This window comes from Schistocerca gregaria, chromosome 2 (assembly GCF_023897955.1).
Source record: "Schistocerca gregaria isolate iqSchGreg1 chromosome 2, iqSchGreg1.2, whole genome shotgun sequence".
Classification (NCBI taxonomy): Eukaryota; Metazoa; Arthropoda; class Insecta; order Orthoptera; family Acrididae; genus Schistocerca; species Schistocerca gregaria.
This window is the reverse complement of record NC_064921.1, coordinates 672,107,068-672,683,783: the sequence shown is the minus strand read 5'-3', so window position 1 is coordinate 672,683,783 and position 576,716 is coordinate 672,107,068. Positions and strand designations below refer to the sequence as shown.

At 39.4% G+C, this 576,716-nt stretch overlaps 6 protein-coding genes and 2 long non-coding RNA genes across 23 annotated transcripts; 4 read left to right on the top strand and 4 right to left on the bottom strand.

The window, feature by feature from the left end:
* The first annotated feature begins 14,953 nt into the window (after positions 1-14,953).
* On the top strand, positions 14,954-17,826 carry LOC126336303 (uncharacterized). Its single transcript, XR_007564943.1, has 3 exons — positions 14,954-15,057; positions 15,164-15,309; positions 16,583-17,826. It is a non-coding gene; the product is annotated as an uncharacterized LOC126336303 (long non-coding RNA).
* Positions 17,827-49,979: 32,153 nt separating this feature from the next.
* LOC126334726 (origin recognition complex subunit 4) lies at positions 49,980-125,760 on the bottom strand. Of its 2 annotated transcripts, XM_049997262.1 has the most exons (8): positions 125,665-125,749; positions 125,306-125,516; positions 119,815-119,989; positions 110,043-110,191; positions 109,190-109,507; positions 90,872-91,006; positions 60,507-60,659; positions 49,980-50,909 (listed from the first exon to the last, which is right to left on the bottom strand). In XM_049997262.1, exons 2-8 carry the CDS (start codon positions 125,513-125,515, stop codon positions 50,715-50,717), a joined length of 1,335 nt encoding a protein of 444 aa, XP_049853219.1. In that variant the 5' UTR covers position 125,516; positions 125,665-125,749; the 3' UTR covers positions 49,980-50,714. The 2 variants fall into 2 exon arrangements, with proteins under 2 accessions (XP_049853219.1, XP_049853220.1); XM_049997263.1 differs by lacking the exon at positions 109,190-109,507 and having other exon boundaries at positions 125,665-125,760.
* A 173-nt stretch (positions 125,761-125,933) lies between these two features.
* LOC126334725 (NADPH:adrenodoxin oxidoreductase, mitochondrial) lies at positions 125,934-194,488 on the top strand. The gene is made up of 8 exons (XM_049997261.1): positions 125,934-126,022; positions 126,473-126,614; positions 126,702-126,920; positions 135,777-135,992; positions 149,074-149,266; positions 162,418-162,762; positions 166,232-166,396; positions 194,184-194,488. Exons 1-8 carry the CDS (start codon positions 126,012-126,014, stop codon positions 194,321-194,323), a joined length of 1,431 nt encoding a protein of 476 aa, XP_049853218.1. The 5' UTR covers positions 125,934-126,011; the 3' UTR covers positions 194,324-194,488.
* Positions 194,489-210,786: 16,298 nt separating this feature from the next.
* On the bottom strand, positions 210,787-211,759 carry LOC126335929 (histone-lysine N-methyltransferase SETMAR-like). Its single transcript, XM_049999405.1, has 4 exons — positions 211,712-211,759; positions 211,397-211,537; positions 211,225-211,343; positions 210,787-211,138 (listed from the first exon to the last, which is right to left on the bottom strand). The coding sequence occupies exons 1-4, from the start codon at positions 211,757-211,759 to the stop codon at positions 210,787-210,789; spliced, it is 660 nt and encodes a 219-aa protein (XP_049855362.1).
* A 23,454-nt stretch (positions 211,760-235,213) lies between these two features.
* Positions 235,214-335,697, bottom strand: LOC126334723 (heparan sulfate glucosamine 3-O-sulfotransferase 6). The gene is made up of 8 exons (XM_049997259.1): positions 335,261-335,697; positions 335,031-335,177; positions 308,255-308,457; positions 301,331-301,504; positions 297,916-298,135; positions 243,650-243,907; positions 243,406-243,511; positions 235,214-236,702 (listed from the first exon to the last, which is right to left on the bottom strand). Exons 1-6 carry the CDS (start codon positions 335,369-335,371, stop codon positions 243,671-243,673), a joined length of 1,092 nt encoding a protein of 363 aa, XP_049853216.1. The 5' UTR covers positions 335,372-335,697; the 3' UTR covers positions 235,214-236,702; positions 243,406-243,511; positions 243,650-243,670.
* LOC126334724 (uncharacterized) lies at positions 243,473-289,470 on the top strand. Its single transcript, XM_049997260.1, has 3 exons — positions 243,473-243,561; positions 246,414-246,523; positions 288,945-289,470. Exons 1-3 carry the CDS (start codon positions 243,559-243,561, stop codon positions 289,150-289,152), a joined length of 321 nt encoding a protein of 106 aa, XP_049853217.1. The 5' UTR covers positions 243,473-243,558; the 3' UTR covers positions 289,153-289,470.
* Positions 335,698-335,727: 30 nt separating the features above from the next.
* LOC126334721 (diacylglycerol kinase epsilon-like) lies at positions 335,728-524,778 on the top strand. 14 transcript variants are annotated; one of them, XM_049997255.1, is made up of 13 exons: positions 335,728-335,907; positions 343,353-343,463; positions 353,731-353,787; positions 362,203-362,399; positions 362,479-362,650; positions 385,719-385,849; positions 399,767-399,914; positions 419,034-419,257; positions 422,582-422,727; positions 437,640-437,808; positions 466,797-466,974; positions 511,668-511,801; positions 524,199-524,778. In XM_049997255.1, the coding sequence occupies exons 4-13, from the start codon at positions 362,217-362,219 to the stop codon at positions 524,322-524,324; spliced, it is 1,611 nt and encodes a 536-aa protein (XP_049853212.1). In that variant the 5' UTR covers positions 335,728-335,907; positions 343,353-343,463; positions 353,731-353,787; positions 362,203-362,216; the 3' UTR covers positions 524,325-524,778. The 14 variants fall into 14 exon arrangements, with proteins under 14 accessions (XP_049853212.1, XP_049853203.1, XP_049853207.1 ...); XM_049997246.1 differs by having other exon boundaries at positions 511,665-511,801; XM_049997250.1 differs by lacking the exon at positions 335,728-335,907 and adding an exon at positions 335,910-336,150 and having other exon boundaries at positions 511,665-511,801.
* A 15,591-nt stretch (positions 524,779-540,369) lies between these two features.
* LOC126334720 (uncharacterized) lies at positions 540,370-569,874 on the bottom strand. Of its 2 annotated transcripts, none has more exons than XR_007564773.1 (3): positions 569,670-569,874; positions 553,080-553,275; positions 540,370-541,438 (listed from the first exon to the last, which is right to left on the bottom strand). It is a non-coding gene; the product is annotated as an uncharacterized LOC126334720 (long non-coding RNA). The 2 variants fall into 2 exon arrangements; XR_007564774.1 differs by lacking the exon at positions 569,670-569,874 and adding an exon at positions 569,126-569,278.
* Positions 569,875-576,716: the final 6,842 nt, after the last annotated feature.

Here is a 576,716-nt window from a genome sequence, read left to right as displayed (position 1 = left end):
AGAAGAGATGAACCCAGAGACAGTCCCAACCAAAGTAAGTGAATCTACACGTTTATCAGAGGATCAGAAGGAGGAATTACAAGAATTAAAATTTCGCTATGCTTAAGTATTTAGAAGGCGCCCCAGGGTAATAAAGAATTATGAGTACAAAAGGACTTGTGCCTGCACAATACATTCTGCTTTCCTTCAAACCCAATTCCTTGACAAAAAGAGAAGCTGTGAGAAAAGAAATTGAAAGGATGATAAATTGGAAGATCATACACCACTTCTAGTCTCCATATTGTAGCCCTATTTTAACAGTCACAAAGCCCAGCAGTAGTGTCAGGATTGTGCTTGACCCCTGAAGTATAAACAAAATATTTGATCCTGTCAGGACACGCCCTAACAACCTTAAAGAACAGTTGCTGAATTTTTCACAGTGTTGAATACCATACTGTAATTGATTTAAATGTATTGTATTGACAAACAGCATCACACTAAGATATCATGAAGTACACAGCCTTGGTGTGTGGGGACAGATACATGAATTTAGTGTTTTTGCTGTTTGGTTTGAATGTGAGTGCAGATGTTTTCATTTCCAAATTGGACAAGGTCTTAGGGCCTGAACTCCTCAGTGGAGTTACTCTCTATGTTAATGACCTGTTAATAGCGGCTCCCACATGGAAAGAACACGTGAGGCTTTTGACACAGGTATTACACGGATTTGCAGAATATGGGATCGCAGCTAATTTAATTAAGTGAGAGTTTGGAACAGAAAAGGTCAAATTCCTGGGCCATATTATCTCACCACAGGCTATACTACCAAATCCAGGAAAACTTGATGCGAACAAACATTTCCCACCACCACAGCATAAAAAACAAATCAAGAAATCTGGAATTGGTTTCATTTATTAGGAAATCATTCTAGATTAGTTATTGAATAGCGACACACTGCAGAATCTTTTGAGGAAAAACAATCCATGGATATGGACTGATCAGTATCAAGCTGACTTCAACAAAATTAAAGAAGCATTACAACAAGCAAACATAATACATCACCCTGTCATGTGATAGAATTTTTGCTTGATTACAGATGCATCTTCACAGGGACTAGGAGCATGCTAATTTCAAATCACTGAAATTGATGGTGAAACGATATCTAAGATAATCAGTTTTGCTGGTTGAACACTTTCTGAATCTGAGCAGTCATATACCATAAAAGAGGTCGAGAGTATCAGGATTATGTGGGCATTAAAGAAATCTGAGTACTACTGATGGGGCAAGCGCACCAAAGTCTACTGTAACCATCAAAAACTTTCTTTTCTGTTGACAAGCAAATTATTACATTGATGGCCAGCAGGATTTCAGCTTTGAAATCATATACATCAAGGCTAAAGAAAATATAATCATGGACGCCTAACCAAGGTTACCTCAAGGGTTCAATGAATTCTTGGAATTCACAGAACAGAATTCTGACATTAGTGTTCTATTTATGCAAGGCAGGAGACAACAACTATATTATGTGTGAGCGTTTAGAGTAACTTGCTCGATGGAGGACTGCAATGGAGAAAGGTAAGATCGAAACTCTCTGAAAATAACGACTAGAATGTGAAGCAATTCTATACTATTTACAAGGGACCCCTGTTTCTTTGGCACACACTGAACTATGAACCAGAACGTCACTTAGATGATTTCGATTTTGTACATTCAGAATGTATGGGGTCACCATGGGGTTTCCAATTCTACCAACAAGATAAATAAATACTGCTATTTTCCCAAACTGCAGAGAAGAGATATCCAAGTAATTCGAAAGTGTATTACTTGCAAAAGGACAAAGCACTCAGACAAGTCCAAGTTGATTGTACTGTGTCCTATAGTGCCCATAAAACCTTTATAATTAGTGTCCTTGGATGCTGCTGGACGACATCCACAAGGAAAGGGAGGTGTCAAAAATGTTATTGCCATACATTATGTTTTCATAAAATATGTTTAGTTGTACTCGGAGCAGTCTGTGACTACAGGTTCTGGTAATAGTAGGATTATGGAAGATTATCTTCAGAGAGTGGGGGAAGCTGCAGATATTGTTACTGGACAATGCATCATATTTTATAGGCAACAGATGGAAGGCACTTGCCAACACAAACAGGATAATCATATATTAGTATTCAGATTTCACCCAGACACAAACCCACTAGAAAGGATATTCAAAGAATGTAACAGGTTTATAACCACATATAAAAACCAGAACCACAAAAAATAGGCTGAGCTTGTCTCACTGTTCCAACAAATCATTAACAACTTACCACATCCCTCAACCAGTTTTACACCCACTGAATTGATGTGTAAAAAGAGACAAGTCAACGAGCTGGAAAAACCATTGCCTAAGACACCTGGGGGAGAGATGTCAGTTGAAGATAAAGTACTCGAGGCTTTGATTAATCTGGTATAAAGAGCCGAACAGAGGAAAAAGCCATATGGTAAAGTATTAGGGTCCACTGTATGGTTTCAAGCAGGACAAAGGTTAAATCTATGACATATGGGAAGCTTAATTGTAAATGGCATCTTTTGTACACTGGGCCATTTGTGGTTAACTAAAATCCCACATGCGGGTGCATATATTAGCCTACCCCAATAGTGGAAAGGACAAGGGACTTTATCCACAGAAGATATAATAGACTTTGTTCACTAAAAGAACTGGGAAAAATTAAAACCCCACTTGAAGTACTGTACACAAACAATTTAAATATTTCAATATAACGTATATATAACAACTCTTCACTCAGTTTTAAGAGAAAATTTTCATTTTGTTTATTTACACGTTTTTAAATGGAAGCAAGGTAAGTCATTGTAATTTAAGAGTGTATTGAACTTCAAAAGGCTATATGAAGCCTGAAAATAAAGCACAATCACAGTGGTGCTGTTTCATTCTACAATATGTACATTTACCAAATGCAATGTGATAATGCACTTTATATGTAAACTAGTGAAGTTGCATTAGAAGAGAGAGAGGATGAGAAGGCATGGTAGGAGCTAACACACAAGTAAGCAACCTCAGTGCCTGCACAGAAATAGTTCAGTCCAACACACCTCGTAGCACACCAGATGCAACGTAAACATGACGTCTAGCCACCAAATAAGTTATATTCTTGATGTTTTATTATAGGTTAATTACTATTAAAAGGTAGGAATCTACACTATAGGAAAAACTAACGCAGTAAAGAGGTTTACATTAAAAGAAAATTTACAGAGGAAGAAAGAATAACTAGAGAAACCTACCTACACACTATACTACTATTTACTGTATATACAAATTTCTACAGAAGTTATAAACACAATGAATAAAACACTATAAGGAAAGTATCTACACACAAAAAAAAACAATAATTGCAGGAGTTTTGTCATATTATGAACGAATTACGAAAGATAATGAAATTGTGCCCATCTACAACTACACTTATTAATTGCACATCTAATCGTAGTATGGATATCGAAGGACTGAACAAGGTAGTGCAGCACAGTAGACATGTTCTGAATATTTGCACATCCACCAAATATATGTGTTTGAGGACGAAAGTGATATGTTACTTAGTCATTATTAAGTTTATTTTCCAGTAACGATGCAATAACATGCCACGATAAAGGCGGGAAGGAGAATTTAGTTAGCTAGTATGAAGGAAAATGGGCCACCGCACAATATGAGATATAAGAATGTGACATTGTGAATGAGAGTGTGTATATGAAGAGAATATTGTTAAATGAATTTGTTTAGGTCTAGTACTGCCAAGGCAAAAAGGGGTCATACAGCTTATTAAAAAGTGCCAGGTACTGAAATGAGGACCAAATATGAGTATTCATGATGCATTTCCACGGGATCACAACTTATCTCAACGTTCTTCTACAATATTTTCTTGGCACAACCTTCATAGTGACATATTTAAGGGTATACGGAATGAGTTTTTTGATGAAAAACTCGATTTTTAGGTAAATGCATTTCGAAAAATTTAGACTCTCCCGTTTAATACCATGTATAAAATATTTAGATGACGTGAATATAACTATTTTAAATAATTTTTTAAAATAATTTCGACATACGATGTTCCGCACATTGTACATGAGATGCGAAATATACCTGATATAGACAGCCTTGCCAGAGATATAATTGAGCACAAGAGAGTTAGCTTTTCTGTTGGCTACACTGCTAGACAGTTGACAATAGATTCTGCACCATTTGTATTGTTTCCTTTGTGAGTATATCCATGTCATTGTTGTGAAAGTCGTATGTGGAGAAGTCATTGAGTTTTATTTCCTTCAACATGCCAAGACCTAGTCTGAAGGTATTTAGAAATCATGTACATTGGCGCAAGAAAGTAAAGTGTACTAAAAATTCGTCTGATACATCTTCATCAGTATCTGATGTCCCAGTAGCGACTAACCTCAACACTGATAGTGATACACTGAGTGATGCTGCTGCCACTACACCAGAAAGTGCTTCAAGAAGAAAACTAGCTGGAATTGAAGAAGAATGCAAGAAACTAAATGCTGGGACTACAAAATATGAGGTAATTAACGTCTCTTTATTATCAGACGTTTTGGAGAACAATGTGTGCTGCAAACAATGTGGAAAATGTGGTGTTTCATTCAAAACAAACTTACATGTAGGACTTGCTTGTGAATTAGAGTTGATGTGCAGTTATTGCAAACACAGTGTTACTTTCTTCCATTCCTCACATGTTACTGCAGATACAGGTGAACTATACGATATCAACATTAGACTGGTTTATGGATTACAGTGTATAGGAAAGGGCAGGGCTGCAGGTGTGGTGTGGTGTGGTGTGATGAACCTCCCTCCTCCGCCTTCAAAATTTAACAAACACATAATTGCAATAGGCTCTGCTGTAGAAGATGTGGCACAGGAAAACATGAAAGATGCTGTTGAGGAAGCAGTTGTTGAAAATAATAATAGCAGAGACTTGTCCATAGCTTTTGATGGAAGCTGGCAGAAGAGAGGCCACACATCTCTGAATGGTGTAGTAACAGCTACAAGTGTGGACACTGGTAAGGTAGTTGATGTGGCAATACTTTCCAAGCATTGTAGATGCAAGGAGAAAATGAAAAATAAACGTGAAGAGGAGTGCATGGCAAATTACTATGGGTCAAGTGGTGGTGTAAGAAGTCTTTATCAACACTCAGTAAAATGGTACAACGTTAGATACATAAATTATCTTGGAGATGGTGACTCAAAGGCTTTCAAAGAAATTGAGGAACTGAGACCCTATGGTAACGATGTGAAAATTTATTTCCACACTGGAGTGTGTTGGCCATGTTCAGAAAAGGATGGGATCAAGACTTTGATGGCTCAAGGCTAGCATGAAAGGCAAGAAATTGAGCGATGGAATAACTTTAGATGGGAAAAATAGACTGACAGATTTTACAATAGATCATATTCAGAAGTGCTATGGTCTAGCAATAAGACAGAATACAGCAGATGCAGAATTAATTAGAAGAGCAGTCTGGGCTCTGTTTTTTCATACAGCTTCAAACAATGAGAATCCACAACATGGGCTATGTCCAAAAGGAGACGATAGTTGGTGCAAGTACAACAGAGGCAAGGTAACTAAGAAACAATACAATCACCCTCATCACCGGCCACCTGCCGTAATGGATGAAATAAAACCAATATTCCGAGACCTCACAGATATTAGTTTACTAATGAAATGTCTTCATGGCCGGACTCAAAATCCAAATGAGTGTGTGAACCATGTGATATGGAATAGAGTACCTAAAACTGTGTTTGTGGGTATAAACACACTTCACTTTGGCGTTTATTATGCTGTTTCATCATTCAATCAGGGAAATATAACAAAGTGCAAAGTTCTGCAGAAGTTGGGGCTCTGTGTAGGACTACGAACTGCTGCAGCTATGCTTTGTTTTGACAAGGAACGGCTCAGGTCTTCAGATAATGGCATAAAAGTATGTTCCAAGATGGCTAGACAGCATAGCAGAGCCATCAAGAGGAAGCTGTTGGACGATTCTGATGATACAGGCTATGGAGCAGGCTTGTAGTGAAGTAAAAACTTTGTAGCTAATTTCCCAGAACTGTAGTTTTTTTGTATAAGGTACATTTTCTCAGAGCCTATTTATAGTAGAAAGATGAAATTTTCTGTAGTTGTTCCTTAAGATCTTCTAATATATCTGAATTAAAAGATATGTGGAATTATTTTGTATTAATGGATGTAAATTTTAAAATACTTGTTAAAATGTATAACTTTTTTAAGATTTACAAAAAATAAAATATCTGAAAAACTATACATTATTTTTTCAAAATTAATAATTCAGCATAAAAGCAGAGCATATCTCTGCGTTCTGTGAAAAAATTAAGAGTATCGTCCAAAATGAGAAAATGTTCCTAGCTTTTAGCTCAATTTAACATTGTAAGCATAGGGCGTTCTGTATACCCCTAAGGGTATATTATATACACATTAGTGGTATCTTGAAGATATGGATGGAAGTTAGTTCCAAAAGAAATCCGTTGGAATTCGATTACTCGATAAATAGTACAATTCTCAAGGCTGTCAATTCAACTAAGTACCTGGGTGTTAAAATTACGAACAACTTCAGTTGGAAGGACCACATAGATAATATTGTCGGGAAGGCGAGCCAAAGGTTGCGTTTCATTGGCAGGAAACTTCGAAGATGCAACAAGTCCACTAAAGAGACAGCTTACACTACACTCGTTCGTCCTCTGTTAGAATATTGCTGCGCAGTGTGGGATCCTTACCAGGTGGGATTGACGGAGGACATCGAGAGGGTGCAAAGAAGGGCAGCTCGTTTTGTATTATCGCGTTATAGGGGAGAGAGTGTGGCAGATATGATACACGAGTTGGGATGGAAGTCATTACAGCATAGACGTTTTTCGTCGCGGCGAGACCTTTTTACGAAATTTCAGTCACCAACTTTCTCTTCCGAATGCGAAAATATGTTGTTGAGCCCAACCTACATAGGTAGGAATGATCATCAAAATAAAATAAGAGAAATCAGAGCTCGAACAGAAAGGTTTAGGTGTTCGTTTTTCCCGCTCGCTGTTCGGGAGTGGAATAGTAGAGAGATAGTATGATTGTGGTTCGATGAACCCTCTGCCAAGCACTTAAATGTGAATTGCAGAGTAGTCATGTAGATGTAGGTACAGTGAATTACATTCACTATAGGTACATTCAAATGGTTAATATTGCTGACTTATTTGACACTGCACTGTCAGAATTCTGCAAGCAGTTCATCAAAAAACGAAATAAGTAGTTTCATATGAGGGAGAGTTGAATATATATCTCCTCCATCACAGTCCAAACCGTGACCACACAACCCTGATGTCGTGGTTCCTGCAATTCGCTCCATGTTGCACATCTTGAGCTTGGATCGTTCACTGTTCCTATATTGCTTGTTTTTTCACTCTCAACACATCTTCTTTGTGTTTTCATACTTAACCTTTGTTCAGTTTCTGATGGGCAGTCCACTAGGCCACTTTAGCACTAAATCTGAGGGAGGTGTGACGGGAGTCTCCTTTGTTAGCCAAATTTGTCATTAAAATATATATTTCAAAACATATAATATTCAATACTACTAATAGTAGTCTTTAAAAGTCACTTACCTTAGTTCACAACGGTGTCCATTATTCAGGAACACCCATTTTCAATAGCTTGCCAGCTGCCACAAAAAATTTAACTATTCACAGAGTTGTGGTTAAGAGACGCCTAAGGGATTTACTGGTGGCTAACTCGTACTAGTCCATTGATGAATTTCTTAGCAGACTCAACTGATGTGTATATAATACAAATAATTAAGGATTACGTACCCTCTGACTTCTGTGCAGATTAAGTGCAATAATGCAATCACTGTAAATACGTGTTGTAAAATGGTTTTTCTATTTGGTGATGTGTGGCTACAACAGCATGAGAATAATTATATGCTCCTTAGTGTATTGGACACGTTTTGTGACAAGTTTGCAATTACCTTGTAAATGAAAGTATGCTTACAAAATTTTTTTGAGCTATTCCACATCCATGAGGACCATTTCATTTAAGATCTGTGGAAAGTACATTAGAATCTTCGCTCTTCCCTGCAAATATTTCTTCTTTATTCACTTTTTGATTAAAAGAGGTAACCACTCATTGAAAAGCAGAGGTTCTGAGTTGTCTATTGCCACACACAAGAAAAAAGAAGACTTGCTATCATTCAAAGTAATGCTTTTATGAGGCACAATAAATTGTTCTGTACTTTTTCCTGAGTCAGTAGGCCTATGCTGTAAGGATCCAACAAGATGATATTACCATATATATGCGAATAATCTGCACACCCTAATTTTGTGGCAGGAAAAAAAGGAGGAAATACTGCATTTAATTTGTGTATTACTTGCAAAAAATTTATTCCAACATAATGATCCTACACATCATCATCATCATCATCATCATCATCGCTAGTGAAAGCATCTTTGTTGGTATCGCCATCTTCGCTTAGAGCATAATCCTTTATTCTGTCCAGTGAATTTTAAACATCACATTTTTTGAAGGATTTTTCCACCAGTGGTAGCGGAAAGGAGCCATATGCGTATATCAACTACTCAAAAATCTGGGACAAAACCAGCTGTTTGATTTTTCCACTTCACATAAACTTGTGGTATTTATCAGCTATCCATTATGTACACAGCTGTGTAAATGCACTTTAAATGGTTGATTTATATACACATCTAGTGGTTGCAAGATGGATGTTAGGTCTCCAAGGATAGTAACTAAGTGCCTATGCCTGTCAAGTACCAGCTAGCCATGTATTGGCACAGCCATATGTGTGACTGTGTGTTAATCCAAAAGTATTTACATTCTATTAGAACTTTCCTACAACATTTATACTGTATTCTTGTTTCCTCACATGTTCTACATTCTGGAGGATGTCATTATAGATTTATTGGAATGAAATCAACACAGTATTTTATCCTTAAGAAGTGTATATTTTTGTAGCTGATTGTTCTTACGTTTGGCGCTTTCTTTAACATATAACAGTTTTAGAGAGGACATAAAATGTAGACTGGCATTGGCAAGGAAAGTGTTTCTGAAGAAGAGAAATTTGTTAACATCGAGTATTGATTTAAGTGTGAGGAAGTCGTTTCTGAAAGTATGTGTATGGAGTGTAACCTTGTATGGGAGTGAAACATGGACGATAAATAGTTCAGACAAAAAGAGAATAGAAGCTTTCGAAATGTGGTGCTACAGAAGAATGCTGAATATTAGATGGGTAGATCACATAACTAGTGAATAGTATTGAGGAGAAGAGAAGTTTGTGGCACATCTTGACTAGAAGAAGGGATCGGTTGGTAGGACATGTTCTGAGACATCGAGGGATCACCAATTTAGTATTGGAGGGCAGTGTGGAGGGTAAAAACCTTTGAGGGAGACCAAGAGATGAATACACTAAGCAGATTCAGAAGGATGTAGGCTGCAGTAGGTACTGGGAGATGAAGTAGCCTGCACAGGATAGAGTAGCATGGAGAGTTGCATCAAACCAGTCTCAGGACTGAAGACCACAACAACAACAACATAACAGTTTTGCACTAATTCTAAGGATTCGCTCATTCTTGCACATCACCCAACCTCCCAATTCACAAAAGTTTGTTTAATGTAACTTCTTCTTCTTCATCATCAAAAAGAGGGCTATGGTGAAAACTTCTGACTTTCTGGATCTACCGTAGCAACAGTAGTAGAAACGGTTTCTTTTGAGTTGGAGAACATTTTATTCTTTATATCACTTTTATCAAGCTTATGTGTAGTTTTCTATTCAGCTATAGTTATGGTGGCCTATCTGGTACCGGAGATGTTAAATAATGTAGGTACTGAATTCTGTACCAGTTCCCTTCTTCTGTCATAAAACAGTTTGTTTCGAAGCATAATGCATGAAACTTAACGTTACTGCCTTTCTGGAATTCGTCAAGACTTCTGCTGTTGACTCTCTATTTCTTGTTATAAAAAGAAACATTTTTCTTCAATATATATCTGCAGGTTCCAAAAATATTTCATAATTCTTGTTTTCCTTTGTTTCCACTACAATTTCGTGTGCTGCATGCACTTTCTTTTGTACAAACCATGCAAAAAACCAATATAAATGATAATATGAAAATTCATAGGACACTGTATCCAACAGAGCAGCTTATTGTCCATTTGGCGCGCTGCTGCTACAGTGTTAGATTGTGATGTCACCACTGTACAGTATTTCAAAATTCATGCTTTTGTTTACGAATAAAAATGCAAACTACTGGAAAAAGGCTAACAATGCCGAAAAAGTTGCTCTTCGGAGACATAATTGTACAGAACATGCCAACTTGTTTCTTCTCCTTCTCGAACTGATAGCTACAATAGGCAGAAGACTTGCTTTGTCAGTGCTGCATACGCTTCAGTGTTCTCCTTCGCACGCCACTGTAGAAGTGTGCACAGAATCAGCTAAGTGAAAAATCCGTGCAATAGTCATGTTTATTTATACCAATATATAACAGCCCACTTAGGAGTTATACCTTGTGTGGGACCGCTTGTGTCGATTTATTTATTTCCACATTACCATATTTTATTGTTTGCTTCGTTTCTTCTGCGTAATTTTTCATTGATTGTATCAATACCCATTTGTAAAGTGATATTCAGTGAAATTTTAAACATTCGCGAGTGTCGAGATAAACTAGTATTGTTATTGCAGACTTAAACTAAATTGTGCGCTTTTAAAATTTTAAGGACAGTAGGCATATCCTCATTCAAAAAAATCTTTCTTTACTTTCATTGCCCAATTACATGAGAACTGGGTTACTTTCAGAATTTTTGTACGCTTATTGAATTATATTTTCATAAGTTACTGGTACAGTTGTTTTATATACGTAATTTAATTTGAAACAAATCAGCGTTTGTGGATCACACTTTAGCCAAAGTGTACACCACCCCTGAATTTCATTGTGCGTTTTTGAGAAATTTCGGAAGGTACAATTTTTCTTTGCATAATCTACTAGCAATCAGGCTTTGTGATTTAGTTACTTAGCAGATTTTCTAACCTTTCGTGTTACATCCAGTTTTCCCTGAAAGAGTAGCCCTATACATTATTTGAATTTATCGTAAATTAATTCGGTTTTTGAGTTTGCTAACAACTATAACGTCAAAGCGTTTTGGGAAACTCGTAATTTCTACAACAGGTTTTTGTGTTGCCTTAATAGAAATCTCGTTTTGTATATCTGCCTTACACATTGCTCCAACCAAAATGCAGTCACACAGTGAATGCTGTTCTCAAACATGGTATGAGATGGTTGAGGTTCAAATGCAGCTGGAAATCGCCAAAAAGATTGACAGCTGCTGCGAATCGGTGTGTTGGAAGAGCTCCCGAGAGTTGTGAGCCTGCGATACCTGCACCAGAGGTACTTCAAGTACTGTCCTCTCCTTTATTTATTGTTTTTTATTTACACGCCAAGTTCCGTAGGACCAAATTGAGTAGCAAAACTCTAAGGTCATGGAACGTGTCAATACATGAAATTAAAACATAAAAGTAATAACAGATAAAAATAAAATGTTTATGAAGCCGAAAAAATCAGTTCTAAGTAAACGCAGTAAACAATACAACAAGAATCAGCTTAATTTTTCAAGGAACTCCTTGACAGAATATGAGGAGTGACCCATGAGAAAACTATTCAGTTTCGATTTGAAAGCGCATGGATTACTGCTAAGATTTTTTAATTCCATTGGCAGCTTTTTGAAACTGGATGTGGCAGTATACTGTACACCTTTCTGCACCAGAGTTAAGAAAGTCCGATCCAAATGCAGGTTTGATATCTGCCGAGTATTGACTGAGTGAAAGCTGCATAGTCTTGGGAATAAGCTAATATTGTTAACAAGAAATTACAGTAAGGAATATATATAATGAGAAGGCAATGTCAAAATACCCAGACTCATGAACAGGGGTCGACAAGAGGTTTGGGAACTTATACACCTACTACGCGAACCGCCCGTTTCTGACCCAAAAATTACCTTTTAGAATTGGAAGAGTTACCCCAAAATATAATATCATACGACATAAGTGAATGGAAATAAGCAAAGTAGACTAATTTTCGTGTCGAACGATCACACACTTCAGATACTGTTCGAATAGTAAAAATTGCACATCAAGTCCTTAACAAGATCCGGAATGTGGGCTTTTCACGACAGTTTACTATCTATCTGAACACCTAGAAATTCGAACTGTTCAGTTTCGCTAATCATATGCCCACTTTGTGAAATTAATATGTTGCATTTTGTTGAATTATGTGTTAGAAATTGCAAAAACTGAGTCTTAGTGTAATTTAGTGTTAGTTTATTTTCTACAAGCCATGAAATTATATCATGAACTGCTCTGATTGAAACTGAGTCAATGCTGCACACAACATCCTTTACTACCAAGTTAGTGTCATCAGCAAACAGAAATATTTTAGAGTTACCTGTAATACTAGAGAGCATATCAGTTATATAAAGAAGGAGTGGCCCCAACACTGATCCCTGGGGCACCCCCCATTTGACCATACCCCACTGAGACCCCACATTACAAACATTCTCAACACTGTGAATAATTACCTTTTGCTGTCTGTTGTTAAAGTAGGAGGTGAATCAGTTGTGAGCTACTCCCCATATTTTGTAATGCTCCAACTCATGGAGCAACATTTTGTGATCAACACAATCAAGCACCTTAGTTAAATCAAAAAATATGCATAGCATTCGAAACCTTTTGTTTAAGCCATCCAGTACCTTACAGACAAAAAAAAAAGAGAATATAGCATTTTCAGTTGTTAAATGGCTTCTAAAGCTGAACTGTATGTTTGATAGCATATCGTGTGACATAAAATAATCAATTACCATAACATTCACAGCCTTTTCAATGACTTTAGCAAACACTGATATCATAGAAATAGGTCTAAAATTATCTACATTATCCCTTTCTACGGAGCAGCTTTACTACTGAGTACTTTAATCACCCAGGAAACTGACCATTCCTAAAGGAAAAATTACAAATATGGCTAAATACAGGGCCAACATTTGGAACACAGTACTATAATATTCTGCTAGGCACTCCATCATAACTACGGGAGTAATTAGTCTTATAAAGGTACATGATGACGGACCTTCAGGATAATGTAAATTTGAAATTTATTAAAAAAAGAAACTGAAACATTGATCAAGGGTAACCATTGGCAAAGATGTTAATGCACGGTAAGGTGCACACAAATGAAAAAAAACCATCATACATTTTTTTGTATATGTTTTTTGTTTGTCATTATCTTGTATGTAGAAGTTCTGTTATGAAGTGCCATTTGGAGGATGACAGGCTATGAGTGTTTTGTGTCCTACATGTATTGAAATAAGAAACAATTTGATACCAGCATTAAGTATTTTATATTCAAGTGAAGTGAGATCAAGTAAGAAGGATTTTCTTCATTATGAGGCACGCTGGTGTACTTGAAGTCTGCTGCCTGTATCCACAATTGAAAGAAAAGAGAAGAAGTCTGATAGCCTAAAAATTCGTACATATCTAACAGTGGAGTTCTATTATCCTTTTATATGTTTTTCATATATATATTATTTTAGTTATTTATTTTTCTTTATTTTACAACACAGTCTTCAGTGATTTAATTATTGACTCAGTCTCCCCCTTGTCTGCATAACAGAGGAGCATTTCAGACATCAATCTCGGAAAGAAATTTGCCAAGAAACTATATGATTCTCTGTAGAAACTAAATTTTGCCACCAATGCTCAGAAAATGATTGTTAAATACTGTACATATATCTGATTTATCAGTAACAGAAATATTTTTACTACAAACTGACTTTTGAAAAGACACTTCCTCCACAACTGACCATAAGGTTTCAATTTTATCCTGTGAATTAGCTATTCTATTTTCTTACCACATACTCTTCGAATTCCTAATAACATTTTGAAGCGCCGTACAATACTGTTTGTAATGGTCTACTGTCGCTTGATTGTGACTACTTCTAACATTTTGATATAATTCCCACTTTGTTCTACATGATATCCTTATCCCACTAGTCAGCCACCCGGGCTGCCTATTACTGCTTGGACCCCGTTTAGAACATTCTAGTGGAAAGCAGCTCTCAAAGAGGATGAGAAATATGTTAAGGAAAGCGTTATATTTATCATTTATGTTATCGGCACTATAAACATCCTGCCACTCTTGTTCCTTGGCAAGGTTTAAAAAACTCTCTATTGCTGTTGCATTTGCTTTCCTATATAGTCTGTAATTATATGTGGCATTTATTTGAGTACAAAAGCCTTTTAGTGTTAAAATTTGTGCATCATGTTCTGAAAGGCGATTCACCCATTTACTAACAGAATGCCCATCTATTAATGAAGAATGAATAAAACCATTGTCTATGGCTGTTCTTCTGTTCCCCTACACCCTAGTTGGAAAAATCACAGTCAGCATCGGATCATATGAATTTAGGAGATCTACCAACATCCTTTTCCTTGCACCACCGTATAAAAAATTTATATTGAAGTCACCACATCTAACTAATTTATGGTACTTCCTGCAAAGTATCAGAAATGCTCTGAAGTCAGAGTCAGGGGACCAATAAACTACAACAATTAGAATTTTAGTTTCACTAAATTCAACTGCACCTGCTGTAACGTAATTAACTGTCAGAGATAAAGTTTATCTCAAGCGGAAAGTACAATGCCGACAGTAAAGAGTTAAGGTAACTTCATTATGTTCCAGAAAAGTGTTTAATTTATTTAGTTATGAATATTTTCTTTTATGATAAATAATGGATTTGTTTGAGATGTTAAATGTTGTATATTTATTTATATGTATCTTTGGATTATATTGAGGTCCGTAGACCAAAGAATCTAGAATGCAGGAATGTCTGCAGCTTCCGGGGACACGTTGGCTTGCCCACCTGCCCCACCGGCCCCCACTTATTTGTCTGTATTGGAGGGAGATGGATGTGTTTATGTGACAAGTGCAGCATAATGCATTTAGAGTATCAATGTTCATAGTGAAAATGATGTATTTACTAACAAAAAGTATGAATAAATATAATTTTTAGCTGAAAGTATTTCAGATCCGGTAGTGTTTATTTCAAACAAAAAGAAAACCCAGGCCATGCTTGTTGGAATGATTATTTTGCAGACAAAACTTCGAGAACCCCTAGACAAACGAGATCTGCAGTGTGTAATCTTTCAGCAGCTACTAATAAATAAGTCTTGATGAAATTACTCGTATTATTCTCATTCTAAAACACGTGGTGAGAGTGTGGTCCTACCGCAATATACCACGTAAGATTCCACTATTTTTCAGTTCTCTAATAATAGAGATAGGTAACAATCAGTACACTGCACAACATTCAAATATCTGTTCAGTTCAGTGCCATGATACGCGTATGGACTCAAATGGAATACTGTTTTTTACTTTCATAGCCAGTCCCCCACCCCGCAAGGAACTCCTTGAAAAACAACCAGCTAATCTGTACCCTCGTAAAGGAAGCCTCTGAGTTGTCAACATCTATAAGCAGTTCACTAATTTTATTTCTAATACCTCTTATATTTTGATGAAATATGCCAATTCATTCTCTACTTGGAAACATGACATCCTCTGAAGGTGAGCCCTTAGAGGGACTTCCTTTAAGCAGGTATACTTGTCAGCTAACTTCAATCTAAAAAAGGTGCAGCTCTAACACCAACTACTACAGGAATTTTTCCATGAATGATCCCACCACCACCCACTGCACTGTCACCTACAAGATTTGCCAGCCTCTCCTTCCCATGCATAGTGAAATCTGATCTACTGATAGACCCATCTGGCACCACTGAAAGGTGACACATGCCCTCTGCCATCAGCACCCTCCCCAGCCCCATGTTAATGCGCCTAACAGCCACATTAAGATGCGGCTGATCATGACGCTGAAACAGATGCACGAAATGTACTTTAGTGCCACCAGTTTGAGTAGCTATCTTTACCAAGTCACCACTTACATAATATTCCCCATCCCTATCAAGACTGCTTCCTGCTACACCCACTATCACTACCTGATCCTCCTCTATAAAATTTCTACGTAACTCTGTGCTGTCAGTCACCTGAGCCAATCCTGCACTAGGCTTCAAAATGCTGGTGACCTGGTACTGACTCCCCAACACTTCCTGCAAATGCTGGCTGACACCTCTACTGTGCAAACTGCCTGGCAGCTGAACCTTCTTCTTTCTGTTAGACTTTGCAACTCACAGGCCTCCTAACTACTGCATGTTCCCTACATCTACAGTTACAAGAGGCTCCTCTCCACTCAACTCTGACAGTTGGTCACACCTATTGCATATAAGCAAAGTATAACTATCTGAATTCCACCTCCTCCTAGCTGCCTTCTTGCCAACTGCCAGTTCCCATTCCCCACCACCCTTCACCCTCCTCAACCTATCCACAAAGGGTGTTCAAAACGTTTTGTACAGTCGTCTCTAATTTGTTAATTTTTTGCAGGAAGAGAATGAAATTTTGTGTGAACATACTTTGGAACATTTAGCTATAAGTTGGTATAAAAGTATTTTCTTTAATTTACAGGTGAGCCATAATGGACTGTGAAGTAGATGTCAGGTTGCGTCAATGGTTGGTGAAGGAGTTCCTCTTCAAGACCAACGATGACTTTGGCACATCGATTCACAGGAAGTTGCTCCCTGTTTACGGGAAAGACACAGTGGATTGCAGCAGTAGCCAGCGGTGGTTGCAGAGGTTTAAAGAGGGCGATTTCTCTCTACTGGACAATCCACGATGCGGTAGACTGTTGACAGCAGTGAGTGATGTGAATAAGACCATTGATCAAATTATCTGAAATGACAGATATGTGATGACACGATAGTGTGGTGCAATGACTTGTTTGTCATTGGATAGTGTGGTAGCACTGGTACAGTGACTAGGTACAGAAAAATCTGTGCACATTGGGTGCCTAGATTATTGACAAGAGAAATGAAAACGATGAGGAAGAGAGAGAGAGAGAGAGTGTGTGTGTGTGTGTGTGTGTGTGTGTGTGTGTGTGTGTGAGAGAGAGAGAGAGAGAGAGAGAGAGAGAGAGTGAGTGAGTGAGTGAGTGAGTGAGTGAAGGTCTCATGATGATCTTTACTGAAGAGTGGAAACAATGTTTTGACGGTGTCATTATCCAGGTTGAAACATTGTTGTTTTTGCCCGAACCTGAGAGCAAAACCCAATCCATGGAGTGCTATCATCCAGGTTCCCCTTAGAAGAAGAAACAAACACTTTCACGAACAGCAGGCCGAAAGGTGATGGCCTCCTTGTTTTGGGAGCAATGTGGTGTCATTTTCATTGACTTTTTGGAACCTGGCTCCACAATTAACCCGGACCATTACTGTTTGTCATTGGACAAGTTGTGACATGCCATCAAGAGGACAGCTTCAGGGACAGTTCATTAGACTACACCATGACAATACCAAACCCCATACAGCCCTTATGATGCAGAAGAAAATCAGGAAAATGGGTTGGAAAATTGTTCCTTATCCTCTCTACAGTCCGGACTTGGCTCTGTCTCATCTTTACCTCTTTGGTCATCTGAAGTCCCACCTGCATGGTAAAACATTTGATAGTGAGAAATACCTTATTTTGTCAAGCGATGGTGTAAAAGTCAATCCCCAGAATTTTACCAAAGTGCATTTACATTATGGAAGGAATGTTGGGCCAGATGCATCACAGCTGATGGAGTCTAGATTGAGTAGGCTCAATGTATAACTAAATGTTCGTAACTGTTCACAAAAAATTTCATTCTCCTCCTGCAAAAAATAAAAAATTAGGGAAGACTGTGCAAAACCTGTTGAATGCGCTTTGTAGTTCCTCCTCTGTGTGCGGTAATTGCACCTGAAGGGCACAGATCTTATGCTCCTGCTCCTCTATAAACTTATTTCTACTACAGATTCTGCATTCCCAGGAGCGGATCTCACTAGAATGCGCACTGGCTTCCTCACTGTATTCCCTCCAATGAAAATACTTTGAACAAATCCCACACTGTAACCCACTACTCACAAATCTACGTCAGAACTCACACTTCTCACTCATGGTAAAATTTTACAGTAACTGAAAAAACTGAATGTCTACATTACCTAGGTTCAGTTACACCAGTAGAACTATTTATAGAACTAACAAGTTACACCAGTAGAACTATTTATAGAACTAACAATAGCAGTCTCGAAATTCTCTGTTTACTAAGAAAGCACCTACTTGTCTTATACTACTACAACACAGCTAATACCAATACCAACAAAACTTCACAAAATTACTAGCTAAAACCAAAAATTCAAGCAGCCACTGTAACACTCAACAAAGTTAAAGCACTGAATCAAAATTTTACTGAAATATTTCACTAGAAACAATAAGAAACGTGAGGTGAAAACTAAAGCACGAAGTTTACTAAATGACTTCAACACAGAAAACTCTAAAAAACGCACTGAGCGAACTTTACTGTTAGACTGTCCTAGGCCTCCTAACTGCTGCATGTTCGCTACATCTATAGCTATGAGAAGCTCCTCTCCACTCAGCTGTTGACAGAGTAGTGTGTCAATGGCACCAAGCAAGGTGGTGCAGCAATTAGTACACTGGACTAGCATTCGGGAGGATGACGGTTCAAACCCGCATCTGGCCATCCTGATTTAGGTTTTCTGTGATTTTCCTAAATCATTTCAGGCAAATGTCGGGATGGTTCCTTTGAAAGGGAACGGCTAGTTTCCTTCCCCATCCTTCAGTAATCCGAGCTTGCACTCTGTCTCTAATGACCTCGTTGTCAATAGGATGATAAACACTAATCTCCTCCTCCTCCTCCTGTGTCAATGGCAGACCTATGTGTCCTGTACAGAGTGGATGGGGACAAGGGAGGACTCAGGGTGTTGTACCGATCTGCCTAACCAACAAGTTTGTGGTGCTGCCTGTCACTGGGAGCCAGTGGGACTCACTTTACCTGTTCTGCGGAAACATGTTATGTCTGGTGTCAGAAGGAGGCAAATGCAAAAGGGTCTATTAATCGTCAGCAGTTCAGATGTTAGGGAAATGGTAGGGGATAGCAAAGGACACCCGATGCAATTGTGTGTATGCCTGGGCACCTCATTCAACATGTTGAAGAGGTTATTCCAGCAGCCATAAAGTGAACAGGGTGAAACCAACTGCAGATTGTGGCAAACATTGGAAGAAATGGTGCCCGTTGTCTGGGCTCCAAAGTCATTCTTGGGTCATTCCAGCAATGGCAGAGAAGGTTGAGAAAACCAGCCTTGTACATGGTCTTTTCAAGGAGGCTCACAATTTGCAGCTGTCCCCAGGACTGATTGTGGCCCTTCGGTTCTTAGCTGAGTGGAAGGCTTGAACCAGATACTTTGAAAGTTCGGTGACAAGCTAGGCTGCAACTTCCTGGGCTTGTGCCATAGGACTGAGAACTTAAGAGTAAATCTCAGTTCACTTGTATGTAAGTTCCCCAATCACACCGGAATCATCGGTGGACACTAATCATCCAACAGTTAATTGGTAGAATTATAATTCTTAAAGTGGTGGGCATGATAAGACACCCTGTGGAACTTTACTAAATGCCTTCTTCGAAAACTACCTAGAACAGATAGTTAGGAACACCACTCATGATGGAAATATATTGGATCTAATGGCAACATATAGACCTGACTTCTTTTAGGATGTCCACATCGAAACTTGTACCAATAGCCAAGGCGTGGTTGTGGCAGCAATGATTACCGAAGTACAAAGGACAACTAAAACAAGCAGAAAGATATATATGTTCAGTAAACTAGATAAAAAATCAGTAATATCTTATCTCAATGAGGAACTTGAACTTTCAGCACAGGTCAGGAGCATGTAGGGGAACTCTGGCTCAAGTTTGAAAAAATAGTTGACCACACACTGGACAGTATTGTACAATACACTCGATAGTACTGTACCCAGTACAGCAGTTCGTAATGGGAGGGAACCTCCATGGACACAGTCACAGTAAAGAAACTTCTTATGAAACAGAGATTACCGCATAATAAGTGTAATACAAAAGGTAGGGTTATAGAGAGATGTTGAGTGAAACATGTTTGGTTGTCAGGTTGTTGTTGTTGTCTTCAGTCCTGAGACTGGTTTGATGCAGCTCTCCATGCTACTCTATCCTGTGCAAGCTGCTTCATCTCCCAGTACCTACTACAACTTACATCCTTCTGAATCTGCTTAGTGTACTCATCTCTCGGTCTCCCTCTACGATTTTTACCCTCCACACTGCCCTCCAATGCTAAATTTGTGATCCCTTGATGCCTCAAAACATGTCCTACCAACCGATCCCTTCTTCTAGTCAAGTTGTGCCACAAACTTCTCTTCTCCCCAATCCTATTCAATACCTCCTCATTAGTTACGTGGTCTATCCACCTTATCTTCAGTATTCTTCTGTAGCACCACATTTCGAAAGCTTCTATTCTCTTCTTGTCCAAACTAGTTATCGTCCATGTTTCACTTCCATACATGGCTACACTCCAAACAAATATTTTCAGAAATGACTTCCTGACACTTAAATCTATATTCGATGTTAACAAATTTCTCTTCTTCAGAAACGCTTTCCTTGCCATTGCCAGTCTACATTTTATATCCTCTCTACTTCGACCATCATCAGTTATTTTACTTCCTAAATAGCAAAACTCCTTTACTACTTTAAGTGTCTCATTTCCTAATCTAATTCCCTCAGCATCACCCGATTTAATTTGACTACATTCCATTATCCTCGTTTTGCTTTTGTTGATGTTCATCTTATATCCTCCTTTCAAGACACTGTCCATTCCGTTCAACTGCTCTTCCAAGTCCTTTGCCGTCTCTGACAGAATTACAATGTCATCGGCGAACCTCAAAGTTTTTACTTCGTCTCCATGAATTTTAATACCTACTCCAAATTTTTCTTTTGTTTCCTTTACTGCTTGCTCAATATACAGATTGAATAACATCGGGGAGAGGCTACAACCCTGTCTCACTCCTTTCCCAACCACTGCTTCCCTTTCATGTCCCTCGACTCTTATAACTGCCATCTGGTTTCTGTACAAATTGTAAATAGCCTTTCGCTCCCTGTATTTTACCCCTGCCACCTTTAGAATTTGAAAAAGAGTATTCCAGTCAACATTGTCAAAAGCTTTCTCTAAGTCTACAAATGCTAGAAACGTAGGTTTGCCTTTTCTTAATCTTTCTTCTAAGATAAGTCGTAAGGTCAGTATTGCCTCACGTGTTCCAACATTTCTACGGAATCCAAACTGATCCTCCCCGAGGTCCGCATCTACCAGTTTTTCCATTCGTCTGTAAAGAATTCGCGTTAGTATTTTGCAGCTGTGACTTATTAGACTGATAGTTCGGTAATTTTCACATCTGTCAGCACCTGCTTTCTGTGGGATTGGAATTATTATATTCTTGTTGAAGTCTGAGGGTATTTCGCCTGTCTCATACATCTTGCTCATCAGCTGGTAGAGTTTTGTCATGACTGGCTCTCCCAAGGCCGTCAGTAGTTCTAATGGAATGTTGTCTACTCCGGGGCCCTTGTTTCGACTCAGGTCTTTCAGTGCTCTGCCAAACTCTTCACGCAGTATCGTATCTCCCATTTCGTCTTCATCTACATCCTCTTCCATTTCCATAATATTGTCCTCAAGTACATCACCCTTGTATAAACCTTCTATATACTCCTTCCACTTTTCTGCCTTCCCTTCTTTGCTTAGAACTGGGTTGCCATCTGAGCTCTTGATATTCATACACGTGGTTCTCTTCTCTCCAAAGGTCTCTTTAATTCTCCTGTAGGCAGTATCTATCTTACCCCTAGTGAGATAAGCTTCTACATCCTTACATTTGTCCTCTAGCCATCCCTGTTTAGCCATTTTGCACTTCCTGTCGATCTCATTTTTGAGACGTTTGTATTCCTTTTTGCCTGCTTCATTTACTGCATTTTTATATTTTCTCCTTTCATCAATTAAATTCAATATTTCTTCTGTTACCCAAGGATTTCTAGCAGCCCTCGTCTTTTTACCTACTTTATCCTCTGCTGCCCTCACTACTTCATCCCTCAGAGCTACCCATTCTTCTTCTACTGTTTTTCTTTCCCCTATTCCTGTCAATTGTTCCCTTATGCTCTCCCTGAAACTCTGTACAACCTCTGGTTCTTTCAGTTTATCCAGGTCCCATCTCCTTAAATTCCCACATTTTTGCAGTTTCTTCAGTTTTAATCTACAGGTCATAACCAATAGATTGTGGTCAGAGTCCACATCTGCCCCTGGAAATGTCTTACAATTTAAAACCTGGTTCCTAAATCTCTGTCTTACCATTGTATAATCTATCTGATACCTTTTAGTATCTCCAGGGTTCTTCCACGTATACAACCTTCTTTCATGATTCTTGAACCAAGTGTTACCTATGATTAAGTTGTGCTCTGTACAAAATTCTACTAGGCGGCTTCCTCTTTCATTTCTTAGCCCCAGTCCATATTCCCCTACTATGTTTCCTTCTCTCCCTTTTCCTACACTCGAATTCCAGTCACCCATTACTATTAAATTTTCGTCTCCCTTCACTATCTGAATAATTTCTTTTATTTCATCGTACATTTCTTCAATTTCTTCGTCATCTGCAGAGCTAGTTGGCATATAAACTTGTACTACTGTAGTAGGTGTGGGCTTCGTATCTATCTTGGCCACAATAATGCGTTCACTATGCTGTTTGTAGTAGCTTACCCGCATTCCTATTTTCCTATTCATTATTAAACATACTCCTGCATTACCCCTATTTGATTTTGTGTTTATAACCCTGTAGTCACCTGACCAGAAGTCTTGTTCCTCCTGCCACCGAACTTCACTAATTCCCACTATATCTAACTTTAACCTATCCATTTCCCTTTTTAAATTTTCTAACCTACCTGCCCGATTAAGGGATCTGACATTCCACGCTCCGATCCGTAGAACGCCAGTTTTCTTTCTCCTGATAACGACATCCTCCTGAGTAGTCCCCGCCCGGAGATCCGAATGGGGGACTATTTTACCTCCGGAATATTTTACCCAAGAGGATGCCATCATCATTTAATCATACAGTAAAGCTGCATGTCCTCGGGAAAAATTACGGCTGTAGTTTCCCCTTGCTTTCAGCCGTTCGCAGTACCAGCACAGCAAGGCCGTTTTGGTTAATGTTGCAAGGCCAGATCAGTCAATCATCCAGACTGTTGCCCCTGCAACTACTGAAAAGGCTGCTGCCCCTCTTCAGGAACCACACGTTTGTCTGGCCTCTCAACAGATACCCCTCCGTTGTGGTTGCACCTACGGTACGGCCATCTGTATCGCTGAGGCACGCAAGCCTCCCCACCAACGGCAAGGTCCATGGTTCATGGGGGGGGGGGGGGGGGGGGGGGGGTTGTCAGGTAGCAGAATATTATAAAATCACATTTCACAAAATCCAAAGAAATTCTGGTCGTGTGTAAAGGCTATTAGTAACACCAAAGTTAATGTCCAGTCCCTAGCGAATGAACAGGAACTGAAACTGAGGGTAGCAAAGCCAAAGCTGAAATGCGTAACTCCATTTTCAAATGTTCCTTTAGAATTGCCCCAATTAAATCTTAGCACCACTGAAAACATGAATGAAATATACATTAGAGCCTGAGGTGCTGAGAAATGGATGAAATTGTTAAAATTTGGCCCTGATAGAATCCCTGTCAGATTCTATACTGAATTTGCAGCCGTGTTAGCCCTCCTCTCACTATAATCTATTGTAGATCCCTCAAACAAAAAGTCATGCTCAGTTCTTGGAAAAAGTCACAGGTTACACCTGTCTACAAGAAGGGTAGTAGAAGTGACCTGCTAAACTACCGTCCAATGTCCTTGGCATCGATCTGTTGTAGAATCTTAGAACATATTCTGAGCTCCAATATAATAAGGTATCTTGACCAGAATGACCTCCTAAGTGCCAACCAGCATTGATCTAGCGAAATCCAGTTTGCACCTTTCTCACATGACATACTGAAAACTTTGGATTAACACAATCTGGTAGATGCAGTGTTTCTTGATTTCCAGAAAACATTTGACTCAGTACTGCACCTAAGCTTATTGTCAAAAGTACGACCATATAGGATATCAAGTGAAATTTGTTACTGGATTGAGGACTTTTTGGTAAGGAAGATGCAGCATGTTATCTTGGATGGAGAGTCATTGTCAGATGTAGAAGTAACTTTGGGTGTGCCCCAGGGAAGTGTGAGGGACCCTTGGTGTTTATTTTGTTTATTAATGACCTTGCAGACAATGCTGATTGTAAAATCAGGCTTTTTGCAGATGATGCAGTTCTCTATATTGAAGTGCTATATGACAGAAGCTGTATAAATATTCAGTCAGATCTTGATAAGATTTCAACATGGTGCAGAGATTGGCAATTTGCTCTAAATGTTCAGAAGTGCAAAACAGTGCACTTGACAAAATAATAAGATGTAGTATCCTATGACTGTAACATTAAAGAGTCTCTGATGGAATCGGCCAACTCATACAAATACCTGGATGTAAAACTTTGTAGAGATATGAAATGGAATGATCACACAGGTTCAGTCATGACTAAAGCATGTGGTAGGCTTTGGTTTATTGGTGGGATACTGAGGAAGAGATTGCTTATGAATCACTTACGTGAGCCGTCCTCAAGTTTGTGTGTGTGTGTTTGTGTGTGTGTGTGTGTGTGTGTGTGTGTGTGTGTGTGTGTGTGACCCAAACCAGATAGGACTAGAAGCGGATATTGATGAATACAGAGAAGGGCAGCATAAATGGTTTGTTTAGTTCAGGTGAGAGTGTCACAGAGATTCCGAAAGAACTGAATTGGCAGACTACTGAAGATACAGAAAGTCTGTTAACAAAGTTTCAAAAACTGGATTTAAACGATCTCTCCAGGGATATGCTGCAAACCCCACCTCCCCCTAGGTATCACTCACACAGGGAACATGAGGATAAGATTAGAATAATTACTGCACGCATAGAGGCAAACAATCATTCTTCCCACACTCCACATGTGAATAGAGCAGGAAGAAGCACTAATAACTGGTACAGTGGATGTACCCTGTACCATGCATCTCTCAGTGCTTGGCACAGTGTAGATGTAGATGTTAATGGCACTTTCTGATGTTCTCGCAGCAGCAGTATTTTTATAGCAGAAGATACTACTCCATCCCATTTATAAGTCATATTTTCAGCAAACGGCTCAAAAGTGTTAGAACAGCTTTGTGGTATTGCCTAAAAATATTAAACAACACGCCCAGTAATGTTGAAAAGAAACAAAATTGTTCCTTGCCTATCATTATTTACGTGATTTTTACTGTTAGGGATAAGATTTTTTAAGAAAAAACCAGCTGAAGCACAAATTCTTTCTATCAAAAATTCCTTTCCATCGCTATTTGTTAACACACATTGCCCCTTATAAATATGAAGACCTAGGTTGGTGAAATTGTGGTTTAATTTACAGTACATACAATGCTATGTATTTTATGTCATGTACTGTAGTCATTCTTTGGTGCAGTTTAATTAATTACACATACTTAATTCTGAAGTAACATAGTCACTTGAGGAGTAAAACCATATCCATGAGAAAATGTTTACTGCTTGTTCCCTTAAGCAAAAGGCACTACATACAGCTTGCAGTTGTAACTGCATAATTCCTTAATTATTTCAAAATCTACTGTGCCTTTTAATAGCTTACAAGAAACAGGTCCCAGAAGGTTTAGGATATTGAGAGAGTGCCAGGTGAGAAACCCATAAAAACTCTTGATGTATATTTCATTTGATTTAAACACGTAGACAATGGTCTTAGCCGCCTGTTGCCCGCATTGAAACTAAGTTTATTGTGCGGTATCTCTTCCCTGTCGTTCTAGTAAAGCCAGCCAATAGCCTTATACAATACAGTAAACACTTGGGTGCTACTTTCTCTATTCCCATGAATAGAGTTTCTTGACGGTCCAATGTTCTGATTTGCAATATACACGATGATTATAATTAAAGTTAAACTTTCAAACCGCTATAGAAATAACACAACTGGTCAGAATGACACCAAATTGCAATGGAATATTATTGGAGATGGGGAAAATATGTAGCAACAGATGGCGCTGTAATTAATAGTGCTCGTACAAATGACAAATGAATCATACAACAATGCCTAAGGTGTACATTTGATATTAAACAAACTGTACTACTCAGTGTGCATGGGTGTACAGGTGTGATACTGTTAGTTATGTAAGCCCAACCACAATGGCAAGGTCTTATCACATTGGATGGGAAAACTCAGAGGCCAAAAACTGCGTAAAAAGCATCAATCACATCGGTTTCTAATTATCCTTAGGCCAGAAACTGCATAAAAAGCACCAATTAAAATCAAATCAGATTATTAATTTCTGTGTGATTGGTGCAGAACATGTTCAATATGCTGTTCACTGCTTTTTGCAACAAGTTGAAATCGAGAAACAGCATGTTCCACAACTGACTGAAGTGTTTCCCGGGTCATGTTCAGAATGTGATGGGCAATGCGTGCATTCAGTGCAGCTATGTTTGCAATCGGCACACTGAACACATCTTTCAGATAGCCCCACAGCCAGAAGTCACACGGATTAAGATCAGGTGATTGGGACGGCCAGGCTCTAGGGAAATTGAAGATGATAATTCTAGCATTTCTGAAATGGTGCTTCACCAGCTGCTTAACTGGATTTGCAATTTGCAGAGGTGCACCATCTTGCATAAACTTGATCCCATCCACACTGTTAGAGAGCTAGAATGGCATGGTTGTGCAAAAGACACTCATAGTGCTTACCAGTGATGGTATGGATAACAGGACATTGACATTAATGTTAATAGTATTAATGGGCAGGTGTTTTAGCACAGCCCTTCTGTCTCTTCGAAAAAATATGACCCTATGATAAATGATGCCGTAAACCTGCACCACATAGTGACCTTTTTGGGATGAAGTTGTACTAATTGATTTGCATGTGGGTTTTCCATTGCCCATATTCGACAATTCAGTGTATAGACATATTCTGTCAGATGGAAGTGGGCTTCGTCTGTCCACAAAATGTTCCACAGCCAATCATTGTCCGCTTCCATGTGAGCAAGAAATTCTAAGGCAAATGTCTCTCTTGCTGACAGGTCAATAGGAAGCAACTCGTGTGCACGGGTAATTTTGAATGGATAGCAAAGAAGGGTGTTTCAAAAGATTTTAAGTATGGTGCTCATGGGTACGTCCATTGTTTGGGCAATTCTCCAAGTACTTCATGTTTGCACACCATCACTCATCTCCTCCTGCATTGCTTTGGCCACTGCTTCCACTGACATCGAATCAATTTGTTTCCTCCCTTTATCAGGTTGCACCCGTCTTTCCGAATCATTTTCTCCAGACCTATGACAGTCATCAGACCAATGCCTTTTTTCAAAACCTTCAGTGTTCAGAACTTCTGCAGAGTGATGTGTGCACAGTCACTATTCTTGTAATGCATCTTTACAAGCAGAGCGCGATCCATCATTGAGACAGTCATGACGAATGTCACAGACGTGACAGTATGAAAAGCTGCCACCAATTGTCAATTTTCACAATATTTTTTTTCTTCTGCCATTCATTCCCCCCCCCCCCCCCTTTCTCCGAAATTTAGTTGCAATTTGACATCATTCTGACCAGTGGTGTTATTTCTAAAGCATTTTGAAAGTTTAACTTTAATTATACTCACACTGTACATCTGTACTTCTGTAACAAACTTCAAATATTATATCTGAATACACAATGACTTCTCCTATTTGAAGCCTTACATTATAGAGAACATTACTTGAATGAACATTCCAAGTTCAAATTTAAGACCACGGTTGCAACAGGTTCTGGAATTCAGGGAAATATCAGGAAATTTGAAAAATTTTATTTTTGTCTCAGTAGATAAAATGTTTTGTTTACGTCACTGCTGGCTGGGTGCAGCAGAGTACTTTCGCTGCTTCCCTACTCCCTCATTACTGCTGCTTCTCCCCTTCCTACCACTCTCCTCAGTGTGCAGTCAGTGCTGCCACCACCTCTTCCCACTAGCCTAGCAGCTGCCGATGAAGGCAGATAGGGATGAGGAGTCATTTGTTTGGATTTGATTTTCAAAGACTGTAGATGCAGTGGCGTTGGTCATGTGTGCGTGAGTTGTGTGTGAATGATTGTGTGCTCTCGTTTTCTGACAAAACCTATGACTGAAAATTTAGTTGTGAGAGTGTGATTATCTTTTCTATGTGGCTGTCTGTAGCTCATCAATCACCTTTATGGTGAGTTGCCACCTATCCTCATTATTACTGATTTTCAGAGTATTCAAACAAGTTATCTGTTGCATGGATTGAGCTCCGTTATCTTATTTCATCAACATGCTGTCTGTGGCTCGTGAATATCTGGCCGCACGAGTGGATTCCCATGATGGTCCAAAATCTCACGCTGTTTCTGCAGGTATCTGTAATTCATTGGGCCTGTCAATCTGAAGCCTTTCATTTTCCAGCAATGCCATTCGGATCTAGTCTCACTGATCTACCTGCAGGACGGGTCTGTTTCTGTTTGTGTGTGGCGTAATGCAGCAGATCTCCATGGTTTATCCATGGACCCAGGACTGCAGTGATCCTCGGCAGGCCAGAGGTCATGGGCGATGGATTTCAAGAATTGCGACTGTCTCACCACAAGTACATCGTACAGTGTCGTGTTTTACAGACATTTTATTTGTTTTAGTACATTTGCCACCCCCATGAGCCATGGACCTTGCCGTTGGTGGGGAAGCTTGCGTGCCTCAGTGATACAGATGGCTGTACCGTAGGTACAACCACAACAGAGGGGTATCTGTTGAGAGGCCAGACAAACATGTGGTTCCTGAAGAGGGGCAGCAGCCTTTTCAGTAGCTGCAGGGGCAACAGTCTGGATGATTGACTGATCTGGCCTTGTAACACTAACCGAAACGGCCCTGCTGTGCTGGTACTGTGAACGGCTGAAAGCAAGGGGAAACTACAGCCGTAATTTTTCCCGAGGGCCTGCAGCTTTACTGTATGGTTAAATGATGATGGTGTCCTATTGGGTAAAATATTCCAGAAGTAAAATAGTACCCCATTTGGATCTCCAGGCGGGGACTGCTCAAGAGGACATCGTTATTAGGAGAAAGAAAACTGGCGTTCTACGGATCGGAGTGTGGAATGTCAGATCCCTTAATTGGGCAGGTAGGTTAGAAAATTTAAAAAGGGAAACGGATAGGTTAAAGTTAGATATGGTGGGAATTAATGAAGTTTGGTGGCAGGAGGAACAAGACTTTTGGTCAGGTGAATACAGGGTTATAAATACAAAATAAAATAGGGGTAATGCAGGAATAGGTTTAATAATGAATAAAGAAATAGGAGTGTGGATAAGCTACTATGAACAGCATAGTGAACACATTATTATGGCCAAGATAGACACGAAGCCAACACCTACTACAGTAGTACAGGTTTATATGCCAACTAGCTCTGCAGATGATGATGATATGTATGATGAGATAAAAGAAATTATTCAGGTCGTGAAGGGAGACAAAAATTTAAGTCATGGGTGACTGGAATTCGAGAGTAGGAAAAGGGAGAGAAGGATACATAGTAGGTGAATATGGATTGGGGGTAAGAAATGAAGGAGGAAGCCGTCTGGTAAAATTTTGCACAGTGCATAACTTAATCATAGCTAAAACTTGGTTCAAGAATCATAAAAGAAGGTTGTATACATGGAAGAATCCTGGAGATACTAGAAAGTATCCGATAGACTATATATAATGGTAAGAAAGAGATTTAGGAACCAGGTTTTAAATTGTAAGACATTTCCAGGGGCAGATGTGGACTCTGACCACAACTGTAGATTAAAACTGAAGAAACTGCAAAAAGGAGGGAATTTAAAGAGATGGGACCTGGATAAACTGACTAAACCAGCGGTTGTATAGAGTTTCAGGGATTGCATGAGGGAACAATTGTTACGAATTGGGGAAAGAAATACAGTAGAAGAAGAATGGGTAGCTCTGAGGGATGAAGTAGTGAAGGCAGCAGAGGATCAAGTAGGTAAAAAGACGAGGGCTAGTAAAAATCCTAGGGTAACAGAAGAAATATTGAATTTAATTGATGAAAGGAGAAAATATAAAAATGCAGTAAATGAAGCAGGCAAAAAGGAATACAAATGTCTCAAAAATGAGATAGACAGGAAGTGCAAAATGGCTAAGCAAGGACGGCTAGAGGACAAGTGTAAGGCTGTAGAAGCTTATCTTACTAGGGTTAAGATAGATACTGCCTACAGGAAAATTAAAGAGACCTTTGGAGAAAAGAGAACCACTTGTATGAATAGCAAGAGCTCAGATGGAAGGAGTATATAGAGGGTCTACACAAGGGTGGTGTACTTGCGGACAATATTACGGAAATGGAAGAGGATGTAGATGAATGTGCAATGGGAGATATGATTCTGCATGAGGAGTTTGACAGAGCACTGAAAGACCTGAGTCGAAACAAGGCCCCGGGAGTAGAAAACATTCCGTTAGAACTACTGATGGCCTTGGGAGAGCCAGTCCTGACAAAACTGTACCATCTGGTGAGTAAGATGTAGGAGACAGGTGAAATACCCTCAGACTTCAAGAAGAATATTATAATTCCAATCCCAAAGAAAGCTGGTGTTGATAGATGTGAAAATTACCAAACTATCAGTTTAGTAAGCCATGGCTGCAAAATACTAACATGAATTCTTTACAAACAAATGGAAAAACTGGTAGAAGCCAACCTCGTGGAAGATCAGTTTGGATTCCGTAGAAGTACTGGAACACATGAGGCAATACTGACTCTACGACTTATCTTAGAAGAAAGATTAAAGAAAGACAAACCTACATTTCTAGCATTTGTACACTTAGAGAAAGGTTTTGACAATGTTGACTGGAATACTCTCTTTCAAATTCTAATGGTGGCAGGGGCAAAATACAGGGAGCGAAAGGCTATTTACAATTTGTACAGAAACCAGATAGGCATGAAAGGGAAGCAGTGGTTGGGAAGGGAGTGAGACAGGGTTGTAGCCTCTCCCCGATGTTATTCAATCTGTATACTGAGCAAGCAGTAAATGAAACAAAAGAAAAATTTTAGTAGGTATTAAAATCCACAGAGAAGAAATAAAAACTTGGAGGTTCGCCGATGACATTGTAATTCTATCAGAGACAGCAAAGGACTTGGTAGAGCAGTTGAACGGAATAGGCAGTGTCTTGAAAGAAGGATATAAGATGAATACCAACAAAAGCAAAACGAGGATAATGGAATGTAGTCGAATTAAGTCAGTGATGCTGAGGGAATTAGATTAGGAAATGAGAAACTTAAAGTAGTAAAGGAGTTTTGCTATTTGGGGAGCAAAATAACTGATGATGGCCGAAGTAGAAAGGATATAAAATGTAGACTGGCAATGGCAAGGAAAACGTTTCTGAAGAAGAGAAATTTGTTAATATCGAGTATAGATTTAAATGTTAGGAAGTCATTTCTGAAAGTATTTGTATGGACTGTAGTCATGTATTGAAATGGGGCAATAAACAGTTTGGACAAGAAGAGAATAGAAGCTTTCGAAAGGTGGTGTTACAGAAGAATGCTGAATATTAGATGGGTAGATCACATAACCAATGAGTAGGTATTGAAAAGAATTGGGGAGAAGAGGAGTCTGTGGCACTACTTGAGAAGAAGAAGAGATGGGTTAGTAGGACATGTCCTGAGGCATCAAGGGATCATAAATTTAGCATTGGAGGGCAGCGTGGATGGTAAAAATCACAGAGGGAGACCAAGAGATGAATACACTAAGCAGATTCAGAAGGACGTAGATTGCAGTAAGTACTGGGAGATGAAGAAGCTTGCACAGGATAGAGTAGCATGGAGAGCTGCATCAAATCAGTCTCGGTACTGAAGACCACAACAACAACAGTACATTTTGGCAATTATATGTTGGAAAGTATGGACGATAAGAAGAGGAAAATTGTGTCAGACACTGGTGGTTTGTATGCTATGTGCTCACATATTTCTTGAAAGAAAAGTCACATAATATCTGTAAAATAATTGATATGACACAGTGGGTAATATCTGACAATAATGAACATAGTAGAACCAATATTTTATTGGTTGTAACCTACAGTGTTGATTTACACAATTCTTCCTTGCCTTATACGCTTCTTTCAAAAGGTCTACTTTTTTCTGCGGTTCTTTCTGAAATCAGTGAAGGTATTTGAAATCAATCTCGTGACTCCAAGTCAATGCCTATTTTTGTCACCAAACGTATTTTGTTTTATTGAAATAAAATAACATCAGTGGTCTTAATGAAACACGTATACCATTTGGCTTGCTTTCTCCATTTAAAACAGTGCATTGCAAAAGATGATGTTGGTACTTAAGATTTTTGCTCACATCCTGAATCACCATCTGCTTGCAAGTGTTTCTTAGATATTTCCTTGTTTGCACTATTGTTTCTTGTACCGTAGCTGCAATGACAGATTGTCAACTTACATCTTAATTCTTGTACTGTAGCTGTAAAGACAGATTATCAACTTACGCCTTAACTTACCCTTGACATCTCAAAATTTGTCAGGGAAAAATGCTATAACGTGTCTGGAATTCAGGGAATTTCACTTGGGGAAACTAGTGGCAATCCTGAAGATCGACACAGACATTTTAAATTTCTTCCAACTTGCTCTCATGTCACACAACAACGTCACTGTACTTATTTTTATTTGGTGGTGCATCATGTTACTTCAGTCTAAGACGAAAACCAAGAAGAATACACAAGGGCGCACACAGGTCCCACAACTTGGGATCATATTGCAATTGCCGCTCCACATTTAAGATATGTGGCATCTGTGAGTACACTCGCCACATGAAAAACAGACAAATTTTTTTTTAATCATCTTCATATTTCTTAACAAAGGAACTATTATGTGATTTAATGATTACAACCATCATTCATTGTCTAGGTAGACGTAGTGCTACACATTGTTCTGACAGACTGCTGTGCAACACCACACTGTTCCAAGCCCAGTATTACAGAACTTCTCTTTAAACATAGTTTCGGCATTATTAGTTTACCACATTTTTGTTTATGTGTCGTAGTCCCAGTTTCTACATGCTGTAATGGTCTCATTGCCTGTTCTAGCTAGCATATCAGCTTGTATATTTCCAGTAATGCCTGAGTGACGAGGAATCTCCAGCTTATTTACCCTGTTGTTATTCCCCTTACGTCACAAAGGATTCATAACATTATGTGATGATCTTTGATCTTGTTACTGGGGCTGATAAGGATTTCGGAGTTGCTTTGCTGTCTGTAGATTCTCCTCCACAAACAATCTGATACGAGTATCTCCGCCTGGAATACTGTAGCCAGCTTTCCTAGAGAGATTGTGTTCTTTAGTTCTGTCTATACCACGGCCCCAGCACCTTCATCTGTTTTCGACCCGTCTGTAAACTGACTGTGTTACCTGAATGGTATCTGGTTCATTCTTCCACTGCTCCCCACTTCTGTTACACTGAAAGGTTTGTTGAATGAGCTGGAAGAAACTGCACATTCAGATGGCATTTCCCTGACCATTACTGTATTTGGAATACATTATATTATTATGGGATTATGGATAGCCTAAAGATTTCCATATGATATTGGTTTCCTTTTTATATAGAATGTCCTAGGAGGAATGGACAATATTCAGGGATATGACAGGAAAAATCATTCTAAGCCAAAAAGTGCAGTAAACATGGGCTCTAAACTGCGTAGCTTAAGAGCTACGATCACTTTTTTTATCTTCATATTTTGGGAAGGGGAGGCTATGTGGACCAAAACGACTCACCCAGACAGCCACTTATTTTAATGCACCACTTCCAGGACATAGGCAGGAGCCGGCCCTGCATCGAATGCACCTGGCAGATTAACAATGAGCGCTGGTGTGCCAGCTAGTCTGGATGTGATTTTCTGGTGATTTCCCACATGCAAGTACGTGAGTACCAGATTTGTGCCCAACTTCTACCTCTGTTACACGATTTGCAAACATATAGAAAAGACATTTGCACACATTCAAATTAATAACACCATATACAGGCAGTTTCGTTATACACATTCCCTTGTTGGTACATATGTCCCTGGTGTATGTTTGCATTTTCAGCTGTTTTGAACATTTAGTTTCTTGTTGACAGTTGAAAACATTATACATGCTTTTGAGTGCTTAGTGAATTTTTACTTTTGAAAAAGATGGATCAAAAAATTTGCATTAATTTTTTCATGAAAAACAGAATAAACTGCTGCACTGCTTTTGAAATAACGACTGTAGGTTTTGGTGAACCTATTGTGATTAAGGCAAGGGTGGTATACATGTTTCAAAGAGGGCCGAGAAAATATTGAAGATGATGACTGCCTTGCACATCAATTACTGATGACAATATGCAAGAAAGAAAGAAAATGTTTCTGGAAAATCACTGGTTCACAATCTGAGTGGTTGCTGATGATGTTGGCACATACTTTGGCTCATGCCAAGCAATTGTTTTTTTTTTTTCTTTTTTTTTGGAGTGGGGGGAGGACTGCGTGAAATGTCTAGCAGCAAAGTTATTTGTGAAACTTATGAATTTCAATAGAAAATGGTGTTGCATAGAAATTGCTCAGATATAGAATGAAGTCGACAGCGATCCAGGACTTCTAAAGGAGGTTATAACAGATGTTGAAATATGGGTATACATGTATGACGTCAAAACCAATTCCCAATCGTCCCAACGAAAACTGTCTGAAGATCAAACACCAAAAAAATTCGAGAAGTTCAGACACATGTGAAGCTTCTTCTCACTGTTTTCTTTGATTAAAATGAGATAATGCATCATTGTTTGCCACCACTGATGAGATTAAAAACAGAACTGCTCAAGGAACTGAGTGCTATAACAAAAAAGGAGTTCCAGAAGTGCTTCCAGGACTGAAAAAAGCACTGGCACAAGTGTATTATATCTGAAGGTGATTACTTTGATGGGGACAAAGTTGGTGTTGGTGAATAAATAATGATTAATTAATAGAAACAAAAAGTCCTGTTACTTTTCCATCACACCTTGTAGGTAGTGGGAGGAAGGTGCATAGGCCAAGTGTTACGGTGGGGAATGGTCACGGGGATAGGAGCCATAGTGCTGGACAATGGGGTGCAGGGAGGATATTGTGGAGATTGAGAGGATGACAAAAAAGCTGTTCTAGCAGTGGCAGGCAAATATGTCACATAGAATGGACCTCATTTCAGTGAATGATTTTTAGGAAGTCATAGCATGGCTGAAGTAACTGATTAATATACTCAAGACCAAGATAATACTATATGACAAGAGGTGTATTCCCAAGTCTTTTTTGAGGTATCAGCAGCACCAGGATTTAATGTGATGACCAGTGAAATCTGCTCTTGAACTAGGTTGGTGGGGTAATTATGTCCAGTGAAGGCTGAGGTGAGAATGGTGGCGTATTGCCGTACAGAGTCTCTATCTAAACAAATATATTTGCTTTGCATGCAAAGGCTGTAGGGGAACCAATATTTGATGTGGAAACGATGGCAACTGTCAAAAAGTAAGCGCAATTGTTTGTTAGTAGGTATGTGAACAGAAGTGTGTAGCTGAACTTTAATGAGGGTGAGGTAAACATGAAGGAAAGTGCCATAGAATTTGGAATAGGACTATTTGAAATTGAATTGGGAAAATGTATTTAGATTCCAAGAATTTTAACAGGTGATCCTCACAAACTAAACCATGCAGGGGCTGAAGTCTTACGGATCCCAGTAAAGTCCCCTATCTTTCATGGATTGTTTGGACACAAGTTTCTCAGAATTCTTCAGGTGGGGTCTTGCCACCCACCTGGTCTTTATTTATGTTAATTTTTTTTGTCTCAGCATTTATTCTCAGTAACTATTCTTTTCTTCGCTCTCTTTTAGTTTTCTGTATTTTTATTTTCTGATCTGTCTTTTTTCCCCCCCAGCCCCCCACCTATACCACACAACTGCACTTAGCTTTTAACTCTTGTTAACTTGTGCACAATGTTTCTCTCAGTAATCTCTGGCTTGCTGATTACCCTATCTTACACAGGGTGAATACGTGGACAATGAAAAAAAAATCCCGGATTTTTCCTGGCTAAAAATACACTTTCTCCTGGGTGAAAATACACTTTTTCCGTATTAAGTGACAGTATACTCTTCCTCGGCACTGTAAAACTCATCAGTTCTTTGCATGGTTATAGTTTTATATACCGACGTATAATTTCCTGGAACTTTAGAAAACGAAACTCGAGGGGTGGGGGGTCGGGGGTTGGGGGTGAGGACACACGTTTTGAAAGACCTTTGATGTGCAGCAACATGTACGCTGCATATTTTCGTATTACAAAGGTATTAATTCGATTTCACTAAACACCGCATTGCTTTCCGAAGCATTGAAATCGAGTTTGCGATGCGATTTTGTAAGCCAGTAATAGCTCATGTCACGTGATCTCACCAGCTGATGACAGCATAGGACACGTGATGTAGTCAGTCTATAGCAAGATCACTCTTAAGTAGTGCGAACACACAATTAAGAAAAGTTAATAGTTTAAATTAATATACATAGCTTTCACATATAATATTGGCCTCAAAAATTAATAAACCGGAAAAGAAGCTAAGCTTCCACATATAAAGTTTTAACTTTTTTGCGCGTGTTACACTTTTAGAAATAAGTTCGTTTCAGCAGTTGCCAGAGAGCACCAGATAACAGGCTTAAGCAGCTACGATGACGCAGTAACCCACATGTAAAACATTAAAAGATCTTACATTATGTCATAAAAGAAACAAGACATCAGAGGATACTTCAAGAGCATTGGAATTTTGTGAACCAAACTAAAATGCATATTTCAGCTTAAAGTGCACATCCGTATGTCCAGACTCGGATATACACTCCTGGAAATTGAAATAAGAACACCGTGAATTCATTGTCCCAGGAAGGGGAAACTTTATTGACACATTCCTGGGGTCAGATACATCACATGATCACACTGACAGAACCACAGGCACATAGACACAGGCAACAGAGCATGCACAATGTCGGCACTAGTATAGTGTATATCCACCTTTTGCAGCAATGCAGGCTGCTATTCTCCCATGGAGACGATCGTAGAGATGCTGGATGTAGTCCTGTGGAACGGCTTGCCATGCCATTTCCACCTGGCACCTCAGTTGGACCAGCGTTAGTGCTGGACGTGCAGACCGCGTGAGACGACGCTTCATCCAGTCCCAAACATGCTCAATGGGGGACAGATCTGGAGATCTTGCTGGCCAGGGTAGTTGACTTACACCTTCTAGAGCACGTTGGGTGGCACGGGATACATGTGGACGTGTACTGCCCTGTTGGAACAGCAAGTTCCCTTGCCGGTCTAGGAATGGTAGAACGATGGGTTCGATGACGGTTTGGATGTACCGTGCACTATTCAGTGTCCCCTCGACGATCACCAGAGGTGTACGGCCAGTATAGGAGATCGCTCCCCACACCATGATGCCGGGTGTTGGCCCTGTGTGCCTCGGTCGTATGCAGTCCTGATTGTGGCGTTCACCTGCACGGTGCCAAACACGCATACGACCATCATTGGCACCAAGGCAGAAGCGACTCTCATCGCTGAAGACGACACGTCTCCATTCGTCCCTCCATTCACGCCTGTCGCGACACCACTGGAGGCGGGCTGCACGATGTTGGGGCGTGAGTGGAAGACGGCCTAACGGTGCCCAGCTTCATGGAGACGGTTGCGAATGGTCCTTGCCGATACCCCAGGTGTAACAGTGTCCCTAATTTGCTGGGAAGTGGCTAGTCCCCTACGGCACTGCGTAGGATCCTACGGTCTTGGCGTGCATCCGTGCGTCGCTGTGGTCCGGTCCCAGGTCGACGGGCACGTGCACCTTCTGCCGACCAATGGCGACAACATTGATGTACTGTGGAGACCTCACGCCCCACGTGTTGAGCAATTCGGCGGTACGTCCACCCGGTCTCCCGCATGCCCACTATACGCCCTCGCTCAAAGTCCGTCAACTGCACATACGGTTCACGTCCACGCTGTCGCGGCATGCTACCAGTGTTAAAGACTGCGATGGAGCTCCGTATGCCACGGCAAACTGGCTGACACTGACAGCGGCGGTGCACAAATGCTGTGCAGCTAGCGCCATTGGACAGCCAACACCGCGGTTCCTGGTGTGTCTGCTGTGCCGTGCGTGTGATCATTGCTTGTACAGCCCTCTCACAGTGTCCGGAGCAAGTATGGTGGGTCTGACACACCGGTGTCAATGTGTTCTTTTTTCCATTTCCAGGAGTCTAAATTTTCTTGGAGTACCAGTACTGTATTACCTCACATTTGGTTCTTTATTATGGCATAATGCCATACGTGCACTTGAAATGCAGCAATTAGTTGAAGCTAGCCAATACTGTGAAATTAAACACTTCATTTCAAATAAATCGTCTGCCTCAGCGGAAAAGATTAATAAAAGACAAATCACTTTAGCAGCCGGCCGGAGTGGCCGAGTGGTTCTAGGCTCTTCAGTCTGGAACTGAGCGACCGCTACGGTCGCAGGTTCGAATCCTGCCTTGGGCATGGTTGTGTGTGATGTCCTTAGGTTAGTTAGGTTTAAGTAGTTCTAAGTTCTAGGGGACTGATGACCTCAGATGTTAAGTCCCATAGTGCTCAGAGCCATTTGAACCATTTTTTCCTCTTTAGCAAACCGACAAAAATAACTTCATTGTTCTGCAAAGCGATTAATGCTTGACTGTCAGGAAGATGGAAATAAAATCTGATACTTATAACATATTTCAGCCTTCCATAATTATGTGAACATATTTTAATTCATTTGATAGCTCCCGACCACAAAAATCAGTTGTTTTCATTTAACGTGAGAGCAATAAACGAAGAGGAAACAACGAAATAACTGAACCTAAGCACAGATCACGTGGAGACGACCCACCTCAGCTCAGACTGCTCTTCGCATCAGCCCCGGATCTACAATATTCTTGAACCGGGGCAATAAAAGTGGCACCCAGCCACACTTCTATACTCGGAAGTGGGAGAAAGTACTATTCATACGCGACTGAACTGCACATGCCCAAGAGCCCGCCCGCAACTGCTCACACAAATGTAATTGAAACAGTTGTCACGTCAGGCTCATCGGAGGCAATTTGTTGTTATCAAGCATTTCATAGTCTTCCTAAAGCCTTTGACACACTTTGCTGATGGCAGACACTTGTATGAGCACCATGTTTTCTTGTTGTACATGGCCCATTTCCTTTGCAACTTAAGTTTTATTTTCGTTTTCTTTTTTCTCTCATTCATGTTTTGTCGCTGCAGTATTATTCTGCAGTAGTGGGATATAGTAATATCCTTTGTTAAAGTATTTGTTCTTACCAGCCAAAATCACAAAAATTTAACTAAAAGCTAAAACAATTAAAAATTCCTGGGGTTCTAAACAGTTCACGGTTTTTTCCTGGATGAAAAAATTCCCAGGTTTTTCCCGGATCGTATACACCGTTACTCCTTGTAGCTCTCAGGTTTTCAAATATTGTCCTCCAGTGTAGTCAACAATCAATCTTTCCTCTCCCCCCCTCCTGCCCCACTGGTAAGTCTCTCCTGACCAAGGGTTCTGTGGGACATCTCCAAACTCTCCCCATTTCATAAACTTCACCAGTCCTCTCTCTTCCTTCTTCTGCAATCCTTCTGCCAGTAGGATCTGCTGGCTCTGAAAGTTTCCAAATTTCAATATCTTTCTATGTTTTTTTTCCTGTCACTGCTTGGTGAGTAGATTTTTTTTTTATCTATACAATTACAGTATCATCTCCAAAACTAACAGACAAATTTTCATGGGGTTTTCACAGGTAATTTGAGCATAATTTGCAGCACCATATAGGTTTTATTTCACCAAAATCAGATATTGGAAAAAAAGATATCATGATTCAAAATTTTATCTATAACTGTCGTATCTGTCTGTTTCTCTGTTTGAACAAGCTACTTGATGGATTTTCATGTGGCTTTCTCAGGTAATTTGAGCACAGGTTAGAGCATCTTACTAGCTTTTTTTCAGCAGAATCAGACCATAGAAAAAAAATATTGTAACTGATAGTTGTATACATACTAATACTGAAAATATGTATTCATGACTAACCCGCTGAACCAAAGGAGATACCTTGAGCCCTGCAACATACCAGCTGCTAAGAAATACCAGTAGATGTTCTAATCAGAGCCACTGTCAAGAAAATATTTGCAACACACCAAAATAAAGGGATTGATAGTTGGTTGATATTTGGGCTATGCAAAACTCTGCTAAGAAAATGTGGCCCAGTGTTCTCATAGGGTCAAGCTGTGCACACCTGCTTTCATGTCCATTACCTACGACAGATGAAGTACTTACGTATTATGATTCTCCGATCAAGTAGCTAAGGCACTGGCAAGTTAGGCAAAATTTTAAATAAACACAAATTGTAGTCAAATGAATAATAATAAACGATAATAAAAGGCTATTATTCTCTGATAATAAACTGATGTAGGCAACACCATAAATCTATGTTGCACCTAAAGTGATAATTTACCCAACACTACATATATAGAAATGTAGGTCTTATAATAATTCAGTTTAAAAGATACAAGTTGATAATGTGTGATTGCAGTTAAGACTGCATAAATGTGTGTGATCAGAATGGTAGCAGACTCTTCAGAAATTAATAGCCACCACTAGTTCGTAAAAATAATAAAATCCCATGCTTTGAACTATGCACAAAAAATCCCAGAACAGCAAATACATCACATCAAAGTTCCTTGAGGCACATTATATCATGATCACTCAAAATTAATTTCATACTAGCTCACTGAATCAAAGTCCCACTTGCTTCGGAATTGTACTAAGTATTTGTGACCACTAGCTGCTCATATACTATCATATCCCAAAACTATGTCTTATCCCTATCCTACCTCGACAAGAAGTTTGCTGTATCACATCTCCACATGAAGTGTTCTCTCTATCCTGTCTCAACATGAAGTGTCTATTATATTTTGAAACGAAGTTCCCCTATTACCTCTCAGTACTAAGTCTATCAACTCTCTCTCTCTCCTAGAAATCTCTCTCACTCCCAAGTCACACCAAGAATCTGACAGAGTCTCACTGCTTGTCCCATACGAAAGAATATGATTTACTAAAATCTATAAAGCGGACCAACTCTTGCTTAGCAATAATGTTAAAGATTAGACATATGGCTTAAATTAAAGAACATTTTTCTCATTTCTGTAGAGACTAAACACAATATTATAAACATAAAAGCATAAACATAAAAGCATAAACATAATTAATAACATGATCTAGTGCATAAATGCTTATAACAAATAATAAAGAATACACATTAAAGCATATGAAATATAAGTTAGGCCTTATCATGCTCAATCTATTTATGGTATTAAAGTGTAATAACCATGTACTGTTTTTAAGGTACAAAGATTCTAATACTGGCCAACATAGCTTTTGGTTATCATTCTGAAACAATTAATAGTTGAGATGAATGTAACATGGTCACATATGGCTAGACCTGAGAATTGCCATCCTGCTTTCATTTGTTGTGTATCTGTGGAGGATACTATGATCTGACACATGTACATAACAAAAAGATGTAATATGCAATAACTCAATAAATAAAATACGAGGGCTGTTCAATAAAGATTGATCATAATTTTTTTTACAACATGCCTTTACTCATCCTCATAATTTTGATAGTCCTTCTCAAAGTAGTCTCCCATGAATGCAATGAACTTGTCTCCGCATTTCTGCGTCTTCTAATACATGCTGGATACTGGCGATACTGAACATGTCTGACCTTGCCTACCTCTAACCGGTGGGAACCAGGAGTCCCAACAAAGAAACTACTATGGCATGTTTGTTGCACATTAAGCTAACAGATCATCATAAGATTAAATTTTAGTGCGAGAAATTATGACCATAAAAAATTATGATCATTCTTTATTGAACAGCCCTTGTATGTATCAATGTGTGGCTATCAGGGATGGGTAGCTAGGGTAATGAGCTGTCATCCAGTACTTCGTTTATAAAAACTGCACAAAGTGTTCAGCAGTTATTAATTGGCAATGACTACTGCAAGTGTATTTGTTAACTATGTTTAACTAATGCCTACAGTGTTACGATATTTATAATATGTAAGTCTTAGTAAGTGTGCAGGTGCTGCAAGCATGTTGATATGTCTGTATTTATCATACTGTGAATTACTACCAATGGTTATAAAATTATGAAGTATTTCAATATGGCCATTTTTCATACTGTAGTAAAAGGCGTGATTGTACGAGACAAGCAATGCAGCACAAGGCTGAAGGTCTGTTGCTTTCTACCTAGTAATGCGGAAAAACCCTTACTATTATCTGCTGCTGGACAGCTTTTTATAGATGCACGTGGGCCATCCGGAAAGTCCCTGCAGTCAGACCCCATTCTCATTTCTGTATAAATCAAATTTAATGAGTTTTTGCCCATTGTGATATAGAAAATAATTACAAAATGTTTATTTTATGTTTCATGTGGAATGAGCTGGTGTCAGAGCATCACAGCTTTCGACACTTTGTTGGCAGCAGAGCACTGCCAACTGGGCAGGTTAATATCATTAGCTGATGACCAGTGACCTTAAGAAGATACAGCTTTTTCGTTCCCATTCTGAAATCATTATTCTCATTCTACAACTGTAAAATATTTTAACATGAAAAATTGGCCAAATTTAATATTTGTAACTTATTGAAAATCAACTTAAAATTAATCACAATGGCAGAACATATGTTAACTTGCAAATTGTGAAAATATTGTACTGATAAAGTGCGCAAATAAGCTACACCACTTGAATTTGTTTTGACAGAATTCGTTTACAAGGTTTAGAGACATTAGACAGTTTATTTAAAAGAAAGCATGACAGGATATGCATGTGCTGAGTATATGGGAGATTATAAAAAGTAATTTAATGAAAGTCTCAAATTTAGCAGTATCTCAAGTGTCAAGGAATTAAGTTCATCTCTGAATAATTTCTTATCTAGCATTTGGAACATGATGGTGTAGTGCACATAACTTTAGTAATTACTTGGAATCAAATAATAGAACCATCAGCACTTTTATTTTCGATCCCCAAGACTGGTTCTTGCCACCAAGACCATTTTCAAGCAGTTATCTGAAAAATATATTTTTAAAAAAAAACAAGATGTAAAAGTTGTAACAAGTTGCCAGTACACTTTACAGGGAAACTTGCAATGGCTGTTTCGGTCTGTTAACGTGTAATTTGATTCGTTTCATATCCCTGAAAGCACTCTTTCCAAGTCCCTGCTGAAGAATCTTCCTTGTTAATATCTGCAGGGTCCACATGAAACTTCCATGTACTTTTTTGGCTCTTTCTTTACGTACACTTGACTTTTGAACACTTCTTTTCCTTGATAACACGTGCAGCATTTGGTGTGAATTTTTTCACACTACCCTTAGACTGATACCGCAGCACTCAAAGTGACCTGAAAACCAAAACCACACTTTCTTTTCAAACATTTTCACTTCAGTTATGACTGGTCAGTAATGTTGTCAAGTTCTCCAATATTTTCTAGTAAATAGCATATGCATTTCAAATCTCACTCAGATGATGGTCAGCTTGTGCATTTACATTCAAGTTGGAGAAAATATAATCTTACAAAACAAACTTATTTTCTTTTTATCACTTTATAATACCTCTTCCACGAACCGCTACCATACATTGAAACTCTGCTCACAGATTTGTTGCTTTTATAAACTATTTATTTGCATGAACTTCCTTTTCAGCACTACTGACAGTAAGCTATCCCGAGCCATATGGGTCCTCCCCTGCACCAGTACCTTTTCTGAAATGTACAGACGAAAGTTACCCTCACAATACATTATCTGTTCTTGAAATCAACGTAGCCTCAACCTACAATCCCCAGGCCCTCCACCCAAGAATTTTTACCTCCTTTGCCCTACCACATCCTCCCTACTCTCACCTCCCACCCTCTTCGAGTGCTGCTCTCTGCCAATGAATCTGCCCATTTTTCCTCTTCCCTGATCCTCCTATCCCCCCCCCCCCCCCCCCCCCCCCTTCCTGGCCCCATAGCTTTCCGACTGTGTGCCTTTTGGCAGTCTAGTCATCTCAGGCTCTGTCAGACAGCATTCCCCCAAACCACCACCACCACACCCATACACTGTTATCCCTTCCACTTCTCCACCCACTCCATATTGTTGCTTCCATTCTAGGTGACAGCTGCATTCTGGTCCAAGCTGCCGGAGATGGCAGTCGCGCGCGCTTGTGTTCAATGAACATCTTTGGCCATGCAGTTTCTTTTGTAATTTTTTAACTTCAGTAAATATGTAGACAAAACTTTTGTTGGCAGCACCACAACCTTATTTATGTTAATCTCTCTGTGTAAAAACAGCATACCAAATTTTAGACACAGTTAATGGACAAGGTGAGTGTCCTCTACTTCAGTGATAATCTTTCTGGATTTTCCCCAATTTGTGTAGGAATCTATGATTACTTAACAAATAAAACAACTTGCTTCTCTTCTTGCAGCAGTTTATCATAGATCACAGAAGCATTCAGCAGTATTTTCATTTTCAAGTAGTCTTCCGACAGGTGCACATAACTTTTTACTTTAGTCTGTCATGGAATACATTTTATGCCTGCATATTATACCTTTTTGTAAACAGGAAATTTTCCCTTTGGGAAAGAACATGAATTTGACATACAGATATCTTCAGAAATTGAGCTAGCTCTGTTCACCACGAGATCTGAGAGGTAGCGGACAATGACAGCACCCAGGTTGATCCCATGTCTCTTAGTTAGCTAGTTACACGTTCCATGGATCATTTTGCACTACAGATTGTAATGGTGGAATAAGTCATTTGACAATCACATCATAAATTAATTTGTACATATGGTTACATTCTGAACATTTCTAAGTTTATTTGTTTTTATTTTTTGTTACAAAAAGAAAAAATACATACAAATGTGAGTTAGTAATTACTACCCACCACCTTTTACACATTACAGTAAAAAAAAATTCTTCTATGAAATAGAATTAGTTGTCAGGTAGAAACTTTCTAAGTTTGTTTTCAAATTTTACTTAGGTGTCTGTCAGACATTTTATGTCACTGTGTACATGGTCAAAAAATTATGTTCAGTACGCCTGAAGGTTTTTCATTAGAGTTACATATTGTTGGTTTCTCAATAAAATACAAGTTATGAAATACTCAACCAGCTTTTGTGTCACCTGAGGGTTCCTATCAGAATTGTATGTTGTTCTTAATGAGAAGGAAATGTCTAATGTGAATGTAGCTTTGGGCATAATCCAAGGGAGTGCTATAGGATCAATACTGTCAGCAATCTAGTGGATAACTATTGAATTTTGATGAAGCTTCTTGCATAGGATACTGTTGTATATAGGGAAGTTAAACATAAAAAAACTGTAAAAAATTTACAAAACCTGCAGGGTGTCAATGTTTCATTAAAGAGTGGCAGTTGAGCCTCGGAAGAAATAAGTGTAACACATTGACCTAGTAGATAGTGTCGGAAGTTCCATGCCGCTTCTCGCACATGATGCTGTAGTATACAGAGAAGTTGTAGCATTAGAAAATTGTAGCGAAATGCAGGAAGATCTGCAGCGGATAGGCACTTGGTGCAGGGAGTGGCAACTGACCCTTAACATAGACAAATATAATAATGTATTGCGAATACATAGAAAGAAGGATCCTTTATTGTATGATTATATGATAGCGGAACAAACACTGGTAGCAGTTACTTCTGTAAAATATCTGGGAGTATGCGTGCGGAACGATTTGAAGTGGAATGATCATATAAAATTAATTGTTGGTAAGGCGGGTACGAGGTTGAGATTCATTGGGAGAGTTCTTAGAAAATGTAGTCCATCAACAAAGGAGGTGACTTACAAAACACTCGTTCGACCTATATTTGAGTATTGCTCATCAGTGAGGGATCCGTACCAGATCGGGTTGACGGAGGAGATAGAGAAGATCGAAAGAAGAGCGGCGCCTTCGTCGCAGGGTTATTTGGTAACCTTGATAGCATTACGGAGATGTTTAGCAAACTCAAGTGGCACACTCTGCAAGAGAGACGCTCTGCATCGCAGTGTAGCTAGCTCGCCAGGTCCCGAGAGGGTGCGTTTCTGGATGAGGTATCGAATATATTGCTTCCCCCTACTAATACCTCCCGAGGAGATCACGAATGTAAAATTAGTGAGATTCGAGCGCACACGGAGGCTTTCAGACAGTCGTTCTTCCCGCGAACCATACGCGACTGGAACAGAAAAGGGAGGTAATGACAGTGGCACGTAAAGTGCCTTCCGTCACACACCGTTGGGTGGCTTGCGGAGTATAAATGTAGATGTAGATTGCAAAGAAAAGAGTGGAAAGGGCCATTATTACTTGATGAAAAAATTTGGAATTGATCATTGTAAACAGTAACATCTGTAAAATATGTAGAACTATGAGTCGAGATCAACATAAAGTGGAAGAACCGCATAAAATTAGTTGTAGGAAGAACAGATGCAAGACAGATCCTTTAGAAAAATCCAAAGGATACATAATTTCCCTATGAAAGAAGCCACTTACACAATATTAATTCGACCAGTTCTTAAGATATTGCTCATCAATCTGGAATAAATTCACGGTCAGATTAACAGAGAATATAGAAAAGATGGACCTTGCCGTTGGTGGAGAGGCTTGCGTGCCTCAACGATACAGATAGCCGTACCGTAGGTGCAACCACAACGGAGGGGTATCTGTTGAGAGGCCAGACAAACGTGTGGTTCCTGAAGAGGGCAGCAGCCTTATAAGTAGTTGCAGGGGCAACAGTCTGCATGATTGACTGATCTGGCCTTGTAACAATAACCAAAATGGTCTTGCTGTTGTGGTACTGCGAACGGCTGAAAGCAAGGGGAAACTACAGCCGTAATTTTTCCCGAGGGCATGCAGCTTTATTGTATGGTTAAATAATGATGGCATCCTCTTGGGTAAAATATTCTGGATGTAAAATAGTCCCCCATCCGGATCTCCGGGCAGGGACTACTGAAGAGGACGTCATTATCAGGAGAAAGAAAACTGGCGTTCTACGGATCGGAGCGTGGAATGTCAGATCCCTTAATCAAGCAGGTAGGTTAGAAAATTTAAAAAGGGAAATGGATAGGTTAAAGTTAGATATAGTGGGAATTAGTGAATTTCAGTGGCAGGAGGAACAAGACTTTTGGTCAGGTGAATACAGGGTTATAAATACAAAATCAAATAGGAGTAATGCAGGAGTAGGTTTAATAATAAATAAAAAAATAGGAGTGCGGGTAAGCTACTACAAATAGCATAGTGAACGTATTATAGTGGCCAAGATAGAAGCCCATGCTTACTACAGTAGTACAAGTTTAGATGCCAACTAGCTCTGCAGATGATGATGAAATTGAAGAAATGTATGATGAGATAAAAGAAATTACTCAGGTCGTGAAGGGAGACAAAAATTTAATAGTCATGGGTGACTGGAATTCGAGAGTAGGAAAAGGGAGAGAATGGAACGTAGTAGGTGAATATGGATTGGGGGTAAGAAATGAAAGAGGAAGCCGCCTGGTAAAATTTTGCACAGAGCATAACTTAATCATAGCTAACGCTTGGTTTAAGAATCATAAAAGAAGGTTGTATACATGGAAGAATCCTGGAGATACTAGAAGGTATCTGATAGACTATATATAATGGTAAGAAAGAGATTTAGAAACCAGGTTTTAAATTGTAAGACATTCCCAGGGGCAGATGTGGACTCTGACCACAATCTATTGATTGTGAACTGTGGATTAAAACTGAAGAAACTACAAAAAGGTGGGAATTTAAGGAGATGGGACCTGGACAAACTGACTAAACCAGCGGTTGTACAGAGTTTCAGGGATAGCATGAGGGAACAATTGTTATGAATTGGGGAAATAAATACAGTAGAAGAAGAATGGGTAGCTCTGAGGGATGAAATAGTGAAGGCGGCAGAGGATCAAGTAGGTAAAAAGACGAGGGCTAGTAGAAATCCTTGGGTAACAGAAGAAATATTGAATTTAATTGATGAAAGGAGAAAATATAAAAATGCAGTAAATGAAGCAGGCAAAAAGGAATACAAACGTCTCAAAAATGAGATAGACAGGAATTGCAAAATGGCTAAGCAAGGATGGCTAGAGGACAAATGTAAGGATGTAGAGGCTTATCTCACTAGGGGCAAGATAGATACTGCCTACAGGGAAATTAAAGAGACCTTTGGAGAAAGGAGAACCACTTGCATGAATATCAAGAGCTTTGATGGAAACCCAGTTGTAAGTAAAGAAGGGGAAGCAGAAAGGTGGAAGGAGTATATAGAGGGCCTATACAAGGGTGATGTAATTGAGGACAATATTACGGAAATGGAAGAGGATGTAGATGAAGGTGAAATGGGAGATATGATACTGCGTGAAGAGTTTGACAGAGCACTGAAAGACTTGAGTTGAAACAAGGCCCCAGGAGTAGACAACATTCCATTGGAATTACTGATGGCCTTGGGAGAGCCAGTCCTGACAAAACTGTACCATCTGGTGAGCAAGATGTATGAGACAGGTGAAATACCCTTAGACTTCAAGAAGAATATAGTAATTCCAATCCCAAAGAAAGCAGGTTTTGACAGATGTGAAAATTACCGAACAATCAGTTTAACAAGTCACAGCTGCAAAATACTATTGCAAATTATTTACAGACAAATGGAAAAACTGGTAGAAGCTGACCTCAGGGAAGATCAGTTTGGATTCTGTAGAAATGTTGGAACACGTGAGGCAATACTGACCCTACGACTTATCATACAAGAAAATTAAGGAAAGGCAAACCTACGTTTCTAGCATTTGTAGACTTAGAGAAAGCTTTTGACAATGTTGACTGGAATACTCTCTTTCAAATTCTAAAGGTGGAAGGGTAACGTACAGGGAGCGAAAGGCTATTTACAATTTGTACAGAAACCAGATGGCAGTTATAAGAGTCGACGGGCATGAAATAGAAGCAGTGGTTGGGAAGGGAGTGAGACGGGGTTGTAGCCTATCCCCGATGTTATTCAATCTGTATATTGAGCAAGCAATAAAGGAAACAAAAGAAAAGTTCAGAGTAGGTATTAAAATCCATGGAGAAGAAATAAAAACTTTTAGGTTCGCCGATGACATCGTAATTCGGTCAGAGACAGCAAAGGGCTTGGAAGAGCAGTTGAACGGAATGGACAGTGTCGTAAAAGGAGGATATAAGATGAACATCAACAAAAGCAAAACAAGGATAATGGAACGTAGTCGAATTAAGGAATTAGATTAGGAAATGAAACAGTTAAAGTAGTAAAGGAGTTTTGCTATTTGGGGAGCAAAATAACTGATGATGGTCGAAGTAGAGAGGATATAAAATGTAGACTGGTAATGGCAAGGAGAGCGTTTCTGAAGAAGAAGAGAAATTTGTTAACATCGAGTATAGATTTAAGTGTCAGGAATTTGTTTCTGAAAGTATTGTATGGAGTGTAGCCAAGTATGGAAGTGAAACATGGACGATAAATAGTTTGGACAAGAGGAGAATAGAAGCTTTTGAAATGTGGTGCTACAGAAGAATGCTGAAGATTAGATGGGTAGATCACACAACTAATGAAGAAGTATGAATAGGATTGGGGAGAAGAGAAGTTTGTGGCACAACTTGACTAGAAGAAGGGATGGGTTGGTAGGACATGTTCTGAGGCACCAAGGGATCACAAATTTAGCATTGGAGGGCAGCATGGAGGGTAAAAATTGTTGAGGGAGGCCAAGAGATGAATACACTAAGCAGATTCAGAAGGACGTAGGTTGCAGTAGGTACTGGGAGATGAAGGAGCTTGCACAGGATAGATTAGCATGGAGAGCTGCATCAAACCAGTCTCAGGACAGAAGACCACAACAACAACAACAACAACAACAACAACAACAACATCAACATCAACATAGAAAAGATCCCATGAAGAGTTCTACATTTCATTATGGGTTTATGTACTTAGTGCAAATGGAACAGGAAAGGAATGGAGGAATGACTGATATTCCCAGTATACTCTTCTAAGAACTACAAATCGGCTTATGGAGTGTAGATGTAGTAGTGCTAAATGCAATAGCTTCTGAAAATCACACTGTTCTTTGGTGAAAGGTGAACTACAGTGCTGTTAGATGCTTTCTCATTTTATGTCATATTTGAGAAACATTTTTGTGCTATTTCATTTTCTATCTGCCTAATTTTCCCAACTGTGTATGTGAATATCCTTTTTCCAAGCTTTTGAAACAGACAAGCTACTTACAGTCTATAGTGAGAGCAAGACGGATAATGCATTTTTCTAGTGCATACCGCTGTGGCAGCCAGGTAGGTGGTGAAGATTTTTTTTTATCTTAATAATACAAATCATACAAATGAAAACTTACAGAAATCATTATTATTATTGTCTTATAAATATTTGTTTGATACAAACAGAGATTAAAATTTTACACCATTCCTCTGAATTAAAGAAGAATATCAGTAACATTGTATAGACATCCTCATGTTACTAAGAACATTATTTGATTTTTTAAAAAAGGTACCAACGATTATTTATTTGCTATTTGCTGTCTCACATTTTCTTCTTCATTACTGTAAACTACTATAGGCCCACTGAGACACTTCAGTTGGTAGGTTAGGGTAGGCCCTGACTGCAGCATCAATTTGATCATCTGTTATCATTAACCTGTACATTTTAAATTCGTCTTGCTTTTGCCTCCCAATGGAAAGTTCATTGTACTCTTCTTCATCTTCACCTTCCAAAAGCTTGATAAATTCCATGACCTGAAAAAATAGGGGGTTAGTAATCTGTTTTACAATGAACAATAACCATTAAATATATTTTTAATTCCCTTTCATCAGTGTGCTCTCAAACTGCTTCACCAGAGCTGACTATCTTACTGTGTCTAGTCTGTACTTTATATGTATAAAACAAACCGCCTCTGGCATGATCAACATAAGAACAGAGACTAGAAATAAGGCTTTGAAATTAATGATTTCATTGCCAGACTAGGACAAAAAATTAGATATGACACGCACAACAGGAAACTACAGCAAAAACTGACACTGTGTAAAAAGAAAGATGATAAATAATCAAACAATGACAACACAATAAGAGTTGCATGGTATTACTTGCCAGTATCATACTGAGAAAAGAGAAAATTTTGTCAAATTTTTTAACTTCCAATGCAGGAAATGACGTAGAAATATCTGCACTATTTTCTTCTTTATTAAACAGCCAAGCCTGCTATCACAATAGAACCCTAAGGAGAGACAATTACAGCCAAATACAGGAAATCCAAATCTGAATGAACTGAATGATCTTGTTTAGCCTAAAGCATATATATAAAATTAAATATGGTGAAGCTTAATACTTTGCTCACAGATTACATGTAGAAACATTTCCTGGGTGAAATGCTGGATATTACTGTGAAATACACACGATATTTCATCAGCACAACTGTTCACTATCTTCAGGTGCAATGAACACAATGCTGAGCTATGACTGGAGCCTCCTATTTGTACCCGTCTAAATGGGAAACATGCAGGCACAAAGGCACCAAATTTGGTGGGCAATAGCGGAATGTTCCTGATCAACTATGGGGAGGACTGCTATGTCACCTGTCATAACTCCTGTGCATTGCTGCCTGGCTACTCCAGCAGACTGTTGGAAACCATGAACTAGAATACGTGTTCTGCACGTGTGTGGTGGCCACTTCATTCAGTTGTTGTTTGATTACTTAGGTAAGTGAGTGACCAGTAGTCTCTCTTTCGGTTGCTGTGACTTAAATATGCCAGCACTGAAACCCATGCTGTGCTAATTTTGAAACTAGTTAATCCCTGTTCATGAGATTTGTTGAACTGTGAATTGCAACCTTTCTTTTTATTTTATTTTTCTTTTCTTTTAATTACGTACACTGTCCCAGTAAGAAACGTCAATGAGAGAATTTTAGAATCTTTTGTAGACTATGTTGTGCCCCATACTGAGTTAATGGTCAACCATAGCAGACACTCCTAGTTGGTCCAGACAAAATGTCAATGTTTGATGCATTTGTCTTCCACGGTGCAAGTCTGTCCAAAATATGACCACAGTTATAGGGACACTTATAAGTGCCCATATTTCTCAAATCAAGATTTTTGTTTAACAGTGAGCGGTAGAGCACCGAATTTTGATGCTGGATGGAAGATGCATTTAACTACACATTTTTGTCAGTTATCTTCCCATTTTTGAAGATGCACCAACATATGGGAAGACGGCCATTCTCCAATTTCTCACACTGTCTGAAGCATCCACTTTTCAGGTATATGGTATAGTGCAGCTCATCAGAAAAGATGTCTGAATCCAAAATGACTTGTGCTCTATGGCCCCACGTCCTAAGCATGCTACTTTGTTGGTGGACTGCAGGTATAAATCTATGTGTTTTGGTATATGACACACAGCATGACCCAAGGCATCATTGTCTTTTCTCCACATCTACACAAGCGGGAAGAGTTGTTTGTCTTTTTTCTCCACATCCCTTGTAAACGTAATGGTAGGATGAAGAGAACTGAAATGATGAAGTACAGCCAGGAATGCAGTGCCACGAAGCAAGATTACGAAGTTGACATCCCGTGTGGTGTCACAAGGTTTAGACCTGTCCCACCCTCATTAAATCGACCAAAACTTATACGAATAACAATTAGAACAGTTATTATTATTATGATGTTCTTTAAGTTTGCTTTTGGGTTTTCAGAAATACTGTGGAAGAAAGTTTATTTAAGTTGCAGATAACGTGGAAGACGTTGCCCAACGATCACCCCGAAATTTCGATGTAGCGGCAAGTGGGCAAGGAATAAAACGAATGCTGCGAACTGCTGCAAGCCATGGACGAGCCTGGGCTGTGAGGGCATCGAGCTTCCTATGTCGTTGTTGGACAACGTCAAAGGAAGAGATATTCTGCTTTCTCTTTGTAAACAGATCGATCGAGTCTTGAAAGGTTCATGTAAAATGTATAGGTGGGTGACACATTAGGTGGGACCCGATGCCTGTATATACTTCCACAGTTATTAAAAAGTTGTTAGATGGCAAAATCAAAAGTTAATCATTTATATAGATAAACAGTAATAAAGATATAGGAAAGGAAGAGTTGCGGCGTCAGAACGAAAAGTGATACATCGCTCCCGGATTGGAATGACTCCTTACCCTCTCCCTTAAAACCCACATCCTTTCATCTTCCCTTTTCCTGACGAAGTAGCTGCCGGTTGCGGAAGCTCGATATTTTGTGTGTGTATGTTTGTTTGTGTGTTATTTTATTGTGCCTGTCTACCGGCGCTTTCCCGCTTGGTAAGTCTTGGAATCTTTGTTTTTAATGTATCTTCATAGTCAGTGAAAGATTTGCCTGTTGTGCAACAGTAAAAAGTGTTAGCTGAATTTAAAGTTTCCAGACTACCTGATATCTATAGTTCTGTTCCCTCAAAAAGTGCATGGGAACATTTGTAATAATACTGTCTATGTGAACCAGCATTACTATGAGTATTAATGAGTTTTTAATTGCATTTTAAATAGAGGAACAATACATTTTTGTGAAAAAATAAATTCTGGTCATTTATTGGTTTAATATGAATTTTGAAACCTCTGAACCATCATGTTGAAGTTGTTGTGACTATACTTTCTTCAGCTACACTGCTATGAGGTGCTCAGTGTCTATCATTACTAGGCTGCATACAGAAAATAGCTGCAAGACAAATTTGATGTTCCATCAGAATCCAAGATTGATCAAAAGTAAAGGTGGCACTGCCGAAATCAAATTACATCTTTATCATTTACTATACAAAATGTATAAATGCTGCTGGTTTTTAATGGAGTGGATATGATTGACGAAAAAGTGAGTAAGTGAGATAAGTTATTTACTATTTTATTGTGTCTTCAGGTTGTTGCGGGATAATGAATGACCTATTAAATTTTGGATGTGCCACCACTGACACTAGTTAATTACATGATATTTTTGTGGTGTAACAATAGGTCATCTTCCAAGTGATTTGACAGACTGCAGTTACAGTGCTCACTTTGGCCTTTTAAACCCATGCAATGCGCCCCTGTGCACGCAGTGCTACAGTTGTTGTTCAGTTGCAAATAGCTAAGCATCAACTGAGCCTGCAATTAGCTGGTCAATCACTGCTGAGATATTTATATGCCATTAGTTGCTTGTAAGTTTTGGCTCAGAGCAAAGATGATGGCATTTTTGGACACATGGTTTATCAGAAACAGATTCATATGCATCTATATTTACATGCAAACAGGCGCCACCATCTTTCCTGAATGATGGGTGTACTTTAATTCACGGAACACATAGCATTGCCGATGAGAGCAGTCTGCAGACGAGCTTCGACACTTTAAAAAATGTTTGAAGCAAATGAGTACGCTCTACAGATAAAACTGAAGGTGGACTTCATGTGTGAGGGAGATGACACCAAGACATTCAAATCCACAGTTTTTGCGCCATAAGTGGGAAGTCCATCATCAAAAATAGGTGATATCTTCACAAAGTACAAAATGAAAGTGGTTTTCCGGCCTCCACTAAAGACAGGAACAGTTTTTGTTACATCAAAGATGACTTAATACTCCACAAGGCTGAGGTTTACAAGATCCCCTGCATGTGTGCCCTGTCATACATCAGGGAGATGCACGGAGCACCAGAGGTACACCAGGCTCTTACAGCCCAATAAATCAGCTGTGTCAGGGCACTAAATAGACAATGGTCACTATGCAGTATGACAACGTCGAAATTCTAATGTCAGTTTCATCTTTTTGGGAGTCAGTGCTGAAGCAAGCAGAGAATTTAATTAACAGAGATTTGGTTTCAGCTTGGGAAAAGCACAGAATACGGTGCTCACTTTAATAAACTCTCAAAGATATTACTACAAAGTTAGTCATAAATCAATATTTCAGGACTTGGCAACCAGCTAACTACATGTCCAGTTTATGCACAGCTCTTTGCCAGTAACTGCGGTCATTGAAACTTGTGTATCTGTGGCCACATGTGTAACAGCATGTCCTATGGATTTAAAAGGCCTGAGCAAGCACTGTAGTTTCAGTCCGTCAGCTCACCCAGAAGATCATTGAAAGTTAATATCAGGAGATGAAATAGTGTTTTAGCAGCTGTATGCAAGAAATTTCGGGTACGAGGTCTTTCAAAAAATTCCAGAAGTTTGTCCATAAATGTAACTTATTGTGCATGGTCTCCTTCGAAAGACTCTCCTCCACAATTGATACACTGCTCCAACACTGTTTTCACTTCCGGAAGCAGTCTTGGTATGTCTCCTGCTGGATCGCATGACGCACCGTCTGCAAATTTTCTTTTATCTCATCTATCCTTGCAAATCTTCATCTTTCACTGGGGTTTTGAACTTCGCAGGGGCCATGTCTGGAGAGTATGCAGGATGAGGCAGCACAGTGGTTTCATTTTTTTAGCGACAGGCACACACCAATAGGATGAAAGTGTGGGTGCCCTATCGTGATGCAAGAGACATGAATTGTCATCACATTTCAGGCCATTTGTTTCTCACAGATGTTCCAACATGTCCCAGTAGTACAATTGATTAACGGTGTGTCCCTATAGGAATTTATGATGAACTAATCCTTCAAAGTCAAAGAAAACGATCAGCATGGGTTTGACATTTGACTTGGCCTTAGAAGCTTTTTTTTTTTTTTTTTTTTTTTTTGCAGAACTTTTCCCAATCCACTGTGAAGATTGAACCTAGGTCTCAACATCATTACATCTCCTCATCAGTTATGATTCTCCTAAGGAAAATCTGGTTCTGATTTGGATGATCCAAAAAATGTTCACACAATTCAAGGCGAAGATCTTCTGTTCTTCACTCATGAACCGTGGAATGAACTGGGCGGCAACACGATGCATTCCAAGATGCTGTGTCAGGATTTCATGACACAATCCAACTGAAATGTTACATTTTTCTGCAATCTCTCTGACAATCAGTCTTCGATTGGCACACACAATTTTGTTGTCATTCCTGACATGAATGTCATTGGTAGACGTCGAAGGGTGTCTTGCATAAGGGTCATCTTTAATTTCCGTCTGGCTATTTTTAAACTGTCAGCCATTCGTAACACCGAGTGGGGCTGAAGCCCTCTTCACCATAGCCTTCCTGCATCATTTTCTGAAGTTTCAAGCAAAATTTAATGTAGACGCATTGCTCTTCTAACTCTGCCATCACAACATTCGCAAACTACACTACAAAATGTTCTACTCAATACAGCACTGGACAATAACTAACACACAGACAACAATGAAACTTCTGGCAGTTACACATTAAAACCTGTGGGCAGGGATATCAACCACATTTTACTCCAACACACCATTGGTGCAAAATTACGAATGTTCCGGAATTTTTTGAACAGACCTCATCTCTTATATATGTCCAGCTGACAAGATACATTATTATCATACGAATATACAGATAAATGAGCTTTGCTTCAACATTTGCTTGTGTTACTCACCATCAGTATTAACAGGATAAGAAGTGATCAGTATTTTTGGGAGAAACTTGCAACTGTTCATAGTTATTTGTGACTGTAAGGACTAGTGCTGGTAGACAATACATTCTGGACATTGTTTTATGTGAGCACAGACATTGGTCATGTGTGTGTGTGTGTTGTGCTTGTGTGAATATGTGGGTGTGTTTTCTACACTAGAAGTAGGCCTTTTGGCCGAAAGCTCACATATATAGCAGTCTTTTTGTTGTGTCTGTCTGCAACTCAACATTTCTTCTATGTCATGCATAGCAATCTATCCTTTCCATAATATTGTCACTATTCTTTATTAGTTTAAATATGGGTTCCTTTGGTTCATCTGGACACAAATTTTCCATATATGAGGAAGCTAATCTACAATAATTTAGTTTGGAGATAACATAGTTTTTCACTTTCAGAACTGTTATGTACCAAAAATGAACATTTACATTCACAACTGCATTACAGATTTAAAAATTCCTTATATGTTCCAAAATAATTTTTCCCCAGGTCTTCATTTAGAATGTACAATTATCTGCCATAGACACACATTTCCAATGGATAATTTAGAAGAAGGCAGAATACAGTCCATAAAGTTGATTAATGAACTGAAAGTTAACTGCCCATGCAAGAGAGGATTGTATGAGAACACAATGTGAGGAAACAGAAGAAGGAAAAGTGGAAGAAATTTACAGAATAGTGAAATCCTTAACAAGAATAGATGCAAGGAAAATAAACAAACAAGGAATGTTAAATAAACATGGAAAAAGTACTGTATGTATACAAGAAGAGAAGAAAGTTTGGATAGATTATGTGTAACAGTTATATGGTGCACAGGTAGATAACACCAGACTGGTTTTGGTAGATGAAGGGCAACAGAATGAAGACGACTGAGGTCTTAAGATACTGAAGTGGTAATTGGAGAAAGCAATTCAAAGCTCCAGAAAAAGAAAGCATTGGGCTGTGATATGTTACATCTGAGGCAGTGAAAGTATTAGGTCCAAATTTAACAGCCAGACTGACTGGGGTAGTAAACACAATTTAGGACACAGGAATTTGGACTCAAGATCTACTTCAGACCATTCTAGTATCTTTACCTAGAAAGTGCAACACAAAAGGATGCAAAGTCTATACAATCATTAGTTTTATGTCATGTTACAAAGGCTGTAATAAAACAAGGAAACTCCAGGTACGGAATCAACAATGCAGGAAAAGATACATTGCTATCTACCATAAAGATAACATACTAAGTTGCAGACAGGCACAATTAAAAGACACTTACTCAGCCTTTGTTGGAAACACACACACACACACACACACACACACACACACACACACACACACACACACACACACACCATACCATATTCATGCGCACAAGCAAGCACACCTCATGCACGAATGACCACCAACTCTGGCAACTCATGCCAGAATGGCTATAATGAGAAACATAGTCAGGAGAATTTTCAAGATAACAGAGGAAAATACTGGTGAAGACCGGTATGAGTTCAGAAAAGAAAGAAATGAGAAACATTACAGACTGTCTGAGGATGATTGGGGAAAGAACGACGGAAATGAACAATCAACTGGAGAAGGCATTCAACAGAGAAAACTGGAATATACTGCTGATAATTTTCAAAGAAGGTGGTATAGACTGGAAAGACAGAATATTAATAAAGAAGAGACATTCAAAGCAAACTCTGACAGATTTGGAAATGGAAAGATGAGCATTGGAAAGGGTGTAAGGAAAAGATGTTCACTGTCAATGAAGCTATTTAACATACATGGAGAAGAACTGTCAGGTAGGGCCATACAGGACCTAAGACACACTGTAATGGCAGGAGAAAGAATAAATGCTATAAAATATGCAAATGATCAAGCAGTGCTGGTGGAACCAGAAGAGGGGTTACAGAGCATGTTGCACAAAGAGATGAGGAGTATGAAATTACGATAAATATATGAAAGACTAGAGTGATGAGAATAAGGAAGAAGGAAGATCAGGTAAACATATTCAGAAGAAAAAAGATAGAGCAAGCAAAATCCTTTATGTACTAATGGTTCAAATGGCTCTGAGCACTATGGGACTTAACATCTGAGGTCATCAGTCCCCTAGAACTTAGAACTACTTAAACTTAACTAACCTAAGGACATCACACACATCCATGCTCGAGGCAGGATTCGAACCTGTGACCATAGCGGTCAGACTGAAGTGCCTAGAACCACTCAGCCACACTGGCCAGCCTTTTCTGTACTTGGGAAGTTTAATGACATGGAATGGAACCTGTACAGAAGATATAAAGGGTAGGGTACCTATGGGAATAAGAGTACTTGAAAAGGTGAAGTAGTTACTAGGTTTAGAAGTATTTCAATAGATCTGAGGAAAAGATTTGCTTAATGTTATCTCTGGAATGTAGTGCTATAAAGCAGTGAATTTTGAACAGTTAAAAAGAAAGAATGATACTTAGAAAGTTTTGAAATTGGCTATGGAGAAGAATACTTGAGGTGAAATGGACTGAGATTTAAGAATGCTGAAGTGATGAAGAAAGTAGGAGATGAAAGAAAATTACTGGAAGTGATTAGAAAGAAGAAAGAAATCTTGGCTGGGACATATACTGCATCGGAATTGTCTGCAACAAAGAATTATAGTGTACATTCCTAGAACACTCAGCCAATATACTGCTTCCTCCTGTGTGTATCTCATGAAAAGGCTATGAAGATAAAACCAGAGAGATTCAAGCCCAAACACAGGCTTATCAGCAATCTTCCTTTGTGGGAACCATTTACAAAAAAAAAAAAAAAAGGGGGGGGGGGAGTGACAACGGTCCACAAGGTACCCTCTGCCACACACTGCAAGAAGGCTTATGAAGTATAGGTGTAGGTGAGGGAAAAAGTGAAAGGAATGAGAAGATGTAGTCAGAGAATTAGAATGAAGAATGACATCAGAAGAGGATGAACATACAAAGATATGAAAGAAGAACAGGACACAAAGGAGAGCCTGAAAGATATATTGGCACATATTGGATTATCCATCAACAGCAAAAATTAAAAGTCTACAAACAGCATTGTAAGAAGTTTACCTTTTATTAGACTAGGCACCAAAAATAGAAAGTATCTAGTTACCTACCATAATAATACAGTTATAGTTAATTTTGCAAAATATATAGTTTATTGACTTCAGCTGCGATAGTCCAGACATTTTTATAGGACAACGAAGAGAAAACATACATAAAATAACCTAGCATGTTTGTTCGAACATCACTACTAAATGTGTAGCTTACATCTACAGATTGTAATTGTATATACACTATATCTGTTTTAGTAAGTATTCGGATGCTCCCACATAATTTTCAAAGTGATAGTGAAGATCTGTGTGTCAGTCACAATCAGTAACACTCCCATCCCAGCCTTTCTTCCCTACACAGTTTCCAAAGCTCTACAATGTTGTACACACTAAAAAATGACATGATCTTCACAAGAGTAGCATTCTTAGCATATCCTCAATATCATAACTCACTTTGCTGTCCAATCTATTGACTGAATACTCAGAAATGGCTTTGTCATTCTCTTTAACAGATCTCTTTCCAGAAAGTAACAACACTGGATACCCCAAGGCATTTTGTACCAGCTACATCATATCTCTCATGACTACTACTGCCCAATACTGTGTGTAGTAATTACGTTGCCAAAGTCTACATAATACAAAAGAAACTTTGCAGTTATGAACAAGTAACAGAGAGCCAACAGGACTGTCTACATATATTCTTAGACACACTATATGAGTCTGATTAGAAACAAGTAGACTTGAAAGAGAAAGTTTTTGAGCTTTGGTAAAGATAAATGATCTGAAAGTTGTTTTCAGTAAATATGTTTACCTTCAAATGCTGGAATGCTTTAAGAATAACTGATCTCTGTGTGACTAAAATGGATGAATTCTGACGGACAAATCTTAAATAGGATCGTAGAATAAGTTCAAAATTGAAAGGTTCTCCATTATATATTTCTGTGAAATGTTTCATGGCAATCACCTGTAAAAAAGTAAAATGCAATTCTATAAAGTTCAATACAGAGTGACATGTTATGTTTCTACATAAACTGCCGAATGCATTACTTTGCTGATACAAAAACAAAACAACTCTCCAGATAAAACTGACAGCACCAAAATTTGCAATCACCAAAAGACACATTAATAACAGAGAAAAATCACATAACCTACTGGAACAATAATTACTTCACACTATTCATGGGATAATTGGCCTCATTTGGATGTAAACTGTGCAACATCTCACAAAAAGCTTGAAATTTTATAATTAGAATGGGATGTAACTCATTGTACTATCTTCCCTCCCCCACACGACTACTCAAGTTGTTACATAGCTGTGGAAGGATATAATGACTTTTCTGTTTCTATTTATGTGAGAAATAATTACTGATCAGGAAACTTGTGTAATCTAATCTTTCTGCTGTGTATATGCCCATTAGTAACAATTTCATTGTCAGTTTCATGCCAATACTTTCACTCTTTAAAATACTCTTATACAATTTAAGGGAATGTCATTTTATTTAAAAACTCAAGTATCAGCCATTTTGTTATACCAGCCAGCAAGCAAGCAATAAACCTTTTTAAATATTAATTAATTCATTCATTATTACATTTTATACAAACAATGAAATCTTTAAAGCAATATAATAATAAAGACAATTCCTGGATGGAATAATATATACACAGTCATGGCCACAGGCTTGTGCATGGTTGCATATGTATGTATTTCAACTAGAGAAACAGCAGGAGCTCGAAAGCTAGTATAAATACTTTTTTCTGTCATGCGTATCATTGCACCATAAGTCAGTCAGCTGAAGGTGAGTAGTTGCCTTTCCTTTATACTATTATTAAAGTAATAAAACTTTGAAGTTATCGCGTATTTGGTAAAATCAAACATTTCTATAATTAGAAAACTTAGTACTTTAAATAAGTGTAGATCAAATGCTAGCAAATTTTCTTAGTGCGCACAATATCAAATTTTAAATAGACAGTTTATAAATCAAAATTCCGCAGCAAAACCAATAACGTTATAGCAATAAAAAAAATATTTTCTGGGTAATATTAACTTGGAAAAATATGTAACATAAGGGAAAAGCTACCACTTACCTATAGTGGACTGATGTGTGGAGTGGAGAAATGTGTAACAGAAAATAGTATCCACTCTATCTTTCAATCTCTTATCTTTTTTCTCGTAGAATTACTCACATTCAAACACACAACCACACGGACAACCAAATGTACACACCCGAGGCCATGGAGAACATAAATTGTAATGTAATTTTGATTTTTACTTGGTAATTGTTGTCTTAAATTGCAAAGGGTGGGAAAAAAGCATTTATTTACTTCAGTGGTGATACCTACTTATACTTCTATGATACTTGAAAGAAATGAGACATTACCATCAAGAAGCTGGAATGTCGCCCCCCCTCCCTCCCCCTTTCTTTTCCCTGATCCTTATCCTGTATCTTGATGTGTTATCCCATGTGAAAGTGTGCAAACGTTTTCTAAATATTTGTGAGTTATGTAACTCAGATGGAACACGGGTGCCAGCACAGTATTCATCTTGTTCGATGTGGGAAACCACATAAAAACAACATCTAGGGTGACCAGTACACCAGCCCTCGTTAATCCTACAAACGAATTCAAGCTGGAGCCAGTACACCTCTCCAAATTCCAGAAGTGTCACGCCAGCATTCACAGCTATCCGGGCAGGAATATGACTGCCTAAATGCTTCACTATAACTTTATTTATTCACAATTACTTTCAATAATATAATAATATTCTGGTTGACCTATTACAGCAACATCTTGATTTAAAAAGCATGCAAATACTATATAACTAAATGTCTACTGAAATAGAGAGAAACTTAACACTTTCATCATACTATATGAAGCATTGTACACTGGGACATTAAAATGTATTCTTGTTAAGGAACGATGTTCATTCATATATTGTTAATTTCACCAGTTTCATTGCATCACCAAAGTATGCCAATACGCTATTATCCTGTGTTAAAAACATGTTTTGCGTTGTTGATATTCTGATTGATAACAACATTTAAATAGCACTTATGATCATTATTCTCACAAAATATCTATTACTTTTAGGTAATGAAAGCTTAAAAATCATTAAATAATCAAATTCTGGCCACGTGATCCAAGAATGCTCTATTACTGGCTGATGCTTTAGTGATGTCACAGACTAGGAGTAAGATGAAGCTATATTTGTGTTATACGAGCATTAGCAGAAGTTACAAGGTGTTTATGTACTTTTTCTGCAAACAAATTAGCTATTTAATGATGGAAAACCAACTACATCTTTTAAGTAACAATAAAAACAAATTTTGTGAATGCTGATAGTGGAAGCCTTGTGAAAGTTAATGCATTTATGCTTCACCCATTTACAGCAGCAACATGTGAATGACGGACAGTCTTTTCTCTTCTCCCTGCATCATCTTTAAACTTGCTCAAAAGTAATGAATTGCAGAACTTTTGGAAAAGGGTACATATACTGTAACTAGATTGTCAATTATCAGTCATGGGCTGCAACCCAAAGCACAATAAAATCATCCTTTGGAAAACTTTATGCTGAGGTCCTCTACAGAAGATACTCAGCCGAGATACTGCATCCAGCTGGCCTCTGGCGGCGTAATGGACGGCGCATCCGACTACTGAAAAAGAGGTATCCTGGAAGGGTCACGTATATTTCAAAGTTTTACATGAAATACGAAAATAGCATTAACAAGAACTGATTGTAGCAGTTGTTTTCGATTGTAGGATGTATTATATATAGCTTCACATTAGTCTTGGCCTGAGAAATGAACAACAGAGGATAAATACTTTTATTTCACAAACAAACAATTCATGTTTTTGAAAAGAACTGCTAGTAGTGAAGATATCATCATACACCTACAGTACAGTGAGGCGTACGATGATGAGATTATACAGAGAGGTACAACTTGCAGGTGACACAAACATAAGGTCTGTGATGTTTGTTATTGTAAAATAATGATGTCTGATGCAGACTTACTTGACCTTTATTTAAGATGACGAAGCTGCAGAAGTTTAAATAACAAGGATCCTAGCTGGACAATACGAAGATATAAAAATTGTTTCTAATAAAGCAGAAAGTGTGTTGTAACAATCAGTAGAAAACATCTTTTTGAATGTGACGTGTGAACAGCGATTGCAAATGAAAGCACATGTAAACAGCAAGGAAAATACAATAATATTCTGTTTCTGATCACTGTGGTAGAGGTTTGTAATTGTGATTTGGTTTCCACATGAGAGGACTGAAGAGTCATTTTACAAATAAGTTAAAGTGCTCTTTAGTGTTAGGTTCAAACCAGTAATCTATGAATATAATTTTATACAATTCAATGGTCTACGGCTTTTAACAACTGGGTATACCGAATAACTTAGGTGTAGTTGGGTAAAACAGCAATTTTCAGTAGGAGTTTAATTTTGCTGGATGGTGCCATCCTTCGTTGTAAGTAAACATGTGTGTCAACATTGTAATTTACTAGTACAGTGCAATCATATTTTATGCATCTTCTCATTCTTTAGAACACTCAAGAACAACTTTTCAGGAGATTTTATAGATGTATTTATACACTATGACATTACACACCATATGTAACCTATTTTCTGAAAGGTAAATTCCAAAGCAAGACATCACAGGTATCACATGACTCATATGAAGTGTTAGTGGCCTATCAAATTATTTGAATTTTATTTCCGTTTTTATAAAAGAATACGGAAATTCAAGAAGGAAAAAAGTATGTTAGGAACATAAAATGATGTGATTAATCATTCAGGACAATTTCCAGAAAGCAGTAAAATAACGTATTACAAAGGTAAGAGAGGTACATGTGATATGATTTATAGGTATTTTTGACATGTTTAATACAGGCAGGTCTTTCAGCAACCAAATTATTAAGTTCTTTCTGTACGAAGATACATGTATGAAAGCCTCTTACAGTGCTTCATATTTCACAGTATATGGTGATGGCTTATTCTAACAAACAAGCACCATTTAGTTACTTAAGTTTTGCTATTAATTTTCTGTATGTATCTTACAAAGAATTTGCACAGTTTTCAAATCAGGATGATGTGTTACTAGTTTGACCAGAAGACTATTACTGAAACTAGTTATGAAAAAGTGGTCATACTGCAGCTTCTTAGTGGTAAGGTCTTCTTTTTCAAATACGTCCTGTCAGAAACATTGAACTCTACTTTATACTGTTTTCACCATTTCAATATATTTGTTTAGCACCTGTGGTGCCAGTTACCTATCCATAGGAGTGATATATATTCCTATGTTTCTTACCAATGAATGTTTCTTGTAAATGAAAGCTTGTATACATAAGGTATCAAAGGTGAGAACACAGGCATTGTGTGGGTTTGCTATTTTATTTGCATGTGACATGTCAGACTGATGGCCATCACTTGTTTTAAAGATGTGGTGGCAATTGCAAAAACTTCACAAGAGGAAATACCTACCTGGATGCAAATATACAAGTTTTGGAAATCACCAACCTACGTACTTTGACAAGGTGCACGAGTCCTAACAAGATATATATAAATAATTTTGACAATGCTTCTCATGAGATGTAAATATACAAATGAACTGTTCTGTTCATTTCTCTTCTAAGTTGAGATTTCATATTGGGCGGTTGTGATTGACATAAACTATTGATGTAATCCATTTAGTCATGTACATGTTTATTAGCAATAAATGATTTATTAAAATGAATGGACTTTTCTTTTAAAGAAATTGGAGCCGTACTTTTGAGTTTACTGAGAGCAATAAACTGCAGTTATAGAAGAAGTTTGGCACAGATTTTCAAGAAGTCATGGTTGAGAAACATAAAAAATTCATGAAGAAAGTGCATTAAATAATACAACTTACAATGGAACATCTCAAACCATATTACATTACACACTTTACATCATCAGATTATAAACTTTCCTTGGACCTACACAGAAAGACCTTTGGGACACAATTTATTGATAACTAAGTGTTAATGCCACAGCATGTCTTCTACTATGCCAGTTTATTATTATGCAGTAGCACATTTTGAAATAATAACACACATTATGTCTCTACCTTTGTAGTGCCTGGAGACAAAGGAGGCTATGTGTGTCAGATGAATGACTTTGTCAGATACCTAAAATCTAACAGTTCAGTATTAAATGAGCCTGTCTGCCATTCAATACCTCCTCTATAGGTGAGAAGCAACCTGTCTTAATAGGTCTGTACTTCATCAAATCTGACTACATGATCTCGTACACTGTCAGATGCTTCTCACGATACTCCCGTCAAACTAAATCAATCTCTTCCACTGAATGGACATAATAGTTTTTGTTATTTATTTCAAATATATTGAGCAGTTATGCATTCACCAACATGAAGCAGCAGCTTTGTTTTTTTAGGACAAACATGTTTCTTTGCCTTGGAGTTAGTCTATATCCACACAGCGAGTTGGTCATTATTATTCAGTGTATTTTCTTCTGGTTTCATTAAATTATCAATGACAACATCAAACACTCCTTCACACTCTAAAAGAGCTTTTGTAACATCTATCAGTTTGTCCCATTTTCATCACCTGGCATCTTTTCAAGGTGTTGCTTTTCACCTATTATCATTAACTATTATGTAGCTATAAAATGTTGAACTATTGTTGGAAGTGTTTATGATTGTTGCTCTTTATTGCCACAAAACTTCAATATTCTAGTCTCATAGCAAGCTTTGCTACAATTTTGGTAGTGAATGAATGTAGTACTTATATAATGACACTGGTATCTGGTGTAATGGGGCTGGGTGAGAATGAGGAAGTATGTGGTCTGTAGTGTCATTCTACAATTTCTGTAAGTCGTATGAGTTATGGTGTGCACAGTGAACATTTAATTCACATTATTCTGTTAGTGCACATATGGTGAGTGCTGTCTTGTTAACCTTGGATTGATATGGGTAATAGAATGGAAACACACTACGTGGAACTGACAGTATTCCATATATCCAAATTATTCAAGAGAGATTCAGCAACAGATGTTCTCACAGCTGTCTGGAGAAAGCAACTGAAGAACATGATTTTTAACTACACAGAGTTATATAGCTATGTCTCAAAGTACGTCTCTATTTTTGCACAGGACACATCACATACCCAGATTCATCCATGCACACCCGCTCACCCACCCACCCAACACACAAACATATTTTCTCATATACAGTTCCCTTCAATATTCGTACAATTTTCATTTTCTCTATCCTGTGCCAGTTTTATCATTGGTAGCCCGAAGTTATATTTGCAAACATCTGTCTAGTGTTATGCAAGCTATTGTGAGTTCTCTGACAGTTATTAACCTAGAAAGTCAATATAACTGGTAACATATTATGCAAAATAACCACAGACAGCATATGGTACAGTTTTTTCGTGAAGAGAAGAGCGAGGGCTTCCTAGTTCTGAATCGGCAGAAGTCTGTTGACTTAGGCCCGCTCATATTTTGCATCTGGCCACTCCCAAGCTCAGCAGTCTAATACAGAACTGTAAGTATTTAGCCCCTGTGAAGTGACTGCTGTGCTGTGTTGCATTCTGTAGTAGTAAAGTGGTGAGTGATGAAGCAGGTCCTGGTCCATCATGGGCAAAGCCAAATACTCCTTCCACTCATCAGAGGAGGGCCTGAGATAGTATATTATACAGTGGAGCAAGTAAAATAATAATGTTGCTGAATGTTGAGAGAGAGAGAGAGAGAGAGAGAGAGAGAGAGAGAGAGAGAGAGAGAGAGAGAGAGAGAGTGGCTCCACCCCCTCTCCCAGCCGACAAGACTAACAGTGACATACACAGGGGAAAGCTTCAGCCCCATGAAAAGAATTAGCAGATTTTGTAAAGATAACCCTGGGAAAACCATAAGAAACTCCAGGCAAAAAGGATAAATTTCAGTTCAAATTGTCATTATAACACTGCTACAGACAGTGTTTTGAAATTGCCTTCCTCTTTGAATTACCATAAACTAGTCATTTTGTTTGTGTGTGTAAAAGAATTTCTTGTCATCCAGTAGATGGCTGAAGTTGAAATAATAGAGAGAATTATTCAGAAACCCTCCATGTAGTGTAATGGCTAAGATACCTGGCTGATATGTTGAAGGCAGCCAGCACGAGTCCTGTGACATGTTGATTTCTTTTTACGCCATAACAGAAATGACTGCAAAATCATTTTTATTCCATTTCTCGTGGCTACACCTGTCAAAATACCACGATCTACACTACTGTGTAAGTTGGCCAAAAGTCAGTCCTTCCCCTGGAGATCTTTCATGTTATTTGTAACTATAGATTCAGCATAAATTGGAAGTCTAATTTCTGACTTTTTAAAAAATTCTCTTTCTCATAACCGGAGTGCTTTTTCTTTGTCATAGCACCAAGGGGAAAAATAGTAATTACAATTTTTTTTCTGTGTTAGCTTTCTCTTCTTGAACTGAGCCTGCTATGTGAAAGAAAGTCACAAAAAAGAGTACCATTACACTCTTAGAATCTGATCATGTGCTGTTTGTATCAGACAACAAATAAGAAATTCAAGAGCTCTTGTAACAGTAGAAAAAGACATTAGAGAGTATTCGCATGGGTTCTAGTACGACGAAAGCAGAATTCTTGGTCTCCGACTTTTGACACCACCAGATCCTGCCTCCCCACAATAATGTCCACCTTAACAGAACAAAATTACCTATGATTAACATGTTCAGTTATCTAAGGATCAGTAATAATAGGGGATTGAGCAATAATACAGGTGATTCCCATCAAATAAGCACATCTTGAAGCAAACCATACCATCTGAGTCTTGTACAAGAGAAAATACCTATTTCTACCACAGGCGAAGTGTACACTATAAACATTAGACCAGCAATTATTTATGGCAGTGAAGTACCAGCTGTGAAGAACACATAGGGGCAAAAACTGCATTCTGCACAGAAGTGCATGTTCTGATGGTCACGTGAAGTTACCATAATGAATATTTCACAGGTAAAACAATTGTCAACATGGTGGAAGTTCAGTGATCACACTTGATATGAGAGTAAAACAATAATAAATTGTGAACTGGTCCATAACTTTTTATTTTCATGTAACACGAAGTCTTACTATAACACCTAATACAGTTAAGTTTACAGAATCAGAATCAAGTCTAGAATGGTCTTTTCATAACTGTAAGTAGGAGATGAAACGAGACAAGCCTCTTGCCATTCGCCAAAAGGGCACGAAGATGTTAACGGCTGAACGAGACGCATACTGAGAAAGCAAACAGAACCTCTGTATTACTTGGATGAGGAATTCTGCCTTATGCAAGTCACCTTTGAAATTTAGTTTTACCCAGACATGTTTCAACAGCTTTTGTACTATCTTCAGTGTGTTACTTTATTTTCTTTCTGTAAAATTGTTGTTATTAACATTTAGAGAAAATATTTGGTACAAAATATTTACATTTGTGAATGAAGTGATTGTTGTCAAATATTATACTGGGTTTGTTTACAGTTCACAGCTGAGATATGTATTACTGGGCTGATGAATCGTGTGTTGTTTATTACAATATATCTAAAGTTCTGGTTTTGTAGCTCTTTTGGAAAAGGGTGGATGTATGCATTATTTTACATGCCTTACATGAAGCTATAGAATGTTTATGTTGGTGCGACACAGTCTACAACTTGTCACCTGTAAACAGCAGAACACAATTTTTATTTTATTTGTTACGTATTTCTGAATGAAAACGAGTACATAGCACGTTATTCTGCAAGTTACTTATGGCTTTGATGATGTGTGTCTCCTTCGTTTGTGATGTGGTAACACGCTGATTTCTACCACGTTTGTTGTTTCACGGGTGATTTTTCAAACTTGCAAAGTGTTGTTGTGGCTGTGTAGTACTCATTTGATTCATTGCACTTTTGTCTGGGTGAGGCGTGCAGTGTTGTTGGTGTTTAAGGTGTGTGTGTGTGTGTGTGTGTGTGTGTGTGTGTGTGTGTGTGTGTGTGTGCGCGAGAGAGAGAGAGAGAGAGAGAGAGAGAGAGAGAGAGAGAGAGAGAGAGAGAGAGAGGGGGGGGGGGGGGGGGGGGGGGGAGGTTTCTGTAAAAAGGCATCTGGAGTAAATTTTGCACAGTATGAGGGAGAAATGTGAAGTTTTGTTGTGGATGTTGTTTGTATACTTCTTAATTCAGGTAAAGATAGTACTTTCTTTCCGTGGCTATGATGAGATAGTTTTCTTCTATTGTTAATTTTTGATATAGGCTGTCACTAGTTTCAGTGTTTGTTGTGTGGTGATTCTGGTCTATCAGGTGATCTGCGAATGCTGAGTGTGAGCTATTTTTCCAGTGCTCTGATATGTTCTGCGAACCTGGTTCTGAAATTCCTGAATGTTTGACCCACATACACAGATTGACAGCAGTTGCAAGTTTTTGGTATATAAAAGACTGGCTGTATTTGTCAGTGTTGGTAGCATTTCTTCTAAGTCTAAAGAAAAAGAAGTCTAAAGAAAAAGAAGTCTAAAGAACCCACAACATTGAAGCCATAAGTAACATGCAGAATAACGCAATACATACTCATTCATACTCTTCCCCTACAATTACTTGGTGTGCGCTTTGATGATTTTTGCAATATGTGCATTAGATAGAACTGCCACCAGGAACATATATTTTGAGACTTAACAGAAGAAGACAAAAAACTGGTTGGATTCTCCAGCACTTTAGAATTTGACCACATTGGTAACCACACTGGAAACCATCAGCCATGTTTGGTAAACAAGAGACTGTGTTAATCAAAGTGTAACAAGCATTTGTATGCCACTAGAGAACAAATAGTGAACAATTCAGAAGCAAAAATGAACACAAAGAGACCCAAAATTTATCTGGGTAAGCAAACTTGAGAAACTGTTACATTACAGAAAACACTCAGCTAACCAAACAAGGATGACACTATATTATGAGGCACCGTCAGTTATAAAGAAAGGATTCATCAGAAGAATCTGAAAACTGGAAGAAAGCTATGGAGGAAGGAATGAATCTCTGAAGAAGAATGAAGAATAGAAATTAGTTAATGAAACTAAAACAAATAAGATGTTTGAAGATAATGGGCTCTGATATAAAATTAAATACAAATACTGAAATGATTAAATAGAAGGCAAAATTTGTAGGAAAAAGACTATACACAATGATTTAGACAACATAATGTTGACACATTTAGTCCTACATCAAGATTTGATAATGACAAGAGCTTTTTCTAGCGTTGCATTGTAAGGTGATTGACACATAAAGCAGCTTGATGTAAAGTATGCATTTCCAAAAAGTATTTTGAAGTAGGAAATTTACATTTGTCACAACAGAGGCCAATAATAACAGTACAGAACTTTTACATAAATCACTGGAAAGTTTTTATGATTCAAACAAAACCTCAGTGAATGTAATTTATGGAAGAGCTGTGCCCCTTTATTCCATTCAACAACTAGATTTAGTGCAGTGCTCAGGGGCCACAGCACCAAGTTAACAACACCTGAAAATAGGTTATAAGAGACCAAAACCAGTTGTGTGATAATAAAAGAACTTTACAACTGAAGTGATATTTTCAACTTCTGGTCTAATCCTGAGTTGCAGATGTTTCTCCAATAGGATTGTTTGTAAATTTATGGAACAATTGGCTAATTCATTTCACATAATTGTGGGCACTGACGATTAGTATCTGATGTTACATATTAAGAATTTTGATAGCTACATAAGGAGAATTTCAGAGGTATAAGCATGATAGATATAGAACAATTATATTTACCAACTGATCCAGGATGGATAGTATGTAATCAGCCACTGTTTACAATACTGAATTCAGTTGAGAAACAGCTGGAGGTCTCACCATTTGCGAATTCCTACTCCATTCGTAGACTTGCTTCTGTGACAAACGTACATCACCATACTGAACCTTCATTCGTCGATTAATTTAAATAGGTTTCACACTTCCACTACGCAAAAACCGAATAACAGAACGCTGTTCTTCCCTGGCGCAAGTAGCAATTGGAGCGCCATCTTTATACCGATACTGCGACGGTATGTGTGCATCTGCACTACGCTGCCACCTAAAGGCCATTTTGCACGCTGTTTGTAGCACGCTTACCAACTTACAGGATAACGACGTGAAATTTCGGTTTGTTATTACAAATTTAAGCTTTTCATTTGACTCACCCTCTTAAGTGTGTGTCTACTTTACGGTAAGTAGCAATCGATATTTTCCTATATTGTTCCTACCTCAAATTTCCACGGTTTCTTTTATGTATGTATTAATATTCTTATTGTTAAAGTGATGGCATATCATAATAGTGTTGTTTACTGTCGAGCTTTTGATGAATAAAATGAATTCCTTACATTAACCAGTCTATAACAGACTAACAGTAATACAGAGGTGCTATATGCCTTGTTGGTTTGTGTCTTGTTTAGACAGTCACACCTTCACTCCCTCTTGATAGATGGCAAGAGAATTACTTCTTCCGTCCCTTGCCTACATTTATGGAAAGACTTTCTAGACTGCGTAAGGTGTGACTATATTGAGTCTGTAATCTTATCTGTAACGGGTGTCATTTTAAGATCCCTATGTTATACGAAAATAAAAAGTTACAAACCAAATCACAATTTATTATCCTTTTACTCTCATATCTCATGCAGTCACAGAACTTCCAACATGATGACAGTTGTTTAACGTGTTATAAATTGATTATGGATTTTATCCTTAAGAATATCTTCACACCACTGTCATAATATGCAGAAAGCAATTTTTGATCGTGTGTTCTTCACAGCCGATATCTCACTATCGTATATAATTGCTGGTCTCAATAATGGAATATATTAACCTCAAGTAATTTTGATCTGTTACAGGTGAACATTATTGTACGTAGGTTGTATCTGGTGGTGTCAAAGTTGGAGACCATGAACATGCTTTTTCTGAATAGAAACCATGCCAGCAACTTGTTTGCCTCCTCATGGAAACAGCACATTATCAGATTCTGAGAGTATAATAGTTCAATTTCTTGTGATTTTTTTGTCTTCACATATCATGTTAAGCTTGAGAAAAGGCAGTTAACATGGAGAAAAATGTAATTACAATTTTTTTCTTGTCACTATGCTGAAAAAAGCTGTACAGTTATCTTCGCTGATATATATTTTTGCATTTATATTACATATTGATGAGCTGAGCTAATCTACAAGACTTCTTACTTTTTGACAAGCTTTCCAATCAATCTTGAAAAATAATTAACAGAAACCAACTATTTAAAAAAGAACACTACTTATGAGGGCTCATGGAGATTAAGGCGTCATGGAGCTCAGACTCTCAAATTTTTAGCCTGCGCAGCAGACACAACAGTAGCCGGTTTATATTATGCTGCAGACTTCTTACTGTTTTGATAAGCTTTACAATCAGGTTAAGAAAAAAGTGAATTACTATTTAAAAAGGAACAGTATCTATCAAGTTTAATGGAGCTTGTCCTCTTAGCAGACACTGGAAGTTTCGACAGAGGGCAAGAGAGGCGGTGGGGATGGGGGGGGGGGGGGGGGGGTAAATAGTGGAAAGGAGAGAAATAAAAAGATTGGGTGTGGTGGTGAAATGACGGATGTGTAAAGCTGGAATCGGAACAGGGAGGGGGGCTGGATGGGTGAGGACAGTGACTAGTAAAGGTTGAGGCCAGGAGGGTTACGGAAACATAGGATGTATTGCAGGGAAAGTTCCCAACTGCGCAACTCAGAAAAGCTGGTGTTGGTGAGAAAGATGCAGTGTGTTCAGCAACATGGTGGTCCACTTGTTTTTTGGCCATAGTTTTTCGGTGGCCATTTATGCGGACCTCCGCTTGTTGGTTGTCATGCCTGCATAGAATGCAGCACAGTGGTTGCGGCTTAGCTTGTAAGTCAAATTGCTAGTTTCACGGATAGCCCTGCCTTTGATGGGATAGGTGATGTTAGTGATCGGACTGGAGTAGGTCGTGGTAGAAGGATGTATGGGACAAATCTTGCATCCAGGTCTATTACAGGGGTATGACCCATGATGTAAGGAATTGGGAGCAGTGGTTGTGTAAGGATGGACGAGTATATTGTGTAGGTTCAGTGGATGGTGGAAGACCACTGTAGGCGGGGTGAGAAAGATAGTGGGCACAATATTTCTCATTTCCGGGCATGACCAGAAGTAAACCAAACCCTGACGGGGAATGTAATTCAGTAGCTCCAGTCCCAGATGGTACTGAGTTACGATGGAGAATGCTCCTCTGTGGCTGGACTGTGGGACTTTGGAAGGTGGTGGGAGACTGGAAAGATAAGGCACAGGAGATTTGTTTTTGTACACGGTTGGGAGGGTAATTACAATCAGTGAAGGCTTCAGAGAGACCCTCGGTATATTTTGAGAGGGACTGCTCATCACTGCAGGTGCGATGACCATGAGTGTCTAGGCTGTACGGAAGGGACTTCTTGGTATGGGATGAGTGGCAACTGTCGAAGTGGAGGTATTGCTGGTGGTTAGTAGGTTTGATATGGACGGAGGTACTGATGTAACCATCTCTGAGGTGGTTTGTTGGGTTGCGTAGGACCAGGTGAAGCAAATGGGGGAGAAGTTGCTGAGGTTCTGGAGAAGTGTCGAAAGGGTGTCCTCACCTTCAATCCAGATAGCAAAGATGTCATCAATGAATCTGAACCAGGTGAGGGGTTTAGGATTGTGGGTTTTTAGTAAGGACTCCTCTAGATGGCTCATGAATAGGTTGGCACAGAATGGTGCCATGCGGGTGCCCATAGCTGTACGCCGGATTTGTTTGTAGGTAATGCCTTCAAAGGAGAATTAATTGTGGGTGAGGATATAGTTGGTCACGGCGACTAGGAAGGATAGTTGTTGCTTTGGAATCCACAGGGTGTCTGGAAAGGTAATGTTCAATAGCAGACAGGCCATGGGCATTAGGAATGTTAGTATACAGGGAGGTGGCATCAACAGTAACGAGCAGGGCACCGTGTGGTAAAGGGACAGGAACTGTGGAGAGTCGGTAGAGGAAATGGTTGGTGTCTTTTATATAGGAAGATAGGTTCCGGTTAATAGGTTGAAGGGGTTGGTCTACGAGAGGAGAGATTCTCTCAGTGGGAGATTTAGTATACAATCATAGTATAGAGATTTAGTATGCAAGCATTTGATATAGTTCTACTCAATATCAAACTTCTATAAAATCTGACTAGGTCCATTAAGGACTTTGACTGTTTTCTGCTTTGAAGCAATGGGTATCTCATGACTGATTCATCCTTCTTTCGGCCAGGTTGTGCATCTCATCAGTAATGTGTCCAAGAATATTTATTTCTCTTCTTGAAGGATGACTTCCAACAGTTTTGCTGTCACACCTTTTGCCTGGTGCCTTTCTAGCACTCTCTGACATAAGCACTTTTCATTAATTACTAGTAAGTCATTCATATAAAGAATTGTCTCATGCGACATGTCTTTACCATATGCCATATCAAGAGCTCTCATAAATACAGAGACTGATATATTTAAGCCAAAAGCAGTAATGAAATGATAAGATCTTTTTTCAAAGCTAAAAGTGGTGTACCATCTCAGTTCTGGGTGTAATGGCAGTTGCTAGTATCCGAATGTTCAATCCATACTACTGATGTACTTAGCTTTCCTTAACATACGTAAAATTTCTTCTGCAGTTACTGGACGATCTCTTTCCTTTCTATCACTTGGGTGAGTGCCAGAGCATCTGACACAACCTGTACTCCACCGTGTAGTTTACATGTGACTAACACGACATTATTATGGGCGTTTTGTAATCTTTTGATAGCATCTTGATCAAACACCTTTGTCATCTTTGCCGAGCCAGAGTTACTGGAATGGGATAGGCTCTTATTAAAAGATTTTCCATTTTTTATTTTCAGTTTACATTCGTATCCTTTAATTGTTCCCGGTTTGTCATAAAACACTCCTTAATAGTGTAGCAACAATTCACAAAGCTACTGTTTCTATTCAGTTCAAAATCTCATCCTGGTTTACTTTAGAGATGAAAATTTCCTTACATGGAGGCAAGTTCATGTCCTCCTGCTAATCTTCGTTCTGTTCCATTTTGGGTACTAACTGTGTACTTGCAAACAGTCACATCTCTTCATTTTCTAAACTTAATGAGGTTCCTTCTTCTACAAAGGGAATTATCACATCTTTCTTGCCATGATGTGGTATCAAGGGAAGCAGGCAAAAGTTCAAAACTGCTTTACATTAGTTCAACTACTCTGTTCCCAAGAGTATTTTTGACATTCAAGTTGGCTACAACCAAAAATAAATGTTCTAAACACACCCCTCATTTGAAAAATTAAGGAGCACTTCTACCCTAATAGGTTCACCTGTTTGTCCAGTAACCCCTATAGCTTTGACTCCAGATGCTGGAAGTATGCTACATGACCATTTCCGGCACTTCTGGTCAATTATACTCTTTGTCACTACACACACTTCACTATCCAAATCAACCACCACACTTACTACTTCACTACCTTTAATAACTGTTACACTGTGCTGCCCTCTCTGGTATTGCTTCTTCTAATAATTTATCTGTAAGTTCTCGTTCCTCCTCGTATCTTGCATGTCCTAATGTTTTGAGCTTAACTCTGACACATCCCAGTGCCATCAAAAAGTCCCTTCCTTGCGACCTGGAATGTTTTTTTTTTTTTTTATCTTTTGTTTCAACAACTCTGCTTGTACATCCTTCCCCCTCATTAGATCTTTTTCCACTATTTTTATTGCTTTGTCGTTTTACCAAACTAACTAGTATTGCTTACATTCTGTCACTGGTGGTGTTTAGTCTCTTCTTTTGAATTTTGACCATTCTTTTACTAGTCATGAGGTTTGTTAAGGGAATCTAACTGTTCCAAGTGACTTAAAATTGAACTAAATCTTGATCACTCCTTCCCAATCTTTTTCTCCTGTGGATAGGTGAGGATCCAGCGGATTTATGCCCTCATTTTGTGGTTATTACTTATTGGTTCATCTTTTCAGCCATGTACAGTTGTTTAGTCTCGGGTACAGTAATTCTAGGATTAGTATCTGCTGTTCCCCTAAGACCAATATTCCTCTTTAAACTGCCTCTCAAGGTATTTCCAGTCCCACTATTCCTTTGCATTAAGAACTCCTCATTCTCCAGCATTGACCATCAGACACTAAGTTACAAATTTGATTTTCTTTTTATTCTTCCACATTGGTGGGAAAGCAGCTTCAAATGTTTGTAAGAAGGCTATAGGAGGTACTTCAGCTTCAGGCTTGAAACATGGAAACTTATTGGATTGATGAATTGCTGCCATCTGTTCACACTACCTATCATTCTGGATGAGGGCACAGTGCTCCCTCTTAATCCTACCTTGCTTTCAGATTCCTCAAATTTCTCCTTCAAACCAATAGTGTGGGTCCTACAATCTCTATCTCCACTATCAGTTCCCTCAGTACATTTAACATATGACTGGCCAGCAATCTCTTCTATCTATCTAGTAATCACATGTTACCTACTCTCAGTACAAGTTCGTAGGGTTCCTCGACAGGTGCCCATTTTGAATAAAATAATTTTGGATATTGGGCTATGTCACTGTAAAATACTAGAACAACTAAAGTGCCGATGTTCTGGACAACTTGCTGCAGTCCTCTTCAGGGCACAGCAACTTGGAACCGTGATCAATAGGATACTAAAACTACCACTCACCTAAAACAACGAAGTGGAAGAATTAAGTATGATTAAAGCAATAGTGAGGGCAAACAGATACAGGGACTGTGCTGTAATGAACCTTTATAACACACTAAAGTCAAAAATACCTGGCAAGAACTGCGCAGGTCTTCAGAAAAATGCAAGTAAAGACTGGGTTTAAAATGCAAGGTAAGTTGGTTCTAGGCTGCGTCACAAAGTTGGCAGAAACAGCAACAGATAATTAGAATCTGGTGTCTACAAAATCAACTGCCAAGCCTGCGACAAGATTTATATTGGTCAGATGGGAGGAAATTGCAAGACTCTTTTTTAGAGAGCACACATATAGCTAGAATTAGAGTGCATTTGGCACACATGTGGATACAGAAAAACATGTGGCAGGAAATAGAGGATAGTATGGAAATGTTGCACAAGGCACCAAAATGACAATTACTAAACCTTATGGAAGAAACGGAAATTTATATACATAGAAAACAGTAACTGAAATTACTGCTGACTGAACAGAATGAGTTTAACCTGAATGTTTATTTCGAAGAACGCAGAAATCTACTAGTTTGAGCAGTGCTGAGCACTGCAGCAGGCTGGCATGCTGTTGTATGTGGTGGCCAACAGCGGTGAGGAGGCTGGGCCTTCTTCTGCAAGTTCCACCAAAAGAAAACAAGAACGTCATACAGAAAAGCTACACATAGTGCCACTGAGATTCCACTTTGAATCTTTCATCAACTATCAAGATTTTAACTAACTGTTGCCATCTTGTTAATTATCTTACACTTACGGTTATATTTTAATTGTTTTGTGACACTGAAAGATATTGGTTTATAGATGTGAAGTTAGTTTTAAACTTTTTATTTGGCTTTTACACACTCATGTTATTTAATTCGCCAGAGTAGTAACTTTATATTATTTCATTACACATGTGTCATGTGGATTTGAAGTTTGGATATTATTTCCACATATTTTAGGTCAGCCAATCTTCTATTCTTAGAAGTTCATTTTGTGATACGAAGTAATTTTAATTAATGAATCCACATTCCGAATTTTAACTATTGTATTTATGATACTAGTTACTTTAAAGGTTAGTTTTTACTGTGGCTGTTGTTGACATTAAATGAAGCAACAAGTTTAGTGTTACCAGTTACAGGTTTCATAGGTTTAAACCTCCATCATCAGGTGGATTTACATTTGTTAGTATGATGTGTGTGTGCACGACGATTTATTTATTTATTTATTTATTTATTTTAGGAACTTGCGGCACTGTCTAGTGGAAAAACATAATACTATTTCAGAACATGCATTTGGGTTTCTTTTCACAAAAAATAAACTTATATCTCATGGTAAAAATAAAATAAGTAAAGTACTGTACCTCCAGTGGTCACAGGTTCCTTTCACTTTCGTAATACATCACATGTATACTGTCATATTTTGTAAACAAATGTGGTGTCTGGATGCAGGGATCATATAGCAGAATAGAAACATTATCTCAAAATACCAAGAGTATACATCATAACAACATTCTTACAGACTAAATTTTAAGGGACTTTGGAGATCTTTGTTTTAGGTGTTGAATACATGCGTTGGAACAAATATTTCAGGTGGTGTATAAATCCGATTTGGTCAAGTTTTTATAATTAGGTGACATGTTGCAAACTTTAAGTACAATAATTATGTTGTATACAGTGGTAAAATTATACACAAATAACAGTTTTGGTTGGGATTCACAGACAGAAATGAAAGGCTGGAGGCAGAGGGGGAGGAAGAGAAAAAGAAAGTGAGAGGGAGAGAGAGGGGGCAGGAGTAATTGGATGAGAGCAAAGCTTTCTAAAGCAGGGGGGTTCTTAATATTATATCTGTTACATGTAATAACTGCCTAAGGGTTGGGGTAATACATTGTTTAAATGCTTTAAAATATGCAGAGGGATGTACAACAGTGTTAAGTGACAATATACTTTCCCTCAGAGCTGTAAAACATACCCTTTGAATGGATATGGTTTTATACAGCAGTGTAGAATTTCCCAGCACTTTAGAAAACGAAACTCAAGACGAAAAAACACATTTTGGAAAGATCTTTGATGTGCACCAACATGTATGCTGCATATTTTCGTATTACGAAAGCAAAAGTTTGAATTCCACAAACAGGAAAATTTAATGGTTTAAATTAATATACATAGTGTTGCTACAAGAAAAGAAAAAGTTTTTTCATATAATATTTGTCTCCAAGATTAATAAGCTACAAGAGAAGCTAAGCTTCCACATGCAATGATTTGTTTAGCGCATGTTACACTTCAAGATACATCACACAAATATGCCAGCAAAATTTTTAATACTGACATAAATCTCTGATCTTCTGGGCTAGAAATTCTTCTAAATGGCTCGTCATCAAAGAGTTAATTTTTAAAAAGAGAGCAAACGCTCTGTAATTTAGGAAATTCATCGCACATTCTCGCACATAGTTCATCTTATGTAAAGGAAATTTACTTTGAAAATAATGCTTTTTGAACAATTCACAATATTTTGCCATGACTTGTTACAAACAGATTCATTTCAGCAATTGCCAGACAGCGTCAGATAAGAGGCATCACTGCGCTTGCACAACTATAGTGACATTTGAAGCCTGTATGTTCGTATGTGTAAAACATTAAAAGATCTAATATCTTGTCATAAAAGAAACAAAACATCAGAGGATACTCCAAGAGCGTTGGAATTTCGTGAACCATACTAAAATGCATAGTTCATCTTACAGTGCACATTCGTATGTCTAGATGCCCAATGACATAGGCCTCGACCTAATATGCTTTTCAGTGTGGTTTTTGGGACGTAAATTTTCTTCAAGTACCAGTACTGTATTATCTCAAGTTAGGTTCTTTGTTATGGTGTAATGCCATACGTGCTAGAAAATGAAAACGCGCACTTGAAATGCAGCAAACAGTTGAAACTAGCCAATAGTGTGGAAATAAACACTTTGTTTCAAATAAATTCACTGCCTCAGCAGGAAACCCTGATAAAAGCCAAATTTCTTTAGCAAACCTACAAAAATAACTTTATTGTTCTGCAAGGTGATTAATGCTTGACTGTCAGACAGGTGGACATAAAATAAAATCTGAAACTAGTGACATATTTTAGCCCTCTGTAATTATGTGAATATATTTTAATTCACCTGATAGCTCCCAGCAACAGAAATCAGCCTTGTTTTCATTTGACGTGAGAGCAGTAAACGAAGAGGAAAAAGAAAAATCACAAAATGTAAACAGGGGTCATGTGGAGACTACTAACCCCCCTCCCCACTATAACTCGGACTGCTCTACACGTAAAAGATATATAAGGACATGTAAGACACATTACTTGGTCGTAAGTGTGCAGTGCAGTGCCTCATCAAACAACATTCTTATAACGCACATCACTGTATTTCGCTCTGTCAAACTCAAACGTGTATATTTTGTAATGGATGCCATCAAACTATTTCAGGACAGTGGAAATTAAAATGTCCTGTAGTGCCTATCCTGCTCCCAGTCGGCCAGTTTGACATTCTGCCCAACCCCTGGCAATTAATACTGGATAGGATTATTTGTAACCAGGAGAACAAGAACTCTTCAGAAAATCTGGACATTCTATTGCCTATTAGCTAATAACTTGCTCTTCTGTGTAACATAAAATTAAATATAGGATACCTAAAACCAGTAAAGACAAGAGACAGGCAAGTCGATACACATTCAATCCTCAGGTCCTAGCGATTTTTCTCTCTAATCTTGCTACAGCTTTACATGGTGTTCATCCCTTTCTGCGAAAGAACTATTACCTTATCAAAGTTCGTCAAACGTTTTGCTACATGAAAAATGGAAGTGTCGTTGTCTAATACTGAAAAAGCTGTTTATACAATTAGTACCCAAAACTGGTGTGGTTTCTCGATCTGATTACTTCTATTTTGTCACTGCATGCCGGATAAAAGAAAATAGGCCTTTCTAATATTGCAGCAATTGCAACACACACCAAATAAGTGACACCGTTTTGGCAATCATGATCATTTTTATAATATGACAATATAATTCACGAAGTACCAATACGAAATACCTATTTGGCCTACTACAAGCAAAAAGCTTTATGTTAGAAAATAGTCTCACATTTCATTCATGAGCTCCAATTTCTCATGCATGAGACCGAAAAGTAGTAGAACGAAATTTTTGAATAAATTTGGAATCGTCATATTCTTCCATAACTTGTGTGATGTCCCTATTTCTTCTCCTTCCTCGTTCTAACAAACAGTCTTGTCATCACTAATTCTGTAACTATTCCTACCATTGTCAAAACTCATTCTCCAGCTAACTTTACTAACGCTGCCATAATCACCGGTTTAGTTATCCAACAAGTATTCTCCAGTTAGGCGTTATTACGAGTTTGTACAATGCATTTCCCACGCTACTTCTAGAATGCAACTTAAGTGGCTGCTAGCTGGGGACTGCAAATGGCCGTATAGTGTAGCGATTTGGCAAAAATTTTCTGTCAAAATTTCACTTTCTTGGATACACCGAGAAGATAATACATAATTTTTCTTACCTGTTATTCCTGTCAGTCGTTTTCGCTAGTAACTATAACAACACTGAACATTCGCAAACAGAATCAATCACATAAACAAGCAGCAGTTGGCATTCTCTGGTTCGGTTTTATTCCGCTCAGCTCATATAGCCCATTCCTGTTTTTTCTGCAGGATAGTTTGTTTCTAGATGTGACGAGGATTCGCCTGGCAGAGACATAATGTACAATATGCACACATTCAAAAATCAACTTAGAATGTGTTCAAAAACCAGCAGGGGTGCGTTTCAAAATCATATGAATAATCTATTAAAAACAAAGATTCCAAGACTTACAAAGCGGGAAAGCGCCAGCAGACAGGCACATGAACAAAACAAAACACTCTTTGCCTTTAAATATGTCTGCTTGTGTCTGTGTATGTGCGAGTGTACACCTGTCCTTTTTTTCCCCTAAGGGAAGTCTTTCCGCTCCCGGGATTGGAATGACTCCTTACCCTCTCCCTTAAAACCCACATCCTTTCGTCTTTCCCTCTCCTTCCTGAAGAAGCAACCATCGGTTGCGAAAGCTAGTAATTCTGTGTGTGTGTTTGTGTGTTTTGTTCATGTGCCTGTCTGCCGGCGCTTTCCCGCTTGGTAAGTCTTGGAATCTTTGTTTTTAATATATTTTTCCCATGTGGAAGTTTCTTTCTATTTTATGTACATCATATGAATAATCGATAGACCGACGTGCGCTGGATGCTAGGTGCTCTGTGGAACATAGTTTTTCTCCCCGTTGTTGTTGTTGTCTTCAGTCCTGAGACTGGTTTGATGCAGCTCTCCATGCTACTCTATCCTGTGCAAGCTGCTTCATCTCCCAGTACCTACTGCAACCTACATCCTTCTGAATCTGTTTAGTGTACTCATCTCTCGGTCTCCCTCTACGATTTTTACCCTCCACGCTGCCCTCCAATGCTAAATTTGTGATCCCTTGATGCCTCAAAACATGTCCTACCAACTGATCCCTTCTTCTAGTCAAGTTGTGCCACAAACTTTTCTCCCCAATCCTATTCAATACCTCCTCATTAGTTACGTGATCTATCCACCTTATCTTCAGTATTCTTCTGTAGCACCACATTTCGAAAGCTTCTATTCTCTTCTTGTCCAAACTAGTTATCGTCCATGTTTCACTTCCATACATGGCTACACTCCAAACAAATACTAAAAAAAGAGAGAGAGAGAGAGAGAGAGAGAGAGAGAGAGAGAGAGAGAGAGAGAGAGAGAGAGAGTAATCGTCTCATTAGCGAAACAATGGCAAGAGACTGCTATTTGTTGTTACTTATATTGCTGCTTTCTTTGATAATGAACAACAAAAACCAAATAATAGACCGCATATGATAGAAAATGTTCTGAACGAGAGTTAGGCGAAAATGTTTCTCCGTTTGAAAATCTTTGCAGCCACTTCTTTAGTACATAAAATTCTGCACAGAAATTAGAGTCATCTTAGAATTAAAAATCTAGTCAGTTGCCGTGCTTGACATGACACGATACGTATATTCTTCCTCGTTTGCTGTTGTCTCACTCTAGTTTTGTAGTTTATTAGGCGGACAGGATTTAAATGAGATAGCAGCAAACACGAAAGAATACATGGCAAAATGTTGATATTCGTATTATTCTTATGGTGAAGAGAATACTGCATGTGATTCACATTTCATCAGGTTCCTATTAGCAAACATCTCTTCTCACAGGTAGGAAAAAATTCAGAAAGTAGAGTTGCCCATATTGACAAACATCCCGAACTGTCTTGCATGTCGGATTTTCATAGTACATTGAAATTCTGTTACATTCGAAGATGAACAATACGGAATTTGTATTTACTTTGTTGGATAACGCATGAAAATGCAGTGGTCGAAATTCGGGGCGGAGAAAAAAAGCTCGTCTTCCACTTTTTTTCTTTTTAATTTATTTACTGACGCAGAGGTTTTGGCGCCAGTATTTATCTTTGTGCCTACAAAGCATGCCTGAGTAGCGCTACATATATTCGACGGCAGAAGTTAGTTGTGGCGGCAACTACCAACATTTTCCAGAACTTCCACTTGCTTTGCACTTTATTCTAAGCCGCAGGCGGCTTTTTGGATTACAAAAACCGGAAAAAAGTGCAGCTTAGATTAGAGTAAATTTGGTAGTTGCTTTGTCCACTTGAAGTGTACAATAGCTGTTACGTAATTGATCGATTAACTGCTAAAGTAAATCGTCACATCAAAACTGCCAGAACGTGGCAACCAAGGTGAGCAGGACACAAAAAGGAGGTTTTTTTTTTTTTACAAGATTGAGATAAGAAAAAGGTGAGATTTGCCATAGCAACACATAAGAACGAGACAAAGAAATTGGTCTACAAGATTCGATCAAGAAGATTTGGTTGTGGGGATAAAACAATCCTCAAACATGAAGTAACCATCCAACGCTGACGTAACATGTCATTGTTGCTGGCTGCTGTTTGAGTTGCCGACTTCGCGCCCGCTGATGCTGTGACCAGGTGAGCTCAAGATAATAACTATTTGAATGTGAACTAGGATGGTCATTATTTACAGAGGTGTTTTTTTTAATGATCAGAAGATCGTAAAAGATTAGGCCCATGGAGAAGGAACAACAACCTACAGAAACTGCAGGACCAGCCATGACCATGATGGTGAACAAAGACATGCCAGATTTATCTGAAGTAATAAACTTAATCAAAGCTCAAAGTATTCAATTAAATGCGGTAAATACACAATTGAACACCAAATTAGATGCTCAGAGTGCTTCGCTAAATGAAAAACTCTTAGCCCAGGGTGAAGCTTTTGAAAAACTAGAAGAACAGGGTGAAGCTTTAAATTCTAAATTTGAGGTGTTAAATGATAAAGTGGAAAATTTACGAGTAGATTTAAAGAAGAGTCGGAGTTTAATGAAAAATTATGATCATTTCAAAATGTGTGTAACATAACATTTGACACAGTGAAACAAAGGTTGCATACTTTAAATGATTCCACTGAAAGACAAGACAAACTGATCCCTATTGTTGAATCACAAATTGCAGGGGTCAACACTCGTGTAGATGTGATAGAGAGAAATTTTAAGGGAAAGCTAGCAACCTCAGACACCATAAATATAAGTGATCCGGAGGAACAAGTAGAGGAATTAAACAACCGGAAAGTGGCCGAGAGGGTAAACACAGATAATGTTCCATCACGTTTAGCTTCAGAACTTGACAATACTAAGAAAGGCATTTACTTATCCAGAATAAAGTAGAAAAAAGGGTAGTTTCACAGAATGTAGTGTTGACTAATGAAGTAGTAGCAGATTTACAATGGGGAGCATATTCTGGACTCACCAGACAATTGCCCAAATTTAAACCAGATGGAAATGTCCATCCAACACATTTCGTAAAGTGATTTAATCAGGTCTTACCAAAAAATTGGGAAGATGCAAACAATATAGTGTTTGCTGCAGGCTACCTTTTAGGAGAGGCTTCCGAATGGGGCACAATGAATATAGACAATTTCTTGTCTTGGGCGGACTTTCAGAGAAAGTTTAAGGAGAAATATTGGTCATCTAGTGCCCAGGAGAAGTTAATATCGGATTTATGGGACCCAAAGTATTACAATAGTACGTGGGGTACAATGAGAAAATATTTCGACTGGCATTTAACAAGAGCTAAATACTTAGATAAACCAATGGAGGAAGAAGGGTTGGTACAAATTTTGATAAAGCAATTACCCACTTATGCTAGGAAAGACACATTATGTAGTTGCTGGAAGACAGTAGAAGAGCTACTATTCTTTGTACACACACTTGATGTGATAAATAAAGACCGAAATTAGAATGTGCATCAGAATGAGAATCAAAATTAGAGGAGGAGTAATGATAATAGCTCTAGTAATTTCAAAAGACACGAGACAAATTTGGCTAGAGTACACCGATGTAAGCAGAACAGGGGAATGGAAATTATCAGAAAGGACATCCACCTTCGAATATAGGCCCAGTAACTACACATGAATTTGTACCTGGCAAGGGCTCAAAATGGAAACATCATACCAAGGTTTGGTAACCAGGGTAGGGGCCAAGGTCATAGAAATACATTAAGAGGCCTACCTCATAATGAGTATGTTTCCTTTACACATTAAGTATCAACAAAAAATGGTTACTACTAGAAGAACCTAGAGTAGCTACAATTAATCCACAACCGATTATAGTTGGAAAAGTAGATTCTGAAGTGGACATATTTACTGCTTCTGGTAGTGAAGTATCACTTATTTCGAGTGGATTTTTTAGTACATCAAGAACCAACAATACCTTACCTGTATTACCGGTAACAGGAGTATATATATTTGGTATAACTGGAACTAAAAGTAAGGTTGTTAAACACGAAATGCAAGTAAACTGTAACATGGGTGAGATTACGTTCTGGCAAACACCGCTGGTGGTAGAAAATATTAAGAGAGAGGTATTATTTGGCTTAGATTGGCCGTTGAAGCTTAACGTTATACTGAATTTTGAAGACAGCTGCCTTTATTTCGGACTCGGGGTAGACAAATACTGTATTAAGTTTCTAGTAGACAGTTATGTTGATAAGCAAACAACTGAACACCAGAGATTACGATTACCCGCAACAGCTCAAATGTCACCAGAGATGGAAAACATAAGCCATGTATCACAACAAGCTGAGATATAGAATAAAGTAAATGAATCCCCAATATTAACCAATAACCAGAAAGCAGATTTAGCTGAAAATCTATTAGAATACAAAATGGTATTTTCAGATAGTCCAGGTAGTATTAGTGATTATGTATGTAAATTTAAGATCAAAGATGATACACCATTTTTCTGTTAACCGTACCCAATACCGGTGAGTTTAAAAGAGGCGGTTAAGGAGGAAATATATAAAATGGTAGATAATAAAATAATAGAACACGGTACAAGTGTTATAAATAATCCCTTGGTAGTTGTGAAAAATGCTACAGGCGGTGTGCGGCTCATACTGGGCACGCGCATCCAGATTCAAGGAAATATAAAGCATTCCTTTTTGATGGAAAATCGTTTAATGTGTTACCATTTGGGTTAAGTATCTTGGTATCAGTGTTTATATGTACGCTGGACGAACTGATAGGTAAAGAGTTATTAAAGGATTTAATTATATATGTAGGTGATATGTTGATAATATCACCCACCTGGAATGAGTGTTGCCTAACCTTGAAGAAAAAACTGAAAAAATTTAAAGAAAAAGGTATTACGTAAAACTGTCTAAGTCACACTTTGCAAGGCAAGAATGAAAATTTTTGGGACATATAGTAGATGTACAAGGAATTAAGCCTGATCCAGAATGTATAAAAACTATTAAGGAGTGTCCACCACCTAGAAATATAAGAAATATATAGACGTTATGTACGAAACAAAGTTGAACGACCCTCGATTTTTGCATTTATTACGAAAAGGGAGTACCATGGCATTAGGACCAAGAGGCACAGGAAGCATTTGAAAAGGCAAAGTGAGCTAGCTCTAACAGAATCACCGATGCTGAACCATCCGGTAATGGGTGAACCATTTAAGATTTCGACCGATGCATCAGATTATGGTATAGCAGCAGAGCTGTTCCATCAGTATCTTTCGCCAACCGGAGTCTCCACAAACATGAATTAAATTATACATCAACAGAAAAGAAATTATTAGCCATAGTATGGAGCATACAAAAATTCCAAACACTGATATGAGGGTCCGAAATATATGTCTATACAGATCACCAAGCTCTGTCATTTCTAATGAATAGCTGCTTACTACATAGTAGATTGATGCGGTGGATGTTGTTTCTCCAAGAGTATGACATTAAGATCCATTATGTAAAGGGTTCGGAGAACATTGTACCCGACGCTTTGTCTCGGCTACCAGTAGGCATGAAAGAACTGAAGTGTTCAGAAGCACCTGGCGTAATCTTTGCGATTAATTTTCTAACATTAGAATATTCAAGCAACAAAATGCAAAAGCTAGCTTAGAAAATTACATAGAATATCCAACATGAACCTTATTTTACAGATATCTTTACTATGTGTGTCAGGAAATCGCTACTGCCTAGTCAAGAGGGAAGGTGGAAGATTGTGTGATATAATTTGTTCTGAAGAGACAGTAAGACAACGCGACATTGGCCTTTATGTGTATCAAGTCTAATGGAAGACGAGTTAGTGTGGTAAATTCATAAGAGTTATGGACATTTTGGTATAAAGAAATGCACTGCACATATGAATAAGTTCTATTACTTTAAAAAGCTACGACATAAAGTGTCGTTTAGTCATTAAGACATGTGAGATTTGTCAGAAAGTAAAAGAGGATAACTCCCACGTTAAATATAAGATATATCCAATTATTCCTAAAGCATTACACGATTTAGCCACTGCAGGTTTCTTTGGACCAATTCCAAAAGGAAGAGGAGGAGTGGTCTACATTTTTGTCCTCATAGAGTGTTGGTCAAAGTATGTTAAATTCAATCCAATTAAAAAAGCAAACACACCAACTGTAATACATTGTCTACAAGAACACTTTCTCGAAGTAGGCAAACTAAAACGATTTCCTTCTGACAATGGACCTCAGTTTACTAGTAACGAGTTTAAAGAATTTTTAGCATGGGAAGGGATTCGTTAAATACTACTATCCAACCATAATCCTCCTCCTAACCCATGTCACTGTTTAAGAAGAATGATGCCTAGATGACATAAAGTGAACAGGGTATTTTATGTGTGTACAAGATATAATGTGAAGTGACTAACTGTAAAATAAATATTTTTACAGAATATTTATACTGTTTGTGAGATATCATATGAATGGGGGGGTGGAGGGGGGCGGTGGAGGGGGGGGGGGGGGGGTGTTTGTATCAATTTTGAAAGGGGATGGGCCGTGTAGGTACACAAGGTTAACACTACACACATGCCACACCTTTCAAAAAAATGAGCCTGGAGAATTTTGGGGTAAATTCTAGAGACACTCGTATTTCCACTATCTCGAACACACCTTATTTTAGAGATAAGTGTGGTAAAGTAGAACTATATCTACTGCCTCACAATTGTGTGTGTGCACAACAGATGTGTATCAGACAGATGACCAGCGCAAGCAGGTAGTCGCCGAGCCCGCCTAAGGAGTTACACGTCCCGCTCATGGAATAAACGCGTCGAACTCTGCATGATGTAAAACATTATTGTGCGAACATTTGAAGGTTGTCGAAAGAAAAGAAGGGACTTTGATTGATTCATTCATTCTCTCACTTACTGTCATAAGGTATGGGCAGTTGTCATGTTAAACTTGGAGAGATTTACAGACTGTATTTGTAGAAAGATAATTGTAATAGCTTCTGTCGGACTGGAAGGTGTCAAGCTTACAGGAAATGTTTCAGTGTATGAAAACTGTTAAGTGTTATGAAAATACAGTGAGACTGAGTTCAAAGTATTCTCGAGTGTACCGAGTTATTTAGTGTACCGAGTTCTTTAAAAGTATAGAGAATTCCTACAGAGTAACATCTATTGTTCGGAGAAGAAGCTGGGCAGAATATCGCAGCTGGCTATCCTGAAAGAAGATCGGTGAAGCAACTCCAAGTAAGTTCGACAGCCAAGGGGGGAGTGTGAGTCTTGCATGCCAGTACCACACTTCCACCCTTAATCACTGGAAACCGCCAGAACTGGTAACAATAAACTACTTGTTTCATTTAATGATACTGGTTACCCTTGTTCCCAAGTATTAGTGACCTCTACTGGCCTCAGTTATCTGTATAATACTGAAGCATCCAGGCCATCACCAGCACTTACTATGTATGTAGATATATAGATTCTGATGTTGATATCCACAGACAAATATTTTATGATATGATGGCTGTTAATCATATTAATATTTTAGTTTTTCTTGTGCATCCCTCAGCATGCTGTAGATTTTGCTTCAGCTAATTTCACTTACTTGGTTACATAACTGTTTTTAAATTTTGAACAGACCTGAAAATGGCAATGGCCAAAACTGGTAATTGTGAAATGTAGAATTTATGTGATCAAGATGGACCTCTACAAATAAAATGAAAACCATTATATTCATGTTTTTATTTTCCCACAAGACCACTTAGGTCTCCAAATAATAGTCTTTGCTCCACTTTTGGCATCATTTGCAAATATTTATCTGTTTTTTGGCAGTTTGGTGCATAGGCAGATATGATATTTAAGTAGGATTCTTTATGAAGTGCTAGCTTCACTGAGATAATACTATCATGTATTTACATTACCAGTTCCATTTTAAGGCTCAAACAAATTTGAGTTTATTGGTATTTAGCGTAGACCATACAGCCAGCTCATACTTCATGAAGTATACAGGTATTGAGAGAAATTTAGTGTTACAATATTTGTTTGTTTGCACATGCACACACTTTACAGACCAATACTTAGAGAAAACCTTTGTGCAATCCATTTTCAATGACATGTTGGCTTTAGATGCAACTAACTGCAGTAATAGTGAATCTGTACAGCATATAAAAAATTCTGTGACCATTTATTGCTAATAGTCATCATGCTTGTTTATTAGTAACACAATACACATGAACATATTACTGAATGTCTCTTTCCAACACGCCGTTACATATGCACACTGATCTGATGGTTGCTGAAGCTGCTAAGATGGATGCAGTATCACTCCCTAACAACCATTGATACCGAAAAACAGTAATAGTTCAAATTTGAACACAAAATGGCAATAATTAGTAATGTTAAATTATGAACTATTTCATCAGGAGGGAAGAAAGGGGGGAGGGGGGGGGCAATGTGAAAGCAGTGAGATAGAGTATTGAGTTGAAAATCAAAGCAAGGAGAGTACAGAATATTGCCACAATCCTGCAACTATATATTAAAGACCAAACATTACTGCAGAACTAAATCATAATGGTTTTAAAACTGTATTTAAGTAAAAAAGAAAATTGTTTAGCTTACCAGACATAGTTCCAAGACAGATAACCCATTCAGCATGTTCATCTTTGAATCTTCCATGTTTTTTTCGTAAATCTCTACAAAATCTGATACTTGAAGCATTGGCTTTTCAACTGATAATCTGGAAATAACCTGGAACTGTATATGACAGTAATCAATTTTATGCTGATTAGAACAGGGTACACATATATTACTATTAATATGGCGGCAACAACAATGTTACTAATTTCCTTGGACGAATAAAAGATTTTCTTGTGTTATTCTACGATACAATACAGAAAAAAGGTAAAGTTTAATGAGGCCACCCACATGCTGTATCAAGCTGATGACAGTGCATCTTCACAAGTTAGTAACAACCAATGAAAGTCTAGTTTGGAGCACACAGTGAGCAAATGAAATCTATACATAAGAAAATATGAATTGCATCAGCCCCTTCTCATTTCCCACAAGTAAAGAGAACAATGTGAACAAACTGAAAATATTCATATTTCCTTCACCTCTAGGATATCAAGATTTTTACACCATTAGGTATCCAGAATAAGCTGCTAATTTAACTTCCCAGGATTAGTCACGCTAATGTTACCAACGTACACTTAAAGGTAAAAAGAGTCAACGCCTCCTTGTAAACTCTTAACACTGCAAATGTCAGATGGAAAGCAATGTCAATTGCATCATTATAAATAAATTTTCTTAGTTATTCTACTACCAACAGGTCAATGAAATTTGAATTTAATCATTGTCTTGGATATCTTTTATTAAGAGCCAAATTTCAATAAAACCAACCAAAAATATCTTAAGTTATCTTAGCCAAAAACAACAATGAAAAAATCCAGGATTGAATAACAAAAATATGGAAAGGATAGATTATATTCATCACACAGAGAAGGATTTGAAAAATAATTAAAACCAAGAGCTGCATTGCATTCCAACATCGTTTATTCGAAACATGCTATCAGTTTCGATGCCAAAAAGCACCATTTTCAGACCCCAAGGGTAACTTACAATAAACGTACAAACTACAATGACAAAGACCAATGGAAACTTCAAATGGAAACAGTTATTAAGAATGTATGCCTGCATGTACAACCAGCAGGCCAAAATTAACTGGATTATGTATCTTCATAGAAGTAACAAGCCCAGCACACAAGATACTGAATTCAGTTGATTTTGGCCCCACTGCACATGACTTCGTTGGTAGCCCATGTTGGCATACATGCTTAAGAACTGTTTCCATTTAAAGACTCCTATGGTTTTTGTCATTGCAGTTCATACACTGATGACAGGTTATCTACATCTACATCTACATCCATACTCCGCAAGCCACCTGACGGTGTGTGGCGGAGGGTACCCTGAGTACCTCTATCGGTTCTCCCTTCTATTCCAGTCTCGTACTGTACGTGGAAAGAAGGATTGTCGGTATGCTTCTGTGTTGCCTGAGGACGACGCTTTTTGGTATCAAGACTGGAAGCATGTATTGAATAAACAACGTTGGATTCCAATACAACTGTTGGTTTTAATTGTCATTATTCAAGTATTTCATGTCTGGCTGCTGTCCCACTCTCCTCACTGGATTACCACAGTTACAGAGGACGTGTCAAGTCACAGACAGGTAATATGAAAAAGAATGCTAGAAATATTCAGCTTTTGGACTTCTTCAACAGTAGAAGACACACACACACACACACACACACACACACACACACACACACACACACACACACACACGAAAACAACCCACACCCACATAAATAGGTTGGTTGGTTTTTGGGATTGAAAGGACCAGACTACTAGGGCCATTGGTCCCTTTTTCCATGAACTTGAAACCCCCACAAGGAATAAAAGTAAACAATGGAGATTACCAGAAATGACACAGGACAAGAAAGACACAGACAGAGGCCAGATAAAAGGAATGAAAATCACACAGAGTGTGACAGTGGTAAAGGCAACCACCAAGAAAGGCACTAAAAGCCCCAGTGTAAATAATCTTAGGCCAAAGACCAGACTCAACACAAAAAAAAGGACAAACACTTAGTTCAAGCAATAAAAACCCCCTGCACACATAAAACTCAAAACTGAACCAGCCATCGCAACGTCATCTGATAAAAGTGCAGGAAGCGAATCAGGCAGCGCAAAAGTCTGCCTGAGTGGAGTTAAAAGCAGGCATTCCAACAAGATGTGGACCACAGTCAAAGATGACCCGCAGCGACATAGATGTGGGGCCTCGCAGCGCAATAAATAGCTGTGCGTTATCCAGGCGTGGCCAATGTGCAGCTGACAGAGGACAACAAAGTCCTTGCGAGAAACCCACAAGGAAGAGCGCCACGCACTGGTAGCCTCCTTGATGGCCCGAAGTTTGTTGGCTGAAGGAAGGGTGCGCCATTCTTCACCCCAGGTGTGAAGTACCTTCTGCCGCAAAACTGACCTGAGGTCACTCTCCGAAAGGCCAGTCTCCAAGGCTGGTGCACCAAAGCCTGTTTGGCCAGCATGTCAACACGTTCATTTCCCAGGATGCCTCCATGACCTGGGGCCCACACGAAGATTACACAGCAGCTGCAAAGGGCAAGAGTATGGAGGGACCCCTGGATAGCCATCACCAGGGGAGAGCGAGGGAAACGTTGGTCGATAGCTCGTAAACCACCCAGGGAGTCACTACAGATAACAAAGGACAAACCTGAGCTGGAATGGATATACTCTAGGCTACGAGAGAAGGCGACCGGCTCGGCAGTGAAAACACTGCAGCCAGTCAGCTATGAGTGTTGTTCATAGATCCCCTAGAGTAAGAGCATAACCGACATGACCAGCAACCATCGAACCATCAGTATAGACAACGTCAGAGCCTTGAAACATGGCAGGGACTGAAAGACAACGGCGGTGGAGGGCTTCAGGTGGGAATGAGTTCTTCAGGCTCTGTGCCAAATCGAGCCGAAGGCATGGGCGGGGCACACACCACAGGGGTATATGCAGAGGGGCCCGGAAAAGAGATGGAAGACAGAAAACCTCAAGCCCAGAGAGAAGAGCTCTGACACGAACCGAGATCACACACCCTAACTGGAGCCGCCGATCTGAATATGGACGACTGACTGAGGGAACAGGAGACGATAATTGGGATGCCCGGGCAAGCTACAAATGTGTGTAGCATAAGCGGCCAGTAATTGTTGGCGCCGGAACTGCAACGGAGCGGCCCTTATGGAACTCACCCTGAGACGGAGCCAGAAGGCACCGAGACTCAAGTAGCCAACTCAACCTCCGGCTCACCATGCGTTCAAGCAACTTGCAAAGAATGTTGGTGAGGCTAATGGGGCGATAGCTGTCCACTTCCAGTGGGTTCTTGCCAGGTTTCAACATGGGGATTACGATGCTTTCCCGCCACTGTGACGGGAACTCACTCTGAACTCAGATACAGTTGAAAAGGTCTAGGAGGTGTCACTGACAGTCCACCGAAAGTGTTTGAGCATCTGACAGTGGATGCGATCTGGCCCGGGAGTCATATCAGGGCAACCGGCTGGGGCACTATGGAATTCCCACTCAATGAATGAAGCATTGTATGATTCAGGGTGGCGTGTGTGAAATGAAAGGCCCCAACGTTCCAATCGCTCTTTCAGGGAGATTACGGCCAGTGGGTAAATCGCAGAAGCGGAACTCTAAGGAAAATACTCTGCTAAGTGGTTTGCAATTGTGTCAGAGTCAGTACAGACTGCTCCATTCAGTGAAAGCACAGGTGCGCTGACTGGGGTCTGATAGCCATAGAGTCGCCTAAACTTGGCCCAAACCTGCAATGGAGAGGTACGGAGGCCAATGATGGAGACATACCATTCCCAGCATTCCTGCATGCGTTGGCGAATGAGGTGGCGGGCTCGTGCGCGGAGCCGTTTAAAGGCGATGAGGTGTTCCAATGAGGGATGCCGCTTGTGATGCTGGAGTGCCCACCTGTGATCTTTAATCGCCTCAGCGATCTCAGGCGACCACCAAGGCACAGTTCTCCGCTGAGGGGACCCCGAAGAACAGGTAATGGCAGATTCTGCAGCAGTAACGATGCCGGTGGTGACCGAGTGAACCACAGCATCAATGGCGTCATTGAAAAGGGGCTCAATAGTCTAGTGGCAATGGAGGTGAACAAGTCCAAGTCAGCCTTCTTCATAGTCCATCTGCAGGGGCGCCCAGAAGAGTGACACTGTGGCATTGACAGAAAGATCGGGAAGTGGTCACTACTGCACAAGTCGTCATGCACACACCCCTGGACAGATGGTAATAGGCTAGGGCTGTAGATCGAAAGGTCGATGGCTGAGTATGTGCCATGCGCCACACTGAAATGTGTAAGGCACCATTATTTAAAAGAGAAAGATCGAGCTGTCGCAATACTTGTTCAACGATGCTGCCTCGGCCTGTTGTCACTGATCCGCCAAAAGCCACTGATCCACCCCATAGAGGGTAATGGGCATAGAAGTTGCCCAGTAACAGAAAAGGAGGCGGCAATTGGGCTATCAGCGCAGCCAGGACATGCTGTGGAACATCACCATCTGGTAGAAGATAGAGACTGCAAACAGCAACAGCCTCTAAAGGTGAAACTTCCTGACAGATTAAGACTGTGTGAAGGACCGAGACTTGAACTCAGGACCTTTGCCTTTTGCGAGCAAGTGCTCTACCAACTGAGCTACCCAAGCACGACTCACGCCCCATCCTCACAGCTTTACTTCTGCCAGTATCTCGTCTCCTACCTTCCAAACTTAGGTAGGAGATGAGATACTGGCAGAAGTACAGATGTGAGGACGGGACGTGAGTCGTGCTTGGGTAGCTCAGTTGGTAGAGCACTTGCCCGCAAAAGGCAAAGATCCCGAGTTTCAGTCTCGGTCCTGCACACAGTTTTAATCTGCCAGGAAGCTTCATATCAGTGCACACTCCACTGCAGAGTGAAAATCTCATTCAGCCTCTAAAGGTGTTTGTAGAGGGACAGACTCGCTGTAAAGGGAGTGAAGGACATATGTGCAGACGCCACGGGATACCTTCTCATAAGCTGCCCGGTTCCTATAATAACCCTGATAGCCACGGAGGGCGGGGGTTCACATCGCGGGAAACCAAGTTTCCTGAAGAGCAATTCAGAGGAAAGGGTGAAGGCTGAGAAGTTGTCGGAGCTCAGCAAGATGGTGGTAAAAACCGCTGCAGTTCCACTGGAGGATGACATTGTCCATGACCGAGAAAGGGCGTGAAGGTACCGAGGAGGCAGATTACACTGCTGGGTCACCTGCTGCCACTGATTGAGTACCTGTGCAAGTAACATCCATTGTGTCTGAGATATCGGCAAAATCTACGTCCTCAGCGGACGGCAGAATCTCTGCCTTGCCCTCAGACTCAGAGCTTGTAGGTTGCGGTGGGGTGGGTGCCACTGCAAGTTCCTTCTTCTTGGACTTTTCTTGCTGCTCCTTGGGTTTCACTGGCTGGGAGGGCTTCACTGATTCAGTCTCCACGACGGAGGAGGATAGCGAAGCCTTACAACCAGCTGCTTGTCGGCACTTATGCCACTGCCGGGCATCATCCTTCCCACTTGTGGAAACCTGGGAAGGGAGGAACCCAAGGGACCCCTTGCGAGTGAGAGGTGCCAAAGAAGTTCGATGCTTCTCTGGCTTAGAAGTGGGGACAGACGTCACCCAAGGGATGGGGTAGTGGGATGGGGAGGGGGGTTGGGGGGAGGTGTTGCTACTGAGGTAGGTGGCGCAGGAGCAACTGGGTGGGTAGTGCCCCCAACGGGCAAGGAGGCATGTGGAGTTGTACAGCTCGGTGAGCCAACTGGAATTCACTGAACTGATTGGGTTATCACGGTTGTTGTAGCAGTGGCATACGAGGAAGTCATGCGCACAGGATGGAGTCATTCATATTTCCTCTTAGCTTCAGTATAGGTCAGTTGATCCAGGGTCTTATATTCCATGATTTTCTGCTCTTTCTGTACAATCCTGCAGTCTGGTGAGCAAGGTGAATGATACTCTCTGCAGTTGACGCAGATGGGAGGCGGGGCACATGGAGTATTGGGATATGATGGGCGACCGCAATCTCGACATATGAGGTACAGCGGGAAGACATATGGCCAAACTTCCAGCACTTAAAGCACCGCATTGGGGGAGGGATATAGGGCTTGACATCACAGCGATAGACCATCAACTTGTACTTCTCCTGTAATGTATCACCATCGAAGGCCAAGACGAAGGCACCGGTAGCAATCTGATTATCCTTCGGACCCTGATGAATGCGCCGGACGAAATGAACACCTCGACACTCTAAATTGGCGTGCAGCTTGTCATCAGACTGCAAAAGAAGGTCCCTATGGAAAATAATACCCTGGACCATATTTAAACTCTTATGGGGTGCAATGGTAACTGAAACATCCCCCAACTTGTCACAAACAAGTAACCTTCGTGACTGGGCAGAGGTTGCCGGTTTTATCAATAATGACCCAGAGCGCATTTTGGACAAGCCCTCCACCTCCCCAAACTTGTCCTCTAAGTGCTCTATGAAGAACTGAGGCTTTTTTGACATGAAAGACTCCCCATCAGCTCTCTTACAAACTAGGAACTGGGGCGAATAAGTGTCACTACCATCCTGAGCCTTGCGCTCCTCCCACGGTGTGGTCAGGGAGGGGAACAATTTGGGATCGTATTTCTGAGCATTGGATTGAGCCCGAGAATGCTTAGAGACTACTGGCGGCAGGCCACCAGCAAGAGATGATGTACCATGCTTCATTGCAGGTCATACGCCCTGATGCCACCCACTCCAACCAAGGGCCCTCCCCACGGGCGCCACCCAGCCTCAGCAAGAGCCATCTGGCAGGGGTCTACAACCAACAGAGTACATGGCGGCCCCACCACAACGGACTGGCTATCTGCTGGATATTAGGTGCAATGAAGTCCATGGTCGTCATCTCTGCAAAAAGCAACACTGCACAGTGCATGGTGGAAATCACACCCAGGAATGTAGACTCGCCCAAGAGATGGAGAACAAGCGGGACGGCAATGCGAAGACGAGGAAGCTGGCTAAATATCTCAATGCACGATGGACACAATGCACCATGTAAGGCGCCATTCCCCAATTGGCTCTCCCTTCGGAAGAATTTGGAAATATCGAGGTCAAACCCGAGAGGGGACCATCATATACAGGGTGTTACAAAAAGGTACGGCCAAACTTTCAGGAAACATTCCTCACACACAAAGAAAGAAAATATGTTATGTGTCCAGAAGCACTTACTTTTCATGTTAGAGCTCATTTTATTACTTCTCTTCAAATTACATTAATCATGGAATGGAAACACACAGCAACAGAACATACCAGCGTGACTTCAAACACTTTGTTACAGGAAATGTTCACAATGTCCTCCGTTAGCGAGGATACATGCATCCACCCTCCGTCACATGGAATCCCTGATGCGCTGATGCAGCCCTGGAGAATGGCGTATTGTATCACAGCCGTCCACAATACAAGCACGAAGAGTCTCTACATTTGGTACCGGGGTTGCGTAGACAAGAGCTTTCAAATGCCACCATAAATGAAAGTCAAGAGGATAGAGGTCAGGAGAGTGTGGAGGCCACGGAATTGGTCCGCCTCTACCAATCCATCGGTCACTGAATCTGATGTTGAGAAGCGTACGAACACTTCAAGTGAAATGTGCAGGAGCTCCATCGTGCATGAACCACATGTTGTGTCGTACTTATAAAGGCACATGTTCTAGCAGCACAGGAAGAGTATCCCGTATGAAGTCATGATAATGTGCTCCATTGAGCGTAGGTGGAATAACATGGGGCCCAATCAAGACATCACCAACAATGCCTGCCCAAACGTTCACAGAAAAATCTGTGTTGTCAACATGATTGCACAAATGCATGCGGATTCTCGTCAGCCCACACATGTTGAGGATTGACACATCGTTGGATGAACCATCCGCAGAAGTGTACCCGTGGAGGCCAATCAGCTGCTGATAGTATCTGCACACGCTGTACATGGTACGGAATCAACTGGTTCTCCCGTAGCACACTCCATACAGTGACGTGGTCAACGTTACCTTGTACAGCAGCAACTTCTCTGACGCTGACATTAGGGTTATCGTCAACTGCAAGAAGAATTGCCTCGTCCATTGCAGGTGTCTTCGTCGTTCTAGATCTTCCCCAGTTGCGAGTCATAGACTGAAATGTTCCGTGCTCCCTAAGACGCCGATCAATTGCTTCGAACGTCTTCCTGTTGGGACACCTTCATTCTGGAAATCTGTCTCAATACAAATGTACCGCACCACTGCTATTGCCCTGTGCTAATCCATACATGAAATGGGCATCTGCCAACTCCGCATTTTTAAACATTGCACTGACTGCAAAACCACGTTCGTGATGAACACTAACCTGTTGATGCTACGTACTGATGTGCTTGATGCTAGTACTGTAGAGCAGTGAGTCACATGTCAACACAAGCACCAAAGTCAACAATACCCTCTTTCAATTGGGCCAACTGGCGGTGAATCGAGGAAGTACAGTACATATTGACGAAACTAAAATGAGCTCTAACATGGAAATTAAGCGTTTCCAGACACATGTCCACATAACATCTTTCCTTTATTTGTGTGTGAGGAATGTTTGGCTGTACCTTTTTGTAACACCCTGTATAGGCCGAAACATTTGAGACTCATTTTAGTCGCCTCTTATGACAGGCAGGAATACCACAGGCCTATTCTAACCCCCAAACCTGCAGGGGGACACCCACATAAATTGCCCCTGTCTATGGCCACTAAAAATGGACTGCAATTGTGCCTGACGTTAGCAGAAATTTAGTGAAGGTGGGTAGTGGAGGTAGGGAAGAGGCATGGGGTAGAGAGCAGGAGAGAGAGCAGGTTAGGGGTGGGAGACATGAGAGCTGCAAGTGGGAGCATGCAAGGACATTTTAAGGGCAGGACAGTGCTGCTAGGTGCAGCATCTGGAGGTTCTCATGGGAGGAGTGGTAAGGGAAGTGGAAGGGGGAGGACGAAAAGTAGAGGAGAGATGGACGAGGGTGAAAGGGAGAGGAGAGACTGAAGAGGAAAAAGTGACTATATAGAGGTGTTAGCAGGATAGAAAGCATGTGTAGTAGTGGAATGGGAGCAGGGAATAGGACAGGCATGTGGAGTATAGGAACTAGCAAAGGTTGAGGTCATAGAAATTAAGTGTTCACAACCGTACAATCCTGATGGCACAAGCTATGAAGAAGTCATTAAAGTGAAGCTTATCATTTGGATGGCATGTTCAGCAACTGGGCAGTCCAGCCATTTCTTGGCCACACTTTCCCAAGGTCATTCATGCACACAGACTGCTTGTTAGTCAATTGTGCTCACGTACAGGTTGGTTACAACTAAACTTCCACTACTTGAGAGAGGCCCCTTGGAAAATAAGTGATTGTAGAATAATGAAACATCCCTGTGCAGACATGAAGAAGAGATACCACGAATAAACCACTGAAAGAAAAACATTTTAATTTTCAGATGAGAAGATAACATACGTTAACTGCGAACCATGTTTACGTTCCAGGTTAAAAACATCACTCAATGGGACGATCATCTGCATCAACAACAGTCTGGCGCTGCACTAAAGATTCAATTTAACAAATGTTCGCAGCATTTTTTGAAAGGTGGACTATGGAATGTTCAGCTGTCATGGCACAGCTCATGCACTACTTGAAGACTGCACATTGCATCCAACAATTTCAGCCATGACAAAAGTAACTTCTTCAACTATTTCTGGCTAAACTGACCGTTGTCCTCTCCAAGGAGCAAGTCAAACTTCCAAATTATGTTGTTCAACTCCGGTGCAGAAACAGTACCTCTTCGTATTTCTGTAATGAGTCAATATTTGTACAGAACAGCAGCGCTACTGCTGTTTTGGTAAAACAGCTTTATGAATAAATCACTGCTCACTTTGTCCAGACCCATCTTGACTGTGGACAACTGTAATGCACACTGGTTCTTGTATTTAAACCGTATGTCACCATACCAGTACCGGTGCTTAACAGCAAGTCATGAGACTAACACCATCAGCAATACAAATCCTGTAGTACACAGTCTAAACATCATTCCTAAAAAGTTGGGAACCCATATAGTAAATAGTTTTCCATGTACAGTTGTTCAATTAGTGAAAGTTTAATTAAAACCACCCTGTAAAGTACAAGTACAGTGATTGCAGCTAATCTGGTAGATCACATGACTGCTTTCACATGTGACCCTACTTTTAGTGGGATAGGAGATTCAAGTGACTGGACAGGAGTAGGTGGTAGATATATGGGTGCATAGACTTCGATGCAACAATTCTCCCTACAATGTATACTATTTTCCCTTAAACCCCCCGGACTTCAACCCCATCCTCCACCTGTCTGTCCCCTCCTTTGCTCCCACTCTAGTACCAGAACTGTCGTCATCAGGGTTTATAGTCAAGAACATCATGGCTGCCCGTGATCTTGCAAAGGATATTTCTAGCTTCCGCCTATGTTCTTGTACTTATACAATAGCACCAGTAACATGTTAAAAGTGCTGCAGTGCATGTGTTTCCAGTCTGGTACAAATCCAAGTCGACAAGGCACTAAATTAAATATGTATGTTTATTATATGTTGCTTAAATCTGTACCACTTGTCAAACTCTACCAACTCGCTCGCATGGAGCCACCAGATACATGTTGTAAAGTAGGTATCAACATGGAGGCTCATTGGGAAAACTACCCAATCTATAAAGGCCATTCCAGCAGTCAGAAGGTTGAGATTCAGACGAAGCTTCCTCAAGACCACTGCAGCAAGAAAACAATTGTGGATTTCTCAATATGACAATAACTCCGCCTTCAATCTCCCTTCAGAAACCTCCAGACCTGCGCATGAACAGAATCAGCTCATGTAGATGTCACTGATCTTTCTTCAATCTGGAGCTGGAAGATCCATGACTAATCTCCAGAAATGGCACTTCCCTGTGGATACCACCAAAGGTGACTGCGGAGAATCACAGACGATGGAGCTCCTTGTGGATTGTCAAATATGCCCTGCATCATGCACAGGAGATCTGCTTGCGACACCGGATGCAACTGAAATTGCAAGATTTTGTTGAAAAATAGTTTATTTATTTGTAATGGTAATTATCATTACATTAGTAGGACATGTTCTGAGGCATCAAGGGATCACAAATTTAGCATTGGAGGGCAGTGTGGAGGGTAAAAATCATAGAGGGAGACCAAGAGATTAATACACTAAACAGATTCAGAAGGATGTAGGTTGCAGGAAGTACTGGGAGATGATTAAGCTTGCACAGGATAGGGTAGCTTGGAGAGCTTGTGTGTGTGTGTGTGTGTGTGTGTGTGTGTGTGTGTGTGTGTGTGTGTGTGTTTTCTACTTCCAAAGGGCTTTGAAAGTTGAAATGTGATGATGATGATGATTGTGTGTTTAAAGAGACTAAACTACTGGGTCATCAGTCCCTTCTTACTATGAAAGAAACAAACGTAAAAAGTGAAAAAATGGGGGTCTAGGGCTGATCCAAATATATAAGCAAGTTAAAGAGTTTAAAAGGGTGTGACAGTAGTTGTAACATAATGTTGTTGTTGTTGTTGTGGTCTTCAGTCCTGAGATTGGTTTGATGCAGCTCTCCATGCTACTCTATTCTGTGCAAGCTGCTTCATCTCCCAGTACTTACTGCAACTTACATCCTTCTGAATCTGCTTAGTGTATTCATCTCTTGGTCTCCCTCTACAATTTTTACCCTCCATGCTGACCTCCAATGCTAAATTCGTGACCCCTTGATGCCTCCGAACATGTCCTACCAACCGATCCCTTCTTCTTGTCAAGTTGTGCCACAAACTCATCTTCTCCCCAATTCTATTAAATACTTCCTCATTAGTTATGTGATCTACCCATCAAATCTTCACCATTCTTCTGTAGCACCACATTTCGAAATCTTCTATTCTCTTCTTGTCCAACCTATTTATCATTCATATTTCACTTCCATACAAATACTTTCAGAAAAGACTTCCTGACACTTAACTCTACACTCGATGTTAACACATTTCTCTTCTTCCAAAATGCTTTACTTGCCATTGCCAGTCTACATTTTATATACTCTCTACTTCGACAATCATCAGTTATTTTGCTCCCCAAATAGCAGAACTCTTTTACTACTTTAAGTGTCTCATTTCCTAATCTAATTCCCTCGGCATCACCCGATTTTATTCGACTACATTCCATTATACTCGTTTGGCTTTTGTTGATGTTCATCTTATATCCTTTCCTCAAGACACTATCCATTCTGTTCAACTGCTCTTCCAAGTCCTTTGCTGCCGCTGACAGAATTACATTGTCATCGGTGAACCTCAAAGTTTTTATTTCTTCTCCATGGATTTTAATATCTACTCCAAATTTTTCTTTTGTTTCCTTTACTGCTTACTCAATATACAGATTGAATAACATCGGGGATAGGCTACAACCCTGTCTCACTCCCTTCGCAACCACTGCTTCCCTTTCATGCCCTTCGACTCTTTTGACTGCCATCCGCTTTCTGTACAAATTGTAAATAACCTTTCGCTCCCTGTCCTTTACCCCTGCCCCCTTTAGAATTTGAAAGAGAGTATTCCAGTCAACATTGTCAAAAGCTTTCTCTAAGTCTGCAAATTCTAAAAATGTAGGTTTGCCTTTCCTTATTCTTTCTTCTAAGATAAGTTGCAGGGTCAGTATTGCCTCACGTGTTCCAACATTTCTGCGGAATCCAGACTGATCTTCGCCGAGGTCGGCTTCTACCAGTTTTCCCATTCGCCTGTAAAGAATTCGCGTTAGTATTTTGCAGCCGTGACTTAATAAACTGATAGTTCGGTAATTTTCACACCTGTCAACACCTGCTTTCTTTCGGATTGGAATTATTATATTCTTCTTGAAGTCTGAAGGTATTTCGCCTGTCTCATACATCTTGCTCACCAGATGGTAGTGTTTTGTCAGGACTGGCTCTCCCAAGGCCATCAGTAGTTCCAATGGAATGTTGTCTACTCCCGGGGCCTTGTTTCGACCCAGGTCTTGAGCTAAAAGAAAATAGAGATGAGCTAGGCAGCATCTTGCACAAGAGGGTCTAAAGGCACACCAAGGTAAGGGGTGAAGAAAGTAACCAGGGGTCGGATGGGGGGCACCCGCCAATTGGCCATCAAGGCACTCTCAACAGGAACATGTGCTATTGTCAGTAGACTGCTGCAGCTGCAGTGAAGAGGATCCTCGTGATGCAGAAGGAATCCATGCTTATCCGGCACAATACATTGGCTCTTTCCAAGAGGGGTAGGCATACGACAGATTGTCACTGAGTAACTTGCCAGAAGCTGTTGTCATCTAACACACAGTGGTGGGACACTGGCTTCTGTCAGGAGGCTGTCAACAGGGTTTATATGGAAGGCTCCCGATGACAACTGCATGCGAATGTGGTGAACAGGGTCCAGCAAGCTCAGTACAGATAGTGCTTCTGACCAAAAGGCAACACATCCATAGTCCAAGCAGGATAAAATAAGTGCTTTGTAAAATCACAGGAGAAATGTGCGGTCTGTGCCCCAAGAGGAGTGACTAAGAACATGGAGGGCATTCAACTTCTCCATGCAAACTGCCAGTGAACATGCGGTAACCAGGTTAGTAAGTACCTAATCACCAAGATGAATTTCGGGGTGCACGTGTACAGTCTGCAGTCAACAAAAATGCAAAACTCATGATTTTGCAAGATAAAATTGGTAGTCATGATTCAGAGCTCAGTCATGGACTCAGCAGTGCACACTGATACAGAGGCATAGCACAGGCAAAGATCATCCACATACAGTGACAGAGAGACCATGGGGTCCACTGCATTTATAACATTGATCGTGATAGCAAACAGTGTTGCACTCAGAACTGATCCCTGAGGAACTCCAGTTCCTGTACACATTGGTTGCCAACAGTTGAACCTATCTGGACCCAAAAAAGTCATAAGGGTAAAAATGAGTAAACTGCACTGGAAAGCCTACTCATGCAATGTAGGTAGAATGTGATGTCACCAGATGGTACCGTATGCCTCCTGTAGGTCAAAGAACACAGCGATCAGATGTTGGTGATATGCAAAAGCATTCTGCACTGCAGGTTCCAAATGAACCAGGTGATCTATGGTATACCGGAAAGCCCCAAGACACTTTGGGATCATGATATACACCCTCCTGCTTCAAGGCACCAACAAAGACAGCGGTTGACCACTCATTCAAATAGCTTACACAGCCCTTTCATCAGAGAGACTAGCCAGTAGTTAGTTAATATACCTGAGTCCTTTCCTGGTTTCAGGAGAGGAATAATAATATTTCCCGCCATTGAAAGGGAAGCTCTCCAAATGTGATTGAAAAACCAGAGGATATGTTGCATGCTGTCGGCACAGAAGTATTTCAGCATTTGGTTGTGGATTTTGTCGGGTCCAGGAGACGAACCATGATACTCTGCCAAAGTGCTGTGAAGCTCCTATTCAATAAAAGGGACATTATATTATTGAAAGCCGTGTGAATGGAAAGACAGTGGGCAGCACTCAGTAAGGTGTTTCCAGGTCAGGAAATGAGGATGGTAATTAGTACAAGCACACACTTCAGCGAAGTGTGTCACTAAACACTCGGCAAGTACACAGAGACAGTGCGAATGTTACCATTGAAAAGGATACCATGGGTGGTGGATAGTCACAAATGTGGTGGAGTTTAGCCACATTAGAACAATAGGGGGACATGTGTCCAAACCTTTGGCATTTAAAACTTTGGATAACGGATTGTGGCATTGCATAGATGAGACATATTGCTCCCAACACTCATGGGTAAGATACTTGGGCTGCAAACTGTGAGATCAATAGTTGAAAATGTTCCATGGGCCGCACTGAAGTGGGTTGCAGCTCCAGTGTGGAGTAGACCGAGGTCCAATTTTGAAACGAGATGTTCTAGTATGTGGCCTCTGTGAGATTTAGTGTCACCACCCCACAGAGGATTATGGACATTGAAGTCCCCCAATAACAAGAAGGGGACAGGGAGCTGTGCCACTAATTTGAATGGCTCATGATAAAGGAAAGGTTGATCTGGGGGTAGACAAACATTACATATTGTCATCTGAACCGACAGGTAGACAATAATGGCCACTGCCTATAGCGCAGCAGTAAGAGGCACCTGCTCACTGAAAATAAAAGTGTATGGGGACATGGACCCCATCAGACACTCTCTCGACATTAATGCAACTGGTAAGTAGAGTTTGTAGTTTTTCAGAGCAGGGAGGTGTGTTGCCTTAAACCATGTTTTCTGAAGCACTATGTCAATTACAGAGTAAGAAGCCACTAAATGATACAGTTGATGCAATTGGCAATAGTAGCTATAACACTTCCATTAAAAGAGTGTTAGAGTCAGGTCTGAGAAAGAAGCGAACTGAAAAGATGAGTGTGATTACTTCGCTACCAGGGCGTAGTCAACCTGACTGCGTGATCCGTCGCCCATATGCGTAGGATCGACCACTGTGGGGTTGGGGATCAGAACATCTGAAGCCTCAGAAAGTTATTAACCTTTCAGCTTATCCTTCCACGTGGGAATTCACTTTCCATGATGTCAAATACAAAAGAAATAAACAACATCTGCAAATACACATTTCTGGCATTATGACATCCAAATGAAGGGTCTTACACTAAACTGAAGCCCTGAGAATGAACATTGGCCTGGTAAACCATGATCTATTGTAAACCCCTCTAACAAAAAACTGTGTCCAGTTCTTCGAAAAAGGCAAAGGTCACACTTGTCTACAAGAAGGGTAGTAGAAATTATCCACAAAACTATCATAAAATATCCTTGACATCAATTTGTTGTAGAATCTCAGAGTTGTTGTAGAATCTCAGAGGAGCTCAAACATAATGAGGTATCTTGAAAAGAATGACCTCCTCAATGCCAACCAGCATGGTTTTTGAAAACATCGATCATGTGAAACACAATTCACACTTATCTCATACGACATACTGAAAGCTTTGGATCAAGGCAACCAGCTAGACTCAGTGCTTACAAATCACACATGTGGCGCATCCTTGTATATTGTTCAAGTGTGTGGGACTCTTAACAGATAGGACTAACAGGGAATATTGAATGTATACAGAGAAATGGTTCAAATGGCTCTAAGCACTATGGGACTTAACATCTGAGGTCATCAGTCCCCTAGACTAAGAACTACTTAAAACTAACTAACCTAAGGACATCACACACATTCATGCCCGAGGCAGGATTTGAAACTGCAACCATAGTAGCAGCGCGGTTCCGGACTGAAGTGCCTAGAACCGCTCGGCCACAGCAGCCGGCTACACAGAGAAGAGCAGCACGAATGGTCACAGATTTGTTTAATTAATGGGAGAGTGTCACAGAGATTCTGAAGGAACTGAAACGGCAGAATCTTGGAAACAAGACATAAACTATCCTGAGAAAGTCCATTAACAGGTTTTCAAGAATCGGCTTTAAATTATTACTGCAGGGATATACTACAACCCCCTAAGTATCGTTCACATAGGGATTGTGAGGATAAGATTAGAATAATTACTGCACGCACAGCAGTATTCAATCAATTGTTCACAGCAAGAAATCCTAATAACTGGTACAATGGGGCATACCCTCTGCCGTGCACCTCACGGTTGTTGGCAGAGTACAGATGTAGATGTAAAAAAGCGATGAAAAAAATGGGAAACAAATTTTACTTTCCAGTTCAAAGGCCTTTAAGAGGATAATTCATATGTGAATATGTGAGTAATGTTCAACTGGAAATCCCACAGCTCTGCATATATAAAGTCAGTGCTATTTTCTAGAAAAAGTTGAACTGTGACAATTCTTATGAAAATGTGAAGATGTGATCAGCGAGTTAGTAAAGTAAATTCTAAACAAACTGAAAATCAAAGCTCACTGGAATTGTTTTCTTACATCTTATTCCAAAGATACATAGTAAAGCCGTCAGCACACGGACTGTGCATCTGAACAATGAGCGTTGATCATGGCGAGTTTCTCACGTTGTAGCATGGATTAGTATGTTGGGAAATCTTTCTGAATGTGCAAAGCAGTATCTAGCATGGCAGATATTCCGAATGTCGGCTGAACATTGACCAATAAGATGGAAGAATGCCATCTCTGTCACTTGCATGCCATCTCTCCAGAGTCGCAAAACGCCATAGTGGCTTCTGGTTGAAGCCCATATGTATATATATCATTTACAGGCAGCAGCAAACTGGCGAGCTCTCGAGAACCCTCCGATAATTGTATGATTTGTTGTAATAAAATTAAAAGAACCATCATATTCGTTGTAAAAGAATTATTGTAACTCGCATATTATGAGAGTAGGCCATTTGAAATCAACAGCATGCTGATGATCCATTAAATTGAATTGTTCTTGGTACAATTTGTTATAATTAATTTTAATTAGTAATGTAGCTACAGTTAAAGCTTTCAGGTCATGGTAACAAGCTAATGTTGTGCTTAAATGTGTGAGGTCATGGTAATGTAATGAGTAGCATTATAGTTTCATTTCATAAATTAGAAGATTTGGTGGTTTGCATCCCACTGATTTCAAATATTTTTCTTATAACTTTTGATTTTTTAATAGGTTCTGATACTTCCTTATTAGTTTAACATAAGTACATACTATAATATTTGAAATAATGTAAATATAAGGGAGTTCTTTTTTAGGGGTGATTTTGTTTGATTGGCTTAATCTACAGGGCACCTTGCACTACTTGCAGAAAGATATTTTGCCCTTTTTTCTTTTAAGTTTTGTAATTCACATGTAGAGATTCTGCTACTGAGAAGGAACAGTGATCAAGTAAGAATGACCTTAGGATTTACTAAAAAGTGAGAATGGTCAAATAATTTTTATCTGATCTGGAGAACTACTCTAAATTTGTATCGCACTATTTGTAATGGAACTTACATAAGCCGATGTCCTCATTGACTGGACTTGGTAGTTTCCTTTTTGGCTTATAACATTTTCACAGATATTGAAGATTTTATTTATGTATACTGCACGCAGACCAACATGACTAGCATATGGACAAGGGAGAAAATTACATTTTAATAGAGCTAATACGGGAATTCTACGCCCATCCATTTCATTAACAGTATGAGTTATGAGCCAGATACAGCTGACAACTGCCGCTGGAGGGCCTCGCTATCACGCATACCACAATGGGGCCCACATACCATACGCACAAGTCTCATCATTTCTGAGTCCTCAGCAGTGCACTGAACCCTGCATGCTCTTGACGTTCGGCAGCAAGGCCCATGTGCTGACGGTTTTGCTTACATTACAAAGTATAATTATCTTACCAAAAAGTTACGGAAATAGCTATCGCTAGTGTCTGTCTGATGCTGTTGAAAAATAATGTCCTGTACTCTTCTGTCCTCACAAATCTTTGCTACATTCGAGTTCCACTGCTCTAGGAAAGATGATTGGATGTCCAATAGACACAGACGTTGTGGCAAATACAGAAGTTGCTGCAGATGCCTGTAACGCGATTTCAAACCATCTGGACCACCTGCACCATGAAGTAATAGTTGTCGTCTTGAGAAACGAGATTTGACTCGTTCCTCCAGCAAATCCAAAACATGATAATAAGATGTAATACCAAGGAGACAAAGAGGAGTCTGAAAACATAAATAAACAATCAAGAAATTTGAAACATACTGCATGGAGACAAAGGATGACACTAAATAATCTTTCGTATTCACTTGTGATTGCACAGGATGCTTAGAGTAAGAGCCAATAGAAAACAAATCAATTCTATTTTCATTTAAGCCTCCTTTCCCCAGATACTTGATTCTGAACTTTAAAATTATTCTCAACTATGTTGCACATTCCTGTAACCGGTGTTCTCTCATTAATTGTCAGACTGAAGGTGAAGAGCAAAAGCACTAAGTACGTAGGATTACAATTTAAAACAACACATACGTTGCCTTGTAAATATTTCTGTTTATTTTAGTTATCAGTTCACACCTCTGATCTAAACATAAAGAAACTTTTAATTTTGTTGTCTCTTAAAAATAATAAATAAAATGTAACACTGAAAAATTAGACCAAACTAATAACAGCCACATTTGTAAACCGCGAAAGCAGTCACTATTTAGCACATGATAAAACACAAACCATGAGGTAATCTTGGACATATAGCTCAGTACTTACATGTGCTGCCTGTGCAACATCAAAGAGGCTGTATATTAATGACTGATTTTCTCGATTGCAAAACAAATCAAACTCATCAATTACAAATATGACAGATTTTGATCTTTTATTCCCAGACTTCAAACTCTCCAGCAAGAAAGAGAGGTTATCTAGAAAACAAAAACAAAACAAACTATTAAACAATCTCAAATATCTTATGAAGATCACAGAACTACATCACTCAAAAACATTCATGTCATGCAGTCACATTCAGGTACAGGGGATTCCTCCTCTCGAAAAAATACAGTTTGTCTTAATATTTGTAAAAAGTGGAGGCTCTTGGACATCAACTATCATTAAAATGAATAATGATTGCTTACAAATTTGTGAAAAATTAGTCGGCAAACAATCTTTCGCCAAAATGACATTGCATTATAAAAAAGTTATAAAAAAATGAATCTCTTTCTTTGCGCATCAAAAAGACACAAAAAATATTTTCAAATGCCTTGGGAATTATAAAAATCACTCCAAAAGAATGGAACACCCTACTGCTATTGTCCAATCCCCCTCCTTCTCTCAAAAAAATTTCAATGTGAAAGCTCAAGAAACAGGGGCGTCGTGCTCGAATGCTGTAAGTGTACAAAGCCAGAGTACAAGCAGGTCAACAATGATTTTAAATACTACTATTATTTAGAAACAGATTAATCTCCTGGAAATGCTGAAGTGTCCAGCACAAAAGTCTTTGGGAGGCAGAGAAAGGCACTCATGGCTGCATGTTCACTACTGGTTTTTAAAACTGCAACACCATGAAAGTAGCAAGCAACAATATCAAATTGGCCAGAAATTTACTGTAGGCTTGGACAGAAAAAACTATTAGCATTTTAGTGCAACCACACATGATAGATAGGAGTAACATCTTCAACATAATGTATGTAAGGAAAGATTACATAGCAGGTTTCTCATTCAGATTTGCTTTGTCTTTTATCCTTATTTGTTTCCTGGGGAAAAAAGAAAGAGAAAAAAAGAAAGAAAAAGAGGAGGAGGAGGAGGAGGAGGAGGAGAAGAAGAAGAAGTTGAAGTGATCATCGCATTTGTATAATATGTAACTTATTCAGTGTTCTTATAAACTACATTTTGTATTATGCTTTCAGGAATAATTTTAGGTCTTGCACAACATGTGAACACACCATGTATAGTTGTCCATGCTAGAAAAATGATTCTTTTAAATTCACTCAGCAGCATTGGAACGTTTGCCATTGTGCTTTATTGATATCAAACTGTATACGAATCGTACCACGAATTGGAACCTCTTAAAGATGAATAGTAATTTAGTTGAAATGAACGGAATTTTCTGTATGAATACTGACTTGCCTTTCTTTTCTGGTTAAGATTTCCACTTCTGTGATGTTAATTAGAAGCTTTTCTGGTGGGGCCACAGTGGGAATATTATGTAAATCTGTTGGAAAGTTTACGCACTCATCATTATGCCAATGGATTAAATATATTTTCTTCCCTTGTTGTTGTAGTCTTTGGTCCTAATACTGGTTTGATGCAGCTCTCCATGCAACTCTGTGTAACGCTCTTCGTCTTTGAATAACTACTGCCACCTACATGTTCTGAATCTGCTTACTGTATTCATCTCTTTGTCTCGCCCTACAATTTTTACCCCCCACACTTCCCTCCAGTACTAAATTGTGATCCCTTGATGTCTCAAAATGTGTCCTATCAACCGATTCCTTCTTCTAGTCAGGTTGTGCCACATATTTCTTTTCTCCCTAATTCTATTCAGTACCTCCTCATTAGTTACATGATGTACCCATCTATTCTTCAGCATTCTTCTGTAGCACCACATTTCAGAAGCTCCCATTCTCTTCCTCTCTAAACTGTTTATCATCTATGTTTCACTTCCGTATATGGCTATAGTTCATATAAATACTTTCAGAAAGGCAACTGCTATCCTAGAATAAGTACTTGACTCCCTGCAACATTCTGTGTCATCCTGCACCACTGGTTGGAGACTAGCACCAGGCCGACTAGGGGATTACTGTCCCATGTGTAAGGCTGCCATTAACACCACAAAACAAACAGCTGAAACTGGAGTGGTACATGACTGGGAAGCATGGACAACTGACGAATGGTGTTGCACTGTATTCAGTGATAAATCACAGTCCTGTACTACCCCAGATGACCACCATCAGCGGCCTGCAAGAGGTCCAATTCTTTCAATGTTTTGGAGAGGCACAGCTGCACTAATTCTGACGTCCAAGTGTGGGAAGTCATAGAATATGACTTAAGGCCACAGCTGGTAGTCACTAAAGGAACTTTGAGAGCACAACGGTATGTCACAGACAGCTGACTGCATGCATTACTTCTCATGTGACGGTATTGTGGTGCCATTTTTAAATAGGACAATGTTCATCCACACATGGAATACATCTCCATGTACTGCCTGTGTGGCACTCAGATACTTCAGTGTCCAGCAAAACCCTCAAATGTGTGTCCACCAGAACATGTGTGTTGCCAGCTTGGACATCAACTCCCTCCCACTACCAGTCTCTATCGCATGAAGTACCAGTTACAACAGTTGCGAAACAGCTTGCCCCAGAAGAGGATACATCAGATTTATGAAATCCTTCCCAACCAAATCAGTGCAGGCATCCAGGGGAGAGGGGGTGCAATATCATACTGGTAAATGGGGTCACACTGCCAAGTTATATTTCAAGTTTGTAACGACTACAGTAAGATCACGGACTTTCTCAAACTGTAAAGTTAAATTTTGTTTCCTCCTCCACTTCTGGGTGCTTCAGTATTATTATTATTAGTCCGGCACCATATCCCAGATATGATGTGTTCACTATGCTGTCAGAGTATCGCACATAAATTTCTTATTACCTATTAGATTACTCCAGCATTACCCCTATTTGATTTCATATTGATAACCTGGTATTCATCAGACTCTAAGTCATGTACTTCCTACTGCCACACTTCACTTCACTAATTCCCACTATATCTACACTGAAGAGACAAATAAACTGGTACACCTGCCTAGTATCGTGTAGGGCCCCTGAGAGCTTGCAGAAGTGCCACAAAATAGCTTGGCATGGACTCTACTAATGTCTGAAGTAGTGCTGGAGGAAGCTTACACCAAAAATCCTGTAGGGCTGTCCATAAATCTGTAAGAGTATGAGGGGATGGAGATCTCTTCTGAACAGCAAGTTGCAAGGCATCGATAATATTCAAAACAAGACTCATCCAACCAGGAAACATATTTCCAGTCATCATCAGTCCAGTGTCGGTGTTGATGGGCCCAGGCGAGGTGTAAAGCTTTGTGTCAAGCAGTCATCTAGGGTACACAAGTGGGCCTTTGGCTCCGAAAGCCCATACTGATGATGTTTCATTGAAAGGTTTGCACACTGGCACTTGATGGCCCAGCATTGAAATCAGCAGCAATTTACAGACAGGTTGCACTTCTGTCACACTGAATGAGTCCCTTCAGTCCCATTCTTGCAGGATCTTTTTCTGGCTGCAGTGATATTGGAGATCTGATGTTTTAGTGGATTCCTGATTTTCGTGGTACACTCTTGAAAGGGTCGTCGAGAAAATTGCCACTTCATCGCTATCTCGGAGATGCTCTGTCCCATCGCTCATGCGCTGATGATAACATCATGTTCAAATTCACTTATCTTGATAGCCCGCCATTGTAGCAGCAGTAACCGATCTAACAATTGGGCAGACACTTGTTGTCTTATATAGGCACTGCCGATTGCACCGCAGTATTCTGCCTGTCTACATCTCTGTGTATTTGAATATGCATGTCTATAAGACATACAGTTGAGCTGCATTGCCTTAGCAGATATATGTCTGTAGTTTCCTCTCGCTTTCGGCCGTCTGCCAACATGGCAAGGCTATGTTGACTAGTGTTACTAGTGCAGATCAGTAATCACCTTATCATCTGGGCTGCTGTCCCTGCTACTGCTGAAAAGACAGCTGCCTCTCCATGAATATCCCTCCAATGTGGTTGCACCTGTGGTACAGTTATCTGTATTACTGAAGAATGCACGCCATTTCTGTAAGGTCCCTGTTTGACTGGGAGTGATTTACCTGCACACGTAAATGATTCAGTAGATACCATATGCAACAATCTGGCACTATTTGAAAATGATACTGATGTGTATGAAAAAGCCTTGTGGCTGAAAGAATTTAAGATGATTCAGAATGACTTGGACAAAATTTCTATATTGCACAATTAATTGCCGTTTGCTTCAAATGTCCATAAATTTAAGTTACTGATGATTATAATGAGAAACATCCCTACTGTATTTAAACACTAAACTCAGCATGTTGATGAAATATCTAACAAGGAAACATTACCATCTCAAGTGGGAAAAAGCACACTTTCAAGATATCAACCCCAGAAATTGAACCATGCGAAAATATGGGCCACAATTCTGATAATACACACTATGAGGTATCCAAAGTATGGCTTTTAAATTTTACATGAACCAATAGTTTGTCACTTGCTCCAGCCCAACACAGCAGCCAAATATGGTGCAAAGTATTGTACACTAGAGTGAGTAAGAGGTTTATGAAATAATGCTGTGACATGTTTTGTTCATTATATTAAACTGTGGTTTTTATCCTGTAGCTTATGCCAGAGATCTCTTTTCTTTGAATATACAGGGTGTTTATAAATGAATATTGGGAGTTTCAAAACTTTATGATATTTATTACATTAAACTTACAGTTATAAATGATATGTCAAATGAAAGAGCAACTCAAACACTTGTTTGGCACCAGTGGGCATGTGCAGCATGCAATGTTTCCACAGCAATCCGCTAGAATTGGTTGAACTTCACTGTACCCAAGCACTGGATAGGCCACAAGGGGTCCAATGACAGGGCTTGCTTTGCATGGCCTCCACGTTCACCCAACCTAGCCCCATGTGATTTTTTTTCTTTGAGATTTCATCAAGGATCATGTGTACTTGCCTCCATTACCAGTAGACCTCTCTGAATTAAGAAACCAGATTGAAGCAGCTGTTGCTACAATCACTGAAGACACATTTATCAATGTTTGGGAAGAACTCAGCTATAGAATTGATATGTGCCATGTTCAAATGGTGCTCACATTGAACATTTATAAAGTTCATAGTAAAACTGTTCAAGTTGCTCTTTTATTTGATATATCATTTATAACTAAGTTTAATATAATAAATATTATAAAGTGTTAAAACCCCAATATTCATTTATAAACATCCTGTATTTATGTTGTAATTCATAAATGCAGTGTAAATGAATGAAACTAAGAGTGCGACATTAAAGAAACAGTGGAGCCCTATTTAATTATTAACTCCACTGTTGTCATTATTTTCTTTGGATTTTAGAGCCGGCAATGTTAATTTAAGGTACAAATGCAGGAGATGTGCTGCTTCTTCACTGTGACTGCTATCATTACATTTTAAATAAAAAATAATTTATTTAATTTAATAATAATTCTTCAGTTACTTAGGTTTACTAATTTGGCTTGTGAGGCATATCTATATCTGCAGAATATCAATACAAGAATATTGTTAACACTGTCTGGACATTATGTAGAAAGCTCACATTACTTGTCCTTATTTCACATAGAAAAATGTATGTTCTTGAGCATGACTTCATAATATGTGCAGCACATATGTCCACCTCCCTGTCCTCTCCCTATTCTCACGAATAGGAACGCATGGTTGTTATTTCACTGTACAGTACTTCGAGCTTAGGTATGAAGCGGCTGCCATGGCTGATACCTTTCACCTGCACTTTTTGTTCGTTAAAATATCAGGTCAAGTTGGAGATCTTTCTTCGTAAGTGTAACACTGCAAATCAAAACTGTATGGTATGAGCACGTAAAAGATTGTTGAGGAAGGCAAATGCCTGCATTTGGTTTATTGAGAGAATTGAGGCCAGGTATAATGCACATTCTCAAGGACTGCCAAGTGTTTGGGATCCCATGAAACTGATTTAAAGGAAGGCTATTAGGCAAACTCAAATGATGGAAACTCCAGGTTGGAATATCAACAACATTAGGAAAAATTGCAGACACACACACACACACACACACACACACACACACACACACCTCTCTCTCTCTCTCTCTCTCTCTCTCTCTCTCTCTCTCTCTCTCTCTCTCTCTCTCTGTGTGTGTGTGTGTGTGTGTGTGTGTGTGTGTGTGTGTGTGTGTGTGTTATCTGCTGAAGGAAACTTCGGCCGAATACTATAATGCGTAACAGTCTTCTCACTGTGCCTATTTGCACTTCAATGGTTTATGTTTACGGCGAGTAACAATCTATCCTTTTCCTAATACTGTTGATTTAAAGGAAACCTTTAAGGCAAGTGTTCTGCTACATGTGCTACTTACAAGTGTGATAAATATCAGTGTACCATGCAAAGGCTCAGCAAATATAAATGATTTTTTTTTCTTGAAAAACTATTGACAAAGTCTAGATACCCAGCAATTTAGACAGTCTCCAGAATGCTTTTACTACCTCTAGTTTTAATTTTGCATAAGGACTCTGTAATGACAAGACAATACAAGAAATAACAGGGCTCTCACACTGACATACAATTATTTTTCCTTGCACCACCTGAGGGGAAAATGGAAAGCTGCCAACAGTGCTCCACGTACTTCCTGTCATGCACTATAAAACCCCTATTACACACTGCGCGTAAACCATACACCTATGAACCTGCACCCCAAATGTGCATATTTGGAACTACATGCTGGCTGACATACACCTATTACACCATCCACACAGGATATACCTGATGCACAAGCGCAGTAGGCAGTAATAACGTGCGAAACCCATATAGAACCGTCTGCTCCCTTGTAAAGTTGTTTGTTCTATGGTGCAAAACACAAGGGGGACCGTGTGACACATTGGAATATCATTCATTCAAATTATTTATGTGAGCTCAAGGTTTCTATTTAATAGATTTTTACCATTATTTATGAAGTAATTGTTGTTATATTATGTAGGTTACTACTGTTCTGAATTACAGACTCTACAGTTAGTTTTGAATTATGACACTTGGTTAAACAGGTACATGTATACCAAAATTTACATTTTGCACATGGAGGACCCACTTGTTTTTGGAGATATTGCCCTGGCAGTGACAGTAAATCTTTGGATTACAGCTGAACGACAACGAAAACAAAAAGCCGGATGTTGTTGAGTTCGACCCTGGCTGAAAAGAAGGAACAAAGACAGAAGATTACATTGCTTATGAAAGAAGTGAGGCTCAAAGATCTGCAAGAATTTTGGAACTTCGTGAGGATGGACATAGCCTGTTTTGAGAAGCTGCTGTCTATGATAGACAATGGAATTAATAAGTGTGACACAGTCATGAGAGAGACTGTCTCACCTTCTTGAAAGTAAGAATTAAATCATATGTTTATATGTTTTGTGACCATACCAGCCTGGATCACTGATAAAATACCAGTATATGTCCTGTTAAGTTGCAGACTGGTCGTAACATTACATTTCCCGGAAACTGGGGAATCTTTTCGAGTCTGGTTTTTAGCCACAGAATAGCAATGCCCACCATTTCAAAAGTTGTTGTGGGTGTATGTACTGCAGTTTGCAACACTTTAAAGGACCAATACTTAAAAGTGCACTTGTCTTATTTTTCTAAGTTTGGAAAATTGAATGCAATGTGCTACTCAGAGTTTCACAGTCCTTGTCTGTCGCACTGGGTGAAACTGCACAGACCTTCTCACCATCACTGGCTGTTTCACTTTTCTGACATGCTGAAATAAAGCAAGAGATGCAATCAAATCAAACATGAACTTTCGTAAGCTAAGGCATTACAACGCAAATCGAAAATGAAATGTGTTGTTATATGCATATTGCTTAGAAAGAAACAATTGCCGGCATATCGTATTATGATACAGCAGGTGTGTACGGACATCTTTCCTTGTTGTATGCCTGTATTTAGACACTTAACTTATCTTTGCACCATTTCATTTCTGTAATACGAAGTAATCAAAAGAAATAATGTTTTCACAAACAGTTAGTATAAAAGAAAGTCTACTGGGGAAAAAAATTGCATTTATGAAAACCTACTTACTGAAAAAAAAAAACCCGGAAAATCCTCAGAACAAAAATCTGAAATTAGCTACTAGCCACCGAACAATAAGCAATTAATAAGCAGAAACTACTGCAGTACCCCCTTCTCTGCATGCGCGGGTCATCGTTGCCTAGTGCGCATGCGCAGACTGACAGCATATTAGATATGCTCTATATTCTGGCGTGCACATAATGTGTCTGCTAGTTTTCATAGTTTCACCCGTTCTACCACTAGACGTCTGTAGCGCTAGACTAATACCATTCGCTGAAGTCTCTGTCGTGTAATACCTGTTTAAAGGACTGAGGAGTAGGCAGGTAAATGTATCCAATCACAGCAAACCTCACTGTAACCTGACAGAACTCTGTCTTCTCATCCTACGTTCCTGCTGTCTATTTCCCTAATCTTCTTCTTCTTCTTTTTTTATTTTTTGGAAACTTAATACCAGCATTTCTTTCCTCTGCGGATCCTGGAAGTATATTTGTAAATGTTTACATACCCACAGTACAAGAATTTAAAGTTGTGTATCTGTTCCCTGCCAACGCTCAATCAGTTCACACAAACTTAAGAAGCCAAAGATTAGATGGAAAATTGTGACTTCTATTCTGGCATAACAGCTGAAAGAGCAATACAGAAAATTTGAATGAAATGTTAAATTATATATGAATTACGAGACTGAATTAATCTTCAGACCTTACCTTAACAAGGTCTAATATTAAATATTGCCAACAGACACATATGTAAGTAAAATTACTCAGATTGAGTGAGGAACACTAGAAACAGTTTTGTATAAGTGTCCGAGAGCTTACGATGCACCTGTCGCATGTTCCTCATGGTCAAGTACTACAGTAGTTTATTTTCAGTAATGTTTGGGTTTTTGTGATATATTTCTGGAAGAACTGAGAAGGACTGTGGTATAAATAATTAATGGAAAATCTCATATAAAGATGTGAAACAAATACTAACAAAGAGATAGAGGGGCTGGCCAGTACTTACCTCAGCTCAGTACAGCCCATAGATACACAAAAAACAACCGAAAATTTACGTTCCTAGCTTTCGGAATAAATGTTCCTTCATCAGGGAGGAGAGAGTGGAAAGAAAGAGAAGAAGGGAAAGTGGATTTAGTTGCTCACAACCCAGGTTTTGAAGCAACAGGGAAAGGAAAACAGGGAGGGTAGCAAGGATGGAGGCATGGCTGTTGTCAGAGGGAAGCCAAAGATATTCTATTGTAAGTACTGTGTCAGCTTCAAACCAAAGAGGATGCATACAGAAGTAAAGAGGTATACAGTATAAAGATGTAGTATGAAAAGATGCATGAATGGCTAAAGAGGAAAGGGAAAGAGGAGAAGACTGAAGAGTAAGTGGGAGCGAGGTTGTTTAACATAGGTTCAGTCCAGGGGGATGGCGGGATGAAAGGATGTGTTGGAGTGCAAGTTCCCATCTGCGCAGTTCAGAGGGACTGGTGTTGGGTGCCATTTGGCTTCTGAAGCAAACCCCATTATCTTTCTCAACCTCTGTCCTCACTACGGGTGGGTCCCTCTCTTCCTAGGATCTGAGTGACTTGCCCTTCCTTTTTAACCTCACCTAATTGATCAGCAATTCTGTCACATAATTTAATAGTTTTCTAGACTGACTATTCCTTTTGATATGATTATATATGAACCCATTACAATATACAAAACATACACACTGACCTGCAGCTGATCTAAATTCTCTATTTCCAACCAACGATTCCGCATGAAGTTGTCTGGTAATATCCTTCAGTGAAAGTCGTTCATCCGAGTGAATAAAACCATTGAGTTCCACCATCAACGCTGCTCCTGTAAATGATGGTTCTTCTAGGAGCTCCTTTATAACGGTATGCACTAACTGGAAAAAAGAAAAAAAGAAAAGGCTGAACATTTTGTGAGAACATCAAAGTTAAAATGTATCACAATTTGGAATGTTAACCGACTCCTGAATTTTTGGAATTAGATTTCTGTCACAGAAAATGTGAAGAGAGAAAGGATGGTTGACTAAAGGTGAAAACACTGTGGGAATCAAAATTGGCATATAACAGTCCTAAGGTGATTGTGAAAGCAAGGCAAGGGAATGAAATCGAAAAAATGCAAGTTCTGGTGAGATACAACTGTACGTCAGACATTGGTGGCTTTCTGACAAATATAAATGAGAATTACAGAAATTAAGAAAATGAGAAAAAGTATATAGCAGAAGATCCACGTAAACCAGGAAAAAAGATCTGAACGATGGACAATTCGGATTACACCATTGTACCACTTCACTGACATACTGTGAATACCAGCCCCAGAAAGAGAACAGTTTCTCAAGGAATTTTTGTTGATTAAATTCTTCATGGAGTTCTTGCAACATCAGGTTGTCAACATTGATGAACTTTCAATGACTTCCTTTATCAGCATCGTCAGGAGACATTTCAATAGGCTGTTACGTACATTAGTTAGACAAATTATATAATGGGTATCTCCATATTTACAATATCATTAATGAACATACAGAAGAAATATTTGACAACAAAAGCCAAAACAAGAACTCCATATGGATGGTGACTGTTTTAACTACAACACGTGGAAGAAGTTAGGCCCAGAGAAGATATCATCAGAATCAGAAACACTTGAACCATGCAGGAAATTAGAGTATAATGCAGTGTCAGTTTATATTAACTAAAAGGAAAAAAAGATGAAAAACAAAAATAATGCTCCCATAAGAATTTTTTTTAGGATTTATCTGATTATGTTGACTTACTCTAACCTAAATGTTTTATTATGCTTAACATTGTATTGGTACTGAGACGTTAATTCTAACACAAAGGGAGGAGCATACAGCAAATTAGTCTGACCTGATAATATTAGACACAAGTTGCTCACTGGATTTTTCAGTGAGATTCTGAGAGCTGGAAAATAGGCTTTTCAAATAGGCTAAAATAATTGCCATCCTAAACCAGGCAAATGCAGAATTAATGCTTCTCACTAGCAACCAGTATCACTGCTTAGCATGATGTACAAACTACGAGAAAGGCTTCTTCTAAATTGCATTCAAGAGGTCATTGATCAAATCACCCCTGTCAAAACAAGACAAATTTAGGAAACATCAGAGCTACTACGACCCAAGTCTTAACATTGACAACTTAACTAGAAGCTGGATTTCAGGGAGATCTCAAATCAGCTGTAGTTTTCATGGATCTTATAGCAGCTTATGACACTGTGCGGAGAGGGATTGATTTTGAAGTTAACTGAAATCATCCCATGCCAAAAGCTGGCATTTCTAATTAACAACATGCTTTCTGACAGGTGCTTTAAGGTGTTCCTAAACAGACAAGCTAGCAGATAGAAAACTATAAATAATGGCGTGCCTCAGGGATCAGTTCTCACCCCCCCCCCCCCCCACCACCATCTTGTTTAAGCTGCGTATCCACGAAATGTCAGACACAGACTCCATGAAAATCTGATACCCAGCATTAGTCTTCCAGAATAAAAAGGTGATGCACTGTGAGAGTATGCTGACCTGGTGAAATTAAAAGATTTCTTCCATAAATAGAGGCTTCAGCCTAACTCAAATAAAACTGAGGTTACTGCATTCCACCTAAGTAATAGAAGCTACAAGCGCCATTCAGTGGAATCAAAGTACCACATAACTACATTCCAATATATCAAGGAATCACATTGGATTTTTTCTTGAATTCAAACAGTGCATCAAGTTATGTAAGAAACTTACCTCAAGACTAAATCTACTAGGTACAAAATTGATGGAAGCCACTGGGGTGCGGAAGCCAACACTCCACGTTCTGCTGCAGTTGCTCTTGTGTATTCTGCTGTAGAATATCGTGCTCCTGTGGGGGGAAAACAGTGGCCACACAACAAAGATTGATGTGCAGCATAATGAAGTCAGGAGAGTTATGACTGGTACTGACCGATGTACTCCCAGTCAGTGGTTGACTGTCTCAGCTAATATTGTTCTGTACGATCTAAGGAGGAAAGCAGCTGAAATAAACTTGCTCAAAAATATTACTTGTCATAAGAACTCTCCCTTCTATAATAACCTACAAGAGCCACCAAGAACTCATCTGAAATCATGCAAGCCGCCCTCGGTTGATTTGGAATGTATCAGTTCTTTTGACGTGACCTCCAAATGGTGACAACACTAGAATGAACATCCATCCAACAACATTTACTTGGTTCAAGATCCAACAAAGAAGGACGAGAGATTCAAAGTACCAGGCCAAATCTGGCCAAGGCTGAGGTACACTAGGACTAGCCAAGGAAGAAGTGTAGTCTGCACTTATCTGCTGACTGTGACTGCACAGCAGAGGAACAAACAATAGGTGACATTGTTAAGGAATGTCCACTTCAAGCAATTAACAGTGATCTGAGCACTTTATATCTATCAACTCAAACTGCTCGACTGAGTTTCACATTTCAACATTTCGATTTGATTGCAGATATGTTTGTATACTTGTGAAACCATGCAATGCACAACAATTAAACCAACACACAGAAAAAATGGACACTACTGAAAAGGTTTAGTTTCAATAAGCTTCCATCAGAACTGAAAATTTTGAATGATAAAATTAGAATTTTCAAATATAATTTGAAACATTTCCTTGTGGCTCATTATATACAGGAATTTTTCACAGTCATTTAGTGGATATTTTGCTTAGTGTGGAGCAGTGGTTCCCATGCTGGGGAAATTATTACCTCCTGAAGGATAAAATGAACTTTTCTGAGGGGTAAAAAATAAATTATTCAATTCTGTTTCAGTCACAAAACTAAATTATTTTCAAAAGATGATTACTGTTATCACAATTTTGTAAAACTCTAATGCTGATTATGTAAGTTATCAATAATTAGTTTCTTTCAATTACTAGCATTAATACAGTGGAGATTATAGGTTCCTCACACAGCTCACCCTCTACACACGTATGTTGTGCTTTGTCCCGTACCTCACTGATGCTAAAAGTGAGACATATATGTAATGTATGCTACATATGTCAAGAAACTGTCTTCATTCCAAGCTGTGGATAGCAACTGCAATAGTTCAGAAATTGCTTCATTATCACTTTGAGGCAGGTAAATGAATTATCTGACAGCACAACACAGCAGTAACTACATTATTATTAGAGTGGTTAGACCCACAGCATTAACACCCCAAAGTCATTCAATATCTGCCAGTTCAGAAGTAAGGAGTGCAGCAATCAATTGATTTAAAACAGTAAGTATAGCAGGAATATCTGAGCAGGTTTGTTTTTAAATGGAGTTACAGGTGCAGTTCAAGCAAGTGCCAGAATGGAGAGGAGTAATGCGGGGGAAGTATGTTTTGTAACAAGTGTCCACCCCCACGGATAGTTAGCTTTCTTTTTGAGAAGGAGTTATGAATTGGACTTGCAATGCACCACAAATTCCTTCATCATTCATTCTACCCCCCCCCCCCCCCCCCCCCACACACACACACACATCATTCGCTTTTTGATAATTTTAAAAATAAAATGCTCCAAGAAATGTCTTCCATACTACAGTTAAGTTGGGTGTTAATGTGTGGGAGAGGGGTACTAGCTAATGACTGGCTGCACTCAGAGGTAATGGTCTAAGAAAAGATGGGAACCACTGGTGTGGGGTCTTGCATTGTAGTATTATTTACCGTATATATAATTTTAAATATTTTTGTGAATTTTTAATGTATTTTGTTTGGAATTTTATCAGTTTTTGTTACATTACTTACAGAACCATTCCATGGGCAAACAGCACTGGTTCACGATCCCAAGGAACCTGATAAATTAGGTAACGTCACGGTGTAAAATGCTGATTGGCACTGCTAAGGGTTAGAGTGCTGACAGTTCTTATTTTTACTGTAATACATATATAATGAATTTTTGTCATCTCTGACAAAATGTTTGCTTCAGTGGAATGTAAAATGCATTTCTTTATCTCTGTAAGTTTGTTGCGCAGTTGTATGGAGAAAAGTCTACAAAAGCAACATCTAGAACATACTAAAATACAAGTAAATAAAACTTCCCAACATTACAAAGACTACCTTTAACATGTTAAGCTGTTGTACGAATGTTGCATGCACGCTAGCAGAGAAAAGTAAACACTATCCTTTAGGATAGGCATACATAACGCGCCAAATTAAGTCACTAATACCTGAAGATGATGTGCGCATGGTGTATTTTTCATACTTCAATGCTACAATGCGCTATAGTATAGAAATCTGGGGCCACTCAACTGAGGCAATAAAAATATTCAAATTACAAAAGAAATCAATTAGAATAATAGGAAACAAAAGATCAAGAGATAGTTGCAAGCCTCTTTTCAAAAAACATAATATTCTAACCTTCTACAGCTTGTACATATATAAAATTTTGCTCCTTGCTTGGGATCGTAAAGACAAATCCAACAAAAATGAAGATGCACACCACCACCACCACCACCACCACCACCACACCAGAAACACCAAGAAATTAAGAATTCTGGAGCATAACACAACTCAATAAGAGATAAGCAGTAGTTATGTGGCAGTAAAGTTGTATAACTCTTTACCACCATACATCACTAATGCCAAATCAAAGGAAAAGTTTAAACAGTCAATCAAACAACTGCTATTAGAAACCCCTTTATATTCAATCAGAGAATTTCTTTCAAATGAAAATAACTGAAGCAAACAGACATAGTAATATGGGTATACAGAAAAAGTAAAATGTGTTAACTTCTTAATAGCATTGTTTTATCTAAAGATTTTGTTTATATACAGTATTATTGCTCTTAAATTTTTTACGAATGTAAACAAAAAGGGATCTAGAATATGTATGTGCTATGTGTCTATATTATACCATATTTATAAAATGATGGACCCATAGCATAGAATTATTGCAATTAAATGTTCTGTAATTTAGGTATATAGATTACGTATGCCTCATAAAATCTGTTCAGTTTACAGTGTTTAAAATTTTGTAACTATGATGTTAATTTCCAGAAATGTCGTGGTTGACATTTATTAGTTATCTTAACAACACTATAGTTAGAATCAGTAAAATTAATGTATTTTATTGGAAAACTGACAAAGCAAATATGTACTTAGACTCACTCCATAGATGTACATCATATTTTTATGGGTCTATGGAATGAATAATTAATCTAATCTAATAAGCTGCTAAATAAATAAACAAACAGGACTTACATTTGATTTCCCGCTGCCTCTGGGCCCGACCAACAACAGTGAATCGCTGTCACCCGTTTCCACAGTTCTCTTGAACAAATCGGCTACCTGTTTGTGAGCAGCTTCATAATATTCGTGTGGGACGTAAGAATGCAGTATTTTCTGCTTAATAAAATTTCTTGCAATGTGGAAATTTCTTCCGTCATTTTTTGTTTTACGTTGACCTGACATGCTGCGAGCACATAACCTATATATTAAAATATCTAGTACTAGGCCTAGTGTAAGTAGCACAATATTATATCATGCCAAACACAAGGGGAGAAATGTAAATTAACAATGGAAAAATGAATTATTTTTATAATTAATGGCCTAAAACATACTTCAATTGCTTGCGGTATTCACTGTATTATTCGAACGACTTGCTCGTTCCCGCCCATAGCGCACAGAAGCAGCACTCCCAACACCGTAACAGTGAAGTCCATTGGTGAGAGAAAGAAATGCTTATCTGCTGTACACTGTTCAGTACCGACAGTGTGTAGGCACCTAAGAGTTTTCTTATATGCCAATGAAAAGTGTTTTTAGGAAAGCAATACGATATTTTACATCGGATTAGCCCTGTATACCGCAGTTGGTGTAGTTTCAATGAGCACACAAAGGATACAGATAAGAAATAGTGTTTAATAAGAGGAAACATCCAGTTCTTGACAAACTGAAAGAAGCATCAGAAATGTCATTTTTGTAAGAATTTTTCTGAAATTCAACATATATTCATTATTTGAGTAGGCTTATAAGCAGACCATAACGTAATATTTGCCATTAATTCGCAATGAGAACTATAAAGCAAGTTTAATCCTAGGGCTGAAATACGTTGGTACATAGGTCTAAAGCGCTAATATTTGTCTGCGATTAACATTGCTAAATGTTCTGCATGCAGCCGTAAAAAAGAAAAAAAAAAACTTGGGTCACATAATCACCTTGTACAGATGACAATTTCTACACCGATATTATTGAGTAAAATCTATCAAGCTAAACCGATCAATTTTAGTACAAATTCATCGCATACGACTCCAGTATATTAAGCCTACATAATTTTTTGCCGTTTACATACCATATATATATATATATTGTAGACTGCAGCATGTGTATCGTGTTCTGTGGGGGCTAATTTTGTTTCCCTTCCCATTCCAGCTGGAAATCATTATATTCAAAAGTTACCACCAGCTTACACTTAACTAATGCTACTTATTCATCAACACAACACACAATTCCTAAAGTGTGTGTTGTTGGCAGTGGCCCAGCTGGTTTTTACGCAACCCAACAAATCATTAAAGTAATCTTTCAACTGCATACCAGTACCATAAATTTTAATTCAGTCCCTACTGAGCATGGATGAGGTGACAATGTTATTAATTTTCAGGCAGTTCCTGCTGTGCAGGTGGATATTTTGGAACGCCTTCCAGTTCCATTTGGTCTAGTGAGATATGGTGTAGCACCAGATCACCCAGAAGTTAAAAATGTGATCAACACATTCACAAAAACGGCACAATCTCCACAAGTAAAATTTGTTGGTAATATATGTCTGGGGAAAGATATCTCATTGGAAGACCTGATGCAATCTTACCATGCCGTCTTACTTGTGAGTAAATCATCTTTAAAAGTAAATAAAGTTATGTCTACAGTTTCATTTCAAGAGCAGTTTGGTGACATTATGTGGGTACCAGTACTTCCTTTCGCATGGTTGTAATTATGCTCATCTTAAAATACAGTTAATGAAGTACATGAAGACCAGTCATAATTGAATTGTATAAAGTTGGAAAGGATGTACTTATATATTCTTCCACCATCTAATAAATTAAATAATTCTCTCTCTCTCTCTCTCTCTCTCTCTCTCTCTCTCTCTCTCTCTCTATCTATCTATCTATCTATCTATCTATCTATTTATCTATCTATCTATCTCTGTCCCCCCCCCTCCCCCCATCACCCACTCCTGGCTCCAAATTCTTGTTAAATGAAAAATTGCATTGAAAGAAGTACAGGGCAGGATGCAGCACTTATCAAACATATGTATTGCAGTCCTTACTAACATATAGTGTGCAGAGTTGGAACTTTATAGCAGATTAAAATTGTGTGCTGGACCTTTGCCTTTCGTGGGAAAGTGCTCCACTGACTTAGCTGTCTAAGCACAACTTATGACCTACCCTAACAACTTTACTTGTGCCACTACCACATGCCTACCTTCCAAACTCCACAGAAGTTCCCCCACTTACATTGCAGGACTAGAACTTCCCTTTCAAACTTCACAGAAGTTCTGCTGCATTAATTGTGAGCCTAGCACTCTTACCAAACTTCACAGAAGTCCTCCTGCATACCTTGCAGGACTAGAAGGTAGATACTGCTGAAGTAAAGCTGTGGAGGCAGATTGTAAGTCATGATTTGATGGCCTACTTGATGGAGCACTTCCCCCATGAAAGAAAAGGTCACAGGTTTACATCCACTGTAGTACACTGTTTGAAACTGCTGGGAAGCTTCAAATCAGTCAAAATAGACAGGGGGATCCATAATAAACATTTGTTTAAAACATATTTGGATCCATTCCTAAAACATAATGCTTATTAATGCCTTTTTTTAACTTCAAGAAGAGCAATAAGAGAAAAACTACTGAATGGATTATCAAAAACTACAGACAATGTAAAGCTAAAAAGGTCAATGATTTTGCCTTGCAATTTGTTTACTCGACTACAATAAAACATCTTTTTTTAATATATACTTAATGTATATCTTTATATGTATGATGCAGTAAAATGTTTCAGGTGTCAGACGTATCATCATTCCACATTATGCAGTAAGTTTCTGAGAAGTGTAGTATAATACAGTAGCACATGCACAACCATAGATGAGTGGTAGGTAACCATTATATTAGAGGAGAGCCAGTAATACAAATCATTTGGTAATATAGTGTCACACTATTTTGCTGCACTATGGAAAAGGTCAGAAATAAGTCATACTACCTCAACTCATCACTGATCAGGTCTATTATTGTTTGTTTTTAGAATTATTCATATGAAGATCCAAGTGCAAATGAAAATATTATTGCATCCAAATGTAAGTTACAGAACAAGGTGGTGCAATGACAAGCAGATTATGCTTACATTTGGGAGTAACAGGGTTAAAATCCACATCCAATCATACAGATTTAGATTTTCAGTGGCTTTTCTAATTCAATTTCTGGGACTGATGATTTGAAATGGTTGTGGCTGGTATCCATCCCCCACTTGAGTTTGTGATTTCTGTCTAATGACCCCACCACTGACAGGGTGTTCATCCCTAATTTTTCTTCATTGCAAACCTTAATGGTAGCATTTCATAATTCACCAATGCTACCTATCTCTCTCCTTAGCACACACCATTAAAGAAATAATCTGTTCCATGGTAAAATTATGTTTTTTCTGCTCAAGAGGAGAAAGTTGTGTGTAGCTAGAATTCAAGAAGGAAGCAACCAAAATAAAATCTTCATGACTTTTGACATTTAAACAATCAATGAACCGATGGACTGACCTGTGCTTACTTCTAGGAGCATTAGCTTCCAGTACAGTTACTATAAACACACAAGAATATATATAGATAACAGAACTACTAGCATTTCTCACCACAGTTTTATTCTCCAGGAAGGAGAGAGGAATTCATGGAGGGAGAGGGACAGATAAGAGAAGCAGGTCATTTGTGCCTTCTCCATTTTCCTCCAAGGAATTTCACTTTCCTGCCTGAAGTAGGAACGTGTGCTTGTATATTTTTTTAAGTTTTATGTTAGCTATGCTAAGAATTGCACCAGATGAGAGTAGGTACTGACAGCCCATCTCTCTTTTTGTGAATTTTACATTTAATGTTGTATTGTTAGAACATTTAGGATAGAATATAATTTTCATATCAGGATAAATCAATACTCATGTAATAGGGGCACTGCTGAGCTTCTGATACTACTCTCTGAATGGCAGAGTAGCATTCCAATCTTGGCTCAGGTGGCTTGTAGGGAAGTAGGAGGGGTGAAATGTGACAATGCTAGGAGGGGGGTTAAGAAAGATTGTGGTTCTGGAACATGGTGGTGTACACAGTGAAAGGGCTAGGATTGCTGAGGGATAATTTAGAGAGAAAGGAAGTGAGAAAGGGGGTATAGAGGAGCCAGGGTAGGTTCACACCGCCACCTCCAGGCACCATATGTGGCCCAGTGGTCTACTGGATGCACACAACTGAATGGGAAAAATGTGGACTACCATACTGTCATAACTTACTGTGGTTAATAAACGTAATCCAACCATTCAGTATTTATGACATCATTTCCACCAAAGTACCAGACCCAACACATAATCCACCATCATACAGACTGGTCACAAAAGTGATCATATGTATATATGTATGGATAATAACTCGTATCAGGTCCATTGATTGAAGTTGTCCAAATTTTGTACACAAATCCCTTGTCCCCAGAGGACCAACATAGGGTGATTTATAACACTCCAGCACTAATATTTACAGAGATACAGACATGCAAGGTCTTTGCCAAACCCCTACTGTATAGGCTGTCCTGCAAAACAGTTGTTCTCTGTATGATTAGTACCAACCTGTCTTTTTGACCTGCTTGCAGGGCAGCCTCCATGTCAGGGGCAAGGAATGGTTTTTCAGCCCCAAATGTGTAGTTTGCCCAGCAGAACAGGCATGTTGTGTTGGAGTAGTATCAGCCTGCTTCACATGGCAGCCTACATGTGATGGGGAAAATGAGGGTTAACAAGCTCTTGGCATATAGGCTGTGTACATTACAGATGTGTAGTGGAAGTATGAGGGTGGTCTGAAAAGTTCTTGGAACATAATAGAAAAAAAGTACTTACATCATTGGAACATTTTTTAATTTTTCGGTCTATTCTCCTTGTAGATTAATGCACTTGGTCCAATGGTGAGTTTCCTCCAGGCCTGCAAAATAGTTGTCAACTTCAGCTATCAGTTCTTCGTTTGAAGAGAATCTTTGTCCACCAAGAAAAATTTTCAGTTTTGGGAAAAGTTGGAAGCCTGACAGAGCCATATCAAGTGAATAAGGTGGACGTGGCAACAATTCATACCTTATTTCATGTAATTTTGCCATGGCGATGGCACATGTGTGTGTGGGCGTGCATTGTTTTGATGGAAGATGACTTCCTTCCTTGCTAAACCTGGTCTTTTTTCATGTATCTTTTGTTGCAATCTGTCCAGGAGGTTAACATATCATTCTCCAGTAATTGTTTGCGCAGTGGGGAGGCAATCTACAAACAGAATCCCTTCGCATCCTAGAACACTGATGCCATGATCTTTCCTGCTGAAGGAATTGTCTTTGTTTTCTTTGGTGCTGGGGAATCAGCATGTTTCCACTGCTTTGACTGTTGTTTTGTCTTGGGGTGTAGTAGTGAACCCAAGTTTCATCTGTGGTCACAAACTGGAGCAAAAAATTTTGTTCGTTTCTCCTAAAACGAGCAAAACATTGTTCCGATATGTCCATTCTCATGCGCTTTTGATCCAGTGTCAAGAGTCGCAGCACCCATCTTGCAGATAATTTTTTCATTTCTAATTATTCAGTTAAAATGTGATATACCCTTTCAGATGACATCTTGCAAGTGTGAGCAATTTCATGCAAATTCAATTGGTGATCCTCCATGACCACTTTTGCACATCTTGGCTGACCACTGGATGGATCATCATCTAAGCTCTCCCAACCAAATTTAAATTCGTTTGCCCACTTGGCAACAGCTGAAATGAAGGAGCAGAGTCTTCCAGTGTATTCTGGAAATCGGCATGAATGTCCTTTGCTTTCACACCTTTCTTTACGAAGTACTTAATCACTGCTCGAATCTTGATTTTTTCCGTCTTCACAAATCACTGTGTGGGAACCACCACAGCTTCCAAGAGCCCTGATGTGGCACGTGTTTACAGGCAACAGTCCAATGAATATCATGTGAACAAGTCGTTGCGCTAGTGCTGAACTCCCGTGGTGATTCTGAGAACTTTTCAAAGGTTTAGATAAACAGAGGATGAGATGGAGGGAGAGAGAGAGGTAAGAGGGGATGGGTAGGTAGAGAAGGGACAAAAAAGATGTAAAGACAGAGAGGAAAGGGAAATCGAAGATGGACAGAGAGAGTGGGTGGAGGACAAGATGGACGGGAAAGGGAAGGGGATGGACAGAGAGAGATGGGAGAATGAAATGGATGGATAGGGAGGTGAGGAGGTGTTGGTCAGGAAGAGAGGAGAGGAGGAGATGGGCCAAGAGATGTGCACATTATATGTGACATACATGTATGCAGGCGAGGCTTCAGGGAAAAGGGTAGTCTTAATATAAATAAAGTTGAGAATGTGTGTGTATGACTGGGAAATCCTGCCAGGCCCCTGGACCAAAGTGGACGAAATTTGGCACACAGATTGCTTGCCCCAAGAGGACCATCATTGTGGGGTCTACAGTGCTCTAGCTCTAATATTTACAGAGATAGAGACATGCAACATTTTTAAGCCCCTGGCATATCAGCTGTCCTGCTGGAAATAGTATCCATCTCTTTGCAGGGCAACCTACACAAGTCTCCTTATGTAGAATTGGGTAGGTAACCACAATACATGGATGTATTGCCTCCCTCCAGCGTACACACAATCGTCCCCATCCTTCTGCAGACAACAGTGTGTGATTTCCAAGTGATGACCATCAGTACATCACAGCAAGTGTGCACTACATGCGTTGCTATTACACAGCTGGAGCATGCGTCATGTCATGAGGTTGCCAGACACAAGCCAGGCTCTTAGCACAGGTTATACTGTTGTATTCATCCAGTGTGAAATACCTACATATTTCCATCCCCTTTATATATACATATAAATGCTATGTTCATTTCATTTCATGTCTGGCTAGGATGACATAGTGACATAGTACACTTTGCAGCATGACAGTATAGTATTAATACATTGTGACGCCAGATGGGCGAGCATGGGGGAAGGTTGAAATGGATAGAGGAGATGGATAGAAAGGGGACAGGAGGGCATGGGTAGGATGAGAGGGGGCAGAGGTGTTTGGAAGAGGAGGAGGAGGAGGAGGGCAGGAGGCGATGGATAGGCGGAGTGGGGGCAGGAGGGGATGTATAGAGATGGAGGGGGAGGAGAAAATGGATGGAGAGAGAGGAGATGGTCAGAGAGAGGAGAGGATGAGATGGACAGAGGAAAAGGGGAGTAGGAGATGGACAGAAAGAAAGGAGGTGAGAAGGGAAGACGGACAGATGAGGCAAGGAGGTAATGGGCAGAGAGGGGGAAGAGGAGATGAACCAAGAGTTATGTGCATTGTATGTGGCGTGCATGTACACAGGTGAAGCCACACAGAAAAATCTAATATCAGACTGTAAGTATGTATGTCCAAGATATCGTCACAAACTTATGGATTGGTTTCAACCAAATTTAGTACATGGACAGAAAACATCACAGGTGTTAGTAGCACTATGGAGCTTATAACTTCCTAGCTCCAGTAAGAATGGAGATCCAGCAAGCACTTTTTAGGCCCCTGATTTATAGGTTGTCCTGCACGTGTCATGTGGGAACATTATCCGCCTGCCTTAACAATGTGCTGTGCAAGTCAGCCTACACATAAGGGGTAGGAAATTGTTTTCCAGCCCCCACTGTTAGTCTGTCCTGCATGATAATCATGTTGTTGTGGAGCAGTATTGGCCTGATTCATCGACCTGTCGTGTAGGGGCTTGGATACAAGATGGTTAAGATGAAGTAAAGAAGGGGATGGATAGGGAGAGATTGGGCAGAATGAGAATGATAGGGATAGAGGGGGCAGGAGGACATTCATAGGGAGAGGGGGAAGGAGGGAGGGACAGAGAGAGGGGGTGAAGCAGATGGATAGGGAGAGGGGGGAGGAGGCAATGGATAGAACAGCAAATGAGTCTGAAATGCTTTGCACAGGGTACTTCCATTTGTACAACTTGTTAGGGCTTCTTCCCATTCAAATTGTGGTCTGTGTGCAATGTAACTAGGCTTATCTTGTCTTCTCAGTCCCTACAGGTCCATACACAGGATGCTGGCAGATACAATTGCCTCTAATTTTAATTTTGTATCATAGTGAGAATCAGTAGTTCTATTGTGCCATCTACTATGATGCGCAGTTGTCAATATACAATACAACTTTATTTTGATTACGTGAAAAATTTATGACTTCTGCTGTTCTTTTATTTATTTGTGCGCTTTTATCTCACCGTCAAAGGAACCTCTAGTTACCTTCAACAAATTAAGGTATAACTAACAAAGAGAAACAGTTTTTAAGGACAAACTCGGTGCTCACTGCACTGTGTTAACAATAAATTATCAAACTTCTCTCAATGTAATAAAAATATCAGGGAAGCTGATACTTTGTTAAATGCTGCTCTGCTTTCCTTTTTTCTTTTTCCTGGATTTTATCCTGTATCTTCATAGGGTTAGAATGTCTATTAGTGGAATTTGGCAATGTTAGTGGTAGACGATGGCCAAATGCCCTTCATGTGGGCATTCCTTTCTTCATTAGTAAGGAATTTATGTACCTCCAACTTTCTGCATCTATTGTTATCCATATGAATGTATGTGGATGTCTTCTAAATGTTTGTGAGTTGGGCAACTGAGGTGGGATGTGAATATGTGGATGTCTTCTACCTGTTTGTGAGTTGGGCACCTGAGATGGGGTGTGAGTACCAGCCCAATATTCACCTGGATGGATGTGGGAAACCCGTCTTGGCACTCTGGCCCTTGTCATTAATCAACTAGGCAAATTCGATCTGGGGCTAACACTTCCCCAAACCCCAGAAGCGGCATGCTAACATCTGCAGCTATCCAGGTGGGTCTTTTATAAAAGCTGGTAGTGCCACAACTCTACTAAATAGCTGCTGTTTATCTATTATTGTGATCTTTAATTTTTATGCAACAAGAGGTGTGCAAATGACAGCAGTGTCTTATCCTTGAATTTATAACTTGTACGTGAAGAGACCAGTAACATATGTTTTTAATTTTCCTTTATTTTTTAGGATTACAGATCTATTACTCTGTGTATGATGGATGCTTTTTGAACACCATTGAACTAGAATATAGAACCTTGCCCCCCCCCCCCCCCCCCTCCCACGCCCACTAGTTTCTACATAAGGAGAAAAAGACTACTTGGACTACTTGGAAGTTAGTTTGCTGTTTTGTACACTGGCTAAAACTGGTTATCTAAGTGAGTTAGTTCTTCACTTTATTTGCATTTCTTAAGAGGCTACTTCCATAAAGAAGACACTGAACTAACAGTTGTAGGCCTGCCTGTTCAGCTATCATCCACATTGTGTGTGAGCCAGTTGCATTTGAGTGCTTGATTAGTAACTTGTGAGTGTTTACAGAGAACACTGTAGGTTCTGAAGAGTCCTTTAAAGTAATGGAAGATCATTAGTGCAGGTTAAGAACAGAACTGGGTTCTGAACTGAAGTTTGTGGGCTTCTGTTCTGGGTTGAATTTTCTTCCTGTGTTGCACTTTATGCATGTGACTCTCTTTTCCCATCTAAGACACCATCCAATACAACACGGATGCTACTAATGCCATCAGATTTTAATTACCCACATAGAATTTCATTGTCCCCATTCACAGGTCTTCACAAAGTAACAAAACATTTATGTCAACAGGATAATGTTTGTTGCAAGAACATATATAGCTTTCCCTATAGAGGATTTTTTTTACAAAAGACAAATTGAGAGGCAGCTGGTAAATCATGCTGTAAAAAATGAATCAGTACTGTTTGGTAGGCCATCTGTGTTATCTACTGATATTTTCACGTATCACACAATTCAATTTGGATTTCCCTCAAACATCTTTATGTACAAAAATATTAATAAAACAAAGCTGGATGTAAAGATCAATATTTTGCACTCCTATTGACTCAAATTTGTTTCAGAACAAGTTTTCAGACTGTAAACAAGGGGTTCTGCAAATCCAACTATATATTCAATAAAATAATGTAATGAAAATGAATTTATGGCCTTCAGTCTCATATACTCACATTTTATTATATGTCCTCTCCGACAACTGCTTTTGTCAGTACGAGCAACAATGCTTGCGAGTTTAACAGCATCAGACTTTTGGTAAACATATTCAAGTGCCACTAAAATTCTTGTTCATTCTGATTAGACTATGTACTCAACCTCTAATAGGATATCTAAAGTAAGAAGCTATATTGTTTTTTTATATACATCAGAAGTACATGAACTGAATAGTGGCACATCTCATTAATGTGTCACTACGTTAGAAATTTGCATTGATATTAACACCAAACCTGTGTGAAGTGTAGCTGCTATAAGATAAACTGGAAACATTAATTATTTTCCTTCTGACATCATTGCCCATAACGCAGATCATGAGTCACATACTACATTACAGTTTGTGACGACATTTACATCTCATAGAATTTTTATAAACATTAGTAATTTTTTGTCTCTTTGACAGGCATATGGAGCAGATGCTGACAGAAAGCTTGATATACCTGGTGAAAATTTATCAAATGTGCTATCAGCTCGGGAATTTGTTGGTTGGTACAATGGGCTACCATCGTGCAAAGATCTCTCAGTCAATCTTGATACTGAGGTAGCTGTTGTTGTTGGGCAAGGGAATGTTGCTCTTGACGTGGCTAGGATTTTGTTGACACCTGTAGACAAATTAAAGGTAAGAGAATCAAATTTATATTACTTAATGTGAATTATAGTAGATACAGTCAAGTTCATCTTCAAAAGACAACTTACATCTATGACAGACAAACATTGTATACTTGTGAAAACTGGTCATTGGAGAATATTGTTAATTTTGAGAAAATAAGCATTAGTATAAACTAAAAGCTTTATAAATGGAACAGTCAATAAAATAAAGGCAAAACCACTTTGAACCTATTCATGAGAAACATTTTAAAAAATTAAGACAGCAGCAAATGATCCCAGAAACTTAATTAAGAATTCTGGACGTAGTTTTCCAAATTATTATCTGCATTTTTGGTCCCACTTTCTACATACACTTGGTCTTCTTTAGTTCCTTGGTAGGTCCGTTATTTTACTCGCTTAGTGATCAAAATGTACCAAATGTAGTAGCTTTCCAGCCTCACTCTATCTTGTGACACTAAACACAATGTAATTGTGTCGGTTCTGGAGCGCCACGACCGACCTCATTTGACCTCTTCTGTCAGGAGAGTTAATTTGGAGTTGGAACGGCTACTTGGATCTGGTGCGGGGTCACACATTGGTGTGGTTCGTGTTGATTCACTCTGTAGGTGGGACTATACTAGACATGGCCTACACCTCAACAGGAAAGGGAAGGGTAAACTGGCTGGGCTGATAGCAGGAAATTTAAAGGGGGGAGGAACTACATCTCATGGTGGAAACTCTTTTTTAGTGTAAGATCAGTGTCCAGTGGGAAACTCAGCCATGCAAGTACTAAAGATGTCAAAAAAGTTCAAGATAGTTGCAAAAGTAAAATGAAAAATGTTAGTATATTTCATCAAAATATTGGGGGATTGAACAATAAAATTGATGAGCTTCTGCTTTGTTTAGAAGATATAGAAACTGAGAATGTAATAGATGTACTATGCCTGTCTGAGCATCACATTGTCACTGATATGCAAAAGGTTAGCATCAATGGGTACAAATTAGCTGCACATGTAAGTAGAGATAATATGATGAGAGGAGGAGTTGCCATATATGTCAAAAGCTTCCACAGTGCAAAAAATTTAGAAACTAAAAAATTTTGTGTAGAGCAACATATGGAAGCATGTGCCACTGAACTTAAACTAAAGGATGGCACTTTCATAATTGTAACAGTGTATAGGTCCCCCTCAGGGAATTTCCAGCTATTTCTGGAAAACTTGGATGCTTTGTTGTGCTATCTGTCAGACAGGGGGAAGCAAATTATCATTTGTGGGGATTTCAATGTTGATTCCCTGAAAGAGTGTAATAGGAAGAATGACCTTTTAGTATTACTCAGTTCTTTCAATTTGAGCTCCGTCATTGATTTTCCTACTCGGATAACAAAGAACAGCAGTACATTGATAGATAACTTTTTTATAGACCAAGATAAGTTTAAGGACATAAATGCTTATCCTGTTGAGAATGGTCTTTCAGATCATAGTGCACAGCTTGTTACAGTACATGACATAGCTCCATGCAGTATAATAAATCAGACTTTCAAAGCAGTGCGTTCAATTAACAATATAAATATTGCAAACTTTAGGGAAAGCCTACAGCAGCTAGACTGGGATGAAGTGTATAAGGAACCCGATGCAAACTTGAAATATAACTTATTTCACAATACATTTTTAAGGGTATTTGAAAATTGTTTTCCCAAGAAAATAGTTAAACATAATTCCAAGAAAACATATAAAAAACCTTGGCTAACTAAAGGAATAAGAATATCTTGCAACCGCAAAAGAGAACTGTATCTAACAGCAAGATGGAGTACTGACCCCGAAATTGTTCAATATTATAAAAACTATTGTGCGGTACTAAGAAAAGTTATTAAAAAGTCCAGAAGCATGTGTATCATGTCTGAGATCAGTAACTCTGATAATAAAATTAAAGCAATTTGGAATATTATTGAAAGGGAAACAGGGCAACCAAGAGCACAGGAAGACTTTAGTGCAATAAAATTGAATGACAAGTGCACTAACAAACAATCAGAAATTGAAAATATTTTGAATAATCATTTTTTAAATGTTGTGGAGAAAATAGGATCTAGATCTTCACTAGAAGAGGCAAGGCTATTAATAGAAGAGGCCATACCTGCACAGTTTGAAACAGCTGTAATTCCACCAACCTCTCCCTCTGAAATCAGTAAAATAATAAACTCACTGAAAAGTAAAAGCTCTTACGGAATTGATGGCATTTCCAGCAAAGTACTTAAAGCTTGTTCCCCACAGATAAGTAGAATTCTCAGCCACGTATGTAATAGCTCTTTGGAGCAGGGTGTTTTCCCTGATAGACTGAAATATGCCATTGTAAAACCATTGCATAAAAAGGGGGATATGTCGGATGTCAACAACTACCGCCCAATCTCTCTTCTGACAGCTCTATCAAAAATTTTTGAGAAAGTAATGTATTCAAGAGTAGCCTCCCATATTTGTAAAAATAAAGTACTAACAAAATGTCAGTTTGGTTTTCAGAAAGGCTTTTCAACAGAAAATGCTATATATGCTTTCACTGATCAAATATTAAATGCTCTGAATAACCGGACATCACCCATTGGTATTTTTTGTGATCTCTCAAAGGCCTTTGATTGTGTAAATCATGGAATTCTTTTAGATAAGCTAAATCATTATGGTTTGAGTGGGGCAGTGCACAAATGGTTTAATTCATACTTAACTGGAAGAATGCAGAAAGTTGAAATAAGTGGTTCGTGTAATGTTAAAACGGCTGATTCCTCAAACTGGGGTGCTATCAAGCACGGGGTCCCACAGGGTTCGGTCTTAGGTCCTTTACTGTTCTTGATATACATTAATGACTTACCATTCCACATTGCTGAAGATGCAAAGTTAGTTCTTTTTGCTGATGATACAAGTATAGTAATAACATCCAAAAACCAAGAACTAAGTGATGTAATTGTAAATGATGTTTTTCACAAAATTATTAAGTGGTTCTCAGCAAACGGACTCTCTTTAAATTTTGATAAAACACAGTATATACAGTTCCGTACAGTAAATGGCAAAACTCCAGTAATAAATATAGAATTTGAACAGAAGTCTGTAGCTAAGGTAGAATTTTCAAAATTTTTAGGTGTGTCCATTGATGAGAGGTTAAACTGGAAGCAACACATTGATGGTCTGCTGAAACGTCTGAGTTCAGCTACGTATGCTATTAGGGTTATTGCAAATTTTGGTGATAAGAATCTCAGTAAATTAGCTTACTATGCCTACTTTCATTCACTGCTTTCGTATGGCATCATATTCTGGGGTAATTCATAGTTGAGTAGAAAAGTATTCATTGCACAAAAACGTGTAATCAGAATAATTGCTGGAGCCCACCCACGGTCATCCTGCAGACATCTATTTAAGGATCTAGGGATCCTCACAGTAACCTCACAGTATATATATTCCCTTATGAAATTTGTTGATAATAATCCAACCCAATTCAAAAGTAATAGCAGTGTGCATACCTATAACACCAGGAGAAAGGATGATCTTCACTATGCAGGGTTAAATCTGACTTTGGCACAGAAAGGGGTAAATTATGCTGCCACAAAAGTCTTTGGGCACCTACCAAACAGCATCAAAAGCCTGACAGATAGCCAACTAACATTTAAAAATAAATTAAAAGAATTTCTAGATGACAACTCCTTCTACTCATTGGCTGAATTTTTAGATATAAAGTAAGTAAAAAAAAAAAAAAAAAAAACTTAATCATTAGTGTCATGCAATATTTTGTGTAATGTAATTTCTTGTACAGACATCTTTTATTAACCTGACACGTTCCACATCATTACGAAGTGTCGTATTCATGATCTATGGAACAAGTATTAATCTAATCTAATCTAATCTAGTTGTTGTGTTCTTGTGGTATTCAGTTCAGAGACTGGTTTGATGCAGCTCTCCATGCTACTCTATTCTGTGCAAGCCTCTTCATCTCCCAGTACCTACTGTAATCTACATCCTTCTGAATCTGTTTAGTGTATTCATCTCTTGGTCTCCCTCTACAATTTTTACCCTTCACGCTGCCCTCCAATACTAAATTGGTTATCCCTTGATGCTTCAGAATATGTCCTACCAACCGATCCCTTCTTCTTGTCAACTTGTGCCACAAACTCCTCTTCTCCCCAATTCTATTCAATACTTCATCAATAGTTATGTGATCTACCCATCAAATCTTCACCATTCTTCTGTAGCACCACATTTCGAAATCTTCTATTCTCTTCTTGTCCAACCTATTTATCATTCATATTTCACTTCCATACAAATACTTTCAGAAACGACTTCCTGACACTTAAATCTACACTCGATGTTAACACATTTCTCTTCTTCAGAAACGCTTTACTTGCCATTGCCAGTCTACATTTTATATCCTCTCTACTTCGACCATCATCAGTTATTTTGCTTCCCAAATAGCAAAACTCCTTTACTAATTTAAGTGTCTCATTTCCTAATCTAATTCCCTCGGCATCACCCGATTTAATTCGACTACATTCCATTATACTCGTTTGGCTTTTGTTGATGTTCATCTTATATCCTCCTTTCAAGACACTGTCCATTCCGATCAACTGTTCTTCCAGGTCCTTTGCTGTCTCTGACAGAATTACAATGTGATCGGCGAACCTCAAAGTTTTTATTTCTTCTCCATGGATTTTAATTCCTACTCCAATTTTTTCTTTTGTTTCCTTTACTGCTTGCTCAATATACTTATTGAATAACATCGGGGATATGCTACAACCCTGTCTCACTCCTTTCCCAACCACTGCTCCCCTTTCATGCCCCTCGACTCATATAACTGCCATCTGGTTTCTGTACAAATTGTAAATAACCTTTCGCTCCATGTATTTGACCTCTTCCACCTTCAGAGTTTGAAAGAGAGTATTCCAGTCAATATTGTCAAAAGCTTTCTCAAAGTCTACAAATGCTAGAAACATAGGTTTGCCTTTCCTTAATCTATTTTCTAAGATAAGTCATAGGGTCAGTATTCTCTCACCCAAACTGATCTTCCCTGAGGTCGGCATCTACCTGTTTTTCCATTTGCCTGTAAAGAATTCGTATTAGTGAAACTTCCTGGCAGATTAAAACTGTGTGCCAGACTGAGATTCGAACTCGGGATCTTTGCCTTTCACGGGCAAGTCTCTGCCAACTGAGCTACCCAAGCACGACTCACGCCCCGTCCTCACAGCTTTACTACTTCCAGTACCTCGCCTCTGTAAAGTTTAGAAGGTAGGAGACGAGGTACTGGAAGAAGTAAAGCTGTGGGGACAGAGCGTGAGTTGTGCTTGAGTAGCTCAGTTGGCAGAGCACTTGCCCGTGAAAGGTGAAGGTCCTGAGTACGAGTCTCAGTCTGGCACACAGTTTTAATCTGCCAGGAAGTTTCATATCAGCGCACACTCCACTGCAGAGTGAATATCTCATTCTGTAATTCATGTTAGTGTTTTGCAGCCGTGGCTTACTAAACTAATACTTTGGTAATTTTCACATCTGTCCACACCTGCTTTCTTTGGGATTGGAATTATTATATTCTTCTTGAAGTCTGAGGGTATTTTGCCTGTCTCGTACATCTTGTTCAGTAGATGGTAGAGTTTTGTTAGGCCTGGCTCTCCCAAGGCTGTCAGTAGTTCTAATGGAATGTTGTCTACTCCCGGGACCTTGTTTCGACTTATGTCTTTCAGTGCTCTGTCAAACTCTTCACACAGTATCATAGCTCCTATTTCATCTTCATCTACATTTTCTTCCATTTCTACAATATTGTCCTCAAGAACATCACCCTTGTATAGACCCTCTATATACTCCTCCCAACTTTCTGCTTTCCCTTCTTTGCTTAGAACTGGGTTGCCATCTGCGCTCTTTGATATTCATGCAAGTTGTTCTCTTTGCTTAAAAGGTCTCTTTAATTTTCCTGTTGGCAGTATCTTTCTTACCCCTTGTGATATATGCCTCTACATCCTTACATTTGTCCTCTAGCCATTCCTGCTTGGCCATTTTGCACTTCCACTCGATCTTGTTTTTTAGACGTTTGTATTCGTTTTTGCCTGCTTCATTTAGTGCATTTTTATATTTTTTCCTTTCATCAATTAAATTCAATATCTCTTCTGTTACCCAAGGATTTCTATTAGCACTTGTCTTTTTACCTACTTGATCCTCTGCTACCTTTACTATTTCATCTCTCAAAGCTACACATTCGTCTTCTACTGTATTTGTTTCCCCCATTCATTGCAATCATTCCCCAATGCTCTCCCTGAAGCTCTCTACAACCTCTGGTTCTTTCAGTTTATCCAGTCCCATCTCCTCAAATTTTCACCTTTTTGCAGTTTCTTCAGTTTTAATCTACAGTTCATAACCAATAGATTGTGGTCAGAGTCCACACTTGTAAATGTCTTACAATTTAAAACCTGGTTCCTGAATCTCTGTCTTACCATTATATAATCTATCTGAGACCTTCCAGTATCTCCAGGCTTCTTCCATGTATACAACCTTCTTTTACGGTTCTTGAACCAAGTGTTAGCTATGATTAAGTTATGCTCTGTGCAGAATTCTACCAGGCGGCTTCCTTTTTCATTCCTTACTCCCATTCCATATTTACTTGCTACATTTCCTTCTCTCCCTTTTCCTACTACTGAATTCCAGTCACCCATGACTATTAAATTTTTGCCGCCCTTCACTATCTGAATAATTTCTTTTATTTCATTATACATTTCTTCAAATTCTTCATCATCTGCAGAGCTAGTTGGCATATAAACTTGTACTACTGTGGTAGGCATGAGCTTCGTATTTATATTGGCCACAATAATGCATTCAGTATGCTGTTTGTATTAGCTTACCCGCATTCCTGTATTCCTATTCATAATTAAACCTACGCCTGCATTACCCCTATTTGATTTTGTATTTATAACCCTGTATTCACCTGACCAGAAGTCTTGTTCCTCGTGCCACTGAACTTCACTAATTCCCACTATATCTAACTATAACCTATCCATTTCCCTTATTAAATTTTCTAACCTACCTGACCGATTAAGGGATCTGAAATTCCGCACTCCGATCCGTAGAACACCAGTTTTCTTTCTCCTGATAAATGTGTCCTCCTGAGTCCCCATCCGTAGATCCGAATGGGGGACTATTTTACTTCTGGAATATTTTACACAAGAGGACGCCATCATCATTTAACCATACAGTAAAGCTGTATGCCCTTGGGAAAAATTACGGCTGTAGTTTCCCCTTGCTTTCAGCCGTTCACAGAACCCGCACAGCAAGGGCGTTTTGGTTAGTGTTACAAGGCCAGATCAGTCAATCATCCAGACTGTTGCCCCTGCAACTACTGAAAAGGCTGCTGCCAGCTGAGTTACCAGTCATTGAAATATTTATGCTTGTTTATTATCACCAGGGATACATATTCCATGGATTGACACAGTGATTATTTTGCTCTCCACTGACTTGATTACAGTAAACTTATAAGCCCAACAATAAGTACAGTATTAAAATAAAAATGTTTATACAGTAATAATACAATGAATTCATAATAATTCATCCACATAAAATTACAATTGTTAGAAGTAAATAGCCTAATGACATAAATAATAATTATCATATGTATGCAGAGTGTTTGATCACACTTAAGAAACGTGAGCCGTTTATGATGATAAATTATCTGGAAAATTTACATTTACAAAATTATCAACTGAACAAAAAGAATGATACAACAAAAACGGTTTTAATTTAGATTTGCAAAGGTAGTGCAATTTCTGAGGCTTTTGTGCTCTGTGGCAAGTGAATTGAACATTTTGGTGCTACCATATGTGGCATCTATCTGCACCAACAACAGTATTTTCCTCAAAATGTTCCTGCATCTGGACTGTGATAAATGACTTTTAGAGTTGTTTTCGTAGAGATTAAGGCCTGTAGTTACGAAACACGTAAGAGAGGATAGGTACTGAAAAGCACCACTAAGTATTACCAACTGTGCAAACACTTTGCAGCAAGAGATTCATTGACTTACTCTGCCTATAATTCCAATTAGTGGGTTTTGTAAAATGAAGATCATTTGTTAATATGTAGAGTTACCCACGAAAATAAGAGCATTTGGTATTATAGAGCGAAATGAGTGAAGTTAGCTGCCTTTGTTAAAAACTAAACATCAATTTGTGTACTTATTGCAAAAGTACTTGCGCTTAATTTCTTAACAGTCAGCAGCAAGAGTTGACCCCCCCCCCCCCCCTCGCCCCACTGATTCTGCAGTGAAGATGGTTGCATACTCTCTGTTGTTGTTGTTGTTGGTGGTGGTGGTTATTGTATGTCATTGAGATTTGAGGATCTTGGTTTGGAAGCTCCCATGTCTGTGTAATGTACAGTACAAAATGGGTGGAAAGATTTTTCATTTACACTATTGATGTTCAGTCGCTGGAAACAGTAACAGCTACAAAAATTAGTGTGCCTCTGGAGTGATCTAAAGTGGAATGACCACATAAAACTACTTGTTGCAAAAATGAATGCCACACTGATAGTCAGTCGGAAGACTTCTAAGGAAACATAATTCATTCACAGAAGAAGTAGCTTAGGTAACCCCCTTCAATGATTTTTTTAAGTATTTCCTGTCAGTTTAGTCCTTAACAGGCAAGTTTAATAGAAGAGATTGAAAATATGAAAAGAAAAGTGTTTGTTTCGCCAGGGACTCACTTAGTAATAGTGTGAGAGCACCCCACAGTTGCTCATCAAATGACAGTAGAAACACTACAAGCAAGACAAGATACGATGCATCACAAAGACACTTACTTTTAAAACCGTGAGAGATAGAAGCCAAGAAGACCCAGACAACATATAATGTCCTTCCATGTACAGCTCGTGGAATAATCAGACTGAAACTCATGTGTAACCTTATGGATAATGGTTCTCTGAATGCTTCATTCACAAATGAACAAATGGAACTGAAAGGAGAAATTATACCTGAACTACAGTCAGCTGCACACCGTAAGGTGGCTTGTATAGTGTAGAAACAATAGGGATGGGGGGGAGGCTAAGTCATTACTATGTTACAGAATTGTTTTCTGGGATAACAAAAGTTAATGCCGCATTGTATTTTGTTCAGAATGGCCTAAAGTTTTTCAAATTGCTGCTACAGGTACACATAAGGGAAAGATGGAACCTATGGAAAGAACACTACAGGGTGTATAATACTGTGATTCTTGTTTTGTTCTATCCTCTGATATCTCTCTAGACTTGGAGTCTTGATTATGTTTCTCATTATGTCTTGAAAAAGTTTGTAGATCGTCCCTCCCTCTCCTCTTCCGCCCTCCCCCTTGTCCGCCACCACCACTTTTTCCTTTCTCTTCTCGATGCCACATTTCAAGCTGGTGGTTAGATGATTTACCTGTATTAGTTTCAGATTAATTTACGTTTTACAGTACTCCTTCCTGAATGCTTAGAGACTATGAATAATGACCAATTTTTCCCTATTTTCATCGGCAAAAAATACAGGAGCATTCAACCATAACAAATACTTGAATATTTTTAATACAGTAGTAAACGTGAAGTAGTTATTTTCATTAGTCCAACAGAAAAGGATAACAGTACTGTTTTGTTTCCCATAAAACCTTTTCTTTTCTAAGTTTATGTCCTACCTGATGTTTCTGTTAACTTTTCAGCTTGCCACCAGCTGCATTGCTTGAATACTGTTTTTTTTATTCATTAGTTTGTTTCAAGAGTACGGGATTCAAATTTCAGTGCAGTAATTATGAAGCAACATCTTTGTGATGCATTTAAAACTTGGCTTGCATTTTTGCAAAAAAATGGGATTGACATCCCCTCTAACTTTATAGGACTACCCTGTAGCTATTTTTCTTATTAGGCAATGATGCAGGCCATATTTCCAGAGAGACTTAAATATTCTGTAGTAATATCCATCTGTAAAATTGGAGATCAGAAAATCACCCCTTATTGCAGACCCATTTTACTCCTTCCACTCATTTCAAAGGTCTTTGAGAAAGTGGCCTATGAGAGAATACTGACTCATTCTTCTGAACAAAACTTATTTTTGTGCCTGTCAGTTTAGCTTTCATGAAGGGTTCTCCCCAGGGAAAGCTGCTCAAGCCCTAGCAAATGAAGCCCTGACAGAGATAAACAAGAAAAATTATCCTCTTGTTATATTCTGCTACCAGTCAGACCTTTGAGTCAGAGATGGAGCTTGATAACAAAAAGCAGAGTCATGCTGATAGACTGGAACCATGCTGATAGACTGGAACATACTTGAAGCTAACTTCAGAGTGTTGTTGTTGTTGTTGTGGTCTTCAGTCCTGAGATTGGTTTGATGCAGCTATTCTGTGCAAGCTGCTTCATCTCCCAGTACTTACTGCAACCTACATCCTTCTGAATCTGCTTAGTGTACTCGTCTCTTGGTCTCCCTCTACGATTTTTACCCTCCACGCTGCCCTCCAATACTAAATTGGTGATCCCTTGATGCCTCAACACATGTCCTACGAACAGATCCCTTCTTTCAGTCAAGTCGTGCCAAAAACTTCTCTTCTCCCCAATCCTATTCAATACTTCCTCATTAGTTATGTGATCTACCCATCTAATCTTCAGCATTCTTCTGTAGCACCACATTTCAAAAGCTTCAGAATGGGGAAACATAATGTGTGGAGTTCAACAGGTATCACTATTGTGTCTGCTCTGTGTATACAAATTACTTTCCTGTGACTTTAAAGAGTAGCTCTGAAACTGTAATATTTTCTAATGACAGTAGTGTATCAGTCAAGAGTCCAAATTCCATATGAACGGCCCTACAACTAGTTCACAGCTAATTAAATCCCAGTTTCTTAAGGAGTCACATTATGTACTTACAGACAAGCAAGAAAGACCTGCTAGGACAGGAAGTAGGCATTAACAGCCCTAAATTAAATGGAACACACTATAAAATTCCTTCAAATACTAATGAAGAACAAATTAAAATGATATCAGTTCAGCATGTTTGGCTTTTAGAATTACAGAGTTGACTTACAGACAAGTATCTTGACTTTTTATGTATATTTTCAGTCCTTGTTGTCTTATGAAATTACCTTCTGGGGAAGAGTCCAAAGTAATTTAGGTACTATATATGTTCAACCAAAATAGCCTGAAAGAATATTGTGTAAATCAGAAAACAACATGTTATGCAGAGGTCTCTTTAAAGATCTTGAAATTTTTTACACTCATGTCCCAGTACATTTACTCCCTAATTTTTGTAGCTACTGATAACAAAAAATCAAATTCAACTGAACTTTGATATGCACAATCACAATACAAGACACAAAAGTGATTTACATATAGTAAGAAACGTTCTGGCAGAATGTAAATAATTTAGGAATAAAGAAGACCACTCACTGAAAAGCAGGAGCATACAGTTGTTGACAGACACATGAAAGAGAATGAAAACTTTTTATAGCTTTCAGAAGAAACCCTTTGACAAGCTAAAGCACTCCCCCCCCCCCCCCCCCCTCTCTCTCTCTCTCTCTCTCTCTCTCTCTCTCTCTCTCTCTCTCTCTCCTCTCTCTCTCTCTCTCTCTCTTTTCTGGTAGCTAGCAAAGTTTTCATTCTTTTTGGGTATGTCTGTAGACAACTGTACACTTCTGGTTTTCAGTTTAGTGGCCTCCTTCACTCCTAAACTAGTTACAGAAAAGGTTTTCAAGCAGACTTTGCTTTCTTATCTAGGGTTCAGAGTGGAGTTCTGTCCTCTGGTTCAAAATTTCAACAAGCTCCTGTTTAACATGAAAGGTAGGGGTGGGGGGGGAGTTGAAAATACCTGTCAGTTCAAAAGAAAATGAAAAATGTACCTCGTTATCCACTCCTACAAATTATCTGATGGTCTCTATTTAAGAACTGAAAATTTCTGTTAGTTTCATAGCAAGTCAAAGTGTTCGTTGTAGAGCTCATAACAAGTAATGGTGTATTTTAAACAGACTTCTGTATTTTCAGATTATGTAACCATTTTAAAAGCACCAGTGTACTCAAGCAAATATTAAGCTACTAACAGGGGATAAACAGTAGAAGCAGCTTTATTCAGAGTGGCAGTTTTATATCTAATTTGCTATGCGAAATTTAGCAGGTGTAAGTTTAAAAAGTGTTAAACATTATAGTGATAGTTTATTGTTAATGCAGCATATATGATGGATTGTCTTATGTTAATTTGTTATTTATACTGTGACTCACTCCAGATCTGTGGAAGCTCTCCTTTCTGATTGAATATAGAATTCTGAGTGAGGGAATGAATGAAAAGAAAAAACAATGTATCAATGTTTTATTTATTTTGTTTCCTTATTTGACATGCTACCGTAGAAGAAAAAATTGCTGGAAAATTAAAGATAGCATACACGAAATTTCAAGAATAATGTTATGGAAAGGTCAGGGGTAAAGGTAGGGGAGTGAAAGAAATATTGTTTTTCATAGAGGTGGTGGTAAAGATGATACATACTGATGAATAAAAAGATTGTTAATATATTCTTAACATTATCTACCCACTGACTAAGGCAAAAATATGTATTTAGGCCTATGACCAATTCAGCTTAGCTTCTTTTTTATTAAAATCTTGTACCTACTGTATTTTATCTTATGCAGATAATCATGGCATTTAATATGATTTAGTAAATCATGAATGTAACACAAATTAATTGTATGAGACAAGGCAACTACACACCAAGTAAAGGGATCGTAGAATAGTGTGTGTGTGTGTGTTGCCCTTGATGTCAGCATGAAGCAAAGAAAACAAACATTCATGCAGTAAAAGTTCTAATAATATACAAATTAAGTATATAAATTTAAATCAGTTGCCTTTAACATGCATTAAATCTAATTATTTTCTCTTCTCACCTGTATTCGCTAAGGTGGTAAGAATAGCAGCCTGACATCTTCCTGTATTCTATTACATCACAAATGCTGGAAGTATTAGAACCATTTGGGAACAAAACTGGTCACACTAAATGCCAAGCACTTGAGACACCTGGTGTCACAGTACATCAGCCTTGTGTATGTAATGGCACTTATATATAAAAAGATATCATCTCCAAATGAATATGCTATGGTTTAATTATTTGTTTACTTTATTTTGCCACCTTTCAGCTGACAGATATCACTGAACATGCTCTTTCTGCATTGTCAACAAGTAGAGTGCGTCACGTTCGTGTAATTGGCAGGCGTGGTCCTATGCAGGTGGCCTTCACAATTAAGGAATTTCGTGAAATGCTCAATCTTCCAGGGTGCAAGACAATTATGGATCCTACATGTTTCACAGGAATTCCTGACAAGATTCCAGGTCTGTTCTATTTTATTGCATTGTGGTGACTTTACTGTTGATGCTGATGGATAACAAGAGGTAAAGGGAAGCCCCTGTGTGGAAAATACAATTGAGGAAATTGTAAAATTACAAGGAGGTGGAATAGCTGGCCACACAACACCCCTCATTCTTTGCAATAGAGGGGTTCCTCTCAGCATGGAGTTTGAGTGACCTACCCCTCCTTTCTGATCTTCCCCTGTCAATCCCTCTTTCCACTTTGATGAAGGAAAATATAAATTCCCAGAGCTAGGAATAGCATTTTCTACTAATAGTATTTGCAATTTTACCTCCTGAAGGTCAGTACTAGCCAGCCATTCTCTCTCTTTGTAGCTTAACAGTTTTCTTAATTCAAATTTTCTCCAGAGAAGGGCCAGTAAGTAATAAGATTTAGTACACCATTGAGCTAAGAGAGTCAGTTGCATTACACAGCAAAATATGCATCCTTTCAGGTACTGACACACAAATGTAATTTGGAACAGACGTGACTGAAACAAGAAAGCAGCCAAAGCTTCAATTCATAATGGAATAGGGCATCAAGTTCGTGATCATACATGCACCACATTTCTCCTCTTTGGCTAATTTATGGCTAAGCAAAGCTGGTGGTTCCCAGTAGTGGTCTATACATTGATGCAACATGGCTTTCTTGGTGATCACAGATGCATTCCTTATAGTAACTAGCGGCAGCAGTTGTGGGTATGCCAAAAATGCAGCTCCCAATATAGACCTTTTCACTTCATTAAAAGCTGTTATCATGTGTGTAGTGCAGCCTCCAGTCTTGATGAACCCTTCAATAAGTCATGAATCAGTGCAGTTTTTTTTTTTTAGTTTTGCACAAAACGTCATTAGGAATCAATTCACCAAAAGATCCTCATAATTCCCATACTGGATTGTGGAAATAGTTGAATGAATTCCACTAGCTCATTTAGTGGTCTGATACCCTGCAGTTTTATGTCACACCTCTGGAATCTAACTTCAGAGCCCCAAAAACAATTGATTTCTAGTCCATGTTCTTTCAGTTTGATTATCAGTTGTTGTAAATGTTTGAGATGTTTCTCTTCTCTCATTGACATCACCAGAATGTCTTTGATATGGAAATAGCAAAAACCTAAACTTTGTATTATTTTGTCCATGTACCTCGTAAAAGTATTTGTTATGTAATATAGGCCAATTGGCATATGTGTAGATTTAGTAATGCCTTCAGCTGCAACTAGGATTTGATAATGAGCTCTGACCAGATTGAGTGTGTAATGTATTATTGTACTACATGGATTCACTGCAAAAATCTTCAATATGGGGCTCTGGGTAGTGATTTGGTACTGTTCTCACATTCATTTATCAATAATCTCAATATTGTGTTGATGTCTTTAGGTACCACATGCAGTGGTGAAGCCCGGCTACTGCTTGCTGGCCAACTCTTCCCTTGTTCTATCATTAATGCAAAGCTTGTTTAGTAGCTTTCAATTTCTCTGCTGTTAAGCTCTGTGACTTTGCATGCACTAGCAACCCTGGTTTTGTGATTATATGGCGATCCATCATGTGTTTTACAGATGCATATATATAACTGGCAAAACAGACCAATAGAGGATGTATTTCCAAAAATAAATGTCTGTGTCAGAAATCAGGTAACAAACCATAAAAGTTGTTAGCAATGATAAAACACTATACAAAATTTTGGTGCAGTCCAATAGTCCAAAAGTAATGCGAGACTGCAAAAAGTAACAGCTAACACTCTCACATTTGTGAGATAGCATGGTGTAGTGTGAGTCTGGAAACAGGCAGATATAGTCACAGGCAGGTAGTGTATTGGAGCCATCACACAAGAGCAGACAACACCTGAGTATTCACAGCTGGTGGGATGTACTGACCACAAAGTAAGCCACAGCAGATAATTGATGGTTACTGCGAGATGCTTTCCTTTAGCGACAACATTGCAAGGCAATATGTGGTGAGAGGAAGCAGACATTGTTGAAACTGAAAGGCTGTAAATTAATACACAACCACCACATGAGTACTGAAAAAGCCATATGACAGGCAATGGCACCACATGAAAGAGAAAAATGATGTGAGTTAGCACATTTAAAAACCTACACTGTAGTTGTGGAATAGTACCTTATCTGGAGATGATGGAAGATGTAGATGTACCTTTTATCTTAAAAAAATTATAACTTCAAATCACCTTAAGCAGTCATAACGAACAAAGTGTCCATTATCGTGCCTTAACAGCAGTATTGTAAGACAATATTAGATGTTTTATAAAAGCAATACAATATGAATAATGAGTGGGAATGCCAATTATGATGATTAAAAATGCATTTAAGTGCATATTAATTTGAAAATCAATATGTATAATGCTAGTATAGAGTAACAAATCAGAGTAGCTTTCTGTGTATGTATAATTCTCCTCAGCAGTTTGGTCCCATAGGAACTTACCACAAATTTCCAAATTTCTTTTGGTTTGAATAGTTAATGGAGAAAATGCTAATTTTACCCTGTCATTATAATGAGATACAAATAACTCACAAACTAAGTACTTCAGCAATAAACCATTGTCACCACCTAAAGCTGGTGAAGTTCTAATTATATTTGATGTATAATACAATGTGGTAGTAAGAAATGTAATATGATCTTTTTATTCACTGAAAAGTCTGCTCATAACCCATGACAGATATTGTGCAAGATTTACCTTTAAAAAAGCCGTCCTGTTGGCATAGTTTGACATGTCCAGGATATCGGTGCATAAGAGTGAATTATGTAAAACTTGTATATGTACTGTTTTTGCAGTATGACGTACAGTAAAGGCAATTTTGTGATCTTTGCTATGACAGATGGAAGGCTATTCTGAGATGGTGGCCATGTTGGCCAGGTTCAGTATGTCATACAAGTTTGTTGAAGGGAGATCTGTGCAGCATATCGATTATGATCAGAAGCCTTTGAAATTTTAACTGAGAACAGCAGCATAGTGTTCAGAATTTGATGAATTTGTGATTGATCTCACAGATAAATCTGTCATTGCTTTCACAGTAGTTAAACAAATGTGAAACAAACAATTTTATTTACTAAACACCTAGGTGTTATTTACTAAACACCTACAATGCCAAACTTCTTTAAAAATTGGTCATACACTTTATTAAGCCACTTTATGTGAAGTATGTGTTAGACTGTAATAATTAAATTGATGATTACTTTATGCCTCTGGATCTTTTCTACCAACTGATCCCTTCTTTTTGTCAAGTTGTGCAATAACCCTTTTTTCTTCCCAGTTCAATTCAGCAGTTCTTTGTTAATCGTTTGATCTACTCATTTAACCTTAAGCGTTATTCTGTAGCACCACATTTCAAAAGCGTTTATTCTCTTCTTGTCTATGCTGTTTATTGCCGACATTTCATTTCCATAAAAGGCTATGCTGTAGATAAATACTTTTGTAAAAGACAACCTAACACCTAAACTTAACAATAAAAATAATCAATTATTGATAGTATAATGTAAATGGACAGATAAAACAAAAACTACTCACCAAGCAGTGGCAGGGAAAATCATAGAAAAAAGGATTTAACTTTCACAAACTTTTAGAGCCAGTGGCTGCTTCTTCTGGTGGAAGAGTTGAAGGGGAAGAAAGAGGGGTGAAGGAAAAGGCCTGGAGTGGTTTAGAAAAGTTACCCAGTTTTCTAAACTGTACCCCTTTCCCTAAACATCTCCAGTCCTTTTCCTTCACCCCTCTTCTTTCCCCTTCAACTATTCCACCAGTAGAAGGAGCCACTGGCGCTGAAAGCATGTAAAAATTAAATCCTTTTGTGTGTGTGTGTGTGTGTGTGTTTTCCCCTGCTGCTGCTTGGTGAGTAGATTTTTTTTATGTAACATTTGAATTTGTATTCAATATGGAAATACTTTTTTTTCCACATTTTTTTCCAGTCTGAATTTAAATGTATGGTAATATGTTGAGCTATATCCATATGTCTCCAATACAAAATTCATATGCAGCATGTAGGTGAATACTGTATGCTTTTCATCTAGATGGGCAGCTGCAATGTTCAATGATATGTCCGCACTCGTATTGCAGAAAACCTAAATTTTTAAACTACAGACCAAATAACATGTCTTAAATTTCTTCGACATACATGTTTCATATATCAGACTCTTTAGAAAGATGTGTGCTACAAAATGAACATATTTCTGAAAAATCGATATTTTTTAACACATTGAATGCTTTAGTTTGCTCCAAGTTAACTTGTTAAGTGCAAACAAAGTGAAAATATGGCATTTTAGTACCTTTTTTAAACTTTTTTGTGTGTGTTACGTATGATTCACATGGCCCCAGAGTAAAGGTACCAGGTGTGTCATTTGCTATGTCGCTAATAATTGTAGGTTTGTACTTCTGTCAGTTTTTCATTCCACAGCATTATTTGTGTACAGTTCCATTATTGCTTCCCTGCATTGTTGCCACAGTCTTTATTCAGTGCTGTTTGCTCCATAACAAAGTGATATTGTGGCAGAAGATTATGTCACGTATAAGTTATGAAGATGAACAAAGGCATGTACAGCAGCTTTTAGATGAAGTTATGGACATAAGTGATGGAGATTCTGTGTTTTTATTTGGTGATAGCTCAGATGAATTTTTACCAGAGGAGACCAGAAGTGAAACCAGAAATTCTGATTATGAAATCACATCAGTGAAGGTAGGAAGAAGAGTTTGATGTCCACACAACCAGACTTCACAGCTGTAAAAACCAGGCAACAAAGCATCTCTAACTGTGTTAGTGCTATAACTACTGCTGTTGGTCCAGGTTCAATTGAAGTAAGTGTAATACCAGAAATTTCTGAAGATGAAGATGACAAACTTAGAATGAATTCTAATGAGGTTGTCTGGGGGCCAGTTACATATAAAAATATAAAAAAACTTTACATTTATTCATTCCAGTTTTGGTGTAAATGCTTCTGTTGCACTAACTCTCAAAGGCAAGACACCATATGATTTCTTCAAATATTTTGTAACTAATGAACTTTTAGAATATGTGACTCAACAAACTAATTTGTACATGGGAGCAGCCAGACGTAGGTGTACTGTGTGCTACGAAAAAAATGAAGAACGATTTTGGACGAGAGCAGGCTGTCATGAAATGCAAACAAACTGCATGGAAATGTAAGACTTGTGACTCATATTTTTGTGTAGAGTATTTTTTCATAAAGCGCAGTGCATACAGGTGTTAGAGAAACAGAGTGGAATGACCCAAATTTCTCAGTTTATTGTTGTTGCACTTAGAGTTGATGAATGTAAGTAAAACTGTATGTGATTTGGCATCTAATGTGTAATATATATATATAATAATAATAAGAAAAGTCCAATATGACTGACCCATGTGAGTTATATATAACTCATGAATTCAAATCTCAATAACTACTCTTGAGCTCTTGAAAACCATAGGCCATGTACATGATTAGTTACTGGGGCCATAACCTACTATAAGACAGAGTCACAGCACGCTCCTGTGAGTTACAAATGCACCACAGAGCTTTAAATGGAAAAATGTCTGTGAGTTGTATTTACTTCACGTGGCCCAAAGAGAACACTTCCTGTGAGTTATATTTAACTTATGTGACAGTCAATGTGTTAAATTTTCTGTGTCCTACCTCAAACACTCATGGAAAGGGGGGCTAGTATTGCCGCAGTTCGAGTATTGCTCTCATGTCAAGTGAAAACAAAACAGATTTCTGTGGCTGCGAGCCATCAAGTGAAGTAAAATACATTCACATAATTCTGGTAGACTAAAATACATTATTAGTTTCAGATTTTATTTTATTTCCACTTTTCTGACAGTGAAGTATTAATTGCCTTGCAGAACAATGAAGTTATTTTTGTCAGTGTTCTAAAGAAATTTGGCTTTTATTAATTTTTACATTGAGGCAGTCAATTTATTTGAACCGAAATGTTTAATTCCACACTAATGGCTAGTTTCAAATGTTCCCTGCATTTCAAAAGTGCATGTTTTCATCTTCTAGCATGAATGGCACTATGCCATAATAAAGAATCAAACATGAGAAAACAGTACTGCTACTCCAAGAAAATTTACTTCCGAATCTGCACTTTGAGCAGAATTATGCATTTTTGTATGGTTGATGAAATTCCGATGCTTTTGCAGTACCCTCTGATGTCTTGTTTCTTTTATGACGTAATGTGAGATCTTTTAATGTTTTACACGTACAAACATATGGGCTTCCTGTGTCATCATAACTGCGCAAGTGAGGTGACACCTGATATCTGGTGCTTTCTGGCATCTGCTGAAATGAACCTATTTCTAAGAGGTCGCGGGAAAATATTGCAAATGGTTGTTTGAAAAGCGTTACTTTCAAAGTAAATTTCCTTTAACGCAACATGAACTGTGTGTGAGATTGTACGATGAATTTCTTAAATCACAGAGCATTTGACTTTCATTTAAAAATCAGCTCCTTGAGGGTGACCATTTTGAAAAATTTCGAGTCCAGAAGATCAGACATTAATGTCGTTATTAAAAATTTTACTGGCTTTAGGATAATGGAATGTAGTCAAATTAAGTCGGGTGATGCTGAGGAAATTAGATTAGGAAATGAGACACTTAAAGTAGTAAAGGAGTTTTGCTATTTGGGGAGCAAAATAATTGATGATGGTCGAAATAGAGAGGATATAAAATGTAGACTGGCAATGGCAAGGAAAGCGTTTCTGAAGAAGAGAAATTTGTTAACATCGAGTATAGATTTAAGTGTCAGGAAGTATTTGTATGGAGTGTAGCCATGTATGGAAGTGAAACATGGACGATAAATAGTTTGGGCAAGAAGAGAATAGAAGCTTTTGAAATGTGGTGCTACAGAAGAATGCTGAAGATTAGATGGGTAGTTCACATAACTAATGAGGAGGTATTGAATAGGATTGGGGGAAGAGAAGTTTGTAACACAACTTGACTAAAAGATCACCAATTTAGTATTGGCGGGCAACGTGGAGGCTAAAAGTCGTAGAGGGAGACCAAGAGATGAATACACTAAGCAGATTCAGAGGGCTGTAGGTTGCATTAGGTACTGGGAGATGAAGAAGCTTGCACAGGATAGAGTAGCATGGAGAGCTGCATCAAACCAGTCTCAGGACTGAAGACCACAACAACAACTGGCACATTTGTGTGATGTATCTTAAAGTGTAACACACCCATAAAAGATCAACATTATATGTGAAGGCTTAGCTTCTCTTGCAGCTTATTAATCTTCGAGACCAATATTATATGTGAAAGCTTAGTTTTTCTTGTAGCAAAACTATGTATATTAATTTAAATGATTAACTTTCCCCTATTTGGGTGTACACACTTCTTAATAGCAATATTGCTATTGGCTGACTACATCGTGAAAATATGCAGTGTATGTATTACTGCACATCAAAGATCTTTCCAAAACTTGTTTTATTATTTTTATTGAGTTTCATTTCTTAAGGGCCGGGAAATTCTACGCCAGTGTGTAAAACCATAATCATTCAAAGGACTGATAAGTTTTCATTCTGAGGAAAAGTATATGGTCACTTAACATGGAAAAAGTATATTTTCAAGTGGGAAAAAGTTTATTTTTAACTGGGAAATCCGAGGAAAATCTGGGAATTTTTTTTTGTCTGCATTTACACCCTGTATTGGTGTGGCTGAATGCCAACTGCCATACAAAAGGCACAGTTAAGGGCTCTCACTCGCGGCTTTCAGTTTTCGGCCAAGACTCACATCCTGCACTTTTATCATCATTGTACTGTGCGCCCCTATTCAGAACTTTACCTTAATGACCAACTGCTTTCTGTAGTGGAGACTTATCCTTTTTGGGACTGACCTTCAATGCACTCTTAACTTGGCTTCATCATCTTAAGGAAAAGTGTTGGTGGCATCTTAATATTATTCGATACCTGAGCCACATCAACTGATCGCCCTACACCACTGCAGCTATACAAAGCCCTCATGCAGTCCCGTATTGACTATGGGAGCCTGGTGTATGGTTCAGCATCGCCTTCCACGCTGCGGCTGATTGACCCTATCCACCACTGTGGAGTTCAACTTGCAATGGGAGCTTTCCAAATGAGCCCAGTGAACAGCCTCCTCATAGAAGCTGGTGTTCCTCCATGTGGCTCAGGCAGTAACTACTGCTTGCAAATTATACCACCCACATTCATAGTTCACCTCACTATCCAAATTATGTAACATGGTGATCCATCTTCCACAACGGCAGCCCAGAACGGGGGATCCATTTGCAGTCCGTGTCCGTTCACTTCATACTTTTCCTCTGCCACGTTACCAGTGGGTCCACTTATGTTCATCTTCGTAGTCCATGCCTCAGCCACAGCTTCGTCTGGAGCTATTGCAAGGCCCGAAAGGTTCAGTTCCACCTGAGGCCCTCTGTTGGCAGTTTTTCTCTATTCTCAGCAAGTTCCAGGGCTCAGAAATAGTCTACACGGATGGATCAATGGTCAATGGTCTTGTTGGCTTCGCTTACGCTCACATTGGCCATACTGAACAGCAATCCATGGCGGATGGCTGCAGGGTTTTCACTGCAGAGGTGGTAGCCAACTATTGTGCTCTTGAGCATATCTGCTCCTGCGCTTGTGAGTCCATCATTGTCTGTAATGACTCCTTAAGCATCCTTTGGTACTGACTATCCAGAAGTCTCTTTACACTCTAGGCAACAGTGGACGTTCAGTGACCTTCATTTGGACCCCAGGACATGTTGGGATCCTGGGCAATGAACTTGCTGACAGGTTGGCCAAACAGGCTATCGGTAAACCAACTCTGGAGTTTTGCCTGCCGGAGACTGATCTCTGATTGGTCTTCAGTTGTATAGTTTTCGCTATCCGGGATACTGAATGGTGCACCATCAGTACACCAAATAAAGTGTGTATTATCAAGGAGACAACGAATGTGTGACAGTAATCCATGCGCCACTTGCAGGAACTACATTGTACTTGGCCCTGTTGCGAGGACCCACTTCAATGCTGCTGTGGCTTTCATATGACTGTTGTCCACATCTTGTTGGACTGCCCAATTTTAGCTGCTCTGTGGCAGACTTTTAATTTTCTGCCACACTGCCAACAGTGTTAAGAGACAATGCCTCAATGGCTGATGTTGTTTTACATTTTGCTCAGAGGGGGTTTTTAATCACACAATCTAAGGATGGGCGTCTGGACTTCTCTCCCAGGCCTTCACCCTTCCTCCATTTTAACTCTTCCTCGCTCTTTCTTTGCTATTTGTTTGCCCTGGCATTCATCTTTTCTCTATCTGTGTTCCTCTAGCCTTGTCTTTCAGACTTGAGATTTTAGTGTGTTGCAGGGTAGCTGTCTCATCCTTTTTTATTTTTGCAATCAGCCAGTCCAGTCCATCTCCTGTATTCTTTTATACCTCCCACTACTTTTTCCTTTTAGGATATGTACTCCTTTCTGTTAACTTCTGTTGTTTTTTCTTTCAGTTGATTCAAAATTAGTTTTATGCCTTTTACTTTCCCCAACTCCTTTTGGGACTATTTTCAACTCAAGACATACTTGAAGAGGAAAAAGGGACTGACGACCCTGTAGTTTGGTCCCTTTACTCCCCAAACCAACCAACTTCCCACATTATCACAAATTAGGGTTCCTTGTTGTATGATTTGCTTATGGATAGTGGGAAGAATGACTGCCTTAATGCCTTCTGTTAATGCTGTAATTAATTTAATCTTGTTTGGATAGTTCCTATAGAACTTTGCATAGGTAGCAGTAGTATATTCCTAGATTCCTCACTAACTACAGGTTCTTCAAAGTTTGTAAGTAAGGCTGTTGCATGCAACTGGTGTCTACATTTAAGTGCATGCCAGGTCAGGTTTGACTGGATTGCCCAAGTATTCTACCAACAAACTGAATTTTACACCTAATTTACATATAAATGAGCATACATTCTTCAAAGTTTGTAAATAAGGCTGTTGCAGGCAACTGGTGTCTACATTTAAGTGCATGCCAGGTCAGGTTTGACTGGATTGCCCAAGTATTCTACCAACAAACTGAATTTTACACCTAATTTACATATAACTGAGCATACATGATCATTCCATTTCATGTCTCCACACATTATTATTCTCAGGTATTTGCATCAATTGACTGATTCCAACAGTGGTTAACTGATCTTGTACTCAGAGGACACTATTGTTTTGCATTTTGTGATATGCACAATTTTACATTTGCACCCCTTTATCAATTTTATCAAGATCTGCTTTAATATTTGTGCAGCTTTTTCAGATAGTATATCATTATAGATAACTGGATCACGTGAAAAAACTCTGAGGTTGCTGTTAATATTGACATCCAGGTCATTGATATACAACTTGAATACCAAGGGTACAAACATACTTTCCTGGGACACTCCTGAAGTGAAATCTACATATGTTAATGACTCTTCATCAAAGATAACATGCTGTGCCCATCCTATCACGAAAGCCTCAATCCAGTCACACATTTATTTTGATACCCCTTATGATCGTACATTCATTTAGTTGGGTTTTGCATGATCAGTGTTTTTAGAATCTCTTTGGGTTTCCATGAAGGTCGTTCTGCTAAAGATATCTCATTATGTTTGAGCTCAGAATATGTTATAATACCCTAAAATAAACAAATATAATTGATACTGGACAACAGTTTGTCATTCTCTTCTACTACACTGCTTGTAGATATATTTGACCTGTTTTTCCACCTACTACTGACACAGATCTTTTTGTTCAGGTGCTTTACAGTATATTATAGTTAAAGGAAGAGGGGGGGGGGGGGTTAACTCTTGTCATAAATTCTGTATACAGTATTATAGGGAATCAGTCAGGCTGTAGGGCTTTGTTCAATTTTAGTAGTTTCTTGACGCCACTGGCCAGTACCCCTGTGTCTTTGTTTATAAAGCAACATTAACACTGACAAGTACTGTGAGACTGATAAAACTCAAACAGGCAATTCAGAACCGGAGAAGAGGAATGTTGAGCAGGGGTGTACACATTCTCCATGACAAAGCTTGCCCACAGATCGCTCGACAAACCGTTGCTCTCCTTCAACAGTTTCAGTGGAACATAATCACCCATCCACCCACCCACCCTATAGTCCTGACTTGGCACCCAGTGCCTATCACCTGTGGCCTAGGTTAAAAGAACATTTGGCTGGTAAATGATTCAGCTCCGATGACGAGGTGAAAGAAAAGGTTCATAACTTTCTGAACAGCATGGCGGCAAGGTGGTACGAGATGGGCATACAAAAACTGCCACAGCATCTACAAAAATGCATCGACAGAAATGGTGATTATGTCAAAAACTAGCTAAATGTTCAAGCTGTAAACTGATGTAAGCCATTATAGAAATAAACAGGTCTATGTACTTATAAAAAATAGGAGACCTTACTTTTGGGATTACCCTTGTATCCAATGCTTGGTCAGCATTGTCAAGTCTCTAGGAGTATCTGTCCAGAATGTTTTAAAGAGGAATGACAACATAAAATTTGGCAGTAGGAACAGCAGATGCAAGCTGAGATTAATGAAAGAAATTGTAAGAAAGTGTGATTACTCTCAAAGGAGGTTACTGAAAATTCTCATTAAACCAATTCTTCAGTGTTGTTCGTTGGTTTGTCACTGTTATCAAGTTGTATTAATAGGAAAGATAGAGGAGACTTAAGGAACAGCTTAATTACTGCTTTCCTTATTCTCAAAATCCTGAACGTTCACATTCCAATATGAATCAAGAAATATTACTTCCTTCTACTTACATCTCACATAATGAAGAATGGCTAAAATTAAAGGAATTTTGTTACAGTCAGAGGGGAACAGCCTGAGAACCCTCATATGCATATGAATCAAGAGATATTACTACCTCCAACTTACGGCATGCGTAATGATCACAAGGCTGAAATAAGAGAAATTTGGGCAATCCTTTTTTTACATGTACCATCCATAGTAGAAAAGGAATGGAGGGCAAATGATTCTAGTATACCATAACTCCTGGAGAAGTTATCTGTAGCATATGGTAACAAAAGCTTCAAATATTTCAGGAAAAGGTTAATCATATGTAAGTTAAACTCCTGCCGAAGAAATCAGACTTAATTTTCAAGTCATCCCTCTACATGTGTTTAGATCATTGTCACGACACCAATAAAAGAGAAGGAATAAACTGAACAGGTAATTAAGCTCCATAAATGCTGTTAAATGTGGATGAATTCAGGATATATGTTGAAATACTGAAATTCTTGACACGGGAATGCCCTTTGCCAACGTACATGAGAGAGGCATTTCATACAGTTCTCTTTGTTACAAAGTTATTCTTTCCACAGGAAGGATTTTCTACATGGAATTAGGGCTAAGAGTAGGCCCACACTATTTGTCTGTGATACGTGGCACTCAGTTTATTTAATTTTAATATGCCTTCAGTACTACCCGATAATTCAACATCTGTGAATACCACTTCCAGTTTCTCTTCCTTTCTGAATGATATTTTGGGTTCAGAATTGCAGTGTATTATCTGGAGAAAAGTGTCTTCAAAGGGAATGTTCCAAGTGTTACTCATTTTGGAGTGGCTATTAACAGTACATTGTGTTGACAGGAAGCCTGCATGTGGACAGTTTTGCTTTTTCTCCTTTCAGCCTGGGCACATGTTAAGGACAGTTGCATGTATGGTATATTTTAATCAAGCTGAATTGTAATGAGGTTAGGGGGAGAGGGTGACACTTGTCAGTACAGTTCATGGATGTCATCTTCAGTGAGAAACTCATAGCCATATGTGGGCACCTCAGAGCTCTTAAGGATTTCAATATCTAGTGTCTTATGTGACAGGTCTGAAGAGACAGACAGGTCTCATTTGCTATTAACCTGCAGGCCTTTTTGCCAAAACTGTACTGTTTTTGTGCTGTCTGTATATATAAATCTGAATAACCATATTATCCACATATATTGAAGTCCATCCACCTTGAGGGCATTGTGTTTTCAACAGAGACCCTGCCCTTGTGCTCAGGTCATGGAACCGCAATTAACCCTATGGTGAAGTGTTCCTCAAGGTCTATCATTAATATGTTGTGAATTTTATACACACTTATCTCGCTTCAGTATGTGCATGTACAAGTGCATGCATGTGTACATTTTCATGTGTGCTTTATCATGCAGGACTAGAGCGACCTCGAAGAAGACTCACCGAATTGCTTTGCAAATCTGCACTGGAGATACAGTTGCAACAGGATAATTCAGATCATGTGTTTGAGTTAATGTTCCTACGATCCCCTCGGGCTTTTGCCGGAGGTGGCACTGGTGGACATGTGAAGAGTGTTGAATTGGCAGTAAACGAACTGATTGATGGTGGACATAAAGCACAACCTACTTCACAAACTGAAACCATTGAATGTGGCCTTGTACTACGTAGTGTTGGTTACTACAGTACATCTGCAGATTCTGGGATTCCTTTTGATGATAAACGTGGACATGTACAAAACACATCTGGCTTTGTTAAATCAGGTGAGGTGAAATCAAGTTGTGTATGTCATTATAGGTAATGTGTACCTCGACAGTTAGTGTTCATGTGAGATATTGTGTCTCATTTTATTATTGTCATATACTGTAAATTCATACAGTTCAATTTAGAATGTTATGGTTATTATTTGACGTATTCATATTGGTGCTGAGATTTGAATCGCACCAGGTAACAATAAGAATATTGTGTAAAGTTGATAACTGAGAGGTTATGGAGGCCAACAGGAATGGGAAACAACTCTTGGATTTCTGTGCCAGTATGGGCTTAGTAATCACAAACTCCTTTTTTTAAACATATGAACATTCACCGGTATACTTGGGAAGGCAGGGGAACCAGATCTGTCATTGACTATATAGTAACAGATCAGGAATTCAGGAAGGCTGTGAGGGACACACGTGTATTCAGGGGATTCATTGATGACACTGATCATTATTTAATCTGCAGTGAAATTGGGATTGTGAGGCCGAAAGTGCAGGAGGTCAGGTCCATATGTAGGAGGATAAGAGTGGAGAAACTTCAGGACAAGGAAATCAGGCACAAGTACATAACAGCGATCTCAGAAAGGTACCAGTTAGTTGAATGTAGTCAATTACAGTCATTGGAAAAGGAATGGACAAGGTACAGGGACACAGTATTAGAAATGGCTAAAGAATGTCTTGGAACAGTAGTGTGTAAAAGTAGGATGAAGCCAACAGCTTGGTGGAATGACACAGTCAAGGCATCCTGTAAAAGGAAAAAAGAAGGTGTATCAAAAATGGCTACATACTAGAACTCAGGTAGACAGAGAAAGTTATAAAGTTATGTTGAAGAAAGAAACAAAGCCAAACAGATAATTGCAGCATCCAAGAAGAAAACTTGGGAAGACTTTGGAAACAGGTTGGAGACTATGGATCAAGCTGCTGGAAAACCATTCTGGAGTGTAATTAGCAGTCTTCAAAACGGAGGTAAGAAGGAAATGACAAGTATTTTGGACAGATCAGGAAAACTGCTGGTGAATCCTGTGGATGCCTTGGGCAGATGGAGGGAATATTTTGAAGAGTTGCTCAATGTAGGTGAAAATACGATCAGCAATGTTTCAGATTTCGAGGTAGAATGGGATAGGAATGATGATGGAAATAGGATCACATTTGAGGAAGTGGAGAAAATGGTCAATAGATTGCAGTGCAATAAAGCAGCTGGGGTGGATGAAATTAAGTCAGAACTCATCAAATACAGTGGAATGTCAGGTCTTAAATGGCTACACAGGATAATTGAAATGGCCTGGGAGTCGGAACAGGTTCCATCAGACTGGACAAAAGCAGTAATCACACCAATCTTTAAACATGGAAACAGAAAAGATTGTAACGACTACAGCGGTATCTCTTTAATCAGCGTTGTGGGTAAAATCTTCTCAGGTATTGTTGAAAGGAAAGTGCGAGTATTAGTTGAAGACCAATTGGATGAAAATCAGTGTGGGTTTAGGCCTCTTAGAGGTTGTCAGGACCAGATCTTTAGCTTACGGCAAATAATGGAGAAGTGTTATGAATGGAACAGGGAAATGTATCTATGCTTTATAGATCTAGAAAAGGCATATGACCGGGTTCCTAGGAGGAAGTTATTGTCTGTTCTACGAGATTATGGAATAGGAGGCAAACTTTTGCAAGCAATTAAAGGTCTTTACATGGATAGTCAGGCAGCAGTTAGGGTTGACGGTATATTGAGTTCATGGTTCAGAGTAGTTTCAGGGGTAAAACAAGGCTGCAGCCTGTCTCCACTGTTGTTCATATTATTTATGGATCATATGTTGAAAGCAACAGACTGGCTGGGTGAGATCAAGATATGTGAACACAAAATAAGCAGTCTTGCATATGCGGATGACTTAGTTGTGATGGTAGATTCGATTGAAAGTTTTCAAAGTAATATTTCAGAGCTAGATCAGAAATGTAAGGACTATGGTATGAAGATTAGCATCTCCAAAACGAAAGTAATGTCAGTGGGAAAGAAATATAAATGGATTGAGTGCCAGATAGGAGGAACAAAGTTAGAACAGGTGGACAGTTTCAAGTACTTAGGATGCATATTCTTACAGGATGGCAACATAGTGAAAAAACTGGAAGCGAGGTGTAGCAAAGCTAATGCAGTGAGCGCTCAGCTATGATCTACTCTCTTCTGCAAGAAGGAAGTCAGTACCAAGACTAAGTTATCTGTGCACCGTTCGATCTTTCGACCAACTTTGTTGTATGGGAGCAAAAGCTGGGTGGATTCAGGTTACCTTATCAACAAGGTTGAGGTTACGGATATGAAAGTAGCTAGGATGATTGCAGGTACTACTAGATGGGAACAATGGCAGGAGGATGTCCACAATGAGGAAATCAAAGAAAAACTGGGAATGAACTCTATAGATGCAGCAGTCAGGATGAACAGGCTTAGATGGTGGGGTCATGTTACACGCATGGGAGAAGCAAGGTTACCCAAGAGACTCATGGGTTCAGCAGTAGAGGGTAGGAGGAGTCGGGGCTGACCAAGGAGAAAGTACCTGGATTCGGTTAAGAATGATTTTGAAGTAATAGGTTTAACATCAGAAGAGGCACCAATATTATCACTGAATAGGAGATCATGGAGGAATTTTATAAGGGGGCTATGCTCCAGACTGAACGCTGACAGGCATAATCAGTCATAAATGATGATGATGATGATGATAATGATGATGTTGATAACTGAACATCTTGCAGAAGCCCCTTCAGGAACCTACAGTTTTGCCAGTATTTATATTCCCCATTGGTATTTATGAGTAATAGTAAGAGTAAATTTAAGATGACCTGTGCAATTCACATCCACGTTGCTAACAGTAAAAATGATTTCTGTAAAAGATTATGCATCTCTTCTGTGGGATGATGTAAACTGTACTTCTGATAACATAAATCTAAAAAAAAAAAAAAAAAAAAAAGGTAAAATAATGACCTCCTTAGCCTCTCCTACAATTTACCATAACATTTTGACCGGTAAATTGTAAATTATGCATAAATCTAATGGTTAATACAAACACATGCCAGTATTTAAACACCTTTTAGTGGTCTGTGTAAAGTTACATAAAAGCATATGTTGAAGTACTGGATATAAATAGAAAATGAGGAACATAAGAACAGGAGAGGAGCAGTGTCTGCTCCCCCCCCAAACATACACAAAGTAGCTGTTTCTCTTCTAATGTATACACATATTAAGTACACAATAAGTAATTTCCATAATTGTCATTGTGAGTGTATTAGCACAAGTCACAATTTGTTGTTAATATTCTTTAAAGAAGTAGTCGACAACAGATGGTTTTGCATCTTAATGTATAATTCACCTGTTCCACATCCCTTAAGGCTCTTCTTTATGAAAGGTTTCATGAAAATTATGCATGAGTGGATAAAATTAATTCTGATGGACTAAAGACTATGAGAAAGTAATTTTATTTGTGGAACTGTGTTTCAGGATTATATGCTGCTGGCTGGGTGGGATCTGGTCCTGTTGGTGTTATTCTATCTACAATGAACAATGCATTTGCAGTTGGAAAGAAAATTGCTGATGATTTGGCCCAGGCAAAAGATGAAACAAAACCAGGTTTCTCCGCAGTTCAAGAAATTATAAGAGAAAAAGGTAGTCATTATATTAGCAACATGGTCAAAGTTACAGAACATTAATGTATTTCAGTAGCCATGAAGGATGTGTAGATACATTAATAATAGCAGATTATACTTTTCATGTTGAAAAATATGGCTGCAGAAGGTAGTTTCTTAGTGAATAATTTAAGTTAGAAAATGCTTTATGGGGAATCTAATCCATTTCAGATGAGATTCACACGATACAGACAGTAATGCAAAACAATCACGATAGTTGGCTATTTATTTTTCAATTTCTCATTCTGAGTATGCTTTACCTGTATAGTTTTCCATCGTGTGACACATAAAAAACTGTACTCAATACTTTAAAAATATAAAGGGTGATCTAGAAGTTTCCATTTGAAGGCCATGCAGTCCATAATCAATATGCCAGTCTGGCAAAATTGTCATGAACATTGAGGCATTAATCTCATAATCTCAGCAATGCACCAGGTTGAAGATACCTGTTTTGTAAACCACGGTGTTCTGCTGCATGAAGAAGTTTGTTAACTGCCTGATGCACATGCTCCCCTGAAAGAAACTGTCGACCCTCCAAGGCCTTTTTAAGGGACAAAAGGCATGATAATCATACTGGGAGAGATCAGGATTGTAGGATGGGTGCTTGAGTGTCTCCCACTTGAGTTGGCGTAACTTCTGCATTACAAGATTTGCGGTAGGGGGATGTGTGTTATCATGAAGCAGCAGTACCCCTTGTTGTGCACCATTCCACAACAGTGGTTTTTGACAGACATGGTACCCTGTACACATTCTTCATTTTCTGATGGATTCCAACCAGCATTTGCCCTTTGGCAGCCATGAAAAGAATAACAGCATGTTGTTTCTGTTTAGACGCATTTGGTAATATCATCGCTGTAGTTCATGTTACCATATTTATCGCACACATGTCAGAAAGACACGAATGCCACACTAATCCCTTTCCAACATGTGCTTATATACCTGCATTGGAGTTATGCTGCAGCAACTCCCTGAAATGAAAACTTCTTGATCATCCCCTTACAGCTATGCCTGTGTAGCTAAGCAGTCAGCATATGTCGCTATCTTGCAAAAAAACCGGTTTCGATTCCTGGTACTGCCAAGTATTTTTCCTTGGCAAAAGGAGTGGTATGGGGTGCACTCAGCTTGATGATGCCAGTTGAGGAGCTACTTGACCAAAGGGTAGCTGCTCCACGGTCTGGCTGCTCCACGGTCTGGAAAGTAGTGTGCTGACCACATGAGCCTCCATACCACACCTGTGTGGCAAAGGATGACAAGGTGGCCAGTAGCCATCTCTTTGGGCTTCACGGCCAGGTGAGGAGCTAGTTATAGCACAGGGTAGTAAAAGTGATCCACAAAACCACCATCCAATATCTTTGACATCCATCTGTTGTATAATCTTAGAACACATTGTGACCTGAAACATAATGAAGGATCTCAAGAGAGACCTCCATGCCAACCTGCGTGGGTCATGGGAACAACATTCATACATAACACAAGTTGCTCTTTCCTCACATAACATCCTGAAAGTCATAAATCAAGGCAATGAGGTAGATCTACTATTGCTTGATCTTCAAAAAACGTTTGTCCTGGTACCACACCATTGCTTAATAATGGAAGTTCAGTCAGATGGGTTATCAAACAAAATTTGACTGGACTGAAAATTTCTTCATAGGGAGGATACCACAAGTTAAATTGAGCAAAGAATCATCAGCAGATGCCGAAGTAGCTTCCAAAGTGCCCCAGAGAAGTGTTGGAACCCTTGTTGACACTAACTGCCTTGCAGACAATATGAATAGTAACCTTAGACTTTTTGCAGATTGCAGATTATGCTGTTGTCTGTAATGAAGCAGTGTCAGAAAAATAAATAAATAAAGCTGCTCAGATATTCAGGCAGATCTTAGTAAGATTTCAAAGAAATGCAGCTCACTTTAAATATTCAGAAATGTGAAATTGTTCACTTCACATTTTTTTTTAAAATTTATATCCTATAAGTGTCAATGAATCACCATTGGAATTAGTCAGCTCATACAAATACCTGAGCTTATCAGTTCGCAGGGACATGAAACATAATGGTCACATAGTCTCAGTCTTATGTGAAGCAGGTGGCACTCTTCAATTTGTAGGTAAGATACTGGTAGTCTTCAAAGGATATTACTTACACACTACTCAGGAAACCTATCTTAGAATGATGCTAAATTGAGTGGGATCCATATCACATAGGACTATCAGGGGATATTGAATGTATACAAAAGAAGAGTAGTACATACATAGTCACAAGCTTATTTGACATGGGAGAGCATCACAGAGCTGATGAAAAACCTGAATTGGCAAACACTTAATTATAGGTGCCAATTATACCAAAGAAGCCTAGTTAAATGTTCAGGAATCAACATTAAGTGAGAAATCTTGAAATACTTTTACAACTCCCTGCATACCGTATCTCCCCCATAGGGACCCATAAAACAAGAGACAAATTACAGTGTGCACAGAAACAATATTAAACATCATTCTTCCCTCATTTTGTATGTGAATGGAAAGGGGAGAAACTTAAATAAGTCATAATGGGAAGAACACTCCATCATTCACTTCATGGTAGCTTCCAAAGTACAAATGTAAATTTTTATGTAGTGGCTCTCAATTATGGTCCTTTTTTCCTTTTTATAGCCTCCGACAACTTTTAATTTTTTCCTCATCTGTTTTTTTTTTATTTTTATTTATTTCTCTTCTTTCTCTTTGTCCTAGCAGTGGAAGAGAAAGTCTCAAGATAAGAAACTAATATGTTCAGTAAACTAGTCAGAATATCAGTAGTGTCATATCTCAGTGAAGAACCTGAAACTTTTAGCACAGGACAGAAGCCATTGGAATAGTAAACTGCAGGAGCGTCTATAGAAAGGTCCCAGAACTGCTCTCATTAATAAACGGTCACAACGGCCATATAGTACTAGGGACAGAAAGTTGGCTGAAACCAGACGTAAACAGTAATGAAATCCTAAACTCAGATTGGAATGTATACCGCAGAGCCAGGTGGGACAGTGAAGGGGGAGGCGTGTTTATAGCAATAAGAAGTGCAATAGTATCAAAGGAAATTGACGGAGATCCGAAATGTGAAATAATTTGTGTGAAGGTCACTGTTAAAGCAGGCTCAGACATGGTAATTGGATGTCTCTGTAGGCCCCCAGGCTCAGCAGCTGTTGTGGCTGAGCACCTGAAGGATAATTTGGAAAATATTTCGAGTAGATTTCCCCACCATGTTATAGTTCTGGGCGGAGATTTTAATTTGCCGGATATAGACTGGGAGACTCAAACGTTCGTAACGGGTGGCAGGGACAAAGAATCCAATGAAATATTTTTAAGTGCTTTTTCTGTTAACTACCTTGAGCAGTTAAACAGAGAACCGACTCGTGGCGATAACATATTAGATCTTCTGGTGACAAACAGACCCGAACTGTTTGAATCAGTTAATGCAGAACAGGGAATCAGCGATCATAAAGTGGTTACTGCATCGATGATTTCAGCCGTAAATAGAAATATTAAAAAAGGTAGGAAGATTTTTCTGTTTAGCAAAAGTGACAAAAAGCAGATTACAGAGTACCTGATGGCTCAACACAAAAGTTTTGTCTCAAGTACAGATAGTGTTGAGGATCAGTGGACAAAGTTCAAAACCATCGTGCAACATGCGTTAGATGAGTATGTGCCAAGCAAGATCGTAAGACATGGAAAAGAGCCACCGTGGTACAACAACCGAGTTAGAAAACTGCTGCGGAAGCAAAGGGAACTTCACAGCAAACATAAACATAGCCAAAGCCTTGCAGACAAACAAAAATTACGCAAAGCGAAATGTAGTGTGAGGAGGGCTATGCGAGAGGCATTCAATGAATTCGAAAGTAAAGTTCTATGTACTGACTTGGCAGAAAATCCTAAGAAATTTTGGTCTTATGTCAAAGCGGTAGGTGGATCAAAACAAAATGTCCGGACACTCTGTGACCAAAATGGTACTGAAACAGAGGATGACAGACTAAAGGCCGAAATACTAAATGTCTTTTTCCAAAGCTGTTTCACAGAGGAAGACTGCACTGTAGTTCCTTCTCTAGATTGTCGCACAGATGACAAAATGGTAGATATCGAAATAGACGACAGAGGGATAGAGAAACAATTAAAATCACTCAAAAGAGGAAAGGCCGCTGGACCTGATGGTTTTTTTTTTTTACCCAGAGTACGTGAAGGAACTTGCCCCCTTCTTGCAGTGGTGTACCGTAGGTCTCTAGAAGAGCGTACCATTCCAATGGATTGGAAAAGGGCACAGGTCATCCCCGTCTTCAAGAAGGGACGTCGAACAGATGTGCAGAACTATAGACCTATATCTCTAACATCGATCAGTTGTAGAATTTTGGAACACGTATTATGTTCGAGTATAATGACTTTTCTGGAGACTAGAAATCTACTCTGTAGGAATCAGCATGGGTTTCGAAAAAGACGGTCATGTGAAACCCAGCTCGTGCCATTCGTCCACGAGACTAAGAGGGCCATAGACACGGGTTCACAGGTAGATGCCATGTTTCTTGACTTCCGCAAGGTGTTTGATACAGTTCCCCACAGTCGTTTAATGAACAAAGTAAGAGCTTATGGACTATCAGACCAATTGTGTGATTGGATTGAAGAGTTCCTAGATAACAGAACGCAGCATGTCATTCTCAATGGAGAGAAGTCTTCCGAAGTAAGATTGATTTCAGGTGTGCTGCAGAGGAGTGTCATAGGACTGTTGCTATTCACAGTATACATAAATGACCTGGTGGATGACATCGGAAGTTCACTGAGGCTTTTTACAGAAGATGCTGTGGTGTATCGAGAGGTTGTAACAATGGAAAATTGTACTGAAATGCAGGAGGATCTGCAGCAAATTGACACATGGTGCAGGGAATGGCAATTGAATCTCAATGTAGACAAGTGTAATGTGCTGCGAATCCATAGAAAGATAGATCCCTTATCATTTAGCTACAAAATAGCAGGTCAGCAACTGGAAGCAGTTAATTCCATAAATTATCTGGGAGTACGCATTAGGAGTGATTTGAAATGGAATGACCATATAAAGTTGATCATGGGTAAAGCAGATGCCAGACTGAGATTCATTGGAAGAATCCTAAGGAAATGCAATCCGAAAACAAAGGAAGTAGGTTACAGTACGCTTGTTCGCCCACTGCTTGAATATTGCTCAGCAGTGTGGGATTCGTACCAGATAGGGTTGATAGAAGAGATAGAAAAGATCCAACGGAGAGCAGCACGCTTCATTACAGGATCATTTAGTAATCACGAAAGCGTTACGGAGATGATAGATAAACTCCAGTGGAAGACTCTGCAGGAGAGACGCTCAGTAGCTCGGTACTGGCTTTTGTTAAAGTTTCGAGAACATACCTTCACCGAAGAGTCAAGCAGTATATTGCTCCCTCCTACGTATATCTCGCGAAGAGACCATGAGGATAAAATCAGAGAGATTAGAGCCCACACAGAAGCATACTGACAATCCTTCTTTGCACGAACAATACGAGACTGGAATAGAAGGGAGAACCGATAGAGGTACTCAGGGTACCCTCCGCCACACACCGTCAGGTGGCTTGCGAAGTATGGATGTAGATGTAGATATAGAAGCATGTATTTTATTTTATTTTTATTATATATAGAGAACTATGGCTCAAGATAAAAATAACAGTTGGCCATGCACTGTGTAGATATGTACCCAGCAACAGTTCATAATGGGAGAGGGAACCTTCTTGGTATAGTGCAATTGAGCACCGCCAAAAAAAACCTTCTTGGTATACAGTGACTGTAAAGAAACAGAGACTACTGTGTAATATGTGTAAAACAATGCGTAGGGCTGTAGACAGAGATATGCTGAATGATACACATTTGGCTGTCAAGAGAGCAATGTGTGATCCTTCAGTGATATATCAGTAGCAGAATACTGTAAAATGATATTTCACAAAACCCAAAGAAATTCTCATTTTATGTAAAGGCTGTTAGTGGCACCAAAGTTAAGTGTCCAGTCTTTAGCAAATGAGACAAGAACTGAAATTGAGGGTAGCAAAGCAAAACCTGAAATGCTTCATCCAGTATCAAATAAAATATGACCATGGGCCATCATCGTGTTCCCCTCTAAATGTTGTTGGCAGAGCACAATTTATCAACCATATCAACTCCAATTTTGTGTGTGTTATAATAAGTTATCATAATACAAGGTGTACAACTTTGCTTCCACCGTTTGCCGATAAGCGGCGACATCGGTAAGTAGCAGTCGAAAGAAACAGATCACAGACGTCAGGCAATTAGCTTGGACCTCGGTCAACATAACCTCATTCAAACATTAGTCGATTTGTGTCTGCATCATAAAGTTGTCCTTCATTGAATATGTCAGTTTACAAGCCTAATTCTCGTCATCTGCGGGAGGTGTTACTGTTTTCTTTCAGTATGAAGAAAACAGCAGCTGAGTCTCATTGAATGCTCTCAAGTACATATGGTAAGGACGCTATAAGCGAAAGAACATGTCATGAGTGGTTTCAACGCTTCAAGAATGGTGATTTTAACATCGTAGATCGGCATAGTGGTGGAAGAGAGAATGTTTTCGAAGATACAGAATTGGAGACATTGCTGAGTAAAGACTCGTGTCAAACTCAAGAAGAATTGGCACGATTAGTGGGAGTGACACAGCAAGCCATTTCAAAATGTCTCAAGGCTATGGGCATGATTCAGAAAGAAGGAACTTGGGTCCCGTGTGAGCTGAAATGAAGAGACATTGAATGGCATTCGTGTGGTTGTGAACAGTTGCTTCCGAGGCAAAAACGGAAGGGATTTCTGCATCCCATTGTGACCAGGGACAAAAAATGTGTTGATTATGATAACCCTAAATGCAAAAAATAATGGGGATATCCTGGCCATGCTTCCATGTTGATGGCCAAACCAAATATTCAGGGCTCCAAGATCATTCTCTGCACTTGGTGGGACCAGCTCAGCATCTTGTACTATGAGGTGTTAAAACCAAGTGAAACAATCACAGGTGCTCGTTATCAAATGTAATTAATGCATTTGAGCAGAGCATTACAAGACAAACAGCCGTAATACAGAGAGAGGTACGATAAAGTGATTTTGCAGCACAACCACACTCAACCCCACACAGCGAAACAGGTTAACATGTACTTGGAAATGTTAAAATGGGAAGTCCTCCCCACCTGCCGCATTCTCCAGACATTGCTTCCTCTGACTATCACCTGTTTAGACCAATGGTGAATGTCCTGGCTAACCAGCACTTCCGATCTCATGAAGTCAAAAATTGGATTGATTTGTGGATCGATTCAAAAGATGAACAGTTTTTTTGATGCGGGATTCGTACATTGCCTGAAAGATGGGAGAAAGTAGTGGCCAGTGATGGAAAATACTTTGAATGATACATGTGTAACATTTTTTTTCCCCCTCCATTAAAGCCTCAAATGTTGGGGAAAAAACAGTGGAAGCAAAGTTGTACACCTTCTAAGTTGTCTTTTGTCTCCTGTGTTTTCGTCAATTTCAGTGTCATACTGCAAACTTGAGATCAGTAAAACATTTTTTTTTTGTTATATGTATTTTGTAGTACATAAGAAACTGTAAGAAACGATCGTACCTTCTTTTCTGTAAGAAAATATGCTACAATTTGCAGCCCTGGTTTTCATATCCTTCATTTCCTTCAGGATCTGCCTTTTTTTCATGGTTCTAACATATGACAGCCAGTGCTTCTCTGAAAAATCACAGAGCAGATTTATATTGCTGAACCAGTTGTTAGCACAGAAATTGCATCCTGAATTAGTGAGAGGGGCCACCAAATGTTCAACCACATCACTGCTTTTATTACTAAGCTGAAAATGGCCATCTGGCTGTCTGCCAGCATAGATCTCCATGTTGCATGTATAAAACAGTTTGGAATCAACTGCAGCAAATATCTTTATTCCACATTTTGCCAGCTTCGACAGTGTGTGTTGGATAAAAGAGCAATGTCCTCTGAAGGCCTCGTGTTTCTCGTCAGTGGTGGTGTTTTGGTCTACTATGTAACAAGATTGGCAGTTCTTCACAAACTTTTGAAATAAATCTCATATTGGTGCCAGGCAGTCCACTACTCTGCGTTCACTACATGATTGTCTATCATCAAATTGCAGAGCTTATAACAGAAAACGAAAGCTGTACTCATTCACGGTCGACCGAAATATCTCAATTCTGAGCCCCTTGGAATTCTATAAATAGTGAAGACTTTTCCTTCCCACCTTGTGCGCTCCAGCAATGAATGTATAGACGTCCAATGAAGGCTTTTATCTCGACTGTGTCCATTGGGTGAGCATTCGATCTCAAAATAAAAATAAACAGAGTAATTGACACCATTGTAAAGAAACGAGGAAGACTAGAACGTAAATGCTGGTGCTGGACCGAAGAGATCCAGAGTCCTTCATTTGCCTGAATGTAAAACACAAAGAGACATTACATTGAGAAAAATTCAATGAATCTCATTGCTCCTCTGTAGCTAAGGTGTTGCTGTTGTGGAAGTAAACACACTATTGCCTGTTGCGATAGCCTGAGTTGGGGGGATAGATGAGTGGGGGTAAATTACGCCGCAGGAGTGGAGGTGTAGGCACAGAAACACTACCTAGGGGATCTGTGCTATCCAGCACCAGCATCGGACCGTTAATGACCTTGCAAGACAATATTAATAGTAACCTCAGACTTTTTTTTGCAGATGATGCAGTTATCTATAACAAGGTATTATCTGAAAGAAGCTGCATAAATATTCAGTCAGATCTTGATAAGATTTCAAAGTGGTGCAAAGATTGGCAACTTGCCAGAAATGTAAAACTGTACACTTTACAAAATTAAAAAATGTATCCTATGGCCAAAAAATCAATGAATCACTGCTGGAATTGGTCAAATCATACAAACACCTGGGTGTAACTCTTTGTAGAGATATGAAATGGAATGATCACATAGGCTTAGTTGTGGGTAAAGCAGGTGGTAGGTTTGGTTTATTGGTATAATGCTGGGAAGTGCAATCGATTTACAAAGGAGATTGCTTAGAAATCCCATGTGCTGCTGGTTCTAGAAAGTTGCTCAAGTATGTGGGACCTGTACCAAATAGGACCAACAGGGGATATTGAATATATACAGAGCAGGGCAGCATGAAAAGTCACATGTTTGTTTGACTCATGAGAGAGTGTCACACAGATACTGAAGGAATTGAACTAGAAGGCTCTTGAAGATAGAAGTAAACTATCCCAAGAAATTGTATTAACCAAGTTTCAAGAACCTGCTTTAAACGATAACCCTTAGATTATACAACAATCCCCTATGTATCGCCCACGTAGGGATCTTGAGGATAAATTAAATAATTTCAACACACATAGAGACATGCAAACAATCATTCTTCCTGCACTCCATATGGGAATGGAATGGAAAGAAACCCTAATAACTGATACAATGGGACATACCCTCTGCCATGTATCTCATGGTGGTTTGTAGATTATAGATGTAGAACTTCAGATTAAAATTGGAGAAACTATAGAACTGTAGGAAATTAAGGAAATGGAATCTGAATAAGTTGGAAGAAATAGAGATTGTTGTGAGTTTTAAAAGGCAACTATTGACCGGCTTACCCAAAGGATGCTGAATTTAATTGACAAAAGGAAAATTATATAAACACAGTAAATGCAGGAGACAAAAGAGAATACTGAGGTCTAAAAATTAGAATGGCAAAAAGTGCCAAGTGCTAAAACAGGAATGGCTAAGACGAGAAATAGATAGTTGTAGAAACAATCATGACTAGAGGAAAGGTAGCTGCTGCCTGTAAGAAAATTAAGAAACCTTTGGAGAACAGAGAAGTTCCTGTGTGAATATTAAGTGTTGGAATAGCAAGCCACAATGAAGCAAAGAAGGAAAGCGAGAAAGTTGGAAGAATGTACGGAAGGGCTGTGCAAGGAAAACAAACCTGGAGACAATATTATGGAAAGAGAAGAGAGGAAGTTGATGAACATGAGATGGAAGATAAGATACTGTGAGGAGAATTTGACAGTGCTCTGAAAGGCCTAAATTGAAACAAGGCACTTGTAGTTGTCAACATTCTCCCATAATTATTGAAATCCTTGGGAGAACATACCATATCAAAACTATTCCACCTAGTATGCAAGATATGTTAGATAGGCAAAACGCCCTCAGACTTCAATAAAGATGTTTTTCCAATACCAAAGAAGGCAGGTGCTGGGCAATGTGAGTCTTATCTAAAAATCAGTTTAAGATGCCATGGTTGCAAACTACTGACAATAATTATTCATAGAAAACCTCAGGGAAGATCAGTTTGGGTTCCAGAGAAATGTAGGAATACCTGAAGCAATACTGATCCTATGACTTGTGTTAGAAGTTGGACTGTAGAAAGTCAAACTTGCCTTGATAGTATTTTTAGATTCAGAGAAAGCTTGTGACAAGGTTGAATGGAATATACACTTCAAAATTCTGAAGGTTGCTGGTATAAAATGCTTGAAAAGGAAGCAGTGGTTGGGGAGTGAGACAGGGTTGTAGCCTATCCCCAACATTATTCAATCTATATATTGAGCAAGCAGTAAAGGCAACAAAAGAAAAATTTGGAGTAGGAATTAAAATCCACGGAGAAGAAATAAAAACTTTGAAATTTGCTGATGACATTGTAATTGTGTCAGAGGACCTGGAAGAGCAGTTGAACGGAATGGACAGTGTCTTGAAAGGAGGATGTAAGATGAACATCACAAAAGCAGAACGAGGATAATGGAATGTAGCCAAATTAAATCAGGTGATGCTGAGGGAATTAGATAAGGAAATGAGACACTTAAAGTAGTAGTAGATGAGTTTTGCTATCTGGGTAATGCAGGAGTAGGTTTAATAATGAAAAAAAAAAAAAAAAAAAAAAAATAGGCGCGCAGGTAAGCTACTACAAACAGCATAGTGAACACATTATTGTGGCCAAGGTAGACACGAAGCCCATGCCTACTACAGTAGTGCAAGTTTATATGCCAGCAAGCTCTGCAGATGATGAAGAAATTAATGAAATATATGATGAGATAAAAGAAATTATTCAGGTAGTGAAGGGAGACGAAAATTTAATAGTCATGGGTGACTGGAATTTGAGAGTAGGAAAAGGGAGAGAAGGAAACATAGTAGGTGAATATGGATTGGGGGTAAGAAATTAAAGAGGAAGCCGTCTGGTAGAATTTTGCACAGAGCATAACTTAATCATAGCTAACACTTGGTTCAAGAATCATAAAAGAAGGTAGTATACATGGAAGTATCCTGGAGATACTAGAAGGTATCAGATAGATTATATAATGGTAAGACAGAGATTTAGGAACCAGGTTTTAAATTGTAAGATATTTCCAGGGGTAGATGTGGACTCTGACCACAATCTATTGGTTATGAACTGTAGATTAAAACTGAAGAAATTGCAAAAAGGTGGGAATTTAAGGTGATGGGACCTGGATAAACTGACTAAACCAGAGGTTGACAGAGTTTCAGGGGGAGCATAAGGGAACAATTGACAGGAATGGGGGAAAGAAATACAGTAGAAGAAGAATGGGTAGCTCTGAGGGATGAAGTAGTGAAGGCAGCAGAGGATCAAGTAGGTAAACAGACGAGGGCTAGTGGAAATCCTTGGGTAACAGAAGAGATATTGAATTTAACTGATGAAAGTAGTAAATATAAAAATGCAGTAAATGAAGCAGGTGGAAAGGAATACAATCGTCTCAAAAATGAAATCGACAGGAATTGCAGAATGGCTAAGCAGGGATGTCTAGAGGACAAATGTAAGGATGTAGAGGCTTATCTCACTAGGGGCAAGATAGATACTGCCTACAGGAAAATTAAGAGACCTTCAGAGAAAAGAGAGCCACTTGTATGAATATCAAGAGCTCAGATGGAAACCCAGTTCTAAATATTATGGAAATGGAGGAGGATGTAGATGAACATGAAATGGGACATACAATACTGCGTGAAGAGTTTGACACAACACTGAAAGACCTGAATCGAAACAAGGCCCTGAGAGTAGACAACATTCCATTAGAACTACTGACAACCTTGGGACAGCCACTCCTGACAAAACTACCATCTGGTGAGCACGATGTATGAGACAGGTGAAATACCCTCAGATTTCAAGAAGAATACAATAATTCCAGTCCCAAAGAAAGCAGGTGTTGACAGATGTGAAAATTACCGAACTATCAGTTTAATAAGTCACAGCTGCAAAATACTAACACGAATTCTTTACAGACGAATGGAAAAACTGGTAGATGCGGACCTCGGGGAGGATCAGTTTGGATTCCGTCGAAATGTTGGAACACGTGAGGCAATACTGACCTTACGACTTATCTTAGAAGGAAGATTAAGGAAAGGCAAACCAACGTTTCTAGCATTTGTAGACTTAGAGAAAGCTTTTGACAATGTTGACTGGAATACTCTCTTTCAAATTCTGAAGGTGGCAGGGATAAAATACAGGGAGCGAAAGGCTGTTTACAATTTGTACAGAAACCAGACGGCAGTTATAAGAGTCGAGAGACATGAAGGGGAAACAGTGGTTGGGAAGGGAGTGAGTCAGGGTTGTTGCCTCTCCCTGATGCTATTCAATCTGTATATTGGGCAAGCAGTAAAGGAAACACAAGAAAAATTCAAAGTAGGTATTAAAATCCATGGAGAAGAAATAAAAACTTTGAGGTTCGCCGATGACATTGTAATTCTGTCAGAGACAGCAAAGGACTTGGAAGAGCAGTTGAACGGAATGGACAGTGTCTTGAAAGGAGGATATAAGATGAACATCAATAAAAGCCAAACGAGGATAATGGAATGTAGTTGAATTAAGTCAGGTGATGCTGAGTAAATTAGATTAGGAATTGAGACACTTAAATTAGTAAAGGAGTTTTGCTATTTGGGGAGCAAAATAACTGATGATGGTCGAAGTAGAGAGGATATAAAATGTAGACTGGCAATGGCAAGGAAAGTGTTTCTGAAGAAGAAAAATTTATTAACATTGAGTATAGATTTATGTATCAGGAAGTCGTCTCTGCAAGTATTTGTATGGAGTGTAGCCATGTATGGAAGTGAGACATAGACGATAAATAGTTTGGACAAGAAGAGAATAAAAGCTTTTGAAATGTGATGCTACAGAAGAATGCTGAAGATTAGATCACATAACTGATGAGGAGGTATTGAATAGGATTGCGGAGAAGAGGAGTTTGTGGCACAACTTGACAAGAAGAAGGGATCGGTTGGTGGGACATGTTCTGAGGCATCAGGGGGTCACAAATTTAGCATTGGAGTGCAGTGTGGAGGGTAAAAATCGTAGAGGGAGACCAAGAGATGAATACACTAAGCAGATTCAGAAGGATGTAGGTTGCAGTAAGTACTGGGAGATGAAGAAGCTTGCACAGGATAGAGTAGCGTGGAGAGCTGCATCAAACCAGTCTCAGAACTGAACAACAACATCTGGGGAGCAAAATAACTGATGATGGTCGGTGTAGAAAGGATACAAAATGTACACTAGCAATGGCAAGGAAAGTGCTTCTGAAGAGAAATTTGTTAACACTGAGTATAGATTTAAGTGTCAGGAAGTCTTTTCTGAAAGTATTTGTGTTGAATGTAGTCATGTATGGAAGTGAAACATGGATGATAAATAGTTTTGACAAGAAGAGAATAGAAGATTTCGAAATGTTGTGCTACAGAAGAATGCTGAAGATAAGATGGGTAGATCGTATAACTAATGAGGAGGTACTGAATGGAATGGGGAGAAATGTTGCTGAAGGATATTCCAAGACGGGTCATCATCGTCAGTACTATTAAAAGGGGGTGAGAAAATAAAGGCTGTATGTACTAGGAAGCTGCATCAAACCAGTCTTTACTGAAGACAACTGTCATGACCACATTTTGTTAATTCTACTATGTGGTACTGAGTCTAAGCTAGCAAAAATAATTTACAGCAGTTTAATAATTGTTAATTATTAATAGCAAATGTTACTAAAAGGAAAAGGTAGTGGAGAAAAGTAAAAAATTGTGAGAAAGAATAGCTGGCTAGAACTTACCTCCAGGAAGTGATGTATCTAGTAAACTTAAAAATGCACAATACTACCCTAGATTTTGAACTTTTAATTTGTTCCTCAGAGAGCAGTAGGGCTAAATTGGGGAAGGTAAAAGAAAAGAAGTGTGGGTCTCTCAGACACCGAGATGAGTGACCCATCTGTCGTGAGTATTACAGGATACAATGTGAATTTGAAAGAAAAGAAAGAGTAGGGCAAGGTGAAGGGTTTCTGTCCATAGGCAAACTGGATGTTGTAAGAATGTGTATAAAATAACACACAAATGATAATCAATAAATATGCTGTAAAGATTGCTCAAAAGTAAATGAGACTGCTGGGATTTGGGAGACGTTCACTAAATACAGAAAGGCAGCAGGCAAGTAAGGAAAAAACTTTGGATAAAGGAGGGAAACCAGTCTCCAAACAGAGAGAAAAGTTCGCCACACAGTGAAAGTGGATGAAAAGAGATAACTAAGGAATAAGAATCATCAACAGATAGAAAAAGTTCACCAAACAAAGAAATAGGATCACTGAACTGTTAAAAAAAGATTACCAAGTTTGGAAAAGGTCACTGAAAATGAAAAAAATAATAAAGATCACCAAGTGATGTAATAATGTGAATAGTTCCTGTACAAAGACAAATTGGTTGATGAAAGAATGTCCAGAAAATAGTAAAACTGAAATAAGGGGTAGTCATTAATGTACTGCAAATGTCATTGAAATGAAATAAGACTTAGATGCTGGTGAGTCCTCCGGGTTGTGTGGTCATGGTCCATGAGACATTTTTGTTCCAAATTTTCATCCACAACCGCCATGGAAAGTTTAATTGTGCTCCCGGATCCTCTAAAACTATTTTACATAGCTCTGGATGAAATGTTTGGAACAAAATAGTTTCGTCGACCATGACCACACAACCAGGGAGATTCACCAGCAACTAAGACAGCTGGTTGTGAAAGCCTTCACTGTGTGATCAAAAAAGACTGCAGAGAGAGAGAACACCAGGTACAAACGGAAGGTCGCTGGACACAGGCAAAAGGTTGGAACAAAAAACAATAATTGCTAAACAAATGAAGGATTGCTACACATGAATGAAAGTTATCTGAACATGTCATATTACAGAAGATGAAAAACATCACCAAATGATGAAAAATGTGACAGGCAAGAACTGCAGAAAGTACACTAACAAAACAAAAGAAGAAAAGCAGTTAATGGTATCAGTAGGAGAATTCACATGAGAAAACTAGGAAGTTATGAGACAGAATTGCTGGCCAATGCACCTTCTTACTTTTGTTGGCTAAATATTCAGTACTGCCAATAGACAAATAAAATAATACATGACATTATCCTAGCTTTCTGAACTATTAGTTTTTTCATCAGTGAGGAGAGAGGTTTAGCAGTTGAAAGATAATAAAGTAGAGCAGGTAACTCAGGCTCCAGAATGGGACACACCTTGTAAGAAGATAAGGGGAGACAAAGATTTATTTATGTCACATGAATTTTGAAGATTTGATGGGTATGTCAAGTAACTAATGAAGCGCTTAATCAAACTGGAGAAAAAATAAATTTTTGGCACAACTGGATACAAAGGATAGGATACAATTTGGTAAGAGAGGGACGTGTGGGATATAAAAATTGTATAGGGCCTTGAATGCTTGAATAGAGTAAGCAGGTTTAAATGGATGTAGGTTGCAGTAGTTACACAGCTATTAAGAGACTTGCACAGGATGTATATCATGAAGAGCTGCATCAAATTACCCTTTGGACTTAAGACCACTACTGCAACAAATTTTATGTGTGTCTGTGGGCAGCATTAAATATTACAACTCATGGAGATAAGTAATGGTCAGTGACTTAGCTCCACAATTTTAATAGCTGCTTCTCTTTGTTAATGTAGAATGAGACTCGTTCCACATCCCTAGAAGTCTATTTTCAGGATGAGATCTACAGTATGTTATGAGGGAATGAATGTTTAACTAAATTACAATCTTTCATCTCAATACGGTTCCAGCTTTTGTTTCACCATATCTTGTGTTGATATTACATTTTAAAGGAGCTAGAAATTTTTTTGTATTTAATTTATGACATGCAGCAGAGACGTTTATAAAATAACATTTGCAGATTTTTTAAAGTTATTTGTCTTTTACACTTTTGGTAGTTGTAGTTCTGCCATCCAAGGATTATAATTCAATTCTATTCACCAAAGGTCTTTTTTCTTTCATTTGTACTTTCTGCATCATAGTACATAATTCACTGCAAATTCTCATTTTCATCCTGGAATTGCCAGGCAGACTGTTTTTATCTTACTTTTCTTTTTCTCTGCTGTGTTATTATAGCACATAATTTAATTTCTAATGCTATTTATTCCAGAATAAACCTTTCTGTAGTAGTAAGTACAGGTTTTTGGAAGCTGCAACAACAAGAAAATCATCTTGTTTTTGCTTTACTAAATATACAACACAATTTGCAAACAAGGTGCTGAAATGGTGTCAAACTGAATCATCAGACCACGAGCCACAAGATATTTATCTTATTTTGGTTTTGATAAATTCAGTTTTCCTTGAGTTTCTGAAGTAATTTATACATACCTATTGTCTAGTAAAATAAAAAAAAAAAAATAAAAAGAGAGAGGAAGAGACAAATAAATGAACAAATAATGTTCCCACTGAATATATTGTCTCTTAACAGAGAAAGTAACTCAGTATATTGAGTAATTAAATGTCAAGTGATGTAACGAGATTAATTTGTTTATGGCCTATTTTACTTATGTGACATTAGCTGCTCATCAGTCACCTGACAGTTTCTTGGGGGACACCACAATTTCATCTCCTGTGCAAACATCTTCATCTTAGAGTAGCACTTACACCCAAAGTCCTAAATTGCTTGCCTGGTATAGTCATGGGATACCTTCTAATTTCGTGACATATCTCCTTTTGCCCAGTGCAATGGAGCAGCTCGATGTTGCGTGGACTCAACAAGTCATTGGAAGTTCCCTGCAGGAATATTGAGCCATGCTGCCTCTATAGCTGTCCACTATTGTGAAAGTGTTGCTGGTGCAGGATTTAGTGCATGAACTGACCTGTTGATTATGTCCCATAAATGTTCAGTGGGATTCATGCCAGACACTCAAATTGTCCAGAATATTCTTCAAATCAATTGTGAACAATTGTGGTTAACATGGCGCATTGTCATCCATAAAATTTCCATCATTGATTGGGGACATGGAAGTCCATGAAGGGCTGCAAATGATCACCAAGTAGCTGAACATAACCATTTGCAGTCAATGATCAGTTCAGTTGGACCAGATAACCCCATCCATTCCATGTAAATACAGCCCACACCACTATGGAGCCATCACCAGCTTTCACAGTGCCTTTTTGACAATCTGTGTCCATGGCTTTATGCGGTTTGCAACACATTCAAACCCTGCCATCAGCTGTTCCCAACTGAAATTGGGACTCAGCTGACCAGGCCATAGTTTTCCAGTCGGGGTCCAACCAGTATGGTCATGAGCTCAGGAGAGGTGCTGCAGGTGATGTCGTGTTGTTAGCAGAGGCATTCACGTCAGTCATCTGCTGACACAGCTCATTATTGCCAAATTTCACCACACTGTCCTAAAGGATACATACACATTAACTACTGCAGTTATTTCATGCAGTGTCTGTCTAGGAGTGACAACTCTATTCAAATGCTGCTGCTCTCAGGCGTTAATTGAAGGCCGTTGGCCACTGCATTGTCTGTGGTGAGAGATAATGTGTGAAGTGTGGTATTTTCGTCTCTCTGTTGACACTATGGATCACAGAATACTGAATTCCCTAATTATTTCTGAATTGGAATGTCCTATGCGTCTAGCTCCAACTACCATTCTGCAGTTAAAAGTCTGTTAGTTCCTGTCATATGGTCACAATCACATTAGTAACTTACTCACATGAATCAACTGAGTACAAATGACAGCTCCACCAATGCACTGCTGTTTTATAACTTGTGTATGTGGTCTACCACCATCTGTATATGTAAATATCGCTATCCCATGGCTTTATGAGGCCTCAGTGTATTCCAGCCTCGATCTTCCCCTGCCACAGCTCCCTCTACTGTCATGGAAGTTATTCCCTGAAGTATTATCGCATGTCCTACTATCGTGCCCCTTCTTTTTGTTAACATTTTCTACATATTTCTATCCTCACCTATTCTATGGAGAACCTCATCATTCCTAATCCTATCAGTCCACCTAATTTTCAACATCCTTGTGTAGAATCACATCTCAGGTGCTTCAGTTTTCTTTTTCTTGACTTCCCCCTAGTCCATGATTCACTTCCATAAGATGCTGTGCTCCAAACATACATTCTCAGAAAGTTCTTTGGCAAATTAAGGCCATTGTTTCATACTATTAGACTTCTTTTGGGCAGGAATGCCCTTTTTGACTGTTCTTATCTGCTTTTTATCTCATCTTTGCTTTATCTTTCATACACTATTTTGCTTCCAAGGTAGGCAAATTACTTCATTTTGTCTACCTCATTTGATGTTAATTTTATCACTTATGTCATTTCTGCCACTGGGTTTATTCTCAGTTCATATGCTGTGCTCAGTAGACTGATCATTTTGATTAACGTGTCCTGTAATTCTTTCTCACTTCCATTGAGGATAGCAATGTCATCACTGAATTTTAATCTCACTATTGGAACTTTTATTTCAGTAATTGCTTCTTTAATATACAAGCTTAACTGTAGGAGAGAAACACTGCACCCTTACCTTACCCCTTTCTTAATCTGAGCACATTGTTTCTGGACTTCAATTCTTGCTGTTCCTTTTTGGTTATTACACATAATATATATTACCTGTCTTTTCCTATACTTACACCTATTTTTGTGAGAATTTTGAACATCTAGCACTATTTTCCATTGTCAAACGCTTTTTCTAGATCGAAAATCCTTTGAAAGTGCCTTGATTTTTCTTAAGTCTTGCTTCCATTATCAAGCACAGTGTCAGATCTGCCTCTGTGGTGGCTTTAAGTTTGCTAAAGCCAAAGTGATTGTCATCTAACAGACACTCAATTTTCCTTTTCATTCTTGTGTACATTATTCTTGTCAGCAACTTTGACACATGAACTTTTTTCTGAAATTCACATATCACCTTTCCCATATATTCTACACAGCAACTTGAATAGTTATTTGGTTGCCACTCCCGCCAAAGTTTCTTGAAATTCTGAACAAATATTATCTATGCCTTCAGCCTTATTTGATCTTATTTCCTAAAGCCTGTTAACCTGTGACTGTAATGCTGGATCACCTATGCCATCCATATCAATTCTCAGTTCTTCTTCTATCACATTATCAAACAGTTCCTCCCTCTTGTAGAGGCCTTCAGGATACTCTTTCATCCTAGTCGCTCTTTTCTCCACCAGGGGAATTCATCTTGGAATCTTAATGTTGGCTGCTTTGCTTTTAACCTCACCAAAGCTATTTTGACTGTTCTGTATGTTAGACCTGCCCTTCCAACAACCACTTCACTTTCCATTTATTCACATTTTTCCTACAGCCATTTCACTTTAACTTCCTTATACGTCCTACATATTTTATTCTTATGTGACTTAATATTGTTGCACTCCTGTTTCTGCCTGAGTATTTTTGTGTTTCTTTCTAGCATCAATCAGTTGAAGTATTTATTCTGTTACTCAAGGTTTCTTCACAGTTATGTTACTTGCATCTATATTTGTTGTCCAACTTCTGTGATTTCCCTTTCTAGAGATATCCATTGCTTTTCAACTGAACTACTTTCTGCGATATACATTGTCATAGTATTTCATCTTAAAGAATGTGCATCACCATTCCTCAGTACGTCAGTATTCAGTTTCTTTCCAAGTTGATTCTTCCTGATGATTCTCTTATACTTCAGCCTACTCTTCATCATTACTACATCGTGACCTGAGTCTCTCTCTGCTCCTGTGTACACTTCACAATCCAATATATGATTTTTGTATCTGTGTTTGACTATGTTGTAATTCATCTCGTATCTTCCAGTGTTCCAAGCCTTTTCCTCCTGTGATGTTCTTTTTTTTAAGTACCACAACAATAATGTATTTACTATTTCTAGTTGAAATTTGCTGCAGAACTCTATTAGTCATTCTCCCCTCTCATCTGTATTACTGAACACATATTCTCCCATGTACTGAATTATCCACTCAATATCCTCCTCATATACTTTTAATACCCCTTTATCTTCTGTTTGTGACATTGGCATTTATACTTGAACTAGTGTTATTGGTGTTGGTTTGCTGTAGATTCTGATGAGAATGATCCTGTCACTGAATTCTTCAAAGTAACATGCTCTTTTCCCTACATTCTTATTCATAACTAATCCTACTCCAGTTATACCATTTTCTGCTGCTGTAGATATTACCTTATGTTCATATGACCAGAAATTACCATCTTCTTTCCATTTCACTTCACGAATCCCAATAATATCTATACTGAGCTTCTGCATTTCTCTTTTCAGGCGTCCTAGTTTGCCTACCACATTTAGATTTCTGACATTCCATGCTGTGACTCATAGAATGTTACCTTTTTATTGATTTTTCAGTATTTTCTCATGGCCATCTCTTCTGTGACTGTTTCCTCCTGAAGACTGGAATGGGTAACTAATCTGGATTTTTTGCCAATGGATAGAGCGTCATGACATTTTTCAGGTACAGGCCACTTGTCCTGTGGATACACAATAAGTGTCTTTAAGGAGAGATTCCACCCCAAAATTTTGCTTTTCTTCTCCTTTCCCACATTTCAACCAAATTTCAAAATGCTGTCTATCATGTAAATATATTGCTACATCCTAGTTTTGAAGTCTAGAACTCCATTGGTGTTTGAGTTTTGAATTTTAATATTATTTTTGAAAATCGACATTTGGTACCCAGATCTCAATTTTCACAGTCTTGTTTTTTCAAGAAGATTCACAAGAAAAAGTTTAACCATTCTGTGCATTCATTTTATGAGAAATGTTATTAATTTCTTTTCAGTATCTTTTCTTAAATTTCAAACTTAAATTTTCTTTCATTAGCAGTACAAAAATGTGATAATAAAACAAACTATATTTTCAATACTATTAATGTGTAGAAGTATGCAAATACCAGGTGGTTGTAATCAAACTGACTGTATTTGAAGTGCTGCAGCGTGGGCTGTATGCATCGCAGGATGTTGAAACATTGTAAGTACATTCATTAATCTTCGCAATTGTGAAGTACGCGGAAAAAAGTAATAGTTCCACTTTTTGCCACCAGCTATAAGCTGTCAGAATTTGAAATGTTTCCTGTTTTGATGCCACTATGTTTTTTGTTGCTTGGCAACGTGTTGATTTCTTTTGTAAAGTGACTGTTGGTGTAAAGGGTTCAGGTGATTGAATTTTTCCATATGAAATGCAATGGCTGGTGATGAGAAAGACCATGCATTGTGGGAATATCACCAACAGAAACAGCTGTGAAGAGGCACCATGTCAATAAATGGGCTATAGAATATAATCCAGATATTTTAAGAAAAAGTGAATTAGGTGGTACAGCAGGGAGTGGATGGAGGCCCATTCCCATGGCACTTGTTGATGAAGTTGCTTTAGCAATAGCCAACTATGCAGCACATGCCTCAGATTCTGCAGTCAGTGCTCAAGCTGTGCTTGGAAGTTGTCTGTCTCCTGCTCAAAAGTTTAAAAATATTTTGTGGTATATTTTACACTGATGTCCGTACAAGATTAAGACTGTGCACAAAATGAAATCCCAAAATAGGTTACAATGGTGTGATTTTGCCCTTTGTTTTTTGGCATGAATGGAAATGGATGACATGTTGCTGGGAAATATTCTTTCCATAGACAAGGCACATTTTACTCTGTACAGTGCTGTGAATGCACAGAATTGTTGCACATAGGGTTCTACTCAGTCGTATGTTGTGCAGGAACACCCACTGCACTCAGCTTATGTGGCTGTGTCGTTTGGTTTCACATGCTCCTTCATTCTAAGTCCATTTTTATTCCAGGAAATGACACTCTGTGGGCCTGTTACGTGTACAGTGACACCTGCATTTTATAAGGACCCCCTTGTGCAACACATCATTCCAGATTTGCAAGAATGAAACTGTGTCCACATGACTATTTTTAAGCAAGAAGGGGCAACACCACACATAGTTTGCCAGGTGAAAGATTTGCTTTGTGATACCTTCGGTAACAACCACATTACCTCTAGACAAATTCAAGATTTGTGACCTAGATCCTTTGACCAAAATTCGTGTGACTTCTATCTGAAAGATCATGTCTATCAGGGATGTATCTGGACTCTTCCTGAACTGAAGGATAACTCCATCATTTTAGTTGTAACCACTTGATATCTCAAGACTACTTCCTGCAAAGATTTCATTGAGACTGGCCAATAGTAAGGATAAAAGAAGTCAGCAGTAAATCTAAAAACACAAACTTATGGTAAAATGGATTTTAAAATTACATTAAAAAATGAATGGTAGTGTGAGGCACATACCCATTAAAATTCACAAGCCCCATACATTTTCCCTTCCTGATCCAGTAAGACCCTCTGCCAAGCACTTAAAGAAAACCATCTTCTACAAGATTCAAAAGTATCTTCTTTTTATGCACAAGAATTTCTCTGTGACACATGAACCAAATGACACTGCCCAAACTGTCGTTTGGACATCGTGTCTTGCTATCAGTGCATCTTGCCAGTAGTGCATCAGATGCAAGACTTGACAGAAAGGTGCTATCTTGAGCATAACATCTGTACTAAGGGGAGTGTGAATATTATCTCTGTGGGATCCTGGTACTTCACCTAATGCTCCTATTGTAAGAACAACATGACACTTCACTTCTTGGTCATTTTTTATGCTTTGGTTTTTTGTCAGTGTTCATACACTGATATAGTGTAGCATCACTGCCGACTTCATGCTGTTTACATCTGGGACATTATTGACAATTGCTTGTTACTTTCCTTCCAGAGTTATTCCTTTTGCAATATATTCCTTCGTCATGTTGCAAAGACCGAAGACACTTCCTACGTGGTTGACACACTAATGTTTCTCAGTTGTTGTAGTATCTGCAGCTTTTCTCCAATTCCATTTCAACACTAGCACAGCCATGACTATTCTGTCATCACTTCAGAATCCATGATAAAGTCAGTCAGAACATCAACAGCACATCCTAAACTGAAATTACTTGTATGCCCTCTAATGCACCATTCCTCCTCGGACAGCCCATACTTCAAATATTTCTTAGACATATTTATGATTTGATTAAAGCCAAATTATTTTGGGGTATAAAAGTAAGCACTCCAAACATATACAATAGACATAAAATTTTTATGAAAAAAAAAAAAATTGAAATTTTAGGGTAGCGTGCTGTAATGCATTGATTTCCGTTACCTTCTGCATACTCATGCCATTGATCGCAGCTGATTCTTTTGCCTGTTAAGAGCAGTTTTCCATCTCTAGGGTAAGAAAGTGCCCTGAACCTCTGTCCGTTCCTCTGCCTCCTTTGACAAGGCGGTTGGCAAAAAGAGGGTGGCTGTTTATCCTGGAAGTCTTTGACTGACACCTCTAATGACTTTTATTGAAAATTTAAGTTATGGTTGGTATTGAATCTCAGACCTAGGGCATTTTGATTACTAATCAAAGGTACTAACCCTACACCACAGTTGATTTCAATAGCAGAATACTTGCAGTTTTGTGTAGCAAACTACAACGAATTTAGAAACAAGCCGGTCCCAAAATATGATTATGGCTTGAAACAAATGCTGGTTTGCCATGCATAATGATGAGAAATGTAGAATGCTGATTTATGCATAAATTAAGTAAAAGAATGATAATGATACTTGTTTGCCACAGTATGTTCAGAGTAAAGTCAATCATGTTACTCAAGTACTTGGAGCAACAATGTCAGGAAGTGTAGAGTACAGTGTCATAAGATCTTGAGTACAGGCAAACTAGATTTCAGGCATTAGTATAAGGGGCATTCAAAAATAAATGATCCGGAGGCAGGATAACAGAAAACAATACCTGTATGTTAGAGTTATTGACCCTGGCTGTTGAGACACTTGTCCCACTGCTACACAAGGTGGTGAATGGCTGTCTAATAAAATTCCCGAGGCTGTGATATTAACCAGTTCTTCATGTACAGCAGGAAATCATCGTCCGAGGTGAATGTTTTGCCCCTCAGAGCCTTTTTGAGGGGACCAAGATAGTCTCCTTCTGATTCACTTCCTGCACCACAGAACGACAGCGAATGCCCAGTTTTACTCGCAAACCTTGACCACCAGCGATCAAATCAAAACGACCAGGCAGTCTCACCTGTGGGGTCATTCTGCTCCATGACAAAGCAAACACAGTCACAGCACTCCTGTAGAAATTCAAATGGGAGGTTCTCAGCCACCTTCCATATAATCCAGACCTCTCTCCTTATTATTACGCCATTTTTGGTCCCCTTAAAAAGGCTCTGAGGGCAAATGATTCACCTCCGACAACAACATACAGCTGTACATGCAGATCTGGTTAACATTGCAGCCCCGGGAACTTAATGAGACAGCCATTCATTGCCATGTGTCACAGTGGGACCAGTGTTTCAACAGCCAGGGTCAATACTTCTAACATACAGTTACTGGTTTCTGTAATTATGCATCTGGCTCATTTCTTTTTGAACGCCCCTTATACAGTGGGATCCTATTGCGAACATTGGGTTAATGTAATAAATTAAGTTCATCGAACCTGAGACTTATCTTTTCATATTAGGAAATTGCTTTCACACATTTAAAAAACATGAAGAAGAATGTATGAAGTGCACAAGTGATGTAGATGTCTGGAAATGGCTTCTTATGGATAAATAAATCATTCATTCATTGAATGAAATTGTGACTCACAGTATTAATAGTTCACTAACACACATCCTACTGCCCCACTACACTTGTAACTTCACACTTCGCACGAAGTAATGACCGCTATCGACAGGGGATCTCAAGTTGATTCCGTATTTCTAGATTTCCGGAAAGCTTTTGACACCGTTCCTCACAAGCGACTTCTAATCAAGCTGTGGAGCTATGGGGTATCGTCTCAGTTGTGCGACTGGATTCGTGATTTCCTGTCAGGAAGGTCGCAGTTCGTAGTAATAGACGGCAAATCATCGAGTAAAACTGAAGTGATATCAGGTGTTCCCCAGGGAAGCGTCCTGGGACCTCTACTGTTCCTGATCTATATTAATGACCTGGGTGACAATCTGAGCAGTTCTCTTAGACTGTTCGCAGATGATGCTGTAATTTACCGTCTAGTAAGGTCATCCGAAGACCAGTATCAGCTGCAAAGCGATTTAGAAAAGATTGCTGTATGGTGTGTCAGGTGGCAGTTGACGCTAAATAACGAAAAGTGTGAGATGATCCACATGAGTTCCAAAAGAAATCCGTTGGAATTCGATTACTTGATAAATAGTACAATTCTCAAGGCTGTCAATTCAACTAAGTACCTGGGTGTTAAAATTACGAACAACTTCAGTTGGAAGGACCACATAGATAATGTTGTCGGGAAGGCGAGCCAAAGGTTGTGTTTCATTGGCAGGACACTTATAAGATGCAACAAGTCCACTAAAGAGACAGCTTACACTACACTCGTTTGTCCTCTGTTAGAATATTGCTGCGCGGTGTGGGATCCTTACCAGGTGGGATTGACAGAGGACATCGAAAGGGTGCAAAAAAGGGCAGCTCGTTTTGTATTATCGCGTTATAGGGGAGAGAGTGTGGCAGATATGATACACGAGTTGGGATGGAAGTCATTACAGCATAGACGTTTTTCGTCGCGGCGAGACCTTTTTACGAAATTTCAGTCACCAACTTTCTCTTCCGAATGTGAAAATATTTTGTTGAGCCCAACCTACATAGGTAGGAATGATCATCAAAATAAAATAAAAGAAATCAGAGCTCGAACAGAAAGGTTTAGGTGTTCGTTTTTCTCGCTCGCTGTTCGGGAGTGGAATAGTGGAGAGATAGTATGATTGTGGTTCGATGAACCCTCTGCCAAGCACTTAAATGTGAATTGCAGAGTAGTCATGTAGATGTAGATGTAACTGCGGCATCTTCCCCTTTAATCTTTACTAAGGGCATAAGTGAATTTCTACACAAATTCAGTAACACAGCTTGTATGTCTCCCATGACAGATGGAGTTTTATTAGATTGTCTTGCTAATAATACCTGTCAAATTCTGGTGGAACTAGCAATAACATCCAGCCTTTGAAATGTGTGTCCCATTTACTGTGTATCAACATAAAATGTTGAAAAGTATTACTTATGATATACCCTTTTAGAATGTGCATGTATAACTAGACTGAAAATTCAAGAGTCTTACTGTTGTTCTGATTTCCAGTGTATGTTAGAAAGTGTGCAGAATAGATTAGATTAATACTTGTTCCATAGATCATGAATACGACACTTCGTAATGATGTGGAACGTGTCAGGTTAATAAAAGATGTCTGTACAAGAAATTACATTACACAAAATATTGCATGACACTAATGATTATTATTATTATTATTATTATTATTATTATTTTTTTTTTTTTTTTTTACTTAGTTTATATCTAAAAATTCAGCCAATGAGTAGAAGGAGTTGTCATCTAGAAATTCTTTTAATTTATTTTTAAATGTTAGTTGGCTATCTGTCAGGCTTTTGATGCTGTTTGGTAGGTGCCCAAAGACTTTTGTGGCAGCATAATTTACCCCTTTCTGTGCCAAAGTCAGATTTAACCCTGCATAGTGAAGATCATCCTTTCTCCTGGTGTTATAGGTATGCACACTGCTATTACTTTTGAATTGGGTTGGATTATTATCAACAAATTTCATAAGGGAATATATATACTGTGAGGATCCCTAGATCCTTAAATAGATGTCTGCAGGATGACCGTGGGTGGGCTCCAGCAATTATTCTGATTACACGTTTTTGTGCAATGAATACTTTTCTACTCAACGATGAATTACCCCAGAATATGATGCCATACGAAAGCAGTGAATGAAAGTAGGCATAGTAAGCTAATTTACTGAGATTCTTATCACCAAAATTTGCAATAACCCTAATAGCATACGTAGCTGAACTCAGACGTTTCAGCAGACCATCAATGTGTTGCTTCCAGTTTAACCTCTCATCAATGGACACACCTAAAAATTTTGAAAATTCTACCTTAGCTACAGACTTCTGTTCAAATTCAATATTTATTACTGGAGTTGTGCCATTTACTGTACGGAACTGTATATACTGTGTTTTATCAAAATTTAAAGAGAGTCCGTTTGCTGAGAACCACTTAATAATTTTGTGAAAAACATCATTTACAATTACATCACTTAGTTCTTGGTTTTTGGATGTTATTACTATACTTGTATCATCAGCAAAAAGAACTAACTTTGCATCTTCATCAATGTGGAATGGTAAGTCATTAATGTATATCAAGAACAGTAAAGGACCTAAGACCTAAGACCTAAGACCGCACAAAGGGTATATTAGTTCTGAAATAAGTACAAAAGAAGTAATAGTGATACTTAATATGCAGCAAACTCACTTATAAAATTGTTATTATGAAAATGAAGCAAAAAACTACCATACTTGTTATTTTTGAATGCTATTTTTTTATTAGTAAAGATTTTCGGCAGTTTTGTATTACACATTCTGTTGTGTACACGGCACTATTCTTTCTATTTTAGGAATACAAACTGTAAGTTTTGCTGGTTGGGAAGCCATTGATAAAGAGGAAAAACGAAGAGGAGCAAAGCATGGCAAGCCAAGAGAGAAAATATTAAGTGTGAGGGAAATGCTCGAAATTGCACAAAAGTACACCACCTAATGTTGAGGATGATGAACCTTTGCAGTTTTCCCTAACATTAAACTTTTAAAGTTTCATCATCAACCTATATTTGTTACATAAATAAACTCTTGAGAGAAAACTGACAATGTACAGTGAATCTTGTTCAGAATGATGGTTTTGTACTATTAAAGATTTTATATTACATCTTTATTACTTAATTTATAAAGTCCATCATACAACACCAAATTTTCTGTCTTGCCCTACCTCTGATGACCTCATTTTCAGTTAAGGGACGAACAGTAAAAGGAAGAGAAGATTTGCTGTCTTGAAAACTCCTATCAAATTTAGAAATATAACAAATTAAGTTTTTGTTTATGAGGTGATAGCTATAAATTAACTGGACTGATGCTGTCACAGAGTAAGTATGCATGCGTCAAAGATGAACAACCAGTAGCTGTGAGGTGTGAAGCCTTCTGCCAGATGTGACACCTTTGGCATCTGCAGGCAAATCAGTGTGATCATGGCCTTCATTTGTCTGAGAGCCGGTTTGTTCGTTTTCCCAGAAAAGTAATATGTGTAATACTAGAGCACCAATTTGTCATGGAGTTTCACATGAAACTTGGAAAAACTGTTACTTAAACCTATCTCTTACTAAAAGAAGTGTAGTGAGAAGACAATTTATCGTGTACATGAGTTACAAGATGGTCGAGATGATGTTGAAGATGACTCATCCTCAGGACAACCTTCAACATCAAAAACAGGTGAAAATATTGAAAAAATAGGTAATCTGATTTCATTTGATCTGGTTGAGTATATGATTGATTGCTGAAACTGTGGGAATTGACAAAGAATATGTAAGACAAATTTTATGTAACCAGTTTAACATCAGAAAAGTGGGTGTCAAAGTGGTACCAAAAATTTTATAATCGAACAAAAATAAGCATATGAAAATCTTTGTAGTGACACCTTGAATGCCATTCAAAATGATCCTAATTTCTTGGAAAGAATGAAAATGTGTTGAATACTAGTTATTCACTCACGATCCAGAAACTAAGTGCCAATCCATGCACTGGAAGGGCCCAGCTTCACTGAGAGCGAAAAAAGCTCAAATGAGCAAATCAGGATTCAAGATGGTGATGATTGATTTTTTTGATGTTCATGGAACTTTGTATCTTATTGGGTTCCTGAAGTTCAGACTATTAATCAACATTACTGCCTTGAGGTTCCTGATCACCGCCGCGAGAAAAAAAAAAAAAAAAAAAGACCCTAATTGTAAAAGAAAAAGTTATGGATTCTGCATCAGGAGAACACATCAGTTCATGCTGCATTGTCTGATAAGAGTTTTCTAGCTAAGTACAGAATCTCAGTGTTAGACCAATCAACTTATTCAAGTGTCCTAGCACCAACTGACTTTTATCTGTTCCCCAGGCCCAAATCTACTTTAAAAGAAACAAGCGGAGGTACTGTGTCACAGATAGGCACAACAAAACGACTGCCAAACAATGCCCTCAGCCAAACAGGCCTTCATCAGAATTAGACAACATACACTCACTCACACAAATGCAACTCACACACACATGACCACAGTCTCTAGCTGCCAAGGCCAGACTACGAGCAGCGGTGCATGATGAGAGAAGCAAACTGGGTGGTCTAGCTAAGGAGGAGTCTGGCGTGGGGATGGGGATGGACAGCAGCATAGGGGTGGCAGCAGTGAAGTGCTGCTTGTGGGAATATACAGGGACAAGGTGGGGAGAAGGTAGGGCAGCTAGGTTCAGTCAGGAGGTTAGCTGGGGGCAGGGGAAAAGGGAGGGGGGTGGTAGGAGGAAACAAGTGAAAAAAAAGATCGTAGGTGCAATTGTGGATTAGAAGGGTGTGTAGTGCTGGAATGGAACAAGGAGGGGATAAGGTGGCTAAAGGACAATGCTTGCCACTGCACATGCGATGCTATAGATGGCTAGGCTTTATGGAAAGGCTTCTTGGTCTGGAATAGGGTGGTAACTGTCATAAGGACGTGATGCTGTTGGTTGGTAGGTATGGTATGAATGGAGGTACTGATGTAGCCATCTTTGAGGCAGAGGTCAACATTGAGGAAGGTGGATTGTCAGGTTAAGGAGGACTAGTTGAAGCGAATGTGGGAGAAGGTGTTGAGGTTCTGGAGGAATGTGGATCGGGTGTCCTCACCCTCAGTCCAGGTAATGAAAACATCATTAATGAATCTGAACCAGGTGTAGGGGCTTGGGATTCTGGGCCTGACTTAGTTCGCTCCTCCATCCAATGTTATCCACACCCACTGCCCCCAACTTTTCAGAATTTCTTAACCTCGAACCCTGCATCACCCTCATTCTGCAAATCCTCCATGCAAGCTACCCTTACATCCACAGAATCCACCACCTGAAAACTGATCCCAACTTTATAGTCCTACCTGCTGACAAAGGCTCTACCACTAATGTTTTGAACTGCAAGGATTACATGGGAGAGGACTCCGCCTGCTGTCAGATTCATCCACCTACAAACCCTGCCACAGTGCCCCCATTCCAGAAATCCAGGAGGATTTCCGGTCTCTCCTCTAATCCTCAGGCCCATCGCAGAACCTTTCCCTGGAGTCTTCTCTCCTCACCACTACTACTCCCTGCACTGCACCCTTCTACATGCTTCCCCAAACCCAACCACCCAGGACTCCCTAATTTGGCCCATTACTGTGCCCCCAACAGGAGAATGTGTGCTCTCATAACCCACACCTTCAGCCTATTACACACACCCTATATAAAAGATAATAACCATTTCCTCCACCAACTCTCCACAGTTCTTGTTACTTTACTACATGGTGCCCTGCTTGTCACTCTTGATGCCACCTCTTTTTACACTAACATCCCTAATGCCTATGGCCTTGCTGCTAATGACCACTACCTTTAGCAATGCCTAATGATTCCACAGTTCATGGTCTGGTGGTAGCTTTCTCACTTCCCGAGCACGGGGTCCCGGGTTCGATTCCCGGCAGGGTCAGCGATTTTCACCTACCTCGAGATGACTGGATGTTGTGTTATCTTCATCATCATCATCATCATCATCATCATCATCATCATCATCATTCATCCCCGTTACGGTCGGAGGAAGGCAATGGCCAACCGCCTCCACTAGGACCTTGCCTAGTACAGCGGTCTCCTGCATCGTCCTCTACACTCTGGCAATGAGTATGGGACTTCATCATCACATCAATTATTCCAAGCCTACAACCTCCTTCCTAGTCACCATGATCAACTACATCCTCACCCTCAATCACTTCTCTTTTGTGGCATCATCTACAAACAAATCCCGAGTAATGCTATGGGCATCCACTTGACACCATCCTATGGCAGCCTGTTCTTGGGCCATCTAGAGGAATTGTTTCTAACATCCCAGAATCGCAAACCCCTCACCTGGCTCAGATGCACTGACGACATCTTCGTGATCTGGATCGACAGTGTAGACAAGCTATCATCATTTCTCCAGTATCTCAACACCTTCTCCCCAGTTCGCTTCACCTGGTCCTCGTCAACTCAACATGCCACCTTTTTCGATGTTGACCTCCACATCAAAGATGGCTACATCAGTATCTCCGTCCATATCAAACCTACCAACCACCAGCAATACCTCCACTTTGACAGCTGCCACACAGTCCATAATGTGATTTCCCTAAATTACTTCAGACTACTGGCAGGATGGTTCCTTTGAAAGGGCACTGTCAATATCTTTCCCCATCCTTCCCTAATCTGATGGGGCTGAGGCCCTCGCTGTTTGGTTCCCTCCCCCAAACCAACCAACCATTCCATATCAAGAAGTCCCTGCAGCCTAGCCAACCGTGGCCATTGCACTGGTAGTGATGACCAGCCCTCTCAGATTACACCAAGGGTCTCACTGAGGCCTTAACAGATCATAATTGGTCCCATCAAGCCTTGTACAAAAACATCTTTCTAGCCTTATCTCTTCAGTCATCGGTCACCTCCCAAAGGTTCCACTGTTTTCCTGCCCTAGAGGAGCATTCCCCTAGTGACTCACCACAACTGGAGCAACTGAATCACATTCTCCACCATGTGGTGTTGACTACCTTTCGTTGTGTCCTGAAATGAGGAATGTCCTACACACTATCTATCCAGATGGTACAGCCTGTGCCCCCTGGATCCTTCCTACCAAACCTACTTTTATGAACTGTGCAGGTGAGAGCTCTCCCTACAATATATACTATGTTTTCATAACCCTCTTGGGCTCAACCTTTGTTAGTTGTTATCCTTTACGCACCTACCCCTTTTCTGTTCCTGTTCCAGCATTACACAGCCCTCTGTCCCACCAGAGCACCCACGATCTTTTTTCTTCTCTCCTTCCTCTCTCGTCCTCCGGCCAACCACCTAACCTTGCATCTAGCTGCCCTATCGTCTCCCAACCTCGTCTATGTATACTCCAACAAGTAGCAGTTTACCAGCCCCCACCCACACCTTGCTATCCCTCCCCCTCCCAACCCCAACCCCCTTATTACCCTACCACCCAGTTTGCTTGTCTCATTGTGCGCTGCTGCTCATAGTCTGACCTTGGCAAGCCAGGAGCTGTCGTCATGTGTGGCCAAGAGCTTTGTTTGATAGGCTTTAGAGTTATGTCAACCATATTTTATGTATAAGATGCTACAGGCTATAAGATACACCTTAATTTCAAAGCATTTTTTTTTTAAATACAGTTTTATCATTAGACTGCAAAGCCAGACTAAAATAAATTCTTATTTCACAAAACTGTACTCCCCCCCCCCATGAACCATGGACCTTGCCATTGGTGGGGAGGCTTGCGTGCCTCAGCGATACAGATGGCCGTACCGTAGGTGCAACCACAACGAAGGGGTATCTGTTGAGAGGCCAGGCAAACGTGTGGTTCCTGAAGAGGGGCAGCAGCCTTTTCAGTAGTTGCAGGGGCAACAGTCTGCATGATTGACTGATCTGCCCTTGCAACATTAACCAAAATGGCCTTGCTGTGCTGGTACTGCGAACGGCTGAAAGCAAGGGGAAACTACAGCCGTAATTTTCCCGAGGACATGCAGCTTTACTGTATGATTAAATGATGATGGCGTCCTCTTGGGTAAAATATTCCGGAGGTAAAATAGTCCCCCATTCAGATCTCCGGGCGGAGATTACTCAAGAGGATGTCTATCAGGAGAAAGAAAACTGGCGTTCTACGGATCGGAGCGTGGAATGTCAGATCCCTTAATCGGGCAGGTAGGTTAGAAAATTTAAAAGGGGAAATGGATAGGTTAAAGTTAGATATAGTGGGAATTAGTGAAGTTTGGTGGCAGGAGGAGCAAGACTTCTGGTCAGGTGACTACAGGGTTATAAACACAAAATCAAATAGGGGTAATGCAGGAGTCGGTTTAATAATGAATAGGAAAATAGGAATGCGGGTAAGCTACTACAAACAGCATAGTGAACGCATTATTGTGGCCAAGATAGATGCGAAGCCCGCACCTACTACAGTAGTACAAGTTTATATGCCAACTAGCTCTGCAGATGACAAAGAAATTGAAGAAATGTACGATGAAATAAAAGAAATTATTCAGATAGTGAAGGGAGACGAAAATTTAATAGTAATGGGTGACTGGAATTCGAGTGTAGGAAAAGGGAGAGAAGGAAACGTAGTAGGTGAATATGGATTGGGGCTAAGAAATGAAAGAGGAAGCCGCCTAGTTGAATTTTGCACAGAGCACAACTTAATAATAGCTAACACTTGGTTTAAGAATCATGAAAGAAGGTTGTATACATGGAAGAACCCTGGAGATACTAAAAGGTATCAGATAGATTATATAATGGTAAGACAGAGATTTAGGAACCAGGTTTTACGTTGTAAGACATTTCCAGGGGCAGATGTGGACTCTGACCACAATCTATTGGTTATGACCTGTAGATTAAAACTGAAGAAACTGCAAAAATGTGGGAAATTAAGGAGATGGGACTTGGATAAACTGAAAGAACCAGAGGTTGTACAGAGTTTCAGGGAGAGCATAAGGGAACAATTGACAGGAATAGGGGAAAGAAATACAGTAGAAGAAGAATGGGTAGCTCTGAGGGATGAAGTAGTGAAGGCAGCAGAGGATCAAGTAGGTAAAAAGATGAGGGCTGCTAGAAATCCTTGGGTAACAGAATAAATATTGAATTTAATTGATGAAAGGAGAAAATATAAAAATGCAGTAAATGAAGCAGGCAAAAAGGAATACAAACGTCTCAAAAATGAGATCGACAGGAAGTGCAAAATGGCTAAACAGGGATGGCTAGAGGACAAATGTAAGGATGTAGAAGCCTATCTCACTAGGGGTAAGAGAGATACTGCCTACAGGAAAATTAAAGAGACCTTTGGAGAGAAGAGAACCACGTGTATGAATATCAAGAGCTCAGATGGCAACCCAGTTCTAAGCAAAGAAGGGAAGGCAGAAAGGTGGAAGGAGTATATAGAAGGTTTATACAAGGGCGATGTACTTGAGGACAATATTATGGAAATAGAAGAGGATGTAGATGAAGATGAAATGGGAGATACAATCTGCGTGAAGAGTTTGACAGAGCACTGAAAGACCTGAGTCGAAACAAGGCCCCCGGAGTAGACAACATTCCATTAGAACTACTGACGGCCTTGGGAGAGCCAGTCCTGACGAAACTGTACCATCTGGTAAGCAAGATGTATGAAACAGGCGAAATACCCTCAGACTTCAAGAAGAATATAATAATTCCAATCCCAAAGAAAGCAGGTGCTGACAGATGTGAAAATTACCGAACTATCAGTTTAATAAGTCACAGCTGCAAAATACTAACGTGAATTCTTTACAGACGAATGGAAAAACTGGTAGATGCGAACCTCGGGGAGGATCAGTTTGGATTCCGTCGAAATGTTGGAACACGTGAGGCAATACTGACCTTACGACTTATCTTAGAAGGAAGATTAAGGAAAGGCAAACCTACGTTTCTAGCATTTGTAGACTTAGAGAAAGCTTTTGACAATGTTGACTGGAATACTCTCTTTCAAATTCTAATGGTGGCAGGGGCAAAATACAGGGAGCGAAAGGCTATTTACAATTTGTACAGAAACCAGATAGGCATGAAAGGGAAGCAGTGGTTGGGAAGGGAGTGAGACAGGGTTGTAGCCTCTCCCCGATGTTATTCAATCTGTATACTGAGCAAGCAGTAAATGAAACAAAAGAAAAATTTTAGTAGGTATTAAAATTCATGGAGATGAAGTAAAAACTTTGAGGTTCGCCGATGACATTGTAATTTTGTCAGAGACAGCAAAGGACTTGGAAGAGCAGTTGAACGGAATGGACAGTGTCTTGAAAGGAGGATATAAGATGAACATCAATAAAAGCAAAACGAGGATAATGGAATGTAGTCAAATTAAATCGGGTGATGCTGAGGGAATTAGATTAGGAAATGAGACACTTAAAGTAGTAAAGGAGTTCTGCTATTTAGGAAGTAAAATAACTGATGATAGTCGAAGTAGAGAGGATATAAAATGTAGACTGGGAATGGCAAGGAAAGCTTTTCTGAAGAAGAGAAATTTGTTAACATCGAATATAGATATATGTAGCAGGAAGTCGTTTCTGAAAGTATTTGTTTGGAGTGTAGCCGTGTATGGAAGTGAAACATGGACAATAACTAGTTTGGACAAGAAGAGAATAGAAGCTTTTGAAATGTGGTGCTACAGAAGAATACTGAAGATAAGGTGGATAGATCACGTAACTAATGAGGAGATATTGAATAGGATTGGGGAGAAGAGAAGTTTGTGGCACAACTTGACTAGAAGAAGGGATCGGTTGGTAGGACATGTTTTGAGGCATCAAGGGATCACAAATTTAGCATTGGAGGGCAGCGTGGAGGGTAAAAATCGTAGAGGGAGACCGAGAGATGAGTACACTAAGCAGATTCAGAAGGATGTAGGTTGCAGTAGGTACTGGGAGATGAAGCAGCTTGCACAGGATAGAGTAGCATGGAGAGCTGCATCAAACCACTCTCAGGACTGAAGACAAAAGCAACAACAACAAAACTGTACTGACCTTTAAAATCCTTGTAAATCGTCATCTGAACCTTTTCTTCTTCTTCTTCTTCTTCTTCTTCTTCTTCTTCTTCTTCCTCTTTGTCGTCATCATTGTCCTCTTCCTATATAAGATGGTCTTCACTGCCATTGAGTATGTTACTTATGCCATACTTCTTGAAATTTTAAAAATAATGTCTTCTCTCAGTCTAGACCATGACTGTTTTACCTACTGACACAATTGTTCGATTGTAGGTCTTCTTAAAGCTCCTCTCAGTGTGAATTTGTGTTGGGTTTGCATCCAACATCCATCTGTTCAATTCCTGTCTCATATACACTTTAAATGTTTATTTGTCAATACGTCAGGAAGTTCCAGCTGTTAAGTAAGTCCTCCCAGAATAACAGCAAGCTCTGTATTTCCCTGTCTCAGTTTCTCTTTCACAGAATTTTTCAAATGACTACTAAACTGATCTAGCACAAGGAAAAAAATCTTCTTCAATAAAGCACCTGTCTTTCTCTACCACACTCGTTTAGATCCGTAATTTCTGACCACTCTTGTCCATCCAACCTTGCGGTATTTCAGAAGGTTTTGGCATTATTTTGCACTTGAAAGTGATCATTGGATTAAGTTTAGTACCGTCGGCACACCATGAAAGGATAACAATGTAGTGCATTTTTTCATGTTTACTTGTTTTATAGTGATTGTTTTATCACCTTTCATGGCAGTAGTTTTGTTACTTGGCACATATCAAATGTCAGAGAATTTTTATGCGTGTTCACTAGGTTGTCTTGGCTTCACACTGGTTTTCTTTCGATGTTGAATAATAAACTGATGGAAAGATAATATTTTCTCTTCATACTCTTGTGGCATTTTGTGAGATATTTTGGTTTTGGTTTGGATGCTAAGTCCATGACACCATAAACCTGTAGCACCTACCAACTCCACCCTTAAAGTCTGTTAAGTTCCACTGTAGTGTTAGCTTACAGTGTGTATTTGAATCATTTTTATATTAATGTCATTTTTCAATATGTCATGTTCTAATTTTGGGCATTTGGCATTCAGTCCTCTATCTGCACATTTAGTCTTTCTCATTTTTTTTTTTCAGTTCTTCTTTACTAGCCCGCCAATTGCAAATTGTTTTTCTGTTGGCGGAGGCCGAAATGCCACTCAGTTGCTCTGTTTTTCATGTTCTTTTGAGTATGCTATTACCTTCAATTTATAGCCCGCATCATATGAATACCTTTTATTTTTTTCCATTATGAAAGTAGCTACTAACAAAAATATTTTACTGTTGCCAATAACACAAATCACTTTCAGTTCAAGTTCACTGGCCATAGGCTAGACAGTGTTCTAGGTTTTGCGATGGCAGAGTAGGATGGAGACAATGTTAGCAAGCCTGTGAATCCCTGCAACTCATGTTCGTCAAATTGGTCCACTGTTGCTGCCAGTTGAATCCATTGCTGCAGTTGTTTCCTATGGCATTGAATATATGGCCAACTTTTAAGACTGTCACAAATATTAAATTCAACACTGGACATTTTTATATTAATTCTTGAGTACAAGATGCACCTGAATTTTGGAGGCAATTTTTCAAAGTAAAAAGTGCATCTTATAGTCCATAAAAATGGTATTTGTGACACAGCATCTCAGCTATATGGTGAGTAGCAATGACTATAACATTGTCATTTTTCCATCCTGGACTTTCCATTATTTAAAATAAACAAGATTTTATTTCACAGAAGCAGCAAAAGAAAAAGTGGCGCTCGTCATCATAAAGCTCATAGGAAAAGACTTCCAGCACTGTTTCCATCAATGGAAAATTTGCATGGAGTGTTGTAGGGGTAGAGGAGGGGAGTATATTGAGGGTGGCAATAACTAAAAATTTATTTTTTTGAAATAAAATGTATTACATCAATAGTGCCACACCTCACATTCTGCTTGCAGGGTATGCTTTGTGTAACAATTTTCTTGGAAATTTGTTCTGTTCCAACTTTAATTTAGAAAATGTACTTTGAGTAATGATTTGAATTTTAATACATATGCTGTCAAAATTAAACTACTGTCAGTAACAGCTGGCATCACTCTTACCAAATGATCCATTAGAAAAACACAAGAATCATTAGGTCATTGAAAACAACAACTCTTTCCTGGTATTGTGGTATTTCAACCTAAATACTGTGCTGGCTCGGTAGCCCCCCACCTCCCCTCCCCACCGAACCCTAAGCTACTTTTATAACCAGGCGATGAGTCAAGGTGTATTTTCTCAGCTCAGTTTGCTCCACTGTCTTGGCATCATAGTGAAACACCCAGCACTCACCCATGGTGATTAGGTGGCTAAAGAAGTCATCCAAATTGGCTTGACACAGCTGCAACGTTACAGCTGCTGCATCAGTTCAGTGAGCTTAAAAGGCTGTGAGTAGCCATGGTGTCCAGTAGGTGGCAACCTTTGTCATGTTCAAAATGTTGTGCACGATCTTGAAAACTGATGCATGACTGATTTTGACTTTGTCCACTATCATTTCAGTTTTTATACCCTGGGCTTTCAGTAAAAGGGCACCCACATCTCTCACAGTTTTCAGTTCTTGAAAAAGAACTTCATTTTTCATTACTCAGACTTGTTTGACCCCACTGGAAGTGCATGTATCATCCAACAACTCATTACTCAGACTTGTTTGACCCCACTGGAAGTGCATGTATCATCCAACAACTATCATATTATGGTATGTCATTGCTGTACACTTCCAGCAACTCAGCATGGATTGTTGCAGTATTGTTCTCCTTCAAATGCAGCAAATGAATTACTAGCCTGATATTCTGCTTTATCAATAGGCTGCAATTTTGTTTTAGTTCCCCTTGGAGTCCATTACAGTACTGCGGCATAGGGATTTCAATGTGTTCAAGAGCTGCAAACAAACAAAATTAATGTTGTGCATGGATGACACTGATACCCAGCAGAAGGCCCAACACAATAAGTAAACAGATCACCTGGAAAACCAGGAGACTTTACATCAAGAGACTCCACAGAGAGGAGAGGTATCGAAAACCAAGAAGCTGGACTAGCTTCAACAAAGGAAAGGGAGGATGCGGAGTTCTTTCATCTTGCTGCTGAAATATCGATATGGAGGCATAGTACCATTTTTCATCAGGATCAAGCATCGCAGCAGCTCCAGGGAGGTGAACTAGATGGAACGTCAGCCATGCATGGCACTTGTGAGGAAAAGGATCTGAGAGATGCCACAGGCTAGATGTGGTGGCCAAGGAGCTCTTACACCTTAACCTGTTCATGAGAGTCTCCCTCACAGATAATGATTGTAACTGTTTAGACATTGCCTCTTGTTCCCTTGAAGAATGCCTAAGTGTGCCATTCTGCAAAGTCTGACTGTATGTGTATGCAGTGGAGCAAGTAGCCAACACAACTCCCATAAATGAAGCAGAAGAAATCTGCCAAGAGACCTGCAGGTTGACAACCAAGAAGAAACCTCCAAAATGAAACATTTCCTGTAATAAGAGGTTGGGCCTCAAGAAGCTCTGGGAAGACAGCAACATCATGGTTTTGCCAGCAGACAAAGGAACTCAACAGTTATTGTACAGCATACTGATTATGATGAGAAAGTTTGTCATCTTCTGGAGGACCAAGCATGCAGACATTTGGAATGTGACCCTATGGACAGAGTGAACAATATTAGGGCTCTCTTGAAGCAACAGGCACGCCTGACAAAGTCATAAAATGACGGCGATCTAGAGTGCCAGTTACATCTAGATCGCATAGACTGCTGCAAGTTCACAAAGAAGGTGTGCCACTACACCAAATTGTCAGCATTATTGGCACATGAGCGTACCTAGTGTCTAAGCATTTGAAGAAACTCCACAACTTAGAGCACTTCTTGCAATGTTTCAAGCAACTACATACACATCACAGAATCTCATACAATGGTCAGTTATGATGTGGTCTCCTGTTTAACAAGGTACCACTGAAGATTCCCTGGAATAGATCATAAAGAAATTTGATGATGTTCTGCTAGACCTGTTGTTGTTTTGGCCTTCAGTATAGAGACTGGTGTGACACTGCTCTCCATGCTACTCTATACTGTGGAAGCTTCATCTTCGAGTAACTATTGCAACCTACATCCTTCTGAATCTGCTTAGTGCATTCATCTCTTGGTCTCCCTCTACAATTTTTATCCTCCAGTACTAAATTCGTGAGTCCTTGATGCCTCAGAATGTGTCCTGCCAACCGATCCCTTCTTCTAGTCAAGTTGTGCCACAAACTCCTCTTCTCCCCAATTCCATTCAGTACCTCCTCATTAGTTACATGATCTACCCATCTTATCTTCAGCATTCTTCTGTAGCACCACATTTCGAAAGCTTCTATTCTCTTCCTGTCTAAACTATTTATCATCCATGTTTCATTTCCATACATGGCTACAATCCATGCAAATACTTCCAAACAAGATTTTCTGACACTTAAATCTATATTTGATGTTAACAAATTTCTCTTCTTCAGAAACGCTTTTCTTGCCATAGCCAGTCTACATTTTACATCCTCTCTACTTCGACCATTATCAGTTATTTTGCTCCCCATATAGCAAAACTCATCTATTACTTTAAGTGTCTCATTTCCTAATCTAATTCCCTCAGCATCACCTGATTTAATTCAGCTACATTCCATTATCCTCATTTTGATTTTGTTGATGTTCATCTTGTATCCTCCTTTCAAGAAACTGTCCATTCCATTCAACTGCTCTTCCAGGTTCTTTGCTGTCTTTGACACAATTACAATGTCACCGGCATCTCAAAGTTTTTATTGCTGCTCCATTGATTTTAATTCTACTCTGAATTTTTCTTTTGTTTCCTTTACTGCTTGCTCAATATACAGAGAGGCTACAACCCTGTCTCACAACCTTCCCAACCACTGCTTCCCTTACATGCCCCCTCGAGTCTTATTAGTGCCATGTGGTTTCTTTACAAATTGTACATAGCCTTTCGCTCCCTGTATTTTACCCCAGCCACCTTCAGAATTTGAAAGCAACATTGTCAAAGGCTTTCTCTTTGTCTACAAATGCTAGAAACATAGATTTGCCTTTCCTTAATCTATCTTCTAAGATAAGTCGTAGGGGGTGTTGCAGATGTAGACACCTGCATTTTTTATATGTTCTGAACCAAGAGTCACTAACCACATACGAGGTTGTTGTATGATGATACTTTATTTTGGAGAATTGGTGGATAATCAAAGCAGTGGAAAATATGCATACTGACTACAGCTGTAAATGACATTATGTGGTATGTAAACAAAGAATATGGCCTCTTAGGAAGACATAAGTGCATTAAGCATATAGTTAAGTTCTATTATTTAAAAATTGAAGTAGAAAAGTACAGGGAATTTTATGTATGTGTAACCTACGTTAGAGGATTAAAGACAATAATAACACCCTGAACTTCAAAATGTATCCAATAGGGTCAAAGGCATTACATGATTTAACAGCAGCATATATCTTTGGACCGTTGCCAGAAGGCAGAGGTTGAGTGACTTTCATCTTCATAGCAATTGAATCTTGGTCAAAATAAGTAGAATTACAGCCTATGAAAAAGCAAATACAGCCACTGTATTTACGTGTTTATGAGAGTATATGTGCATAAATCTAGATTGTTACTTATAGATAATGTTTGTACAATTTTTAAGTAATAAGGTACAGAAAGTTCTGGTTAAGAACTACAAATTATTTAGGAATAAATCCAGATGCCATGGGTTGTGAAGTAGCCATTGAAATCTCACATGTTGTGCTCTGCTGCATGTTTTGCCACTGAGTGGTCTACCCTGTTTTTGGCAACAGTTTAGCGGTGGCCATTCTTCTAGTTGACAGCTGGATGTTTGTCATACCAATGTAAAATGCTGTGCAGTGGTTACAGCAGAGTTGGTGTATAAAATGGTAGCTATCGTAGGCGGCCTGCCCTTAGTGGGTTAGGAAGGTCTTGTGTCTGGGTCTTTCACAGGGGTACGATCCCTGTTGGAAGGGATTGGGGGATGGGAGTGGCATAGCGATGGACTAGGATATTGTAGAGGTTGTGTGGGGTGTAGAACACTACTTTGGGAGGGGATGGAAGTATCTTGCATAATATGTCTCTCATTTCAGGGCACAATGAGAGATAATCAAACCTCTGACGAAGGACATGGTTCAGTCCCTCCAGTCACAGCTGGTATTGGGTGACAGGGGGGCACTTCTTTGTGGTCGGTTCTTGGGATGGACGTGAGGAACAGGTGTGTGTGGAGATATGGCATGGGAGATCTGTTTGTGTATTAGGCTTGGAGGGTATTGCCTGTCTGTGAAGGCCTTTGTAAAGCCTTCAGCATATTGTGTGAGGGAGTTCTCATCATTGAAGATGCTTCTGCCATGGGTGGCCAGGCTTTGTGGGAGGGATTTTTTGTTGTGGAAGGGAGGCAGCTGTCAAAGTGCAGGTACTGTTGGTGATTGGTGGGTTTGGACCGAGGTGTGGATGGAGACATCTGAGAGGAGAGATCAACACTGAGGTGGGTGGCACAGTGGGTGGAGGAGGTCGGGGTGAATGGGATGGGAAAGAAGTTATTGAGATTGTGGAGGAACGAGGATAAGGTGTCCTACCCAACAGAGGCCAGGCCACCTGCGGAAGCAGCCATGTTATATACCAGCCCTGCTGTAGCCATTGCACAGCATTTTACATTGGTATGACAACCAACCAGCTGTCAACCAGAATAAATGGCCACTGCCAAACATTTTCCAACAAGAAGGTGGACCACCCAGTGGCACAAGATGCAGCAGAGCACAACATTCAAGATTTCAATGGCTGCTTCACAACCCATGCGATCTGTATCCTCCCCACCACCACCAGCTTTTCTGAGCTGTGCAAATGGGAGCTATCCTTACAGCACATTCTTCACACCCGTAACTCCATGGCCTAAAACTATGGCGCACTTGTGCATGCATTTGTGTACACCATCTCCTATCCCACTACCCTTGACCAATTCATGTCAGCTAGTTGTATGGTGGCGCTATATCATTCCCTAGTGTGTAAAATCGTGTGCCCAGTCATCTATCACCTGCCCTCTACCTGCAATTCTAGCTAGCCCACAGATGGCTTCCACAAACCATTAGACGCTTCCCTCCAACCCTCTCCTTACCTACCACCTCTCTCCCTCGCATCACCCTACCCACCACCCCCATCTCACCTCAATACACTCACTTTGGGGAAACAGCTTGCAGTTGACCGAGTACAATGTAGGGAGACAGGTGCGTGTGTGTGTGTGTGTGTGTGTGTGTTTGCGTGCGTGCTCGTTTTTGTGTGGGTGTGTGTGTGTGTGGGAGGGGGGGGGGGGGGCATGTGCTAGCTCGCTCGCGCGCGTGCACATTTGTGTGCATGTTTTCCTAAAAGCTTGAAAAAGGAAATTCATTCTGAAAGTTGGCAAACCTCTGTACCTTTTTTTGTGTAGCTATCGACAATACAGCACTTCTGCCCTTCAGTGATTCATCGATTTATAAGTAATAATTTTGAAGAATTTTTAGCATGGGGAGGAGAACATCATATTACCATTTCAGAATACCATACTCCTTACAACCCACCAGTAAGAATGGCAAAGCACGCAGGTGCATGTACTTTACTGAACATATTGTTCAAACAGATATGATTCACGTGTTAGGATGATTCCAGAATTCCAAGTTATTTTAAATGAGTTGACTTATTGGTCTCTCAACAGTAGAGATTTTATTCAATAGAAATATAAGGAAGCAATTATTTACTTGTATTTCCAATATGTCGGTTATATTTCAAGCTTACTGGGTCAAAGAAGCTTTAACAACTTCACCTTCATACTGAACGGTTAAGCTAATAATCGTTTATAGTATCATACATGTGTATGTAGTTGAGCACAACTGGGATTTATATCTCTTATGTATAATAGTTCCATAATACAATAGCAACAAATCCTTTACCTTGTCTCTGTCAGGGAATAATCCAAATGGGTAATGAGTGTAAACAATAGTTATATAATACAATAGCAACACATCCTTTACCATGTCTCTGTCAGAGAATCCAAATGGATAATGAGTGTAAACGTGTGTGTGTGTGTGTGTGTGTGTGTGTGTGTGTGTGTGTGTGTGTGTGTGTGTGAGTGTTTGTTTTATACATGTGAAGAAGGAGTTTGTGTAGTAGGCCCCTGGAACAGTGCAATTACTAAACATTGGGGAAATGATATTGGGTTGTGTCATAAGTTCATCTGCTTTTTGTTACAGTGCAGTCAGAAAGAACAGCTAGGAACACATATCCACACAGCATAGCTATGACAGAATGGTTGCTGACCTGTCTGATTAATCACTTCACACACAAGGTCATGCACAATATAACTAAATAAGATGGATCAGTTTTGTAAGCAAACTGTTTATTTCCAGCAGTATAAATCATTATTGTCAAGAATATTTTGTCATTTATCTGGAAGCTTATAATGTCATTCTTCCAAAATGTGGGGGGTTTTCAGGTTGATGAACTCTTCGAGTTTCAGTCTGCAGTCCTCCACAGAGGTGAGGTCTTTGCTATTGAGCAGATTCTGCAGGGAATAGAATAGATGGAAGTTGGAAGGGGAAATGTCTGGCAAATATAACGGTTGGTGTAACACATCCCATTCAATAGAACACAACTTTTGATGAGTCACTATAGAGGTGTGTGTCTTGTCGTTGCCATGATGAAAGACAATACTGTGCCCCAAATCCGGCCATTTCTCATCAGTGGCTGCCTTGAGATGATCCAATTTCTCGGAAGTGATAGTCTTGTTTGGAAGAAGTTTGTAATTCAGGACATCTCTGCAATATCACCACATGCATAGCAAAACCTTTCTTGGATGCAGCCCTGGTTTAGGAACAGATAGTGGCCCTGTCCTGTCTTGCACCTCAATATACTCTTCCAGGCATTGTTGTACACAATCCACTTCTCACCTCCAGTTACCAGCTGTTCCAGAAAAGGAGCATTCTGATTGCATCTCAATAAGGAGTCACAGATTAACAAGTGCTGAAACAAATTTGTTTCACTCAGTTCATGAGAAACCCATCACGAATATTTACGTAACCCAGATTCTTCAAGTTCCTAGCTACAGTAGTGTGAACAACACTGAGCTTCAATGCTAACACTCCCATTGTCATTTGTGGCTTGTTGACTATCATGTCATTAAGCTGTTCCACATCTGCAACTGTTGACGAGGTTTGCTGTTATGGAAAAATTCACAGTTTGAAATCAATTAAATCACTTTTGACACCCTTGAGCCATTACTGCATCATCCTTGTGTACAGCAAAAATCTTCTGCTGGCATTGTGAGGTGATAGTAAAATAGCATAAGATGTCAGATATGTTCCTTATTGCTTTCCATAGACTGTAAATACTTGTTCACACTGTTCTGTCCTACACCAGGCACAAACACACACTGACATGTGGCATGTCAGGTTGTTGACTTCTACGTTGTATGGTGATTATGCAACTGTGTTACCACGGTGGTGGGGCGGAGTCACAGCGGGTGCAAAGTTTAAAGTTTGCAGGCATTATAGATGGAAAGCATGAACAAAACGAGCAAACTCATGATACAACCCAATACAACGCTGTTCACTAAATACACCTAAATACACTATCGTTTGTGGAAACTGCAACACCAAGATGGAAAAGCATGAATTCAGTTAATTTAATACCACAGGTTAGGTACATGACAAGTAACAAATGATTACCTTTTAAAATCTGTACATGTCCTTTGAGCTTACTATTCAGACGTTTGGCCACCACGCCCTGCAATTAGAGCTGCTATATGCCAAGGCATTGAATCAATAAGGTTCTGAACATTCCTGAGGGATTTCCCTCCACACAGTTTGTATCCAAGCCCACAAATCTGTGACACCAGTTACGGAAGGACCATGACGCACCAGGTGCCGACCAACCATATCCCAGACATGTTCGATGGGTGACATGTCTGGCAAATGTGCAGGCCAGGAAAGCAATCGTACCTATCGCTCTTTGAAGAATGCCTGTACATTCCTCACAATATGCGACCAGGCATTGTCCTGTTGAAATGTGGCCTGCATAGATGTCTGAAGCAGAGGGAGTACCTCAGGCTCCACAACCTCCATTAGGTACCAGTTGCTGCTCAAAGTGCCCACAATACGTACGAGGTGAGATCACTTGTTGTAACCAGTGGTGCCCCAAACCATCACACCTGGTGTCTGTCCACTATGCCACTCCACAATGCATCCCTCCAGGTTGCGCTCACCACGGTACAGCCAGACACATTGAAGTGGGCTCATCCGAAAATATTACATGTTGCTACTCACCACCCCAGTGAAGGCGTTCACATGCCCTTTGCAGTCAGATGAGCTTGTGGGTTTTGGTCAATGGAAGCCGATGTAATGACCTGCGTGCAACCAGTCCAACCTGCAGCAGACGGCGACGAACTGTCGATGCAGACAAGTTCAGACCTATTGCAGTGCTCCAGCGATGAGCCAACACTGTGGTTGATGATGTATGGTCCGCAATGGCTATGTGGACAAGATTATGGTCATCCTGTGCTGTGGTCATGTTTCATGGTTCAGTTCCTGCTCGTTGCTTTGAATGACCTTCCTCTATCCACTGCGTCCACACACGCACCACTGTCGTAACAGCATGCCCTGTGCAAGCTGAAATGTCACAGTATGACAACCCTGTTTCCCGGAAACCAATCACTCTGTCCCTTTCAAATTTGCTCACATGCCGATATGGCTCCCTTTGACATCGATTAGGCATACTGGCACTCACTGTATTGTTTCCATTTTATGTGACGGCTCTGCACCGAATACACTAGGCACAACACCGACCTTGTCAGACCAACACAAGAGGGCTCTGCTCAGCCTAAGTGTACCCCACAATGTATCACTTATTGCTTGCACACCCATTGCCACTTCCATCAAGTGTGGCACTATTCGGGTAATTTCTTCTCAGTGCTGCACTTTTCACAAATGCTAGTGTATATTAATGCTGGCTATTAATGATGTCACACTGAAGAGGGCAAGAGAGGGGGAAAAAGTACTCGTATACAAAGTTGCTGAATGATGTACTAATAGCCAGGTAACAGCCAGATGATATATAGTGACATTCAAAGACACAGCAACACAATATGTTTGCAGTGAATGAAAATAATAGAGGACTACACTTGCAAAACAGCAGATGAGGAAGCTCAGTAATCAAGTAATGATTCTAGATAAATTAGGAGTAAGTTATCTCAAAATACAGGAGTAGATGGAAGAGTGGAGCATAACATTAAGAGGGTAGTGTGCCCACATATATAAGTTGTATAATGAATAGAGTAGATGTACCAAAGAATGGATAACCTATGCCTAAAGTGAGCAATGGTGTGAAAATCTGGCAGCCTTCTGAGAAAGGAGGTGTACGCAATAGTTTGTACAGGCTTAGAATGCTGTCATTTTCAGGCTTACTCAGAATTTGTGGAATGGAGGATTTAACTGATATGTAGTGGTCTAATTTCTATACTGTTTTAATAAATGAATAACAGTGACATAAGAGTCTGAGTTGTGTGTGCTGTTCATGATGTAGGTCATACTAGCTGTTACCCGCAGCTTTGCTAGCATATCAGTAAAATGAAATGACATGTGCATGCATGGCTTTATTAGCATTAGGAAACCGTTTGGGAAGTTCAGCCACATGGTGCAAATCTTTTTATTTGACGCCACTTCAGTGACTCGTGTGTTGATGATGATAAAATGATGATAAGGAACCCCCCCCCCCCCCGCCACACACATACACACACACACACACACACACACACACACACACACACACACACACACACACACACACGGCGTTGTAAACAAAAGACCGTGAGATGTTGGTGCTTATCAGTAGTTTTGTTGGCGTTGTAAACAAAAGACCGTGAGATGTTTATACTTATCAGTAGTTTTGTTATGATGAATGATGGTGACGGGCTAAAATATAATGTGGACTTCCTAAAAATATCAAATAGCATGAAGCTAATGAATAAAGAAAATCAATCATTTGTAGTTCAATGCAACACAAGTTTTATAACATTTATAGCTGTAATAACGTCAGCTGCCCTCTTGTTTCTTCCTCAACTTGCAGTTGCAGTTGCATACCATAATCAAATGCAACCTCACTGAAAGCCTCCCACATCCTACATTTAAAGGCATGATGGATCTCTCATGCAGCATTTAATGGATGTCAATGTTGTGAGTCTTCAAGCGTTTCAGGAGCTGTAAGAGACACATGATGCTCAGCAGCTAAAATGTGACAAGCTTGTGACTGATATCAGTATGCTAGTATGGATTAAACATGTAGAAGATGGTATAATTATTGTACTCATTATGTTGCATCATATTATATAGAACAAATCACACAATAGAAGCATTTTGACACGTATAAACACCAACAGTAAATATCTTTTTTAAAGCATCATGTTTTAGTACCTGAATAGTGTAAGTTCATGTAGTCATCTGTCTTCTGTTATTGTTTTGAACGGCCACTGTCGGTTGGTCACAGCCAGTGTGCTCCCTGCCGCTATTGGATAAGTACCTGCCAGCAGCAAGTCATATACTCTTAGCTCACTTATTTGTTACATAGTTTAATTCTTAAATTCTTTGCATGTTTTTGGAACTTGTATTGTTTAATTCATAAATTTCAGGTGTATTATAGTATTTGAGAGTTGTAGCATCGCGTTTTACTACCTGAATAATGTAACATTGGGTAGTCTCCTTCTGCCGCCGAGCAGAGTGCGCAAGTAGCAGCATTATTACATTTACTAGGCAATCCTGTATTTTAATAACCATTTAAATTTTGTGTCGAATTTTTTGTGCTCTCTGTAGATTAGTTCAGACGTTCTTTGTACAACAGTATTTAGCCCGGATAGGGACTGTGACTGCTGCGATCGGATGTGGGTTGAGTTGGCATCCCTTCGCTCCCAGCTTCAGGCAGTGTTGGCTTCAGTCACACAGCTTGAGGCTGTTGCCAATGGTCATCAATGTGGGGGTCTGGATGGGGGTTTGCGGGGACGGCCAGCACATCCCACGCATCTCCCGATCAGACTACAGCTGTGGCTGCCCAGGATACTGCCCACATAGAGGCTGACCCCTCACCCATGGTAGAGTGGGAGTTCGTCTCGAGGTGTGGCAGGGGGCGAAAAACATTCCAGAGGGCTGAACGGAAGGCCTCTCCAGTTTGTCTGACAAATCGGTTTCAGGCTCTGTCTCCAGCTGATACTGATCTTCGGCCAGACATGGCTGCTTGTCCTGTTCCAGAGGTTGCCCGTCAGTCTGCAAGATCCGGGCAGTCACAGAGGGTGGGCTTACTGGTAGTTGGGAGCTCGAACGTCAGGCACATAGTAGGGGCCCTTAGGGATATAGCAGCAAGAGAGGGGAAGAAAACCAATGTGCACTCCGTGTGCATACCGATGGGAGTCATTCCAGATGTGGAAAGGGTACAGGGTGCACCCATCTGCAGGTGGTCGCTATGGATCGGAGGAAATCCTCTCTGGCTTCCAGCGGCTATCTGATTTGGTGAAGACTGCTAGTCTCAATAGTGGGATGAAAGCAGAGCTCACCATCTGCAGCATTGCTGGCAGGACTGACTGTGGACCTTTGGTACAGAGCCGAGTGGAGGGTCTGAATCAGAGGCTGAGACGGTTCTGTGACCTTGTGGGCTGCAGATTCCTCGACTTGCGCCATAGGGTGGTGGGATTTTGGGTTCCGCTGGATAGGTCAGGAGTCCACTACACGCAGCAAGCGGCTACACAGGTAGCAGGGGTTGTGTGGCGTGGACTGGATAGTTTTTTAGGTTAGATGGCCTCGGGCAGTACAGAAAGGGCAACTGCCTCAATGGGTGTGGGGCAAAGTCGACATCTGGGGACCAAGCAGCAATCGGTATTGTAATTGTAAACTGTCGAAGCTGCATTGGTAAAGTACCGGAACTTCAAGCGCTGATAGAAAGCACTGATGCTGAAATCGTTATAGGTACAGAAAGATGGCCGAACCAGAGATAAATTCTGCTGAAATTTTTACAAAGGCACAGATGGTGTATAGAAAGGATAGATTGCATCCAACCGGTGGTGGCGTGTTTGTCGCTGTTAGTAGTAGTTTATCCTGTAGTGAAGTAGAAGTGATAGTTCCTGTGAATTATTATGGGTGGAGGTTACATTCAACAACCAAGCTAGGTTATTAATTGGCTCCTTTTACCGACCTCCCGACTCAGCAGCATTAGTGTCAGAACAACTGAGAGAAAATCTAGAATACATTTCACATAAATTTTCTCAGCATGTTATAGTCTTAGGTGGAGATTTCAATTTACCAGATATAGACTGGGACACTCAGATGTTTAGGACAGGTGGTAGGGACAGAGCATCAAGTGACATTATACTGAGTGCACTATCCGAAAATTACCTCGAGCAATTTAAGAGAGTACTGACTTGTGGAGATAGCATCTTGGACCTACTTATAACAAACAGACCCGAACTTTTCGACTCTCTAAGTGCAGAACAGGGAATCAGTGATCATAAGGCCGTTGAAGCATCCCTGAATATGGAAGAAAATAGGAATATAAACAAAATGGAGGAAGGTTTATCTGTTTATCAAGAGTAATAGAAGGCAGATTTCAGACTACTTAACAGATCAAAATGAAAATTTATGTTCCAACACTGACAATGTTGAGTGTTTATGGAAAAAGTTCAAGGCAATCGTAAAATGTGTTTTGTGCCGTGTAAAACCGTGAGGGACAGGAAAAACCCACTGTGGTTCAACAACAAAGTTAGGAAACTACTGCGAAAGCAAAGAGAGCTTCACTCCAAGTTTAAACGCAGCTAAAACCTCTCAGACAAACAGAAGCTAAACGATGTCAAAGTTAGCGTAAGGAGGGCTATGCGTGAAGCGTTCAGTGAATTCAAAAGTAAAATTCTATGTACCGACTTGATAGAAATCCTAGGAAATTCTGGTCTTACTTTAAATCAGTAAGTGGCTCGAAACAGCATATCCAGACATTCTGGGATGATGATGTGATTGAAACAGAGGATGACGCGCATAAAGCTGAAATACTAAACACCTTTTTCCAAAGCTGTTTCACAGAGGAAGACCGCACTGCAGTTCCTTCTCTAAATCCTCGCACAAACGAAAAAATGGCTGACATCGAAATAAGTGTCCAAAGAATAGAAAAGCAACTGAAATCACTCAACAGAGGAAATTCCACTGGATGTGATGGGATACCATTTCCATTCTACACAGAGTACGCGAAAGAACTTGCCCCCCTTCTAACAGCTGTGCACCGCTTCTATCAACTCTATCTGGTACGGATCCCACACTGCTGAGCAGTATTCCAGCAGTGGGTGAACAAGCATACTGTAACCTACTTCCTTTGTTTTCGGATAGCATTTCCTTAGGATTCTTCCAATGAATCTCAGTCTGGCATCTGCTACACCGACGATCAACTTTATATGATCATTCCATTTTAAATCACTCCTAATGCGTACTCCCAGATAATTTATGGAATTAACTGCTTCCAATTGCTGACCTGCTATATTGTAGCTAAATGATAAGGGATCTTTCTTTCTGTGTATTCGCAGCACATTGCAATTGTCTACACTGAGATTCAACTGCCATTCCCTGCACCATGCGTCAATTCGCTGCAGATCTTATTGCATTTCAGTACAATTTTCCATTGTTACAACCTCTTGATATACCACAGCGTCATCCGCAAAAAGCCTCAGTGAACTTCCAATGTCATCCACAAGGTCATTTATGTATATTGTGAATGCAACAGTCCTACGACACTCCCCTGCGGCACACCTGAAATCACTCTTACTTCGGAAGACTTCTCTCCATTGAGAATGGCATGCTGCGTTCTGTTATCTAGGAACTCTTCAATCCAATCACACAACTGGTCTGATAGTTCATATGCTCTTACTTTGTTCATTAAACGACTGTGGGGAACTGTATCAAACGCCTTGCGGAAGTCAAGAAACATGGCATCTACCTGGGAACCTGTGTATGTGGCCCTCTGAGTCTCGTGGATGAATAGCATGAGCTGGGTTTCACACCTACAACATGGATTCCGGAAACAGCAATCGTGTGAGACCTAACTCACTTTATTTGTTCATGAGACCCAGAAAATATTAGATACAGGCTCCCAGGTACATATATTGTATTATATTTTTCAAATCAATAAATGTCTTGCACTAATCACTTTCTAAAGCAGCCTATGTTCTTCCTCAGTGTCTGAGCTGTCTGCATATCAGATTTCATCAAAAATGATTCAGCAGTTCTGAATATAAAATAATAAAAGGAATACATTGTTATCAACAACCAGATGTTCGTTTGTTCAAAATCTCAAATCTCCGAAAGTTCTTCACCAATTACTATCAAGCTTTGACACAACATTGCATGTGAATACATGGGTTTCATATAAATATTTTTTAATATACAGAATATAAAAATGTTATACATAATAGAAAAAGTTAGTATCAAAATTCTTAAAAATTCTTGACCAGTTCACTTCAAATTTTTGCACAATACTCCGATGACCGTTTGGATGGACATAACTATATATTTCTAATATATGTAAATATGTATCTGATATATAAAATGGAAGCAGAATTACCAAAAATTTTAAATAGTACTCTGTCGATTTACTTCAAAGTTTTACCTATTGTAATGGACGCTTGTAAGCACTGTAGTTTTTACTAGACATGCACATGCAGAGAGAGAGGGAGAGAGAGAGAGATGCCGCTACATTAATAACTGGTGTAATCACCAGAATGTCGAATGCAAGCATGCAAATGTGTGTGCATTGATGCATTGTGTTGTACAGGTGCTGGATGTCAGTTTGCATGGTGGAGTTCATATTTGTTGCACTTGGTCAGTCAATACATGGATGGTTAATGCTATTTGTGGATGACACTGGAGTTATCGTCCAGGATGCAATTTCGTATCCCACATACCCTGACTGCAAATCTGTATGTCAGTCTGGTGGTTCAACATCATCCAATGATGTTCCATAAGTGCTCATCTGGAGAGAGATCTGGTGATCGAGCAGGCAAAGGCAACCTGTTGACACTCTGCAGAGCATGTTGGGTTACAGCAGTGATATGTGGGTGAGTGTTATCTTGTTACAAAACACTCCCTGGAAAGCTGTTTGTGAATGGCAGTGCAACATGTTGAACCACCAGACTGACATACAGATTTGCAGTCAGGGTATGTGGGATACGAAATTGCATCCTGGACGATAACTCCAATTGAAGATCCAGTGTGTCTAGGCCGCAGACAGGTTGGTTGCAGGCTCTCAACTGGCCTCCTCCTAACCAACACACAGCCATCACTGGCACCAAATTAGAACCTTAAATTGCTGCTGCAGATGCAACATGACACACCAGAGCCATACGCCGAGTATACTGGTCTTCCCTCTTGGTAGTGCCATGTGACCATCTGCAGCCTGGTCTTCTTGTGACCATATATTCACTGGATAACAGCAACCATGTACAGTGGCTACATTCCTGCCAAGTTTTCTGCAATGTCACAGAAAGAACTTCCAGCTTCTTTAAGCCCTATTACATAACCTCATTCAAACTCAGCGAGATGTTGATAATGGCATCTTTGTCACCTTGAAGGCATTATTGACTGATATCAACTGACCACATCCAATCTCAAAGGTAACTAATGCTCATGACCGTTGTAGCGTGTATTTAAACAGGCCTGATTTGCATTCTCATAGTGGCACTACCAGTGCCACTCTTACGTGATTGGTGCGAAATCTGAATAGACATCATCTTCCTGACGCAGAAACATACCTACCTATTTTTGTTACACAATTCCTTCTTGGTGCTGAGATTTTTTTCTGTCTGTGTATATGTGAAATATATAATAATGGAATGTTGTTAGTAATAGGAACATTATATTTATTGCTTATCGGCTTATGATTAGAGTAATACTACAAAATATGAATTTGCATTAACAATAAACAAAGCTCAGCATCAGAGAGAGTGGGCAACATGAGATGCACAGATGGGTGAGAGGAAATGGACATAGAAAATGGAAAGAATGATGTGGATTGAGCGAGGAGGCAGGAGGAGATGGAGGGAGAAGGGAGTGGTGGTAATAGAGAGAGAGAGGGAGGGAGAGATGGAGGAGGAGGAGATGGAGTGAGATAGGGGGAGCATAAGAAGAACAGAGAGAGAGGGGGGGGGGGGAGAAGATGGATAGAGAAAGAGGCACCAAGGTTATGGACAGAGGAAGGGGAAGGAGGAGGAAAGAGGCACTGGGAGGGGGAAGGATGAGGAGATGGGCAGAGACAGGAAGGAGAAGGAGATTAGGTCATATATCTACTTCCCATACATATTAAAAATGTGTGCTTCCTCTTTTCTTTCTTTTCCATTTAGCCAGACTGAGATAGGAACATGTGGCTGGGAACAGCTAGGTAATATAAATAAAAACATAAATGTTTGTTTGTTCGTTCAAAATCGTATATCCCCAAAAGTTCCTCACAAATTGCTTAAAAATTTTGGCACAATCTTGTATGCGAATATACACTTGTTTCCTATAACTATTTTTTAAAAATACATATGATAAATAAATAAATATATAGTATATAAAGGGGAAATGTCATAATCAAATATTTCAAAAATCTCTTGAATGATTTACTTCAAATTTTTATGCATAACTCTGATAAAAATTTGGACAGACATAGTCTATATATTTTTAAATATATATGTAATATAAGGGAAATATTGTTACTTAAATTTTTTATGCGTTACTGTATGGACACTATTTTTTAATGTATGTAATACATACATACCAAACAACAAACATCTGATTTGGAATAATGAGGTTTCAGAAAGAGTAAAACTCCTTATGTATAAGAATTATTACATCCCTATTGTCACCTATGGTGGAGAAACATGGACAATGACAGAAAGGGACTGGAGCAGACTGCAAGCAGGGGAAATGAAATTTCTCAGAGCAGTTAAGGGAAAAACAAGAATGGACAGAGTAAGGAATGTAGAGAATAGAAAGGACCTCAAACAAGAAAGTATGAGAGAAGAAATTGAAAGAAAGAGATTAAGATGGTATGGGCATGTTAAGAGGATGCATGGGCAGAGACTCCCCAAAATTATGGAAGAACTAAAGATGGATGGGAAAAGACGTCGAGGGCACCCAAGAACACGGTGGAAAATTGGAGTGAGAATATCTGTTGAAAGGAGAGGTGTGACCTGGCAGCAAGTGGAGGAAGAAAAGTGGTGGGAGGACTGAGCCAAATGGAGAGGACTCGTCAGCACCCAGACCTGGCAGTAGCTGGAGCGGGACTCGGATATAGATAGATAGATAGATAGAATACACACATATGTACAGTGTGTTCCACCCAACACTGCCATCATATATATTTTCCAAATGAAACAAAATGTGAAAAATGCAATTGGGTAGGAATGCATCTATGTTAGCAGCTCAGACAGTGGACAGGAATGCATAATCCATAAGGGTCATCGAACACCACATTCAACACTAAGTTAGGTTTTATGTCACATGTAATTTTTTTCCTGCAGAAATGGAAATTAAAGGTACAATTATGCTGGCAGACTTGCTTTCACAGTTCTAAACCTCATAAATTCAAAATACTAGACTTTAAAGGATATCAAACGGCACCCAAGTTTCTGCTGTAATGCATATGGCAAGGGTTTCCAACACTGCCCTGCAGACTGCTGGCAGGGGCTCACACAACGGGAGGGAACGCACACAACATAAAAGTAAAAAAAAGCATGACTTCAAACACAAAGTTACCTTTATTTAAATGGCACATGTATCTTTTTCTTAAGAAATGAAAAGTAGAGGTACAGTTTAGTGGAAAAGATGTGGCTCTGGTGTCCTAAATACAATTATTAGTGGCACATAGCCCTTATTAGGGGCACATAACCCACGGAATCTTAAGGTATGTGCATGATTTCCAGCACAAAAAAGCACTCACAAATAACTGATAATGACACATCCGATCAAACTGTGTCACCTGCACAGTTGTTAGAAGTTCCCACTGCTTGTATCAAAACACTTGTGGTGACGGAGAACAATTCGGTGTTGCACAGATTGTAGTGTTTCCACAGATATTGCACCACATGTAGTGGGTAATGCATTGCTGCCTCTCATCTGATGTTGATGGGGTTCGTGGTATACACACTCTTTCATTATTGCACCCTAGAGAAAGAAGTCTAATGGCAATGCATCAGGGGAGTGCGCTGGGCAGCTCACAGGAACTCCCATGCTATCCATGTACTTGGACACATTGCATTGACAACTTCCCTGGAAAAACATGCATAATGTGCAGGGCATCCATCATCCTGATACCACAATGATAGACACATTTCGAATCCTATATCCTGCATGAGAACAGGTAGAGCACCTTGCAGAAATGATGCGTATCACCATCTGGTTAATGTTCCCGGATAAAAATAGGGATCTACAGTATGGGTACCAATGATTCTGCACCAAACATTGACAATCTACTGTAATTGATGAGCAAAAGTTTGAAGCCACTATGGATTTTGCACAGACCACTAGTGCATGTTCTGCAGAGTCACATGATTATGATTTGCAAACGTACCTTCAGTCGTAGACAGTGTATCAGTTAGGAAGTCAGGATGACCTTGCAAGTGCTGAAGTGCAAAATAGCAGAATTTAGAGAGGCTTCAAAGTCATTACCATACAAAGGAGTAACATATCATATGGATGAAACATATCCTATGCAAAATTCTCTACACATTATTTTGGCTTATTCTAGAATCACTTGCATTCTGTCATAAACTCACCTTAGGACTGTGTTCTACAAGAGCCAGAACAGCAATATAGCAGTTTTATTGTCATTTTTGGTTGCTGTGTTTGTATGTTGATACTTTCTGGATGCCCAGCTGCCCGTTTCCATGAGACTTGTGCAGATGTTGGAAATGGAACAATGTAGAGGACACTGTCAATCTGGATACCATTCAGCACACACTGCTACAGCTGTTGTAGCATTTCTGTGACATCTGGTGTAAATTAACATCATATCTAGTTCCTTCTATTACTGAAGACCGTCATGTTGACAAGACAACCACAGATGTCACAAACCATGCCAAAATAGGGATAGCACTGTCAGAAACATATATGTAATGTGTCACAGTGTATTTTTCTGTTTGACACTGACAACAGTACTGCCGGCCTGAGCAAGAGAGACTAATAGACTGAACAGCATAGGCAGAATGTGGGTACTGATAGTGGTCTATTTACAGCAGGCTGCAGGAAAATTCAGGCAACCATTGCCTTGCACATTACAGCAGAAAATGTGGCACCATTGCCATCCTTTCAAGTCTAATATTTCAGAATATATATGGTTCAGAACAATGAAACCAAGTCTGCCATCACTAATTGTACCTCTAGTTTCTATTTCTGATGGAAAAAGATACATGTGCCATTTAAAAACCTAACTTTGTGTTCAAAGTGGTATTCATTGACTTGTACAGATTATGCATTCCTAAACATTGTATGAGCCCTGACAGGTGCATCCCTGGCCAATTTTTCATGTTTTGTTTCTTTTCAGAAATATATGACATGGCAGAGGTGGGTGGGAAACCCCGTATACAAATATATAATAGTGAGACGGTACCAAAAAGGAAAATTGTGCTGATGCCTTAAGGACTTATGATTAGAATACTACAACAAAATCTGAATCTGCAGTAACAATAAACAAAGCTCAATATTAGAGGGGGGGGGGGGGGGGGGATAGGAGATGGACATAGGAGTAGAAAGCAGAAAGGATGTTAAGGATGGAGAGAGGGGGCACGGGTAGATGGGGAGGGAGAGGGGGAGGAGGTGATGGACAGACAGAGGAAAGGAGGAGTAGATAGACAAAGAAAGGGGGAGGAAGAAATGGACAGGGATGGGGGCACAGGAGATTTGGAAGTATATTCAATTCTCATACATACCAGTAACTTTCTCTTTTATTTCTTTCCCATTTAACCAGACTGAGACTTGTACAAGCAATGAAGTACTCAGAAACAATTTCGTGCCTATATTAATAATTTTTTCATGTGATTAGTTGTCTGTGAGATACACTGTTAAAGACAGCAGCTAATCAACAGGCACTGGGACCTTCAGTGCAATACAGTGTGGGAAGAACAAAAAATTCTCTGCCAACCAGGTAGTGGATGTATTAGAAGACAGTGTTTTTGAATTCAAAGGTAACGAATCAGAGATGGATAACTGGAACCTTAAGAATAAAGAAATGCCCTTAGTGATGATAGTGTGGATCCAGAGATTTCAAATATGCTTCATGAGACTGAAGAATTAGAAGATATGGATGATGATGGTGATGAAATCATACAGGTGAAGAACCCGCACTGGCAGATGTTATGAAATCAGGTGAGACATGGCATGATGAACCACACAACATGTCATATCACCTGTTTACAAAATGGGAATGTTTACAAATTCATCCCACTAGCAATACACACGTGGATTCCTTGACGCTACTACTTACAGAAGACATTCTCTAGCATACAGTTGATGAAATGAATGATGTGGCAGTGAGTATATTTCTGAGCAGTAATACAAAGAACAGGTCTAGGATACATAATAGAAAACCTGTTAGACATTCTCTAGCATACAGTTGATGAAACGAATGACACAGCAGTGAGTATATTTCTGAGCAGTAATACAAAGAACAGGTCTAGGATACATAATTGAAAACCTGTTAGTATAGGCAAATTTTTTTTAGGTGTTTCATTACACATGGGTGTTGTGAAAACTGCTCAATTGCAGGATCATTGGAAGAGAAATTTACTGTTACGAAAGAGAGAACTAGTGATGAGCATGAGAAGAGACAGATATATTATCATTTTACACTCATTATAATTTGCTAAAAATCCACAACAAGGACATCTGAAACCAGATGATTGATTATATGAAATGAACCCATACTAAATTATTTTAACATTAGAATATGTCAAGTTTATTTTACAATTAGAGATCTATCTTTAGACGAATCCATGATTCTTTGGAGAAAGAAATTGTCCATTAGACAACATATAGGAAATAAAATGCATAAATAAGGCCTCAAAATATTACTGGCATTCAATTTGGTTGGTTTTGTAAATAAATGCACTGTATTCATAGGGATGCTAGATGATATGGGCCAGATGTCTCATGCTGAAAAAGATGTTTTGTATTTGCCGGGGGAGAAGCTGCATGTAAGCCATCATATTTACATGCACAGTTACTACAATAGCTTTGCATTTTTGAAAACTTTATTGAAGATGAAAATGCGTTGCACTGAGACACTGAGGTTAAATAGGAGGAACACTCCAAAACTGAGTAAAGGAAACTCAATTGTTCCCTACTTGCATGACATGATGATCCGAAAATGGAAGAATAGAGAAGGTGCTAGTCACATTTCCATGGAATTTAGAACACAATGATACAAGTGATGAACTCACACCAAAAAACAATCTCAAAATCACTGCCAATTTTCGAATACAATGCAAATATGTCAGGGGCTGATAATTATGATCAGATGTTGTCATATTATTTTTGTGAATGGTTGACCATTCACTGGTATAAAAGAACCCTTCCTCGACATGATTCTTTTCAATTTGTATTATTTTTACAACAAATATCTGGGGAGTAAAATGAAACTATATGATTACAGAATAAAAATATTGCTGGGACTGCTTTCTCCAATGGAAATTCGAAGACATGTGAGAAAGAGACTTCAATGGTGGGAACCATCCAGAGGGAAATAGCAAATCATGAGGAAGAAATGTAAAAAGTGTGCCAGATGGTGCAAGCATACTGACACACCATGTAAGTGTACAGACTGCCCAGACAATCCTGGATATTGTTTGTACTGCTATACGATAACACAGAAATATTGAGAATTTTGTTTTACAGTGGATACTGTTAATATTCCCAGAGAGAAAGATTTTTTTCATATAAATAATGTCACATTATCTTTCATTTTGATGTTTTATCACTGTTTCGATGTTCTCATTGCCAAATTGTGTGTGTGTTGCCAAAGATGCACATTTGTTGATTGTTTGAATTTTTTCTCTTCATTTCTAATAAATCAGAGAAGTAACTGAAATTATTTGACATAATGCTTATGACACTTACAAGTTTATCTCGCGATACAAATATGACTGATGCTTGTATGTGTTAAATTAGCTGTCAATATTTCAGGTACAGGACAAATACTGCAAAATTTTACTCGAGTAATATATCGGTTTGTAGTAAATGCATGCTTGACGGGCCCACATATGAGTGATTGATCACTGCAGTATGCCCACATGCGTGTGATCTGTGAAATGAATGGTTGCCCATACGATAGATCACTGAGATTGCAGTGACCTATCACTCATGTGGGATGCCCTTTAGATGTTCCTGCTTGTACTTAAGCCCACAGTGAATGTGTTAAATAACTGGAGTACAAACTAGAAATGCAATTAAGTACCACCCTCTTTGTGGTTAGTCCACACTTATAGAAAAATGGAAATGATTTACCAACAGTTTATTCCCCAAACATTTTATAACTTTCATACTGCAAGAATTTAAAATCTGAATTACAATCTCTGACAATAAAGTTGAGTGATTAGTCCTGTCCTGTTGCATTAACATACATAAACTATGAACTACACTTACCTTACTGTCCTTCAAAATAGTAACTTCCCATAACTATGTGCAGCTGAGCTCTACTGTACAAGTCTTGCAAACTTTGCACGAAGTCTTCCTTTGGGATGGTGTTCATCACATTTTGTTGGATGTCAGAAATATTGTCAAATCTCTTTCCTTTCAAAGCGAGTTTGAGTTGAGGGAATAGGAAGAAGTCTGGAGGATTGAGATCTGGCGAGTATGGTGGATGTTCACATCGCTCCACCACCTTTTTTGCCAGGAACTGTTTGATGATATTGACTGTGTGTGGGCGAGCATTGTCATGAACAAAAAACCAGGAACCTGGTTGTGCATACTGGGGTCGTAGATGTTGCATGAAATGGGTCAAAATTTCAATGTACCCTGAAGTAGAAATTACTTGTGGATAATGACTTGACTATTGTTTTGATGCATTATTTTTCGGGTCTGACCTTTTTCCGATGATGTGATGTCAGAGAACCCCATTCCATGCTTTGCCATTTTGCTTCAGGGTCATACCAGAGACACCAGGTTGCATCCTCAGTGACAATACGGTACAAGAAATTGGGTGTCGCATCTACCATTTCAACAAAATCTTGTGAAGCCTCTAAATGTGTCAAGTGATGTGGCACAAGACAACACGTTTTTTTCTCTTCCCTAACTCCTGGGTAAGGATTTGCCACATGGATTCACAGTTCATCTGCAGTTCATCTGCTATCATGCACACAGTTAATCAACAGTCGTTCATGATTAATATCCTCACATTCTCAATGTTTTTGTCACTAATGGCAGTCATCGGTCATCCACTACAGGGATTGTCAGAAACACTTTCCTCCACTAAAATGGGTGAACCACTCGTACATGCACTTCATGGACAGTGCTTGATCCCCATAAATACGTACCAGCATTGTATGCATTTCTTTTGGTGTCTTGCCAAGATTAAAACAAAACTGTAAATTTATCCTTTGCTCGTTCATTGTTCTGTTCTTACTTCAAAACCAACGCACTAAACAAGCACTTCATCCAACAGGTCTAACATGGAACAGACAATATCCTCAACACAGGTTGTCAACACCGACCAATACGCAGGTGCAGCATCGTGAGTCGCCAATGTTGCCTGATCGACCATTCTGACTTCATTCTCTGAAATTCATTGATCAGAGGTTGTATATGCAGTAGAACTTAGTACAAAGGCTGTGCCTGAATGACCTACAGTTCATATACCATATAGTGCAGAAAGTAAAGGACATATTGTCATTATTTTAATTGTTTAGTGCTAAAGAATGTTCAGAACTATGAATATTCCTTATTTAGTTATGTAATTGCATTCAAACATCATCATTCATGTAAAAGTGGGTATATATGGTGTAATGATATCACTTTTGGTAAAGCGATGTGTTATCCAGCACCTATCTGGTTGACAAATGATGATCACCTCAGTGGAGGTATTTGTTATTAGTTAATTTGTTTACAATTGTAAACTGTTGGGAGTCGTATCATTTGTGTTGCTTGATTCCGATGAAGGCCTTTTTGACCAGAAGCTTACTTGTTTGGCAGTCTCTGCGAATCAGCACCTCCACTATATGGTGAGTAGTAATCTATCCTTTTCATAACATTACACATGTAATCTTCCAGTGGCTGTGAAGGGCAGTTAAAAAACTATAATGTGTGCTGTTCCATAAGAATACTAATCAAGGGTCCAAACTCATATTTAGCATACATGCTCTCAAAAGCACTCATTGTGCAGTTTCAAACCACCTGTAATGACCTTCATCAGCAGACGCTGACATTAATGGTCGTACAATAAATGAAACACACTGTGTAAAATTCCTTGGGGTCCAGTTCAGTGACAAGTTAAAATGGACTTGACACAAAACTAATCAATAAGTTTGGTTCTGGGTAACAATTTTGATTATCATTTATCAAAACAAAACTATATCACTCTAGATTCCAATAAAGATGCCTTAAAGTAAAAGACAAAATGCGTCTCAAAAAAAGAAAATACTTGCAAGAAAAAGGCAGTTTTAACCATACATCTTTGCTGAAGCCTTTTTGAGCATCTTGGAATTGTTACACTCATTTTCCTACACATTTACTACTTTACAAAGCTTTCAGCCAAACTGGCCTTCATCAGAATTAGATCCCCACCCCGTCACACACACACACACACACACACACACACACACAAATTGACGATGTCTGTAGTCATGTGTGTGTGATTTGCATTTGTGCCCCCCACCCCCGTGTGTGTGTGTTTGTGTGTGTGTGTGGGGGGGGGGGGGGGCGGTTTGGCTGATTCTGATGCTGAAAGCCCCCCCCCCCCCCCTACCTATCTGTGAGTCAGCATTTCTGCTATATGGTGAGTTGCAACTAACTCTTTCATAAAACTAAACTAAATTTCGTCTGTACAGGCCTTGAAGGTCTAATGGTACCAACCAACCACCACGTCATCCTCAGCCCACAGGCGTCACTGGATGCAGATATGGTGGCATGTGGTCAGCACACCTCTCTCCCATCCATTGTCAGTTTTCGTTACTGGAGCTACTACTTCCTAGACAAGTAGCTCCACAATTGGCCTCAAAAGGGCTGAGTGCTCTCCGCTTGCCAACAGCACTCAGCAGAATGGAGGGTCACCCATCCAAGTTCTCTCTGAGCCTGACAATACTTAACTTCGGTGATCTGACAGGAACTGGTGTTATCACTGTGGCAAGGCTGTTGCCCATCTATTTCATAATGTTGATAAAATAAATCCGTGATTTACAAATGCCAGTGGTGACTAACATGGCATTGTTAACTAGTAAGCAGCACATGCTCATGTGATCAATATAACCACTTCATGTTTTGCTCTCCATCCTCCACCCAATGTATCGTCCCTCACTTGAGAAAGTTCTGCACACAGCTACAAATCAGGCAACATGGTGACAATGCAGATCACTAGAAAGAGATGCAGTGGACTGTGGCCCAGGCCCTACCTCTCAATTCACTTAATCGTCAATCATGAAGTTATTTTAATTACAGTATTATGTTGTTACCAGACACCCATTACCTTTGTATATTATGTACTGCATATGCATAGCATTATGTGTTATGCATCATCAAATGTTGTAGACCCTAAGTAGGCTACTATGTATATATGCAGTGATGTGGGTGCAAACTTTCAAAAGAGCCCATATGTGGCAGTGCTATACCTCAGATGTGCGTGTGTGTGTGTGTGTGTGTGTGTGTGTGTGTGTGTGTGTGTGTGTGTGTGAGAGAGAGAGAGAGAGAGAGAGAGAGAGAGAGAGAGAGAGAGAGAGAGAGAGAGAGAGAAAAGAGAGAGAGAGAGAGATCACCATTAGAAACTCCCCCCGCACTCCGTGTATTTAAGGCTAGCCGAGCTACGCTCAGCCTCAGCTCTCTGTGTGTATTGCTACAGCTCTTTGTGTACGTAATTGGCTCCTGCTAAATGTTACTTAAATACTGTGTTCAACTTGTTAATGCTCCCATGGAATAAAGTTCTGTTCAGTCTACTGGTAGTGTTCTACTTATACCTAATTGCAACATGATTGGTGACGAATGTGGTTCTGTTCTCTGCCCAAATTTTTACTCTGGTTCGTCGTCTATTTACATTCACAATGGCTGACAGTGTTACACAGGACATTTTGTGTCAGCTGGTCGAACAGCGAACAGCAAGAATCATTCACCACAGCACTGCACCACAAATCACAGAAGCTGGACAATCCAACACAGGTACTTCAAATGTTGGCTTCTGTTTTGTCTAGACAGCATCCTCCTCAGTCTGTGTCACCCCCATAGTTTATCCATCTCCTTTTTCTACATATGAGGAGTCTGTTGAGGAATGGGATGCATACGAGAAACATCTGCAACAACACTTTCAATATTTTGGGATTACTATTTTATGTCATGCCTCATTTCTGACATGGATATTGCCAAGAATGTATCAAGTACTGCATCAACTGGCCCCTTCGCAGGATCCATCTTCTTAATGTTTGACCAATAGTGTGACCTTGTTTCAAAATATTAGTGTAAGCACATCCATGGTATTAGATGCTGGATTGAGTTTTACCACTGTAGGAAGCAACCACATCAATCCTATCAAGCATGGAGGGTTGAACTCCACGGGTTAATTCATCATCATCATTTTGTGACCAATGTACATAAATAGCCATATGCTGATCAGATTGTGAGAGATGCTATCATTCTTTTATCTCTGGATCGTGAGGGGTGAGAATGTGCCCTCCAGTGTGAAAATCCACCCTCTCTGACATTTTAGCTGTTGCACACTTGTTAGAGGTGTCACAAGCTGCGGCTAACCAAATTCAGTCACGATCTGAGATATCAACCATCCAACCCTCTCCTCCATACCAAGCTTCATATAGTTCACAGTGGGTAGACATGGTTGTGGCAGTCCGCATGCAATCACAGTGTCAAGGTGGTTGGCCTTGCTCCCAGCAGTAGTCGCACCATCAAAGTAAACAGGACAGTAGACAGCAATGTATGCATTCCAAACTCCTGTCTTATCCTTATTGTTTCATTAAACATGTGCACCCAGACTGCCGAAAAAACTGGGCTACCTGTCATAATTTCAACTAAAAAAAAAAAGGTCACATTGCTTCTGTTTGTCCTGCAAAAATTCAGTGCACTGACCCTCATGCAGATAAGGATGTAAATAATGTATCAGTTATTTCTGTTGTGCCAACATGCTTATCATTGACGTTATGATTTTCGTAAAGCTCTGCACATGCAAATTGATACAGGATCCGCGGTGACCTTGTTAACTGACAAACTCCACTTCTCCCTGTGTCACGAAAGTCAGTAAATTACAATAAACAGAGAATTCCTATTCTCGGTCAATTCTCTGCTCCAGCGACTACAAGTCATAGTCCAGTCACTTACATTTCTTGTAGTAGATACCACGTATATGGAGAATCTTTTTGGGTTAGATGCTTTTAAGTTATTTGGTTTTTCCATTTGTGATGAAGTGAATTTAGTGTCTGAACAAGTGCTGTACACAAAGTTAGATGCATTATGTTCTGAGTTTTCCCCTTTTTTCTCTCCTGGATTGGAGTATGCCAACAATTTTCAGGTGCACATTACCATGAAACCTTCTGTTTGGCGTTGTTTTTATCTGGGCTGGTTACGCCTCTGTGGCAATTTTAAAGTTTCTGTGGATGCACAACTTATAGCGGATGCTTAACTGATCCATCCCTGGACGAATTCTTTGCAACGTTAATACATGATCAAAATTTCTCAGAAACTGACCTTTTGGATGCCTATTTACAACTCCCTTTAGATACAGAGTCACAATGTATGTTAGCCATCAATACCCGTTGTGGACTGTACTAATACTTACAGTTGACTTTTGGAATCACCAGCACTTCTGCTATTTTCCAACTTTTTTTGAACAATTTACAGTGTCTGTGTTGCGTTGTGCAAAGTATTTGGATGACATTGTGGTTTCCAGTGCCTCCATTGAGGAATATTTATGCAAAATCATGCAGCCATTACATGCGTTGCTGTGCAAAGGTCCTGAGTTTTGCTGATCGCCAGCTTGTGAAACTGTGTTCTTCACCCTTAAGACCATGTTGCTGTATGCACTCTGTTTAGTGACATACCAACCAGGCTTCCACTGGGTCCTTGCGACGGACACTTCACAGTACAATTTGGAAGTGGTACTGGTTCACAGTTACCCTCATGCCTCCGAGCGGCCTGTTACTCATACCTCAAAAATGCACGCTCCTGCTCAAACTGGGTACTCTCAGGTACAAAAGTAAGCTTTGACCAATATATTGTTAATGTGTCAGGATTGGTGAGGAAGGGAAAGCAGTAGGCCCCTGTTGAGGTGATGAATTGAAACATTTTATGATGCACATGAAGGTTTATTTCAGTAAAAAGTGGTTGAAGGCAGGCCTAGAGAAGTTGCCAAAACTGAATGGGCTGCTGCCCAAGAGAGCAGGAGAGGAGAGCATCTAACCAGGTTGAAAGCTGCCAGCAGACGAGAACGGATGGCGATTCTGCTCCCCGTGGCTGACCGCGGCTACACCCCCACATGACCACCTCCAAACCTCCCTATTGGACAGCCAAATTGTAGACGTGCAGTTCGGTAGCGTTACCTCGTCAGCAACACGTGAATTTAGCTGCTGATGTTTCAACACGTGAGTTACCAAGTGGTTCTGTCTGGTATAACAAAACGTGACTTACAAGCTGAAACTAGTCAGCAGGCAGAAGGCACTGGTGAACATAAACTGATGGGCTCTTTTCCTTTTGTGTTACAACTATGAGATTCATTTCCGTCATATGAATCAAAATGCAAATGCTAACGCTTTGTCCTGTCTTCTGACCGGTCTGAACCCAGGATTTGCTTTGTATCCACACTGATGTCACTGCACAGCAGACAGTTGATGGTTTTTGTGTGACTAGTACATGGAATGTGAAGGCTGTAGCTTTGGATCCCATTTTGCGGAAGGTCATATTATTCAGACAACATGGTTGGCCAGATTAATCACCTTCTTGTGTGTCTGACCCCCTCTGTAATTATTACATGTTTCAACATTAATTCTCTGTTGTGGATGCTGTTCTGCTTTTAGACTTGTATCACGTGGCCTCTCGAGTAGTGATCCCCTTATTGCTTCTTTCAGAAATTCTCTCTTTATTATATGCAGATCATTGTGGTGTATCAAGCATAAAACCGTTGGTCTGCCGACATGTGTTTTGGCCCAGCTTTGATGGTGACATTACCTGCTTGGTTGCCTCCTGTTCATAGTGTGCAGCACACCAAGCAGCTCTCTGGGCATCATTGTCTCCTTGGCCAATGCCATTGAATGCATGGGACCACCGTATACATATGGATTTCGTTGATCCCTTTATCTTATTGGCTGTTGATTGTTGAGGCTCATTTTCCACATGTTATTCATTGAATTTCAGATCCACAACTGCCACTGTTGCAGCCTTGCCCAAAATTTTTATACTCAAAGGCTTGCCCATGACATTAGTGTGCAATAATGGTCTACAATTTTCATCACAAGAGTTTGCGGCATTTTTTGATTCTCTTGGTATCCATCACATCCTCACTTCACCATTCCACCTGCAGTCTAATGCTGAGAAAGGATGCCTAGTCTGAATATTCAAAACTCAGATGAAAAAGTATGTTGCCAGCTCTTCATCATTGTCTTAGATCGGTTCTCTACTCGTACTATTTCAGCCATTTGGCAAGAAAGGCCTGGCAGAGCTGCTCCATGGGTGCGAGCTGGGCACACTGCTACATCTCCTGGGTCCTCCACTTGAACATCGACTCGTATATCTGCCACACCTCTTCCGGCCAGGTGTGGCAGTCTGGATGTGTGGTTTTCAATGTTGCCCTAAATGGATTCCAGCTATCAATGCCAGATGCCTTGTGAGATCCGGACAGAGGATGGCCTCTGCTCAAGGCACCTTGATCAGCTTGTAGTGCCTTGAACCACCTCTGATCCCATCTCCGTCGGGTGTCACATCACCTTCTGCTGCTGGTTCTCCACTCCCACATGGGCGACAGAATCTGTCCTTCAGAGCCAGTAACTGAGGTCGATATGGAAACATCACCAATATATATATATTTCCTTCTCCTTCCCTCTTTCCTGACGAAGCAACTGCTGGTTGTGAAAGCTCGAAATTTTGTGTGTGTGTTTGTGTGTTTTTTTATTGCGCCTATGTACCGGCACTTTCCCGCTTGGTAAGTCTTGGAATCTTTGTTTTTAATATATTTTTCCCATGTGGAAGTTTCTTTGCGCGTGCCCACATTACCGTCAGAGCCTGTCACACCTCCTATCTATTTAAGGCTAGTTGTTCTACGCTCGGCCTTAGTTATCTATGTGTATTGCTATAGCTCTTTGTGTGCATAATTGGTTCCTTCTGAATGTTACTTAAATACTGTGTTGAAGTTCTTAATGCTTCTGTAGAATAAAACTGTGTTCAATCTACTAGTTGTGTTGTACTTATACCTAATTACAACAATATATATAAATATTCTAAGCATATTGACTTGTCCTATATTGTAAGTACATAGTTGCATAAAATGTGATTTACAGGAGCCGTAAAATCACAAATCACAATGAATCCAAAAGCAAGCATCTAAGTAAAAACAATTCACTGAATTAGGATATTTGAGAGACCAGCAAGAATTTTTTAAAGTGTGTGACACGGTGCCACTGAGAGACTTAATAACAAGATATAAGGATCATGTTTGGAGAATCAAGTATACATTTATTAGCTCAGTTGTTACACACAAGGTAAAAATTTGACTGCCACTCCACACATGTATAAACAACACCTATGGCTGAGTGTCTGTTACATTACATGATTTATTTGGTCCATTTGTTATGTATGGTGTCAAAATTTGTCACTGAATGGCTTCATTTGTTTTAATACAACTTAAAGAAGTACACAAACTTGTTAAATCTAGAAATACAATTAGCAATTAATGATGGTTTAATGCATCAACCGCAGGATTAACTATAGTAACAGGATTCCTGCTGTAAGGAATGTAACAAAAGCTCACCAACTTCTTATGAAAAAATTTAAGGACAAATTAAGTTCACCAATTGCTTGTGAAAAAATTAAAGTGCAAATAAGAAATATATCATAAAATACAAATGTCCAACGTAAGTTGATTGAGTATTAAATTTCAATTAGAAGTGAACTGAAACTGTAAAGGCATGTAGTATTCTTTTAAAATTCATGGTGAATTTCAAGACACTAGTAGAAATTAAATTCTCCCCCATCAATCAAACAGGGAGATGCAATTATTAAGACTGCTGATACTCTTGAGCCCTTCAAAATACAACAATCTCACTTGATTTCCAAAATGAGACATAGGTTACATAAAATTACTTACTGTTGTTATTTCTTAATCTGTTTACAGCTTTATGAAATGTTTTGACATTATCAATCAGTGTAGCATTTTCTAAAACCCTAAAAAGCAAGAAGCTGGTAATTTTAAATTCACTGTGTTGTTCTATTACTTGTATTGCACATTTTTAGTTGAACTCAACTAATGCATGTCTCACAATCAATCACTACTTCCTATCACTTTTTGCTGTACGAAAATATTGTACACTGATTGTCAATTGGATCAGCTTACAATTCTTTTCACTTGTGAGAATTTTGGAGAGTACAAGAAATGTACTGCAATGAAACAATCTCCAACTCAGATTTGTTCCGTACTAATATTTTACGCAGACTGAACATTTGTTATAACATTTCATTTCAAGAACTCTTTGGAATGTAAGTGGGAGTCTTATTGTGCTTCAGAAATGATTGCACTTTTAACAAGCCACATCAGTGCACAACTATATTCAATATACAGACAATGGAAATAAGAAAGACCATGGGAAGCTAATACTAATTATGCTGTCCTAACAAAAGCTATTTTGTAACTACCCTACAAGTGTGGAGGCCCCTATTATTCTGGGTATTCCTTTACTTCGCAACCTGACAAAAACACTTGATGTAATGCAGTTCATCAGCAGACTGCAATTAACCTTTCCACTTACCCTGCTGTCAGAAATGATAAAAACGAATATCACATTCCTTTTCAGTTTAACAGTCCTGATCAGCTACATTATCTTGGCAATGATCTTTTACATTACAACATTGTTAACAAAACATATCTACTCATTGACAAATATTGTCACATACTACTCACAAGTCCTACTGCTATTCATATTTCCATCTGAAACAGAAAGGAGAATCATTTTTATTTAAAATAAATTGTAATTTATTAGTAAAACGGTAGATTTAACTTAAAATAGACAAAGGCACAGTAATTCAAGAAGGAAACACCTGGGCTTATAGCCTAACATAATGCTTACAATAAGTGTGGAAGCTAAGCTTCCAAGAAGTAATTATTTCTGATCCTTGTAAAATGCTATGATTGGGTGATATGCCCAATTCATCTTGTGCCAGTTCCATAGCTACCCCCTCAGCTATGTTCGTAATTAGTCATCAACATGCATATTTGCTTAAAGACATAAAATTTATTAGGAACATTGATAAAAAATTACTTTCCTCTTTAAGGTCTTTTCAGAAATTTTTGACAACGTAGTCAAAACAGAATAGTGGCCCTCTTTACTTGTAAGTTTGCTATCCATACAGGATCTTCCAGAGAGGAAGCTGTGTGGTATCTAAAAAGGAAGTGCAATCACAGCAAAACAAGAAAATTTATCCTTTTGAAAGTTGTTTGGCATTACCAGAAGCATCTGAATACAAGGGTCACAAAATTGTAGTTGGGAAAGTAAAATATTATAGAATTAATTGAATCGTTCCTACATTGATGGCTGTTAAGTGAAGAATATAAAAATATACTTCAAGCCCTCTGCATATCACTCCCATTGGAACTGTAAAAATTATATTAATAGCACTATGGACATAAGCATTCAAGCAATCGTTCTTCCTGCACTCCATACATCACTGGGATGCACAGAAACCCTAATATATAGACGATGCTAACCACCCTCTGCCATGCAGTTCATGGTGGTATATAGAGGGGATAAGCAAAATAATGTGAACACCTGTACTTACTTGGGTATGGTTTATTAATAAGGTGCTGGACCCCCATTTGCCTGTAGTACAGCTGTGGTTCTTATTGGAATATTGGCATATAATGATTGTATAGTCTCTAGTAGAATGTTATGCCTCTCATCGATCAGAACATCATCTAATTCCTGTAGTGACGAGGGGGTTGGGAATCTGCTCCAGAGTCTGTGCTCCAATACCAAGCCCAGAGACAGTGCTGTCCAGGGAAGATGATGCAGTTCAGTTGCAAGCTTCTCATTCCACGAGTGTACTGTCCTGGCTGTGTGAATGGGTGCATTATAGTCCTGAAATATGGCATCATTGTTGGGGAACAACATTTAAATCATGGGGTGCACCTGATCATCTAAAATGTTCACGTAATCGTTGGCTGTAACACAACCTTTGAAAGTACTGCTGGGACCAGCAGAATACCGTGATATTTGCCCACATCATAACACTTCCACCTCCATGGTTAACCATTGGAATCAAGCGGTCATCATTGTAGGCTTCTTCTGGCATTCTCCAGATGTTAACCCTGCCCAATGTTGGAAATAACAAAAACGTTGAGTCATCAGACCATATGGTGTGTTTCCACTGAGCAACCATCCAGGAGTTATGCTCCTGACACAATGTTTTACACTTCTTTGCGTTGTTTGTCGTCACTACTGGTTTTGGTACAGTCCATAAATATTCGCTTTATGGAATTCTCGGCTGAATGTGTCTATAGATATGGTGTCTCGAAGATGGCTGTTGAGCTATGCAGTCACTTTAGCTGCCATAGTTTTGCTTTGTTCTGACACAATTCATGGTAACATAAGACGATCTCTGTCATTTAGTTTTGATTTGTGCCTACTCATACATTTATATGATGGTGTCTGTCCATGTTTGTGCAGGCTGTCATGACTGTTGAAAGAGTTATTCTTGAAACATTCAATAAGTTGGCTGCCTTGGTTCCTGTTGCCCACAATCTGCCCTCTTTGGAACTCTATGAGGTGTTTCATTGCATGATGATCTTGGCAGGTGAATGCAAATATGAAGTGTGGACTACTCATAAACAACCTGCACTGATGCCTTGTCTACACTGAACAAGCACAGTCCAGTGCGACATGTTCTTTACCTGCATTGTTGAGCATCGAACACAATCATCCCATTACTACCACTGTACACACTATTTTGCCTATTCCCAGTATGTATGCATGTAGATGCACAGGATGGTTATAGTTATATTTTCACTACTTGAGAGGGCCCCCATCAAAAACGAATGATCATAGGACAATGAAATTTTGTGAAAATATTTGTAAGAGCATTCAGGATAGAACTGACAAGTCACAGCTTAATTTCCACAAGAGTGGGTAGCAATTATTAATGGCATACCATGTTTACATTCCAGGTTACAGATGTTGCTCAGTGTGATGACCATCTGCCTCCACAACAGTGTGGATCTGACCTACAGATTCCATTTCACAGCTGTTTGCAGCACTTTTTCAATGGAGGGTGTTGGAATGTTCAGCTGGCATAACACAACTTGTAACTGCTTGAAGGCCTGACCTTGCAACACAACTGGACTTCGGCCTCTACTAGGCACAATTCCAAAATTGCCAGTTAATTCCAACTTCCAAATCATATTCTTCAACCCCCATGTTGATTCTCATGAAGAGCAGCAGCACTATTGCTATTGTTTTGATAAAACGGCTTTATGAGTAAAGTCCTGCTCACCTTGTCACCACCCATTTTGACTGTTTGCAACTGTAATGGACACTGACGCATGTGTTTCAACCCTACATGGCCATACTAATACTGGTATCTCATAACAAGTCATGACAATAACACAACTAACAATGCAAATCCTGCAGCACCCAGTCTGAATGTCCTTCCTAAAAAGCTAAAGTCTTCTACTTACACTCACTCAAGTAGCCAAAATTTACTTTTAACCACCCTATAGACTATTACTATTTAACACAAACAAACAACATGTGCTCATTGACAAACTGCACTATAGGAGTAAAATTACACACAGAATTGCAACGCACAAATTGTGGTGTCCCCCAAAAATTCAGTGCTGGGGCAGTTCTTATGTTATCATACATCCCATCTTTCAATATATGTATTCTTCAGGTATCCAAATGGGGTTAAACTGAAATAAGGAAGAGAATATGGCATTTGAATCCAATGTGTGCTCTGACAGGTGGTTGAAAGGCACTATCAATGTAGATATGTCACATAAAATGATTTTAAAAAAGCACATACCAATTTTAAACTACAGCCTCTTTTATTGCTATATAATTGATATTCTTGTTTCTGCTCCCATGCCAAAACTTATCCTACATGCCATTTGTGGACACTGTCTGCTAGACAGTTTTCTTTGAGTCACAGCAGTGCCTCAACAAGTGACATTTCAATAATCATACATAAATTTTTAATGATATAACATCATTAAATTAGTCTTCCCACCGAGTCAGTATCCTATCAAGTTGGTGGGATCTATTTGGACTGTGAAAACTACAAAATATGGTTACAGCTCTCTGCCAATCCATCTACAGCACATCAATAGTCATTGGCAGAAACTCTTCAAAATTCACCAGGAGAAGAAGAATTAGATGAAATTTACTAGACTGTCAATCAACTGGAGTGCAATGTAGGAATCAGCACCACAGTATGAGATATCATGGACATCACCCCGTCCTTGACCCAACCAAAGACTTGCACCGATAACAACAGAATTATTCAGTATCTCACTCAACAAGCATTGCATTGTGGAAACTAATGTACAGGGTGTCCGTAAAGCCCCACTAACATTGCAAAAGACTATTAGAGACAGAGCATCACAATTTGTTGTAAAAAATTTGGAAGCTCTCAAAGTTTTTTTACTGTAATGTCATAAATTCAGTGTGTGCTCCACTTGTGACTTGTAGAACATTAGGGCAATTTTCGAGTTCTGCCCATGTACGGGTCAGTGTTCCAGCATCAACATTTCTGATTGCTTCACTGATGGAGTATGAAGGGCAGCAATGTCATTGACTGCTGTTGTGTATATGTGATCCTTGACATAATGAAGCAATCCCACAAAAAGAAATTTAATGGCGCGCACCCGGAGAATATGAAGGCCATCCCGGAGAATATGAAGGCCATGTGAAGGGACCATCATGACCCATCCATATCTCAGAAATGTGTCATTCATCACATCCGACACATTCCAACTTCAATCTTCATGCTGGAAGATGAGGGAGGTATTCCAGTTCCAATTTTCATGCTAGAAGATGATAGAAGCAGCAGCTCGTTGACCTGTGGTAGCAGGTACTGCTGAAGCATGTCAAGATAAACACTTCTCATTACATTCTCTCTCTCTCTCTCTCTCTCTCTCTCTCTCTCTCTCTCTCTCTCTCTGTGTGTGTGTGTGTGTGTGTGTGTGTGTGTGTGTGTGTGTGTGTAAAATATTAAGCTTTGCGATATCACGGACATGTTCTCGTATGTTGTGTGGGCTTTCGGGGGCCCAAATTCTAATGCTGTGGCAATTCAGTGTCCAAAAATTTGAAATATTGCTTCATCTGAAAACAGGCATTTTTTCAGAGAGTCATTGTCAGCCAGCATGGAACACATGAATTCATATTATATAGGATGATCATTTGGCTGCAATAGTTGGACCATCATTGCACATTTTGTATGCAAAAAGACATAACCATGTACGTTAATACTTTATGGACAGTTGATCTTGCTTGATGCTTTACATCATGCAGGATGAATTGACTCCTGGGGGCAGTGCTGAAATGGAGCTTTCACTCTATCAACATGTGCTTGAGGTACAGGGTGGAGGTCCACTTCGAGGGAGATCTTCGACACTGCTGTCTCTTTGAAGTTTCTGAACCATCACTTCTTGCTTGTTTTTGTTGCAGGTGCCCTACCATACTGGCATCAATAATTTTGGAGTACTGCTGTCACAGATTTTGGTTCTGCATTTCAGGAGATGCACTGCACATTCTCCTGGTCTGTTACCATTTTGAAGCACTTTATGGACATCCAGTATAACCAGAATATTATGTGGCAATATCACTTCAGAACAAACTTCTCTATTGGCTACTTTGTAATTTTTTAGTGTACTTGTACTACTCTTTACCTTTTATTCCTTCAGAATTTAAATCAATTGAATTTCATGCTGGTAACAATGATGGGTTGTTATGTATTATCAGCTGGTATGTGCTCTATATGTCATTCACAATTCCATTCATCAGATCAACCACTTATGTAATAAGGTGCTGGCTGGATTTATTAGGTTCATTCAAATGAAACCTGGTAGTGTGTCTACCTTTGCCTTACACTTAATGTGGCACCATGTAACTGTGGGTATGGTGGTACCATATATTGGTAGAGAGACTGATGCATATGCACCATTTGATGTTGCATAGCACCAGTGTGGTTTCAGGCCGCAGAGAATGTAGTCACACAAATTACCACTGCTACCGAACATGCAGGTGAGTAACCAGGAAAAACGAAGAGTGGTTCGATTTTTGGCGACGTAGGGAGTTGGAGGCCATGAAATGTATTGATGTATAAAGGCTGTGTACGGTGAGTACAGTCTGAGTTGTTCAAATGTTGTGGAATGGCACGAACGATTCCTTGAGGGGCACGAGTCACTGGAAGACGATGCTCGTCCTGGACAGGCTCATCATGTCATTGCACTGGAAATGGTTGTGTAAGTAAATGCTTTAGTATTGGACAACTGCAGAATCTCTGTGGATGAGATCCTTTAGTTCCTGTGGACATCAATTCACAATGGATGACAAAGTGTGTGACTGGGTCCAGGCCTGGATTTGACGGCAGTCTACTAGATTCTTCAAGGATGGAATTGACCAGCTAGTGTCACAATGGGATAAATGTGCCAACAATTCTGGCGACTATTTTTGAGTATGTGTACTGTGTATAACTACATTTTGTGTTAGTAAAATTGTTACCATTACTTTACACTAGTGACTGGGTTTCATATGAATGCCCCTTGTATGTATCAACCCATACCCAAAAAACTCTTTCTGTGATGGCGAGATAAAAATTAAGTAGTCTATATGAACAAAGCTGTAGTGTGATGCCTGTCCATCAAGCAAGCAACTTTTATTTTCTAGTCCATTTGTGGGAAGTTGTTCTACGGCTTGTTCTTGGTTTCTACAACCATCTGCTTTCAAGTTAACTTTCTTCTTACTTTTCAATCCTTCTCCTCTCTTCCTCCACCAGCACAATAATATATTTTTCTTTTACATTTCTCTGTCTGTTATTATCTTTTGTTTATTTTACTGTTCCTTCTTTCAGTGCTTTTCCCTTTTGTATTCCCTTTCTCTACTATTGTCTCTCCATGTCGCATTTATACTTGTAATGCCAGTACTACTTTCTCTGTCTCTGACTTAACAACATCCACTCTACTATTTCAAACACTTTTGGTCTTTCCTTCTCTATTGGCTACATTTTATTTTTATTTGACTCTTATCGTATTATGTTTTCTGTTCATTGACCTACTGCACAGAATTTGTTCTTTGGTAAATAAAGTCAATACTGTTCTATTTAACATGTAATTGACACTACTCCTATCAATTTAAATGCCAGTGATTACAGAAAAAAAATGTTCTTTGCCCATGAGATGAACAGAATGAGAAAAGATAAGAGATGACTTTCATACTACTAAACTTCATGAATTGTGGAAAACTTGTTGACATGAAGTATATTTTACAAAGGAAGGAAAAAACGTAGAAAGTTTTACATTAAAATGACCACCAAGCTTGATGAAAATAAAAAGATAAATTCTTTACAATATCATTTAAATTCTACCATAAACACAGTCTCCAACACATTAAAAACTTTTTGAAAGAAAATATACTTGCATTTGATGGAATCTCTTGTGCACTGCTGCAGATATGACTGTCCCTGAACTTGCAGAGAACTGCTGCACTGCTTTAAAGCTACCTGACCATCTCAGAATGAGTTTTCCTGCAGAATAAAGCATACAAACAGCGCAGTCTGAGAGAAAATAACATATGGTAAGAAAAGATGTATTCTTTTATAGCTTATCAATAATTTTTGTACTACTTAAAATTCCAGAGCAATGTGAAAACATGTCTTACTCACTTCTGCCAACAGTAGACTACATCAAGGCCATCCAAAGTTAATGCCAGTTAGCTGATAGAAACGAGCATTGAATGGTCGGTAAAACTCCCGAAGATGTTGAATTGCAGCAGGATTAATATAAGGGTGATTTCGTCCCTTTGTTTTACCAAGACAATGTGGAGTAGAATGACCCTCAGATTTCATGAGGCAGGGAAAACCTTTTGTTGAATTGAAATAGAAATGTTTCTCTGTAACTACTCTCTTCAAAGACAAGAAATCCTGAAAAAGGTAGTTATAATCTAATCAGTAAACATTTGTCTGCTGAGTAACTTTTTAGTATTATTTATTCACAGAATGACAACATATTTTCACAGTAACATAATACATCAAAGCAAATGCGTGTCTTGGCAAATGCAGCTTTATTAATGAGGTGAACAGGATAAATTATTCTGTCTGGACTAGTTTATTAATTGAATTTACTGATGACAGAATTCCACTAATAAGAGTTCCAGTTGGGCAAATGTGCTTATCTTTCCAGTGTTCTTAAACAGTTCCCTTTAGAAGTAACAGGAATTCATTTTGTGACAGCCAGTTCTTTGTTATTGTGTGGACTAAGTCAAACTGATCCACACTCAGAAATACAGGAAAATTATTGCTTGATGATTTACAAAGAACTGTACTTAGGAGAGAGCTGTCCATCTTTGTAAATATAGTGTGGACAAATGAAATTGGTCAAAGCTATGGTAAATATTATGCTCGACTGGAAGAGAGGGGAAAGAACTTGGTTGGGCAAAGAAGTGGTTAGTGTTTTATATAAAGGATGGAAGATCTTGTAGGACTGATCTGTAAGAGTAAATATGTATTCAGTGGGTAACTTGTAGGTACAGTCAGTAGCAATAAGGCAGCCAACATGATCACATTTGTATACTTCTGGAATGAGGTAGAAGAAAGTGGTATGTGATTGCAGTTAAGTGAGAAGATTAACAGACTCATAAGTCTGATAACAAGAGGAAACCAATGCATACATAAGTTCTTTTAGTTCAACTGAGAGAGTGAGTTATGGGAATAGATTTATGATATGTTGTACTAGTAGACCAAAGTTTTGTTGCATATGTACCATCAGATATTCTGAACTAGTTCCGGTGTACTGATTCCAGGTATGAAATTCATTTTTCTTTGCAAGATGTCATTTGTTTACAGTACAGTTTAAAACATTTTTCCACAGTGGTAATTTTTCAAAATACTGTTTGACAGTCTTTATTGCTAACATGTGTAAAAGAATGCATTTAAGACTGCAGTTGCAGCTGTCTGGAAAGTGTTGTCATTTACTGGACTGTTGTTGGAGGATACCTCCTCCTAGTTTGTTGAGAATACCTTGAATGCCATGGAGATAAACAAAGTACTTTTCTTATGAAAAAAAGTCTTAATACACTGAATCTTCTCTCACTTCCAGAAATATGAAATAAAGTAAGAGCTGTGAAGTAAACATTTTTGTCGCCAGCCCAAGGTTTTCTTGAAGAGACTCAGATCACACACTAACAAACCATTCAATAAAGGTGATGGTCAGTGAGAGATCGCCATCAGATGAAAGGTCTTCAAAAGCATTCCCATTGTGCCTTACAACTTCTATGTATACAACTACATGATAATTCTACAATTTACAGTTAATTGCCTGGCACAGAGTTCATCGAACCATCAACTTATCACAGCTCTCTCAGTCTCTCCCACAATACTTTGAAGAAGCATGATCATTCAAAACTACATCCAAGGACAATGGGACATGACATACTGCAAATGGTCTAAGAGATGGATTGCTGGATAGGCTGCCAATATTTTTTGTACTGACAAGGCAAAAATAAGTAACATGGATGGCCCTTGTGTTCTTGCCAAATTTCTTTTCTCCAATTCAAAGTATTTTCTCATAACATTATGAAAAACAACATGCAAGCCCATTTTGAGTCTTGGTCACTCTTAAGAACTTCAAAATATGATTTACAGGCATTTCTCATAAAGGCTGTAATAGTTTTCCAGTGCCGACATAGTGTACAATATTGCAGGGAAAAGAATTTATAAAAGTATAAGAATTGAATTTTGCCGTACTTAATATAGCTAACTGCTTGTAATCAGTGTGTTATCCATTTTCAGGATGTATTACAAATTGGAAGATAATTTATAAAATTCTACAAATCAGTTAAGATATATACACTATTGTGATGCCGTATACGGGCTGCTAAGGTAGAACAACGAGTCATGGCAAAGCATTTCAGCAACAATTAAAAGTTTTGAATTGGACAACAAATTTGTACACACAATTTTTTTTGCACTAGTATACAATTATTTCATTCATTCAGTAAGATACTAATTCTCTCCATAGTGAATAGTTGATTTTATGTGTAATTTAGTACTACACTTTTTACTTGGATGCAATTGTTGCTTACATTACTATTCATGTTACTAGTTATGTGGCCATTTATAGATAAGCCACTGCTTCAGTTGCTTTTTACAAGTATATCTAGTAAACATCTTAAGATCATGCAGTAGCAAATTGTGAAAAACAGCTATTTTGAAATAAGGGTTTGTTGCTGTTAACATTAATCTCTTGTTAACCACGCAGAAATCTGTTTTATGACTTGTACCATGGTTATGAATTTGCCTGTTTCAATTACTGGCATTAGTGTCTTCATTCACTAACATAATATTTTATGATTTTATATGACACACACACATACGACATAAAATGCGAGAATATTGAAATTAGTAAATAAGCATTTACATCATTTTTCAGGATTTGCTTGTGGAGGAAGTCCCATGCCATAGTACTATTCCACAAGACAGAAATGGATACATTAATAAAAAAAATAAAAATAAACCAGCCCTTAGAGTTTCAGAATTAAGGTATTGTGATAATCTCCTTAATATACATAAACTAGAAGTTATTTTTTTGCAGAAGTTATCAACAGCTGCTTTATTAAAGCTGGTAATTATGCACAATTTACATTCCAAAAAGATCTCTGATAGAATGTCATCGATTCACAGTATTTTTCTATTTGGACCACTCAGTTTCAAGTGAAAATGACTGCTGAAAAACAACTAAAGGCAATTACAAAATCTCATGCAACAGAAAATGAAAAAATAAATAAATATTAACCAGATATTTGCTAAGGCCTTTTTCCACGAACACTCTACAATCAAGCACAACAGCTTTAGTCTAATTCTCTTGAGGGGAAACTATAATGAACTGTGACTTATAATGAACACAAGCATAATTTGATTTAACAAATGTTAAATTGAAAGTAAATAGCAGAGAAAACATGAAAGGGCAAAGCTGGAAAGGAAGGACGATAGATGGAGCATGAGCTCCGACTGGACCGGAATGGGTAAAGAAATGGGTACGTATTTTTAAAAGGACCTATTTCAGTTTCTGATTAAACAATTTAAGTACATCACAGTAAAATTAAATATTTTTGGCCACACAGGGATTAGAAGTCAATCACAGAATGCAAATCCAGTGTCCCATAAGGTGATGTACATACTTCAATATAACACCTGGCTGGCGCAGAGACTAAATCCGAGTCATTATTGCAAGAGGCCAATAAAACTGACTGACCATCAGAATTCTAAGTCTGGCCATCTGCATGAGCTCACAATACTGTAGGATGCAGAAGTGCCTGGATGAAATAATGTCTTCCACTTGAGCTGTTACTTTTGTGTCCACCTGGCAGTCAATCCCTCCCCACATCAGGCAGGCCATGTGGGCAGTTGCCTTGCCAGGAGAATGTGGCTACATGGCTTTTATTAACACACAGATATAGTCCTGTATGCCTGGGCTGTTTACCATGGCATTACATGTTGCCTCCACAGTGTCTGGGGGCACCAACTTTGCTGATAGGCAGTGTGCCTGTCACAGCACAGAATGCTGTCAGTAGGGTATGATTTTGCAATGCCAGGTCACATGCCCTCACACCACCATGTGAAGAGCCATCTGCTCCAGACTATTCAGGCCACCACTGGACTGCGCTAAGGCAGTAATGCCCTGTGCCTCAAGTCCACAGTACCAATAGTTCTGTCTAGCCGTCTCAGGAGCTCGGTCTCAAAGTAACAAGTTGGCAGTACCTGTACCATCAGTTTTATCTCACTGCTCCATGTCAGCAGACCTGGTCCAATTTGTAGTGGTCTTGACCACCAGTATGTCAGCTGTCGTACACTGGCAGAACTGACGCAATAACATGCCAGGCCATCATGCCAACACCTACTACTGCTCTACGGTTTGTCGTGTAGGCACATCACAGACATCATCACAGGAGAGACATTCTGTTTTAAGTGCTTGTGTGGATATTCATCCGGGGACATTATAATCAAGTTTTGTTTTGTTAGTAAAGTTATTCTTTTAAAAGTGTCTTTGATCACTTCTCAGGACTAGGATACTTTAATGGCAATTAGGTGAAAGGTTGTTCTATATCTGTCATTCATATTGTGTTTGGAAGACGCCGATATCCGGCAGAAAACCCGATTTCCACGAGCTGTCATTCCTTGTTAGAAAAGCTTATTCTGTTCTCCCTGTTAAGAGGGCAGTGTTCTTTGCACTCATGAGGTTTAAACCTTATTATGGTTTCCCACTTATGCAGCAAGTTTCTTAAAAATTGTTGACTTTTATGCATAGTTATGGCAGTTTGTTAATATGTGTACTAGTGTGACTACTCATTCCCGCTACTCTTCTACTTTATTTTCAGTATGAAAAGTTAATGCTTCTTTTGCACTAGCGGTGTTTGCTTGCACCATTTACAGGTTCAAGTGTATCATAATGTGTGTCACATAATTGGAGCTGCTATTGTCTCAAGTCATTTGCTTGCAGGAACAGCAAATTCAGGAGCTGTTACAGGGCATAAGTGAAGTCACTGAGGTTTTGGCTGCTACAGCCGCATCTTGACATGCCACACTTGCATTTGCGCCACTTTGTGGTGTGTTTGATGCTAAGAAAGAGGACTGGGACTGTACTGTCAATAGAGTTGCATTCTCTGGCCTATGGCATCAGAGGTACACAATGTTGTGCTCAGTTTCTTGCCAGTGCAGGTGTGGAAATTTTTCATTTGAACTGTCAGTTTTTCCCTTCGAGTTGCATCCAGAGAACTTAAGACTATGATTTGCTGATGGAAGAGTTAAATGTACATTTACATTGTGTCAGTCGCCACCAGCCAAGCAATGTGCATGGCACAGTCTTAGTTAATGTTAGACAGTCTTTTTTGCAGTGTTCGAGTGAGCTTGTTCATGAACACAGTTCAGACAGGGCATCTGAGTTTTGTGTGTGTGGCAAGCAGGGACCCTCCAGTCCGGTTGTTTACAATGTTGTTGTCATGCCTTGCGGTACTCAGTGTCTTACCCTTAAGAGTTGTACAGTGACAGTGCTGCCACTTTGGACCCAGCCCTTGCCTATGACAGCATCGAACACTGCATCTCTTCCCATCAGCACTGATCCTGTCAGCGCCCACCCTGTTATGATAGTGGTAAGTTCCTATGAAACCAAACTGCTGAGGTCATCGGAACAACCCTGTAATGACTGGCCCTCCACCCAGTGTCACCACTGTTGCAGCCATCCTGGTTTTGGCTGCCATAGTGTTGTTGCCAAGCCTGTCTGCGAGAACATCAGCACTGTCAGGGGTCCAGATGTCACTGGCCCTATCCTTGCCAGCCCTCCCATTGCCACATGTCTGTGATGACCTTGGTCCTGTTGTCAGGTTCGTAGATTCCTAGCCCTGTCCTCACCAGCCCTCATGTAATTGACTGTCTTGTTGATGCCACTACCAGCCATCTTGTCTGTCCTACCATCTCCATCCTGGCTGGCCCTGCAATCATTGCCAACTCTGTGATGAAGTCAGTCCTGTTGTTTCTCCGTCAGTCACCGGCCCTGTCCCAGCTGACTGCATTCGGGAGGACAACGATTCAATCTCATGTCCGGCCATCCTGATTTAGGTTTTCTGTGATTTCCCTAAATCGCTCCAGGCAAATGCCGGGATTGTTCCTTTATAAGGGCGCAGCCGACTTCCTTCCCCATCCTTCCTTAAGGCCTGTCTGCGACATTGTCCATCTATTCTTCAGTCTTATCACTGTCACTGCTGTTCTGGCTGGCTTTCCTGACACTGTCAGTCCTGTTGATACCAACGCCAGTTGCCTTGCAAGTCCTGTGGTGGCCAATCCTCTTGTCACTGCGGCCGCCAGCTACCATGCTTGCAGCTGGTACAGTTGTTTCTAATAGCATTGCCACAGTCGCCCATTCAGCCACACCTGTTGTTGTTGCCAGACCACCTGTCAGTCTCACCATTCGCACTGGCGCTATTGATCAAGTCTTATGTTCTGCTGCGCGTTGGAATGCGCCTTCTTGGAAGTATTTCCACATGCCTCGCCAACACCCTGCCCTTCACCGTCACTGCTTGCATTGGAGGCCCATTGCCATCCACTGCCAAGGATATGGCAACCTTGTTTTGTTGGGTTCATTTATTTGTGCTTCTTAGTGGTTCACTTCTGTAGTTTTGTGAGCCTGACACAGGGATTTTGCAAAGTTTCTGTACTATACTTTTGTATCCAAAATCATGGGTCCTACACCCCATGCTCAGCAGTCTTGTTAGTTGCCTTCTGCATTCTAATACAATGGTTATGTACTTCCAATGCACAGTTTTTGTGTAGTTCAATGCATGTGGAATCCAAGATTCTGCCATTGTATTTTTCCAGTTCCCTGGACTGTCAGCACTGGCAATAGGCTGCCTCCCCCCATGTATATGGTGCATCTTTGAGATGGCAAGGGGAGGGATGTTGTATCCGCCTGGCACTTGATTCCTCCATACGCCAGGCAGGCTGTGTGGACAGCCGTCCTGCCAGGAGGTTGTGGGTAAATGGCTTTATCAACACAGTTATTTCTGTGTTTGGTCTGGGCTGTTTACTACAGAGTTACACTTCACCTCCACAGCACAGAACACTTCACCAATAGGCAGCATGCCTGTCACAGCAGAGAGCGTTGTCGGCAAGGTACTATTTTACTTACAGTCCAATCTTATCCTAGAACCTAATTCCCGACCTCTACAATCAACAACTACTCCAGGTGATAACACAGAAGAGAAATCTACCATTGCATCAACCATTGCATTGAAACCTAGGGTTCTGGGGAGTCCTAACACCTGCAATCAAGATATCGTAAGTTGCAGCATGCTGGCAATCTCTCCAAAATAAATTAAAAAGAAATATTTTTAAGTATTTTCAATGAGAACTTCTTACTAGAGACTGGCAAAGAGAAAGAATTACAGACACTTTTGGATAAAAGTATCCTGATTTTGACAGTAAAGGAAACCAGATTTCTAGACGAAAATGTAATAAAGAAACAACATTACAGAATGTTTAAGTGTTAACCAGCAATTGAATGTACAAAACGAATGTCATTAAAATTACATTCACAAAAAGATAATGGACAATGTAACAGTATTTACATCTAGCTCTGAAATAATCTCTCTTCTCTCAGTTAAACTCTATGCAAAAAATACACACTCATTAACTGTCATGCACTAATAAGTGAAGAAAATAATCCAGGTAAAGTGAAAGTATTCTGTGATTTTATGGAAACCAAAATACAGAAAATCCCAGAACAAAATTATATGATTTCACTGACGACACAACCTCTTTTAGAAAACTAGCAAAAAATACAAAACAAAGATGTCCCCAGTTCTCATGTTAGTAGAATTACACATGAATAATGTGGCCATTTCCAAATAAAAAACGAAGGACATTATGTATGTTAAAAGATGTCAGCAATAATGAATTTTATGCTGCTCACTAGACTTCTACAATTAAAGTGAAATCTTTACCGTGCAGAAACACAAAAAGGCCACAGATATTAATAAACTACAACATGTATAGGCCTACCATAACACATGAAGCAGTAAGACATAAGGAATAAGAAGTGTGAAATAGTGGTGACAGCAAGGTTAGAAAAACAGAGACAATGGAGATGTTCTGGAAACAATTTAAACAACAGAGATATAAAATATCTACGATACTACTGAGAACTAAAAGATCATTTGAAAAAACCACTTGAAATGGAGGAAAATGCTACAAAAATAATTCCATAGGGTTTCACTGGAGCTTCAAGAATTAATTAAAGGGCTACCAAACATCAATTATTTGCTTCAATAATGGCAGAGGTATAACTGCTTTATGTAAGACTGCAAATTATGAAAAATGTGCAAAATGTTTTGATTAACTGTTAAATTGCCCAGAACCAAGTCTTATATTACAATTCTCAGACTCTTGTAAGAATCAAGAGGGAGATATTTCACCAACCATTGAAGAAATCACAGATACCATTACAAAGTCAATGGGAAACATTCAATTACTGTTTAGCTTCTGAAATTGTCTAAAAAGAGTGTAAAAGACTACAGATGGTTTGAAGTAGTATGGGAAACAAAAAAGATTCCAGAAGAATGGGAAGTTGTCCTAATATATGCTCTTCATAAGATAGATGACAAAAGAGGTGCCAGTGACTACAAAGGCATATCTCTTCCACCAATTGCCTATAAAGTATTTTCAAAAATTGTATACCAGAACAAAAACAACTAAAGGAATATCAAGAGGGCTTTAAAAACACAGATCCAGTATCACCAATAACTGAAAGAAAGAAACAACGTATTGAAGTAAGCTGCCTGGCATTTGCAGATGATTTTGGTGTAATATCTGAAAAATCTAACAGATCCAGACATACAAATCAATCTCTTGGAACTGATAGCCAGTACAGTTGGTTTAAGAATCTCTGCAGAGAAAACCAAATGTATCATTGGTGAAAATATGCACAAAGATTGTTTACTTATGAGCAAAAAGAGTAAAAAACTTCAAATAATTATGAGAAATAATTTGAGACAATATCTCAGAAAAATTGTCATAAGTGGAAGAACACACAAAATATAAAAGCATATGGAATAACAAAAAAATTAACAATAAACATGGATATTAAGAAATGCAAAAGTAATGCCTCTATGCAAGCAAATGCCTAGCACTAAATTATAAATTAGTGAAACTAGATATTGTAGAGGGAAGAATCATGAAGGATGCAAATTCTTAACAAATACTTTGTTTCTGTTACTGACATTCTGGGGTTATCAAGTTCAGTAAACAGTGCAATGGAATATTATGAACAACTTCACTAAATGGAAATGACACTCACTTCTCCCAAAGAAGTAGCATTCATCAAAAAATCCTTAAATCCAAGTATTCTACTGGTTATGCTAACATATCAATGAAGTTAATCAAACAGTGTTCACTTGAGTTATTTGTGTAATCAATCTCTTATAAGCGGAACACTTCCAGACTGGCTAAAACATCCTATCCTAAAGTTAAGTCTCTTTACAAGAAAGGGGATAGAGACACTGTCAAATTATCGACCAATGTCACTTTTGTTGACTTTTTCAAAAATATTTGAAAAGGCTGTGTTCAGGTGTCTTCTTAAGCATCTGACTGCAAATAATATATTGTCCATGTCTCAGTTTGGATTCCTTCAGAGTTCCAACAAAGAGAAGACTATTTACATGTACAGTGAGAATGTACTTAATTTATTAGATAACATATTAGAGGTTAGTGGCATTTTCTGTGACTACTCAAAAGCCTTTGACTGTGTGAATCACAGCATTCTCGTAAGTAAATTAGAATATTATGGTGACACCGGCAGTCTAGCAAAATGGTTTGAATATAACCTAACTGAAAGGAAACAAAGGGTGTTGTTGCAAAATACCTGTGCAGTAAGCATTCAGTCTTCTTCTGATTGGGAATTAATTACATGTGGTGTTCCTCCAGGCCCCATCTTGAATCTGTTGTTTTATCTTTTGTACATTAATGATCTCTTGTCTGTTAGATTGTCAGATGCTAAATTGGTTTTGTTTGCAGATGATACAAACATTGCAATAAGTAGCAAGTTAAGTATACATTCAGAAATGGCTGTTAATTGAATTTTAGCTGACAATAAACAGTTTAAAGCTAATTCACTGTCATTAAACTTCGAAAAGACTCACTGTATGCAGTTCAGAACCTGTAAGAGATTTCCCTCGAGCATGTGTATAACATATGAAGACATGCATATAGAACAGGTTGACTATGTCAAATTTCTGGGATTACAACTCAGTAATAAATTTAGTTGGTAAAGGCATACCACAGAATTGCTGAAGTGTCTAAACAAGTTTGCATTTGGATTATGAATGTAGGAGATACAAATATTTTTTAAAAAAAAACATACCTTGCATAGTTTGTTTATTTTCATTCTATTATGTCACCTGGGCTCATATTTTGGCATAATTGGTCAAACTGAGAAAAAGTTTTTAGATTGCAAAAGTGTGTAACAAGACTCGTTTGTGGTGTAAATTCAAGAAAATCATGTAGAAACCTGTTCAAGGAATTGGGTATTCTAACCACTGCTACTCAGTATATTTTTTCCTTAATAAAATTTGTTCCAAATTATACACCTCAATTTCCAACCAACAGCTCAATACATAGTATCAATACTAGGAATATGAACAATCAACATAAAGACCTAAGATCACTTAGGGACGGTCAGACCAGCTTAAGCAAAAATCTCTGTTAGATTTCAGTTTTGAGATCAGTTGGTCACAACAATCAATATTATGTATTTTGTGTGTGATAAATTTATTAAAAGTGCATAGCTATGTTTCATTCTGACAGTGTATTAATTCTGTAGGTATTACAAGTTACAGTGTACTGCAATGTATTCAATATTTTGACACTCTCCTGACAAATGATGAGGTGTGTGGGATTGATAACAAATAGGACTAACAGAGGAAAACACACTAATACCTACATCCTACAATACTGCTAAAGTGAGTGGTACACAACTACCACAGTATCCTGAAATTATACAAACAAGGACAGCACGAATAGTCATCAGGCAGTTACATGGAGATGTTGAAAAAATGAACTGGCAGGTGCTTGAAAATAGACACAAACACGCTCATGAAGGACTACTTACAAATTTCTTAGAACCAGATTTAAGTGACGAATCAGGGAATTTACTACAACCACCTATGTTTCACTCCCCTTGGTATCACAAAGACAAAATTAGACTAGTTACAATATGCACTGAGGCATTTAAGCAATCATTCTTTCCATTCTTCACATGTCAATGGAACAAGAAGTAGCTCTAATAACAGTTAGTTAAGAGCTACTCTGTCATGGTCTTCATAGTGGTTTGCAGAGCATAACTGTACATGTACTTCTACTTCTTTCCAGGTACAAGTTTGTACTGTGTTTTCAAAAATTGGTAGGAACTGGTTAGTGTAGGCAGCCATCTTCATCAAGTACCATGAATTTTGTTTTTATGTGTACTCGCTGCCTGGACTCCAACCAGAGTGTAAACTATTGTTGGTCCCTGTTATAACCTTTAATCACAATAATTGCGTGGATATTCACACTCTCTCTTAGAAACAATAGCTGATCACATGATTACAACTCAGTCTCTCGTATTCGACTGCCGTGCCGTGACATGCGGCCGGGGCCGTTCGTAGCTAGGTGGCGCTCCCGCGCTCAGCCGATTTGCGGAGGGCACTGTTAAATGTCGTGGCACTATCACAACACTTTTCCCCCCTTGAAAGAAAAAAAAAACACTCACTTCCTTGGAGACATGGACAGCGCGGAGACATCCATGGCCTCTTGTGAGGCCCCGAGGAGATCCCGCGCAGAGACACGAGAGTATGGTCGAAAATGTCCAGGACGGAAGCTCGTGCGTGGAACGTGCCTCCTGGATGAGATGATGGGTGGAAACTCCGGAGCAGCATCCATAGGTGTCATTGACCTGGGAGTGTGTTCCAGCGAGATGGGTCCCGGGGAAGGCGGCGTCGCGACTGGGGCCGGTTCCGGTGTACTCGGAAGCGGCAGCGACGGCGGCTGCATCAACGCGGACGGTAGATCGGCGGCAGCGACGGCGGCTGCATCAACGCGGACGGTAGATCGGCAGCAGCGACAGGACTGGCGTCTCGGGCTGGTGGAGGCGAAGGATGGGAAGGTGGCACCGGTGTGGCCACCACTCGCGGGCGCATCTGGTCGTAATGGCGAACAACCGTGCTGTCGCCCATACGGATTTCACAAAGCCGGCGGCCGCGAAGAGCCTTGACCACCCCTGGAATCCATTTAGGGCGAGATCCATACCCTCGTGCCCACACGTCGGCGCCCACCGAGTATTTTCCCGTACTAGGGGACACAGTACAAGGCCTGACAGGGTGAAGCAGGTGTAGTAGAGTGCGCAGTTGGCGGCCATGCCAGTTCAGTAGGGCTGCGATAACCCAGAGGCGTGAAGCGATAAGAACTCAGAAATTGCAGCAGGGCGTCATCTGTGGAAAAATCACTAAGGAATTTTTTCATCTGGCATTTGAAAGTGCGGACAAGGCGCTCGACCTCCCCATTCAATTGCGGATGGAAGGGAGGTGCGGTAACATGATGAATCCATTGTCCAGTACAAAAATCACGGAAGGCCTGTGAAGAGAACTGAGGGCCATTGTCCGTGACGATCGTGGATGGAAGACCTTCTAGCGCAAAGACTTTGGACAAAGCCAGCCAAAGCGTTGTTGCCGCAGTGGTGGGCGACGGACATCGAACAACAAACGGAAACTTCGAGAAGGCGTCAATCAACAGTAGCCAATAAGTACCGAGGAAGGGGCCAGCAAGTCGGCGTGCACCCGTTCCCATGGCTGAGCTGGATCAGGCCACGGAGAGGGCATTGTATCAGGTGCCGCCAGTTGTTGAGCACACTGGCCACACACAGCAACCATATGGGCGATGTCTGAATCAATACCGGGCCAATAAACGTGCCTGCGGGCCAGGGACTTAGTCCGAGAAATACCCCAATGGCCTCTGTGCAACAGTTTGAGAACATCTTTGCGAAGAGAGGCTGGCACCACGACCCATGGAGATGCGCCATCCGTGGCCAGAACAACACCATTACGAACAGACAGACGAAGACGCAAGGCATGGTAGTTGCGAAGGGGATCCGATGCCCGGCCCTTGGTCCTGTCCGGCCAACCTCGTTGAACAAAACTGATGACCCGACGCAGGACCGGGTCCCGCGCAGTAGCCGACGCGACCTGCGAACCTGTAAGTGGAAAGCCCTCGACCGCACGACGTTCTTCCTCATCAATGTGGAAACAGAGGATTTCATCACGATCGAAAACAGGGTCGGGGCCCATCGGCAATCGCGACAATGCATCAGCGTTGGCGTGCTAGGCCGTGGGGCGATAGTGAATCTCATAATGAAAACAAGACAAGTATAAGGCCAGACGTTGCAGGTGGAGAGCTGCCTTATCCAGAAGTGACGCCGAGAGGCTGAACAGAGAGACCAGCGGTTTGTGGTTGGTGATGAGGTGAAACTTAGAACCATACAAAAAAACGCTGAACTTTTTTAGAGCATAAATGATAGCGAGCGCCTCCTTTTCGATTTGAGAGTAACGCCGTTGCGCCTCGTTGAGGGTCTTGGAAGCATAGGCGATGGGTCGTTCCGACCCATCCTCATACTGATGGGTGAGAACAGCCCCTAGGCCATACTGTGACGCGTCAGTCGCCAGAACCAAGTGCTGACCCGGACGGAATGTGTCAAGACAAGGCGCCGACTGCAAATGAGCCTTCAGGCAGACAAAAGCCTGCTCACAACCGGCGGACCAACAGAAAGGGACGTTTTTGCGTAACAGCTGATGCAGAGGATAAGCTACCGCCGCTGCGGATGGAATGAATTTGTGATAATAAGCAATCTTGCCTAGAAACGCCTGAAGTTCTTTGACTGTAGACGGCTGGGGTAGAGCGTTAATGGCCGCAACGTGCTGACGGAGAGGACGTATACCCTCACGGGACAAGTGGAAACCAAGATACTCAATGGAGGGTTGAAAGAACTGTGACTTGTCCAGATTGCACCTCAACCCAGCCGAATGCAAAACCCGAAACAGTGAAAGTAAATTACGAAGGTGCTCCGCAGTGGAGGCTCCCGTGACAACAATGTCATCCAGACAGTTTATGCAGCCAGGAACGGAAGCCGTGATCTGTTCCAAAAACCGCTGAAAAATGGCCGGTGCGCTAGCGACGCCAAATGGTAATCGCTGGTACTGATACAACCCACAAGGAGTGTTGATAACGAGAAATTCTTTGGAAGGAGCGTCCAACGGCAACTGATGGTACGCCTCCGATAAGTCAAGTTTGGAAAAGAACTGGCCCCCAGCGAGCTTGGTAAACAACTCCTCAGGACGGGGAAGAGGGTAAGTGTCAATGAGGCTCTGAGCGTTGACAGTGCTTTAAAGTCACCACACAATCGCAGACTCCTGTTTGGTTTAGAAACCACCACGATCGGCAATGCCCATTCGCTGGAGGTAACCGGAAGGAGAATCCCTGAAGCTGTTAACCTGTCTAGCTCAGCCTTGACAGGTGAACGCAACGACACCGGAATAGGGCGTGCCCGGAAATACTTAGGGCGAGGCGTAGGTTTAAGAGTAATGTGGGCTGCAAAATCCTTGGCACAACCCAGACGAGGAGAGAACACGGACGAAAATTCAGAACACAATCCATCCAGCTGTTGATACGGAATGTCCTCAGATATAAGGTGCACATCATCATCAATGGAGAACCCGAACAACTGGAAAGCATCATAACCGAACAAGTTTTCAGTGCCCGCATGATCCACCACATAAAACATGAGGGGCCGAACAACAGACTTGTAGGCAGTGGAAGCATCAAACTGGCCCATGATAGAAATTTTCTGTTGATTATAAGTCCTCAGATTTCACGTAACTGGAGCCAAAGGAGGGGAGCCCAACACCAAATACATGCAAGAATTAATGAGAGTTACTGCAGAGCCAGTGTCCACTTGCACGCGGATGTCTTTATTCAGAACACGAACAGTAACAAACATCCATGTCCGACGCCTCGTCCTCGTCGACAGGAACTTTATGGGACTGACACACAGAAGCAATGTGGCCTTTTTTCCTACATGAATTACACGTGGCCCAACATTTTGGACACGCTGCCCTGTCGTGCTGTACGAAACAACGGGGGCAAGAAGGAAGCGCGGAACGAACCGGCTTCTGTGGTTGCTGGTTTCGCTGCGAGCGTTGCGGCCCAACGCGACGTTGTGTACGCGAGTGAACCGCCGCCACATCTTCGTTCTCCTGTGCAACAGGCAAATTGTCCTTGTCGAGAGTTGACTGTACAGTGCCTACATCACACCATGCGTCTATTTGCGCGCCAGCAGCGTGAGACACTTCAAAGGATTGAGCGATGCTTGGAACTTCCGACAACGACGGGTTTGGCAGTTGTAGGGCACGTTGCCGAACTTCTTTATCAGGAGCAAGCCGTAGAATAGCATCCCTAACCATCGAATCAGCATAAGACTCGTGATGAGTGTCCGTGACAAACTGACATTTCCTACTCAGACCGTGTAGTTCCGCCGCCCAAGCCCGGTAAGATTGATGGGGCTGTTTACGACACCGGTAGAATGCCACACGGGCGGCATCGACGTGGGTGTTTTTTCGATAATAGGCAGACAATAAGTCACACATTTCTTGGAAGGACAGGGAGGCGGGTTCCCGCAGAGGGGCTAACTGAGATAGCAGGGGAAATCCAAGATAGAAATAACGACTTACACATAGGAGCGTCGACAACGCCGAAAGCCAATAAGTGTTGCCGCAAACTCTTCTCATAATCCTCCCAGTCTTCAGCGGCCTCGTCGTAAGGAGGGAATGGAGGCGGAGAATAGGAAGACAGACGATGAGTAAGCGACGTCGACAACGCCTGAATCGCTGCCGTCAGCTGTGTTTGTTGTTCAATGAGCGCTTGCATAAGCTGTTCCATGTCTGCCCCATCACGAACACACAAATCCACAACGCAGTGAAAATATCCTGACCTCGTCGCCAAAAATTGTTATAACCTTTAATCACAATAACTGCGTGGATATTCACACTCTCTCTTAGAAACAATAGCTGAGCACATGATTACAACTCAGTCTCTCGTATTCGACTGCCATGCGGCCGGCGCCGTTCGTAGCTAGGTGGCGCTCCCGCGCTCAGCCGATTTGCGGAGTGCCTCTATCGCCGTTTGTGCGTACTGTCGTGGCGGCACTGTTAAATGTCGTGGCACTATCACAACAGTCCCATGCAGCTATTTATAGACGAATTTGTTTTCTGAGACCCACTATATTCTCTGATGCTCTATTCTTCCTTATAGTTGGCACTGATGTTCCATGAAACACAAATAATTTCAGTGTTTTCTAACTGTATATGTGATGGCCAGTGAGATTTTAATATACTCACTGCTGGACTCTAGGGGTTATTTTAATTGAAAGCACCATGCCTCTTCATTACATTTTCTGCCATCTTCACCATGATACACTCTTTCACTTCTGTGTCCCGGAAACTTGGCATTTGCACCACAATATTCATCTCATAATACTTTATTTCACGATTATGTTCAAGAAAATGCTCGGTGGTAGGTGCTTTGCTTGGATGGTGTCGATTTCATTAAAAACTTTCTATGTATACAGCTGTACCATCTCACAGAATACTTAAAATAACAAATAAGTTAAAAAATATATTTTAAGTGTTTTATCTGACACTGCAGACCGCCCATTCGCAATCTCCCTCACCTGAGAACTCATTTGGTGAATACCGTGAGGCTGGAAATCAAATACCCCTTGTAGAGCCATCTCTGTAATTGTTAGTGTAGTTACGGTACTCTGATAAAAATCTATAACAAGTAGACATAAAATTTTCCTGGTAGCCCCATTCTTTGATCTATTTGAGGATGCTATACTTTCAAGTAGATTTTCACAATGAGAGTCAACCAATGTGGTGTTCGTTATGTAAATAAAGGTCGTTGTATTGCTAAGAGTGGGGTTGGCAAGTGTTGAATGATAACTCCTGATCCTGTACTTATAGTGACCAATTAATTATCTGGATCCTAGGACTCAGATCAGATACTAATCAGAATAACATTAAAATCAATGATGGTGCCAAAGCTACAAAACCTAGCTGAAGGGCAATGTATCCTTCTTCCCTTGCTTGCGACAAGATCGAGACTGTGATCCTCCTTGAGTCAAGACAACCACATTTGAATAAAAACACTTACAAGGATTTACTCTGCTTGTTTTTTATTGTTGGGCAACACACTGTACTAGAGTTTGTTATTGCTTGTTGCAGTCACCCGAGCTGCTGATATAGGAAGATATACTCCCACATAGAAAAGAAGCAATTGAATCCTCTAAGTTGTTGGAACAGAAGCTCTTACCAGCCTTCTCTGTTAATGCTTCATGGTGGATGAAACCTGAATCATGATTTTCAGTGGGAGTGATTGAAGTGAAGTACTCCAATACTGTCTGCAGATGTAGTTTGGAAACAGTTTCAGTACAGCAGTTGTTGGAGATATATTTCATGAGGGAGCTGTATTATGCTGGGAGACTTTGAAATACACTGTGCAATGTAGTTAAAGGATTATCTTCTGAAAACTCCATATTTGTCTACATTGTGATATACTAGTTTGAAATTTGGCTAAAAGATGCATACAACCTTCCCCTGTAGTGGTGCAAAAGCATGGCACCCTGCAAGGTCACTATTGGGGTTGACAATGCTTCAAACAGCAAGTGGTTGACAAATGTGAAAAAAAGGCCAGAGCTCTGAAATTCTTGTAATTTGTAAGGTGGATTAGTGATGCTACAGTGGCACCAAGTTACATCACAATTCTGCACACCGTCACCATGGATGTGTCACCCAATGGGAAGGTCATCACACCCTATTCTTACCTTCTTTTCACCCCCTTCTTTTGATGCCTCTGTGATGGAGGTTAGAACTGTATACCCATCATTGAAATCGGTTTTCTTTTGGGTGACCGTGGAAAAGATTTCAGATACAGTGCCACTCAGAATCGACATGAAAAGGCCTCAGGAAGTGGCATAAAGAGCATCAATGAAACCAACCCTTTCCTTGGAGGGTTGATTTCCAAACATTTTGTAGTCGAAAATGACAGTTCTCAGTACAATGAGCAGCTGGACAAATCTCAACAACCACTGACATTGCTGACACCTCTGCACTTTAAAGTGGTATGATCAATGTTCAATGGAGATGCAGTCATACAATGTCTTTAGAAAGAGTTGAAACATCCTCGGAAGTTGGCAGCATCAAAGATTGTGAAGAACATTGCCCTGTTGCTCATCACACTGCAAACTGTCATTTTCGATCACAAAATGTACAAGAGTCAATGCCCCAAGGAAGGGGTTGGTTTCACTGATGCCCTTTATGCCACCCCACAAAGCTTTTTCGTGTCGATTCTGAACAGCACTGTGTCTGAAATCTTTTCCTCAGCCACCCATAGGAAAGCTGTGCAATTTCAGTGCTAGGTGTCATTATTCTACCTCCATCACAGAGGCATCAAGAGAAGGGGTGAAATGGGGTATGATGGCCTTCCTGTCATGTGACATTTTCACAGTAGTGTTGGGCAGAATTTAGATGAAATCTGGAGCCAATATGACTTCATTAACTGGGTGCTGGACATTGTCTTATGAAAATAGCCAGTTGGTTATAAAGCATCATTTGCTCTGCTGAGCAACCACTTTTTGGAATCTGCTCTATCTGCATTAAAGTGTTTGCTACCACAGTAAGGGTTGTCAGTAACTTTATCTCTGAGGCATGCTACTGAAGATTTCTATAGCAGATTACAGGTCTTAAGAAGTTGACAGAGTTGTGAAATGAGGTTACAGAGGGTCTCTCCATCCAGAACTCTGTTGATTGGAAGATACAGGTTACACAAAGTAGCGTTACATACAACATGCAATTTTACAACACTTACTTGAACTGTTGTCACAGGAAAAGTGTACAGCAGTATGTGTCATTCAAATGGATGTCCAGTCAGGCAGTGGCCCTATCCCAAGGGATCACCCCTTTAGTGGAAGAACTAACAAGTAGGCACAGGGATGCCAGTTAGCTTTAAATGTCTCTTGTGTACACACAAGCACACGAGACTTTCTCAAATTAACCAATGCAATTTCAACCACAAATGTTCTGAAACCAATCACATTCCACTAAATTATAGGAGCAATTTATCATTGAAGGCTTTTTTTTTAATTATTTGCTTCCTGTTTACAGTGGCTTATTTTAGAGGGGGCACTTTTTCTTTGGTTGTTTATGTCTTATGTGTGTTGCAACTAGAGCTTCACTGATTGCTATAGCTCAATGATTGTCGAATATTTTTAGTGAACAGCCAATACTGACATTTTGGGGTGGCACCTTGGGCCACATATGTACCAATCTTATTCTTAACTGCTAACTTACAAAAATTACTTTGTTATAAGCTCCCAACTGACTACTTATAGTAAGGTTGTAACAAATTGCCTACTGGCCCCAAGTACTCATCATTAAAGTCTGCACTGTTCGGAACACTTCATGTTGACTGTTCTCTGATTCAAACTGCTACCACCTTCAGTGATCCCAGATTTGTAATACTGCAATTTTCTGAGGAAATATTGTGTTGTCTGTGTGAGCATACGATTAATTGCTTAACATCAGTAATTGTACTGCACTGTGCAATATGAGACACGAGCACATTTTTTTAATGTAATTTTTCTTCTACCCATTGTACTGCATTACGACAGCCTTAATTTAATTTCATATTCCTTGCTACAGATATGTATTATGTTCTATACAGAATTTCTGAGTGAGTTAGCCCTTCTTTTAACTATAATAATAATAATAATAATAATAATAATAATAATAATAATAAGCCCCGTGGAGGCCCGGGAAAAGAATAGGCCTTTGGTATGTTCTGCCAGTCGTAAAAGGCAATGAAAAGAACAAACCACTAACAGGGCTAACCCCCCTTTTAGTGTGATTAGTTGGTTCAGGACAGAACAAATGAAGCCTCGGACAAGCACTGTCATGGTCGACGATGACGCTTGAACCCTATGCCCATCCACAATGGTAATGACACTGCTAGCCACACGGAAAATGATTTAAATCCAAATAGAGGTGTTTTGCAGGATATGCTTCCTGCAACCACTTTAGATGGAAAACAAAGACAGAGGATGAGATGGTCAGATGAAGTTAACCGGCACCTCATGTTCTGTTATTACCAAGCAACAAAATTAGGAACCAACACAACTGGATACAGATAACAAGTATATACAACATTTATTACCAGATACCCAGAATTAAAATTCTTAACAGAACAACGACTAGCTGATCAGATCCATGTAATAATCAAAAATAACAGGATACCCCTGTCAGAATTAGAAAACATCAAACAACAAGTACAACAAATACTGGAACAAAAGAATGTGCAATCAGAAGAAGAAGAAAATACAGTAATGGACTCAAACATCCCAGAGCAAACAAACAAAGAACACCAGGCATCAATTAAACAATCAGAGGAAAATGAAATCTTAAGACAGCCACCAGAACAAGCACAAACAGAACATGAAGTGACACACATGTTAGATATAGAAGAAAAATTTCAGCTAACATATACAGAATACAAAGACACAAATACAGACATTAGACCATTCTTGCATAAACCACCAAATAACCCACAAGTCGAAATAACAATAACAACTATCAACACAATCATACACAACAAAATAAATGAAAAACTATGGAAGAGTTACAACTACTGGTTTATATAGGAGCACTGACTACACTAAATATACACACTAGGCAGAGATCAGAACAAATGAACACACAGAAGAAACCCACAAAACCAGCATGGCAATATAGGCTACAGATCAGAATAGAAAAACTGAGAAAAGACATCGGACTGCTAACACAATTTATAAGAAATGAAATATCAGACAAAAAATGAAAAAGGTTAGGTAAAATCTCACAACAAGAAGTGATAGAGAAATTAGATGTAACAAAGCAGAAATTACAAGCATTGGCCAAACAAATTAGAAGATACAAAAAAAAGTGGAAATAGAAGGAAACAAAACCAAACATTCAACACAAACCAAAAGAAATTTTACCAGACAATAGATAACACACACATTAAAATAGACAACCCACCAAACATAACAGACATGGAACACTTCTGGAGCAACATATGGTCAAACCAGGAACAAAAATGGTGGATACAAGCAGAAACAGACACATACAAGATGATACCACAAATGCCTGAAGTGATAATTTTGCAACATGAAGTCACCCAAGCAATTAATTCTACGGACAATTGGAAAGCCCCTGGAAAAGATAAAATAGCAATTTTCTGGCTAAAGAAGTTCACCTCAACACATTCACATCTAACTAAATTATTTAATTATTTTTTATTTATTTAATTTTTATTTTTTATTTATTTATTTATTTAATTTTTATTTATTTAATTATTTTTTTCCCCTAAGGGAAGTCTTTCCGCTCCCGGCATTGGAATGACTCCTTACCCTCTCCCTTAAAACCCACATCCTTTCGTCTTTCCCTCTCCTTCCTGAAGAAGCAACCATCGGTTGCGAAAGCTAGTAATTCTGTGTGTGTGTTTGTGTGTTTTGTTCATGTGCCTGTCTGCCGGCGCTTTCCCGCTTGGTAAGTCTTGGAATCTTTGTTTTTAATATATTTTTCCCACGTGGAAGTTTCTTTCTATTTTATTTACATCATCATTAATTTGAACCCAACAATTACGTTTGTTATTGTCTCTGTTGCATTTCGAAATCTTCTCTATCGTCTTACTTTCTCTTTTCGTTTGTCCTTTTTTTCCCCTAAGGGAAGTCTTTCCGCTCCCGGGATTGGAATGACTCCTTACCCTCTCCCTTAAAACCCACATCCTTTCGTCTTTCCCTCTCCTTCCTGAAGAAGCAACCATCGGTTGCGAAAGCTAGTAATTCTGTGTGTGTGTTTGTGTGTTTTGTTCATGTGCCTGTCTGCCGGCGCTTTCCCGCTTGGTAAGTCTTGGAATCTTTGTTTTTAATATAAATTATTTAATAGTTACATTGGAGACCCATACATATTCCCTGATACACTTACACATGGAATAACTTATCTGAAACCTAAAGATCACGCACACACAGCAAACCCAGCAAAATATCACCCCATAACATGCCTACCAACAATATACAAAACATTAACTTCAGTCATTACACAGAAATTAAGTACACATACAACAAAGAACAAAATTATAAATGAAGAACAAAAAGGCTGTTGCAAAGGAGCACGAGGATGTAAAGAGCAACTGATAATAGATGCAGAGGTGACATATCAAGCTAAAACTAAACAAAGGTCGCTACACTACGCATACATTGTTTACCGAAAAGCTTTTGATAGTGTACCCCACTCATGGTTACTACAAATATTGGAAATATACAAAGTTGATCCTGAATTGATACAGTTCCTAAACATAGTAATGAAAAATTCGAAAACCACACTTAATATCCAAACAAATTCAAATAATATCACATCCCAACTTCAGGCAGTGTTGGCTTTGGTCACACAGCTTGAGGCTGTTGCCAATGGGCATCACTGTGGGGGTCCGGATGGGGGTTTGTGGGGACAGCCAGCATGTCCCACGCATTCCCCTATTGGACTACGACTGTGGCTGCCCGGGATACTGCCCACATTGAGGCTGATCCCTCACCTGTGGTAGTGTGTGAGGTCGTCCCGAGGTGTGGCAGGAGACGAAAGACATTCCGGAAGGATGAACGGAAGGCCTCTCCAGTTTGTCTGACAAATCGGCTTCAGGCTCTGTCTCCAGCTGATACTGATCTTCGGCCAGACATGGCTGCTTGTCCTGTTCCAGAGGTTGCCCCTCAGTCTGCAAGATCAGAACAGTCGCAGAGGGTGGGCTTACTGGTAGTTGTGAGCTCGAACGTCAGGCACATAATGGGGGCACTTAGGAATATGGCAGCAAGAGAGGGGAAGAAAACCAATGTGCACTCCGTGTGCATACCGGGGGGAGTCATTCCAGATGTGGAAAGGGTCCTTCCAGATGCCATGAAGGGTACAGGGTGCACCCATCTGCAGGTGGTCGCTCATGTCGGCGCCAATGATGTGTGTCACTATGGATCGGAGGAAATCCACTCTGGCTTCCGGCGGCTATCTGATCTGGTGAAGACTGCCAGTCTCAATAGTGGGATGAAAGCAGAGCTCACCATCTGCAGCATCGCCGACAGGACTGACTGTGGACCTTTGGTACAGAGCCGGGTGGAGGGTCTGAATCAGAGGCTGAGACGGTTCTGTGACCTTGTGGGCTGCAGATTCCTCGACTTGCGCCATAGGGTGGTGGCATTTTGGGTTCCGCTGGATAGGTCAGGAGTCCACTACATGCAGCAAGCGGCTACACAGGTAGCAGGGGTTGTGTGGCGTGGACTGGGTGGTTTTTTAGGTTAGATGGCCTCGGGCAAGTACAGAAAGGGCAACTGCCTCAATGGGTGCGGGGCAAAGTCAGGACATCCGGGGACCAAGCAGCAATCGGTATTGTAATTGTAAACTGTCGAAGCTGCATTGGTAAAGTACCGGAACTTCAAGCGCTGATAGAAAGCACTGATGCTGAAATCGTTATAGGTACAGAAAGATGGCTGAAGCCAGAGATAAATTCTGCTGAAATTTTTACAAAGGCACAGATGGTGTATAGAAAGGATAGATTGCATGCAACCGGTGGTGGCGTGTTTGTCGCTGTTAGTAGTAGTTTATCCTGTAGTGAAGTAGAAGTGGTAGTTCCTGTGAATTATTATGGGTGGAGGTTACATTCAACAACCAAGCTAGGTTATTAATTGGCTCCTTTTACCGACCTCCCGACTCAGCAGCATTAGTGGCACAACAATTGAGAGAAAATCTGGAATACATTTCATATAAATTTTCTCAGCATGTTATAGTCTTAGGTGGAGATTTCAATTTACCAGATATAGACTGGGACACTCAGATATTTAGGACGGGTGGTAGGGACAGAGCATCAAGTGACATTATACTGAGTGCACTATCCGAAAATTACCTCGAGCAATTTAACAGAGTACCGACTCGTGGAGATAACATCTTGGACCTACTGATAACAAACAGAGCCGTACTTTTTAACTCTCTAAGTGCAGAACAGGGAATCAGTGATCATAAGGCCGTTGAAGCATCCCTGAATATGGAAGAAAATAGGAATATAAAAAAAATGGAGGAAGGTTTATCTATTTAGCAAGAGTAATAGAAGGCAGATTTCAGACTACCTAATAGATCAAAACGAAAATTTCTGTATTGACCCTGACAATGTTGTGTGTTTATGTTTAAGGCAATCGTAAAATGCTTTTTAGACAGGTATGTGTCTAGTAAAACTGTGAGGGACAGGAAAAACCAACCGTGGTTCAACAACAAAGTTAGGAAACTACTGCGCAAGCAAAGAGAGCTTCACTCCAAGTTTAAACGCAGCTAAAACCTCGCAGCCAAACAGAAGCTAAACGATGTCAAAGTTAGCGTAAGGAGGGCTATGCGTGAAGCGTTCAGGAATTCGAAAGTTAAATTCTATGTACTGAATTGACAGAAAATCCTAGGAAGTTCTGGTCTTACGTTAAATCAGTAAGTGGCTCGAAACTGCATATCCAGACATTCTGGGATGATGATGGGATTGAAACAGAGGATGACACGCGTAAAGCTGAAATACTAAACGCCTTTTTCCAAAGCTGTTTCAGAGAGGAAGACCGCACAGCAGTTCCTTCTCTAAATCCTCGCACAAATGAAAAAATGGCTGACATCGAAATAAGTGTCCAAGGAATAGAAAAGCAACTGGAATCACTCAACAGAGGAAAGTCCACTGGACCTGACGGGATACCAATTCGATTCTACACAGAATATGCAAAAGAACTTGCCCCCCTTCTAACAGCCGTGTACCGCAAGTCTCTAGAGGAATGGAAGGTTCCAAATGATTGGACAAGAGCACAGGTAGTCGCAGTCTTGAAGAAGGGTTGTCGAGCAGATGCGCAAAACTATGGACCTACATCTCTGACGTCGATCTGTTGTAGAAGTTTAGAACATGTTTTCTGCTCGAGTATCATGACGTTTTTGAAAACCCAGAATCTACTCTGTAGGAATCAACATGGATTCCGGAAACAGCGATCATGTGAGACCTAACTCGCTTTATTTGTTCATGGGACCCAGAAAATATTAGATACAGGCTCCCAGGTAGATGCTATTTTCCTTGACTTTCTGGAAGGCGTTCGATACAGTTCCACACTGTCGCCTGATAAACAAAATAAGAGCTTACGGAATATCAGACAAGCTGTGTGGCTGGATTGAAGAGTTTTCAGCAAACAGAACACAGCATGTTGTTCTCAATGGAGAGACGTCTACAAACGTTAAAGTAACCTCTGGCGTGCCACAGGGGAGTATTATGGGACCATTGCTTTTAACAATATATATAAATGACCTAGTTGATAGTGTCGGACATACCATGCACCTTTTGATGGATGATGCTGTAGTATACAGAGAAGTTGCAGCATTAGAAAATTGTAGCGAAATGCAGGAAGATCTGCAGCAGATAGGCACTTGGTGCAGGGAGTGGCAACTGACCCTTAACATAGACAAATGTAATGTATTGCGAATACATAGAAAGAAGGATCCTTTATTGTATGATTACATGATAGCGGAACAAACACTGGTAGCAGTTACTTTTGTAAAATATCTGGGAGTATGCTTGCGGAACGATTTGTAGTGGAATGATCATATAAAATTGTTGGTAAGGCAGGTACCAGGTTGAGATTCATTGGCAGAGTCCTTAGAAAATGTAGTCCATCAACAAAGGAGGTGGCTTACAAAACACTCGTTCGACCTATACTTGAGTATTGCTCATCAGTGTGGGATCCGTACCAGATCGAGTTGACGGAGGAGATAGAAAAGATCCAAAGAAGAACGGCGCGTTTCGTCACAGGGTTATTTGGTAACTGTGATAGCGTTACGGAGATGTTTAACAAACTCAAGTGGCAGACTCTGCAAGAGAGGCGCTCTGCATCGCGGTGTAGCTTGCTTGCCAGGTTTCGAGAGGGTGCGTTTCTGGATGAGGTATCGAATACATTGCTTCCCCCTATTTATACCTCCCGAGGAGATCAAGAATGTAAAATTAGAGAGATTCGAGCGCACACAGAGGCTTTCAGACAGTCGTTCTTCCTGCGAACCATACGCGACTGGAACAGTAAAGGGAGGTAATGACAGTGGCACGAAAAGTGCTCTCCGCCACACACCGTTGGGTGGCTTGCGGATTATAAATGTAGATGTAGATGTAGATACAGATTAAGCGTGGAATATACCAAGGAGACTCATGAAGTCCTTTCTGTTTCTGCCTTGCTCTGAACCCACTATCCAGCTAAATAATACAAATTATGGCTACAATATTACTGGAACATACCAACACAAAATCACACATTTGCTATACATGGATGATCTAAAACTACTGGCAGCAACAAATCAACAACTCAACCAATTACTAAATATAACAGAAATATTCAGCAATGATATAAATATGGCTTCCGGAACAGACAACTGTAAGAAAAATAGCATAGTCAAGGGAAAACACGCTAAATAAGAAATATTAGATAACCACAGCGACTGCATAGAAGCGATGGAAAAACAGATGCCTATAAATATCTAGGATACAGACAAAAAATAGGAATAGATAATACAAATATTAAAGAAGAACTAAAAGAAAAATATAGACAAAGACTAAAAAAAATACTGAAAACAGAATTGACAGCAAGAAACAAGACAAAAGCTATAAATACCTATGCTATACCAATATTGACCTACTCATTTGGGGTAGTGACATGGAGTAACACAGACCTAGAAGCACTCAATACACTTACACGATCACAATGCCACAAATATAGAATACATCACATACATTCAGCAACAGAAAGATTCACATTAAGCAGAAAGGAAGGAGAAAGGGGATTTATCGACATACAGGACGTACATTATGGACAGGTAGACAATTTAAGAAAATTCTTTCTAGAACGAGCAGAAACCAGCAAAATACACAAAGCAATCACTCATATAAGTACATCAGCTACATCATTGCAATTTCATAACCACTTCTACAACCGTTTAGATCACATAACATCAACAGATACGAAGAAAGTAAATTGGAAAAAGAAAACACTACATGGCAAGCACCCATATCATCTAACACAGCCACACATCGATCAAGAATCATCCAACACATGGCTAAGAAAAGGCAATATATACAGTGAGACAAAAGGATTCATGATTGCAATATAGGATCAAACAATAAACACCAGATATTACAGCAAGCATATTATTAAAGATCCCAATACCACAACAGATAAATGCAGACTTTGCAAACAACAAATAGAAACAGTAGATCACATCACAAGTGGATGTACAATACTAGCAAATACAGAATACCCCAGAAGACATGACAATGTAGCAAAAATAATGCATCAACAACTTGCCATACAACATAAACTAATAAAACAACACGTTCCCACATACAAGTATGCACCACAAAATGTACTGGAGAATGATGAATACAAATTATACTGGAACAGAACCATTATAACAGATAAAACAACACTACATTACAAACCTGACATCATACTCACCAATAAAAAGAAGAAATTAACACAACTAATCGAAATATCCATACCCAATACAACAAATATACAGAAGAAAACAGGAGAAAAAACTGAAAAATACATCCAACTGGCTGAGGAAGTCAAAGACATGTGGCATCAGGATAAAGTTGACATCATACCAATTACACTGTCAGCTACAGGAGTCATACCACACAATATCCACCAGTACATCAACGCAATACAGCTACATCCAAACGTATATACAGTGTGTTACAAAAAGGTACGGCCACACTTTCAGGAAACATTCCTCACACACAAATAAAGAAAAGATGTTATGTGGACATGTGTCCGGAAACACTTAATTTCCATGTTAAAGCACATTTTAGTTTCGTCAGTATGTACTGTACTTCCTCGATTCACCGCCAGTTGGCCCAATTGAAAGAGGGTATTGTTGACTTTGGTGCTTGTGTTGACATGCGACTCACTGCTCTACAGTACTAGCATCAAGCACATCAGTACATAGCATCAACAGGTTAGTGTCCATCATGAATGTTGTTTTGCAGTCAGTGCAATGTTTACAAATGTGGAGTTGGCAGATGCCCATTCGATGTATGGATTAGCATGGGGCAATAGCAGCGGCGCGGTACGTTTGTATCGAGACAGATTTCCAGAACGAAGGTGTCCCAACAGGAAGACGTTCGAAGCAATTGATCGGTATCTTAGGGAGCACGGAACATTCCAGCTTATGACATGCGACTGGGGAAGACCTAGAACGACAAGGACACCTGCAATGGATGAGGCAATTCTTCGTGCAGTTGACGATAACCCTAATGACAGCGTCAGAGAAGTTGCTGCTGTACAAGGTAACGTTGATCACGTCACTGTATGGAGAGTGCTAAGGGAGAACCAGCTGTTTTTTTCGTACCATGTACAGCGAGTGCAGGCGCTATCAGCAGCTGATTGGCCTCCACGGGTACACTTCTGCGAATGGTTCATCCAACAATGTGTCAATCCTCATTTCAGTGCAAATGTCCTCTTTACGGATGAGGCTTCATTCCAACGTGATCAAATTGTAAATTTTCTCAGTCAACATGTGTGGGCTGACGAGAATCCGCACGCAACTGTGCAATCACGTCATCGACACAGATTTTCTGTGAACGTTTGGGCAGGCATTGTTGGTGATGTCTTGATTGGTCCCCATGTTTTTCCATCTATGCTCAATGGAGCACATTATTATGATTTCATACAGGATACTCTACCTGTGCTGCTAGAACATGTGCCTTTACAAGTACGACACAACATGTGGTTCATGCAAGATGGGGCTCCTGCACATTTCAGTCAAAGTGTTCGTATGCTTCTAACCAACAGATTTGGTGACCGATGGATTGGTAGAGGCGGACCAATTCCGTGGCCTCCACACTCTCCTGACCTCAACCCTCTTGACTCTCATTTATGGGGGCATTTGAAAGCTCTTGTCTACGCAACCCCAGTACCAAATGTAGACTTTTCGTTCTCGTATTGTGGACGGCTGTGATACAATACGCCATTCTCCAGGGCTGCATCAGTGCATGAGGGATTCCATGCGATAGAGGGTGGATGCATGTTTCCTCGCTAACGGAGGACATTTTGAACATTTCCTGTAACAAAGTGTTTGAAGTCACGCTGGTACGTTCTGTTGCTGTGTGTTTCCATTCCATGATTAATGTGATTTGAAGAGAAGTAATAAAATGAGCTCTAAGGTGGAAAGTAAGCGTTTCTGGACACATGTACACATAACATATTTTATTTCTTTGTGTGTGAGGAATGTTTCCTGAAAGTTTGGCGGTACCTTTTTGTAACACAACTACAGAAATCTGTAATTATTGATACATGTTCAAGTACCCGAAGGTTCCTAAATGTAATGTAACATATACCGTACAGTTAAAAGGAAGTCACGCTTGATCAAGGTCCGCATCACTTTCCATTTTTAACCAGACATAACGTCTGAGACAGGAAAGAGAAATAATAATAATAATAATAATAATAATAATAATAATAACAGAACCTTGAACAACAAGCTGTGCCCAGTAGTTGGATGAAAGCACAGTTCACACCACCTACAAGAATGGTAGGAGAAGTGATTCACCAAACCTCTGTCCAATATCAGTGCTATCTAACTACTGTAGAATCTTAGAACATATTCTGAGCTCAAATATAAAAAAGATAATTCAAACATAATGGTCTCCGGTAAGACAGACATTAGGGATTCTGAAAAAATTAGACGTATAAAACCCCCCATGCTTTTATCATCTGATATTCCAAAGGCCAATGTGCTAGGCAATCAGGTAGATACAGTGTACCTTGACTGCTGGAAAGCATCTGACTTAGTATTGCACCAATTCTTATTAACCAAAGTACAGTCACAGGGGGTATCAAATGAAATTTGCAACTGGATTGAGGATTTCTTAGAAGAGATGATACAACATGTTCTCTTGGATGGAGAGTCATAAACAGGTGTAGATATACTTCAGGCAAGACCCAGAGAAATGTATTGGGACCCTTGTAGTTCATGTTGCATACCAATGAGCTGGCAGTCAATAATAACAGTAATCTCAAACTTTTTTTGATGATGCCATTATCTGTAATTTAATAACACCTAAAAAAAACTGTTCAAATATGCAGACAGAAAGTGATATGATTTCGAAGTGACACAAAAATCAGAACTTGTTTTAAATTTTCAGTAATGTACAATTGTGCACTTCACAAAAATAAAAAATGTTAAATCTTAGGGCTACAACATTAGACACACAACTGAAGTCAGTCAACCCATATTAATACCTGGATGTAAATGATTTGTAAGTGTATGAAGTCAAACAAACACATAGGCTGAGCTGTAGGTAAAGCAGGGAGCAGACTTTGCTTCATTGGCAGGATACTAGGAAAATGCAATCAGTCTACAAAAGAGATCTCTTATAAAAACCTGGTGCAATCCATATAAGAATTTGGCATGAGTGTGTGGGATCCATACCAAACAGAAATAACTGAGGATATTGAATTTATTTATACCTACATATACACTTTGCAAGCCACTGTACAGTGCATAGTGAATGGTACATAAAATTTTGCATTCTGTTTTACTTGCATATTGAGCGAGTAACGGCTGTCTGTATGACTCTATAACATGCCCCAACCTCTTGTCTTATTCTCATTATCCCTACACTAAACATATGATGTTGGCAGCATAATATTGTCAAACAGTCTTCTTTGAATTTACCCAACAGTGTTTCTTGAGAACTATGTTTTTTTTCTTACAAGGTACTCAATTTCAGTTCCCCAAACATTCTGTTGCACATTTGTATGAGCTATACTACCCGTTATAATCTGAGCAGTGTGTCCTTCAATTTGTGCAATTTCTTTTGTCATTTTTGCCTGATAATGACTCCAAACACTGGAATGATACTCTAGATCTAGCTGCACAGGCACCCTGTATGAGATTCTCTTTACAGATGTGCTGCACTTTCTCAGTGTCCTTACAACAGTCAAAGTCTTTCTTCTGCCTTCCCTAATACTGATTTCATTACATCATTTCACTTTGTATCACTTCTTAGTATTATTTTTAAACACTTATACAATATGATATACTTAGAACATTTAGCACTAATCTTGTAATTGAACAATGTAAACTCCAGGTGGGAATATCAACAATGTGGGAAAAGGTAGATTGCTACCTACCATACAGCATGCACATAAGCACTCTTCCCGCACTCCATGCATGAATGGAATGGGAACAAACTGGTACAATGGGACATACCCTCTGCCATGCAACTCATGATGGTTTGAAGAGTACAGATATAGATGCAGATGTAGAAAGAAGACTTGTGAAGTACCAGACAGGCACAATTAAAAGACAATCACATAAAGCCACAGACTTCATCACAAAAAGAGAAACACACACCTTTCATACACACAAGCAAACACAACTCATGCACACGACTGTCAACTCCAACATCTCGACCCAAGACGCTGGTGTTGGCAGTCATGTGTGCATGATGTGTGCTTGTTTGTGTGTATGAATGATGTGTATTTCTCTTTTTCTGATGAGGACTATGGTCCAAAGCTTTATGTAAGTGTCTCGTAATAGAGGCTGTCTGTAACTTAACGTGTCTTTTTATGGTAAGTAGCAGGCTCTCTTTTCCTATACTGTTAATCTTGTAATTGGATATTACAATGGTCTTTCTCTCAGTTGCAAGTATTGCATTGCATTTATCCACTTTTAAAGAGAGTTGCCATGCATTACACCAAATGGAAATTTTGACCAAGATTTTCTGCAATTTCTTATGATTGTCCAATGACAGTACTTTCCTGTACACAATAGCTACATGAATGGACAATCTGATAAATAATTTGTATAAATCAAAAATTTTAATGGTTCTACTGCATTACCTTGGGGAACAACTGACCTAACTTTCATTTCTGAAAAACATTTGTCATCTAGCATAACATACTGGGCTCCAATAGTCAACCATTCATCGAACCAATCATATATCTGCAAAGATACTATTTATGATCATCTGTTGGTTTGTGTTGGTAGTCTACAATACAACACAGTGTTGAACATACCATGAAAGGCAGCCCAAATGGTTATAGGCTTTTTTGACTTGTGGGAGAGTAACATGGAAATGCTGAAAATCCTGATGTGGCACTTAAAACACAGATGTCAGCTATACTGCCAATGTCCATTTAGGAAGTTTCAAGAATCACTATTAACTGAGTAATATTAGGAACTGCAACAGGCTCCTACAAATTGCTCCTGTAGGGACCACAATGGCAAGATTACAGTAATTACACAATATGAAGTGGATAGGAACTGTGTTTGTTGTTTGTGGATACAAGGAGAATTACCCACTCTCTGGAAACAGCTAGAAGCTGTATTGTCCATGGTTGGCAGGCTTCTGACTGCTGCCATTTTGAAAAGCTGCAATACTTCTGATACCACTGGAATACCCTTGCATCTTCAACACTTTGCCCTGATTCAATAGTGAGTGTAAAAGATGGTGGATTTGCTTATCTCTGGGCAGAAGTGAATGTGGGGACTGGGCGCATGACTGCCCTCTTATGCCTTAGCAACAGGTATGAAGTGCTGTCTAATGTTGACAACACATCTGAGCCAGCTCAGGACATCCCATCTTTTGAGACAGGGCTGCTTCTCCTGCTAGGTCTAGACAGTCACAGAGGGTGTGTTTGTTGGTCATTTGGGGGCTCTAAAAAGAGGCTGGTGATGGAGCCCCTCAGGGAAATATTAGGCAGGTCAGGAAAGACGGCCAGTGTGTACTCAATATGTTTATTGGGTGTCATCATTCGAGACATGAATGATGTTATTCAGGAAACTATTAATTACACTGTGCAACTGTGTGTGGATATTGGCTCATTTTGACATGAACAATGCTTCTTGCCTGGGTTCTGAGGCTATACTCAGTTCTCTTTGGCAATTGGCTGTAATGGTGAAGGCAGCTAGCATCACACATGGGATGCAAGCACAGGTCACCATCATATCCAGAGTTGATTGCAGTCCTCTGGTTTGAAGTCAAGTTGAAAGTCTGAGGCAGACACTCAGATAGATATCCCATGATCTATGACATAAATTTCTCAACCTTCATTGTCGGGGGGAGAATGGCAAGGGCCCCCTTAATATGTCGGGAGTGCATTACATAACGGAACCAGGTACTCGGGAAGCAGAGTACATGTGGCATTCACAGTAGGATTTTTTTGTGTTGGAGGTACTCCTCATTATGGGGAAATATCTGTCAAAATCAAAGACTGATAAGCCATATTACTACAGAACTTTCACCCTTAAAGATGGGACAAATAAAATTTAAATATATTAGCAATGTGCAGGAGCACTCATGAGAAGGTCCAGAATTAGTTTTGCTTATTAAAAGTAATAATATTTCCATAGTGTTAGGAACAGAAAGTTAGCTGAAACTGGAAATGAACACAGCAAAATATTACATTCAGATCACAATACATGCTGCATGACTAGGCAAAGCACCAGTGCTGATGGCTATCTAATAAGGTGATTATAGATTCTGAATGTGAAATAGTCTGGGTACAGGCAAGCATCAAAGATGGGTCAAACATGGTATCTATTATAGATCACCTGTATTAGGAGCTATAGTTACACAATTAAAACAGTTGCCAGATAAAAGGATCCATGTATGTAAGACTGTTCAAATACATTGTTGAAAATTACTTCGATTAGATATTTAGAGAACCTAAGTATGAGAGCAATATCTAAGATCTCCTAGTAACTAACAGATCCAAACTTACCAAACCAGGAGGGAATCAGGTGATCACAAGGCTGCGGCAGCATCAACAGCAGTTGATATTAAAAGGAAAGTTTAAAAAAGTAAGAAAATATTTCTGTGGTACAATATCTGTGTTACAAGATTGCTGCAAAAGCAAAGAATGTTTGGTCTATAATTTAAGAAGAGTCTAAGCCCTGTAGGCAAACGGACACTCAATGAAGACAAAATGAGTGTGATGAGAGTGATACAAGAAGCAATTAATCAGTATCAAAGTAAAATTTTGCCAAATGATCTAATTAAGAATCCTAAGATGTTTTCGTGTTACATAAAGTCAATAAACATATCAAAATTGTCTACCACGTCACTCTGTGATCACACTGGCACCAAAACACATGACAAAAATAAGACTGAAATATGACAGAAAGAAGACTGAAATACTGAAGAGTGTTCCAAAATTGTTTCACTACAAAAGATCGTAATACAGTTCCTCCTTTCAATCATCAAAAAAATGCTAAAATGGCAGATATTGTGATAAGTAATCACAGAACAGAAAATCAACTAAAACTATTTGACAGTGGAAAGGCTACTGGGCCATATGAGTGACTTGTGAGGGTCTACAGAGATTTTTTGATATAACTTCCTCCTCTTCTAGCAGTAGTTTATATTGTAGGTCACTGGGTCAACAAAGAGTGCAATAAGAAGAAGTGCAGGTCATTCCCGTTTTAAAGAAAGGTCATCAAACAGATGCTCATAATTAGAGCCAAATATGCTGATGTCATCCTGTTGAATTATGAAACATGTTTTCTGCTCAATCACTTCTATAAAAATCAACATGAATTTTGCAGACAGAGATCTTGTAAAACTCAGATCACTCTGTTCACCCATGGGATCCTGAGTGCCGTATACAAAGGCACTCACCTTGTTGGCATGTTCCTTGACTTCCGGAAGGTGTTCATTGTAAATCTACTCTGTTATTTCATGAGAAAAATACGAACTTTTCAGATCAAATTTATGATTGGATACAGGACTTCCAAGGAGATAAAACTCATTACATCATTCTTAATGGGACAAAATCCACAAATCTAACAATAATTTGCAGTACCAGAAAGAAGAGTTATAGGTTCACTACTATTTACAGTTTATATTAATGATCAAGTGAATAATGTTGGAAGCTCCATGAATCTATTCCCACATGATATGCTCTGCTGTCTACACTTTAGTAGCATACTAGAATGCACGTCTGGATTCACAAGCATGAGCAGTGGAGCTGCAAACACGCTGAACGTAAACGTCGGCTTTGCATACATACTGTGTCAGCAGTGACCACCATACACATAATCGAAGCCAAAGTGATTGTAATCCAGATCCAGAGTTCCAACAGTAAACAAGAAGTAAAGCTAACAGAATAGCCGAGTCCATGTAATAGGTCTGAACCAACATTATAATCTGGGCTCCAGAAGAGCATGTCACTGATGCAGTTGCTTTTTGCACCTCCGTACAGCATGGACATAAACTCTAGATCATCATAGCTAACAGATGTTATTGGTACTAACTGTATTGTGCAGCAGTGATACAAGATATAGCTGAAATGTCAGAAGACTGTTTGAAATTCAGGAAAAATTGCAGAGGATTGACAACTGGCATAACAACCTGCCAGTTGACTCGGAACAAACATAAATGTAATATATTAATCATATATAGGCTAAGAAATCACTACAGTTGGATAACACTATTGGCAAAAAATTGCAGGACCTAATAACTACTGCAAAATACCTGTGTGTAACCATATGTGCTGACCTAAAGTGGAACGATTACATAAAACAGATACCAGATTGAGAGCCATTCGGCGAATTTTAAGGATATGTAGTTGATCTACAAAAGCAGTGGCTTCCAAAACACTTGTGTACTTGGTGTGAGAGCATTATGGAGATACTCAACAAATTGCAGGACCTAATAACTACTGCAAAATACCTGTGTGTAACCATATGTGCTGACCTAAAGTGGAACGATTACATAAAACAGATACCAGATTGAGAGCCATTCGGCGAATTTTAAGGATATGTAGTTGATCTACAAAAGCAGTGGCTTCCAAAACACTTGTGTACTTGGTGTGAGAGCATTATGGAGATACTCAACAAATTCCAGTACAGACACTACAAGAGAGGCATCGTGCATGATGAAAAGATTTCCTGAAATTGCATGTTGTGCGGCTTTACCAAGTGTCATTGTTCCAATGTGACATTCATTAATGGAACAGAAAAGGAGCAAGAATGGTGATACCAGAAGTACTCTCTGCCACACATAAGACAAATATAGATGCACATACTAACAATAAGTGCATCTACATCTACATCCATACTCCACAAGCCACCTGTCGGTGTGTATTCTAATTGCAGAAAGGTAGCTGGATGATCTGAGGTGTTAGAAATATGTCATCTTTTCTCATTTAGAGTTTAATTAGTACACTTCCTAAACATATCAAAAGCATTTCTTTTATTACCACTCGCTCCTTTCTTTCTTTGCTCCCCCCCCCCCCTTTCTCCTTTTCAATGGCTAGGATATAGGATGTTTGTCTATGGTTACTCATACTATCTGAAAGGCTTCCACATCTCCATAAGTAAACCTATTCTTTGCTCTGTTTAAGCCCGTTAAAAGGAAGCCCCATCAATACTAATAATATAATCAATATTAGGGTCTGTCAATTGACCAGAAAGCTCTGAACAGCTCCACTCCCCCCAACACCTCAAAATTCTAGTCAACACAATCTGGAACCACAACACCCCAATTCAGTAGTTAACCTTTCCTCCAAACCTCTCTCCCAATCTGAAACCTCTGTCGTATCCAAAGGCCTCACCTTCAGCTCCACTCCCAGATTCAACCAAACTGCCCTTGTCAAGAGATTTACTGTCATACACTTGTAGTCTCTGCAGGAAATATCACTCTGCCATGTAGAAAAATAATCCTGATCCCACTCCTAATGATCCAACTCCCCAAGACACTATCCAAATTGAACCCTCCCTGGAACAGTTCCGTCCTCCATCACAGCGGGACCCACCTCCTCTTCCTCAAAATCACCCTCTCCAAACCTTCCAGGAATTTCTCACTTCCAGCCATGCCTCTCAATCTTTCTTGAAAAACCTTAATCCTACTCCCGACGTCACCACAGCCGAAGCCTATGCTATCCGTGATCTGAAAGCTGACCAATCCATCATCATTCTTTTGGCTGACAAGGGTTCCACGATCGTGGTACTTGATCGTCGGGACTATGTGGCTGAGGGACTGCATCAACATTCAGACAACACTACACACAAAGTTTGCCAAGGTAATCCCATTCCTGATGTCCAGGCAGAGCTTCAAGGAATCCTCAGAACCTTAGGCCCCTTACAAAACCTAAGTGTGACCCTGTTGATCTTTCCATACTTCGTGTTCAAATTTGGAATGTTTAATTTCATGCAAAAGAACTCAGTTTTCTGAAAGGAAATTTGTAGCTCTACTTTTTCTATGCACTCTTTGAGTACTTCCATCTGTCCGATTGCTGTAGTTTCATTATCTGTGAGTACTGTCAGATCATCTGCAAAGGCTAGACAGCTGACCTCCAGCTTGTCCTTGGGTCGTCCAAGTCACACTGGCTTCCAATGGCCTTGTATTTGCAGCTCTTTCTCCCATTCCTTGATGACCTTATTCAGCACTATGTTGAAGAGGAGTGGTGAGAGTCTGTCGCTTTGGCAAAAGCCTGTCTTGCTCTCAAAGGGTTCAGAGATTTCCCCCTTGAACTTCACCTTAGATGTCGTGTCTGTCAGGGCCTGTCTGATCAGTTGCAGTGTCTTGCTGTCCAAACCTTCCTCATGTAGAATGTTGAACAATGACTGGTGATCAATGGAGTCATATGCCCTCTTGAAGTCAATGAAGGTGCATATGACTGGACTGTTCCTGAGGGCTTTGATTTTCAGGATAAGATTTGTTCTGCACAGGAGCGACCAGGGTGAAAGCCCGCCTGGTACTCACCGATCTTCTGTTCCAGTTGGTTCCATATTCTTTGGAGTAGGCATGCTGAGAGTACCTTGTATGTGGCTTATATTGGTGAGATGCCTCTGTAATTGTTCACATCTGTGGAGGGTCACCATTTTTGTGCAGAGGGTGGGTCAGTGCACATTTCCAGTCGTCTGGTAACTTTTCTCATGTCCGTATGTCTGTGATAATTTGTGTGAGTTTTCTGAGTGAGTTTGGTCTGAGGTTTTTCAGTAGTTCAGTCACTATGCCATCTACACCAGATGTCCTGTTGTTTTTGAGGCTGAGGATGTGCCTGTGGACTTCCTCTTGTGTCGGGGATAGTGAGTCTGTGTGTATGTCTGTAGGTTCTTTGTCTGGAAATCTTTCTGTGGGTTCTAGGCAATTGAGAAGTTCTGAGAAGTACTGTGCCAGCACCTTATAGTTCTCTTCATCTGTCAGTGCCAATTTTTCATCACTATTTCTAAAGCAGAGGTTCGGTGGTGTGTATCCTCTGATGTGCCCTGCAAACGTCCTGTTGAAGTCACTTGCGTTGTATTTGCGGAAGTTGTCCTCTATAGAGTCTAGCTCTTCCTTCAGGTATTTCCTCTTGGATTGTCTAATAATTTTTGCTGTTGTCTTTCATGCTTTGTTGAACACCTGTAAATTTTCTGGGGACTTGTTACTGTTGTATCTCTGGTATGCCAATTTCCTGGTGACGAGTGCATTCTCACAATTAGTGTCCCACCAGGGGTGCTTGGTATTCTTCTTCAGAGGAATGAGGGCTTGTGCTTTTTCTGTGATTCTTTTGTGGAAATTTTGCCAGTAATTTGCACATTCTTTTACCCAAGCCTCTTTCACTCCGGATTCAGCAATCTTTTTTGTGTCAAATTTCAGCAGGGGAGTTTTCTTACAGAAAATTCTCTTGGGAAGGGGGGGGGGGGGGGGGGGGGGGGGAACTTCACTTTGATGCATGTGAGGTAATGGTCAGAATCAATGTTGGCTCCTACCTATATGTCATGGGTCTCTTTCTGTACTGGGTATGAGATTACCACACGGTAAATTTGGAAATCATCTAACTGCTGGACTGGTGAACGCCAGGTTTTCTGTTCTTTAGGGCGTTTCCTGAGGGATGCCAACATGAGCTGCTTATGAGGAAAATACTAAAATCTAAAACAAAACTCTGTGGCGACTTCAACGTTGAAATGGCCAACAGTGATGAACGTGTTACTAGAACATTTTTTAATATCTTAAGATCACTAACTTTACAATGTACAAATTACACACTAACACGGGATAATGCGTGCGTAGATAATATTATAGTAAATTTTTTCTAAAGATATGTATGACATCAGACTTGCCAGTGGAGTCCTACCTGATCATGAACTGTTGATTTTAACATTCTGCTGTGATCAGTTGCCTAAATCAGACACATCCGTCAGAATCATGTCTAATGCCACATGGATAAGAGGGCAGAAAGATGAATATATTAATTTATTTATTGCCAGATTATCTTATGTTAACTGGGACTTTGTATACAACACACAACATGGGAAGGGTTCTAGTGAAATGGTGTTTAACAACTTCCTGAAAATACTCACGGAGTTATGGTACTCCTGCTCACCATTAATCAAAAGTAGGCCTAAGCATAGACAGAAAAACAAACAGCTAAAATGATATACAGATGAGCTAGCTCTCACTAGGGATCAAGTGATCAAGTAATAAATAATAATAATATTGTGAAATAATCAAAACCTTCCTAAGTAAATAAAATTTTGACAGTGTCAAAACTGTGGACACACAAAAACCCTTTATATCCTGGCTGGGAACAGAATCGGGAGTGGTTTTTGTGCTCACCTCTGGACAAACTGCTGACATCAAGATGCTGTAAACACACCATTAGTTCCAACAAGATTTGACTCTGATGAGGATGTCAACAACAGCCACAACAACGCCCCGTAGCTGCCCGACAAACATGACCATAATTCGGGCCATGAACCACCATAATGCTGGGGGTGCTGAAGATTCTTTTATGATCTATGTGATATCACCACCATGGTCTCTGGAGTACCTGATGTCCAGAGCAGAGTGCTTCATATAAAGTGAGGTATACACCAGCGCTAGGCAACTCTTAGTCACTGTGATCCTTACCTTGCTTAGATCGTTAAACTGGCTGGACTGCACTTAGATTCTGCAACTCTTCTGAATACTATACAATTGGCATTATACACACACTCTAGTCAGATTTCCCTTTTGGACCCTAGTTCACAATGCTGCTTACAATCTGCTATAGGCTTCTATTTTGATTATGATGAACACTGTGTTCCAGTAAATTTCATTGTGACCAGAAAACAAACTATGCTGAATTAATTCAGTCTAAGCAACTGAAAAATGTTAAATACTGAAAGTGTTACCCTCATGAATAAAGAATTAGCTGCAAAACTGAGTCATTTCAATCACAAAATCAATTATTATTTGTGCCATCCAGAATAAAAGAAACATAACTCCAGGAGAACTCTGTATAGGAGTAAATGATTCTTAATTATTTTAATACAGACTGTTTTTATGTCATTGTTTCCCACTTTTCTGCTTCCATGGAGTTACACAATATGCAGTTGCATCATTGGCCTGTTTTCTTTCTACTTTCATATGTGAGGGTCTTCCTTCCTTGTTGTGGGGGTTCTACAGTTGTTGCTACATCCTGCATCTGTTGCCAAATGCGACAATCTTGCCATTATTCCTCATCCTCTTCTCATTCCTCTTCTCTCCACTGCTTCTTGGATAACACTTGGCCACATTTCTCATGGTCTTCCCCTTCTAATTCTTCCCAAGTGGTTGTCATGAAAGAACTCTCTTGAGCCATTTCTTTGACACACCAAAGCCATCCTAGCTGTCTTTCTTCTATTTTACCCATAATACTGTAATGATTCTGTGTGCTTTCTCTTACTTCCTCATTTCTTACATGGCCAAGTCACAACATACTACAGGCTCTTCTTAAATGGCTCATTTCTAAAGCTCAAAGTTCCTTTTTATTTCTTTCTGAGAGTTCCCAGCTCTCACTCCCCTAGTTTGTTACTGGTTCAACAATGGATTTGTTTCAATGAATTTTAACCTTTAAACTCATTTTTGAGGACCAAAGAACAAGATTTAATTTCTAGATAGCCGCTCTTCCCTGTCTGATATGTTGTTGGCTATCTCTGTCACATCTTACATCATATGATAGGCTACTACCCATGTACTTAAGCTGTTTACACACTTTAATAAGGCATCCATCAATATACAGGTTACTTCCCTCTTCTCTGCAACACAGATATTCCATCTTCTGAAAATTAATTTTCAAATCCCATTTTTATACTCCCCTAACAATTTCCTAAGCATGTAAGATATATCTTCATCATTATTTGAAACAACAACTTGATAATCAGCACAGAAATGTGTGTACATAATCTGGTTCCCAACTTCAATCACCACACTCATGCACTTTCTACACAACAGATTCAGAGCCTTCTGCACATACATCTTAAAGACAGTGAGAGACAGACAGCATCCTTGCTTCCAGTCCTTTAGTTATTCCGAAGCCCTCTCTAGAAATTTCTTTCTCTACTTCAATGACACATTCTGCTGACTTGTAGAGGTTTATGATACTTTTTTCATAAGTTTTGCCAGTTCCCCTGACCACAGCATCTTGAACAACAGCTTTTGTGGCTTTTTCACATGCTTTCTTAAGATCTTTGAAAACCAAATGAATGCTTAGATTCCTTTCCAATCTCTTCTCCATGATGTGTTTAAGGGTAAAGATGTTATCTACACATGACCTACCTCTTCTAAAGCCACTTTGTTCTTCCAATTCGTTTACAAACTTCTACATTTTCCATTTTAAAATCCTCCCATACAGCCTGCTAACTGCACTTGTGACAGTTATGCTGTGGTAATTGCTACAGACTTTCTTGCTTCCTTTCTTATGTACAGGGCTTCGGTGTGCTAAATTCCATTCTGCTGGAATTTCCTTCATATCCCACATAATTTATTATATAACTTGCTTAGATAGTCATACAGGATGCTTAAGCCACATCTCACAAATTCTACTGGTGCCTTTCCAGGCCCTGGTGATTTCCCAATTTCCATATGTGCAGCCGCCTTCTGTACCTTTTCTGTAGTCATCATCTCTGCCTGTTCACCCTCCTGGATATCCTGTATCTCTAACTTCATGAGGTATCACTCACTTATATAAAGTTCTCTAATAATAATAATTTCCTTTTCTGATCTTAATCACTGAAAATTTCTATTGATTTGATTTATTCCTTCAGATTGCTGCTGCTCTTTTCGAGTATTTGATAAAACATTTTTACATTCTTCACCAACTACTGTAGCTTACATCTACATCTACATGACTACTCTGCAATTCACATTTAAGTGCTTGGCAGAGGGTTCATCAAACCACAATCATACTATCTCTCTACTATTCCACTCCCGAACAGCGAGCGGGAAAAACGAACACCTAAACTTTTCTGTTCGAGCTCTGATTTCTTTTATTTTATTTTGATGATCATTCCTACCTATGTAGGTTGGGCTCAACAAAATATTTTCGCATTCGGAAGAGAAAGTTGGCGATTGAAATTTCGTAAAAAGGTCTCGCCGCGACGAAAAACGTCTATGCCGTAATGACTTCCATCCCAACTCGTGTATCATATCTGCCACACTCTCTCCCCTATAGCGCGATAATACAAAACGAGCTGCCCTTCTTTGCACCCTCTTGATGTCCTCCGTCAATCCCACCTGGTAAGGATCCCACACCGCGCAGCAATATTCTAACAGAGGACGAACGAGTGTAGTGTAAGCTGTCTCTTTAGTGGACTTGTTGCATCTTCTAAGTGTCCTGCCAATGAAACGCAACCTTTGGCTCGCCTTCCCGACAATATTATCTATGTGGTCCTTCCAACTGAAGTTGTTCGTAATTTTAACACCCAGGTACTTAGTTGAATTGACAGCCTTGAGAATTTTACTATTTATCGAGTAATCGAATTCCAACGGATTTCTTTTGGAACTCATGTGGATCATCTCACACTTTTCGTTTTTTAGCGTCAACTGCCACCTGACACACCATACAGCAATCTTTTCTAAATCGCTTTGCAGCTGATACTGGTCTTCGTATGACCTTACTAGACGGTAAATTACAGCATCATCTGCGAACAGTCTAAGAGAACTGCTCAGATTGTCACCCAGGTCATTTATATAGATCAGGAACAGTAGAGGTCCCAGGACGCTTCCCTGGGGAACACCTGATATCACTTCAGTTTTACTCGATGATTTGCCGTCTATTACTACGAACTGCGACCTTCCTGACAGGAAATCACGAATCCAGTCGCACAACTGAGACGATACCCCATAGCTCCGCAGCTTGATTAGAAGTCGCTTGTGAGGAACGGTGTCAAAAGCTTTCCGGAAATTTTTCTTATAACCTGAATAGCACTAACCTTGTTTCTGATAAAAAAGACTGTCATTAATAAACAAACTAGAGGAATTAAATAAACTAGAGGAAAATTAGTTTTGGTAAAATTTTCTACTCCTCCTTTGTGTGACATGGGCTTGCAACTTGGCAATATGCAACAACTACACTCACTCTCATAAATTAAGGATAATTGCAGAATGTGGTGCCACACAGTGTGGCACTACACAAAACTGGTGCTAGCAGCATAGGCACATAGGGAACACACACGACACAGATCTGCAAGTCCATGGTATTAGTGATAAGTTGCGTAAACTGTCTCAAAACACATGTGATACAAAATGCCACTGTTTCCTGTGCATGTACCCCGACATCAATATGGGATATGATCACCATGCACACATACACAGGCTGCACAACGGGTTGGCATACTCTGGATCAGGTGGTTAAGCAGATGGTGGGGTATAGCCTGCCATTCTTGAACCAGTCCCTGTCGGAGCTCCTGAAGTGTTGTAGGGGTTTGAATACGTGCAGCAATACGTCGACCGAGAGCATCCCAGACATGATCGATGTGGTTCAGGTCTGGAGAACAGGCAGGCCACTCCATTCGCCTGATATGTCCTTTTTCAAGGTACTCCTCCATGGTGACAGCTCGGTGGGGCTGTGCGTTATCATCCATCAGGAGGAAGTTGGGACCCACTGCAGCCCTCCCTGAAAAGGCAGACATGCTAGTGCAAAATGATGTCCCGATACAATTGACGTGTTACAGTTCCTCTGTCAAAGGACATGCAGGAGTGTACGTGCACCAATCACTATACCACAACATACCATCAAACTACGATCTCCACGCAGGTCCTTTTCAAGCCTTTCAAGGACATTAAGGGATTGGTATCTGGTTCCTGGTTCATGCCAGATGAAAACCCGGTGAGAACCATTATTCAGACTATACCTGGACTCGTCCATGAACATAACCTGGGACCACTAGTCCAATGACTATGTACTGTGTTCTTGACACCAGGCTTTATGGGCTCTCCTGTGACCAGGGGTGAGTGGAATGCACCTTGCAGGTCTCCGGGCGAATAAAACACATCTGTTCAGTCATCTGTAGACTGTGTGACTGGAGACAACTGTTCCAGTGGCTGCGGTAAGGTCCCGACCAAGGCTACCTGCAGTACTCCGTGGCCGTCTGGCAGACACTGATGGTGAGATATCGGTCTTGTTGTGGTGTTGTACACTGTAGACGTCCCGTACTGTAGTGCCTGAACACATTTCCTGTCTGCTGGAATCGTTACCATAATCTTGAGATCACACTTTGTGGCATACAGAGGGCATGTGCTATGACCTGCTGTATTTGACCAGCAAACGTCTGCACACTTACTCGCTGCGTACTCTGACATGCACCACTCGCTGCACCGTACTCCGACATGCACCAACACACTTCTGCATATGTGGACTGCTGCTAGCACCACCGTGCAACGACCGCAGGTCAAATTCCCTGCATGGTCATATTCCGAGGTGATTTCAACGCACAAACTGCCCACCAGAGCGTTGTTTCACCATGTATCAGCATTATCCTTAATTTATAAGCACGAGTGTAATTCCTCTACAACATTCTCAATACATCATCTATCTTTACAGATAATATCTCTCTATGTCCATGTTACTGTGGGGGAGACAAGATTACAGTTCAACTCCTGATGTGAAGACTGGAACTTTTTGTCCAAAGTACCTCTCCAGATTGAATCACCAATTTTTATGTGCAGCTTTGGGTTCTCAATGCATCCAGTATTCGTTAACATGTTACAACAGAGTGGCAACTTTATTCCAGAAAAAATGTCCCTAGAAATTTCACATTTTTTTAAAGCAATGTAGGTAAAAAGTTCTACTTTGATGTGAAATCTGAGTTCTCATGCGTAAATGTAATCAGATCTTTTTTATTTTTTAAGAAATGTAATAAAGCAGCTGTTACAAATTTATTGCAGAAAATTTAAAATATTTTAACATAAATAATGTTTCCACTGAAAAAAATGACTCTGTATGTACAATCTATGTTGTTTTGTCATGTAGGCTATTTGCAGCATTGGCTGAAGATAATACTGAAGAATATGCACTGATGAGCCAAAATATAATGGCAACCTGTATAATAGTGTGTTGGTGCACCTTTGGAATGCAATATAGTAGTGATTCCATGCTGCACAGGTTCAAAAGTCATTGGTTGGTTTCCAAGAGGTATGTGGCAACAGCTGTCTATATACAGATTATACAATTTTCATAAATAACCGGCCAGTAGTTTGTGAGTGTGGAGATGGGTCCCAACAGTGCCTGAGATTTGTTCCAGCAGCTTTAAAATTTGGGAGATTTGGTGGCCAAGAAATCAACGTGACTTCATTACTGTACTCCTCAAACTACTATAGCACGATTCCGTCTTTCTTACATGGACTGTTATTCTACTGGAAGATATCACCACTGTTGTGGAAAATGTTAAGAAATAAAAGAATGGTGTTGCAGGTTGATATTTGTAATTATAGACACTCTGAAAATATTGATTATCCTTGAATTAATGTTTTGTATTCCATGATGTACGTTCTTTGGAGAGAAATAAATTAATGTTGTATTGGAATCACGGTGTTGTGTGTCCATAATATTTTGGTGCCAAAACCCGGGAAGAAATTGCGATTTCCTGCATGATTTCAACAATTAACGGCGTACTTCATACTATAGGAAACAAGAGACGACGTCGGACCGCATCACATGCTAAGTCCATTCCAATATAATATGATTGCATGAACTGGTTGTTTCAAAACAATTTTTGCAGCTTTGTATTGCAAGCCTGAAACTTGCTCTCAGAGTAGCTAGTTTTGTTAAAAGGTCTTCATTCACTTACATTTGCGCATATGCTGCTTGTTAAATGTTTAAACTATTCACAAGCGCACTCATAAACAATCTTACAACAGCCGTCTTTAGTAAGACATAATGCAGGACGAATTATCAGAGATACAGTAAGCAAACTTCAAAAGAAAGTGAACTAGGGAGAGGACTAATGCTACGCAGTTCTGTGCGGCTGTTGATGCTCTTACCACAGAAAGCCCATTTGATGATTTTGAACATTACAGGAAACGTCTTCAAGAAACTCTAGAGAAGCTCGTTTCATTAGATGACGCTATTCAAAATTTTGTCTCTGACGATGAATACAATGCAGACATGCTGAGTTGTGAGGAATATATAGACAAAGTCAAACGCGCTATACAGAAGGCTACAAAAGCAATTGGTTACAAGCTTTCAGCCACAACGTCGCAGATGAATATCACGTCACCACCAGTGCTCACACAACCAACTGTATTCCACTCTGTCAAGCTACCAGCAATTAAGCTTGAGTCATTTTGTGGAAGTGTCAAAATGTGGTCCCATTTCTGGGAACAATTTGAATTGACCACTGATAAAGACCCATCCCTTTCTACAGTAAACAAACATGTTTTCCTACAAGGGTATCTGTCAGGCGAACCGAAGTTGCTAGTAGATGGAATACCTATAACGGCTAACACGTAGGAAGAAACAAAGAAAATTTTATTGAATAGATACAGAGATAGCAATTGCATTATACAGGCGCACCTCGATTATTTGGATGCGCTAAAGCCTGGACAGTCAGCGACACCTGAAACGCTGAACAGTACATTCCTGGAATGTAACCAGCATATTCAAGCACTGCGTGCCTTAGGAGAAGACATCGTGGCATACGGTAAAATTCTCACTCTGAAAGTTCTGCGTGCATTTCCCGCTGAAATGTGCCAGAAATGGGTCATTCATGCTAGAAGAACCGAAGTAGCGGAAGGAGATGTACTGAAACTACTTAACTTTTTGGAAGAAGTAGTTCGTGGTGCTCTCACTGCACAAAAGAATTGTACAGAATATCAGTCATCTCCTAGCTTCACGCCCATTGCAGCAGCGCTTCTCATAAATTCAAAGCAAGCGAAAAATCCGCGTAAGCCTAAACGATAAGTACCGGTACAACCATATTACGTATTTTGCAAAGCTTGCTCTCATTGGGCCCAAGACTACAACAAAGTAACTGACAGCCAACAACATTTTGATAAACTAAAGCAAGAAAATCGCTGTTTTATATGCCTAAACCGAGGTCATAATGCTAGAAACTGCAATAAGAAAGGCAAGGTCTCGTGTTCTAAGTGCAAGAAACGTCATCACAAAGCTATCTGTACTTACATTGCTGCCTCTTCTTCATCATCTCAGCAAATTAGCTCTACATCTGTAGGGAGAATCGACGTAAGTTCAGCAGGTTTTACTCATCTTCAGGCAGCTCGAGTTTGGGTCAGTGGACCTGCAGGATTAAGCAAACTTACTCGCTGCGTTCTGAATAGCAATAGTCAGTCAAGCTGATGTATTTATTCTGACGGACTCTCTAATTATGCTGTTCCAGTAACTTGGTGTTTACACCAGAATACTGGTGTCTCTATGTATTTCTTTTCATGATTGTATTCATGGCAGTGCTTGGTGACAGATGATTTGCTCGGTTGTTTGAGACAGGTATGTCACTGATGTTCCTTGCATTTCTCCTCAACTGTTCTGTTAATCTGCCTGGAGGAAGGGAGAGAGGGGGGGAGGGAGAGAGGGGGGAGGGAGAGAGGGAGGGCAGATGTTGAAGATGTTCCTTTTCATTAAAAAACATTTGGCCCTTGAGAATATAATTTCTTTCATGTCATTACTTTCCTCCTGTGGATGTCACCATTCCTCCAACTCCATACACAATACTTTGTTGAAGGGAGCAAAATACAATGGAAGCCACATGCCTGCAGGAATATGCTAATCCTTCTAGATATTGGGCCAGCATAAGATAAAGAGGTGATTTTTCGCTTCTCTTTCTTTGTCTCAGTATCAAACACTTTCTCAGACGTTGCTGATTTTGACTACATCGTCCCTTCAATTTGGTGATCTGAGAACCCATTCCTTCAGAATACTATTCACAGGCATTGTAATTCTTTGGCGAGATGCTTCTCATCTTAAAGTGTTCAAGCTCTATGGACCAGAGTTTTTAGCACTGAATTTCTTTGGGATGGACGGTGATGGCTTGAGCCCTAAAGTAAAAAATAGGGACACACTATCTAGCTTTCAGAACTAATAGTTCCTTCATCTGGTACCGCACGCTGTGGAATTTAAATACCCACCAGACGTTATGGATGCTGAAGACCCCTAGAGGTCCCTGCACCATCGCACCGTAAGATGTGGCGGCCCGTGCCTCCTGGCTACATTTAGTGTGAGGGCACCACAGTGGAACATGTGGTTCCAGCGGTCAATAGCGGCACCCCCGATAGAGTATTTAAGTGCCTGCCTCTTGCTGAGCCAGAGAGTCTAATCTTGTGTACATCTCAGGACACATCACCTTGCCTTAGACAGCTTATTTACTTCTTGTTCTGTGTATGAGTGGACGTGGTTGTTAGGTTTTCTTGTGACTCCGTTGTCTTGATCTTGTTGTTGTACATTCTGTCCTTTGTTGGTCGTGTCTGTCCTCTCCAGTTGTGTTATTGTTTGCGAGCCGCTCTGCAGGTCCTGCCACACTTTTTGTCACTTCAAACCCGCGGCTGTTCCAGTCGCCGTTACAACACTTCACTGGGGATGTGAGAGGAATGTGTTGGTGAAAAGGGGGTGTGGGGGGGAATGCAGGTCTTCAAGACCCCAGGATGAGAGAAGTGAGGACAAGAGCAGACGAAGATGAAGGACTAGGTGTCAGAGAGAGAGAAGGTCAGAAAAAAGTAAATGATAACCACCATGCCAGATTCAGTCCAGAGACAAGAATAGTGTGGTAAGTAAAAAGAGAATAAGTGAAATAGAGATGAATAGTGGAATTAGGGCACAAAAAGGGAGTTTATATACATATTATGTATCCTACAAAGTATAATGGAAAAAGAGAGGGGGTGAGAGTGTTAACAGAGATTAAGTGCCGAAGAGTGTCAGGATGCAAGGATGTGTCAGAGGCCACACTGCATCTCCAGAATTCAAAGAGACTGGTAGTAGGTGGGAGAATGTAAACAACATTTGTGGTGTGGCTAGCATGTGGATCACTTGATTCATTCTGCAGAGCAGCAACTGGGTACTGAGTGACCCACAAAGTGGACATTTCAACAATGCTCATTCATAGTACGGCTGTTTTATGTTTTAATATATGTCTATCAGTGGGATTATACACTTCTCCTCCTGAAAGTTAATTCTGGCCAGCTATTCTATCTAACAATTTATTACATAGGTGACAAAAGATTTCCCTATATGATGAACACATGCAAAGTTAAAGCCTACTCTGTGTAACATTAACATGCAGGTCAGCATATGAAATGATTCTATGACTTTCATGTAAAAACTGTGGAACAATTCTAATCAAAAGTGGCATCTTTATGATGAAGACACTGTGATCCAGAAGCTTGGCATTGCAGTACTTATACCAGTCATTGATCACTAGAGTTTTGTTTACTTTAATTTGATTTGGTTTGATAACTCTTGTAACCAAACACTGGCATAAATATTACTACTGCAGAGGAATTATATAAAATCAGTGAAGTCTTGGAATAAATAACAAGACAACAACAGCTCTTGGTCTCTGGTCCTTATTCTTCATATTCATAAGAAAAGGAGTGGGCTCATTTTCAGGTGGCTATCCCAGCTGCTTAAAAGAAGAAGAATCCAACAAAATATTGTGCAATGCACTAAGACAGAGGAATATGAAATGAAACTTGTTAGTAATGCAAAAAATTTGTGTCTCTCTACATTTACCAATGTTTCAAAACCTACCACAATATAATATTGAACCTACATGGATTTCAATGCATAGTTTATGCTTAGTTTCTAAAATATGTAACGCAAAATATTTCATACCTAATTTTTTGTGATTTTTTTATAGTAAGTCTGGTCCTTGGAATATCTTTCTTACGATGTCAGTTATAAGAAGGATAAACTTACTGTTTCATGGCACCACATTACTACACACTACAACCAGCTACAACTAGGCCATTAATTCACATAACAATGGTGGTAATCCCATTACAAATTCGATGAAATATTTTCATGTCACATGAGGTTTTCTGCTTAAGTACACTGACCTGCTTGCCAGTTTAATGATCCTAATGCAACCTTAGATGTTGTTGTGGTCTTCAGTCCTGAGACTGGTTTGATGCAGCTCTCCATGCTACCCTATCCTGTGCAAGTTTCTTCATCTCCCAGTACCTACTGCAACCTACGTCCTTCTGAATCTGCTTAGTGTATTCATCTCTTGGTCTCCCTCTACGATTTTTGCCCTCCACACTGCCTTCCAATGCTAAATTTGTGATCCCTTGATGCCTCAGAACATGTCCTACCAACCGGTCCCTTCTTCTCGTCAAATTGTGCCACAAACACCTCTTCTCCCCAGTTCTATTCAATACCTCCTCATTAGTTATGTGATCTACCCATCTAATCTTCAGCATTCTTCTGTGGCACCACATTTCAAAAGCTTCTATTCTCTTCCTGTTCAAACTATTTATCGTCCATGTTTCACTTCCATACATGGCTACACTCCATACAAATACTTTCAGAAACGACTTCCTGACACTTAAATCTATACTCGATGTTAATAAATTTCTCTTCTTCAGAAACGCTTTTCTTGCCATTGCCAGTCTACATTTTATATCCTCTCTACTTCGACCATCATCAGTTATTTTGCTCGCCAAATAGCAAAACTCCTTTACTACTTCAAGTCTCTCATTTCCTAAACTAATTCCCTCAGCATCACCCGACTTAATTCGACTACATTCCATTATCCTCATTTGCTTTTGTTGATGTTCATCTTATACCTTCCTTTCAAGACACTGTCCATTCCGTTCAACTGCTCTTCCAAGTCCTTTGCTGTCTCTGACAGAATTACAATGTCATCGGCGGACCTCAAAGTTTTTATTTCTTCTCCATGGATTTTAATACCTACTCTGAACTTTTCTTTTGTTTCCTTGACTGCTTGCTCAATATACAGATTGAATAACATCAGGGAGAGGCTAAAACCCTGTCTCACTACCTTCCCAACCACTGCTTCCCTTTCATGTCCCTCGACTCTTATAACTGCCATCTGGTTTCTGTACAAATTGTAAAGAGCCTTTCGCTCCATATATTTTACCGCTGCCACCTTCAGAATTTGAAAGAGAGTATTCCCGTCAACATTGTCAAAAGCTTTCTCTAAGTCTACAAATCATAGAAATGTAGGTTTGCCTTTCCTTAATCTTCCTTCTAAGATAAGTCGTAAGGTCAGTATTGCCTCAGGTGTTCCAACATTTCTACGGAATCCAAACTGATCTTCCCAGAGGTCGGCTTCTACCAGTTTTTCCATTTGTCTGTAAAGAATTCGTGTTAGTATTTTGCAGCTGTGACTTATTAAACTGATAGTTCGGTAATTTTCACATCTGTCAACACCTGCTTTCTTTGGGATTGGAATTATTATATTCTTCTTGAAGTTTGAGGATATTTCGCCTGTCTCATACATCTTGCTCACCAGGTGATAGAGTTTTGTCAGGACTGGCTCTCCCAAGGACGTCTGTAGTTCTAATGGAATGTTGTCTACTCCAGGAGCCTTGTTTCGGCTCAGGTCTTTAAGTGCTCTGTCAAACTCTTCACGCAGTATCGTATCTCCCATTTCGTCTTCATCTACATCCTCTTCCATTTCCATAATATTGTTCTCAAGTACATCGCTCTTGTATAGTCCCTCTCTATACTCCTTTCACCTTTCTGCTTTCCTTTCTTTGCTTAGAACTGGGTTTCTATCTGAGCTCTTGATATTCATACAAGTGGTTCTCTTTTCTCCAAAAGTCTCTTTAATTTTCCTGTAGGCAGTATCTATGTTACCCCTAGTGAGATAAGCCTCTACATCCTTACATTTGTCCTCTAGCCATCCCTGCTTAGCCATTCTGCAATTCCTGTCGATCTCATTTTTGAGATGTTTGTATTCCTTTTTGCCTGCTTAGATAACCATTATTTATATAACTGCACATTAGTGTAAAGAACATTATTTTTCAGTTTACATTTTTCTTCTGGCTATTTACGATGCCACCACAAAAAAATTTCTTTCATTTTCTCAATACCTTCTGCATAAATATCATACACGCAGTTGACCAATAGAATTCACTTGAGGCACTACGCACTTTGTGCATTTCACATTGGCAAATAATCATTTAATTTTTGCCTGCCCACAAAGCAGTGTTAGTTGTAAAATGTGTTGCAGTTTCCATTTAACTAACAGTATCCTACTCAGTTTACACAGAAATGTTTTGCAATATCCATCTGACTGGGTTTTGATTTTCTAATAATTTCCAAAACACAACTGTCAGTTCTAGTCACAATATAAGACGCTCTGTGTCAAAGCAAATATTTGTAATTTGTATCTGTGATGCAAGGCCTGTCGAACCTAAAAAACCATTTCTCGAAATACATCTATGAAATGTAGCAGCAACATTATTCACCTGATAGCAGCCTTATGTACTGGCCATGGTGGCCTATCAGGATCTTACAGATTCCAGTTTAAATCTTGGATAGGAATGAGAATGTTTCGTCATTCCAATCCCTCCAGGACGGACTCAGGCCCACCCAGCTCGGTATTAAAATGAGTATTGGAGGAAAAAGGCGGCTGAGATGATGGGTGCACTGCCACTCTCCTCCTCCTCCTCCTCTCCTCCCCCCTTTCCCTTTTCCCACTAGTGCTGCAATGAAGAAAGGCACAGTCATGGGCTCCTGCCACAGATTTTTACCTTTTACTTTTGGTAAACCTAGGTATTAACATAATGCAACTGCTAAGCTTCAACAATGACTGCTGCAGGAAGCAAATGATATTATGCACATACTTTGTTGTGGCAATCATGTTTAAAAGTTATAATGACTTTTGTATGAGTCAGCTTAGGGAAACAGCATGGTGTCAGGAAGCGCTGCAGAGCTACAGAATGATTGGACTGAAGGAAGAGACTCAGATGTCCAAATAAGTATTGAATTCAATCTTTAGAAGCTCCACCATGGTCAGCTGGAACTGTGAGAAATGTTAGAATATGAGTTAACAGAAATGCAAAAGTTGTGCTGATCTCTTTTATAGGATGTAGGTGAAACTGAAGATAAAACTAGGCATGCATTGAGCTTCACTAAGGGAGAGTGTTTGAAGTATGGCAAAGACCTTTGACAAACGTTTTATAATAGCTAGGATTACCGGTACATTCTAACATTTGTACAAGATATCATAAAAATACCCCAATGCACTGTCCACTATTTTATAAACTCTTTTATAAAAGATGACTGAAGCAAAAAAATAAACAAACAATACTGAGCTGGAAATAAATAAAATGGTGATATAGCACAAGGAAAAAGGAAAAATAAATAAAATGGTGATGTAGCACAAGGAAAAAATAACAGAACAGAAAAGCTAGTGACTGACAAATGACTTTGATCAACAAAGTTAAACTAAATGTGTTAAAGAGAGCCCAGACGTGTTGGAAAGATAATTCTCACTTGCACTGTTCCCAGGAAGGTTCTATAGGACAATGAAACAATCTAACATTGGCAGCAAAGTAGATGCCCTACGAGTCATGAGAGCTGTGGTGTATAATATTTTAAACTGCTGATGACATCACTTATTCCTCACAAACTATACGACAGTGGCATTTATACTTATAAAGAGTCTCTTAATGCCACTGAGAATTTCAACATTTTCATTATAAATGTATGTTCATTTACACTGCATACAGGGAATAAACTTTACATTCATAGCAACAAGTAAAAATTATGAAGTAAAGCTACCCACTATAAAACTCTAACTTCACAATATTTATTGACTGATCCGTATAAATACAGTATTATACAATATCAGTAGGTACACACAATGAAGAGACTGTTGTTGGTTAGGAAAACATGTAGGACTATAATGATTTCTGCTGAAAGAGAGATACATGATGGTGGGAGGGGAAGTTGTGACGGGGTTTTTCATTACAACAAGACTTGGTTAACTAATACAATACCTCATGCCAAGAAGCTAAAATACCTGCACTCTAGCCATTTCTGCTGCTGGGTCGATTACAAGCTGCTCTCCACTGACAAAATGCAACTGTCGCAATGGGAAATATCGTAACCATCGTTCCAAGTGCCGTGCGTAAATACCAATCTTCACAGGTCCCCATGAAGTATCCACCACTGTTTTACCTTCTCTTCCAGTAAAGTTAAAAAAAGCCAACTCCTCAAACTGTGGCATATCAAGTTTCTTGCTGCAAAATATTAGTAAGTTGACAAAGGTTCAAGAAATTGAACAGACAATTTCAGTAAGATGTTCAGAACAATGATTCTTGCAAAAACAAATGTGCACTATTCATTCCTGAATGATTTAGAATATACTGAACAAAACGAAGTCTTAAAGTAACTTGCCAAAACAGTGAAACTTTGATTGAACTAGCAATATGAGTAACTTCTTATGCTCTCAAATTTTCTTTGATAATCTCACTAAAGATTAACCAATTATGGCAATGGTGCTTCCTTCCTGTTACAGTTCTATTACTAAGATTTTTCAAACACTCAGAGCTGGCATCTGGTAGCATTACAAAATTTTTACTGTAAAGATACAGTTTGACTTATTGGAATTCATATGGACAAAAAATGTCCCCCTGCAACATGTGCTGCTATGGATATTCTATTGTTTCTTTCCCTACTAACACTTCACTATGGACACTCCCTACCACACATGTAGACTGCAGACACACAAAAATTCTCATAATTGTGTATTACACTTTTTACTGTGTAAAAAATTTATATAATTACCTTATAATTTCATGTTAACTATCAATGACACTCTAATATCATTACAAACCAATTCTCACACTCACATTTCAAAAATAATTTTTGAAGTGTTTGTTATACATGTAATATTCTTCATTAGATATCCCTTCTCCCTATTAGAGTTGCTGTAATAAATGCCGGCTTCCATGGCCTCTCTAAACAATATTCAATATAGTTTTTCTTCTACCTTTCAATCAGTTTTTTGCAAACTGCAAATAATATTGTAATAGTTTTTACAAGTGTTCTTAATATGATACAATATTGCTCATAATATGAAAGTGCCTCTGGATCAGTGCTCATTCTGCTTTATGCATTTACTTTCTTCTTCTGAATATGTGTTTTTGCCATGACCTGCAATATGCTTCATTATTGCAGGTTTATTTTTATTTTTATTCTGAATGAAATGACCCACACAGGCTGTAAAAATACGTTTAATAAAAAGTAACAACCGGTTTCATGTCAACAACTTTTTTTACATTTTTATAAATAATCCTTAACAATGGTCTGATGAGTTAAGGAATCCTGAAAAGTTGTATTATAAAGCGGTACTTGATGACTACTCACATAAATTCTTTTTAACAAGTCATAGCAGAAAGACGACTGCCTTAGAGCCACTCCACATCATTCACGTCAAGTTGTAAACAAATAGCACATTAAAAATAAAACCTAGATAAAAACCAAATGGGCCAGACAAAATATGTCAACTAGTAACACACATAAACAATTTCAATGTATGAATCCAATAAATGAGAAGAGCCTTACCATGCCACAAGCAGGAAGGTGGCTGAGTGGCAGCGGGTATGAGAGTACTGACTGCTCTGCAATGCAGAAGATATTTGCAGGTATTGTCAGAGGTGATGGAAACAAAACCATCTCTATAGGAGGCATGATGGGTGGACAGCAGATGTATGTTTACTAAACTACTTACATGTATGTGACCAAGTGTAGAAAAGATTGAGTTACATTTATAAAAATACCGAAAGTGGACAGTTAAAATGTAAAATATTAATAAAGTCCAAGTGGTAATGCAAATTTTTCTTCTTTACAAAAACAATACCACATTAGCGGGCAAACACAAAAGTGTTATCTAGGAAGCTAAGGACTTGTGATAATAAAATAGTGGGATATGGAACTAATGCCTATCTGTTTAGATAATCAAACTTTTGCTAAAGACCCCTGTGTCACAGATCTGTCTGTGCATTCGTGGTACTATCAGGGAATCATTTTAGAGCATGGTGTTGGTATATATTATCTCATTCTATTTTGTTGGAAACTGACATTTTCAGACTGTGGCTGGGTAAAAAATACAGGTTGATTCTTTGAAAGAATCAGCATATACTATCTAATTACTTTCTTCAGGAAGACTGGGTTAAGGGCAAATAAATTCTTGGCAATTTCTGCTATCTTGGGAATTTCTGCTAACATATCACCTCTGTTTTATTTGTAAGTAAGAAGTAACATTTACAAAATATTTCACAACTGAGATTCAGAGAAATTAAATTTACTCCACTCTTTAGCTACTGCTAAATGAAATTCTGCTCTTCCATACATAAATTAATAAATAATATTGTTTACTGCCTTTATTATATAAACCAATACCTCTATCTAACTAATAATGTGGATATTTGAACACCAAAATTTGCATTACTTGTTTTAGATATGAATTTTTTATCAGTTCATCTTACTAACATCTATACTTTAGCTGACAAACCAATCATTGGTCACCACATCACATGTGAAGTTTCTGCCACTGCTTATGTCACAAAATAAAGCATCCATTGATGCAAGGGTTCTTGAGCAGTGCAATGAACACAACCAATCAGTTATTGGATACTAAGCAATTCCATTTAGCAGATATATGTTATTCCTGTGTTAGCAGCCCACACACAATTGTTAAACTTTTACCTCAGTTGTAGCTGCCACCTGATGTGGCAATACAGTAGCTCTATGTGAGAACTGTCAAATAACAAATAGTTTCAATCAGATGTATAGATGTACTGGGAAGAACATTACTCTGGCACAAAATTCACAGCGATAATTAGAAATCTATTGGTATTGCATATTTGTCTATATTTAACTTCTAAATTTCTCAGCATCTGAGTAATTCTTCACAGACAAAAAGTCTATGCTCTTTTATTAGCATGTTGTAGTGGTGTTTGAATACATCAAAGACTGTTCCCACTTCACAAGTTATGATGTTGCAGTAAGCAAGCCAAAATTTAAATCTAATATCATGATCCATTAATGAAAATGTAATAGAGTTTGTGGGAAAAAAATCAAAATTTTTTGGTAAAGTGAAGAAGAAGAAACAAGTTATTGTTATACATGTGGAAATGTCTGCCCCGGTACCTGAGTAGTTAGCGCAACAGAATGCCAATCCTAAGGGCCTGGGTTCAATTCCCAGCTGAGTCAGAGATTGTCTCCACTCAGGGACAGAGTGTTGTGTTGTCCTAATCATCACCATTTCATCCCCATCGATATGCAAGTCACCAAAGTGGTGTTAAATCGAAAGACTTGCACCCGGTGTACTGTCTACCGACAGGAGGCCCTAGTCACACAACATTTACATTTTTATGTGGAAATGAAGTGAAAATTCACGAACAAATGTATAATATGTATAATTATCTCACCTGACAGCTTGTGTATAATCTGAAATTGCTCTTGTTACTGGATCTCGTACTACCACAAGCAGTTTTGTTATGGGGCTCATCTCATACACTCTCTGTGGAGCCTCTCTTGTAACAAAGTAGCTTGGTGTTTTTTCCATAGTCACTTGACCTTCTAGAGTTGGTGGCATGCGGTTTCTGTTAAATGAATGAAACAAACATGGTATATATTGACAAGCTGAAATCAGTGGTATGATACTATTAGGTGAAGCGACTTTCCATCTTATCTTTTTTATCAAAATCAATTTTTAAGCCAAGCTTATGGTGACATCAATGAGAACAAACAATTAGTAACACAACAAGCAAAACTTCAACTGGAAGTAAGTACTAATAAGTAGACAAGCACACTGAGAACACTGATATGAAACTTGTTTTTAGACAATGGCTCGTATCAGTCCAGATGGCGAATAGCTAGAGGTTTCTCAGCAACAGTGACTAAGATTGGAATTAGTAAAAACAGGTAACATGCTATTCCCAAAACATCCCATATGCAGCATTCTTTCTCAAAGGATACATAATAAATCATATTCACATTTTAAGCAGAGAGTACTTTTTATTTTACCTTCTAAAATCAAGTCTCTTTCTTTTTATAATTTGGTGACTCAATTTGGTGAATAATACATCTCTTCAGTTGTGTTTACCAGCAATGTATTTGCCATTCTGCCATTGATCTCAATAATTTATTTACCACATTAAGCCAATCACTAGAAATTTCAGCTCTGTTAATCTATAGGTCAGCAAATTTGTATCTGTCTATCTTATCATTACAACACAAAAGTTTCAAACAGTGAAAAGTCCAGTATGGAACAATAACAACATGGAAATGACAGATTGTTACTCAGTGCACAGAGGCGGCACTGATTTGCAGACAAGCACAATGAAAAAGAATGCTAGAAATGTTCATCCTTCAGAGTAAGTCCATAATCAGACATACAAAACTCAAACACGTTCACACAAGCACAATTCATTCACTCTCATCTTCATTGCCAGACTGCATCTGAGTCATCTCAGCTATCTTACTGAACAGGGAAGTGGGAATATGGAAGAAGCATGGGCTAGGAAGGGGCAGAGATAGTGGTAGGGGTAGCTGCTACAGCAACTTGTGGGATTATGCAGGAATGTAGAAGGGACAGGGCAGGGCTGTTAGTTGCAGCATCGGGGGGCTATGTTTGTGGGGCGGGTGGAGTAGAGAAGGGAAAAGAAATACGTATATTCATTGGCAGGACAGAAGGCAAAAGTAGTACTGGGCTGGGAGTAGGGAAGGGGATAGGCAAGTGGAGGACACGGACTAGTGAACAGTGCGATTATGGGATCAAACTACCAATGCCAACTAGATTGCTGTCCATGTCAGACACAGCTGCAGTAGGCCTTAATACCTGGAGGCAACAGTGGCCAAATGTGTGAGAGTTGTGCTTGTGAGTGAGTTTCCTATGTCTGATGATAGATTTAGTCTGAAAGCTGTATATTTCTAGCACTCTTTTCCACCGTGCCTGTCAGCGACTCAACACCTCCTCTTGTGCAGAAGAGCAATCCAGTCTTCCACATAAATGTTTTAATTTTTACAAGTTGAACTGAGTTGTCTAAAAAACGCCAAAAGTGTGTTCAACTTGGATTCTCATCAAAATGTATGATTTGAAGGTTTTGTTTTACTTATTAACTCTTGTCCAAGCATTGAATCTGCCACTGCTGTTGAATCACTTGATATGCAGAAATGATTTTTTAAATCAATAATTCTTTTAAACATATAACTTGCAATTTTCTATCTTGTTGTATATCTACTGCGAGTAATTACTATAACTGTGTCACCTGAAAAAGAAACTACACTGAACCTTATGATTCCATAACTGATGATAAGAATTACTTAAACAGCTATAAATACCACTCATCTTTCTCTGATGTGTTATAAAATTTCTGGGCCATGACACTGACTGTATAGTTTCTCCATAGTGTCTTTAAACATTTCAGGATATGTGTGGGGAGTGGAGGGAAACAGTTCAGACTACTAAGATGAGAGAGGAATTCTGTAAATTAGCATCACTCCCATCACCATTAAAATGAATGCTGTTTCGTAAAAATTAAAATGACTAATCTATCAAGCTGTCAGTAGCATCATCTGTTACTGATCCCTCAGAGTAGTCCTTATTGTTTGAAATAGAAGCACATTTAATACTTTCCGAAACAGAATTTTTCACAAAATTCTATTGCAGCTCCACAACTATGTACTGATGTTTGTTATTGCATTGGCTTCCCCACTCTTAGGCAGTAGTTGCCTTCTCTAAGTTTCTGCAAATTTACTGTTGAGAAGTCAGCTGTGATATTGTGCTCTTGGGTACCTCTCTGTGGCCATGGTGTAAACTAGATAACATCCCTCCCCATGTTGTTGCTACAGGTAATACCACTCCGTTGCAGCCGTTGAACCACAATTAATTTTGTGTCATACTAACATGGTGATTGCTCTATCTAATGCAGTATGGAACATTTTCCTCAATGATGGCTGACTTTTTTTAATACTGAAGTGCCTCTCAAAATTATGAAAGCTATTTACCTACGGCAATCACCATGAGTAGATGACTCCACAAGCATTAGTTAGGATCCAAGGACAAAGCCCTTCATTGACCTACCACTTGTAATAACAAACCTTTTGAAGAGTGTCAGCATGTGCAGTAACATTATATTATCATTTTTCTGCCAGTATTTTGCACAGGTGAGATTACTGTCTATCCAGGATTTGTCTGGATTTTATTTTATTATTTTTTTTTTTTACGTCTTCGTAGTCATCTCATTTTTATTCATACAATGTTTGATTTATCAAGCGAATAATGTGGAGAATTGCCTTCCCTTCTCAACACTGCAGTGTTCAATGAACTTTGGAGCACTTTTTTGTCCTCACTGCACATCATATGCTTACTGTTATCAGGAGTTGTAGGTATTACCTGCAATGGCATCGACAGTGTCAAAACTGATTTGCCTTCTGGATACTCAAACACAGCACAACAAAATGACAACAGTACTACCGTATATAGGAGACTTTGAGTTGCAGACAGGCACAAAGAAAAGACTGTTGTACATTTAAGTTTTCAGCCAAGCGAACTTCCTCGGAAGTACAAAACACACACACACACACACACACACACACACACACACACACACACAAAAATCACTATTTCTGTCCACTTTGGCTGGCTGAGACCTTGTGAACATTTAAATTGTTTAACAATCTTTTTGCAGTGCCTCTCTGTGAATCAGCAAGTTCTCTATCAGGTTAGTAGCAGACTGTCCTTTTATCCCATCCTGGGCTTTTCATTGTTTGACGTGAAAATGACACTTGGCATTCAACAATGATGACAAAATCACTGTTACATTGCCACAGCATGTTATTTTTTTGCTCACAGAGGTTTGCAAAACCTGATATAGATTCACAGATTTCCTGGTGATTTTTGGACAACATGGTTGTGGAGATGAAGCAGCGATTAGTATGATTAATCAATAATTCAAAAACAATCTTAATCGCATTTATTATTATTATACCACCAACCGATTTCAACCTGACGTAGGGGGCATCTTCTGGGCGGTTACACCATTGGTCGACTGCTGGTGGTGTCACTCCTGTCTACATAACGGTAGGAAACTGCCGTTATGTAGACAGGAGTGACACCACCAGCAGTCGACCAATGGTGTAACCACCCAGAAGATGCCCCCTACGTCGGGTTGAAACCGGTTGGTGGTATACTGCTTCAGTGTCTCACCCAGAAAGTCCAGAGTTAAGAAACCAATTAAGTGAGTCAACTTCATACATAATATCAGCGATACAAAGCCATACTACTCTACTCAATTACAGCTAATAAGGGCTAATTTTCCTTCTCAAGAACAGAACTTTTACTGACGAGTTTGTCTGCAAGGCCATCCTCCGCATCAAGCACAGAAATATTTGTTTTGGCCTTTCCTTGCTGCACCAAATTTTATTTCTCCCAGATGCATTTTGTCTTTTTCACTTTAAGGCACCATCAGTGGGATAGTTCTTCACATTTTTGGTTGGCACCAGCATTCCCTCTCATCTGGCCACATGTTGGAAGTCACAATACAGCTCTATTTCCCAAACATAAGCATGTTTTTATGTTCCGAAATTTTTTTCTTCCCACTTTTCATCTTGTTTGCCCTTATTATAGTGATGCATTATCAGTCTTCTGTCACTAATTATATAAATTTGACCGAAAACTGTGATTTCAAGATGGAACTACTGTGAGTTCACGCATCTCGTCGTGTTGATGAGACATATAATGCTGTAGTGGGACATACAGCATGTGATCAGATGAGATGAAGTGTAGATGCCAACCAAAAAATGTGAAGAATTAACCCAATGATGATGCCTAAAAGTGAAAATGGCGAAATGTGTATGAGAGAAATAAAATACAGTGCAGCAAGCAAAAGCACTTTTTATTTATAAAAAAAATAAATAGAACTTCTACTATTTATTTAGTTTGCTTGCTTGTAAAGGTGATTTATAAAATGTTTTCTTTTCTTGCATTCTGATCTGGGCATGGTACATTTTAAATCTGCATTCTGCAAGTTGATCATGAATGGTTTTGACCACTGGCACTGAAAACAAACTTTCTGATCACTGACAAAAATAAAAAGATGTCCATGTTGTTGATGCTAAAATACAATCAGAACAGAAGTTACTCACGGATTGTTTTTATCAAAGTTCATGAAGATAAATGATACATGTTGTTTAATAAGTGAGTTATGCACAGACATTGGCACAGTGATTGCTGTACATGTAGGTATTGAATATTTTTGGGTGTTGTATCTGTAGTCTTGTGTACTGATGTTTTGCAGTTTCAGTAAATACATATTAGCTTATAAAATGACAGGATGAAAATTTAGTAATGTAAATGATCCTTACATTCCAAAAGTGATCTTCTTTAACTAAAATGTAGTTGGTTAGAAATGCATAAAAATTCACAGCAGTATTTCATTAGCACACTGCATGCCTACATGGTACATTACCTTTACATATAAAAATTACTGTGTTCAAAATTTTGCTAACCATGCCACTTCTTAATTAAGGTCTTGATTGAATAATGTAGCATGTTATCTGGTTCATAAAAATTAGGGCAAGGAAAGTATAATGTCAAATCATGGAATCTAATAAACATAATGGGTTAAAGGTCCCAAATACATTGGGTGTGGTCGAACTCCAACTGCGAATCTTTTAAATTGATTAGTTTCTGGAAAAATTAATTTAATTACTGGAAAATATTGAAATCAGGCCTTTTTAATAAGTGATGTCAATCATCTCAAAACTACTGAATAACTCACACTAATTTTCTTATAGCATACTATTGTAACAAATTTGATTACTAAGTTCTCTTAATTAACAATGTTTTAATCATAACTAAGTATACAATTATAATCAGCTGATCACAAACAATGATATGGAATAATAAAATTACTTGAAACATTGTATGGAAAGCATTTTAACAGTTCCAAGTTCATACTGCCTACACATTAAGGTGTGTTGATTTAGTTATGTAAGAGTAGTAGAATGACAGCAGGTGGAGTGATGTAGTAGAATGATAGTAGGTGGAGTGATTTCATCTTGCTGTGTTTCAGAGGGTACAACAAATATGTCAATGATGAGTGTAAGGCAGTAATCCTTGACATAAAAGCCAGCATGTTAAACAAAGTAAGTTAAAACATGATTTAGATATAGGTAATTCTAGTAATAGGACAACAATAGCAAGAAATGAATCCATTTTTGCTACAGTAGCAACAGCAATTTTCGTTTGGTGAAAAAAAAGTAGTATTAATTGCAGGCTGCAGATAACACAGGAAGAGATCTGTATATGGAAATCAGCTATAAAATTTCTAATAAGATAGTTATTGTTTGAAACCATTTCTAAAGGTGAATCAATTAAACTGTATTGCAATAATAGCAGATGAACTGTGTTCCCTACACTGAGAGACTGGGCAAGGAAAAGCAAAGGCACTGGAGAAGGAAATAACAAAAAACTAATCAGCATTGATTTCATTGTGCTTTAGTTTCACTGTGTTTGTAGGAGTAAGTCATTTGTTGGTTATAGTGATTGAATGTTAGCTTACTCATTTAGATTGAAAATACATTTATTCCATGTCTCTTTTTTCACTTGTATTTATTTGTTTTTTATTCATCTTATCATGTAAAGTATGGCACATTCAACAATACTCTTACAGCTGCATGAATTGTGTTATAGCAGAGGGTATTCCCACTCTTAGGTCCTAGCTCCTTGGAGCAAGAGCAAACTCTCACTGAATTATAGAGTGCCAGAGTAAATGGCACTGTTCTAGAAAACAACTTTAATTCTCAAAAAGTATCAAGAAGAAGAAGAATTATCAATAATCCTCCTTAAAATCTCGAAAATTCGAACTTTTATGATAACTACAAACTATTACCTATCAATAAGGCAATAGTTTTAATATTCCAGCTTGACACACTACAAGCTTTTTCCCATAATTTGCACGTTTCACATACCTGTAGCAATTATAGACACAAATTCCTCCAATTCATTTAAAGAAATATTATTTTATTTTTCTACCTAGTTTTGAGTCATTTCAGATGAAGCATATTGAGTTTCACATAATTATCCTTAAAGCATCGTACTGGGCACTGCAGTTGATGGTATGAGGCTTACAGGTGTACAAAATATGCCATTGCTCCCTCATTGTTATAAAAAAAAGGGCACGCCCACTTAATGGTTAATATTGTGATATAAATAAGGATGTGCCCTTCATTAAATTTGTTTTTAATTATTTGTAGTTATAATTTATCTTTCACAGTATTATAAATTGAGCAAAAGCATGAAGTTAATGTCCTAACTCTACAGTAGGATACTGAAATTAATTGCATACCTGTACCACTCAAAACCCTTTGCATAAAATTTATCAAAAAAGTGAACTTCTGACCCCGCTGCTCTTACATCAGGATGTAATCTTATGAATTCTAAAAGAGCTCTTGTTCCACCCTTCTTAACGCCAATTATAAGAGCATCAGGAAATTTACGACTTGGTTCAAGTCCCTGATGTTTCAGGAATCGATATTTTGGAGCTCCATCCTATAAATACCAAAATAATACACAATATAATAAAATACAACAATAAAGCTATAATGTCTATGTGATTTTTACAAAATAACTCTCATATTCTTACAGGACATAATAATGATCAAAAGTAGAAAAATGTCTCAAGAGCATACATAGGGAAACAAATATTTGTTGACACATGGATAATTCTGTCCTTTGATGGGCATCTCTTTGTTGTTACTCCAAGAGGAGGAGGTGTTCAATGTGGTTACCACTCATTCTTACACATTCTCTGGCCTCCCTTCACATAGATACACCAACTCCTGTGAAACACCTGGCTGCCCTCAGAGTTGGTCACGAGCATCGGTCGCGCACTCTCTCGTAACATGTGCACATTGTTGGTGAGTGTGAAACATGTCAATGGCTTTAAATGTCCCCACCGACAAAAATGTAATAGATAAAACTTAGATAAATATGGATGTCATGCTATTGGTCCTTCTCCACCAAATGACCTCTCATTAAATGTTCATGTTAGGAACTGTTGCACGAGGTGCAGAAAATGGTGTAGTATCCACTGTGCATAAAAAGCATCTGTTGTCTTACTGCAAGGATAATATTCTTCAATTGTCTGGGTAATTTACCACATAAAAACTGGTGATAAGCAGCATCTGTTAACTTTTCTAGCAAAGGCTATGGCTCACGTCACCCATGATTGCTGCCTGTAGAACTGTATTACTCAAAAGCCAACCTGTGGCACAGTCCCAGTTGGTAGTTGCCTATGTAATGGTTTCCAGAGGCAACAAAAATTTTATTTTTAATATTTCATACAGTTATTCGACTGAATATACAATGCTGTCATGAATTACTCATTAAGAGCTATAATCTTAACTTATGTACACATCTTGAGGCACCATAACTCATGGTGCACATTACCCGGATTATATTCATCCAGTATTTGACAGAGTGAGCACTTAGTGGCTCCCAATAAATTGTACATATAATTTCAAAACGTATACCTATGAAACTTTTCTCACTTCAACCCCTATCCCTTCCCCCTCACCACACACACATACACACACACAAAATGATGAAAGAAAAAGAGTTTCACACTAACTACATTTTTGCTGTTTGTGCACTAAACAATACAATTGCAGCATCAGGCATTTGCTGCTTCTTTACTACTAAATCCATTCACAACAAACTTCGCAGATAGAATCCACATGTACCATTTAACGTACCTACCAAATTACATCATTTTATGACCTCTATTTCAGGAAATGCAATGTTTTATACATGGTAGTTTTATTCTTTAAAGAATCAGCAGTGGGAGTTTATTAGTTAATACTAAAGTGTACACTATGTCTTGCTTCCTTGACCATTTGAGGATTTGCATCTGCCCGCTTGTAGTTGCCAAGATAATTTATCATCCCACTTTACAAATCCTGCCACATATATAAATAAAATACAAGCTGTGAACATTAGATCTGCAGCACTCTGTCTTAGAATCCACTAGCTGAATGATCTTGTGGCCTGAGAACTTGCACTCATAAGAGATATGGGTAAACTGCTCATGGTAATTAATTCTGAAAATGGATACCATCAGTGCTTAGTTACTACTGTATTAGCAAGACTTTTGCGTAATCTTTTGGCTCCTTTCACAATTTCATGATGGCAAATGCTACATATTCGTCCCCATTTTAAGGTACATGTACTAGTGATATGTTCCAAAAATTCACTGGCTATTTATATTTGTGTTTTGATTTAGAGCATCCAACATTACTATTACAGGAGCAAGCAAACTGAGAAGACTGTTGGAATAAAGAATTTCTTATGTTGATGATCACTTTCACCCTAGTACACATATTAGGGAGGGGGAGGGACGAAGGGAGGGAGGAAGGGAGGGAGGGATTGGGGGAGGGAGGAAGGGAGGGAGGGTGGGAGGGAGAGGGGGGAGATAAAAAGAGGAGAAACTCAGTGCACCTATGCAATGAACATGAGTTGCAGGGAGCCACAAGCTTCCTAACACTGTCTCCCTCCTGCCCCGTCATCACAAACCCACAACACTTTCAAGTCTATGATGGATCATTGCAGTGTACAGTGTCAGTGAACTTCAAATGAAAGTGATTTGTGTTATCAGTGATTTGATAGTAGCTAGTTTCATAATGGAAAAAAATATAAGGTATTCATATGATGTGGTCTATAAATTGAAAATAGTAGCATATTCAGAAGAACATGAAACACAGCAGCCCCCCACAAACAGAGAAAACAATTCATGATTGACTGAAAAAAAAGAGTAAGACTAAAAGTGCAAATAAAGGACTACTGGTACTACAGTGGATGAAATTATGGATTAACAGAGTGTAGGAGAGAGGGAAAGGTGTGTTGAGGTCTAGATTGAGAGAAGATATTATTGTGAGATCTTTCAAGAAGTGTGACATAAGTAATGATCTCAATGGCAGTGAAGAGGACAATGACCATGAAGTAGAAGAAGAAGAAGAAGAAGAAGAAGAAGAAGAAAGTTCAAGTGATGATTTTCAGGGATTTTAAAGATCAGTTCTGTTTTATGAACTAAGTTTTAGTTAGATACATACAAAGAGGTTGTTAGAACAAAACAATATCTGTCTGAAGCTTAGACAGTTAAAATCTAGGATACGAGCAGTGTCAACCAGAGCACTACTGCTCTACAGCACACATGCAGGCAATACATCATTTCATGTAACCAGTGGTATGGCAGGCATATGTAATCAACAAAGGTGACGTGTTCCAAATGTTGAAACTCAAAACATTTTATGTTATTCACAGGTTATGTGCAGGTTCCTTAAATTTTCATCACTATGGCTTTAACTACCCCCTCTCCTTTTTATTTGGAATTGAATTTGTGATTTAAGAAAGCAGTGATCTAGTTTAAAAAGGTGACAATAGGGGTTGGCAAAGCCAACAAATGTGACGCAACACAAAGCTATTTACTGGCTAGAAGATCCTAGTAACAAACTGACCTGTAGCACAGCCTGATGTCTACATCATGCCAAAAGGCTAATTTGTTTTGAAGTGGTGAACTCAACAAATGTGATATGTAGAAACCTTCAAAATATTTAACAAAGCATGGAACATAATATTGTGTTTGTCAAGGAAAAAAGACAAGCTGATGACAACAGTATGCCTCCAAAAACCTTTTGCACAACACTAAATGATTTATATATTTTTAAATACTTGCTTGTGGTAAATGTCCTACATTGCAAGTCGACAATTCATATAGGTATCAACTAAATGTTTTGAGTGCCACAATAAATACTGTGTGTACAGATACAGCAGTGTTCCATAAAAATTTTAAATTGCATGTACACTCTATCAACTCACATCCAAAATATTCTCTCATACAGAACAATGGGTGAAAAACAGCACACAAACCCCATGAACAAGATTCATTAAAAGAAGTCTGTTGAAGCCAGATCCTCTCATGTCTGATGTAGTATGTGGCTGCAGAAAATAGGCTACTCGACTAACAAAAGATGACATGATTATAATAACTGGAAGAGCAAATGACATTTAACAAAATAATGCCAAGGAAACCACAAGATCAACATTACAAGCACTAAAACGACCTGAAAACATTCGTAAACATAGATAAACTACAGAATGTACTTACTTAAATGACATTGTCCTAAAAACATGTATGAGACTTGACTTGATGTGCAATTAATGTGTAAATAGAGAGACAGGAACTATGAAAAGAAAACTCAGAAACTACCTTCTGAAATATTTCTTTTCTATCGTTTCATAGCTTAGAATAACATGAGATACCATATGCCTTTAAATAACAAAGGTAAGTGGTAGGTGTGGCTTGAAACAGAAATGCTGATAAATAGTTTACAAAACAACAAAGAAGTGCATACTGAAATTTTAAAAAATCAATAAATGTGAAGGATACAACAGAGAGGATCTAAGTATAAGTTGTGCAGGATCAGTTGCAAACAGTGAATCTGATTTGGAAGCTACAGGTAATTCCCAGAAAAAAAGAAGCAAAAACAAAAAGCTTTATCAACAATTGCAGTAATGACAACATGAGCACACAAAGTAATCCAAGAGCAAAGCAACAAACAACAACAACATAAGAAGTTGACTAGCAATGACCATTCCATGTAAGATGCATTCAAAATTTGCTCTTCAGATTTTTACTGATTTTGAGATGATATTTCAGTTTCCTGGCGACAGTTTAACAGTGTGTTAGTCATATTCTGCATGTGCAATCTGTCATGGGTGCAGGATGGATGGTAGCCCGAACAGTGAAGGCTGGGAACCATTGGCCACTCAGAATCATTTTTCAGTAACACCACACAGTATTTCCATTAGCATTAATAGAGCCATTAACTCATGACAATATTGGCAATCCATCGCTGAAGTCAACTTAGCTGACAAGTAAGACATGCCTGTTACCAATCCATCTATCAAATGACGTTTGGAGGACACACAGCTGTCCAACAAGGCCACTGAACTCCACGTGTGACAGATAGTCCTGATGCAGCTTCACAACAAGCAGCAAGTGACAGTTATAACCTTCACTGAAACTCAACATCACCAGCAAAATGTACAAAGCTCTACTGAAAATTTCTCTGAACAGTATGATGTTGGCCCTTACACAGTATTCACTGAATGTGTGCCTAAAGAGAGAAGCACCAGAAGATTATATCTAAAGGCTATAGGCTGGCTGATATATATGGTGGGTCCGCAGGTCTCTACAAGTGATACTCGAATTAAGTCACTTGGTTGCAACCAAATTGAAATTGAATTAAAGACAGCAGCTGCTGCTAATTATGTGGTTCGAAATGCTGTTTTCACAAATGTGGGTGTATAAGTACAGGGGGACCCAAAAGTCAGTTAACATTTAAAAATGCACTAATTCACAAATTAATGTAGGGAGAGAGGTAAAACTTGACACACATGTCTGAAATAACATGGGGTTTTACTGAAACCAAAAACATGAGCAAACACCAGCCAACAGATAGCGCTGGACAGCAACACGTTGGTGGCACCGCATGAAAAATCATTAATGTGACAGGTGAAAGGTAGGCCTATATGTTACAGAATCATATCATCCCTAGCCTGGCTGATAAACTTCTGCTGATAGGTACAACTTCTATGCAGGACAGTGCTCCACCCCTTGTTACTACACATGTGAAAGATCTCTTGCACATATTGTTTGGTGAGGATTACGTACTGAGCCACCATTTTGGTCATCCTTGGCCTCCCAATGATCCATGTGATTATCGGTTGTGGAGTTAGCTGAAGTCACAAGTCTACCTCGATCATCAGACCTCTTTAGGGATGCTAAAAGACAACATTCAATTACATTTTCTTACCATACCTACTCATATCCAGTACAATGCTGTTCACAATATTGTCCCTTGACTACAAATATTGCTGATGGCTGACATGTTGAGTCTTTGTCATACAGAACATACTCTTTGCTAAAAATAATTTGTTATGCTGATTTTTGTGTCCCTTTTTGGTGTCAATAAAACCTGATGTCATTTCAAGCATGTATGGTAGCAGAGACCACAAACCAAAAACTGAATCCACACCAAAGACCAAACACCAAAGCCAGGCCACAACCAACTGTCCTATGCCCTGACAGCTCAGCAGCCTTGGGAGACATAGCTTCCATAATCAGTGCTTCTGTGGGTCAACAAGATGGTTGTCAAGCGCCATGTGACTGACCATCTAACAGTTATACCACACCAGGCCATCGACCCTGCTTGAGACATTTTGACGTGGCCTCAATACAGGGTTCTTCACAACTGTCAGCATGTGGAAATGGGATTTAAACCACAAGGACTAGCCCGTCAGTAAGTCATCACAACTGAGCTATCTGATAATGCACAGCCTGTGTCACCTGATACTGTACTTCTTCACTGCCCTCACCAGGCTACAGACCAACAATCGCTGCCTGAATGTCCACCCTAGGCACAGGGACATCACCTTGATGCCTGGTCGCCACCCTGCAGTCATTAGCCACCATCCACCAGTGTGCTGTGGTAGCTGGGCCACCACTATCATCCATGGGGAACATCTGTGTCAACGTGTCCATATCAGCATGCTGGGGTCTGAGGATCGTCTCTTGTGTATACCAATAAAGTTTTCTACCAACTGATTAGTTGCCTTCTTCGCTCACTCCATTGACCAACTCAAGTAGAGAATCACTTGTCCAGTCCTACCTGCTTCGTCACCATTGTTACACTATTGGTATCACAAGCACTTCTGGAGTGGAAATGGTCTTCCACAGGAGCCTTGAAGAGAAGGAGGTGAGTAGCAGTGGTGTTCCGTGTAAATTTTTGAAGTGCTAGCAACAAGTGTTTTATTTTGGGCCTGTCTTGTTGTGTCTGTCCTTTTCTTTCTATTTTTCGCATACTATACGCATGTAGTGGTAGTGCTGAGCAAAATGGCTGTCGCTGAGAAAGCAACAACTTGAGAGAAAATTCAACATCTAAACAATGTAGGTAAGATTAGAGCCGACAATGAAGTTCTGTGCAGAGAAGTGAACCATTTGAAGGGTGAAAGTAGGAAAGAAACATCTTCAGACATATCTTCACCTATCCTTGATGCTGGTATGGCCTCACTGGTGACATCATTTTCTGGTAAACCTGGAGAAGATATTTTTGTATGCATGGATAGTTTGCTTATGTCCACAAAATGTAATGAACAACTGTTATGTTTAGCTCGCTTAAGACTGGTAGCAGATGCTACGACATTCATGACATGTAATGAGAAACTCCGAGTTGCTTAGTCCTTCACAGACTTTCACGAAGGGTTAATGGTTTGTTACAGGAACAAGAATACCTCGTGGTACTATCGTGACTAACTTAAAGGTGTAGCACAGAAACAGGGAGAGTCAACAGGGAGTTTTGTGGACCACATCAGACAAATTTATGCCAATACATATGAATTAATGAATGATGACCATGCCAGTAAAGGCACTTTGCAGGAGGCAGAACTACGGGCACCTGATGCATTTTTCTGGGGCTTGCGATCTGAAATGTCATGGAAAGTACACATGGAGTTTCTGAGAACCCGTGACAAAACAGTGGCAACTGCAGTAGCTTTGACTGAAATTGATTCTGTAACTAGAGGAACACAGAAGTGCTCAGTGTTTAATGCAGAGATTGTTCATTATAGGGGTGGTGCTCCGGGCCACATTCAATGTTTCTGTATGAAGCCACAATGTCAGAGATGCAAGTAAGTGGGATACTCTGTTCAAAAATGTCCACAGGCGCTAAGACAGTGGACTCAGTGTAACATTCAAGCTCCTGCATTGATCAGTACAGGCAGTGGTGGGACCATTGTGCAATGTTCCCAGTAACTTCAACTATGAGACATTCTGGTGCAAAATCAATGCAGATATTTGTCTATTTGGTTATATAAAGGGAAAGTCATGTAAGTTGTTGGATGGAGGATTATTGGTATCCATGACTAACCAGAGTATATTGAGTACAGGAATCTGAATCCATCATGCTGTAGGTAAAGTGGTGTGGGTGGTAAAAGTGTGAATTCTCTCAGTTCCGCATCATTGGAATTCCAAGTGGAAGGGAGAAACTTCTGAATATGAGTGGAAGTTAGCTACAACATCATTCTGGATCTGGACTTCCTGAGTAAACATCGCACTAATGTTGATCTGTAGCAGTCCACAGCAGAACTGCTTAGGACACTAATCTGTCTCAGTTTTACAGTTAAAAGAACTGAAGCATTGCAAGGAAATCTCCAGACATCGGGTAAGCTGGTTAAACAGAGTAGACAGTCTCTCAGACTCAGTTCACAGGATACGATATCGAAAGGTACAGGAAGGCTTGTCTGGATGAAAATAAGTGCTCATCTGCTACTTAATACTGCGTGTGTGGTAGAACACTCACCAGAGAAAAAAGTACTGGGTCGGGAGCAATGTTTTGTATGGCATAGTTTGTCATACGTGCAAGAGCTAGACGGTAGCCATATAGTTCACGTCAGTATAGATAATTTTGGTTCAAAGGAGGTACAGCTATCAAAAGGAACTTTGATAGCTAAGTTAGAGGTTTCACAGGATGAATTAGAAAGGGATTTCAATACAGAATACCAGAATCTGGGACAGTCTGTCAATTTAACTGCAATGAGGGGAAAAGTATTGCATCTGAAAGGATGTGAGAGAGTAGTATGCAGCTATTAGAAGGATATGAAGACCTGTTTAACCTGCCTGGACCACTATCAGATAAACCTCTGGTACAACTCAGAATTCCCACATGGAATAATACAAGAGAGTATTAGCCCCTGGTCAGTCCCAGTAGTAATTGTGCCCAACAAGTCCTCAGATGGGAAAAATGGTTATAGGTTCTGCTGCATCACCGATGCCTACTCAGTGTGTAATATCACAGAGACACTAGACAATCCGGGGCAATGTCATTATTTCACCACCTTCGATTTACACAGCAGCTATCAACAATTAGAAGTAGCACCAGAGGAGTGGCCTACAACAGCAGTTTTGCTCCAATTTGGACACTTGCATTATTGTCAGATGCCTGTAGGCCCGGAAAATGTGCAGGTCATTTTCCAACCCTCTTTAGACAGAGTTCTACAGGGCCCGAAAATAAAGCACTGCTTAATACATTTAGAATAGTACACTTGTACATCCACAGGCACATGGTATATGAATGGTTGCATGCAACATGGCTGATTCTTAGGCTAGAAATGTGTCACTTTGTATTGTAAGTCAGCTATCTAGGTCACATAATTGGCCAGACAGGAGTAAGTACCAACCCTTGGTTTGCATAACCAGTAAAAAAATTTTCATTGCCTAGAACAGTAAAAGAAGTACAATCATATCTTGCAATTGCAAATTTCTATAGAAAATACATTCCAAAATTTGCAGAGGTAGCACAACCCTGTACATGCCTGCTGGAAAAAAAGTGAAAAATTCAACTGGACTCCAGTTTGTCAGGAAGTATTCCAATTGTTACAGGAATTATTGATCATCAGTTCAGTTCTCATTTTTCTAGAGCATGAAATACAGCTTATCTTATCTTGTGATTCAAGCTGCTATGCCCTTGGTTGTGTCCAGAGCTAAGGTACGGATAGGAAGGAACACCCTCTACCCTGTGCATCCAGGCATGTAAACAAAGCAGAAAATAACTATTCAACTACATGAAAGGAAATGCTGGGGCTATTTTTTGGTATCATGCATTTTTGGTGCTTTCTGTAAGGGAGGCATTTTAAGGTAACCAGAGATCAAGCTGCTATAAAATGGCTTCTGGGTTAAAGGATCCAACCAATAGGCTAACCTACCGGGCCTCAAAGCTTAGCGAATTCAATTTTGAGGTGGTGTATCTTCTCGGGAAGTTTCATGGTAATGCTGACAGATTAAGTCACAAAGTACGCACTATAGAATGCACCGGAATAAGCACATAAGTGTAGCACAGAGCTCAGGCTATCAATCCTGATTGTCAGCAATATGCAAAACACGCGTAGTTCAGATCTCATGACAGACTGCTTCACAAGTAAATATGAAGTGGTCACCATACAATTGCACCAGCCTGTTTACAGGATGAAATGTTGAGGAAAGCCCATGATTCCATCTCAGCTGGGAACAGTGGACAATGAGAAGTGGATTGCCACTTGTGGACAATTGGTGGTGGCCACAGAGGAACAAATATGTTTACCACTACTTAAAGAACTGCAACCCTTGCACTCAAAGAGCTGAGCTGTCATCAGTGAATACCACTACAAAGACTGCTTGAGGCAGAGAAACATTTTCAGTCAATTGGCCTTGATGTTCTCAGCCATTTTGCCCAAACAACAGAGGGAAACTGTTATTTCCTAGCCATAATTGACCATTTTTGATGTTATTTGGCCATGATTCCTATACCAAACCAATAAGTAACCCAGTGCCTCACACTTACAATAATCACTGGCTACTGAAATTTGGCACACCAGAAGCAATAACAACAGTCTAAGGCATGGACTTTATGTTTAGATTGTTTAAGTAGCCATGTCGGCTACTGCGCATTAAGAAGTTACAAACTAGTGTCCTCAAATTAATGGCAGAACAAAGAGAATGCATAGGACATATGCTAAGTTATTACATAAATAGTAGCCACGATAATTGGGATACCCTATTACAATATGTTGTGAGTGCATACAATTCAAAAATCCACTAAAGCATAGGTCTCTACCCTACAAGGTTGTTTTTGGTCAGAAAATGCCCTCACGTTTTGAATTATGTCAACCTACTCCAGAGGATGATGCATCCTCTATTCAAAAAAACACTCACAATAAAAAAGCAAAATTACCTAATTATCACGAAGTTACCTAATTATCACACTGGGCAGTGGGTTATGTCATCTAACACACATGTTCTGAAGAATAATTTAATTGGATGGATAAAAAGTATACTCACTAAGCGGCAGCAAAACACACACATAAAAGGAGGTTGTAATTAGGCACACTTTCAGAGACAGTGACTCCTTCTTCAGGCAGAAGGGTTGTAGGGGAAGGAAGTGCTTTTCCTTCACCCCTCTTCCTTCCCCTCTGACCCTTCTGCCTGAAGAAGGAGTCACTGGTTCCAAAACCTTCTTTTAGTGTGTGTTCTGCCACCGCTTGGTGAGTAGATTCTTTATCTACCCACTTAAATGATTCTGTCAAAAATTGATTGTTTTCATTGTTATATTAGCCCATGTTCTGAAGAGGAATATGAACTAGTTCCAAAGTACCATGGACCCCAAAAGGTAGTCAAAACAACATTCCCATTTAATGTTAAAATACAACTCCCCACCCAAACGACAGTTGCCCATATGAGCAGAATTCACCTATTTCAAAGTGAACTGGAAACACCGCCTCAAGTGCCAACATCTTCTTTGAAAGGGGAAAGGGAATTGGGTAAAGAAAGCAGAAAGAAGAAAGGTATAAACAAGTCAGTGACACAAAGTGTACCTGAGATTGTTCCAACAAATCCATACACCTTAAGACCATGAGGTGGTCTGACAAGCTGAATGTCTGTAATTGCTTATTAATTACATATCATGGTTATATTTATGTAGCATTATTTCTACGAGAAAGGTTCACGAAGAACATTTGCGTACATGTAGTAGGTCAGACAACTATTAATAGAACATCAACATGTATAATTCAAATCAACTGTTATGTTTGATACGTAGTTGATATAGAAGAAAGTAAGTGCAAATGAGCCAGTACTGAAGGTAATTAGTAACAGATGTTTTAACAAATTATTTAGGAATAAAGGAGATGACTCACCTAAACGCAGAAGCACTGCATCGTCTACAGATATGTACAAAAAAGGTACAGAGCTTTACTTTGCTAGCTGTTGTTGTTGTTGTGGTATTCAGTCCTGGGACTGGTTTGATGCAGCTCTCTGTGCTACTCTATTCTGTGCAAGCTCTTTCATCTCCCAGTACCTACTGCAGCCTACATCCTTTTGAATCTGCTTAGTGTATTTATCTCTCCCTATATGATTTTTACCCTCCACGCTGGCCTCCAATGCTAAATTTGTGATCCCTTGATGCCTCAGAACATGTCCTACCAATTGGTCCCTTCTTCTTGTCAAGTTGTGCCACAAACTCCTCTTTTCCCCAATTCTATTCAATACCTCCTCATTAGTTATGTGATCTACCCATCTAATCTTCAGCACTCTTCTGTAGCACCACATTTCGAAAGCTTCTATTCTCTTCTTGCCCAAACTATTTATCGTCCATGTTTGACTTCCATACATGGCTATACTCCATACAAATTCTTTCAGAAACGACTTCCTGACACTTATTTATACTCGATGTTAACAAATTTCTCTTCTTCAGAAATGCTTTCCTTGCCATTGCCAGTCTACATTTTATACCCTCTCTACTTTGACCATCATCAGCTATTTTGCTCCCCAAATTTCAAAACTCCTTTACTACTTTAAGTCTCTCATTTCCTAATCTAATTCTCTCAGCATCACCCAACTTAATTCGACTACATTCCACTATCCCTGTTTTGCTTCTGTTGATGTTCATCTTATATCCTCCGTTCAACTGCTCTTCCAAGTCCTTTGCTGTCTCTTACAGAATTACAATGTCATTGGTGAACCACAAAGTTTTTATTTCTTCTCCATGGATTTTAATACCTACTCCGAATTTTTCTTTTGTTTCCTTTACTGCTTGCTCAATATACAGATTGAATAACATCGGGGAGAGGCTACAACCCTGTCTCACTCCTTTCCCAACCACTGCTTCCCTTTGATGCCCCTCGACTCTTATAACTGCCATCTGGTTTCTGTACAAATTGTAAAGAGCCTTTCGCTCCCTATATTTTACCCCTGCCACCTAAAGAATTTGAAAGAGAGTATTCCAGTCAACATTGCCAAAAGCTTTCTCTAAATCTACAAATGCTAGAAACGTAGGTTTGCCTTTCCTTAATCTTTCTTCTAAGATAAATCCTAAGCTCAGTATTGCGTCATGTGTTCCAACATTTCTACGGAATCCAAACTGGTCTTCCCCGAGGTCGGCTTCTACCAGTTTTTCCACTCGTCTGTAAAGAATTCGCGTTAGTATTTTGCAGCTGTGACTTATTAAACTGATAGTTCGGTAATTTTCACATCTGTCAACACCTGCTTTCTTTGGGATTGGAATTATAATATTCTTCTTGAGGTCTGAGGGTATTTCACCTGTCTCATACATCTTGTTCACCAGATGGTAGAGCTTTGTCAGGGCTGGTTCTCCCAAGGCTGTCAGTAGTTCCAATGGAATGTTGTCTACTCCCAGGGCCTTGTTTCGACTCAGGTCTTTCAGTGCTCTGTCAAAATCTTCACGCAGTATCGTATCTCCCATTTCGTCTTCATCTACATCCTCTTCCATTTCCATAATATTGTTCTCAAGTACATCGCTCTTGTATAGGCCCTCTATATACTCCTTCCACCTTTCTGCTTTCCTTTCTTTGCTTAGAACTGGGTTTCCATCTGAGCTCCTGATATTCATACAAGTGGCTCTCTTTTCTCCAAAAGTCTCTTTAATTTTCCTGTAGGCAGTATCTATGTTACCTCTAGTGAGATAAGGCTCTACATCATTACATTTGTCCTCTAGCCATCCCTGCTTAGCCATTTTGCACTTCCTGTCGATCTCATTTTTGAGACGTATTCACCTGACCAAAAGTCTTGTTCCTCCTGCCACCGCGAACTTCACTAATTCCCACTATATCTAAGTTTAACCTATCCATTTCCCTTTTTAAATTTTCTAACGTACCTGCCCGATTAAGGGATCTGACATTCCACACTCCGATCCATAGAACACCAGTTTTCTTTCTCCTGATAACGATGTCCTCTTGAGTAGTCCCCTGCCCGGAGTTCCGAATGGGGGACTATTTTACTTCCGAAATATTTTATCCAAGAGGATGCCATCATCATTTAAACATGCAGTAAAGCTGCATGCCCTCGGGAAAAATTACGGCTGTAGTTTCCCCTTGCTTTCAGCCATTCGCAGTACCAGCACAGCAAGACCGTTTTGGTTAGTGTTACAAGGCCAGATCAGTCAATCATCCACAATGTAGCCCCTGCAACTACTGGAAAGGCTGCTGCCCCTCTTCAGGCACCATATGTTTGTCTGGCCTCTCAACAGATACCCCTCCGTTGGGGATGCACCTACGGTACGGCCATCTGTATCGCTCCCTCCAACAGCAATATCCATGGTTCATGGTGGGGGGACTTTGATAGCTATCGGCTTGGAATTCCTTTCTCAAGCTGTACGAGAAGCGTGCACACACACACACACACACACACACACACACACACACACACACACACACACACACACACACACACACACACCTACCTCTACCTGTTTCCCTATATTGTGCTCATTCAACTGCCACCTCTTTCCTGGCCCATGGGAGTGTACTGGGGTGAAGTAAATGTGCAGTGTGGGGTGGGCTAAGGGATTGTGAGGCAGGGTGCAGGGAGGGGGTTGGGGGGAAGCATCTAGCAGCTAATGGGAGAGTGAGAAGCCACCCGTGGGGTAGCTAGCTGCACAGGTAGAGGGAGCCTATGGCAGGCAGCTGAGCACTCAGTTTCACAGACTGGGGGCGTCAGATGGCAGCATAGAACTAGCTGACACTTATTGGGCAGGGGTAATGGGAAAGGGGTAATGTATACACGCGCGCGCGCGCGCACACACACACACACACACACACACACACACACACACACACACACTATTCTATTTGGTAGGAGGTTGGGGACAGCGAGTTACCTTAGGTTTAGGCCAGGGAGGTTACGAGAGTGAAGGATGTGCTGCAAGGGTAGCTCTCATCTGCGCAGCTCAGAAAAGCTGGTGTGATGGGGAGGATCCTAATGGCATGCTTTGTGAGGTAGCCACTGAAAATGCACATGTTGCCCTCAGCTGCATGTTGTGGCACTGGGTGGTCCACCTTGTTTTGACAACAGCTTGGCAGTGGCCATTCAGTCTGGTTGACAGCTGGTTGGTTGTCATACCAATGAAAAACAGTGATTGCAGCAGAGTTGGTATATAACATGGCTGCCACAGATGACCCAGTCTCTGTTGGAGTATGATAAGCCTGTGACAGGACTCCTGTCGAAGGTGCTGGGTCTTCCACAAGGATACAATACCTGTGGCAGGGGATTTGGGGTGAGAGTGGCATAGGGATGGTTTAGGATGTTGTGGAGGTTGGGTGGGCACTGGAACACCACTTTGGGAGTGGATGGAAGTATCTTGGCTGCCTCATTTCAGGGCATTGTGGTAGGTAATCAAGCCCTGGAGGATAATGTGGTTGCCGGCCGGAGTGGCCAAGCGGTTCTAGACGCTACAGTCTGGAACCGCGTGACCGCTACGGTCGCAGGTTCGAATCCTGCCTTAGGCACGGATGTGTGTGATGTCCTTAGGTTAGTTTGGTTTAAGTAGTTCTAAGTTCTAGGGGACAGATGACCACAGAAGTTAAGTCCCATAGTGCTCAGAGCCAATGATGTGGTTCTGTCATTCCCATCTGGGGCGGTATCGGCTGAGAAGGGGGCGCTTCTTTGCGGTTGGTTATGTAAGGATCTGATGTGTATGGGGATATGGCACAGGAGATCTGTTTGTGTATTAGGTCTGTGGGGTATTACCTGTCTGCAAGGGCCTTTGTAAGGCCTTCAGCATACTAGGCGAGGGAGTTCTCATTACTGCAGATGCATACGCCATGGGTGGCCAGGTTGTGTGGGAGGGATCTTTGGTGTGGAAGGGGTGGCAGCTGTCAAAGTGCAGGTACTGATGGCGATTGGTGGGTCTGATGTGGACTGAAGTGTGGATGGAGCCATCTGGGAGGACGAGATCGACACGTGTGTGCTTGGGTCTGAGGATCACCTCCTGTTGACTGTAGTCAGATGTGCTGAACCATGTCTGTTCGTATTCATTAATAAAGTGTTTTATCAACTGACTGACTGCCTTCTCTGCACGCTCCATTGGTAGCCTCCAACAGAGAGCCATCTGCCCACTCCCGTCCAGCAGTACACCCCGTTACAAAACACTGGGCTCACTGCTCTGGGCTCTATGCCATTAAAGAGTGTGAAAAACAAATACCTCCCTTTTGTGTCCATCCCCCTAGGAGGGCATGCAGCTAATTTTAGAGAAATTAACCAGTGCTTGGCAGTAGAAAGTATAGCATACAAGCAAGCAGCATCACAAGTAAATTTCGTAACATATGCAGATATAGTCATGGGCAACTTGGCACACTCTCAGACATTTATACACTCTCAGCCTAGTAGAGCTAGTTGCCTGATACATTGAAAAACCACAAAACCGCTAAATGAAAGGAACAATTCTTCAAATCAGATACTTCAGCAGACACTACATGTTTTACAAATGCCGGCTACATATATCCGTAAAAGGCACCACATTTTTACCCGTTTAAGAGGCAATAATGAAGCAAAGCCACTTCAACAGACTCCAATGTCGACTACACATACCAGTGAAAGGTATCACATTTTTAACAACTCAAAAGGCAATAATGAAGCAAACAGGTCACAGGTGGAGACAGTAGTGACGCAACAGAGACCTGCAAAGGAAGGGGTACATTCAGTACCCGATAAGCTTAGGGATGCCAAACAGAGCTCACACAAAACCAGTTGGAAACAATCCATACCCATTGTAGCCCTACAGACTACAGGGGAGCCTAACTGTTCAGAATGGATTAACTGAAGCAATTTATAATATAGTGGCAAATGTACTAAGGCAGATAATGGACAGCCCAAAAGCAGGACTGAAAAACTGTAATGCAAATTGCTACTGAGTCTTGGCCTCAACAATAGCAGCATGTGTTAAGAATATAACGCACTGGAATGCTCTTTCCATTGAAAGTAACAAACACAGCGCCTATAATTTTTACCTTCCAACTAGATACCAATACATGCCTTATCTGAAATATAACTGCTGCCGAATGAACCCTTTCTGTATCATAGGTTTAATGTAATTCGAGTTGACAGAGGCAATGGATATGAGGGGAGAGCACTTCTCGTAAGTAATGGAATCCAGTATAAAATCTAAGAAGATAATAGACAAGAGATACCACTTCAAGCTACTGCAGCTACGTTATATACAAAAGAGAATAAAATAAATGTAATATTGGTTTATAGGTTGCTAAGGGAGACCATAACAAAACAACAACAACAACAACAACAACAACAACAACAAGTGTGGTGTTTAATTCAGTGATCCATCTCACGATAATATTAGGTGATTTAACAACTGAGAACTACAGATTGTGTCTGGTACCACGAAGTTTAACATTATAGACTTCACACAAGAGGGACTCTGAGAACCTCTTGGCTTTGATCACCTACCCACTTTTCTCAGATGTGACATGGTGTAATACGGGCAGCCTACATGTGGAACATTCGGGAAGCAGACTGCTAAACTACTACACTATAGGAAAACGTACAGACTTTTCAGAATGTGGAGTAGACTATGTGAATTCTATTGTTTGTCTTGAAAAATCAGCAACAGTATCTATCCACAAAATAAACATTTGTCCCAAAATTTAAAAACATCACCAATATGTTGGGATTAGGAATACAATAATCCATTGCTGGAACAAAGAGCACTACAACTGCACGAAAGGCATGCTTGCAAAGAAAATTACATAAACTTCAAAACACTGCTGGTAAAAGTAAAGTGATTGTTCAAAAATAAGAGGAAATTTGTATGGATAAACGTAACGATGACATATCCAGCTCAAACATTTGCTAACTAATTAAGCATATACCTGAAATGTGTAATGACAATAGTACAACAACACATCCGAACAAATTAGTGGATGACTTCCTTTAATATTTGACACGAGATCCAGTTGAACAACTCATTGATGAGGAAGGAGACTGTTTCCTGAATGAATGCATTACAGTTGTGAAACTCAATGAGCTCTGTTGTTTGGCAGAAACAGTGCCCCAGGGCATGAGAATATACATTATTGCATCGTCTCTTCTTCAACACGGAAAGGGAGGAACCATGTTTGCAGTATTTTTAATAATCTTTGGAACTAAAGAACTGATATCCCTGAATGGAAGATCATGAAGAGACTGATAGGTAATCATGGAAAACCACCTAATGAAGCAAACTCGAATAGGCCAATAACGCTCTTGTGCTGTGTACAGAAAGTGCTGTGAAGGTTTTTGAAGCACAAGACTTGAGTGGTGGTATGAGCACCACAACCTCTTTCCCAAACCAAATTTTGGTTCTCAGAAAAGACTCTGACCACATGAAACACTAATAAAATTAGTAACCACTACCAAATAAGTCTGATGTGGAAGCATAATTCTTGCTCTCTGTTTTCCATTCATTGCCACAAACTGAAGTGCTTAAATATTGATGAGTCAGTCATCACCATAAATTCCTACACCAAGATACAAAAACTTATATTTGGTATCTGCTAGCACCATTAGAACTAAGGAATTATATTCTTTATAGTTAAAATACATTAACCCTGTGTTACTCGGGCGACATGACGTATATGTTTCCCACTGATTGCTCTGATGCAATGTGGGAAATTAGCTGTAGTTTCAAATCCAGAAACTACTGTGCTCCACATCTCTAGCACTGGCGCCGGAATGTAATTCTCTCACATTACAGACCAGATTGTTCTTCATATATCTTGTCTTATTCTACTTGCCATGAAATTACAATTCCATAATTGTAGTGTAGATCAGTAAAAGTATAACCATTTGCAATATACCTGGAAAAGAAAAATTATATGCAAAATTTTGAAACTTCACCTACAGTTACAAACACCCCTTAATTATTGTTTTGTTTCAGTTAAAGCAGTAATAAGGGGAGGACTAATCTTTGAGATTCATTTTTGAAGTACAAGGAGGAGGTCAAGATCAACTAGACAAGCGCTCAAAAGTGTTAAAACTGAAGTAATATATGCATTCTGATCAACTGCAGCTCTTAACTGAAATCTATTGTGGACGAGAGACTGTTGATACCATGGAGCAGAGCAAGAAACAAAAAAATGAAGAGAAAGAAGGCATGGAGGTGCAACTGCAAGCTTCTGCTCATACTTTGGGTGATTCTACTCTAAAAATATACCATGAGTTAAGAAATATAAGAAATCAAAAGAGGATGAACTGAGAATTTTGAAAAGTAATAGAAGGAGAAAACTCTTGTTGTAAAATGGCTTTCTTAGAAAGTCTCATGCCTCATCTGCAAAACTTTGATGAGGAGGAATTCTTACAATTTCAAATTGAAATTTTGAATGTCGTAGAAAATATAAATAAATAAATAAATAAAAATAAATAAATATAAAAAATAAAAAAATAAAAAATAAAGAAATTTCTCAACAGCCTTAATCAACCTCCTTTTTAGCAGAAACAATTCAACATGCATGGCCAAATTCCTAAACTTACACCTAACTGTCCATACCTCACCAATCTCAGCAGTTTACAACTCGTAATAATCAAGTACCATTACTTCAACAAATGCCTAGACCTAAATTATCTCACCCACCTACAATTGGAAGGAATCAAGACCAACAGTCCCCAGTCCCACATTATTTCAGAGACTTCACATCTCAAGAAAGTGAGGAGAATAGCATTTCTGTAACTTCAGTAGCATCCTCAATTGCAGACAGTATTGATTTTGGTACAAGTAAGTAACTATGTTTTAGTTCATTATCAAAAAATTATATGTTTCTTGCTTTCTGTATATTTCATTTTGCAATGTTGTATTGTTCAGTATAGGCATAATGAGATCATTTTCTAAGAATGTGGCACTCTGGGTAGAGGAGGACCAGGTGAAGCAGATGGGAGAGAAGGTGTCAAGATTATGAAGGAATAAAGATAGGGTGTTTTGGCCCTGAGTCCCTGTGAAAGCACCCATGTCAATGGCTGCTTCAGCACCCAGATCTTCTCGATCCTCCCCCCTCCATCATCAACTTTTCTAAACTCTGCAGGTGGGAGTTATCCTTACAATACATTCTCTGCTCCCGTAATCATCCCAGCCTCAACCTACAGTAAAATACTATCCCCACACCCTCCACCCAACAATTTCCACTCCCTCTACCCTATCACTTCCTCTCCATTCCTGTCTCCCACACGCTTTGTTTACTGCCCTCTGCCAGTGTACCCGCCTATCTTTCCCCGCTCCTGCCCTTTTCCGTTCATTTTTTCATACCTCCATGCCCCAAAACCTCCTAACGCTGCATCTCTTGGCATTCTAGTCACTTCAAACTCTGCCCGACAGTGTTCGTCACTCCTCCTATCCGTACATTACTATCCCTTTCCCACCCCCTCGATATTTCTGCTTATGTACCATGTGATAGTTGCTTTCCAGGCTGAGTTGCTGGAGTTGGCAGTCATGTGTGCATGAATGGTGTAAGTTTCTTTTTGGTGATGAAGGCTGTGGTCGAAAGCATTATGTAAATGCCTTTCAAATGTACCTGTCTGCAACTTAACATGTCCTTTTTTTATGGTAAGTAGTAATCCATCTTTTCCTGTCCTGTTGATATTCTTACCTGGAGTTTCCACTGTTTAATTTTGCCAGAGAGCTTTTCTTCCATCCTACAACCCTATGGTGTTTCCCTTGTTACTCTTCTCTATAGCATCAGTCTTCTCAGTGTCGGTTCTTTCTCTTCTTCCCTGTCTTTATTTGCCATCTTATAAACTGCATCTACATCTGAGTCATGCTGTATCAATGATCATCCATGAACAACATGAGCTTCATGACTGCACAGATTGTTGATGCAGCATCTGATGCCCCAGATTCTTTCCTCCAATAGTTATAGTTATATTTGCTCCAACTAATCAAACTTCATCCCTCATTGTGATGTACTTTATCATTTCATTTTCCAAACTGCCTGTGCCACATGAACTTGTGATTATCGTATCCCCCCCATCCACCTCTCTTCCCGTATTAGAACACACATACTGCCACACCTCATCATAACTTTCGTCCTATGCTTCTGTACATTTTTGTCATATTTGTGTGTATTTTTGCATTATTTCAAGAATTTTTGCACATTTTTAAGTATTTGTGCATATTTTTAGGTATCTGTGCCTATTTTTGCATATTCGTGCATATTTTTGCCCGTCTGTGTGTGAATGTCTATGTATTTTTTACCTTTCTTTTCTCTTATCCAGCTCCTCTTTCAACCCACTTTCTTTACATCATTCCTGCCACAATGGACCACAGCTCCATCTTTCCGCACTAGTTCAGGAAAGCACTCCTTTTCATGGTTGAAACCCAGTCCTACATCCTATTTCTCAAAGGCTGCCGAAATCATGGAATTCCCCTAAATAGCCTAACCATTCCTTTCTCTGTATCCCATCCCCTCTTTCACAAAGACGTTCACCTTTTCATACTCCGCAAATCCTTGGCCCTCACAAATCTGGTAATGCAAAAACACCTCTCCATGGCACATGAATCCCAAAACTGCCTCTGCTCTCTCTGCAATATACTACTACTGTTCAATCCCTACTTCATACATCACATCTTTGAAATGGAATTCCTTGCTCTCCAGCATCTGGAGGAACATTCCAGACACCACCTCCATGAATTATCCAACCTGCTGACATCCTCTTGTCACTTGGGGGCACCACTATCCTACCCACAGTATTCCTCCTTGTCCACCCTTCATAGCACCTAAACATCGTCAACTTGCCACATTCCCCCAAAACTCCCTATGAACTCTCCACCACATCTGGAGTCAAAACATTTCTGTAATACTATTGTTAACCCTTCCACCAAAACCATCAGTTCCACAGAGGTTTCAGACCTATCCAAAGGCCACACCTTTACCCCTACACCAAAATTTAACCATGCTGGATTTGTCAAAGACCTACTCTCTTTCTCTCAATCCCTGCAATGGAAGCACTACTTTGCTGCCAATCCCCTGAACCAAACCCAACCTACTTCCAAAACTGAACCCTGCCTCTTCCAGTTCATACCACCATCCAACCGTGATCCTCACCCCCTCTTACCTACAACCAACTGGTCACCTTCCAGGAATCCCTTACCTCCAACTTAGCTTCACCATCCTTCCCCAGGACCTTTCCTTAAAAAATCAACCTTCCAGCAGAAGAAAGAATAGCTATATACAACCTCAAAACAAATCCTGACCCAATCATCATACCTGCAATCAGTTCCACTGTTGTTATGAATCGCAGTGGCCTTCTGGCAGATGACCTCCACCTATTATCTGACTCCTCCCCCTATAAACTTTGCCAGAGTTATCCCATCCCAGAAGTCCAATGCAACCTCCAGTCCCTACTTAAAGCCTTAGGCCCTTTCCAGGACATCTCCCCTGAACCAATTTCTCTTCTCACCCCTATGACACTCCACACACCCACCTTCCACATGCTCACTGAAATCCACAAACCCAACAATCAGAGATGGTTACTACATACCCAGTGAAATAATTTCGGGCCTCACTGACCTACAGCACCAACCAATTGTCTGTAATCTAGCCTCCTATGTCAAAGACACCAACCACTTCCTTCATCAATTCTCCACCATTCCCACCCCTTTACCTCTTCAATTCCTAATCGTCACTGTTGATGCCACCTTCCTATTCACCAATATCCCTGATGCTCATGGTCTTGCCGCTATTGAACACTATCTCTCCCAACGTCCTTCAGACTCCAAGACCACTATCCCATTCCTTGTGCACCTTATTAACTTTCTCCTAACTCACATCTACTTCTCCTTTGAAGAGAAGGTATACCAACAAATCTATAGCACAGCCATGGGGACCTGCATGGCACACTCCTATGCCAACTTGTTTGTAGGTCATCTAAAGGAGATCCTCCTAACCTCCCAAAATGCTGAACCCCTGGTCTGATTCAGGTTAATTGATAATATCTTTCACGATCTGAACTCACAGCCAAGACAACCTATCTTAGTTCCTTCACAACCTCATTACCTTCTCTCCCGCTTCACCTGTGCCTACTCAACTACATGTGCCACATTATAGATGTTGACCTCTTCTCCTCTGATGGCCCCATCCACATCTCTGTCCAAATTAAACCCACCAACCAACAAAAAAACAGTAACTGTACTGCAGCAGCTGTCACCCCATTCACACTACAAAATCCCACCCATACAGTTTGGTCAACTGGGGACAGCATATATGAAAGTGACCAGAACTCCCTTGCTCAATATGCTGAGGGTTTCACCAAGGCCTTCACAGACAGACAGACACTATCCCCCTGACCTACCTAATCTGCAAACAAACCTCTATGGCCCTTCCACTCCCACCAACCCAAGAACCAGATACAAAGGAGTGTCTTTGTCACTCAGTACCACCCCAGACTGGAACAACTGAACCACATCCTTTGCCAAGGCTTTGAATAACTATCATCATGCTCTGAAATGAGGGCTATCCTATCCGAGATCTTTGCCACCAATCCTAAAGTGGTGTTCCACTGACTACCCAACCTCCACAACATTCTAGTCTATCACCATGCCACTTCCAATCTCAATCCCTTGCCACAAGGATATCATCTCTGCAGAAGACCAAGGTGCAACCTGGCCCAAACCAACCACCTAGATTTTCTATTGCAGTCATGTCACAGGTTTATGCGTTCGCATCAGATGCTGGGCCACCTGTGAAAGCAGTCATGTCATTTACCAGCTCTGCTGCAATCACTGCTCAGCTTTTTATATTGGTATGACTACCAACCAGCTGTCCACCAGGATGAACAGCCGCCTCTGTACTGTGTCCAAGAGCACCTGAGCCATCTGAATCCTCCCTGCACCAGCAGCTTTACTTAACTGTGCTGATGGCAGTTATCCTTACAACACATTCTCTACTCTCATAATCATACTGGCCTCAATCTATGGTAAGATATTGTCCCCACATCCTCAACCCGACAGTTTCTACTCGCTCTGTTCTATCATCTCCTTCCCATTCACATCTCCCACACACTCTGTTTGTTGCCCTCTGCCAATGCTTCCACCCACCTCTGCCCATTCATCTCTTCTTTTGCTCCTTTTTTTCTCCACCTCCCTGCCCCACAACCTCCTGATGCTGCACCTGATGGCATTATGGTCGCTGCACATTCCACAGACAGAATTTATCTCTCCCCACACCCATACACTACTATCCCTTCCCGTCCTCCACCCCCTGCAGATTGCTGTTTCCATCCAATGTGATAGTTACACTCTGGCCCCAGCTGCCAGAGTTGGCGGTCATGTCTGCATTATGTGTGCTTGTTTGTGTGTATGAATGGTTTGTGCTTCTCTTTTGCTGATGAAGGCTGTGGCCAAAAGCTTTATCTAAGTGTCTTTTTGTCTGCAACTTAACATGTCTTCCTTATGGTAAGTAGCAATCCATCATTTTCTAAATTATTGTTATTTCTACCTGGAGTTTCCACTGTTCAATTTGGGTGTAACAATTGGTAGAGACATGACATGAATGACCACATAGGCTCAGTTATAGGTATATCAGGTGGCAGTCTTCTGTTCATGGTATTATGTTACGGAAATGAAATCAGTCTGTAAAAGAAACTGCTTACAGAACACTCATGTAAACCATCCTGCAATATAGTTCACGTGTCTAACAAGTACTAAACGGGACTAACAGGGGATACTGATAGAGAGATGTATGATGGTCATAGGTTTGTTTGTCCAAGGGAGAGAGGGACACAGAAATGTTGCAAAAAGTAAACTGGTAGACAATTGAAGACAGATGCAAACCATCCTGAAAAAGCATACTTGTGCAGTTTCAAGAATCAGCTTTAAATGATGAATCTACGAGTTTACTACAGCACCCTATGTATCACCACCATTGGAGTCTTAAGGACAAGATTAGATTAATTATAGTGTGTACTGTACAGGTACAGGGAAAGATGAAGGAGTGGACGTTGGGGTGCAAGGGGCATGCCTAGGGAAGGAGAGTGTCACACCAGTTGCTTGGAGAAGCCACCACAGCTAAATTACTGCATATTGAAATATGGAGTGCTAGAAACTTGAAGGAAGGATGCGTATTGTCAGACTACAGGATGAGGACAGAGAAAGTGACTGCCTCTGCGACCACAACCCCCAGAACCTCACATGGTCACCTTCCCACACTCCCCATTGGCCGCTGTATGCAATGTTTGTAAACCATGCTTCACCAGCAATGTCTAACTGTTATGAACTACTCTTTGTCTGGAACATACACTGGTTCCAGTGCACAAGTCATGAGAGCTGTTCCATTGGTTGGTCGGTTGGTTTGGGGAGGGGACCAATCAGTGAAGTCACCAGTCCATTCAGATTAGGGGAGGATTGGGAAGGAAGTCAGGCGTGCCCTTTCAAATGAATCATCACGACATTTGCCTGAAGCTACTTAGGGAAATCACAGAAAACCTTAATCAGGATGGCCAGACGTGTGTTTGAACCATCGTCCTCCCAGATCAGAGTCCAGTGTGCTAACAACTGTGCCACCTTGCTCGGTGGTGGTTCCGTGAGCAGATGACAACTCTGAGTGTGACAAAATGAAAATTTAATAACTCAAAACCAAAGCTCCAGAATTTCTCCGAACACGTGACTGCCCGCATGGCACCAACATTTAAACACTCATTATTCCTGTGCTCCATACGTAAATGTCTGCAGCTTGTGGTCTTGCAGTAGCATTCTTGCTTCCAGCGCACAGGGTACCGGATTCAATTCCGAGTGGGGTCAGGGATTTTCCCTGCCTCGAGATGACCGGGTGTTGTTGTGTTGTCTTCATCATCAACATTCATCCCCATTACGATCAGAGGAAGGCAATGGCAAACTACCTCCGCTACGACCTTGCCTAGTCGGAGGTGTGGGTCTACCACATTGTTCCCTATGTTCCTCGGAGTATGGGACCTCACCATCACCCATAAGTAAATGGAATGAGATGGAGTGCTAATAACAGGTACAATGCTGAATTCTCTTGTGACATATATACAGACTAGTAAAATAAAGAGATTGGATGGGTCAGTTGAACTTAACAGTACTGGATGTTAGCTTCGAGGGTTGTGTTGTTTGGGGGAGAACAAATTGTGGAACAACTGTGGCAGTGCCCTCTTTGTCCTTTTACCTGTTCAGTGTAGGACCTGTCTTCTGCAATTGATAGTAGGCTACCCTAGATGTGGTTCATTTTATGCAAATGTCATACAATTTGCACATTTGGCCAATAATAAGTCTAAATGTTGTCTTTTATTTTTTTAAAAATACGTATGTAGCTGTATGTACTGTAAAGGTGGGATTCTGACAAGAAAATTGGTACAATCTGAAATAGGCCTACCTATTGCCATGCACGTCACATTCGTATGCAAAGTACGTATGTTAGCGGACATCAATGTAGAAGTACCAGTGCACATCTCAGGCATCAAGCCCCATGGGGTCAACAGGGTGGTCTGTCATGCTGGCATGACTGACCTCTGTCTTAGGTACGGCGGGTAATTTGATTTGAGCACTAGGCAGTAATGAGAAAGGTTCATCCAAAAAGGTTAACTGTAGCCACTGCTACTGCACACTAAACTGTCACCTTTGAATCTAACCTGAATATCATACTAGTTACAGTTTGGTATGTAACCACAACCAAAGTTTCAAAAATTTTTATACATCCAAAACAAATGTTGTAAGTATTCCGTCTGTGTAATTATGACATTACATTACACATCTTTTTGTCTCGGGTCTAAGCTGACACCGAGCGAGGTTGCGCTGTGGCTCGACCACTGGACTCGCATTCGGGAGAACAATGGCTGAATCCCGTGTCTGGCCATCCTGATTTAGGTTTTCCGTGATTTCCCTAAATCGCTCCAGACAAATGCAGGGACAGTTCCTTTGAAAGGGCATGGCCGACTTCCTTCCCTGTCCTTCCGAAATTTGATGAGACTGCTGACCTCACTGTCTAGTCTCCTCCCCCAAACAACCCAACCCTCGAAGCTAACATCCAGTACTGTAAAGTTCAACTGACCCATACAATCTCTTTATTTTACTACAGCCTGCATATATGTCACAAGAGAATTCAGCATCTGTGTTGATACTTAAAACTTCATATATGACTTAAATTTTCCGTCTTAGTTGCACCAACAGAACAGGCACTGACACTGATATATATTAAGCTAATGGCTTAGTGAGTTTTATACCATCAACATAATTCTGGGGGCATACCTGCAGATCTGTGTATATAGCATTCCAAGTAAGAGGTACAACACGGACTACACTTTGCCTTTCAATAGCAGAAGTAAGTTGTGGTTCATCACGATTTGGTTCAACATTTTCCTTTTGTAGAGTGCCAAATGAAAAGGCACGTACTCTCTAAAAAATAAATTGGATATTAATCAATTATATCCATAAAATGAATTAGCACGTAACAATAAGAAGCTAGTGTACGAACTTACACGTCGAAGTGATCTGTTGATATTCGACAAGAGACAGGAATTAAAGGTATAAAACAAATATATGACAGTTCCAAATAAAACAAACGTGAAAATCAGCGATCTGTTATTCATGTGAGTCACAAGGTCCACACATGTTTGTGGTATGACTTCTGTCAATAGACATCATCACCATGCTAGTAAACACTTCAAACCTTCGTTCCAACTTCTTAGGGTGACTTGACAGACCTGAACTATAAATAACAACAGGACACACCTTCAGGTTCACTAAAGAAGGCATCTTACTACTCTCGACAAAACAATCGCAATGAATAATCAAATCAGAGTTAATTAAGAGCGTCTCAGGGTAACAATCTTCCATGACATCCAATCATTTTGAAGCCGGCACCAGATGTGATGTAAACAAAATCCGCAGCATTGTTGTGACCAAAGATCATACTACAATTACAATTAACATTATCTTTGTTTAAGGCAAAATGTGATTTTAATTTACTTCATGGTGTTTAAACTCATTGCTATCGCAATTATTTCCCTTCTTGTTTAATCGGTTACAGTTATTTAATAATTCAAGCTACAAAGTACAAATGTAACACGAACTGTGCAATGAACCAACCACAATTTCCTGTCATATTAAGTGCATATTAATAACGGTACAATTGTGTTCCTTTAGGGTAAACGTAATAACGCATTTCATTTCCTTATACAATATTAAACAAAATTTGTGTGTAGTAAACACCTAGCAGAAACCACAGCTATGTTAGATTGTGACAGAAACTACGTTATCATCGAGGTCTCTGAATTTGTACACAGTACACACAAGTCGCAAGCAATTTAAGACGGATGGCGCTTTGTAAATAAACAATTCTTACATCGTGTGAGAATACGTATAAATTGTACGTTGAATATTACAGAAAAACGATGTTATGAGCACGTATCGCCCGAACTTGTCGTTTCACTTTTGCATATTCGTCGATAATTGTTTATGTATGATCAATTGATTTGACATCTGTCAAGTGAATTGTTGAGGATAAGGCAATGCGGTTGACGGTATTTCTAAGTTGCGCTATGTCGATGGATTAAATATCAGAAAGGAATTTGATAATTCTTCATGTGTATTAACTGTTGCGTAGAAGGTACAGTAATACATGAGTAAGATTGCGTGCCTAGCTGTGATTACTTGAATATTGCCTATTACGTCAAATGTGACTCTATTTATCAAACAAGTCAACGTAAAATATTGCCAATCAAATGAAAAGGAAGCATTGTTGGTGTTTAATATACCGTACACGATTCGTGAAGTTTAGTACACGGTCATTTCATATGATCACATTGTGGTTAACACGTGCGCTAAACATAGAGGAACGGTACGAAATGGAGGGGGGAAAAAATCGTGTCACGTAGAAAAGCGAATATTATATTTCCACAAGATGTAAAGAATATCCAAAGCTATTGCTGCAGTGCATAGAAAGTAGGCCTATGATCTTTCAAAAGGCTGAGCCGTGTGTCTGCAGCACAGTTTCACCCCTGCAGCAGCCTTCATTATCACCGTGAGAACGCCCTATGCAATTTACCATATATATATATAAAATAGGGTGTTCTCAATCGTCACCATGCATTCTTTGTATGGACGTTGTTCGAAAATGTTTTGTGAAAAAATATTATGTGTAATTAAGTGTCCATTGAGTTCTCCCTTGGTCCGTAACTTTCAGCAATTTTTTCTTCTCCCCTCTTTTTTGTAGGGCCATCTTATTCGCTTTATTGTCAGTCCAACTAGTTGCAGTTCTCTACCAGAACCAGATCTCCCCATCTTCAAGGCGGTTTTTTATTTGCTATGAAAACGCCCAGGTTTCACATCCATATACCTATGCACTCCATACAGATGTCTTTACAAATCTTTTCTTAGTGACCAAGTTGATATGCTTCTTCAGCAGATTGTTGTTCTTAATTGGGAAGGTGCTGTTTTGACCACCACTATTGTTCTCTTGATTTCCTTCTGACAAATGTTGTTTTCTTCCACATTCCTACCAAGATAATGAACTTTGGTTACTTCCTCAATTTGCTCATTGCCTGTTCTTTATATCAGTTTTAACCCCACCTCTATTCTACGTTTTAGCTATGATTTGAATCTGCCAATATTGCAGTGTCATTGGCAAATTTGATACTGTGAATTTGCATAGGCCTAATATTAATTTTGGTTCTAGTTGTCTTGTCTTCCAGTTATTACTGCCTCTTTGATGAATATTTTAAATGAGTAACATTACATAGGGCACCACTGTCTCACCACCTTTCTGATTTTTGTGTTATTTCCTACCATTAATATTCAGTTCAGTACTTTGACTTTCTAATGTTGTTCTACACATATTACTGTAATTGGCAGAGTAGCTTATGCAGTAGGAATTTGTAAAAGGTATAATCCATCTCTCCCATAAATTTATGTTAAACACAGCAACAAGCAACTAGGCTATAATCCTTGTGCTGGTAATTTGTTCTCCAACTAATAGTACCAATTGTCGATAAGACAACAATCTTTGCCATTTTAAACTAATAAATGCAGCTGCTGTCACACAGATAAAGGATTTTGTGTAGAAGTTTTAACACCTGTACAGAATATTATTGATAATGACAAAAGAATGTCCTTTTCATCCTAATTAAATGTGATTTTAAGCAAGCACATATCTAGGATTCGGTATTGGGAGATTAACAATTTATCACTCTCCCTCCCCCTACCCCCATGTTCATCCCCCTCCCCCCTCTTCAACCCATATAACCTGCCATCCCCACCTCACTTAATGTGGCATAGTTGAACTAGCGTTAAATGTTGTTGTGGTCTTCAGTCCAAAGACAGGTTTGATGCAGCACTCCTATGTAAGCCTTATCATCATGTAATAACTATTATATCTTATATCCTCCTGAATCTGCTTACCATATTCATCTATTGGTCTCCCTCTTTTTACCACCCATGCTTGCCTCTAGTACTACATTTGTAATCCCTTGATTCTCAGAATGTGTCCTATCAACCAGTGCCTTCTTCTACTTAGGTTGTGGGACAAATTTCTTTTCTCCCCAGTTCTCTTCAGTACCTCCTCATTAGTTACATGATCTACACATCTGATCTTCAGCATTCTTATATAGCACCATATTTCAGAAGCTTCTATTCTTTTCTTCTCTAATCTGTTTATTGTCCATGTTTCATTTCAATATATGGCTACATTCCATAAAGATAGCTTCGGATAAAACTTTGTGACACACAAATCTATAATCAGTGTTAACAAATTTCTCTTCTTCAGAAATGCTTTTCTTTCCGTTGTAGTCTACATGTTGTATCCTGTCTACTTTGGCCATCACGTTATTTTCTTGCCCAAATACCAGAACTGCTGTAATAATTTAAGTGTTTTATTTCATATCTAATTCCCTCAGCATCTCCTAATTTAATTCAACTACACTCCATTATCCTTGTTTTGCTTTTGTTAATGTCAGTTTTACATTCTCCATTCAATGCACTGTCTATTATGTTCAGCTGTTCTTCCAAGTCCTTTGCTGTCTCTGACAGAGTTACAATGTTATCTGCAAATCTCAGAGTTTTTATTGCTTCTCCTTGAACATTACACCCTACTGCAATCCCCCCCCCCCCCCCCCCCCCAATTGCTGCTTGCTCAGTGTACAGGTTGAATACCATCTGCAATAGGTTACAATCCTGTTTCACTCCCTTCACAATCACTACTTCCCTTTTGTGCCACTTAACTGTTGTAACTGCCATTTGGTTTATGTGCAAGTTTTAAATAGCCTTTTGTTCCCTGTATTTTGCCCCTGCTGTCTCCAGAATTTCAAAGAGTGTATTCCAGTCAGCGTTGTCAAAAGCTTTCTCTAACTCTTAAAAAAATTTACAAACATAGGTTTGCCTTAACCTATCTTCTAAGAGAAATTGTATGGGACATTGTTGCCTTGTACCCTACATTTGTCCAGAATCCAAATTGATATTCACTGAGGTCAGCTTCTATCAGTTTTTCCATTGTTGTGTAAAGAATTCTTTTTAGTATTCTGCTGCCATGTCTTTTTAAACTGATAGTTTGGTTATGGTCACCCTTTCAGTACCTGCTTCCTTTTGAATTGGCATTATTACATTCTTTTTGAAGTCTAAGTGTGTTTTGCCTGTCTCATACATACCAAATGGAAGAGTTTTGTAATGGTTGGCTCTCCCATGGCTATCAGTAGTTCTGGTGCAATATCATCTACTCACAGGGCCTTGTTTCATCTTAGAGCTTTCAGTGCTCTGTCAAATTCTTCTCTCACATCATATCTTCCATCTCATCTTCATCCACGTCCTCTTCTGCTTTTCTAATATTGTCATCAAGTGCATCTCCCTTGTATAGACCCTCATTACACTCCTTCCACCTTTCAGCTTTTACTTCTTTGCTTAGGACTAGTTTTCCATCCAAACTCTTGATATTTATACAGCCACTCCTCCCCTCTCCAAAGCCCTCTTTTAATTTACGTATCTGCAGTATCTGAATTTCCCCTCGTGTTATATGCTTCTATATCCTTACATTTTTCCTTTAGCCATTCCTGCCTAGCCACTTTGCCAGTTCCTGTCAATGTCATTTTTAGATATTTGCATTTCATTTCACCTGTTTAATTTACTGCATTTTTTATGTTTTCTCTTTCATAAATTAAATTCAGTATCTCCTGTGCATTCCTACAATTTCTACTAGGTATTGTTTTTTTACCTATTTGATCCTTGGGTGCCTTCAGTACTTCTTTTCTCAAATCTAACCATTTGTCTTCTCCTGCATTCCGTTCTCCTGTTCTAGTAAACTGTTGCCTAATGCTCCCCCTTAAACCTGGCAGCTTGTGGTTCTTTCAACATATCCAAGTCCCATCTCCTCAATTCTCTACCTTTTTGCAATTTTTACTGTTTTAATTTACAGTTCATAAACAATAAAATGTACTCAGAATCCCCAACTGTCCCTAGAAATGTCTTACAATTTTAAATCTGGTTCTGAAATCTCCGTCTTACCATTATATACTCAATTGGAAATCTTCTGGTGTCTCCTATTCTCTTACACATGTACAACCTTCTTTCATGATTCCTAAACCAAGTGTTAGTGGTGATTAAATTATGCACTGTGGAAAATGGTACCCGGCAATTTCATCTTTCATATCTTTTCCCCAGTCCATATTAGCCCACTGAGTTTCCTTCTCCTCCTTTCCTTACTATTGAATTTCAGTTCCCCATCACTGTTAAATCTTTGTTTCCTTTAACGCTAATATGTTTTATCTCATCATACATTTCTTCGATCTCTTTATCACCTGCGGAGCTAGCTGGTGTTTAAACTAGTATTACGGTGGATGATATGGGCTTCGTGTCTATGTTGGCTACAATAATGCCTTCACTATCCAGTTCATAGCAGCTTACCTGCATTCCTATTTTCTTACTCATTAGTAGACCTACTTCGGCAATACCCTTATTTGATTTTTTATTTATGATCCTGCATTCACCTGACCCAAAGTCCTCTTCCTCCTGCCACTGAACGTCATTAATTCCCATTATATCCAACTTCAACATATCCATTTCCCTTTTTAAATTTTTTCACCTACATGCCTGATTAAGGGATCTGACATTCCACACTCTGATCTATAGAATGCCAGTTTTCTTTCTCCTGATAATGACATCCATGTGAGTAAACCCCACCCAGAGACCTGAATGAGGGCCTCTTTTCCCTCCAGAATATTTTACCCAAGACAGTGCCAACACCATCATTTAACCATACAGTAGATCTCTGTGCCCCCGCAAAAAATTACTGCTGTGGTTTCCTGTTGCTTTCAGGCATTCACTATACCTGCACGGCAAGGCTGTTTTGGTTGATGTTACAAGGCCAAATCAGTCAATTATCTAGACTGCTGCCCCTCTTCAGGAGCTACACATTTGTCTGGCCTCTCAACAGATACCCCTGAGTTGCGATTGAACCTATAGTAAGGTTGTCTGTAATGTTGAGGCATGCAAACCTCCCCTCCAACTGCAGGGTCCATGGTTTATGAGGAGAGAGTTTAACAATACTGAAACAATTATATCATCTTTTAATGTAATAGCAATTTGTTTTCATCAGCCCTTTGTATGTTGCTTTAACATAATTTTCAAGAAATCGTAGTTCAGAGATTTACATAAATTTAAAACCATTCATCTGAAAACTTGAGAAGTTCATGCATCATGCAACTGATTGAGGACTATAAGAGCAACAAAATCTCAGCACTTTGACTTCATAATTTATGTGATATGAATATAAGTATCTTTTCACCATTAGCAGTATTTTACCTAGTACTACTATTGTGAACACAGATCTGTACGCTATTGCTACGTGAGTGCAGAAGTGGGAAGGAAGATGACCCTGTCCTTCATTTATACCTGTCTTTAGGAAAGTGAGTTTATCTGTTACTTTTTCTTAGTTGCAAGGTCTTTCTCTTTGTATCTTGCCTTAATTAAACATGGTGTGGCTTATCAGTTCTACCTGTGTGCACATGCACTGTGTCAGATTTGTTATTGGCAGCAGGTACAATCAGCCTGTAAATGGGCACCTTTGTTAGGTGGCTGGTGCTTTGAAAGAGGGGGGAGGAGGGTGTTAGAAAATCATGTTCACTGGCAACCATAACCACTGCTCTATCCCCTTTAGCATTCCAACCTACCCACTTTGAGCCACATTTTGCATCAGTGCAAGCCTCAACTAAGTACTTACAACAGTAGACTGAGATTAAATTTTCTCTCTTGCTGTGGTGTAGGGTAAATTTAAAGCTATATTATACTGGTATTAGTAATAATAATAATAATAAAGAATTGTATGAAAATTATTTTGTAGTTTATGTGTAGCATTTGATAAATCTTAATGAACAGATACAAGTAAGTTGACTCACTTCCAGTGTGCTGCATGCCAATAGGCAGCAACTTACTGTTAGTGAATGAAATTACAAAACTGTCAAAGTTGCACAAAAAAATTGTTTTTATTTAAATGGTGTTCAGTTTTCGACTTTGGTCCATTATCAAGCCATCCATGTAAGCCGTACTATAACACCATAATGTTTTTACACTGACCACATTATGTTATGAGTTGTTAAGTGCAAGATACTATTTGCATATGAAAGTACAGTGCTATGTGCACATGCATACTTTTAGATATTTAATGGTTATGGGTGTTTCAGTGAAAATTACCAATTGTGCAAACAAACAACTTTGGATCCATACACCCATTTATGAGCAGTATGTCTTGTTTATTTCGAGGTTCATTTGCCTCTCTCTACACCAAGTGTCAGTTTTGCGCAGTGTAGCTGCTAATGCATATACATCAACATAATCTCTGATAACATAGAATGTCCATGAATTTTTTATGTTTGCACGACATACCTCGGCCAGCTAAATAAAATACCTATAGGTGACACCTGATAACTATGACAAAGGAAGTTAACTTACAAATCTGATGTGGCATGAAATCCTTGAAATATTTATCTAAAAAATTATGATAGTTTTATACAAAAATGGAACATTGTCAATGTTTCTGAAAACTATATACATAGAGATCATTATTATTCCAATTTTTTGCTATTTTGAGACTGAAATTATTTTGCCATTTTAATGGAGTGGATACAACCAACTTCTTTTCAGATACATTGATATATTATTAATATATAGACTTAAGATCTGTTCATTCTCATATGAGCTATTTTATTAGTAATTTGACGATATGTTTCTCCTGTCATGGGACAGTTTTGTGTTACTTACAGGTGTTTATTGTGATTCTGGGAATGGAGCTACAAAAAATAGATTGTGGATTTGTAAATGAAATTATGATAGTTTTATACAAAAATGGAACATTGTCAATGTTTCTGAAAACTATATACATAGAGATCATTATTATTCCAATTTTTTGCTATTTTGAGACTGAAATTATTTTGCCATTTTAATGGAGTGGATACAACCAACTTCTTTTCAGATACATTGATATATTATTAATATATAGACTTAAGATCTGTTCATTCTTATATGAGCTATTTTATTAGTAATTTGACGATATGTTTCTCCTGTCATGGGACAGTTTTGTGTTACTTACAGGTGTTTATTGTGATTCTGGGAATGGAGCTACAAAAAATAGATTGTGGATTTGTAAATGAAAGAGGCCATATTTTCAAGAAGCAGGCTGAGAGTGAGAAGCAAGGATAAAAGGCATGGCTTCAGTAGAAATAAATACCTAGGAAATTTTAGAGATGTATAGAATAATTTGTTAATTTTGTCATTTGTTTTATTGAAATTCCACATTGGTGCTGCTGTATTAACTTTTACATGATATCATTATAGCTGCCCAATCCTTATTTTTATTTAATTGAGAATTAAATCAGCTCAGATTTGTGTTAATTTAGCAGGACATCTAATTTTCAATATCCATGGTATATATTAAATGCTTCTTAACCTGGCACTATTTTGTTTCATTCATTCGTGGATAACGGTTACTGTCTAATTATGAGTACATTTGCATTGTTCTTTATTTAACTACTGTAAATGTGAATAACAAACAATGAAAAATCCAGGATGGAATGTAACAATATCAGAGAAGGAAAGTTGCTACTCACTATATAGCGGAGATGCTGAGTCACAATAGGCACAATAAAAAGATACAAACAGTTATAGCTTTCGGGCATTAAGGCCTTTGTCAGCAGTACACACACACACACACACACACACACACACACACACACACACACACACACACACACAACTTGCACCCATGTCTGCTGTCTCAAAGAGCTGAAACTAGAAACTACAACTTGTTTACATTTACAGATTGAGATCCATTATTTTTAACACTTTATCATAAGCAACCAGCTTATTCAAATGAATTTTGTGTGGCATGAGTTAGAGGCCAGAAAGCGGAGCCCATTATGTTATTTACTGACTATTGTTCCTTGTTGGTACAACAGACAATTTTTTTACAAATTATTTTGGAATAAAGGAAACGACACACTAAAAGGCAGAAGCCCTACATCAATGACAGGTACAAATAAAAGGTACAGAGCTTGGCTAGCTTTTGGAACACACTTCCTTTTTCAAGCTTCTCATAAAAAAAATACACACACTCACATTCACACGCCTGTCTCCCTACAATGTGCACAGTCAACTGCCAGCTCTTTCCTGGTCCACACTGAATGTACTGGTGTGAGGTGGGGGTGTGGGGTGTGATTGGATGAGGGATGGAGAGAGATGGGTGGCAGGGAGAGGTTGCAGGGAAGCATCTAGTGGGCAATGGGAGAATGCGAACCCATCTATGGGCTAGCTAGCACTACAGGTACAGGGGACAGATGGCAGATGGCTGGGCATGTGATTTCATAGGCTAGGGCATGAGATAGCAGCACACAACAAGCTGATGGGGCACAGCGAGCTACCTTAGGTTTAGGCCAGCATGGTTATGGGAGCAAAGGATGTGCAGTAAGGATAGCTCCCATCTGTGCATCTCAGAAAAGCTGGGGGGGAGGGGGGGGGGGGACTTCCAGATAGCATGGGTTGCAAAGCAGGCATGAAATCTTGCTTGTTGTGCTCTGCTGAATGTTGTGCACTTGGGTGGTCCATCTTGTTTCTGGCAACAGCTTGGCGGTGGCCATTCATTTTTCTTGATAGCTGGTTGGCGGTTGTACCAAAGTAAAACGCTGTGCAGTGGGTGTAGGAGAGCTGGTATATAACATTGCTGCTTTCACATGTAGCCAAGCCTCTGATTTCTTTCATTCCTCATTCATTACACCTGTCAATGTTATTGAATTCCCCCTAATACCAACTGAGACCTTGACTCGCGACTTCCAATGCCAACTTCTTTTCCCAGTGCATTCCCCAGCCCTTCAAATAGGTCTCCCTACTCTATTTATCTGCAACAGTTCTGAAAAGTTTCCGTATTTCTAGCCAAAACCCTGTCCCATGTCCTATTATGTAAATGCTCCTTAAGCCTGGAATCAAACAGCACATGATGGACCTTTGGGAAAAATTACAGATCTAGAAACATCTTGGGTGCAAAGATAGAAATTTAATAAATGACTAGCTGCAGCTTGCCTGTAGACAATTTTTCGATGGTTTCAAACCCACACTCTTCGCAAAAAAATCTTCATACAACTGCCAGAAGACTTTGTGAGTGGTTCATTTCCTCAAAATTCTATTATATAATTTTTGTGCGTTCAGTTTCGTTGTCAGTTTATATTGTACTAGGATATTGATGCTAGTCACTTTTGTTACATTTGCCACTATTCAGAGACCTATGAATTTTGCTCTTAATTGTCATTATGTTTAATAGCATGCTTATGCACTGGCAATTGTAGTTTCCATATGATGATGTTCTTGAAGTGACACTAATTTTATTGTTGACATTATGCTTGTATGCTTGTAAAAAGTACTTATACACAGGTATCACTAGTTCCATATGATAATGTACTGACAGTCCTATAAGGTTCTTAACTTATGCCACGATATTTTATGTATTTGTCTTTTTCATCATCTTTTTCTTTTCTCGTTGATATGCATGGTGTGTATCTGTTAGTTATTTCAATGTGGTTATGCTTATTTGCTGTTTAGACCACTAAGTGTACAGTTGTTTTCCAGGTATCCATGATCTCCATTCTCCCTCAGTTGGCATGTAACTACTAACATGGTATGTTGTTTTAAGCAATTGGTTTTACTTATGTGGCACGCCCTTGATTCTAGGGGTCTTAATTTTTGCATATGGATGTACAGACCGTTGCTGATACATGTAATGTGAAGACAGCTTTTACTGACTGAAAAGCTAGTGTGAAAGTCCACTTGACCTATGTTGATGTATACCGTGTTGTTTGTGATATTCCTACACTTGTAGAGAGTAGCTTCCACTAGACACGTAACATCGGTCCATGGCGTTTCCATTATAAGTTATCGCATTGTATGCAGGTTTGTGCTTCTAAAGAAGATGGGTTTAAATCTGTTGAAACCGTGTTCAAGGTTATTTGAAAACAACCATTAATTGCAACTAGTTTGCTGTTGTTAATTCTTTGTATAACTTTCTGCATTCTTTTGGTTAGTTATGACATCATCCATTGGTTGGCTATTCCATCAATCCCATCAAACTTCAGCTTGTCTAGGATGATATTGTGATCCACACAGTCAAATGCCTTAGATAGGTTGCAGAAAATGCCAATCAGTGCTATTCTATTATTTAGTGCTTGTGAAATTTGGTTTAATGCGTGTGAAATCTGGTTAGTGAACATGCAAATGGCATTTTCAGTAGAGCAACCCTTCAGAAACCCAAGCTGTGATTTGCTGAGGATATAGTTGTGCGGGTGAGATACTATTATACAATACGCCACCTTTAAAAAATTGTGTCAGCAGTGAAACAGGTCGGTAGTTATTGACATCTTTCTTACCACTTTCTTAAAGAGGAATTTAACAATGGCATATTTCTGTCTTTCTGGAAAAATGCTTTGAGTCAGTGATGAATTTCAGATAAGACCAGGCTTATTTTGTGGGAATTAATCTTTAGTACACTATAAGAAAATGGCATCAAAACCAAGCATGCTTTGATTTTGAAAGAATATATAATTTTCTTAATTTAAGGAGAAGTTGGTGATACAGTCATACAATTCAATTTTATGAGAGTTACTTTTGCAACAAACTGGTCCGGTTTTTCTCTTAAACTGTTTGTCTCTACACTTTCTACTATATTTATGAAATGATTATTAATTACATTTGCTACTTGTAACTCATCATTTATTGCACTTACATTTAGTTCAGTAGCGATATTATCCTGTCTCATAGCTGTTTGTCCTCTCTCATTTCAGTACATTCCATACATCATTCAGTTTGTTCTCAGAATTACTAATTTCTGACATGTGTACATGTTTCCAGAATGAGATTTTCACTCTGCAGCAGTGTGTGCACTGATATTAAAATTCCTGGCCTTTTGTGGACAAGTGCTCTACCAACTGAGCTACCCAAGCATGATTCGCACTACGTCCTCACCGCTTTACTTCCGCCAGTACCTGTAAAGCTGTGAGGACGGGGCGTGAGTCGTGCTTGGGTAGCTCAGTTGGTAAAGCACTTGCTCGTGAAAGGCAAAGGTCCTGAGCTCGAGTCTCGATCCGGCACACAGTTTTAATCTGCCAGGAAGTTTCATATGTACATGTTCCTTGCTTTTTAATAAGCTCTTTTTTAGTAATTTGTAGTAGTTTTTTGTAGTGTGCAACTACTGCAGGATCCCTACTTGTTCTCGCCAAAAGATACATTTCCTTTTATTTTCCTTTTGCAAGATACTTTAATCCCTCTCGTGGTCCATGGTTTTTTACATGGCTGTTTAATGTCCTTTCTGATTAGTTTATGCAGAAAGGTATTTTCAAATAATGATATGAATTTATTATGAAATAGATTAAACTTCGTGTTAGCATTTTGTTCATTATAAATTTCATACCAGGTCATCTCTTGTAAACTATTCTTAAAAACATGTGTCCTGAAGTCAGTAATTATCTGGTTTCCACTGAGAAGTACCTCTACTGAAAGGCATTATGCTATTTATCCTAACTGGCTGTGCATCTTGATCAGAGAGAGCATACTGGGTAAACAGTTATTTTCCAGCTTTGAGCTTCATCAAAGAAAGTATTATCAATTAGTTTCCGACTGTCGTAATCACCCGTGTTGGAAAGTTATTTACTGAGACCAAATTGTAGGATCCAAATTATGTTTCCATATCATTTTTCCCCTGAGAATCCTTTAGAAAGCCTATATTGAAGTCACCACAGACAATTAAATGCTTGTTGCTGCAGTTCAGAATTTCCAGTGTGAATCTATATACAATTTCAATTAAAAGTGAGCTATTTTTCAGTGTTAGTTCACAAGCACACACTTCTGTTTACTGATCACTACGAAATCTACTTGTGTCAATGTTTTCTGAACTTGTGATGTGGCTTAATATATGTGACAAGTCCTCCTTTTCCTATATTAGTTCTGCATGAGTGAGCTGCTATAATCTAATCTTTTATATGTAACTTATCTAACCCTGTGGTTATGTAGTGCTCGGACAGGCACAGGATGTCTATCTTTTCAGAACTCTCTAAATTTTCCAGACAGACAAGAAGTTCTTCTACCTTAGTAAGCAATCCTCTAATATTTTGATGAAATAAGCTAATCTTATTTTTCTGTCCATTTTTTCGAGGTCCTTCTGTTATTTTCACTTCTTTTCAATCCCTCTTCTAACCTAAAAAAGAAAAACCTCCGTCACTAGTAGCCACATGTATCTTGCTGTGTGTGACAGTGTCTCCCCCCCCCCCCCCCCCCATTATATATTGTGCAAGTAGTTCATCCAACCTATTTTCCCTTCTCTTGTTTAAGCGCAGTTTATGAATACTGTTTACAGAATTCACTAGAGCAATGACAAAAGAAAAATATTTACTAAGTTACAATTAATTACAAATGAAAGTAGTAACTTTACTTACTTTACTCATCAGACATGGCTTCTTCATGTACTATTCCTTGTGTTATATAAGCCATGGACGGGAGTCTTTTTTTTTCCGTAATCTGGGTACACTCTTGCTATGACAGTCAGAAAAATCGGTTTTCAATGCAGTCTCAAGTTGTGGAAATACAGGTATTGGAAGAGGTAGAGTTACCCCTATTTCCTGGCAGCCCCCTCTTTTTATCAACAGTGTACTCCCCACAAGCACTTGATGTACTGTGTGTGGACAAATGGATCATCAATGACATACGTTCAACAGAATGATTTACAAATGCATGTTGAAATCCTTCTTTCTGTAAGATGTTGTATGACTTAAAGTCATCTGTTATCACTTTCGTGCCTGTCAGTATAAAGTGCTTTATCAGAATGTAAAGTTTTCTTCCCCCTTGAATAAACTCGAACTATAAAGCCCTTGCAGGATTCTCTTTCAATGCTGCCAAATGCCCAAACACATTCAACTTCATTTTTCAATGAGCATCCTCTCTGGTATCTCCTATTAGCTATAAGTGATTCGCCTATTTTGATGAAACTTGTTTTATCCACCATTTGGAACAGTCTCATTCGTGACTGTGATGTAGCAGAAATTGTAGTACCTGCACACTGTGTTCATAGTCAATTGTGTTTTAGAAGAGGGTGCTTGTAACATGTAGTCTCTTATCCAATGGAAAACTAAAATCATGCTCTTCTCGATGGATAACTTGGAGTTATCGAACTATGTGGTCTTTCTTACAGATTTTCACTTGAGGTTCTGGATGCAGTGCAATTGCAAAGGAAAATCAGCATCTCCACTTTTCTTGCAAAAATTTCACAGAGTTGAGTCCATGATGTTCTACACATTTCCTGTTATCCTCATGTGGAAGCAATCCGAAGCTCCAACAAAATTTCGAACAACTTTCCACGCTACATAACCGAGGAATTAGATTTTGCCATGTCAGTCTACTGCTTTCACTCAGTGTGCAGGTACTACAATTTCTGCTACATCATAGTCACGAATGAGACTGTTCCAAATGGTGGATAAAACAAGTTTCACTCATTGCTATTCACATTTGAAAACAATAAACTATGTTCCATCGGGAAAGCAGTAAATATTTACCATAATTTGCGCCACCTGAGTCATGTGGTCACCATCAAGTCGCATGTTCAAAGTACATGTTTAGCCCTGCACATTCCACAGGCAATCATTCTTGGAAATTACCAAATCAAGAAATTTGATGATCAAATTGGAAAGTATTGGGTCTTGCATTTCATTGAACAACTGATGGTTCATTACGGAATGAACCAGGCATTGTTGTGCAGCAGGAAAGAAACAGAAAAGGTAAAGAAGTGTGGAAAAACTCATTAGTTCCAAGTAGTAAATATTTTAAAGTTTCCCCTTAAATTCCTCTTTTACTGTTCTACGAGGTGTGATTGGAAAGTTTTAAGAATGGGCTTGTAATTGTACAATGTTCGTACTTACATGCTACTGTGATGCATCTCCTTCAAAATCAATACCGGTGTAATCGAAAAAATTCACCAACATTGTCTTCGACCGACTTTACCATGCATTTTTTGGTCATGGTGAGCCTGGAGTCTTCGACTGCAAAGACTGCACTTTGGGTTCAGGATCATATCCGTATACCCACAATTCATCACCTGTAGTTACCCTATTTAACAAATCTGGGTCATTTTTAGCCCGCTTAATCAGTTCTTGTCACACTTAAAGTCAGTATTGTCTCTGGTCACTTGACAACACTTGAATGAATTTTGCGGACACTCGATGCATGTTGAGATCTTCAGTTAAAATTGACCGAACTGCATAGAAACTTAAATTAAGTTCATCAGCCATCTCCCTAATTGTTATCTACGATCAGAGCCCACCAAGTTGCGAACTTTCAGAACATTTTCATTTGTTTTTGAGGTGGAAGGACAGCTGGACTGTCGTTCATCTTCAAACAATTCATGGCCATTTTTAAATCTGTTGAACCAGACAAAAATATTTGACAGGCTCATACAATTATCTCCTAAAGCTGTTTTTAATAATTCGTATGTCTCAGAAGCTGATTTCCTGATTTTAAAACAAAATTTCACACAAACTCATTGCTCCAGTTTTTGTCCAATTTTCACACGGACAGAATCCGGCAACAAGCCCTAACAGATCTGCACTCAACCAGTTGCCACAAAGAACTGTATAAAGGAAATGCAGTTTCGTGTCAGAGGGCATTCAAGGACAAGGCAATGACTCACTCCCCACCCTCCGTGTACCTGCCTGCCAAACCAGTAAGCAGTAGCGGATACATTCTTAAAACTCTCCAATCATGCCCCGTACATACATCCACAAATTCTTATTGTTCCTCTCCCTTGTATACCTCCTGAGTCTGACAAATATGCAACCATAGGCGCCCACAAGGAGAGGGGGAAGGGGACAAGAGGGATGCTTGCCTCCTCCTGGAAACAGCGGTATAGACTTTTTAATTCATTACTGAATTCTCACAAATTTCTGGATACAGTTGTCTATAATTGCACTATTCTGTAGAGTCAGCATTGAGAGTGTGACAGGAAACATTACTGTGTTAGCAAACCATTTGTAAATGGGTTTGTTTCTTTGTTTGTTTGTTTGTCAGACTGTCAGTGGGAAATGATGCCATTTCCTTGTTGCTGCAGTGGTTTTGGTGCTGTCCTACAGTCAAGACAGATGTGAAAATTTACAGATGAATGCCAGAGTAGTTTCCCCAGCCTGATGCCACACCAATTCACAGCACAAAAGAAACATGGGTGCACTATACCAGCCCCTATATTAATCACCAAGCATTACAAGGATATCCCTTTTTTAAGCTGCACAGCTTATCACAACAGTAGTTGGCTGTTAGTCTCTGGTTAAAGAAGACCCATTATTGCCTGCTGAAACCAGAGTCAGTGTTAAGGCCACCACACGCAATCAGATTTGACTGTCAAACTTGCTTGTTTCCACTCATGGGTTTGTCAAATAAACTCGTACAGGTAGCAATAATGTATGGCAGTTTAACCTCACTTTCGAAGCAGATGTTGTTCATACTGTGAAGTATTGTAACACTAGTGAGAATCGTTACCATTGCATAAAAAGAATTTTTACCTTGACTTTGGCAGTGTGAAAAGATGGAAAATAAAACTACTCCAGGGAATAATTGAAACAGAGAGAGAGAGAGAGAGAGAGAGAGAGAGAGAGATGCAAAAAAATCTGCTAGTGGAAATATTACACTCAAAACCCAATGATTACACCACTTTTCTCTGAATGGACAGTAAAACTTTTAATAACAGTTATGTTGCCCCAACATTGAGAAAGATGGTACAAGTATTAGAAAATTTGTAATTTATTTTCTTCTCATGTAATGATAGTTTATTAAAATATCACAACACGGGAACACTTGCATCATCCATAGAAGAACTGGTGAGCATTGTTAGTACATATGGACCCCCCGCCCCCCTTGATTCTATTTTGTGAGTAGAACACTGATTTTCTTCTTAATCTCTTTCTGCATAACATATGTGTGGGAAAGATACTACACCCCTACCATTTTGGTCACTGCTAATACTTTTTTGTTTTTATCCTTGATTGTCATTTCAAAAATTGTGGAAATTCACAATACAGTGAGATAAATTGCAATAAAACTTTTTTTCGCATAGCATATGTGGTGAAACATCAACATAACAATGTCCGCCATCTTGTCAGATCTGTCATCAGTCAAAATTTCTCTTATAAATGGCAAACACACTTTATGTTTGACAAACATGTCAAACACAGTGCCCTAAACAGTCAAATATTTGACAAACTTAGTAAGTTTGTTCATATGTATTGGCCTTTATTGTCACAGAGAGGTTGATGTAGACAGTGAAGGACATGGTGTTGGGGTCCCGTAGGTGCTTTCATTGATGCTTCATCTGTGGATACAAATATATCAACCAAAATGAAGAAATACAATTTTCTGCACTAGAAGAGAAAGAAAAAAGTGTGAACTTTTAAGGTCGTAAAGATCCCCACTTCAAGAATTGGGATGCTTTCAAACTCCATGCAATGCAGTGCAACATATTTACAGATTCAGCAGTCCAGTTGACATGTCTGCATAGTAATGTGTCAAACTTTGGAGGTGATGACCTTCTTGATTCAATTCTAGTTTTGTTGGCATATGCTGACCCACATTGTACTTCAGCTAAACAACCTCAAAAATTTTGCTTTCAAAACACATTTAAAATTGTTAGATATGTGTTTCAACTTAAAAAATATAGAAGACATGAAAATGCATGGTAATGCAATAAATTCATTAACAAGGTCAGAATTGATGCTTCGTAAAGCAAAGAAAGTTTTATAGGTGAGATAAAAGTTGATAAATTTTTTTTAAGGTTTATTTCCTTTTTCTCCACTTTTAGAGATACTAAAAAGTGATCTTTTTGCTGTTTATTTTTATTAATACCCAACAGTGGTTTCACAGGTATGATGATTTTTTGTGTTCCAGCTCCCATTGTTTTGAGACAGTTACATCAAAAATGACAATTTTATGAATGATAACTCTTCTTGGATAAATTTCTGTAGATGTCCACACACATAACAACAATACCAACTTCTACAAAACATTTGCATCCTTCACCAAAGGTGTCTAGAGTGATGTCTGTCAAGAAGGACGTTTCAAAGAATTAAAATCACACATTTCTACAGCTTTTCAGTTGATGGGGTTAATAAGAAGCATAAAAAAAAATCTGTTATTGTTCTTATTCACCCTTAATTTTATTGGATTCTCTTGAGGATTTCTTTAATTTTTGGAATAAACGTAGAAAGAATGTTTAACTAATCCAATGTTGTGGAACTGTTACAATCAATTCCATGTTACAGACTTCTGTATTTATTATGTAATCTAAATTTATTTATTTTTGAGTTGTCTCACATTGTTATCTTGATTGAGGCAACCACTTAAGATAACTTTTAAAATGATTCCATTGACAGCTTCTGCTAAAGTTGTATACCTGTTTCAGGACACTCTAATCTGCAGGGTATTTATTTGAGGAAGCTGGATTTCATTTGTCTATAAGGTACAGTGTTGCATTTATTTATGTTTTGATACTTAACTACAATAAAATATGTTTGTATGTTGAGCTAGCCTCAAATTGTTTTTAAGGTTTCTAACGTTTAGTGCCATAGTAACACCCACAAATACTTTGTTTTTAAAAATTAAAAATCGCATTGGTCAGTGTCATTTTGAATAGTTCTCTCCAACCATATACCAGGAGGGGAAAGAGGTGAAGGTGGAGGAGGAGTAGAGCATCACATAATGGAGGAACAGCAGCATAAACACTCCAACATATGCTATACCTTCCTGCTCCTAGAGGGTTAGCACACTGGACTCGCATTCGGGAGGACGATGGTTCAATTCCGTTTCCGGCCATCCTGATTTAGGTTTTCCATGATTTCCCTAAATCATTTCATGCAAATGCCGGGATTGTTCCTTTGAAAGGGCACGGCCAATTTCCTTCCCTTTCCTTCCCTAACCCGAGCTTCTGCTCCATCTCTAATGAACTCGTATGCCAACGTATTTATGGGTCGCTTAGAGCAAGCCTCCTTGGTTACCCAAGCCTGCCAACCCAAAGTTTGGTACAGATTTGTTGATGACATCTTCATGATCTGGACTCACAGTGAAGAACAACTCCAGAATTTCCTCTCCAACCTCAACTCCTTTGGTTCTATCAGATTCACTGGTCCTACTCCAAATCCCATGCCACTTTCCTTGACGTTGACCTCCATCTGTCCAATGGCCAGCTTCACACATCCGTCCACATCAAACCCACCAACAAGCAACAGTACCTCCATTATGACAGCTGCCACCCATTCCATATCAAATGGTCCCTTCCCTACAGGCTAGGCCTTTGTGGCAAACGAATCTGTTCCAGTCCTGAATCCCTGAACCATTACACCAACAACCTGAAAACAGCTTTCGTATCCCGCAACTACCCTCCCGACCAGGTACAGAAGCAAATAACCAAAGCCACTTCCTCATCCCCTCAAACCCAGAACCTCTCACAGAAGAACCCCAAAAGTGCCCCATTTGTGACAGGATACTTCCTGGGACTGGATCAGACTCTGAATGTGGCTCTCCAGCAGGGATATGACTTCCTAAAATCCTGCCCTGAAATGAGATCCATCCTTCATGAAATCCTCCCCACTCCAGCAAGAGTGTCTTTCCGCCATCCACCTAACCTTCGTAACCTCTTGGTTTATCCCTATGAAATCCCCAAAGCACCTTCCCTACCCTCTGGCTCCTATCCTTGTAATCGCCCCTGGTGTGAAATCTGTCCCATGCACCCTCCCACCACCACCCACTCCAGTCCTGTAAACCGGAAGGTGTACACGATCAAAGGCAGAGCCACGTGTGAAAGGAGCCACGTGATTTACCAACTGACCTGCCTACACTGTGGCGCTGTCTATGTGGGAATGACCAGCAACAAACTGTCCATTCGCATGAATGGACACAGGCAGACAGTGTTTGTTGGTAATGAGGATCACCCTGTGGCTAAACATGCCTTGGTGCACGGCCAGCACATCTTGGCACAGTGTTACACCGTCCGGGTTATCTGGATACTTCCCACCAACACCAACCTATCCGAACTCTGGAGATGGGAACTTGCCCTTCAATATATCCTCTCTTCTCGTTATCCACCAGGCATCAATCTCCGCTAATTTCAAGTTGCCGCCACTCATACCTCACCTGTCATTCAACATCATCTTTGCCTCTGCACTTCCGCCTCGACTGACATCTCTGCCCAAACTCTTTGCCTTTAAATATGTCTGCTTGTGTCTGTATATGTATGAATGGATATGTGTGCACGAGTATATACCTATCCTTTTTTCCCCCTAAGGTAAGTCTTTCTGCTTCCGGGATTGGAATGACTCCTTACCCTCTCCCTTAAAACCCACGTCCTTTCGTCTTTCCCTCTCCTTCCCTCTTTCCTGAAGAAGCAACCGTTGGTTGCAAAAGCTAGGAATTTTGTGTGTGTGTTTGTGTGTTATTTTATTGTGCCTGTTTACCGGCGCTTTTCCGCTTGGTAAGTCTTGGAATCTTTGTTTTTAATATATTTTTCCCATTTGGAAGTTTCTTTCTATTTTATATATAATTGCATAGGTGTGTGCGGGGGGGGGGGGGGGGGGGGGGGTGATTGAGAGACATGACCTTCAGACCAGCAGGCAAATCAGAATAACAAGTTGAAAGCAACCTACTAAGTCCAGTGTAGCTAACTGAAAAATTGTCTCTGATATTAATAAACACAAATGATGAGAATGCATTTAAATGGACAAAAAATACAAGAAGAAGAAAAAGTAATTTCACTGCGTCAATACATGATAATTACATAATATTTTAAAGGTAAAGGAATAAGTGAAAGTGACACATCACTGAAATGAAATGACATATCTTGATGGGACATCCTCATATGGAATCAGGTGATGATATTATATTTGACTCTGACAACAAATAAATGTCAATTATTTAGTTTTGGTGTAATATGTAGTCATATAAATACGGAATGGATACCTTAGAAAGTATGTACATTTTTGCTACTACATTGTCCATCGCTACATTGCAGCAGATGCATCCAAGAACTTCAGAATTTGCACTTGAGAGTAAATTTTCCTTAAACATTCAGGATAGTGCTCGAAAAAAAAATATCTGATCAATTGCCATCTTCTGTAAATAATAGAAATAGATGTAATAATGACAATAATAATAATGATATTTATTAATTCTTTGATAATTTTCTATAATAACATAGACTAATCACACACACACACACACACACACACACACACACACACAAACAAGTTAAAAAAAATGGGTTAGGCAACTCTCCATCCACCATCCAGCCCAGATAAGAACAGCTGTAGGAGACCTGGAAGTATAAGATTCAAAGAATTGCCTTGGATGGAGCATCATAGATATATCTAAAATTAACTTCATGCATACCACAGGGAAGTGTGTTGGGACCCGTGCTGTCCATGTCATATATCAATGATCTTGAGGACAATATTAATAGTAAGCTCAGACTTTTTACAGATGATGTAGTTATTTGTAATGAAGTGCACTCTGAAAGAAACTGCACAAATATTTAGTCAGACCTTGATGAGATATCAAAGTGATGCAGAGATTGGCAACTTGCTTTAAATGTTCAGAAATGTAAAATTGTTCCCTTGACAAAACAAACAGCATAGTATCCTATGATCATCATATCAAAGAGTCACTATCGGACTCAGTCAAATAATACAAATAGCTGGGTGTAATGCTTTGCAGGTCCTATGTACTATTGGCAAGCAGGTCTAAGACTGCCATTCTGTCCCTTGTTGACCAGAGTGGTGTGGCAGTTGAAGACAGCAAAATGAAAGTCAAAGTTTTAATTTTTTTTGTTCAAGAAATCATTCATACAGGAGAAACATAGAAATGTACCATCATTTGACCATCAGACAGACTCCCATAGGGATGACACAGTAATAAGCATCTGTACCATAGAGAAACAACTGAAAGATTTAAAAGCAAATAAATCACCAGGTGCAGGGGAATACCAATTTGGTGTTGCAAAGAGAATTCTCTGGCATTGTCCTCTTACATAGCCTGCATTTTTGTGAATCTCTCACTCAGCACAGAAGTCCCAAGTGACTGAAAAAAGTGCAGGTGCTCAAGTACATAAGAAGGGTAAAAGAACAGGACCACAAAATTACACACCAATATTCATAACTTTGGTTTTGCTGCAGATTCGTTGAGCTTATTTTCAGTTCAAATACAATAAACTTTCTTGAGACTGAGAAGCTGATGTCCATAAATCAGCATGGTTTTAGAAAGCATCACTCATGTGACACTCGGCTGGCCCTTTTCTCATATGATACAGTGCCAACTGTGGATGAATGGCAATGGGCAGATACCACATTTCTAGATTTCTGGACAGTATTTGACATGTTGCTCCAATTGCAGGCTTTTAATGATTGTATGAGTATTTGGAAAGTTCATCAAAAAGTGAATTGCTCAACGACTTCTTAAGTAATAGAACCCAGCATGTTGTCCTCGATGACGAGTATTTATCAGAGACAAGCGTATCATCAGGAGTGCTCCAGGGAAGTGTGATAGGACTGCAGTTGTTCTCAATATACATAAATGATTTGGCAGACAGGGTGGGCAGCTATCTGAGTTGTTTGCAGGTGATGCTGTGGTGTACAGTAAGGTGTCGAAGTTGAGTGGCTGTAGAGAGATACAAGACGATTTAGACAAAATTTCTAGTTGGTGTGATGAATGACATCTAGCTCTGAATGTGGGGAAAATGTAAGTTAATGCAGATGAGTAGGTACAACAAACCTATAATATTCAAATACAGTAGTACTAGTGTCCTGCTTGACACAGTCAAGTCGTTTAAATATCTGGGAAGAAATCGTTGCAAAGTGATATGAAATGAAATGAGCATGTGAACAATGTGGTATGGAAGGTGAATGGTTGACTTTGGTTTATTGGGAGAATTTTAGGGAATAGTGGTTCACCTGTAAAGGAGACCACATGTAGGATTCTGATGCGACCTATTCTTGAGTACTGCTTGAGCCTTTGGGTTCCATACCATGTCATATTGAAGGATGACGTTGAAACAATTCAGAGGCAGACCACTGTATCTGTTACTGGTAGATACAAACAACTCAAATGGGAATCCCTGGAGGGAAGCTGACATTCCATTCGAGAAATACTATAAACAAAATTTAGAGAAGTGGTATTTGGAGCAGACTGCTACTATTCTATTGCCGCCAACATACATTGCACGCAAGGACCACAAAGATAAGATATGAGAAATTAGGGCTCATGTGGAGGCATATAGACAGTCGTTTTTTCCTTCCTCTATTTGCAAGTGAAACAGGAAAGGAAATGAGTAGTGGTGATAACAGGGTATCCTCCACCACACACTGTATGGTGGCTTGCAGAGTATCTGTGTGGCTGTAGAAGTAGATATGAAATGATATGAATTCATAGCATGTAGCAGAATACATAATAGCATAATACAGGTCATTTTTCTCCTCTAGTGTTGTGGGCATGGATCTCACTGTTCTTCTTAAATTATAGTGGATTCTTTGTGACAAATTTCAAAATCAAATATAGTATATCATGACAATGCAGTTAAAATGCCTAGCTCCTTGAAGTGAGTGCAGTTAAAAGACCTAGCTCTCTGAAGTGGTACCTGCATGACATCAATCATTGGTAAACCAGGTGGTAGACTCAGTTTACTCGTAGCATACTGGGGAAATGCAATTAGTGTACAAATGTGATTGTTTACAAAACACTTGTGCTAAAATATTCCTCAAGTGGTTTTGACCCGTACCCAGTAGGATCAACAAAGAAAACTGAACATATGCAGAGAAGGGCAGCATGAATGGTCACAGGTTTGTTTGATCTGTGGAAGAATATCACATAGATGCTGAAGAAACTGAACTGGCAGACTCTTGACAATAAACATACACTATCCCGAGGAAGTATACTTACAAAAAACTGGCTTTAAATGATGACTAGGAATATACTGCAACACCCAACTCATTCTTCACGCACTCCATACCTGATTGGAAAAGGAAAAAACCCTAATAATTAGTACAGTAGGCATTTCATAGTGGTTTTTGGACTATAGAAGTAGACGAATGATTGTTTTATCAAAATAATGTAGAAATGATTTTAGATTTGATGTAAAATTTGCTTTGCTACCTGCCAGAAATTTTATGTTGTTGGGAAAATAAACAAAGATTTTTGTTGCTGTGTATTGAACTCCTTTCCAAGCCACTGAGATCTTTGATGACAGATAATACAGGTCACATTTTCCCTCTAGTGTTGTGGGCATGGATCTCGCTGTTCTTCTTAAATTGTGATGGATTCTTTGTGACAAATTTCACAATCAAATATAGTGTATTATGACAGTGCAGTTAAAATGCCTAGCTCCTTGAAGTGACATCAATGAGTGGACACCACATATTATTCGTATTGCTTGCTTTTGTTCCATCAGTACTTCCTTTTTAAATGGTGAGTTACCCCAGAAAACTATTCCATAAGATGTTATTGAGTGGCAGAATGTAAAATACATCAAGAGATTGATTCATTTGTTTCCAAGATTAGCAATTATACAAAGAGCCAAAGTAGCTGAACTTAGTTGATTGCGAAGTTTAGTAATTTACTTTCAGTTTAAGTTTTCATTTGGAACATTCTGCCCTATTTATTTTGACATAGTAACATACTTGTAATTAGTTCAAAATGCATTTATCCTTTATATAAAAACAAGTATGTATTGTAGGCCCCTGAAGATGCTTCATAAATAAAAAAAGCAAAATGCATATGGCAACAAACAAGCTGCCTTCCAGTTAGTTGCAAAAATGAAATATGCCTCCGTGAGATTTGAAGCAATTAAAAACAATGATAGACAGAGAAAATGACAAGTATGTTTTGTTATGTGACGTCAACTGTGCTATAAAAGCTGGAGTGAGCTACTTAGTCAGATACTGTGATCTCTGTTAATTTCCGCATGACAAAGTAAATGATGACCAGCTTTTTTTGGTGGCTTGGGTGCTGCAGAGATCACACCATTCAGTCACTCCTTTCATTTGCACATTTAGCTTTATAGCTGTGTGACAATTGAAATCTCTTATTGTAAAATTAAGATATGGCTTTACATGGTGATGAATACAAGCTTTAATTTTTCTGGATTTTACTCACTCAATTTATGTCACTTATGTTCTTTTTTGTGCCTATAGTATAGTTGAATGATTCAGGAATATGCAGTTCATTTACTTTATGAAGTCAGCTTCTTTCCTGAGTTTTGTGCTGTTTTAAGCTATATCCTCAACAGCTTCATAAACACATCACATTTTGTATGTCACAACACAACATTTTGTACTTTACAAAGTGATAAGAACATTTTTATATAATTTGGTTGACTGTTCTTAGTGGACCAAAATCCCATTTTAGTTCTATATCTCACTGTATCCTCCTTCACGCCTTTCTTCAGTGGTAGTTTTATTGTCACTTATTCAAATGCTTTAGTTTTTATGCAGCAATCAAGATTTTTGTTGTGCATAGGCTTGTTAGTTGCACTCTTTTTTCCACAAACTTCTGACATTTTCTACTAGTTTGGCATCCTCATCTATTGTAACATTTGACTCTCCATTATTTTCAGATTTTCATTCCCTTTCATATAAAATGAAACCTCATAGAGGAAGATGTAAGTTTATCAAAAAGTTTTTCAGTGTGACAATTCTTGAATCAATGAAATTAAAAATTGAACAGTGTTCTTATTGCACTGTAAGTGACTTGTTCTGTGAAAATACTTTCTGAGTGGTTCACAAAAAACAAACTCATTATAAATACTGAAAAAACTGTGTGTGTTGATTTTCATTTAATTCCTCCAACTAATGAAATGTCTATTCAAGCCCAATTAAAAAATGATCCCCTAGAAAATGTGAGTGTCACAAAATTCTTGGGTCTTTGGATTCAGCAAGACTTAAAGTGGGACACACATATAAATAACTTGAGTAGAAAACTATCATCTGTGTGCTATGGCCTAAGAATTTTAAAGGCTACAACAAGCAAAACAACAGTACTGCAGGCATACTATGCACAGTCCCACTCACTAATCCATTATGGGATCATTTTCTGGGGATACTCAACTTACAGTGTAAGTAAATGTAAAAAAGAGCTTTAAGAATAATTTGTGGTCTTAAAAAGGTGGAGTCCTGTAAATCTCATTTTACTGAGCTTGCTGTTCTAAATGTTCCAAGTTTATACATTTATGAAACTATATTGTTCACTAGGAACTACCTTCTGAAAACAGGCAAACTGCTACAGAACAAAAGTGTACACAACTATAGTACCAGAAGGGAATCAAATATACATCAAAAATATCACAGAACAACCACCTATCAGAGGAGCATAATTAACATTGGTGTAATACTACACAATAAGATAAGAGAGGAAATAAAAAATACTACTCATCCAATATTTAAAGCTAAACTAAAGGCATTTCTAATAAAGCACTGTTTCTATTCTGTCAGAGAATTTCTGAATACACAGCAAAATTAATTGTAGTAGGTACCTAATTATAATTGCTAACACTATGTATTATTGTAACTTATCTTTGACCTGTTCAATATCAATTGTACAACTTGTGCTATATGATAAAACTGGACCAATAAGAAATCAAATCAAATCAACTCAGAAATTTGTATGAATTGAATATTTTTCATAATTAGGTACGGTTAAAATTGAATAGTTTTCTTATGCCTAATGAAAAGTAAGTGGATGAATGACTCATGCTGTCTTGGCGTAATAAATATGAATATAACAGTTTTCTTATTCACTGATGAGCAAATGAATAAATAGCATGTGTGGTTTCTCCCAAACTGTGTATGAATCTAAAAATTTACCACTGCAAGTATAAAATATCTATCCCTTATTCCAGGTGACTGCAGAAACATGTGGCAGATCTTAATGCTGTGGAATGCCGAGCTCACGTCTGTCATCTGGCCATTTATATTGGCTTTGCTGATGTTTTTAGTGACTGTTGCTTATTTCAAGTACTTAAATCGTGATACTCATGTACAAATTCATGATGCTTCTAAAAAGCATTATTGGTCTTTTAATCACCCACTTACTAAGGTATGAGTCATCATCGTTCGTAAGTAATTGAACAGTGTTGTCGATTATCACTGTCAGTATATTTTTGTTTCTCTTATAGTCTGGTTACTGCAGCATTTGTGAATCTCTCTTGTTGACCAATCGCACTGCTGTTTGTGACTCATGTGGAGTTTGTGCTAATGTTGAATGCGTGAATCAAGCTAACAGAAAACTTAAATGCAAAGCCATTTCTCTGAAAGAAAAGGGACCAATAAAACACCATTGGGTGAAAGGTAATTTATTTTTATATACTTCTGCTTTTGTGACTAAACACAAGATATGATGAATGGTTCAAAATTTATGCCTACTCATTTTATATGTTACAACTACATATATTTTTAGTACTGATTTTTTAAAAAAATTACATAATTACATTTGTTAAAAAATGTTATTTGTATTCTTTTTATAAGCTTTAATTTTATTTGAGTGTATGCTGTTACACTGGTGCATCTAAGTTCACTTTTATTTAGTGGAATTGTCAAATGAGGGTGTAATTTAAATCCTGTTTTGTTACTGGTGCGATGAACAAAAGGTGTTGGATTGGGAGGTATAGATGTAAAGAAGACATTCACATAGATTCTTAGTATTTTCTTTTAGATTATGACAACTATCAGAACAGTATTTTCAGTGGAATATAGTGTCATGATCTTATTTAAGAGAAGTATAGGGACAGCCTTTTGCACGGTTTTTACATGTCTTTAACTTCTCAAGTGAAACTCCCAACACTGCAACAGAAATCAAGTGAAGTGGCACAGTATTTAGAATGTTGGACTCATATTCAGGAGCAGAGCAGTTCAGATCCCTCTCCACCACTACAGATATGGTGTTTTCTGTAATTTCCCTAAATTGCTTCAGGCAAATGCTGGGATGGTTCCCCTGAAAACACGTGACTAGTTTCCTGCCCCAATCCAAGTTTCTGGCTCAGCCCTTATTACCTCATCATTGATGGGACATTAAACCCTAGTGCAAAGAAATGTTTTGCTACACTGGAACAATACTGTAAGTCAAATTAGTCGCACAATTGACATTGGTGATAAAATAGAACAAGTTGTGCTCTGAAATGGATCCTTAGCTGTGCTTTGAAATAGTTCCTGGCTCAAGATACTCCCCTGATTTGGTGCGAATACTGAGAACTTGGCAAGAAATAGCACTTATCTTCAGACAAACTAAGAAAGAAATCAACAATGTGTACCAGTTGGCAGACAGAACACAAGGAAGTAAACACTACACAGATATTAATTTAAAACAAATTCTGCAACAAACAGTGCTTAATATGAATGAAGCTTAAGTTATGGATATATCGAAAATAACAGAATATTCAGAATAGTAACATACTGTTGATAAATGACTTAAGTTGTGGTGAATATAGTTACAGCTACAGGTAGGTTATACCATCATGCAGGTAACATCATCATCACCAAATTAAATGCTACTCAGATTGTCTAATAAACTGTTTATAAGGTTTGACTGACATGTTTAGTAAAAGTAAATCATGGCAAAAATAGCTTCATTATTTATTAAGGTTTTCTTCACAGTTGCGTATACTTTTTAATGGTGACTAGTTTTTAATGCTTTGTTATGTTGACCTTACCTATGAACTAGTCCTTTGAATGTGCCATTGAAATTATGTTATAGTCAAACATTCGAGATTCCTGTAATGGTTTGAAAATGACATTCCTGGCCAATGTCCACACAATGTTGCTTTGCCAAAATTCAACAATTTTGTAACAGACTTTGCTGCAAGTGTCATGCCCAAAACATCTGGGGGGAGGGGGGAATAAAAAAAATTAAAAAATAGCGTGGTGTGAGCCATAGGATATGCCCACATTATCAGCAACCTCTCTGATGATGATTCAGCAATTTTTCGCTACCATTTTCTTTGCTTCTTCCACATTATCAGTAATTGATAAGCTAAGGTGTCCAGGATGGTCGTCATCTTCTCGGCATTCTATGAAACATTGATACCATTTGTAAATTGTCTTACTCATAGTAGATTTGCCATAGGCCAAAGTCAAGATTTTGGATGTGGTGCTGCATTTTGTTCCATTTTCCAAGAAAAATTTAGTGCAAATTCTTTGATCTATCTTTTTCAAAAGTAAAAATTGGTTGAGTGCTAGAAAAACATGTAATCTTTTTGTACATCAGCAATAAATTAAATATTCAAAACAGGTGAAAATACAGACATACATCAGGAACACATGTACCAAAAAAAGTATAATAAAATAAAAAGAAATTGAAAATTGGATGTATAAAGCCTGCAAAAATAAAAAAAATCCCATTTGTTTTTTATCTCGCCTCTTATTGACAGTATATCTGCTGGTGTGATATTAAAACGTTATGTGAGGCAATGCGTCTACGGGTGGGATGCGGGTAATGTTAAAACTGCTTGAGCATTGCTAGAATCTTCCCAGCTGATATTTTGACCTTCTTGCTGAGGCTTGCTTCTTGGAAGTGGGTGCATACTGTGGTGCACTGTCAAGCTATTACAAATTTAAGAAGAGTGTTTTCCACAGTTGTATCTGTAAATCTCGATAATTGGCGGGTCAGTGACCTTGCCACGGATGTGTTCACTGATGTGCTAGTGGCTCCAAAGTTGAGCAGGAACAGCATCTTATTAATACCTGTGTGTGCATATTCTGTCAATGTTCTTGTTGCACTGAGGGCAGGCAACCATATTGCCAGCAACATAAAGCTTTAGTCACAATTAAATTTATTCAGATATTTAGAAATCTTGACTACTTCTCTGACTTTTTGTTTATTTTCACACAACGATTTTGCTAAAATGTAAACATTAGCAAAGTCTTCACCCTGGTCGTATTTTACTACTGTAATAACTGTGTAGCACATGAGACCTGTCAGAAGTACCCAATATGGCTTTGTTCATGAAGCCCTCAACTACAACGGTAAACAGATTCCCTTGGATCGCCATGTAACAAGACGCAGCACATGGTTGTGAATGGCACACTGGAAAGATACACATGAGGATTGTTAGGTCTGTTCCACGCACTTATATGCATGAGTTACTGGTAGATGGCACAGTGTGGAGACCTCTCTACGTGCACGTCTCTCACAGGCCAGCCTGCTCTGACACAGTTGGTGCTGATTCAAACACACATACACAGCGATGCCACCCTTGTCGCACACGCACTAGTTCTAAGCTTGCCCAAGGGCGGTGGGCCCATGTAGTGCCCAATGACAGCACGAGAGAGGAGGTTTCCATCACCATCTCAACATCAGCAGTAGGCAGGGCCCAGTGGGAGGACAGCAGCGCTGGACCCACCAGCGACGAAGGCTGGTGTGATGGTGGAGAGGGGACTGGGGGAGGTGGCCTGACTGGAACAGCAGGCTGTAGCAATGTATCCAGGGTTGGAGACAGAGTGGCACCCGGTGCCGGTAAGCTGGGACCCCTGGTGCCATATGTGGAGGAGGCAGACAATGGGATGGAGGCATCTCCACAGCAGGCAATGATGGCCTCAAAGCAGAGGGTGGCGGGGCAGGCTATGAAGATGGGGGCAGCACCTATGAACTAGCAGCTTTCAGCAGTGGGTGAGGGAGGAGCTGATCATGGTGCTTGACACCAGCCCTTTGGCTACACAGACATCACACAGACAGCATCCACGGCAGCAGACAACAGTAGCCGGGGTCCAGTTGGGCCGGTGATGAATCCCTCTTGCCCATACCAGTAGTCTCAGCACAAGTGGCCAGATGAACCCAACTGCAGCAGGTGCAGCACAGGCTGCAGAAGGTGGAGGAGTATGTGTGGCTGCCAGCTGTGAGGCAACTCATCTGGGCTCCACTACCCAATAGATGTGAAGCAATAGGTGCTCAGAAAACAGAAAAGGGTGTCATCCAGCAAATAATTCATAACAAAAGTTTTTCATTTGGGACTGCCATTTGATTGAGGATCAAATGGCAGAGCCATAACATGCTGAATGCTGTGACAGAAACAAAACAATTGAAAGATGTCAGAAACAAACTGGGGCCCATTATCGGAAATTAAGGTACAAGGCAACCTAACAACAGAAAAAACCCTTAAGAGCATATGAACTTGTGACCTCAGCCAATGTTGATGCACACAAGGGAATGTAAGGGAACTGGGAAAATGCATCCACAGTCAAGAGCCAATAGGAGCCATGACGGTGCCCCTGTCACTGGTGTGGAGTGGGTCAGGGTGACAGAGATGTCCTAGAAGCCACTTCTTGGGCACATTGTTTACAAGCTGTGACAAAATTAACAACTTCACCATCAATCCCCGGCCAAAAACCATCCCTCCTATCTAACTGTTTAGCGCACAAAATTCCCCAATGGCCCTGGTGGAGAAGGCGTAGAACCTCGCATCATAATGCAGTGGGAATGACTACTCTGGGAGAGAGCCCTTCTGTGGACAGCAGCAAAACACTATCAAAAACAGAGAGGTGATACCATAAGGAAAAATAATTATGCAGAGGGTCTGAAGCCAACCTGGCAGTTTATGTGTCCAACCCGTTGCGCAGACCAAACCATCTGGTGGAGACCCAGGTCTGCAGCAACAGCAGCTGCTGCGTGCAATCTTATAATTGGGAAACCCTTACCTGCAGCCTGTGTTTCACTGTCAAGATGGAAGCAAAGCAATTCTTCATGATCAAAGTCGAGATCAGGACCCACAGGAAGATGGGACAAGACATGGGTCGAAAATTGATTTTATAATTGTAGGAAGGAAAGTAGCTAAACAAGGAGCTGAGAGTAAACTGGATTTCCATTTGAAAAGCACATTCCGAATCCTGGCCCCAGCAAAAAGGCACATTCTTGCATAACAAGGTATGTGATGGGTGGGTCGAGGTGGCCACCTCTGACAGAAATTTATGCTAATAGGCTGTCTTCCCTAGGGAGGCCTCAAGCTCCTTTGTGGACGAGGGGCAAGGCATAGATGTAAAAGCAAAGATGTGGTCTGGCAGGGGGAGCACTCCATTCTGCGAGGCTTTAAACCCCAAATAAACAATAGAAGGTTAAGCTATCTCTCAACCTAGTGGACACATCATGCGACACTACTGCCACATCACCCCATGCTTCAACTTGGCTACCTGCCACCCGACAAACTTCAAAAGAGTGTGCTATTTGCAAAATTTCAGCCAACAGGTGGTTTTCACAGAATAATGCCTTCTGGCGTACTTCCTTGTCCAGAGCTAAACAGATAACTTGTGTCGCACACCATAAGAGTCTGCATAAGAATCAATATGGACATCACTAACAAATTGACACTTACGGGTAAGATCATGAAGTTCAGCTGCCCAGGAGCTGTACGACTGGATTAGTTTATTCCAGCATTGGTAGAATTCAACTCGCGTCGCTGTGACATGCGTTTGCTTGTGATAGTAGTTGAGCGATAAACTGCACATGTGATCAAAATAAATGCTGCTGTTTCTTGTAAAGGAGCAAGTTGACAAGTAAGTGATACACCTTAAGTGGACTGCATAAGAGGAAGAAGGCTTGGCACAATTCTAGTTTGTGGCAGCAAAAGCCAAAAAGTGCTGTCTGAATCTTTTTTTTTTATAAGCATTCCAATCCTCGGCAGACTCATCATATGAAGGGAATGTATGTGAATGGGTCAGTGGAACAGTACCCTGTCTGTTAATGGAAACCGCAATGTGGTCACAGCCAAAGTAAGCTGTTCAGTCAGGATTGGTAGCACGGCATCCATAATGAATAAACCTAATGAAACCATATGTAAAGATGGCACATGCAGAAACCATTCTAAACTCATTGCCAATGATGTAACTAAGTAGTTCATGAGACTAGTCCAAATTAACCCAAATGTAGCTTTATTCATGAAGCACTCAACGACAATGGAAAACAGACTCCTGTGAATCCCCACACAGTAAGACATCGTTTTTAGGAATTATGATCAGCCACCAGTAATCATCACAGACTCTCCATGTGCTATCTTTGTTCCTTGCAAGGCCCACATGAGAGTGCTAAGGACTCTGTAATTTCACAGCATTTCTCCCTTTCTTCTGAATCATTGATGGCATGAAGTTGATCAGACTGGACTGGTTCAGCTGCCCCTATGCATTACTCTTAGGGATGAATTCTGCTGTTCATGTCAGTTGGTGACCCAGGGCTCTCCTTGTTGACTTCTAATAGTTACTGACACATTGACTTATTTTGTGAGGGGGAGAACTTTTTTGCAATGCACTAGAGCTCCTCAGAACTCATCTTGTTGTTTGTGGGATAATAGCATCTCCAGTGGTAGACAGTATTCTAGTACAATCTTCGTTGCATGAACTTTTTGGAGTAAGTCTGTCAAACTGGAGCACCAATATTCCATTACTTGTGATATTCACAAGATGTCCAATCCAAGGATGATAATATAGCTGCGTCTTGCTACAAGGAATATTTTGGAGGACTGTGTTCTTTCATTGATAGTTATTCTCATGATGGAAATCCCTGTTGGTTTAGTATATTGGCTAGACACATTTTTGGGGCTATGTTCACTGCACTCTTAACATTAGATAAGCCACATGTGCCCCATGGGGGCTGTCGAATGGTGGCACCTCAGAGAACTCGGTCTTTTTTGGCTGGGTATGGTTTGGCAGTTTCCGGTTTCCTGAGCTGGGAACTGGTGAGTACAGCTAGTCCTCTGCAACATTAAGCTCTGGGCATACATCAGCAATAATCATGTGGCATGCTGGTGGAATGTTGTGCTTCACATGGGAAGAGATCTTGGTTTAACTGCCCAGATTAAATTAAAACCAAAGTGATGGCAAAAAAAAGTAGAGAATTAAGGAGATGGGATCCGGATAAACTGAAAGAATCAGAGTTTGTTGAGAGTTTCAGAGAGAGCATTAGGGAATGAATAGCAAAAACAGGAGAAGGAATACAGTGGAAGAAGAATGAGTAGCTTTAAGAGATGAAATAGTGAAGGCAGTAAAGGCTCAAGTCGGTAAAAAAATTAGGGCTAACAGAAATCCTTGGGTAACACAAGAGATGTTGCATTTAACTGATGAAAGGAGAAAATGCAAAAATGTGCTAAATAAAGCAGGCAAAAGGGAATACAAATGTCTAAAAAATGAGATTGGCAGAAAGTGCAAAATGGCTAAGAAGGGATGGCCAGAGGACTTAAAAGCATATATCACTAGGGAAAAGATAGATGCCTCCTGTATGAAAATTGAGCAGAACTTTGGAGAAAAGAGAAGCAGCTGTATAAATATCAAGAGCTCAGATGGAGAACCAGTTCTAAATAAACAAGGGAAAACTGAAAGGTAGAAGGAGTATATAGAGGGTCTATACAAGACAGATGTACTTAGGGGCAATATTATAGAAATGAAGAGAATGTGTATGAAGATGAAGATGAAATGTGAGGTATCATACGGGGCAAAGAATTTGACAGAGCACTGAAAGACCCAAGCCGAAACAAGACCCTGGGAGTAAACAACATTCAGCTAGAACTACTGATAGCCTTGGAAGAACAGCCTCGATAAAACTCTCCATCTGGTGAGCAAGATCTATGAGATAGACGAAATACCCCCAGACTTCAAGAAGAATATAGTTTCAATTCCAAAGAAAGCAGGTGCTGACAGGTATGAATATTACTGAACTATAGTTTAATAACTCATGGCTAGAAAATACTGACACGTATTATTCACGGAAGAATGGACTAGCTGGTAAAATCAACCTCAGGGAAGGTCAGTTTGGATTCAGGAGAAATTTAGGAACACAAGGCAATACTGACCCTACGACTTCTCATAGAAGATGACATGAGGTAATACTGATGCTACGACTTCTCATAGAAGATGAGTTAAGCAAAGTCACACCTAAGTTTATAGCATTTTTAGACTTAGAGAAAGTCTCTGGCAATGTTGAGTGGAATAGTCTTAGAAATTCTGAGTGTGGCAGGGATAAAATACCAGGAGCGAAAGGCTATTTACAACTTGTACAGAAACCTGTTGGCAGTTATAAGGGTTGAGGGGCATGAAAGGGAAGCAGTGGTTGAGAAGGGAGTGAGACAGGGTTGTAGCCTGTTGCAGATGTTATTCAATCTGTACATTGAGAAAGAAGTAAAGGAAACAAAAGAAAAATTTGGAACAGGAATTAAAATCCAGGGATAAGACATAAAAACTTTAAAGTTTGCTGATGACAGTGTAATTCCCTCAGAGACAGCAAAGGACCTGGAAGAGTAATTGAACGGAATGGACAATGTCTTGAAAGAAGGATATAAGATGGGCATTAACAAAAGCAAAACAAAGCTAATGAAATGTAATCAAATGAAATCAGTTGATGTTGAGGGAATTAGATTAGGAAACAAGGCACTTAAAATAGTAGATGAGTTTTGCTATTTGGGCTGCAAAATAACTGATGATTCCTAGAGTAGAGAGGATATAAAATGTAGATGGACAATGTCAAGAAAAGAGTTTATGAAGAAGAGAAATTTGTCAATATTAAGTATTGGTATGGAGTGTAGCCATGTTGCAAGTGAAAAATGGACAATAAACATTTTAGACAAGAAGAAGAGAATAGAAGCTTTCTGAATGTGGCCCTACAGAAGAATGCTGAAGATAAGAGGAGTAGATTATATAACTAAAGAGGAAGTACTGAATAGAATTGAGGAGACAAGAAATTTATGGCACAGCTTGACCAAAACAAGGGATCGTTTAATAGGACATGTTCTGAGACATCAAATGATCAAAAATTTAGTATTGGAGAGAAGTGTGTGTGTGTGTGTGTGTGTGTGTGTGTGTGTGTGTGTGTGTGTGTGTGTGTGTGTGAAGGGGGGGAGGGGGGGGGGGGCTAAAAGTCATAAAGGGAGATCAGGAGACGAATACAGTAAGCAGATTCTGAATGATGTAGGTTGCAGTAGTTACTCGGAGATGATGAGCCTCGCACAGGATAGAGTAGCATGGAGAGCTACATCAAACAGTCTTCGAACATAAAACTACACAACAAACAATGACCAGGCAGTTGGAGGAAAGTGTAAAGACCCCAGGTTTCAACCTCTCTTTGGAGAAAACTGTTTGTGTTAATTTTAATTGCCCTCACTCTCTGTTTTTTTAATTCACTTGTTTGAAAGCTAGGGACTACTGTAGTGTTTCGAGAATTTTTGTGTAAATTCTAGAACCACTTAGCCTTCTACTGTCTCAAACACATGATACTTTAGGTGTGAGAGTGGGATGCTAGAATCCTGCCTACTGCCCATGACATTTTTGTGTCTGGAGGTGTGAAATCAATCTCGAGCAGAAGGTAGACGCGACGGACAAACGGCACTGACAAGTACTTGTCGGGCGATCCATGGAAGTTCTAGTGAAAGTATATGGGAGAACCATGGAACTTCTAGATTATTCTGTGCTAATCGTATCACTGACCATTTGAGATTCTAAAGTTAAGGGGGAAAAAAACTCTTGGGCTTGCTGGATGCAAGATGTATTTTACAATTTGTTTGTAATAGGGTTATGGTTGTTAAGCCAACTCTTTGCTAAATGTACTTAAATTTGTTTCTAATGTGAGACGACATGAGTGACTTACAAGAAGTCTAGTGTTTGTGTGCGAAGTTTGAATTTTGTTCTTTATGAAGCTCAAATGTATCGATAGTTGTTGAAAAGTATTCTTCAAGTACCTTATTACTTTGCAAAGTAGAGAGAGTCTTTAAGGTTCCAGTAACTAGCATCATTCTTCGGAGAAGAAGTTTATAGAGATTCCAGAAGCCGGCTATCCAGAGAAGCAGTTCGGCTGAGTACACCAAGTAAATCGACTCGTATAGGAGAAGTGGGAAGTTTGCACATACACTTCACACACTCTTAGTCCTCAAATCATTAGAATGTGGCAACCGGTGTGAAAGGACAGAAGAAAACAGGAATTTTGAGACAAAAATGAGATAAGAAGATATCATATGTTGCCATAGCAACCGAGCATAGTGAGACAAAAGAATCATTTGAAGAAATTGAATTGAGCCGGAAGTATCAGATGGCGGTAATTTGTGAATGTAAAAAAGGAGAAGATGTAAGAAAATCACAACATTAATAACTGTAGAGAAGATCTTGACCTATTAGACTAAGAAGAGATATGCCTCGAACAATACGACTAAGAAGATCTGGTGCAGGGCGTATACAGCTCTCACACACATCGAGGGGACACAGACTTGGAAACCAGCCCATATCTGATGTCTCCAGCACTAGCTGCTGTTCTCCGGTGCTGACGTCCCATCACATCCGCTCACCTACGCTGCGAGAAGTCTACGCTGGATGAGTGTAAAACAAAACTTTAGAAATTTAGCAAGAAGGGGTACAAACTATTGAGTGAACTTTATTGCTTTAGTTATTATACTTAAAAGTTAATTTTTAAATGCTCATAACCTTGTAAAAATATTAACGAACAGCAAGTTAGGGAAACTACAGAAACAGTTATGACTTTGACAATTGGTAAAGAAGTGCCAGACTCGTCTGAGTTGGTAAATGTAATCAAAACTCAGTTAAATGAAGCCTTAAATGCTCTGAGCCTGTGTTTAAATGCCAAATTAGATGCACAGAGTACAACTTTAAATGCTAAATTAGATCACCAGAGTACAACTTCAAATGCTAAATTATATGCTCAGAATGGAACTTTAAATGCTGAATTGGATGTTCAGAATGAAACTTTAGGATTGTTAAGTGCCAAGGTAGAGTCACAAACTAAAGAATTAAGTAATATATGTGAAGGCATGGGAGATTTGAAGACTGAATTCGACGATTTACATGCTAAAGAAGAGAATTTTAAGATAAATTTCAAGAATGAATTGACTAGTTCCCTGCACATTCATGTAAATCAAATGTTCACTGATCTTAGTAGTAAACAGAATGAAATTTTTTAGGAATTATCAAAAAAGTTAGAATTTGAGATTGAGGACAGATGCAATACTGTAGAATCAGAAATCAATGAAAAATTAGGATCTTTCGAAAATGTGTGTAATGTTAAATTTAATGCTGTAAAACAGGGACTGAGTACTTTAAAAAGAAAGTGTAGATAAGCAGAGCGAGTTAATGCCTGTCATTCAATCACAGATTACAGGTGTAAGTACACAAGTGGATAATATAGAAAGAAGCTTTAAAGAGAAACTAGCATACTCTGATATCGCAAATGTAAGTAGTTTGGAAGAACAAGTTGAAGAAATTATGGAAAGAAAAGTTACCGAGAGAATAACATCTGGGAACATGTCACCTATGGCTTCTTCCGAACTTACTGATACCAGGAAAGGCATAGACGAACTCTAGAGAGAATTCAAACTTATCCAGGAACAAGTAGAAAAATGAGTAACTTCACCTAATGTGGTGCTAACCAGTGAAGTAGTTACTGATTTGCAATGAGGAGCCCATTCAGGGTTATCAAGACAATTCCCTAAATTTAAGCCCGATGGAGAGGTACATCCAACACATTTTTTGAAAAGTTTTAACTAAGCTTTACCGAAAAATTGGGGAGATTCTAAAAATATTGAATTTGCTGTGGGCTGCATTCTAGGAGAAGCCTCCAAATGGGGAACAGTAAATATTGAGAACTTTTCCTCTTGGGAAGATTTTCAAAAGAAATTTAAAAAGAAGTATTGGTCTGCAAGTGCCCAGGAGAAGTTAATATCTGATTTGTGGGACCCAAAATATTACAATAATACATGGGGTACAATGAGGAAGTATTTCAATTGGCATCTAACACGTGCAAAGTACTTAGGTAATCTGATGGAGGAAAAAGGATTAGTGCGGATTTTAATTAGACGATTGATTACCCATATATGTGAGGAAAGATATCTTATGTAGTGGGTGGAAGACGATAGAAGAGTTGTTGCCCTTTGTAGATGCACTTGATGCTTTAAATAAGGGCCACAACAAAAAATTGCACCAAAGTGAAAATCGGACCTACAAAAGGAATAGTGGTAATAATGTCAAAAAATATGAGGCAAACCTAGCAAGAGTAACCAATGCAACAGGAAAAATCATGACGACAATTATTAGAAGTATCCACCTTCAAATTTAGGTCCAGTAACTTCTCAGGAATTTGTACTGAGTAACAGTAGAGCACAAAATGGAAGTGAGATATCTCTTTTCAGTAACCAGCCTGTAATTAGTAATAATGAGGAAAATTGCAATGCGATCTGGATCCAGGGCCAGGGCCCAGGTCATGAAGATACATTAGAAGGTCTTGCTTCATATAAGTATGTTGACTTTACCCACAAAATACCCACATGGAATGGTTACTACTTGAAGAACCAAGTGTAGATACCAATAACCCACAACCTATAATAGCAGGGACAGTGGAAACCGTGGAGGTTAAAATAGTTATAGATTCAGGGAGTGAGGTATCACTCATCTCCAATGCATTCTTTAATTCATTACAGACTTAACAGCACTTACCACTTTTGCCAGTAACAGGAGTTTACATAGTGAGGATAACAGGAACGAAGAGTAAAATCGTGAGATACAAAACTCAAGTGAACTGTCGTATTGGAGATATATGATTTTGGCAAATACTATTAATAGTAGAAAATATTAATAGAGGTGTATTATTTGGTTTAGATTGGTTATTAAAATTTAAAATCATCTTAAACTTTGACGAGAGTCGTCTTTGTTGTGATAAAGGGAACAGTAAATACTGGACACTGTTTATGACAGATAATTGCATTGGAAAACAAACAACTGAGTGTAAGTGTCTGCGATTAACAGCTACAGCAAACTTGTCACCAAAGATCAATAGTGTAAAACAAGTAACACATTGAACTGACATACAAGACAAAGTTAACGAGTCCCTAATATTAACCAATCAACAAAAGTGAGATTTATTTAAAATTTAATTGAGTATGAAATAGTATTTTCCAATCATCCAGGCAATATCAGCAACTATATTTGTAAATTTAAAATCAAAGATGACACTCCATTCTTCTGTAAGCCATATCCAATACCGGTAAGTTTGAAGGAAGCAGTTAGGGATGAAATCAATAAAATGATTGATAATAATATTATAGAACGAGGTTCTAGCATGAATAATCCATTGGTCATGGTAAAGAAAGCTACAGAAGGAGTATGATTAGTATTAGATGCTTGTGCACTGAAAAAAAAAAAAATATATATATATATATATATATATATAGAGAGAGAGAGAGAGAGAGAGAGAGAGAGAGAGAGAGAGACCAATTAATATTGTTGAATTGTTATCCAAATTTGGAAAGGCAAGAAATTTATAGCACTATGGACCTGACTGAGGGATATTGGCAAATAAAATTACATCTAGAATCCAAAAAGTATACAGCATTTTTGTTTGATGGTAAATCATATCATTTCAATGTGTTGCCATTCGGACTTAATATCTGTTGTGTTTGGCAGGAGAGCCAATACTGTGTTACTAGAGGAGGCCGAAAGGCACGTGCTTTAGCTCACGCAGGCTGGCGTGAGGTCTGAAACATGACAAGGAAATTGGAAATTTAGAAAAACGGACGTAGCTGGTGGAATACTTAACTTTAATCCATTAATGATTAACGTCGCTCTTGACATTACATTATTCACAGTATCAATAGTAACTGATAATGCCGCCTTGCTAGGTCATAGCAAATGATGTAGCTGAAGGCTGTGCTAACTATCGTCTCGGCAAATGAGAGCGTAGAAGTCAGTGAACCATCTCTAGCAAAGTCAGTTGCACCACTTGGGGGAGTGCTAGGAAGTCTCTCTAGACCTGCCGTGTGGGTGGCGCTCAGTCTGCAATCACAGATAGTGGCGACACGCGGGTCCGACATATACTACCAGACCTCGGCCGATTTAAAAGCTACCACCTAGCAAGTGTGGTGTCTGGCGGTGACACCACATTCCTCCCCCGCAAATCGGCGCACGGTATAAGGCTTCCGCCCGTCGTGGGGAGGACCCCATGTTGACATATGCAACGAGATGGGGAGCCTATCAACAGGCGAGGCTGTGCCACCTGCACCCTGCCATTCGGACCGCGGGGAGCTAGGAAACGCCTGAAAACCTGCACCAGGGTGCACGCCAACATGCGGTGTATGCGCCTGTAGAGAGACAGGAGGGGCCGAAGGGTCGACCTCCATCGGGCCGGGGCACCCAACGGGCGAAGACGACATATGGTCCGGAGCGGACAAGAGTTTCATGTCAGAGGACAACGGTCACCGGAAGTGATCGGCATCGCGTGACCACTGAGGCGCCCGGCAGGTGTAGAGACGCGTCCACTGCGGCTGTCGCCGGCGGGAGAACAGGCGGCGTCGGCGGCAATGGTGGCGGTGGCGCGTGCCATGGGGCAAAATGGAAGCCAGCGTCGGTAACACCTGAGGCTGAGGCGAGCCAGTAGATGGGTCCCCGGGGCACTGACGGGACGGCACCGTCACTGAAAGCAGATGGCAAGCGGCAGATCCCGTGCGACGACATAGGCACAGCTTATTGAGATGCCGATGCACCTAACCAAAGGCCACCAAAACCAGATACATAGCACGTCTGAGGCAGTGAAGAATGCGCCCTTCGAGCCAACGGCGTGAACCTCGATAGTGGCGATAGTAGACAACGTTGCGTGGACCAAAAGCAGGTGTCTGCCACTGCACAGGAACCTGATGCGGCGGATGTAGCAAAGACATCAAGGTTCGATGATGACGACCGTGGAGCAACTCAGCCGGCGAGCGCCCATCTCGGGTCTGAGAGCGATACGAGGACAAAACGAACAATAACGTGTCCTCCCGAGAATGCGACTCTTTTAGCTTCAACATCTGTGACTTGAAAGTCCTGTCCAATCTTTCAGCGGCACCGTTTGACTGTGACGAAAATGGTGCAGACGTCAGATGTTGAATACCATTGGCCTTGCAGAATGACTGAAATTCTGCGGACATGAATTGTGGGCCATTGTCAGAAACAATAGTCTGTGGAAGACCGTCAATGCAAAAGATAGCGGATAACGCTTGGATGGTGGCAGATGATGTCGTGGAAGACATCCGGACAATAAAAGGAAAATTACTGAATGAATCTACCACAACCAACCATCGAGCATTCCAGAATGGACCAGCAAAATCGATGTGAAGTGTTGCCAAGAGGAAGTGGCTTTTGGCCATGCAAAGTATTTCTGCTGTGGTGCTGATTGTTGTTCGGCACACACCATGCAAGAAGAGCACATGTTCGTAATTGCGGCATCGATTCCGAACCAAGTACAGTGCTGACGAGCAAGTTGTTTCGTTCTCACTATACCCCAATGTCCTTGGTGGAGAAGCTGTAAGACAGAGGACTGTAACGAACGTGGTACCATGACCCTGGACTACGTGGTACCATGACCCTGGACTGATCATTATCAGAACGCAACAGCAAAACACCACGTCGTACAAAAACTCTCTCCTTGTGAGCAAAAACTCGGCGAACCAACGGGTCCCCAATCCATGACTTTGACAAGAGCCATTGCATAGCAACAAAACGCAGAACGGGAGCAAGGACAGGGTCGGCAGCTGTGGCTGTAGCTACACGACAAAAATCAATCGGAAACGATTTGACCATGTCATTGGTTTCCGCATCAATGAACATGCAAGCAAGTTCGGAGGAATCGAATGCCCTATCCTCAGCAACAGGCAAGTGGGAGAATGCATCGGCGTTTCCGTGCTTAGCAGTGGACCGATACAAGATATCGTAGCGGTACTGCGAGAGGAAAATAGACCAGCGAATGAATTTCTGCGCTGTACGTGGAGGTACAGGCTTGGTCGGATGAAAAAGCGAAATCAAAAGTTTGTGGTCTGTGATTATGGTAAAGTGACGACCATACAAGAAATCATGAAACTTTGTAACACCAAATATGAGAGCCAATGCTTCTTTCTCGATCTGCAAGACTTGTATGGCACGAAGGTGCGTGGGACTGGTATGTATGCCTTGGGCATTGAGTACATGTCCCAAGTATGGCAAGTCTCGAGCAAAAAACACACATTTGTCCTTCCGCAGGCGAAGACCATTTTGTCGCAAGACCTGAAATAATGTTCTGAGATTGGCCAAATGTTCTTCTTCCCTCTTTCCAGAGATCACAATATCGTCCAGATAATTTGCTGCAGTAGGGACCGACGCACAAACAGTTTGTAGATATTGCTGAAACAATGCAGGGGCGTATGCACACCCGAATGGCAGTCGTTTGAATTGATACAACCCAAGATGTGTGTTAACCACCAAAACGCGCTGGGATTCTTCGTCCACCGGTATTTGCAAGTACGCATCTGCGAGGTCCAACTTAAAAAAATATTTACCCGGGCACAGTTTGTCAAAAAGATCTTCTGGGTGGGATAAAGGAAAAGTTGCAATCACTAGTTGTGGATTCACTGTTGCCGTGAAGTCCACACAAAGTCTCAACTTTCCGGAAGGTTTTGGCAAAATTACTAAGGATGATGCCCAGAGAGAAGCCTGCACACATTCAATTACACCTTGTGATTCCAAGTCGTGTAATGTTTTTGCGACCTCATCATGCAATGCGTGGGGAACATTGCGCGCTTTGAAAAAATTCGGTTGCGTGTTTACTTTCAGTTCCAAATGTGCTTTATAGTTCTTAGCGCAACCGAGGCCCGGTGCAAAAATGTCTGCAAATTCTTCACATAGGCGAGAAACACTGCCTGAAGGCACTGTCTGGTTCACTGATAGGACCTGATTTACTATAGACAAGTTAAACAACAGAAATAAATTGAAACCGAACAAGTTCACTGCAGAAGAAGAACGAAGGATGTAAAATGACACAAGTTTTATTTGTCCTGACACACTGCTGGCGAAGTTTCAAATGGTTCCTGAGCAAAATCAAGTGTCTCCTGCCGATCCACTATGTCCATCACTTGTTGAAGGGAGGGGTTGACTAGTTTCAAAATCTGTTCCCTTATATGAACATCAGAAACGTTCTGTGCAATTGCATCACGTACCATAGTATCTGAATAAGGGAGTCCACATTGACACTCAAAAGCACAATCCCTAGTAAGGCCTTGCAAGGTTGCAACCCACTCCCGATTAGTCTGATCTGCCGTACGTTTTGTACGAAAGAAGGTATACCTTTACGCAACTACATTGACTGATTCGTTGAAATATGCATCTAATGCAGACAAAATTTCTTCGTAGGACAGAGTTGCTACGTCGCGTCGGGGAAATAATTTGACTATCACACGGTACGTGGTCACCCCTACTAAAGAAAGGAGAAAAGGCTGCCACTCGTTACCTTGAATTCTGTAGGCGGCGAGATGGAATCCAAATTGGCGTGACCACTCTGTCCAGCTTTCCAGTGCAGCATCAAAAGATCGAAAAGTTGGAGCAACAACGTGTTGTGACTGCGTTAGCGGTGGAGCGGCTGCTTTCGCATCATTTTGCATTGCACGTTGACCCTGGATGAGCTGTCCAAGGGCATCCAGTAATGCCTGCGTCTGCTGATTCTGTAAGCGATAAAATTCGGACAGTACATCTGGAGATTGTGACGAAGCCATTACACAAGTAAATCAGAGCAATATTGATAAGAATGCGGTTTTGCCTCGTCGCCAATGTTGTGGTTGGCAGGAGAGCCAACACCGTGTTACTAGAGGAGGCCGAAAGGCACGCGTTTTAGCTCACGCAGGCTGACGTGAGATCTGGTACAGGACAAGGAAATTAGAACTTAGAAAAACGGATGTAGCTGGTGGAATACTTAACTTTAATCCATTAATGATTAACGTCGCTCTTGACATTACATGATTCACAGTATCAATAGTAACTGATAATGGCGCCTTGCTAGGTCATAGCAAATGACGTAGCTCAAGGCTATGCTAACTATCATCTCGGCAAATGAGAGTGTAGAAGTCAGTGAACCATCTCTAGCAAAGTCATTTGCACCACTGGGGGGAGTGCTAGGAAGTCTCTCTAGACCTGCCGTGTGGGCGGCGCTCAGTCTGCAATCACTGATAGTGGCGACACGCGGGTCCGACGTATACTACCAGACCTCGCCCGATTTAAAGGCTACCACCTAGCAAGTGTGGTGTCTGGCAGTGACACCTCAATATCTGTGTGTCGGTATTCATACATGCGTTAGATGAGGCACTAGGGAGAGAGTTATTGAAGGACTTGATAATATATGTAGACATTATCATGTAGATATTATCAGCTTCTTGGAAGAACATTGTTTAACTTTGTGCAAAACTTTGGAAAAATTTAAAGAAAAAGGTATTATAGTGAAACTGTCTAAATCATACTTTGCATGCCAAGAACTTAAGTTCTTAGGTCATATTATAGGGGTACAAGGAATCAGACCAGACCCTAAATGCATCAAAGCTATCAAAGGATGTCCACAGCCCAGAAATGTAAAATGGCTGGATACTATCGTTGGTACATATGAGGGTAAGAACTAAATTACCCAAGAATTTTACATTTATTAATAAGGGAGTGCCATGGACGTGGGATCAGGATGCCAATGATGTGTTCGGAAATGTCAAAAGTGTGCTTGTTGAATCACCTGTTTTACATCATCTAGTTATGGGTGAACCGTTTAAAATTTGGCAGATGAATCTGATGACGGTATTGCTGCAGAACTTTTTCAAGGAGAGTGGGATCTGAATAACATAGAACAACGAACCATAGCTTTTGCTAGCCGTAATCTAAATAAGCATGAATTAAATTACACAGCTACCGAAAAAGAACTATTAGCGATTGTCTGGACTATTATAAAATTTCAAACACTATTATGGGGATCAGAAATGCACATTTATACAGACCATCGAGCTTTATCATTTCTAATGAGTAATCGTTTACTACATAGTAGGTTAATGCGGTGGTTGCTATTCCTACAAGAATACGATATTAAGATATAGTGCGAAAAAGGTTCCGAGAATGTTGTACCTGATGATTTGTCAAGGAATGGAAGGACTGAAATGCATGGAACGACCCAGCGTTGTTTTTTGCCTTTAATTTTATATCGGCAGAATATCCGAACATCCAAGTAAAGGAAATGGTGCAAAGAATAGCTGAAAATATCCATCATGACCCTTACTTTACAGAAATGTTTTCTGTGTGTATCCAGAATTCCTAACCATCTAATCAAGTAGGAAAATGCAAAATTATAGGTCATAATTTGTTTTGGAGAGATAGCGTAATAATGCAGTGCTGGCGCTTATTCATTGCGAAGGTACGTGTGGTATGTTCATAAAGGATATGGACACTTCGCAATCAAAAAGTGTATAACCCATATGAATAAGTTCTATTATTTTAAGAAGTTATGGTGTAAGATAACATCTATGATTATAACGTGTGAAATCTGTCAGAAGGTGAAAGGGAATAATACCCATGTGAAGTACAAAATGTACCCTATTATTCCGAAGTCATTACACAATCTCACAGCAGCAGATTTTTGTGGACCAATTCCACAAGGAAAAGGAGGGGTATCAAATATTTTGGTCATCACAGAGTGCTGGTCAAATTATGTTAAACTTATCCAATCAAAAGAGCCAATATGCAGTTATATACTATTTACAACAATACTTTCTAGAAGTAGCTAAACTGAAACGGTTTCTTACAGATAATGGGCCACAGTTTGTAAGTAATGAATTTAAAGAATTCCTAGCATGGGAAGGCATTTGTCAGGTGTTACCATCCAATTACAACCAGCCATCAAATCCATGTGAAGGAGTAATGAAGGAAATTGGGAAGTTATGTCTTACTTACTGTCATGAGAAACGTACTTTGTGGGCAACAAAAGTTAAAGACTTTGAACTTATTCTGAATGACTTACCACATTTATCGACTGGGTTAACATCTTTAGAAGTTATAGGTAAACCTCCCATAGAACCTCTAATTAAATGTTTTATTTGGCCTGAACAACTGAGTGTTGATTATGAAATGAATCAGGAAATAGTTTTTAAAAATTTAATTGAAAAATCACAACAAAGATTAAGTAAGCACAATGCAAAGGCTAAAGAACCTCAATACCAAGTCGATGACCTGGCTCTCATAAAACAACATTTTCAAAGATGCTAAAGATGGATACTCATAAATTTTACCAGAAATATGGAGGACCATACTGGGTACAAACAATGATCCATCCTGAGACCTTATTTTTAGTAGATTCTACAACTGGATTAGAGAAAGGGAAGTACACTGTAATAGATGTAAAGTTGTTTATCCTCCACGGACTTTAACATTCTGAGTTAACGGGCTGAGTGATGACCATCGGATCCCAAGTTGTTTTTAGTGTTTCTTCTAAAATATTCTTCTAAAATAGTTTTCCTACACTGAATTCCTTTAAAATTTTAAACTATTCTGTCATCTATTCCTAAAATCTTAAACTATCCTGTAATCTTATATCTTAGAAAAACGGATACGACAGTCAAATAAAAAACAGTTCTAGAGACTCACAGGTAAAAAGTGATATTTAGATAAAGTGAACTGATTGGAATATTATGTTTGTAAAAAATATTATATTGTGTGACTAGTTGAACACCTAATATACCATAGTATTTAGATTTTCTATTTTGTGTAAAATATTTTATACCTTTTGTGGGATGTGATGTAGATGGGAGGTTTTGTATTAACTTTGAAACGGATGGGTGTTGTAGATAAAAGCATGGTTTACAAGAGCAAATAAACCATGGCTAGCACAAAACACCCATCACACCTTTCAGACAACCCCCACAAACAGGTGTACCTGATTCTTCACCATTTGCCATTTCCATTGGGTTGCTAAGATTTCCTTTGGGGACCTCAAGGGTGAAGGTGGGAATGTCTGTTCTGTAGGAGACAATATAACACCAAACCTCCTCCGGCATCTCACTCAAGTACTTGCGAGTTAGGGATCCTGGGGTAGGGGGGTGGGAAGGGTCTCCTGTCTTTGGGGCTATCTTCTTTCTCTTCTTCGATCTTAGCAACCATTTCTATTTATATCCTTTCTTACTTTTCATTTGAGGACCTGCCTATTTTTTCCCTCTTTCCATATTCACGTAGTTCTATCGCTGAAGTTCTTCCTAGTTTCCGTGGTTTCTAATAACCGAAATCTTCAGATAAGAAGGCTGAAGAATCTACATCGGGAATAAAACACACACACACACACACACACACACACACACACACACACACACACACACACACACACACATGGAGGCTCAGCGGCTGGCAGTGTTGGGCAATAAGCTACAGCCAGTGAAAACTTGAGTGTGAATGTGGCTTAACTCCTTTCAGCCATGACAAACTGAAGAAATAGTGCTTACTAGGGTTGGAGAGGGACATTGCCCATTGACATATGGCTTTCTCTTACACTGCAAGGAACCACTAATGTGTCAAAGATGTGGCACAAAGCTGTCAATACGACTTTTTTAAATGAGTGTTTTGTATGACAATCTGAGGGCAGACCTGGATTTTCCACAGGATCTACCTTCTACTTTAACTGATAATGAGGTGAGTGTGGTTTGTATTTTTTGGTTTTATGTGATGTTAGGACTCCATATGTTAGGACTCCTTCCCAAAATTTAGGTATGTGGTTTTAGTGTACTGCATGGTGGCTTGTTCACCCATTAGTTATAAGTAGTTACCCAGCCACAGTATTTTGGCCTCATATTAAATACGCCTGTACTGATAGTTTATACTTGTTTTTATCTAGTTATTTTCAGTGTTATTTCTAAATTTTATGGATAGTCGTGTATGGACCTCCTGATGTCAGTGTCTCTATGATAAACAGAGAATTCAGATATATAAGGGCCATGCAAAAAGAAAGAAGCTGCAGTCTGGAATTCACAAATCGGTGACAGGAGGGTAATATCATGGCCTGTCTTACAATGTAGGGTTCCGACCAGAGCGTGGAAGTTCACAGCCTGTTGCTAGAGGACACGCGTACACACCACGTGACTATACAGAGCTAGCAGCAGCATGCATCAATTGTCCAAAACTGCCAGTCATATTGCAAACATTGACATGGAGGCGTCAACAGAAGAGCAAAGAGATGATGTTCGTTTTCTGACAGCGGAAGGAGTAGGAGGAATGGACATTCATCAATTCAGGCAAGAACGGATGTCGATAGTTGATGATGCATGGTCTGGAACACCACACTGCATTACCGATTATGTCATCCAGCTGGTATTGACACTCATTACCCAGAACAACCGAGTGACAGTGAAAGCCATAGATGCCGTGGTTGGATTGAGTGTCGGAGGTGTTCACACCGTCATGAAGGAATGGCTGCACATGTGCAAAGTGCATGCCCAATGGGTGCCCCACTGTCTTGCTCATCTGCAGCGCTATGCTCAGGAAGGGAATGTGTTCCTGGCATGAGTGGTGGCTGGAGATGAGTCATGGCATCATCACTTCAAACCAGAATCAAAATGACGAAGTCTCTAGTGGAAACATTCAGGGTCACCACCACTCAAAAAAAGGCAAGGCCATCCACACGAGTGCAGGAAAGCTTACGCTGATGTTCTTCTTTGTGCAAGATGGCCCCCTTCTCATTTGCTTCCTGCAGCACGGGCAACAGTGAATGCCCAGAGTTACTTGCATACCTTGACTACCCTTTGCCAAGCAATAAAATCAAAATGAGCAGACAATATCGCCTGTGGTGTTATTCTGCTCCATGACAATGCAAAGCCTCATATGGCCAACACAGTCATGGCACTCCTGCAGAAATTCAAATGGGAGGTTGTTAGCCACCCTCCATACAGTCCGGATCTCACCACCTGTTATTACGCCATTTTTAGTCCCCTTAAAAAGGCTCTGAGGGGGCAAACAATTCACCTCAGATGACGACGTCCAGTTGTACACGTGGAACTGGTTAACGTCGTAGCCCCAGGAATTTTATGAGAAAGCCATTCAGAATTTTATGAGACAGCCATTCACCACCCTGTGTCACAGTGGGACATGTGTTTCAACAACCAGGGTCAGTACTTCTAACATACAGGTACTGGTTTCTGTAGGAAAGGAATACAAACACAGCATAAGAGAGAGTCTGTCCTAATGTTGGCAGTGATAGGTGCATATTACATACAAATGGCAGTGATGCGCTGAGGGTAGGATAGAACTAATCAAAGCTCTGTCCTGCTTTTAAAAAAATGGTTCAAATGGCTCTGAGCACTATGGGACTTAACATCTGTGGTCATCAGTCCCCTAGAACTTAAACTACTTAAATCTATTTAACCTAAGGACATCACACACATTCATGCCCGAGGCAGGATTCGAATGTGCGACCGTAGCAGTCGCGCGGTTCCGGACTGAGCGCCTAGAACCGTTAGACCACCGCGGCCGGCTGTCCTGCTTTTAAAGATATATTGTAAGAGACATGTTGGATGAAATAAATGTATTACCTTAGAGTACAAAAGGATGTAGCAGAACTGACACTATTAAAATTGTGAACTAGTTTCAGTAGTCTCATTTTGTGTTCTAGGAAACCTGTCAGCTGGTGCTGTGTGTGATGTTTGTGATGATGAATGTGGATGTGGTCCAGGGCTCGTTGACTGGCAGTGCTGCTGGTGCCAACGAGCAGTACACACAACATGCAAACCACAGCTTGGGCAGGTAAGAGAAATGTAATTGCCACACAAATAGTAATCACAGTGACCATCTTGTAAATGACATTGTTTTATTGTTTCTCTAGTCTTGCCTCACAAAAGGGAAAAAATGTTCATATGGTATTGTTTGCTGGGAAATCCTAAGGAATTTTCCTAATCAGGAAAGGTTTTATTCTTTTGCACACAGTTGCCCCCTTTACTCATTGTGTGTAAGAGCTGTGTTGTGACTGTAGGTAATTAATAGGGTTCCGTGTGAATAGTGTGGTGTCATGTTTGTGTTGTATGATGTTGAAAGGAGAGGGAGAGTGAAAACCAGTGTTGACACTTATTGTACTTCTCTCTGTTACCAAGAAGGGGGTTACCGAGCTTAATGTCCTCATGTGATGTGTGGATCACCATGAACAGTATCATGTGGCCTTACTCTGTGAGACACTGTGGAGAGATTTGAAATTCAACCAGGACAGTGGGACAACTTCTGGTGATCAGGAACTTTATGCCACCACCTCATCTCCCCTTACTGGCCAAATACAGACAGTGAAATTTTTTTGTGATGTGAATTGGCTGCCTGTGAATCGAGCACGATCACAAAGGCCTGACTTAATGATCATGGCTTTTGAGGCAGGTTGAGTCTAATGTGCTTCTAACAATACCTTTTTGTGATCCAAACTCAGTAAGATACCAGTAAATAATTGTAATTTAACAGTATTTATTAGAAACTGTAAGTACAAGGGTTCTGTGCACAGAGAAATCTACACTATGCTGAAAATATGTACATGAAATACACTCCTGGAAATTGAAATAAGAACACCCTGAATTCATTGTCCCAGGAAGGGGAAACTTTATTGACACATTCCTGGGGTCAGATACATCACATGATCACACTGACAGAACCACAGGCACATAGACACAGGCAACAGAGCATACACAATGTCGACACTAGTACAGTGTATATCCACCTTTCGCAGCAATGCAGGCTGCTATTCTCCCATTGAGACGATCGTAGAGATGCTGGATGTAGTCCTGTGGAACGGCTTGCCATGCCATTTCCACCTGGCGCCTCAGTTGGACCAGCGTTCGTGCTGGACATGCAGACCGCGTGAGACGACGCTTCATCCAGTCCCAAACATGCTCAATGGGGGACAGATCCGGAGATCTTGCTGGCCAGGGTAGTTGACTTACACCTTCTAGAGCACGTTGGGTGGCACGGGATACATGCGGACGTGCATTGTCCTGTTGGAACAGCAAGTTCCCTTGCCAGTCTAGGAATGGTAGAACGATGGATTCGATGACGGTTTGGGTGTACTGTGCACTATTCAGTGTCCCCTCGACGATCACCAGAGGTGTACGGCCTGTGTAGGAGATCACTCCCCACACCATGATGCCGGGTGTTGGCCCTGTGTGCCTCGGTCGTATGCAGTCCTGATTGTGGCGCTCACCTGCACAGCGCCAAACACGCATACGACCATCATTGGCACCAAGGCAGAAGCGACTCTCATCGCTGAAGACGACACGTCTCCATTCGTCCCTCCATTCACGCCTGTCGCGACACCACTGGAGGCGGGTTGCACGATGTTGGGGCGTGAGCGGAAGACGGCTTAACGGTGTGTGGGACCGTAGCCCAGCTTCATGGAGACGGTTGCGAATGGTCCTCGCCGATACCCCAGGAGCAACAGTGTCCCTAATTTGCTGGGAAGTGGCGGTGCGGTCCCCTACGGCACTGCGTAGGATCCTACGGTCTTGGCGTGCATCCGTGCGTCGCTGCGGTCCGGTCCCAGGTCGACGGGCATGTGCACTTTCCGCCGACCACTGGCGACAACATCGATGTACTGTGGAGACCTCACGCCCCACGTGTTGAGCAATTCGGCAGTACGTCCACCCGGCCTCCCGCATGCCCACTATACGCCCTCGCTCAAAGTCCATCAACTGCACATACGGTTCACGTTCACGCTGTCGCGGCATGCTACCAGTGTTAAAGACTGCAATGGAGCTCCGTATGCCATGGCAAACTGGCTGACACTGACGGCGGCGGTGCACAAATGTTGCGCAGCTAGCGCCATTCGACGGCCAACACCGTGGTTCCTGGTGTGTCCGCTGTGCCTTGCGTGTTATCATTGCTTGTACAGCCCTCTCGCAGTGTCCGGAGCAAGTATGGTGGGTCTGACACACCGGTGTCAATGTGTTCTTTTTTCCATTTCCAGGAGTGTATATTGGTTTCAAGTAATGACACATGTGGGAAATTATGCTGAATTACACAGTGAACTTCTGAATACATTTTTCAGTATAAGAAGGGCCAAACAGAATTTACATTGAGAATAAGTTTCATAGTCTCTTCTGAAATACGTTTAATTTCCTCTAGCCTACTTTTATTTGTGGGAGCTAGAAACAGCATAGTGTAAAAAGTATTACACATCACTTCGACAATGTAGGTGCAGGTACTAAACACACAAGTGTGATTGTGCATTTCAGGCTTTCATGGCTGGTATTTGTATCCTTGTTGATTTCTGTTCCATGAAAGCCTACTTAGTGCTGTTCCCATGGATGCTATGGGAAGATGGGAATATAATTCCCATAGCCTTGGGATAAAGCCAGGATGACAAATGTATTTGCAGAAATCCTCAGAGGATCTGCCAGCACAGAAAGACAAATCCATTTACATTTGCACAGTACAAGAAATGACTGTAACCTAGGCTTATCATTTTTAAGGTTTTCAGTCATACATATATCTAAGTTTGAACTTAGTCAATAAAATAACATAAACAGTAAAAATCCAACCTCCAGATAAATTTCATCAGATATTAGATACTTCTGAATTAAAACAAAAGCATAACATTCAGTTGAAGAATTCATTCTAAGTAATTCAAATGACCCAAATAGTGAATAAAGGGCTCTAGTTCTAACAGGTAAGTTTGTGTGTGCTGTTTAATTACTCAAACACTATGTAATTACATAAATAGTATGTAGATCTATATTGTGAAAGTGGAAGGGAGAATTGGGTACTTTTCATGTAGGCATGTAATGAGAATCACTTGTGAACATATGTATTTGTGAGTAAATGTGCTTGTACAAACATCAAAATCTCATTGGTGAAGCTAACTGTGTGATAAACATGATGCAAGGATGATAAAGATTTTATTCTATTCTGTTCATGACATAAGAGCATAGCGTGTGTGTGTGTGTGTGTGTGTGTGTGTGTGTGTGTGAGAGAGAGAGAGAGAGAGAGAGAGAGAGAGAGAGAGAGAGAGAGAGGAGGGGAGGGGGGATACTAAAGTAAATGAGTTGCTAGTTTGTTGGAAAGATCTCATTTGGTGGTGAGAAATATAAATCATTTGTCTCAACACCATATTAACACAGGGATAGAAAATCTCAAAGGTTGGTTAGTTAGTTATGGGTTCCATTGATCAATAGCATCGAAAAACAGTTATGGTGTGGAACGTGTCAAATGTACACATAAAACAAGTCTTTTTTTTAATTTTTTTACATTATAGTTTATACCTATATATTTCTATTATCTATCCCATTCCCTTAAATGGCACAGAATGCATATATTATATCCCCAGATTTATTTACTCATATTCAATTATTCATCTATGGTATAGAAGGAGTTTTCAAGGAGGTATGATTTCAATTTGTTTTTGAAAGTATTGTTATTGTCTGTCAGACATTTTATTTCATCAGGTAATTTATAGAAAAGTTTTATAGCAGCATATTTTACCCCTTTCTGTGCCAAGGAGAGGTTAAGTAAAGGATAGTGTTGATCTTCCTTTTTCTAGTTTTGTAATCATGAATGTCGCTGTTGATTTTAAACTGGTCCATGTCGTTAAGGAAAAATTTCATTACTGAGTAAATGTACTGTGAAGCAGTTGTAAGAATTCCTAACCTTTTAAACAGATGCCTATAAGATGTGTGACTATGAACCCGACACATTATTCTAACTACTTTCTTTTGAACAGTGAATACCTTTTGCCTAAGTGTTGAGTTGCCCCAGAATATTATTCCGTATGACATCAGAGAGTGGAAGTATGCAAAGTATGTTAGCTTACTAATTTCTACATCCTCAAAATTGGCAGTTATTCTGACTGCAAAAGTTGCTGAACCTAGTCGCTTTAGGAGATTCAAAACATGACTTTTCCAATTAAGATTCTCATCTATATGTACACCCAAAAACTTAGTATGCTCTACCCTGGTTACTGACTTTTTTTGATGTGTTATATTTATTGAAGGAATTATACTTTTTGCAGCAGAAAATTGGATGTACTGTGTTTTTTCAAAGTTCAGAGCAAGCCCATTCGCAGAAAACCAATTAATAACTTTTTCAAAGACCTTATTTGTATCATTTTCTATTGGACTTTCTTTTACTGGATTAATAATTAGGCTTGTATCATCAGCAAACAGTGTCAGTTCAGTATCTTGTTTCACATAAGAAGGGGAGGTCATTCACATATATCAAGAACAAGAGGGGACCCATGATCGAACCTTGTGGAACACCTAATGTAATTTCACCCCAGTTAGATGAACTGGCAAACTCCTTTGAATCACTTGGAGCCTATAAAGAGACTTTTTGCTTCCTGTTCTGTAAATATGACTTAAACCACTCACATGCTGTACCATAGAATTGTAATTTCTCTAACATAATGTCATGATTCGCACAATCAAATGCTTTGGATAAGTCACAAAATATTCCTACTGGTGACATTTTAATATTTAAAGACTCTATAATGTTGACAGTGAAATTGTATATAGCTGTCTCAGTGGAACAGCATTTCTGAAATCCGAACTGTGATTTATTAAGTATCCCATTACTGTTGAGATGGCTAACCACTCTTGAGTTCGTTACTTTCTCAAAGATTTTCGAAAATGCTGTAAGCAAGGATACTGGCCAGTAATTATTGACATCTGTGGTTTCTCCCTTTTTGTAGAGAGGCCAGACAATGACATTTTTAACCTGTCTGGAAAAATACCCTGAGTCAGTGATGCATTACATATGTGACTCAAAACGTCAGCTGTAATTGGTCCACGTTGTTTTAATAACTTGTTAGATATGTCATCTACTCCAACAGAAAATTTATTTTTCAAAAATTTTATAATTTTCATTATTTCACAAGAGGTTGTTAGATGAAACTTAATCTGATAAAAATTTTCAACAGTGACTCTTCCATGTACTGCCTGGCTTTTTCTTTTGAACTATTCTCACCAATTTTTTCTCCTACACTTAAGAAGTGATTGTTAAATACATTGGCTATTTGTGTACTCTTGGTTAAGATGGTCTCATTCTCTTTAACAGTAATACTACCTACCCCTTTTAACAACATTCCATATTGATTTGATTTTATTGCTGGAGTTGTTAATTTCTTCTCTTAACACACATATTTCTTGATTTCCTTACAACTTTTCTCAGTATGTTACAATAATTTTTATAGTGTAAAACTACGTCTGGATCTTTACTAGTTCTTGCTTCCTCATACAGTTTTCCTTTTCTTTCTGAGGACACTTTAATACCTGTAGTAATTCAAGGTTCCTTTGTAAAGTTTGTGGTGTTACATTTAGTAATAAATATAAATTTTCTTTGGAAAACAATGTTCAAAAAGGGATATAAATTTATCAAGAAATATGCTGCATTTATAATTAGCATTTGGCTCATTATATACATCTTCCCAGTTTACATTTTCTAAACTTTCTCTGAAGTGATCTATAGATACCAGTTGAACACCCTCACACTTTTATTTAATGGTTTCTGAAGTGTACGCCCTGTTAGGTTTTGTAAGTTAATCAGCTGTGCATCATGGTCAGATAATCCATTTGCCACAGGGAAAGCATGTGTTCGTTCTACATCCTCTTGCTGTACAAATACATTATCTAGTAGAGTATTACTGTCCTGAGCTATATGTGTAGGGAAACTGATCGCTGATTCTAAGTTATATGTTGTTAACAACACTTCTAGTTCACTTTTCCTATCAGAATTGCTTAGAAAGTTGACATTGAAATCACCACAGATTAATAACTACTTCTTTTTGTCTGGCAGAGAGCATAATAGGGAGTCAAACTTTTTTATGAACAGCTCCCAATCTCCTAGTGGAGACCTGTACACTGTCGCTAATGTCAACACAACCTTATCTGGCTGAAGTTCACATGCACAAACCTCAAAGTGCTGATCAGCACAAAATTTGCTTACTTCAACAGTCCTGTATTTATACCCTTGTTTTATGCAAATGGCAACTCCTCCTTTACCCATACTAGATCTAAAAGTAGAAGATGCTATATTATACCCATTTATACTGACATTTTCCATCCCCACAGTTACATGGTGCTCAGACAAAGTATATCAATCTCATTCTTATTTTTGAGATCATCTTAACACATTATCAGCTTATCTACTTTATTTTTTATTCCCCTGATATTTTGGTGAAGGAAGTTGATACTGCCCTTAGCTTATCCCAATTTGCTGTGCATGAAGTTTCTTTTCTTCTATTTTTCTTGGTTGCTGTCTGTCTGGAATTTGGCTTTAACAACAACAAAAATGGTTATAAATTACATGCATAGTCAGATAGAACCAATACAGATAAAGGAGAGTTGTCATGTTTATATAAAAATGAATATAAATTAAAAAGTATAGAAATAGGTAAATTCTGTATACATTAGGTTGTAAAAGCATCTGCTTGTGAGCTAATATTGGGTAATGTATATGGTAGTGACTTACATCTCCTTAGCAAGTGCACCAAGATAGTTCCTAGTGAAACATTATAAATAGTTTACTATGGAACAATTTATCCTCTTCTTAACTAGATGACTGAATTATAGGGCTGTGCAGCTAATGTCCACTTAAAAAGAATATTGCTGTTACAGAAATAAGCAATCATACTTATACTGCATGAGGTACGCCGTAGAGAATCATGCAGTGAAGTATTTGTGCAGCACAAATACTTAAAAATATATTCTTTATACATATTTAAATTACTTACTTTTTTATGAGTCAACCAACAGAAGTTATCAAGTGCAGTGGATACATGAGGACAACGCCAGAACAAAATATAAGTACTTTCAGAAAAGAAGAAAATTTAAAATGACAGACAGGAGTCTATACATCAATGGTTTGAGTTGCTTTAACCTAGTATCAAACTATTAATAACTGGTAATAGGATTTATTTTAACAGTAAACTGAAATCTTTTCTAACAGAAAAATGTTTATATTCATTCAATGAATTCGAAGACACTGCTTGTGATATGAACCAGTAGCATATCAACCTTAAAGTAATAAGTGTATAAAGTAGATAATAGGTGCAACTATTGTAGTATGTAACATATTTTGTAAATATAATTTTTCTCATATTATTATGCCTGATGTTTGTGAAAGCCATATTTGTGCTGGCTCCATGCAAAGAAAATGTAAATAAATAGATAAATAAACAAATTTGTTACTATTACAGTGTACAGTTCCCTGGAGGGTAACTGAAGAACTTACATGGAAACTCTTGATGCCTTACTGTACTGCTTTTAGATAGAAAGATGGAGTTATTTATTGGTGGTGATATTAATGTATATCATATAAAGTAATTAGACGTGAAAAGTGATCTCGAGGTGATGCTCTTAGCCACTTAATATCAGTCATAAATATCCCTGCTCAAAAAACTGTGATGTTCAAACTAATTTTTGAGCTGATGGCAGCGTTGTCTTTTAGCTTTTAAAATAAAGATGATTCCTCAGATCTCAGTCACTACTGAGCACTTTCACTCATGGCATTTTACAAAATTTTTGAAAAGTGATGTACACAAGGATTGTCAGCCTTCTGTGTTGTAATGAGATACAAGGGCAATCCCAAAAGTAAGGTCTCCTATATTTTTAGATTTACAAATAACTGTTTACTTCTGTGATAGTTACTTTGTTGTAAATGACGAAGAAAGTTTCGTTTTTTCCACATAATTGCCATTTCAATCAATATCTTGTCCTAGATGCAGTGGTAGTTTAACAATGCCCATATAATACATGCTCGCCACCATGTACTTTTGGAAGCATTAAACCTCTTCTTTCACCTCATTGTCAGAGCAAAGCCACTGTCCAGAAAAATAGTCCTCCAACTTAAGTAGCAAGTGATAGTCATTTGGTGCCATGTCTGCATTGTATAGTGGTGAATGGTGATGTTCCAAACAAAGTTCTCAGGAGATCGTCTGTGTGATGGGCAGTGTGTGGACATCCATTGTTGCTGAGATTGCTTACAATCTTGCTCAGCATTCCTCTTCGCTGTTTCTGAATTTCCCTTCTGAGTTTGTTTTTCACAGTACCTGCTGTTAGCATTTATTATTGTCCCAACAGGCAGGTAGACCAACAGTACCTCCTTCTGTTGCCAAAACACAGTTGCCATGACTTTTTTTGAATTTTGCAGCTTTAGTGTAGAGGAGTGACACCACTTGTGGACTGTTGTTTTGTCTCAGGTGCAAAGTGCAATGGTCAGGTTTCATCACCAGTGACGATCGAGTCCAACAATTTGTCCTCTTCCCCCATATAGTGGCGAAGAAATTTGCAGGAAGAATCAACTTGTGCCCGTGTGTGGTCTTCTGTCAACACACATGGTGCCCATTGCACAGAACTTCTGATATTGCTAGATTTCCATTAAAATTCAGTAGATGGGGCTTCAGGAAACCTCAGGAACCAAAATGCAGAAAGCATCCAAACTGAACCCTTGATCTTTACACCTGGTTTCCTCAGTCTTTATGACTGTCTCATCGGAAATTTGTGACCTTCCACTTATTTCGTCATTATGAATTTGAGTATGACTGGCTGTAAACTTTCTACACCACTTGCAAAATTTTTGGCATCCATCTATGCTGTCCATACAATTCTGTCAGTTAGTGATTAATTTCAACCAATTGGTGGCCTTCCACTCCTTTCTTCATTGTGAGTTTCAGTATGACTGTCTGTAAACTCTCTACACCACTTGCAAAATTTTTGGCATCCATCCATGCTGTCCATACAATTCTGTCAGTTAGTGATCAATTTCAGCCAATTTAATGACTTTTGTGCTCAAAAATTTAATAAGCACAAATTTTACAATTGACCATAGCATTCAATGGCAGCTCCATTTTACATGGCTGCCAAGCATGTGAGTGTAGCTTGCACATTCCTAACTCGGATAGAAGGAGGCGCCATGGTGTGACCAAGGATTGTATTAATAGTTTCACTACATCCCCAGAGATAGGACCCTCTTTTTTTCTGAGGCACTAAGTACACCATCACTGAACACATAATTACATATATAAATATATTGATACTAGAAAGAAAGAAAAATAAGTTGCAATTCCATCTAGTGAATTTAACTTTGGCATAGAAATCAGTGAAGTGTGCGACTATAAAATGCTTTGGCATTCTACCCATGGTAATAAAATGTCAGACAGCAGAAGTATTTTCCAGTGTAAATTAAAACTGTTTCTCTGTAATAACTCCTTCTATGCTGTAGACAAATTCTTGAACAGAAGTAGGTAGTACAAAGCTGTAAACAGCCAGGATAAAGCGATACAAATATTATTTTTTATTGCAATTGTGTGTGCAATTGTCCATTTAACGCATTCCAATTCATGATGCTTTTTGTGAAAACTGTATATAGAATGTGAACCAGCTAACTAATTACCTTGTTTTACACTCTTTCGTTTGCAAAAAATCTTTTATCACTATACTTACTAGTGTTGAGTAAATGCTGTTTTGGCACGTCCATAATGTAGTAGACAGCAAAAACTTTACATTGGTGATAGGAACCTGGGATAAATGACCATATTACTAAAGACACTATTGTGTCAACACAGGTGACAATATAAATGCTAATTTTAAAAAAAGAAACCTGTGTACCATAAGCTCCTTGGTTTCTTCAGGAAAGAGGAAGAAAATTAAAATCCGGTATCAAGGGGGGGTGGAAGGGTGGAATGGGATGAGCAGGTCACTCTGACCACAAGTTACATCCATGTTTACTTATTTTGTTATTATTCTACACATTTTAACTATCGTATTTTAAGTGTCACTGGCAAATTGGTGACTGGTCTACTATCTTCGGTCTCTCAATATTTTTGAGAAATTTCTCTTCTACTTTGTCTTCTTTTGGGTTTATTCTAACCTGGAGTCTGAATCACCTTCAACTATGTCTTTACCTACAGTAAGAGTCCCCCCCTCCCTCCCCCCCTCCCCCTCCACCCTCCCCCTCCCCCTCCCTCGCTCCCCCCTCCCCCTCCCTCGCTCCTCCCTCCCTCCCTCCCTCCCACCCGCCCTCCCTCCCACACCTCCCTCTCTATTTTGTTGTGAGGAAAACTATGGCTCTTCTCATTTGTTTGTCCACTGGTTGCAACAGGAGTAATGTGATGATCTGTCATCACATTAGTTTTAACTACAAAACCAACACCATAAATGTGACATTGGCTTTCTGATTTCCATTTGTCAAAGATGAAGTAACATGTATCACCCACAATGATCTTTCCTTAGTCCAGCAATCTGATTTCTCTCAGTACAGTGACCTTAATGTTAAAATGTCATAGGTCGTGGAATGTGATAGCTACTCTTATTTGTGGTCCGTTGTTGCTATCCACGAGGACCAATAGTGTTCATAAATTACCTGCTCCATTTTCCATGCTGATTAAAATATTGTGTTTGACAGAAGAGCAGGATCATTATCTGGATGCAACTATTGAACTGGATAAATGTGATTACTGATTACACATTTCCATGTAAGATGGGAACTAGTAGTTTAGATAAGTGTGTCCAAACACAAGTGCATAAGTGGAATCCTGGGTGGTGGTGATCTATGGGGAGACGACTATAGCATATGTGCTGGCAATTTGTAAGTCCAGGTTACAGACTCAAAATTTCACCAAAAATCTGCTTCCATCACCCTTTTAGAAACAATGCTGGACTTTCATGAGAGATGTGGAATAACAGGATGATAGAGAGAAATAACAGTAGAAGAAAATTCTATTGGCTTTGTTTAAGGTGGCACTCAGCTTGCCCAAAAATTAATAGACACTCTGATTTTAGAAGATGTGCAGTACGTCCCATGTTACATGAGACAGATAGCATCAAACTTCAAAACAATGACAGGCTATCGTGGTATTGGACACAGTTTAGTTATGCATTTGTAGCTAAGCCCTGTAGCAAGATATAATCTGCTGGTTCAATCTGCAGGATGTGAAGCAGATCAGGTGTTTCCTCTTCTGTATGCTGAGCTGTTGACTGTTTCATTCTTTGCTTCACTTGAGGCTTGTCTCTTTATTTGGCTATATCGTACTTTTCCTGTCTTGTATATCTATAGAACAGTTCTCATTAGCCATTAGAACTTGTGGTGTTAGGGTTAACACCTCACCATCCCAATAGCTGAGGCATTGTAATATCCTTACTAATAAAGGCAATATATGCCTCGAATGAATTCATGTCATTATGACTTTTTTTCTTTAACAAATAGTGTCATATAGTTAATTTATTATGATGTTTCATGTACAGTTGTCAGTATGTCTGTAATTTAGTTTAAAGTTACTTAAGAATGAGAAGAGTTATTTTTATGTTAGTAGTTAACATGAGTAAAAATTCACCCATCAGAACTTACACATTGTAAAACAGAGTTCAGAATCAGTTGCTATTAAAACCTAAGCCCAGATACAAGGTGTCGACTTAGCTCAACCATTTACAAAAGTATAAATGCTTGCCAAGAGCAAGGAGGAATACATTGTTTTGATTTTTCAATGCATATACATGTAAAATGACAGAGATCTTTCCAAACTAAGAAAACTAAGAGTTAAATTATAAGACATGGTTTTAAATGGGATGATTTCACAGTCATAAACTTAGCATTTCAGATGACAGTAGTAAGTACAAACACAATGTAAGTAAATATAATAGCAAGTACTCAATTATATCTGCTTCCCAATCATGTAGCCATCTTCTCTGTAACATGGTTTTGTAATTATAAAAATTGTTCTTTATATTTAATTATGCACACTCAGTTCATAAAATCTGTACTGTTAGCACAGAAACTAGATGAAACAATTCACTAAATGTGTTAAAGAGCTCTAAATGTGCACCGACCAACCAATTTCGTGTGCAGTCTACACACATTCTGACTGAATTTACTCAGTGATTACTATGCCTGCTTGTTCCTATCACTGGTTGCAATTTGTTTATGGTAGTAAGTTCATTGAGATTATGTTTGATGAAATGCCGCTCTGTTTTACAGTGAAACAAAAACTTTGATTTGCTTTGTTCCGGTTTGTTTTTTTTTGGGGGGGGGGGGGGGGGGCTGAGAGAGAGCTGTAGGCAGAAAAGGGGCTAATGCAAAAAAGAAATTAATCTGCTACCTATTACTTAAGGAGCCAGGAACTGATGACTTTTGTAATTATCTAAGAATGGATGAAGTATCAGTTTTGGAGCTGCTGAACATCATCAAAACATTCATAACGAAAAAGAATACAATTATGGGAGGTGCTGTAAGCTTCGAGGAGAGGCTACATTACAGGCTATAGCCACTAGCAGAAGTTATGAGGACCTCAAATTCTAAATGTACGTCAATGTCTACATCATAGTTCACAAGCCACCTAATGGCGTGTGGCAGAGGGTACTCCAGGTACCACTAACTGATCTGCCTTAGCCTGTTCCATTTGCAAATGATTACTGGGAAGAATGATTCATTCATTGCACATGTATCCCCACAGTTATTATCTAAAATGATTCATGAAGCCTGCATTGTGATTTGTAATTGCCTGATCAAATGCATATAGTAAAACAAAAGATGTTCTTGTAAACTTTATTAATTTATTTATGGATGTAGCATAGACAATGTCCCCTGTAAGTTTAAGAAACTCATTTCGAATTTGTATAAGAAAGACTACAAATGGTGGTGGTACACATCACCTGATAAACATAGCAACATGTACGTAAGAAATGAAGCATTTAGTGATTGTTAGAACTACAAAGAAATGTCCTACACTTTGCCATTTATAGCAGAAGGCTTGGATATAGGCTGGATTTTTTTAACACTTCGAACAGTGAAGCAAGTATATTTTATGAGTAAAATTCAATTGACTGTCTATACATTGATTTTTATGTTTTATTTCTGATACGTATAGGAAATGAAAGCTAAGCTCTAAATGTCTGCATTTAGGTTTTTAGACTTCATCTCTGATAAGTATCAGAAATAAAACCCAAAAACCAAAATATGGAATGTCGTCAGACTTTTAGTCATAAAATATATCTTTTACTCTCTCTCTCTCTCTATGTGCCACATCAAACCATTATGGATTTGTTAAAAAATGGATCAAGTACTTCACTTCTTGCATCTCTGTTGCCTATACTATCCCACAAACATCATCAGGATTTAAATTTCTCTAGAAAGTGTGTCTTTGTTTGCCATGGACTCTGTTATGTATATTAGAACAGCACTTACGCTGCATCATGCAGTGGCAGAATATAAACTTTTGTCAGGAGGGGAGGGGGGGGAGGGGCTGGCTGCCAGACACAACATCACTATACTTGGCGGAGTTTTTTGAGTGAAGTAGTGGTAGGGATTGGATGAAGTGGGGGGGGGGGGGCAGGGGGGGGGAGGAGGCAGGTGTCTGTTGACGATCCCATTCAACAAGCAAAGTTGATCAGTCTGCTGGCAAAAGTGCCTACTCAGTTATTTGGTGCATGTGTATGGCCCTTTATTAATCAAGTTGTTTTATTTTTGTGTTTTGTGTTTTCCTGTGGCACTTTTTGCGTGATGCAGAGCTTCTTTCATCTGTTGCCCACAGAGAAGTAGTGCAGAGAGAACAAGACATCTGTCATTCTTGTGCTATTAAAGTGCCATCCTGCTAAATACTGGAGTACATGGAAATCTCACAGTGAACATATTGTGTTGCCTTTGAGTTACTTGAGGACTTACATGAAATTAAAGGAACATAGAGTTTCATTTTTTGTATATTTACAGATGTGTGATTATGGGCGGTTCAAAAACCTTGTCATTCCACCCACTTCTGTGGTGCTGACTACTCGACAACACAAGCTGAGCCGAAAACTTTGCTTGCAATCTGTTACTAAACCTGAGTGGAATGACTGGACACCTCTGATTGTTCTAGGCAAGTTTTCAGAAGATACTGTCTTAAATTTGCACTACCTGTTGCTAAGAAATTTAGCGAATAGTCATTAAAAAATATAAGTCACAGTGCCGTGACTTTAATATGCACTTATTGCAGTACTCTCTTGCTTCCTTAGTCTAGTTCTTGTACTGAAAATGTCTACAATTCAGTGAAAAACATAATAGTGTGTAGCCTGCATGATCAGACAAGAAAGGAAAAAAGTTGTGCATTTTTAGATCTTAGCTCATTACTGGAAGAGAGCAAAGTGGTGAGAGAGGGAGCTGAAAGAAAAATGAGGTAAGAGCACCTTTGAGGCAGTAGTGAAAATTAGCCTGCAAACTTTTACAGTAAAAAATCTGAATGTAAGATATATCATAAGCATTATTTTTCTGTCTGCTATGTTATTATTGAGCAATATTTTCCATGAAAAGGAAAATTGCCAGTTCATGCTTCTTCTTCTCTATCTCTTTTTCTCCCCCATGGCTTTGCATTCTTTAGGTCATTTGCCATATGGTTGGAAGAGGGGGAGGGAGAAAGGAAAATATATATTTCCTTTCAGGTGTTTTTCATTTCTTATTTGGCATTCCAAGCAAGCTGCTGAGTTGATTTATAAGAATGACTATGTCATCACTTGTATCATTGAACAAAATGATTGCATGACACATATATGTTATTTCTTGAGAATTAATTATTTCTTGAGAATATTTTCTACTCCAATCTGGACAAGTTGGCTACCCATTGCCCGACCTTTGAAGCCCAAACTGAACATGTTTTGTCACTAATAGATCGCCACCTTCAATCTGTCATGCACAGCTTCCCATCCTATATGAAAAGTACAACAACTTTCTGAAGTTCCTCAAATCCATTTTTATCCCTCTTCTATCAGAAATCATCCCACAACACATCTTACCTGCCTCTGAACTTAGCCCTGTTACTTGCCACACTTCAGTCTTTCACATAACTCCTTTGCTTTTGAAGACCAGATGTACAGATATATGGTAATCAGCTTGGTCTCATCCAATTTCAGCCTTTCCCTGGACCTCATGGAAGAGGCATTCTTAAAGTGTAAAAACTATGCTTCCTGACTTAGTGCAAACTTATTTGTAACACCTCTGTGGCCTTTGTAGTCCTGGATGTAGGCTTGATTACAATCTTCAATCTATATCAAACCAAACAACAAGCTACAGTATATCTGTTTCTGGCAGTTCCTTTCAAAGAAAATGTATTCATGGTAAACTAATTTCCCCTGCAACAATTACTTTAAAACCTATAACAGTATCCTCCCCCTGGCTTTCTTCTTGCACAACACTGGTACACAAACAAATTTCTTGCCGAGTCCCTTCTGTTCTCCTGTTACCTGTAAGCAGCAAAGTTACTATTTCCAAACAACTCATAGATACCTTCCTTGTTACTGACTACCACCCATGCCATTAATAAATCAATAAATAGACAGAAAGGTTATTCAGAACTTGTACAGATATCAGGCTGCCGTTATAAGAGTTGTAGGACATGTAAGGGAAGCCATAGTTGAGAAGGGAGTGAGATCAAGAATTTTAAAATACCCTTAATGTTGTTCATACATTGAGCAACCTTTGGAAAATACAAATGAGACATTTGGAAATGGAATTAAAGTCAGGAAAAAGAAATAAAAACTTTTTGGTTTATTAGTGACATAATTCTCAGAAATGGCAAAGGACTTGGAACAGTAGTTTATGGAATGTCTAGTGTTTTGAAAAGAGAATATAAGAAGAACATCAATAAAAGTAAAACAAGAGTAATGGAATGTAGTCGAAGTAAATTAGGCAGTGCTGAGGGAATTAGACTATGAAATGAGATGCTGAAAGAAGTAGATGAATTTTACCACTTGGACAGCAGTATAATTGATGAAGGCCAAAGTATAGTATATGAGGGTGGTTTGAAAAGTTCTCAGAATGGAACAGAAAAAAAGTACTTCATCACTGAAACTTTTTTGTTTTTCAATGTAGTGTCCTTGTAGATTGATGCAGTTGGTCCAGTGATGTTCCAGTGCCTTGATCCCATCTCGAAAATGAGTTTCCTACATACCTCCAAAATAGTTGTCAACTCTGGCTATCAGTTCTTTGTTTGAAGTGAATCTTCATCCACCAAGAAAAATTTTTAGTTTTGGTCGGAGATTGAAGTCTGACGGAGCCATGTCAGATGAATAAGGCGGGTGTGACAACAATTCATACCTTAATCCATGTAATTTTTCCATGGTGATGGCTCGTGTGTGTGGGCGCACATTGTCTTGATGGAAGATGACCTCCTTCCTTGCTAATCCTGACCTTTTTTCGTGTATCTTTTGTTGCAATTTGTCCAGGAGGGTAGCATAGTATTCTCCAGTAATTGTTTGCCCAGTGGGGAGATAATCTACAAACAGAATCCCCTTCACATCCCAGAATACTGATGCCATGACCTTTCCCACCAAAGGAATTGTCTTTGCTTTCTGTGCTGGTGGAGAATCAACATGTTTCTACTGCTTTGACTGTTGTTTTGTCTCTGGGGTATAGTAGGGCACCCAAGTTTCATCTTTGGTCACAAACTGGCACAAAAAAATATTGTTCCTTTTCCTAAAATGGGCCAAACATTGTTCTGATACGTTCATTCTCATGCGTTTTTGATCCTGTGTCAATAGTCAGGGCACTCATCTTGCAGATTTTTTTTTTTTCATTTCTAATTCTTCAGTCAAAATGTGATATATCCTTTCAGATGACATCTTGCAAGCATGAGCAATTTCATGCACTTTTAATCAGTGATCCTCCATGACCATTTTGTGCACTTTTGTAATGATTTCATGAGTAGTGACACATCTTGGCTGACCACTGCATGGATCATCATCTAAGCTCTCCTGACCAAATGTAAATTCATTTGTCCACTTGGCAACAGTTAATATTAAGGAGCAGAGTCCCCCAGTGTATTCTGGAAATTGGCATGAATGTACTTTGCTTTCATACCTTTCTTTACAAAGTACTTATGCACTGGTCAAATCTCAAATTTTTCCATATTTACAAATCACTACGTGGGAACAACAACAGAGCCATGCCACCACCACAGCTCTCTCCCAAGAGCACAGATGTGACACGTGTTCACAAGCAGCAGTCCATTGAATATCACGTGAACAACTCTTTGTGCTAGCACTGACCTCGCCTGGTGATTCCAAGAAACCATCCTCGCATATAAAATACAGACTGACAATTGCATGAAAATCATTTCTGAAAAAGATGTTTTCAGGTTATGGTAGTTACGCAGAGATGAAGAATCCTGCACTGGATAGACTGGTGTAGGGGTCTGAGTCAAACCAGAAGTTTGAATTAAGACCAGAACAACAACTTCAAAAAGTAAGCGGCACGTTATTATGGCAGACTAAGTAACGTACATTGAATCCTGCACTACACTTCAAAGTGACACACATACATGACATATTTTTCAATGTAGTCACTACCCGCTATAAACAACAATCAGAATGTTCTACCAATTGTTCAACTCCTCGATAACAGAAAACCTTTCCTTGGTCACAGAGCCGTACAAGAACCACAGTGTGAATGTCGTCGTCATTGGAAAATGTATGATTGGTGTTAATCAGTTCCTCGAGTGCCTGGACATTTTTATCTGTTCTCAGTATTGATGGTCTTTGTTCCTGATCGACATCACCCACTTCTTTGGAGCCTTGGTCAAATTGTTGGCACAATTTCAATATGGCTGGACATGACATTGCATTTGGTCCATATACCACCATAATTTAGTAGTAAATCTACAGCTTAGATGTTTTAATAACAAGTATCATACTGTCCTCTGTTCTTCAAGTTTGGAGTACATTTTCTGTTGCCACTCCATTTCACTCCACAGTATGATGCACATGTGATCTGTGCCACAGCAGAATTGTGTCTATGGGAAACCCAGAATATGTACTCTCTTCCAACAATATGCTGCTGCCGTTGTGCAGTGCTTTTAATAATGTGGAATGTCTTGTGTGACTTACTTTAGGAAATCTCCTCATATTGGGGCTATGACTTACTCAACCAGAGCCCGACAGTTTTCCATACTTTTCTGGTATCCTCCCAATGCCTTCGACACTTGCCTTAAGTCACACTCTTAACTTCTGCAACATTCCCATGAAATTAGGTAACATTCCCAGACAACCATCTGTATACTAAGGTTACCATTCCTTTCATAAAACTTGTCTCCATGCTTACGCGTACTCCAGCTAAACACGGCAAAATGTAGAACATGTACAACATAAAGATAGGATTACATGTGGAACTAGTCATGCAGTTTATTAGTAGCTGACATTTCTGTATAGGTATGACCACCACCAAACTGTTGGAATGCATAAATGGACATGAATGAACTGTTTCACTTTGGGGACATCTGTTATCCAGTTACTGGTATCCTCTACAGCCTGACTCAGTAGGTCAGTTTCCCTGTACTCTGGAGAGGGAAACGTCCTCATCAACAATTCTTTCGTGCTGCCATGCTTCTATACTCCACCTATGACAGCCTAACACTTTGTGTTAAATGAAGATGATGTCACCAAGCACTATTGTTTTATTATTCCCCATTATCCCTACTGCTCTTCATCCATAATAGGTCTGATTTAGCTTGTTTCCTCTTTTATTACCAGAAGAGTGAGCCTCTGATTCTGAAAACTACATTTGCTGCTGTAATTTATTTCGTCCAAATGCCCACTTCATTACACATCCTGCCCATTACAGAATCATTTTCCAATTATAATTTCTTCTGCCACTACAGTTTGTCCCTTGATCCCTTATTTGTTTTCTTGTCTCACCAGTAATTACCAGCATGTTTCTCTCTGTAGTGCACAACATTTGTAGTCTCCTGCTGAACTGTTAATAAAATAATTAGCAGTTCACAAATATTAAAAGTTCAGTAGAGCAATTAACACATCTAAATTCTCATAGTCATGCCCATGTTTTATTGGGCTAATCCATAACAGTCCTTAAATGCAGCCAAAATAATTCAAAGTCCAAAGCACAATACCAGATACCTACTTAACCCAGAATTTTGCTAAGTGCAACAGAAAGTTAAAGTATTCACTTGAACACTTGCTGGCAAAAACCTAACACTCTACAAGTTCCAAACCACCTAACTCTCTTCCAACATAGAGGTGACAAAAGTCGGGATAGCGATATGCACATATACAAACATATGCACGAGTGAAGAAGGGATCAGTTGGTAGGACATGTTCTGAGGCATCAAGGCATCATCAATTTGCTACTGGAGGGCAGCGTGGAGGCTAAAAATTGTAGAGGGAGACCAAGAGATGAATACACTAAGCAGATTCAGAAGGATGCAGGCTGCAGTAGGTACTGGGAGATGAAGAATCTTGCACAGGATAGAGTAGCATGGAGAGCTGCATCAAACCAGTCTCAGGACTGAATACAACAACAACAACAACATGCACAAATATGAAAGGGCAGTGCATTGGCAGAACTGTCATTTGTACTCGTGCGTAAAGGTTTGTGTCGTGATTATAACTGAATCACAGGAATTAACAGACTCTGAATGTGGAATGGTAGTTGAAGATGGATGCATGGGACATTCCTTTTCAGAAATCATTAGGGAATTCAATACTTTGAGATTGACAGTGTGAAGAGCGTGCCAAGAATACAAATTTCAGGCTTTACCTCTCACCGCAGACAACACAGTGGCTTAACAACCGAGAGCAGCGATATTTGCATAGAGTTGTCAGTGCTGACAAGACAAGCAACACTACATGTAATAACCACAGAAATCCATGTGGGATGTATTATGAATGTATCCTTTATGACAGTGCAGTGAAATTTTGTGTTAATGGGTTATGGCAGCAGACATCTGACTCAAGTGCCTTTGCTAACAGTACGACATTGCCTATGGCACCTCTCCTGGGCTCGTGACCATATTGGTTGGACCCTAGACAATTGGAAAACCATGTCCTGGTCAGATGAGTCCCAATTTCAGTTGGTAAGAGTTGATGATAGGGTTCAGGTGTGGCAAAAACCTCACTTTGTCAACAAGGTTCCGTGTACACTGGAGGTGGCTCCTTAGTGATGTGGACTGTGTTTACATGGAATGGACTGAGTCCTCTGGCCCAACTGAACCAATCATTGATTGTAAGTTATTATATTCAGCTGCTTGGAGACCATTTGCAGCCATTTATGGACTTCACGTTCCCAAACAGTGATGGAATTTTTATGGATGACAATTTGTCGTATTTCCAACCCACAATTATTCACAACTGGCTTGAGGAACATTCTGGACAATTTGAGCAAATGATTTAGCCCGACATTAATCCCATGGAACATTTATGAGACATAATCAAGACGTCAATTTGTGCACAAAATCATGCACCGGCTACACTTTCACTATTGTGGATGGCTATAGAGGCAGCATGACAAGTGTTTCTGCCAGAGACTTTCAAGAACTTGTTGAGTTCATACCATGTCGAGTTGCTGCCTTAAGCCAGGCAAAAGGAGGTCTGACTAGATATTAGTAGGTTTCCCACGACTTTGTCACCTCAGTGTGGTTACCTCAACAACCGATCTGAACAGAATAACCAGGAGCAGCCTTAGTCACCATTATCTGCCATTTGAAGGTTCCTCCCCCTCTCTCTCTCTCTCTTTTTTTTTTTTTTTTTTTTTTTTTTTTTTTTTTTTTTTTTTTTTTTAGCCACTGTTGCCAGCACCCTTGCACTCCACATTTTAGAATTTTGTTTCATTCACACACTTACTGTGATATTCTGGAGTTGGTTCCTGGTACTGTTTGTCCTCCAGATGTGTCTGTAGATATTACAGCTCCAAAAGAAACATACTGCACCAACATGTATGCAGATTTGCAGCTCACTATAGGTTTTAAGGGTTTGTGCTGTCAAAATATGACTGTGGTGTTGTTCCTTAAAATGATTTGATGTAGCAAATCCACATAGTTCAGGCTCTGAAAGCCATTCTCAGTGGAATCAGTAAAAATGCAAGACAATTAACTATGTAAAACTGACTTATAATAAGCATGGCTTTCATTGTAGTAGAATCTGTTCAACTCAGCAAGCTACGTGTACTTATAAATTATTATCATTACCGCATAATATTCATAATTTAACTTAAATCACAGCAGAACATACTGCTCCTTAAACTTGCCCACAGAAACTGTGTTGTGACATACAAATATGTTAAAGATATCCCCGTATTTACAGTTAACTTTAACCAATGAAATAAATTTTACCATATGAATTAAACCACATTATAATTATCCCATTAATAAACAGATAATTTCCTCAGCGCAACATATGCAACCTGTTCAGAATAGGTCATTTAAACTTATCCTGCTGCCCTACTGAAATAGTCAAGCAAAATTGATTTCTACACTGAAATGGATAAAATCTTTTCTTCCACAAAGTATCCCACAATCTTCTGATCTCCACACAGCAAAATTGTGCCGTCTTTTTTTTTTTTTTCTCTACAGCCTTGCACCAAAAAGAATGTCTTCACATTCTTTTAGTACATTATGGTACCATCTGCACCTACAAATTATGCACAAACACAAAATTAACATACAATCTTATCAACTAAAAATGAAAAACATATGTTTATGTATATATAGCATGATTATTGTGTCACAAAGTATAGCTGTGCTATTGTTGCCTATCGTGGTTGAACCCTAGCTCTTAGATCACATGACTGGTTTCACAGGTAGCCCTGCCTTTGATGGGATAGGTGATTTTTGTGACAGGACTGCAGTAGGTGGAGGGAAGAGGATGTTAGGGACAGGTCTTGCATCTAGGTCTATTACAGTCACATGAGCCATGAGGCAAGGTGCTGGGAGCAGGGTTTGTATAGGGATGGACAAGGATATTGTGTAGGAATTGGAAGGACATTTCTGATTTCTGAGTACGACGAGAGGTAGTTAAAACCCTGGCGCTGAATGTAAGGCACAGGAGATCTGATTATGTACAAGGTTGGGAGGGTAATTATATTTATAAAGGCCTCAGTGAGACCATTGGTATATTTTGAGAGGAAACACTCACCACTACAGATACTGCAGCCACAGGTGGCTATGCTGTATGGAAGGGACTTTTTGGTATGGAACAACAGCTGTCAAAGTGGAGCTTTTGCTGATGGTTGGTACGTTTGATATGGACAGAGGTACTGATATAGCCATATTTGATGTGTAGGTCAATATTGAGGAATGTGGCTTGATGGGTTGAGTAGGACCAGGTGAAGTGAATAGGGGAGAAGCTGTTGAGGTACTGAAGGAATGCGGCTAGGGTGCCCTCACACGCAATCCAGATTGTGAAGATGTCATCAATGAAACTGAACCAGTTGAGGGATTTCGGATTCTGGGTGTTTAGGAAGGATTCCTGTAGATATCCCATGAATACAATGGTGTAGGATGATGCAATGCAGGTGCCTATAGCTGTACCCTGGTTTCGTTTGTAGGTAATGCCTTCAGAGGAGAAGGAATCTTGGATGAGGACATAGTTGGTCATGGCGACTTGGAAAGAGGTGATTGGTTTGGAATCCATTGGGCCTTTCGATATGTAGTGTTCAATAGCGGTAAGGCCATGGGATGGGAGTAGGGTTTGTATAGGGATAGACGAGGATATTCTGTAGGAACTGGAAGGATATTTCTGATTTCAGGGCACGTGTTATTGTAAAGGGAGGTGGCATCAATATTGACAAACAGGCCACCATGTGGTAACAGGACAGGAACTATGGAGGGACAGTGGAGAAAACGGTTGGTATCTTTTATGTAGCAGGGTAGGTTGCGAGTAATGGACTGAAGGTGTTGGTCAATGAGAGTGGAAACTCTCTCAGTGGGTGCACATTAACCGACCACAATGGGGGATCCTGAATGGTTCGGTTTATGGACCTTAGGAAGCATGTAGAAGGTAGGAGTACGGGGAATTTTAGGGGTGAGGTTGGTGATGGACTCTGGGGAGAAGATGTGGGATGGACCTAAGGATTTGAGGAGAGACTTCAGATTATGCTGGATTTCTGGAATGGGGTACTATGGCAGTGTTTGTAGGTGGATATAACTGACAGCTGGTGGAGTCCTTGTGCCAGGTAATACTTGTGGTTCGAGACAACATTGGTGTCAGCAGGTAGGATTATGAGGTTGAGATCAGTTTTTAGATGATGGATTGCCAACGCAGATGTAAGGTTAGTTTGCGTGTTGAGGCATTTCGGGAATTATGATGAAGCAAGATCTCTACAGTGGAAACACTTTTTTGCCCCCAACCATACCAATCAGACTCAACCTAAGACCAATGTTTGAACAGTGCCTGACTCAGTTTACTCTTCCATCCAACCACAATACATCCCCACTTCCCCCAATTCATCCCTGTTAACTTTCTAGAATTTCTTAACCTCAAATCTTACTGCCCATCATTACCAAAATCCCTCAACACGCAAACTAACCTTACATCTGCAGAAAGATTGTCAATCCATCACCTAAAAACTGATCCCAATCTCATAAACCTACCTGCTGACAAAGGCTCCACCAGTGTTGTTTTGAACCGCAAGTATTACCTGGCACAAGGACTCTACCAGCTGTCGGTTATATCCACCTACAAACACTGCCACAGTGCCCCATTCCAGAAATCCAGCAGGACCTGAAGTCTCTCCTCAAATCCTTAGGCCCATCCCACACCCTTTCTCCAGAGTCTATCTCCCTCCATACCCCTCCTATTCCTTGCACTCCTACCTTCTACATGCCTCCTTAAGTCCATAAAATGAATCACTCAGCATGCCTCATTGTTGCCAGTTATTGTGCACCCACTGAGAGAATTTCCACTCACGTAGACCAACACCTTCAGTCCCGCAACCTGCCCTCGTACATAAGAAATACCTACCATTTTCTCCACCGACTCTCCACAGTTCCTGCCCTGTTACCAGATGGTGACCTGCTCATCAGTATTGATGCCACCTCCCTTTACACTAACATCTCTACATCCATGGCCTTACTGCTACTGAACATTACCTTTCCCAACACCCAATGGATTCCAAACCAACCACCTCGTTCCTAGTCGCCTTGACCAACTATGTCCTCACCAAGATTACTTCTCCTTTGAAGGCATTACCCACAAACAAGTCCAGGATACGGCTATAGGCACCTGCATTGCATCATCCTACGCCATCGTATTCATGGGATATCTACAGGAATCCTTCCTAAACACCCAGGATCCGAAAACCCTCACCTGGTTCAGTTGCATTGATGACATCTTCACAATCTGGATTGAGAGTGAGGACACCCTAGCCACATTCCTTCAGTACCTCAGCAGCTTCTCCCCCATTCACTTCACCTGGTCCTACTCAACCCAACAAGCCACCTTTCTAGATGTTGACCTCCACCTCAAAGGTGGCTGAATCAGTACCTCTGTCCATATGGAACCTGTTAACCACCAGCAATACCCCCACTTCGACAGCTGCCACCTGTTCCATATCAAGAAGTCCCTTCTGTACAGCGTAGCCACCTGTGGCCATCGCATATCTCAAAATATACTGAGGGTCTCACTGAGGCCTTTACAAATCCTAATTACACTTCCAATTTTTTACAAAAATAATCTCCCATGCCTTATCTTTCCAGTCACCTAACCTCCCAAAGCCCAACCATTCGCTCACAGAGGATAATTCAACACATGACTCAGTACACCCAAGACTAAAGGAACTGAATTACATTCTTTGCCAGGGTTTCAACTTCATCTCATCATGTACTGAAATCAGAAATGTCTACCCACTATCCTTCCCATTACTCCCACAGTGGTATTCCACTGCCCACTGAACCTACACAGTATTCTCATCTATCACTAGGCAACCCTTCTCCCAGTCCCTTGTCTCTTGTCCCATGTCCCTGTAATAGGCCTAGATGCAAGACCTGTTCCATACATCCTCCCACCACCACCTACTCCAGTCCTGTCACTAACATCACCTATCCCATCAAAGGCAGGGCTACCTGTAAAACCAGTCATGTGATCTAAGAGCTCAGGTTCAATCACTGTGCTGCATTCTGCATGGGCATAAAAATCAACAAGCTGTCTGGCACATGAATGGCCACCGGTAAACTGTGGCCAAGAAACAACTGGACTGTCCATGTGCTGATGACACCACTCAACACGATGTCCTTCACTTCAATGACCGCTTCATAGCCCGTGCCATCTGGATCCTCCCCATCAACACCAGATTTTCTGAATTGTGTAGGTGGGCATTCTCCCTGCAATATGTCCTACATTCCCACAACCCTCCTGGCTTTAACCTTCATTAATCATCGTCCTTACCCATATAGCCCCTTCCTTGTTCCCTTTCCAGCACTACACAGCCCTCTATTCCACCAGTGCAACCAATCTCTTTACTTCTCTCCTTTTTCGCTAACTACCCCTATCCCCTGCCCTCTGTGTAACCTCTCGACTGCACCTAGCTGCCCCACTCTCCACCTCGTCCCTGCGTGCTCCCAGCAGCATTGTACCGTCCCCAACCCCTACCATGCTATCCCTCCCCCTCCCAGCGTCACCCTCCTCCTTGCACCCATCTGGTTGCTTCTCCCATAATGCCCTGCTGCCCGCAGTCTGGCTATAGCTGTCAGAGACTGTGGTCGTGTGTGTGTCAGTTGCCTTTAAGTGAGTGTGTCCATGTGGGTATATTTTCTTCTTTTGACATAGGCCTTGTTGGCCGAAAGCTAGCTTTCCAACAGCCTTTTTGTTGTGCCTTTCTGCAACTCAGCATCTCTGCTGTATGGAATGTATTAGTGGATTATCATAATCTCTCTTCTCATAACAATCAATTTGCATGCCTTTGTGATATACGGTATGTCCTTCAGATTATCCCACACCTTACAGTCTAAAGTCAGTAAATCTCAAGATCTGGTTGAATGCTGAATTTGCCTTATTGACCTCCTAATAAAAGATTTCTAACTTTTTATGAAACAGAAAGAAAGTCACTATCTTGTTGGAGTTCAGCAGATACAGCATCATTCTGACACATAATAAGATAAATTAATTTTCGAAGTGAACTTAAAGAGTGATGTCTCCATAATTGCAATGTCAACCATATTGTTAGTCTATACAATGAACAAAGGGCTTTTGTTCTCTTTAAATTCTGAATGTGAATCGAGTTAGTGTATTTCCTGTGATACTTTAAAATACACTTACTTACGTTTCTGCTCAGCGCAGTTGTTTTTTCAAGGAGTTGTAGTGTGTGGCTAGTATGTTAAACTAAGGTCAGTAGAGATATGTAGTTTTTCGTGTTAAGAGATCACAGTGTGAACCTTATTTGCCTACATTTGTAATATAATTTTCACTGCATTAAATGTATTGCTTCATGCCTTGAAATCATTTAACCTATTAAGCCTCACCTCCCCCCCCTCCCTCCCCACTCCCTTGTTTATCTATTGATAATTGTTGTCCTTTAAGTAGACTGCACTTTTTCTAACCAGTTTACTGGAGAATTGGCAAATGTTTCTTCTCATTTCCCAGTCAAAGGGAGTCCCTATAATCAGTGGAACGACTCTTGGGTTATCAAACACAAGATGTGAGGGTATTTGGGGCTGCTCACAATGGTTCTGGATGTCAACCCAATTGCGTTTCTCATCCAGGAATGGATTCATTTGTCCCATTACATAATTAGAGCACTTGTTGGCAGTACAAGCAAGCCCTAACAAAGCACTATTACTGTCTGCCAGTTTGCAATTATGGGTCTAAACAAGGGAGAAACAGTCCACTCATTAGATTTTCATGTTTGTGCACTTAATTTTCATTTACCAATTTGGTATTTGTATACATGATGCAGAATTAAAAGCGAGGTTGGTGATGCCAGACAATGTAAAAAGTGATTGTGCATTGAAGCTCCTCCTCTGCTCCATTTCCTGGAGTACCCTACCAGCCATTCACCTTATGTACCCAGTACAGAAACAAGTCCATGTCATTAAGGCACATAGGAATCCAGGGAAATAAATTAATCAGTGTGGAAGCTCAGTAGATATGCAGTAAACACACTGCTGCACAATGTATATTCTCATATATTACTTCACTGTAAAGGATCTTGTATCAGTGGCAGTTAGAGTCACTGGAAGTGAAGAATACCTGTAGTCTGTGAAATCCACCATAAACATCATTGTGGCAGCTCACTTGAGATGAAATTCAAATTGGACAATGCAAATATAACTGACTTTTCTGGCAAGATCATGCGATCTATGTGACATGTAACTTTCTGTGTTCTTCACCTTAACAAACAGTTTTATATTTTGGTGAGTGGAGGATGCCTGGTTTTACTCCTGTGATCTTATTTTAGCTAATGAAAACACAAATGTGGGAGGTGTTTCCCATAGCTGGGAAATATCTGTGCTTCTTCCTAAATCAGTAGAACGAAAAAAGTAATGAGTCCAACATGAAAGCTCATAAAGTGTTCTGCAAGTCTGCCTAAAGGTCTTTGCCCTATGGCTTTCTTCTCTGACTCTTCTCCCGTCCTTGATCCCTCCTCTCTTGTATAGATGTACCCAACCGATCTCCACTTCTAGTTTCCACAGTAATATCAAGTTCATTACAAAGCTCCGTGAGCTTCCAGTTTTTTCTTGTTTGACATTCTTCTCTCTCATAAATGGTCCATATATCTTCCACAGATTTTATTTCAGAAACCTTTATCTTTCTGTCTGTATACATACCTATTCTCCATATTTCTGCATCATATAGTAATACTGGTAATATCCTAATTTTTATTCCTTTTGATAAAATTTTGGGTGATGGTTTGTTGGGTGAACATGAATGTTGTTCTTCCATTTCTGTACTTCCATTTTCAACATTTAAAAGCTCCTCAAAATATTCATTCCACATTTCCATACCTTTTGTTCTTTCCAAAACTGTATTGGCATTTTAATCTTTAACTAGCTGACAAACTGAGCATTGCCTGAGTATTCATTCTGCCAGTTTTCTGTTAGAAATGAAAAAAAAGAAAGAAAATGAACTGTGCTTGTAGTGTGATATCAAAAACATTTTGTTTCCACATATTCATGAAAATACCTTAGAAATTATACTGCAGACTCAGTGTGAGAAGATCCCAGACAGTATCTGTTCACTGGGTGCAGCTGCTTTGCATGCCTACAACATTATTTTGTAAATGTCTCTATGGCAACACCTCTTCATAGTTCTATAGATGGCTGTTGTTTTCGCCTAGCTGTTTGCATTTCATAGTTTAAAGCTATCAAAAGCACTGCTAGATGTCAGGGATTTCCTTAAGTTGGGTTGACTGAATGAATGTCTTAGTAGTAAAGAGTAAATGTATTAAACTTCATGCACGATGCAACATTTTTGCACACACCTCTGTGTTTATGATGTCATATCTCTTGAACTATGTGTCATACAATGATATATTTGTGTAAGTACATTCAGTGGCATATGTGGATTCTGTATGTGAAATATGTTGTGAATAGAGTTAGTAGCAAAAAAGTAATAAATTTAAACATCATGCATGATGCAGCAGTTCTTCACACATGTAAGTCTTTTACAGTATTGTATCTTCTAATGTGTGTCAAACAGTGATGTAATTCTGTAGGTACAGTCAGTGGCATAAGTGGGTACGGTCAGCAAAATATGTTGCAAATAGAGTTAGTAACAAAGAAGTAATAATTTAAGCATTGTGCTCAGTGCAGCGATTTTCATCTGTCTCAATGTTGATGACACCATATGTCCTGAACTGTGTGGTAGCATGATATAATTTTGTAGGTGTATTTAGTGGCATGTTGTCTGCAAAATTCTTTATGAATAGAGGTGGTAGCACAGAAGTAATAAATATTAATATCATGTGCAGGGTGGCACTTTTTCACAATCTCATTGTTTATAATGTCATCTCTCCTGAAATGTGGTAGGTATGTTGCTCTTACCCCACGCTGATTGTAGCCAGACACTAAGAGAAAAGTGTACCATGTTTGGTTGAAATCGGTCCCCAGATTTAGGAGCAGTACACACCTGTCATTCAACAACATCTTTGCCTATGTACTTCCGCCTCGACTGACATCTCTGCCCAAACTCTTTGCCTTTACAAATGTCTGCTTGTGTCTGTGTATGTGCAGATGGATATGTGTGTGTGTGCGAGTGTATACCTGTCCTTTTTCCCCCCTAAGGTAAGTCTTGCCGCTCCCGGGATTGGAATGACTCCTTACCCTCTCCCTTAAAACCCACATCCTATTGTCTTTCCCTCTCCTTCCCTCTTTCCTGATGAAGCAGCTGTTGGTTGCGAAAGCTTGAATTTTGTGTGTATGTCTGTGTTTGTGTGTCTATCAACATGCCAGCGCTTTCGTTTGGTAAGTGATATCGTCTTTGTTTTTAGATATATTTTTCCCATGTGGAATGTTTCCCTCTATATTCTGTTTCCCTGTTAGCATTTACATATGCTTCTTTGGGTTTTTTGAAATATTCATGTAGGTTATTTTCCTTTGCTACTCCCCCTTCTTTCTCTTTTTGCTCACATTCCTCTGAGAACCATGGCAAATCCCCAAAAAGGTAAGCCAACACTTAAGTAGCTCTTTATAATTTTTAGCGACTTCTTCTGCAGTTACTTGCACAGTTGTTTTTATAATTTCCCACTGACGTTCAATGTCGATGCTGTCTTCCATTGTTAAAAACTCAAATCTATTCTGAAGCTTAATGATATATTTCCATGCCTTTTCATTATCTTTCAATATGTCCACATCAATATTCCATTCTTTTATACTATTTCCTCCACTTGGTTTTCCTGTCACTATCCATTGTTGTACCTTTGTCATGATTAAATAGTGGCCTGTGCCTGCCTTAACTCCTCTTGCGACTTCCACATTCATTACACTGCCTTTGTGCCTTTGGTCTACCAAGACATGGTCTATTTGGTTTTTTGTTCTACCATCTGGTGGTACCCAGATTGCCTTGTGAATGTCCTTCAAAGGAAAGTATGTGCTCATAATCCTTAGATTGGCTGCACTTGTGTAGCTAAGAAGTCTCTGTTCATTATCTCTACTTTCCGTGTGCAAGCTTTCTGTCCCCACTATTCCCTTCCAAATGTTTCAGCCTACTGACTTTAGCATTGGGTCTCCGACAGTTTCATAGAAACTGTTTTTCTTTTCATCCTTTGCTACATCAGTTGTGGGACTTTGTGTAATTACTGTTATATTTTGTAATTTACCTCTTAGTCTTATAGCAGCTGTTCTGTCATCAGTTAGTTGAAAATCAATTTCTTACACTGCTATTCTGTCACTGAGCATGAAACATACTCCATTTTGGAATTTTCCATCTTCCAATTCACTGTAGTATAGAATGTGCTGGTCTGTTTCCAGCTTTTCTGTTCCTAGGTATCTTGTTTTTGTGGTGCAACTACACAACCATCAAGTTCATCTGACAGAATATTAAAATTCCCAGATGCTGCCAAAATTCTAATGTTCCATTTTGCAATCGTAAGTCCTTGATCATAAGTCATTTTTGATGTTCCATATTTCCATTTTCATCCGGGCACATTCTTGATATTTCATAACAGGTTCCTTTTTATGAGACGGGTTGTTAACCCAGTGTCCAACCCAGTCCAACTGCATCCTGGAGGTCCAGTCCAACTATTTTTTCATGGTGGGTATTTTATTTCCTCACTACCCTATAACTCTGCTGGCAGCAGAGCTGACAATCTTTCCCAAATTTCAATGGGAACACTCCCATCGGAGGTCACTGGCAAATCCCTACAAAGGTAATCCAAAACTTTGGTAGCTCTTTTTAGCACTATTTTTAGAATTTCCATGCTTCAGCTAAACTACACAGTCACGGAGGCTGGAGAACAGAAGTCTTATTCATTACAGAATTCTCACACACTTAAAACTGAGGGGATAACGATCAGTCCTCTGGGATATAAATCTTCTTTGTGTCACCCATAAAATTTAGTTCTTGTGGCATGACACATCTCAAAACTGAGCAACACATTTATATAAAAACTGGCAATTTTGGGATATTTCTGTGCATGCCCATCAACTGCATATTTGAATGTGAATCTTTATGGGAGAAGTAGTGAAATTCTGTTTAGATCTTCCACTTTAAATTTAAGGGTTTTAGGCCTATCAGACACATACACCTGTAATTATTTAATGGACAGAACTGATAAACTGTACACAGAGTGACCCAAAGCATATTATTTTGCAGTACTCTGTTTCTTTATCTTGTTCAATTACTTTGGATAGTAACCTTTAGTCCACATTATTTTCTATATCTTTAGCAGTCTGATAGAATGGTGCATTAGCAAAAAAGTCCACAGTAAATACATATCAATTAAAACACAATCTGTGAGTGCTCTACAGTATTGCAGAAGATTTTTTGATTGTGGTTGTGCAATAGTCTCCACCAAGAAGCAGTGGAAGAATCCACTAACTTTGTCAAGTGTGCCTGCACTCCACAGTTAGGACACAGTCCAAAAATTAAGAATACTCAATTGTTTAAAAATTGAAAAGGTAATATGTTTATGAAAAATTTACAAATACACAGCTATACAGCAAACACTATTTTTCAACGCACTCACCTTCATTCTGAATCCACTTTGTGAGCCAAGGGATGAGTTTTGTGATACCTCCATCAAAAAAGTATTCCACTGTCTCTTTGGCCCATTGTTTGATGGCACTCTGGACCTCATCATCTGTAGAAAACTTTTTCCCATCCATGAACAACTTCAAAGAGATGGAAAGGTGAGTATCTGAGGGTTCCAGATCAGGGCTGTGAGCGTTGGGGTTGATGATGTCCTAACGGAGTGAGCTTCTTTGTGGCATTGACTGTGTGGTGATATAAGTGTCATACAACAAGCTCACTGCCTTAGTTTCCATGTCCTTTCTTTTGTTGTGCATCACTCTCTGTAGTTTTTATAGTATTTCACAGAACTGTGCAGCATTAATCATTTCTCCCTGGGAATGTTGTCACAAAAGACCAACACCATGATTTGTTAGGTCAAAATGATGGTTTCGAATTTTTTGCTAATGGTGAAGAGAGAAATCTACACAATAGTGATGGTCTTTTCATCACATAGATGTTGTGGGGCACCCACGTTTCATAGCTAGACATAACAGAGTTAAAGAATTGGTCACTTCCTAATTCAAAGCACTCAAGAAATTCACCTGAAAACTAATTCAAAGCACTCGAGAAATTCACATGAAGATGTGGCTCTGTTGACATTGTGTTGTTTGTGAAATGGTTTGGTTTACACATCACACACAGGTTTTGAAAACCAAGAGTTTCAGTAATGATTTCATGCAGAAGAGACCAGGAGATTTCTGAAAACGTTGCATTTGTCTTGCCGAAAGTTAATTGATGGCCACCACAAATCATTTCCTTGACATTGTTCACTATCTTATCAGTCACGATTGTGGCATGCCCACTCATTTGTTCATTGTGTACATTTTTTCTGCCAGTTTGAAGCTTACAACACCACTTGTACACATTAGTACAATTCATCAAATATTCCACAAAAAGAATTTTGATTTTGTAAAAAAATCTGGCTGGCACATTTCCAGTTACAAGAAGAAACTGGTTTACACTTCTCAGCTAGCAACTGACAGGATTCAGAATAGACACACTCATTTCATTGTGGCACAACAAGAGTTTTCAGCCAACATAGACAAACAATTTTACATTCTATTTATGACACTTTGGTCAGGAACACAGAGCATGCAATTCTGTCTGAAAAAAAAAAAAAAAAAAAAAAAAAAAAAAAAAAAAAAAAAAAAACAAGCTTTTGAATGTCTCAGGCTCAGTACTGTACGTAGTGGACATGTCTTATTTGTTTACTTTTCAGTAAATAACAAACTAAATGCAAAGTGCACTTATCATCATAGTGAAAAGCATACATTATCAGAATAGGTGAAATGTCATTAATGTATTAGTTATTAACTATGGGTGAGTTATATTCATAAGAGAAAGATATTTTGCTGCCATTGTGATATATAACACAAAACTATTTAAGTCCAGAAATAATGTTCTGTGTATTATGGAGCTCAACACCAGCGGTTTCTTATATATGTTTTGTACATAAATGTTGACAAAAAGTAAGTAGAACAGGATAGGAATGGATGGTGTATTTCCATTTTCAAATACCAGTACCATTATTTTGCATTCCCTTTTTTATGTTACAGCTAATCAGAAGTCTGGAAACAAAGACGGTGGAATGGTCCTGGCTTTGTTTCGTCACCTGTTAAACCCAGCACAGGTTATTGACTTGGCTGAACATTCACCAGAGGCAGCACTTGAGTGGTGTTGCTTCTTGAATGAGAAGGGAATTTCAACACGTTTGCTTGTTGCTGGTGGAGATGGAACAATAGGCTGGGTGCTGAATGCTGTTGAAAAGAAGAACTTGATGGTTAGTTTCACTTGTAATTCTGTTATGCCAGGATTGTGTGTGATGGAAGAGAATGTGAGCTTACTAGCTACTGAAGTATGAATAACTACAGCAGTGAGCAAATCGAATTTTACTGTTTCATTTTCATACCTCTCAAATTATTTTAGCAAGGGTACTAACACACACACACACACACACACACACACACACACACACACACACAAACTAGAACAGGGACCGCTACAGAAACCCTTACAGGCAACCCAAAAGTAGAAATTAACAGGTTTCATACGTTTTGAAAATGATTCATATTTCTGGAGGGAAAGAAGGGGGGAAACTGGTAGAGTTAAAAAAAATATATACAACTAAAGGATAAGAGGATAGAGACAACTGTACAAAGAAATCAAAAGATGCAACTGTCTATAACAATAGATATTAAGTAGTTGAAGAGAGGCCTTATTATGACAAGTAAACCACAGAGCTGAAGGAGGAACTGAGTAAGGAAAGGTTTGAAAGTAAATGTGAAATAAAAACAAAGAAGATAAGTGTGGTATTTTTATCCTTTTGAGGGTCTTTCCCAACAACAATACATTAAGCTCTCCATGTGACAACTAGCCCTGAGGGAACCAGAAGTAGAATTATTGATTTACACTTTTTTGTGTTTACAGAACCTTTACAAAATTGTAACACATCTGCTTAGGGACATGAAAAATCATTTTATTTTATGACCAATTTTGGAGCAATTTTCTGCCACTTTCGGTATTATATTCTGCCAGTTTTGCCATTATGTTTTGCTGATTGTGGTATTATTTACTAGCAGCTAATTTCTTAACCACCTAATGTTCTTTATTTTTTGTCTTTTCTTTTCATTGTAATGTTGAAGATAGACCCAGTACCAGTTCAAGAAAATTTTTTGCCATCCAAGCAACTTATCATTTGGTACCTCCCCTTTGCCTTTCACCTGCACCAGTTTTTGCTACAGTTGTGATATACACTGTATACAAATCTTGCACTCGGGCAACCTCCTTAGTTTGGCATTGCAAACGGCTACTGCTAGTTGTGATATGTCCTGTATATAATTCCTGCAGTTGTGCCATTCTTTCAGCATGACGTGCCAAGCAGTGACTTCTGTTGTTTGGACCCTAAACTGGTTCTGAATATACTATCATTTACGTTATATTTATTGGCAACTCAGCTCATATTTATTTATAATATAAGAAAAAAGAAAAAGAATTGCAGGATGTGTTGAGTTGCATGACCAGTTTAATGAGTAGATAATATGGATTCAGAGTAAATGAAAGAAAGAAAAATAATGATGAGTAGCAGAAATGAGATTAGCAATAAATTTAATATCAAAATTGTGGACCACAAAGTAGACGATGTGAAGGAATTCTGCTTCCTAGGCAGCAAACTAACCCATGATGGATGGAGCAAGGAGAACATAAAAAGCAGACTAACACTGGTGAAAAGGCCATTCCCGGCCAAGAGATTTCTAGTAGTATCGAATATAGCTCTTAATTTGAGGAAGAAATGTGTAAGAATGTACATATGGACACACAGCTTTGTTTGGTAGTGAATCATGGACTGTAGGAAAACCAAAAAAGAAAAAAATCAAAGTGTTTGTAATGTAGTGTTACAGAAAGATGTTGAAAATTAGGTGGACTGTTAAGATAAGGAATGAGGTGGTTCCCTGCAGCATCTGCAAAGAGGAACATATGGAAAATACTAACAAAAAGAAGGGACAGAATGATAGTACATGTGTCAAGGCATCAGGAAATATTTCCATCATGTTAGAAGGAGCTGTAGAGGTTAAAAACTGTTGCAAAAGTCTGAGATTGGAATACACCTAATAAATAATTGAAGACATGGGGCAAGATGAAGAGATTGACACAAGAAAAGAATTCTTGGAAGCCCACATCAAACCAGTCAGAAGAGCAGAGAGACAAAAAATCATTTTTATTAAACCCATTTTGTCTGAACTTCACACATTTCCTGCCTACATACTTAAGATCAAAATATGTTTCCTAGGCTGTTGTAACCAATCATTGTCAAAAGAAGACAGTATACAATGTTTATTTATAGAGACCACATTTCTGTTCTGAAAATGTGCAGATATCGTACAGTAAATACCTATTACATTATATGATGCTGACAGTTTATGAAAAGGGTAGATTGCTACTCACTATATAGAGGAGACATTTAGTCACAGACTTGTTGTGCCTGTCTGCTGTACATTTGAGTTTTCAGGCAAAATGGTTCTTCTAAAATAGAAAATGCACACACTTTCATACAAGCTCAACAACACACACACACACACACACACACACACACACACACACACACACACACACACACGACCTTGTGTCTGGCCTGTGTGTGTGTGTGTGTGTGTTTTCTACTGTAGAAGAAGACCTTCGACCAAAAGCTCAAATGCATAGTAGACTTTTTGTTGTTTCTGTCTATGGCTCACTGTTTCCTTTGTATGGTAAGTAGCAGACTTTACTTTTAGTAATATTGTCGTTGTTCCGTCCTGGATTTTCTATTATATGGTACTGTTAATAATATAAATTTTGATTGGCTCTTGTAAGAATTTTTTTGTGCAGCAATTGGAGTTTATCATGAATGAATCATTCAGGCTCCTCTTAAACTTTATTTTATTAGTGGCTAAACTTTTTATGATTGCTAGCTAGTAATCAAAGATATATGTTACTGATTTATCAATATCCTTCCAGACAAAAGTATATGATTTTAATTTTTAAGCAGATTTTTTTAAATTACTTGTATTGATTTTGTAAACAGTCTCTCTCTCTCTCTCTCTCTCTCTCTCTCTCTCTCTCTCTCTCTCTCTCTCTCTCTCCCCCCCCCCCCCCCCCCCTCTGCACTTGTGCGTGTTTTACTAACAAAAAAATTTTGCAAATTGCCATTCAGATGTTCTTTTTAGATGTTATAACTGTCGGTAAATTAGTTTAGATTCCCTTGTAGAAGTCACAGATGGAGCTGTGTGTGACAGTTTTCTCAGTTAATGACCAGAACCCTATAGCTTAATGTGTATTGTTTACTTTATTTTTTGTCTGTATGACCATATGATCTTCAAACATGTAACTTTATTAAAGGAAAAATAATTGAAGATATTGAATGAGTACTAGTATGGAGGTGTTTCAGTATGAGGCATTATTTTCAAACTACTCTGAATTGACTCTTTTCTGTTGATAATGGTTATTTACATTCATTCTGTCATTACTTGTCAGTTCCTTATTCTCTACTATATTTAATTCAATGTGAGTTAGTGTTTTCACTTTTAATTTCTGGCAGCAGGTATCCAAGTAACAATGCTGTGTTTTACAGTGTGCTCCAGCACTAGCAATAGTACCTCTTGGAACTGGAAATGACCTTTCCCGAGTTCTAGGATGGGGAAAGGAGCAGCCTAGTCCCTTGGATCCATCAGCTGTGCTTGATGAAGTGCAGAAAGCTGAAATTGCAAAGCTTGACAGGTAAGGCATTTGCAGTCACCTATAATAGTCATTTTCTTGTTTAGCATTTCTTGTTACAGCTACAATGAAAAGTCAAAAATATGCATTAAGAAAGTGTCTTAGTATTTGTAGTGCTGCATTTCCATCTTCATTGGACTGTAACTTACAATAACATTACTAGCTGCCCACATGAAGAAACTCATATCATTATTTAGCAATTTCTTGATTGATGCTGTCTCCAGGGAAGATACCAGGCAGTACATCTAAAACAAAAGTTTTTAATGATATATGATTTTGATTTAATAAACGAAAATCTATATGAAAAAACAAGTTATGAGACATAATTGTTTGCCAGTACTTATCTTAAGGAGGTGAACGATATAATACCATTGATAGACGCATGAAAAAGTGAAACAGACACACTACATTTTGCCTATTTCTGAAGACTGGATGGTGTATCCCCTTTACTTTTATATATACCTATCAGCAGTACCATACTCTGTAGGTAAGTACTGATCAGTAATACTATCTTGTGATTTATTTGAAATCTGAATAAAAATAGCTTTTGTACAGTTAATAAGTGTGTCTGGGCTTGAAAACATGACAGAATATTATATTTAAACTTTAATCGAAACAGCACTATTTTGCTACATCTGATTTCACCATTTTTCTGTATGAGCAAGAACATTTTGCTTCTGATTCATTGAGTTCATTGTGCATAGTGCTTTTGATTTCAGGTTCTGTTTTACTATTTCTTCATGAACCATTTGCCTGTATCATCTTTCCTTATCTTCACACTAATTTAACTACTCATTTCAAAAGCCCTACTTCAGCGCGTTTGCACTTTGTTTATTGCTTATTCTTTTAACAGCAAATGAATTCTTCCTAAAAGAAAATGAAGACAGCAGGTATTTAAACGGACAATTGAAAGCAGATCCATGAGACTCCCTTTGACAGGCATTTAATACTCAATCAGCAGTCAGCAGTCTTGCCAAATAAAATGTAAAAGAGATCAAAAGGGTCATTAAGTCACTAAGAAGCAATAAGTCTTCTGACTATTGCAGTATTTCAACCAAAATACTAAACTTTTGAGCTGGGTTGATGATAGTGATGTGCATTGGTATGTTAATGCTTGCAGGAATTGTTCGGTGCATTTAGTTTTATAAAAGTACAACAGATGTCAGTGCAGTTGCTTTAGACACTGGGAGGTACTGTATTCAACTTTGTTCATGCTTGTCCAGGAATCCCATAACCTAATGGCCTGTCTGTTTAATTATGCAGTTGCCACTCAGCCGTCCACTGCAGAATCGTGGCATATGGTCATTGGCGTAAAGAGAGAGAGAGAAGCTAAGTTATTTTCCAGTAGTGTTTGGAAAATATTTTCACGGAACAGGATGGAAGACATGTTCACTTCGTCTACGGTAGGGGTAGCTGTGGTCTCTTCTCTTTCATTTTTCACTATGACCCATATCTGAACATACCTAAGTGTCAGTTTCGAAGCATTACCAGGTTCAAAGAAAGATGCCGTAGCTAAAATGTGTGTAGAAATCTACACTAGTTTATGTTCGTATCTGTTGGAAGATTTTGCATTTGATGCTGTTAAAGTAAACAAATCAGGACCATGTGTTTCCCATCCTCTTCTACGGTGGTGCTTGGTTTGGTGAAATTCTTTGCTCGTAAGAGTTTCTTTTGCATGCTTTTACTCTCTGAAGATTTGTTGCTATGTATCATCTTTTTAGATATTAAAGCAAAAAGATCACTTTTCCTAAAAGTGTTGTGTTCTTGCTATAAAAAATATATCCTAAGTTCGCCACTGCAGGTTAGTGACACAAATTTGAAAATTTCCGGTAGTGACAGCCAGAGATTGTGTTCGTGTGGTGAGATTTACATTTGCTGGTGTGTGTGTGTGTGTGTGTGTGTGTGCGTTTTGTGTTGATTATTCTGATGAAGGCCTGTTTGGCCGGAAGCTTTGTTTGACAGTCATTTTGTTGTGCCTGTCTGCAGTTCAGCATCTCAGCTATATGGTGAGTAGTAACCATCCTTTTCATAATACTGTCAATGTTATGTTTTGCTATGATTCAGCATCTCCTCTATAACATGAGTAGCAATTTACCATTTTCAGAATTTATTATTGCTTTACACAACAGAATAAATAAAAACAACTACTATGCAGAGATTGGAATGCAGATAGGCATAAATTTTAATTTGTGTTCGTTCCTTTCTTCAGGTGGTTTCTAAATATTGTTTTACAGTTATTGACATACTGGGATTGTGTAATATTTTAATTTGATTCTAAATGTTTTGACTTTTCATCACCTGTTGTGAGGACTCAATGTGTGTAATCACATCTTGAGGGCTATCTCTGTGGAAATATCTTGAGAAACACTGCCTGCGAAAGGCAAAGGTCCCAAGGCGAAAGGCAAAGGTCCCAAGTTTGAGTATCGGTCCGGCACACAGTTTCAATCTGCCGATAAGTTTCATGTTGGGAAATGGTTTTAAGGAATTGAATGATCTCTTTCTGCAACTTCATTAACATCTCTGTGTATATGGGCTACATTTCCCCATATGATGGATGCAGGAAGTTACTGGAGAACACCTGGAAGCATACCATTAATTCTTTCCTAAACATTTGCATCATTAGTTACATGCTAGTGCCTTTTTTTAGATTTTGTTGATATGATACATGGCATGTTCTTATCAGCTGTAACTTCTCTTACAGCTAAGTACTCGAGGTTAAGACAGTTATCATTTGGCTTTATTGATCTGCGTAAATTTTGTGTTCTTTCAATTTACAAAAAAATTGCTTTCCAAGATGTACATTAACTTTATTCATATGTAGAAAAGTTGGAAATTTTATTTGTTCAATTATTTCCTTCATAATTCGGTTCACGTCCATCAAATACAGGTCAAATGAAGACCTGGCTGTAGCTTTATGGAATACTTTTATTTGCTATTGGCCAGTTTCAACCTCCTAGTCGATGTTGATCATTTGCCTATTAACACAAAACAGACAGACATGAATCAAACATGTAAATAACAAGATAAATCCTAATTATAAAGTGTCAGGTAATAACATTAAAAATGTTACACTTACATGTAAGTGGTCATGTTCTACTGTTTGTAGACCATACATGAAGTCAAAAATATTGCAGAGAATGCCATAGCATGTTCCAGCTAGCACTGTTGAATATATTCATAATGTAGTCATGATCAGTGTTGTGATGAATATAAACTAAATGTACTTGAAACTGAATCTTGTCATTATATAAATCACATGCCATGGCATTTTGACAGCTATTATTGAACATTTGTGCTTCTTAGTGTAACTTGGCAGTAACAGTATGTTCTGCAACTGTATCTACTTCTACAACCACATAGATACTACGAAAGCCACCATATGATGGTTGGGGGGGGGGGGGGGGTACCCTGTACCATTGCTAGCCATTTCCTTTCCTGTTCTGCTTCATAATGGAGTGAGGGAGAAACAGCTGTCTGTATGCCTGCTTATGAGATCTAATTTTTCATATCTTATCTTCATGATTCTTACGTGCAGTGTATGTTGGCAGCAGCAGAATCATTTGGCAGTCATCTTCAAATACCAATTCTCTAAATTTTCTCAGTAGTGTTCCTTGAATGTCACTTTCCCTCCATGGATTCCTATTTGAGTTCCCAAAGCATCTCTATAACACTTTATGTGTTGGCCAAACCTACTGCTAACAAATCTAGCAGCCCACCTGTGAACTGCTTCAGTGTCCTCCTTCAATCTAACCTTGTACGGATCTGTAACACTTGAGCAGTTTTCGAAAAAAGCTTGCACCAGCATCCTATATGTGGTCTTCTTTACAGATGAACCACATTTTCCTAAAATTCTACCAATAAACTGAAGATGACCATTCACCTCCCCTACCACAGTCTTCAGATGATCGTTGCATTTCATATTGCTTTGCAACATTACACCCAGGTATTTAAATGACGTGACTATGTCAAGTGGTACACCACTAATGCTGTATCTGAATATTAAGGTTTTGTTTTCCCTGCTCATCCACATTAACTTACATTTTCCCACATTTAGAGTTAGCTGTCATTGATCAAACCAACCATTGATTTAGTCTAAGTCATCTTGTATCTTCCTTCAGTCACTCAACTTTGACAACTTACCGTGCACCACAGCATCATCAGCAAACAACTGCAGGTCGTTGCCCACTCTATCTGCCAAATCATTAGTGTATATAGAGAACAACAGTGGTTCTATCACAGTTCCTTGGGACATGCCTGACAATACTTATACACTTCTTATACATTCCTTGTCAAGGACAGTATACTAGATTCTATTACCTAATAAGTCTTCAAGCCATTCACATATTGGTGAACTTATTCCAAATGCTCGTACCATTGTTAACAACCTGCAGTTGGGGCACCATGTTAAATGCTTTTTGGAAATCTAGAAAAATGTTATATTCCTGTTGCCTTCCATCCACAGTTGGCAGTATATCATGTGAGGGAAGGGCAAACTGAGGTTCATATGAGCAGTGCTTTCTCAAACCATGCTGATTTGTGGACATAAGCTTCTCAGTCTTAAGAAGCTGAGAATATGTTCAAGAATTCTGCAGCAAACCAAAGTTACAGATATTAGTCTGTAATTTTGTAGGTCCATTCCTTTACCATTCTTATATTCAGGATTCACCTGCACTTTTTTTCCAGTCACTTGGGACTTTGTGCTGGGTGAGAGATTTGTGATAAATGCAGGCTAGGTAAGTGACAAATGCCGTAGAGTACTCTTTATAAAACTGGACGGGCATTTTTTCTGGACCTGGCGACTTATTTGCTTTCAAATCTTTTGGTTGTTTCTCTACATCAGGGATGCTTATTTCTACGTCATCCATACAGGAGTTTGTCTGATGGGCAGATGACGGTACATTTGTATGATTCTTCTACATGAGCAATTTCTTGAATGTTAAGTTTTAAACTTTGAATTTTGTTTTGTTGCCTTCAGCTGCTACATCAGGCTGGTCAACTAGGGACTCAATGGAAACCTTAGACCTATTCTGTGATTTTACATAGGACTAAAATTTTCTCAGGTTCTCTGCCATATCTGCTGCTAAGGTATGACTGTGGTAGCTGTTGTATGCTTCGCACACAGATCTTTTCATACACACATGAATCTCTACTAACTTTTGCTTCTCATTATTTCCGCATTCTCTTTTGAACTGAGAGTGCAACAGCCAAGAGTACAGATCTTCTGAACTTCATTATTAAATCATGGTGGTTGTTGTCCTCCTTTATCCACTTACTAGGCTCGTACCTTCCAGACCGTGATTTATAATCGGTTTGAAGTTTACCCACATTGCCTCTGCATCCATCTTACAGGAACTAAGTGATCTCAGTTCAATCTCTACATGAGATGCTAACGACTGCTTATCTGCTCTATCTAGCGGAAACTCTCTGCTAGCCTTCTTGGCTGATTCATAGTTGCTATAATGACATCATGATTGTTAATCTTCATTTCTATACTGACATTCTTGATAAGATCTGACCTATTTGTAGCTACAAGGTCTAAGATATTTCCACTGTGTGTGGACTGCTGAGATAGCTACTCAGGACAGTTTTAGAAAACATGTTCAAAAGTATTTCACACAACTGTCTGTCTGTACCTGCCACAATGAATCTATAGACATCCCAGTCTGTATATTTGGTAGGTTAAAGTTGCCTGCAACTAGTATTGCATGATGTGGGTATTCTTGTGCTACAGAACATAGACATAGAGTGATTCTAAAACAGTGACAGCAGAATTGGGTGGCCAATAAAAAATATCCAACAATTAACTTGGTTTCACCTACAACTGTTATACGTGACCAGATAATTTCACTGTCACACTCCACTTTGATCTTAATGGAGACTATATTTTTTTTGTCAACTGCAGTGAACACTCCCCCTCCTATGGCCTCTAATCTGTCTTTCCAATGTATGTTACACGACTCATTATATATCTCTGAGTTTTCCACTTCAGGTTTCAGCCAGCTCTCGGTCCCAAGAATAATTTGAGCCTGAGAGCTTTCCTACAGGGCAGTAAATTCGGGAACTTTGTTACAAATACTTTGACAGTTTACTGATAAAATGTTAGCAGTTGAGGTGTCTTTACTCTGAACATGGTCTGACTTCATTTGCTGCTTACTGACTGGCAAGTGTTCACCAGTATACGTCAAACCACCATCTAGCCTAAGAAATCCTCATATTCATTCCACAAGTAGTCTGCTACCTGAGTAGCTGCTTCTGTCATGTAGTACACCCCTGACATGTCAAGGGGGGGTCCTATATATCCCCACTTGATAAAACAGGTCTAGAGATCTACAGCAAAGACCATCACAGAGATGATGAAACCTTTTGTTGAGACCCTCAACTCGGTCCCAAACCAAAGGACCTTGATCAGCTCTGGGAACAATGCTGAAAATTGAAAGCTCTGCTTACATCTCATGTTGCTGTTAGTGTTGATGTGGGAACTGGCCAAAATATTGACCATTTATGAATGGTACACCAAAGATATTGTAGACCAATTCTTTATCAATATGCACAGCATCATGCAAATGCAAGTCTTGCTATGGCCAACAGAATGTGTGTTGGTTGCGTGTATCAATGTTAGTACTGTTGCTGGAAAAAGAGTAGGTGCTCAAAAGCCAGTGTGAATGCTGTTTTCTGTTATATGTTACTGTATTCCGTGCATCGATCCGCATTAGGTAAGTGGTTGCTTCTCTCTTATTTTAAATATTGCTCAGGAATTCCCTTGTTATTGCAAATACATGTGTTACATGCTCAGCGATTGTAACATTGAAAAAAGGTACCAGATAAGTTGTGGCTTCGTAAGGTGAACATTTTGTGATTCATTCAGTGTCCAACACAACCATAATAGGCAATACATGTCAAACCCATGATGACTCTCATATAAATCCATGAAGGTGTTTTGCAGTCAGTTATAGCTGGACTCAGCTTGCACTGATCCATGTCTGAAGAGTTTGGAACACAAATTAATTACATCTCCACAGCATGCATAACTATAAATCACAGTAGCACCGCCATACTAACATGCAACTTCCAGTCTGAAGCAATATTTTAATGTGCTATCATGTCACTAATTACCAGATTGCAATTATGACATGTATGTGAATGGGCATCATAGAGAAAGCATTCAGATTAATTTAAATGTAGTTGCGGCTTGTCGTCATGAGCCAGTATAAAATCTAAATCATGACTGTAACACAAAAAAGTTATAGTGTGTCTATCATTAGTCATGATACTACATTATACGTGAGGTTTGCCAAATGGAATGCTCATTTAGAGTTTGATAAGTCACATTTAACTAAAATTTATCAATGATTCATGTAAATCATGGCAATGATTTCTAACATCACAGTAGGAGCATAAGAGGCTTCACTAAGCAATTGACTTTAACAGACTAAATGTTATTGTTGAGCATACTGTATGAACAGGGATCATAATGAAAATAACCATATGCATAATGTAAATGTTTTAAACCTCAGTTCTTAACCAGGTACTTATATAAGTGTCCTATGCTATGAAGTTTAGATATGTAGGTGCCAAATGGCAGTGCTAGTGTTAATTACATTTGAGGTTAATATGATGTTCCCGTTAGACTGACTGTAGAGATTTGGGATTCATTGTGAACAGGATCTTGCTGTACACCTCATGATTGTATATAGTCTTCTATGAAACAAGTAACAGCTAAAATTTGTATGGAGCATCCATGCCTATGGAGTCAGAAGAGTGTGAATGAAACTTTCAAAAAATCCATTATTTTTCAAATCTGTTTGTTCATTTAGAATTTCCATTGGTTGTGTATTAAATTGTCTATAAATTTTATTAGAAGAGATGACAAAACTAAAGGCAGGATATTGTTGCTGAAATGAGAATGTCATTAACATAGTGTTTAGTCAATAGAAATATGTATTTCACACTTGCTTAAATGCTGTGTGTGCAAGGATGTACTGGTACACAAACTCGCTTAAGGGTTTAGTAAGTTCTGAACACTAGTTTGTCGTTCGGAATTGAAACCTACAAACTTTTACAAGTTTCAGACACCATTCTGCCCTTCAGTTATTGTCCACCAAATTGACCATGGAAAACGTTTGAAGTCCACAAACAGTTTAGAAATTTCATAAGTTTCTAGACCTGTTATATGAAAAATGTCAAACCATTTTTTGGTAGCAACTGACATCTGCACAGCTCTTGCCTCATCAAGCTCACACAGTCAACTGACCTTGTCCTATAAGGCCACTGCTCACAAATAGCCTTCAATTTCCCATCACAAAACTCTTAAAATGCAGTTATTAGACATATTATTGCTCAAACTGTACATTTAAAAATATGACGTAACTGCACTAAAACACTGATACTTCTGACAAGATGCAATATGCTTCTTAAATTGCTTTTATAGACAAATCTTGCATATCATCTCTCATTGGTCAGACTAACACAGGTATTATGCATCAGGTGTGAGTATAATTTCACTGGCTTTTATGTGGTGACATTGTTTTTTGCTTGGGTGCTTTGTGATGTATTTGCCTACCATTGTGACGAATTAGTCTAACTTAGTATTATTCAGAATAAATATCTAAACTTGAATATAACTGAACAACTACAGATAGCAATTTTCATTCCGTGTCTCATACTCTCTCTGTATTTATTATTTTTCAGATAATTTTGTACTTAAATTAGGTTTTTAATAATTGGAATCAACATTCTGGCTCATTTCTCAAGTTGTTCTGATTTAATTTAAAAAATCTGTTGTTATCTTTTAAGAGTGGTGTTGCAGCACTATCAATTGACACTTTTTTAGTTATGATTACATAAGATATTTTTTGAAGTTTTAAACATAAAGGTAAATCTTCCATTGTCTGTAATGTACTATTTCACCTACAGAGTAGGTCTTTTTCACTGCTTCCTTGCCTCATCTTTTCTCTTTCAGTTGTTACCATTGCCTTTTATGTGGCTTAATTAATGCTAGTTTTACTTATGTTATATCCCTGAAATGGTTGGCAGCCTTTGACTTTCCATCTTTTCAGGTTCCCCACACAGCAACCCTTCAGTTTACTTGCTGCCCTCCTGACAGCAGTGGTTTACTTCACAGTTGTTACAACTGACAGCAGAGGTATAGGTATTGTCTGCTCCATATCTGACAGCCTCAACACACCGGTCTCTCGTGACTATGCCCGCACATGTCTGGACTTACCGCACTGTCTATCAAACTTGCTTCCATTAGTCCTACCTATCTCACAATATACAGGGATGCTTATTTTTGTCGCTAGCTAGGTGCTGGTAGGGTGGTCTGTGATATTCCATGTAAATTGGGTTCAGGAAAAACCAAGGTACAAGCTGAAGTTGTTGAGGTCTACTGGGCTCACTCAAGCATTTGAAACAGTGTAATGTCAGGTGCTCTCCCAGTAACATTAAGCACAGAATAGTAATAAGAGGTTTCCAGCCAGGAAATAGTAATTACCAAAGTGGCAAAAAGAAAACAACCAGTGAAAATGCACATATTTAAGGTAAAAGTCAGTAATTCTGCATATCAAGGCTGATTAATTGAAATGCTGGAATGTTGAACACTTTCTGTAGCAGCTTGTAAGTGTAAAATCTGGGAGGCAGTGAGCCAGCTAGCTTGGGTGCAGATGACATATTTGGGTGGAAGTAATGTTGGAAATGCTTTCTCTGTTCATAAGTAAGTTAGTGGTTGATGAAATTATTGTGTCACTATGCCAAGCATATAAGAATTATGTGGAGCTGTTATGGGGGAGGGGGGGGGGGGGGGGGCGTGTTGACAGAATGGACGGACTTTGTGAGGTTTAATTAAAGTAAATAAACTGCATTTGCTTCTATGGGAATGTGAAGTTCTTTTATTTTAATGTAACTCTTGACCTAAATAGTTGGAAAAGTTATCCTGCACCAGTTCCCAGGTACCAGTAGGAGCTTGTACATTGACTGATTTTAGTGTTCATTTACCTGTTTAAAAGTCGGACTTTGAAATATTTGTGAATGCAATTGATATCATTGTTGAGGAGTAGTGTTTATTTTAACATTGCATATTTTCATGGCTGGCCTTCACAGTATCACTGTTGATTTTTAATTTATGGACGTAAGGCTGTGGTCAATGGCATAATTCTCTGCCTAATGTTTGATCTTCCAGTGGTACAGACTTCATCAGAGACTTTAATGACCCAGAGAGCTGTTACAGACTCAAACAAGCTCATCTGGGCTTCCAGCCATGCAATACAAAATGTTAGGTCGAGAATTATGCCTTGGACAGTGGCCTTACAAACATAAATCAAATATAAGCAATATTTTAACATTGTCTCATCAGTCAGTACAAAGCTGACCAACTTTATTAAGACATTTTTCTTGTAAATGTGGCTGTGCCAAAAATTGATCTACGTCCTGCAATAAATGTTGTGTATAATCATGGTGTAATACATAGTTTGGTTTACATGCTGCATATCACCAGCAGTGTGAGGCTTCCAGCCACGAACAAACATGTGACTCGTGGAGGGTGAGGCAGAAACATTTCAGTTGATTGAGTAACAAGTCCACTAGTTTTGCTCTACTGATTTTTATTATTTCAGACTAGTTTGTGGCTTATTGGGCCATCTTCAGTAAATAACTGACTAGTGTCAGGAAGGGACACCAATTCTTAGGTAACCAAATATTATAAGCAAAGACACAATCTACTTGCACACATTTGTTGCACAACATAAATAGTCATAGCGTGTAGGCTTTCACGGCCGGCGTCTTCAGTAATTAAAACTTCTGGGCTAAAAGGCCGTGGTCCAATAGTAGAAATACTTCCCCCTGATGTTTTATTGCCAGCTGTGGGCAACATCATTTGAGGTGAGTCTACGACTGGCTGCTAGGCCGTGGAGGTCCTGTTTATATAGAGCGTGGAGGGCGCCACCACTCGTCACGTGTTGTCAACAGTAAAACTATCTCTGGCTGGCGTCATTACTCTCGATCGAATGTAATTGATTGTCACATCTTTGGTACAAAGTCAATCGCCATATCTTATCTAACTTCAAGCCTTCTTCTTTCCTGTTAAAATTATTGTGGTGTTTAAAAATCTCTACAGCCTCTCTATACATACGTGCATAATAATGCAATGTCTTAGCTAGCACGCTCGCCTCACTAAATTTTATTTCATGGTCACCCGTTTCAAAAACATGTTCCGCTACAGCCGATTTGCCCATGTGCCCCAGTCGACAGTTCCTTTTGTGTTCAGTTAGGCGAGTATTGATACTTCTTTTTGTGGTTCCAATGTAAACCTTCCCACAACTATGAATTTTATACACACCAGGAGTAGCTGAAGTTGTATGAAAACATGCAACAACAATAACCATCGGTGGGGAAAGTTTTTCTTCCATTCATCCACAATATTATGGACCGTATCGGGAAAGTGCTGGCCAAGTTCAGAGTTGAAACAATCTTCAGACCCACCAAGAAGATTAGTGAATGCTTAAGATCGACGAAAGATGCACGACACCCTTTATCTACTTCTGGTGTGTATAAAATTCCGTGTAGTTGTGGGAAGGTTTACATTGGAACCACAAAAAGAAGTATCAATACTCGCCTAACTGAACACAAAAGGAACTGTCGGCTGAGACACAGGGACAAATCGGCTGTAGCGGAACATGTTTTTGAAATGGGTGACCATGAAATAAAATTTAGTGAGGCAAGTGTGCTAGCTAAGACATTGCATTATTATGCACGTATGTATAGAGAGGCTGTAGAGATTTTTAAACACCACAATAATTTTAACCAAGTCCTATCTTTTATAAGGGTAGTAGATATGAATAGACCTCTGATTCTTTAAAAAATAGAACTCCCATGTATAAAACACCTTCAAATGTCTGATCACTTTACAAATGACTTAATGCATTAAATATTTGATGTTAAGTTTGTAGGGGAGAAAACATATGGAAAAAGTCTGAAACTATGTTTAAAGTTGGTAACTGCTGTGAAAGAACGTGTAATTTTTGCTCAGTTTTAAGCAAAAAGCAATTTTTTTGTGAATCTCAAAGTTTATGATGTCATTTCTGCTTAGCTGTGTGTCATATAATGATATAATTTTTCATGTACATTCAGTGATGTTTGGGGATACTGTCTGCAAACTGTGTTGTGAATAGAGTTGGTGGTAAAAAAGTAAAAAATGTGATAAGCAATAAGCTTTTCGCCTTTCATTATTTTGTGGGGGTGTCAGTGAGAAAATGTTTCGTAAAAGTTTGAAATTAGGTGTAAAGCTTGTTGGAAGTAAAAAAAGTGTGCTTATTCTCAAATACTGGTTGAATAAAGTCTGCGTGTTTGCATGCGATCAGTTACGCTGCCTTAAGACACACAAATTTTCTAACTGTAATGTGTATCTTATTGTGTTAAACTATTAATGAGGAGATTATGACAACATTATAAATTTTTAAGTTTGGTCAATAACTATGCAAAATATTGAAAATAAAATGTTTGTTGCCTCTGGAAGCTGTTGGGCAGACAACCTACAACTGGTATTGGGTTTCAGAATAATCACTTAGTAATATATGAGGGTTGTTCTGAAAGTAAGTCTCATATTTTTATTCATGAAAACTACAGGAGATACATAAATCACAGCAGCACAGCTAAATAGAGCAATATTTCAGCTACAAACTGCCATTTTTACACAGTCACCACCATTCGTTGTACACTTTTTTCAACAATGAACCAGAGCCTGCATACTGCACTTGTAAAATCGGAACTAGCTGAGACTAATGACTTCCTTACAGCTTTGAACAACAGCATCTGCGTCTTGAAAATGTTCATAACATAATCCATCTTTCAGAGGCTTGAAGATATGGAAGTCTGAAGGCACTAAATTTGGACTGTACGGTTGATGTGGTAAGACAGTCCAGCCAAATTTTGCAGTGAGTTGCATGGTCGCAAAACTGGTATGGGGCCAGGTGTTATCAAGTTGCAGGTGAAAGATGGTCTTCACTGGCATTTCTCTGGAAATTCAGGTTTTAAGCTTAGTCAGTGTCATCTTGTGTGCCGAATTGACAGATTCTCCAGGCTCCAGGACATCCAAAAGAACCATGTCCTGGCTACCCCAGAAGACTGTGCTCATCACTTTGCCTCCAGATGGCTGTGTCTTGAATTTCTTCTTTGACAGATTATTCACACGTCGCCATTCCATGGACTGTGTCCTGGATTCTGAGTTGTCGTGGTGATGCCACGTCTCATCTCGGTGACAATGCTATTTGAAATATTGTCACTTTCAGCTTCATATTGGTCCAGTAGGTCCCTACAGATTTCCATTTGATGAGTTTTTTTCTTCTTCTGTATGTATCTGTGGGGCCCATTTCACACAGACTTTGCAATAACCAAGATGTTCCAACATTGTTTCTGAGGCATTACAGCTGACATTCAGAGTTGATCAAAGCGCTCTTCATTGCGAGGGATAACAGCTATGCTGGGTCGATCGGGCCGTGGCTTGTCATACATACCATTTTCACCATCTTGAAAATGCAGTACTCATCGTTTCGCATTGCTCACGTCTATTGTATCATCTCCATACACCTTTAGCATGCATGTATGAATTTCACTCGGCCCAGTTTCTTCACCAGTGAGGAATGCAATCACACATCACTGTTTTATACGTGCTTCCATATCAGACTCTATTTTGGAAAACTCATCTGCTGGTGCCAACTACTGCAGAACAATGGAACCACCTGCAAATGAAAGAGGAAGGTTCAAGCATTACTGCTACACTACTGACATCTGATGCGGACATCCAAAGTCACCACAAAAAATTAGAAGCCATTACTTTTGGAACGACCCTCGTAGATAGTACCTAAACCTTCAGTGCTATTTGGTATAAAATATACATTTTTTGGTACTTCTGGTTCATTTGTCAATGGGAGGAACAAACACTCTGTCACAGTGTTAGTATAACTTGTGCTTTTTTCTTTTGAAGAATTTTCATTTATGAATGTGTTTGCAACCTGAGCATAGCATTGCTTAAAAGTATTAGCAGCCTCAACTGAATCCACACATTTCCACCCCACCTTCTCCATTCTTATATTACCACAATTTCTTTTCTGTTTTTGTTTAAGTAAAACCATAGCATCCTTGAAATATCACTCAAAACTGGAAGTTCATTTTAGTAGAAGCTGAATTTTATTCCACTAATAAGCTTACTACTGTATATGCTTTCTTCTTCTCCCTATAAATGTCAGAGCTATCTCAGGTTTTGTTTATCTGTCAGTTTTTTGTATTTTATTTTTACTAGAATGTGTTGCGTAGTTAGTCTGCATCCGAGGGATTGGAGGGACAAAAGATGTTTACTACATAGGCAAATTGACCTCCCATTTTCAAAATTGTGTCACGTGAATCTAATGGAGCAATAATTACAAAATAATATATAACAAAGAGTTGAAGAAAAAGAAGAAACTGGCATGAAAGGATGATCAGAACAACTATGCAAAACCTGTAGATGTATATAAAAATTTACATAGTGGAAGATGGTCACTGTCTAATGAACTAAATTGAAAACTATGTGTATAACATTTTACTCACATGTGCAAAATAAATGTAACTGTCTGAAAAATGTGATGTAATAGATATGCACACTGCTATCCATCTGTACAAGAAATGCAGATGGATCTTCAGTAAAGTCTATTTTTAGGTCAAGTTATGAAATCAAATCTGACCTCTTAGTTTCTTGTTCAATTTCTTTGTTTATGTTTAAATTGATTTTGTGATATACACAGAAATAATGAAATTTTGCTCAACTTTTTACTTAAAGTGTATCATGTTGAATAAAATAAAATTATCTGCAGACATTTTTATGCAATTTTGATGAAGAGATTGATTATATTCTTTAAAAAATTGAAGAAAAAATAATTATGGTTCTACAGGTGGAAAGTTGAAATCAAGCCAGTTCGCCATCTTGGGATTAGACTACCAATACGTCACATCTTTATGTACAACTACTTGAGCATTGGAGTTGATGCACAAATAGCTCTTGACTTCCATCGAACACGTGAATCTCCATATTACTTGTTTGCCAGCAGAATTTTCAATAAGGTAGTTGGATTATACATAAATATTTCTTGCACTAGTTCACCTTGCTTGTTGTTTGTAACCAAAACAGAGAACACATTTATTGATGGTATTTGGTAAGTAGAGCTAGGCTTTTTAGAGAAGCAGGTATTCCCATTAGAGATCAGTGAACATTGTTCATATTGTGAAGGGAGCCGGTGATTAGATGTGTCAGAACAACACTTTTTTTTACATTAGGAAGGGAAAAGGAGGGTTTGAGAGTGTTTGCAAAAAATGATTCAAGAAATAATTAAACATCATTCAGAATTAGGATACAACATTTGTATAAAAAGCTCTTGATTGAAACATATCTGAAACAAAACTCAGTCTGTTTGCTGATCACCCTTAAATATGAATTTTTTCTACTATGGAGTGACAAAAGAATCCTTTAGCACGATTTACAGAAGTTCTCAGAAATATTTTGGCAGCCAGTTGTAATTCAGTCAGTTTATAAAATCATTTATGGTTGTGCATTAGAATATACTTGTGAAATTTGTGTACTACTGATTTGTCCTGGTGAATTAGATTTGCCTCAGCCTGTTAATGTATACTGTTTCTCTAAAGACAGTATGACCACTGGTATAGATATATTAAATGTTACAGGATATAGTTCAGCATCTTAATTCTGTGCAAGAGACTTGGAGAAAGTGGGAGTGGCCACACTTACAGAAAAATCCCATGAATTGGAAACAATCAATATTAATAAATTTTATTTAAAACATCTAGAAGACCGTACGACAGAAGTAGAATTTTGTAACAAATTCTTGATAGTAGTACTAGTAGTATCTCTGTACCAAGCACCTGCAGGAAATTTTAACCTGTTCATATATAATTTTGAAACTCTGTTGCTGTATTTACCAGATAAAAGAGCAAGAATTGGTGGTTGCTTGTGATATAAATAGACCTATAAAATTCTTTCAAAAGGTCTTCCAGTAAACCAGTATTGTCACTAGTAACTTGGGCAGCTGAAACAGCCATTGATATCTGTACAGGAATGTTTAATAAAGCACATCACATCAGGAAATTAACAGTCAATTTTGTATCAGTACCTTATATTAAGCATTAATACTGTTTATAGGTCAAAAAGAAAATTCTACTTGTTGCCTGTTGGTGAGGCGCAGCTATGATGCTGAAGTACCATATTACAAGAGGTACTACAGAGAATTAACAAAAGCACTTCAATGATCCAAGTAAATGTATTAAGAGGATAAAACAGTCACAACAGGGTACAAAATAAGAATAATGCAAAATACACTAAAAGGGGAGCGAATAGCTTTAGGAATAAAGTACTTGCCGATAACAATGTAACTTAACAACCTCTGAATAGCAGAAGCATTGATTCATCACCAGTCACACACAAAAGAGAAAGAAAATGTGCTAGCTTACGGAAACAATCCTTTCTTGACCTAAAGCGCATGAGCACGTGCATGCGCGCGTGCCCACACACACACACACACACACACACACACACACACACACACACGAACACACACACACACACAGTTTTATTTATAAATTATTTACATTCTTCCAGAACTTTCCTACTATATTTAACTTGTGAAACCTGTCTCGAACACCTCAGAGTCATTGAATTTCATCTCTAATGTTCCTCTTGTGATTACTGAATGTGTTGAACTATTACTAAATGATATACACAACACTACAGAATTTGGATTACATTCCCCTCACATTTATTAGCACAAATTTCAGTTTCAATGATCAGCTTTTTAATATGTAAGAACATCAGTATTTTAACACAGATCGGTAAGCTACACCTACTAGGAGTAATTTCACGAAGTTCACTAGTGACAATCATTGACTTAGAACATCATTTTATGCTTGCTGAGTGCAGACTTGATATTGACATACTTATGTATATTGTTTCTTTTTTTGTTACTTCTAGCTGCTGCATAGTTATTCACATTTTAACAACCAAGCACAAACTTGCGTTTTGTATGGAAAGTTGTGGTTGAGAATTACGAATTATTTTGGAATAAAGGAGGCGACTGACAGAAAGGCAGAAGCATTCATCATCAATAGGTGCACCAACAAAAGATAAAGAACTTGACTAGCTTTCGTAATGCACTTCTTTTTTCAAACATGTAGGAAAAACATGCACACAAACATATACATACTCACTCACACCCACACACCTGTCTCCTTACATTGTGCTTGGTCAACTGCCAGCTATTTCCTGGCCCATGGTGAGTGTACTGGGGTAAGGTGGGGGTGTGAGGTGATGGATTGAGAGAGGCAGGAGGCAGGGAGGCAGTTGGGGGAAGTGTCTAGCTGCTTGTGGTCGTGGGAGAGTGGGGAGCCATCTGTGGGTCATTCATTGTCAGCTGTTACAGGAAACTGATGGCGCTGCAAACATGGTCTCACAGGTCCTCCACTGATGGCTAGTACCATCTATAAGGAAATTCAGGTTCATACTTTTACACCTGGTATCTATCATCATGCTCCGAAATGAGGCATGATACTTCCAACCCCTCCCAAAGTGGTGTTTTGCTCCCCACACAACCTCTGCAACATCATAGTTCATCCCTATGCAACTACCATCCCCCTTCCCCTGCCACAGGGATCATACCCTTGTGGAAGACCCAGATGCAAGACCTACCCTATCCACCCAACAAGTATCTCGTACTCCAGTCCTGTCACAGGCTTATCCTACCCCATCAGAGGCCAGGCTACCTATGAAAGTAGCTGTGTTATATACCAGCTCTGCTGCAACTAGTGCACAGCATTTTACATTGGAATGACAACCATAGAGCTGTCAACAAGAATGAATGGGCACCATCAGAGCAGGGTGGACCACCCAATGGCACAACATGCAAAATTTCAGTGGATGTTTCCCAATCCATGCCCTCTGCATCCTCCCCATGACCACCAGCTTTCCTGAGCTGCGCAGGTGGGAGTTACCTTTACAACACATCCTTCACTTCTGTGTCCTTCCTGGCCTAAACCTCAGGTAATTTTGCTGCCCCCTCCCACCAATAGTGTGTGTGTGTGTGTGTGTGTGTGTGTGTGTGTGTGTGTGTGTGTTTGTGTGTACGTGTACAGGTACATCATGTACCAGCCCCTATCCCAGTACCCCTGCCCAATTTGTGCCCCCAGATCAGCTAGTTGTGTGCTGTTATCTCAAGGCCTAGTCTGTGAAATCGCATGCCCAGCAATCTGCCACTTGCCCCCTTTACCTGCACCCCTAGTTAATGCACTGGCCTCCTCACTCCCCCACAACCATTAGCCACTAGTCGCTTCACCACAATGTCCTCCCAGCCTCCTGCCCCTCTCCATCCCTCACCCCACACCCTCACCTCACCCCAGTACACTCCCATGGGCCAGGAAAGAGCTGACAGTTGACTGAGTACAATATAGGGAGATAGGCGTGTGCATTTGATTGTGTGTGTGTGTGTGTGTGTGTGTGTGTGTGTGTGTGTGTGTGTGTGTGTGTGTGTGTGCATGCATGTTTTTCCTACAAGCTTGAGAAAGGAAGTGCATTCCGAAAGCTAGCCAAGCTCTTTACCTTTTGTTTGTGTGCCTATTGACAACACAGCGCTGCTGCCTTTCAGTAAGTCGTCTCCTTCATTCCTATGCTACTCACCACATAGAGGAGCTGTTGAGTTGTAGGCACGCACAATGAAGAAAAGTGCTAAAATATTAAATCTTTCAGACGAAGTCCTTCTTTTTGAACTCTTGAAACTCCCTCTCCCCCCACCATACACACACACACACACACACACACACACACACACACACACACACACAAACTCTTACACTCATGGGTGTTGTTTCAGAGTACTGTTGTTATCAACAGGGTGCAAATTATATTATGAATAATAAAATTTGGGTAAAATACCACATGTAGATAAATTTGGTAATTTCATGTACACACAGTATATGCATTACTAATGATAAAAGATCAGAATGAGAATAAAAATAACAACACTAGGAGTTGTGTAAGAACAAGTAGGTTAATTGTACCATGCTCTGTTTGCAAGAGGTGTGTGTAGCTTGACAACTCTTCCTAGTAAGTACATTGTACGTGTCACCAGAAATATTTGTGAGTAGCCATAGCTAACTTCAGTATCATGGTTATGGCTCTCATCCTAACAGAAGAAGTAATGTTTAACATAATATATCTAAAATCAAAACATGTGATTGTTATGACAAAAGTCAACATAGTTATTTAAAATGTGAATTTAATAACTTCTCAGGTTATGTATTTAATACTGGAACATTTATTTACAAGCAGAAACATGCTTAATTTTACCCTCTAAACAAGAAAAAGCATAGAGAAATGCTATCAAGCTTTGTCCAAATTCACCATTAGCAACACTCTCCAAAAGTTTAGCAAAGATGTTCCACAGTTTGGGTTTTGCGAGACTTTTAATGTTCCGCAGGTTATTTCCACACATAGCAAGAATATGCTTAATTGAGTAAATAAGAAATTATAAAATATTGTTCTCTCTGCAGCTTGTCAAAGGAGTTTTTGAGTAAATTAAAATATCATGCCGTCACAGACAGCAGTTTAAATAATATTTGTACAACAGGAAATAAAGGGTTTCAGTAGAAAACACATGAATTAAGACATCAGTCTTGTGTGATTCAGATGGAATTACATTTGTTGTCCCTCAAGTTTCTAACTGCCATTGCTTTTTTGAGTTTATTAATGTGTGGCATATGTAGTATTAAGTAATACAAGAAAGATATTTTTCCGTGGTATTGTTGGTATATTAATAACTTTTGTAAATTGCTTTGGGCTCTTCTGACCTATGCATCAGTAGTCATTGGGCTCATGATAAAAAAATCATGGTTTTTTGTTGATTCCTAGATGTGGATAGGTTTGCTTATTCTCTTCTCTGGATGACAAGTTTGATTACGTAAGTTAAGAAGTAAACATAACAAGTTAACAGTATATGATAGAGGCACTGGTTCGTTGATCGATAGATAAGCAAGACTGAGAACACAGCTAGCTGTGGGATCAATTCTCCTTCAGAGCAATAGGGTACGCACAGGTGCGCGCGCGCGTACACACACACACACACACACACACACACACACACACACACAGAGGCACACGTGCTCCTATGTTTATGTTATTCTGGTTTACTACATTGTGCTGGCACTGCAACTTCTTGACTGAGTTAGGAGTTGTCAGGTGGGGTGTTCAAAGGGTGAACAAAGCCACAAAGTCGTTGAGGTCATGTCGCTACTGGAATGGAGGTGATGCATCTAACAAGCAAGTGGTGTGGTCCCAGCTCTTCAGTTGCTGTTTCATGAAGAGGTTTTTCCACATACTGTAGGTATGCTGTGAGTACAAGAATGGACCCCTAGCTGTATGTAGTTGGAAACCACTGTCCATATTTGTCAGTTCATTGTGCAGCCAATCTCCTCAGATTCTTACAAATTCAATCCCAGATTTTGTTCGCGTGTTTCAACTACATTGTGCTGTCATAGTTTGTACTAGGTCCTTTAAAGATTCTGTGCTCTTTTATAGTTGCTTTGTTGGTATCTGAAGGGTGCTGTGCTCCACACATCTTCCTGACAAAGGAGCAGCAAGCAAAATATGCACTTGAAATTGTGTTTCCAGAGTATTCTTCCAATTTTTACTTATTTGTCACCAATGTAAGTCATAAATGCTGTCACAACAGGTTTTTCTTGTACCTGTGTAAGTGGTGGCATACGATTCCTTCAGTTCTGTGGTTGATGTGGCGATGGTTGTAACCATTCTTCCAGAAAACTGACCATTGGTGCTGCAACTCCACTGCTAAATTCTAGTGGTCAGAGATGTTGCAAGTCCTGTGCATCATTCTGTTGAAAATGACTTCTTACTATGAAGGGACCATGACAGCTGAAGACATGAAAAATTCATTGTCGTCTTCTATCTCCATCGTGAACCTGATGGTTTGATACAGATGTCGCAAAAAGTCTTGTGGATGCTGGTGTCTATCTGACCACTTTATATAATCTACATATCAGAAGAAACATGACAGTTTTCAAACTGCTGACTTACGAACTTATTCATCAAATGCCTCCATAAACTTGTTGGCTACCCCATCGTGCCACGGTCAGCCTATTTGCAGTAATTTCCATCAACGGGAAATGGGTTCATGTGAAAGTGAATTTAAAGAGCAATGTCCTGAGTGAGTGTCTGGCTATCTGATGAACTGATAAATAAAGGCACTGGCTTCCAAGTAGGTGGGGCTTTCGACCCAACCTTGAGCATGCTAAAAGCACAACGAGAATCTGTGGGAACATCCACTCTTGCCAAGTCAACTGAAGTGGTAGGACCACACCATGTAGACAAGCCTCTTCCACTCCAGCAGCATCAAGAGCTCAGCAGAGATGTAAATCGACAGAGGAACATGGCTATTATCCTGCCAACATATGACCTGAGATGAACAGAGGGAGGGAGGTAATGAATAACACATCATACAGGGAAAGGTAGTCAGTAATCAGGACCACTTGAAGACGACAAGAAGTTAACTTGCTGGAATATCACACCATTTGGTTTACACTCTCCAAGCTGAATACCTGAGAACATTTCAAAAGCACACTAGGCAAGCCTAAAACCATACATGCTTATAAGTTATTCTCTTTAATTTGCTGAACAGGGTAGAGTCCGCACTTGGGTCATTTGCATGAATATCAAGGTGAATATAAAAAGGGAAGATCTTGCACAGAACATATTCAATTTAACATCCATAATTTGTCACAGATTTTCAAACTCCAAGGACATAGTTTTAACATCCATTGATTTTTAAGAGGCTCTGACTCTGTTAACAGAGAAACCACAAAGAAATCAAACAATTTGGAGTTAAAACTAAAGTAGTGAACATACTATGGTAATAAAGTAGTAAAAGAAACCAATGAGAAATTTGGATAGGGAATTAAAGTCCAAGGAGAGTAAGTGAAAACTTTGAGGTTTACTGATGATATTGTATTCTGTCAAAGACAGTAAAGGACTTGAAAGAGCGGTTGAATGGAATGGATGTGACTTGTAAAGAGGGTATAGGCTAAACATCAACAAAGGTAATATGAGGGTAATGGAGTAGTTGAGTCAGGTGATGCTGAAATAATTAGATAAGGAAATGAGACATTAAAAGTAGTAGATGAATTATGTTATTTGTGCACCAAAATAACGGATGATGGCTAAAGTAGAGAGTATATAAAATGCATGCTGGCTATAGCACAAAAAGCATTTCTGCGAAAGAGTAATTTGTAGAAGTTTTTTCTGAAGGTATTTATGTGGAGTGTAGCATTATTTGGAAGTGAAACATGGACAATGAGCAGTTCAGACAACATGAAAATAGATACTTTTGAAATGTGGTGCTAAAGAAAAGTGTAGAAGATTAGGTGGGTAAATCGAGTAACTAATTAGGAAGTACTAAACTGAATTGGAGAAAAAATAAATTTCTGGCACGACTTGGTTAAAATAAGAGATTCGTAGATAGAAAACATCCTAAGACATGAAGGAATCATCAGTATGATAATGGAGGGAAGTGGAGGAAGGGGGGGGGGGGGGGTGTAAAAATTGTATAAAAGGACCAAGGGATTAATACAGTAAGCAGATACAGAAGTACGTAGGTTGCAGTAGTTATTTGGAGACGAAGAGGCTTGCACAGGGTAGAATAGTGTGGAGAGCTGTGTCAAGCTAGTCTCTGGAATGCAGACAACAAGAACAACAACAAAAACATGTGAATCTCCCACAGGCACACAAATACAAGTGTGAAGTGAAACATCAAAGTCTTTCAAAATAAATACAGAAGTGAGTATGGTCTCCAGTCCTTTTTATCTTTTTTATGGAGAAAATTGTACAAATGTGAAATGAAAAACTGTTGGAAATAAAAATCAAACAATGGAAAATCCAGGATGGAATGTAACAATATTCGAGAAGGAAAGTTGCTACTTACCATATAGCGGAGAGGCTGAGTTCCGATAGGCACAACAAAAAAATTCACACAATTATAGCTTTCGGCCATTAAAGCCTTTGTCAACAAGACACACACACACACACACACACAAATACAAATGCAACTCGCACACAAATCTGCAGTCTCAGTCAACTGAAACCACACTGCCAGTTGCCTGAGACTGCAGAAGTGTGTGCGAGTTGCATTTGCACAAGTGTGTGTGTGTTTGTGAATGTGTGTCTATTGTTGACAAAGACCTTAATGGCCAAAAGCTATAACTGTGTGAATCTTTTTGTTGTGCCTATCACGGCTCAGCATCTCTGCTGGTAAGTATTAACTTTCCTTCTCTAATGTTGTTGGAAATAAAAATTTCACAAATAATACTTGGGAGAAAGAACAGACATGTTCAAGTAAATTATCTGGCATTAAACACCAAATCCTCCAAACTTATTAGTAACAGTTGTTAGTCAAATAGAAAAAAAGTAAAAATATTCACATTATGAGGGAAATAATTGAAGAATGTGGCTTAGCAAAACCAGCTACAAAACATGCTTAACCAAGAACCTTAAAATAAAGCACTACACAGTGGTGGTGAAACCACAATACCTATATGTCCAAATCAAATCAGATTATCGAAAACTGAATTGTAAGTTGGATAAATTAGAAACATTGGAGAGGAGAGTCATAAGGAAAATACTGAGTTCACTAAAATGACAGACTGCTGAGTATTAAGAAGTTATGATGAAATGTTTTAGAATATATTAAATATAACAGAAATAATGGGAAAGAGTAGACTTATGGCCTTTGGTCATTTGTGTAAAATAAATGACCAGAAGTTACCTAAATGGTTCCTCAAATGTGACAAAAGCGGTCAGCTACAAGCTGGATTCAAGATGCTAAAAAAAAAAGGTATATAAACAATAGAAAGGGACAGTTTGAGAATAAAAAATATTATAAATGGATGGTTTCCAAGGCATGAAGGAAAATAAGATGTTGAAAATGACTGAGGAGAGGAAAAACAGTACAGTGAAATAATGGAAGAATGGTATACTGGAGGCCTGTACAGGTTGGTGGTGGAAGTGATAGTGGTGGTGATGGTGGTGGTGGTGTGTGTGTATGTGGGGGGGGGGGGGGGGGGGGACTTAGTATTACTCTCACATTAAATAAGAATAAAAATTCAGTCTTTTCATGTTGATTTCCATTGTTTTCATCAAGACCAGTTTACTCTTGTCATGCTGTCAAAACTTGTGTCTCATCTGCAATGTTAGTGATACCTGTTAAGCCAAAAATAACTAGACAGATTTGCTTGTAATCTCTCATCATTGACATTGGTTTTAAAAATATCGATATCTTTGAAATGTACAACTTGAATTCTGAGATAAAGCAACTGAAGCATACATCCCAACAGAATCAGTATGAGTCATTGAGATAGTACATTACTACTTGTCAAGAAATGAAAAAATGTAGATGCTCAACAATCATGAGACAATCTGCATTCCTTCCTTTTTGTGTAGTTACTATCAAAACACCAAGGATCCTGGGCAGATAAGGATGTAGGACCTATTTTCCTACTGCCCAGGGAGATAAGATGATGCTGTGCCTGGCTGAAGACAATGTGGGCATCAGGTTTCCTGAAATTTACTGTATTCCTTGTTAGTGCAGAATCAAACTATATCAGCCAAACTCTACAGCTCCTGAACCTCGTGTAAATGCCAATGAAACATAAAAAAAGTAGCAAGTGAGAAAAATCACAGCTCATAAATAGATATAAAATAGTATTTGATGCAACAGAAATATTTTACTACACATCGGACTTCTGGTACTCTGTAATCAAAGAGACCATAGAAATCAAAATGTACAACAAAAACATTATCTGGGACATTAGTTATAATACTTGTGATGCATGGAAGTGGGCTCTCAACTACATAAGCCATGTTGTTGTCTAGTGTCACTTTCAACATGACATCAGTCAGTTGTCCCAGACAAAGATGATGGAGGTTATCATCAAAAGCTTAATTTTCGTAGTTCTAATTTTTATGTGGAAGAATACTGAAAATACTTTATACAAATGTAAAGAGAAGCCCAAAGAAACTGCTGGTGGCCAACTCTTTCTACTCCATTGCCAAGTTCCGTAGTAATCCTAGTTGACATAGATATAATTCACAATATCACACAGTATGAATAATACATAATTCTTCACTTCTCATATAATGTGTCATGTTACTCTGTAAATGAAAATAGTACTGTTTTATTTATTACAGTCCCCTAAGGACCACCTTGCTACACATCTATGATATGAGCATTAAATCTAAGCCCTTTATTGCATGTGAAAATTTTGTGTACTTTATTATTTATCTCGAGAAGTTTACAAATTAGTGCGGATTTCATTATTATGTCTGTGACATATTTAATCTAATCTGAACACATTGGTAAAACAGTCCAGTAGCCATTTTTGGTTACAGGCCCAGAGAGAAAAAGAAGAGATGTAAATAGGGAAGAAACAGCAAACTAGATCACAGATGAAATTGAACTACATTTTCTGAATTTGCATCAGCTGTATTAGGTGTGGATATAGTACCCGTTGGTGACAAAAGAAAATTTGTTCTAGACTGAGACTTGAACCCAGACTTCCCAATTATTGTGAGCAGTCGTTTACCAGTAGGCTGTCTCTGCACGCTTCATGGACTGACACAAACTTCCACATTTCAAACCATGTACCGTCAGGTGGCTTGTGGAGTATGGATGTAGATGTAGACATGGGGAACTGAGGTGTATGAATTAATCATCTAGTGTCCATCTCAGCATGTAATATTTACATAATGTCTGGATGAACAGGCATTGACGATAATTGATGTCCATTCCAAATTAGATCAATTTTTATTTGCTGTATGTGGATAACTTGGCATCAGCTGTATTAAGCATAGATGTAGTACCTATTGGTCAAATATGAAAAATATTGTTCTGCTCTGGGACTCGAACCCAGTTTTCCCACCTATCACGAGCTGTCACCTTACCATTAGGCTATGCATGCATGCCTCATAAAGTGGCAGAAACTTCAATATGTCATACTGTCTACATCCCTGTCCTGTTCATTGAGACATTAATGTAGATATTACATACCAAGGTGGAATACTGTATCTTTCACTGTGGAATGTTGTTTATGTGAGGGGTCCATGACAGTTTCACATCCATAGTTACTCCTAGATACTTTACTACTTCCTATACAGGTAAAGTTTCATTGAGAAGCCTAAAATTCCTGTATGTGTGCTGGATAAGCTTCCTTATAAATGGCACTATAACTGTTAACTTAGGGCTGGGTGTTTGACACCCATTTCAACCTCAGACATAATATCATGCCATCAGGTAAGGATGACTCCAATGCTACACTCCTGGAAATGGAAAAAAGAACACATTGACACCGGTGTGTCAGACCCACCATACTTGCTCCGGACACTGCGAGAGGGCTGTACAAGCAATGATCACACGCACGGCACAGCGGACACACCAGGAACCGCGGTGTTGGCCGTCAAATGGCGCAAGCTGCGCAGCATTTGTGCACCGCCGCCGTCAGTGTCAGCCAGTTTGCCGTGGCATACGGAGCTCCATTGCAGTCTTTAACACTGGTAGTATGCCGCGACAGCGTGGACGTGAACCGTATGTGCAGTTGATGGACTTTGAGCGAGGGCGTATAGTGGGCATGCGGGAGGCCGGGTGGACGTACCGCCGAATTGCTCAACACGTGGGGCGTGAGGTCTCCACAGTACATCGATGTTGTCGCCAGTGGTCGGCGGAAGGTGCACGTGCCCGTCGACCTGGGACCGGACCACAGCGATGCACAGATGCACGCCAAGACCGTAGGATCCTACGCAGTGCCGTAGGGGACCGCACCGCCACTTCCCAGCAAATTAGGGACACTGTTGCTCCTGGGGTATCAGCGAGGACCATTCGCAACCGTCTCCATGAAGCTGGGCTACAATCCCGCACACCGTTAGCCTGTATTCCGCTCACGCCCCAACATCGTGCAGCCCGCCTCCAGCGGTGTCGCGACAGGCGTGAATGGAGGGACGAATGGAGACGTGTCGTCTTCAGCGATGAGAGTCGCTTCTGCCTTGGTGCCAATGATGGTTGTATGCGTGTTTGGCGCCATGCAGGTGAGCGCCACAATCAGGACTGCATACGACCGAGGCACACAGGGCCAACACCCGGCATCATGGTGTGGGGAGCGATCTCCTACAATGGCCGTACACCTCTGGTGATCGTCGAGGGGACACTGAATAGTGCACGGTACATCCAAACCGTCATCGAACCCATTGTTCTACCATTCCTAGACCGGCAAGGGAACTTGCTGTTCCAACAGGACAATGCACGTCCGCATGTATCCCGTGCCACCCAACGTGCTCTGGAAGGTGTAAGTCAACTACCCTGGCCAGCAAGATCTCCGGATCTGTCCCCCATTGAGCATGTTTGGGACTGGATGAAGTGTCGTCTCACGCGGTCTGCACGTCCAGCACGAACGCTGGTTCAACTGAGGCGCCAGGTGGAAATGGCATGGCAAGCCATTCCACAGGACTACATCCAGCATCTCTACGATCGTCTCCATGGGAGAATAGCAGCCTGCATTGCTGCGAAAGGTGGATATACACTGTACTAGTGCCGACATTGTGCATGCTCTGTTGCCTGTGTCTATGTGCCTGTGGTTCTGTCAGTGTGATCATGTGATGTATCTGACCCCAGGAATGTTCTTTGATAAAAAAAATTCTCTGAGTTCCAGTCAAGGATTTATCTTGAGATGATCCAAGTTTGTGATGATTTCCACACCTTGGAGTGGTGTATCAACCGAACCAGTTGCACAAACAGCTTACATCGGTTCCAATGCCGTTCTTTCAATGTTTGCAATCTCATCATGTTCCTTAGTTTTTGTTTTTTCTTGTTCTGTGTTCTCCATTTTGATCCCACGATAATTGGGGATATATTCGTTCAACACCACAGAAGCCCTTTAATCCAAGGTTAATTACTCAGTGAGGTTGCCCAGTATCTGTTAGGCTCCATTAATGACAAATCTATCCATGTGTCCCACCACACACACACACACACACACACACACACACACACACACACACACACACACACACACACACACACCTACATCTACATCCATACTCCGCAAGCCACCTGACGGTGTGTGGCGGAGGGTACCCTGAGTACCTCTATCGGTTCTCCCTTCTATTCCAGTCTCGTATTGTTCGTGAAAAGAAGGATTGTCGGTATGCTTCTGTGTGGGCTCTAATCTCTTTGATTTTATCCTCATGGTCTCTTTGCGAGGCATATGTAGGAGGGAGCAATATACTGCTTGACTCTTCGGTGAAGGTATGTTCTCGAAACCTTAACAAAAGCCTGTACTGAGCTACTGAGCGTCTCTCCTGCAGAGTCTTCCACTGGAATTTATCTATCATCTCCGTAATGCTTTTGCGATTACTAAATGATTCTGTAACGAAGCGCGCTGCTCTCCGTTGGATCTTCTCTATCTCTTCTATCAACCCTATCTGGTACGGATCCCACACTGCTGAGCAGTATTCAAGCAGTGGGCTAACAAGCATACTGTAACCTACTTCCTTTGTTTTCAGATAGCATTTCCTTAGGATTCTTCCAATGAATCTCAGTCTGGCATCTGCTTTACTGGAGATCAACTTTATATGATCATTCCATTTTAAATCACTCCTAACGCGTACTCCCAGATAATTTATGGAATTAACTGCTTCCAGTTGCTGACCTGCTATTTTGTAGCTAAATGATAAGGGATCTATCTTTCTATGTATTCGCAGCACATTACACTTGTCTACATTGAGATTTAATTGCCATTCCCTGCACCATGCGTCAATTCGCTGCAGATCCTCCTGCATTTCAGTACAATTTTCCAGTGTTACAACCTCTCGATACACCACAACATCATCTGCAAAAAGCCTCATTGAACTTCCAATGTCATCCACAAGGTCATTTATGTATATTGTGAATAGCAAAGGTCCTATGACACTCCCCTGCGTCACACCTGAAATCACTCTTACTTCGGAAGACTTCTCTCCCTTGAGAATGACATGCTGCAGTCTGTTATCTAGGAACTCTTCAATCCAATCACACAATTGGTCTGATAGTCCATATGTTCTTACTTTGTTCATTAAACGACTATGGGGAACTGTATCGAACGTCTTGCGGAAGTCAAGAAACACGGCATCTAGGCATCTACCTGTGAACCCGTGTCTATGGCCCTCTGAGTCTCGTGGACGAATAGCGTGAGCTGAGTTTCACATGACCGTCTTTTTTTAAATCCATGCTGATTCCTACAGAGTAGATTTCTAGTCTCCAGAAAAGTCACTATACTCGAACATAATATGTGTTCCAAAATTCTACAACTGATCGACGTTAGAGATATAGGTCTATAGTTCTGCACATCTGTTCGACGTCCCTTCTTGAAAACGGGGATGACCTATGCCCTTTTCCAATCCTTTGGAACGCTATGCTCTTCTACATCTCTACGGTACACCGCTGCAAGAAGGGGGGCAAGATCCTTCGCGTACTCTGTGTAAAATCGAACTGGTATCCCATCAGGTCCAGCGGCCTTTCCTCTTTTGAACGATTTTAATTGTTTCTCTATCCCTTTGTCGTCTATTTCGATATCTACCATTTTGTCATCTGTATCACAATCTAGAGAAGGAGCTACAGTGCAGTCTTCCTCTGTGAAACAGCTTTGGAAAAAGACATTTAGTATTTCGGCCTTTAGTCTGTCATCCTCTGTTTCAGTATCATTTTGGTCACAGAGTGTCTGGACGTTTTGTTTTTATCCACCTACTGTTTTGACATAAGACCAAAATTTCTTAGGAGTTTCAAATTCATTGAATGCCTCTCGCATAGCCCTCCTTACACTACATTTCGCTTTGTGTAATTTTTGTTTGTCTGCAAGGCTTTGGCTATGTTTATGTTTGCTGTGAAGTTCCCTTTGTTTCCGCAGCAGTTTTCTGACTCGGTTGTTGTACCACGGTGGCTCTTTTCCATCTCTTACGATCTTGCTTGGCACATACTCATCTAACGCATGTTGCGCGATGGTTTTGAACTTTGTCCACTGATCCTCAACACTGTCTGTACTTGAGACAAAACTTTTGTGTTGAGCCTTCAGGTACTCTGTAATCTGCTTTTTGTCACTTTTGCTAAACAGAGAAATCTTCCTACCTTTTTTAATATTTCTATTTACGGCTGAAATCATTGATGCCGTAACCGCTTTATGATTGCTGATTCCCTGTTCTGTGTTAACTGTTTCAAATAGTTCAGGTCTGTTTGTCACCAGAAGGTCTAATATGTTATTGCCACGAGTCGGTTCTCTGTTTAACTGCTCAAGGTACTTGGACATATGCTATCAATAGTATGCTGGGCACTGGACTAAACTGTTATAAAAGAGTTGTACCATCTCAGGACAGAATTGATACAGATACCAAAGAACTCCAGAAGAAATGGGATAGTGAAAAGGTCATTGAAGTTCAGAATTCCATGAAACACAGTGTGTAAGCAGTGAAAGTCAGTATTTTTTATTCTCTCCTTCAATTTACTGAAGTTGCCCGAATATGCTATGGCAGGTTTCCTCCATCCTAAAGTTGGGCTGTATGTATGTAATGCAATGTGCTGCTTTAAGAGTCAACACTTTGGTCACACCATCATATTCTTTGCCCCTGCCACCCGTTATGAACGTTTGAGTCTCCCAGTCTATATCTCGCAAATTAAAATCTCCACCCATAACTATAACATGGTGGGGAAATCTACTTGAAATATTTTCCAAATTATCCTTCAGGTGCTCAGCCACAACAGCTGCTGAGCCAGGGAGCCTATAGAGACATCCAGTTACCATGTCTGAGCCTGCTTTAACCATGACCTTCACACAAATCATTTCACTTTTCGGATCTCCGTCAATTTCCTTTGATACTATTGCGCTTCTTATCGCTATAAACATGCCTCCCCCTTCACTGTCCAGCCTGTCTCTGAGTTTAGGATTTCATTACTGTTTATGCCTGGTTTCAGCCAACTTCCTGTCCCTAGTACTATATGTGTGTTGTGACCGTTTATTAATGAGAGCAGTTCTGGGACCTTTCTATAGATGCTCCTGCAGTTTACTATTAGCACATTAATATTGTTATTCCCTGTTGCATTTTGCCTACTCCTACCTTGCCGCGTCTCAGGAGGCGTCTTGTTGGGCCTAGGGAGGGAATTCTCTAACCTAAAAAACCCCCATTTGCACTCCACATGTGCACACACATTGACGTGTATCATATCCCACCTTTGGTTGGATATCTGGAGAAATGCAGTAGGACTATGGGATTGGATATGGGAGAGATGGTTTGTTGTGGGATACTCTTCGTCTGCTCTGTCTATTGAGGCCTGTCCGGAGTGGGATATCCTGCCAGTAGTTGGGTTACAGCTAGCACAGCCCTCAGCTTCTTGAGGAATGAAAGCCTTTCTGCTCACAAGGACAGAGCTTAAACAAGATGGTGTCCCCTGGAGAGGGGGCCACATAGACCCTTCCCTCCACCATCAGCTTTTCAAACTACGCAGATGGGAATTACCCTTACAACACATGGTCCGCTCCTATAATCGCCCTGGTCTCAATCTCAGGTAACCCACTGTCCGTGCACCCTCCATTCATTAGTTTCCCCTTGCTTTGTCAACTCAACCCCTCCCAATTCATGTCCCCACATTAAATTCAATGTGCGTCCATCCCCATTGGCTCCTATAATTGTGCATCACATGCCTAGCATGTGTACCAGCCACCCTCCCTGCCACATTCATAGCCGCAAACTGGTTGCCTGCCCCAGGGCCACGATCAACCCACCCCAGTCCTTCTCCCAGCATCCCTCCTCCCCCTCCCCACCTCCCCACCTCCCTCTTCCCTCTCCCTATACCCACCCAACCAAACACTACCCCACCACAACCAGTCAATCTGCCAAAATGCAGCACTGACACTGTTAGTCCAGCCAACAACACTTAGGGGTAAAGATGTATGCATTCGCTTGTGTGTGTGTGTGTTTACTCTAACTTATAAAAGTGTTACTCTGATAGCTAACAAGTTTTCATTCTTTTTGTGCATGCCTGTCGACAACCCAATACTTCTGCTTTTCGTGAATGGTCTCCTTTACTCCAAAAGTACCTGATACAGGCATCCCTTTGGTGAGCTTCTATCTGTTTTCCAAGATACCATTTCATTGTAAATAGATATTTTTGCCTTGTGGTCGGAGGAGCCATACACTACTAGACAAACATTTATACATTGATAAAATTTTCACGTACAGAAATATTGTCTATTAGCATTCTGCTTTCCTGTGCACTTCGTTTGGGATACTTAAAAACTGAATTCAGGTTATAAGTGTAACGTGACATTTGTAAATTCTTTTATCTGAACCTCCCAGAAAATTTATATTAACATCTAGAGAGTTGTCAGTTGCTTTCCTTTTTCTGATGGGTGGTGTAATAGTGACTCAAAATTTTCTATGAATATTTGAAAATGTCCCATTTTGGATCTATAGGCTGTAATAATTATACATGACTTTTCCAGTAGCAACAGTCCACAAGCACAGACTTCCAGTTGTTGATATAGGCAGAAACAACTATTTTAAATAGATTTGAACTTTGTGTTTCCATCATAAGTAATACACTCATGTTCAGAAAAAGAGAAAACCTTGAATGATTAGAGACAGGTCGTTCATATTCATAGGACATGTACATTAGTATGTTGTGCAGAAGTGATTAGAATTTCAGTCACCTTAGTTCAGCACATGTCCTGTTGCCTAGTAGGTTAGGGTCCACCATGGGCCCTGATAACTTGTTCTGTGCTTGATGGCATCGACGCGTGTAAGACACAAATGGTGTCCTGTGGTATTGTCATCCATGCTGCATTCACCTGGTTCCAAAGTTCATCTGTGGTGGTCAACATTGGCTCACAGAGCTGCACCTGTTCTTTCACAACATCCCACACGTATTGGATTGGTGAGAAGTCTGGTGATCTGGCAGACCATGGCAAAAGACTGACATCCTGTGACACCAAGAAGATACATATTCATGCAGCAAAATGTGGTCGTGCATTGTCTTGTTGAAAAGTGGTGTGTGCGGTGTTGTGCAGAAAGGGTATGGTTACAGATCCACAGGCTGTCATTCAGGTATGTCACAGTGCCACGGACATGCGAAAACTGTGATTTGTGGTTTTACCCAATAGCATCCCACACCATAAGGTCTTGAGTTGGCACTGTATGTCCTGAGCAAATGCAGTCAGTGTAATACTACTCCCCCTGTCCGTGGTGAATCAAAATGCAGCCATTATTGCCAAACAAACAGAAGGTGCATCCATCTGAAAATAATATTGGATGCCATTTCTGTCCCCCATGACCTCGTTCCATACACCATAGCTATCTAGCATGTTTTTGCACATTTGTCAAAGGTAGGCAGAGAAATGGATGGCACACACATAACCCATGCCGTAATAAACAACACCTGTCATGGATTATGATGTGTTACGCTGTTCTGCTAGAGCCGAGGAGGATGGAGATATGTTCTGCAATGCCATTTGGATGAGGTGTCAATCTTCTCAGAGGGTGATCTGGGTGGTGCGACCTGACCCGTTTCGTGTTCTACAGCCTTCGGTGAACCATTTGGCACTCACCTTTTGCACTCTGAAACACTTTGTCCCACACGAACAACAATTTCCTGGATCGATGCATTATATTCTTTCATGCCAATAATGGGCTCTCTTTCAAACTTACTGATTTGATGGCATGGTTCGTACATGCATCTTCGAGGCATCCTGTATGTCTGCTCCAGTTACACTAATACATCACAGCACATTTTATTGGTAGGAGGTGATGCACTGCAATATCGGTCTTGACCTTGAACTCACGGGCCAAAGTGGTTCAAATGCAAATCATTTGTTTAGAACATATTATGTACAAGTCCTGTATGTATGAACATCCTGTCTATAATCTTCAAGGATTTCTGTTTCTTTTTATTATTATTATTATTATTATTTTATTTTTTCCTGAACATGGGCTGGTAATTAATAGAGTAATTAATAAAATTTTACATTTAGCACATGGGTTCCTAGATTCAATGTCAACTTCTTTTTGACATTCTAGATTATATGAACAGATAAGAAGTTCATTAAATTTGTTTTTAGCGCTCTAACATTCTGATGCACAGAAAAATTTATTTTGTGTGACACTTCGTTTACCAGGACCTCTTTGAAAGCAATTTATCTGAATTACTTATTTTGTCTTAAAAGCATACATCTCTCAAATGTACTTATGGGAATTCTGCTGTTGATGGCATTGGTACTCCTCCCACTCTATGTAGAATACAAGAAGTTTCTCAGAAGAAATTATTTTAAAACTGGTCACACTAGCACACTGTGTGTTATTTCTCTTGCTGATGACTGCGCTTTCCCATAATCCTTTCATTAAATTTTTGTAATCTGTTTGCTTTATATATTACAGAATTTACATGTTCATTGCATTTCATATCACTTCTTAGTATTACCTTTAATTATTTAAATGCTATGCCATCCTAACCATGTCACTGGATACTATTAATTTCTCTCTCTTTGCTACAGGCATTGTCTTACATTTATCAAATTTTAAATGCAGCTACCATCCATTAAACCAAGTGGAAATTTTGTCCAAGTCTTTCTGCATTTCCTTATTTTGCTGGAGACTGAAGGATCAACAGTGGACAATCAGAAAGTGATACTAATGCTGTATAATAAACTTTTTATTTATATCCATTTTCCTGACGGAGTAGTCCGTGAAAGGAAACCATCAAGTCAAAGCTAGTAGACCAAACTAGACACTGCATGACCAACTCTCTACATCTGTACTCTGCAAACCACAGTGAAGTGCATGGCAGAGCTTTGATCCCATTGTACAAGCTATTACAGTTTCTTCCTGTTTCATTAACATGTGGAGTGTGGGAAGAATGATTGTTTGAATTCCTCTGTGTGTGCTGTAATTCTTCTAATCTTACCCTCACAATCCCTATGTGAGTGATACATAGGGAGTTGTAGTATATTCCTAGATTCATCATTTCATGACAGTTCATGAAACTTTAACAGGCTTTCTTGGGATGATTTGCATCTATCTTCAAGAGTTATCCATTTCAGTTCCTTCAGTATCTCTGTGACACTCTCCCACAGATCAGACAAACCTGTCACCACTTGTGCAGTCCTTTTCTGTATACATTCAGTATCTCCTGTTAGTCCTATTTTGTACAGATCCCATGCACTTGGGCAGTGTTCTGGAACTGGTGAGTGATTTGCAAGCAATTTCATTTGTAGACTGTTTGCAATTCCCAGGTATTCTACCAATAAACCAAAGTCCACCGTCTGATTTACACATGACTGAACCTGTGTGCTCATTTCACTCTGCATCCCTACAGAGTGGTAGACCCAAGTATTTGTTTGAGACAGCCAGTTCCAACAGTGACTCATTGATATTATAGTCATAGGATATTACTTTTTTTTTTTCATTTTACAAAGCGCACAATTTTACATTTCGAATACTTAAAGAAAGTTGCCAATCTTCGCACCACTTTGAAACCTTATCAAAATCAGATTGAATATTTATACAGTTTCTTTCAGACAGTACTTCATTTTAGATCACTGCAACATCTGCAAAAGTCTGAGGTTACTATTAATATTGTCTGCGAGGTCATTAATATACAACATGAACAGCAGGAGTCCCAACACAGTTCCCTGGGGCACACCCAAAGTTTCTTCTACATCTGACAATGACTCTCCATCCAAGATGACATGCTGCGTTCTCCCTACCAAAAAGTCCTCAGTCTAGACAAAATTTTCACTTGAACCTCCACATGGTTGTACTATTGACAATAAGTGTAGGTGTGGTATTGATTTAAAAGCTTTTTGGAAATCAAGAAATATTGGATCTACCACACTGCCTCAATCCAAAGCTTTAAGTATTTCATGTGAGAAAAGTGCAAATTGGTTTTCACATGATCAATGTTTTTGGAATCCATGCTGGTTGGCATGGAATATTAAAATAAGGGGTCAGGTCATAACAGTAGAACATATAGGGTAATGAGGTCTGACATCCAATGAACAATTGAAGAAAAATTGTGACAATTATTCCTGGCCTCAGTCAAATGCTACACAACTTCATCAAAGGAATAGGGAGCCATTTGTTATACATAGCAGATCACTGATAGCAGTTGTGCTGAGGAATATAAAAAGCCACTTGGTCACACTGGTATATAACATAGTAGTCCTCCAAGAATACTTCCCCTGTCATCTGGGATCCATTTAGCCATTTTCTTATAGTATCTAGTAGATGGCTGGGAGGATTTTCAGTTGTGACAACACCATACATACAACTGGCCCTTCTCCATTTATTCTTTTTTCTGCAGCTGAATGCCACTCTGCTTGATGCCCATAATACTGCTCTTGCTCTTAGCCAAATCAAGTGAACCTTCTGGCATCTTCTGATGAGACATGGCAGTCAAGATACTCATAAAAGGCAGTTTTGATTGCCACCTTTAAACTAGAAAAGAATTTTACATGGCCTCACAGCTGTCCTTCCTTATTTTATACAGTTTCATGCTTGAGGTGTGGTAAGAACACGTCTGCAGCAAATTTGATGTCACAGGTTTTTAGATAAAAGACTTTCAGATAAAGTAATAAATAGCCTGTTGTAGAGGTTTGTTCCCAGATGATACACTCCTTAAACACACTGAATGTAGACAACAATTCACCATATTTTGAAAGTGTTGATTGGTTTGTAAAAATATAAGGAAGAAGTGGCAAATTCTAGCTTAGATTTTGAGCTTATGTTCTTCAGAGCACAAAGACACACACAGACAGTGATGAGCCAAAACATGATGTCCTCTGGCCACTGTGAGATAGAATATCAGCTGTTGGTGTCGTGGGCATATTGCTCAATAAGGAAAATGTATAAGCAGTGCAGCAACAAGTAAGGACTAATTCTAATGACAATACAGGCCACAAATGGGGAAACCCACTGACTTGTGTGACTCTGATGAGGGGAAGATTGTTTTGAGAAGGGTCAGATTGTTATGGCCCAGCATGTGGGAATGTTCATCTTAGAAACAGAAAAACTAATCAGCTGTTCCCATTCTTCTTTAGTGTGCATTTATGGAAAGTTGGTGAAGGATGATAAAACCATGAGTAGGTGGCTTCATCACAGAAAACACTGTAGAGGAGGTTGGTGGCAGTCTGTAGTGGATTTGATGACATAGTAGAATGCTGATGTAAGCGTAAGTGTTTTTGGAGCACAGTGTTCAGATTACAATATCGAACTTGAGGCTCTGCAACAGACAACCCCTATATATTCCCTTGGTGACCCAATACATCATCTGTTACGATTTCTTGGGGCTCTGCAACAGCCAACCCCTATAGATTCCCATGGTGACCCAATACATCACCAGTTATGATTGACATGGGCGCAGAATCATCGAGAATGAGCTGTGGAACAGTGAAAATATGTTACCCAGCCAGGTGAATTACATTTCTTCTTACACCAGGTTGACGGTCCTGTCTGGATATGCCATCGCCCAGGTAAGTGACTGCTCAAAATGTGCTCCACACAGTGGACATAGGCTACAGGGGACAGTATTATACTATGGGTGACATTCATCTGGGTTCCTGTCTGTGGATAGTAACCAAAGGCGTCAAGACAGCTGTGGGCCTACATGAAGATTATTGCAGGCCACGTGTATATTTCCATGCGTGATATCTTCACCAGTGGTGGTGACATCTTCCAGTAGGATAAATATTCCTGTCATGATGTCAAGATCATGGTTTGAGGGGCATGATAGTGAACTCATGTTGGTGTCTTGGCAACCAAATTCACTGGATTGAAACTGATGGAACACTTTGGGATGCTACTGTGCTCGGACTCCACAGCCACAAACCTCCAGCCTTAATTTATGCTAATTGCATAATTGACAACCTGTGCTGCATACCTCTGTAAGCCTACGAAGGACTTGCCAGATCCTTGGCTCTCACAGTCGCACCTGTATTGCGGCCCAAAGGTGGACTGACATGCAGTTATACTCGCAGTTATAATGTTTTTGGCAAATCAGTGTATACATTGTTCTGGTATAGGTGTCTCATCAAAACTGGAGAAGGTGAGAGTACCAAGAAAGTTTAAGAATAAGGAAGGGACAGAGTAAAGCAAAGAATTCTCAATATTCCATTGAAGTGAAACTTCTTTGTGAAAAACAATATTCCAGGGCTAATATCTTTGTCACTATTTAGTTTTGTACTGTAATGGTATACATTTCTTTTTGATTTAAAGCTAAATTGATTATTCAAAATAAAATACAATTGCTCATTATAATGTTAAGGCGGCGGTCACACTGCCGCCCGCTTTGATATCAGACACATGGTTTCGAACTGCGGCGTTCACACTGGCGGCCGCGCCGACATGGCGTGAGCCTCCCGGAGCCGAGTCGGCGACATCCCGAGTGTTTAATATTGCCAGTGCGAGCTAATCGCAGGCGCGAGCCTGTGGAGCAGCACTACAGCTTCTGCAGTACACGCATCACACGTCTAGCTTCTGCTTTCATCACAAGTGTGACTGCACACGTCTTTTTAAGATGTTACCTCACATTTCACAATCAGTGAGGAAAAATTACGTTTATTATAATGATACATGCGAAATTACTTTTATTTCATTTATTTAATCTACCGTAGTTACATGCATTTACAACACTAGCTTGTCAGCGATCGCGGCATTGCCGCCACTGAATAGTTCACATTTACTTGTAAACGGAGGCAGATATGAGTGTCACTGAGGGACGGAAATGTGTCCCTACCAGATGACAATGAATTGTAAAGCCATGCTGTGGCACGTTACTATAAGCTGTTGTCTGTGACATCTTTTTGCAACGTTCTTACTTTAATGAATGCAGAATAACATATACATGACATTAACTTGTGTCCATCAATTTGGTATCAGAATCAATTTGGTATTCAGCTAGTATGATGTCTGTGACATCTTTTTGCAACGTTCTTACTTTAATGAATGCAGAATAACATATACATGACATTAACTTGTGTCCATCAATTTGGTATCAGAATCAATTTGGTATTCAGCTAGTATGACAGTAATTATGCAGTTTCCAGATTATGGAACGAAGTAACCAAGGAGTGTGTTTCAGATAGTACACACAAATATAAATTATTTTCCTTTATAGTTTTATTTGCTTTATTTACAGTGAAATGAGATACACAAAATTACAGTAAATAGCTAAGTACTTTCAGTTCCAAAATTTATTTTTGAAAGGTTTTTGAATTATTTTAAGTTGAATTTTTAACAAAATATTCAATAAAAGTGTTCCTGACAGTTTTCGAACATAATGTGGAATTTCTGTTGAAAATGGCACCAGCTGTCTGCATATCAGCATTGTTACAAAACTTTTCACCTGCAACATTGCATCCTTCTCTGTCAATGACAATATTAGGAAGCAGACAAATGCACTTGACTATGTGATCAGCTAAGTCAATGGATGTTTCAATTTCCTTCCTTAGTAGTCTCCATTTATTGGTCATTATACCAAATGCACATTCAACAATTTTTCTTGCTCTAGAATGCATATCATTGTATAGAATCTTCTCGTTGTCCAAATTTCTGCGAGGAAAAGGTCTCATCAAATTCTCTAATAAGGGGTAAGCTTCATCTCCCAAAATGACGTACGGTAGTTCCTGACACATTTCTTCAAGTCTTGTTGGTGGCGGTAATAACAGCTCCCCATTTGTAAGTTTCTTATATAACATACTGTCTTTAAACACGCCTTCATCAGACTGTTTACCGTAGGCACCAACATCTACAGCTATAAATTTGTAATTTGCATCAGTAACTGCTTGGAGTACAATCGAATAATTCTGTTTGTAATTGTAAAGCATGCTGCCAGAAAGTTTAGGACATTGGACACGTATGTGCTTCCCGTCTATACATCCAACACAGTTTGGAAATCCCCATCTCGTATGCATTTCACTGGCGTTGGTAAATGAATGGGAGCAAGTGACTCCCATATGGCCATGCAAACGTCTTTTACCACCACTGATACGGTGGACACTCCTAATTGGAATGACGACACTAGTGCATAAAATGAGATGCCAGTGGACAGATATCTGAGAAAAAAATCGTAAAATGTGTTACTCAAGTGTGGTGTTGGACGATGTTTTTACAGTTTTGTTTGCACAGTAGATACTTACTTAGTCCATGTCATTTCACAGTTATACAACAATAAATAAATAAAGAGACATGGCCATACTATATTCTTTCAATTAAAATAATGAAATCGAAATGCAAAGACCTGAGAGACAGTTACAGAAAATAACTTGTATAACTTGGCAAAATGTCATGTGATCCAGGGAATAGTATATTAAAATGCAGTTCCACTCGGGCTTTGTTCTGTCACATTATTTTCCTAAGTTCCAAGAGCTATGCACATTCCTTATCAGTGGAAATAGAACCACTGAGTCAAAGGGCATTATCTCAAAACTCTTAGCCTGTCAATCTGCCTATCTTACAAGGTAATGAAAAGAATTCTGTGAGGTCATCAGTGGCTCCACATGATGAACCGTCACCACTGCTAAGCGCTGCATCATGAAGAAAAAAAGAAGAAAAAAATTGGATAATTCTGAAGGAGTATTTCTGCGATTCTTCGTTCAAGGCACAGCAAGACATTACCCAAAATGACGAAGCTAATTACTTACTAATGATTCTCAGGAGTCCCATAAACTCTCTTCCCCTCAGAGGTAAGCGTTTGTGAAATTTAAAATACAAAAGCATGACTAAAATTATTTGGAGGTAGTGAATGCTGCACAAAGTTCTACTGCAAACCAAAAAGTGTGTACTAACGAATCTTACCTTATCGTTATACACAAGGTTTCTTCTGCTGTTATACTTCTGCGAAACTTTTTGTTCTATTTCGAAATTTTGTCTTGAATGTTCTGCAGCACATACTGAAATGTATTATGATTCATTCTGTAATATGAATAAAATTTTTCAGGATAGTTTTTAAGGTCTTCATGTAAAGAAAAAAAACTCTCCTAAATGTCTGTCGCTATTTATGGGCTGAATCCATAACCTCTTAGTTTTCTGTACTTCAAACCTCGAAGAGTTACTGCAGAGTCAAAACAATGCCAATAAAAGAGTGAAGACATTGTTCTACACCACAGCACAGACTAGCTAAAGGAGAGCAACTGTTGACTGCAGCTGCGTTTTCTAATGACTTGCTTGTCAGCTGTCGAAGGGTGAGGATTTTTTTAAATTTATTTATTTGGCCTCCACCAACTAACAGCCATTTAGCCAAAGAGTGGGGATTACTTTGACAGTGCAGCGCAGCCCGCCAAGGAAGGAAAAAAAAAAAAAAAAGGACAACAATGAAATGCACATCTGTGTCGATCTACAGTAGTTTCATTAACTCTCCATTATTTTTTCTGTCAAAGTAGACAATGAGACTACAGAATTGCGCTTCAGTTTCTGCAGTAAACGTATCACAAATCTCCAGTTTGTTTATGTGATTAGTTTTACACCAAAATTTATCAGACCTATCTCACTGACACTTCTACCTGTACATGTAGTAAGCCAAGCCGTAACCGCGCGAACTCCGTGACTTGCGGACGCGGCACTGACACCACTTAATAGCTAGCATTACTTGTGACCAGAGACAGATATCAGTATCATTATCATTTCAAAAACTTTTTGGTACTTTTACCTACATTTCATTCGCAACAATGTGTGGTCTAAAACGGATCTAACAATAAGCTACCTGCTACATAACTTTTTCACTACAAGATTTGTAAATCAAGTGCACAACGTTGACAAATAGCATCATTCCACAATGACTGTTATGAAATATGGTAAGATAAATGATTCAATATGAAGCTAAGGTGTTACACTACCACGTGTAGAAAAATCAGATTTTTTAGCCGCATACTTTCTTCAAAATCGGTTGGGAAGCGTTACGAAACTAAGAAATCACGCAAAACGAAATGTAGACTTTTTCTTTTTTCAAGAGGTAAGCTATGCTTCTAAGGAAAAAATAAGTTCATAAAATGATGTGGCGAAGTCTCATATACCGCTAAGAAGTTTTAAAACATGAAAATTGGAGAAGTGGATTTTCCCCCATTTCGCCGTCCCGGCTCGGCGCGGCGCGCAATGTGAATACACTACACGTCGGCCTGAGCTGGCTAGGCACAAGCCGAGCCAGTACGCATCAGCCAGGCCCGGCCGGCAGTGTGATGCAGCCTAAGACTATGAAGTAGTGCACTGCGTAAAGTGCTGGACTCATATTTGGAAGGCGTGAGATTGAAATTCCCATCTCTCTTTCCTGAAATCAATTCAGACAAATCAGTAAGTTTATTCTTTTTCCAGTATCGCTTGTGTTCCATTTCTGATGCTTTCACTGCCAATGTGACTGCCATTTGATTCCAAACATCAGTACTTCCTTATAATGTTAATTTCTTTACCATCCCTGATGCATTTAGAAAAGTTGTGTTCTCATTCTAGAAGAGTAGTACTTTGTTTTAATGTGTGCACTTCAAATTGCACTATCATCGTACATTTTAATTTGTCATTTGCATTGGTGAAAACCTGCTAATTACATGTAAATAGTCTTCATGGGTTTGCTGCTGGATCACTTTTGCAACACATCCACTGGGAAAGCTTGAAGAGTCACTACTACTTACATAATTAAATTATTCACTTCAGCATAATAAGTAATGAAATTGTAAGTACAAATGCAGTTTTTCTCCTTGTACTAAGGGTAGTTTGTTAACAGTTACTATATTAATCAGAACTCCACTTGATGAGTAGATTTTTTATGCAAACTTTTGGAGCCAGTGGCTCCTCATTCTGGTAGAAGGGTTGAAGGGGAAGGAAGAGGGATGAATGAAAACAACTAGAGAGGTTTACGAAAAGGAGTAGAGTTTGGAAAAGTCACTCAGAACCCCGGGTCAGTGGAGACCTACCGGATGGGCTCTTCCTGTACTCTCCTGCTGATTTTTATCTATCTAACTACATTATATAGTCAAAAATAAACATTTATATTTATATGGTGAAAAACTGACCCACTCACCATTCATCAAACTTACAGTGATTAATGTGCACCCACAGTTACTATTATGTTTTTCGTTTAACTTATTATGTAGATTTATCTTTAATGATAGGATTGTGTAATCCAGCAGAGAATGAGGACTTTTTTGTACGTGTACTACAAATATACTTCGTTACTTTAATTGAAATGTATTCAGCTCCATTTATGTTATTCTGTTATTGCAGTTATAGAGGATACTCATGAAAATGGGGGAAAGGGTGGGATCAGAGGAGAACGGAGTAAATTGCAAAGTGGTTCTCAAATATTGATAAGAAACATATCTACTAACTAGATGGTAAAAAGTTAACTGAGACATAGCAAAATAACAGAAATCCTAGCTTTGGAATTTAGTGTCATTAAATGTACTAAAATTTTGTGGAAAATGGAATTTACAATTTTTAAGGAAATATCAGCCCCTTTACTGTCTCGTAAGAATTCCAAAATCAAGTAATTTTTTGGCTTTTTATGCAGTTCTCAATTTTTGAATGTCTTGTTAAAAAGCCTTGCTTGTGATTCATGAAAATATTTCAGACATTATTTTCTGGACAATCAGTTTTGTTAAACTACTTGATATCTCTCCCATGAGCCATCTAACAGTAATGTCAGTTACTTCTAATAAAAACTTCTTAAATGTTGTGTATGACAGCATTCCTACTAGATACAGTTGTATTGGAGCTGATAGTGTCGTTACAGAAAAAATGGAACATTATTTTTCTTTATTGAAGACTGCTGTCATTAGTGTAACAGAGTTGTGATCTCCACTGAAGCTATAAAGACATGACATTCAAAAAATGATGTTGTGTTCTTAGTTTTGTCATTTAAATAGGTCTTTGTTTATAAACCGTGAACTACCATTTCATGTGTATGAATACATGCAGTAATAATGTAATTTTGTTGCAGATGTTATATCTTGGGTTTGGCACTCAACAAGCTGTAGGCAGAGACTGCCATGATCTGAATAAGCGTGTAGAGCTGTATTTGGATGGTGTAAAAACTGATCTCCCGTCCATAGAATCTATTGTTGTGATGAACATACCATCATGGGGTGCCGGTGTACAGCTGTGGACCATGGGCACAGGTTCTGTATATAATGACATCAGTTTAATTTAGATTTGTTATGCATCTGTATTTTATCTTCTCTCATTACAATATGTACAAACAACAAACACACAAAAATCTGTCTGGGATATAAAACAATGAATTGTAAAATCTGCCCTGTTGTACATTTGTTGGCCATGGAACTTAATCTTTTCATTCAGCTACAGTTATCTGTAACATCAGTGTCACTGTTATTTACATGTTACATGAATGTGTTTTTTTATTTATTTACAGTTAATCTGGATAAAACTTATAGTGACATAGAGAGAAGTTGGCTATTCATTCATTCATTAATACTTGTTCCTTAGATCATGAATATGATATCTCGTAATGATGTGGAACGTGTCACTTTAACATAAGTGGTTTTTTTTTACACAGAATAATCATTTAATTGATGTTTTAGAGTTACTACTTCATATCTAAAACTTCATCTTTTGTGTAGGGGTTGTCATTCAGAAATTCTTTCTATTTCCCTTAAAATTTTGGTTGGCTATCTGTCACATTTTTAAGGCTATTTGGCAGATGACTCACCCCTTTCTGTACCAAAGTGAGATTTAATTCAGAATAGTGAAGATCATCTTTTCTTCTAGTGTTGTAGCTATGCACTTTGCTTTTATTTTTGGTGTGGATTATTAACAACAAATGTCATAAGTGAATATAAGTATTGCGAAGGTAGTGTGAATATCACGAGTTCCTTAATGTCTTCAAGGTGATCTTGAGTATGCTCCAGCTATTATTCTGATTACATGCTTTTGTGCAATGAATACTTTCTATCTTAATGATGAATTGCCCCAAAATATGACATCATAAGAGAGGAGTGAACGAAAACAGGCATAGTAGGCTAATTTAGTAGCATGTTTATCACCAAAATTTGCAGTAACCCTAATAGCATAAGTAGCTGAACCTACCCATTTCAACAGATCATCGATGAGTTTCTTCCAATTCAATTTCTTGTCAATGCACGCACCCAGAAATTTTGAATATTCTGCCTTAGCAACAGACTTCTGTTCATAGTCTATATTTATCAATGGTGTTATGCCATTTACTGCACAGAACTGTAAATACTGTTTTCTCAAAATTTAGTGAGAGTCCATTTGCAGAGAACTACTTAATAATATTCTTAAAGACATTATTTACAATTTCCTCAGCTGATTATTGTTTGTTGGGTGTGATTACTATACTTGTATCATCAGCAAAAATTACTAGCTTTGCATCTTCATGAATACAGAGTGGCAAGCCATTAACATATATTAAGAACAAGTCTGAACCCTGTGGGACACCATTCTGGATACCTCTCCAGTTAGAGGACTCTGCTGATTTTTACAGACTATCTGTACCATTACTAATGCTTACCTTTAGATGTGCAAAGTTTGCCCTCTCCCTCCTCACAACAGATGAGTCTTTCTCAAAGTAAGATCTCAGTGACTTGACTCTCCTTTCCAAGCATTCCCAACCAGACAGTGTTTCCCACTGAAGAAGGGATTAGCTGTTTGAAAACAAGATGTATTATTATTTTCTACTTTGTGTTTCTATCAGAAGTACTATGTATTGTGCTTCCTCGGTGGAAACACTGACCAATCTTTCAGTCTGCGTGTTGTTTTAACATTTTTCTGTTTTCTGTTTTATATGAGTAATCACGTTTCTGGCTATTCCTCTTGTTTTGTAAATGTATGAAAGTGTGATCGCTACCTGTCATTGTTTCATTTTAAATGTTATCTCACTGTAATAACTATTTTTGTCAATTACTGTCTCTTTCCTACAACATTATTTTTGTGTTGATCATTTATTGTTCCTCCTCCCATGAACCATGGGCTTTGCTGTTGGTGGGTAGTCTTGCATGCCTCAGCGAAACAGGTAGTCATACCTTAGGTGCAACAACAATGGAAGGATATCTATTGATAGGCCAGACAAACATGTGGTTCCTGAAGAGGGGCAGCAGCCTTTTCAATAATTGCAGGTGTAACAGTCTGGATGATTAGCTTATCTGGGCTTGTAACATTAACCGAAATGGCCATGCTGTGGTGGTAATGCAAACGGCTGAAAGCAAGGGGAAAATACAGCCATAATTTTTCCTGATATCATGCAGCTTTACTGTATGGTTAAATGATAATGACATCCTCTTGGTGTAAAATATTCCGGAGGTAAAATAGTCCCTCATTCCGGGTGCGGACTACTCAGGAATATGTCGTTATCAGGAGAAAGAAAATTGGCGTTCTACACATCGGAGCATGGAATGTCAGATCCCTTAATCGGGCAGGTAGGTTAGAAAATTTAAAAAGAGGAATGGATAGGTTAAAGCTAGATATAGTGGGAATCAGTGAAATTCGGTGGCAAAAGGAACAAGACTTCTCATCTAGTGAATACAGGGTTATAATTACAAAATCAAATGGGTTAATGCAGGAGAAGGTTTAATCATGAATAAAAAAAGTAGGAGTGCTGGTAAGTTACTACGAACAGCATCAAGATAGACACAAAGCCCATGCCTACCACAGTTGTACAAGTTTATAAGCCAACTAACTCCACAGATGATGAAGAAATTGAAGAAATGTATGAAGAGATTGAAGAAATTATTCAGATAGTGGAGAGAGATGAAAATTTAATAGCCATGAGGGACTGGAATTTGATAGTAGGAAAAGGAGAAGAATGAAAAGTAGTAGGTGAATATGGAAGGGGGGTAAGGAATGAAAGAGGAAGCTCTCTGGTAGAATTTTGCACAGACCGTAACTTAATCATAGCTAACACTTGGTTTAAGAATCATGAAAGAAGGTTATATACTTGGTAGAGGCATGGAGACACTGGAAGGTTTCAGATAGATTATATAATGGTAAGACAGAGATCTAGGAACCAGGTTTTAAGTTGCAAGACATTTCCAGGAGCAGATGTGGACACTGACCACAATCTATTGGTTATGAACTGTAGGTTAAAACTGAAGAAACTGCAAAAAGGTGAAAATTTAAGGAGATGGGACCCAGATAAACTGAAACAACCAGAGGATCTAGAGAGTTTCAGAGAGAGCATTAGGGAATGAATGACAATAATGGGGGAAAGAAATACACTAGAAGAAGAATGGGTAGCTTTGAGAGATGAGATAGTGAAGGTAGCAGAGGATCAAGTAGGTAAAAAGACAAGGGCTAGTAGAAATCCTCGGTTAAGATGGCGCAGGTTGAAGTTGTAATTGAGAACGATCGTGAGAAAAATGAATTTAATACTGGTAACAAGTGTAAACTGTGCATAAAAAGAGTAGTGAAAGGCATTCGGTGCTCAATTTGTAACCTCTGGTTCCATGAGAAGTGCTCAAAGGTATCTGTTAAATTTGTAACAAATGATTTCGTGTGGACATGTCAGGAGTGCCAATGAGATATTAATAAAGTTTTACGGGACAAATACGTGTTAATAAAAGGACTCAAAAGTGAACTAGACACTTTAAAAACGAAATATAATGCGCTGAGTGAAAATGTGTGAATCTAGAGACGCAAATGTGTCCGAAAACCAGCAGCCTTGTGAACATTTCGGATGTAAACAAAGACACATGGCGCCGACCTACAAACAGTGTTCCATGGAATGTTGTGCGAAACAAAATTAAAAGTGCGAACATATTAAGTGTTACAAACAAATTCGGTGCTCTCGAGTGTCATTAAAAACGCAGTGCAATGAACAATGACAAAAATGCTTTCCCACCCCTAGATGTGAACACACAGCAAACTCACAATACCGGTACTACAGTTCTCATGACGAAAAATCAGCCAAGGAGACCGATAATAAGTACAAACAATACCGTTAGTATAAATCTATCTACGAAAAATGACCCAAAAAGACCCTTAAAAAGTGTAAACAAAAATGAAGTACGCACTGTGAAAAAGTGCGAATCAAAAATCGATGTATATGGGGACAGCCACGGCAAGGGACTCTCTCAAGAACTTAAAAGCATCAGTAAGTCATTGGCAGTAACAGGTATGATCAAGCCAGGGGCCGATTTCAAGGAAGCAACGAAAAACATAGCGAAAAATAACTATACTGGACAAGACAGTGTAATTATCTGTGCTGGAGCTAATGACATATACAAAAACAGAGCTACGTACATGTTTAAACAGATTGTGAAACTTCGATTACTCCTAACAAACACAAATATCATACTCGTGAACTTCAGCCAAAGATAGACCTGCCTGAATACTCACCCATAAACAAAGAAATTTGTAGAATAAATGATAAACTCAAGAGCACGTGTAAGATGTTCAGTAATGTGGAACTAATAGATGTCAGCTCACTTGACAGAACATGCACCACCAGACATGGACTTCACTTGAATCGTAAAGGAAAGTGCAGATTAGGAAAACTGATAAGTGAACTAATTAAAAGTAAGTCCCAAAAGACAGTCAGAGAACTAGGGTGGTATGAACCTTGTGTGAGATCAACAACAGCAGCCCCTTCAACAGAGGACAACAGCAGTGCACCAGTTAGAACTGTGGATACAGCCACATCTACAGCCACGAGGAACGATAGAGTTGCCACCTGCTTATCTACCAGCAGTAAGAATGTGAGTAGCTGCAGTGAAGATTTTTTATGGACTATCATCCCCCAGCCAGTGCCACAAAAACGGTAAATATAGAGGCATCTAATTCTTTGCCTATCCTTCTCAAAAACAGAACTTTAATTATGCACCTAAATGTACAATCAATCGAAAACAAAATAGATGAAATTGATGTGTTCCTAAGTTCAAACCCATGTCATGTTTTCTGTGTAAATGATCACTGGCTCACACCAGCTGAAATTGCCCTGTATACCCCAGAAAGATTTGAACTAGTAAGCTCATATTGTAGAACCAAAAGTAGTCATGGAGGAGTCGCTATTTTTATAAAGAGAAACTCTAACATTGAATATGTAGCACAAAAAGTCGATCATTTTTGCAAAGAGCAACTTTTTGAAATTTCTGCATTATTGCTTCCCAAACTTAAATTAGTGATCATCTCTATTTATCGCACTCCTAGCTCTGATATTCATCAGTTTATTGACCAAATGGAGACTTTAAATAAGTACCTGCACGTAAAATACAGACACCACAAGATAGCATACATTGGTGACATTAATATAGACATACAACTAAAAACACCAACTGTCACCCACTTTCAAAAGATGTTAAGGTCTAACAACTTGTACTGCATGAATAACAAGCCAACCAGATTAGATGCTGCCTAGATAACATAATCTCCAATTTGACAAAAGACGAGTGCCAGTACGGAGTGATAAATCCAGTTTTATCTGACCATGACAGCCTATGGCTAATGGTCAACTGTGAAAACTATCCTATTCAGCAACCTGAACACATTAAGAGGATCAGATTATTATATCCTGACAACATTACAAAGGTAAGGCAAAAATTATCAGAAGTTGAGTGGGACAGAGTATATAATTGTAATAACAATGATAATGCTTGTAACTTATTCATGAACATACTAACAAGCTTAGTTCAAAACTGTTGCCCACAAATAATAAAAAAGATGAAAATAGATGGTGCACCAAATAGAAAAAAGAAGCACAACTGGTTCACTCCTGAACTTCATGACCTAAGAAACACACTTATTGCCCTACATAAAATGGTTAAAGCTGGTAACCTAGATTCGAAGCAGAGGTATAAAGAAGCCAGGAAGAATTATAGAACTGAAATACAGACAGCAAAGCAGAGAGCCAATGATGCTTTCATTGAAAACTCCAGCAACAAATGCAAAGCAGCCTGGCAAGTAATAAACAAAATAGTAGGGAAGCATAAAAACAGACAAGAAATTCCAATAGAGCCAGAAAAATTAAATGAATTTTTTGTTAACAGTACTAAGTTCGAAGCTACTGCTACCTCTGCACCAGATGATGCAACTTCTGAAAGTTCTACCTACAACATTCCTGACCTGAATAACGTATCCTTTAAATGGAAACAGGTGACCTGCCAAACTGTATACAAAGTCGTCACAAACCTACATGGCTCATACAGTGAAGATCTCTATGGCATCTCCAACACCATCTTGAAACAAATAATTGACATTATTGTTGCCCCTCTCACCTTTCTGATCAATAGTACTTTTACAGCTGGAAAATTTCCTGAGGTCCTGAAGGCTACTATTGTTATCCCAATCTATAAAAAAGCAGGAAAAAACAAGCCTGAAAGTTACCGGCCAATATCCCTCATACCTATATTATCCAAGATAATAGAATGCTGCATTAAAACACAACTTTGCAACTACTTTGCTGAACAAAATCTTTTTTCCTCCTCGCTCTTTGGTTTTAGGCCAGGATTGTCTACAATAAATGCAGTAGAAACTCTTGTGACAGACATACTTGATGGCTTCGAGAACAATTCCATCACTTGTGCTGTACTACTAAATCTGAGTAAAGCATTTGATACTGTATCCCAAGAAATACTAATAAATAAACTAGAGTGCTATGGTGTAAAAAATAACGAACTGGCATTAATCAGATCATACCTGACAAACAGAACTCAGGTAGTTATAGTAAATAGCCAGCAATCAAATGCCCTACCAGTTGTAAGAGGCATGCCACAAGGCTCTGTGCTTGGACTTTTCCTTATTCTGGTATACATGAATGACTTGCCTACTTTCATGCTTCACAAGTCAATAATATATGCTGATGACACAACCTTGATTACCTCAGATAACAAATTGGAGGAAGTGAAGAAACAAACAAAAGTAATGCTTGAAAAGACTGCCCTATGACTCCACAGTAAGTAGCTGATACTCAACAGTAGCAAGACTGAAACTATGTATTTCTTCTTGCACAATCTACAGGAAAAATTAGATGAGTCTGACTCTGTAAGACTTCTAGGAATCCACCTTGACCCGAAATTAACATGGAACACCCACATGGAACTGTTATGTACCAGACTATCTAGAGTAGTCTTTTTGTTAAGGAAACTAAAAACATGAGTTGGCAGAAAACAACTTTTATCTTCTTATTATGCCTTCTTTGAATCTCATTTACAGTACGGAATAAAATTATGGGGCAACTCAACTGGTGCTCAGATAAGTGTTCATGTGGCAGAAGAAACCAATCAGAGCAATTACAGGTATTAAAAGCCAAGAATCATGTCGAAAGCACTTTATGGAACTTAACATCTTAACATTACCTTCTCTGTATATAAAAATGTGCCTTCTTTCCATAAAAAACCAAATACATACCTTACCATCCAGAACAGATGTTCATTCACATGATACCAGATATAAAAACAATCTTGATGTAGACTTTACTAGGCTATCTAAGGTCCAAAGTAGCTTTAAGCAAACAGGATTAAAATTATATAACAAGTTACCACAATCACTGAAAGACATAAAAGGTGATGCCTTCAAGAAGCAACTACACAAATTGTTAGCTGATAAGTGTATCTATGATGTAAAGAAATTAGAATGTAGTAGAGAGAGAGAGAGTAACTATGATGTCAAGGAATTGGAATGTAGTAGAGAGTAACTATAATGTTAAGGAATTGGAATGTAGTAGAGTGTAAGTATGATGTTAAGGAATTATAATGTATAGAATAACTCTCTATCCTCATGTAATGTAATCTGAATGTACATAGTTTCCCAATTTTAGATTCACTATCAAATGTAATGTCAAAACTGTCTATTTCAACAAATGTTGGCTAATGACAAGTAATAAATAAATAAATAACAGAAGAGATACTGAATTTAATAGATTAAAGGAGAAAATATAAAAAATGCAGTAAATGAAGCAGGCAAAAAGGAATACAAACATCTTAAAAATGAGATTGACAGGAAGTGCAAAATTGCTAAGCAGGGATGGCTAGAGGACAAATGTAAGGATGTAGAGGCATATATCATTAGAGGTAAGATACATACTGCCTACAGGAAAATTAAAGAATATTTGGAAAAAAGAGAACCACTTGTATAAATATCAAGAGCTCAGATGGAAAACCAGTTACAAGCAAAGAAGGGAAGGCAGAAATGTGAAAGGAGTATATAGAGGGTCTATACAATTGCAACATACTTGAGGACAATATTATTGAAATGGAAGAGGACATAGATGAAGATGAGATGGGAGATAAGATACTGTATGAAGAATTTGGCAGAGCACTGAGAGCTTGGGCAGTCAAAACAAGGCCCCAGGAGTAGACAACATTCCATTAGAACTACTGACAGCCTTGATAGAGCCAGCCCAGGCAAAACTCTATAATCTGCTGAGCAAGAAGTATGAGACGGGAAAAATACCCTCAGACTTCAAGAAGAATATAATAATTGCAATCCCAAAGAAAGCAAGTGCTGACAGGTGTGAAAATTACTGAACTATCAGTGTAATAAGTCACAGGTGCTAAATACTAACATGAATTCTTTACAGATAAATGGAGAAATTGCTAGAAGCTGAACCTTGGGGAAGGTCAGTTTGGATTCCGTAGAAACGTTGGAACACATGAGGCGATACTGACCCTACGACTTATCTTAGAAGATAAATTAAGGGTAGGCAAACCTGTGTTTGTTGCATTTGTAGACTTGTGGAAGACTTTTGACAATGTTGACTGGAATACTCTCAAATTCTGAAGGTGGCAGGGGTCAAATACAGGGAGCGAAAGGCTATTTACAATTTCTGCAGAAATCAGATGGCAGTTATAAGAGTTGAGGGGGCATGAAAGGGAAGGAGTGGTTGAGAAGTCAGTGAGACAGGGTTGTAGCCTGTCTCCAATGTTATTTAATCTATATATTGAGCAAGCAGCAAAGGAAACAAAAGAAAAATTTGGAGTAGGAATTAAAATCAATGGAGAAGACATAAAAACTTTGAGGTTTGCTGATGACATTGTAATTAGAAGCAAAGGACCTGTAAGAGCAGTTGAACGGAATGGGCAGTGTCTTTAAAGAAGGATATAAAATGAACGTCAACAAAAGTAAAATTATGATAATGGAATATAGTCAATTAAATCAGGTGATGCTGAGGGAATTAGATTACGAAATGAGACACTTAAAGTAGTAGATGAGTTTTGCTGTTTGGGGAGCAAAATTATTTATGATGGTTGAACTAGAGAGAAGATAAAAATGTAGACTAGCAATGGTAAGGAAGGCGTTTCTGAAGAAGAGAAATTTGCTAACATCGAGTATAGATTTAAATGTCAGGAAGTCATTTCTGGAAGTATTTGTGTTGCGGGTAGCCATGTATGGAAGTGAAACTAATGACGAGGTACTGAATAGAATTGGGGAGAAGTGTAATTTCTGGCACAACTTGACTAGAAAAAGGGATCGGTTGGCAGGGCACGATCTGAGGCATCAAGGGATCATCAATTTTGTATTGGAGGGAAGCACAGAGGATAAAAATCATAGAGGGAGACCAAAGCATGAATACACTGAACGGATTCCAAAGAATGTAGGTTGCAGTAGTTACTCGGAGATGAAGAAGCTTGGGCAGAATGGAGTTGCGTGGAGAGCTGCCTCAAACCAGTTTCTGAACTGAAGTCCACAACAACAACAACAACATTTATTGTTATCTAACAGTCTAGTGATGGAAAGAAATCCCCCCTCCCTTGGTGAATTTTTTTATTTGCTGACTAATGTGCTTTATTTCATTTGAAAAAATCATTTGCAGAAGTTGTATCCTATTTGAAGCTATTCTTTTTCTTATCCAGATATTATGATTTGGAGGTGCTCTTTTCTTATTCAATTATTATGCAGCCTCAGCAGAACTATCACTTCTTTTGACTGATATTTGATGATTGCAGAACCAACCAGAAAGGAGACAGCTGATATTTTTCATATGCAGAGTTATGTCCTTTCTGTGATTGAAGATATTTTTTCCTGTGTTTTTGTGATATTTTTCTGTGTTTAGAAATATTTTTTCTGTGATTAGCAATATTGTTTCTGCATTTAGTGGTCTGTTTGCTCTATGGTAACGGAAAACCCTTATTGGAATATGAATATTGGAAGGAATAATAATAATAATAATAATAATAATAATAATAATAATAGTAATAATAATAAACCCCGTGGAGGCCTGGGAAAAGAATACGCATCCGGTATGTTCTGCCAGTCATAAAAGGCGACAAAAAGAACAAACCACTAATAGGGCTAGCCCCCTTTAAGTGTGATTAGTTGGTTCAGGACAGAACTAATGAAGCCTCGGACAAGCGCTGTCATGGTCGGGGACAACACTTGAACCCTATGCCCATCCACAATGGTAACAACACTGCTAGCCACACGGAAAATGATTTAAATCCAAATAGAGGTGTTTTGCAGGATATGCTTCCTGCAACCACCCTAGAAAGGGAACAAAGATAGAGGATGAGATGGTCAAATGAAGTTAACCGACACCTCATGTTCTGTTATTACCAAGCAACAAAATTAGGAACCAACACAACTGGATGCAGATCACAAGTATACACAACATTTATTACCAGATACCAGAATTAAAATTTTTAACAGAACAATGACTAGCTGATCAGATCGGTGTAATAATAAAAAATAACAGGATACCCCTGTCAGAATTAGAAAACATCAAACAAGTACAACAAATACTGGAACAAAATAATGTGCAATCAGAAGAAGAAGAAAATCCAGTAATGAATTCAAACATAACAGAGCAAACAATCAAAGAACACCAGGCATCAATTAAACAATCAGAGGAAAACGAAATCTTAAGACAGCCACCAGAACAAGCACAAATAGAACATGAAGTGACACACATGTTAGATATAGAAGAAAAATTTCAGCTAACATATACAGAATACAAATACACAAATACAGACATTAGACCATTCTTGCATAAACCACCAAATAACCCACAAGTCGAAACAACAATAACAACTATCAACACAATCATACACAACAAAATAAATGAAAAACTATGGAAGAGTTACAACTACTGGTTTATATAGGAGCACTGACTACACTAAATATACACACTAGGCAGAGATCAGAACAAATGAACACACAGAAGAAACCCACAAAACCAGCATGGCAATATAGGCTACAGATCAGAATAGAAAAACTGAGAAAAGACATCGGACTGCTAACACAATTTATAAGAAATGAAATATCAGACAAAAAATGAAAAAGGTTAGGTAAAATCTCACAACAAGAAGTGATAGAGAAATTAGATGTAACAAAGCAGAAATTACAAGCATTGGCCAAACAAATTAGAAGATACAAAAAAAAGTGGAAATAGAAGGAAACAAAACCAAACATTCAACACAAACCAAAAGAAATTTTACCAGACAATAGATAACACACACATTAAAACAGACAATCCACCAATCATAACAAGCATGGAACACTTCTGGAGCAACATATGGTCAAACCCGGTACAACGTATCAGGCATGCATGGTGGATACAAGCAGAAGCAGATACATACAAGATGATACCACAAATGCCTGAAGTGATAATTTTGCAACATGAAGTCACCCGAGCAATTAATTCTACGCACAATTGGGAAAAAAGATAAAATAGCAAATTTCTGGTTAAAGAAGTTCACCTCAACACATTCACATCTAACTAAATTATTGAACAGTTACATTGCAGACCCATACACATTCCCTGATACACTTACACATGGAATAACTCATCTGAAACCTAAAGATCAAGCAGACACAGCAAACCCAGCAAAATATCGCCCCATAATATGCCTACCAACAATATACAAAATATTAACTTCAGTCATTACTCAGAAATTAATGACACATACAACACAGAACAAAATTATAAATGAAGAACAAAAAGGCTGTTGCAAAGGAGCACGAGGATGTAAAGAGCAACTGATAATAGATGCAGAGGTAACATATCAAGCTAAAACTAAATGAAGGTCGCTACACTACACATACATTGATTACCGAAAAGCTTTTGATAGAGTACCCCACTCATGGTTACTACAAATATTGGAAATATACAAAGTCGATCCTGAATTGATACAGTTCCTAAACATAGTAATGAAAAATTTGAAAACCACACTTAATATCCAAACAAATTCAAATAATATCACATCACAGCCAATACAGATTAAGCGTGGAATATACCAAAGACTCATTAAGTCTTTTCTGGTTCTGCCTTGCTCTGAACCCACTATCCAACATGCTAAATAATACAAATTATGGATACAAATAAAATAGAAAGAAACTTCCACATGGGAAAAATATATTAAAAACAAAGATTCCAAGACTTACCAAGCGGGAAAGCGCCGGCAGACAGGCACATGAACAAAACACACAAACACACACACAGAATTACTAGCTTTTGCAACCTATGGTGTATGTGCGGATTGATATGTGTGTGTGTGTGTGTGTGTGTGTGTGTGTGTGTGTGTGTGTGTGTGTGTGCGCGCGCGGGCGTGAGTGTACACCTGTCCTTTTTTTTCCCCTAAGGGAAGTCTTTCCGCTTCCGGGATTGGAATGACTCCTTACCCTCTCCCTTAAAACCCACATCCTTTCGTCTTTCCCTCTCCTTCCTGAAGAAGCAACCATCGGTTGCGAAAGCTAGTAATTCTGTGTGTGTGTTTGTGTGTTTTGTTCATGTGCCTGTCTGCCGGCGCTTTCCCGCTTGGTAAGTCTTGGAATCTTTGTTTTTAAATTATGGATACAATATTACTGGAACATACCAACACAAAATCACACATTTGCTATACATGGATGATCTAAAACTACTGGCAGCAACAAATCAACAACTCAGCCAATTACTAAAGATAACAGAAGTATTCAGCAATGATATAAATATGGCTTTTGGAACAGACAAATGTAAGAAAAATGGCATAGTCAAGGGAAAACACCACCAAACAAGAAGATTACATATTGGATAACCACAGCGACTGCATAGAAAGGATGGAAAAAACAGATGCCTATAAATAGCTAGGATACAGACAAAAAATAGGAATAGATAATACAAATATTAAAGAAGAACTAAGAGAAAAATATTGACAAAGACTAACAAAAATACTGAAAACAGAATTGACAATAAGCAAAAAGACAAAAGCTATAAATACCTATGCTATACCAATATTGACCTACTCATTTGGAGTAGTGAAATGGAGCAACACAGACCTAGAAGCACTCAATACACTTACACGATCACAATGCCACAAATATAGAATACATCACATACATTCAGCAACAAAAAGATTCACATTAAGCAGAAAGGAAGGAGGAAGGGGATTTATTGACATAAAAAACCTACATTATGGACAAATATATTAAAAACAAAGATTCCAAGACTTACCAAGCGGGAAAGCGCTGGCAGACAGGCACAATGAACAAAACACACAAACACACACACAGAATTACTATCTTTCGCAACCGATGGTTGCTTCTTCAGGAAAGAGGGAAGGAGAGGGAAAGACGAAAGGATGTGGGTTTTAAGGGAGAGTGTAAGGAGTCATTCCAATCCCGGGAGCGGAAAGACTTCCCTTAGGGGGAAAAAAGGACAGGTGTACACTCACACACATACACACACACATATCCATCCGCACATACACAGACACAAGCAGACAACTGCTTGTGTCTGTGTATGTGCGGATGGATATGTGTGTGTGTGTGTGTGTGTGTGTGTGTGTGTGTGTGTGTGTGTGTGTGCCCGCGAGTGTACACCTGTCCTTTTTTCCCCCTAAGGGAAGTCTTTCCACTCCCGGGATTGGAATGACTCCTTACCCTCTCCCTTAAAACCCACATCCTTTCGTCTTTCCCTCTCCTTCCCTCTTTCTTGAAGAAGCAACCATCGGTTGCGAAAGCTAGTAATTCTGTGTGTGTGTTTGTGTGTTTTGTTCATTGTGCCTGTCTGCCGGCGCTTTCCCGCTTGGTAAGTCTTGGAATCTTTGTTTTTAATATATTTTTCCCATGTGGAAGTTTCTTTCTATTTTATTTACTACATTATGGACAGCTAGACAATTTAAGAAAATTCTTTATAGAATGAGCAGAAACTAGCAAAATACACAAAGCAATCACTCATATAAATACATATAAATACCATTGCAATTTCATAACCACTTCTACAACCCTTTAGATCACATAACATCAACAGATATGAAGAAAGTAAATTGGAAAAAGAAAACACTACATGGAAAACACCTGTATCATCTAACACAGCCACACATCGATCAAGACGCATCCAACACATGGCTAAGAAAAGGCAATATATACAGTGAGACAGAAGGATTCATGATTGCAAAACAGGATCAAACAATAAACACCAGATATTACAGCAAGCATATTATTAAAGATCCCAATACCACAACAGATAAATGCAGACTTTGCAAACAACAAATAGAAACTGTAGATCACGTCACAATTTATGTACAATACTAGCAAATACAGAATACCCCAGAAGACATGACAATGTAGCAAAAATAGTACATCAACAACTTGCCATACAACATAAACTAATAAAACAAGATGTCTCCACATACAAGAATGCACCACAAAATGTACTGAAGAATGATGAATACAAATTATACTGGAACAGAACAATTATAACAGATAAAACAACACCACATAACAAAACCTGACATCATACTCACCAATAAAAAGAAGAAATTAACACAACTAATCGAAATACCCATACCCAATACAACAAATATACAGAAGAAAACAGGAGAAAAAATTGAAAAATAGATCCAACTGGCTGAGGAAGTCAAAGACATGTGGCATCAGGATAAAGTTGACATCATACCAATTATACTATCAACTACAGGAGTCATACCACACAATATCCACCAGTACATCAACGCAATACAGTTACACCCAAACGTATATATACAACTACAGAAGTCTGTAATTATTGATACATGTTCAATTACCCGAAAGTTCCTAAATGCAATGTAACATATACCGTATAGTTAAAAGGAAGTCATGCTTGATCAAGGTCCACGTCACTTTCCATCTTTAACCAGACATAATGTCTGAGATAGGAAAGAATAATAATAATAATAATAATAATAATAATAACTCACTGTACGGTTGAGGATTTGAGCGGTTGATTGACCCATATGACATCCATCCTAATGAGAGGATAAAGTTGGGGAGGAGGAGGAAGAGTGGCGAAGGGCAGGAGACTGATGGCTGTGAGGGATAGGCTACAAATGTACAGAGTAGGAATGTGGGACCTATGAGTTTACACCTCCACACAGGGGTGTTGTATGTGGCACACATTGGAGTAGAGGGCTGGATTGAGAAAGAGCCAGAGGATAGAACAGAGTGTGTGCATGTACAGACAGTGAAGTGGGGGCATTTATGAAAGGGATAGAGGTAAGAAGATTGCGAAATTTAAGGATGTATTGGAAGAACAATTTACATTTGCATAATTCAGAGGTACTGGAATTCTGGGAGAGGATCCATATGGCAGCTATTGAGGTGAGTAGCATGTTGTGTTCAGCTTTGTAGGGCCAACAAGGCCATCTTGATGTATAAGTAGGTGACATCGAATGTGATGACTAAGGGGTACCCAAAATCCTAAATTTGTTGTTTGGTTGTTTTATTGACACTATTTTCTTAATCTGGACCTGTAATGGCTATGTTGTGGGGCCATAAGAAACTTTTTGAAAGACTTAGTAATGTTGTGGGATAAGGGACCAAGGGGCCAAAAATGGATGTGTAACAAGGGAATTTCAAATAGCTAAAATTGTAAATACGGAACGTAAATTATTTTCTGAACCAAGCAAAAATTAAATATATTAAAAAAAGATACATACCTAGTAGAACAGTCTGTGATGGTATCAAGTCTTGTGTGTACAGTCTCTCTAAAGAAAGAGCAACTACAGCACGGTAGGTATAAAACAAATTGTAGGGTTGTCGATAGAGAGATGCCAAATGAGGGCTTAATAACTTGCTGATTTTGATCATGAGCAATCATGCCTGTTCAGGCTTCTACTGGTGAGCAGAGGAGTAGCAGCAGGATGGGGAATGAGAGAATGCACGCATAACTGTGATTGCAACAACACAGGAGAAATGCCAACTGCAAAATAGAGGAGAGTCAAGTTTGACATTGTGGCCGCCTAATAGCAGCAGTGGTGAGTTGGCTATGTGTAACACTGACAGCATCTTCATATTTCAGTTTGCAGTGGGAGGAACTTTATATTTTTACACAAAAGAATTCATTTGCAAAATGCTTAGTGGGCCACAAGACATTAAGTTCTTTTAAGCAGTTCAATTTACGAAGGCACTACATGTCTTACCGTGAAAAAGAATATGAAAATGGAAAATGTCAATGACCAGACCGTATGCAAGGGATGGTAAAACTGGAAAGGAAACTCTGTCATGAAGGAGACAAAGGAAAATAAAGTGAGTATGCCCATTAAGTGAGCTACAAAAGTGCACTACTTTCAGCAAAGTCCTTGCTCTCTTTCACAGATGCTGGTTTAATAGAATACGCTTGGTAGTTGTAGCTGAAGATTTATGTGCACCTAAGGTAGAACAGTTTCACAAGGTGCTGTTATCAAAAATTACAATTGTTCATTACACACATGATATGGCAGATGGAGCTCAGGGTCAGCTTGCAAATTTCTGTAAAGAGTTTTTTGCATATTCCTTAGCACTCAGTGAAAGAGCAGATATCACAGGCACAGCCCAGCTAACTTGTTTTTATCAGAGGTGTAAATAATGATTTCCCTGTGTCCACTGATGGAGAGCCAGTCATGTTGGGAAATAAGTCATGATTTGTAGCACAAGTGAAAGAGAAAATGCAAAAAACTCCCAGTTCCTAATGAAATAAGGACTGTTCATTGCATGATTCACCAGGAGAATTTATTTACAAAGAATGTCTCTTTCAAAAATGTGATATGTTTTGTTGCATATGGAAGCACAAGCTTCAGCACCATCAGTTTAAGAAGTTTCTTGAAGATATTGACAGTAAGTTGGAGGTATGCCTTTTTAATGTGAGGCTTAGTCAGGGCCAACTGTTAAATCGATTTTTTGAGAGATATTTCTATAGAAATGAGCAATGTGTGTGTTCCTCAAATGAAACAGTCTTCATGGAAAAGTGGCTTTATATTCCTTGCTGATACAACAAGCCACCTGAACTACTTGAGCACTTCACTTGAGCGTAATGATATGTTGATAACACATTTCGTTGACCATATACAAGGCATGTGAGAAAAGTAACGAGACTGGCAACACTGTGAGCAATCTGACAATGCCATGTCACTCCACTTGTGTAGACGGGTGTGTTCATACCTTCCAGGTGCATAGTCTGCGTTTCAGCTGCATACAGCCACCACATGATTTTTGAGAGGGATATCAGTGAAGTTACGTTTTTGTTGTACTTTACGAAAATTGAACAGCAGAATTTAGAGTAATGTTATGCCATCAAGTTTTGTGTTAATCCTGGGGAATCCACAAGTGTGATCTATGAAAAGTTGAAACAGGCCTATGGGGAAGAATCCTTATCAGGAGCACAATTTTTTTGCAGACACACATTATTTTTGGAAGGCTAAGAACACATTGTAGATGAACCTCACTCAGGAAGACCTACCACTTCAAAAACTGATGAAAGCATTGAATGTGTGTGTGCTCTTGTGAGGTCATACCGACATTTAACAATAGGGATAATGGGTGATCTGTTAAACTTAAACACTTTCACTGTACATCAAATTTTGAACAAAGTTTGCACATGTGAATGATGTGAGCAAAAATTTTGCCAAAAGAAAAACCACAACTAAGCAAGACAATCAAAGAAAGGTGTGCATTGATCTTCTTTAGAGAACTCCCAGTGACACAAATGATTCAGTTGTGTGATCACAGGTGATGAATCCTGGAATTTTTGAGTACAGTTCTGAAAGAAAGCGGCAAAGTGAAGAGTGGCACACTGAGACATCTCCTTGGAAAAAAGCTCAAATGAGCAAATCAAGGATGAAAACAATGCTGATTTGCTCCTTTGATGGTAGAGGTCTCATGCACAAAGAATTTGTTCCTCCAGGACAAATTGTCAACTAAGTGTTTTACAAACAAAGATGTCTTGAAAGGCCCAGGAAAAGGGTGAATCAAGGAGACCAGATACAGGCATTCCTGCCTATTCACACAATGTGAGTCCCTGTGACTTTTTTCTTGTCTCAGAATTGAAGAAACCTTTCAGTGCTGCTCTCGTGACTGGAGACAACAACTCCATCAGTGTATAGCTGCCAAAGGGTACTAATTTGTTGTTTGAAGAAAATAAAAGCTTTAGTGGATAAAAAATCAGTCTCATTACTTTTCGTCCACACTTTGTACAAGCATTCAAAATGAAACTGTCATTTTGAGATAACCAGTTAGACAAAGGAAATAAATTTATTTTACACAAGTGTCTTCAATTGTAGGACTCTGGTATTAACATAGACTTCAAATGCTATCGTGGTATCCACCTATTCAATGTAAACTTAAGGAAGAATTATAGTTTAGATGTAACAATGTGAGAGCACTACAGAGTAATGATCGTCTGTTTTTCCTCTTTCTATTCAGTGAATGTTGATGACATTTGTGCTGAGTGCAGCTTAAAGTAAGTGACTTGCACTGTGACAGGGAATATAGAAACAAATTTAATAACAAGACAAACATTCTAGATTTCTAAAAGCATTTCCCTCAGGATCAATTTCCTCATTTACACAAGGTAGGTGCAGGTATCATCTCAATGTTCAATTCCACTTATATCTGTGAACAACAGTTTTCAACAATGAAGAACAATAAAACATGCGTGAAATTTAATGTCTGACCTGAACCTGAACTGTGCGCTATGTCAGCAATGCACACAAATAATTGCACCAAATATAGATGCTCTTGTAAAAGAGAAGAAGGCAAGAAGAGTGAGAATGTGAGAGTTCATTAAAGATCACTTCATGTGCAATGTCTAATTAAGTCAATTTTTAAAAGTGTAATAATAATGTTATAGCACTGTTTTTTAGTGTATTTGATGAATGTATGGCAGTGAAATATTTTTTACTGTGACTGACATTTTCCTGGTTGCAAATTAATAAGCCTAATAAATATGCAATGTCTCCTCTCGAGTCTGCACACGACTCCCCACTCCCTAACTACAGATTTGGAGGAGTACAGTACTTACTGCTTGCAGACCTGCGCTCACTTTCTGCTGACATAGCATGTTGTCTGTGAAGCTTTGTCTAAATGAAAAATATTTGACTGTTAGAAGGACAACGTGTGAACTACTGTAGAACAATCTCATCAAAAGGCCTCTCTCCAAATACAAAGAATTTTAATATGTAAAGGTGCCAGTGGAATCAAAGTTAGTGCCCAGGCCATTTGAAGATAGCAAAACAAAAGCAGAAATATTGAACTCCATTTTCAAATGTCTCTCTGCAAAGAAAAATCCAGGAGTAGCACTCGAGTTTAATTCTCACACCACTGCAAAAGGCAGTGGTGCCGACGAACAAATGATATCACTAAAGTTGAACAAGGCACAAGGTCATGATGGTATCACTGACAGAATTTACAGCTGAGTTACCCCCTCTTTTAACTGTAATATGCTGTAGAACCATTGAACAAAATGCTTTGCTCAGTGGGTTGAAAGAAAGCACAGGTAATGCCTACATACAAAGGGGTAGTAGAAGTGGTACTCTAAACTACTACACAACATCATTCACAACCACCAGTTGTATAATCTTTGAACATATTCTGAACCCAGTGATATAACTCGCAGTAAATGATCTCCTTGCCAACCAGCATGGATTCCAAAAACATTGATCATATGAAGCTTTTTGGAGTAACCTTACATCTGTTGCCATGTGAACAAATTACTACGTTCATACTATTAGCCACCGATATAGCAAAAGAGACTCTTCATGTAAGAATTATTAACACTGTATTCAAATGCACAGAGAGGTGGTTAAAGACGAATGTTAGACTGAGGCATTTAACATGGTACTAGAATCAACCAAACGCTAGAACATCTAATAGTCAAAAGCAGCTTTGTAACTATTAAACAACAGAAAAAGAAACTATTTTTAGAGTAAGCACACAAGAATAATAGAATACAGCACCTCTGGCAGCTGAGGTGGAAGCACTGTGGCAGTGTTACAAAAATTTTACTTGGATACCACACGAATTGCACTGCACTGTAGTGCTACCTCTGTCAGCTACAACCTCAACTTGGTTTTTACTCTCATGCTTTCCTGAAATCCTTGAATCAAATCACAGAGGTGGATGCAGTGTATCTAGATTTCTTAAAATTGTATGACTTCATACCACAACAGTGCTTATTAATGCAAGTATGAACATATCCCTAATCTATCCTTTGCACCCATATAACACATCCTAATTCAGACTCATCAAAGGCGCATCATTTCAGAGGCAGTCACCTATGAAAGTAGTTTTGTCAGACACCAGCTCCCCTATAACTTCTGCATAGTGGTGGTTGTCAATGATGTTAGTTAATAGTGTAGAGTACCACTTCTACTACCCTTTTGTAGGTAGGTGTTACCTGTGCTTTCTTTCAATCACTGAGAAAAGCATTTTGTGGGCATGACCACCAATCATCTGAAACCTCCAGATTGTGGCCAAGAGCAGAGCTGACTACATAGTGAGAGAACACATCCTGAGGACAGTATATTCATTTTCAGTAACTGCTTCAGAACCCATGCACTCTAGATTCTCCACCCTGCCCCGTTGACAGCAACTTCTCTAAAATATGTAAACAGGAATTGGGCTTACAGTTCATTCATCAGTCTCACATTCCTCACACCACTGCAAAAGTCTGTGATATAGATATTAGCAACAGTGATGTTGAGGAACAAATGAAATTGCTGAAATTGAACAAGGCACAATGACCTGATGGTATACCTGACAGAAATTACAACTGGCCTCAGTTCCCCTGTCCCACCACCTCCAACTTCCCTCACTCTACGTTCACAATCCCCTTTCACAGTCTTCTTCTTTGTTTGTTCTATAATCCCCTCCCAATCCACTCCACTTCATTGTGTGCAACACTCAACTTGCTAGCCTGCAACAGGTTGACTTCACCAGCACCATATTCCTATCCCATTCTCCTTCTGCCCCCCCCCCCCCCAATCTCTCTCTCTCTTCCTCCCCCCCCCATGCTCCCCCTCTCTCCCCCTTTCCCCCCTTCCCCCCCCCCCTCTCTCTCTCTCTCTCTCTCTCTCTCTCTCTCTCTCTCTCTCTCTCTCTTCCTCCCCCCCCATGCTCCCCCCCTCTCTCTCCCCCTTTCCCCCCTTCCCCCCTCAATCTCTCTCTCTCTCTCTCTCTCTCTCTCTCTCTCTCTCCCCCTCTCCCCCTCTCCCCCTCTCCCCCCCATGCTCCCCCCCTCTCTCTCTCGCCCCATCTCTCCCCCCCTTCCCCCCCTCCCCACATGTAGACTTCAAATATAGTCATATCTTGAATTGGCTTTTCTCTTTGTTAGTGCTTATCCAGTTGTACAGGATCCACTATTTTTCATGATTTGGCAAATTTATTTATTTTTAACTTCATGGCCACATGGCCACATGCCCATCCTGTCTCCACAGTCTACAGCTAACATGAAGGAGAGAAACCAAATGCACCATCTGTCTGTGAATAGTGTAAATTTTGTTTTGTGATATCATATTCCAACGGTTTGTGTATTGTATTTTCTGAGACAGAGCTTGGGGCACCAGCATTTATCTAAATGAGAGTGGAAAACCACCTAAATCGCCTCTCTGGCCGGCCAGTGTTCCCAACCAACTATTGTTATTCTGCCATGGTGGTGCCATTTCATTTAATTCAGTATAAATAGTTGGTTAAAGTCTGCAACTGTAAAAACAATAGATTTGTGTATGAAATAACTTTTCTGCTATCAGTCACAGTATAAATAAAAAGTTATTCGTGACTGGTAGCAGAAAAGTTATTTCATAAGCAAACCTAATGCTGATTCAATTTGGGTCTGGCTCATCTCCAGTTTGGAAGCTATTGTGCTGCCTGTTAAGCTATACACACAGATCACATAGAGCTAGTTGCATTGTTGTTATAAATTCTGAAAGTGGGCAAAATACTCTAGATTTGTTCATATGGAAGAGGGTTTTGATAGAGGTCTGTTGCAAAGTATCAATCTGTGAGCTGCCATCACAATCCCAGAACAGGGAATCGATAAGTTGCTTTAAAGCTACAATTGGTTGCTTCTCTAGAATTACATGTCATATAAGTGCATAGCCTATGTATGGATTAGACTAGTTGCATTCCTATTTCCGTCCTAGAGCAACTCTTCTTCTACTGATCTTCTTCATTTACCACAGTTGACTCCTTATTATTATTCTTTTTCTATTCTTTCCTTTGTTCATGATGTATTATGATTTTTCATTGTTTGTTGAATTTCCTGGTGCTCTTTTATAGTATTACCTTTGGCACTGTAAGTAAGCTCCACCATCATGTTTCCTAATACAGTACTGCAATACCTACTCTTGTTTTTCAAACAGCTAAATTGCAGTTTCACAGTATTTTTCTCTACTCTGTCTTCATCTAACACCAACCACTTCCCTTCTCCCCCAATCCTTTACAACTTCCAACCTTCCCCAAGCAATGTATCTTAAGCTGCTGAAGACAAAATGTATAGTCCTGAAAGCTAAGCATTTTATTTTCCCTACTTTAAATTTTTCTATTGCCAGCACTGAGAGTTCTACCTCTTTCTGGAAGGTCTGGGTTAGCCTTCAGTCTCTCTTGCTGCTTTTTGTTTTATACATAAAAGTAATGATATGCTAGCATGATATAGTCTACTAACAATGGCTTTTGCTGCACCTACAAAATTTGCATATTTATATTGTACTTGAAAGATGAAAGTAACTTTTTCCAATGTGTCACTTTCAAGGAACACATCTCGATGAAACTCGGATCATACACAGAAAGAACTGCTGCAGTGTAGTACAGAAGGTAACTGAAAGAAGTATGCAATGAGATGAGCAGATTTTTTTCAGACAGTAAATGTGCTGAAATCACTCTGATTTATGATGGTGCCCTTGAGAATAAAAATGGTGGGAGATTGTTCTTAATAAGGTGTGCGATCACCATGAATGGCAAAGCATGCTCTGTTACATGCTCTCATCCTGGGAACATGAATGCACCCAGGAACATGTTCTAACATGATCATTTTTGTGATCCAGATGTTATGGTATGGAGAGGCATAATGTTGTGTTGGTGTAATGACTTCTAAATCTTGGACATGGTACACTCACCACTCAGTGTTATTGTGATATTGTACTCCTTCCCCTCGTGCGTCTTTTCAGGGTGCGTTTGGCCCTGATTACATCTTTTTAAATGACAGAGCACGATTACATTGAATTGTGCAAGTACAGGAACTATTGGAATGAAAGGATATTCAACAAATAAACTGGCATGTCCATTTCTCTGACTTAAATCACATCAAGCACATGCGAGTGTTGGGGAAACATATTGAAGCACATCCTCATGCACCGATGACCATCCAGTAGTCATCAACCATGCTGGTAGAGGAATGGAGTGTTCTACCATAAGAACTTCATATAAACTTGTGGCCAGCATTTGAGCACACTGCAAAACATGCATTGGCATCCAAGGTGATCACCCTTCCTCTTATGAACCATTTCCCACCTTTTGTAATGTCCAGGGGACCATTGTAAATCATGATAACAAACATGTCTTTTCTATTTGTCTCATTGCACATTTCTTTCAGCTACCTTCCATAATATACCTGGTGGTCCAAGTTCCACTGCACTATGTTACTTGGCAGTGACAAATCATGCAAAATTTACTTTCGTCCTTAATTTTTGCACACCAGTGTGGTTATTATGAGATGTGGTAGTAAAACTTTAGTTATCACCTCAAAAAAAAAAAAATAAATAAATAAATAAATAAATAAAATAAAATAAAATAAATAAATAAATAAAAATCCGTCTTCTACCATGAAATTTTCTGATAGGGTTAGTCTTTCCCAATACATTCACCCATCACTGCATCATAGTTTTCCAGATGTTGGTTATCTTGGTTGTAAAAGTCTACGTTTTGGCTCCTCAGGAAATGTTTCACCTCGAAAATCACATTGGTGTCATTGTAGAAATGCCATACAGGCAGCAGTTTCTTTATCCGAGGAAAGAGTGAGAAGTCACTGGGTGCTGTACCAAGAAAATACAAGGACTACAGCTGTGCAGAATGAACTAGACTATTGTTATGGAGAGAAACACCCTTTTGGATAGCTTCCCACGATGCTTTGTCTTGACAGCCCCTCATAGCATTATCAGCAGATTTTGATCGTGTGTTCCTACATCTGCAACTACATCTTCATGATTACCCTACAATTTACACTCAAGTGCGTGACAGAGATTTGCCTGTAATGAGTATCACCTGTGGGCACCACACCATGGAAGTCCCAAAAACACTCATCACCATGCGCAATGATGACAGCATCTCTCGATAGTGACAGCATCTTCCCCTATTTTGGATGTCGTGAATCAACGTGTTTCTGCTGCATACTTTGCTAGTAAAGCATTTGCTATTTGGGTAGCAAATAACTGATAATGGCCAAAATAGAGAGGTTACAAAATGCAGAGTGACAATAGTAAGAAAAGCGTTTCTGAAAAAGAGGAATTAGTTAACATCAAATATAAATTTAATGTTAGGAAGTCTATTCTGAAGGTATTGTATGGAGTATAACTTTTTACGGAATGAAACATGGGCAATACACTATTCAGGCATGAAAAGAATATGAGCTTTTAAAATGTGGTGCTGCAGAAGGATGTTTACAATTAGATGGGGAGATTGAATAGCTAATGAGGAGATTCTGAATTAAATTGGAGAAAAAATAAGTTTGTGGCATAACCTAATTAAAAGATGGTGTCAGTTGATAGGACACATACTGAGACATAAAGGAGTCATAATTTGTTAATGGAGGGAAGTCTGGGTACAGAATTTGTAGAGAGACACCAAAGCTTGAATGCAGTACTTTGGTTCAAATGAATGTAGGGCACAGTAGTTATGGAGAGACTACTCCGGAGCACTTCATCAAAGCAGTCTCATGATTGAAACCCGCAACAGTAACAACTTTACAAAATTGTGAAGGATTTTGTGGCCACTTGTTGATGTTTTGCATGTTGGCTTCTGTCTTGGTATCTTTGGCTGATGTTTGTTTAAAGATTTTACTGAAATTTCACTAACAAGACTGGCTGGCAAAGGTTTTCACTCCAAATCTGACACCAGCAATGGAGTGTGAACCATTGACAAGGCTAGCCACTTGTGCTGGTGAAATATGAGAAATGAAGGTCAAACATCCCAACACAGAACCCAACAGGCAGTACATCAGTAACAACTTAAAAGCTTCATCTCAGATTCATAGTGATAACCAAGCACTTATCCATGGTGATGTGGTTGCTATAGAAGACATCTGGATTGGCCTGACACAGTTGCTACAATACCATTGTTAACTCAGTTCGGCGTGTGTGAGTAGTTACAGAACCCTGCAGGTGATAACCTTTGTCATGTTCAAAATGTCATGCAAGATTTTGAAATCTGATTGATGACTAACTTTTACTTTTTTCATTGTTGCTTTGTATGTGACACACCATTATTTGAACACTACATCCTCCACTTCTCTTGGAATTCCTGGATCTTGACAGACAAACTCATCATTCATTATTCAGACTTGTTTGCCCACGGTGAAAGTGCCTGCTCCACCTAAACACTGTGCCATATGATTGTGCACTATTACCATGCACTTTCACCAACTCAGTATGGATTGTTGTAGTGTTGTTTTCCCTTCAAATGCAGAAAATGAATGAACTTAGAATACTCCATGTTTCAGTAGACTGAACCGTCTTTTGGCTCCTCTAGTGGCTTTCTTCAGTACTGTGGCTCATGGATTTCCATTCGTACCAAGACTTAAGGCATGGACCTGAAAACAAACAACTAATTAAGTGTTTGACTTTAATTTTTGAGATGATAATTAAAACTTAATGACCTCTCAGACAAACAGAAGCTATATGATGTTAAAGTTAGCGTAAGGAGGGCTATGCGTGAAATGTTCAATGAATTCGAAAGTAAAATTCTATGTACCGACTTAACAGAAAATCCTAGGAAGTTCTGGTCTAACGTTAAAACAGTAAATGGCTCGGAATAACATATCCAGACACTGATGATGGCATTGAAACAAAGGATGACACGCATAAAGCTGAAATACTAAACACCTTTTTCCAAAGCTGTTTCACAGAGGAAGACCGCACTGCAGTTCCTTCTCTAAGTCCTCGCACAAACGAAAAAATGGCTGACATCGAAATAAGTGCCCAAGGAATAGAAAAGCAACTGGAATCACTCAACAGAGGAAAGTCCACTGGACCTGACGGGATACCAATTCAATTCTACACAGAGTACGCGAAAGAACTTGCCCCCCTTCTAACGGCCGTGTACCGCAAGTCTTTAGAGGAACGGAAGGTTCCAAATGATTGGAAAAGAGCACAGGTAGTCCCAGTCTTCAAGATGGGTCATTGAGCAGATGCGCAAAACTATAGACCTATTTCTCTGACGTCGATCTGTTGTAGAATTTTAGAACATGTTTTTTGCTCGCGTATCATATTGTTTCTGGAAACCCAGAATCTACTCTGTAGGAATCAACATGGATTCCGGAAACAGCGATTGTGTGAGACCCAACTCACTTTATTTGTTCATGAGACCCAGAAAATATTAGATACAGGCTCCCAGGTAGATGCTATTTTCCTTGATTTCTGGAAGGCGTTTGATATAGTTCCGCACTGTTGCCTGATAAACAAAGTAAGAGCCTACGGAATATCAGACTAGTTGTGTGGCTGGATTGAAGAGCTTTTAGCAAACAGAACACAGTATGTTGTTCTCAATGGAGAGACGCCTACAGACATTAAAGTAACGTCTGTCGTACCGCAGGGGAGTGTTATGCTTTTCACAATATATATAAATGACCTAGTAGATAAGTGTCAGAAGTTCCATGCGGCTTTTTGCGGATGATGCTGTAGTATACAAAGAAGTTGCAGCATTAGAAAATTGTAGCGAAATGCAGGAATATCTGCAGCGGATCTGGGAGTATGCGTACGGATGATCATAAAATTAATTGTTGGTAAGGTGGGTACCAGGTTGAGATTAATTGGGAGAGTCCTTAGAAAATATAGTCCATCAACAAAGGAGGTGGCTTACAAAACACTCGTTCGACCTATACTTGAGTATTGCTCATCCGCGTGGGATTCATACCAGGTCGGGTTGGCAGAAGAGATAGAGAAGATCCAAAGAAGAGCGGCGCGTTTCATCACAGAGTTATTTGGTAAGCGTAATAGCGTTATGGAGGTGTTTAGCAAACTCCAGTGGCAGACTCTGCAAGAGAGGCGCTCTGCATCGCGGTGTACCTTGCTATCCAAGTTTCGAGAGGGTGTGTTTTTGGATGAGGTTTCGAATATATTGCTTCCCCCTAATTATATCTCCCGAGGAGATCACAAATGTGAAATTAGAGAGATTCGAGCGCGCACAGAGGCTTTCCAGCAATCGTTCTTCCTGCGAACCATACGTGACTGGAACAGGAAAGGGAGGTACTGACAGTGGCATGTAAAGTGCCCTCCGCCACACACCGTTTGGTGGCTTGCGGAGTATAAATGTAGATGTAGATGTAGATGTACTCTTTGTTTTTTACAAGCTCTGGAAATGATACCACAGAAATAGCTCTGTGAGAGGCAGGCGGCCTTCATTCTTTATGCTCTTAATTTTCAAAAGAAAATAAAGTTTCTGATCTGGAAACCATCAGTGAAATGCACCTCTTCTATTTAACACTTCGTTCATAGTAACTCATCTTCATGTATGGCCTGCACTCTTTCAGAACTTCAAACACATTGTTGTCTACTGTTCTGGGATGAAACTGATTTAGTGAGTGTATTGGTTATTGGACTAGAATGACATTCAGTGGGTCTTTTGAATAGGCATTTCCATTTTCCTACCTGTTTCTTCATTAATCCAGAATGTCACTCCAACTTTTATGACATTAATGCCAGTAGTACATTAAACCTTAATGTTTCTTCCATTAGCTAAGAGATCAATAAGAGTACCTCTGCACATCTTGTGGAGAATGTTGTATCTGGGACATCTTTGAATAAAATGATTTGTATTACTAAAGGGTTTCAGAACATGTGCTTACATTTTTATGGATAAAGATGGTACAATGTGACTTACTTTGTTAATGGCATGGAAAGCTATAATAATATAGAAAATTATAAATCATTGAGTGAAATAGCAAATGCATCTTTAGTGCCCTACAGTGGCATTCTGTTACTGTGGACTAATGTTTTAACAATATTAAGCATTAGAATGAAGATTTTGGTTCATTGCAAATTACAGCCATATGTAGTTGTTACCACATGCTCACGGCCAATTAGAATAGAATCTCAGATCACCCATTGCAAGCTCAGCAAACAGCAGTAAGACCCAGCTTATCAATCCAAACTATCTGCAGTTGTCTTCACAGCAGTGACTTATATGCACATTGGCTCATTATGCATTTCCCATGAACAGCTCACTGAAATATCCAATTATTATGGAGGAAAGTGAACTGTTTACCTGGTGAAAGTGGCAACATTATTGTGTCTGTGCCTGAAAAGCAGGGAGGAGAGGTAGCAACAGTGTAAGCATAATTATTCTTACAGGTGAATGGAATTATGTGCCATACGTCTGTGTGTGCTATTTAGTAAAATGTCTGTTAATAATAAGAACAGAAACTGGTTTCAACAGTTTCTTTGCCCAACAAAGTATCTCCTCTCCAGTGATCGTCACCCACTTTTAACTGTGATACACAGCTTTTCAAGTGTCACAGTAGTAAAAGCTAATGTCGCAAGCACCATAAGCAAACTAGTCACATGGTCTTTAGTTTTCATAATCCACTGAAATCATACACTGAAAAAGATGCAACAGTATCTACTTTGCTTTCAGGAAGTCTTGGGTTCATATTCAATTTTTTTTTATATGCACCACATTCTAACTTTGGAGATTGTTTCAGTTACACGTTAATTTCATTTTATTATATAAATATGTAAGTAAACCTTAAAAATAAAATTTTAAAAAAGAGGTTAGCATTTTTGGCTAGTAATGCTGAGGTACTGAGTTCGATTCCCGATCTCCACTTCAAATTTTTCTCCACTCAGCATCTTGAGACCAACTGGAAAGCTGATTGAATGCAAACTCAGCTAAATTTATGCATAAGTCACCGAAGTAGTGCTACATCAAAATGCTTGTACCAGACTAAGTGACATACAATGCTTTATTATCAACAGCAAAAGCCCTTATTTGTTCTGGTAACCATAGAGCAGGAAGCTTGACATATTATTACAATAGATTTTATCCTTTGCAAATTCATGGCTAGTTCGGTATAATTTAGGTCTAGATGATGTGGTGGGAATAGGAAACGACAATCTTCTCGCTAAATTTTGTCAGTGGAATAAAGAGAGAAGGTTGGAGCCCCTTGATTATTGTCAGAAGTTCAGCCTTTCTTGTCTCTATGAATTTCTTTTTGTCTGTTTCTACACCAGGCCAAAGTTTTCCTGTTACAGGCACAGAGGAGAAGTGAACATAAAATGAAACTCAGCATTCATGACAATGAAACATTGCCTAGAATGAGAGCACTCTTCTCTTTGCAACATGTATTAACAGTGTTGTGTGTATGAATCCACAGTTTATCTAAATAAATGACTGCCCTCTTTAATTCTGGTGCTTCATTGTTTTTTAAAAAAAAATCTTTTATACTGCAATATTTTCACAATTATGTTTATTCTGGCACCTTTTAAAATCAGATCCAATGGATGGAACTGATATAGGATTGCGGGATTTGTTATCTATGAAAAAGTAATTTAATTTACGTAACATTAATTTAATATTATGAAAAGGATAGATAGCTACTGTCAGACACAACAAAAAGACTACTAAACAACTGGCCACAGCAACCAGATACAGTGCTCATGTGTGTGTGTGAGCTGCATTTGCTTGAATATGCGTGTGTATTTTGTCTAATTCAGAGGAAAGCCTTCTGACTGAAAGCTGCTTGTTTAGCAATTATTTTGCTGTGCCTGTCTGTGACACAACTTCTCCGCTGTATGGTGAGATGGTGAGTAGCAATCTGTCATTTTCATAGTATTGTCATTATACCACCCTGGATTTTTCATTTTTTGCTTTTAAATTCATTTAATTAACATTACTGATAAACATAAACACTGCTTTGTAAAAGACTTGTACACTAGGCGGTAATCCGTTGGGATCAAATAACACTACATAGTGACCCACACAATTCTCTAAACTACAGTACTAGTAAGAACTGTGCTAACTGAGGATAAGACATGAAGTGATTTGAAACTGCTTATGAGAAAATAAAAACTCTATCATCACAAAAGGCAGCTGTCTCCAGTCATTTCTGGAAACATTTATCTATTACGATCTAAGTGTTCCATTTCCATAATAGACAAAAGTTTTAAGCTAAGTAGTTTTCAGAACTAAGTTTCCAATTGGTCTGCAAAGAACAATTTACCATCACTGTCAACAAAATTCTTCTGGGCGGTTGATCACATTATCAGTCTTTAACATTGTCTGACATTTTGGCCTTCCTCAGTGCTTTATCGGGCAAGGTGGTGCAGTGGTTAGCACACTGGACTCGCATTCGGGAGGACGACGGTTCAATCCCGCGTCCAGCCATTTTGATTTCGGTTTGCCATGATTTCCCTAAACTGCTCCAGGCAAAAGGCAAATGCCGGGATGGTTCCTTTGAAAGGGCACGGCCGACTTCTTTCCCCATCCTTCCTTAATCCAATCAGACTGATGACCTCGCTGTCTGGTCTCCTCCCTCAAAACAACTCAACTCCTCAATGCTTTGTCCTGAGCTGACTGCTGAATGAGAGACACTTTAGATCTTAGGTAGTAGCAGAGGAAGCTGTTTGCGTAATTTGATAGGGTACTTGAGGATAGGAGGAGTGGTCTTGGGTATTCTTTATTGGTCTTTATTCCTTGTGATTGGTGGATAAAGACATGCTTGATTGGTGTTTACATTATTTATTGCCATTGCTGGAAACAGGTGAATTCGAAGTGGGATGCAGCTGTGGCATAGCCCTGTTTAATTGTTGGGTGCAATGTGTGGGCTGTGGCACACCTGCGCTCTGTGTACATGCAACCACTGCGGTCTCCCACATGCCTGTGTGAGTGGCTTTGTGCATGCTGTCTTCCCATATGTTTTCACTGCTGGTAACCAGAACACCAGAAGCCTATACCCGTACTTTCTAATCATGTTTATGGGCTGCTTGGCTTGTTCTATTGCCTCTCCAACTTCCTCATCGTAAATGACTGTTTCTCCATTACACAGGCTTCACAGAATATTATCTCTTTATTGCGCTCATCCTGGTGTTCTGCCACCACTGACCTGGTGTGTTGTCCTAGACAGATATATCTTTCATGCTCTGCAATTTGTGTGCTGATTGGCTGTCCCATATCACCAACATACACCAGTCCACACTTGCAACCAATTTCGATTTTGTAGTCTCTTGTTGTGTTTAGCTTGTTGACTGCATCTTATGTTGAGCCTAGAACATCTTTTATTTTGTTATTATTCTGAAAGATTGACTTGGTACAGGCTCGGTGGAGAATTTTGCCCACACATTCTAATGCTTTGGATGACCCTCAAGTGTACAATAATTAACAATATTTCAACTGTTCTTTTTTTCTACTACAATAGTCAAAGTTATAAAACAGCACAGAATACATAAACACTCTTTGTTCTTTCACTATGGCTTCCATGACGCGACCAGCAAACACTTGTTGGTGCCATTCGACCGCCATGTCTACAGTCTTCTTATTACACACTTTAGACTGCACACACAGACAGGCAAATGTTTTAAATATTGTGCGTTCGATATAGTAGAAGACCGATTGATTTTAGAATTTACTTGGAAACTCTCGAAGCACTACATACCCCCCCCCTCCCCCCCCCAGATCGGACACGTGATATACATTTTTCACACCAACAGTCCTTTCTTTCTGTCTCCCCCCCCCCCCCCCTTTTTTTAGCTGAGCAATTCTTTAATAACTAGACTTGAGTATTCATTAGTGGTCCAGACAGGAGTTTGTGATACTTGAGAAATCTTATTTTCCATTTTCATCTTTAATACTCCCTTTCCAAAGTAGGTATTATTTATAATTTTATGTAGTTTGGAGGAACTCTGGGTACCATAAAAGTGTTCCTTTTCACACTTGTAAACTTATGTAGCACGTAAAATACTCATTGTGTATAGAATTACCAGAATAATCCCTATAAAATATGTGACTTCTGTCATGATACTGTCCCCTCCAGCTAGGATCAGTACCTAGGTAGACCATATGAATGCACTTCCTCTTTCGATTCTGGTAGGTACAACCCTTTATAAAACATCCCTATTTTGCATGCCACAGGTCGTCATATCCCCATGTAGATACGCCTGTTCTATATATTCCTATGTATACTATAATTAAATATTTTCTGGTAAAAATAGAAAATCTATTCTACACTACACATTTGCTTCTTAATACTTCATCTAATTCCTGGAGTCGTCCTCTACTTTTCAACTTCTGGACTCCTAATAGATTCCATGTCTGCATACTATTCAGTAGATAACATGTTTCCTTAGACTATACGAGTCCCACTATCTCACACTTCTTTGGCTTATGTTCTCTTTCATTACTCATACCTCCTTCTAATGTACACTTTATATACGATCATCATAGTTCATAGTTCTTATATGTATGTGATAGTTTTTATATAAGTAAACGATGTAGAACCATCATAATAAAAAACTAATAATGTGTGCATGTTTCCTGATGTACCATTATCTTTCCCCCTACAACACTTGGCGGTTCTCACATCTTTCTAATCTGTTACCTCGTTGTTGTGTATCTGTCTCTTTTTGTATGAAAGTGGACATGTGTTCGTGTCATCTGATTCTTCTGCCTTCTTATCTAAAGATAAGATGTAGGTTATTAGAAACCACTGAAAGTAGGAAAGACTTCTGCGATAGAACTATGTGAATATGGAAAGAGGGAAAAAATAGATAGGTCCTCAAATGAGAAGTAAGAAAGGAAATAAATAGAAATGGTTGCTAAGATTGAAGAACAGAAAGAAGATAGCCCCAAAGACTGGAAACCCTTTCCACGCCCCTTCCCCAGGATCCCTACCTCGCAGGTACTTGAGTGAGAAGCCAGAAGAGGTTTGATGTGAAATCGTCTCCTACAGAATGGACATTTCCACCTTCACCCTTGAGGTCCCTGAAGGAAATCTTAGCAACCCTATGGAAATGGCAAATGATGCAGAATCAGTCACACTTGTTCAAGAGGGTTGTATGAAAGGTGTTGTGTGTGTTTTTTGTTAGTTGTGATTTATGTGTTCGTGTAAACCTTGCTGTCATCTCAGTACCCACCCCTTTCAAACTGATACAAACCCTCCCATCAACATCATATCTCATAAAAGGTATAAAATATTTTGTACAAAGTAGAAAATCATATGCTATAGTATCATCATTATTTAATTAGTCATCCAATATTATATGTTCTGCTAACATAATATTCACTTCTGTTCATTAAGACAAATAGCATTAGGAAATATAAATGTGAACTCTGGTCCGATTGTGGCGGTACATCTGCTAAAGAATGACGCGGTTGTCCTAAGGCCAGCTCAGCGAGGACGGAAACCTCATGTAGAGCAAAAAAGGCAAAAGCTGGCTTCACTATATTACAGTCTGAGAATAGTATTCCCATGACCGAGGGAGATAAGAACTGACCAGGCACCTAATATATCCTGCCCCAAGGCTGTGCCAAATGACTGAGATCGGAGACAACATGTGTAAAAATTTCAACCTCATCCTGCAGCTGATCAAAGTCAGGACATCTAACAGACTGGAACAAGAAAATCTCTTACCATGAGCAATTTTGGATGACATAATCACAAATTCTCACTGGTATGGTTTTTTCCAGTACCTCTAAATGTGGGCTGATAGAATAGTTTATGAATTTGGGGGAATTCAGTGCAGAAAAATTATTACTGAAGAAATACCGAAAACAACTCAGGGACCTGATGGTTGTCACTCTGCCCATTAACTAAGAATGTTAATGACCCTGGAAGAAATAAAACTTTACATCTTTCACATTGTACTTTCCGTTTTCTGATCCAGTTGTAGGATCCACTAAAAATAACGTTGTGGGATGGATTACCGTTTGTACTCAGGATATGGTCCTTCATATTTTTGGAAAAACTTCTGTGTTTCTTTCTTCATGTCAGAGCTTTGAAGGTATTGATTTATAAGAACTAGGTCATTGACCTTGTTCTAAGTTCTACAGCTTTCTCATTATGCTTACTCACCCTTTGCCGGGCCTCCTCAACTAAATTCTGAGAAATGATTTCTTGGTTCAATTCATAATTGACACTTGGTTGTTCAGGCCAACTAAAATATTTAGTGAGAGGTTCTCCTACAAAAGGTTTGCCTGTTACTTATAAAGGTGATAACCCCTGTTGACAAATGTGGTAATTCATTTAGAATAAGTTCAAAGTCTTTAATTTTTGGCACCTATAAAGTATGTTTTTCATGGCAGTAAGTACAGCATAATGTCCCAATTTCTTTCATAACTCTTTCACATGGATTCAAGGAAGGATTATAGTTGGATATAAATGCTTGATGAATACCTTCCCAAGCAAGAAACTCTTTTTAAATTCCTTACTCACGAACTGTGGTCCATTACCAGTGAGAAACCATTTTGGTTTACCTACCTCCAGAAAGTATTATTGTAAACAGTGTATAACTGTTTGGGTATTTGCTCTTTTGATTGGGTATGGTTTAACATATTTTGACCAACACTTTATGATAACAAAAATGTATAAAATTCCTCCCTTTCTGTTTTGAATTGGTCCAAAATAATCTGCTGCTGTGAGAACTTAGGGATAATCGAATACATTTTGTACTTAACACGAGTATTATTCTCTTTCACCTTCTGACAGATTTCACAGGTTATAATTAAAAATGCTACTTTATGCCCTAGCTTTTTAAAATAATAAAAATTATTCATATGAGCTATACATTGTTTTTATTCCAAAGTATCCATATCCTGTATGAACATACCCCACAAGTGCATCTTCCATTACGTTAGGAATGCATGAGCGCCATTGTTGGATGTCACGCTGCCTTTCAAAAACAAATTATGACCTATAATTTTCCATTTTCCTACTTGATTAGGAGATAAGAAATTTTGGATACATATAGAAAACATTTCTGTAAAACAGGGATCATGATGGATATTTTTTGCATTATTCTCTGAGCCATCTCTTGTAATCTGATGTTCAGATGTTTTAATCACATAAAATTAATTGCTCACATAAAATTAATTGCAAATATAACAGCGGGTCCTTCCATGCGTTTTAATTCTTCCATGCCTACGGGTAACCTAGACAAAGCATCCGGTACAATATTCTTGGACCTTTTACATATTGTATGCTAATATAATATTCCTGTAGGAAAAGCATCCAGTGCATTAACGTACTATGTAATAAATGACAACTCATTAGAAAAGATAAAGCTTGATGATCTGTACAAATGTGGATATCTGAACCACATATTAATGTTTGAAATTTTTGGATACTTTCTATAATTGCTAACAGTTGTTTTTCAGTAGCCAAGTAATTTAACTCGTGTTTGTTCAGACTACAGCTACCAAAAGCTATGGTTCAGTGTTCTTCATGATTTAGATCCCGCTCTCCTTGGGAAAGTTCTGCTGCAATATCATAATCAGATGCATCTGTTAAAATTTTAAATGGTTCGCTCATAACCAGATGATGTAATATGGGTAACTCAACAAGTGCTATTTTGACGTTTTCAGATACTTCATTCACCTCTTTATCCCAAATCCATTGTACTCTCTTCCTTAATAAACTTAAAATTTTCAGGTCATTCATTTCTTGCCCTCTTATGTACCATTGATAGTATCCGGCTATTCCTATAAATCCCTTCAGCTGTCTTACATTTCTAGGATGTGGACATTCTTTAATAGCTTTGATGCGTTCAGGGTCCAGTCTAATTCCCTGCACCCCTACCATATGCCCTAAAAACGTAAACTCTTGACACGCAGAATATGATTTAGATAGCATAACCTGTCTCTTTAAATTTTTTCAGAGTCTTACGCAATGTTATACAATGTTCTTCCCAAGAAGGTGATATTATCAGGATATCATCTACATATATTATTAAATACTTCAAGAAATCTCTCCCTAATGCTTCATCCAGCACACATATAAATATGGATACAGAAATATTAAATCTGAATCGCAATACATTGAAATGGTATGATTTACCACCAAACAAAAATGCTGTATACTTCTTTGATTCTGGATGTAACCTAATTTGCCAATATCCCGCAGTCAGGTCCATCATATGGAAAAACCTTGCTTTCTCAAATTTGGATATCAATTCATCAATGTTAATGAGTCTCCACCTGCAGTTTTCTTCACCTAAACCAAAGGGTTATGCAGATGCTGGAGCTACGTTCAATTATATTTTTATTAATCATTTTGTTGATTTCCTCCCTAACGCTTCTTTCAAACTTACCAGTATTGGAAACACTACAATGTTCGGTAATGTATGGTAATAGGGCTATGTCCTGTGCAGCCATCTGCTCTTCCCTGTAGTTCTGCCTTCAGGTGTTTGTCATCACTGGTTCTGTGGGTCCTCCCAGTTAAAGTGTGAAGGATGGACTTCTGTGTAAGATGATGGTGGGAGAAGGTGGCTTTTCTGTATACTCTGTGGCCAGGTTTATCATCAGGTTTACGGTAAACTTCCATGTCGAGGAAAAGCAGCATCCTATTCTTTTCAATCTCCATAGTGAATTGTATTTTACTATGCTGTTGACTGAGATTTTGGTGGAACTGCTGTAGTTGATGACGAAGCTATCATTAACATATCAGAGCCAGCAATCAGGGCATAATGGTGAGGGCCAGAGAGCTGTTTCTTCAAATGCCTCCACGAAGATGTTTGCTGCAATAGGTGAGATAGGGGAACCCATAGCTACACCATCCATCTATTCATAAATTTCCCCTTTCCACCTTAAATAGGTGGTTGTTAAACAGTGGCACACTAGTTTGTAGATGTCAGGTACCACACTTTCCTCTAAGATGGTCACCATGTCTGACACTGGTGGTACATTCATGAATAGAAACTTCACATCAAAACTAACCATCAGATCTTTAGCCGATAGCAACAAGTATGTGTATAGCTAAAAAGTTAGGAAAAAGCTTACAATCTACAATCAGTGTGTATAATCAATTTGGATGTATGAAAGCAAAGCGTTCTCATTAATGTGCAAACTGTTTGATAACTAGGGTGGTTCAGAGAGGAATTCAGAGTTTAATGTTGGTGATTACAAGGGCAAGCAACAATGATTCAAATGAAATGAAATGGAGACAGGAAGGACATTAAACCAGGAGAATGTAAGAACAAAGCAAGTAGTTTGTTTCGTTTCAACATATAAAAAAAGGCGAAAGTGATGACGTGGGTAAATGACATTAGAAAATAACCACTTGCATGTGTATAGCTAAAAAAAAATTGGAAAAATTCTAGAGGGGGCATTTATTCAACAGTGGATACTGAATGTGTAATGAAGGCTATTAGTGAATCTCATCCTTTCGGCTGTAGCATAAGCTTAATTATCACAGATTTTTATGAAACATTTCTGTTATTGAAGACAGCATTAATTTGAGAAATGTACGAGAAGAATTATTAAGTGATACTTTTTTTTTCCTCTGCATGGCTGTATTTACTAAGCAAAAATGAACATATCTAACACAATCAGCTGATTTTTTTCCTCTACAGCCATTTTCAAGTGATCAATCTGTAAATATAAACTTTGTTATTGTTGTTGTTGTTGTTGACATCTTCTGTCTGAATATTGGTTTGATGCAGCTCTCCATGCTACTCTATCCTGTACAAGCCTCTTCATCTTTCTGATAGTGTTTACTGTATTCATCTGGTGGTCTCCCTCTATTATATTTACCCCCATGCTTCCCTCCAATACTAAATTGGTGATTCCTTGATCATCAGAATGTGTCCCATCAACCGATACCTTCTTCTAGTCAGGTTGTGCCACAAATTTCTTTTCTTCTCAGTTTCATTCAGTACCTCCTCATTAGCTACATGATCTGCGCATGCTTCTGTAGCACCACATTTGTAAATATGCTGTTCTCTTTTTTGTCTAAACCGTTTATCCTCCATGTTTCACTTTCGCACATGTCTACTCTCCATACAAATACTTTCAGGAAAGACTTCCTAACATTTAAATCCATATTCATTGTTAGAAAATTTCTCTTCTTTAGAAACACTTTTCTTGCCATTGCCAGTCTACATTTTATGTCCTTCCTACTTCTGCCATGAGCAGTTATTTTTCTGCCCAAATGCCAAAACTCATTTACTACTTTTAGTGACTCATTTCTTAATCAGATTCCCTCAGCATCAACTGATTTAATGTAACTACACTCGATTACTCTTATTTTGCTTTTGTTAATGTCCGCCTTGTATCCCACTTTCAAGACACTGTCCAGTCCATTCAGCTGCTCTTCTAAGTCGTTTGCTGTCTCTGATATAATTACTATGTCATTCGAAAACCCAAAAGCTTCCATTTCTTCTCCCTTAACTTTAATTCCTAAACCAATCCTACATTATTCTTGAAGTCTGAGGGTATTTTGCCTATCTCGTACATTTTGTACACAAGATGGAATAGTTTTGTCATGGCTGGCTCACTCAAGGCTGTCAGTAGTTCTGATGGTATGTCATCTACTCCCGGGGCCTTGTTTAGACTTAGGTCAGGCAGCAGCTGCCAGCCAAGATAGAGCAGCAGTGGGGAAGTAACCGATTTTGTGACATTTGACTAGTTCCTAACAAGTAGCAAATTATTTAGTCTCACCTGCATGCTTTGTTAGTTTATTTTTTGAATGTATGTGTGCTAATCTGATGTATTAGACACAGTTCATATGTTTTCATCATTGGCTCCAGTAGAGGTCTGCAGTGCGTGTCCATAGTCCTTTGTTTGCCTATGTAGTATAGTAGTTCATGGTCTTTAGTACAGATTGGGTCTGTGTTTGCTGTGTGTGAATACAAGCCAAGTTGTTGACACTTTGCTCTCAGCTCCAAGCTGTGTTGACATCAATTACACAGCTTGAGGCTGCAGTGCATGGGCATCACTGTTGTGGCCAGCTGTGGGGATCCAACACACATCAGCATCACCCATGAGTTCACTGATCAGTCTGTACCGGTGGTCAGCCCAGTTACTGCTCGCATCGAAATTGACACCTCACCCACGTTCGAGTGAGAGATCACCTCAGGGTGCAGCAGACTTCTCGGGGTGGCCGAACATAAGGCTTCCCAAGTGTAGCAAACAGGTTCCCAGTGCTGTCTGTAGTTGACACTGCCTTGTCTTGTTTCAGAGGAAACCTCTCAGTCTCCAATATCTGAGCAGTCATAGAAGGTGGGATTATTGGCTTTAATGTTAGGAGTGTTATGGGTTCCCATAGAAAATGGCTGCCAAGGAGAGAGAAAAAAGTCAGTGTGCACTCTGTGGGCATACTGGGTGGAGTGTTTCCAGATGTGGAACGGGTCCGTCTGCATGCCATGAAGAGAGCACAGAGTGCAGCTAACTGCAGGCGGTGGCTCTTGCCGGTACCAGTGATGTATGCCACTTTGGACCAAAGAGATTCTCCCTGGTTTTGAGCAGATATCACCATTTGCAGTATAGTCGACAGGACTGATTGCAGACCTCTGGGACAGAACTGAGTTGAGGGTCTCAACCAGAGGATCACATGGTTCTGTGACCATGTACACTACAGATTCCTTCACTTGCGCCATAGGGAGGTGGCGTTTTTGGTTCTACTAAATAGGCAAAGAGTTCACTACTTGCAGGAGGTGGCTGCAAGTGGTTACGGGGGCTGTGTGGCATGGGCTGGTCAGTTTTATAGGTTAGAGGGTCTTGTGGAAACACAAAAAGGTCTTCAGTCTCAAAGGGTTCAGGACAAACAGATGAAGAACCTAGATATAGGAATCATCAATATAACAGTTGTAAATTGTCATAGCTGTGTTGGCAAAGTACCAGAGCTCCGACCTGTAATAGAGAAACAAATCATTATAGGCACTGAAAGCTGGCTAAAACCTGTGTTAAGTGCAGCTGAAATTTTTGCAAAGGACAGGCTAAATACAACTGGTGGTGCCATGTTTATTGCTGTTAGAAGGGGTTTTATCTTGTAGCAGAACTGAAGTAGGTAGTTCTTGTGAGTTAGTATGGGCAGAGGTCATTCTTGGCAATAACAATGAAATAGTAATTGGATCCTTGTACTGACCTCCAAACTCAGATGTTACAATTGCTGAAAGCTTCAAAAAAACTTGATCTAATTTCAAATACATGCCAGATTCATGCAACCATAGTTGTTAATGACTTCAATTTACCCTCGATATATTGGCACAAATACATGTTTAAATCCAAAATTGTGCTACGTGCTTTCTCTGAAAATTATTTCAAGCTTTTAGTTCTTGAGCCCACATGAACAGTAAACAGTTGTAGAAACACACTGTACCTCTTAGCAACAAAAAATATGGAACCTATAATGAGCATCAAAAGTGATACAGAGATTAGTGAATATATGTTGGTCGTAGACGGACTCAATTTTGTAACTCCCAAATCCAACAAAAATAAATGAAAAATATATCTATTCAAAAAAGCAGATAAAAATTTGCTTTACGCCTTCCTGAGAGACAATCTCCAGTACTTCCAAATAAACAATGTAACTGTAGACCAAATGTGCCTTGAATTCAAAGAAATATAATTGACAGCAATTGAGAGATTTATGCCAAATAAGTTAACAAAAGGTGGAATTGGTCCCACATGATACACAAAACAGGTCAGAACACTGTTGCAGGAACAACGAAAAATGCATGAGAAATTTAAACGAATGCAAAATCCCCATCATTGGCGATCTTTTACAAAGGTTCAAAATTCCTACGCCAAAGAAGATGAAGTATATATTCCAAAACTCGAATCAAGAACAGCTGACAACATGAGTAACTTAGAAATAGATATCCACGGAGTAGTGAAGCAACTTAAATCACTTAATGAAAGCAAGTCTTCCGATCCAGACTGTAGACCAAATAGGTTCCTTTCAGAGTATGCTGATGCAATAGCTCCATACTTAACGATCTTATACGACCACTTGTTCGACAAAAGATTCATACACAAAGATTGGAAAGCTGCACAGCTCACACCAATATTCAAGAAAGGCAATAGGAGTCATCCACTAAATTATAGGCCATATTATTAACATTGATGCACAGCAGCAATTTGGAACATATATTGTGTTTGAACCTTAAGAATTACCTTGAAGAGAACGGACTGTTCAACATGGATTTAGGAAACATTGTTCTTTTGAAACACAACCACCCCTTCATTCACACAAAGTTTTGAGTACTGTCAACAAGGGATGTGCAATTGATTCTGTTTCTAGATTTCCAGGAAGCTTTTGACACTGTACCTCACTAACGGCTTGTAATGCAATTGCGTGCTTATGGAATATTGTCTCATTTATGGGACAGGATTCATAAATTCCTGTCAGAGAGGCCACAGCTGTCTTAGATTGTTTGCAGATGATGCTGTCGTTAATCGTCTTGTAAAGTCACCAGAAGATGAAAACAAATTGCAAAATGGTTTATAAGAAATATCTGTATGGTACAAAAATTAGCAATTAACCCTAAATAATGAAAAGTGTGATGTCATATGAGTGTGAGTGTGCTGTGTTACGTAGCGTTATGCTTAATTACAGACTTACTATTTTTGTTTTCACCACGTAACACCTGCTGTTTACATCCTTCTTCATTGCTGAGCGATATATCACTTTTCATTCTGACACCGCAACTCTTCCTTTCCTATATCTTCACTAGTTTTTAGCTAATGAACTGTTGGTTTTGCCGTTTAACACTTTTTCAATAACTGTGGAAGTATTACAGGCATCCAGTCCCACCTAATGTGTCACCCGCCTATACGTTTTACATGAACCTTTCAAGACCCGATCGATCTGTTTACAAAGAGAAAGCAGAATATCTCTTCCTTTGATGTTGTCCAACAACGACCTAGGAAGCTCGACGCTCTTGCGGCCCAGGCTCTTCCATGGCTTGCGTTAATTTGCAGCATTCATTTTATTCCTTGCCAACTTGCCGCTACATTGAACTTTAGTGGTGATCGTTGGGCAACATCTTCCATGTTATCTGCAACATAAATAAACTTTCTTCCCACAGTATTTCTGAAAACCCAAAAACAAGCTTAAAGAACATAATAATAATAACTGTTCTTACAGTTATTCGTATAAGTCTTGGTCGATTGAATGAGGGGTGGGACAGGCCTAAGCCTTGTGACACCACAAGTGCTGAAAGGAATCCATTATACATCAGTTACACAATAAATCAGTCAAATCTAAATGCCATCAGTACAACTAAATGCCAAAGAATTAAGATTACAAACTACTTAAATTTGAAAGGATACACAGAAAAATGTTGTGGGGAAGGCGAACCAAAGATTGGATTTTATTGGCAGAATTCATAGAAGATGCAACAGATCTACTAAGAAGACTGCCATAATTATGCCAGAAAAATGTTGTGGGGAAGGCGAACCAAAGATTGGATTTTATTGGCAGAATTCATAGAAGATGCAACAGATCTACTAAGAAGACTGCCATAATTACGCTTGTCCATCCTCTTTTGGAGTACTGGTGTGCAGTGTGGAATCCTTACCAGATAGGATTAATGGAGTACATCACAAGAGTTCAAAGAAGGGCAGCACATTTTGTGTTATCAAAAAATAGGATGGACATCATTAAAACAAAGGCATTTCTTGCTATCACAAGATATTCTCTCAAAATTTCAATCACCATCTTTCTCCTCCGAATGCAAAAATATTTTGTTGACGCCAACCTACATAAGGAAAAACAGTCATCACCTTAAATTAAGGGAAATCAGAGTTCGCACGTAAAGATATAAGTGTTCAATTTTCCACATGCTGCTCAAGAACGGAATAATAGAGAATTATTGTGAAGATGGTTCGGGGAACCTACTGCCAGGCATTTAAGTGTGATTAGCAAAGTATTTGTGTAGATGTAGATGCAGATGCAAATGAGGTCTTTCAGTGCTCTGTCAAATTCTTTTCACAGTATGATACCTCTGATCTCATCTTCATCTACATCCTCTTCCATTTCTGTAATACTGCCTTCAAGTTCATCTCCGTTGTGTAGACCCTCTATGTACTCCTTCCACCTTTCAGCTTTCCCTTCTTTGATTAGTGCCAGTTTTCCATCTGAACTCTTGATATTTGTGCAGCTGTGTCACTTTTCCCCAAAGGCCTCTTTAATTTTCCTGTTGGCAGTATCTATCTTTCCCTGAGTGAAATACATTTCTAAATCCTTACATTTGTCCTCTGGGCATTCCTGCTAAGCTGTTTTGCACTTCCTGTCAATCTCATTTTTTAGACGTTAATATTCCATTTTACTAGCTTCATTTGCTGCATTTGTATTTTTGTGTCTACTGATTTCATCAGTTAAATTCAATATCTCCTGTGTTATCCAAGGATTTTTACTAGACCTTGTCTCTTTACCTATTTGACCCTCTACTGGCTTCACTATTTCATCTCTCAAAGCTACTCACTTGTTGTCTATTGCATTCCTTTCCCCTGTTATAGTCAATTGTCGCCTTATCTTCCCTCTGAAACACTTAGCAATCTCTCGTGGTTCCAAATTATCCAGGTTCCATCTCCTTAATTTCCTACCTTTTTGCGATTTCTTTAGTTTTGTCTACAGTTCATAACCAATAAATTGTGGTCAGAGAAAACATCTACACCTGAAAATGTCTTGCTTTTCAATGTCTGGTTCCTAAATCTGTGTGTTCCCATTTTATAGTGAAAAGCTCCTGATGTCTCCAGGTCTCTTCCACATACACAGCTTTAGTTCATGATTCTTAAACCAAGTATTAGTGATGACTAAGTTATGCTTTGTGCAAAATTCTGCCAGGCGATTTCCTCTTTCATGCCTTTCCCCAAGTCCATATTCACCTATAGTTTTTCCTTCCTGCCCTTTACTTACCATTGAATTCTACTCCCCCATCACAATTAAATTTTCATCATCCTTAACTACATGAATAATTTCTTTTATCACAACATACATTTCTTCAATCTCTTCATCATCTGTGGATCTAGTTGACATATAAACTTGTGATACTGTGTTGTGTGCTGGCTTTTTGTCTATCTGGGCTATGGTAATGCATTCACTATGCTGTTCATAGTAGCTTACCCACATTCCCATTTTCCTATTCATTATTTTTAAACCTTCCCATGCATTACCTGTATTCAATTTTGTATTTATACTAGACTTATAAGTATGTAAGTATCAGTACACATGGATTTCTTTATTTTTGTTGTTCTTAAATTGTAATACCAAGGCATGTCTAATGTCCTTGTAGAAGAGATCTATAGATGAGTAGAACTATTTCTACTAGACAGTTGTGAATCTACATGAACGTGAAAGTATATTTGTAATTCATATGTTATTTATTGTACAACCAAACTTAAAACTCTGTTACTCATTGCAGTTAATCCTCTTCGTATGTGCATTTTCTTACAGAAGTGAGCTAAAATATTATCTTGAAATTCGTGTATAATTTTTAACTCTTTCTATTTGTGGTTCACCAAAATGTACAACGCAGCCTTTCTCCCATATTTCTAGCAGATGAAACAGTGCCTTCTCAGAACATCAGTGATGGTAAATTGGAAGTTGTAGGAATTTATTCATCTTTCCACATTGCACAGCTACAAGTGGGCCTGTCTCAGCCATATAGATTTGGCCAAGCATCACAAGTTAAGGTAACAAATATTTTGTTTTCTCCTTTAATACTTTGGTGTCAACTTAAAACGAAAATTAATTTTGATAATTACAATATATCAGTTTTCATTCAGAATTTGCATCTCTGTCAGGAATTTATAAAGGAGTGGATATCATTCCATAGCTTCATCCAAGTTAAGGAATTTCTGTAGTGTAATGTTTGGTGCAGTGGCACTCATTTTGAAAGTTATTTACAAATGACATGTATGGAAGATGGATTTATACTATAGTGTCATGACACTATAATAATTTTGGCTGGTATCAATCTAAATCAGGTGGAGCACAGTTTAGTGTGTGACTTTCTCAAAGCAGTATACTCAAGCTTTGGTGAAGTGGGTGTGATTCCATGTGAAAAAAAAAAAAATAAAATAAAATAAAAAAGACCAATGTGTATGCACCTCAAATTTTACAAAGTCAGGTGAAAGAAAATTAACTAACTTTGGCCACATTACAGTAGGCTGGACATCATTGCCAGATCTATTTACAACTGTAGATTGCACTATTTTATATACAGATCAGTGTATTTATTTGCTTAAGAAATGTTTCCTGTACATTCGTATCCTGTGTATAGTCACTTGAGTGTCTCCCCCCAGGGGCTCACATCTCTTTCATGAATATGTCCTTGGCCACCACAGGGCCACAGCCCTTATAGTGCTATTTCTGTTTCCGTGCTGCAGGTCTATTTTTCTCATATTCTTTTTTTTCTCTCTACTTTTCCATTAGTAGTCTTCTTGGTCCCAATTGTGCTTGAATCTGGTTTGTGTTTGGACATTCATTTTCTTATCTTCCAGCGTTATACACCTTTTCATTATTAATTATGTGGTCCCCTTGTTGTGTCTGACTTGCTACTTCTTTTCTAAATTTTACAAAATGTGGATCATGCAGGGAAGGCCACCTGGCGCAGTGTATATTCCACCTTTTGTGCCTTTCTTTCTTTGCACCCTTCTTTCTTGGAACCATACTACACCCGAAACACAGCATGGTAATCATTCTGTCGTGGGAAGAGTCATCAAGTACAAGCACAGTGGTGAGCACACAGGGATCACACTGTTAGTGGAATCTCCCCATGCAAGCCAAGAAGTATGTGCCAGGCACAAGGACTCAGATTAATGGTTTACTGGCCAGGCTTGATGGCACCTATGAGTAGAGCTGTCATTCGGAATAGGTGGTACCATAGCAGAATGTTCTCATATGAAGCGTACATGCCCCCAGCAGTCACTTTTGAAGCTAAGACATATTACTAGGCAGAGAAGTATGACTCAAAAATGTTCCTTTCCTTGGCTACATTATGGGAGTAACATAGAGCTCAGAGACCAGGTGAGAAATAGCCCCCCCCCCCCCTCCCAAATACTTGGTTTGATCTAGTACAAATGAGAATTCAATTTTGACTGCAAACCCTCTTTTTTTTAAGACCTTGAGGACAGGTTTGGGCAAGTGGCAGTTATTTCAAAAATTAAAATTTGCTCTGTTCTCTCAATCTGCTGGCTGCCCTTGATGCATTTCCAGGCTCAGACATGACATACACTGATGGCTGAACAGTCAATGGATGAACTGGTTTTGCCTACACACATGCAAGAGGCAGTGAACTACACTCGCTTCCAAATGGATGCAGTTTATTCGCTGCAGAATTGATAGCCATTGCTCAAGCCCTCAGCCACCTTCATTCATGCACTGGAGAGTCATTCTTAATTGGCCTGAGTAGTCTCCACGAAGTCAACCATGACACCCATTGGTTGTGATTGTTCAGGATCTCCTGTATGATATCCACCATGCTGAATGGTTGGTTGTCGTTATGTGGACCCCTGGTCACAGTGGGATCCCAGGGAACAAACATGCTGACCAGTTTCCAAGTTGGCTCCCAGGCTTTAGAGGTGGGGGCTGGAACTGGACCTTCGATCAACTCTATGCCAACAATCGTTGAAGGTCATTAAAGGCTTGTAATTCAGACTGATGTGCCCTACTTTTCCAAATAAATTGCAAACCATAAAGGAGACCACGACCATGTGGCAGACTTCCCTTCATGCTTCTCGCAAGGAATCTACTGTCCTCTATCAACTTTGCATTGTCGACACTTAGCTGGCCCACAGCCGTATCCTCCAATGTGAGGATCCACACCACTGTCAGTGTTGTGCCTGTCTAAGGTGGTCCACATCTTGCTGGACATCTCTAATTTGGCTACCGTAGTGGCAAAACCGTAAGCTTGTTGACATGCTACCTCTGGTGCTAGTGGACTGCCAAAGTGGCTGATCTGGTTTCATGTTTTACCTGTGAAAGAAGTTTTTACTTCTCTCTATGACGTAAGGCACAGTAGCCTCTTTGGTCACTTGAGGGACCGGAGGGGTGCCCCATTGCTAGCTCCACACCAAGGGGCCCATGGTGGCCCTTGCTCGGTGGTCTGGCCTGGATCCAGCAGGTATCACCTTTTTAATTCTTCTCTTTTACATCTGTTGTTGGTTGACAAATTTGTCATCATTGTTCTGTTTCCTGAGATTTTATCTTGCCCATGTAGCTAGTTTTCTTGTAGTAATGGAGAGTCTGGAAGCACCAATTGGATGTGAAGTTTGGCCGCATAACATGTCTCGGGTGAGGGGGCTTTAACTGCTTTCTGGGTGGCGCAACTCTCCCATCTTCACTCTTTTTCCCTTCTCTCACATCTACTTGCTTCTATCTCATGGTTTTCTTGATTCTCAGATGCGTTTGAGTCCATTGGTATTTGTCCTTTTTGTCCTTCCTCTCTGTGGACTATTCCCAGCTTGACACACAAAGGTTTAAAGGACCGATGACCTTATAGTTTGGCCCCTTTAACTTCTTCAATCCATCCATAACATAAGTGTTTAACTGCAATAATGAGTCCTTTTTTAGAACAAATGTGACTTAATGATTTTCACATTTTTGTTCATTGTTATATGTTTTATGCAAAGAAATGCAATAAGGCTGGATTCTGTGTGTCTTTGGTTGCGTAACGTGTCCCGTTTCAGACACATGTATCTTGGAAATTATGCTGTCTTGTAGCTTTCGCCATTGGCTGTGATTCTTTTGATGCCTTATCATCTCATTTACCACAGTGCATAAAATGTTGCTACTATAGCAATAACAGTCAAATTACGTACATTCTAACAATGTGATCATTGAATGGAAAACTGATGACACTGATGGAGGGAATGTACTCACCAAACAACAGCAGCTGTAAACTTTTTGGAAGATACACAATTGCTAGCTTTTAGAACCAGGGCCTCCTTTAGCTGGGAGAACAGTGAATTATTAAAGGAAAAAAGACTGATAGTCCTTAATTATACATGATATGAAACTTCCTGGCAGATTAAAACTGTGTGCCGGACCGAGACTCGAACTTAGGACCTTTACCTTTCGCAGGCAAGTGCTGTACCATCTGAGCTACCCAAGCACGACTCACTCCCAGTCCTCACAGCTTCACTTCTGCCAGTATCTCATCTCCTACCTTCCAAACTGTACAGAAGCTCTCTTGCGAACCTTGCAAAACTAGCACTCCTGAAAGAAAATGTATTGCGGAGACATGGCTTAGCCACAGCCTGGGGGATGTTTCCAAAATGAGATTTTCACTCTCCAGCAGAGTGTGCGCTGATATGAAACTACCTGGAAGATTAAAACTGCCCGTGAAAGGCAAAGGTCCCGAGTTCGAATCTCGGTCCGGCACACAGTTTTAATCTGCCAGGAAGTTTCATATCAGCGCACACTCCACTGCAGAGTGAAAATCACATTCTGTATACATGATATTTTTCTTTATCTTTAATTTTTAATTGCTAGCACGTTTCCTGCAACCGTCATCTCAAAAAAATAGTTCAAATGACTCTGAACACTATGGGACTTAACATCTGTGGTCATCAGTCCCCTAGAACTTAGAACTGTTTAAACCTAACTAACCTAACGACATCACACACACCCATGCCCGAGGCAGGATTCGAACCTGCGACCGTAGCAGTCACGCGGTTCCAGACTGAAGCACCTAGAACCGAACGCGGCCAACCCGTCATCTCACTTCTGCAACAAAACAGAGGCCCTGTCTATGAGAGATAACAGATTTAAATCTTTCAAAGTGTTTCATCTGCTGCTACTTTGTAAGAATGTTTACTCTATCCATATTGCAAATATCTGATGTGCAGCTTATTGATAAAATCTCCACATTTTTAATATCTAATACTCCATTACGAAATATACTTCAGCATGTGATTGCAAGGGAAACAGTTGGCTTTCCTTCGTGTAATTGTATTACTATCCTTTACAGATAGCAAATTGTGTTCTAATGTGAGCTTCCTATTTTTTTTCATCCAACAGAAAAAGACAAATGTTCATTATTTTTACTTTCTCTCCTTTCATTTCTGTTGTTGTTGTTGTTGTTGTGGTCTTCAGTCGTGAGACTGGTTTGATGCAGCTCTATCCTGTGCAAGCCTCTTCATCTCCCTGTACCTACCCATCTAATCTTCAGCATTCTTCTGTAGCACCACATTTCAAAAGCTACTATTCTCTTCTTGTCTAAACTATTTATCATCCATGTTTCACTTCCATACATGCCTAAACTCAATACAAATCCTTTCAGAAACGAATTCCTGACACTTAAATCAATAGTCGATGTTAACAAACTTCTCTTCTTCAGAAACACTTTCCTTGCCAAAGCCAGTCTACATTTGATATCCTCTCTACTTCGACCACCATCAGTTATTTTGCTCCCCAAATAGCAAAACTCCTTTACTACTTTAACTGTCTCATTTCCAAATATAATTCCCGCAACATCACCCAACTTAATTCGACTACATTCCATTATCCTCGTTTTGCTTTTGTTGATATTCATCTTATTCCCACCTTCCAAGACACTGTCAATTCCATTCAACTGCTCTTACAAGTCCTTTGCTGTCTCTGACAGAATTACAATGTCATTGGCGAACCTCAAAGTTTGTATTTCTTCTCCATGGATTTTAATACCTACTCCGAACTTTTCTTTTGTTTCCTTCACTGCTTGCTCAATATACAGATTGAATAGCATCGGTGAGAGGCTACAACCCTGTCTCACTGCCTTCCCAACCACTGCTTCCCTTTCATGTCCCTTGACTCATAACTGCCATCTGGTCTCTGTACAAATTGTAAATAGCCTTTCGCTCCCTGTATTTTACCCCTGCCACCGTTAGATTTTGAAAGAGAGTATTCCAGTCAACATTGTCAAAAGCTTTCTCTAAGTCTACAAATGCTAGAAACGTAGGTTTGCCTTTTCTTAATCTTTCTTCTAAGATAAGTCGTAGGGTCAGTATTGCCTCAAGTGTTCCAACATTTCTACAGAATCCAAACTGATCCTCCCTGAGGTCCGCATCTACCAGTTTTTCCATTTGTCTGTAAAGAATTTGCGTTAGTATTTTGCAGCTGTGACTTATTAAACTGATAGTTCTGTAATTTTCACATCTGTCAACACCTGCTTTCTTTGGGATTGGAATTATTATATTCTTCTTGAAGTCTGAGGGTAGTTCGCCTGTTTCATACATCTTGCTCACCAGATGGTAGAGTTTTGTTATTACTGGCTCTCCCAAGGCTGTCAGTAGTTCTAATGGAATGTTGTCTACTCCCGGGGCCTTGTCTTGACATCGCCCCTCTATAGACCCTCTATATACTCCTTCCACCTTTCTGTTTTCCCTTCTTTGCTTAGAACTGGGTTTCCATCCGAGCTCTTTATATTCCTGCAAGTGTTTCTCTTATCTCCAAAGGCCTCTTTAATTTTCCTGTAGGCAGTATCTATTTTACCTCTCATGAGATAAGCCTCTACCTCCTTACATTTGTCCTCTAGCCATCCCTGCTTAGCAATTTTGCACTTCCTGTCGATTTCATTTTTGAGACGTTTGTATTCCTTTTTGCCTGCTTCACTAGGTGCATTTTTGTATTTTCTCGTTTCATTAATTAAATTCAATATCTCTTCTGTTACCCAAGGATTTCTATTAGCCCTCGTCTTTGTACCTACTTGATCCTCTGCTGCCTTCACTATTTCATTCCTCAAAGCTACCCATTCTTCTTCTTCTACTGTATTTCTTTTCCCCATTCCTCTCAATTGTTCACTTATTTTCTCCATGAAACTCTGTACAACCTCTGGTTCTTTCAGTTTATCGAGGTCCCATCTCCTTAAATTCCCACCTTTTTGCCGTTTCTTCAGTTTTAATGTACAGTTCATAACAAATAGATTGCGGCCAGAGTCCACATCTGCCCCTGGAAATGTCTTACAATTTAAAATCTGCTTTCTAAATCTCTGTCTTACCAATATATATCTGAAACCTTTTAGTATCTCCAGAGTTCTTCCATGTATACAACCTTCTTTCATGATTCTTGAACCAAGTGTTAGCTATGATTAAGTTATGATCTGTTCAAAATTCTACCAGGCGGTCTCCTCTTTCATTTCTTAGCCCCAATCCATATTCACCTACTATGTTTCCTTCTCTTCCTTTTCCTAATGTCGAATTCCAGTCACCCATGACTATTAAATTTTCATCTCCCTTCACTACCTGAATGATTTCTTTTATCTCATCAGACATTTCATCAACTTCTTCATCATCTGCAGAGCTAGTTGTCATATAAACTTGTACTACTGTGGTAGGTGTGGGCTATGTGTCTATCTTGGCCACAATAGTGCTTTCACTATGCTGTTTGTAGTAGCTTACCTGCACTCCTATTTTTTATTCATTATTAAACCTACTCCTGCATTACCCCTATTTGATTTTGTATTTATAACCCTGTATTCACCTGACCAAAAGTCTTGTTCTGAGGCATCAAGGGATCATCAATTTAGTATTGGAGGGCAGCGTGGAGAGTAAAAATCGTAGAGGGAGACCAAGAGATGAATACACTAAGCAGATTCAGAAGGATGTAGGTTGCGGTAGGTAGGTACTGGGAGATAAAGAGGCTTGTACAGGATAGAGTAGCATGGAGAGCTGCATCAAACCAGTCTCAGGACTGAATCAACAACAACAACAGTGTAAAAAGACTGTGAAAATTTAGAAGAGTCCTGCACTAGCAACAGTGAGAAATAGTTCTTCATAATGAGAGCAATCTCACTTCTTTTGTGTCAAGGTATTACTTTCAAAATTCCACGAACATTTAGGAACACAAAGTTGTTGTTGTGGTCTCCAGTCCTGAGACTGGTTTGATGCAGCTCTCCATGCTACTCTATCCTGTGCAAGCTTCTTCATCTCCCAGTACCTACTGCAACCTACATCCTTTTGTATCTGCTTAGTGTATCCATCTCTTGGTATCCCTCTACGGTTTTTACCCTCCACGCTGCCATCCAATGCTAAATTTGCGATCCCGTGATGCCTCAAAACATGTCCTACCAACCGATCACTTCTTCTAGTCAAGTTGTGCCACAAACTTCTCTTCTCCCCAATCCTATTCAATACCTCCTCATTAGTTACGTGCTCTATCCACCTTATCTTCAGCATTCTTCTGTATCACCACATTTCGAAAGCTTCTATTCTCTTCTTGCCCAAACTATTTATCGACCATGTTTCATTTCCATACATGGCTACGCTCCATACAAATACTTTCAGAAACTACTTCCTGACACTTAAATCTATACTCAATGTTAACAAATTTCTCTTCTTCAGAAACGCTTTCCTTCCCATTGCCAGTCTACATTTTATATCCTCTCTACTTCGACCATCATCAGTTATTTTGCTCCCCAAATAGCAAAACTCCTTTACTACTTTAAGAGTCTTATTTCCTTATCTAACTCCCTCAGCATCACCCGACTTAATTCAACTATATTCCATTATCCTCGTTTTGCTTTTGTTGATGTTCATCTTATATCCTCTTTTCAAGACACTGTCCATTCCTTTCAACTGCTCTTCCAAGTCCTTTGCTGTCTCTAATACAATTACAATGTCATCGGTGAACCTCAAAGTTTTTACTTCTTCTCCATGAATTTTAATACATACTCCAAATTTTATATTTTGTTTCCTTTACTGCTTGCTCAATATACAGATTGAATAGCATCGGTGAGAGGCTACAACCCTGTCTCACTGCCTTCCCAACCACTGCTTCCCTTTTATGTCCCTCGACTCATAACTGCCATCTGGTCTCTGTACAAATTGTAAATAGCCTTTCGCTCCCTGTATTTTACCCCTGCCACCGTTAGAATTTGAAAGATAGTATTCCAGTCAACATTGTCAAAAGCTTTCTCTAAGTCTACAAATGCTAGAAACGTAGGTTTGCCTTTTCTTAATCTTTCTTCTAAGATAAGTCGTAGGGTCAGTATTGCCTCACGTGTTCCAACATTTCTACGGAATCCAAACTGATCCTCCCTGAGGTTCGCATCTACCAGTTTTTCCATTTGTCTGTAAAGAATTCGCGTTAGTATTTTGCAGCTGTGACTTATTAAACTGATAGTTCGGTAATTTTCACATCTGTCAACAACTGCTTTCTTTGGGATTGGAATTATTATATTCTTCTTGAAGTCTGAGGGTATTTCGCCTGTCTCATACATCTTGCTCACCAGCTGGTAGAGTTTTGTCATGACTGGCTCTCCCAAGGCCGTCAGTAGTTCTAATGGAATTTTGTCTACTCTGGGGGCCTTGTTTCGACTCAGGTCTTTCAGTGTTCTGTCAAACTCTTCACGCAGTATCTTATCTCCCATTTCGTCTTCATCTACATCCTCTTCCATTTCCATAATATTGTCCTCAAGTACATCGCCCTTGTAGAAACCTATATACTCCTTCCACCTTTCTGCCTTCCCTTCTTTGCTTAGAACTGGGTTGCAATCTGAGCTCTTGATATTCATACACGTGGTTCTCTTCTCTCCAAAGGTCTCTTTAATTTTCCTGTAGGCAGTATCTATCTTAGCCCTAGTGACATAAGCTTCTACATCCTTACATTTGTCCTCTAGCCATCCCTGCTTAGCCATTTTGCACTTCCTGTCGATCTCATTTTTGAGACGTTTGTATTCCTTTTTGCCTGCTTCATTTACTGCATTTTTATATTTTCTCCTTTCATCAATTAAATTTAATATTTCTTCTGTTACCCAAGGATTTCTAGCAGCCCTCGTCTTTTTACCTACTTTATCCTCTGCTGCCTTCACTACTTCATCCCTCAGAGCTACCCATTCTTCTTCTACTGTGTTTCTTTCCCCCATTCCTGTCAATTGTTCTCTTATGCTCTCCTTAAAACTCTGTACAACTTCTGGTTCTTTCAGCTTATCCAGATCCCATGTTCTTAAATTCCCACCTTTTTGCAGTTTCTTCAGTTTTAATCTACAGTTCATAACCAATAGATTGTGGTCAGAGTCCACATCTGCCCCTGGAAATGTCTTACAATTTAAAACCTGATTCCTAAATCTCTGTCTTACCATTATATAATCTATCTGATACCTTTTAGTATCTCCAGGATTCTTCCATGTATACAACCTTCTTTTATGACTCTTGAACCAAGTGTTAGCTATGATTAAGTTATGCTCTGTGCAAAATTCTACCAGGTGGCTTCCTCTTTCATTTCTTAGCCCCAATCCATATTCACCTACTATGTTTCCTTCTCTCCCTTTGCCTACACTCGAATTCCAGTCACCCATGACTATTAAATTTTCGTCTCCCTTCACTACCTGAATAATTTCTTTTATTTCATCATACATTTCATCAATTTCTTCTTCATCTGCAGAGCTATTGGCATATAAACTTGTACTACTGCAGTAGGCATGGACTTTGTGTCTATCTTGGCCACAATAAGGCATTCACTATGCTGTTTGTAGTAGCTTACCCGCACTCCTATTTTGTTTATTCATTATTAAACCTACTCCTGCATTACCCCTATTTTATTTTGTATTTATAACCCTGTATTCACCTGACCAAAAGTCTTGTTCCTCCTGCCACCGAACTTCACTAATTCCCACTATATCTAACTTTAACCTATCCATTTCCCTTTTTAAATTTTCTAACCTACCTGCCCGATTAAGGGATCTGACATTCCACGCTCCAATCCATAGAACGCCAGTTTCGTTTCTCCTTTTTACACTATGACAGGTTTAATCCTAATAAGTCAGAGTAGTGCCAGTGAATGAACGATTTACCACGAATGTCATACCAGAAATAAAAAGTGATGGAGCTTCTGCACAGCTTCAGAGAAAATGGCATGCAGAACTGCACAGAATAAAGGATATGGTTTTCATAAATTTAGAGGTTAATATTTTCAGTACGCCACAAGCTGCTAAGTACAAATCTGGTTACTATGACATCTAGTTTGATTCTGTACTGATTATCATTTGGTTGACTATTTATAGGCAAAAGAATATTTTGGATGTGTATATATTGACTAACAATATTAGATTCTATTACAAGAGTGAAAAATTCTAGGAAGCAAACAATAAACACAAATGATGAAAGGCAGCCATTTAGCTGTACCTGAATGATGCTTACCACATAAAAACATATAACACCACAGAGGCACTACTAAGCTTTCAAGCTACCACTCATTTTCATGTTAAAGCACATAACTCACAACCACAGAAACACACCCAAATGCAAATGTCACTGGGGTCAGGTGTGGGTATGTCCGTTCATCTGTGTCTGTCTGTGTGTGAGTGTGTGTGTGTGCGTGTGTGTGTGTGTGTGTGTGTGTGTGTGTGTGTGTGTGTGTGTATGTGTGTGTGTGTGTACTTAAACTATGAGGTTAGTTTGAAAAGTTCTCAGAATGAAATAGAAGAAACGACATACCTCAATGAAACTTTTTTGTTTTGTAATGTAGTCTCCCTGTACACAATGCATTTGGTCGAGCAATGTTCCATCTTGATCCCATATCGAAAATTAACTTCTCCCAGGCTTGCAAGAAACTCATCAACTTTGCCTGTCGGTTCTTCATTTGAAGAGAATCTTAGGAAAATTTTGAGCTTGGGGACGTGTGGAAGAGCCAAATCAGGCAAACAAGGCGAATGTGGCAACAATTCATATATTACTTCATGTATTTTTGCCATGGCAACAACACTTGTGTGTGTGTCCACATTTTCTCGGTGAAAGATAACTTTTCTCCTTGCCAAACCTGGAATTCTCATGTATCTTGTTCTGCAGTTGGTCCAGGAGGTTAGCATGGTATTGTCCTGTAATTGTTTGACCAGTGGGAAGATAATCTATCAGTAGAATTCCTTTCGTATCCCAGAAAATTGGCGCCATTACCTTTCTGGCTGACTGTATTGCTTTTGCTTTCTTTGGTGGTGGTGAATCAGCACATTTCCACTGCTTTGGCTGTCATTTTTTCTCTGTGGTAGTAGTGGTCCCAAGTTTAGTCTGTGATCATAAACAAATAAAAAAAACCTTGTTGGTTTCTCTAAAAATGGGGCAAATATTGTTCAGACATTTCCATTCTGATATATTTCTAATCCTGTGTTAAGTTTTGTGGCACCCATTTAGCAGATAATTTTCTCATATATCCAACTCCTCTCCAAAAATGTGATACACCCATTCAGATGAAATCTTTACAGCGTCAGCAATTTTTTGCACTTTCAGTCATCAGTCCTCCATGACCATTTTATACACTTTTGCAATAATTTATTAGGTAGTGGTACATCTTGGCTGACCACTACACAGATCATTACCTAACCTGTCCTGAATTTGTTTGTCCACTGGTGACTGTTGAATGTGAAGGAGCAGAGTGTCCCCCTCCCCTGCACACCTGCACACACCAGTGGATTCTGAAAATTAGCATGAATTTCCTTTGCTTTCATACTGTTCTTTATGGGACACATAGTCATTGCTTGACTCCTAATTTTTTTCCATCTTCACGAATCACTACATTGAAACAACAACAGAGAAATGTCAGCACCAAAGATCTCTACCCAGAGCACTGACAGGTCACGTTTACTCATAAATGATGACCTATTGTTACAGAGGAACCTTGTTGCAGTAGCACTGACATCTGATGGTGAGTCTGGGAACTTCTCAAATTGCCCTCATAGAATAAAAGTGATAGCCAAAAAGTTGCAAAATTTATGTGCTGTTACATCATTTCTAAGCGCTGCACATCTGTCATTTACAGATAAGTGGCTCCCTCTTCTTATTTTCGTTTGTAATCATTCATGTTATTATGTTTAAGAATGTCAGCTTACTAATAACATCTTACCTTCCATCTTTCTTCATAAATTATGGACATGATAATTATTTAGATATATGTTTGTGTACCAAATGACACTTCCACAGTATTCAACTATTTCATAGAGTGCACATTTTTTGTTGCAGTCTTAATAGGAGCTAATGTAATCAAGTAAGTTTTTGAACATTCATAACAAATTGACAATTAAAAAATTATATTTCAGCCATAATTTCCACTTCTCCCTTTTTTTGTCTATCAGGAGAGTAAACTGTAACAACATTTCAGTTCCACAAATATATTTTGCAGATAACTTTGAAATCACCTGCACCTATCCAGGTAGATGGTGAGCCATGGTTGCAGAAAACTTCAGAAATAAACATACATTTTCATAATCAGGCCACTGTTCTTAAATTGAAGGAAACGGTTGATTAAGTATTATTTCAGGACTATTGATTGCGTTCTGTTATATGTTCCAAAATATTTTGTTTAATTTTATGTGGTTTTAATAATTTAATTTTTACAGCATTTATTTTTTATTAGTTACAAAGAAGTTTCAGAACTGCTTTGCTTTTATTGTTAAACATTGCTTTTATATTTGATATGTTTATATTTTGTATTCATCTTAAATGTCTGTAACAACAAAATAATATCACTAAGATGTGCCTTGCCATAATTATCTACTGTAGCACTGCTTGTACAAGTTTTATAGTCATGCAAATGAGAATCCATGTAAATGTTTAACTAGTAAGCTGCAAGATATTCAGGGATTTACAACAAATCATATGCCAGTACCAACACTAACTGGTAAGGGCCATTCTTTAACAGATATAAGATTATTATGAATTCCACTTATGAAGAAAATAAAACCTTTACAGTCATACATAAATTATCTTTTATTGAAATGTTTTCAATTTTTCCTATTCCACCTTGTTTTGAAATGTTAATGTATTGATAATCAAGTAATTGTATGGACTTAAAAAAGTTATCTTTTGTAACCGACATTGTATTCTGTGTACAAGTGACTGATTGTGTCTTCTACTATTATCTCCTGTTGGGATTTGTGATATTGTGCAGTAATCACATCACTCTAATGGTGTAGCATCTGTGGTCTGGTTTTTCGGACTTACTGGATTGCTGAGTAAGGTGGCGCAGTGGTTAGCACACTGGACTTGCATTCAGGACAATGACAGCTCAAACCCATGTCCGGTCATCCTGATTTAGGTTTGCAATGATTTCCCTAAATCACTTCTTGTAAATTCCGGGATGGTTCTTGTGAAAGGGCATGGCTGACTTTGTCCTCCATCCTTCCCCAATCCGATGGGAGCGATGACCTTGCTGTTTGGTCCCTTCCCTGAATCACCAACTAACTTACTTAATGCATTCCAAAAACTTAAATCTATTGAACAGCATTAGTACAGTGTGCAAATGATGCCTCACTGTGACAGAGTGTTTAGAAAGATCACAGACAGATTTCTGATGAGCATGAAAGAAAGAAAAAAAACAGTAGTATGTTGATTCAAAGTGCTGTGAGCAAGACCATGCCATGATTCTGATGGATTTTTTTTAAAAAAAGTTGCTCATCAGAATAGAAGTATCAGTTTTTATGTGTATGACATTAGCCATAACAGGCTGTGCATGTGATGTTTATAACATCAGGAAACTGATAGAACAGTCCTAAAGTTGTCTATTTACATGTATTTGATTGCAAAGCTAATATGCAGGGTGATTATAATTAAAGTTAAACTTTTAAACCACTGTAGAAATAACACCACTGGTCAGAACGATGTCAAATTGCAATGGAATGTTATCAAAGAAGGGGGAAAATGTATGACAGAAGAAAAATAAATAGTTACAAAAGGTAGCAATAGATGGAAATGTAAGCATCATAAATTAATAGGGTTGACTACAAATGACAAATGAATCATAAAAACAGTGCCTAAAGTGTCCGTTTGATGTTAAAGAAACTGTACTACTGAGTCTGCATGGGTTTACAGGTGTGATACTGTTAGTTACATAAGCCCATCCACCACTGCAAAGTCATATCACCTTAAATGGGAAAAATTGGTTTTTAATTGTCCTGAGGCCAAAAACGGCTTAAAAGGATCACTCACATTTATTTTTAATTGTCCTGAGGCCAAAAACTATATCAAAAGCTTCACTCAGAATCAAATCAGATTATTAATTTTTGTTTGACTGGCACAAAACATGTTCAATATGCTGTCCACTTTCTGCAATAAGTTGAACTCGAGAAACAGCATATTCCACAACTGTTTCACTTTCAGAATGTGTTGCACAGTGCCTGCCTTCAGTGCAGCTAACATTGCAATCAGAACAATGAACACAACAACTTTCAGATAGCCCCACAGCCAGAAGTCACAAGGATTAAAATCAGCTGATTGGGACGGCTAAGCTGTAGGGAAATGGCGGCTGATAATTCTAGCATTCCTGAAATGGCATTTCAGCAGCTGCTTAACTGGATTTGCAAACTGCAGAGGTGCGCCATCTTACATAAAAATGATCCCATCTACATATCCACCCTGTTGGAGAGCTGGAATGACGTGGTGATGTAAGAGACACTCATATCATATACCAGTGACAGTACAGGTAACAAGACCGGAACCACCTGTATCTTAGAAAAAATATGCCCCTATGATAAATGATGCAACAAACCCACACCACACAATGGCCTTTCCAGGATGAAGTGGTACTGGTTGATTTGCGTGTGGATTTTCTATTGCCCAAATTCAACAATTCTGTGTATTGACATATCCTGTCAGATGGAAATGGGCTTCCTCTGTCCACAAAATCTTCCACGGCCAATCGTTGTCCACTTACATGCAACCAAGAAATATTAAAGCAAAGGTCTCTCTTGCTGGCAAGCCAAGAGGAAGCAACCCGTGCACTAGGGTATTGTTGAATGGATAGCAAAGAAGGATGATTCATAGGATTTTACGCACTGTGCTCACGGGTATGTCCAAAGTTCGGGCAATTCTCCGTGCACTACACGTTTTCACACCACTACTTGTCCCCTCCTGCATTGTTGTGGCCGCCACTTTCACTGATGTCAAATCAGTTTGTGTCCTCCCTCTGCCAGATTGCACTCCAAAAGAACCTTTCTTTTCAAATTTTTTAATCATTTTTTTTCAAGACCCATGGCAGTCATTGGACCAATGTCTTTCTTCAAACACTTCAGTGTATGGTGCTTCTGCAGAGCGACATGTGCACAGTCATCATTCTCATTATACAGCTTTACAGGCAGAGTGTGATCCTGCATTGAGACAATTATGGCGAACTTCGCAGAAGGGAAAGGAGGAAAATCCGTGTACCCAGCATGTTTATGCCAACTTCAATTCGTTGTGCGCTTGACAGTTGTTTTCATTTGCATAGTCTGACACATACAGCGCAACCTACCAAAGAGTTTTCACACTATATATACAGAAAGAAACTTCCACATGGGAAAAATATATTAAAAACAAAGATTCCAAGACTTACCAAGCAGAAAAGCGCTGGTAGACAGGCACAATAAAATAACACACAAACACACACACACACAATTTTGAGCTTTCGCAACCAGCGGTTGCTTCGTCAGGAAAGAAGGAAGGAAAAGGAAAGATGAAAGGATGTGGGTTTTAAGGGAGAGGGTAAGGAGTCATTCCAATCCCGGGAGTGGAAAGACTTACCTTAGGGGGAAAAAAGGATAGGTACACACACACACACACACACACACACACACATCCATACATATACAGACACAAGCAGACATATTTAAAGGCAAAGAGTTTGGACAGAGATGTCAGTCGAGGCGGAAGTGCAGAGGCAACGATGATGTTGAATGACGGGTGAGGTATGAGTGGCGGCAACTTGAAATTAGCGGAGATTGAGGCCTGGTGGATAACGAGAAGAGAGATATATTGAAGGGCAAGTTTCCATCTCCGGAGTTCGGATAGGTTGGTGTTGGTGGGAAGTATCCAGATAACCCGGACGGTGTAACACTGTGCCAAGATGTGCTGGCCATGCACCAAGGCATGTTTAGCCACAGGGTGATCCTCATTACCAACAAACACTGTCTGCCTGTGTCCACTCATGCGAATGGACAGTTTGTTGCTGGTCATTCCCACATAGAAACCGTCACAGTGTAGACAGGTCAGTTGGTAAATCACGTGGGTGCTTACACACGTGGCTCTGTCTTTGATCGTGTACACCTTCCGGGTTACAGGACTGGAATAGGTGGTGGTGGGAGGGTGCATAGGACAGGTTTTACACTGGGGGCGGTTACAAGGGTAGCAGCCAGAGGGTAGGGAAGGTGGTTTGGGGATTTCATAGGGATGAACCAAGAGGTTACGAAGGTTAGGTGGACGGCGGAAAGACACTCTTGGTGGAGTGGGGAGGATTTCATGAAGGATGGATCTCATTTCGGGGCAGGATTTTAGGAAGTCGTATCCCTGCTGGAGAGCCACATTCAGAGTCTGATCCAGTCCCGGAAAGTATCCTGTCACAAGTGGGGCACTTTTGGGGTTCTTCTGTGAGATGAGATGTTCTGGGTTTGAGGGGATGAGGAAGTGGCTCTGGTTATTTGCTTCTGTACCAGGTCGGGAGGGTAGTTGCGGTATGCAAAAGCTGTTTTCAGGTTGTTGGTGTAATGGTTCAGGGATTCAGGACTGGAGCAGATTCGTTTGCCACGAAGGCCTAGGCTGTAGGGAAGGGACTGTTTGATATGGAATGGGTGGCAGCTGTCATAATGGAGGTACTGTTGCTTGTTGGTGGGTTTGATGTGGACGGATGTGTGAAGCTGGCCATTGGACATATGGAGGTCAATGTCAAGGAAAGTGGCATGGGATTTGGAGTAGGACCAGGTGAATCTGATGGAACCAAAGGAGTTGAGGTTGGAGAGGAAATTCTGGAGTTGTTCTTCACTGTGAGTCCAGATCATGAAGATGTCATCAATAAATCTGTACCAAACTTTGGGTTGGCAGGCTTGGGTAACCAAGAAGGCTTCCTCTAAGTGACCCATAAATAGGTTGGCATATGAGGGGGCCATCCTGGTACCCATGGCTCTTCCCTTTAATTGTTGGTATGTCTGGCCTTCAAAAGTGAAGAAGTTGTGGGTCAGGATGAAGCTGGCTAAGGTGACGAGGAAAGAGGTTTTAGGTAGGGTGGCAGGTGATCGGCGTGAGAGGAAGTGCTCCATTGCAGCAAGGCCCTGGACGTGTGGGATATTTGTGTATAGGGAAGTGGCATCAATGGTTACAAGGATGGTTTCCGGGGGTAACAGACGGGGTACAGATTCCAGGCATTCGAGAAAGTGGTTGATGTCTTTGATGAAGGATGGGAGACTGCATGTAATGGGTTGAAGGTGTTGATCTACGTAGGCAGAGATACGTTCTGTGGGGGCTTGGTAACCAGCTACAATGGGGCAACCGGGATGTTTGGGTTTGTGAATTTTAGGAAGTAGGTAGAAGGTAGGAGTGCGAGGTGTCGGTGGGGTCAGGAGTTTGATGGAGTCAGGTGAAAGGTTTTGTAGGGGGCCTAAGGTTCTGAGGATTCCTTGAAGCTCCGCCTGGACATCAGGAATGGGATTACCTTGGCAAACTTTGTATGTAGAGTTGTCTGAAAGCTGACGCAGTCCCTCAGCTTTCAGATCACAGATAGCCTGGGCTTCGGCTGTGGTGATGATGGGAGTAAGATTAAGGTTTTTCAAGAAAGATTGAGAGGCAAGGCTGGAAGTGAGAAATTCCTGGAAGGTTTGGAGAGGGTGATTTTGAGGAAGAGGAGGTGGGTCCCGCTGTGATGGAGGACGGAACTGTTCCAGGCAGGGTTCAATGTCTTGGGGAGTTGGATCATTAGGAGTGGGATCAGGATTATTTTTCTTTGTGGCAAAGTGATATTTCCAGCAGAGACTACGAGTGTAGGACAGTAAATCTTTGACAAGGGCAGTTTGGTTGAATCTGGGAGTGGGGCTGAAGGTGAGGTCTTTGGATAGGACAGAGGTTTCAGATTGGGAGAGAGGTTTGGAGGAAAGGTTAACTACTGAATTGGGATGTTGTGGTTCCAGATTGTGTTGACTAGAGGTGTTGGGGGGAGTGGAGCTGGAAGTGTGTGTTTGTGTGTTATTTTATTGTGCCTGTCTACCGGCGCTTTCCCGCTTGGTAAATCTTGGAATCTTTGTTTTTAATATATTTAAATGATGTGACTTACCAAACAAAAACGCTGGCAGGTCGATAGACACACAAACAAACACAAACATACACACAAAATTCAACCTTTCGCAACCAGTGGTTGCTTCTTCAGGAAAGAGGGAAGGAGAGGGAAAGACGAAAGGATGTGGGTCTTAAGGGAGAGGGTAAGGAGTCATTCCAATCCCGGGAGCGGAAAGACTTACCTTAGGGGGAAAAAAGGACAGATATACACTCGCACACACACACATATCCATCCGCACATACACAGACACAAGCAGACATTTGTGAATTGTGAAGGCAAAGAGTTTCCACGTGGAATTAGCTACTGGAGTGAAAAATGAATCCATCACTTCAGGCTAGAAAACAAATACCAGAAAAATTTAAGCATCTGTAATCTTCTGCCAGGAAAGAAACCATAAAGCCAATCAACACAAAATGTGATTCAGCTGTACAACAATAAAACTGGAACACTAAAAAAAGGGGGCTGCTGTAGACAGAATGACAGAAAAATCAGACCATTTGGCAATAGCAGCGTAAAAAGTGAGCCAGGGTATGGCATGAGACAGAAGAAGTGGGTCATTGATTGAGGAATTGCAAGATATCCAACACTCACTCTGTATTTATCTATGCCCTCTGCGCTAAGGATTACTTATGTTACAACACAGGTTAAGGACCTGGCTGAATGTTTGAATTGCAGTGACAGCATTTGATACTAACAAATATAAGGCACAGAGGTTATAAAAGTTTTACAAATGCACTTAAAGGGGCTCAGTATCTACCATTCAAGTTTAACTAAGAATGTAAGACCAGTTTCACCTACAAGTTTTTTTTAATCATTCATATTCATCTTTTGCGAACTGAAATGATAACTTCACACATTTTAGAATGAAAATAAAAACTGTGTTATTACCTTTGATGAGCATATGGTTTTAAGTGCTCAAGAAGACTGTTTTGATGTTTGTCTCTTGTGGCAAGTAACAGGTAGAGGAGTGCAGTTATAATCTGAAGGTGCAGAGTTCAAAGATATATGTTTCCATTTTTTGTTGTTGTTTGTACAAATTCACCAGAAAGAAAAAGCTCATGAAACTTCAGACATTGTTTAATCAAATTATGAAATCGAATGTGAGAGTAATGAAATAGCTGGCCTTACAGCATATAGGTTTTCTTTGATATGGCATTGAGAATTTTTCTTTGCTCAGATTTTTTATGATGTTGCAATATTTTATATGAGAGTTAAGTAGAATCAGTTCAGTGGAGACTGGTAGCGACATGTTTCCAGTTCAGTGGAAGGAATTTTGAACTTAATGTAATGTAATTATGTTTCTACAGAAATGAGAGTAGGACATGTGTGGTTCTGTTTTCATTTTTATCTGATGGGGCAAGGCAAGGCTGGTGACCCTTTACTAAATTATTTCTGTAATACTTGAGAGTTGGAGTTGATCTGAGTCTGCTGATAAATTTTTCCACAGTGGTGTAATTGCCTTGTGTAGTGAGTCAGCATAACTTATCGTGCCTGGACTGTGTTTATGCTCATCACCAAAACCACAAGTTGCGAAGGTAAGAAATTGTGTATGATGCATATTACTAGTTCTTTCGTCATTTGGGGACAAATAAACATAGAAAAACTAACAGATGCAATAAACCTCGTTTGGTTCCTAAATGCTTAATCTATTCCATTCTCATAACATCTAAAACTATTGCTTTAGCATCTTTCATGTTCTTAATGGCTTTATCAAGTACTTGCTTGGTGATTCCAGTTTGGGGTTCCTAGTACTGATATCAATTTGTCATTCTCTGATATTATGTTTATGTGACCCACCATTTTTCAGCAATGGAAGAGGTGATGAGCAGTAGTATGAGGAGACAGGTTAATGTTCCCAGCACATGTCTCAAAGCATTCTGATTATTTTAAGACATGTTGAACACTATATGAGTTCATATGGGTTCAAATGAAACAATTTTGTTTACATACCATTAAGCATTTCAGCAACATCTCTCTGTCAGAGGGTTTAACTGAAACAGAGAACAATATTTATGTAACACATCATTAGACTACATCCAGGAACATAATTTATTTTCCATCCACATACTGCAGACTGATTGTCTGTATCATTGCCATGATGAGGTCTCAGTCTGCTACTGACAAAATTAATTTGTCTAACTACTTAATGATTTGTTCAGTGCTACTCAGCATTTACTCAGATGGTGTATTCACAATTTTTTTAAAAATTTTGTTGGCTGAAGTAGAAAAATGGTGGTATTTACAAGTGTGTAATTCTGGAATTTCATAAATTTTCCACCTTTGGAACTAAGATACACTCAGTAAAGGATATGATAAGGTCTACGATAGAGAGTTTTTCTTGAGATCTCCTCCCTATTTTCAGTCTGTCAATTTAAAGAAGAGGAAAAACATAGATGCCAAATAATATTCTTCCATCGAGCACTGAATCCACAACTTACATACCCATTGCTTCAGACTGCAATCACATTACCACTATGATAGTGAGCCAGTGCTGTGTTCCATGCTCTGCCATTACTATAGTCATAACTAAATTTGTAATTTATGATGTTAAAGACTAGAGATGTTTTATTTTTTCTGTGGAATGACCTTCCTGTACTCAAAACCATAAATGCGATAATCCAGTATCATGTCTTACATGAAAATCACAAAGGTTATTTAAGGGGAGTTGAAATGCCCTAACCCAACAATGTAAAAATCAGTGACTTGGCTTCCCTGTATTTCGAGAATCACCGTAGACATTGACATGAAACTTTTGCAGGACATTAAACTGTATATTCTGAGTCTACTGAACTACATTAATAGCATTTCAGTCACTGCTTTTGGAAATACAATTTTGTAATTACACAGTTAAAATTTTTTTTACATTATCCTAAGTAATTTTAATTATACATAACATTATGTTCTTCTTTTAGTTCAGTAGACTCAGGCTATGTATGTTATTACTCCCTGAAAATTTGAATACTCTACTCTAAGTGGTTTCTGAGATTTTGGGGAAAATGCAACAGAAAATGTTAATTTTCAGGAACAGCTCTAAAGTTTCACAAGACTGTAACTCACTTAATATATGCTTGATTTTGTAGTTTTATTCACTCAGAAGCACTTTGCACTGTACATCAACCTCTTGATCTTTTTCCAAGTTATTTTCTTCTTTTTTTCTTTGTGGATTCCTTAGTGACCAATTGTGCTGCATACTCTGCATTATCAATGCAAACCTTGTCCATCCGTTTAAGTTCTCTGATGCAGTTTGCTCCAGGATTTATTCCCATATGCTGTAGCACTTTCACTACCAATGTTTCCATCATTAAAAGTGGTAAGAGCATCACTGATCCCCCACTTTAGTGTCTTCATTCCAGCAAAAACGTTTTTTGGTAAGCAAGTCCACATAAGATTATTGAATGACTCTTTGGGATTTTGAATCTAACCATGCAGACACTTCTTCAGTAATTCAGGTTTTGCCAGGTCTCTGTAAATAGGTTTCATTATATCCATGACTGCTGCTAGGATGGAATGTATATGGCTGTATGGACTGTTTGAGTTCTGGGCATTGCAGTAATTGCAACATGAATCAGGTCCAGGAGGGCAAAGGAGGTTTACTGGCTTTTCATCAAGTGACAGTCTGTGTATGAATGTAGCCCATACTGTCTGCTTCATTTTCAACAAATCCTCTGTACTATTTCTAATAGTGATCCCACAATACTGCTTAGTTCATCAATCATTTTGTCTGTCAGCCTGCCTCTTATGGTTTTACGATCAGAAAATACCATTCAAATCACTGCCACTGTCCAGCAAACACTTACCATGTATACCGTGTACAGTTGCTGTTATTACAGGGTGACACACTTCCTTTTTGTTTACCATGTGATCTTGTTCATACAACAAATCCTCAGTAATAATTTCCCTGCAAAAACTATCATCCTGCTGACCAAAAGATTATCAGACACAGTCAAATGACAAATAGCATGGTCCTCTTCCTTATTGCCACTCTCAACCTCTTAACTCTTCATTAGGCGTAAATTTATCCTCCTTTATTCTTTTTCTACTTAACACATTACCATCATTATCAATTATAAATTCAAACACCTCATTCTCATCACTACTGGATTCGTCACTGCTATCATCATTACAACTGCAATCAGAATCAGACCCACTGTCACTTACACTATGCTCCAGATTTTGTACCTCTTCCACTTTTTTCTCTATTTCAGTCAATTTTGAATCTACATTTTAATTTACTTTTACCAGTTTTTCCTCTACCACTAACACACACTCGGTTTCTACATCCATTTCACGATCATTTTTAATGTGATTGATTTGGTTCTCAAGTTTAACCCTGTTTTCAGCACACTGGTTTTCAAAAACCTCCACGTTCCTACTATTGTCATCACAGAGTTTTTCTCTCTCTCTTTTCTAAACATTTACTACTCAGTGTTAATTACTCATTAGTATTATGTACTACTTTCTTTATACTGTTTTCCAACCTGTTAATGTCTTTTTTTCTACTTATATTACTCAACATATTCATAATTTGCCTTAACATCGCTTCCAGCTCTCCATATGTCATCAACTTTTGCCCTTGCTGACTTTCGCTTCTAGATTCCTCCTCCTTAACCTTAACAACCACTTCAGTATTGTTTTCATCCATTTCGCTCTTTACACTAGGACTATCAGCCCAATCCTTCAAAATTACATTCGTGTTTGATTTATACTCTGCTACAGAACCAGTACCACTTAGGTCTTTCTGCTCATCCAACAACTGAAGATCTACAGCTTTGTTCTCAGTCACACTGTCTTGTTCTTTAAGGAAACTCATTATGTATCACTTAATACAAAACAGCTTTTGCTATGAAATTACCTTATTCTTGTTCACTCTTCTTCTGCTGCTGCTGATGCTGCTGTTGTGTTGTCCTTTTCGTTCATCGTCTGCACAGCTGCGGCAAGCTGTAATTCTCTCGACGAGGCATCTTGTTTACCTCTGGTCAGCTGTATCCACCTACATACTGCTTGGCTGCTCATGTACTCAATGGCTGCTTCCATAGAACCTGCTTGCTGATAATCTGCTGTCATACTGTGGCCATGAAACCCCAGTGCTGATTGGTTGTAGCATCTCTACACTTTTCAAAGTTCACGAGTACTTGTTTTATTGTGGCTATGTACAATATTCCTCACCAACAAGGTCACCATATGTAGCGGTTGTGCCTGCTTTAATTCTTCATTTGTTGTCTTCGGTGTTGACGTACTATGTTGCTAGACTGGCTGAATATTGGGGTTTATAGTTTGGACACTGACTATAGTGAATAATGTAGCCATCTTATGCACAGTTACGCTTCACGGTCTTTTACTTTTGCTGTTCACACCCCAATAATACACAGTGATATGCCCAGTTCACTATCGTTTAACCTTCGATAAGCTTCATTAATAAGTTTCAGGTGAACATCCACATTCTGCTATATTAGTCTGCTGTTGAACATCTAAGAGCAGTAAAACCTAACCACAAAGTTCACAGTTCTTGAAGAATAATCAAGTACGTATGGAGCAGACTCTGTCATTGGTTTAACACATGGCCTATTGGTGTAACACTTATTTCACTGTTAAGTTAATACATTGTTGTCATTTTCATCTGAAACTCGGCCATGGACTGACTGGCACTGACTCGTGACCAAAAATCGGTCCCTTATATGTCCTAAAAATAATAGGTACTGAAACTACACATTGTTCGAAGTTTAATTTCCAGAAATTACGATTAAAACTTAACTCACTGAATTAACTGACTACATCAATAAATTCCGTCTTTTCAACAGTTTCTTCTCCTAGAAGGATTAAGCCAAATTATTTGTTTAAACCATGAAATTAACAGATATATTTATGTAAACAATACTTTTGACAAAAGTGTTAATTTCTTTGGAATTAATTAAGGTATGGCTTTGCTAACATGTTTTGGAATAGAGCCAAATAAATTGTTATAACATCAAGTTTAACACATATATTTCAGAACGACACAACACATATAAGTCACAGAGTAAGTTGACAAGCAAGACATGTGTACACTTGCCATTCGAATGAGCACTGAGTCCCAGTCTAGCGGCCGCTGCTCGGCTGGCCGCTTAGGTGGCGTAGCTGCTGCATGGCTGGCAGACAGTGCTGCACATAGAGGACGTGCGTAATTGTGCAGCGGCGCTTTGAATGATCGGCGAGTCACAACACTTTTCCCCTCTTGAAAATTGTTGCACTGGTCCTGATGGAGGTGTCCTGGAGATGGCTAATGTCCATAGGCATTGTTCGACTCACCATAAAGTCTCGAGGAGAAGGCTTCCCATACGGACGGAAGTGTCACTGATGATAACGGGTCGAGATGACAGGAGACATAGGGGTAGAATCTGTTGGGCCCCCAGGCACCAATCTGTCCATTGCGGCAAGTCCAGTTGATATAACAGGAACCATGGGTGATGTGTCAGCTTCTGTTGGCGGAGGAGGCGAGCAGATTGGCTCTGACAGAGGATGGTCATCCGGTTACTGCATGGGCACGTCTCCTGGTGGCATCCGGTCTTGTGCTGGCATCACGATGACGGTGAGAGGGCTGCGTTGTGAGTATTGAGAGATGCCAAGATCGCGAGCGTCAGGTAGAGCCGAATGTGGTGTAGCAGCATTCGGAACCAGCGTTGCCGGCACACAAGGCCAAAACTGGTCCAAATGCTGCACTGCAACACCCATGTCCATCTGGACTTCATACAGGCGTCGGCCACGGTGTCGTAAGATGCGGACCGGGCACCATTTTGGAAGCCTGCCATATCCCCGTACCCAGACGAGGTCGTCGGCGGTGAACCGGCTAAGTGAAGGCACCTGCGGCCATGAGGTGGAAGGCCGCAGAAGATAAAGTAGTGTGCGGGGCTGTCGGCCATGTAAGAGCTCAGCCGGGCTGTGGTCGCCCATGGAGATGAAACGGTAAGACGCCAGAAACTGGAGAAGCTCGTCAGCAGCAGCAGCAGATGAAGTCAGAAGTTTCTGCATCTGAGCCTTAAATGTGCAGACCAGTTGTTCAGCCTCACAGTTTGATTGTGGATGGAACGGCGGGGCCATGACATGCATGATGCCATGATGAGCACAAACATCTGCAAATTCGGAAGAGGCAAATTGCGGACCATTATCAATAACAAGAGTAGAGGGGAGGCCTTCCAAAGAAAAAATGCTGGAGAGAGCACTGGTGGTTGCCAACATGCAACGGACAATGAAAGGAAAGTTAGAGTAGGCGTCAATTACGAGGAGCCAATAAGTACCTAAAAAGGGTCCCGCAAAGTCAGCATGAATGCGCTCCCAGGGCTTCTCAGGCGAAGGCCACAGTGACAAAGATGACTTCAGGGCAGCGGCCTGAGACATACAAGGTCTGCAGGCAGCGACCATGTGTGCTATTTCAGAGTCGATGCCAGGCCAGTACACATGACGGCGCGCCACAGATTTTGTGCGAGACACACCCCAGTGCCCTTGGTGAAGGAGGCGCAAGACCGAAGCACGCAAAGAAGCAGGTACCATAACACGCGGCATAGCATTGTCAGTGGAAAGGAGGATAACACTATCCCTCCCCGTGAGGCAGTAGCACAAAGCGTTGTAGTTCCTCAACGGATCAGAAGTCTTAGCGGATGGGCGATCTGGCCAACCCTTCTGAATACAGTGTAAAACCCGAGAGAGGGTAGGGTCAGAACCCGTAGCAGCCTGTTCCAACTGATGGGGAACCTGTCCACAACCCGCTGCTTGGCAACATCCAGGTGGAAACACAAAAGTTCGTCCCTATCAAATGGCAGATCAGGACCCATGGGAATGCGAGACAGAGCATCAGCATTTGCATGTTGAGCTGTTGGCCAGAAATGAATCTCATAATTGAAACGAGACAAGTAAAGAGTCCAACACTGTAGGTGATGTGCCGCCTTGTTGGGAAGTGACGTTGATGGATGAAACAAGGAAACAAGTGGTTTGTGATCTGTAACAAGATGAAATTTTGAGCCATAGCTTCTTTTTCAATTTGAGAATATTTTTGTTGGGCATCCATGAGCGTTTTGGAGGCATAAGCAATGGGTTGTTCCGTGCCATCAGGAAAATGGTGCGCAAGGACTGCATCGACCCCGTATTGAGAGGCGTCTGTGCCAAGAACAAGATGTTGGCCAGGTCGATAAGTAGCCAGGCACGGGGCCTGTTCAGCATAGTCTTCAATTTCTAGAAAGCCGCATCGCATGACGCGGACCAGTGAAAAGGCACCTTTTTATGCAACAGGCGATGCAACGGCTGAGCCACCGAAGGTGCAGATGGTAAAAACTTGTGATGGTATGCTATTTTCCTCAAGAAGGCCTGCAGTTCCTTAACAGATGTAGGGTGAGGAAGGGCATCGATTGCAGCGACAGTTTGCTGAAGCAGACGAATACCATCCCGAGAGAGTTGAAACCCCAAGTACGTGATAGATGCCTGAAAAAAATTGTGATTTCTGAAGATTAAACTTAAGACCGGCAGTCTGTAAGACATGAAAAAGTGTGCGGAGATTTTGAAGATCGTTGGTCGAGAGGAAGTTGATGATAAGTTTCTGACAGGTCAGTTTTAGAAAAATACTGGCCGCCAGCAAGTTTTAGCAACGACAACGACAGGAGAGGACCACTCACTGGAAGTGACAGGAAGCAAGACCCCTGAAGTAGTGAGACGATCCAGCTCCCATTTTAGCCGATCACAAAGGGCCACAGGAGTGGGCCAAGCCTGAAAAAACTTACACCGAGCAGTGGGTTTGAGCATGATATGAGCTTCAAAGTTGTTTGCACGGCCTAACCCAGGAGAAAAAAAGGTACGAAAATGTCATCGACAAGGAATCCAATTGGGCATAAGGAATAGCATCAGAGACAATATTGACAGAGTCAGCTATGGAGAACCCAAAAACACGAAAGGCATCGAAACCAAAAAGATTCTCGGCGTTACTCTGGTCGACCACAAATATGGGAACAGTGCGAACGACAGATTTGTAATATACCTCAGCATTAAACTGTCCCAAGAGAGAAATCTTCTGTTTATTGTACATCCTTAATTGCCGAGTGACAGGTGACATGAGTGGAGAACCCAACTGAAGATATGTCTGAGAATTAATTATAGTGACAGCAGAACTGGTATCCACCTCCATGCGAACATCTCGACCAAGGACTTGGACAGTGAGGAATAACTTCCCTGAAAGGGAAGAACTGCTATTGACAGACAACACAGAATCAGAATCAGCGTCATGTTTATGAACATCATGTATGCGGTCAGATTTGCAAACATGACCTTTCTTTTTCCAATTGTGACACAGAGCCCAACGTTGGAGACAATCCTCGTGTGAATGTATCTTAAAACACCGCGGGCATGAAGGAAGTTGCCGGGGTGTTTGCTGCAGTTTCTTAGCGGGTTGGTTACAGTTAGGCCGAGGCTGTGCGTGGGAGCGCACTCCATCCACGTCAGCCGGCGGGGATGTGCCGCACGCGTCGTCAACAGTGCACAGAGGTTGTATTTCCCTGACATCACCCCATGCCTCTATTTGCGCCCCAGCGGCGTGAGAAATTTCAAAAGACTGCGCAATGGAGAGAACTTCATCTTGAGTCGGATTTGCCAACTGAAGGGCACGTTGTCAAACTTCTTTGTCGGGCGCCGACCGGATAATAGCATCCCGTACCATGGAATCTGCATAGGATTCTTTGTGAATGCCAGTAACAAATTGATGCTTTCGATTGAGGCCGTGAAGTTCAGCAGCCCAAGCGTGATAGGATTGATGTGGCTGTTTTTGACAATGATAAAAGGCAACACGAGAGAGGCTATCACATGTGTTTGCTTTTGAAAATAGACACACAGAAGTGAGCACATTTCAGCAAAGGACAAAGACGCAGGATACTTCAAAGAAGCCAATTGCGACAACAGCAGATACATTTGAGGTGAAATCCAGGAAAGGAACAGAGGCTTAAATGGTTGTCTGTCCATGACGTGAAATGCCAAGAAGTGCTGTCGAAGACGTTTTTCATAATCAGATCAGTCTTCCGCCGTGGAAAAGGAGGTATAGCCAATGACAAAAAACGCCCCGCATTTGACGCCGCAACGAAATCGTGAATCGCCACTGTTAGAAGCATTTGCTGTTCAAGGAAATTTTGCAATAGTTGTTCTACAGTAGCCATGGAAACCTGTGAGTCAATGGTGAAAAGGAAAAATCCCATCCTCGTCACCAATTGTTATACCGTCAAGTTTAACACATATATTTCAGAACAACACAACACATATAAGTCACAGAGTAAGTTGACAAGCAAGACATGTGTACACTTGGCATTCGAATGAGCACTGAGTCCCAGTCTAGTGGTCGCTGCTCGGATGGCCGCTTAGGTGGCGCAGCTACTGCATGGCTGGCAGACAGCGCTGCACGTAGAAGACGCGCATAATTGTGCGGTGGCGCTTTGAATGATCGCGAGTCACAACATAAATATTTTAAGAATACTTTTAGTTGTTCCTCCAAATGTTTATAACTAGTACAGAATTTATATTTGTTTATACTTCAACAGTAGAATTTAAGTTATGAAACAATTACTGATTGAATAGTTCAAATAAATTGGAAAATTAATTACATACATAAAACTAAGCACAAAATTAGATCTGGTGTTATATTCACTAAAAATGAGTGTCAACCTTTCTCTTTTATGAAAATGCAGATTAAATTCACATATGTTAATGCTAATTTGTTAAAAGAGAAAAAATGAATTTAAGGAGGCAAGGAAGGAGGGGAAGGAAAAATATCCCAGCTTGCTTTGTCACATCACCCCCTCATTGGATGGACCAAATAGATATGGCAAATAGCTAACTGGGTGTTTCAATGGCCTCAAGCGATCTCACAAATTGAGTTTAAAGTCCACACTCAAACAAATATTACATAAGAAATCTTATCAAAACTACAGTACATATGTCTTTTTAAATTTATAGTTATGTGAACTGGTCATACGAAAATCCCCATAAAAAATAATTACATACAGTGTATGTATACAGTGTATCACAAAATATCCACAAGTTATACTTTTAACATAAATTATGCATTTTCATCATAAATGATGTCCTTCTTGGGCTAAACAAGGATTACATTTTAAAACACATATCACTTTGTACAAGTCCTGTCCCGCTAAACAAAATAAATCCTAATGGGTAGCAATAGACAGAAAATTTCGCTTGCTCAATATTTAGTAATTTTCACAAGCACTTTCACTTTTTCGATGAGCTTTAACACACTTTCTCACCAGTCTGTCCACACCTTCAGCAGGTCCAAGTGGTAGTTAGCAAGGAAATGCACTGTGATCAGTTCCGCTGTAGATGGTTCTCCTCTGCAACAGTCCATTTAAAAAAAAAAAAAAAAGACAAAATTTCCTACATTAGTACACGTACTTTTTCTTCAAACTTAAGTCTAAAAAAATATGTTGAACGCTAATGGCAAATGATAGTCATTACATCATAAATATATACATTGCATAGTTCTCATAGCAGTACAATAAGCAGCACTGTAGTTAAGGTAGAATTTTCAAAATTTTTAGGTGTGTCCATTGATGAGAGGTTAAACTGGAAGCAACACATTGATGGTCTGCTGAAACATCTGAGTTCAGCTACGTATGCTATTAGGGTTATTGCAAATTTTGGTGATAAGAATCTCAGTAAATTAGCTTACTATGCCTTCTTTCCTTCACTGCTTTCGTATGGCATTGTATTCTGGGGTAATTCATCATGGAGTAGAAAAGTATTCATTGCTCAAAAATGTGTAATCAGAATAATTGCTGGAGCCCACCCACGGTCATCCTGCAGATATCTATTTAAGGATCTAGGGATCCTCACAGTAACCTCACACTTATGAAATTTGTTGTTAATAACCCAACCCAGTTCAAAAGTAATAGAGGTGTGCATAGCTATAACACCAGAAGAAAGGATGATCTTCACCATGCAGGGTTAAATCTGACTTTGGCACAGAAAGGGGTAAATTATGTTGCCACAAAAGTCTTTGGTCACCTACCAAACAGAATCAAAAGCCTGACAGATAGCCAACTAACATTTTAAAATAAATTAAAAGTCTTTCTAGATGACAACTCTTTCTACTCATTGGCTGAATTTTTAGATATAAATTAAGGGAAAAAAAACACTTAAACATTAGTGTCATGCAATATTTTGTGTAATGTAATATTTTGTACAGACATCTTTTATTAACCTGACACGTTCCACATCATTACGAAGTGTCGTATTCATGATCTATGGAACAAGTATTAATCTAATCTAATCTAAAATTGACTATAGTATGAAAGGTGTGGACTAGAAAATTTTTAAAATCAAGAGCACACTACAATACAAAACCTTATCTTAAGTCATAACTCTGTCTGAAACTGGTTAAACTTGAAAGATTTGGATCTCTTTTCCATTTGCAAAATAGCAAAAACTCAATAGGCCTATGTGATTTACCTCTAGTACAAACTCAAGATGTACAGTAGCATAGCTTTACTACTCATTACATTATGAAAAAAATTAGTCACCATCACATAACTTAATTACTATTCAAATCAAAATTAAGGTGACAGAAGTTGTACCAAATCATTGTCCTATTGCTCCACTCTGAGTACTAATTTCATTCAAGCAGAAAATTAAATCCTCACAAAGTCACAAAATGTTACAAAATAGTTTACCTGTCAGAATATTCACATCAGTCTAGCACCACAATTATCAGTTAATCAGCAAAATTACTTTTCTTCATTCCAGTATTACCATTTTAAGCTCATAATTCCTCAGAACAGAAGCAGAAGTTTTCAGGTAACCTATAGATCCAATGATGCAGAATTATATGACTTGTACCTCACTAAAATATTGCTCTTTCTGTTAAGCTCTCATTCCTAGCTGCCCGTGTCATGAATTGCACAATATACACAGTACCCAATGTTGCCTAGTTCAAAATTAGATTACCAATACACTTACACATTTGTTTGTGTACAGTTATCTTTTGCATTACTCAATCATGTCTGTCAGCTCCATTATTTTACTTGCCTTTCTTACCTCGTCAGATAGTGGAGTGCATTCTCAAAAAATATCCCTACTGCAGAGACAGGCTCCCTAACCATTAAGAACCTAACATTATTCATTATTTTATTACTTCCTTATTGCCTTATTAACTAATAAGTAAACACCCACTCTGCCTATCTAATGCAATATTGAATCTACTGAAAAACACTCCACAGTAACAGATCCTTATGCTAAGGCAAATTTAACTCTCATTACCTATCAGACAAAATCATCACTTAGACAAACTGTTATTTCACTGTATTCTAGCCTGAAGGGCAATATATATACAAATCTTGCTTACTCTTTCCACATGCATTACGCCAGGCAACTATGTCTAAAGTTGGAATTCCTAAATGTTAGAAAAGGCTGTGTCACGATACAGATAGAAGGTTATCTCACATATAACGATTGCACCGAACACTAACACTTTTGCTATACCACAGTTAATATTAAGATCTCATATTTAAGATGTTGTATACAGCACACAGTCTCTGTTCTGCACCAATGAGCTGATTACTTCAGAGGTTAATTATCCTCCACACATGCTGACACATATCAGTTTAACTTACCTCGTTGTTTGACAGAAATTCCTTAACCATGGTACCATTTTACTATCTTCCATCCTCTTATGATTGCATTTCTTGTAACTAACACAACATAATCTACACATACACACAGATAACACTAAAGAAACCTATTCTACCATATTTCTATACTAAAGTATCCTACTGCACAAAATCACATGAAAGGTGAAGATAGAATGTTTGTGATTCACTTATAAACTACAGATAGGATAGGAGAAGAGTTTGAATGCCTCAGGAAACATGAATATTGAGACAGACAGCTGGGGTAAGCATTATCGCCACATAATGAATTCTACGCAGAATGTTGAGGGATGAAGTAGTGAAGGCAGCAGAGGATCAAGTAGGTAAAAAGACGAGGGCTAGTAGAAATCCTTGGGTAACAGAAGAAATATTGAATTTAATTGATGAAAGGAGAAAATATAAAAATGCAGCAAATGAAGCAGGCAAAAAGGAATACAGACGTCTCAAAAATGAGATCGACAGGAAGTGCAAAATGGCTAAGCAGGGATGGCTAGAGGACAAATGTAAGGATGTAGAGGCTTATCTCACTAGGGGTAAGATAGATACTGCCTACAGGAAAATTAAAGAGACCTTTGGAGAAAAGAGGACCACTTATATGAATATCAAGAGCTCAGATGGAAACCCAGTTCTAAGCAAAGAGGGGAAAGCAGAAAGGTGGAAGGAGTATATAGAGGGTCTATACAGGGGCGACGTACTTGAGGACAATATTATGGAAATGGAAGACGGTGTAGATGAAGATGAAATGGGAGATACGATCAGCGTGAAGAGTTTGACAGAGCACTGAAAGACCTTAGTCGAAACAAGGCCCCCGGAGTAGACAACATTCCATTGGAATTACTGACGGCCTTGGGCGAGCCAGTCCTGACGAAACTGTTCCATCTGGTGAGCAAGATGTATGAAACAGGCAAAATACCCTCAGACTTCAAGAAGAACATAATAATTCCAATCCCAAAAAAAGCATGTGTTGACAGATGTGAAAATTACCGAACAATCAGTTTAATAAGCCACAGCTGCAAAATACTAACTCAAATTCTTTACAGACGAATGGAAAAACTAGTAGAAGCCGACCTCGGGGAAGATCAGTTTGGATTCCGTAGAAATACTGGAACACGTGACGCAATACTGACCTTACGACTTACCTTAGAAGAAAGATTAAGGAAAGGCAAACCTACGTTTCTAGCATTTGTAGACTTAGAGAAAGCTTTTGACAATGTTGACTGAAATACTCTCTTTCAAATTCTAAAGGTGGCAGGTGTAAAATACAGGGAGCGAAAGGCTATTTACAATTTCTACAGAAACCAGTTATAAGAGTCGAGGGACATGAAAGGGAAGCAGTTGTTGGGAAGGGAGTAAGATAGGGTTGTAGACTCTCCCCGATGTTATTCAATCTGTATATTGAGCAAGCAGTAAAGGAAACAAAAGAAAAATTCGGGGTAGGTATTAAAATCCATGGAGAAGAAATAAAAACTTTGAAGTTCGCCGATGTCATTGTAATTCTGTCAGAGACAGCAAAGGACTTTGAAGAGCAGTTGAACGGAATGGACAGTGTCTTGAAAGGAGGATATAAGATGAACATCAACAAAAGCAAAACGAGAATAATGGAATGTAGTCGAATTAAAGTAGTAAAGGAGTTTTGCTTTTTGTGGAACACAATAACTGATGATGGTCGAAGTAGAGAGGATATCAAATGTAGACTGGCAATGGCAAGGAAAGTGTTTCTGAAGAAGAGAAATTTGTTAACATCGAGTATAGATTTAAGTGTCAGGAAGTCATTTCTGAAAGTATTTGTATGGAGTGTAGCCATGTATGGAAGTGAAACATGGACAATAAATAGTTTGGACAAGAAGAGAATAGAAGCTTTCGAAATGTGGTGCTACAGAAGAATGCTGAAGATTAGATGGGTAGATCACATAACTAATGAGGAAGAATTGAATAGGATTGGGGAGAAGAGAATTTTGTGGCACAACTTGACTAGAAGACAACTTGGTAGGACATGTTCTGAGGCATCAAGGGATCACCAATTTAGTATTGGAGAGCAGCGTGGAGGGTAAAAATTGTAGAGGGAGACCAAGAGATGAATACACTAAGCAGATTCAGAAGGATGTAGGTTGCAGTAGGTACTGGGAGATGAAGAAGCTTGCACAGGATAGAGTAGCATGGAGAGCTGCATCAAACCAGTCTCAGGACTGAAGACAACAACAACAACAACAACAACAACAACATGTTGAATCCCCTACTTGCTAAATACACACGAAATTAGTCCCTGAGATTTTGGCTCACCAACAAATTATATTTTAACAGCTGTTTTGCCAAATTCACTGTTAATAGTATATCTTGTTTCACACTCTTTAATAGGTTACCAATATCACCAACAATTTTTGTTCACTATACCCTCTGTGTTCGTAATAGGTTCAAAAAATGTGTGTGAAATACCATTCAAATCACTGCCACTGTCCAGCAAACACTTACCATGTATACCGTGTACAGTTGCTGTTATTACAGGGCGACACACTTCCTTTTTGTTTACCATGTGATCTTGTTCATACAACAAATCCTCAGTAATAATTTCCCTGCAAAAACTATCATCCTGCTGACCAAAAGATTATCAGACACAGTCAAATGACAAATAGCATGGTCCTCTTCCTTATTGCCACTCTCAACCTCTAACTCTTCATTAGGCGTAAATTTATCCTCCTTTATTCTTTTTCTACTTAACACATTACCATCATTATCAATTATAAATTCAAACACCTCATTCTCATCACTACTGGATTCGTCACTGCTATCATCATTACAACTGCAATCAGAATCAGACCCACTGTCACTTACACTATGCTCCAGATTTTGTACCTCTTCCACTTTTTTCTCTATTTCAGTCAATTTTGAATCTACATTTTAATTTACTTTTACCAGTTTTTCCTCTACCACTAACACACACTCGGTTTCTACATCCATTTCACGATCATTTTTAATGTGATTGATTTGGTTCTCAAGTTTAACCCTGTTTTCAGCACACTGGTTTTCAAAAACCTCCACGTTCCTACTATTGTCATCACAGAGTTTTTCTCTCTCTCTTTTCTAAACATTTACTACTCACTGTTAATTTCTCATTAGTATTTTGTACTACTTTCTTTATGCTGTTTTCCAACCTGTTAATGTCTTCTTTTCTACTTATATTACTCAACATATTCATAATTTGCCTTAACATCGCTTCCAGTTCTCCATATGTCATCAACATTTGCCCTTGCTGACTTTCGCTTCTAGATTCCTCCTCCTTAACTTTAACAACCACTTCAGTATTGTTTTCATCCATTTCGCTCTTTACACTAGAACTATCATCCCATTCATTAAAAATTACATTCGTGTTTGATTTATACTCCTACTTAGGTCTTTCTGCTCATCTAACAATTAAAGATCTACAGCTTTGTTCTCAGTCACACCGTCTTATTCTTTAAGGACACTCATTATGTATCACTTAATACAAAACAGCTTTTGCTATGAAAATACCTTATTCTTGTTCACTCTTCCTCTGATGCTGCTGTTGTGGTTGTCTTCTTGGTTCATCTGCACAGCTGCGGCAAGCTGTAATTCTCTCGGCAAGGCATCTTGTTTACCTCTGGTCAGCTGTGTCCACCTGCATACTGCTTGACTGCTCATGTACTCAATGGCTGCTTCCATAGAACCTGCTGCTGATCATCTGCTGTCATACTGTGGCCATTAAACTCCAGCGTGGATTGGTTGTAGCATCTCTTCACTTTTCAAAGTTCACGAGTACTTGTTTTATTGTGGCTATGTACAATATTCCTCACCCACAAGGGCACCATATGTAGCGGTTGTGCCTGCTTTAATTCTTCATTTGTTGTCTTCGGTGTTGACGTACTATGTTGCTAGACTGGCTGAATATTGGGGTTTATAGTTTGGACACTGACTATAGTGAATAATGTAGCCGACATATGCACTGTTATGGTTCACTGTCTTTTATGTTTGCGGTTCACAACCCTCCAATAATACACAGTGATATGCCCAGTGCACTATTGTTTGACCTTCGATAAGCTTCATTAATAAGTTTCAGGTGAACATCCACATTCTGCTACATTAGTCTGCTGTTGAACGTCTACCTAACCACAAGGTTCACAGTTCTTGAAGAATAATCAGTTACGTATGGAGCAGACACTGTCATTGGTTTAACACATGGCCTATTGGTGTAACACTTATTTCACTGTTAAGTTAATGCATTGTTGTCATTCTAACCAACACAGGTTCCTCATCTAAAACTCAGCCATGGACGGACTGACTGACTCGTGACCAAGAATCGGGCCCTTATATATCATCACAATAATAGGTGCTGAAACTACCCATTGTTCGAAATTTAGTGTCCAGAAATTACGATGAAAACTTGACTCACTAAATTAACTGACTACATTGAAAAATTCTGAATTTTTAACAGTTTTTTCTACCACAAGGGTTAAGATGAAATGTCTGTTTAAATAATGAAGTTAACAAATGTAGTTATGTAAACAATACTTTTGACAAAAGTGTTAATTACTTTGGAATTAATTAAGGTCTGGATTTGCTAACATGTTTTGGAATAGAGCCAAATGAATACTTTAAGAATACTGTTAGTTGTTCCTCCAAATGTTTAAAACTGGTACAGAATTTATATTTGTTTATACTTCAACAATAGAATTTAAGTCACAGTGTGACGCTTTATATGTGGGAATGACCAGCAACAAACTGTACATTCGCATGAATGGACACAGGCAGACAGTGTTTGTTGGTAATGAGGATCACCCTGTGGCTAAACATGCCTTGGTGCACGGCCAGCACATCTTGGCACAGTGCTACACCGTCCGGGTTATCTGGATACTTCCTACCAACACCAGTTCAAGGGCGGGAGGAATGGTGGTGTTATAAAGATCCTGATCACCAGACTTTGTGGAAATGTCCTGGTGTAAATACCAAACCTCTCTGCAGTGACACTGATGGTGATCCATCCACTGGATGGGGAAGTTAAGCTTGGTGGCCCCATTCATGGTATTTGTGAAGAGTAGGCTATGGACCAACTCCGAGTTTCACCCTCTCTGTGCTATCACCACCATCATCATCATCATTATCAAACAAAAACATTGGTACACATATGTGCACGTATGCGCACTCGCGCACACGCACGCACACACACACACACACACACACACACACACACACACACACACACACACACACACACACACACACACACGTAATTGTTTAATTATTATAATGGAACCTGTTTGAAGGGAGGAGGGCAACTGAACTGTTTTTTGTTTCATGTTCAGTTCTATCTTTTGAGAATAGATCTCCAAAAACTGCTTTTGTGTGTGGATATTTTCTCTGACATGAGGCACCATATCTTTAGTGACTCTAGCTAATTGAAAAAAATTGAAATACAGTGAAGGTAATACTATGGCATTTATCTTCATTATAAAACATGCTAAGGCGTCATTTCAGATGTTGTTGTTGTTGTGGTCTTCAGTCCGGAGACTGGTTTGATGCAGCTCTCCATGCTACTCTATCCTGTGCAAGCTTCTTCATCTCCCAGTACCTACTGCAACCACATCCTTCTGAATCTGCTTGGTGTATTCATCTCTTGGTCTCCCTCTACAATTTTTACCCTCCACGCTGCCCTCCAATACTAAATTGGTGATCCCTTGATGCCTCAGAATATGTCCTACCAACCGATCCCTTCTCCTAGTCAAGCTGTGCCACAAACTTCTCTTCTCCCCAATCCTATTCAACACCTCCTCATTAGTTATGTGATCTACCCATCTAATTTCAGATAACAGCAGACAAATTTGAGCAATTATAGGAAAAAAAAACTAATTGGTAAAATTGGTCTTTCATTCTTAGTTACGCCTGAATGGAAGGTAGTGAGCTATTGTAAGTGCATTCATAAAACTAAAAGCCTCTGTATTTCATATTTGTTTGTATTCAGATGCTGTTTCTGTCATTCAAACATTCACTCAGGTCCATACTCTGTGTCATAAAGTAAGCAATCATCAGCACATAAGGCATAGGTGAATTACGAGTGAGCTTTGGTTATATTACAATTCCTCAATCAATGACCTTCCTCTGTCTGACATCAGACCCTGGTGCAATTTTTATGCCGTACAGTGGCCCAATTTTTTCGCTGTTGAAGTGTCTAATCCGAAAGTCCTGTTCCCAAAAGATGTAGCACAGTTACATAAACAGCAAGCAATGTAAGTCTTTATGGTAAAACAACTGACTACATGATCCACATGCTTGAAAGACTGTGGTGGCAGAGCTGTGCTGAGTAGCCTACATTTGGGATTTCACCTAGGCTGGGGTTAACTGCACAGCCAGCTTCACCGCATGCTGAATGTTTCTGGAGTGCTTTCTGCAATTTCTCCCTCCACAGCTCTTTTGTCACCACTGAGGCAGACATTATTTTAGATGTAAAAATTAGTTTCTGAGTTTGAAGATTCTCTGTGAATCTAAAGTTGTTAGGTCTGAAGAGATGTAAAAATGGCTTTGTTTAATAGTGTCTGACCCTATTCTACTTATCCATTTTGAAGAAAACTATCACTTTCAGATTCTTCGGACCTGGAAGAAATATCAGTTACATCTCTTGTTGACATGTAAGAGTGTAGTGTTACACCTACTAACATATAATTCTTAGAACTGCTTCTTTCAGAATCTGTGGAAGTGTTAATGATATACCTCCTGGTGTCATCACATTTTTGGCATCAAATAATTCATCTTCAGTCGCTCTTTGTATCTCCATGGTGTCCTCCTCAGAGCAGCCACAATGCCTTGTCATTTTCTTTGTAGAATAGATAATGAGAAAAATATTGTGGCTGGAATGCTAATGAACAGTAAGATGAAAAGCAAGGTCAAAATTCAGTAAAACAAGATCACAACAAAGTATCCCAACACAGCTTAGTAACAAGAACTGTAAAAAGCTACTGAGATATGGGGCAGATATTTCACTGTATACGTAAACTATAGTCCAATTCACAAATGTGGCAGTCCTTGCAGGTTAAGACATGGACGAGGATTGTTGTGTTGCTGGTTCTAAGCAAAATTTGTCATATGCACAAAGAAGTGATTTGTGCTTATGAAGGCTCATGTCCTGCAAATTAAATCTCTTGCTTGCTTATGTAGAACATGTTGCATACCACTATTGTTAACAGTAGTTACTCATTGTTGTTGTGGTCTTCAGTCTTGAGACTGGTTTGATGCAGCTCTCCAGGCTACTCTACCCTGTGCAAGCTTCTTCATCTCCCAGTACCTACTGCAACCTACATCCTTCTGAATCTGCTTAGTGTATTCATCTCTTGGTCTCCCTCTACGATTTTTACCCTCCACGCTGCCCTCCAATACCAAACTGGTGATCCCTTAATGCCTCAGAACATGTCCTACCAACCGATCCCCTCTTCTAGTCAAGTTGTGCCACGAACTTCTCTTCTCCCCAATCCTATTCAATACTTCCTCATTAGTTATGTGATCTACCCATCTAATCTTCAGCATTCTTCTGTAGCACCACGTTTCGAAAGCTTCTATTCTCTTCTTCTCCAAACTATTTATCGTCCAGGTTTCACTTTCTTACATGGCTACACTCCATTCAAATACTTTTAGAAACTATTTCCTGACACTTAAACCTATACTCGATGTTAACAAATTTCTCTTCTTCAGAAATGCTTTCCTTGCCATTGCCAGTCTACATTTGATATTCTCTCTACTTCGACAATCATCTGTTATTTTGCTCCCCAAATAGCAGAACTCCTTTACTACTTTAAGTGTCTCATTTCCTAATCTAATTCCCTCAGCATCACCTGACTTAATTCAACTACATTCCATTATCCTTGTTTTGCTTTTGTTGATGTTAATCTTATCTCCTCCTTCAAGACACTATCCATTCCATTCAACTGCTCTTCCAAGTCCTTTGCTGTCTCTGACAGAATTACAATGTCATAGTTACTCATAACAAATGAAAAAAAAAAACTAAATAACTCACTACAATCATGTTTAATCTTCTGACTGGCTATGATGTTCACTGTAGAATGCTAAGAACACTACTCAAAACTCATTGGCTGTCAGAGAATATTCAGTCCTGCCCTTCAGATCCTGCTGGTGATGACTAGTCCCCTTACAGTCTCTAATAATGTTTACAAACAAGTATTTAATATGGACATATGCAGAGCTTAATAGTTCTTATCTTTCCAGAGAGGAAATGTGTGCTCAATACAGATGAAGTGATAATTAGTTACTTCACATTCATTTAAGTAAAAAAGGTCAGAGAACTGTTATTATAGTTACAAAAATTATGGAACTGAATCGAAACACATACAGTTTGATGTCTACTCTTCATAGCTATAAAATATGTTCTCTCAGCCTGAATTAAACAAACAGAGAGGCAGCACACAAGGTTCCCAAGGCTGAGCTAGAATTCAGACTAGCTATACTGAATGAAGCTAACTAAATGAAGATCAAAAACAGACTAACAACAAAATAAACAAAAGCTGGGAGCAGACTGAACAGAATGAATGAAATAGCATGATCTTTGGTCTTATAAATTCACTCTAGGATATTGTTCAACTTCTTTAATTTGTAATAGTTTATAAATTCCTTATGTAGGAATATTTACATTTCACTGGCTGACAAGACTATTATTATATATTGTTTATATATTATTCGATTTGAACAGCAGCTGATAAAGCATGCACTATTAATTTGTGCCTGTGCAGTGGAAATCATGGGATTATGACCATGGGATCCATCTTGTATATTAAAATTTAGTTATTGAAAATTTAATATTTTTATTAACTACCCTTGCTCACTAAATTGGGTATCGATAGGTACAGAAAAATCAGGTGATCAAAAGTATGTCAACAGATCATTTAAATTTACAGTAGTTTGGCTATAATTAGCATTGGAAGTTTGAAGCAGGTGAAATCTTTAATTAACAATATCTTTTGAACTAATTAAGTGTGGGCTAATGTAAATACATTACTGAAAAGGGAAAAATAGCTGTTTAATTTGAAAGTGGTTTGTCTTTGTGAATTTATCTATTAGCTCATAAGATTTTGTCTATGGCAAGATGTACAAATTTTTATAATTGCAATAACTTTTGATTAGCTCATTTCAAACAGAATGATCTGAACAATAAAGTTTGGTGGGGGGAATTTTTTTCTACAATTCTGATGCATTGCATAACTTGTGCTTCACATAGGAACTTTAACATAAGAAGTTTGAAAAGAAAATCAGGGAAGGTTTTATACAGACATCTATAAATGGAAAAGGAGTGCATACAAAGTAAAACGAAAGGAACCTGTCTGTTTTGCGAAACACTGATGCTAATACAGGCTCGATGTCTGTGGCCGATGTCACTGTGAATGACAACGGGTCCATTGGCTGCAGTTGTGGCTGCATGGGCAGGCAGGTATTGATGTCTTGTTGTCCCATATGCTCAAACAACAGGCACTGGCAGAGGCTGCTCAGGAGCTGTAGTCTGGGTTGCAAAGTTCCTGAAAAATGAAAACCTATGGCAGGATCACAGTAATCACAAAAATTATGTTGAATTTGATACTGTCAATGGGCATCTGTTTTGCCACAAACAGTATGAGCTCTACCAGTCATCTGAGTGATAGTGCCGGATTTTCAGCTGCAACGCTTGTTATATACACAAATGAAACTTTTGCACTTTATGAGGAAATTTGTTGTGAAATTAACATTTGAAGCAGGGTGTCGAGGGTGAAATTAATGCAGCAAAGTGCAATGATAGCAACCATTTGACAATTCTGCTGTCAGAACACTGTTAGAAGACAGGTGATGAAAGTTGCTGAGGAATAACAACTTGACATTTTCTCTTGAGTACAAAGCAAAGAGTCTGGACATCTGAACTTTGAAAGTGCAAACAAAATGTTCAGGTAACTGTTTGATTGAGAGAGAACAGGGCCATTTGGATATGTTGAATCACATTTTGTTGGCAAAATTGTTGGAATAAAAAATGAAGAAAACTGATGACCATTGTTGTCAATGGTTATTTAAGGCTGCCCTTCTGAACAAAGAACAGGATTGAATACCTTGATAGTGGAAGTGCTGGTCATCACATTCATGGAAATGACATACACGTATCTTCTGTATGCATCAACAATAATTAGCCACCATGTGTTCCATAAAGGACCAGCATGTGTTGCCAAGGCCAAATGAAAAAATAATTGTTTTGGGGCTTCCTAGTTATCTGTGCATGCATGGCAGCAAGCAGGCACCTGTTCAGTCTGCTAATCAAGACCAGGCCTCATACAGTGCTGGAATGTTAGCTGCTTATTGGTTAATGATTACCCATTGTCCTCTATGTAAAAGTCTCCAAACATTTTGCTGCAGTGATGCAGGAACCACTATTTGCATTTGTTCATTAGGAGTACGTAATAAAATTACATCATTCTGAAGAGAAAGGCTGTTGCATTATGTGTGTGGCATTGGAGCACTAATGCTTCTGAAACTGATTTCAGACTTCAAGGTCAACCCATTATTGTAGTGAGTGATCATGTTCAGTTTTGCAATTTGCTGACAGACAGTGGGAGAAGCCTGCATTGCTTGTGAATCAGATTGATAAGAAGCTTCTGATCAATCAAATTCTGAATCACTTCCCATTGGTAAGATGGACAAAGTGTTTGTGTTTGCATGCTGTACTATAGAGTGATAAAGAATTTCATATATAAAACAGCAGTCAACAACTTATGATCAGTTATAAGGAAAAAACAGGCAGATAACTTATGAAATTTTGCAACACTGTGTCTGATGGATGGCTAAGGCTTCCTTTGCCAGCTGACTGTAGTTGACTTGGGCCTTGTATTATAACATCTCTAATGTGAATGCCATGTGGTGTTCATTCTTTCCAATGTTGTGAGATAAAACTGTCCCTAGTCCAAATGATGATGCATCAACTGCAGACACTACCACTTTCTGCAGTTCATAATGAATAAGCCATGAACAACTAAGCAGTGCATTTTTCAACCTTTGAAATGATTATTTGCATTCTTCAACCCATTCCAAAGGAACTTTTTTGCACTAGAGGTGATGCAGAATGACAGCAATTTGCAGTGTGTTCTGAATGATTTTAACGTAGCAGATAAGTTTTCCAAGAACTACTTACAGCTCACCTGTGCCAGGTGAGATGTGCAAGTTTTTATGCTCTTCTAAAGATAAGCTATTTAGATAGTAGTAACAATTAGTTTAGTAGAAATTACTCTTTCAGTACATGTATTAGTGTATTTTTTCAAGCGTTCTATTAAAGGTATCACTTATCTTTATGTGTTATTCCAGAAAACGTAAAAAAATGTAAAGTTGGATTGTAGTCATATTTTTGTTTATGTTTTGGCGCAGTTGATTTTGAGAATCCCATTTAATTGTGCTGTTTCTCATTCCAGCAGTTTTAGTAGAGTGAGTCCTTTCATTATTAAGCTTGTATTTCCAGAAGGTAGCAAATATCTTAAGTTGTTCAATTTAGAAACTTTTGCATTAGTAGTTTGTTTACATGCATTTTGCATACATTAAAGCTGCATTAAAAGCTACAGTCTATTGTAGTTGAGTTAATTAATAAACACTGCAGTTAAGTGAGTGTTGAGTTCTTGTTGTAAGTGGAAATTGTTGTGACTCGCCGATCTTTCAAAGTGCCGCAGCGCAGTTACTCTCGTCCTCTACATGCGGTGCTGTCTGCCAGCCATGCAGCAGCCGCGCCATGTGAGTGGCCAGCCAGCCAGCGGCCGCTATACTTGGACTCAGTGCTGATTTGACTGTTACCATGTACACATGTCTTACTTTGTCTACTTGCTCCGTGACTTACATGTGTTGTGTCTTTTTGAAATATATGTGTTCAGTTTAACGTTATAACAGAAATAATTAACTTTTTGCGTTATATCATACACCTGAAGTGCTAACCTAAAGGGGTAAGTTTTGCGGCTTGTAAATAATGAAAATTTGTGTATTTTGAAGTGTGTTAAGTGATTCAGTTGTATTTTTAAGTGTGTCATATGGGTTGCAATGTGTGATATGTTGTAGGATACTCATGGAGGGAGTGGTCTGGTGACACTAAAGGTTGGAAGTTCACTTGGGTGACTGTAGAGGGAAACTGAATGGGAAATTCAGTCTGAATTAGAACATGCAAAATTTGAGACATATAGGTTGAAGGGACAAAAAGAGTGTAGGAACTGGGTAAAGGTAACAAGCAATGAGTATAAGGGACAGTTCTTCAACTTTTTCATCTACATTTTAGCTTACAGTATTGAATATATTTGACTTGTTACCAGAATTAGGAGGGAACCAGCCTCATCCAGCTGTAGGTAATAATAGAATGCAGCAGACTTCTAGCAAGTAACTGTAGGTCAATATCTAAAGAGAGTAGGAAGAAAAGTTTCTTGCTTCTAGGTAGTAGCCATGGGAGAGGTGTAGGCCAGATGGTGCAGGACACATTAGGGACAGGCGATCAGGTCACAAGAACTGTGAAGGCAAATTCTAGCCTTAGCCAGGTGACGGAGGAATTTGTGCAAAAATTTTGACACAGAGGATCAGGTTCTTATATTGGGTGGAGAAGCAAACAGCCTGGCTAAGGACAGTAATTACAGCATTAGGGGTGACCTGGGTGAAATAGATGTTGTGACCACACACACACACACACACACACGCACACACACACACACACACACACACACACACACACACACACACACACACACACTTGTGTATTTTGTGGAGGCCCTACAGCACCATTACCAGTTCTCTGTTAACACATCAGTGAGCTACGTGAACACTGACGTGAGCAAGGTGCTACTGACTGAAATGAAATCTCATGTGAGTGCAGTGCCCATTGCTACAGTTAGGAGATGGGGATATGTGAATAAGAGAAGCAAAGGTAGGTTGGCTGAGCTTCTTGTAGAAAATGTATGGGGAGCCACCATCACACTAAGCAAGATTCTTATGGTTACTGGTGTCAGAGAGATACCTGCTTTATGTTCGAATCAGGATTCAGGCACCTTGTTTTGAAAGAAGTCAGTATAAGAAAAGAGCCTCACAACATGCTTAAGAATGCACAGAAAAGTAAGGTTAGTTTACTTAATGAAAATATTAGGAGGACTGAGTAACAAGGCAGAAGAGCTCCTTGTCTGTTTGGAAAATTTAGAGTGCTCTAAAAAGATAAACATCCTGTGCCTATCTGAGCACCACGTACCCACAGGGTTAGATGATTTACATACAAAAGATTGCACTCTACAAGCATACTCATGCAGAACTAGTATGGGAAAAGGAGGAGTTGTCACTTATACTGAGACAGAATACAAGTTCAAAAACAATGAGACAAGTTGATTTTGTAGTGACCAGCACATTGAAATGTGTACTTGTGCATCAATACTGAAAAATAGTTTGTTTTTAATTGTAACTGTATATAGATTCCCACTGGGAAATTTTGCACTGTTTATGAGGAATCTTGTTTCCTTGCTATGCTAACTGCCAGACAGCAGCAAGCAGTTGATAGTCTGTGGTGTCTTCAATGTAGAGTTTGTAAAGGATTCTGGTAGGAAAAATTATCTGAAAACCTTATTTGAATCCTACAATTTGATCTCAGTAATTAACTTTCCAACGCAGGTGGATAAAGACAGTAGGGCACTAATTGATAATGTTTTCTTTCGTGAAGCTCAAAGCAAGAATGTAAATAAACGCATATCATTATTTGAAAATATCTTTCCACATAAGACAATCAGAAAGGATACTGAACAGCCATGTAAAAAACCTTGGATCACTAGATGCATTAAATTACCTTGAAAAAAAAAAAAAAAAAAAAAAGGGAAATAAATTTATCTGTTGGCAAGGACAAGTAAACATCCTGAAGTGGTTGCACACTACAAAAGCTACTCAAAATTACTAAGAAAAGTTATTACAATATCAAGGAACATGCACATAATGTCAGAAATCGGTAATGCCAACAACAAACTGAAGACCGTATGGGATGTACTGAAATGAGGGGGAGGACAACCAGCTGTGGAACAGGATATCATCACTCTTTAACTGGGTGGAAAGACTATAACTGATGAGTCACAAATAACAAATGTATTTAATAATCATTTCTTAAATATAGTAGAAAGCATAGGGACAAACTGCATAAGAGAAAAATCACAGCAGTATGTTGAAGAAGCAACTCTCATAAAATTCAGTCATATGAATGCATCACCTGTTCCTCCTTCAGAAATTAAGAAAATTATATATTCTCTCAAAAAACTTTTGATGGTGTTTATGATTGTGTACTAAAGATTTGTTCCAATATGGTTACACTGTCTTATCTGAAACACGTAATGCATTACTAACTCAAAGTATTTTTCCAAATATACTAAAATATCCCATTGTCAAACCACTATTTAAGGAAGGTGATAGGAGATATGGTAATGACTACCAACCTATTTCACTTCTGATATCATCTTACAAAATTTTTGAGAAGGTAATATATTCTAGAGTGCTATTTCACCAAAACAACAATAATATCCTTAGCAAATCACTGTCTGGATCCAGAAGAGTTTCTGTACTGAGAATTTCTTTCAAAAACCAGTTTTAAATGACTACTCTAGAGATATACAACAACCCCCTATGTATTGCTCACTTAGGGATCATGAGGATTGTTATAACTTCAAGTTGAACAAATATATTTCAAGTAAACAGAGTAAGATGTGTGAACACTTTAACAGTCAAATCATAACTGAGTCCAAGTCTAGCAGCCCCCGGCTGGCTGGCCACTTAGATGGCACTGCTGCTGCATGGCTGGCAGACAGCGTTGCATGTAGAGGACGCGCGTTACTGCGCGGCGGCACTTTGAAAGATTGGCAAGTCACAACAAGGATAAGATTAGAATAATTACTTCATGCACAGATGCATTCAAACAATCATTCTTCTAGCAGTCCATATGCGAGTGAAACAGGAAGAAACCCTAATAACTGGTATAATGGGACACTCCCCCGGCTATGCACGTCATAGTTATTTGCATAGCATAGATGTAGATGTAGATGTAGATACATGTTCACTCACCAAATTTTACAAGCATTAACTAATAAAATAGTTCCAGTTGGTATTTTCTGCTGTGTAACTAAGGCATTTGACCGTGTGAAACACAATACTTTCCTAGATAAATTAAATTTTTATGGGTTTGACGATATAGCCTACCTATGGATAATGTCATATCTAACCAAAAGAATGCAGGAAGTTGTTCTTAGTAGTTCGACCAATGTACTCCTTAGACATCATTCTGACTGGTGGGAAATAATGTACAGCGTTCCTCAAGGCTCAATCTTAGGTCCACTATTGTTCCTCATATATACAAATGATCTTCTGTCGAACATACAACAGGCGTAATTAGTTCTTTCGGCAGTAGACACTAGTATTGTAGCCAATCCAAGCATTCACACAGAAACAGAAAAAATGGTAAACAGTGTTATTAAAAATATAATTGACTGATCATCTTTGAATGGTCTCATCCTCAATTTTAAAAAGGGAAACATATTCAGTTCTGTACATCTTGGGGCAGTAGACCAATCTTAAGTGTGACATATGGTGATGAAATAATAAATTGTGTCAAAATTTCAAAATTATTTGGCGTCCATATGGATGAGAATTTAACTGGGAAAAGCACATTTTGGAACTCCTAAAACAATTTATTTCAGCCACATTTCCACTTAGAATCATTGAAAGCCTTGGGGTGAGACAAATCATTAAGCAACTCATCTTCAAGAAAGGAAGTCTTCATTGCTGAAAAATGTGCTGTAAGAATAATATGTGGTGCTCACCCACTATCATCTTGATATCTCTGTTTAAGGATTTGTTCATTCTGGCTACTGCTTCACAGTATATATATTCCCTCATGAAGTTTGTTGTAAATAATACTATTCAGTTCAAAAGAAACAGTAATGTACACAATTACAATACTAGAAGAAAAAATGATATTCATTAGGGTAGTTTTTAACACAAGAAAAGGTGCAAAATACTGCACCATTTTTTTTTTTAATATATAAAGTAGCCAGTGATGTAAAATGTCTGACAGACAACAAAGTAAAATTTGACCTTATAAGTGTTGTATTTTCAAATTAATTTGTGATGTGAATGTAGAGTGACTTGTTCCACATCATTACAAATTATCGTGCAAGTAATGCGTAAAACATCAATCTGACTGACTACCCTTATCGCGAAGGTAATTTCTGGATAGTTTGTAAGTGACACTTTGAGGACAGGCACTGTGGATGTCAGTGAGATGCCCCAAATATTCAAGTTCAGTATTCAAAATAAACATTTCTGTAGATAGCCTTTCAGCCCTGCGTCAGTTAAAAGTTGAAAAAGTAATTCCAAATTTCTGAGGTGGTTTCAGTGTTTGTCCAGACACAGTGATGTCATCCAAATATTTTGAATGAGATGTCACTTGTTCAAGAAAGCACAGAAGTAGTGCAGAAACACATGCTTTTTGAAGTGAAGGTGCTGATAGTGCTACAAGGCTAAATTTTTCTCTTTCCTCTTGTAGGGGAAGCTGAAGGTAAACATCAGCTAAATCTGTTTCGGAAAAGAATTGTCCACCTAATATGCGACCCATAAGCTCCTTGATGTGAGGAAAAGGAAATTTATTTATTTGTTTATTTATTTATTTAGCCATCTGTGGACAATTTAAAATGTATGGATGTTGTAAATTGCGTACGTTCCTATATTTATACAGTTTGTTGTTACATGTAGTTAAACATTGTGACATATAAGTTATTTACACAATCATTTTTGCTCCTTATCAAAATATTGTGAAACAAAAGCTATTTGCAATCATTTTGTACTAAGGAATTCACTTATAGTGTCTAAGCAATGTTCCTGCAAAAACAATTTAAGATTTTTCCTAAAGCGGTACGTGTTATTTGCTTCTTTTATTTTCTGCGGCAGTTTATTATGCAGTTTTACACCTCCATACAAGAAGCCATTTTGAGTGTTATGTTTATTCATCCTGTCTAGGTGAAGACAGTGACTTGTTCTTGTACTATAGTTACAAAAACTGCTATTTGTGCTATAATTTTCTATGTTTTTCTTGATATACACTATGGTTTGGAATATAGATTCACAAAGAACAGTTAGAATTTCTAACATTTTGAAAAGTTCTCTGCAGTGGGCCTGCTTACTGCTTTTTGTTATAATTCTTACTGCTCTCTTTTGCATTTTAAATACTGTTTGTAAATTCTGAGCACTGTTTTCCCAGAAATAATACCATAACTGATTACTGAATGAACATAACTAAAGTATACAGTTCTCAAACATTCACTACTGCATGCGGATACAAGGACTCTTAGTGCATAACATGTTGTGGATATCTTTTTCAAGAGTTTCATAGCATGTTCATTCCACTTCATTTGGCTGTCAATGTGCAACCCTAAGAATTTTGATGTAGGTACATCATCTATGGAGATGTTATCTAGTTTTAAATTTAAAGGACTCTGTTTTCTGTTCATTCTAAAGCATATTGTATTTGTTTTCTTTATGTTGAGAGTTACTTTGTTTTCCTGAGACCATTTGTGAACATCTCTCAGCACTTCAGTAGAATTTTCCAACATTTGTGCTAGTGTCTTACTGGTGATTACTATGTTGCTATCATCTGCAAACAATATGTTCTCTTCAAGGCTTATATGTTGCGGGAGGCTGATATGTTGTGGGAAATCATTTATATACGCCAGAAATAATACTAGTACACTTCCTTGAGGGACCCCAATATTGATATATTGTGGATCAGATATATGTTTCTCAATGTACTTTGATCCACTGGAGACGTGTGATATCTACTGACTGTACTCTGTTTTCTAGATATGAATGAAGCCATGTGAGAACTACTCCCCTTACTCCTAGTGCCTCTAATTTATGCGACAGCTTCTGGTGGTCAACTGTATCAATTATCTTAGGCAGGTCTAGGAAAAGGCCAGTTACATAGCTGTTCTCATCTAGTGCTTCTAAAACTGTTTTTGTAAATTGTGCTATTGCAGATTCTGTACCTCTACCAGGCCTGAAACCACGCTGGTCATTGCAGAGGAGGTTGAATTTACTTAGATAGCTCAAAAGCTTGTTTTTCATTATTGTTTCTATCACTTTGGAAAAGCATAACAATAGGACTATTGGTCTGTAGTTCTCAACCTTTTCTGTGTCACCTTTCTTGGGAACTGGTAAAATTGTGCCATGCTCAAGATAGTCAGGGAAGCAACCAGTTTTGAAGGATTCATTTATGATTTCTGTTAGCAGAGCTTTGATACAGTTTACGCATTTTTTCAGCACACATTGGGATTTCATGTAAACCTGCCGAGTTTTTGTTCTTTAATTGCCTTACAACATTACATACTTCCTCCTCAGTAGTTGGAAGCAATACCATTGAGTTTTCTATATGCTTCTGTATTGGTTGATTAGCACCTTTTGGAAAAATTTTCTGTAAGTTCGTTGTAATGCTGCTAAAGTAGGTATTCACATAATTTGCTAATTCTTTTGGATTACTTTCTAATTTTTCCTTGTACCTGATTTGTGTGTTTGTACCTCTCTGCTTGACAGTTCCTGTTTCTTGTTTCACTACAGCCCATGTAGCTTTACTTTTATTATTGGCCAAATTTATGAACCTATTGTTGGCTGATTTTTTTGCAGCGTTGAGTACCTTCCTGTAGATCCTTTTGTAGTTTTTGTAGTAGTGCAAAAAAACTGGATCACTATTGTCCTTTTTAATGGAGTTTAGGTATTTACAAGTTTGAGCACTTTCTCTAGTTCCTTTAGTAATCAATTTATTGTTGGTGAGTGTTCCAGTGGGAATTAATGCTTTGGGGAAGGTTTCTTCAAATTTTAATTTAAACTCAGACATAAAATTGGAGAACTTGCTATTCACTTTAGTTTCTATGTATACTCCTTTCCAACTTTCGTGTGCTAACTTTAAGGAAAACTCTTGCAAAGCTGATGGAGAGTAGACTCTTTTATATACATGCAGTTTTGATTCCTTTTTTACACATGATTTTACTTTTATAATCTGACATAGATGGTCAGACAGTTTTCTCTGCCTACATCTGTAGCAACATGGTCAATGGTAGATGATGAATGTGTGGTTATTCTTGTTGCACAGTTGACTAGTGATGATATACCAAAACTATGAACTATGTAGGATATTCATAAATGTATTACTGGTGTCATCTGTTGTAGTTGTATTTATGTTAAAGTCCCCACACAAAAGGATATGTTTCAGAGTCAACACTAGTTCTAGACTTTGTATAAGTTTTGAAAAGAATGTCTCTAAATTACCACTGGGAGTACGATATGCACATAATATAGTTAGTTTCTTGGACATAATTGTAGCAACTATCTCTATTGCTGACACTTCAAAGTTCTTTGTCTACACTTAGCATAATAATATCTTTTGTGACTTTAAATTCAATGCCGTTCTTAACATAAATTCATGATACTCCACCTTTCATTGTGTTTCTGCTATAAATACATGCTTGCACATATGAGGGTAAATTAATATATAAGATTTCACTTTCTTTACACCATTGCTCTGTAATACAGATAACTGTGCTGTCTAAGATTTGTAACTTGACTTCCAGCTGTTGCACTTTGTTTTTTACACACTGAATATTTTGGTGGAGTACTGTTAGATATTTATTGTTACTTATCTTGGTGGCTTCTTTTTAATCATATCTGCAATAAAAAAATCCTTCAGATGGGAAGGAGGTGTCCTTTTCCGTCTACTTGCTGCCCCATGGATGGTTGTTTCCATGTCTGCTGCTGCTCCTGCTATTGCTGGGATTTCTGCTGTTACTGCTGTCTGTGATGCTGCTGTTGATGGTGATACTGATGTTGGCATTTCTGCTTTGATTATTTTTTGTACTGCTGCATTTTGTGTAATTGCTATTGGTTGTGTTTGTTATGCTGCCTTTTTTGTTGCTGGTATCATCTGGGATGAGATGGCTTCTCTGTTTTGAGTTGATACAATAGCAGGCATGATGTTGTTTTTTGTGTACATCATCTCAGCCATCTCATTTATTCTAGAATCTATGAACTTTTTCCCATGAATATTTAAATGCATACCATGCCTGGTGAAGTGTTTCCTTTCCAAGAATTTGACATCTAGGAAGTTTGTGTTTCTGTATGCTTTGCATATTTTACGAAATTGCCTGTTGGCCATAATAATTTCTGACATTTCTATTAGGTGATATCTGTGTGGTCTTCCAGCCACTATTACACTTTCATTTTTCACTGTATCTAGGGTTTTCCAGCAGTCACAGATGGCACTTTTTAGTTCATTGGAATAAACATCGTTTGCACCACCAATTATAACCAAAACCCGATTTTCTTGTGTAGTGTTATCACGCTGTATGTTCCTTATAACTTCATTCATAGGGGCCCCAGGTTTTACATATCTGGTAGCTCTAAGATTGTGTTTGTTTTGCAAGATTTTTGCGAGATCGCAACATGACTGTCTGAGTAAACAACTAACTTGAATTTCCTAAGATTTGTATTTCTGCCATTGCTGCCTTTTGGGGCAATGCTATTTCTATATTTTCATATATCAGCAGCATCTGTTAGACGGCAATCAGTATCATTACAGTCTTCCTTGTTTCCTTTACACCACCTAGAGTGCTGAAATTGTTCTGTAGTTTTTTAGACTTAGGCCTGCTGTAAGCACTTTGTGATTCACAGTTTTGGTTTTCAAGAGGATTCCGCAATACTTGCTTTAGATTTTCCAGAAATGCTACGTATTTTTTAGCTGCATTTATATCACAATAAAGCTCATGTAACATATTTAGTTCAATTCCGGCACTGCACATTTCTGTTGCTACTTGGAGACTGTTATACAGTTGACCACAATCGCATGAGATTTTATCAGAGTTTAATTTCACAAAACAACTTGAGTGGTACCATTTATATGTTACTGAGCATGCTCTAATACCTTTTTCCACTATAATATCACATGAACAACACTTTACTGATGTTAATAACTCAAAATTTATGGAGCAGTTTACCACAGTTTGTAAATACGCTGCCCAATAACTGCTGGAGCATTACCTGTTGCTGTAAAGTGTGTACAAAGTCTGTTTTTTTTTGTTTGATTTTCTACTGATGACTAGAGGAGGTGCCCATTGTTTTGCACAAATTGTTTGTTATGTGTAGATTTGTTCCAGTATGCTGAGTTCAGAAGCAACTTCAATGCGTATTGCGTGCGGGACTGGATTTGTGTGGTCATGGTTGAGCATTATGCTTGAATGTAACTTGCATTTGAAAAATATTTGCCTCTCCCAATGTGCTATTGAACATAGTTTCATAGTTTTTACACAATTGTTGCCTGCTGACATGGCAAGCTTGTGTACTGATAGCAAGTGCATTGCCTTGAATATCCAAACCAATCAAATCAAGTCCACAGCTCGTGGTCTCGCAGTCGCGTTCTCACTTCCCGAGCATGGGTTTCCGGGTTCGATTCGCGGTGGGGTCAGGGATTTTCACCTGCCTCGAGATGACTGGGTTTTTGTGTTGTCCTCATCATTTCTTCATCATTCATGAAAGTGGCGAGATTGGGCTAAGCAAAGGTTGATAACCACACAGTTGAGCGTCCCAAAAAACCAAACATCATCATCAATCAAATCAAATGCATTCACGATATAAATAGTGGGACTAGAGTGTGACTGAATTACAATGAATTGCACTAACAGCCATTATAGACTCCTTAGCTTAGAGTGTCACAATTTCTTGTGTGTCTATTCTGATTAATTAATGTAACTGAAGCGCCAGTATCTAACTGTAATGGTACAGTTTCATTGTAAAATGAGGAACAGTTTGCGGCTAGTCCTCTGACACCCCAATTACATGGGGCTCCCAAAACCAGATTTCATTAAGCAATTTTCCAATACTGCTTCTAGTTGCTAGTTTTCCAATTCCAATCTGCAACTGGTTTTGAAACATGCTTGGATTGTCAAGTTACATCTTGTTCTCGGAATATTCAGTTAATATGGACTTAGTGTGCAGTGAAGGCGAAGCAGAAATATTGGAGGAAGCATGAAGCTGCCTACTAGCAGTATTTAAGTGAAGAGAAATAACGATTGTGTTGACTAAACCAGAAACTAGATCAGATGTTTTCTAGACACCATTTTTAACAGGGCTAGCAAATCTGCTGCAAACCTTAACTTGTAAACATGACAGAGAAAAACGGTTTCCGAAATTCGGTTTTTGCCTTATGGAAGAAGTTTTGCATGTAAATATAGTGTGAATGTGATTGTGAGTGCTGGCTTTTGGAGTACTGCCTTCATTTGACTTGTGAGTAATGGAGCATTTTTCTGTCTGTTTATGTGGGAAGAGCTGATTTGTAAGATCAACATTTTGTACTGTTCATGTAGCTTTGCGATTATTGTACTTGTACTCTGCGATTCTCTAACAAACACAGTTGCTGCGTGTATCCTGACTTGTAGCAGTGTCAGCATTCTGTTATGCAGAAATATCAGTGATTACAATATTACGAGAAGGAAAGTTGCTACTCACCATATAGCGGAAATGCTGAGTTGCAGATAGGCACAACGAAAAGACTCACACTATTAAAACTTTAGGCCATTAAGGCCTTTACACACACACACACACACACACACACACACACACACACACACTTGTAAACACAACTCACGCACACAACTGCAATCTCAGGCAAATTCACACACTTGTAAACACAACTCACGCACACGACTGCAATCTCAGGCAAATGAAACCACACTGTGAGCAGTAGCACCAGTGCATCATGGGAGTGGCGACTGGGTGGGGGTAAGGAGGAGGCTGGGGGCAGTGAGGGGGAGGGATACTATGGTGGGGTTGGCAGACAGTGAAGAGCTGCAGGTTAGACAGAGGGCCGGGATGAGATGGGGAGGGTGTAGGGGGGGGGGGGGGGAGGGAAGTAGCGGGAAAGGAGCAAAATAAAAAGACGGTTTGGTGGTGGAATGATGGCTGTGTAATGCTGGAGTGGGAACAGAGAAGGGGCTGAATGGGTGAGGGCAGTGACTAACGAAGATTGAGGCCAGGAGGGTTATGGGAACGTAGCATATATTCCAGGGAAAGCTCCCACCTGTTCAACTCAGTTAAGCTGTGTTGGTGGGAAGGATCCATATGGCAGAGGCTGTGAAGCAGTCGTTGAAATGAAGGATATCATGTTTGGCAGTGTGTTCAGCAACAGGGTGGTCCACTTGTTTCTTGGCCACAGTTTGTCAGTGGCCATTCATGTGGACAGACACCTTGTTGGTTGTCATGCCTACATAGAATGCAGCACAGTGGTTGCAGCTTAGCATGTAGACCACGTGACTGGTTTCACCAGTAGCCCTACCTTTGATGGGATAGGTGATGTTGGTGACTGGACTGGAGTAGGTGGTGGGAGGATGTATGGGACAGGTCTTGCATCTAGGTCTATTATAGGGGTATGACCCATGAGGTAAGGGATTTGGAGGAAGGGTTGTGTAAGGATGGACGATTATATTGTGTAGGTTCAGTGGACAATGGAATACCACTATGGGAGGGGCGGGAAGGATAGTGGGCATGACATTTCTCATTTTAGGGCACGACAAGAGGTAATCAAAACCCTGGTGGAGAATGTAATTTAGTTTCTCCAGTCCTAGGTGGTACTGAGTTACAAGGGGAATCCTCCTCTGTGGTCGGATGTTGGGACTTCGGGAGGTGGTGAGAGACTGGAAAGATAAGGCATGGGAGATTTGTTTTTGTACAAGGTTAGGAGGATAATTACAGTCAGCGAAGACTTCAGTGAGACCCTTGGCATATTTCAAGTGGGACTGCTCATCACTGCAGATGTGATGACCATGGGTGGCTAGGCTGTACAGAAGGGACTTCTTGGTATGGAATGGGTGGCAGCTGTCAAAGTGGAGGTGTTGTTGGTGGTTTGTAGGTTAAATATGGACAGAGGTGCTGGCGTAGCCATCTTTGGGTTGAGTAGGACCAGGTGAAGCAAATGGGGGAGGTTCTGGAGGAGTATGGATAGGGTGTCCTCACCTTCGAGCCAGATAGCAAAGATGTCATCAATAAATCTGAACCAGGTGAGGATTTTAGGATTCTGGGTTTTTATGAAGGATTCCACTAGATGGCCCATGAACAGGATGGCAAAGGTTGGTGCCATTCAGGTGCCCATAGCCGTATTCCTGATTTGTTTGTAGGTAATGCCTTCCAAGGATAAGTAATTTTGGGTGAGGTTATAGTTGGTCATGGCGACTAGGAGGGAGGTTGTTGGTTTGGAATCCATCAGACTTTGGGAAAGGTAGTCTTCAGTAATGGTAAGGCCATGAGCATTAGGAATGTTTAGCGTACGAGAAGGTGGCATCAATAGTGACAAGCAGGGCACTGTGTAGTAAAGGGACAGGAACTGTGGACAGTCAATGGAGGAAATGGTTGGTATCTTTTACATAGGAGGGTGGGTTGTGGGTAATATGTTGAATGTGTTGGTCTACATGAGCAGAGATTCTCTCAGTCGGGGCACAATAATTGGCCACAAAGGGGTGTCCTGAGTGGTTAGGTTTGTGGACTTTAGGAAGCATGTAGAAGGTAGGAGTGCGGGGAGTGGTAGGGCTGAATAGAGAGACGGACTCCGAGGAGAGGTTCTGGAATGGGCCTAAGGATTTGAATAGTGCGTGGAGATCCTGCTGGATTACTGGAATGGAGTCTTGGTGGCAAGATTTGTAGGTGGAAGTATCTGATAGGTAACATAGTCCTTCCGTATTGCACGGAAAGTTAGTCACTGTCCTCACCCAAGAAACCCTTTCCCTGTACCCATTCCAGCACTACACAGCTGTCATTCCACCACCACACCCAGTCTTTTTATTTCTCTCCTTTTCCAATACTTCCCCCCACCTCCTCCCCACTTCTCCCCTGCGTGCCGTCTAATCTGCAGCACTTCACTGTCTGCCACTCCACCGTACTATCCCTCCCCCTCCCCACCCCAACCTCCTCCTTACCCCCACCCAGTTGTCACTCCCATGATGCACTGGTGCTGCTGCTTGCAGTGTGATTTCAGTTGCCTGAGACCGCACTCATGTGTGTGAGTTGCATTTGCATGAATTTGTGTGTGTGTGTGTGTGTGTGTGTGTGTGTGTGTGTGTGTGTGTCTACTGTTGACGAAGGCCTTAATGGCTGAAAGCTTTAATTGTGAGAGTCTTTTTGTTGTGCCTATCTGCAACTCAGCATCCCTGCTACATGGTGAGTAGCAGCTTTCCTTCTCCTAATATTGTTACATTCCATCCTGGATTTTCCATGGTTTGAAAATCAGTGTTAACTGTCATGCGTTATATAGCACTGAACAGAAGGCTTCAAAATGCATGAACTTACAGGAAAACTTGATGGGTGCCTTGTCGACTGCTCATGCTGTTGCCTGGAGCTGCGGTGAACATGTGCTGTTTGGAACTTGGTCTGCTTTGAACTATTTGCAGCCATCACCACATCAACATGAACATTTGAAGCCTAGTTCCTCAGAGTCTTGTACTTCCTGATGTTCAATCACTTTAATTACATCACTGAGACCAGGATTGTGATACTTTGAAATCGAGGTCATATACTGGTGTCCTCAATGATCTGAATAATTGCATCACAAAGAAATTCATCTTGAAAAGAAGTTTCACAAGTGCAGGTAAATTTACAAATCCATAGTGATGCCCTTGAGGTTGGTGATCCATTCCTTATACCGTTGATTACTGTCATGGCAAGCACAATAGAATTTGAACGAGCAGCAGCTGTTTGGAACTGAGATTGAAAACATTCATCAAGCTTCTTAATGCCATCCTCATAGCATAGGTCACGGAAACAGCTTCCTACATAAGTGGAAAATGTTCATTCCGACCTATGGAATAAAAGGAAAAAGAATGTTGCGTGTCACCTGAGATTTTGTAGGCTGGAATGTGCTTCTCCAGTTTAAGTTTGTACTCCATCCAGAGCCATCCTGTTTTGCATCAAAGGAATAGAAGGAAGGAGGTGGCTCTTGACCTTCGGAATTCTTGCTGCGGTCATAGTTGGCTGCTGGGCTTGTAGTGGATCCGGCAGTCAGTTAATATTCAACAGTACAATTTGTCTTTGTTGGCTCCGAAACTGAAATCCAGTGAGAGGTATATCTCCAGTAATTGACATTTTATACAAAAATTAAGAACATTTTAACTCACAAGAAATCCAAAGAAAAAAATTCAATTATTTTCTAAACTTGCCTGAAAAGGATATTTAATTAATTTGATGTCATTTGAAGTTGCTTGTATTTAATCCAATCCAAATCAATCCTCTCCTCATCACCAGATATGTATGATGTGTACATAGTTCATATGAGGTAGCTGGGCAAACCCTGAACACTCTAAACATTTAATAAATGACTACGAACAATGTGTTGTATACATAACTTTGGATCACTGTCAGTCTCTGTTCCATAATATCTCTGAAATATTTCTCACTATGCGGTCTTGGTAAAATTAGTAAAATTATGAAATATTTGTAGTAGTCTCACTGCTAGTTTTCCAACATCTGAAGAGAAGAGCTCAGTTTGTGTCATCTTAAAAAGATACAAGGATGAATAATTTTTGTACGCTGTGTACTCCGATGGCTTCTGTAGCACCACCTATAGGAATATCAAGCCTCATACATAGCATGGCTCACATTGGCCCTCCTGCTGGCTTGTTTAAATGATGCATCTGCTGTGGAGATGTAGGTGGTATGCTTTGTTTGCTCAACATAGAAACTGTCAATACCTTACCCACCCCAATCTACCTTTTACTGTTCAGTTCATTTATGTTATCTGTGAAGAATGATTTCCACTTCTTTCTGTATGAATATGAGTTCCCCTAATTTTACCATCATGATCATTACATGAGATATATGTAGAAGGAAGTGATATGTTTCTTGAATCATACTTAAACTGGGGATCTTGGGAAGTCAAGAGTGATCTTAATGGGGGTATGACTCCCTGCTGTTTACACAACCTTTCTTCTCTGATGGGAATGTGCTCGCCATACCTGTAACACTTTCTTGCTAACCAAGTAAATCCCTGGCATATCACACCATTCTTCTTTGAGCCTTGTCTGCCTCTCTATTAACCCAACCTAATAAGGCTCTCAGATGGATGAACGGCACTTAACACTTGCTTTATTCCCATGTATTAAACCTTTCACAGTAGCATGTGGACATGGTTGTGAGGGCCTCGTTGTTGTGTTGCAGTCATTCCCCATGGGTGCATTGTTATCATGCCTTGTGTGCTGAATAGTTGCAGTACACTTGACATTATTTGCCTTTTTTTTATTTGAGCTGTAATTAGGCAATGGAAATGTTTAAGTCTGTATACACTGTTTTTATTCATATAATTTTGTTCATTTATTGGATACACATGTAAGTACCTCTCTGTTCACCTTTTCCAATGACCTCTATTTGTCTGTCTCCTACTCCCTCCTCTCTCTGTCTCTCCAACTCTTCCTCCCCACTTTCTCTTTGCCCATTTCCTTTGTCCCCTTTCCTACCATATCTTCATCTTCCACCCTCCGTCCATATCCTCCTCCGCTCTCTCTGCCCATCTCCTCCTCCCCTCCTCATTTTCCACCTAACCATTACATCTCTACATTTCCCACCAGCTTCCTGCATCTCCCTATCCTGCATCTCCCTATCCTCTCCCTCTCACTGTCCATCCCCTCCTCTCTGTCTGTCCATCCCCTCTTCCTCCTATCTCTGTCCACCACCTCCTTCCCACCTCTGATCCATGTCCCCCTTTCTATGTCCATCTCATCAACCTCTCTCTTACTATCCCCCCTCTCTCTTCTCAGCTGTGGCTGTCCATGTGTGTGGCACCTGCAAGAAGTTTTAGAAGACCAGCCTTGTGCAGAGTTTCAACTAGCTGCACAACACACTAGTTGTGCTAGGCAATCTCGATGTCAGAAGACGAAAAACATTTTCATCCATTCTCTGCCCCTATAGCAGGTAGAAGGTCCTAACTCCCACAATGCTGATTCTCAGACAGCAAGCAGTATTTTGCCAAATTTGGTTGAAATCAATCCAGTGCTTTGGGAGGAGACACTCAACATATACACGTACTGGAAAATGGCAGCAAGGGACAGCAAAGGACACCAGGTACTATCTGTATGTATGCCTGGGGGCCTCATGCAACATGTTGAAGAAACTGTTCTGGTAGCTACGGAAGGAACCAGGGTGCAACTAACTGTAGATTGTGACACACACTGGAACAAATGATGCCTGTCGTCTGGACTCTATTGTCATACTAGTGTCATACCAGCAACTGGCAGAGAAGTTTTAGAAGACCAGCCTTGTGCAGAGTTTCAACTAGCTCATAATTTGCAGAATTATCCCCAGAATTCATTGTGGCCATTTTATTTTGAGTCAAGCGGAGGGACTGAACTAGAGACTTCGAAGGTTCTGTGACAAGCTAGGCTGCAACTTCCTGAAATTGCACCATAGTGTTGAAAACTGTAGAATCCCCCTAAGTGAGTCAGGCATGCACTACACATCAGAAGCTGTTTCTCCGGGGTGTGGGGTGCACAAAGGGTTTTTTAGATTAGTTGACTCTCCATCCAATCCACACAATGATAGATGTAGGAAACCTACAAGTATCAGTGTCAGATCAAAAGAAATACCTCCCACAGGTGAGGGTATTAAATTAACCACCAAAGCATTCTCAACAAAGCTCCAGAGTTCAAAGCACTCCTAAAAAGCAATGAACCTCTCATAATACTAGGTAGAAGAAGCTGTTGAAAACTGAAATTGATAGCAGAGAGATATATTTCGAAAGGATGGGCAACTGGGAAAAGGAGGTAACGTGTCTTTTGCAGCAGATAAGAAACTCATATCCACTGAGACAGAAATAGAAACTGCCTGTGAGGTTGTTTTGGCAAGATCCAATATCAGCGGTGGGCATAAAATAATAACTGGATCCATCTATTGTTCACCATATTCATCTCCTGGTGTAACCGATGTAGAGAAAACCTCAGTTCACTTGTATGTAAGTTCCTCAATCATACTGTAATCACCAGTGGAGGCTTTAATCATCTTACAGTCAATTGGGAAAATTATGGTTTTGTTAATGGTGGGCATGGTAAGACATTCTGTGAAGCTTTACTAAATGCCTTCTCTGAAAACTACCTAGAACATATAATTTGGAATGCTACTCATGATGGAAATACATTAGAAGTAATGGCAACAAACAGACCTGATCTGTTTGGGGATGTCCACATCAAAATTAGTATCAGTAACTATGCCATGGTTATGACAACAATGATAACCAAAGTATAAAGGACAACTGTAGTTTGAGTCATGAGTGATGGCAATCGAGGTAAGGCTGCTTCTGCACACCTGCAACATGTATTCTCTGACATCCAATAAGCTTTCAGTGATGCCCTGAGAACTGTGCTGTGGATGTTGTATGCAATGTGAGCATTATATGTGATTGTAGCGAGTTATTTAGTGAATTTTTATTTCTCCTTTTGCGAGTTGTCATGGCTGAGGGTGATGGGAGTGATAAATTCTACACAAGCAAGCAAGAGACATTATTTGTGGATACATGCTTTTGTCAGGCACAAAGCACAGGTATACACCTACTTCAACTGTCACCTGGAACCAGCAACAATGCAATCCCGATCCTTTTCTTGATCTGCACAAACCACCATCATTTGGGGATCTGACAATGAAACAAGCAGAGAGATATATATGTTCAGAAAACTGTATAAAAAAATTGGTAGTGTCACATTTCAGTGAGGAACTTAAAACTTTCAGGACAGGGCAGGAGCATGTAGAGGAACTATGACTCAAGAATAATTGACCATGCACTGGATAGATAGGTACCCAGTAGAACAGATCATTATAGAAGGGGCCCTTCATGGTATACAGTCACTATAAGGAACTTCTAGATGAATTAAATGCATCAAGCTGTCAAGATGATGCTTTAAGCAGTCAGTGGCTACCATAGCAGAATACTGTCAAATGATCTTCCACAAAACTCAAAGAAATTCTGGTCCTATGTACATGCTATTAGTGGGACCAAAGTTGGGGTCTAGCCCACATGCAAATGATACAGCAACTTAAACTGCGGGTAGCAAAGCAAATGCCAAAATATCTAATTCCATTTTCAAATGTTCATTTACAAAGGAAAACCCAGGAGAATGGTCCCAACTTAATCCTTGTACCCCTCAAAAGATGATCAAAGTAAGTATTAATGTCAATGGTGTTGAGAAACAGCTGAAATATTTGTTAGTGAACAAAGCTCCAGGGCACAATGAAATCCCTATCAGATTCTATACTGAATTTGCAGCTGAGTTAGCCCCTGTTCTAACTATAATCTATCAAAGATCCCTTGAACAAAAAACTGTGCCCAGTTTCTGCAAGAAATCTGAAAGAATGGTAGTAGAAGTGATCCACAAAACTACCGTCCAATATCCTTGACATTGATTTGTTTAGAATCGTAGAATGTATTCTGAGCTCAAACATAACGAGTTATCTTGAACAGAATGAACCCCTTATGCCAGCTTGCATGGATTCTGAAAACATCTAACATGTGAAACCCACCTCACACTTTTCTCACATGACATACAGAAAACTTTGGATCAAGGGATGCAGGTAGATGCAGCATTTCTTGATTTCTGAAAAGCATTTGACTCAGTACCAAACCTACACTTATTGTCAAAAGTATAATCATATGGTGTATCAAGTGAAATTTGTGACTGGACCGAGGACTTTTTGCTGTGGAGGATGCAGCATGTTACCTCGGATGGAGAGTCATAATGAGATATAGAAGTAACTTTGGGTGCACACCAGGGAAGTGTGTTGGTACCCTTGTTGTTCATGTTGTGTATTAAATACATTGTAGACAGTATTAATAGCAATATCTGGCTTTTTGCAGATGGTGCATTTATCTATAATGAAGTATCTGTGGAAGAGCTACATAAATATTCAGTCAGATATTGATAATATTTCAAAGTTGTGCATAGCAGCCCATGAATTCTGAGGAAGTGCAGTCAGTCAACAGACTGCTTACAAATCACTTGTGCGACTGGTTCTAGAATATTGCTCAAATGTATGGGACCCATATCAGATAAGACTAATGAGATATTGAACATATACAAACAAGGGCAGCATGAATGGTCACAGGTTTGTTTAATCCGTGGGAAGGTACACTTTGTGATCAAAAGTATCTGGACACCTGGCTGAAAATGACTTACTAGTTTGTGGTGCCCTCCATCGGTAATGTTGGAATTCAATATGGTGTTAGCCCACCCTTAGCCTTGATGACAGCATCCACTCTCGCAGGCATATGTTCAGTCAGGTACTGGTAGGTTTCTTGGGAAATGGCAATCCATTCTTCACGGATTGCTGCACTGAGGAGAGGTATTGATGTTGGTTAGTGAGGCCCGGCACAAAGTTGGCATTCCAAAACAACCCAGAGGTGTGCTATAGGATTCAGGTCAGGATTCTGTGCAGGCCAGTCCATTAAAGGGATGTTATTGTCGTGCAACCACCCTGTCACAGGCCATGCATTATGAACAAGTGCAGTCGCCATCCCCGAATTGCTCTTCAACAGTAGGAAGCAAGAACAGGGTGTATACAACCCGGGACAAGCGGGAGATCCGTGAATTTTTTCATCCGGGAGGAAACCACGAAAAACTGGGGAATTTTGTAGAATTCCGGGAATTTTTCATTGTTTTAGTTTTCTGTTAAATTTTTGTAATTTTCACTGGTAAGAACCGATACTCTAACAAAGGATATTACTGTATTCTGTTACTGCAGAATAACACTTCAACAATAAAACATAAACGAGAGGAAAAAACGAAAATAGCTTAAACTGCAAAGCAAATGCACCATATACAAGAACAACACACAGTCCTCACACAAGCTTGTGCCAACAGCAAAATGTGTCAAAGGCTTTAGGAAGACTATGCAATGCTTCATAACAACAAATTGCCTCCGATGAGCGTGAAGTCACAACCGTTTACATATTATTTCGTTTTAGCAGTTGCGAGCGGGCTCATGCGCTTGTGCAGTTGAGCAGCGTTGTAGTAGTGGTAGGTTCTCCACGGAATGTGGCTGTTGGCTGGGCAAGCAGTCGCAGCAAGCAGCTAGATGCTACCGAGAAAAGGGGGCTCCAAATTCATATTCTAGAGGAAAAAAAAACTTGTTTCACAAAGCGCTTAGCATCCAGCGCACATTGGTCTATCGACTATTCATATGATTTTGAAATGCATCCCTGTTGGTTTTTGAAAATTTTTGAACACATTTTAAGTTGATTTCTGAATGAATCATAAGTTGATTTTTGAATGCATGCATTGTGTATGTGATGTCTCTGTCAGGAGATTGATTGTTTTCAAATGATCAGCATTGTTATAATTAACATAGATTCAGACTACCAGAATGAAAATAAATGACTAACTGGAATAACAGAGGAGAAAGATTATGTATTACCTTCTCGGTGTATCCAAGAAAATGAAATTTTGACAGAAACGTTTTGGCCAGATCGCTACACTAGTTAGGATCAGTTGTACATTCTCCATCTAGCGGCCACGTAAGATCTATTCTGGAAGTAACGTGGAAAATGTGTTGTACGAACATGTAACAATGCCTAAATGGAGAATAATCATGGGATACCTAAACCTGTGATTCTGGCGGGGCTAGTGAATTTAATCGGGAAACAAATTTTGACAATGGCAGGAATTGCTTCAGAATTGGTGATGATAAGATTGTTTGTTAGAAAGAGGAAGGAGAAGAAATGGGGACATCACAAAAGTTATGGAAGAATAACACGATTCCAAATTTTTATAAAAATTTCATAATACTACTTTTCGATCTCATGCTTGAGAAACAGGTGCATATGAATGAAATGTGAAACTATTTCCTAACATAAAGCTTTTTGTTTGTTGTAGGCCTAATAGGCATTTGTTATTGGTACTTCGTGAAC

Excerpts from the sequence above, each read along its gene's own strand:
- LOC126334726 (XM_049997262.1), bottom strand. The coding sequence starts at position 125,515 with ATGTCAGGTCAACGTAAAACAAAAAATGACGGAAGAAATTTCCACATT. Across the intron at positions 110,192-119,814 it reads AGAATTTAGATCAGCTGCAG|ATAACCTCTCTTTCTTGCTG; the intron begins GTCAGTGTGTAT and ends TTTGTTTTCTAG. Across the intron at positions 91,007-109,189 it reads GCTATTTCCGTAACTTTTTG|TTCCAGGTTATTTCCAGATT; the intron begins GTAAGATAATTA and ends TGTCATATACAG.
- LOC126334725 (XM_049997261.1), top strand. Across the intron at positions 149,267-162,417 it reads AATTCCTGACAAGATTCCAG|GACTAGAGCGACCTCGAAGA; the intron begins GTCTGTTCTATT and ends TTTATCATGCAG. Across the intron at positions 166,397-194,183 it reads AGAAATTATAAGAGAAAAAG|GAATACAAACTGTAAGTTTT; the intron begins GTAGTCATTATA and ends TTTCTATTTTAG.
- LOC126335929 (XM_049999405.1), bottom strand. The coding sequence starts at position 211,759 with ATGTCAGTGTGTGTTTGTGCCTGGTGTAGGACAGAACAGTGTGAACAA. Across the intron at positions 211,538-211,711 it reads GGACAGAACAGTGTGAACAA|CAAACCTCGTCAACAGTTGC; the intron begins GTATTTACAGTC and ends TTTCCATAACAG. Across the intron at positions 211,139-211,224 it reads GCCTGGAAGAGTATATTGAG|AGATGTCCTGAATTACAAAC; the intron begins GTGCAAGACAGG and ends GTGATATTGCAG.
- LOC126334724 (XM_049997260.1), top strand. Across the intron at positions 246,524-288,944 it reads CTTAGAGTTTCAGAATTAAG|GCTATTTGCAGCATTGGCTG; the intron begins GTATTGTGATAA and ends TTTGTCATGTAG.
- LOC126334723 (XM_049997259.1), bottom strand. The coding sequence starts at position 335,371 with ATGAATAACAGATCGCTGATTTTCACGTTTGTTTTATTTGGAACTGTC. Across the intron at positions 335,178-335,260 it reads TCAACAGATCACTTCGACGT|AGAGTACGTGCCTTTTCATT; the intron begins GTAAGTTCGTAC and ends TTTATTTTTTAG. Across the intron at positions 301,505-308,254 it reads AAGGGTTTTGAGTGGTACAG|AAACCGCATGCCACCAACTC; the intron begins GTATGCAATTAA and ends TTCATTTAACAG.
- LOC126334721 (XM_049997246.1), top strand. The coding sequence starts at position 362,217 with ATGTGGCAGATCTTAATGCTGTGGAATGCCGAGCTCACGTCTGTCATC. Across the intron at positions 399,915-419,033 it reads GACACCTCTGATTGTTCTAG|CTAATCAGAAGTCTGGAAAC; the intron begins GCAAGTTTTCAG and ends TTTATGTTACAG. Across the intron at positions 422,728-437,639 it reads GAAATTGCAAAGCTTGACAG|GTGGAAAGTTGAAATCAAGC; the intron begins GTAAGGCATTTG and ends ATGGTTCTACAG.